At 42.3% G+C, this 542,389-nt stretch overlaps 2 protein-coding genes, 3 long non-coding RNA genes, 2 other non-coding genes and 1 pseudogene across 18 annotated transcripts; 6 read left to right on the top strand and 2 right to left on the bottom strand.

Annotated features, from left to right (window-relative positions):
• Positions 1-63,766: 63,766 nt before the first annotated feature.
• LOC129050187 (uncharacterized) lies at positions 63,767-68,152 on the top strand. The gene is made up of 3 exons (XR_008513741.2): positions 63,767-64,120; positions 66,751-66,860; positions 67,809-68,152. It is a non-coding gene; the product is annotated as an uncharacterized LOC129050187 (long non-coding RNA).
• Positions 68,153-101,313: 33,161 nt separating this feature from the next.
• KLHL25 (kelch like family member 25) lies at positions 101,314-139,426 on the top strand. Of its 2 annotated transcripts, XM_024232943.3 has the most exons (4): positions 101,314-101,405; positions 117,775-117,904; positions 128,914-130,718; positions 137,745-139,426. In XM_024232943.3, the coding sequence occupies exon 3, from the start codon at positions 128,925-128,927 to the stop codon at positions 130,692-130,694; it is 1,770 nt and encodes a 589-aa protein (XP_024088711.1). In that variant the 5' UTR covers positions 101,314-101,405; positions 117,775-117,904; positions 128,914-128,924; the 3' UTR covers positions 130,695-130,718; positions 137,745-139,426. The 2 variants fall into 2 exon arrangements, with proteins under 2 accessions (XP_024088711.1, XP_003778554.3); XM_003778506.5 differs by lacking the exon at positions 117,775-117,904 and having other exon boundaries at positions 101,316-101,405.
• A 9,941-nt stretch (positions 139,427-149,367) lies between these two features.
• On the bottom strand, positions 149,368-504,377 carry AKAP13 (A-kinase anchoring protein 13). Of its 11 annotated transcripts, XM_054531800.2 has the most exons (39): positions 504,165-504,377; positions 446,986-447,110; positions 404,973-405,016; positions 371,898-372,045; positions 359,608-359,904; positions 349,904-350,087; positions 318,816-319,014; positions 312,036-315,210; positions 308,321-308,442; positions 255,024-255,099; positions 248,557-248,693; positions 239,023-239,393; positions 236,218-236,271; positions 230,043-230,235; positions 224,964-225,072; positions 212,570-212,624; positions 209,872-210,004; positions 201,409-201,583; positions 190,203-190,270; positions 187,653-187,719; positions 182,520-182,655; positions 181,051-181,163; positions 180,293-180,445; positions 179,123-179,373; positions 176,302-176,427; positions 176,071-176,188; positions 175,119-175,367; positions 171,968-172,044; positions 171,209-171,390; positions 170,993-171,075; positions 167,817-168,011; positions 163,369-163,530; positions 162,890-162,960; positions 162,374-162,418; positions 158,536-158,586; positions 157,243-157,692; positions 154,927-155,260; positions 154,653-154,787; positions 153,981-154,126 (listed from the first exon to the last, which is right to left on the bottom strand). In XM_054531800.2, exons 2-38 carry the CDS (start codon positions 447,029-447,031, stop codon positions 154,654-154,656), a joined length of 8,583 nt encoding a protein of 2,860 aa, XP_054387775.1. In that variant the 5' UTR covers positions 447,032-447,110; positions 504,165-504,377; the 3' UTR covers positions 153,981-154,126; position 154,653. The 11 variants fall into 11 exon arrangements, with proteins under 11 accessions (XP_054387774.1, XP_054387778.1, XP_054387779.1 ...); XM_054531799.1 differs by lacking the exons at positions 154,653-154,787; positions 404,973-405,016 and adding an exon at positions 232,367-232,432 and having other exon boundaries at positions 149,368-154,126; positions 180,293-180,439; XM_054531798.2 differs by lacking the exon at positions 404,973-405,016.
• On the top strand, positions 243,175-243,282 carry LOC112129136 (U6 spliceosomal RNA). The gene has a single exon (XR_002911564.1). It is a non-coding gene; the product is annotated as a U6 spliceosomal RNA (small nuclear RNA).
• LOC129050186 (uncharacterized) lies at positions 266,584-279,361 on the top strand. The gene is made up of 3 exons (XR_008513739.2): positions 266,584-266,741; positions 269,312-269,402; positions 274,960-279,361. It is a non-coding gene; the product is annotated as an uncharacterized LOC129050186 (long non-coding RNA).
• Positions 449,112-495,373, bottom strand: LOC129050185 (fatty acid-binding protein 5-like; annotated as a pseudogene).
• On the top strand, positions 494,783-494,844 carry LOC112129154 (U7 small nuclear RNA). The gene has a single exon (XR_002911575.1). It is a non-coding gene; the product is annotated as a U7 small nuclear RNA (small nuclear RNA).
• Positions 504,378-504,456: 79 nt separating the features above from the next.
• LOC129050184 (uncharacterized) lies at positions 504,457-507,730 on the top strand. The gene is made up of 3 exons (XR_008513738.1): positions 504,457-504,603; positions 506,688-506,873; positions 506,974-507,730. It is a non-coding gene; the product is annotated as an uncharacterized LOC129050184 (long non-coding RNA).
• Positions 507,731-542,389: the final 34,659 nt, after the last annotated feature.

Here is a 542,389-nt window from a genome sequence, read left to right as displayed (position 1 = left end):
ACCACCAGGAGCAGAAGCCCCTGCTCCCTCACTGCCTCTGAATCAGTCCGTGGACACAGATCAGGACACTAAATTGGCGGTTTTCAACCTTTTTCTTTTCACAGCAATACCCCTGATGTTTGTTATTTGTATGCAGCGCACACTCTCAAATTTTGATGAGACTCAAAATTTTTTGGTAAAAAATAAAGTGCTTTACAATGTTTAATTGTCGCAGCTATTGATGGAAGTCTTTTGCTGTGGGAAATGGCATGTGCAAGATCATCCCTGTTGTTCCCCAAGAGCTCTCTGTAACCCTGACTCTTTCTCCTAGTTAAGAAAGCACATCAAAAGCAAGTGAATATTGGCCAAGCATGGTGGTTCACGCCTGTAATCCCAGCACTTTGAGAGGCCAAGCAGGTGCATCGCTTGAGGCCAGGAGTTCAAGACCAACCTGACCAACATGGCAAAACCCAGAATCTACTAAAAATACACAAATTAGCCAGGCATGGTGGCATGCACCTGTAGTCCAAGCTACTTGGGAGGCTGAGACAGGAGAATCACTTGAGCCCTGGAGGCAGAGATTGCAGTGAGCTGAGATTGCGCCACTGCATACCAGCCTAGGTGACAGAGCAAGTGAATATGTTTTCCTAGAGAAATCATCTTGATCTACCAGTGTATCAAAAAATCACAAGCACTGATTCTTTTATTGTTGTTATAATGAATTACTGGTGAGTTTCCCTCTACAACGTCAAGGCACTGTGTCCCAGGGAAGTCAACTAGACCTGTCCACTTGGAGATCCTTAATTCCCAAGCCATGCTCTCAATTCCTGACCACGAGGGTGCAGAAGCCTCACTGGACACTACTCTGACCTGTCATTTTCTGACTTCCCACCTGCCAACAGACAGATCCCTGATGCTGTCCTCCCAACACCACCCCCAGCATGCTGGATGTTACACGGACCTCCTTCCTGATCAGAATCACCGAGTTCTTCAGTCCATGCATTTGACCTCCCTGATGCTCAACTGCTCCACACATTCCACCTTGGACAGGGATTGTGCAGTGGAAAATTTCTATGATGTGCCATTGATTATTCAGTATCATTAATAAAATGACAAGAAGTAGTGAATGGTGAAAGAAAGACGCAGGGACAAAGAAGCTAAAGCTACAAAATGACTATCGGGAGTGAAGGGGAGAGAAGACAAGCACCAGAGCCTACAGAAGAATGTACACAGAGACTGCTGCTCTCCCCTCCTCCCACCCTCTCAGGGGTCATCCTCACACATTGCACTCATGTCCCGCCCATTACAACATCTCATGTGGACCCCAGTGTGCCATATTGTTCTCTTCCAAACATTTCTGCTCCCGCTCTACCTCCCTGACAAAAAATGACTACGTGAATGATGCATAGCTCAATTCCTTTTGTCCAAACACATCTTACCCCCTTTCACAAGGCTTTCCACTAACCGACAGCCTGAGAGCCGCCCACCCCCCCCCCCCCCGCCGCACCCGCCCATCAGTGCTGCTACTCCTGTCCAATAGCCCCAGGCTTTTTCAGAAGCAACACAGAGACATGGGATCCCAAGTAAGAAGATTCTGGCCCGGTACAGTGGCTCACGCCTGTAATCCCTGCACTTTGGGAAGCTGAGGCAGGTAGATCTTCTGAGGTCAGGGGTTCAAAACCAGCCTGGCCAACACGATGAAACCCTATCTCTGCTAAAAATACAAAAAATTAGGCGTGGTGGCAGGTGCCTATAATCCCAGCTACTCGGGAGGCTGAGGCAGGAGAATCAGTTGAACCCGGGGCAGAGGTTGCAGTGAGCTGAGATTGCACCACTGCACTCCAGCCTGGGTGACAAGAGCAAAACTGTCTCCAAAAAAAAAAAAAAAAAAAAATTGTTTCCCAGAAAAATTGTGACTTCGAAGCATAGAATTTGATGGCCTTCAAGTATAGACATCCCACAAAGAACTGGAAATACACAACCAGAAGGAATTTAAGAAGTCCCTGCTGTTATAAGTTTTATTCTTATAGGCAAGATCAACCTAGTAGAGACTTATCAAAAGCTTACAAAACCTTTTGATGCAATGACTATATTTTCCCAATTGAACTGACCAGCACGAATACACTTCTTGGAATAAGAGGACAGAATATTTAAATTCAGGAAGGGTCTTGGGGGGAAAGATATGTTGCTCCTTCACCTGTTGTCTGAGCACATTTTCCCCAACCACTGCACAAGGAGAAATTTCCTGGCATAAGCATTAATGTCACTTCCCTCAACTGTTGAATTAACACTTCAGATTTCCACCTTCCATAGCCTTTAAAGCAGGAAGCCAGATGTACCTGCCCCGAGAATTATATAATTTGTAGCTCGAAAGCAGTCTTGCTTTTCTGTTATTGATTTCTACATCTAAGCAGATTTTCCAGACACTCTTTAACTTGATTCTGATTCATGGGCCTAGGGCCATGAAGTCTGATGATGTGGGTGAAAAACAGACCCATGAAGTCTGACAATTTCTGTGGATGACAGGCCCAATCAAGTGATGAAAAAGGTCAGGGTCACACCCCAGATTAGAAAACTTTTTGGGTGTAATCTGCTGAATCAGCAATAGCCCGTGTCTACTTCAAGAGAAAATGAACATTTAGCTCACCTAAGAAACAAGCTAATACAAAAATCACAACATGTTTTAGTGAGGAAAGAGTTATCTCTGGCAAAGTAGCCCCCAAATCACCACAACTGAAGGTGCTTAATTGTGAAGCAAATGCAAATGAATTCAGAGGGAAATGGGTTTATGATCAGACCTTAGAGATAAAATCATGCCTGTCAGCCAGGCACAGTGAGTCACACCTGTAATCCCAGCAATTTGGGAGGCTGAGGAACCAATGCTAAGGCTGAGATGAGTGGATCACTTGAGGTCAGGAGTTCAAGACCAGCCTGGCCAACATGGTGAAACTGCATCTCTACTAAAAACACAAAAATTAGCCAGGCATGGTGGCAGGCACCTGTAATCTCAGCTACTCAGGAGGCTGAGGCAGGAGAATCACTTGAACCCGGGAGGCAGAGGTTGCAGTAAGCCAAGATCACGCCACTGCCCTCCAACGTGGGCGACAGAGCAAGAGTCCGTCTCAAAAAAAATAATAATAATAATGCCCGTCATTTCACAAGTGCATAAAGAGGGTCAGAGAGGGAAGGCCTGTCACTCACAGCAGGACATTTGCAAGTTAAGGATTATGCAACATCTGGCAAACAAGTTGTTTAGTGCCACCAAAGACATAACTTGTTCATCCTTCACTTGCTCAATATTTGTTAAGTACCTATTATGCACTAGGCCCTGATAGCCACATTGTGGTTGCTACTGAGAAAGTTCCTGAACTAAGCGGGGGTGAGAAACACAAACCACCTGCCCTGTGAAGACAATGAATTTGCACCTAGCAGACCGCAGGCAGCAAGGAACTCAGCTGAAGCTGCTGTAGAGACCTCTGAGGGCAATAAGGAGGACCCAACAACTGAGTGGATATTTACAAGAGACAAGAGATGGATGCCAGAAATATCTAGCAGGTAAAAATCAGCAGAATTGCTCATGGATTGGATGTATGGGGGTGATGCAAAGGAAAGTTCTGAATGCCTCCCAGTAACCAAATAAATAGGATGTAGTGAGGAAAATACGCAAGTTTTCCAAAATGCAAGTGAGAAAAGTAAGAGACAGCCACACACAAATGCTCTAAGAGGGAGAAGGAAGAGAGATTTTTTCCCCCCACTGGAGAAACAGGCATTGCTCATTCACGGAAGTGACATCTGAACTAAGCTCTGAATATTGAGTAGGGTTTGAAGGGGTGGGAATGGGAGGGCAAGGCATTCTGGGTGAGGGGCTGACGTCAGCAAAGCAAGAGGAGGAGTGTTTTGTTGCGGGTTGGGGGAGGAGGGTGCAGAGTCGCCCAATGTGGCTATAACAGAGGACTGGGAAGGAATGGACTGTGGGGGGCATGGCTGAGAAGGTGACCCACTTCCCATGCTGGGCCTTGAATGGCATGAGCAGGGCTGTGGGTTGCCACCCAGGGTAGAGGAAGAGAGTGAGGGCTTTTGAGCAGAAGGGTGGCAAGATCAAAACAGAGCTTTAGAAGACACTTCCCCAATTTTTCTCAGAGTTAGTGAAACTTATATCATTTCCTGAGCCTAATTCTACTGCTTTGGAGACTTGGAAATGAATAAAAATGAGATGAAACTAAATCCCCTCCACATTTCTCTGGTTGGCCTCTCTCCAAGGAAGGCAGATGGAAAGAGGTGGGCACGGATAATGTTTGCCCTTTTAGACTCCACAGCCATCAAGCTGCCCCACGGAGCTTCCAAGATGCATCTCGGATCAACTGATGGACACTAAGGAGTGCTTAATGACCAGAGAAAATGTCCACCCCCAGAGGAAAGGGAGAGCTTTCTGGAGAAGCTGGGTGAGAAGTCAGCCTTCTGGAGTGGTCTTGCAAAGGGGGCTTGAGGCAGGGAGAGAGGGAGAGGCAGCACAACTGAGGGCTGTGTTGCCTTGCTCCTGGCAGACCCGGCTCCCTCTCAGGATGGAGCTGGCCAGCAATCAGGCACCTGAAGCGACTGAGCAGACCTTCTTCCACTGTCCCCAGCAACCTCATGGCACTGAAATGGACCCAGCCAGTTGGCACTGGGTTTGTTGTGCAAGTGAGATGGAAGGTTACAAAGGAAAAAAAAATGAAGTCAAGGGAATAATAAAATGCCCAGGATTTCTGCCCGACCAAATGCAATAAATGCAACAGAAACAAACCCTGGAGCCAGCAGCCTGTGGTGTTGACACCAGCTGTACCTGCAAATCCAAAGTCTGGCATCCTTAAGGTCACAGGCCAAATGGAATTTGTCTACTTACATGTGGGTCTCTCTTCTTTGATTTAGTACTCCCCGAGGACAAAGGACCACCCAGACTTATCCCTGGGCTCTGTCTAGAGATGTCAGAACCTAACATAGGGACTATTATAGCCTGGAAGACAGACAGACTGGCTGGTTCAGACAGTGAGCAAAAAGGAACAAGGCAGGAGGGTGAAATCCTCAACCAAACTATGCCAATGGATTAATGTCTGCTAGTAATGGGTAACTTTAATGAATCGTGTCTATGTAAATTATAATCTAAATCTAATTATACATGTTCGTGTGTGATATGTGTGTATATACATTACACATAAACAATTACATATTATACACACATACACACCACACACACACATACACACACACACCAGTCCCTATTAAGGATTGTGAGTTACAAAAAAGAACTTTTGAGATTTGATAACTGATTAAATCATGCTATTTCTTACTCTCTTTTGGTCTAATCTTAACTGCTGTTTTGGAGCAGTTTGTTTCTTGGGCTTTATAGTTTTTCTAGGAAGATATCCCAAGAACCCTATAGCGAAGCTTTGGAGGGTTTACAGAACCCCCCACTGCACCCACTCCTTGTACTCTAGCAACTGTGACCCAATTTCTTTTTATGAAAATCCACCTGCCCTAATTTGCTTGGTAGAAATGTATACCAGAGTGACAGACCTTCCCCTAGCTGAAGGGTTAAGCACATCGTCAAGGCCAGACAAATTAAACTCACTCTCTTGCCCTCTCTTTCTTTTGGGACTTTGTGTCTTGAGCAGAGTGATACAAGAAAGGAGATAAATTATTAGAGATTTAAAATAATCATCTACTTTATTATTTTCACACAAAATAATAAAATAGTAATTCCGTGTCACTCCTGAATTGGAAGTGGAATTGTCAGGAGTATGATGAACTGCCGGAACATGGTGGGGGCCGCGCAGGGGCGCTCCAGTGACTATCGTAGCCAAATTCTTTACCACGGAGAGGTCTAAGGGCTGGGAAATATGGCCACACTTTCCCTTCTTCCACCTTCTCCCTGCCTTAACATGTTTGATATTAACCAACAAATGCTTAGTCTCTGATTATTACATGGGGATGGGGAAAGACAGAAGTAAAATAAAAGTTATAATCTTTGCCTTTTGTATTAATTCTCTACTACACATCAGGTGCTTTGTATATAGTATACAATTTAATACAGCAACCCGCTGTGTAGGTATTATGCTCATTTCAGGATATAACTGAGGAGATAAGGCACCAGGGATAGCAGTGTCATAATTCCCTAGTTGTGTTCTGAAATGTGTGTAGCAAACCATGGAAATAATTCTGGAGTGGATGGAGTTCTTTAGCCAAAGCAACCTCCTGGGATTATTATATAGAATATAGGTGCACACCATGCTAAGCATTTATTTATAAAACTTAAACATATCAGGCACAAAATGACTAAACAATAACATCAGGTATGATAGGAAGTTACCCAATTCCCAAAGATAATATCAAAGGCAATGTCATCCATTGGGCTGAATGTTGAACATGTAAATCACATGAGTGTCCTTGTAACTGTTCCACCTTGCAAGCGAAATAGCAGGATAAAGTAACAGCCAGGCATGGAAATAATATATGGGCTGGTCCTCCAACATGACACCATGCCTTTTGTGTGCTGATTATCAGCGCCACTGAGGGATGGGTCATCTTTGGGAGCTGGGCCTGAGTGAATGGCAGCAGACATCCAGGCCTGTTTCCTTAAGTGATAAGAAAGGTGTAGATCTTTTGGTTCAGCAGAACCAATTCATCCCTGCAGGAATGCTCAGTCAACTGAGTCCTGGAGTCCTGTTGCTTACTAACCATGACTCTTCAGCCTCCCGTTTACACCTATATGCTCCTGACATCCTTCCACTCAACTCTTCCTCTGTGTAAATTAGCTAGACTCCATTTCTGTTGCATGCAACCAAACACCCTGCTTCCTAGAGGCCACGAATGAGAACTAAGAGAACAAAGCATCAGGCTTTAAACAGACGTGCCAGTCACATCCAGGATGTACTATGGTCTTCAGGGGGTGGAATCATTAAGCCTCTAGAACATGCTTCCTTCAATCGAAGGCCATTTAATAACCACCCACTATGTTCTGCAACCCACGACAATTTTCAGAGCAAGAGAGAATGCAAAGCCATTTTGTCCTGTCCTATCTACCCTGTTCTCATACATTTCCTCTGATTTGCAGGGCCCACGGGAACCATTGGCCTGGTTATGTTTCAGTCAGTTTTCTCTGGAGTTAGCATTGAATAATTCCCTAAAACTTGCTAAGTATGGCAACATGCTGCTTTGATTGTTGTTACCCTCTTGTTCCAGGATTTTGGAACACATTTTCCTGGAGGCTGAGCTGAGCAAACCCAGACTTACCTGAGGGGCTGGTGAAGGCAGCACAGAATGGAATTGATTTCTACTATTTTTAAGCATAATACACTTTTGAGCATTTGTGTCCCACCCAACTAAATGGAGCATGGTGAAAAAGAACAGGTTTTTAACATTTTTAATGCTTGTCATAATATTAGCTTCTGCTTGTTGAGCGCTGTGTACCACTAGGTACCAGCAACTGTTTTAGGTTCTTTTATTAGTTTTTGCATTTAATCTTCCCTGGCAAGGAAGCAACTCAGAATGTAAGTGATGTGCCCAGTATACCGCCCAGCTATAGAGCAGGAGATGCTGGGATTTAACTTCAGGGTTTTTTTTTTTTTTTTTTGAGACTGAGTCCCACTCTATTGCCCAGGCCGGAGTGTGGTGGTACAATAACAGCTCCCTGTAGCCTCGAATTCCTGGGCTCAAGCAATCTCCCACCCCAGCCTCCCAAGTAGTCGGACATGTGCCACTGTGACCAACTAATTTTCTTATTGTAGAGATGGGGCCATGCTATGTCACCCGGGCTGGTCTCAAACTCCTGGACTCAAGAGATCCTCCTGCCTCAGCTTCCCAAAGTGCAGGGATTACAGGCACAAGCCACCACATCCAGCCTAAATTCAGGTCTTTTAATTCCAGAGCTTAAGGATTTCCCCAGCCTTCCTTGATAATCCCTCTAATAATAAGTGAGGTTTTTAAACATGCAGTACCTCAAAGGTGGTTTAATCCAAACCTTCTTATGCAAGAGAACACTGAGGCCTGTGGATTCTTGACTAATGTGAGAATATGATTAGAACTCGGGTCTCCTGAATCCCAACCCACTTCCCTTTCTACTATCTCATCCTACAAGAAACCTTCCCTAATGCCTTTGTGCTACATATTAGGTTTTTTTTTATATGAATTCTGCATAAATTCATATAAAGTATATTACACTTAAGGCATTAAATTAACACCTGTTCCTCTTTCCATCTCCCTATGGTTCCTAATTTTCAACTCCTCCTTATTTTGAACAGTCTCCAAGTTCCTCCTGCCCGTCTGCCAGAGCAGCTGCCAGCCCAGGTTATAGCAGGCTCATTTTTGCAGGATACAGTCATTTGGGAATGGTCTGGGACATCAGGGAAGCCAAGACAGAAGCCGGACAGGGCTGATTTCAAGGGCAAAAGAACAGCTGGCACTTGGGACAGCCACTGCCAGCATCGAGAGGGCAAAGTGGGCCCTGGGGAACACGAAGGAACGCCTGCCCAGCAGCCAGCGAGAGCCAGAGCCTGGCGAGGCTTAACTGTCCCAGTGGCACTGTGTTGGGATGAACAGGTGCTCCCACAGCCGATTGGGCAGCTCAGCTTCTAGCAGGGATGTGGCGTGGGGTAGACTGAGCAGGGAATTGCAGACACACACAGACCAAGAGACAACCATGCTCTTGCAAAGCAGTTGAGAATAGCAGCTGGGATGAAAGCACTTATTCTTCTTTTGAGACAGAGTCTCTCTGTTGCCCAGGCTGAAGTGCAGTGGCACAACCTTGGCTCACTGCAACCTTCGCCTCTCTAGTTCAAGCAGTTCTGCCGCCTTAGCCTCCCAAGTAGCTGGGATTACAGGCACCCACCACCATGCCCAGCTAATTTTTTTGTATTTTTAGTAGAGATGGGGTTTCACCACATTGGCCAGGCTGGCCTCGAACTCCTGACCTCAATCTGCCCGCCTCGGCCACCCAAAGTGCTGGGATTACAGGCGTGAGCCACTGTGTCCAGCCAGAAGTACTTATTCTTAGGGGAGTAGAAACATTGGACCTTCAGCCAGTCAGAGGCTAAAGGCAGCATGACTGGGGGCGGTGCTACTCAAAGGGTGGTCCTTGTACATCAGCTTTACCTGGGAGCTGGTCAAAATGCCAATTCTCAGGTCTCACCCCAAACCTACTGAATTAGAACCTGCATTTTAATAAAAGACCCAAGTAATTCCTGTGCACAGTAAAGTGGGAAATGCCAGTCTAGGACAGCGATTCTTAGTGGGGCTTCCAGACCAGCAGCATCAGCATCACCTGAGAACTTGTTAGAAATGCAAATTGTCAGGCCTCACTTCCAGACCTCTGGGGAAGGGGCTCAGCACGTGGTTCTAATGAGCCATCCAGGTGACGCTGGTATGCATTAAAGTTTGAAAAGCACTGATTTCAGAAACATCTTATGCATTTTGGAGAGAGGAAGTTCGGAGGAATCTCAGGAAAGGAATCCTAATTGCAGCTTGGAAGGAAGACCCAGAACACCGGCACCAGCCAGCAGCATCTCCTGCTGCTCCAACCTCCTGACACTCTTACCCACAGACAGCAGACCCTGAATCTAGGCTTCCCTTGCCAGCCCAGGAATTCCCAAGTTTCAGAGCTCAGCTGGTTGGAGGTCACTACACTGAGTAGTGGCCATTCCAAATTGGTACAGCATATACAATCAAGCCAAACCCCAGAAGAAAACAGAACAGCCCAGATCTGTAATCCAGCCACCAGCTAAGCTCTCTCCACACTAAAGGACCAGATACCACCAGCTAGAACTTCACTCCTTGACCTGCGGAAACCCAGGATCCTCCCCCATGACTTCTGGGTGTTCTTAAAAAGCTTATTTCAGGGTCCCTTCCAGATTCAAGTTCCTGCAGCTGAATCAAGTCAGCAGATGGACAACCTCACCCATCCTCGCAGGGAGTCCTTTGCCCCACAGCACCAACGTGGACATGCGACCTAGCACATCTGTGGTTACTGTTTCATAAAAAACATCTCCCACCAGGATTTTGAAGGTAGTACACTTTCCTGAAGCCACTAGGGAAAGGGGCTCCCATCAAAGAAATACAAATCATTTCCAACTGAGTAGCAGCATCTCCATTCTTAAAAGCCCCAGAACCCACCAGAATGCTCTGACACCTTCCCCTCCCTATTGTGCTGAACCCCTGTAAACGTCAATAGAGAAGGCATCAGGTTCAAGAGGCTGAAGAGACCCAGAGCAAGCACATGAGACATAGGGCTTTATTAGGGAGCTTACCTACAGAGAAAAGTGGCCAGTGGCTGTGGGTTTGACCCCCTTACCTGCAGAAATGGTCCAGTGAAAGCAGGCTGGACAAGGTATCCATCTTATCTACGGTCCAGTGGTAGTGGGCTGGGCAGGAAAACCACAGCCACCTGCAACTAACATGCAGTTTATATAGCATTTTAATTTAACACCCTCTGCCTAATGACCTCCACCTGGCAACCTTCATTTAACCCAAAACTCAGGGCTTCAATTCCCTATACAGACCGTGTTCCATGGGGTAAGCTGTAGGCTCAGATGTTCATCATGGATAAGGAATGAATCTCTGGGTTGGCCACTCCCAGATTCCCTAGCTCAGAACACACATTCAGGTGTGTCTGCCATGCAGGGTCATTCTAAGGGTATGCTTAAATGATTGCTATTGGGTGCATTTACCCCACATTCGCCTCTGATTTTCTCTCTGCTCCTCTCTTCTTTACCCCCACATCACCAAATTTCTACTTATTTATAATACAAAGAAATTTGCGTCTTGACTCTCTATAAACTATGCTCTCAACATCTTACCTTCTATACCAAGCAGGATCTTTTCTTAAATGTTTTCTTCTCTAAAAGGCATTCCCTTTATCAACTATATAAATAGAGGAATAGATCCAAGGGATCTATTCTTCCTCCGCCAAAACACACAGCCCCTCCTCCTTCCCAGGCACTCCTTTGCAGAGTCTTCATTATCCTGCCTTGTCCCACTTTCTTAATCTAACTCTGAGATGTTTTCTTTTATAATAACTCAAGTTATTTTCTCTCCTTCCTTTGTCTGAGACCAAACCTCCTTTCTGGGACTTCTATTTTACACAAGGCCAACCATTAACCCCCATCACAGCCTGGAATTACATGTCTCTTATCTTTGGATCATTTCCAAGGCAGCTGGCAGCTTGATACAAAAGCTGAAGTCTGGATATGTTTTTAATGTAAAGGCTGGGAATCCCAGAGGAAAGGAACTCTATCACAGAAACTCTTCTCTCCTTTCCATTCCCAACACCAGTCTCCTAGCTCAAGACTCACTCTCTTTTCCTCAACTATTACAATAGCTGTGTATGATTTCCCCAATTCAACCCCACCACACCTCATCACCACCAGCTCCTCCTTTTCCCCATTCATAGAGTCAGCCCCATCCTGATAAACCTTGAATGCTCCCAGTTGCTTATAAAACAGCACCAAACTTCCCAGCTCAGGTCTTGTACTAAAATAAGAAAGGAGTAGTGGGCTGGGTACGGTTGCTCACACCTGTAATCCCAGCACTTTGGGAGGCTGAGGTGGTCAGATCACCTGAGGTCAGGAGTTCGAGACCAGCCTGGCCAACATGGTGAATCCCTGTCTCTACTAAAAATACAAAAATTAGCCGGGCATGGTGACAGGCACCTGTAGTCCCAGCTACTCGGGTGGCTGAGGTGGGAAAATTGCTTGAACCCAGGAGGTGGAGGTTACAGTGAGCAAAGATTGTGCCACTGCACCCCAGCCTGGGCGACAGAGTGAGACTCTGTCTCCAAAAACAAAAACAAAGAAATGAGTAGTGGAAGGAAGAGGGGAAAAACAGAAGACCATGCAGAGGCCAAGGCAGATGTCTCAGCAGGGAGAGAGGAGGAGGCAGACTTGGTGTCCCCGTAACACAGTAGAACACGAGGTACCAGCCACAAAGGTAACTCAACAGGACAAAGGTCAGAAATATTAGAAGTCATCCTGTCACTCACTAAGAGTTGGCTCAGGAATTAAACCTCTGGACACCCTTATTATGGAAAAAGCTGGAATAAGAAAACAGGTAGGGGCAGATGTCAGACATGAAATATGTAGAAAAGTAAGCCAGGTCGAAGGCCAGTTTGCAAAGGCAATTAAATGTGTGCTTTCCAGTACTTCATTTTCTCTTCCTATATTCCGTTGTGAAAAAGGGCTGGATGAATGACAAGCTTTGTGATTTTATTTCCAGAATAAACTCCATACTGTTCGCTTCTTTGCCTGAACATAGTGTAAATATTTTATTTACCAAGTGTACTTGTGTGGTCTTTAATTTGGGCATCCATATACCTGTGGCCTGTGCTTTAGGGATCCAGGCTGCCCGGATGAGAAGCCCTCCGCAGTCAAGAGTTCTGCTCTGTTGGTTAAACTGCTGTGTGTGGCCCCATTACCGACAATGAGCTATTCAGTATCATTTTGATTTTGCTAATGAAAGGCTGGGAGCAGCAGAAAAAACAGTCTTGGGGGCTGGAAAGAAGCTAGTTAAAAGCATCCCTTGGCCACCTACAGAGGAGAATAGTGGTTTTTCCTGTACTCAAGGACCAAAACCTAACTCCAGGGGAAATGTGGGGAGTTGAATATTGAAAAGCGTAGATAGGATGGAGGAAAAGTCATGACCATTTGTCCAGAAGGAGGAGCAGCTATGCCAGGGTGGTTTCAATGACTGAAAGGAGAAAAGCCTGGTCTGGGGAGGCCGGTGAGGGGGAAAGGTCCTCCCTAGGAAGGAACAAACATTAGCCAGGCTTGGATTTAGAAAGACTCAGATTTGAACCACTCCTCTTGTGATTTACCAGATTACTGGCTAGCTGAATTTATGTAACCTCTCTAAGCCTCAGTCCTCTCATCTGTAAAATAAGCATCAGGGTACCCACCTCAAAGGTTTGCTGGAAGAATAAACAAAAACTGAGACAATAGACATGAGACAATAGACATGAAAGGGTTAATGCCAGTTCTGCAGTCAAAAAACTCCATTTCCTTTCTTCCTTCCCTCCTTCCTTCCTCATCTCCTTCACTTATTCCAAGAGATCAGCTCCTAAAATGCAATACACTGGAAATGAAATAAAACCATGTTTGTCCTCCCCCAGGAGAACCTCACCAATGAACCCCAACAAAGATTTGTGTCCTTGTGAAGAATCCTATAGGGATCACCCAAGGTGAAAAGACAGATCACTGAGAAACCAATTTCATCCTCAGCTTCGGAGGGATTATTTACAAGCGGCAGTGAGGAATAAGTGTATAACGATGACTGGCGTTTCAATAGCCCCATTCTTCCACCAACATTTTCAAAATTGCTCAGAAATTTTTCCAAAACCACATTTCATCCCTCACCCCAAAACAGGCATTTTACTCAACTCTGAATGATATGACCACCACGATCCCCCACGAGAAAGATGGCAGCCACGCAGCAGCCTCGGAAATACTGCAGGGAACTCAGTTCACAGGAATGCAGAGAGGCACAGAAGGTGGGGTGGGGCAGAGATTTGCCTGAGATCCAGTCAGGATGTCAGAGGTGACTATTCACATTTTGGCAATGGCTATAGTGGCACAGGCTGGAAGTCCCCAGACAAATAGGACCACCTAAAAGTTTCCTCCACCCCTCAACTTCCAGATGCTCCTATCCCACCAGTCTATACTGAGATTTGAGCTGCCTCCATTCACTTTTCTGTGGGTACCCACGCTGAGAGGAGACTTCTGGTGACCCCATGTAGGCAGAGGAACAACTGTGCTCATAGGAAAACACGATGCCTGCATCTAGCAATACGCAGACTCCCACAGGGCGCCCCATGGAAGTCCTTGCTGACTCAGAGGAGAGAATGTCACTTCCTGGATCACTGACACTGCACCAGCAGCTGGTTCTGCTGTCTCTGGGAAATCTCCTTCTCAAACTCTGACAAGCTCCTCAGTGGGCCCACAGCCCGAAGGCACCAGGAGCCTTTCCTACCTTCTCCTCTGGGGCTTCTCCATCTGCCTACCCACAACGTCCATCGGCGTGGACAGACACAAAGTCTGACCATTTATGTGACCATCCCAGGTCGGCAAAATAAGTGGGAACTTGGCAGCTAACCCAAAGGACACATTTATTTATGATGGCATAATTAATTTTGATTAAAAAAAATCCATCACAGCCACACCTGTGTGCTCTAGAAATCAGAGGGTCATTTTGGCAAAAGGAGTGGAGGAGGTGTCCCTCCTGCCTGGGGTCCCCGTGCTGTGTGGCTTCTTGTCTGATTGCCCCAGACACAGCAGGGGAGCAGGGTGTGACCAGGAATCTCACCCAGCCCAACTGGTTAAACTCTGAACAATGCCAGGATGTGGGAATGACAGAACCAGATTAACTGCACAAGGAAAACCTCAGACAAGCTGAAATGTACTTCGGTAAAAGAGATCCCTGATCCCTGACTGGATTTTTTTTTTTTTTTAACTTTCAGCTGGACTTGCAACTTTTTTTTTTTTTTTTTTTTTTTGAAATGGAATCTTGCTCTGTCACCCAGGCTGAAGTGCAGTGGCATGATATCAGCTCTCTGCAACCTCTGCCTCCCAGGTTCAAGCGATTCTTCTGCCTCAGCTGGGATTACAGGTGCATGCCACCATGCCCAGCTAATTTTTGTATTTTTAGTAGAGACGGGGTTTCACCATGTTGGCCAGGCTGGTCTCGAACTCCTGACCTCAGGTGATCCACCCGCCTCGGCCTCCGAAAGTGCTGGGATTACAGGTGTGAGCCACCGTGCCTGGTCAGGACTTGTGACTTTTTATTCACTAACATGTATACAACATGTATTTATTAAGCACCAGGAAACACCTCAGAGGGAGAGCATGGTGTGCTCGAAAAAGAACAGTCTTTGAAACTTGGGTCTCACCTACCTTAACCACAGTTTTCTCATCAGTGAAATGGGGAATAGTATCATCTTTAGCACATAGGGTTGTTGTTAATATTAAATATATTGCTCTAGACTGAACTGTTAGCTTTAATCTTTATTTCTCCCTTGTGCCTTGCCACGTGACTTTGAAGCCACACCTAACCACATATTTCCCCGCCCTCTGACTTTGGGTTTGGCCATGTAACTTGCTCTGACCAATTGAATGAGGTGAACATGACAATGTACCAGCTCCTGACACAGGCCAGAGACCTTGTGCGTTTCCACTTGTTCTCTTGTTCCTTCGCCACTGCCAAGAGAAGAGCATGCCTCAGCTAGACCGCTGGTCCCAAGGGGAGGATGAGAAATACATGGAGCAGAGCCACTCCAGCAGCTACAGCCTGAAACAGGGCTATCCTAGCTAACTCACAGACCCTCAATGAGAAGAATCACCCAAGCAAACCCAGCCCAGCTCAACTTAGATCACCCAATCCCCAGACAATGTAAATGATGATAAATGATTGTGGCTTTTTTAATCAACTGAAATTTGGGGTGGCTTGTTATGCAGCATTATTCTTGCAATAGCCCACCAACACCCTTACATCTGTAGACACACAAGCATGTGCAGATAAAGCATCTCCCCCAGGGCCAAGAATATAGTAGATGCTCAATAAACAGAAATTTCCTTTTCTCTCCTACTATATTGCACGTACTATGCTACATGCTGGGAATATCAAGATAAATAAACCTCACAACTTTATGAAACTTTCAGGTTGGTGAAATAAGAACTATAAGATATCTGTTCAAGTCCTAGGGCCCTCACAGAAAACTAGTGGAAGCCATGGAAAGCAAAAGCAACAGAGTGCCCTGCGGAGTCTTTTTCTCAACCTTTCCCTAAAATATGATAAAATAGTTACTTTATCAAAACAGGGGTCTCTTTTCTACTTCCTGAAACCACATCCTTCAGACACTTTCATGAGTCTATAAAGAAAAATGCCTTAAAGATGGGCAGAACTTTTCTGACCATGTCTGTTCTTTGCCTTATATGAGGTTTCTGTTAGAAATTCTTCAAGAACCAGCCTAGTTGGGTGGAGTCAGAGAGTGTGGCAAATCTAGCCAACTTGAGCTCGAAGCAGGACGCCCTTCAAGGGAGATAAAACAACATTTTTTATCAATGTTGAAAAAAGTAGTTCAAAAGTGGACCTATTTTTCTGAAGACAAAAGTGTACTCTCTGCAGCCGCCTACCCTCATGAAAGGAAACAGTTCTTGATGGGGACTGTGTCTGCAAGGGAAGAATCAAATCCACTAGGAGGTAAAGCATGGAGACATTAGGGATTTTATCATCGGCCGTGTAATGCCTGTCATTGAATGTTCATCCAGTCATGGTACAGCCCAATAATACCCCTCTGTGTTCTGAAATCTCTCCTGTCAGGGGAGCTTTAAGGATAGCTTCTATTCTTTGCCCCCTTTGAAAAGACCATTCAATGGTTTGCTGTAAGAGTAGCTTCAGCCTGACAGAGAATTATTGGCGTTTTACTTGTCGGCTCAGAGGAAACGTCTATGGGATGCCACTGGCAGCTGAGATGGCAGGCAGACAAAAGGGCACTGAGATGTGAAGCTTGAATCCAGAGGGAACGGTGTTGTCTGGAATACACTCATGCCTCAACTCCAGTAAGCCTGGCTGGTCACCTCCAGGAGAGAGACGCGGTTTAGGAGAGAGTCCTGGAAGGTGCTTTTGCGTAAGAAGGCTCTGTTCAGGGGAAATCTGTCACTGTGATGAACAGAGAATTCCCACCCACCCAGCTGAATGGCTCCACCAGCATGTCATCCTTCTCATACTACGGACTACAAAGCACGTCCACCTACTTTCATGCACTTAAGCCTTGCCACTTATATCACCTTCATGTGATTTGCACCTTCATGTGATTGCAGCTCTTGGACTGTTTTTGACCTACGAAAACTGCAACTTCCATGTGTAGGTCTAGGGATTTTAGCAAATGCACATAATCATGTACCCACCTCCCTGACCGAGATTCAGAACATTTCATAACCCCAAAAAGATCCCTCATGTCCCTCGGTAGGCAATGCACTCCCTGCACACACACAGCCCCTTGCAACCACTGATCTATTTTCCATCCCTATAAAGTTGCCTTTTCTAGAATTCCACATGAATGGAATCCCACAGTATGTAGCCTTTTGAATACGGCTTCTTTCACTTAGCATCATGCACTTGAGATTCACCCAGGCTGTTGTGCAGATCAGCAGTTTCTTCCTTTTTATGGATTAGCAGAATTTCAATGTATAAATTTGCCACCATTTTTTTTATCCATTCACCAGTAGACAGACATATGGGTTGTTTCCAGTTTGGGGTGATTATGAATAAAGCCACTATAAACATTTGCATACAGGTTTTTGCATGGGTGTATATTTTCCTTTCTCTTGGGTAAATACCAAACAGTAGGATTGCTGGGTTGTAAAGTAGGTGTGCTTAACTTCACAAGAAACTGCCTAACTATTTTCCAAAGTGATTGTGCCACTTTGCTTTCCCAGCAGCAGTGTATGAGAACTCCACTTTTGTGTCGTCGACAACACTCTGTCAGACTGGGCAAGGAAGACAGCCATTCCAACAGGAGTGGAGTGGTATCTAGTTATGGCTTTGTGATTTTACTTCGTGTTTCCCTAATAACCAATGATGCTGAGCATCTATTCAAGTGCTTATTTTCTCTCCATGTTTTTTATTAAGTGTCTGCTCACATCTTTTGCCCAGTTTTTAAAACTGGATTATTTGCTTTCTTAGTATTGAGTTGTAAGAGTTCTTTATCCTAGTTCTTTACTCACAGAGTTAACATCTGGATACTAGTCCTCTCTCTTAGGTACAAGTTTTGCAAATGTATTCTCCCAGACTGTCTTGTCTTTTCCTTTCTTTAACACTGTCTTTGGAAGAGCATAAGATTTTAATTTGGATGAAGTCCAATTTATCCTTTTTTTATTTTATGGTTCCTGCTTTCTGTGTCCTATTTAAGAAAGTTTTGCCTAACCCAAGGTCACAAAGATTTTCTCCTATGTTTTCTTCTAGAAGTTTTCTAGTTTTAGGTTTTACATTTATGTCTGTGATTCATTTTGAGTTAATTATTGTATAGGGGGCAAGCTATGGTTCAAGGTTTATTTTTTGCATATAGATATCCAATTGTTCCAGCAACATTGAAAAGACCATCCTTTCTCCATTGAACTGTCGTGACACCTTTGTCGAAACCAATTGACCATATATGTGTGGGTCTATTTCTGGACTCTATTCTATTCCATTGATCTATGTGTCTATCATTTTTCCAATACCATGCTCTCTCGATTACTTTAGCTTTATATTAAGTCTCAAAATCAGGTAGTAGGAATCTTGCAAGTTTGTTTTTGTTTTATTCCAAAATTGTTTGCGCTATTCCGTTTTCTTTCCTTTTCCATATACATTTTAGAATCAGCCTAAATCAATAAGCCTTGTGGACTTTTTTTTTTTTTTTTTTTTTTTTTGAGATGGAGTTTGGCTCTTGTCGCCCAGGCTGGAGTGCAATGGCACTATCTCAGCTCACTGCAACCTCCACCCCTCGGGCTCAAGTGATTCTCCTGCCTCAGCCTCCTGAGTAGCTAGGATTACAGGTGCATGCCACCACGCCCAGCTAATTTTTGTATTTTTAGTAGAGACGGGGCTTCACCATGTTGGCCAGGCTAGTCTTGAACTCCTGACCTCAAGTGATCCTCCCGCCTCGGCCTCCCAGAGTGCTGGGATTACAGGCGTGAGCCACTGTGCCTGGCCGGTCTATTTTTAAGATGAAAAGAATGACTTACCCAAGGTCACACAGTTAATACATGTCAGAGCCAGCTCAGTCTCCAATCATTTTTATGCATCCAAGTTCAAAAATCTGACCATGGGCTCCATATAGAAGACCGAGGGATAGCATCCTTATGGCAGATCTGAGGCAGGTCCTGCAGAGCTCACCGAAGTTCAATAATTCTGGCTCTCAATACACTAGGAAAAAAAACAACTCTGTCTTCAGTCACTCAGCCCCTGCCTTGCCTTATCAGGACAGAGGGGATAATGAGAGGTTGTCTGCAATAAATCATACAATTATAGGCCCAGTGTCTGGGGAGCCCAGGTTGAGCCCTGGTCTCTCATGGAGCCATGAGTCTCAGGTTTAATAAGCCCTGTCCCATTGACAAGTCTATTCAAGCAAGCTTCTCTCTCGGTTTCCTGGTTAGCATTCCCATTCCCCACTGGGGAGGAAGCCCAGCTCTGAACCGTCTTAGCTGGTGTTCTGACAACCTGCCTTGCCCATTCCAGTCCCCTCCATTGAAGGGCTGCTGCCTCTACTTTGTCACTGGCTGGGGCTCCCACACAATGAATCCTCACAGGGACAGGCACGACACCTGTGCCTCTGCCTAGGCACAGCTGGCCCCACCCACTGGGCTGTTCCTTTTATCTCTTCCTCCTTTCCAAAGCAAACCTAGCTTTGTACTTTCCCATTGGACAGCTTCTAGAAAGTATCCCTTCCAGGTCCTCCCCAACACCCCACAACCGGGAGGCAGATCAGGGTAGCTGTATTTTCAGGCAGGATAGCTTTCTAAGTATCTGTTTCCTCCTTTGTAAAAATGCCCCCCAGGGCTGCCAGGAGAATGAAAATGAAATAAGGTGTGGGAAACGCTCGGCCTGGTTCCTGGCACATACATGGTAATAACCAGGGATTGTGTGGCTCCTCCATGCCAGACCCACTCACCCAGGCCTGTTCTCTTGCCCCGCCAACCTACACTACCCAGAAGGGAATATGCCTCTCAACAGAGCGCCTGCCTGTTTTGTGTCTGCAGCTGCAATGGCTCTTCCAGCGTCTATGATGAAAACAACCTTGGAAAGACTCAGCTGCGATAATTCAGCAAATCCTCCATCACGAGAACAGAAAGACTCTCCCCCCAGGTCCCTTGTGTTAGCTTGATTGAAGAGAAATGGGCATTTAGTTTTCATGATCCAGAAAACACCCTTTTGCACTTAGAGAAAGGAACTCAAGCCTAATACCTGACTCGATTGATAGTCTTATTCACTTTTAATGGGGAATGACCACTGAGAGCACTTGTCTACATCACTGGAGGACCTTAATGAGTCCTTTAATTCTCTTATTGCTGGCTTACAACAGAGCCAAACCAGCAGCTATCCTTCATCCCAAACACAGTACTATTGGCTTGTGAACAAAAGAGCTGAAGATTGTTTTCTGATGGTGGTGATGGATGGCGCTGGTCCACCTCACTTTCTGCACTCCCTCCCAGGACCAGCAGTGGGCACTGATGAGGAGGGGGCCTGGGTTTAGGAGGGAAGCCAAGGCTAGGGATGCAGCATCACACAGCACACATCCAAGGATCACACCTGCCACCTTGGTGTGTTTGCATTGAGCTCTAGCCTTGGGATGACAAGTATGAGTCCTACCTGCTCAAGGGGTAAGTCTGGGGTCCTCCCTGGGCCTTCTAAGGGGAGAGGTTATTGGAAGACTTCAGACACTAGAACCCAGAGGTCACACCAGGAACAAACCAAAAGTCACCAAATGCATAAACAGGATGGATGAGAGCATAGACCCAGGCCCACAAGGTATACCAGCAGCACACAGGAGTGCCCAGAGAGATGGGATGTGTTTGCAGGCATGGATCTGGAATCATTCCCTTTCTGGGACTGTTTCTAGGTCCTCCATTCATTTCTTTCTGCCTTCTCGCCTACTCTATCCTCTAGCTTGGCGGGCTGACCAGTCTTATATTACCTGTCTTATATTCCTGATTCATTTTTCAAGCATTCATAGGTCTCCTCCCTCCTTAGAATAAACCTCATATGGCACATCCAATGGATCATCGTGCATCGGTACTGCCCTCATGGCAGCCCTGGCTGAAAATGTGATGACCCCACCTACCCCAAGCATCTATTCCCAGCACAGCCTAAAAACAGCTCATTCCAGCCCTGGAAGAGTACAGGCAGGATCCTAAAATCTGACCCACAGATGGCAAATACCTCATACATATGCCTTGATGCTCCCAAACTTTAACCACAACAAACGTGGCATTCTTCCCTGATGGGCCAAAGACAGTGGAGTTCAGCCTAAGTCCCAGATCAGAGACGAAGTGAGAACGTCCGGAAGTGACCAACCATCCCAGTTTGCCTGGGAGTGTCTCAGTTTTCAAACTGAAAACCTAACTCCCAAGAAACCCCTCCATCCCAGGCATTCCAGGACGATGGATCACCTTAGCAGAAGACATCAAACCAGAGGAGGCCTTGCAGAAAACCCCACTGTGGAGGGAACCAAAGCAAGGTGGGAGGAAGCTGGAGGCAGGGCCAGAAGCTCTGCAGATAGTTCTAGAGACTGGCTGGTTGTTCCTTACCTGAAGAAACTGTACTAGTCAGGACAGGCTAACTGGGGTAAGAAACGACCCCAAAATATCAGTGGCCTGAGGTAATAAAGGTTTATTTCTTGTTCACATCACAAATTTATGTGAACTGGCAGTGAGGCCCTCCCTGCATCAAACAGCAATTCAAGGATGTGGGTGCCTTCCATGGATCAGTGTGGCACCCCTTAGGGCAGAAGTCCCCCCTGGATCCTCTGTGTTCATTCAGCAGACACAGAAGGAAAGGCTGGGGAGAGAGCTGTGCAGGGGCTGTAGGGCCAGGCATGGAAATGGTTTTTCATCACTGCCTCCCATATTGCATTGGCTGAAACAGTCAGAGGGCTGATGCTAACTACAGGGGAGACAGGGAAATACAGCTAGCCGGCTGTGCACCACAGGTAAACAGGAAGGGGGTTGTGTGCTGGCTCTCCAGGTTGCCTCCGTGTTCACCACTTGCTAGTCATCAAAGCAGGACTCTCAGAGCTCAGAGGGTCCAAGGGCCTCCCTCATGCCACAAGCCTTTTCCATACCTGTCTTCAACATGAGAATGCTGTGGAATGCCAGCAATAAAAGGAATAGAAGCCGGACACGGTGGCTCACGCCTGTAATCACAGCACTTTGGGAGGCCGAGGTGGGCAGATCACCTGGAGTCAGGAGTTCGAGACCAGCCTGGCCAACATGGCAAAACCCCGTCTCTACTAAAACTACAAAAATTAGCCAGCCATGGTGGCATGTGCCTGTAATCCCAGCTTCTCAGGAGGCTGAGGCAGAAGAATCACTTGAACCTGGGAGGCAGAGGTTGCAGTAAGCTGAGATAGTGCCATTGCACTCCAGCCTGGGCAACAGAGTGAGACTCTGTCTCAAAAAAAAAAAAAAAAAAAAGAAAGAAAGAAATGAAAGAGAAAGAACCGGCAATTACCCTAGAGAAATGAAAGCATATGTTCACACAAAAACTTGTACACAAATGAACATAGCAGTGTAGTGCACAGTAGCCAAAGAGTGAAAACAACCCAAGCATCCACCAATGGATAAATGGGTAACCAAAATATGGTGTAGCCATATAATGGAATATTATTCAGCCTTGAAAAGTACTGATGAATGAAGTACTGATGCATCTACAACATGGATGAACCTCAAAAACATTATGCTAAGGGAAAGAAGTCAGTCATAAAAGGACAACAGTATATGATTCCACCTACAAGAAATGCCCAAAATTGGTAAATCCATGGAGAGGTGCATGGGAATAGCAGTGACTGCTAAAGGGTATTTGGAGTGACAAAAATGTTCTAGAATTAGTGATGGTTGCACAACCTTTCAATACTAGAAACCATGGAATTGTACATCTTAAAAGGGTACATTTTATGACATATGAATCATATCTCAATAAAAACAGAAAAAAATAAAAGGAGGGCAAAGTTGTCACTTGATTCCCCACCCAAGCCCTCTCACACCTATCCCCAGCCACCTGCTGTGCCCTTTGGCCTCCTTCCATGGGCTCCTGGCACCCCCTCATCCCGCAGCTGGTGGATAGCGTGGGAACATGTATACACACACACACACGCACACACACACACACACAAGCACATGCTATGGTTGTCATGGTGATGTGTGACATGTCCAACCCTTGGGTCTACTCCTCATCTCCAAAGCAGCAGGTGGGCAGCTGTGCCAGGGCAGGCAGCGGTTGCAGATGTGAAGAGCACCAAAAGCATTGATTGCAAAGGGCATTATTGATCTTTGTTTCTGCAGGGCACTGCCAGAGCACTGGGGCTTTCAACTAAACCACGGAGCTTCTGGAAACAGTAATCTAAAAGGTTTTTTTGCCGTCTGGTGTTTTAATGACCCTTCAGCTCTAAACACCAAGGCTTCCAGGGAAGCACTCTGGACTAAAATGCCAGTTTTTATTAGTCAGGCAGCTGCAGAAAGAAAGTTCTGACAATGCAGAAAAACTGAGATTTCTTTGTTTCAGGAAAACTGCCCCTGAATGAGAATAACCCCTTATATTTAGAGAATGTGTTGTATGGGTCACTGAGCTTGCTCACATTCACCAACACATCACTCCTCATGCCAATTGTATGAGAGAAATGGATTAGTCCCATTTTAAAGATGGAGCGAATGAGGCACAAAACAGTAAGAAGTTTGTCTAAGGTCATCTGCCCACAAAGAGTAGAACTTGGTCTCAGATAATATTGGAGTCAAGGCCGGGCTCAGTGGCTCACGCCTGTAATCCCAGCACTTTGGGAGGCCAAGGTGGTAGGATCATGAGGTCAGGAGATTAAGACCATCCTGGCTAACATGGTTAAACCCTGTTTTTACTAAAAACACAAAAATTAGCCAGACATGGTGGTGGCCACCTGTAATCCCCACTACTCAAGAGGCTGAGGCAGAAGAATCACTTGAACCTGGGAGGCGGAGGTTGCAGTGAGCCAAGATTGTGCCACTGCACTACAGCCTGGGTGACAAAGTTAGACTCTGTCTCAAAGAAAAACAAACAAAAAAAAGCCCCAATACTCCAATGAGCTGATTTCATTCATTCATTCATTCACAAACATTTACTGAGCACCTACTGTGTGCCAGGCTTTATTAGGGGTGATGATGCAGTGGTAAACAAAATAACCCAGGAGTCGGCCTTCGTGGACCTTGGGAACCTGTAGGATGGGGTAAGTCATTTCTTACTTACCAGTAAGTAAAGGAATAAATAAGTACTTAATTTCAGTTGATGATCAGTGCTTCATAGAAAAATAAGCTAGAGATGAAACTAACATCTTAACTGAAACCTGGGTAATAAGAGGGAGGCACTGTGCCAGAACATTAAGGGTGGAGAGAACTGAAAGCGCAGTTTGATGTCTCCAAAAACACCGAAAGATGGCCAGGTAGGTAAACACAGTGAGCAGGAGGGAGAACAGCTAAACAAGGTCAGAAGGTAGGCAGGTACTACTCAAGTAACCTACAGATTCAGCGCAATCCCTATCAAAATACTAGTGGCATTCTTCACAGAAATAGAAGAAAAAAATCTTAACATTTGTATGGAATCATTAAAGATCCTTAATAGCCAAAGCAATCCTGAGCAAAAAGAACAAAGCCGGAAGTATCACACAACCAGGCTTCAAAATATACTACCAAGAGGCTGGGTGTAGTGGCTCACACCTGTAATCCCAGCACTTTGGGAGGTCGAGGTGGGTTGACCACTGACCAGGAGTTTGAGACCAGCCTGGCCAACATGGTGAAACCCCGTCTCTACTAAAAATACAAAATTAGCCAGGCATGGTAGCAAACACCTGTAATTCCAGCTACTCCAGAGGCTGAGGCAGGAGAATTGCTTAGAACCCGGGAGGCAGAGGTTGCAGTGAGCTGAGATCTCACTGCTGTACTCCAGCCTGGGCAACAGAAGGAGATTCAGTCTCAAAAAAAAAGAAAGAAAAAAGAAAAAATACTACAAAGCTTTAATAACCAAAACAGCATGGTATTGGCATAAAAACAGACACACAGACAAATAGAACAAAATAGAGAACCCAGAAATTAATCCAGGTATCTACAGCCAACTGATTTTTGACAAAGAAATCAAGAACACTCACTGGGGAAAGGACAGTCTCTTCAATAAATGGTGCTAGGAAAACTGGATATGCATATGCAGAAGAATGAAACTAGACCCCATCTCTCACCATATGCAAAAATCAACTGAAGATGGATCAAAGACCTAAATGTAAGACCCCAAACTGTAAAACTACCAGAAGAAAACATAGGGGAAATGCTTCAGGACATTGATCTGGGAAAAGATTTTGTGAAGAAGACCTCGAAAGCACAGGCAACAAAAACAAAAATAAGCAAATGAGATTACATCAAACCCAAAAAGCTTCTGCACAGCAAAGGAAATGATCAACAGAGTGAGAAGACAATCTATGGAATTGGAGAAAATATTTGCAAATTATTCATTTGACAGGGGATTAATATCCAGAATATATGAGGAACTCTAATGTCTCAACAGTGAAAAAAAATCCAATTAAAAAAATGGGCAAAAAGGCCAGGCATCATGGCTCATGCCAGTAATTCCAGCACTTCAGGAGGCCGAGGCCAGAGGATCACATGAGCCCAGGAGTTTGAGACCAGCCTGGGCAACATGACAAAAACCCTATCTCTAACAAAAATACAAAAATTAGCTGGGTATGGTCAGTGACCAGGGTTGTGGGGATAGGAGGGCTTGAGGTGGGAGGATCACCTGAGCCTGGGAGGTCAAGGCTGTAGTGCTCCTTGATCGTGCTGCTGCACTCCAGCCTGGGTGACAAAGACAGACTGTCTCAAACAAAACAAACAAACAAACAAAAAAAGGTGGGGGTTGGGTTGGAGGAGAAGCAAATGATCTGAACAGATTTTTCTCAAAAGAAGAAATACAAATGGCCAACAAATATATGAAAAAATGTTCAATATCACTAATCATCAGGGAAATGCAAATCAAAACCACAATGAGGTATCATCTCACCCAGTTAGAGTGTAAAGTGGCTATCATCAGAAAGACGAAAAATAACGAATGCCGGTGAAGATATGGAGAAAAAGGAGCTCATCTACCATTGATGGGATTGTAAATTAGTACAGCCACTATGGAGAAAGTGTGGCGGCTTCTCAAGAAACTACAAATAGAACTACTGTAAGTTCTGCAATTCCACTATTGGGCACTTTTCCAAAGGAAAAGAAATCAGTATATTGAAGAGACTTTTGCACTCCCACGTTTATTGCAGCACTATTTACTATAGCCCAGATATGAAACCAATCTAGGTGTCCAACGAAGATGAATGAAGAAAATGTTGTGTATATGCACAATGGAATACTATCCAGTCATAAAAAAGAATAAAATCCTGTTTTCACAGCAACATGGATGGAACTGGAGGACATTATGTTAAATAAAATAAGCCAGGAACAGGAAGTTAAACACCACATGTTCTCATTCATATGGAAGCTAAAAACAGTTGCTCTCATAGAAGTAAAAAGTAAAACAGAAGATGCTAAAGGCTGGAAAGTATAGAGGGCAGGGAGGAATAGGGAGAGATTTGTTACAGGATACAAAATCACACCTAGATGAGAAGAATACGTTGCAGTGTTCTATAGCACTGCAGGATGACCATAGTTAACAATAAGATATTAGATATTAATAGTTTCAGATAACTAGAAAGAGGATGTTGTATGTTCCCAACACAAAGAAGTGATAAGTGTTTGAGATGATGAGTGTGCTAACTACCCGGATCACTATACATTATGTGTATTGCAGCTTCACTATGAACCTCATAAATATGTACAATTATTACACCAATTTAAAATTTTTTTATTTTAAATTTCCTTTAATTTTAATGTTGAAAAAGAAGTTAGACAGCAGCCAGACCATGCAGGGCTGTGAAGGCATGGCGAGGAGTTTGGAAGCTATTCTGGGCATGGTATGACACCATAGGAAGGTTTTGAGCAAAGGCATGGCCTCATCCGACTGACACTTTCAGAGCATCTCTCCGGCTGCTGCGGGGAGAGTACAGACCAGAGAGTCAAGAGAGGAGCTGGGGTGGCCGTTCAGGATTGCTGCAGATGCAGGACAAGAATGAGTTCTCTGCCCGAGGTCTGATGCCTTAGCTAGGTGTTCAAATTTAGCATCGTCAGTAATGAGACCACATGACATCATGTGCCTCCTGAAGTGATGTAACAGGAAGGATGCCAGATTGCCCTGGTAGAATTCTTGCCAAGATACTTAACCAGGGTTAATAATCCAGAACCAGTAAGACAAATCCAGAGTCCTGGGCATTCTACAAAACACATGAACCAGACTGTTGAGAAATGTCAATGTCATGAAAGATCAAAAGAGGAAGAGGAGAGCTCTACAAAAAAGGTGACACGACAACCACATGAGGGTGTGATTCTCAAATGGACTCTGTAGCAGCAGATTGAAAATTACTGTAGGCCGGGCGAGGTGGCTCACACCTGTAATCCCAGCACTTGGGAGGCTGCAGTGGTCGGATCATTGGAGGTCAGGAGTTCAAGAACAGCCTAGCCGACATGGTGAAACCCCATCTCTACTAAAAATAGAAAAAAATTAGCCAGGCGTGGTGGCACACCCTGTAATCCCTGCTACATGGGAGGTGGAGGCCACAGTGAGCTGAGATCACACCACTGCACTCCAGCCTGGGCGACAGGGTGAGACTCCATCTCAAAAAAAAAAAAGAAAGAAAGAAAATTATTGTAAAGAATATTGCTGGGACCATTGGGGCAATTTAAATATGATTATAAATTAAGTAATGTATCAATGTTAAACTTCCTGGATATGATGATGTTGTGGTTATATAAAGAAATGTCTTTATTCTTAGGAGACGTATTGAATTATTGAGAGGTAAAGTGTCAGGGCGTCTGCAACTATCAAAGCTTTCATCCAGAGGAAGAGAGAGAAAGATGAAATAAATGTGGCTAAATGTGATAATTTGATGAATCCCAGTGAAGACCAAGAAGGTGTTCATCTTTCAGCTTTTCTACAGGTTTGAAACTTTTCAGAGTGAAAAGTTGGCAGGATGGAAAAATAAGTAAATAAATAATCAATTGAGTCAACAATTGAGATTCCTTTTCCCTAAGACCTTTACAAGCAGTTTGCTCACATTGATTCTGATGTGGACAGTTCTGGATGTAAAGGGAGCAGGCCTAGAATGAATGAACTTTCCTGGCGTCTTCCAGATTGCAGATGTATGTTTGGTTTGGTTTTTAATTTGGGAATTACAAAAGCAGCAGGGACCCTGTGCGAAGCTTGAGCGGCTGCTGCCATCTTGTGGATCTCAGCACTTCTGCAAGGTTGGAAACATAATCCAGGTCACTGCAGGCTAAGCAGCCCCTCTCCACAGCCTAGGGAGGAATGCCCTGGAGGTTAAAGGTGTAAGTACTTTCGTTAACTTCCTTCCAGAGTGAGTGACGATGTAGCCTACATCCTTCAGTGGGTTCTCTGGATGCTCAGGGTCCTCTGCCTTTAAAATCAGCAGGACTAACAAAACTTGCATTGATTTCACTCTGCAAAATTAAGGCTAGGGAACCATTGAGTGTGATTTTACTGCCATTTGCACGCAATATTGACTTGTTGGCATTGTTTTCTTATTCATGAAGGCCCATAAAAATGATACTGGGCACTTCTGATACCAGCTTTTCAAACCTCTAATTGGTTCACAGACAAAGCTTTGAAAGCAGGTGTGAGAGGATCATGATCAGAGACAGAAAGAGGAGGGAGTGGACTACCTTAGAAGGACAGCGGGAGGAGGAGCCAGAAACAAAACTAGCTTCTAGATTTTCTTCGCAGGCAGGGTGGATGTGGTAAAAAGCTCTGAGGACTTTGAGGCTAGGTGGACTTGGGTTTGCATTTCAGCACTGAGGTGCCACTTTCTGCTTGGGGCAGCTTAGACATCTCCTGGGGATTGTTATCAGAATGGTGGTGATAACACACAGGGGATTATGTTAAGGACTGAGGATGTTTTAAGGCAGCAGTTTTAAACTTGAGCAAGCCCCAGAATAATCTAAAGGGTTAAAACATAGATTTCTACCCCCACCTCTCCCCCAGAGTCTCTGATTCAGCAGGTCCCAGGTGGTCCCAAGCATCTGCATTTCTTCTTTATTTTTTTTGAGACAGAGTCTGGCTGTATTGCCCAGGCTGGAGTACAGTGGCACGATCTCAGCTCACTGCAACCTCTGCCTCCCGAGTTCAAGCAATTCTCCTGCCTCAGCCTCCCAAGTAGCTAGGACTACCAGCACATGCCACCATGCCCGGCTGATTTTTGTATTCTTAGCAGACATGGGGTTTTGCCTTGTTGGCCAGGCTGGTCTTGAACTCCTGACCCCAAGTGGTCCTCCCACCTCTGCATTTCTAATAAGTTCCCAGGCAGCACTGATGCTGCAGGCCTGGTTATCATGCTTTGAGAACCATTGTTTTAAGGACTAAAATGGCATAAATATATGGTAAGCACGGGGTAGGTAGTCAACAATCAATCAAACCTCTGCCTGACACTTTTCAAGGCTCCTTCCAACACACCCCCTTTGAGTAGGCACAAGCATTTCTGAGACTGAGTATATCTCTACAAGACATGTCCTGGGTGTTTATCTTAGACATGAGATAAAGCAATGTTCTCACAGTAGTGCAGGGAAAAGACCCACGTGGGCTTAGGCTGGGATTTCAGGCACTGAGTGGTGCAGCTCAGGCTTGAATGGGCACAGTTGCTTGGCCCCACCCTATGCAGAGACGTTTGACTGAAGACAGAGGCCTTTTTTTTTTCAATTTTACTTTTAAGTTCTGGGATACGTGTGCAGAATGTGCAGGTTTGTTACATAGGTACACACGTGCCATGGTGGTTTGCTGTACCTATCACCCCATCATCTAGGTTTTAAGCCCCGCATGCATTAGGTATTTGTCCTAATGCTCTCCCTCCCTTTATTCCCCACTCCCCTACAGGCCCCGGTGTGTGTTGTTCCCCTCCCTGTGTCCATGTGTTCTCATTGTTCAACTCCCACTTATGAGTGAGAACATGCGGTGTTTGGTTTTCTGTTTCTGTTTTAGTTTGCTGAGAATGATGGCTTCCAGCTTCATCCATTTCCCTGCAAAGGACATGAACTCATCCTCCTTTATGGCTGCATGGTATTTCATGGTGTATATGTGCCACATTTGCTTTATCCAGTCTATCATGGATGGGCATTTGGGTTGGTTCCAAGTCCTTGCTATTGTAAATCGTGCTGCAATAAACACATGTCTGCATGTGAAGACACAGGTCTTATGACGGAATAAGACACTGGACACAGGTCTTATGATGGAATGACAATAACCTGAAGAAGCACCTGAGAAGGAGCCTGTCTTGCCCAAGTCTAATGGCAGGGCTGGTTTGGCCTACACAATATCCATTTCGCCATCTCTGGGAATAACACCTCCATCTCCCTTTGGGGAGCCACTCTCCACCATCCCTGTCCATGTGGTTCAAGTGGGGATCCCTCCTCACTCCTGCCACATGGGGTTGTGCCATTCACACACCCAACACAGAAGTGCGTGGTCAACGGAGTGAGCAGGTCTGAAATCCAGCCGTTCTCTGCCAGCAAAGCATGTGCTGCTTAGCCCAGTGGAAGGGGCGCCCGTTTGTTACTCACCTACCCTAAAGGGTCACCCCATCACCTCTCCAGGACCAAGGTCCATTCCATTCCTGACCACGGTAAGCAAAAGGATCACTAGCAAAAATTCCTGACACAGGAGACCACGTCAGTGGCAGCACATGGGAAAGAGACCTGAAGGTTTAGTTCTTTCACGAGCCCAGTGAGCCAACAGATTGATACAGCTATCAAAAAATCAGAGGGAGACAAAAGTCTAGAGCTGTCTTCAACCGTATTTATGGAAGTCTAGCATTCAGATCAAAGCAAGTCACAAATCCCATATGATTTACACCAATCAGGCCATAATGAACAATTTACATTCTTAATAACAAATTAGGTCTACGAAAAAACTAAAAGCAGACAATAATCAAAAGCAAACTCCAAATGTATTTCAGGCGTAAATTCTGTGTGTTCTTTCAAGGTGTAATATAAAGGTTCTCAACCCTAATTGCACATTAGATTCAACTGGGGAGCTTTTAAAAATATTTGTGCTGGAGCACCCCCCGCCCTCAAGACTCTGATTTAATTGGACTGCGGTGGGACCCAAGGTAACAGTATTTTTTATTAAAGCTCCCCCGGTGATCATAATACGTAGCCAGAATGAAAACCACTGGTTTAATATTAAACATACTCTTTGGAAAATGTGAGCATTAGCTAAATAGTGCAAGCATCATCCAGACCAGCAGTTCCCAGCCCAGAACGATTGTCAGAAACACCTGAGATGGGTTTTTAAAATTCAGGTCCCTGGCCTGACCCTTAATCTACTCAATCAGCATCTTCTCTGATGAGGCCCAGAACTCAGCATATTTTTCAAGAATGCCTGCTCAATTTCAATCATCAGCCAGTGACCTACCATAAGGTTTCTCCGCTGGGGGTGCATCTCAGCTCCACCCGGGCTCAACCCAGGCATACGAAATCAGTGTGGAGGCTGAGCATCAGTATTTTCGAATTTCTCCTGATTGTCCAGACGGGGGTGAGAACATGTTCCACTTAGCTGAGACACAGTCATGGGGTGGCCAACACAGAGAGAAGCCTGATGCTTGTGGTCCAGCTCAACTCTTCTGCCTCCAAAGAGCATTTTGAGCCCCAGCCTCCTCCTGTCCCCTGTCCTTGCCCAGCATAGCAGTCTTGAAAAAGTTGGATGAATGAACTATCTTTTCTCTTTTTTTTTTTTTTTTTTTTTTTTTGAGATGGAGTCTTGGTCTGTCGCCCAGGCTAGAGTGCAGTGGCACAATCTTGGCTCACTGCCACCTCCGCCTCCCTGGTTCAAGCCATTCTCCTGCCTCAGCCTCCCGAGTAGCTGGGATTACTGGTACCCACCACCATGCCTGGCTAATTTTCGTATTTTTAGTAGAGACGGGTTTTCACCATGTTGGTCAGGCTGGTCTTTAACTCTTGACCTCAGGTGATCCTCCCGCCTCAGCCTCCCAAAGTGCTGGAATTACAAGCGTGAGCCACCGTGCCCGGCCTTGAACAAATCTTTCACTTGCCATCCTTTGGTATGGATGTTGCCTTCAGCTGAATTGGTTAGGTTCAAGCTGACACCACTCCAGCTAAGATGATGCTTTCCATTCATGGGCTTCACGTGCTCACAGGAGGATGTGCTCCCAATGGTTGAGGATCTCCTGGCACATCTCGAGAACATTTTATAAACAGCCAGGCCTTTGGTGGTTGGGAGTTAAGTTTGAAGACGAAACTGCTCTTATATTTATGTTGTTAATAAAGTGAGCTTCTTTCTGTTCATATTGGGGAAAATGCTTAGACTTTCAGCAGTGTCTGGCATGGCCCAGCACTGTGCAAAAATTTTTCACCTAGAACACAGGGTCAGCAGAAGAACAAAAGGTTGAAGGTGGCCTGTGAGTGAGGGAGAGGCCGTAGACACAGGGCCCTCAGGGCTGTGGGCTCCATGGGGTTTCAGTGCCCACCTGACCCGAAGTCTGCCCCACGAGTCTTAAAGAGGTCCTTGTGAGAGTCATCAGGCAGCCAATCTGACCCCTGAACTCAGCGCACAGGGCTGCCCACCTGGGGTCCCTAAATATATCATCCAATCCTGGGACACGAGAGCCCCTCAGCCCCCTGACATGCACACCTTGATGATGGTTCACTCAACAAGGGCAGCTCTGACAACACAGGTCTTATGACAGAATGACAATACCCTGAAAAGATCTAACACTGTGAATGCAAAGAGCCACGGAGCCTGATGCAGACCTGGGGTGGGACCATGAATCTACATCTCTAACACTCCAGATGACACCACAGTTGCCATCCAGGGGCTACGCTTTGAGTAACTAAATCCAACTCAGAAGGCACGAAATGATGACGTAACCAGCCACTCCCGTGAGTGACAAGAATGCAGGAAAAAGGCAAGGCACTGCCAGCGTTCCCAAAGCACCCCACTCACTCTGCCTCCTTCCCTGCAGAGAGGCGACATTTCCAAGTAGGCAGTGAAACTTACAAGAAACAGCATATGGCTGGGCATGGTGGCTCACACCTGTAATCCCAGAACTTTGGGAGGCCAAGGCAGGAGGATTACTTTAGGCCAGGAGTTCAAGATCAGCCTGGCAAACATAGCAAGACCTTGTCTCTACAAAAAAAAAAAAAAAGAAAAAAAAAGTTTTAGAACATTAGCTGGATGTGGTGGCAAGTGCCTGTATTCCCAGCTACTCAGGAGGCTGAGGTGGGAGGATCGCTTATGCCCAAGAGTTTGAGGCTACAGTGAGCCACGATTGTACCACTGCACTTCAGCCTGGGCCACAGAGTGAGACCCTGTCTCAAAAAAAAAAAAAAAAAATTAAAGAAATGGCACAGAAGATGTCCAGAGACTCACAATCTAGTACTGATTCCTCCGTTAGTAAGCTCTATGACTCTAGGCAAATCCCTGTATCAGATGTACTGGCTGCCGCAACAGGCCCTGTAACACCTAATACAAACAGAGACCTTTGTTTGAAAAGGATCTTGTGATTTGAAAATCACAAATGGGTGCACAAATGTAAGGCCAAAGAACCATGATCAAAAGTTCAGAGGTGGAAGGGCAATGTGCTGCCCCCAGCATCCTCACTCCTGTCCTCATCAGCTACTGCCCCGCAGGTCCCTTAGGGTGACAGGCACCATTAGTGATGCAGGGAAGGTCCCAGCAGGCTTCTCCTAGAGCCACACTGTGTTCATAGCCAGTGAGCCCCATCAACCTGGTCATCCCTGAGGCAAGAGGCTTCAGAAAAGGACATCAGATCCCTCTTGGGCCTTAAATTCCTAGCTGCTGTGTTTGACTATTCTTTTCATCCTTCAGCCCCTAAGGAGGTTATGGGGAAAGTATGTACTTTTCAAATGTTGTGGGCAATGAGGTAAATATTAATGTTAGTACTGTCTCCATTTGGAGACATAAGGAAACAGCAGGATGAGGAATCGGGTTGGGGAGTGGATCAGAATGGCAGGGCCTTTGGGAATATAATCCTGCAGTGGGTTTAGCGATGGTATATGGCTGTACCCTGAAATTCCTAGGCACAGAGTGGCTCTGAGTCTCACTTACGGTTTCTACATCCCTTCCCCCTGCACCCATCACACTATCATCCGCCAACACACACTGAGACCCTTAGATCTAATTCTAAGTTAACTGCTATTTGGGGGTGCAGGGGTAGCTAGCAGAGATGATCATGAGTCAAAGAAAAATAAAAAATAAAAATACATTCCTTCTCTCCAGGAATTTAAAACTAAATATAGGCATTAATTATAGTATAAACAAAAACTGCAATAAAAGTCAGGATAAGCCAAATGTCAAGCAAGATTTTCAGATGTTAAGTGCTAAGAAGTTCTATAAGGAAAAAAATCCCTTGGCTAAGATGTCGACAGGCATTTCTGACATGTGGCTGCAACACAGGGCAAAGAAGGAAAATAGTTAGGAATCATAGCCATTGTGGCAGCTGCAATTTGTTGAAGGCTCACCATGCCCTACAGAATGGCACTAAGGGTTTGGGCCACACCCGAGGAGGCCGCAGGAGGAGTTGGGCAATGCTGCCCCCTAGAGGTCAGCTGAGAATGTCACTGAATATTGGGGACTTAAACCCCGGGCGCCGCCGAGTGATGTGCTCAGAGTCCGGATGCTCTGTGGAAAAAGACATGAGCCTGTCTCACCTTGAGGTGAGACCTGGGGATTCAGACCTGTTCAGATCTTCTGCTGGGTTCGGAGGAAAGGACTCGGCCACGAGGGACATGTGCACGCGCGCGCGGACACACACACACACACACACCACTGCTGGGAGCTCCCTGGGTAAGAGTTGTGGGTAAGTAATGCAAGCTCTTTCTCCACCTGCTGTGAGCACAGTCTGCAGGAAGGGGAAGCAGGACAGCAGCCCAGGGTGGGACACATAGGTTCAGCATACAGAGGGCAAGTGTATCAACTCACTCTCCTGAAACGAGAGGGCTACTGTTACTAACTTGTCTTTCAAATGAGAAAAACTGATCATCAGAAATACTGGTTCCCGACCAGGAGCGGTGGCTCACGCCTGTAATCCCAGCATTTTAGAAAAAAAAAGGAAGAGAAAAAAGAGAAGAGAAGAGAAGAGAAATACTGTTTCCCTGGGCCAGGTGTGGTGTCTCACTTTGGGAGGCCGAGGCAGGCGAATCCCCCAAGATCAGGAGTTTGAGACCAGCCTAGCCAACATGGAGAAACCCCGACTCTACTAAAAATACAAAAAAATAGCTGGGTGTGGTGGTGCACACCTGTAACCCCAGCTACTCAGGAGGCTGAGACCTGAGAATCACTTGAACCCAGGAGGCAGAGGTTGCAGTGAGCCAAGGTCATGCCACTGCACTCCAGCCTGGGTGACAGAGGGAGACTGTCTAAAAAAAAAAAAAAAAAGGTAAAAGAAAGAAATACTGTTTCCCATGGCCACTAGTTTATTTTCTTCATTTTTAAAACTTCATTAACAAATAATAACATATATGTATGGAGTACAGTGTGATGTTTTGAAATATGTATACATTGTGGAATGATCAAATCAGGCTAATTAACATATTCAGGATCACTAATTTAATTAGTGGCAAACCCAAGCAGTGGCTCTAGTTCTTCCCAGGGTAGAGTGGGAACTGTTAGAACTAACATTCAGGAGTGAATCTTAATGGGGAAAATAAATTCTAACTATCAGAATTCTAATGAGAAAACAAGTATGGCTTAAATATGCCGAGGTTTGAGTGTGTAGTAATCTAGAGTCAAATTACTTTGATGCAGATGAACTGAGGGCATCCTAAAAATTGCAGACCCAAGATGTACAGGGAAGTCCCAGTGCAAAACAGCTCCCAACCCTCTGCCTGTCTCTACATTTATTTCCTTTTTTTGTTTGTTTGTTTTTTTGAGGTGGAGTTTCACTTTTGTCACCCAGGCTGGAGTGCAGTGGCGCGATCTCAGCTCACTGCAAACTCCACCTCCCAGTTTCAAGCGATTCTCCTGCCTCAGCCTTCCAAGGAGCTGGGATTACAGGTGCCCACTGCCACACTCGGCTAATTTTTGTATTTTTAGTAGAGATGGGGTTTCACCATGTTGGCCAAGCTGGTCTCGAACTCCTGACCTCAGGCAATCCACCTGCCTCAGCCTCCCAAAGTTCTGGGATTACAGGCATCAGCCACCATGCCCAGACTTCTACATTTATTTCTATGTGCTGCCTCTGCTGTGTCAGAAGTTAAGTGGCCAAAGAAATAGTTAAATTCTTACCTTAGAACAAGGAAGGAGAGAAGCCTTCCCTGACAACCAAATAAATATAAAATGATCTCTCACTTTCCTAATGAGAATACATTAAATGTTTTTTTTAAGTTTGGAGGTTAATTTGAATATGCAAACTTTCTAGGGATGTGGAAGGAATAGTCAAAATGTCTCCTTGTTAATATTTCATTTATTCACTGATGTGTGAAATGTTCTACAGTAACATAATTTGAATTTTTTACATCATGTATTATTACAAGCGCCCATGTCCATCTGCCATTCATGACTTCTTTTATAGCCACTTATATGTGGGGTTGATGGTGTCTTTCTTGGTTCCCAACTTTCTAACTGAAGAAATGTAAGGTATAAGGGTAAAAAAAGGCAAGACCCAGGATAGATTTATGCAATTTGCCAAACAATTATTTGTTTCTATTTTTCTTAATTTTTCAGAATCAGGAATTTGAAAAAAAATTACACCATCAACATTGTATTAGTCCGTTCTCACAGTGGTATAAAGAAATACCTGAGAATGGGTAATTTATAAAGAAAAGAGGTTAAATTGGCTCACAGTTCTGCAGGCTGCACAGGAAGCATAGCAGCTTCTGCTTCTGGGGAAGCCTCAGAAAACTTTCAATCATGGCGGAAGGCAAAGGAGGAGAGAGTGTGAGTTGTCTCACATGGTAGGAGCAGAAGCAAGAAGGAAAGAGGGAGGTGCTACACACTTTTAAATGACCAGATCTCGTGAGAATTCACTCATTATCACGACAACAGCATCAAAAGAATGGTGCTAAACCATTCATGAAAAATCTGCCCCCATGATCCAATCACCTCCCATCAGGCCCCACCTCCAACATTGAGGATTACTATCCGACATGAGATTTGAGCAGGGACACAGATCTAAACCATATCAAGCATTATATATATTTTTAGAGATGCCAGGTTTCAACAATTGTTGGGAAAATTTTATATTTCAATAATCTTGTTTCTGGAGAAATGTTTTTATTTTTAATTATCTCATCATTTTCAAATAATAAAATCAGCCAGGCTCAGTGGCTCACACCTGTAATCCCAGCACTTTGGGAGACTAAGGCAGGTGGATCACCTGAAGTCAGGAGTTCGAGACCAGCCTGGCCAACATGGTGAAACTCCATCTCTACTAAAAATGCAAAAATTAGCTGGGCGTGGTGGCGCATGCCTGTAGTCCCAGCTACTGGGGAGGCTAAGGCAGGAGAATTGCTTGAACCTGGGAGGCAGAGGTTGCAGTGAGTCAAGATCATCCCATCACACTCCAGCCTGGGTGACAAGAGCGAAACTCTGTCTCAAAAATAAATAAATAAAATAAAATCTTGGCCAGGCGCGATGGCTCATGCTGTAATCCCAGCACTTTGGGAAGCCGACGTGGGCAGATTACCTGAGGTCAGGAGTTCGAGACCAGCCTGACCAACGTGGTGAAACCCCATCTCTACTAAATACAAAAAGTTAGTCAGATGTGGTGTTGCATGCCTGTAGTCCCAGTTAAGGCAGAAGAATCGCTCGAACTCGGGAGGCGGAGGTTGTGGTGAGCAGAGATCGCGCCATTGCACTCCAGCCTGGGCTAAAAGAGCGAAACTCCATCTCAAAAAAAAAAGAACTAGATGTCTGGGCGTTTGTAATATTTTCCATCATCGCATCCCTAGAACATCCATAGTTCAAGCAACCCCAGCTCCCTGCAGGCTAAGCACCTGCAGTAATATCCTGCACAAAAAAAAGCCAGCCTGCAGCCCAGCCCCAGGATCCCTGCTTGCCTCGGAGCCCTGCTTCCTAACCGCATGCATTAGAGAACATTAGAGTCCAAGCGGCAAGGTAGTTTGTTACTGCATTGGGAGGAGTGATTTCTCCTCTCTCATTCCTTATTGCCGTGCTCAGTATGATAATATTTCCTTGATTTTCTCTCTCTCTTTGACAGTTGCATATCAATGGTCCCTTCTGCACAGAGCAGACTTTTCTGAACACTTAGAAACTCCTTCACACACACACACACACACACACCCCCACCCACCCAGAGGACAAGGCCAATTCTCCCCATAAATTTATCAACTTGTTGCCATAGAGACAGACTCCGGGTACCCCAAATGTGGATCATCAGTGCCACCTAGTGGGACATTGATTATCTTGCATCCTCCAAATCCCAAGACTTCGGATGGGAGAGAATGGTTAGGTTTTTTGTTTGTTTTGCTTTTTTGTTTTGTTTTTGGTAGCTATCTGGAGCTCTCTTTCAATGTTCTAGGGATCTACCCACCAGAATCTACTGCAACCAACTTCCTCCAGGCTGGTTCCTTCCCACCCGCAAAAATAGATCACATCGGGCACTGGCAGCCCATCTCACGTTCGGGACGCTTGGCTTCGCTACCTCTACCTCATGCTTACTTCTTTTTTTTTTTTATTTTTGGCGAGGGACTCTGTCGCCCAGTCTGGAGTGCAGTGGCGCGATCTCGGCTCACTGCAAGCTCCGCCTCCCAGGTTCACACCATCCTCCTGCCTCAGCCTCCTGAGTAGCTGGGACTACAGGCGTCCGCCATCACGCCCAGCTAATTTTTTGTATTTTTAATAGAGACGGGGTTTCACCGTGTTAGCCAGGATGGTGTCTATCTCCTGACCTCGTGATCCGCCCGCTTCGGCCTCCCAAAGCGCTGGGATTGCAGGCGTGAGGCACCACGCCCAGCCACCTCATGCTTACTTCTAAAAAACACAGGAATGGCTGGGTCCCTTGATTGTCACATATAACAACAAAGACAAACCAACACCTGATCAATGGGAGAGTGAGATTCCTGAGGATTAAAAATAAAAGAAGTCCTCCTTTATCATTTTATTCATTTGTCTGGCCTGTGTGGCTTCTATGGCTTCTAGCTCACACATTTGAATGTGCAACAAATCAATTGTCTTTATTTCCTTTTTTTTTTTTCTTTTTTTTTTTTTTTTTTTTGACATGGAGTATCGCTCTTGTTGCCCAGGCTGGAGTGCAATGGTGCAGTCTTGGCTCACTGCAACCTCCGCCTCCCAGGTTCAAATAATTCTCCTGCCTCAGCCTTCCAAGTAGCTGGGATTACAGGTGCCCGCCACCATGCCCAACTAATTTTTTTATTTTTAGTAGAGACGGGGTTTCACTATGTTGGCCAGGCTGGTCTGGAACTCCTGACCTCAGGTGATCCACTCACCTCAGCCTTCCAAAGTGCTGGGATTACAGGCGTGAGCTACCGCGCCCGGCCCAATTTTCTTTATTTTCTGTACGGAGCTTACCCATTGCACTGGGTAGCAGAAGCTAATATCAATAAATGCAAGGTCTCCCACCCTCACTTTATCCAAGTTCCAGAGGACATATGGGGTGTTGAGTCTAGGCAGGGTGGGTGGGGAGCATCTTATCCTCAGAGTGTTTATCAATCCACACTCCCATCCACTAACAAGACCCCCTCCCTACTCATTTCAAGCCATGACCCCGGGGAAGAGCGCTGCTAGGTCCACCTGGTCGAGCCCTGGGGCGTCTGCAGGCCAAAGCCACCCTCTGCTGCTCTGCCCTGCCAACCTTCCTGAACAATGACTGCCAGGTGGTGCCAGTGAATGAGGGAGACCCTTGGTGAATATCTCCAATTATAATCTGTCAACCAAGATTTCTCACTCTTAGGGGCATGACCACACTTTGGGGCTTGTGGTACATAAAAATGAGAATGCAAACTCCTTTTCTTACAATCAGAGACTCCTTGGGAGACAGACTAGTCAACCAAATACAGAAATCTTCCCAGCAATTGTTACAAGGGAGGCACAGGCCCACAAGCCCTTCATCAAAACGCTCAGGCCAGATGAGTTTGGGGATTCTGAATTTGTCGGATTTTAGGAACTATCTAGGATGTCACCCATAATCGATCACATCCATATTTCTGCAGCAAATGTACCAGCAGTAAAGTGAAATAAAGACAGGCAACAGCCTCGTGCTGGCTCAGGCAGGATTTGCCACCAAATGAGTTTTAGCACCAAAAAGAAAAAACTTTCAGTTTTCACAACTTTTTGGAGTTCAGAATTACAGATAAGTGTTTGCAGACCTGTATATACAATGCAGAGAAGGCACCTGTCAGTTGGCCCAAAGATGTCAGGAGGCTTCAGAGAGGAGGTCGTGTTTGAGCTGAGATCTGACAGTGAGAGCTAGTGGAGAAACCAAGCACAGGAACCAGGTGAGAATCAGCAGAGTATGAGGGTGGGGGCAGCCTCCCCTAATTCAGTGTGCTTGGAACTATTAAGCCAGACTCTTCACTCTTGTCGACATTCCCAAGTTGGCCTCAAAACCACCCTGTTGCAGGAAGCCTGCTGGAAGCCTTCTCTGACTACCCACCCTCTCCTACGTATATTGCATTGACATTCCAAAAAAGTCCTGTGGGTTTTCTTTCAGACCACTACAGATATAAAATTCCTTCAGTACAGGCACAAAAACAGACTCATAATGCATAGACCAGTGGAACAGAATAGAGAACCCAGAAATAAAACTGTGCATCTACAACTATCTAATATTCAACAAATCTGACAAAAACAAGCAATGGGGAAAGGATTCCTGTTCAAAAAATGATGCTGGGATAACTGGCTAGCTATATGCAGACGATTAAAACTGGACCTCTTCCTTACACCATATATAAAAATTAACTCAAGACGGATTAAAGACGTAAACATAAAACCCAAAACTATGAAAGCCCTGGAAGACAACCTAGGCAATACCATTCAGGACATAGGCATTAGCAAAGCTTTCATGACAAGAACACCAAAAGCAATGGCAACAAAAGCAAAAATTGACAGATGGGATCAAATTAAACTAAAGAACTTTGGGAGGCTGAGATGGGTGGATCACCTGAGGTCAGGAATTCAAGACCAGCCTGATCAACATGGTGAAACCCTGTCTCTACAAAAAACACAAAAATTAGCCAGACATCATGGCGCGCACCTGTAATCCCAGCTACTCAGGAGGCTGAGGCATGAGAATTGCTTGAATGCGGGAGGTGGAGATTACAGTGAGCCGACAGAGGCAACAGAATGAGACTCCATCTCAAAAAAAAAAAAAATTAAACTAAAGGCCTTCTGCACAGCAAAAGAAACTATCAACAGAGTAAAAACACAACTTGCAGAATGGGAGAAAATTTTTGCAAACTATGCATCTGACAAAGGTCTAATATCTAGCATCTATAAGGAACTTAAATTTATAAGAAAAAAACATAGAAAAGTAGGCAAAAGACATGAACAGACACTTTTCAAAAGAAGACATACATGTGGCCAATAATCATATGAAAAAAAGCTCAACATCACTGATCATTAAAGAAATGCAAATCAAAACCACAATGAGATGCCATCTCACACCAGTCAGAATGGGTATTATTAAAAAGTCAAAAAATAACAGGTGCTGGTGAGATTGTGGAGAAAAAGGAACGCTTATGCATTGTTGGTGGGAGTGTAAATTTGTTCAGCCATTGTGGAAGACAGTGTGACGATTCCTCAAAGACCTAAAGACAGAAATACCATTGGACCCAGCAATCCCATTACTGGGTATATACCCAAAAGAATATAAATAATTCTATTATAAAAATAAATAAAATGTGGTACATATACACCATGAAATACGACGTAGCTGTAAAAAAAGAACAAGATCATGTCCTTTGCAGAGACCTGGATGGAGCTGGAGGCCATTATCCTTAGCAAACTAACCAAACACTGCATGTTCTCACTTATAAATGGGAGCTAAATGAAGAGAACACATGGACACACAGAGGGGAACAACACACACTGGGACCTTTCAGAGGGTGGAGGGTGGGAGGAGGGAGAGGATCAGGAAAACTAACGAATGGGTACTAGGTTTAATATCTGGGTGATGAAATAATCTGTACAACAAACCCCCATAAGTTTACCTATGCAACGAACCTGCACTTGTACCTCTGAACTTAAAATAAAAGTAAAAATAAATAAATAAATGCAGACTATGGCTGGGCTCGGTGGCTCACGCCTGTAATCCCATCACTTTGGGAGGCCAAGGCAGGTGGATCACGAGGTCAGGAGTTCGAGACCAGCCTGGCCAACATAGTGAAACCCCGTCTCTACTAAAAATACAGAAACAGCCGGGCGTGGTGATGGGTGCCTGTAATCCCAGCTACTCTGGAGGCTGAGGCAGAAGAATCACTTGAACCCGGGAGGCGGAGCTTACTGTGAGCCGAGATCATGCCATTACACTCCAGCCTGGGCGACAGTGCGAGACTCCATCTCAAATAAATAAATAAATAAATGCAGAATAAAAAAGCTAAATGAGAAAATATAAATAAATAAATAAAATAGAATTCCTTCAGTACAAACAGGATCTTCCCTCTGTTGTATCTTTCCTACTCTATACTTATCCCCATTCGAGGCTTCTCAATAGCAGCCATTCCCTTCCCCATACAACCATAACCACCTCAGCACCTGACAGTAACAACAGCAACACGTTCTTAGAGTTTCTTGACTTAGGGAAATGGGGGTGACATTAGTCCTGGGGGAGAAAAGGAAGGGGGAAATCTCTAGGGGTTGTGTGCACTCACTTGTGTTTTATCTCCTTACCCCCAACTCACAGAACAAAGAGACAGAATCTTTTTCTGTACGTTAATTCTTGAATCAGTGGAGTTTCCAATGCAGTGATGTAAATATTCAGGCAATAAACAAGGAGCAGATGGAGTGGGCTTCACAGTTATTTTCATGTCTCTGTCAAAATATTTACTTCATACATAAATCTCTTTTAAAATACATTAATTTGGCATTGCATGCAAACATTTCCATGAATATTAATCAATCACCCCCAAATTACTAAATGTAGCTTCCATTTCAGCATTTCATCAGCACTTACCAAGGATGGTTGGGCTGGGCAGGGAGCGGTGGCTCATGTCTGTAATGCAGATCACTTGAGGTCAGGAGTTCGAGACCAGCCTGGCCAACATGCAGAAACCCCGTCTCTACTAAAAATACAAAAGTTACCTGGTCGTGGTGGCCGATGCCTGTAACCCGAGCTACTCGGGGGGCTGAGGCAGGAGAATCGCTTGAATCTGGGAGGCAGAAGATGCAGTGAGCTGAGATTGTGCCACTGCCCCCCAGCCTGGGTGATGGAGTGAGAACTTGTCCCCAAAAATCCAGAATATAAGACCCAGAAAGGCCTTGCCTAAACAAAGAGATGGGCCTCCCCCGTACACCGGTTCAGGGAACAGGGACGGGGAAGAGGAGGGGCCTAAGAGGGCTCCACCCTCTGTCCGGGTGCAGGCCAACACCTGCTCTTGTCCACCCAGCCCTCAGGGAAATCAGCCTGCCACACCACCCACTGTGTTGTGAATAGATGCTAAAGCAATTCAGAGAGCTGGGAGGAGGCTAGCGGAGAGGGGATATTTCTGGAATGTGTCTATTCTCTAGGGCTACAGTAAATCAGCCTGAACTCCTTAGAACTCTATTTGCTGCACATCATGTGAATGTAAATCCGTATGATTGGTTCAGAGTTTGTTCAGCATGGATCTCCTCTCCATTTTTGAAGACATGCACGGCACAAAACCAAATATATAATTTGATACACTGAAAGCACGTGGTGGATTTTAATGGAAGTGATTAGCTCTTGGTAAAGAAACAGAAAGTATGGAGGAGGTCGGTCAGTCTGCAACACTGCCCTCACCACCACCCCAACAGGGGAAGGACTCTTTGGAGGCATCCACTCCACTCCACTCCATAGTCTGCCAGAGGGACTCAGCTGTGACCTACAGTGAGCACCAAGGACCGCCACCTGGTGCTAATAGCAAAGCTTTGGAGAAGGAAGTTCAAGCTCTGTGAATTCCCTTCAGTTCAGGAAGCCCTCTTAAGAACCTACTTCAGCCGGGCACGGTGGCTCACGCCTGTAATTCCAGCACTTTGGGAGGCCAAGGCGAGTGGATCACCTGAAGTCAGGAGTTCGAGACTAGCCTGGCCAACATGATGAAACCCCATCTCTACTAAAAATACAAAAATTAGCCAAGCATGGTGGCAAGTGCCCGAAATCCCAGCTGCTTGGGCGGATGAGGCAAGAGAATCGCTTGAACCTGGAGACAGAGGTTGCAGTGAGCCGAGATCATGCCATTGTACTCTAGCCTGGGTGATAGAGCAAGACTCTGTCTCAAAAAAAAAAAAAAAAAAAAGAACCTACTTCATGCTCAGCCTTGTGCTAAGCAGGGAGGATGAAAAATAAAGTTCTGGCTCGGCCACGATGGCAGAATAGTTTTGGTGGGCAGGATAACGACCCTCAAACATATCCACATCCTAACATCCCAAACCTGTGCATGTGTTATCTTATATGGCAAAAGATTTTTGTAGACGTGATTAAATTAAGGATCCTGGGATAAGGAATGTCATTCTGGTCATCCTAGTGGGCCCAGTGAATCAAAATAGTTGTCCAGGGTGGCAGGAGTTCATGGGCTGAGTAAGGTGTGCTGTATTTGTAACAAAGGGATTAACGAAACTGAGCACATCAACAATGATCGAACGTACAAATACCAGAAATTAAAGACACTACAAATTCCTGTCCTATCTTGGAACATTTTGTGGCTTGAATTGCCAGATGGGAGTTAATGACTCATAATTAATGAAAGGTAAAATCAACTGACTTGTGTAATCAACAAACTTACAAACTCTCATTTTACCACGTTGAGGCAGCTTGGTGTGGTAGAAAGAGCCAGGGGTCTGGATCACCTGGTAATTTACTATGTGCATTTTGACAAATCACTGAAATTCACTAGATCTCTGTTTGCTCGTGTGTAAAATGAGAATAATGCCACCTCATCAACCTGAGTAAAGTACCTGGCCCTGAGCCCAACAATAGGGACCTATTATTGAAGATCTGTGTTAATAGGGCAATAATGGTAGGGTCTATGCAATACTAAAGTGCCTGAGTGAAAAAAATGAATAATTAAGATAACCCTTATAATACATTAGCCACCACAATATCAATGGTGTCCCTATGTGGAAACATTCATAGATCTGGTGATATGATATGTATGACAGCTATTGCAAATGACTGTGAGTAAGACTTAGAAAGGGCATGGAAAAGACAGGTACCCCTCAGACACCAGTGCCCTGGGATGATAAAGGATCAAACACAAGGCATCCATGGGGTCACTTTACAGGTAATGCATCTTCAAGAGAAGAGATCCAGGTCTGAACAGCTGAGCTTACATTCTGGGGTTATCCTGCACCCACCACGGGAAAATTTCAAAGGTTTTTGCAAAAATAAATTATTAGACATCCAGACTCCCCTTTTGTTTCCCACCTTTTTGAACTCTTCATGTACTAGACAGCCTGATCCCAGGTGGGAGATTATCTTTGAACTTTCACTTTTCCGTGCTATCACTTTCCCACATTATCACAATAACTCAGGAGTCTGTATTCAGTGGGGGTGGAAGTGGATTCGATGGAGAAAGAGAGACTTGGAGAAGAAAGAAGACAGAACGTGAAGCTCAAGTGTTGGAATAAAATTCCTCTTTACAGTTACTCTAAGGAGCTGTTTCATGCATTTCCAGTAACCTTAATGATCAGTTTCCACAGCATCAATCATGTTGAGAAGCTTCATTATTAAAACAGCCAAAGCAGTATTCATAGTCACTCTGATGATAATATGATCATATTATGGGAATAATATTAAAGCACAGAAAAATAAGAAAAATGGGTAAGGATTGGGTTAGAAAGGTACTACTCTAGGAGATATAGAGCTAGTTATCACCTGGAGCACCCATCACAGGCTTTGTACGTTTAGAAAGAATCGCAAGATTTCAAGTCTGCTTGTAGAGAAATACTCAATGTCACATTTTACAACCCAGTGCGCTCCTTTAATAAAACACATTATTTAATATTGCATCTCAACGTGATTCATTCTATTATGAGTAGTTAATATTCTTCCCAGGTGCTGAAGAACCAGAAAGTCTGGAGCTGAAAATTCGAGGGTCAGGCCAGTTTAATCCCCTTTTGTTCTCAAATCAGTGATAAATAGATTACCAGAAATATTCTCAGGGACTGAGACAGACAGGCTGGACAACATAGAGGATTTATTTCAAATCCAGCTTCTGTGAATCCAGATGTCCATTCATCTCCTATGCAAAATGCTGCCGGAATCATCTGCTGACTTGTAAATGTCCATTTCCAGTCATTGAGCTCTCCCACATTAGCTTTGGGATCATCACCCAGGGAGCTGTTTAAATATCAGCCCAGCAACCTGCACTGCTAAGCTTTTTTTTTTTTTTCCTCATCTTTTGAATTTTATTAAGACTTATTTTATCACCCAGCATATGGTCTAACTTGGTAAATATTCCAGGTGCATTTGAAAAGAATGTATATTCTGTTCTTGGGTATAATCTCCTATAAATGGCAATTAGGTCCAGGCAATTAATGGTATTTACATATTCTATATTCTTACTGATGCCTTTGTCTAATTGTGCTATTAATTACTGAAAAAGGGATGTTAAAAATATTCAACTAGGATCATTGACTTGCCTAGTTGTCCCTTTAATTTTCTCACTTTGTGTTTCATACATTTGGAAGTTCTGTCACTGGTCACATATGCATATAGAAGGGGTGTATGTTCCTGCTGATTTGGTTCTTTTATTATTATAAAATAATCTATGTTGTATCTCATAACACTCCTTGCCTTGAGGTCTATTTTGTCTAATATTGCTATAACCACACCAGCTTTCTTATACTTACTATTTTCATGGTATGTACTTTTCCATTCTTTTACTTTTAAACTATCTGTGTCTTTATATTAGAAGGGTGTCCTTATAGGCATACTTTTATAGAGCATAAAGATGGGAATTGCTTTTTTATTCAGCCTGATAATCTCTGTCTTTTAATTGGTATGTTTTGTCCTTTTACATTTAATACAAATGTTGATATGTTGGTCTATCATTTTATTATTTGTCTTCTATTTGTCCTATCTCTTTTCGATCCTCTGTTCCTGCTTTTCTACTGTTCTTTGGGTTAATCAAACTTTTTTAGTAATCTATTTTAACTCCTCTATTGGCTTTTGAGTCACACCGATTTACAATTTTAGTGGTCTCACATAAAATGTGAGAAACTTGTGACATTATGGTTTCATTAACCTCACCTAGTCCTTTCTACCACTATTGTCATTATGGTACATCTACATACACTATAAACGCCACTGATTTGAGAAATTGTATTGAACAATTAATAAATAAATAATATTTAAAATAATATATGAGTCGTTTGAGTTCCTTATATTCTGATTATTAATTCATTGTCAGATGAACAATTTGCAAATATATTCTCCCATTTTTGTAGGTTGTCTCTTCACTTTGCTGATTGTTTTCTTTGCTGTGCAGAAGCTTTTATGTTTGATGTGATCCCATTTGTCCATTTTTGCTTTGGTTTTCTGTGTTTGTGAGGTCTTACTCAAGAAATCTTTACCCAGACCAATGTCGTGGAGCATTTCCCCAATGTTTTCGCCTAATAGTTTCATAGTTTCATACTTTCAGGTCTTACATTTAAGTCTTTAATCCATTCTGATTTGATTTTTGTAAATAGTGAGAGATCGAGATCTAGTTCCAGTATTCTGTATATGGATACCCGGTTTTCCCAGCACCATTTATTGAACAGACGTCCTTTCCCCAATGAGTGTTCTTGGCACCTTTGTCAAAAATTCTACCTTTCAATACCAGACAGAGAGAGAGGATAGTAGAAGAAGGAGAAAGAAAAAGAAAGGAAAGGAAGAGAAGAGACGCAAACTGATGAGTTCAATTGGCCGGTTCACACAGTGGCTTCTGTACCACCACTCTGAACACTGTCCCAGGATAGCCCAAAGCCCCCTTGCCTCCTTCCAGCCAAGACCCTTGCTGGCCCAGATCTGTACAATCAAGAGTAGTGTTCTACACTGGAACTTCAAGTTATTCTTCCTAGTTCATAGGCACAAACTCTGCCTAAAGCATAGGACATGCCTGGATCCACAATCACAGCCACATTCAGGGCTGGCTCCATGGCTTCTCACAAATCCACGGGTCACCGTCTCACCTTCCCTCACAGTGAGTTTGCACTCCAAGGCCCTTGGCGTCCTTTCCTTTCATAGGGCCTTGCTCAGGACCAAGTGTTCTATACTCCTACAGGTTTCCTGATCTTTTCATTCCAGACAGGGGTTGGAATACCAGTCCTTTTCCTTCCACAAGGCCTCTAGGCTTCTAATGCAAGTCGATGCATTCTCCAACTCCCGCCACCTCCCCCAGCCACATCCCCTTGCACTTGGAGGGGAGAAGCAGCCTTGAAGAGCCAGATAAAGCATCCTGTTAGCCTCTGTTCCCAGGAAAGGATTATCTACCGTTCCTCCCCTTGCATATTGATAGGAGTTACACAAGTGGCTCTTCAGGAAACAAAAGAGCTCATCTCATAGTGACTTTTAATATCTGGCCAGACATTGAAGATAGTGGGACAGCTTTTAAAATCCAGCTTCACAGAGTAGCCAAATATACAAATATCTGCTTGCACATTGAAGGCTGGCAGAATATGCCACCTCAACATATGCTGCTCTGGCATAAGGATTATTTTGAGCTATAGGCACTTTAAAAAATACATGCAAGAAGGGCATTCTGACCCTTCCCTTTTTCTTCCTGAAAGAAGGAGATAACACCTCCTTACAGAAGAGGTCCTCCCTGTGCCAGAAGGAATGTTTGTTCTTATTATCAAAGATGGGAAGTTGAGACCAAGAGAATCCTATAAAAGTAAGTCTTGTTAAAATTTTTATCTTTCTTGAGCCTCCTCACATACTTTTTTTTTTTTTTTTTTTTGAGTTGGAGTCTCTCTCTGTCACCCAGGCTGGAGTGCAGTGGCACAATCTCGGCTCACTGCAACCTCTGCCTCCCAGGTTCAAGCAATTCTCCTGCCTCAGCCTACTGAGTAGCTGGGATTACAGGTGCCCATCACCATGCCCAACTAATTTTTGGTATTTATAGTAGAGATGGAGTTTCACCATGTTGGCCAGGCTGGTCTTGAACTCCTGTCTTCAGGTGATCCACCCGCCTCGGCCTCCCAAAGTGCTGGGATTACAGGTGTGAGCCCTGCGCCCAGTCAGCCCCCTCACATACTTTAGTTACTTTTCCACAATTGCCTGTCTTTGTTCAACTTAATATAAGAGCATTTAGGTTTTGTCACTTATTTGGGTATTCATTTCCTCATGAGGGCTCCCATGTCACATGAAATTTATATTAAGTAAATTTGTTTGCTTTTCTCCTGTAAATCTGCCTGATGTCAGTTTAATCCTCAGGCCCAGCCACAACACCATAAGAGGGTATAGGTAAAAAATTTTGCCTCCCTTATGATGTCTTCTCTGTTCCTTGATGGTGAGGATATTGGGACTGACCTAGGGTTTGAACCCCCAGTGGCTGAAACAACACTGGCACAGAGGAAATGCTCCATAAATGTTTGAGAATGGATGGATAGATGAATGAACTAACTGCTGAGTTAAACCCAGGCTGGGTTGACAAGAGACAGTAGAAACAGTCTGCAGGGAGCAGAGAAAACACCTGTACATTTCCCTACACACTCCTCACTTAAGAGTGGAAATGGAGATCTTATTGAGTCCCATTCCATTCCAGGCCACTGGCAGAGTCGTGTTTGCTAGTGCACATGGTCACTGTATGTTCACTCTCTGTGTACATCCACGAGACCTCCTCTTCTGCCCCTTCCTTCCAAGATGCTAAATGCAGAAGTGGGCCAGTGTCTTCCCCAAGATCCGCCATCTTGTAAGTGAGCCAGTGCCTTCCCTAAGAGCTGCCATCTTGTAAGTGAGCCAGTGTCTTCCCCAAGAGCCACCATCTTGTGAGCCAGTGTCTTCCCCAAGAGCTGCCATCTTGTAAGTGAGCCAGTGTCTTCCCCAAGAGCCACCATCTTGTGAGCCAGCGTCTTCCCCAAGAGCTGCCATCTTGTGAGGCAGTGCCTTCCCCAAGAGCTGCTATCTTTGCCTCCACGCCATCCCTCATGGAGAGACAAAACACTGGAGCAGGAAACTCTGCCTCCCAGGTTTCCTGTCACAGCAGATGCTGCGGAAACATCCTAAAGTCTCCCTGTTGCATCTGATAACTAAGTCAGAGCTGGATGTGTCGTCCTGCCCTTCATCCATCATGAATCTGAAGTTGTTTTGATTACTCTGATGATGCAAGTGTGAATTTCCTTCATGAGACCCGAGCCTGCGGTCCCTGAGAGCTGGAGCTGAGCCTTCAAATGTGAAAAAGAAGAGCAATGGCTCCTGTTGATTCTGGGGGAGGGGGACAGGATAGCATGCCTCCCCCGTGCAACACCTGCTCCAGCCCCTGGCACGGGGAAGGTGCTCAGTAAGGGCGAGTTGCTGCCCTTACCATCTTAGACTCACAGAAAGAGCACATGCACCTATAAAATGGACCAAAAACTGAGACTCAGAAAAGTTAAGTATTACTCAAGATTACACAGCCAGAGAGCCTTTCTCCACAGGGCTAGTGAGGCTTGGAGCAGCCTACTCCAATTTGGCTTACTTGAATTTTGACCTACGTGAGATTGTATAATACCTTAAAAATCTGATTTTTTAAGAGGAGAGACAGTGCTCTGTGATCCATCTATCTCCAGATAGCTCCGATGGTGAACTAATTCAGCCAACCCCATATCTCCTTACTAATACCCACACTGAAACAACTCAGTAATAAAAACACAAATAGCTCCATTAGAAAATGGACAAAGCAGGCCGAGCACAGTGGCTCACACCTGTAATCCCAGCACTTTGGGAGGCCTAGGTGAGTAGATCACTTGAGGCCAGGAGTTCAAGACCAGCCTGGCCAACATGGTGAAACCCCATCTCTACTAAAAATACAAAAATTAGCTGAGTGAGGTGGCACATGTCTGTAATCCCAGCTACTTGGGAGGCTGAGGCAGGAGAGTCGCTTGAACCTGGGAAGCGGGGGTTGCAATGAGCTGAGATTGTGCCACTGCACTCCAGCCTGAGCAACAGAGTGAGACCCTGTCTCAAAAAAAAAAAAGAAGAAGAAAAAGAAAGAAAGAAAAGAAAATGGACAAAGCTGCTGGGCACGGTGGCTCACGCCTGTAATTCCAGCACTTTGGAGGCCAAGGTGGGTGAATCACTTGAGGCCACGAGTTTGAGACCAGCCTGGCCAACATAGTGAAACCCCATCTTTACTAAAAATAAAAAATTATTATAAAAATTAGCTGGGCGTGGTGGTTCGCGCCTGTGGTCCCAGCTACAAGGGAGGCTGAGGCAGGAGAATCGCTTGAACCCGGGAGGTAGAGGTTGCAGTGAGCCGAGATCCCACCACTGCACTCCAGCCTGGGGCGACAGAGCGAGACTCCTTCTCAAAAACAAAATTTTTTTTAATAAAAGAAAAAGAAAATAAAACCTACTTCAAAGGGTTTTAAGAACACAATGTGAAAAAAGAATTCTACTATAACAAAATAAATATTAGCAATCTCTTCGATTTGTTTCTTTAAAAGCTGAAGGCTGATATTTAGGGGGAAGTGTTCTAATGTCTCCAATTTACTTTTTGAAATCCATCTGAAAAATAAGATGGGGCCAGGCACGGTGGTTCACAACTGTAATCCCAGCACTGCGGGAGGCCGGAGGCGGGAGGAGCGCTTGAAGCCAGTTCAAGACCAGCCTGGTCAATATAGCAACACCCCGTCTCTATCAAAAATTAAAAAGAGGCCGGGCGCAGTGGCTCACACCTGTAACCCCAGCACTTTGGTAGGCCGAAGCGGGCGGATCACGAGGTTAGAAGATAGAGACCATCCTGGCTAACACGATGAAACCCCGTCTCTACTAAAATACAAAAAATTAGCCAGGCGTGGTGGTGGGCGCTTGTAGTCCCAGCTACTCGGGAGGCTGAGGCAGGAGAATGGCGTGAACCCAGGAGGCGGAGCTTGCAGTGAGCCCAGATCGCGCCATTGCACTCCAGCCTGGGCGACAGAGCGAGACTCCGTCTCAAAAAAAAAAAAAAAAAATTAAAAAGAGAACAAGAAAAAGAAAAAATAAGATAGTTTGAAGGATGGAAAGAGGGATGAATAGATGGACAGCTATGCAATGAAACCAATAGAGTAAAATATGAATAACAGAATCTAGCTGATAAATAATGTGTGTCCACAGTAAAAGCCTTTGAACTTTTAAGTACTTCAAAGTTTTTCAGAATAAAATTTTGAGGAAAATGAGGAGAGGTGCCACTTGCATTTTACAAAATACGAACATGCTTCTCTCCTCCCTCCCTAGTTAGACGCGCGCTCCTTTCTGGTCTGATTGCGTTAGCAAGTCACCTTGCAGCCCTGCCCAGCGATTCGGTCCGGTGGGTGCCCAGGATAACACTCGCCAGCCTTCGCCGCTTGCGAAATGTTCAGGGCTCTTGCCGCCAGAGGGCGCGCCCGCGGAGCGCTGAGCGCCAGGGCGCCAGGGGCTGGGTGGCCTGCGCCCGGAAGTGACAGACTCCGGAGCGGACTTTGCCCGGGGGTGGGTCCCAGGCCCGCTGCTACTGCAAGTACCTGCAGAAAACAGCTCTTTGAACCGGACAGGGTGAGAGTCAGCGCCTGCTGCCTGGCCGGGCAGAGATTCTGATGAAGAGGAGAGAGGAGACTGAGTGTGCTGAGGCAGTGTCAGACAATGCTAAATGCTTTCCTATCACTTATTTCACGTTTTAGTTATAAATCAGCCTGAAAATAGAACGGGAGTGGAAGTGCGAAGGACGTGCATTTCATTCCTGGCAGAGGCTGCCCAATCAGGACTCCTGGTCCTCTGAAGACAAAGCAGTTTTTTGGGGTAGGGAGCGGGGCGGAATAGCATGCTTCCCCCGCCCTTTCCCCCATGTGCAAAGGGGCTCAGAGTAGCTGTGTCCCCTGGGCTGAGGTGGCAGCTCCTGTGGGTGCCCTGGGACCTCACTCAGCATCTTCAAAGAGCCTGTGCACCCTACTCCCTCCAGCTTCTTCGTGGAGGGCTGGAGAGGTTGTGAACCTTTGTCAAAAGACAGAAGCACAAACTTAAAGATCTAATTGGCTTTTATTTGCAATTCTAGAAGTGAGCAACACCCCATCCTATAAAATGAGCTGAGCAGAGGAGGTTGGCTTTGCAGACAGAGAAGGGCTGCAGAAAGCAGAAACAGAACAAAACACGGATTGATCATGTCAAAGTTACTTTCCGTATAGGGTTAAAGCAGAGGAGATTTCCTTATTACTCAGGTTGATGCAGATTAAATGGAATGTTTTAGGGGAACTGGCCCATTTCAAAGTTCAGTTTGATGACACGACACTTAGCACAACTGACTCCATTCTGGTGTCTGGCCTGCAGGGGCCTAGTGCGGGAAACTAGTCCCATAACAACAGCCTCCCATAAATGATGTTTCACACCTCAAACCCTTCCTCGGCTCCAGTCACCCCAATGCTCCCGCTGACCCAAGTATTTTCTGAGACTATTTGGTTCCCCAGCCACCAGAGAATCAGGCGTAAAACATAAGTCACTCTGTATTTTAAGACCATAATCATGCTGGGTGCAGTGGCTCATACCTATAATTCCAGCACTTTGGGAGACCAAGGCAGGTGGATCACCTGAGGTCAGGAGTTCGAGACCAGCCTGGCCAACATGGTGAAACCCCGTCTCTACTAATAATACAAAAATTAACTGGGCATCGTGGCGGGCACCTATAATCCCAGCTACTCAGGAGGCTGAGGCAGGAGAATCGCTTGAACTGGGAGGCAGGGGTTGCAGTGAGCTGAGATCATGCCACTGCACTCCACCTGGGAGACACAGCAAGACTTTGTCTCAAAAAAAAAAAAAAAAAGAGAGAGAGCCAGATATCAACAGTACATATAAATCCTATAATTCAATTTAATTCAATTTATATAAAACTGTAGAAAAAATAATCATGACAGAAGAAGATGAATGCTTGCCTTGGGCCATTGGCTGGGGTGTCAGATGGAATGGGGCACAAGAGAACTCTGGGGGGCAATGGAAATGTTCTGTATTTTCATTGTGGTAGTTGTCATATGTATGTAAAAAATTGTTAACATTCAATGAAAAGTTTGCTTGAAAAAAAAAAACCTGCCTTCCATTACTCTAATCTTCAGGTCTGGGGTGTTCTTCCTATTGCGATAGCGTGAACAAAATCAATTGCTCTACTTGTTCAGTTTTTCCAGGTTTCTCTACTCTGTGTTCCAGAAGCTACCAACTGGGAGTGTGCAGACTGACACACAATCGTTTCCTGGCAACTCCCCAGTAGAAGCTGAGGTGTATCTGCTCCCTGCTAGGATCCTGCCCCGGGACCAGGGCCCACCTCTCTGCCTGCCTCCTTTAAGGGATGCCTCCTGCTCCACAAGTTTCTGTCCTCCCTCTAAGGGAGCCCTGGAATGTGCTCATCTACACTACTAGGGCCGCGTGGATTGTCCTAGGAGTTGGGAGGCCAGGGTGCAGCTGGGGAGGGAATGCTCACAGAGAATGGGGTTGGGGTGGCTTTGGCAAAGAATGTACTTGAGGTCTGTAAAAGAGGTCAGAGAAGAGCAGGGCCACCTTTGCTCATATCAGATGCTGTTTGGCCACCCACACCTGACCCTAGCTCTAAAAGCCAGTGTGGGGGGGGTCTGATTCTGGAAACTGGATAAAAGAGCAGGGAGGATTGAATGGAGAAGATACAGGAGGAGCACGGGCTACCTGGGCGGGGGGCATTTCACTTAGGTATTCTTTCAGCAAGCTTTAATTGAACGAACACAATGGAGTCTCAATGGTCTTTATGGAGTGAGTGCAGGAAAGAATGAATGAAGGAAGGCATGAATGAATGAAGATCAGATAGTATTCCTGCACTCTCAGAACTCACTTTCTAGATAAGAAGACAATTCAAATACAAAAATACCAATAACACAGAATGGTATATGAGAGGTACCATAAAATTTTATGGAAACGAACAGAAGAGAAAAATCACTTCTAGCAACACTGCAGGGTCATCCTACCCCTTATGAGTGTTGGTGCAAATTAGAAGGAGCTTTACCTGAACAGACCCAGCCTCCTGGGCCCAGCGGCCCGCAAACAAACAGCAAATGCTTTTATGCCACTCTCCTCCTCAGCCAGGTGCCCTGGTGCAGGACTCAGCCTGCTTCTCTGTGAGTGGCAGCCAGGGCTTCATGGAGGAGATAACATTGCAGTTTGCTGGAAGAACAGAGAGGACGGAGAGGACTTAGACCAGTGGGGAGGTAGGGAAGGTGGCAAGGGAGCAGATGAGAGGAGAGAAGAGGACATTCCAGGCAGAAGGATGGGTGGACCAGCATCCTGGAAGCAGGGGATAAAAAGATCTTACAGGAGTGTGAAGTTTCTGCTGGCGCTGTCCCCTGGAAGACCACAGGGGCACTTACCTTTGTGGTGGGTGTCCTCAGGTCACACACGCAGGCCAGCCAAGCAGGGCAGCCCAGTGACTAGACAGCATAGGCCTGGGAGCTCTTATGAGTTGAATTTTGTCCGTCCAAAATTTATACGTTGGAGCCCTAACCCCCAGTGTCTCTGAACATGACTGTACTTGGAGTTAGGGTCTTTAAGGAGGTAATAAGTTCGAATGAGGTCACAGAGCAGGGCCCTAATCCAACAGAACTGCTGTTTCTAAGAAAAGGAAGACACACCAGGATGTGTCAGCACAGAGAAAAGACCGTGTAAGGACCCCATGAGTAGGCAGCCATCTGCAAGCCAAGGAGAGAGGCCCCAGAAGAAACCAGACCTGCCAACACCTTGATCTTGGAACTCCAGCCTCCAGAACTGTGAGAAAATAAGCTTCCATTATTGAAGCCCCCAGTCGGTGCTGGCAGCCTGAGCAAACAAATACAGGAGTCAACACCAGGCTCCTACCTTCCTCACTGTGTGTCCTGAATGAGTCACGTAGCCTGGCTCAGTCTGTTTTCTGATCTGATATGGAAAGCAAAGGTAGAAACACCCAGGGTGGCAATGAAGCTTAAGTGAAATTGCACACGTAAAATAGGCAGCTGGCAAGTATGCAGATGTTGACAGAATAGTCTGGTTTCTAAAATGAGATGCAGGCCAGGCGCGGTGGCTCATGCCTGGAATCCTAGCACTTTGGGAGGCTGAGGTGGGCAGATCACCTGAAGTCAGGAGTTCAAGGCCAGCCTGGCCAACATGGTGAAACCCCATCTCTACTAAAAATACAAAAAAAATTAGCTGGGTGTGGTGGTGCCTGCCTGTAATCCCAGCTACTCTCAAAAATAATAGTAATAATAAAAAATAAATAATTGAGATGCAGGCACCCTGGTGGGGGTGAGGAGGGGAGAAAATTCACCGGAGTGGAGGAAGAAAAGATAAGAACTTATTTCTTCTTCTTTTTTTTTTTTTTTTTTTGAGACAGGGTCTCACTCTGTTGCCCAGGCTAGAGTACCGTGGCGCCATCTCTGCTCACTGCAACCTCTGCCTCCGAGGTTCAAGCAATTCTCCTGCCTCAGCCTCCCAAGTAGCTGGGACAACAGGCGCCTGCCATCACGCCCAGCTAATTTTTGTATTTCCAGAACAGACGGGGTTTCACCATATCGGCCATGCTGGTCCCAAACTCCTTACCTTGTAATCCACCTGCCTCAGCCTCCCAGTGGTAGGATTACAGGTGTGAGCCACCGCACCTGGCCAATAACTTATTTTTTATAGTTATTTCTTTTTTTCTTGAGACGGAGTTTCACTCTCGTTGCCCAGGCTGGAGTGCATTGTTGTGATCTCGGCTCACTGCAACCTCCACCTCCCAGGTTCAAGCAATTCTCCTGCCTCAGCCTCCTGAGTAGCTGGGATTACAGACACGTGCCACCACACCCGGCTAATTTTTTTAGTTTTTTAGTAGAAACAGGGTTTCACCATGTTAGCCAGGCTGGTCTCGAACTCCTGACCTCAGGTAATCTGCCCGCCTTGGCCTCCCAAAGTGCTGGAATTACAGGTGTGAGCCACAGCGCCCGGCCAATATAGTTATTTCTTTTCTTTCTTTCTTTTTTTTTTTTTTTTTTTTTGAGACAGAGTCTCATTCTGCTGCCCAGGCTGGAGTGCAGTGGCGTGATCTCGGCTGACTGCAACCTCTGCCTCCCGGGTTCAAGCAATTCTTCTGCCTCAGCCTCCCGAGTAGCTGGGACTACAGGTGTGTGCCACCACGCCCGGCTAATTTTTGTAATTTCAGTAGAGATAGAGTGTCACCATATTGGCCACATGGGGCTCAAACTCCTGACCTAGTGATCCGCCCACCTCGGCCTCCCAAAGTGCTGGGATTACAGACATAAGCCACTGCGTCCAGTCTAATATAGGTATTTCTTAAATTTATTTTTATAGTTATTCTTATGTCTTCATTTTACATTTCTCTTTTTATATATGGCTTTAATGAGCATAATACATAAATGTTTATGATTTATGAAAAAGTATCATCCGTGTAATTTCTACTTTGTGCATGGTTTTAATGTACACCCTATATAAATCCAGTGCTAACTGTATAAACCATATGACTAAACAGATTTGCATGTAGTAGGGATGCATGATTTTTTTTTTTTTTTTTTTTTTTTTTTTTTTTTTTGAGACAGAGTCTGGCTCTGTCGCCCAGGCTGGAATGCAATGACGTGATCTCGGCTCCCTGCAACCTCCGCCTCCGGGCTCAAGTGATTCTCCTACCTCAGCCTCCTAAGTAGCTGAGATTACAGCCATGTGCCACCACACCTGGCTAATTTTTGTATTTTTAGTAGAGATGGGGTTTCACCATGTTGACCAGGCTGGTCTCCAACCCCTGGCCTCAGGTGATCTACCTGCCTCTGCCTCCCAAAATGCTGAGATTACAGGCATGAGCCACCACACCCGGCCTGGACAAGTTTTAAGACCTTCCAGGTGGAAGCTTAAGCTGCCTTTATGAGAGTCTTTTGGAGATTCTAGCAGTGAGTGAGGGCCTTCAAACACTGGACAAGCTACATTGGCCCAGACGTAGGCAGCACATCATTCTTCAGGTGGCCCCTTTTGTGGGGAAAGGAAAACTGTGACTAGTGCACAGGTGGAAACCAGAACCAGAAAGGAAAAAGGGATGGGCATCGTCTGGGGTTGCACCGACAGAGTGGGTATGTGTGAGGCTCCCTCTGAGATCTCCCATGAATGAGTGAAAACCCTTGAAGGCTAATGTTCTTGTCTGGGGGGATGAGTGGCTCAGAACCTGCAATTTGGGCACAAGGGTAAGTGTGACCTCATTTTGAAATCACCAACAGATGGACAGATGAGATCCAGGGACTGGGGAAGGTTGGGGCTGAGAACTCACATGATGAGGCTGCTCAAGGCATATGCAAAGTAACCCTGAGGCTGTAAGTGGTGGGCTATTCCGCACTCCCTCTCTGGGAGGTTTTCATCCATGAAGGTAGGGCCTGAGAAAGAGGATACAAATGTGCAGAGCTAAGAGTTTGCAAAGCAAGATTGTGTTCAGAAAAAATATCCTGGCCGGGCGCAGTGGCTCATGCCTGTAATCCCAGCACTTTGGGAGGCCAAGGCAGGTGAATCTCTTGAGCTCAGGAGTTCAAGACCACCCTGGGCAACATGGTGAAACCCCGTCTCTACTAAAATACAAAAAAATGTAGCTGGGCATGGTGGTGTGTGCCTGTAGTCCCAGCTACTCAGGAGGCTGAGGCATGAGAATCATTTGAGCCCTGCAGGTGGAGGCTGCAGTGAGCCGAGATCATGCCACTGCACTCCAGCCTGGGCAACAGAGAGAGATTCCATCTCGAAAACAGAAAAGAAAGAAAGAAAAAAAAGAAAAAATATCCCAGACAGACTCAGTCCAAATTCCTAGCTGTGTGGCCTTGGAGAAGTCACTCTCTGAGCCTCAGATGTTTTATCTGTAAGACAGAAATATTCTCTCTTCCTCAGGACAAACAAGGAGAGAGGTCTATTTATCCAACAAAACCCTCCACCCTGCCACAACCCCCACCTCCCCCATAACCTTTCTCCGGGAAATGATATTCAAAAAACAAAGTCTTCCAGCTCCGACAGGGCCCCAGAGCAGAATCACCAGTTCACTGGACAATAACCTTAGTGATGTGATTTTTCCTCCCAGAACATATGGCAAGTGGGCCGGAGCTGGGGAAGTGGGAGCAGCCGCTGCAGAGGCCGGTCTTGAGAATGTTCTCATTTTGCAGCTGACCAACAGCTTCCCCTGGCATGTGCAGGCAGGAGCAGCCCCTCTCCTTTCTAGCTGGGAGGAGAATGCCCACAGGCTTAGAGCAGCTATGCCAAAGCCCATCTTGGCCATTAGCAACCCCCCACCCACCCACAGGAGTGCCAGAGGACTTCTCCCTGAGCACCAGGCCCGGGTGCCATGTGGCAGGCTCTGGGTAGACACCGGCTGTCCCAGCCTCTCCGCCCACCTGCTCCTACCCCATGAGATCACTGGCCACCCTCCTCCTTCCCCTTCCTGTTCTGTCTTCCACTCGCTCTGGCTTCATAGACACAGCCAGGGCTTATTCTCCTCCACCTCGGTCAGGCACTATGCCCTGAGGTTGGTACTAAATGGTGGAGGAGTCAGACTACCTCCAGAGCCCCTGCACGGTGGCCCAGAGTATGTGAACAAGGCGCTTTCCTGGAAGAACATCTCCCTTAAAAAGGTCACTCATACCAAAACTTGGGCATTCTTTTTACATTTTATAGAAAAGAAAAAGGATGACGGGCGTGGTGGCTCATGCCTATAATCCCAGCACATTGGGAAGCCAAGGCAGGCGGATCACTTGAGGTCAGGAGTTCGAGACCAGCCTGGCCAACATGGCAAAACCCGTCACTACTAAAAATATAAAAATTAGCCTGATATGGTAGTGCGTGCCTGTAATCCCAGCTACTCAGGAGGCTGAGGCAGGAGAATCACTTGAACATGGGAGGTGGAAGTTGCAGTGAACCAAAATCACGTCCCTGGAAATCAAAAAAAAACAAAAAAAGAAAAGGAAAAGGAGGCACCATTCAATTCGGCGTGGATTTATCAAGCATCTACTCCACGGCAGGAACTCTCTGGACACTAAGGATGCTGTAAGTGACATTCTCTGCCCTCATGGAACTCAAGGAGATTAAATGACCCCTATAACCTAAGGCAGTTTTTCAAATGTCTTAAAGCCTCCTGATGTGTACAAAATGTAAAAACCCTGGTATCTCTGGTGGAAGAAGCCAGAGCAATCACCACGTCTCACCCCAGGACTCCAGGAAGTTCTCAAATCACCACGCAGGGTCTCCTGCAAGATCTTGAAAAGTAATGACAGCTAGTGTGTATTAAACACTTATTAGGGGCCAGGCACTCTTCTAAAAACATTAGCACACGAACTCTCAGAACAAACCCATAATGTAGGAACTATGATCCCCATTTTACAGATGGAAAGAAGATCACAGAGAAGGAAGTCACTTCCCACAAGGGCTGACTCCAGGGCCCATGACTTGTGTTCTCACCTGGCTTAGCTGCTCCACAGAGCTCCTCACAAGCCGTGAAGAGCAGTGCCAGGAAACCCCACCGCATCACCTCCATTCTGATGATGGTGGTGATGGTGGTGGCAGTGGTGATGAGGTAACTCTTAGTTCCTTTACTTCCTGCAGAGAATGGCTGGTTCCTCTAAATGGCTTGGTGATTGTTTTGTTTGTTTTTTGGGTGTTTTCAAGACAGGATCTCACTCTGTCACCCAGGCTGTAGTGCAGTGATGAAATCTCAACTCACTGCAGCCTTGATCTCCCAGGCTCCAGCAATCCTCCCACCTAAGCCTCCCAAGCAGCTAGGACAACAAGCCTGTGCCACCACGCCGGGCTAATTTTTGTATTTTTTGTAGAGACACAGTTTCACTATGTTACCCAGGCTGGTGTCGAAATCCTGAGCTCATGTAATCTTCCCGCCTCCCAAAGTGCTGGGATTACAGGCGTGAGCCACCATGCCCAGCCTAATTATTTTAATGTACATTTTCATTTTAGCAGTGCTATTGTAAGTGCTTTTTGCTGTAACACATTTCTAATACATTTTAAGCAAATGTGGCAGTAATTTTGAAGGAATGATCGTTTCCTATGAAGACCTTTATTCAGCCATTCCCAGGAGGGAGGAGGGACAAAGAGAGACTGAGAGAGAGAGAGTGTAGGCGTTTGCAGGAGACAGAATAAGAGAACATTTGCTAAAGAAATAACCTAGGCACTCAGTAAATGTTAGAAGACACGCAAGGGGCTTTTCCAGCGGTCAGTCCTGGCTGTGAATCTCAGTCCCACCCTGTGCCAGATGACAAGTCGGACCAACTACATAAATCCTCCGAGCCTTGGTTACCTTGTCCGCAAAGCATGAGATCTCATTGGGGTTTTCGCCCACATTAAAGGAAACAACCACACTTTGCACAAAACCTGGAACAGAATAGGAATGCAGTCTGTGCCTTATTCAACCCCTTCTGGACCCTGAGTACAAGGCTGAAAATGTCAGCAGAGGGCGCTGGCTGGTCTGGGTCCCTCAATCTGGGAAGCGTGCAGTGTGGCTTCAGCGTGGATCCTCTGTCTTGTGGGTGGAGGGCTGAGGACTTTAAACCAAGGTCCGATTCCCCCGCCTGTGGGCACTGTGCTGGGGACGGAAAACAGGGCCCTCTGAAGGTGCAATTACGCGTCATTTGCATATCTTATAGAGAACAGATGCTCCTTTCCATCGGGAAACATTCCCATATGGTCTGGACTTGTCGCAGTTTCCAACAAGGGCTGGTCTTAAATTTTGCAATTAAAGGTGTCCCTTGGCCAGAGCCAGAAAAGAAACTGAGTTTTCACTGAGCCCTGGAGGTGCCTTTGTTTTGCCTCTGACAAGAAGGAAGCCAGCCCTCTGGGCCCCAGGGCCCTGCCAGCTCTCCCTGAGGTCCCCAGTTGAGGGAAGGGTTGGGGCCTTCCCTTTAGGGGTGGCTGGCAGTCCCAAAAAAAGGCTGTGCTAGGGGGATTGGGAAGGGAATGGGAGGGAGATGAGATCAGAGGACAGGGCTACGGCTGTCAGAATGAACTTCGGGAGACTTTTCCTCCAGCATCTCACATCCTCACTTTTCTCTACCCTAGCCCTCTAGACCCCCATCTTCCATCTTTCCTCCTCTCTACCCTCAGGACACACACAGCCCCCAGGTCATAAGCCCTCTTTAGATGAAGCACACAGGTGGCGTCATCCCTCTGCCAGCTGGCCAGGTCCTCCCTTGTCTGGCATCCTCAGGCCCCCCAGCAGCCCTGCGTGATAAGGGGCTCTAGGCAGCCTCCACCCTCGGGTCCAGCCTTCTCCACTTGCCTGGCCCAGCTCTTGCTCCTCCAAGGCCTTCAGCTTGCTGTTCCTTTCCCATTCCATCCTTGCCTCACTACTACTTGAATCTGATCCATGCTTTTATCTCCCTGATCCGGTCTGAATTCCTCTCCGCCAGGACTCCCCCTGGCCCTCCCAGTAATGCATCCACAAGTAACAGCAGCAACCCTTGGCCCCATTCCCCGCAGCCCCTGGTGTTTTCCTGCCTCCTAGAAACTGTTCCCACAAACTGCCATCCTAGCCAGCTCCACCTCCCTGGAGAGAGCCAAACCTTGGGCGTCCCATACATATGATTTTCCACCGGTGGCCATAGGAGGATGCACGTTCACCTACTGTCCTGCTGCTCTGTCGTCTCTGGACAACTTCTATGTCCCAAGCTATCTCTTGTTTTTCAAAGAGTCCCCTCCCAGGTAGCATTCCAGGTCGCCCCTGAACTTCTGTCCTCCATCATGTGTTTATCTCCAGTGTCCCAATCCATCAGGACCTCGTGTGGGCTCTGAATCCGTTAACTGGCTGTGTGACATGGAAACCAACTCATCCTCTCTGAACCGCAGTTTCCTTAAATGTAACTTGGGAGTGCTAATGCCCACATCCTTTTTTTTTTTTTTTTTTTGAGATAGAGTCTCACTGTCACCCAAGCTGGAGTGCAATGGCGCAGTCTCGGCTCACTGCAACTTCTGCCTCCCGGGTTTAAGTGATTCTAGTGTGTGAGCCTCCTGAGTAGCTGGGATTACAGACATGCACCACCACGCCCAGCTAATTTTTGTATTTTTAGTAGAGTCGGTGTTTCACCATGTTGGCCAGGCTGGTCTCAAACTCTTGACCTTAAGTGATCCTCCTGCCTCAGCCTCCCAAAGTGCTGGGATTACGGGCATCGGCCACCACTCCCAGCCATGCCCACATCATTGGCTGCTGTGATGATGTCATGAGATGACAAACAGAAACATCTCCTTCCTCCTTCCTCAGTGGTGGTAACTCTTCAGGGTGGGGTGAGAGGACTAGGACAGGCTCCCCACCATCCCCACAAGTGAATGCCTCTGCCTCAGGCCAGATGCCCCTGACTCAACCCTGCAAGTTGCAGGAAAGCTGAGCCTAGTCTCTCTCTCCAAGAACCTGGTCCCAAAGAGAAATAGTTCCTGCTGCCAGGTTTCCATGGCTTTCCACAGTTGACCTATAAGGTCAACTATCTTGAGTCGATAGTATGAGCTGCCATACTATATGGTGGTTCATTTAGAGCCTGTAGCAGCTGGATGGAGACTGCCCACAAAGAACAGGTCAATTTGGTCCATCTTTGCATTTAGTATTTGCTTAACAGATGATTTTTGTGGATTTAAACCAACCACTCTGATCGGAACCACACCTTTGTTCCCTTTTCCTAGCTGAAAAAAAATGGGATTCTTTGCTATGGCACCTTCATGGAGGCCACCTGAGGGGCTCTGGCCAGGAATCCAGCTGTTGAGTCCTTCAGAGTTGTTACCTGGGAGCCACAACCATGAAGCATGTCTGTCCTTTTACAGGTCTCTTAAAACCACCTTCCAAACAGCCACTTCCAAAGTCATACAGCCATTAGGAGAGCTGACTGCACTGATTTTTACCCTTTGTGCTACTGATGTCAGAGGGACAGTAAGCAGATTAGAAAAGGGGCGGGATGCTACCTTCTGGCACTTCCTGCCAAAATTTGCCTACAGCACATGGATGGCTGTTTAGAGGTAAGCTAAAAAATCTGGTGTAAAGTGCCTGGAGTCATTTGGGATTTTGAAAACATAAGTCGGCCATGTGTCACTGACACTGCTGGTTGCCTACTTAACATGCGTTTCTCACCCACCCTCCTTTCCTCTTTCGATTCAGAACAGCATCTGCCCTCCTGTGCTCAGCTTTGTGTTTCACGAGGGGTTGATCACAGCCCCAGCCCAAGGGCTGAATCCTCATCGGTCCAAACTAATCATGGGTTCCCAAATCCTTTGTTGGTAATTGGTTTAGATAAGGGTATGTGACATTGTGACATAGATTTCTTTTTTTTTTTTGAGACGGAGTCTTGCTCTGTCACCCAGGCTGGAGTACAGTGGCACAATCTTGGCTCACTGCAACCTCTGCCTCCCAGGTTCAAGCAATTCTCCTGCCTCAGCCTCCCGAGTAGCTGAGATTACAGGTGCCCATCATCACGCCTGCCTAATTTTTGTATTTTTAGCAGACATGGGGTTTCACCATATTGGTCAGGCTAGTCTTGAACTCCTGACCTCGTGATCTGCCCGCCTCAGCCTCCCAAAGTGCTGGCATTACAGGCATGAGCCACTACACCCGGCCTAAATTTCTGTCATTATAAGCCACCCAGTTTGTGGTAATTTGTTACAGCAGCCCTAGGAAACAAAAATACCCTCTGTCTCCAGCCTCTACCCTCTTTGTTGTGTTGGCTTCTCTTTTTCTTCTGGCTACGGACCAACCCTGTACTCCCTAAACCACAGAGCTGCCAACAACTTGCATATTTGACACCTGTCAATCAAGCTTCCAGAAAGAAAAACAGTACCCTCTGTTTTCCAAATCCAGTTCTCCATGAAATAATTTTGATTGGCCTAGCTTGACTTCAAGCTAAATTTGCTCCAATCAACTGTGCCCAGTGGCAGACTGGCATTGAACCAAGATGGCAACTCCTAAAGTAGCCATATGGATGGGAACAGAAGATACAGGGAAATTTCTAGAGTAACAAGTGTCTGCTCCAGTTATCTTTAAATAGTTACTCCGTAAATACTCGCTTCCCTGGACCACGTTAATCTTTTATATTTTCAGGTATATCTATCGATAAACAGTGGGGCAAAGATAAAGAAAAAAATCTGGATCTTAAAAAGCCAGATATCTCAGCTGATCAGTGAAAGTCTTTGAAAAGGATGTAATGGACACCAGTACTCTTAGAAATAATAATGGCATAATTTATAAAGTAAATAATTTGATTGTCCCTACTCCAGCTGTCTGCATGGAAAAGTGAGTTGAGGGAATCCAGCCCTGTGCAAAAGGGCTAACAGGAGCAGCCAAATAGGGCCAGGTGCGGCAGCTTATGCCTGTAATCCCAGCACTTTGGGAGGCTGAGGTGGGCAAATTACTAGAGGTCAGGAGTTCTAGACCAGCCTAGCCAACATGGTGAAACCCCATCTCTACTAAAAATACAAAAATTAGCTGGGCATGGTGGTGGGTAATCCCAGCTACTCGGGAGGCTGAGGCAGGAGAATCTCTCGAACCCAGGAGGCGGAGGGTGCAATGAGCCGAAATTGCACCATTGCACTCCAGCCTGGGTGACAGAGTGAGACTCTGTCTCAAAAAAAAAAACAAAACAAAAAACTCATGATAAAAACTGAATAGATACAAATCAATAACCCAAATATACTCGTTTGTCTTAGAGATAGTAAGCTAAATCTGATCAGAAATTACTGAAGCAAGTCGAGAGATGCTGACAGATTAGTACTTCTACACAGGCAGTTCCTGTGGTGTGCTGAGGGATGAGATACTTGCAGCAACTTTGTGGCCGTTCTCTTAGACCACTGAGTAATAAGCTGTGCTGATAACGACTCACAAAACCTTTAGACACAAATTTTGTAATTGCACCATTATTACAAATTTTATTGTCTGACATTCCAGGTTTCTTGTAAATAACTGATGTAAAGTCTCCATCATTAAAGGGGAGGTTTGAGATAGGATCAAAACTATCTTAGTTCTTTTTGAAAACGTCTCTTGCACTCAAATTATTCCCCAGGAATGTTTCTGTACTATCATTTAAAATGTTTAAAAAAAAATCTAGATCACTTCTTTTTTTGAGAAAGAGTCTTGCTCTGTCATCCAGGCTGGAATGCAGTAGCGCAAATGTGACTCACTGCAGCTTTGACCTCCCTGGGCTCAGGTGATCCCCCCACTGCAGCCTCCTGAGTAGCTGGGACTACAAGCACGCACCACCTCGCCCGGCTAATTTTTGTATTTTTTGTAGAGATGGGGTTTTGCCACGTTGCCCGCAGTCTGTCCTGAGCTCAAGGAATCAACCACCTCATCCTCCCAAAGTGCTGGGATTACAGGTGTGAGCCACTGCACCTGGCCATAAGTTCCCTCAGGGTTTTTTCTCAAGTTGCCTACGGTAATCATAAATACAGCCTTTTCAGTGGCAGACTAATTCTATGGTCCATGATGGCTTACTGCAAACATAGATTCCTTCCTGTCAATAACTTTTCATTATACTGTTAAATATAGCCAAGATAATATGGTAAAAATATGTTGACATGATAAATTTTTCCAATAAAATGCATTCTTTGCCTGCAAACAATTCATACTTATTAGTAAATAAATTTCATTCTTTGGGCAGTTTCTCTCTAGGTCACCCTTCAATACCAAGTTTAAGGCACAAGCTGATCTAGCATCACACAGGCAATAAAGAAAAAACTATATCGTATCTTCTCTTCAACAGAGAATGAGGTAAGGCTCCCAGGATCCGCATGTCCTGTAAAGCTGACAAGGAGTGTGTAGTGTGAGGGCACTTAGTGGACAGCATTCATTAGAGCTCTTCAAGGATTCCCCAAGAGAACACAGGAGTTGGGTTGGAAGGGAAGACTCCCACAATTCCTAAAACAGTGCTGTAGTTCAAGGATAGGTTTATTCTTAGAAGAGTCCCTGGAAAGTCAAATGATAGCTTGTTGGAAGGATTTAAGGAACGAATAATCCACATGAAGTGCTTAGCACAACGCCCAATGTGTGATAAGCATTCAATATATGTTAGCTAGTCTTGTGATTCGAAGTGGTGGTAGGATTTCTTAACATCCATGATAACTGTTGGGGCTTCCATCTTGGTATCTGTGCAGCTGCATTCTGTGAGTGACAGTGTTCTTGGGTAGAAGCAGCTGGTACCTAACAGCCATCTGGCATTCAGTGGCCAAGCACAACTCCAGCCCTATAAGGTGGAGCAATTACATCAATAAATAGTGGCTGCATTCACAAAATCCATGGGCCCCATCTGGGAAGCCAAAAACTTGCTTGACAGCCTGTGCTCTTGTTACAGTAGGTAGCTAGCCAGCCATGAGCAGGGCAGAAGAGGACCCCTCCCAACCACCAGGAATGTCGGGCAACCATCAGGTGACGGTAAAGCAGTTGTTACACTGTCTCCCTAAAATAATATTTAGGTCAGTGCAAAAGTAATTGTGGTTTTTGTTATTGGTTTTAATGACAAAGACCGCAATTACTTTTGCACCAACCTAGGAACTGGTCACAGCTGGTGTCTGGAAAAGGCAGTCTCCCAGTAGAGAGAAACACCTGAAACTAGCGACGAGCAGCTTCCCAGTGAGATCTCTAGAGCTGGGTGAGTGGGCTCAAGTATGTACACTAAGGGGCAAAATGACAGGGTTTAACCAGTATATGACCTTCCTCTAGGAACACTGGTAAGGGGAGAATGCCTCAAGTGAGCATGCACACAACTCCAGTTAAATACACTGCGCACGTGACCCCTCCCAAGCGCTGGCAGGCCACTGTGCACCCACACAGCCCATCCCAAGGAAGGATCAAAAGAGAAGAGATGCAGACCCCGGAAGCACACCATTGTATAAAACCCCAAGTCAAAGGTCAAGCAGTGTACTTGCCTCTCTCAAGTCTCTTCCAAGTGTATTTTACTTCCTTTCATTCCTGCTGTAAAGCTGTTTAATAAACTTTCACTCCTGCTCTAAAACTTGTCTCTGTCTCTCACTCTGCCTTATGCCCTTTGGTTGAATTCTTTCTTCTGAGGAGGCAAGAACTGAGCTTGTTGCAAACCCATAACGATTTGCCACTGCTATCACTCTGAGTCCAGGGCCAAGGAATATCCCTTTCCAGTAGGTGATAACACGGCTCAGTAATGGCTACCATTTACAAAAATGCAAAAGAGGCTGGGCACGGTGGCTCACTCCTGTAATCCTAGCGCTTTGGGAGGCCGGGACAGGTGGATCACCTGAGGTTGGGAGTTTGAGATCAGCCTGACCAACATGGAGAAATCCCGTCTCTATCAAAAATACAAAATTATCCTGGCATGGTGGCACATGCCTGTGATCCCAACTGCTCAGGAGGCTGAGGCAGGAGAATCGCTTGAACCCAGGAGGCAGAGGTTGTGGTGAGCCGAGATCACGCCATGGCACTCCAGCCTGGGCAAAAAGAGTGAAACTCTGTCTCAAAAAAAAAAAGCAAAAGAAAATGAGTAGTGCCGGCAAGGCTGTGGCACTTCCTTTATTTTTTAGGATTTTTTGGTAGATTGAACAGATACTATGCCTGCTTGATTTCAAGTGCTATGGATCCTTGAATGCTAGTCATGGTAGCACAAGTGAAAATAGGAAGTTCCACGATATATGTATTTTTTAATTTCTCACTTCTATGTCTGATTTATCTTCATAAAACAGGACATTCTGATTTTGTTCCGGATAGTCTTTGTCTGTTGACCTCATCATTGAAACACAGTGCTACCCCCTTGGACTCCTAGAAGAGAGGTTGTCATCAAAGCATTAGGAAGCTTTAGGAACCCCAGGAATTCTAGAAAGCATCTGAAGGTCAGCGATTGGACATCTGTTGATAAAACTTGGGTGGAGTCAACTATTGCAAATAATTGCCCCCTCCCAGAAAACATTAGAGGGTGCTCACTAGCCCCAGGCATCTGCCATGGGTGCTGCCTTCTCACACAGTGTCTGTACATTTCCCCGATTACGCTAACATCTTTAAGCTCAAAGAATCCCAGCTCCTCCAGGGACTGCAGTGGGAACCTTGAATAGATGACCAACCTCCATCAGCTTGTTTCTTCATCTGCAAAGTGGTAAAATAGCTTTATTCCACAGGGTTGTTTTAAGGTAGAAAAATACAATATTTAATAATTATATATAATATAGATTCTATTGTATAAAAATACAATATGCAATACAAATAATTATATACAATATTATATATGTAATAATATAATTGAGTATTTCTCACAGCACTAGCCAGATAATAAACGCACAATAAGTATATGGAAGAGATAGAGAAGACAACTACCAGTGCAATTCTTTTTTTTTTTTTTTTTTTGAGACAGAGTCTCGCTCTGTCACCCAGGCTAGAGTGCAGTGGCGCAATCTCGGCTCACTGCAACTTCTACCTCCCAGGTTCAAGTGATTCTCCTGCCTCAGCCTCCTGAGTTGCTGGGGTGACAGGCACACGCCATCACTCCCGGCTAATTTTTGTATTTTTAATAGAGACGGGGTTTTGCCATGTTGGCCAGGCTGGTCTCAAACTCCTGACCTCAAGTGATCCACCTGCCTCAACCTCCCAAAGTGCTGGGATTACAGGTGTGAGCCACCATGCCCGGCCTACCAATGCAATTCTTACAAACTGCTGAGTATGTTTTACTGACCTAAGGACACTTTGTTAGGATGGATCGAGGATTTATAATTTGAGGTTTATGGTGCCTTAGAGAAACTTACTTAAATGTTATGCAAAATGATATATTTATGGGCATTTCTCTAGGGAGAAGGCACAGAGTTTTCACCAGATTCTTAGATTCTCTGCTCTGGATAAGGTTAGGAACCACCGTGGTTTCTATTTCTTAAGCCCACACCTCACTCCCATTAGGATGGCTCCTATCCAAAAAACAAAAAAAAAAGGCCAAGTGCAGTGGCTCGTGTCTGTAATCCCAGTACTTTGGAAGGCCAAGGCAGGCAGATCACCTGAGGTCAGGAGTTCGAGACCAGCCTGGCCAACATGGCAAGACCCCCTTATCTATGAAAAATACAAAAATTAGCCAGGAGTGGTGGCTGGCACCTGTAATTCTAGCTACTCAGGAGGCTGAGGCAGGAGAATTGTTTCAATCTCGGAGGCGGAGGTTGCAGTGAGGCTGAGGCAGGAGAATTGTTTCAATCTCGGAGGCGGAGGTTGCAGTGAGCCGAGATTGCGCCGTTGCACTCCAGCCTGGACCACAAGAGTGAAACTCCCTTTCAAAAAAAAAAAAAAAAAAAAGAAACAGAAAATAACAGAGATTGGAACATTATTGTTTCAGGCTGTTCAGGCTTTCATAATAAAAAAAAAAACTATAGACTGCAGATCAGGCACGGTGGCTCATGCCTGTAATCCCAGAGCTTTGGGAGGCCAAGGCAGGCTGATTATCTGAGCCCAGGAGTTCTAGACCAGCCTGGGCACCATAGTAAAATCCTTTCTCTAAGAAAAATACAAAAAATTAGCTGGGCATAGTGGTGCGCGCCTATAGTCCCAGCTACTCGGGAGGCTGAAGTGGGAAGATAGTGGAGTCCGGGAGGCAGAGGTTGCAGTGACCTGAGATTGTACCACTGCACTCCAGCCTGAACAACTGAGTGAGAGCCCGTCAAAAACAAAACAAAACAAAACAAAAACTACAGACTGGGTGGCTTCAACAACACAAATATATTTTCTCACAGTTCTGGAGGCTAGATGTCCAAGATCAAGTTGCTGGCTGACTCGGCATCTGATCAGCGCTCTCCTCCTGGCTTGCAAATGGCTGCCTCTTGCTCTGTCCCTACAAAGCCTTAGTGCCTTCGCATGGAGAGAAAAGGGCTAGCTCTCCGGTGCTCTTCTTTTTATTTTTTATTATTATTTTTTTTTGAGACAGAGCCTCGCCGTCTCCCAGGCTGGAATGCAGTAGTGGTGTGATCTCGGCTCATATCAACCTCTGCCCCCCGAGTTCAAGAGATTCTCCTGCCTCAGCCTCTGGTGCTCTTCTTTTTTTTTTTCTTTTTTTTTGAGACAGAGTTTCACTTTTGTTGCCCAGGCTGGAGTGCAATGGCGGGATCTCAGCTCACTGCAACCTCTGCCTCCTGGGTTCAAGCGATTCTGCCCCCTCAGGTAGCCGGGATTACAGGCATGCGCCACCTTGCCCGGCTAATTTTGTATTTTTACTAGAGATGGGGTTTCTCCATGTTGGTCAGGATGGTCTCGAACTCCCAACCTCAGGTGATCCGCCCACCTCAGCCTCCCAAAGTGCTGGGATTATAGGCACGCCCAGCTGCTCTTCTTATAAGAACTTAAATTCTTATGTTTTTGAATATTATCTAATTTAACCCTGGTTACTTTCTTACTCCAAATGCAACCATATTGGGGGTTAGGGCTTCAATATATGAATTTGGGGGGCACGCAAACATTCAGTTCATAACACTTTTTCAGCTTTAAAAAGGAAGGAAATTCAGACACGTGCTACAACATTGATGAGTCTTGAGGACATGATGCTAAATAAAATATGCCAGATAAAAAAGGAAAAATGCTGTATGATTCCACTTAGATGAGGTACCTAGACTAATCAAACTCATAGAGACAGAAAGGAGAAGGGCAGTGACCATGGGCTGTGGGGATCAGGGAATGAGGAGTTATTGGTTAATAGGTGCAGAGTTTCAGTTTTGCAAGATGAAGAGTTCTGGAGATAGATGTTGGTGATGGTTGCACTACAATGCTAATCGACTTACTACCATTGAACTATATGCTTAAAAATGGTCAAGGTGGACCAGTGCGGTGGCTCCCGCCTGTAATCCCAGCACTTTGAGAGGCCGAGGTGGGTGGATCACCTGAGGTCAGGAGTTTGAGACCAGGCTGACCAACAAGGTGAAACCCCATATCTACTAAAAATACAAAAATTAGCCAGGTGTGGCGGTGGGCGCCTATAGTCCCAGCTACTCAGGAGGCTGAGGCAGAAGAATTGCTTGAACCTGGGAGGTGGAAGTTGCAGCGAGTTGAGATCGCACCACTGCACTCCAGGCCGCGCGATGGAGCAAGACTCCGTCTCAAAAAAAAAAAAAAAAAAAAAGGTCAAGATGGTGAATTTTATGTTATATGTATTTTGTCACAATTTAAAATGATAAATAAGGCCAGACGCAGTGGCTCACGCCTGTAAACCCCAGCACTTTGGGAGGCTAAGGCGGGTGGATCACTTGAGCCCCGATGTTTGAGACCAACCTTGACAACATGGCAGAACTCCATCTCTACAAAAACACAAAAATTAGCTGGGCATGGTGGCACACACCAGCAGTCCCAGCTACTTGGGAGGCTGAGGTGGGAGGATCACCTGAGCCCACGTGGTGGAGGCTGCAGTGACCTGTGACTGGCCACCGCACTCCAGCCTGGGTGACAAAGTGAGACCCTGTCTCAAACAAAAATAATACAGTAACATAATAAATAAGTAAAGCCACCCTAAAAGCATCGTCCAACTCCTGCACCACTGGAGTCCTGAGGAGTGATTAAAGGCATGCACTTTGAAATGAGATAGACCTGGCTTCTCATAGACCCACACATGAACTTGGAAAAGGTAGATGTTCAATCTTCAAAAATGTCTCTTAAACCAAAATACGCATTTTATCTTTCAAGTGACTAAATCTTACTGAGCACCAGGTTCCCTCTAGACTTCTTGGGACTCTATTAACAAATTGCCAGCAGTCAGGCTGTTTCGACAGTCCCTGAATAGATTCCCCAGCCTAAGCAGGGGCTGGTAACCTGAACTGGCCTGTGAATATTTCAGAGTGTTCACTGTCTTAGCTCTGTTCACCCTGTTGAAAAGACAGCTCTGTATGTATGTTTCAGACAGCATTTTACAAGGAGGCCACACCTCTGATTCCAGAAATAAAGAGCAAATAACTCCATTGTCCTTAAACTTGTCAAGTTTGTTCCCCGCGAAGGTACTTCATGGATCTAACACTGACACCTAGAAAGACCCCAGTTGGTTATTTTGATGCGTCTAGCCCACTCTGTAACAGAACCGGTGACAGCCTCGCCAGGCTGTTAGTTCCACCTCAAAGAATGGTGGGAATTCACCCCAAGGGATGTTTGACATGGAAGAGCCTAAACGATCATTTCATCTTTCCGCATGCTTTGTTTGTTTGTTTTCAGATGGGAGTCTCACTCTGTCGCCCAGGCTGGAGTGCAGTGGCACGATCTCGGCTCACTGTAAGCTCTGCCTCCCGGGTTCACAGCATTCTCCTGCCTCAGCCTCTCAAGTAGCTGGGACTACAGGCATGTGCCACCACGCTTGGCTAGTTTTTTTTAATTTTTAGTAGAGACAGGGTTTCGCCATGTTGACTAGGCTGGTCTCGAACTCCTGACCCCAAGTGATCCTCCCACCTCAGCCTCCCAAAGATCACAGGCATGAGCCATGCCTCCTGGACCCCATGCTTTTATAAACGAGGAAACTGAGTCGTAGAGAGGGTTAAGGAACTTCATGAATAGAAATAAAAAGTAGGAATGGGAATCAAACCTAGGCCTTTGGGATCCAGTGTGGTGGCATGCACGTGCCAGTAATCCCAACTACTGGGGAGGCTGAGGCATGTTTCCACGACAACAGGCTATCTCACAAAAATGTAAGTGTCTCATGAGTCTCTAAGTCATCTCGGTTTAGGGACCAAGCCAATTGTCTCTGTAATGCTTCGGTTTTAATATATGCACTGTCAAAGTGAGCATGTATAAAAATGTACATTGTCAGCTATGCTAATTAAATCCTTGACTCATCTGAACACTCTGCTATAACAGCAAGCATCACATCATTTTGTAACTGTCTCTTAGCTGGTCCACCTCCTCTACCTCCTCCACTAAACCGCACATTCCCTGACAACAGGATTGACTTGTTCTCGTCTTAACCCCTTGTCTGATATGAGGTATTATGACCCTGGATATACAGGAGTTAGATCATTGTGCAAGTGAGACTTGTACCATTTATAAAGACAAATACTCATTTTATATTTTAGTCTTACAAGGAAAAAGGCATCTGAGAAAATGTAGGGCATATGTAAGGGCCCCCACAAAGTGAGCATAACATAATTCTGCAGACGTCTTGCTTTGTTATTGTTGTTTGGGTTGTGTTTTTTGTTTTTATTTTTTGCTTGATAATAAGATTAAAGCCTCATACGTATGTCAGAAAGTAGGGTGACTGAATCTAATATCTTAGCATATCCCATATTTTAAGCATAGTAGCTGCTCTATTTTCCAAATTAACTTGTTGATTATTTAAGTATCAAGAGGCCATATGGTCCAGTCAGAGAAACATGCATCTCACAACTAAAAGTGACTTCAGGCCAGGGGCAGGGGCTCACGCCTATAATATCAGCACTTTGGGAGGCCAAGGCGGGCAGATCACTGGAGGCCAGAAGTTCGAGACCAGCCTGACCAATACAGGGAAACCCCAACTCTACCAAAAATACAAAGATTAGCTGGGAGTGGTGACGCACGCCTATAAGTCCCAGCTACTGGGGAGGCTGAGGCAGGAGATTCGCTTGAACCTGAGAGACAGAGGTTGCAGTGAGCCGAGATCGTGTCACTGCACTCCAGCCTGGGTGACAAAAAAAAGAAGAAAAAAGAAGAAGAAAAGCAAGGAAAGGAAAAGAAAAGAAAAGAAAAAGCAACTTCAAAATAATTCAGATCCTTCCCTTGTGTTTCTCAGAAGCCATGGAGTAGGGCCAAATAAATGTTCCAGAGCAGCCCTTATTGGGAAGCCCTTTCCTTTTCTAACCTCATACTCTAGCTGCTTCAGTGCCTCCTTCTATACATTTTTGGTGCTCATCTGGATCAAAATGTTGGAATAACGCCACAAATTTATCTTCTCCCTAATCTCAAACTCATAAAATGCTACTAAATTAATTTAAAAGGCATAAACCTTCAATGGGAGAAGGAATAGCAGGTGGATCACACACAACAGATTTCAGCAAAGCTCTGCAAGATGAGGAGTGCCTGGAGAAGAGTAGCTACTGGGTGAGCTGAAGAAGTCCCAGCCAAGAGTAAGGTGTTCAGCGTAACACCCGGGAAGGATGTCAGCAAGTCTTGCACAAACTTAGAGAGACTTGGGATTCAGAAATGCTTGGTGGGAGTGAAATGCGAGCTGAAATAGAAAACTATGGAAGACGTCCATATGGAACAAGTGGACTCATCACCAATGTTCAAATCCACCCACTTCACATGCACCTGTGGAAACACAAACACCTGGGAACAATATATACTCCCTCCAGACGAACGATCAGATAACCTCTTCTTCAAGAAACTGAATGTTCCAGGGGAAAGAATTCTGTGTTCTAGACTTTAGGGGCCCAGGATAATGGACAGCAGCCCTCCGGGTCACCTTGACGGAGAGACTTCCATGGGAGAAGCCCCACCTACAAAATGCGAAAGAGTGCAATCCCTAAGAAGGGGGATTTAGCAATATGAAGCAAAATTACATATGCATTTGTTCTCTGACCAGCAAGCCCACGTCCACAAATCTATGCAAAAGATACATTGGCAAACTATGAAAAAGACATATATACAACAGTATTCATTGCAACTGTATTTGCAATAGCAAAAGACTGGAACCAAATGTGCATAGGAATGGGTTGACTAAACATTCAACCCAAAACAATGGAGAGCTCTGTAACTATAAGAAGAAACAAGGAAGATGCCTGTGAACGTCTAGGAGTTGATCTTCATGAAGTATTATTCAGGGGCAGGGAAAGCCAAACACGTTCCCTTTTGTTTAAGAAGGGGGAAATATAAATATAAAAACATATATTTATCTTTTGAAATAAACAATGAAAGAGTAAAACACAATCGATTTTTAAATGCTTATATAAATATCTCAGTTAAAAGGTGGAAATTGGCAGACTCAATAAAAAAAGCAAGACCCAACTACTGTATATGTTCTTTATAAGAAATACATTTTATTTTATTATTTTATTTTATTTATTTTTAAGATGGAGTCTCGCTCTGTCACCCAGGCTGGAGTGCAGCGGCTCACTGCAACCTCTGCCTCCTGGGTTCAAGCAATTCTCCTGCCTCAGCCTCCCCAATAGTTGGGATTACTGGCACGTGCATGCCACCACACTGGCTAATTTTTATTTTTTTTTTTTGAGATGGAGTCTCACTCTATCGCCCAGGCTGGAGTGCAGTGGCACGATCTCAGCTCACTGCAACCTCTGCCTCCCAGGTTCAAGCGATTCTCCTGCCTCAGCCTCCCAGGTAGCTGGTACTACAGGCACCTGCCACCACACCCAGCTAATTTTTTGAATTTTTAGTAGAGACGGGGTTTCACCGTGTTAGCCAGGATGGTCTCGATCTCCTGACCTCGTGATCCGCCCACCTCGGCCTCCCAAAATGCGGGGATTACAGGTATGAGCCACCATGACCAGCAAGAAACACATTTTAATCATAAAGACAATTTGCAAGATCTACCATGCAGGGCAGATCATGAGGTCAAGAGACGGAGATCATCCTGGCCAACATGGTGAAACTCTGTCTCTACTAAAAATACAAAAATTAGCCAAGTGTGGTGGCAGGCACCTGTAGTCCCAACTACTTGGGAAGCTGAGGCAGGAGTATCACTTGAACCTGGGAGGTGGAGGTTGCAGTGAGTCGAGATCGTGCCACTGCACTCCAGCCTGTCAATAGAGTGAGACTCCGTCTCAAAAAAAAAAAAAGGAAAGATCAACCATACAAACTCTAAACATAAGAAAGCTAGCGTGACTATTAAAATAGCAGGCAAAGTAAACTTCAAGAGAAAGAGTATTCCTAAAGATCCAGAAAGACATTTCATTCCAAAAGAAAGGTTGATTCATCAAGAAAAAAAACAGAACAATCTTAACTGTGCACACACCTCATAACATACTTCCAGATACATGAAACAAAAATCGATGGTACTGATTTTCAGCACAGTTCTTGGCAACATTAGGAGGTAGGTTTCTCATTTGTCACTTTCAGAGTGCACCTGGAGTTGACAGCTGGCTGTCCTGAGCCTACCATCAACAATAACAAGTGTGCACCACAATCCTCATGCCTCTCATTGATGCATGGCATCCGAGGGCCACAGCCACTGCATAAGCAAATGCCTCACTTTCCACATGTACCTTATCCAAATTCACTGCAGGCCAAAAGCTTAATAATTTTGATGACACTGCATACCAGGTATTACCATATCCCCCTCCCAATCATTAATAATGAGGTCCTTGAGATGACCTTAAGGTGAGTAATCCTACTCCAAAATTCTTTTTTAAGGGTCTGCTTTCTAGGGTCATGCCTGTTATTAAATATCTTGGTCAGAGCTTCCCAGACAACCGAACCTGAGGTAATCCCAAGGAGCTTGGTGTGGGTGGTGGGGAAGGAGGGAGAGCGATGGAGGAGGCACTAACAGCTGGCCCCTGCCTGTTAATGCACAGTCAGTCAGATGGGACCATCAGCTTCTCAGCACAGTCTGTCTGGGAGGGGAGAAATGAGGAAGAATTGATCAACTGGCTCCCATCTTCACTAGTCAAAGCTTGGCCCTAAGGCTACACTGTTAGGGACACCCACTGCAGATCCACTGTGTCTCCCACCTCAGTGTGCGCAGGGAAACCCTCTGGGCGTGACGGAAGAATGACACAGTGTGGCATGAAGAGAGGTGCTGTCAAAGCGTGTCTGGGACGGTGATCAGAGCCCGTGAAAAGATGCTTCTAGCAGCAACAGCTAGACCAAGATGTGAGGCAGAGAATCCAGAATGGTGCATGGGAGGGGTCTGATAGAGAGAATCTACTAAATCTACACCTAACAGCACACTTAAATGTGAAACAGTGAGTGTTCTTCTCCTGGGGTTAGGAACAAGACAAGTTTTCCCGTGAGCACTGTTTTAATCAACAATGTACCAGATGTCAGACGCAGTGCAAGAAGGCAAGAGAAAGTATAAGAACCATAATGAGCCAGGCGCATTGGCTCACACCTGTAATCCCAGAACTTTGGGAGGCCAAGGTGGGTGGATCACCTGAGGTCAGGAGTTCCAGACCAGCCTGGCCCTGAGGTCAGGAGTTCCAGACGAGCGGGGCCAGCATGGTGAAACCCTGTCTCTATTAAAAATACAAACAATTAGCTGGGTGTGGTGGCGTGCACCTGTAATCCCAGCTGTTGAGAGGCTGAGGCAGGAGAATCGCTTGAACCCAGGATGCAGAGGTTGCAGTGAGCCGAGATTGCTCCACAGTGCTCCAGCCTGGGCAACAGAGTGAGACTCAGTCTCAAAAACAAACAAACAAACAAAAAACCATAATGATTGGAAATAAATAAATAAAACTGCTATGATTCACAGAAAATTTGAAAGAATCTATAGATTAACCATTAGTATTAATAAATGAATTTATTAGGGAATCTGGAGATAAAAGTCAGTTCAAAAATCAGTTGTATTTCTGTACGGGAGCAACAAATTAATAGAAAATGAAATTTCAAACTAAATACCATTTGCAACAGTATGAAAAAGCATCAAACATTTCCTGAATCTGGAACCCACAGGTGTACATCGAGTCACTCAAGGCTGATCATTTAAAAACAAAAACAAAAGCAAAAATACCTACGTTGCAGAGAGCAAGAGAAATGGGCTCTAGAGCTCATCTGTACTGTAAATTTCCCTCTACCCATGTCCAAATCCATCTAAATAAACCAGTGGTCCTCCCCGAAAGGTGTGCCTGAAAGTGTGATCAGACCTGTTATGTACACTGAAAGAAAAATAATGAATACAAATAGAAATAAATGGCCGGGTGCGGTGGCTCACGCCTGTAATCCCAGCACTCTGGGAGGCCGAGGTGGGCGGATCACGAGGTCAGGAGATCGAGACCATCCTGGCTAACACGGTGAAACCCCGTCTCTACTAAAAATTCAAAAAATTAGCTGGGTGTGGTGGTAGGCGCCTGTGGTACCAGCTACTCAGGAGGCTGAGGCAGGAGAATGGCGTGAACCCGGGAGGCAGAGCTTGCAGTGAGCCAAGATAGCACCACTGCACTCCAGCCTGGGCGACAGAGCGAGACTCCATCTGAAAAAAAAAAAAAAAGAAAGAAAGAAATAGAAATAAATGCCACAAGACTGCTTCTGAAGTCTCATGGGGAAAAGCCAAGAGTTTTATGAGTGGGATTAGACAGTCAAATTGCACATGACAACCAGAATGTGACAGAAGAGTTAAGAAGCATTCTCAACTTGGTAGTGGAGCCAGAGACGCATGGCATGGGAAACCTGTGCTCTCCCTTCCTTACACTTAGACCTGGTGGTCATAGAATCTGCTCTATAGTTTGTCGGTCAAAAGGGGCAAGACCCAGAAGAGTTTTTCTCAGCTACAGAGGAGAAAACTGTATGTCTTTGGCGGAATTAGAAAGAATTCTCCCTGAGTTAGGTGGGAGCTATTTGAGCACCATCACCCGCTCTCCTGCCTAAAGCCTTGGCAGCTTGCCTCCTGCCTGCCACTCATTTTGCCCACACTCCATTTTCTTTGTCTCATATAAGTCTTCTAAGTTTGGCATTCCAAACATTGGTCCCATGTTCCTTGTCACGCTCTGCGAGGATCTTTAGGACTTCAGAAGCCTGGATTGGGCCAGGCGCGGTGGCTCACACCTGTAATCCCAGCACTTTGGGAGGCCGAGGTGGGCGGATCACCAGAGGTCAGGAGTTTGAGACCAGACTGGCCAACATGGTGAAACCCCGTCTTTACAAAAGTACAAAAATTAGCCGGGCATGATGTTGGGCATCTGTAATCCCAGCTACTGGGGAAGCTGAGGTGGGAGAATCACTTGAACCCAGGAGGTGAAGTTTGCAGTGAGCTGAGATCGTGCCACTACACTCCAGCCTGGGTAATAGAGAGAGACTCCATCTCACCAAAAAAAAAAAAAAAAAAAAGAAGCCTGGATTGGCATGGTAGAGTTCTAGGGCATTGCATCCACAAGGTTGTTGGGTTCAAGTGTCTAAGATTGACAAGCTTTAAAAAATTAAAATTAAAAAAAACAACACCCTGTCACCCAAGCTGGAGTGCAGTGGTGCAATCATGGCTCACTGCAGCCTCAAACTCCTGGGCTCAAGCAATCCTCCCGCCTCAGCCTCCCAAACAGCTGAGACTACAAGCAAGCACAACACCACCCAATTAACTTTAAAAATATTTTTTGTAGAGATAGGCTCTTGCTATGTTGCCCAAGCTGCTTTCGAACGCCTGGGCTCAAGTGATCCTCCAGCATGGGCCTCCCAAAGTGCTGGGATTACATTCTTGAGCTACTACAGTATGACCTGGTTGGGAAGCTTTTAAACGGAATCTTAGAAATGTTAGATCCCAGGAAGAATGGATGGGCTCTGAAGTATAAAAGGCAACTCAGAAATTAATATGAATACATGTTTAAATGTACCACTAGGCAGCTAGTCAATTGCAGCTCAACTCAGCTCTCACCTGGTTCTGTATGAATTACATTCAGTATGGCAGGTGGTATATTTTCAAGTGCTTTGTGGGGAAGTGCAGCCTCTAAAATGAGGTGTGCCCATCACCTTTTGTGGCCTTACGTGCCTTGGCAGAGTTCCCAAGCTGGGCCTTCAGGTTCACAACCTTGTAGAAGCCTCACAGGGTGATGATTAAGTGAGATAATAGAAATTAAACGACTTTGAAAGAACATGATATACCTGCACAAAAACCAAAAAATGTTTTAGGTTCTTTGAGGACTTCTTGTCATTCTTTTGTATTCTCCTTTCTCTTCTGCTTTTAGACGGAGTCTCACTCTGTCGCCCAGACTGAAGTGCAGTGGCGCAATCTCAGCTCATTGCAACCTCTGTCTCCAGGGAATTCTCCTGCCTCAGCCTCCCAAGTAGCTGGGACTACAGGTGCACACAGCCATGCCCAGCTAACTTTTATATTTTTAGTAGAGGCAGGGTTTCGCCATGTTGGCCAGGCTGGTCCTGAACTCCTGACTTAAGTGATCTGCCCGCCTCGGCCTCCCAAAGTGCTGGGATTATAGGCATGAGCCACCATGCCCAGCCTGAGCCAATTTCAATTTCTCCTTCACCCTCATCCGTCAAGCCAATCTCAGGTACCTCTTGGGAGAACCACCTCAACCCCAGCAAGCACTGCTGTTCTGACTATTGTTATGCTTGCCTGGACCAGTGCGGTTGTCTACGATTGATTGGTCTGTCCACCTGGAGCCTTTGTCCCTCTAGTCTTCCACTCCTCTCCAGAAGATGAAGCTTCCTAAACCTCAGACCACATCATGCAGATACAGGAATGTTTCCTTGCCCCATAGTCTATCAGGTTAAAAATGTTTCCTTCTATTTTTAATAAATAGGATTTTTTTTTTTTTTTTTTAAATCAGGACAGGGCGTGGTGGCTCACGGCTATAATCCCAGCACTTTAGGAGGCCGAGGCAGGCAGATCACTTGAGGTCAGGAATTCGAGAGCAGCCTGGCCAACATGGGGAAACCCTGTCTCTACTAAAAACACAAAAATTAGCCGGGCATGGTGTCGGGCACCTATAATCCCAGCTACTTGGGAGGTTGAGGCAGGAGAATCGCTTGAACCTGGGAGGCAGAGGTTGCGGTGAACCAAGATCATGCCACTGCACTCCAGCCTGGATGAACAGTCTAGAAGAAAAAAAAAGAAAAAGAAAAATACCCAGGAATGGGTATTAATTTCATTAAATCTCTTTTTTTAGTATCTCTTAAACTTCTCATATCAGTAGGTTCTTATTGGACCTACTGATATGCCATATCACAGTAACATATTTTCCGTTTTTATGCCATTTTAACCCTCCTGAGATAAACTCTTCTTCATGGTGATAGTAGATAATTGTTTTAAATTGAATTCAATTTGCTAGCATTTTATTTGGGATTTTTTATGGCAATTATTCTCCACAATTAGGACTGTGCAATAGACGTAATTTTCAAAAAGCAAGCTGCACAGCCCTTAGTTTCCACAGAAACCCAAAATGTAGTTGTGGGTGGGAAGTAGGCAGGAAGGGGTTTGTGGTGGAAAGAGTGGGAAGAGGGGAAGGAAAGTAAGTGACTACAAGTTCCCCACTCTGTTTCCACCAGCAACACTTCATCTTTTACAGTCTTTTCACGGGGTTCCATGTGTGGTTTTTTGGTATTGACATTATCGAGTAAAATAAATGAAATGGTTTTCCATCTCTTCATATGTGCTGAACCACTTTAAATAACATGGAAAATTATCCGTTCCTTAAAAGATTTTAACTCAGATCCTTTTATGCAGGGAGGGACAATGAGAGGGTCAGTAAGTTTTTGATAATTTTTTTAATTGACATTTTTGTAGAGATCATTGCAGATACACATGCAGTTGTAAGAAACAATACAGAGAGGCTCTTTGTACACTTTGTCCAGTTTTCCCCAAGGGTAATAGTTTGCAAAACTATAGTATACTGCCGGGCACGGTGGTTCAAGCCTGTAATCCTAGCACTTTGAGAAGCCGAGGTGGGTGGATAACTTGATATCAGGAGCTCAAGACCAGCCTGGCCAACATGGTGAAATCTCGTCTCTGCTAAACATACAAAAATTAGCCGGGGCCAGGTGCAGTGGCTCAAACTGGGCGGGGTAGGCCCGGCATTTTGGGCGGCCAAGGTAGGTGAATCGCCTGAGGTCAGGAGTTCGAGACCAGCCTGGCTAACATGGTGAAACCCCATCTGTACAAAAATACAGGCCGAGCCCGCAGTGGCTCACGCCTGTAATCTCAGCCCTTTGGGAAGCCAAGGCGGGCAAAACACGTGAGGTCGGGAGTTCGAGACCAGCCTGACCAACATGGAGAAACCCTATCTCTACTAAAAATACAAAATTAGCTGGGCATGGTGGTGCATGCCTGTAATCCCAGCTACTTGGGAGGCTGAGGCAGGAGAATCACTTGAACCTGGGAGGGGGAGGTTGCGGTGAGCTGAGAGCGCACCATTGCACTCCAGTCTGGGCAACAAGAGCAAAATTCTGTGTGTATATCTATATATATGTACATATACACGTGTATATGTACATATACACGTGTATATGTACATATACACGTATATACACATATATACAGATATACACATATATACACATATATACACATATACATATATACATGTATACACATATATACATATATACATATATACACATATATACATATATACATATATACATATATACACATATACACATATATACATATATACATATATACACATATACACATATATACATATATACATATACACATATATACACATATATACATATATACATATATACATATATACACATATATACATATATACATATATACATATATACACATATATACATATATACATATATACACATATATACATATATACATATATACATATATATACATATATACATATATACATATATATACATATATACATATATACATATATATACATATATACATATATATATAAAAAATTAGCTGGGCATGATGTCAGGCTGCTTATAATCCCAGCTACTCTGGAAGCTGAGGCAGGAGAATCGCTTGAACCTGGGAGGCGGAGGTTGCAGTGAGCCAAGATCACGCCACTGCATTCCAGCCTGGGCAACAGAGTGAGACTCCGTCTCAATTAAAAAAAAAATGAAAAAAGAAGTTTTTATTTCTCCAGGATAAATGCCCAACAGTGCAACTGCTGGGTTGTGTGGTGAGTGCGTATATCGTTTTATAAGAAACTGCAAAATTGTTTTCCAGAGTTGTGATATCATTTTATATTTCTACTAGTAAATGCATGAGTAATTCAGTTTCTCTATTTCCTTGCCAGCATTTGGTGTTGTCATTTTCTACTGTAGCCATTCTAATAGATATACAGTCAGTCCTCCATATCCATGGGTTCCATGTTCATGCATTCAACCGAGGATCAAAAATATATTTTATTTCATAGACGGTGTTTGTGTCTGTACCGAATATGTAAAAAAAAAAAATTCTTGTCCTTATTTCCTAAACAATACAATATGACAACTATTTACCTAGCATTTACATTGTATTAGGGTTTTCTTAACTTTTTTTAAGAGACAGAGTCTTTACTCTGTTGCCCAAGCTGGAGTGCAATGCTGTGATTACAGCTCACTGCAGCCTTGAACCCTGGGCTCAAGCAATTCTCCCACTTCAGCCTCCCAAGCAGCTAGGACTACAGGCATGCACTACCATGCCCAACTAATTTAAAAAACAATTTTTTTTTTTTTTTTTTTGTAAAGACAGGGTTTCACTATTGCCCGGGCTGGTCTCAAACCCCTGGCCTCAAGCAATCCTCCCACCTTATCCTCCCAAAGCACTGGGATTATAAGCATAAGCCAACTGCACCCGGCCTGTATTAGGTATTAGAAGTAACCTAGAGATGATTCAAAGTATACAGGAGGACTACATAGGTTAGTAGTACATAGGTTAGGTACACCATTTTACATCAGGGACGTGAGCATCCGTGGAGTTTGGTGTCTGTTGGGGAAGACGGGCGCTGCAACCAATCCCTCATGGATATGGTCGGTTCCAGCACCCCTCATGGAAATGGAGGGATGACAGTACAGGGCATCTCATTGTGATTTTAACTTTCATTTCCCTCATGGCTAATAATGTCGAACGTCTTTCATATGCCTATTTTGTTATCCTGTATCTTTTTCAATAAAATTTCTGTTCATGTCTTTTGCGCTTTTTCTAACTGGATGGTTTGTTTGTTTTTGTTGCTGTTGTTACTATTGAGTTTTGAGAGTTTTTTAAATAGTATTCCACCTTTATCCTCGGGAGACACATTCCAAGACCCCCCCCCAGTGAATGCCTGAAACGCAGATAGTGCTGAACTCTGTACATACTATGTTTTTTCCTTCACATACACACCCAGGATAAAGTGTAATTTATAAATTAGGCACAGTAAGAGATTAACAACAATAACTAATAATTAAGATTTTTGGGTTTTTTTGTGAGACAGAGTCTCACTCAGTCACCCAGGCTGGAGTGCAGTGATGCGATCTCGGCTTACTGCGGCCTCTGCCTCCCAGGTTCAAGTGATTCTCCTGCCTCAGCCTCCCAAGCAGCTGGGATTACAGGCACCCGCCACCACGCCCAGCTAATTTTTGTATTTTTAGTAGAGACGGGATTTTGCCATTTTGGCCAGACTGCTCTGGAACTCCTGACCTCACGTGACCCACCCGCCTCAGCCTCCCAAAGTGCTGGGATTATAGGCATGAGCCACTGCGCCCGGCCAATAATTATTATTGGTAAAGTGTTATTAAATAAAATAAGGGTTACTTGAACACAGGCACTGTGATACTGGGACAATCAGTCTGGTAACTGAGATGGCCACTAAGTGACTTCCAGGTAGCTAGTGTGGACAGTGTGGACATCCCAGGCAAAGGAATGACTCACATCCCAGTGAGGGGGAGAGGACTGGCACGAGATTTCGTCATGTTACTCAGGACAGTGCACAATTTAAAATTTATGAATTGTTTATTTCTGGAATTTTCCATTTAATATTTTCAGATATTGACTGAGAGAAGATACCTGAAACCACAGAAAGTGAAACCAAGGATAAGTAACGGTCACTGTATATTCCAGATACTAGTCCTTTGCTGGATATGTGGTTGCAGATATTTTCTCCTAGTGTATAATTTGTCTTCATCCTCTTCACATGGACATAAACAGCAAAAAAAAAAATTTATTTATTTATTTATTTATTTAATTTTTTTTTTTTGAGACAGAGGCTCACTGTGTCACCCAGGCTGGAGTGCAGTGGTGTGATCTCAGCTCACTGCAACTTCTGCCTCCAGGGTTGAAGCAATTCAGTTCTCCTGCCTCAGCCTCCTGAGTAGCTGGGATTATAGGCGCCCGCTACTATGCCCAGCTAATTTTTTGTATTTTTTGTAAAGGCAGGGTTTCACCATGTTGGCCAGGCTGGTGCCTAACTCCTGACCTCATGATCCGCCTGCCTCGGCCTCCCAAAGTGCTGGGATTACAGGTGTGAGCCACCGCGCCTGGCCAAAAAAATTTAATTTTGATGAAGTCTGATTTATCAATTTTTTCTTTTATGAATCATGCTTTTGATATCAAATCTAAACACTTTGCCTAGCGCTAAATGCTGAAAATTTTTGCCTATTTTTTAAAAAATTACAGTTTTATGTCTACATCACATTGTACTCCATAAATGTATACAATTATGATTTGTTAATTAAAAATAATGTTAATAAAAAATCTAAATGGGTCATAGACTTAAATGTAGACACGGCAGAAGGTGAAAGGACGAGAGAAAGAAAACGGGCCAAACTTACCTTTTTATAATGAACACACTCCCGGGATAACAAACCCACTCCTGCTATAATGGCATTAATCCATTAATAGGGGCAGAGTCCACAAGGCCTAATTACTTCTTAAAGATCCCAATTCTATTAATGTTACAATAGCAATTACGTTTTTGTTTTGTTTTGTTTTTGAGATGGAGTTTTGCTCTTGCTGCCCAGGCTGGAGTGCAATGGCGTGATCTCGTCTCACCGCAACCTCCACCTCCTGGGTTCAAGCAATTCTCCTGCTTCAGTCTCCGGAGTAGCTGGGATTACAGGAGCCACCACGGCCAGCTAACTTATTTGTTTTTTGTTTTGTTTTGTTTTTGAGACGGAGTTTCGCTGTTGTTGCCCAGGCTGGAGTGCAGTTGCATGATCTCAGCTCACTGCAACCTCTGGCCTCCCAGGTTCAAGCGATTCTCTTGCCTCCCGAGTAGCTAGAATTACAGGCGCCTGCCACAAAGCCCAGCTAATTTTTTGCATTTTTAGTAGAGATGGAGTTTCTCCATGTTGGTCAGCTGGTCTCAAACTCCCAACCTCAGGTGATCCGCCAGCCTTGGCCTCCCAAAGTGCTGGGATTACAGGCATGAGCCACCACGCCCAGAGCAGTAATTACATTTTAACATAAATTTTGGAGAGGACGAACATTCAAACCATAGCAGGATAATACTAGCCTCACAAAATAACTTTAGAAATATTCCTATGCCTTCTATTTTCTGGAGGAAATTGTGTAAAATTTGCATTCGTTGTTCTTTAAATGTTGTTAGAATTTTCCAGTGAGACTATCTAGGCCTGGATATTTTTGCAGGGAGAGCTTTGAAATTGTTAATTCAATTCCTTCAGTGGTTATGGGACTAGTCAGATTTTCTGTTTCATCTTGGATGAGTCTTGATAGTTTGTGGTTTTTGAAGGATTGGTCCATTTCATAAAGTTGTCAAATTTATCACTGTAAAGTTGTGTATTAGTCCATTCTCACGCTGCTATAAGGACATACCTAAGACTGGGTAATTTATAAAGAAAAAGAGGTTTAGGCCGGGCATAGTGGCTCACACCTATAATCCTAGCACTTGGGGAGGCTGAGGCGGGTAGATCACTTGAGGTCAGGAGTTCAAGACCAGCCTGGCCAACATGTGAAATCCCATCTCTACTTAAAATACAAAAGTTAGCCAGGCATGGTGGTGTGTGCCTGTAATCACAGCTATTTGGGAGGCTGAGGCAGGAGAATTGCTTGAGATGGAGGTTGCAATGAGCTGAGGTCACAACATTGCCCTCCAGTCTGGGGGACAAGAATGAAACTCTATCTCAAAAAAAAAAAAAAAAAAAAAAAGAAAGAAAGTAAGAAAGAAAAGAAAAAGAGGTTTATTGGACTCACAGTTCCACATGACTGGGGAGGCCTCATAATCATTGCAGAAGGCAAAGGAAGAGCAAAGGCATGTCTTACATGGTGGCAGGCAAAAGAGCCTGTGCAAGGGAACTACCCTTTAAAAAACCATCAGATCTCATGAGAACAGCACAGGAAAACCCACCCCCATGATTCAATTACCTCCCACTGGGTCCCTCCCATGACATGTGGGGATCATGGTAGCTACAATTCAAGATGAGATTTGGGTGTGGACAGAGCCAAAGCATATCAAGTTGTTTATAGAATGCCTTTATTAACTTTGTTTTAAAAAAAAACTCTACAGGATCTGTAGCAATATCCCCTATTTAATTCTTGTTGTTGGTAATTTGTGTCTTCTCTTCTTTTGTTTTTGTCAATCTTACTAGAAGTTTATCAATTTTACTGATGTTTTTCTTAAGAATCAGATTTTTTTTTTTTTGAGCCCTCTCTCACCCAGGCTGGAGTGCAATGGCACACTCTCCACTCACTGCAGCCTCCACCTCCTGGGTTCAAGCGATTCTCCTGCCTCAGCCTCCTGAGTAGCTGGGACTATAGGCACATGCCACCATGTCCAGCTAATTTTTGTATTTTAAGTAGAAGCGGGGTTTCACCATGTTGGCCAGGGTAGTCTCGATCCCTTGACCTTGTGATCCGCCCACCACAGCCTCCCAAAGTGCTGGGATTACAGGCATGAGTCACTGCGCCCGGCCTCCTTTTTTCTAATGTAAGCATTTAGTGCTATCAATTTCCCACTAAACACTGCTTTCCCTACATCCTACGTATTATGATAGGCTGTATTTTTGTTTTCATTCTGTTCTATGCAATTTTTCATAGTCAGCAGTGTACATTATTTATTATTTATGATCCACTCTCATACAAATGATGTCATGAAGAACTTCCATTTACCAACAATTCTGAACCATGTCTTGTGTAAAAAACAAACAAACAAAACAGAAATGTTCTCAAACTCAGGCATACATCTGGAAACAACTCAAACTTGGAGGAAAGTTAGAAAGAAACTATATTGGAAGGAGAGTGTGTAGGGACGCTGTCAGCTCAGCCATGTGTAGGTTTCTTGAAGGTCCAATCTTCTCATGTGAGAGAGAAAGTATGGAACATTTGCCAGCTGGTGCACACCAAATCAATCCTCTTTTCAGTATTGAAACAAACAGCATCTTATTAAGAACTTGGCTTCTCTACTTTACAGGGAATTGGACTACTTCTGTGGCTTTCAATATTGTATTGTCAGGAAAGTTTTCTTGTTGGGATTGTGTGTGTATTTGCTAATTATTTCTACCTTTGAGACTTCTTTTCTAACCCATAGATTATTTAGAAATGTGTTTAATTCCTTCATGTTTAGAGGTTTTCTGTTTGTTTTTCTGTAATTGTTTTCTAGTTCGATTCCATTATGGTCAGAGAACACATTTTCTATAATTTCTTTTTCTTTTTTCATTTGTTGAAATTTGGTTTATGGCCCTAGATATGATCCATCTTGGTGAATGCTTCATGGGCACCTGGGGAAAAAATGTATATTCTGTTATTGGAAGGAGTGTTTGATAAATATCAATTAGAGCCTGTGGACTGATTGTGCTCTTCAGATCTATATCCTCTCTGGTTTTCTAATAGTACTATCAGTTGCTGAGTGGACGGTTTTAAAGTCCCCAACTATGATTGTGCATTTGTCTATTTCTCCTTTTAGCTTTATACTATTTACTTCATGTATTTTGAGGCTCTGTTTTTTGGTGCATTCACATTTAGAATCACCATGTCATCCTGATAGATTAATCCTTTTTTTATTGTCATTGAACTGTTTGTCCTCTCTCTCTCTCTCTCTCTTTCTTTCTTTCTTTCTGTTTGTCTGTCTTCTAGGCTCCCAGGCCCACTTCCACCTACAGATCTTGGCAGGGGATGAGGCCTAGGATTATGCTTTTTTTTTTTTTTTCAGACAGAGTCCTGCTCTGTTCGCTCTGTCGCCCAGGCTGGGGTGCAGTGACCCGATCTAGGCTCACTGCAACCTCTGCCTCCCGGGCTCATGCAATCCTCCCACCTCATCTTCCCAAGTAGCTGGGACTATACATGCCTGCCACCACAACTGGCTAATTTTTGTATTTTTTGTAGAGATGGGGTTTTGCCATGTTGCCCAGGCTGGTCTCAAACTCCTGGGCCTGAGCAATTATTTGTGTTTTCTACATCTTTGAGGCAGTTTCAATAACCTATATTTTCCCAGAAATCTTCAGCCTTATTGAGGTTGTCAAAATATTTTGTTAAACTGTTGCATATTGAGTGTATATGCATACACGGTGTTTTTATATTTATACAATATTTGCAATTATCTATAAATAGTGTATACTTTACAGCATTGTTTGTAAGATGTTATAATGTACATAAATATGATTGTACTTTATGTACCCATTTGCCAATTGCTTTTCTCACTCAACAGGAGTCTTCAAGATGTATCCGTGTTGGCACATAAAGACAGCTGATTACTTTTCACTGGCGTGTAGGCGATCCTTTGTATAAATAAACAGTAACAGTTAATTTACTCACATGCCTGGTTTTTCCTGTGGTGAGTTTTCAGTATATGATGGACCTGGGGAGGCTTGGTAGCAGGACAATTGGCAGGACTGCTAGCCAGAAGCCAGTTTATTTTTATTCTTCTCATCTTCCCTTCCCCATGCTCCCAGTTACTCCTCCCAGGGCCTCTTTTTCTTTTCTTGAATCTGTCCCTGCAATTTCCCATGTCAAGTCTTCATTTACACCTTGAGATGCTTTTCTACCCCTTTTGAATTTTACCCACTTAGCGAGACCCAGTGCAAATGTTACCTCCAAACCTCATCTTTTCTTCTCCAACTCTGCCATGGCATGTTATTTGACTCTATCGCATTCTTTGTTTTCTTTTTTCTTTTTTTGCAACATTAGGCATTATTTGTGCTATTTTTAACAACAAGGACTAGGATTTATTCACCTTTGTATCCCTTCTCTCTCTAGATCTACTCAACTCCCAGCATTGTGCCTAGAACATGTTGCATGCTTGATAGACATTTTGAAATCAACACATTAATGAACTAAGCCTGTGGTCTTTAAACAACCCCTAGATAACATCCCCAATTGGGTATGCATGGACTCATTTGAACATGGAACCAAATTCCACAGGACTCACTGTCTATTTTTCTGGAGGAGCTTTTCTGGAACCAAGCCCAGGAATCTTCCAGTCCTGTCCTGGCTACATCCCCACAGCTTTCATGGATGCCAGGGAGGGGCCCCAAGGGGTGGAGGCCACCCCCTCTGCCATCAACAACTAGCAAGTATTAGAATCCTAATGCTATAAGATTTTCAGGGGTGGCAAGTGAGAAGTTCTTACCCCTCTAGCTGGGGAGTTATCAGAGATGACATTGATAATAATAGTGACATTCACGGACAAAAATTACAATTAATAGAGCACTTAGGAAGAGTAACCAAGGGACTCTCCTTGGCAACTTACAAACGTCCAGCTGTACTCACAGCTAGGATGCTTCCTGGCTAGGGTTTATTCGCTCCCAGGCTCTGCCGTAAGTGCTCTACACAGAATTTTGTTTTGTTTTGAGACAGAGTTTCACTCTTGTTGCTCAGGCTGGAGTGCAATGGCTCACTGCAACCTCTGCCTCCTGGGTTCAAGTGATTCTCCCGCCTCAGCCTTCCAAGTAGCTGGGATTACAGGCGCATGCCACCACGCCCAGCTAATTTTTGTATTTTTAGTAGAGACAGGGTTTCACCATGTTGGCCAGGCTGGTCTAGAACACCCGACCTCAGGTGATCTGCCTGCCTCGGCCTCCTAAAGTGCTGGGATTACAGGCTTGAGCCACCGCGCTCAACCTTACACAGAATGATTTTTTAAAATCTAACCTTTTCCGAACGTTATGAAGTAGGAATTATTATTATTCCCCTTTAATGATGGAAAAATTGGGGCTGCGAGGGGTAAAATCAGCTGTCCATGGCACCCACAAGGTGGCAGAGCCAGGATGCAAACTCAGGTTTTTCTGGGTTTCTCCAAATGCCATTTCTTTCCTCTTTCCTGCTCTCCCACACTCTCTTCCTTTGTTCCTTCCTTCTGAACATTATTTTTTGATTATACAGAGAAACCCCGAATACATTTTTCTAAAACTCCAGATCATATGGATAGAGTACAAGCCTCCTTTATCCTTCTTCTTCCTCTTATTCATACATAGAAATATATCATTTTAACTGATTTTTTTCAGCCTCCAACTTGGTTTTTGAAGTATTATTATTATCATTATTATTATTATTATTTTTGAGATGGAGTCTTCTCTGTTGCCCAGGCTGGACTGCAGTGGCACGATCTCGGCTCACTGCAACCTCTGCCTCCTGGGTTCAAGTGATTCTCCTGCCTCAGCCTCCAGAGCAGCTGGGACTACAGGCGCCCACCACCACGCCCGGCTAATTTTTTATATTTTTAGAAGAGATGGGGTCTTACCGTGTTAGCGAGGATGGCCTCGATCTCCTGACCTCATGATCCGCCCGCCTCAGCCTCCCAAAGTGCGGGGATTACAGGTGTGAGCCACTATGCCTGGCCTTTGAATTATTTTTTGAATAAACAATAGATTCCCATGGCTCAGAAATGAAACTAACTAACAAGGTGTCCCGTGGAGTCCACCTCTGCCCAATATTGCCCCTCCCCACTTACAGGGAGCTGCTGGGTTATTTTCTGAATGTCCTCGAGGGAATCTTAATTCACACACATGCATTTCCATGAGTGTTTCTGAATTCTCCCACTTGGGGGCCAAAAGTTAGCACACTGTACAAACTGTTTTGCATCTTCAACCGTTGTTTGTTAACCATTGTTCCCTATTGTGTTTTTCCTCCTCATTTCTGAGAAGGAAAGGAGTAGGGCAGGCCGGGTCAGTGTTTCTAAATGGTGGCATTTGTTCTGACACCACTTATCTTCCTCCCTGTAGCTCCTTCCCCCACTTCTGGTTTTATTTATTATTTATTTATTTATTTATTTTGAGACAGAGTCTTGCTCTGTCACCCAGGCTGGAGTGCAGTGGCGTGTTCTCGGCTTACTGCAATCTCCGCCTCCCGGGTTCAAGCAATTCTCCTGCCTCAGCCTCCTGAGTAGCTGAGATTACAGATGTGTGCCACCATGCCCGGCTAATTTTTGTATTTTTAGTAGAGATGAGGTTTCACCATGTTGGTCAGGTTGGTCTCGAACTCCTGACCTCAGGTGATCTGCCTGCCTCAGCCTCCCAAAGTGCTGGCATTACAGGCGTGAGCCACGGTGCCTGGCCTTTCCCGCCCTTGTGGTAGCTCCCCCGCCACTGGCATCTCTGGCCAGGCTCTGGACACCTAAAGCTCCGCCTGGTGTTTCTGCACATGCCTGCTGCCCCACAGACCAGACTAGTCATACCCTTCATTCTTCCACGCCACTGTAGCACGCCAGTGCATGAGCATGAAACCACCTTTGCAAAAATCATAACTGAGAAAATTATGACGGCCAGGCGTGGTGGTTCATGACTGTAATCTCAGCACTTTGGGAGGCCAAGGCGGGTGGATCACCTGAGGTTGAGAGTTCGAGACCAGCCTGGCCAGAATGGAGAAACCCCGTCTCTACTAAAAACACAAAAATTAGCCGGGCATGGTGGCACATGTCTGTAATCTCAGCTACTTGGGAGGCTGAGGCACAAGAATTGCTTGAACCCAGGAGGCAGAGGTTGCAGTGAGCCAAGATCTTGCCATTGTACCCCAGCCTGGGTGACAGAGTGAGACTCTGTCTCAGAAAAAAGAAAGAAAGAAAGAAAGAAAGAAGGAAGGAAGGAAAGAAAGAAAGAAAGAAAGAAAGGAAGGAAGGAAGGAAGGAAGAAAGAAAGACAGGAAGGAAGGAAGGAAGGAAGAAAGAAAGAAAGAAAGAGAAAGAAAGAAAGAAAATTATAATAATGAAAAAGATCAGAACTAACTGACCCCATCTTGCTTCTAACCTGTAAACTGTCCTTGTTCATTCCTGGACATAGGCCAAACTAGCTTTCGGAAGGAATTTAGTGTATGGTTTAAGTAATGGCCCTTCCCAAAAGGCTAAACTCTTCTTGTAAAACAAATGAAAGGCCACCACCAAGTCAAGATGAGAGGGGCTGGAATTCTAAATATTACCAGCCATCATTCCAGAGGTCATAAGATTTGCAACTTCCTTAATTACTCTTGAAGGTGACATCACTCTTATGAACCTAAGATTGGCTTTTTGAGATGTCTTTTCAGGCTTTTGCATTTCTAACACCGGATGGCCCCACCTGTACCTGCCAATCAGTTCTGCGGCCCCCAATCAGGAACTGACTCAGCAGAAGAGAACAGCTTTGACTCCCTATGATTTTATCCCCGAGCCAACCAATTGGCACTCCCAATTCACTGGCCCCCTACCCACCAAATTATCCTTAAAAACTCTAATCCCTGAGTTTTCGAGGAAACTGATTTGAGTAATAATAAAACTCCGGTCTCCCACACAGCTGGCTCTGCATGAATTACTCTTTTTCCATTGCAATTCCCCTGTCTTGATAAATTGGCTCTGTCTAGGCACCAGGCAAGGTGAACACACTGGGCGGTTACAAGCATGCTTTCTATGTCAGACAAAGGTCTTCATGATGGCATTGCCAGAGGTGTGAGAGGAAAAAATTTAGAGAAAGGGGCTTCATGAAGACTGATGAGTAGCTACAGCTTCTTTAGACAGAAGGAGTAGGCCGGGTGCAGTGGCTCACGCCTGTAATCCCAGCACTTTGGGAGGCTAAGGCAGGCAGATCATTTGAGGCCAGAGGTTCGAGACCAGCCTGGCCAACATGGTAAAACCCTGTCTTTACTAAAAATACAAAAATTAGCAGGGTGTGGTGGCATGCGCCTGTAATCCTAGCTACTCGGGAGGCTGAAGCATGAGAATTGCTGGAATCCGGGAGATGGAGGTTGCAGTGAGCCAAGATAGCACTACTGCACTCTAGCTTGGGCAACAGAGTGAGACTCTGTATCAAAAAAAAAAAAAACAAACAAACCACGGAAGAAGCAGTGAGAGTGAGAGTCAGATTGTAGCAGGACGAGCCACAGACAAAACTCCTCAGACACCAGGTTAAAGAAGGAAGGAGCTTTATTCAGCCAGGAACTTTGGCAGACTTGCGTCTCAAAAGCCGAGCTCCCCAAATGAGCAATTCCTGTCCCTTTTAAGGGCTTACAGCTCTAAGGTGGTCCGCGTGAGAGGGTCATCATCGATTGAGCAAGCAGAGGGTACATGACTGGGGGCTGCATGCACTGGTAAACAGAACAGAACAGAACAGGACAGGGATTTTCACAATGCTTTTCCATACAATGTCTGGAATCTATAGATAACATAACCAGTCGGGTCCGGGGTCGATCTTTAACTACCTGGCCCAGGGCGTGGCACCGGGCTGTCTGCCTGTGGATTTCATTTCTGCCTTTTAGTTTTCACTTCTTCTTTCTTTGGAGGCAGAAATTGGGCATAAGACAATATGAGGGGTGGTCTCCTCCCTTAAGATGGCTTCTATCTCAGGCAGTCGTCACACTGCCACCAGGTGAAAACATGACACCTTCCCACCTCCTGCAGCTGCTGTCCCTGCCAGACCCAGCCCTCCTGCTCCTTTGTGTGCCCAGGGCCAGCAGTGACTCACCAGTGACCTTAATCCTGGCTGCTCCCCCAGGAAGGCAACCTCTGACACCTGGCTCCTCCCTTGGGAAATGAAGCTGACAAAGCCACTTTTTGCCACTGCCTTGCCCTGAGTGGGTTCCATCTTTGGGGTGCTAGATTAAAAATTGAAGACTTGATTGAATAGATCCAACACCAAGATCATAATCTCCTAATTTTGTGGTGGTGGACACTATCTCTGAAGCTGCATTGAGTTCATTCTGAATTCACTGCATAAATATTTATGGAGTGCTTCCAGGTTTGGAAATGAGGCCCTGCTCTCATGGGACTTATATTTTGGAAGAGGAGACCGCCAATCAAATCCCACTCCCCCCAAATAAAATTTATATCTGTGTATCTTATTGTCAATGCCCTCCATCAGAAGTACCTGTAGTTGAACAACTTGAGCTTATTGTTGCGAGGGAGACCACACATGATGGGGTAACCATGGGGCATCTCAGTACAAGTGTGTTAAGAAGAACCTGTAATAGGATTTGGGCTTTGGTTGGGTGGCTTTGGAGAGGACCCAAGGAAGTAGGGATTTGCTCTGCATCAGCTGCCCTCAGAAAGCAGGGATAAGTCTGGGATAGGGTATCTTATCCAAAAGGACAGCAGACTAGAGTGAGGCTAAAGCTGGAATTAACCAAGAGGCAACAGTCATTCATAGCAGCTGGGAGAGGAGGATGTTTGACACTTTGGGGCTTGGACAATGTTGGTGCTTTGTCTGTGTTCAGACATGATGATGGAGTGGGCTTGTTTGTCTGGACCACTCATGGTCACAGAGTGCTCTTTTCTTTTTTTTTTTTTAGATGGAGTCTTGCTCTTGCCACTCAGGCTGGAGTGCAATGGCACAGTCTAGGCTCACTGCAACTTCCGCCTCCCGGGTTCAAGTGATTCTCTTGCCTCAGCCTCCTGAGTAGCTGGGATTACAGGCACCCGCCACCACGCCTGGCTAATTTTTGTATTTTTAGTAGAGACAGGGTTTTGCCATGTTGGCCAGGCTGGTCTTGAACTCCTGACCTCATGATCCACCCGCCTTGGCCTCCCAAAGTGGGATTACAGGTGTGAGCCACCGCACCTGGTCAGAGTGCTCTTTTCTGATGCTGATGGTCTGGGACATTGTTTATGTTCAACATGAGAGCACCAAGGCCTAGCTGTGCATGCAGGCCAGCTCCTCCCTGCCAGGGGTTGCCTCTCTCTCTCTCTCTCTCTCTCTCTCTCTCTGTCTCTGTGTGTGTGTGTGTGTATGTGTATATACTTTCAGGTGGAAGTAAGTGCCTTGGACATATGGACTAGTGTGAGGGACTGCCAGGAGTGGGGAATGTGGCTGCTCAGGGTGGTCAGGAGGGCCTAGGTGGCAAGGTGACATGTGAGCAGAAACCAGAAGGAAGCGGGGGAGGGAAGCATGTGGCCCCCTGAGGCAGAGCAATCCCATAGAGCAACAAGGGCAAGGCCCTGAGTGGGAGTGGGCTTGGCCTGTTCGAGGCCTTGAAAAGGGATCAGTGGGTCTGGAGCAGAGCATGTCAGGGTCAGGAACAGGGAGGTGGGAGTTGATGTGTGAGAGTGGCCCAGGCCAGACCAGGGCAGGCTTGTGGGCCAATGGTAGGACTTTGGCCTTCACTCTGAGTGAGGTGGGAGCTACTGGTGGATTTCGAGGGGTAGACAGATATAATGAAATTGTCCTATAAAAAGATCCCTCTGGCTGCTGTGTTGAGAACAGATTCTATGGGAGCAGGGTGGAAGAGGGAGATGGTCTGGAGGCTGCCATAATATCACAGAGGAGAGACAATGACAGTGTCTCTAGACCAGCCTAGGGGTGGCAGTGGAAGTAGTAAGTACTCAGACTCAACAGGGATTTCCTGATGGATTGGACATGGGGTAGGAGAGAATGATGCCAAGTTTTATCTTACAAAAGGAAAGACTGAGTTGTCCTTTCCTGAGATGGGGAAGCCCACAGGGAGAGCAGCCATAGGAGCTCAGTGGAGACAGTTTGAGGGTAAGGTGCCCTAGACATGCACATGGAGATACCCAGTAAGCAGCTGCACCCATGGGCTTGGAGCTTATGGAGAAGGCGGGGTGGGAGCACAGAGTTGGCAGTTGCCAGTGCTTATATGAGCGTAAGGCATGGGCCTGGATGAAATCACTTAGAGTGTGTAGGTAGGGAAGGGAATAGGTCTTCTTATCTCCCTATGCTCCCTACGCTCGCTTCCTGGGCACTCCAATATTTGTAGGTCTGAGAAGTGAGGGGGAATCAGCAGAGGAGACTAAAAAGAACATCTGAGAAGGTAGAAAGAAAACCAAGAGGCCGGGCGAGGTGGCTCACGCCTGTAATCCCAGCACTTTGGAAGGCCAAGGTGGGTGGATCACCTGAAGTCGGGAGTTTGAGACCAGCCTGACCAACATGGAGAAACCCCATCTCTACTAAAAATACAGAATTAGCCAGGCATGGTGGTGCATGCCTGTGATCCCAGCTACTCGGGAGGCTGAGGCAGGAGAATCGCTTGAACTCGGGAGGCAGAGGTTGAGGTGAGCCGCGATCGCGCCATTGCACTCCAGCCTGGGCAACAAGAGTGAAACTCCATCTTAAAAAAAAAAAAGAACCAAGAATTTGATCATCTATTAACAAATATATATTGAATTCTATACATCATCCCAGAATTTCTGAGACTTCAGATTCTGGGCCACCAGGAATACTAGCTAGATGGCAATGCTGGGAGGACGGTATTGGTAAGGACTGTTGGTGGACAACAGGCATCTATTCTTCCCTCTTCCTTGTTAACAGAACCCTGACTTTGAGGAGGTGATGTACTAACATAAAAGTCTACGTTTCCCAGCTGCTCTTGCAGGTAGGAAAACTAAATTCTGTCCATAAACAAAAGTGTTGTGTGGGACTTCTGCAGTCTGCATAAATAGAGCTAACCAGGCTGGAAGACACACATCTCATGCTCTTCCGCCATTATTCCTTCCTACTGTCTGGGATATAGATGTTAAGAGTTGGAGCCCTAGCAGCCATCTTGGACTATGGGGCAACCTTGCAAATGGGAACCAAGCATTACAGATGAAGGAATAAAAATATAGTAGCCCGTGTTTCTGACAACTGTGGAGTTGCCAATAAGGGATAGCTTAACTTTAGATTTCTTTTGCATAAGCAAGAAACTTCTATCTTGTTTCAGTCACAGTTAATTTTGGGTTTTCTGTCATATGCAGTAAAAACTAATTCTAACGGATATGAGATTTATTCACAGTATTTCAAAACTGTGTAGACAACTTTCATGCAGCCCCAAAAGTTCTGAGATGAATTCATGGTCCCTGCCCTCCCAGAACTCCCTGCACAGCAGGTGGACTAGGTAAGCAGGCCATTACAACACTGGCTGGTAAGGGCTGTGTTGACTGTAATGCTCCAGGGTCCGCAATAGATGGCAAGGCAAACTTCCTCTCTTCCTCTAATCTTCTTTCAAATCATACCTAAATTCGATTAACTCCACACGTGTTCGTGGTCTGATTTTGTCCCATTGCTTATACTGTATTTGATTTTAATATAGTCTAGTACCTAATTTAAGCCTTGGAGTTGAAGAGAGGAAAAATTATAATGTGGACCAGATTTTACGTGGTTGGCACTTATAATTTTACAGCGAACCTGCATAGAATAATAAGCAACAGTTATAAACTTGCCAAGAATCAATTTTGCATGTGGAGCTTCATTCAACCAACAATTCTATAAACGCTCTAGCGCTAGAAAATCGGCAGGATAAAACTACAAATGTGATCTCTGTCATTTCCTTAATGAAGCAATTACTTTGATGCTAATGTGTTGGAGTTCGTTCCTTCCAGTGGGTTCGTGGTCTCGCTGACTTCAGGAATGACGCTGCGGACCTTTGCAGTGAGCGTTACAGCTCTTAGAGGTGGTGTGGACCCAAAGAGTGAGCAGCAGAAAGATTTACTGTGGAGAGCGAAAGAACAAAGCTCCCACAGCGTGGAAAGGGACCAAAGTGGATTGCTGCTCCTGGCTGGGGGTGGCCAGCTTTTATTCCCTTATTTGTCCCTGCCCATGTGCTGCTGATTGGTCCATTTTACAGAGTGCTGATTGGGCCATTTCACAGAGCACTGATTGGTCCATTTTACAAACCTCTAGCTAGTCACAGAGCGCTGATTGGTGCATTTCTACAGAGCACGGAATGGTACATTTTACAAACCTCTAGCTAGCTACAGAGCGCTGATTGGCGCGTTTTACAATCCTCTTGTAAGACAGAAAAGTTCTCCAAGTCCCCACTGGACCCAGAAAGTCCAGCTGGCTTCACCTCTCACTACCTTTTCTCTTGGGAAGGCACCTTAACAGTGCACTTGGCAAGCTTCTTACCTCTGGCCAATACTGTTCATAAATATCAGAACCCTGGTGCCTTAGATGTCTGCAGATCTGGGCCAAATGGAAGCACAAATCTATATTGAGCACTTACTACATGCCAGGCCTATTCCATATGTTATCTTAATCTTTCCCATACCCCCGCAAGAAAGGTTTTAGAATCCTCTTCACCAGTAAGAACCAGACACCAGAGAGTCTGAGCCATCTGCTTCAGTCCTACCCAGCTCTTGAGGGGCAGGGCGGGGCTTCAAACCCAGAACATCAAACTGTTTCCCAAAAACTGTTTCCCAAAAATACCTTCCCTGGTGGTATCTTCTCATCATCTCCCAGTCTTTTAACCCTGGCATACCTGTCCTGTCTAAGCAGCTTTCTACCCAGGGGCTCTATTTCCAAGGTTCCACTAGTTGCAATCCTATCCCCTCTCCCAAATCTTTGCACACTTTCTTAAACCTTCCTTGCACCTCCCACCTCCACCTCCGTCAGGGTGACCTCTGCTTCCTGGGAATTTCCCCGCCCCAGTCTTGGCTCTTTGGTTCTTATCACTTTCTATGCTTTACCTTTTGTATCCTTAAACAACCTACTTGAATTACCGATTTTCATTGGGAGGGAGAAAAGAGAGGACATTTATTGCGCACTCATTTGTCTGGGAGTTTGTCTCCTTTAATCCTCCAAATAATCCGATGAGGAGTTTTTATCTGCCGCTTTACGGATGAGATTGGACACACACAGCAAGCTGAAGTAGTAGTCAGGAGGGAAAACGACGAGGAATCACAAACCGTTCTCCCCCTCCAAGACGAGTGCATGGTGTGGGCGTCCAGGAAACGTTCCTGGAAGAAATTATTGGATGGATGGATGAATGAATGAATGAACATTTAAAGCCTGGCTTACAAAAGGAGTTTAGTGAGAAATGACACAGAGAAGAGAGCTGAAATACCTCGAAAAGTACAGATTTCAAGTACAGGTGGGGTTTGGGGGCTGCAGAAAGTCCCAAACATTCAAACAAGCCCAGAGTGAAAGAAAGGGTTTCATTAACACTCGGGCAACTACAAGTGTGGCTCTGCAGAATCTAAAGAGATCTACAACACTTGTGACCCGAACACAAAAGAGGCATATGCAATCTACAGTGCTCCCTCCGGAAAGCTCTAGAACACCTTCGCGTTTTGTTCCCAAACTTGGGCCGCGGGGGTGGGCAGGCGCCTGTCTCTTTAAGAATCTGGTCGAAGTCCTTTTCCTCGCCCCGCCCCGCCCCCGGCCCCCCTCCCCGCCCCCGGCCCCCCTCCCCTGCGTTGCCGGCGCGGCCTGGGGCCCACCCCCTTCTTCTCTGCGGCTGCAGTGAAGGGTTCGGCTGCCCATCCGTCACAAAGTGGATGCCTCTGATTGGTCGCTGCGCTTCGGGCCGGGAGGCGGGGCGGGAAGGCCGGAGAAACTAGTTTGTTGGCGGAGCCTAGGCTGTACCGCAGCCGGAGCGTTTTTGGCTGTGGGGAGTCGGCCGACTGGAGCCGCGGCGGAGCCTGTTGAGCTCGCGCGGGCGGCCGGGAGTGGTCTCTGAGGCGGCAGCGGCGGCGGCGGGGATCGCCTCCGGCAGTGAGTATCCAGGCCGGGCGGGGGCGCCGTGCTCTGGCCGCTGCACCCGCGCCCCCGCTCCCTGCGCTGGGGACTCACCACCCCGGGCCGGGCCGGGACCAAGCGCTCGGAGCCCCCGCGGGACTGCGTGTCCCGGGAGAAACCCGCGCGCCTGGGGCGGGGGCCCTGGGACAATGGTGGGGAGCGGCGGCCGGCCGGCACCCCGCGGCTCCGCGAGGGAATTCGCCGAGAGCTCTGCACGAGGGAATGAATTGTTTGGCAAATGGATGTTGCGCGCGGGAGCCGCTACTCTTTCCCCAGGGAGTGGTTGATTCATTGAGTCCGCAGACTGTCTTTTTAAAAAATTACTATTGATCCTGGAAAGAGAGACTGCTTGTCTTTGAGGACGCGAGCGGCGATGCTCCGCGCCTCGGACGCCCAGGCCGGATGGCTGCCTGCCCGGCGCAGAGCAAGGGCCCAGGGTTCACAAGGGGAGGGTCTGCGCGGGCCTGGCCTCGGAGCCCCGGGCAGTTCACGTTCCGCCTGCCAGGGTCCCTCGTTTCGGTTTGCAGAACTGTCCAGCGGCAGAGAAAGGTCGCACTCGAAGGCACACCCACCTGTCCACCTGTGTGGCTGCCAGCCTGGCAGGTCCAGAGCAAGCCCTCCAGCCTGACTCTAATTCCCACACTTGCCCTGGCTCCGAGACACCACCGCGCGATGTTACGCCCCCACTCCCCCTGTCTCTTTCGTAGTTGCTTTAGAAGCTTTTCTTTTGGGGGGTTGTGCCCGAGAGATACCAGATACTTTTTTTGTGTTGCTGCTGTAAGCCCCCAAAGTGCATTCCCATTGTCTTTGAACAAAGAAACATCTCTCTAGAGGCCTGACCCAACGAACTGTGCGTGAGGGGGCGGACCCAGGCCCCTGCAGATTTAATCTGGACGCTCTTGGGTCCTGCTGGATCCCGGTGGCTTTGACCTTGGGGAAGGCGGGCTGGGCTTTGACTCTCCTCGGTAGTCAGGGCAGAGAATGCCAGGTGTCTGGACCATTTGGTTCCACTCTTTCGGCCCAATAGAGGGAGGGAGGGAGGGAAGGAAGTTAGCAGTGGCACCAGGAGAGGAGGCAGGATCCCACGGTGTGTATCCTGGACCAGATTCCAGTGACCGTGATGGGGCCAAGCCCTTTGGGACCCTGGGCCCCAGTCTCCCCATTCATAGGAGGAACTGATGCTCAGTGTGCTGATCTGAGCTGTGAGGATTCCTGGCATGTTGGTGAAGGCTTGCGTGGGGGTCTGGGGAAGAGTAGGACACAAAGTCTACCCCACCTCAGGGTCCATTTGGTGTCGCAAGGCCGGAGGCCGTTGGGTCCACAAGCTGTGCCTGTGAAGGTTGACGGAATCAGTCTTTTTCTGGCCCGGCAGCTATTTCAGTTTTGAGTCATTTGTCAGCCAGTGACTCCAGGGAGGTTGATAAAAGGGAGGTGGAAATGGAAGACACCTTCATCTTGGGGTCTTGGGCTGCAGTTGGATTTATGTATGTGGTGCGGAGAGAAGAGCTGTGGGCAAGTTGTATGCTCCACATCGGAAGCAGGTTCTGCAGCCCTATGCCCCTTAATAGCGTTTTAAATCTGCGGGCACCCCGTGTGGGCAGAAGAGAGCAGGAAGAAAAGAGAACAATTACCCAGTGAAAGCAAGCTTGGTTCGTCCCGTCTATCATTTGGGCGGGGGCGGGGGGGAAGGGTAGGATGAGTGAGCGTGTTATTTAGTGGGTGGTTTGTGACTGATTGATTGATTCATTCATTGTTTGAACAGACTTGATTGGGCACCTGCTGTGTGCCAGGCCCTGGGTTAGGTGCTGGAGACTCTTCCTTTAGTGAGCACCTAGATGAGGGAGTGCTGGCACATGGATTAGGGGCCCTGACACATCGTAGTGATAGAGGCAGCAAGAGGAGAGGAGGAGACACAGGTGGGCAAGGCTTCCTGGGGAGAGGATGCCTTGACTAAGATGAGAAAGGCATGTCATAGCCCAGATTCCGGGTGTGGGGCAGCCATCTTTCTCCTGTCGCTCACCCACCCTTCTGCCAGAGGCCAATTCATTGCCAACCTCAAGATAGGCACAGGTTGAGGCCATGGAGAATGCAAGTGGGAGTTGGTAGAAGGTTTGCTCTCGTCCGTAGGGTCTGGCCGCACAGTCAGCAGTCCAGCGCATTTGCAGGAAGCTGGATGGCTTCTGGATGCAGCCTGTCTTCTCTGGGGGTCCTGGGAGAACCTGCCCCCCTGGTCCCAAAGACCAGCCCATTGTCTGAGCCCCTAGTCCCTCTGTACCAGCAAGCAGTGTAGGCATAGCCTGGCCAGTGTGGGCAGAGCTGGCACAAGAAAACGGAGTGGCCAGACACAAATGAATTGGTTGATTGAGATGCTGGTTTTCATCTAATGTGGTAAATTTCATAATTTAATTGCCTCAGCCAGCCAAGGCTGTTGAAGCATTTTTCTCACCAGGAAACACTTAGTTGGAACAAGCTGGGGGTAGAGGAGGGAGGTGCAGGGGAGGAGGGAGGAGGGAGAACTTAAGCATCCACAGCTTTCAGTCACAGCATCCCAACAGGACTTATCAATCAGCAGCTATCCCCAGCTGATGGAAGTCAGCCCAGCCCCTACAGTAGGTTCCAACCCCTTTCCTGGACCACCTCATTTCCATACCAACCTAAAGCTGTCAAAAGCTGATACCTGTCATCTTCAAGGCATCATCATCCCATACTGCCTCCAGGTCCTTCTGGGGCTGTTAGGAGCTGGGGAAGGGGTGCTGTGGGATTAGGTGGGGAAGCGAAGGGGTTTAGGGTTAGGAAGGGCTCCCTGTTAAGTCCTTAAACCCAGGAGTAGTGGAAAGAGCATGGGCTTTGGCACCAGACTGGGGTTCAAATGCTGTGGGTTTGTGATCAATTTCCTTAACCTCATTGAGCTTTGTTAGCTTTTTTCAGGGATATGGTGAAGGTTAACCACCATACTATGCAGAATCTCCTAGAATGGGGTCTGGCACCAAGTGGGTGTCAGTCATGCCGGGCTCCCCTTTCCCTTTTTTGTTTTTGTTCTCTGGGTGCAGAATTGAGGTTGGGTGCTTGTTGCTCTGCAGCTGACTTGCAGCCCTCCCCTGAGTCCCCAGTCACCTCTCCCCTGCCCCCGGCCCCCTACCTCTCTTGCCACTGCTAAACCTTTCCTCCTTTCCTTCCAAGCCCTGTCCCAGCACCCTGTTGGATGATAAACGATAGGTGTGTGTGGCTTATTGACCTTTTTTTCTTTTGAGAAGGAGTCTCGCTCTGTTGCCCAGGCTGGAGCGCAATGGCGCCATCTCAGCTCACTGTGACTTCAGCCTCCCGGATTCAAGCGATTCTCCCGCCTCAGCCTCCTGAGTAGCTGGGATTATAGGCACACACCACCATGCCTGGCTAATTTTTGTATTTTTGTAGAGACAGGGTTTCTCCATGTTGTCCAGGCTGATCTTGAACTCCTGACCTCAGGTGATCCACCCACCTCAGCCTCCCAAAGTGCTGGGATTACAGGCATGAGCTACGGTGCCCAGCCTTTTTTTTTTTTTTTTTTTTTTTTTGAGACGGAGTCTTACTCTATTGCCCAGGCTGGAGTGCAGTGGTGCGATCTCAGCTCACTGCAACCTCCACCTGTCAAGTTCAAGCAGTTCTCTGCCTCAGCTTCCCCAGTAGCTGGGATCACAGGCGCCAGCCACCACGCTCGGCTAATTTTTGTATTTTTAGTAGAGACGGGGTTTCACCATGTTGGCCAGGCTGGTCTTTAACTCCTGACCTTGTGATCCACCCGCCTCAGCCTCCCAAAGTGCTGGGATTACAGGTGTGAGCCACCGCACCTGGCCTTTTTTTTTTTTTTTTTTTAAATGGCAGCTCTGTGGTCTCAGAAGTCAATTTCATTGAGAAATTGCACCATATTTTCTGCAAATACATAAAAATCTTCCCAGCCATACTTTTCTCCCATAGTGGTCTCCTGTTCCCTGATTTGGGTGCAGCGTGTGTATGAGGCTCACCTGGGCCACTTCTTGTTTCATTGTGACTAAGGCCTGAGGCCAGCTCCATCTCTTCACCATCCCATAGCTAGAACCCTCAAACCTGGAACCTATTGGCAGAAAGAGCAGTTGAGTCAGAGTAGGGGAGTCCTGCTTGGTCCCTGCTTGCCTGTGTGACTCCATGCAGGTTCCCTTACCCCTGTGAGCCTCAATTTGCTCTCCTGTATAATACTTCTATTAAATGTTTTGCTATAAAATTTCAAAAGTTCTTGCAAGCTCTGGTGTTCAGCAGTTTTATAAGGCTTGAGTTACTTGCTTAGCCCTTCTGGTCAGGAAGAGCTTGAGCAGCCAGTAGAGTACAGAGGGGCCAATTTAGAAGTCAGGAATGGACCGGGCACGGTGGCTCACCCCTGTAATCCCAGCACTTTGGGAGGCCGAGGCAGGCGGATCACCTGAGGTCGGGAGATTGAGACCAGCCTGACCAATGTGGAGAAACCCCTTGTCTACTAAAAATACAAAATTAGCTGGGCTTGGTGGCTCATGCCTGTAATCCCAGCTACTTGGGAGGCTGAGGCAGGAGAATAGCTTGAACCTGGGAGGCAGAGGTTGCAGTGAGCCGAGATTGCACCATTGCACTCCAGCCTAGGTGACGAGTGAAACTCTGTCTCAACAACAAACAAAGAAGTCAGGAATGGGGTTCTAGTTCCAGCTCTGCCTTGGATGTGTGCTGTGGAAATTGGGCAAGTTACTTTCTCTGGGATCTAGTTTTTTCACCTGTAGAATGAGAGGGGTGACGTAGGCAAGCTCCTAGTTTCCTGGAGACTTGATTCAGATTTTCCCAGTAACTCCAAAGGGACCGGGCTGTTCTCCTTGAGCCTCCTGCAGTTCCCTGTCCCTGCCCACTACCTCAGAGTTTGGGGCCTCCTGCGAAGGGGCTGGTGGAGACAGAAGACTGTATCAGGGGAGCACCAGGCTGGGCTTAGGGGAGCAGGCGTGGGCTCAAAGGAAGGTGGTGTGTGGGTTACTCATTTCTCAAGGCCACCGCTCTGACTGGTCGTGGGCAGGGAGCTGGGCAGCAGTTCTTGGGAGCACCAGGATGACCCCCTCTGGAATGGCTAGGGTGAGACCTCCCTGGTGGGATGTCCCTTGGGCACAGAGCCAGGGCCACCTCCCAGCAGAGAGTTGGACAACGAGCTTTGAGGAGCAAGGGAGATCTTGAGCAAATTAGCTGGACATGGTGGCAGGCGCCTATAATTCCAGCTACTTGGGAGGCTGAGGCAGGAGAATCGCTTGAACCCCAGAGGCAGAAGTTGCAGTGAGCCGAGATCGCGCCATGGCACTGCAGCCTGGGCAACAGAGTAAGATTCTGTCTTAAAAAAAAAAAAAAAAAAAGGGATCTCGAGGGAGCCCAGCGGGGCAGGAGGAGGCGGCTGAGCACCAGCCTGCAAGACCAGTTGGATGGCTCCTCCCACGGGGAAGCAGGGCTGAGCAGGCCGTGGGAGCTCTGTGCCTGCTGCCACCAGCTCAAGGGCCACATTCACCTTAAGTGTCACTCCCCACCCACCTCTGCCAGGAGGAGCCTTCCACCATCAGCCGAGTGGTGAGGAGTAGGATGCAGGGAAAGGATGGAGACAAAAAAGCCTTGCTTACATTTTTTGCCTGTTGCCATTGGGCCCCCAAGGAGAGGCTGACCACAGATCCATCTAGGCCGAGCAGAATTAATTTCCTAATTAAGATAAGGAGAAGCTTTGCTCATTCAAACTCCAGGACAAGCTGCCAGCCAGGTTTGCTGTTGGCCAGTTTGTCTGAGAGGAGTGAGGGCTGAGAGATGGAGGAGCTCTTTTTCTAGAAAACCATGGCGATTCCATCCATTGTCCGGAGTTCATGTTCTGCACCCTAGCTGGGCTTGTGAGACCTTGGCAGCAAATCCCTTAACCTGTGAACGCCTTTGTTGTTCACAGGCTTGGAAATCTGAGGGAAAAAGGTACCCAGCTCTGTTCATGCAAGAAACATTGATTTAGTTTTCTGAATGGCTCGCCCTGGACCAGAAGCTGAGGAAAGAGAGTCAGATTCAAAGAGCTCCTGCTTGGGAGCTCAGTGTCTGATGTGGGAGGCAGACAGGCGGGTATGACACAGCGCTAGGGTCTCAATAGTGGGCATTTTGAGAGTCTGCCTCAGTTTCCTCATTGATGAGGTGAGGAAGTGGACTGTTGGTTTCCTCATTTCAAATGTGTCCAGGGAATTTGTTTTTTCCCCATCTGTTCTCTGCCAGGCTCTGGGATTCAGTGGAGAACAAGGCAAGGTCCTCCCTAACCCTGTCCTGATCCCACATTCAGCTGAGGGACGCAGACAACAGACTGACAAAAATACGCAGCCGCAGAGGAAGTGGACAGGGAGGTGTGGGAAGATGGCCACGTGAGGGTGCCCTCTGAAGGGGGGTCAAGGAAGGCCTCTCTGGGGTGGTGACATCTGAGCCAGCCGTGGGAGGATCAGAGAAAGGCCTGCCAGGTGGGGAGCACAGCTCGTGTAAAGGCTGGGCCTGCGTGGGCTGCGGACGGAGACATCATGAGGCATAGAGAGGCGCCACACCCTGACATTCTGCAGTCCTCTGGTGCAGGGGGAGACTGAGGATAACATTGTCCTCTTTCATTTTATTGTTTTTCTCTGATTTAAATAATATATCAATGGATTTCCTTTTTTTTTTTTTGAGATCTAGTTTCCCTCTCATTGCCCAGGCTGGAGTGCGGTGGCGCGATCTCAGCTCACTGCAACCTCCGCTTCCCAGTTCAAGCGATTCTCCTGCCTCAGCCTCCCAAGTAGCTGGGATTACAGGCGCAAGCCACCATGCCCAGCTAGGATTTCCTTTATAAATGAAAAATACAGGAAAAGATGGAGCACAGTGTGAGGGTCCATGCCCTCCTTTGTATCTGTCCACAGATGGGTGCATACGCTTCTAGTCCTCCATTGTATGTGCAGATTTTGCGTTTACATAATTTGAATCATATTTAATACTCTGCAACTTATACTGCGTAGTGTGTGGTGGAGCTCTTTTTCACAGTGTCATCATATTCCACACTGCAGCCAAACCATCATTTTCCTCTCATTGTGTCCTAAGGAGAGACTTTAGGTCATGCCTCATTTTCCCTGTATGTTCAATGAAATCTTGTGTGTCCTTCATCATGCATCTTTATGAGCAAGTGTGATTATTTTAAATTTTCATTGTCAAAGCCAAATGTCCTTTGCAAAGACTTACCCAGTTTACTCTCCCACTAATAATAGTGCCTGAGTGCCCATTTCTCTACAGACTCACCAAATTTTTTTTTTTTTTTTTTTGAGACTGAGTTTAACTCTTGTCACCCAGGCTGGAGTGCAATGGCGTGATCTCAGCTTATAGCAACCTCTGCCTCCCAGGTTCAAGCAATTCTCCTGCTTCAGCCTCCCAAGTAGCTGGGATTATAGGCAGGCGCCACCACGCCCAGCTAATTTTGTATTTTTAGTAGAGACTGCGTTTCTCCATGTTGGCCAGGCTGGTCTCAAACCCCTGACCTCAGGTGATCCACCTGCCTCGGCCTCCCAAAGTGCTGGGATGACAGGCGTGAACCACTGCGCCCAGCCCCCAAATTTTTGATGTTATCCACATTTTTAGTTTTAGCTAATGTGATGGGGGGGGGGGTGGCGGCAGGTGGAATCTCATTGTTCCATTAAAAAAAAAAAGTTTATTCAGGCTTTGTCCTTTGATTCTAGTCCACTTTTGTCTTTCCAGAAGATCAAAGTTTATTGAGTGCTGGTTCTGCCTCTTATTGGTCTCCTGACCTCAGCTGGGGACTCATCTGTGAAATGAAGCCCTTTAATCCCTGCCCGCCCCTGCCCCCCACTAGGCTGCTGTATTTTTTGCATGGCAAAACATTCCTGAAAGTTCATTTTATGCTGAAAAGCTCTGCAAACATGAAGAGGCATGGTTTTTACTAGCGAAATGGAAATATCTGGAACATTTGAGTGAATTCAGGTGTTTCTAAACAGCCAGCATATCCAGGGGAGGAGCTGGGGTGACTTTGCCCATGTGCAGTGGAGCTGGCCTTAGGTGGGAGGTGTCTGCCTATTGTCCCAGAGATTCATGGGGCCTTACCTGGCTGAGAGAGCCATCTGGCTGGGCTTGAGAGCTCTTCTCAGAGGGCTGGCTCAGTCAATGATCTGTCACCTGTCTGCAGCAATAAAGAAATGAGCCAGGAGGACAGAGAGAGTTCCCTGGCTGGTCCAGAGAAAGGCCCAGAAAGGGGCAGTGGCCACCACAGACTAAACCCTGTTTACTTGCCTGTGTGGTCCCAGGAGGCATCAGGCCCCATGATAGAGGAGCCAGGGAACTGCTGACCATGGCCTGGGCCCCAGAGGAATTCATTACTGCTGGGTACCTGGGGACGTTTTGGCCAGGCTCTCCCCACCCTTCAGGAAGCAACATCCAGGTTTGGCCATGACTCCCCTGCTGCCCTGGAGATGACTCAGAACCAAGCTGCAGAGGAGGCTCCTGTGATCCCAGCCAGCCTGACCTACTTGGAACAGTCTCAGGGACAGATGTAGGTAGGGGGAAGGGAGAGGGTAACCAAGAGGACAATGGGACCCTCAAAGGGCTTTGGTAGGGAGGCCTCCTGCCTTTATACCTCTGCAGCTAGTGAGCAGGAGAAGGGAAAGGGGAGGGGCCTTGCTGAAAGCAGTTTTTGCATTTATTAGACACCTCCTGATTCTGAGAGTTGGGTGTTTCATTAAGAGAGTAAGGGAAGCATCTCATTCTAGAGCTGATTTTGCATGGGTCCTCCTAGGGCAGGGGGGTGAGTCGGTTGCCCTTGCTGGGCTCCTGTCCCACTGCCATTGTGAGCGTAGCTTGAAGGCATTTCACTGAGTTGAAGTGAGGTCGAATCACCGGGTTTCTTTTCAGGCATCAACTGGTATATCTGTGTTGCAGGAAGTTGCAGTTGCTATTTTTACCACTCCAACCAGGACTTTTTACTGGGAGGTACAATTACAAGCAAAATGCCGGGGTTTGGCTGGTTAGCTAAGCCCCGGGAGGCTGCTGCGGGTTGAGGCAGGGGCCACTGCACATGGTCCTTTTCTGGGTGTTGTACAAAGCAAGACACGTTTGCGTGTGGACACACACCTATCCTGGTTGCTGGGTGGCTTTGTCTGAACCACTTCCTGTGCCTGGAGTTTCCTCTAGGTGGAAAAAAAAAAAGGACTTTGCTGAGTTTTGCTCAGATAATTGTACCTGGCTGCCAGGGCAGCTCCAAAGCTGTAAGCATTGTAGTTCTGACTGCCCAGAAGGCTGAAACTTTGTTAAATAAAATTGAGAACCTACTCTATACTATCCACTCTGCTAAGGACCAGGATATAAAAATACATCAGTCGGCCGGGCACGGTGGCTCACGCCTGTAATCCCAGCACTTTGGGAGGCTGAGGCAGGCAGATCAGGAGGTCAGGAGATCGAGACCATCGAGGTTTAGTAGAAACCTCGTTTCTACTAAAAATACAAAACATTAGCCAGGCGTCGTGGTGGGCGCCTGTAGTTCCAGCTACTCAGGAGGCTGAGGCAGGAGAATGGTGTGAACCTGGGAGGCGGAGCTGGCAGTGAGCCGAGATCATACCACTGCACTCCAACCTGGGTGACAGAGCGAGACACTGTCTCAGAAAAAAAAAAAAAAAAAAAAAAGAAATACATCAGTCTGTGCTCTCTAGCATCACATGTCCAGGAATTGAAAATGCAGAAAGCGTGAGTTGTCTCTGCACCTTTTGGATGATTACCTGGTGTGTTTTTAATATCTATACATTATGACTAGAGGCCAGGTGGGGCTTATATTGGTTTCTATTTCAGCATAACACATCATCACAGGCTTAGTGGCTTAATCAGTACCTATCGATTAGTGCACAGTTCTGTAGGCTGGAAGTCTGGGCTGGCCTGACTGGGTTCTCTACTTAGGGTCTCAGAAGTCCAAAATCAAGGTGCAGCTGGACTGGGCTCTTGAGGCTCTGGTGAAGAATCTGCTTCCAGGCTCAGGTTTTTGGCAGAATCGAGTTCCTTACGGTCGTAGGACTGAGGTCAGTCCCCATTTCCTTGCTGGCTGCAGCCGGGTTCCAGTCTCAATGCCCTCCATCTTCAAACCTGCAGTGATGTGTCAGATCCTTTCTTGCTTTGAATCTCTGACTCTTTTACTTTTGGGACCAGCTGGAGAAAACTCTGCTTTTTTTATTTTTTATTTTATTTTTTTTTTTGAGACGGAGTTTCACTGTTGTTGCCTGGGCTGAGTGCAATGGCACAACCTCAGCTCACTGCAACCTCTGCCTCCCAGGTTCAAGCAATTCTTCCGCCTCAGCCTCCTGAGTAGCTGGGATTACAGATGTGTGCCACCAAGCCTGGCTAATTTTTTATATTTTTAGTAGATACGGGGGTTTCATCATGTTGGCCAGGCTGGTCTCGAACTCCTGACCTCCAGTGATCCGCCTGCCTTGGCCTCCCAAAGTGCAGGGATTACAGGCATGAGCCACCGTGCCCAGCCAACTCTGCTTTTAAGGGGCTTATTGACTAGATCAGGCTCACCCGGATAATCTCCCTTCTTTAAGGTCGACCAATTGATCAGTAACACCATTAATTACCTATGTAGCACACATTAATTACCTATGTAGCACACATTAATTACCTGTGTAGCACACATTAATTACCTGTGTAGCACACATTAATTACCTATGTAGCACACATTAATTACCTATGTAGCACACATTAATTAGATTTGAAAATCTCCGTCATGATCACAGGAATCAGGTCCACATCCATGGACCTGCATCAATAACAATATTATTAATAACAGCAGCTGTCATGAATCAAGCAAAATTTGTGTCCCACCATGCTACACTCTTTACGTGTATTCTCTCTCAATTCTGAGGATGGTACCTCGAGGTCGGGACAGTTATTTTCACCCGTTTTTCAGATGAGAAAACTGAGTCTCAGAGAATTTCAGTATCTTGGACCAGTTTTACAGGTAGCAATGGCAGTGCTGGGATTTGAAACCAGGGACTCTTAGCATCTAACCTTCCTGGTAGGCTGCCCAAGGTCGGTATCTGCGATTCGCTTTGTATGATTTATGGAACACCATCCAGAAAAGAGTTAAGGTTTGCTCTTTCCCATCTAGCATTTAAAATTTTTTTTTGAGTTGGAGTCTTGCTCTGTCACCCAGGCTGGAGTGCAGTGGTGCGATCTCGGCTCACTGCAACCTGCGCCTCCCGGGTTCAAGCGATTCTCCTGTCTCAGCCTCCTGAATAGCTTGGATTACAGATGCCTGCCACCACGCCTGGCTAATATTTCTATTTTTAGTAGAGAGGGGCTTTCACCATGTTGACCAGGCTAGTCTTGAATTCCTGACCTCAGGTGATCCACCCACCTCAGCCTCCCAAAGTACTGTGATTATAGGCATGAACCATCACTCCTGGCCTAAGATGTTTAAATATGGCTGGGCACAGTGGCTCACGCCTGTAATCCCAGCACTTTGGGAGGCCAAGGCAGTTGGATCACCTGAGGTCAGGAGTTCGAGACCAGCCTGGCCAACATGGCAAAACCTCATCTCTACCAAAAAAAAAACATACAAAAATTAGCCGGCCGTGGTAATCCCAGCTACTTGGGAGGCTGAAGCAGCAGAATAGCTTGAACCCAGGAGGTGGAGGATTGCAGTGAGCCGAGGTCGCATCGCTGCACTCCAGCTTGGGCGATAGAGCGAGACTATGTCTCAAAATAAATAATAAATAAAATGTTTAAATATGGTGTATGTTGATTATATTGCAAATAATACGGCAGGTACCAGGCAGGCACCAGGGAACTCTCAGGTGGGTCTAACAGATCTCTGGATCATTTTGATTCTTTCTCCCATGGGTATTGTGGCTAATCCCCGTTTCATTCAGCAGTATTTATTGAGCAACTAATCGATTCTAGGTAGCAAAGATGACACAGAACACTGTCCTTGAGCTGCCAGTACAGAGAAGGGCACAATACGCAGTGACCTGAGGGGTGAACAGTGCTGTCCAGCAGTAGAAGAAAGACTGCCGTGCTGCAGCAAAGACACAGAGGGCAGAAGAACGTTCATTCTAGGAGACAAGACAAAATTATGTTATTTACTGCATGCCATATGCCCTGTGCGTTGCACGGGGCACCGCATTGTAGGTGCTCAGATTTCAGTGTATTTACTGCATTCATTTTCTGAGCATGTACTATGGACAAGGCCATCCACATGCCCGACAAATGTAAAATCCAGAGTGGGGTGCAGCTATGAAAGGAGAGATTATGGAGGGGAGGGTGTGGGGCTGAGCAGGGAGAATGAGGGGAAGGGATGGGGAGAGCTAAAGCCGAGAGAGGGAGGAAGAGGGGCTGGGGGTGGGACAAAGCTGGAAAGGGAACCGATTGAACAGGGCTTGGATGTGAAAGCCTCGTTGAAGTCTTTTGAGCAGGAGCGCTCACAATTTTGCACTGGGTTGGTAGGTGTGGGAAGAGAGGGTTCAGGGGCCTGGCCATAACCTGGCCTGCAGTGGTGACACAAGACTGGGAAGGAAAACCCCAGTGCAAGGTCCCGGGAAGGAGGATGCAGTGGAACTTGGTGGCTAAACAATATGCTAAAAATGTGTATATGAATGACTGGCTATTTATGGGCACCCATGTTTTTGCTATAAATATACGTACATATGTAATTTCAAGAGACCGAGAATTATCAACTGCAAAGCCCAAGTGTGGCAGTCTACTCACGGCCCCTGTACTTTGCTACTGGAGGGCCTGCCCTCTGCAAACCCGAGGTCTGTTTTTTTTGGAGAAGGATGAGGTGGTCCTGTGGGTGAGAGAAGGCTTTTGATAATGAAGGGAGGAGCAGGCAGGGCCAGGTCATTAGAGGGAGGCAGCCAACAGTGGGTGAGAGGGTACTGGGTCCAGCTGTCTCCGGTGACAGCAGGCTCTAGTGCCTGCATCATAGTACAAACGGGATGGAGACCCCCTGCATAGGCCCCCATGCTTCCTACAGAATTTTCTTTTTCTTAGTTCTTAAACAAAAACAGTGGTTAGTGTGGAGGATAAGAAAAATCTTCTGGCCAGGCACGGTGGCTCACACCTGTAATCCCAACACTTTGGGAGGCCGAGGCGGGTGGATTACTGGAGATTAGGAGATCAAGACCAGCCTGGCCAAGATGGTGAAACCCCGTCTCTACTAAAAATACAAAAAATTAGCCGGCATGGTGATATGTACCTATAATCCCAGCTACTTGGGAGGCTGAGGCAGGAGAATTGCTTGAACCCAGGAGGTGGAGGTTGCAGTGAGCCAACATCACGCTATTGCACTCCAGCCTGGGCAAAAAGAACAAAACTCTGTCTCAAAAAAAAAAAAAAAGAAAGAAAAAAGAAAAATCCGCTACCGCAATGTTCTCAAAGTGTGGTCTGGGTGTCCCTGAGATTCTCTTGGTGGAGAGTCCACAAGGTCAAAACTATTTTCGTGGTAATACTAAAACATTATTTGCCTTTTTCACTCATTCTCTCCAGAGTGCATAACTCAGTGAACCGATGTTTTCCAAATGGCCGATGCCTGATGATACAAAATCACGCATGGGTAAACAATCCATTCAAAGTGCAGGACAGGCTGTCAGATGGGAATGCCACTGAGTACAAAAGTTCATTGATACGGGCTCAGATTTCACATTGCAGCTAACCTTTAAGGCACTATACTTGTCAGGTCTCAATGTAGTATCAAAGAAGAGTATCCACAATTATCTGAAAATGAAATCTCCCTTTTCCAACTATCTGTGTAAGGTTGGATTTTCTTTATACTGGATAGTCAAAACAATGCATTTCAACAGATTGCGTGCAAAAGCAGATATGAGAATCCAGCCACTATCTTCAATTAAAAAACTGTTTTAATTGATTTTTTTGGTCAAAAAATAATTTTTAAAAATGACATGTAACAGTTGCACATATTTTGGGGACACCTGTGATATTTTCATACACAGCATATAGTGTGTAATGATCCAGTCAGGTAACTGGGATACCCATCACCTGAAACATTTATCTTTTCTTGGGAAATTGATTTATGAAAAACACCTGTTACTGCTGGGCACAGTGGCTCATGCCTGTAATCCCAGCACTTCGGGAGACCGAGGCAGGCGGATCATTTGAGGTCAGGAATTTGAAACCAGCTTGGCCAACATGGTGAAACCCCATCTCTACTAAAAATACAGAAAACTTAGCTGGGTGTGGTGGCACATGCCTGTAGTCCCAGCTACCTGGGAGGCTGAGGCAGGAGAATTGCTTGAACCTGGGAGGTGGAGGTTGCAGTGAGCTGAGATCGTGCCATTGTACTCCAGCCTGGGCAGCAGAAAAACATTTCTTATTTATGTTAACATGTGATGGATTTATTATTTTAAATTAACGTAATTTTTTGCTCAGTTTTAATTTCAACTCTGGTAAATACCAATAGGCAAAACCACATAAACAGAAGCCCTTTAGGGTCCTCAGTCATTTTTCAGTTGTAAAAAGATCCTGAGACCAAACAGTTTGAGAACAGCTGTACTACCTAAAGTCCCTGAAAACCGGGAGCTAGGTGTTGGACCCTGTGCCTGGCTCTGAACATCATCTTCCCTCTTCGGTCCCTCACCAGTCCTTTGGGGTTGGTCTAATTATTTTCATGTCTGTTTCACAAGTGAGGAAACTGAGGCACTGAGAATGAATACCGGGCACAGGTCTCACAGGGCAGAGGTGGGAGTGCCAGCACGTGGGGATGTCCCAGGTAGAGAGGAAGGCAGATGTCGGGGGGTGGGACAGGGGGAGCCTGCTCTGTATGCTCTAGTCCTCCACCTAGTACGCAGTGCTCAGCCTGGCAGGGAGGTGTATCTCCATGTGCTGTCTCCTTTCCTGAGGCCCGGGAAGACAGGCATAGGTTTGCTGTGGCAGCGGGAGGCTTGGGAAATCAAGAGTTTGTAATAGCATGCCCCTGTTCAGGCACACGCAGTGTTGGTGTGCTTCGTCTTCATAAATATCCCACATTTTGCTGTTTTGGAGTGAAAGCTTTGAATACTGGCTTCAGCCAAACTAAGGATGTGTGCGCATTGCCTATCTTCTCAGAGCCTCAGTTTGCTCACCTGTACAGCCAGGACAGTGAGACCTTGTGAAGATGTCGAAAGGATTGAATGAGAGAATGTAGATAGGGCTCCTGCACAAAGGCTCACATACAGCAAGGTGCTTGAAGATACTACTACTTTCGACAGAGTTCAGTAGGTCAAAAGGGTGTGCAGTGAAAACAGTCTCCCCTGCTCTCGTCTCCACCATAGCTAGCAGTAACCGATTTCTTACACAGCCTGCCAGAGATAGTTTGTGCACATGCCAGTAGGCGTGTCTATATTATATACGTGTGTGTGTATGAATAGTCTGGTTTTTAACACATATCAAAGGTAACATCTGAGCCGGGCATGGTGGCTCACACCTGTAATCCCAGCACTTTGGGAGACCAAGGCGGGCAGATCACCTGAGGTTGGGAGTTCGAGACTAGCCTGACCAACATGGAGAAACTCTGTCTCTACTAAAAATACAAAATTAGCTGGGCATGGTGGCACATGCTTGTAATCCCAGCTACTTGGGAGGCTGAGGCAGGAGAATCGCTAGAACTGGGGATACGGAGGTTGCAGTGAGCCGAGATTGCAACATTGCACTCCAGCCTAGGCAACAAGAGTGAAACTCCATCTCATTAAAAAAAAAAAAGTAACATCTGATACACAGCTCTTTCATTTTAGTGCAGAAAGCCAGTCCTTTAGTTTTTGTTTTTGTTTTTAAGACGAAGTCTTGCTCTTGTCGCCCAGGCTGGAGTGCAATGGTGCGATTTTGGCTCACTGCAACCTCCGCCTCCTGGGTTCAAGCGGTTCTCCTGCCTCAGCCTCCTGAGTAGCTGGGATTACAGGTGCCCGCCACCACCATGTTGGCCAGGCTTGTCTGGAACTTCTGACCTCATGTGATCCACCCACCTCGGCCTCCCAAAGTAGTACTAGGATTACAAGCATGAGCCACTGCGCCCGGCCCCTTTGGTTTTTTTAGATAGCTGTGTGGTACTCCACTCTGTGCATGTACCCAGGTTTATCTCACCAGGCCTCTTATTCGTGAACGTTGTAGTTGTTCGCAGCCCTTCCTTTTGTAACCATGCTGTGGTGTGTAACCATTTTGTACCCATGTGCAGGCACGATGGAAGGGAAATTTTTAGGAGTGGAAATGCGGGGGCAGAGGGCACATGCATTTGTCATTTTGTAAGATGTTGCCCAATTGTTGTCTGAAGAGATTGTGCCAACTATGCTCCCCCTGCTCTCATCTCTCTCAGCGGGTAAAGAAAGAGTTGTGTCTTGGGCTTTGGGAATTGAGAGGCATTCTCATTCTGATTCAGCATCAGCGTTGACAGCCTGGAGAAGAACAGAGCTTCTGGAGAACAGGGAGAAAGAAATTCACTAACAGTAAGTGGCCAGTGCTTGGCTTTTGTTCTTTTTTTGTTCTGTTCTGCATGTTTGTGTTCCTCCAAGACTGTCACTCCTGGTGGTTCATTGAAAGTGATATCTAGGCCAGAGTGCTTTTAATGGCTCCATCTGTGGGACCAGACAGGAGGAGAGACAGCCTCCCTCCAGGTCCTCAGACTGCATCTGTTTGCAAAGGGCCAGGCCAGTCCTGCTGTAGAGGGAGAATCCTCCTCAGGAGGCCACGTTTGCTTTGGAGGGAGTCAGTCTCGCTGCCCCTCTTTGTTTCTCTCTCTGGCTTGCTCTGGATAAGTGGAAGGAAACGAGTTACTTCACCAGATGGGTGAACCTGAGTGCTGAGTTCTTTGTCCCCTCTGTGGTGAGAGCAGTGGAGTCCATTTTATTGGCATTACTCCCATCTGGAGAGAAGCTGGGCTTGCAGATGACTCCCAGCTCTAGGGTCCAGAGAAAGTCTGGGCAGTGCCCCCAAGCTGAGGGGGTTGGGATGCGGCAGGTAGAAGCCAGGCGGCACCTTCCATCTGCCTTGACAGATTTAGAGGGGCTGCCACCCGTCCCTGAGCTGAAAGAAGCCTCTTCATTGCAGGGTGGTTTAAGTGTGGCCTGCGGGTGGCCTACCTGGTAAATAGAACTTTTAGGATGGTATGACATAAAACATTTTTTCTCAAAAGGATTTATCTCAAGAGAATACAGTGAACCAACAGAAGCAAAGGCATTAGTTTTTCCTTGGATACAAATTCAGAAAATTGTGGGTGAATGGATTCGTAAACCATAGTGATGTGTTTCCACAGACATTACAATTTACAGTTGATAACCACAAACACACTAGACTAAGGTTCCTGAGGGCTCCAGAAGGCTGGGTCCCCAGTGCCTGCACTTGGCAGGCCCTTAATCAGTCTTTGTTCAGTAGTGAGGGAAGAATAGGAAAATGGCAACTCTGAAAAGTTGAGGTAAAACCAGTGTAAAATAGTATTCTGTAACTGCAATAATTTAAAAGTGTTTGTTTTGGGATAAAAGCTGAAAATAATAAGCCAAAGTGAAAATAGTAGTTGTGTTTGCAGTGTTTCTCAATCTTGTTGGCACCTCCCTATCCCTAAGCCATTTTAGATGTTCTTTCCTAATTGCACCCACCCTCCTCGTTGCATTTTAATACCACATGTATATCTATGCCTTATACATATGATGAAGAAGAGTTTTTCATTCCCCAAAAACCAAGCTGTGTGTCCCCATCCACTGCCTCCTCCCTGCTCACCCTGGTCAGGCAGTGTGGTTCTAGGGCATTAGTGTCTTTTCTGTCTTGCTCCTCACTGTTACGTCAGTAAAAGACAACGTAGTGGAGCTCCTGGGTGTGGCTTTTGGCCTCTCTCACTTGGTCTGTGGAGCTCCCACTCAGAAAGACAGGACGCTGGGCAGAAAGGCGGGTGCTGCCCATCCATGGCTGCATCTATCTGCACCTGCCCCGGGCTGGATGTGTGGCCTGGACAGTTCCTCCCATGGGAGGGTTTGGCTGGCTTCTCTTCTTAGCAAGATGGCTTCTCTTTAAAAAAAAAAAAAATTGTGGGTGAGGAGCTGGCCAAATCCATACGTTGCCTTTGAGTAGCTGGGCAAGTCCTGGATAGGTCCTTTCTCTAAGGTGAACTTTCTCAATCATTCCCTGTCTGATCACAGAGGCTGCTCCCTGCTAGGACCAGTGACCCATAGGAGAGAAGTGGGTATCATGGGGCCTGGGAGCTTAATCCTCTTCGGGATCCCTCTGTCCTGGTTGCACAGAAGCTGATGGAGAAGGACTGCTTAAGGGGTAGACAGAGAGGACACTGTCCTGGTGCTGGGACCTGCTGGTGGACACAGGGCTGAGGCCCCACAGACCTCTCTTCTTTCCCCTTTGGTGCTCAGCAAAGAGAGGGATGGCCTGGGTTTGAACACTGCCCCTTCCCCAGTCTTGGGTCAGTGAGCTCACATAGTGTAGTTGTGGGAACAGACTCAATAAGACAGAGCCCTGGGCTCTGCCCCCACTCCTTGTACCCCACTCCTTTGGGCAAATTGCCTAACACCTCCCTGCCCAGTTTCCTAAGCTGTGAGATGCAGATGATTATATCTAAGGCTGAGTAGGGATGAGGTGAGTTAACACATGAAGTGCTGAGACGGTGCCCAGCATATCGTACTAAGCAACTGTGATTAGTACTGTTGTTGCCATTATCATTAACCTGCAAGCTTCTATTTTCTTATCGGTAAATTTTTTACAGAAATAGTATGACATATGGCAGGATTGGACTTTCTGGCGCTCTGGTGGGTGAGTGAAGGCGTATAGCTGGATTTGGCCAGTGAGATGTGAATAGAAGTGCTGTGTGTCTTTCCAGGCCAAGCATTTAATTGTCAGTGCTATGCTTTCCAGAGCTCTCTCTCCGCCCTTTGGCATAGTGACTGGTGACATGGTGGCAGCTCTGTCATCTGGGTTCCTAGGAGTGGGATTGATGAGAACACTCACCACCGCCTGAACCATGATGCATGTGTTAATAGTATGAGCAAGAAATAAAATCTTTCTCCTGTACAGCTGCTAAGATTTGGGGGTTGTTCCTTGCTGTGGCAGAACCTCATCCGTCCTGATTAAGACAGAAAGTCATAACCATGTTGAGCTTGGTTGTGAGGATTAAATTTTGTATGTAAAATGCCTAGCACAGTATCAGGTACATGATAGTCGTGCATTTGATTTGGCTCCCTTCCTGGCCAGAATCCCCTACTGACTTTTAGCAGCACGTGTTGCTTCATCTTTCAGCAGAATTTCACAGGCCTTGACCCCTTACCTCCTGTTCTGTGCCTTCTTTGTGAAGAAGAGCTTCACCAAACTGGGTAGGGCCCAGCATGGTGCACCGCCCGACCCGTTCCTCTGGAGTGGAGAAGGCGTCCCTCTCAACTTGTAATCACAGCTCCCACTCTCTGGTGACCAGAGGCTGCAGTCACCCTGGGACTCGGCGGTCAATCCTGGAAGTTAAAGTGGCTGCCCTTCAAGTGTGCTTAATGTTTGGGTGCATGTGGAGAAGGCACTGAAACATCGGCCGGCCCTCTGGGTCTGTCGGGACCTCCCTTCACTTTCCAGGCTTTGGCTGCAGGCTGACGGGTACGGCCATGTGTAGAGTAGTCCTCTGATTCATTGTCCACAAGGGACACTGTGTCTGTGTCTGGGTGGGGAAGGAGACACAAGTTTGAGAGCATTGGTTGGTGGCACTGTTGATCTTGATCTCAGGAAAGCAGGTGAAGCCAGGTGGTCTCACTGCGTGCACTGTCAGAGGCTGCGGAAGGGCTGTGGTTCTGTGCTATTGGGGTGGGCATTGGCTGGGAGCTATTTGATACAGGGACCTCATGGGATTGCCTGAAGGGGAAGCCCGTTTATTACCAAGCATTGTCTGAAGCAGACATCCTCAGCCTTTCCCTGATCCTTGCTCCATTCTAGAACTGCCCCATGGGCAGCCCATTCCTGTGCAGGAGGCGTGGGGGCCAAAGTGAGGCAAGGAAGCTGGGGTGAGGCTGAGGGCTGGGAGGTCTAAGTACTGCCCAGCAAACTGTCCACCTGAGACCAGAAGGTGCCATTTCACAATTCTTGTGACTTCACTGCGGGTTTCAGATCTTTTTTTTTTTTTTTTTTTTTTTTTTTGAGATGGAGTCTTGCTCTGTCGCCCAGGCTGGAGTGCAATGGTGGCATCTCGGCTCACTGCAACCTCCGCCTCCTGAGTTCAGGCCATTCTCCTGCCTCAGCCTCCCGAGTAGCTGGGACTGTAGGCACCCGCCACCACACCCGGCTAATATTTTGTATTTTTAGTAGAGGCAGGGTTTCACTGTGTTAGCCAGGATGGTCTTGATCTCCTGACCTCATGATCCGCCCGTCTTAGCCTCCCAAAGTGCTGGAATTACAGGCGTGAGCCACCGTGCCCGGCCTCAGATCTTCTCACAATAAAAAGATGAAACAAAACCAAACTAAATAAATATGCACATTGAAAAATATAATTCAGATCAGTTACAGTTTAAATAACAAGATCTATACAATATTGAATAAATATGCATAAAGGTTTTTTTTGCTATTGATTGATTGACTGAGATGGAGTCTCTCTGTCGCCCAGGCTGGAGTGCAGTGGCACGATCTTGGCTCACTGCAACCTCCGCCTCCTGGGTTCAAGCAATTCTTCTGCCTCAGCCTCTCAAGTAGCTGGGACTACAGGCACGTGCCACCATGCCCAGCTAATTTTTATACTTTTAGTAGAGATGGGGTTTCACCATGTTGGCCAGGCTGGTCTAGAACTCCTGACCTCAGGTGATAGGCCTGCCTCATCCTCCCAAAGCGCTGGGATTACAGGCATGAGCCACCGTGCCCTGCACTTTTTTTTTTTCCCTGAGATGGAGTCTTGCTTTGTCGCCTAGGCTAGAGTGGCACAATCTCAGCTCACTGCAACCTTCACCTCCCAGGTTTGAGCAATTCTCCTGCCTCAGCCTCCCAAGTAGCTGGGACTATAGGTGCGTGCCACCATCCTCAGCTAATTTTTATACTTTTAGTAGAGATGGGGTTTCACCATATTGGCCAGGCTGGTCTCTTAACTCCTGACCTCAGGTGATCTGCCCATTTTAGCCTCCCAAAGTGCTGGGATTACAGGCATGAGCCACTGTGCCCTGCTGGCATTTTTTTTTTTTTTGGAGATAGAGCCTCGCTCTGTCACCCAGCTGGAGTGCAGTGGCGTGATCTCGGCCCACTGCAACCTCCACCTGCCAGGTTCAAGCAATTCTCATGCTATAGCCTCCCGAGTAGCTGGGACTACAGGCACGCGCCAACATGCCGGGCTAATTTTCTGTATTTTTAGTCGAGACGGGGTTTCACCATGTTGGCCAGGCTGGTCTCGAGCTCCACATCTTGTGATCCGCCCACCTTGGCCTCCCAAAGTGCTGGGATTGCAGGCGTGAGCCACCACGCCTGGCCGCTTTTTTTTTTTTTTTTTTAAACGGGCCATTGAAAGGCAGCAACCTGGCTGGGCGCCCTCATGCATGGTTGCTACCCCCACAGCCTCTGAAACCTAGGCAGGGGACCTCAGGCCGGGCGGCTGGTGCATCCTAGCTAGCTTGCGCTGCCAGCCCTCAGGAGGGGACAGGAGAACAAGGAGTTCATCTTTCCATCTCCTTTCCTGCCACTGCTTACTGAACACCTCCGCCTTCCTGAGGAATTAGGAGCTCAGAGTCTGCAGTCAGGCCCAAGTTCCAAGAATGTAGCCTTGAGTCTGTTTCCTTGTCAATAAAATGTGAATGATGGAAGTCCTGGCAAAGGGACATGTTGAGGTCCTTGCAGCTCTGTGTTTTCATGAAGTCATTGTTGGTGGAATCCTGACTCCAATGCACCCAGTGCATACTTGGTGCCAGGAAGGGCCATGTCTTGGGTTTCTGTCAGCGTCGGCTCCTGCAGGGTGGCCATGAACCACTGTGCAGGTTGTTCACTGCATAAGGGCACCCAGCCTCATGCAACCTGAATTTCAGCTGCATTTTCCTCTCTAAGTCTTGTGCTTGGGCCCAGAGCCACATCTGTCAAAAAGCCCAAAAGCCAGGTTTGACTTTTCCGAGTTTCCAAAGGTGCTTTCCTGCTAACCCAGAGACTGGTACACTGCAGGTACACTGGCAAACCGAAAATAATCACCCTGGCCAGGCGCGGTGGCTCATGCCTGTAATCCCAGCACTTTGGGAGGCTAAGACAGGCGGATCACCTGAGGTCAGGAGTTCGAGACCAGCCTGGCCAACATGGTGAAACCTCGTCTCTAGTAAAAATACAAAAATTAGCCAGGTGTGGTGGCGGGCGCCTGTAATCCCAGCTACTCGGGAGGCTGAGGCAGGAGAATTGCTTGAACCTGGGAGTTGGAGGTTGCAGTGAGCTGAGATTGCACCATTGCACTCCAGCCTGGGAGACAGAGCAAGACGCCGTCTCAAAAAAGAAAAGAAAAAAGAATCGCACTGTGGGAGTGGGGAGGGGTTTTCAGTTTGTACCAGGGGCCATATGGATTGGCCGTGGCCCTAAGCTCCGGAGATAATTTGAGCTGTTCATGCCTGGGGACTATGCGGGCTGAGCCCTGTGCCTCTCTCGTTTCCCCATCCTCTAGTGAAGAATGATGGAGCTGACACCCTCGTTTTGAGGCTTGCTAACTCTTGGTTAGTGGAGGCGGGTGTGAAGGGGTTAGTGCTGCAGCCATACTAAGTCAGGTCTTCCTGAGACTGACATGGAAAAAGCAGCTTTGATGGCATCTGGGTTCTATTTCTCTCAGGATAGGCCTTTCGCTTTCGGTCACTGGAATCTTCTGTGAGTGTGGCAAGTTTTCTTCAGAAAGTCTCACCCCTTGGCTAGTTTGTTTCTTCGTGCATTTATCTTTCCAAAGATGTCCTGGAGAAGGATGCTGGGCACATTGTTACCTGGTACATTTTAGCTGAGTCTGTAGGTAAGGATTGCCTGGAGAGCAGCGCTGTCCAAGGTGGATCCACCCCTCGTAGCAGGGTGAAGAAAGAGTTGCTGGTTTGTGGCATTGTAGTTACACTATGTGCCTTAAATCCATCAAAGCTCAGGACGACGCTTAGGTCATCAGAACAATTCTGTGATATGTGCAGAGTGAGAGTGTCTGATTGATTATGGCCCCAAAGACGCGAGCCGTGGGCACAGGGAGGCTTCCCGGGGCCTGCTTTTGGGCCCTCTCACATGCTCCCCACCCCCCGCCACTGGGAGCCTCTGGCTTAGGCTGCTTTTGCATCCCCAGGCCCTGCTATGAGGCTGGGTACGTCACTGGTACTGAACACATATATCTTGAGCAACTGAAAATAATCACACACAACCATTCTTCTGGGTGCTGGATGGAAGGGGTGGAGGGACATACAGCTAAGACTCCTTACTGAGACAAGCAGCCCCTGATCACCAATTCAGGTCACTGATGACCCTGTGAGTCCTTAAGTGACAGGCCTCAGCAAAAGGGGGAGGACCAGAGGACCACAGGGCTCCACTTGGCCCTCTGCGCAGGCTTCCATCTTGGGTAGGTGGCAACACGGCTGTCACCCCTTCCCACTTCCAGCCCTGGTACAGTCCGGTCAGCAGTCCTAGGGAAAGGGCCTGCTTCGTTCCTCAAAGTTCCAGTGAACGTCTTAGTATAGAGTCCCACTGGTCTGTCCTGGGTGTAGGCCCCATCACAGCGGTTGGGAGGATGACACTAGCTGATCAGCCAGGCCTGGCACGCATCCACTCCCCACCTGATCCCCAGGGCCCAGTGATGTGCAGCACCCGGGGCCCAGTGCCCATCCCGGGATCCCATCCGCTGAGCTGCCTGGAGGCAGGTGGTTCCCAGAGAACAGTCAGGGTGTGAGTGTGAGGAGGAGGCGGCATTGTGCTGGTGCGAGTAAAATGACACGTGTCTACCACATGTCAGGTGTCGCAGCTGCCTGGGCAGCATTCACCACTGCCTCGGCCTTCCTCTCCTCTGGGTCTTGAAAGTGGCTGGGCTGGTAGTCATGGTGGAGTTGATGTGAATGAGTTTCGTATGCTGTGTCTCAGGGCTTCATCATGGGCATAGGAAGAGATGGACGGGTCCATGCCATCAAGTCAAGTGACCTCTGTGCTGGTATCTGTCCTGGGTGTTGAGGTCACATCAGTGAGCCCCATACATGGTCCCTGCCTTTCTGGGCCTCCTGTGCAGTTGGGGAGACAGTACACAAATAACATGCCCAGAAGCTGTGTAGGCCTCAGCATCCTTGCCTGTAAAGTGGGGCTCCAGTGCCTCACTTGGGATCAGGCTGAGTCGGTGAGTGAGTGGCTGCCATCAGTGGAAGATTGGCTCAGGGGCAGGCGCTGCCCAGAAGGAGATGGGACAAACCGGGGAAACAACTAGGCAGGTGCTTCTGCCCTTGGCACAGAGGTGCCCCAGGCTGGCGGCTGTCTACGGGGGTGGGAACCTGCCTGGGTATGTACGTGAGTTGCCAGCATCTGCGTCAGCAGGCAGGCATTCTTGGCGCCGACTTTGGCAGGATATCTGTCAGCTCTGGGACCCTGGGTTGCCGCTCACTGTTGGCTTGGAGAGGTCACTGCTCTGCCTCCTTCTCTGGACCATTGTGGCTGCTCTGTTTCAATTTGCCCTGCTTTTTGGCTTTCTTGGTCTTTTGAGTCTTGCTTTGTCCTGCCCATAACCCCCTCCAAAGGGAGTCTCTGTCTGGGTACCCTCACAGGCAGCCCAATTAACACAGTGCCCTAGAGTGGAGTTAGTTCTAGGTGTGTTGGTTCCAGGGCCGTAGTTACTAAGTGAGGAGCTGGGATTCCAGCTGGGGCTGTCTGTAAGAAGAATCCCACAGGGGCTCGCCCGACACTTGGAGTGTCCAAGCCCAAGCATTCAAGCTGCCGTTCAGCCCAAGCTCAGAACCAGCCTCCCCGCTGGCAGGGCCAGGGTGGGGCAGGGGGCAGGTGCGGTGAGGTGCCTAGGGATTCTAGAGCAGGGAGGTCCTTGGAAGCACAGGTGTGTTGATAGTGGAACTGAAGCCAAACCTCAGCATCAGGGCCCTTGAACGTGACCTCAGTGGAGAGGGCTTGGGCTTAGGAGTCCCAGGGTTTGAACTAGAATTCTTCCTGGTCCTTGGCTCTCCATGTTTCCCCGAGCACGGTCTGCAGACCAGAGGCAACAAATGACTCTTAAAATGTCCTGACACTGTGGGGTGGGGCAGGAGGGGACAGAGCCACGTTTGGGAAATTGTCTGATCACCAAGGGGGTGGTCTGGAGTGAGGAAACTGGAGTGAGAGTTTAGCAATCACAGCAAGATTTGGGGAAATGTCACAGGGTCTGGAATTCAGATTGGGCAATTCCGATCAGTCACAGGCCAAGCTGTTTGCAAAGCTTCCCTCAGACCAGGTCAGCGCAGCCTCTCAGGCTCCATGCCACTGCATCTGAGGGCCCAGCTTCGAGGATGCGCTCAGGAAATAGTTGCCAACAAATGAGTTGTGGAGGCCTGAGTAGGATGGGGATCTCACTTTTCGAGAAAATAATAGTAGGGTACAGGATGGAGGTGGAGCCAGGATACAGCCTGGACCTGCGTCCAGTGCTCTCGCCCCAACCCCTAGAAGGGCTAACCTCATATAGCCTCGGAGCCCTGTGGCCTGTGGGCTACAGGTTTGGACAGCAGTGTCTTAGGCAGGTCCTTGGTGTACAGTCTACCTGGAGCTTGGGGGTCTAAGCAGCAAGGCCGTTCCAGCTCCTGTGCCCTCTCTGCCTAAGCCCAAAAGCAGGGACCTTGCTAGCTCTAATCTCGTCAGTTTGTGGCTTCTCTGCCTGTTTGCCAGAGGAGGAGTGAGCAAGAGAGAGCCATGTAGTCGGACACTCATTTACAATCTCACTGAAGCATGAAATCGTTTCCTACCTTTACCAGATTATTACCGAAGTAGAAAATTGACTTGGAGTGGGAGGCGGCAGGAGAGTTACATACTTTTGAAAATTAAGAATGAGAAACTTTGTTGTTTAGGGTTTTTTGTTTTTCTTGGCCCCATTACCAGCAGGAAGACAGCAGCACAGGTTTTTAGGGGGTCAAGATACTGGAATGCAGTTTGCTTTTTGGCCATGTTTTCTTTTCTTTTCTTTTCTTTTTTCAGGCTTAATTCACTTTATTTTTCTTGTGTAACAAGCCTGTTGTAGCCATAGCTGGAGCCTGGGTCCTCTGCATGGAGACTCTGGTGAGGGTCTTGACAAGGTGGTCAGTGAATTCCTGATTGGGAAACTTGGTGAATACAGTCTCCTTCCACAGGTCAGGGGGGCAGGTAGCTGTGGTCTTCGAGATGGCCTCAAAGGTGTTGGCCGTGTTTTCTCTAGGTATATGAGTTTTGCTGCATATTGGCTGAGTCTTGAGTTCACAGTACTGAACTGGGGCCTTGGGTAATGCCATTCACTGGACATTAATGACAGTGCTTTGGAATTCCCCTAGATCGAGCAAGCACTGAACCTGTTTCTTGGCCATCACTCCATCACTCTGAGCGCCAGGTCCCCAGGCCTGGTGGAGAAGGGCAGACAAGGGAGGCAGGGGAGGTGTCGCATTGGCCCAGGATCCTGGAGTCAACTGGGGGACGTGGGAAGCTCTGGCTGCATGTTTCTCCGCTTTGGCTGAGGCAAATCTGGATCACTTCCGTTAGGGTTCAGCATGTCCTGCTGTCATCTTGGGCCTCTGCCTTGGTCTCGAGGGTGAGTCACTGGCAGCCCCACCTCCAGGCCATCACTTGCCGCAGCTAGGTGAAGAGCCCTGTGGAGACACCTGGATTCAGGGAACATGTCTCCACTGAGCACTGGGGCCTTGATGACAGCTCTTGTTCCAAGGCAAGGGGGATGTCTAGCCAGTACCGCTTGGAGCCCAGCCCAGGGCAGAGCCTGCTGGGAGCAGGGAAGTGGGTACGTGAGGCTCCGCTTGGGCGTCCACAGCAAACCCTGCAGGGATTAGTCACCTTGAGCAGAGATCAGGCTCCAGAGCCGGACAGCCCATGTGAGAATCCTGGCTGTGGCGGTTTGGGTAGTTTCTTTGCCTCTCTGAGCTGTGGCTTCCCTAGCTCTAAAATGGGACTTACAAGAGAAGCTTCTGCAGAGGACTGTCATGAGCGTGGAATGTGGTCAAAGGCACCAGTTACTTAGCACTGCCTGAGTCAGGAACCCTGTTTGCGTGTTCTCTTAACCATGGGAGGCAGCCTCAACTGGAGCTTGTGTAGGGGGTGGCTCATCTGCGGGCCAAAGATGTTTGTCCCAGAGCTGGCCCATACCCTGAGAACAAAACCAGTTTCTGCAGGGCAGGGTGAGACCCAGCCACTCTTGCCTGTGTTGTCCTTGGCGACGTGGTTGCGGGAGAGGGGCTTGGTTTAGCAGAGGTGAGCAGAGAGTGGGTGGGAGGGGGCAAGGGGGCCTGTGCTGAAGAGTGAGCCCTGAGAGGGCAGATGGACAGGAGGGGCTCCTCTGACCTGTGGGCTTGTTCCCCCACAGGCTGGCGCACCATGTCGGTCAGTGTCCATGAGACCCGCAAGTCGCGGAGCAGCACGGGGTCCATGAACGTCACCCTCTTCCACAAGGCCTCCCACCCGGACTGTGTGCTGGCCCACCTCAACACGCTTCGCAAGCACTGCATGTTCACCGACGTCACGCTCTGGGCTGGCGACCGTGCCTTCCCCTGTCACCGTGCCGTGCTGGCCGCCTCTAGCCGCTACTTTGAGGCCATGTTCAGCCATGGCCTGCGGGAGAGCCGGGACGACACTGTCAACTTCCAGGACAACCTGCACCCGGAGGTGCTGGAGCTGCTGCTGGACTTTGCCTACTCCTCACGCATCGCCATCAACGAGGAGAACGCTGAGTCACTGCTGGAGGCAGGCGACATGCTGCAGTTCCACGACGTGCGGGACGCCGCCGCCGAGTTCCTGGAGAAGAACCTTTTCCCCTCCAACTGCCTGGGCATGATGCTGCTTTCGGACGCCCACCAGTGCCGCCGGCTGTACGAGTTCTCCTGGCGCATGTGCCTGGTGCACTTTGAGACGGTGAGGCAGAGCGAGGACTTCAACAGCCTGTCCAAGGACACGCTGCTGGACCTCATCTCGAGTGATGAGCTGGAGACCGAGGATGAGCGGGTGGTCTTCGAGGCCATCCTCCAGTGGGTGAAGCACGACCTGGAGCCGCGGAAGGTCCACTTGCCCGAGCTCCTCCGCAGCGTGCGTCTGGCCTTGCTGCCGTCCGACTGCCTGCAGGAGGCCGTCTCCAGCGAGGCCCTGCTCATGGCAGACGAGCGCACCAAGCTTATCATAGATGAGGCCCTGCGCTGCAAGACCAGGATCCTGCAGAATGACGGCGTGGTCACCAGCCCCTGTGCCCGGCCACGCAAGGCGGGCCACACGCTACTCATCCTGGGGGGCCAGACCTTCATGTGTGACAAGATCTACCAGGTGGACCACAAAGCCAAGGAGATCATCCCCAAGGCCGACCTGCCCAGCCCCCGGAAGGAGTTCAGCGCCTCAGCGATCGGCTGCAAGGTCTATGTGACAGGGGGCAGGGGCTCCGAGAACGGGGTCTCCAAGGACGTCTGGGTGTACGACACCGTACATGAAGAATGGTCCAAGGCGGCGCCCATGCTGATTGCCCGCTTTGGCCATGGCTCAGCTGAGCTGGAGAACTGCCTCTATGTGGTGGGGGGACACACGTCCCTGGCAGGGGTCTTCCCAGCCTCACCTTCTGTCTCCCTGAAACAAGTGGAGAAATATGACCCTGGGGCCAACAAGTGGATGATGGTGGCCCCCTTGAGGGACGGCGTCAGCAATGCCGCGGTGGTGAGCGCCAAGCTGAAGCTCTTTGTTTTCGGAGGAACCAGCATCCACCGGGACATGGTGTCCAAGGTCCAGTGCTATGACCCCTCGGAGAACAGGTGGACGATCAAGGCCGAGTGCCCCCAGCCTTGGCGGTACACAGCTGCTGCCGTCCTGGGCAGCCAGATCTTCATCATGGGAGGTGACACGGAATTCACGGCCGCCTCAGCCTACCGCTTTGACTGTGAGACCAACCAGTGGACACGGATTGGGGACATGACTGCCAAGCGCATGTCCTGCCATGCCCTGGCTTCCGGCAACAAGCTCTATGTGGTCGGGGGCTACTTTGGGACCCAGAGGTGTAAGACTCTGGACTGCTATGACCCCACTTCAGATACATGGAACTGCATCACCACGGTGCCTTACTCACTTATCCCCACGGCCTTTGTCAGCACCTGGAAGCACCTGCCTGCGTGAGGAGCACCTGCCGAGCCCAGCCAGGTGAGTCCCTGGCAGCCCACGGCCACTCTGAGTCTGGAAAGGTCATGGGGGAATGCAGTCCCACCTCTTCCCACTCTGGGTGAAGGTCACCGTGTCTTCCAGGGAAGTCTGGGTGGGCAGCAGGTGGCTGGTGTGCTCTGGAGTCAACTCCTGGCTGTGCCTTCTATTTGCAGTTAACCTGGAGCAAATTATTGAACCAGTCTGCAAAATGGGGACAGTAACCGTAGTTAGACCAACATGGTGGTTCCCAAACATGGCTACACTTCAGAATCAACCAGGGACCTTTTGACAGTGCTGTGTGGAGCACAGGTCAACCTGCAGAGTCTGAGGGTGCAGTCTCCACACAGCCTGCTTTTACTTTTGACACCAGGTGCAACAAAGGGGGCCTCCCAAACCACCCTCGGTCAATTTTGCCAGAAAGACTTATAGAAGTCACCGAAGGCTGTTACGCTCACAGTTACAGTTTATTACAGGGGAAAGTTACAGATTAAGATAAGCCAAGGGAAGAGACATGTACTAAGGCAGATTCCAGAAGAATGGCCCCCTCCCCATGGAATCAGGACAGTGTTACTCTCCTGGCACTGATGAGTGATGATAGGTATGAAGATTGCCAACCAGGCCCGGGCATGGTGGCTCATGCCTATAATCCCAGCACTTTAGGAGGGTTGAGGTGGGCAGATGGCTTGAGCCCAGTTCAAGACCAGCCTGGGCAACGTGAAAATCAGTCCTGACCGGGTGCAGTGGCTCATGCCTGTAACCCCAGCACTTTGGGAGGCCGAGGCGGGCAGATCACGAGGTCAGGAGATCGAGACCATCCTGGCTAACAGGTGAAACACCATCCCTACTAAAAATACAAAAAATGAGCCAAGCATGGTGGTGCACACCTGTAATCCCAGCTACTTGGGAGGCTGAGGTAGGAGGATCAGTTGAACCTGGGAGGCGGAGGCTGCAGTGAGCCAAGATCATGCCACTGCACTCCAGCCTGGGCGACAGAGTGAGACTCCGTCTCAAAAAAAAAAAAAAAAAGATTGCCAACCAGGCATGACATCCATGTCTAAATGGTGGAGTACCCCAAAAAACTGTTAACTGTAAACACCAAAGCCTGCATGGTGGGAACAGACAGCCTTGGTTTGAGTCCTGTTTCTCCTGGAGGCAGCTGTGTGCTCACCAGCGTGCAAGGGTTGGGGAGAAGTCTTTCCTCAAAGCCGGCAGGTGTCTAGCTTAAGTGAGGTCATCCTTGAGGGCCTTGGAGCAGGGCTTCCTGCAGAGCGAGTGTCCGTGGGTTGCTGCCACACTGTCATTGTGTGGAATCGCTATGAAAACAGGTGACACGGAAGGCACTCTGTGGCAGGTGATGGTGGGACAGAGACACTGGGAGCAGTTTGAGCCAGGCCCTGCAGACCCTGCAGTGAAGGGAAGGAACGGGCGGGAGGAGCGTCTCATCTGGTGCTGGTTTAATCTCCTGAGAAGCTGAGCTGGGGGCAGGGTCTTCCCGCAGCAAATAGGGGCAGGATCGGCGTGAGGTCCTGCCACGAGAGAGGGTATCCCGGCCAGCCTGGCAGGGTACTGGGGTAGATGCCAGAGAAGGGCTTTGTGCCCAACACGCCCTCTGTGTTTAGGGCCTGGGAAAGGCCAGGGTGCGTGCCACTAGCCCTTGGCCATTCTCCCGGCTCATGCTCTCCTGGGCCCCTCACCCCTGGGATAGGGGCAGGAGATCCCTGGGTGCACTCTGCCTCCAGCACAGGACGAGACTGTGGAAGATGAGCTGTCCTGCCGGAGGGAGCCGAGCCACTTCCCATGATCCTGCAGCGCTGGGTGGTGGCACTGATCCCTGTGTGTGGGCTCAGCTTCAGATCATAGGAACCCTGTCAGGAGCTGGCTCGAGCTGAAAAATTAATTTCCTCAGTGAGCCAGCAGCTGCTGATACAAATGCTGAAAGCTCTACCCAGTGAAGGCAGTCATTCTTAGCTGGGATTGCTTCTCAATGGAAGCTGATGACTCAGCCTCTAACTCAGACCCAGCCAAGCCTTCGAGTCCCTTAAAGGGACATGGTGGCAGGCAAGGAGGGCCCAAGCATAAGCATCAAATTGGTGAACACAGGGTGTTTGGGCTCACAGAGGCCAGCCTGAATAGGAACACCGCTTTTCTTTTTTTTCTTTTTTTTTTTGAGACAGTCTCGCTCTGTCACCCAGGCTGGAGTGCAGGATATGATCTCGGCTTACTGCAACCTCTGCCTCCCAGGTTCAAGCAATTCTCGTTCCTCAGGCTCTTGAGTAGCTGGGATTACAGGTGTATGCCACCGCATCTGGCTCGCTTTTTTCTTTTACAGCTTTTCTGTTTTCTTCTTTTTTTTTTTTTTTTTTTTTTTGAGACAGAGTCTCGCTCTTCTCCCCCAGGCTGGAGTGTAATGGCGCGATCTCAGCTCACTGCAACCTCTGCCTCCTGGGTTCAAGTGATTCTCCTGCCTCAGCCTCCTGAGTAGCTGGGATTACAGGTGCCTGCCACCACGCCCAGCTAACTTTTATATTTGTATAAAGATGGGGTTTCACCGTGTTGGCCAGGCTGGTCTCAAACTCCTGACCTCAGGTGATCCACCCGCCTTGGCCTTCCAAAGTGCTGGGATTACAGGTGTGAGCCACTGCACCTGGTCGTCTTCTTTTTTTTTAATCTGCTCTCTTTGGAGAAAAATCAGACCTGCCAAATTTCTTGATTCACTGAGAAGTGAGATTCCAAGAGGATACTGGCATTTCCTCATTAATTCCCTGTTGCTATCCTCTAGGTCATTTAGAAACCTGGGGAATGTCACCTGTGGGAAATGGAGGCCCCTCCCACCCCAGGCCAGCTGGACTGGGCAGGGTGAGGGGGCCCATGCTGCTGGCCTCAGGCAGCTAAGACCATCTCTGGTCTGAGCCTCCAGACCAGAGGCTGCCCCCTGCCTACCCTCCAGATCGGAGGCTCTGTCTCACCTGTCCCTGCCCTGTCAGCTGGACCTGGTGAACCATGTACTCTCCCAGGAATTGCTCTGATCCCTGGGACCCTGGAAGGGGAGCATGCATGGTGTCTTGGCTGTGACTTTTTGGCTGCTTCACCCTGGACTGGCTACTTGATTCCCCTGAGGCTCAGCTTCCCCATCTGGACAACGGGAGTGGAAATCGTATTACTCATAGCACTTGAATAGATAGAGATCAAATGATTGCCAGTTTCAGAAGCAGCTTTAAAAGGGTAGCGATGGAGGACAGGCAGATGCTGATGATGATGGTTTTGGGGTGCTGTGGGCTGCAAGGGCCTCTAGATGTCCCTGCTTAGCCTCTCCCTCTGAAAGGCCTGTCCACCCATGACTGCTGTTCCTCGGCAGGCACTTGCCCTGTACCCACTGGAGTTCTCCTCAGTCTGTAATGGGATTGCTGTCATCAGCTCCATTTAGGGATGAGGAAGCGGACACACAAGACTGAGCCAGTCCCAGATCTGATGGGGAAGCTACTTCCAGACCCTGTCATCCCAAAGCCATGTCCCCAAGGCGTTCTGGGCTATGTGCTTCCTCGGCTGCTGCGCTGAGTCCGGGTTGCTCTTAAGCTTCTGCCATTGCCCTGCGTTCCAGCTGCTTCCTTCTCATGGGCCTGGCAGCCATCCAGAGACCCTCCGCGCAGCCCCTCCTCCGCCTGAGGCCGCCCCAGTCCTGTGGCTTCTGTCCCGTCACTATGACCCTGGGTTGTTCCCGTGCTCTGCAAAGCTCCTCCTGTCCAGCTTCTGCCTGGACAGCTCAGTGTCTAAGTTCTCTTCAAAGGCGGGGAGTGAGCCAGGCTCTCCATAGAAGGGCCTGCAGCCCAGAAGCCGATGCCCGGGCATGCCTGGCCTTCCCCGGGTCCCCAGGAAATGGAGCCACAGTGGTTGCAAGCGGAGCTCTCGCTGCTCAGGCGGCCACTGTGGAGCTGTCAGGGCTGAGCCAGAGGAGAGCCCCCAACTCAGGCAGCCACAGACCGGGGCCTGTGCTGTGGCTCTGAGTGGCAGGGGCCCAGCCCTGGAACCAGACAAGGCTCACGGGGAGCTGGGTGGGGTGCCCTTGACAAGGATGGGGCCAGGAAGGGTGGAAACAAAGCACTCCTGCCACCTCCTCCGCGGTGGGTGCCCCTGGTGACCATGGCACTTCCCACTGAACTTGGCTGCCCGCAGCCCCAACCAGTGCATCGGCCACCTAGAGTGTCCTCTGGCAGTGCCTGGGCCCGAGATGGCTTCCCACCCTGCTCTCCCAGGCAGCAGCGGGGATCAGGCCAGGGGTGCTGGTGAGAAGTCCAGTTCTCGCTAGTCCCCAAGAGCATGGCTGAGTCTCCTGCCTCCATGCTGGGCCCAACTGCCCCTGTCCCTGGAGGCCCCTTTCCATCCATCCTGCAAGAGCCACCAGGAGGTCCCCTCCACACTGTGGCCTCTGCACCCCAGATCATCACCCCTGTTTGTCCACAAGCATTTTTTCCCCCGTCCTGGCCACCTGTTGGAGCTCTTCATAGGTGTGAGCATCTGCATCGAGTCCCCTGTCATTCTCCAGAGCTGTTTGTCATAGGTCCTGCTGTTGGAGGGCGCCCACTAGGACTCTGAGAGGTGAGACAGTTGCATCACATGAACGGCGAGTCAGGGCTGGAGCAGGACTTGAGCCTTGAGTGTGCTGCCTGCCTGCAGGCGCCTCTGGGGAGCTGGCCATGGGCATCCTCACGTCTGTGCCCCTGGCACAGAGCACAGGCTTGGCCAGCAGCCGCCCAAAAGCAGCGGGGAATTGCTGAGCTGGAACCTGAGCGACCTCCAGGGCAGCCCCTTGCTCCAGTGTTGCGGTTGGATCCACAGCCTGGGGATAGCAGCCAGCGGCTGCAGGAGGCCCCCAGTTACCCACTAAGGGTGATCTTGCTGTGAACATTCTCTCCTTTTCTCTCTTTCTTTCCCCTGGGCACCCCCTACTCCAGGCCCTTTAAGGCGCAGACCCCCAACCCTTCTTTCCCACCCGCCTCCAGCATGGGGGGCTGCCTAATGCAAGGCAGGCATCCAGCTGCCGACAGCTTGTCTTCTCTTCACGGGCATTGCTGGGCCTAGCCACTGGGGTGCAGGGCAGGGCTCCAGTCCTGGCTCTGGGAAGGGCCGAGCTCATTAATCCACTGTGGGCTCCGTCATTGCTGCAGGAGGGACAGTGCAGCACATTCTCTCCTGTCTTAAAAGAAGTTGCTACAGATGGGAAATCCCAGAGCACACGCCTGAGGGTTTCTGCTAGCCTGGAGGGTTGGGCCTGGCTAAGCGAGTGCCCAGGATGGAGTCCATCCATCCAGGCATCAGCAGTCATTTGTTCCTGTGCCAGGCTGGGAGATAGAGCACCATCCCACCCTCAATGGGGCAGGCTGAGTCTAGCGGGGCAGGCCCTACACCAACAACCCACAGGATACACGTTGGCCAAGGCCTGCTGCACACAGGAAGTGCAGGGTGGCCGCTGACCCTTGTCCACTCTGCAAGCTGGAGGATTAGCCCATTTCACAGATGAGGGAGCCAGGCCCCAGGGAGCACCTGCCAAAAATTAAAGGGACCCAGCCTGAGAGGGAACACAGGAGCCTGGCCCCAAGGCTCCCCAACCCCTGTGCCTTTAGCTGTCATCTGTATTCCTCTCAGCAACTCAGGGTGCCTTGGGGGACACCCCCAGGTAGGTAGCGTGGCTGTTTAGTTCCAGGTAGCAGTGAGGCCTTGCCCTGAAGGGACCACATGTCAGCATGTGGCGTGCTGGGACGGGGCCTAGACCTGGCAACCAGGCCCCAGAGGTTCAGGTTTGCCGTCTTAGAGCATCTCAGGATGGTTAGGGCCCCTGTGACCCCAGCTTCTCACTTGTGAGGAGTTTGAAGGGATTTGGGGGCCTTCTCAGTCGCCCAACCCAGCCTCTGTATCTGGAAACAACTTGCCCACGTGGGGAGGGCAGAATTCCTGCAAAGCAGCCTTCAGAGAGCAGAGGGCCCAGCACTGTGCGGGATGGAGAGGTGACCCCACTTAAAGGGGACAGTCCCGTGGAGCCTCAGTGCTGGCTTCAGTGTTTAATTGAAATGTTACTAACGTTACTTAATACACACAAGCATACAACTAGAAAGCCCCTTATGTTCTTGTTCTCACACAATTAAAACTAACACGTACAGCTTAAATACAACCAAAGCCGAAAACCCCGGACAGCGCCACCATTAATCACTGCTTTGCTGAGGCTCCTTGCCTCGTGGAGTGGATGAACACGCAGGGCTGCTAGAGCGCTCCGCCTGCCTGTGCCCCGCTGTGCGAGAGGGCTCACCTTTTTCCTTTCAGGGCCTCGGAGTGGTATGTGAGAGGGAACTTATTCTGTTAGGGGAATTGGCTCACTTGGTGATAGAGGCTGAGAAGTCCCATGATAGGCTGCAAGCTGCAGAACCAGGAGAGCCGGGGACAGACCTCAGCCCAAGGACAAAGAACCAAGAGCCTGGGGTGGGGGTGGGGTGGTGGGCAGCAAGTCCCAGAGGCCAGAGAACCTGGAGCTCTGATGCCCGGTGGCAGGAAAAGAGCAACCTAGCTCCAGAAGAAAGAAACCTGAGTTCCCGTTTCCTTAGCTTTTTATTCCACCAGGGCCCCCGCCCGTCCGATGGTGCTCGCCCGCACTAAGGGCAGATCTTCCCTACCCGCGCCACAGCTCTCAGGCTGGTCGCCTCTGGAAGCACAGACTCACTGGGGCGGCCCGGCCATTCGAATCAAGTACCAAGCTGCCTGGGTTTCCCTTCCAGCACTGAGAATACGTAATGTGTCCCCGGGCATCTGGGTATCCCCGAATCCAATCAAGTTGACACCTGAGTCATCTGCCACACTCAGTGGGGAAAGCAGGTCTGGGGTGCCTGAATCACCAGACTGCGCTGCCGGCGAATGGTGGATCCGGCGTTCTCACGCCCGAGCCTCATGGGCAGCCGTGTCATTGTCATTTTGTTCCAGATCAGGTCAGAACAGAACAATGTGGCCACTGATTGATTTTTTCTTCCTCTCCTCCCTCCACAGACCGCGGCCTTCAGTGTCACAGCGTGGCCTTGGCTTGTCTGCCACAGCGGGAGCTAAGCCGGCCCTGGGCCAGCACTCCGAGAGGTGGAAGGGGCCCCGCCAGCTCTGGGGAGCAGCAGCCTTGGGCTGTTCTGAGCTTTAGGCAAGAGAAGAGAAGCATTTCTTGCATCTGTGCCCCCGGGGGCCTCTTCAGCTTTGCAGTGGTTTGTGGGAAGACACACCCAGAGGGGCATGGACTGCCACCAGGACTGACCCTGGCGTCGGGAAGAAGGACACTTGCAGAGCCTTGAGATCACCTGTTTGGCAGGTCCTGGACTGGGGCCGGGCAGGCAGGGGCAGGGAGGAGCCCCCGGTGGGCTTCGGGGCTGCAGCACTGCCACACATCCTTTCCCTCCTGGCCCGCCCTGCTGGGGCTCTACTGCCATCTATAGATGGTGTCCCAGGTCTGGGAAACCAGGTTCCCAGGGGTTGAGACCAGAAAGGTGACCAGGACAGATTTTATAAGGTGCAGAAACTGCAGGGGGGCCTCAGTGACATCCATGAGGCCTTATTAGCAAAGGACACCCAGACCTCCAAGGTTTGTGGGCCCCTTTCACAAATCTGTAAGTCCCAGCCCACCTACTCAGGGCCTTGCTCAGTGCTGTGGTCCAGTGGAGACACAGTTGCTAGTGGCCACTCAGTGGAGCTGGGCCTGCAGCAAACTCAAGGCTCCAAGTGCCCTGGGGGTCACCCCTCCCCTCCCCTCCTCAGAGCCCACCCTGAGAGGCAGCAGTGACCCCCATGTCACACACCTGCCAACAGCACTGGGGGCTTCTCCCCAGGAGACCGCACTGCCCTCCAAGACAAGGAGCAGCTGTGAGCTGGAGACAGTAGAGGGACCCCAGGGTGTCCCCTGCAGACCCCACCAGGGCCGCATCCATCTCAGTGTGGAGGACTGACGGGGTCCTCACCATCTTGCGTCTTGGCCCCCATTTGCTCCCTGAGCTCCAAGATAAGAATGGCCCCGAGAGAACTGCTGAACATTTGTTCATTGCTGTCACCTCCTGAGTCACTGGGGTCCCTCATCAGCACCTCCCTGACACCTGGGCTATGGAGAGGTTGGCACCTGTCAGTGACCATCGTAATGCCTCTTGCTCACTCCCAAGCCGCCATTTTAGAGGGAGGGGTGTTGGTGCCCTGACAGGGGCTGGGCAGGGTGTCCAAACTTGTGGCTTCCCAGGCACCTGCAGTGTGAACACTGTTTGGCTTGCTCAAGATTAGGGCCGCGGAGGGGGCTGTGCCACATACCAGTTACTTAAGCAGCCCCGAGTGTTCCCCATGCCTTGGTGCGGGTCCTGGAGGCCTCTTGGGGGTGGGACCTTTGGGCAGGGTTTACCCACTGATGCGTGCCCGCCATGGGGCACTGGCTGCATGGGGCTCCTTGGGCCCTATAGACCCAGCAGGCCCCGCCTGTGTCAGGCCGGCTGCCCGAAGGCACTTGGCTGTGGTCCCAGGGGATGGCTCTGCTGGCGCACTCAGGAGCCCAGCTGCGGGGACTGCAGGGAGGGCGCCTGGACCGGTGGGGTTGCTTCACTGAGATAAAGCACACTTACCACATAGCACAAAGGACGTGCCATGGTGCTTTCCCCGAAAGTTGTGTTGCTTTTATCAGTTTTCTAACTTAATAAAAAGAGTTGAGAAAATTCTTTGCCTGTCTTGTTGTGCTGGGATCAGTCTTGGAGACATTGCTGGTGGCTGACTTCGGTCCTGTCTCACCAGCCAAGGCTCAAGGCCTGCCTGCTGGCATCTGCCCCTCTCATGAGCTGGGAAGGGGGAACCCACCCAGATAAGAGGTCTCCCCATTCCTGTGCCTCCTGAAGTTGCTTTAGAAGCCATGAAGTTGATTCCATGGAGAGTCCTGATCCTGTCTGCCCCTCCTGAGAGCGATTCTCTCCTGGAAACTCTGGTAAATAGAAGCTGGGAATGTAATTCCATCCATTCGAAAAGGCAGAACCTCCAGCTGATGCTCCTTTGTCTGAAAATAACCCGAGCGCCATTCAGAGGGGCGAAATGGCTCCAGGAGGCAGCTTCGCGGCCGCAGCGCCAGCTCATGGCACCGTGGGCCCTGGGCTACCTACCCTCCTCGTGCGTTTTCATAGTCACCATGAACCTCATGAGCTCAAGAGTATGCTCGCAGGTAAACATCGTGTTCTGTGTTTTGTGAGCTCACCTTCAGGCACCCCTCAGACAGCGGGCAGCCTGAGAAGGTCATGCCGTGGCGCAGCCTGCGTGCGGGGTGGCTGTGCTGTGAACAGGAACCTGGAGGTGCCCCAGCATGGTGGCTCTCAGCAGTGGCTTCCGTGGTGCTCAGTGGTGTGCTGGCCCACAAAATCCAAATGGCGCCTTCACAGTGTAAGAAGTGCTGCCGATGCTGGCGTAGGGGCATGACGCCACATTCCTTACAAAATGGAATGATCTTGAGTGGGTGTGTCTCAGAGGTAAGTATGGTGCGTGTAGATGGGCCAAGAGCAGAGAGGGCCTCGTCCCTCCCCCTGCCCAGAGGCGCAGTCCTGGGAGGGGCATCCTGGGACTCTGCCTCGAACTGTCTGCTCCTGTAGCAGTGGTGGGGACCACAGGTGAACCACTTCCACACAGGCCTGAGCACTTCACTCTGGGCATCCAAAGCCAGGAGTTGGCTCCAGCTAGAGTCCTGTGAGTACAGCCCAGACAGCAGCGCAGAGGTGAAGTTCCCTGTCACGCAGTCACAGGGTGAGTGTGAGCCGGCTGCGGCCCACAGGGCTCCAACTCTCTCCCCCTCTCTCTCCAACTCCCACCCCCTCTCTCCCTGCCCTGCTGTCTTCCATGCAAGGCAGCGGTTTCCTGGTCCACCCTGGCCATCCCAGCCCCAGCCATCCCATCTGCATTCCAGCCAGTGGAAAGGGGAGGAGAGAAAGTGATGGGCAAGCCTGTTTTAAGGGCATGACCCAGAAGTTGCACCATAACTTCTGCATTTTCCCAACAGCTGGAACTCAGTCACATCCACGCCTGACTGCGGGCGGGACTGGAAGGTGCCCCGGGGAAACTCCAGGACTCCAACGCCAAGCAAAGGGAGCACAGATATTAGACAGGTAGCAGCCTCTTCCTCTACATGCTGGGTCAGGGGTTGGAAGGAACCTGGGCACACCGCCCTGCCTCCCGCTTCTCTGGGAGCATGCAGAGCCGTCATCTGCCAAGATCCTGGCTCTTGTCAAACCCTTCTTGTCAAGCAATTGTCAAGCCCCGACTGTGTGCTGCCCACTGGCCAGTGCTTCGCATAATTACCTCCTTTAACCCTCGCAATGACCCCCGGAGGTAGACATTCTTGTCCTCTTCTTGCTGATGAAGAAATGCGTCCAGAGGTCACAGTAACTTGCCCAAGGTCTCATGCTGGGAGGAGGAGGAGGAGGCAACACGGTTGCAACTGACAGAATGTGGACTTGGAGCTAGGCCCACCTGGGTTTGGGTTCAAGCTCTCTCATGTGTGGCTCTCAGGTATGTACAAGCTTGGTTAAACCACTTGATTCTCAGATACAGGCTTAATGATAGCAGGGTTAAGAGTTGAGGTCAAGTTCTATAAAGCACTAAACACCATGACTAATGCCCAGATAGCCCTTTACAGGGGGAGAATGGCCGCCACATTGCAGCAGTGGAACTGGGATTTGAAACCAAGTCATTGCCCAGCAGGCCTAGCTCCATGTTCCTTGGCCTCCCAGGGGTCAGACTGAGTGTGGGATGGGGCTTGGGGAAGGGAGAAGGCGCCTTCCCCATCAGTGATGGGGCAAGGTCTCCCTGGAAACCTCGGTCCCAAGATGGCCAGTGGAGCTTTCCTGGGTTGTGCCCGATGCAGGAGAGAAAACGGGCCATCTTGGAGGCTCTGGCATCCTGAGAGCCTGCCTGGGGGGACTGTCGGGTTGCCAAGGGCAAGGAGAGGGTAGCCAACTGCCTCCTCCACCTGGCTGCTCTGCCAGGTCTCCCTGCCTTCAAAGGACATATCTTTGGTCAGGAACTGACAAGAATGAGCCCAGAGTCATCCACCCCAAGGGTGTGTGGCAGCCATCCCTTGCTCAACACCGAAGGCTGTGAATTAGTGGGGATAGAAGCAACCTCTTCAGAAGCAGTTGTGTAATGAGCGCAGCTTGGAAAGAGCCTTGGTTCTTCTGGATCATCACTGGGGGGGATATTTCGCAGAGTAAGAAACTTGCATGCCCCATCCATCATGTCCCAGCCCCGGCCCCAGGCCCAGCACCGATGGATCTGCCCAGCCTGTCTCCTTCAGGAGGTGGGAATGGTCTCTTCCAACTTGAAGAGGCCATGAAGGTGATCGGCCCCCCAGCTGCTCTTCTTCCCTCAGGCCCAGCCCTACCTGACCTGCAGCTTGGCCCGCCCATGGCACCTGCAGAGGTTCAGGCCCTGCCCAGGGAGCCAGGGTGATTTGGGTGAATTTCCCAGGACGGGCACAGTATTGTCCTGCATTTTCCCTTGCCTTGTTGGGCTTTGGGATGTGGCTCTGCCTCATTAAGGGTCAAGGAAAAGCCTAGAATAGGCCGCAGGCTTCTTAACTTGGGATTTGGGATCAAATTCAGGGGGTCCATGCACTTGGGTGGGAGAAGAATGACACCTTTGTTTTCACTAACCTCTGACTGAGGTTAGTGATCAAGTGATCCGCCCACCTCGGCCTCCCAAAGTGCTGGGATTACAGGTGAGAGCCACCTTGCCTAGCCCCAGGTCACTGTTGAGGTCACCATTTTAAAGCTGAGGAAACACGCTCAGCATGGCAGCAGAAGCTCTCGTGGTTTCTGTGTGTCTGGCCCCAGCTGCCCAGGCCCCCTGAACCCAAGGGGCCTTGCTCTGGCCCTGGGGTTGGCCTGGGTTTGGCACCTGGCACTCGGGCCCCTGAGGGTTTGCAGTAGGGGAGCAGTGGCTTTTTTGAGTTGAATTGAGTAGGGCTGGACTCCTTTCCTGTCCTTTCTGCAGGTAAAGGAGACGAGCAGCATCGCTCTGGTACCCAGAGAAGCTTCCAGACACTCCTGGGTTGCACGATAGATTAATTCTATTGATGGGCACCAGCTCCATGCCAGGACCCAGGGCTCCAAAGCCATTTCCAGGTAGACTCATCACAGCTTCCCCATTCAGCCTGCAGGGATGACGGGGAACCAGGGAAGATGGAAGCGAGAGAGACACATCCCGCCAAGCCCACCCTGTGGTGGCTCCACCAGCGTCGGGACCGCAGAGGGAACAGGATGGCACCGTCTCATCCTGACACGTGCACTCAGCATAAATGCAGGCTCCGAGAGCGAGTGCCACGGATGACTCCTCCACGGCCGCACTTTCTTCACATTGGCTCCTGTGAGCTTCCTCAAAGCTTTCGAAGCTGGCCCCGCTTCTGTCCACTCTGCAGAGTGAACATTGAGGTACTCTGTTTCTCTCATCTGTACAACCCTAACTAGGGCTTCATCAAAGACTGTCGAGGAGCAGGTCCTGTCTCTCCCTCTCTCCATCTCCCCACTTCCCATGGAAAATAGTGAGACTTTTTAAATGGGAGTTGAAGCCACACCGAAAAGCCAGCACTGTTCAATGCAGCTGTGACATTTGCCTGAGAGAGGTGGCCGGGGGGGTGGCGGGGGATGGGTTTCAGCTCCCAGTCTGCCCTCCAAGCTGGTGTTGCCAGCTGTGGCTGCCTCTTTCCTGTAGGCCTGCAAGGTCCCTGCCATGCCTGTCTCCTCCTCCCAGCAGGAGTGTGAGCTGTGCTCTGGGATCAAGGCCAGACCTTTGCGGCCCATGTGCTTGGCTCCCTCAGCTGAGCCTCAGGACGTGGGTCCTCAGTTTGCACCGTGCAGCGTGAGGGGCCACACTGCAGTCAAGCCAGCTGGGTGCAAACAGCAGCTTTTCTTCTACTTGGTGGTCCTCCTTGGGAAGGTCCCTCTGCTCCTGTAACTCCATTTCCTCATTCATAACAAAGAAAAAAACAGATCATATTGCCCGTTTTAAGGATTGAACTAAATTGGGTAAAGAGGCTACTAGATTTCCGTCAATGATGTCCATTTCTTTTGCCCCATATACGTTTCCAGTTTGAGTAAAGTTGTGTGTGTGTGTGTGTGTGTGTGTGTGTGTGTGTGTGTGTGTGTGAGAAAATTAACTAGAAAGAAGAAAGCATTCCAGCTTTTCTGGGGAGTTGAAGGCAATTTCAATAAAAATACATGTTTCCGGCCGGGCACGGTGGCTCATACCTGTAATCCCAGCAGTTTGGGAGGCTAAGGCAAGTGGATCACTGGAGGTCAGGAGTTCGAGACCAGCCTGGCCAACATGGTGAAACCCCCGCGGTGGCAGGCGCTTGTATCCCCAGCTACTCAGGAGGCTGAGGCAGGAAAATCGCTTGAACCCAGGAGGCAGAGGTCGTAGTGAGCCGAGATTGCACCACTGCCCCTCCAGCCAGGGTGACAGAGTTTGACTCTGTCTCAAAACAATAAACAACAACAAAAAGTTTCCCTTTTAGCTGTGGCTGCCAGGAAGCCCAGAGCCCACCAGGAGGTTCCTCACAGAGGCGGGTTGTCCCTCCTGTTGGCACAAGTGCTTTGTCCTTCCATGGCCTGGAATTGTACGAGCCACCCCGGAGAAATGGTTACTGCAATCACAGGGTTCAAAGGGCCTCAACTTCTGCTTGGAAAGTGTGCAGAGTCTTAAAAACTTTCTGTGACTTCCTGATTTTCAGACTTTTCTCTTCGGGAGGCTGATCACCTCCAGGAGGACTGATCTCCTGTGTTGTTGGTGGGGACAGTCACCCCCAGGTCCAAGCCTCAGTGTGATGACTGAAAGAAGAGTGTTCTGGTCGGGTGCTTTGCTCAGCGCATGCTGAACCCGGAGGGTCAGGCCGTGGCTTGGCAGATCTTCCCCAGGCGACCTAGAATGTCACTAGGCATGAGCTGGGTTTGTCCAGGCTTGTCTGAGCTGGAGTCAGGGCTAGCGGGTGAGGAGGTGTTTCTCTCTCTTCCCAGGTAAAAGCCAGGGCTTCAAATGCTTGTGGTGCTGGAGAAAGAGCAGGAAGACAGCAGGGCCCACCTTCCTTGGGGGGAAGTGGTCTGGCACACAGGGCTTCCACCACAGAGAGGAGCTTTGTGATGGGCCCCAGGCTGGGCGAGTCCTGAGGAACTCCTCTGGGATCTGGGGATGCACTTTCCCAGAACCGTGCCTCTGCCCATGCCTGTTCCCCGCTTCCCACCTTTCTTCCTCAATCACCCTTCTTTCATTTCACAAAAGAAAGTTATCTCTCGCCCCTCCTGAAACTCATTATGGTGCATTGCTCAGGGTGTAAAAACATCTGGGGCACCAAATGGACGTGTTAAGGTTGGGCAGCACGAGGGAAAGGTGGATTGCAAAGCATATGGTTGTTAAACAGGGCAGTGCCTTTTGGAATTCAATTGACAAGCACATGACAAGATTCCATATCTTTGTGTGTCCATCTGCTCACCTGCCTGTCCATCCACCCATGCATCCACCCACCTACCCACCCATCCACTCACCCATCCACCTGCCCACGCAACCCACTCATCAACCTACCCACCATTCATTCATCCACCCATCCACTTGTCCATCCATCCATCCATCCACCCATCCATCCATCCATCCCATCTACTCATTCATCTTACCTCCCTCCCTCCCTATTATTAAGTCATAATTCAGAAGTGAGATAGTTGTCACTAAACATTTTTAGTTGTCAACTAAATAACATTTTGATTTAAATTTAAAAGCAATCAAACTTTTAATGGAAATTGAATTCTGAATTGGCCAATCAGTTTGCCAAGAAGTACTGGCTTTGCTAATGAGGTCACATGGTGGGCATTTTCTGTAAGTTGAACAACTTAAGCCTTTAGCCCTAAATATATCTGAAGCATGAAAATAATGCCCCAGATTATATACTTTGTAACAGTTACACTTGTGATACCATTTGAGAGCTAGACATAAAGCCATGTGAAAGGTACATGGTTGTTCGCATTTGTTGTGGGAGGACACATGAGCCAAAAGTGCCGATGAGTGGCTGTGTCTTCCCTTCAGAAGCCAGCACAGAGCTGGGTGTGGGACTTAGCTGGATTTCCTCTCTGCCTTTTGGGGCGAGATATGGCTGATGCCTTGATATGGAGGAGGAAGCAGCGGCATCGAGCCCATGCCCACAGTTGGCCTGAGGCCCACTCAGCACCTGGTGCCAACCCAGGGCAGTGAGAGGAGGTAGGAATTCCAGGAATGAGCCGGCTAGCCCTGGGCTGGTTCCAACAGGCTCCCTGCCCTGGCAGAGGCTCCAAATCTGAGGTTCCTTCCAGAGGAGGCCAGGCCAGGTGCAGCGATGGGGTTGGGAGTCTAAGGTAGGGACAGGAAGGGGTGACCCTGTAACCTGAAATACTCCTACGAAAGTGGCCATTTTCCGTTTGAAGGTTCCTCATCCCCAGGGAAAGCCCGTGGCCTAGGGGCGGCCACCTGTGAACTAGCAGGAGATGCTGTCTGCAGCCACAGCCCTGCCGGAAAAGAAGTGGGAGTTGCTGATGCTGCAAGACAGAGGTCTAAACCGTGTGGGGAGGACACTAGGAGGCCCCGAAAACCAAAAGGCCAGGGAGGAGCTCTCTTCAGACTCGGGACATGAATCCAGGGCCACTGCCGTCCGTGGCAGCTGTCCCGCGGCTCCATGCTTCCAGATGAGTGTGCTGGGCCCCAGACTAAGCACTCTGCTCATCTCTTCAGCATCATGACGAATGTGCGCGCCACCTCTGCAGACCCTTCTGAAAGAGGAAATGGAGACAGAGGTTTAATAGCTCGGCCACTCGGCTACGAGCGGCAGTCCTGGAGTCTGTGCCCATCCTGGGGCCTCCGCAGGGCCCCCTCAGCCCCTGTCCATAGCCCTCCCCGATAGAGGGGACCCCAGTGTGGCCCTCTTCCAGGCTCCTCAGGGCAGGCAGCCCTGGTTCACTTGCCCGGCAGCCCTCTCCTTTGGACCGCAGAGAAGAACCGAGGTTGTCCAGGCAACCGCCACCTCAAACTCCGAAGCTGGGGGTGGGGTGGGAAGTCCAGGGACAGCTCAAAGGGAAGCGGTGACCAGGGAGGAAGGGAGAGAAAAGCAGGCTGGCTTCCAGCTGGTCCATTCCAAGGAGCCCCGTTATGACCCCCTCCCCACAACTCTCCCACTGAGGCCCCCGGGGTCCTTATCCCCAGCAGGGTCCAGATTCTGTTTCCCAGGAAGAAGAAAGTTTCCCAAAGGCATGGGGAGAGAGGGGTAGCCCACACATCTGTGGGACTAGGGCTGTGTAGAGCAAGCCATTACCATATGAAAGGAGGATGCCTTAGCGGGGGTGGGAAGGGCCAGGGCTGTCACTTGGATACCAAAGGCAGCTGGGGATGGCGGAGGGGGCAGGGGCGGGGAGGCAGCGAGGGAGGGCCCCAAACTGGGGAGGAGCGGGTAGGCTGCTGGGGCCCTGGGACCCGCGTCCTCCCCATTTAGGGCAAACGCCACTTCCTCCCATTTGTGACTCCTCTCTGGCCTGGGGGGACACCCACAGGGGTGGCAGGATGGTGCTGGAACTGGACTGCTCCAGGACCCTCTGGGTGACCCTGCCACTGTGCCCCTGAAGAAATAGAGTCAAATTTTAAGGACAAAGGAGTCTCCGAAGACTCCAAAGAACAGGAACTGTGGCAGGGATGGGGAGGTGGGGGGCTTGGGGAGGCACTTCTTGCTGTGCAGAGGCTGGATGAGGGGGTTGTCACCCCCAGGCAGGGAGTTCAGGGAGTTCCAGGTCTGAGGTCTAACAATCTGCAGCTCAGCTTGCCTGCCTCTGCTTCCGTGGCTGCTTCCAAGGAAATGGCAAGGCTTGCACGCTGCATGCCTCCTCTCCTCCCAAGCTCCTCCCTGGCCTTTTGGTTTTCGGGGCCTCCTAGTGTTCTCCCCACACTTCGGTTTAGATCTCTGTCTTGCAGCATCAGCGACTCCCACTTCTTTTCCAGCAGGGCTGTGGCTGGAGAGAGCATCTCCTGCTAGTTCACAGGTGGCCGCCCCTAGGCCACGGGCTTTCCCTGGGGATGAGGGACCTTCAAACGGAAAATGGCCACTTTCATAGGAGCCACTTGGCGGTCAAGGCTGTGCTGTGGCAGAGGCTCTGGGCACAGCAGCATCTGTTAGGAGTGGGCAGAGACTTAAGCCCCTATTGAATGGCTGTCTAGTGTTCTTGGGGCCCTCTGCGCTTTGTGTCTCTGCTGTTCTGGAAGAGAAGAATGGAATCTTCTCGCTCTTCTTGCCTCCCAGACAGAGACTGTCCCTGGCTCAGAACCAACTGCGGTGGAGAGCGGAGGGAGGCCATGGGAGCCACTCCTCTTGCCCTGCTGAGGGTGTCTGGGTGGATGAGGGCCACCGCGGACCCAGGCCAGGATGGCTGCTGTGGGGGAGGAGACCGCCGGGGCAGCAGTGACAGCCAAGAGCAGCGAGTGAGAAAAAAAAGACCAGTGTTTTACTGGCTCACGGGGAGGCAGCTATCACCAGGGCTACAAGACTCTGCAAAGAAACCCGTGCACTTCCAAGTTCGTGGTGAAAGGAAAGACACTTGGCAGCTGGGCAGGACTTTTTTTTTTTTTTTTTTTTAAGACGGAGTCTCGCTCTGTTGCCAGGCTGGAGTGCAGTGGCACGATCTCGGCTCAGTGCAACCTCCGCCTCCCGGGTTCAAGCAATTCTCCTGCCTCAACCTCCCGAGTAGCTGGGATTACAGGTATGTGCCACCACACCTGGCTAATTTTTATATTTTTAGTGGATACAGGGTTTCACCACGCCTAGCTAATTCTTCTATTTTTACTAGAGGCGGGGCTTCACCCACCTCTCGAACCCCTGAGCTCAAGTGACCTGACCGCCTTGGCCTCCCAAAGTGCTGGGATTACAGGCGTGAGCCACCACGCCCGGCCAGGACTTTCTTTTTGGTGACTGTCAGGGAGGGGCAGGGAGCTGGGAAGTGGCAGAGCGGGGACTCCGGGCGGCTTTGCCCAGGTTCTCTGCATTACTGCGAGCGGCACAGTTCTCCAAGGCGCAGCTGGACTTGAGGGTCTTCCTGTAGGTCCAGAAAGCGCAGACCTGGAAGAGTAGGAAGCCAGTAATCTAAAAATGGAAGGCACAGGCTGTGCTGGTGGAGCCAGTGACAGCTGGAGCCCTGTGTGTCTCCAGGGGGGAGCCCCAACATTCCGGGATCAAACCCAATGAATCACCCGGGAGCTACAAGCAGAGAGGATCTTTTTTTCTTGAATTAGTTTCTGGCAGTTGCTTTAGTTTGGGGGTGGGATGGGGTGGAGAATGTTAGTGAAGGAAGAGAAACTAACAAACATTAAGGGAAGTCGCAGGCTCTATAGCAAAGTTCCTGTTCACTGTATTGATTTATCTGGAAATACGAAGTTTTGGCTCTTGGCATAAACTGTTTGACTTTAGGGCTGATCAGTCACTCTCTGGGTTTGGGTCCCATTCCAAGAGAGAGTGAACGGGTCCCCAGCTGCTGCTCGGTGCAGAAGGCCTCTCCTCAAGAGCTCTGGGGATGGATGAGGAGTATCCCTTCTACAGGAACCAGGAATAGGAATAAATCACAGCACCAACCAGGACTTCACAGGAAATTTATTATTATTTTTTTTTTTTGAAAGGGCTGAGGGAGACTTTACAAGGGTCTGAAGCTGGTAACTAGAAAGAAAGATAAATAAAATACGAAGCCAGTATGTTGTGGCAAAATTCGAGAAAACACACTGAAAAAAACCTTTACAGTTTAAAACTGCTTCACTTTATACATAATTACAAATTAATATACAGCATCTGGGTTTTAACCCGTCTTTTTTATTTAATAGGATTTAGCACAGAAATGTCCATAGAGCATTTGGAAACAAGCAATGAGAGCAGAGGTATCCGGTGTATCCCAACCACCCTCCTGCGGATCCCCGCACCTCCCCTGTGCATCCCACGCAGGCAGCAGCACACAGGAGACCACAGGCTAAGCTTGAACCACAGGCAAACTCACCAGGCACGCCCCGTGGCCTGTGCTCATGCCCTCAGGTGGTGACGAAAGGTAGGGGAAGCTCAGGCCGGGGAAGGTGTGGGGATGGGTGCTTCCTGCAGAAGCCCCTCCGGACTGCAGCACAGGTGGTCCCACCTGGTTGTAGGGCAGGTCACCCACTTCGGTGGCAGGGGACACAACCAGTGTGGGGGGGGGGGTTGCCCGCCTTTAACCCTTAGTGAGATGGAGAAGTAATTCATGGCCTATCAATCTTTTGACAATTAAATTAGATGAGTACTTGGAAAGATACCTTTATTTTCCCTTCCTCCCCCCGCCCCCCCTTTTATGGCAGCATTAAAACACTTTTCATTTTAAAGCCTGGCCAGCAGGCAGTAGATTCCAAGGCTCTGGTTAACTAGGAATGCTTTGCTACATTGAAAGGAAAGTTCAAAACCAAGCCCAAACTCCCTGCCCTCTTCTTTGTCTCTGAGGATGGACGAGAGCGACGGGGCTGGCTGGGACACATCCGTAGGTGGCTGCGCACCTAGACGGTCCTGCTGAAGGAAGGCAAGGCACACAGATCTCCAGCAGCCGCCGCCCCCAATTCCATCCACAGGGTTATTTCTAGGCTCCCACATTCCAAGGACATCCAAACAAAGGGGGTGCACATTGTTCTGCAGTGTCTGGGGTCACCTCACAGCCACCCTCTTTGTGACCACTGAAGCCCATTCACCAGGACTGTCTTTCTAAACCCCCCTCCCAGGGCCTGGCTGTCCTCTGGGCACAGTTGGGCCACCATCATTAGAGTAAACCTCAACTCCAATGCAAATACTAAAATCCTTGGGAAGACCTGGCTACAGAAAAAGAGCCCTAGAGACAAAAATGATGAAATAGAAAGCACTTCTGTGGACAGCAACTTCTGGATCAAGTTCTGGCCTCTAAGGTTATGGTCCCACCCTCTACTAAGGCAGGGTCTATCTAGTTCAACCCTTGCACACACTAACACCTCCCCTCCCACATCAAGAAACAACGCCAAGGGTCTCAAAACTTTGTGCTCACGACTAATACTGAGGCCTCAGGAAGGTAACAAATACGGGAGAAAATGAGCAAAGGGGCGACTCTGAATAGTATTACCCTGAGACACAGAAGGGGAAAAAAGGTAAGATTCGTACCTTTCCAAAAAAACCTTGGTAAGGATTCTTCCCCCAAGATAGCTCTCACGGGGGTAGAGGGAATACTGGCAAAGGTTGAAAGTGGCAGTTTGCATGTTTTTAAACCTATCCATTTTCTAAGAAGAAAACACAGTCAATACATTTGATTGTCTTGAAAATGAAGCCAACTGATGACAGCATTTAAAGTGCACATGTCACCTAACCGGAATGACAACGACTGAGATGACTGGAATTGAGAGAAGATACAGTGTCCTTCCAGGAAGCTCACTCGATTCTGGAAATCTGGGGGCTCTGGATAGGAACTCCATCTTTCCCCCAAAACTTAAGCACAATTTCAGGCACCTGATTTCTTTAGCTTGATGGAGAACATGGTGTCCTGGTGTGGAAACAGTATGGGGAATTCAGTCCGAGTCACCCCAGAAAACGACCCCTTCTCATGTGACAGAAACCAAGACAGGCCATTAGATCCAGCAACCAGAGCACCGTCAAGGCCACGAGCAAAAGCACAGGCAGCCACCATCCCAGGTGAATCCCTAGGACAGGAACAAATCCCCTTGAGGATAACTTCCAAGGGGGAAGAGAGATGACAAAGGTATGTAAGCACAGTTCTTGGTAAGTGGTTCTCTTTCTGCACTGCAGACTGTATTCCTGGATGAAGTCGGGTGGTTTGAGGGAATTCCGGGCACTACTTTGATTTTAAACTTGTCCAACCAGAACCTGACCAAATCGTTTTGAGTGGGGTCTGGGCAGATGTGAAATCTCCATTTTTAAAAAAGACCACCAAAACAACCAAAGCAGGTGAAACATCACAGCTGGGGGGGGTTAAGAGACACTCTAACATCGATGTCAAGCTCTGTGGCGACGTGCTCTAACTTCAGCATCCACGGTGTTTTTGTGAAGAGCATGCACGCAAGTAAATCCAATCAGCACCAACCTCTTACTGTCCCAAACCCGGAGAACAGGGGCACCCGGCCTACATTTACAAGGAGAAGAATGCAGGTTCAGTACTGCCCTCCTGCAAATCCCAGGAGGGGAACTCGGAGCCAGTGACCAGAACAGACAGCCAAGCCCCGGGGTAGATCTCAGGAAAGTCACGACAGATTCAGCTGTAACTTGGAGTTGTACGGATTGGTGAAAGAAAGCAACTTAACTTTTTGTTTAGGGTCTTTGCAAGGGGACATATTTTCAATAGAAAAATCAGCAGGTTTTGGCCTTTGGTCTGTTTCTGAAGGGTGGGTATTCTCCATGACAGAAAAAGGCAAAGGTAGCTCAGAGGTGGCGAGTTTCTTCGTTCTCAAACAAGGGAGAAGACATCCTTTGATTAAAGAATGAGGTGGGGTGGGGGAGGGAAGGACATGGACCCCTCCCTTTAAAATTTCATCTGGGCCTTCAAGGCACTTCAAAAGACACAGAGTGAGCGGTGCTGGCTGCCACTTCACTCAGTATTGACTGGATAGTTTAGACTGTTGGGCTAGACCTGGCTCACCCTTAAAAAAGAAAAACAAACACAAACACACAAATACAATAAATAAAACAAATCTAGGCTACAAATTTTAAACCAGACCTCTTTCAAATAAACTGAAAGATAAATATCTCCATCTGCAAGGCCAGCTTGCAATTCATCAATAAGCACCAAGTTACAGATTTTTCTTTTTTTAAGTGTGCTCAAAGCCCCATGCTTCTAAGGGGCAAGAAAGCAAGAATTGAAGGCCACGTTGGAAGCACAAAATTTTCCAGGGCCTCCCTTCTGGTGTACGGGGCCTCAGAGGGCAACATTACCATGAACTGTCCTGCACACACCAGCTGGGGAAAACCTCAAGTGAACAAAGATCAAAACACGGTGGGAAAAGCGAAAGCAAAGCCAAGCAGCAGGCAGCCATCTGTATCCACTTCCAGGGGCAGAGTACAGTTCAACAACAGACCTTTAGATATATTTTTGAAGAAATCCAATTTTGCCAAGGCCTCCTAACATAAGAAGGGCGCTTTCACAACCACGCCTTCCGGGCCAGCTCCTCTCCAGATCTGCACTGGCAGGAACTGCTACACATGGCTTCACCCTTCGCCTGAACTCACTTCTCAGCCAGCTGTCCTAGCTTCGGAGCACAGCTTCTGCCTGGCCTGGGTGGGAGGCTGACCCCTGGCGGTGGTGTGCCCACAGGGCGTGCCCTCACCCAGTAAGGGCCAGACAGCTGCTGTCTGGGAGAGGCACGACGGGGGCTCAGGAACACAGCCAGGAGGCCGTGGCCACTTCTGAGTGGTCAGTGACAATCAAAATGTGTCACGCTGCAGGGATAATGGTGAGTAGGCCGCTTCACTTTATCCGCGCCCAAAACATGTGGGTAAACATGCTGGAAAACCAGGATATTTCTTCTGGATTTGATGACAAAATGAGATACTATGGGTTGTTTTGTTGCTTTAGTGCCTGAAACACCGAGATCAAGGTGGTGCAGATCACGTCTTTTACACACATCAAGCCTTCTCTCACTGGTTTCACAAATGTTTGTCATCCCTAAAATGAAATGAGAAATACATGCAAAACGGGTGGTATGTGCACGGGATGGGTTTAGAGGGAAACCATTCTCTGAGGAGTACTGGGTGAACTGCTGATATGCAGGGGCTCCGGGTCCGTCCAGGCACTGCGCTTGTGCTGAGCTAAGTTGACCAGACGCCTGGTGCAGACTGGGCCTTCTTCTAGCATTCCCTGTGTGTATATGCAGACAAGTCCCCACGTTATGTACACTGATCAAGTCCAAAACATCTGCTATTTGGTTTTGTGTTCCCCCAAATAAAAGGCAGTCGGAGGTTCAGACCTTACTTGGATACACTTTCAGCCTTTAGGAATTCCTGACGTGTCCCAAACCATCACCTGTACTTACGAGGCCATTACTTTCAGTGTAATCCTGAGTAGGGCCAGCCCAACCTGAGAGTCCTGGGCAGTCACAAATCATGGCCGAAGCAGAGTCTGGGCCTCCTTCCCCACCCGACACTCAAGATCATCTGTTCCTTATTGTCCAGGACCTGGGGCCGCCCAGGAGGACTGGACGCTGAGGAGCAGGGGGCGTCCAGTGTAAGAGACTTGTGCACGCGGAGACAGCAGGAGATGGGGGCTGGCCAGGATCAGGAGGCAGCTGCCTCCGCAGAGAAGAAGAGGGTCAGCAGAAGATCTCCTCACCCTCTGCTGATACTTCTGACGCGGGACCATCTGGAAATGTGAAAACCAAGAATGAAAAAAATTCAGAAAAACTGCTCCTTTCATTGAACGTCCTCCCCAACCCAAAGTCTTCTGTAATGCAAATAGGTGACTGGGGCTTATGGGCAATTAACTCTCTGCACACTGGGGTTCTGAACAAATTTGGTTAATAAGGTTCTTGAGTGATATCCTTCACTGTCTAATGCTCCCTTTAACTTTTAAATAAGCACTAGAATTTATGAAGAGGCCAGGAAAATGTACTTTTTCTTTAACCTCCCACACGGAAAGGAGAGATCAATCCTAAAGAGAAGGATTCAGGGGAAAAAGTGGCACATGAACGGGGAGGCATTTAGTGGAATTCAGCCGCAGGCTCTGTGGCCGCTGGCACATTAGTTAGCCTCTGTGAGCTTCAGTTTCCTCACTTCTCTTGGGGTTAGCAGTGCCAACTTCATACAGTCATTTGAGGGTTAAATCACCAAACACTAACTGTTACCAATGACTACTCTACGCCCAGAAAGGCAAGGAGGACTTGAATTACTTCACTGAGAGGTGAGCTGCAGTTCCTCAATCGGATAATGCCTTGAAAATGAAACCCATGCTCTCTGCTTCTGCACACGTGCCACACAGAGTGGGTTCTTAATGTTCGCTGCATGAGCGCTCTTAGCAAGCGGAGCTGGTGAGAAGGATGGCAGTTTGACTTTGGAGCATCTGAACTGTCCCCTTTTCAACCCCGCCCCATGCCACTAAAATCTACCCTCTCTCAAAATGCACAGACACTACGGCCACAGGGAGAGCAGGTGTGCGTGACTCACCACCGGGCTGAGAGCGGCTGGTTTTGTTCTTCTTTTTTTTCTCCTTCTTTTCTTTTGGCTTCGTTAACCCAAACAGGCGGGTAGAGGCAGAGGTGGATGTAGGGGCCTGGCTCTGCCCTTCTGGTCCTTTGTTTGTCTGGCTGGTTGAACTCAGTATGTGAAAAGGCCCCTTATCTTTGTGTGTCCGAGAGATGCTGTTCCTTTTTGGGGATACTGAAAGTTCTGAGTCCAATGACCCTGATTTGGCTATGGAAGGTGCAGATGGTGAGGGGGGCTCCTCAGGACTGGGGAAGAATGATGGGATCCTCATCAGCTTGGTATGTGGATGGGAAACCTGTACATATTCAAGAGAAGGGTTTTCACTTGGAGGCTGTCAGCGTCCGTGATGCCCACTCAATAAATCCTGGCTGAATTCAACTGGGTGTGCTGGCTGGGCACTTACCCACCTGTGAACTCTACAGAGCTCACTTCTGTGGGCTGCATAGAGCTTGAAGGTTTCATTAGCTGCCCTCCCCCAACCAGTATCTATAAACATGTTAAAAATACCACCTTTAATACTGTTAATACTTTTACTACATACACAAATGCCGGCGTTGTAAAAAACCAATAGTACCTTTGATGGGGCGACTTAGAAAAGAATTCCCATTCCCTGAAGAAACAAGGAGAGCTGCTTAAGATTGCTCTACACAGGGATGCAGATAATTATTTTAAGGCAAAGAGATTACAGAAGTCTGTTCAGGTTAGAGGATAAGTGGAAAAGCTGAGCTTACACCAAGAATCCTAGTCAAAGGTTAAACTAGAGATAAAGAGGATCATCTACTCTGGGTTCTCTTAGCTGCCTGGGAACCCTCCTTTGTCAAAGCACCAATTTTATTGGGATGGGGGTGGAATCCCTCCTTATGTCATAAAAAGCAACACACGGCATTTGCTGCTCCCCCCCACCCCCATATATTTGGCAACATCTGCAAAAAGCTACAACTGCCCCCTACTCTGGAAGCTGTCAGTATAATTTTCTTTCATGGTCCAAGGTCAATCAATCAAACAAACGGCAACATGATATGCATTTCCAAACACACGCAGATCTGTGTACACCCAGGCTCTCCATCTGCCACAAGCATCCATGTTTCGGAATAACCAAGGAATATCACTGAAATAAGCTCAGGAGTGAGTGTGCTGAGTAACCAAAAGCCTTCCAATATAAGCAGCAGCTATAGAGAAAGAAAGGTTTTTCATCAGCAGTAGAGAGGCAAATCAGGAACTATGCAGAGTGCAGCTGTCTCAACATCCCCAAGCAAGAATATCATCCGTCCACAAGAGGAGTGGCCGCCTCCCCTAGTTGCTGCGATGGGCGTTTCCCTCTGTAACTGCCTCCCACCGATCCTGCCACATGGGTTCTTCCAGCAACTCTGGCCTGAGAGCCATTTCCTGCTGTCTCAGGACCACAGGCACCACATGTTCTGGAGGCTGTTTTATTCTTGGTGTGCTTCCCCATTAAGCTACAAGTTCCTTCAGGTTGGGGCCATGCCTTATTTCTGATGCGGCACAGAGCAGTGGCATTGCTCCTAAAATCCTGGATGGCTGACTGCCATTTTCTCACTGAGTCTCACTGAGACTCCTCCAACTGAAGGAAGTGCCAACTCCAAATACCCATCACTGCCCCGGCCAAAATGCCCTAGCCCTTCCATTCTCTTTTTCAGCCTCTTAGAGATGCAAAAAGCAGAAAAAGACTTTCTCCCTCTGCCTCTCTTTCAGGGTAAAACAAAGATTCTTTTTGTTTTCTTGTGTGTGTTTTTGAGACGGAGTTGCTCAGGCTGGAGTGCAGTGGTGAGATCTCGGCTCACTGCAATCCCCACCTCCCTGGTTCAAGCAATTCTCATGCCTCAGACTCCCAAGCAGCTGGGATTATAGGCGCCTGCCACCACACCCAGCTAATTTCTGTATTTTTAGTAGAGACGCAGTTTCGCCATGTTGACCAGGCTGGTCTCAAACACCTGGCCTCAAGAGATCCACCTGCCTCAGCCTCCCAAGGTGCTGAGATTACAGGCGTGAGCCACTGTGTCCAGCTACAAAGATTCTTAAAAACTGTTTTTTTGTTTTGTTTTGTTTTGTTTTTAAGGAGAGACAGAGTCTCCCTCTGTTGCCCAGGCTGGTCAAGCTACCCTCTCACCTCAGCCTCCTAAAGTGCTGGAATCACAGGCATGCGCATCTACCCAAAAACAGGCTCTATACCTCTGCTCACTTTCTTACCTTGCTTAGTACACAGGGGGTCTTAATTAATACCATCATTAGGTTGCTCTCGGCAGGGAGTCCCATTACCTGACACAGGTCCCGTTCTGTCTGCCTCTGGCTGAGCCGCTCTGCCTCCCGGCGCAGCTGTTCCTGTTCCCTCTCGAGCTGTTTCTGGGCAGCACGCAGTCGCTCCAGGTCATGCTGGTATGTGCCCTTCTTCTGCTGGAGCTCCTCCCGCTCCTTTTCCAGGTCCTGCTGCCCCTGCTGCACCTTCTCCTCGCGCTGGGCCAGGAGGGCCTCCCGCTCCCGCAGCTCCCTCTCACGAGCTTCCCACTCACGCTCGCGCCTGCGCTTCTCCTCAAGGTACTGGGCTTGCTGCTTCTGCAGGTTGGCCAGGTCCTGGCGCTGCTTCTCCAGGCTGCGCTGCTTCTCTTGCTCAATGAGGGAGCTCGGGCGAGACAAGCTGCGAGTGAGCGCCCTCTCGCTCAGCACCAGTTTCTGGTCCTCAATGTAGCTGTCCTGCTGCAGCACCACACCCTGAGGAGGCACACAGAGGAGAGCCCTGCAACTCTGGCCAGGACGACAGCGAACTTCTGGATCCCTCCTGACCCCACAGTAGGGGGCACCAGGCACTATGATGGACTAGAACTCTCCCCTCATTTTTCAAGCCCCTCTAATAAAAATGCTCCAGAATAATTGCAGACGTTTATCACACAAGAACCTCAAAGGTGCAGGAACTCACAGGTTTTTGTCAAATCTGGTCGCATGCTGTTTGCAGTCACTGGTATTACCTGGGGGGGGTGTGTATGTGTGTGTATGTGTGTTGGAAGTGGGAAAAACTAGGAATGAGATAGGTTCGATCTTCAAGAAAGGAAATGAACAGAATTTGAGGATGTTCCTGGGAAGTCCGTGTGCGTGTGTGTGTGTTGGAAGTGGGAGAAACTAGGAATGAGATAGGTTCGATCTTCAAGAAAGGAAATGAACAGAATTTGAGGATGTTCCTGGGAAGTCCGAAACAGAAGCTGTATTAGGAAGGCCACTCTATTCAAATACCACACAGAGATACAGAATACAGAAACTTGTAATCATACTTAAGGCTTTCTAAAGTGAAGTAATCTCCCAAATGCATGTTAGCACGCTATGTGATTTGTAGCATGGTTATCAAGCCATGCCTACAGCACACCAGCTCTTCACTAATTCTAGTCCTGGAAGGTTGATGCATTCTGTTAACTTTCTCACCACGAGAGCCAGTCTTCCCCAAATTGAGGGCCCCATTTACCCATGAACAGCCAGCAAACCTCAAAGATCCAAGTCAACAACAGCTCCAAGCTGCTGTTCTCTAGACAAATAAATGCAGGGATGGAAGATGAAGGTGCGCACCTGCAGAGTGCTGAGGAGCCCATGGAGATGAACGACGCTCTCGACAACCTGCTGCCAAAGGAACAAAATGGAAAACATTCGTTTCAGGGCTTTATGAATCTCAGAATCCGTCACACTAATGTTTACCTGATAGATGGCTTCTTTAAGATACAACTAAGTGCCTGTATCTTTATGAAATATTTTCAAATTGAAAGCACCAAAGAAACTAAGTGAGCACCAGCAGCCAAGAAAAACAAAAGACCAAAGTGACCTATGTGTAGGAGGAACATCAGCACAAGTTAAAATGTATTAGAAAGCTTCCATTACTTAAAATGACTAGAATAAAAACAGCATACATATCAACGCAACAGAACAGAAATTCCAGAAACTTCCCATAACAATTTAGCATGTAAGTAGCATTTCAAATCAATGGAAAGAAAAGAATATTCAATTAATTGTTCTGAGAAAATTGGCTAAATTTCTGAAAAAAATTGAGTTGAGATCTTAGCTCAGATACAAAAAAAGGATCAAATATCTGAAAATGTTAACGGTAAAAAATAAACCATATTTATGTCCAGCCAGGGCAAGACAGCGAGATCCTATTTCAAAAAGAAAAAAAAGCTGGAAGGAACTAGAACCGTTTTCTAATCTTGAAACAGGGAAGGCTTTGCAAACAGAGAAGTAATGGAAGAAACCACACGATTTTTTCAAAAATTTCTATGTAAAAATGTAAAATTAAAATTAAAAGGCAAAGAACAAACTAATAGAAATTCAAATGGAAAAATCTTTCATTTAAAAAAGGCTCTCATAGAACATTATGACAAAAAAAATACCCTAGTAGAAAAATAGGCCAGGAACACAAACCAGCAATTTACATTAGAAATATAAATGGCCAATAGCATAACATATTAAAAATGACTCAACCTTATTTGAAATCAAATAAATGCAAAATAAAATAAATGACCCAAACTTATCAAACGAACAAAAACTTAATAAGAATGATAATACTCGATGTTGGTAAAAGATGAAAATGAGCATTTGTATGTCTAATGGGTAGTACCAAGCACTGCAAAACCTCCTTTCAATAGCATTTTGGCATATTCGGGAAATAATCAGAGAGCTGTGAAAAAACAACGTATGTACAAAGATTTTCTTGGCCCACTGCTTTAAAAGCAAAACGTAGAAAAACAGTTAACTATCACAAAGATTAAGTAAATTATGGTACACAATAATATGAAGCTGTTCAACAGCATGCTTTGTAAAAATATGCCTTGGGGAAATGTTTTTAATGCATATTAAGAGGAAAAAAAGCAAGATATGAAGCTCTAGGAAGTATTGATACGAATTATGTAAAACTATTTTTATACCATTCACACATATACAACTCGGATGTTATGTAGAAGGCTGGAAATATAAACACCAAACATTTAACGATAGCTATTTTTCAGTGGTGGGATTATGTTTATTATCAAGTAACTTATGTTACTTATCTACCATGAACATGTATTCCTTTTATAATACTTAAATCATTTAAAAACAAAACACAAAAATCTTAATTACCAGGCTTAGCTCTTCTGAGAAAATTTTTTACCCCTTCTTCTTTTTTTTTTTTGAGACGGATATGGAGTTTCACTCTTGTCCAGGCTGGAGTGCAGTGGTGCGATCTCGGCCCACTGCAACCTCCGCCTCCTGGGTTCAAGCAATTCTCTTGCCTCAGCCTCCTGAGTAGCTGGGATTACAGGCATCCACCACCATGCCTGGCTAATTTTTTGTATTTTTAGTAGAGACAGGGTTTCACCATGTTAGCCAGGCTGGTTTTGAACTCCTGACCTCAAGTGATCCACCCGCCTTGGCCTCCCAAAGTGTTGGGATTACAGGCGTGAGCCACCAAGCCTGGCCCCTCTTATTTTATTCTTAATAAACAGAGAGAAGTAACAGAAGAAACTGCCGACTCTAGCTAAGCATTTGTAGTGTCTAATCCATACTGGAATGTCTGAAAAACAAACAGGTCTTGTATTATTTCTTACCCTGATTCTTCTAACTAAATATAGGGGAAAAAGTGGCCATAAAGAAAAATCAAGGCCAGGAGCAGTGACTCACGCCTGTAACCCCAGCACTTTGGGAGGCTGAGGTGGGCAGATCACCTGAGGTCAGGAGTTCGAGACCAGCCTAGGCAACATGGTGAAACCCAATCTCTACTAAAATACAAAAAAATTAGCCGGGTGTGGTAGTGTGGGCCTGTAGTCCCAGCTACTCTGGAGGCCAAGGCAGGAAAATTGCTTGAACCTGGGAGGCGGAGGCTGCAGTGAGCTAATTTTCAAGCAGCAGATCCAGAGAGCAAGTAGCTTCCATAAGCTCAGGTTTGTCATTAAAGATAAGCACACTGAAGGATTCCTTCAGGTCTCCACTGTATTTAGGCTTTTGTGGCCAGAAATATAAAACAATATCCTTCTGTATTTTAGGGGGAAAAAGGAGATTCCCCTTAAAATTTCAAAATAAAGTTCCTTGGAGACTTTTAACTTACATTAAAAGCAAGAACGAGAAAAAGATGAAACACAATCAACATCCTTGAGAAGTATACTCTAAAAAGCAACTATCATGTATCGGCTTCTATTCTGCTTACAAAGTCAAATACTCAGAATTAATTTTGGAGATGGCAGTAATCTGAAGATTATGTCACAACAAGGGGTCCAGGGGGTGGGATGGGGGATGGGCATCTTTCCAGAAGGACACCAAGGCTACTTCACAGATAAAACACATATTAAGTCTAAAGCAATACTCAAAGAAGAAGATATGTCTGGGCGCGGTGGCTCATGCCTGTAATCCTAGCACCTTGGGAGGCCCAGATGGGCAGATTGCCTGAGGTCAGGAGTTCAAGATCAGCCCGGACAACATGATGAAAACTCGTCTCTACTAAAAATACAAAAAATTAGGCGTAGTGGCGTATGCCTGTAATCCCAGCTACTCGGGAGGCAGAGGCAGGGTAATTGCTTGAATCCGGGAGATGGAGGTTGCAGTGAGCTGAGATCGCACCACTGTACTCCAGCCTGGACAATAGAGCAAGATCCATCTCAAAAAAAAGAAAAAAAAAAAAAGATGATGATATAACTTGAGTACTTGAAGGATAAGAAATTACTGTGTCAAATTACCTACAAGTTAAATGCCCATGTTCCAGACCTGTGGCTCTTAGTATCAGGCTTGTGATAGAGAAAAGGCTATGAATTCTACTCAGTGTGCTTAGACCAAAGGAAACCACCACAGGGATTTCACAGGCCCTATTTAGAGAAAGCTCATTAAAAGCAAGAAGCGCTGGATAAGGTGGCTTATGTCTGTCATCCCAGCACCTTGGGAGGCTGAGGCAGGTGGACTGTCTGTGTCCAGGAGTTTGAGACCAGCCTGGGCAACATGGCAAAGCCCTGTCTCTACCAAAAATACAGAAGTTAGCCGGGCATGGTGGCAGGCATGCCTGTAGTCCCAGCTACTCTGGAGGATTGCCTGAGCCTGGGAGGTAGAGGTTGCAGCGAGCTGGGCGATAGAGTGAGACCCCATCTCAGAAAAAAAAAAAAAAGGGCAGCAAGAGGCTTCCTTAAGGACAGAGAATCAAAGAACAAATCAAAGGCCATCTTAGCAGGCAATTATCTAACTGGCAAAATTCCAAGATGGTGCCCCTAGGACCAAAGAAAGGGGAAAGGTCAAGGAAACTGACAACTGTATTGTTTACACGTAGAGATGATAGCCAGCAGTTAGCCTCTTTGTAACAGCAAAAAGAAAAAAAAAAAAAAAAAAGGAAAAAACAATGTCCCTAACTTGACAATGACAACAAACACATATTTTCTTAAATAGTTCATAATGTCCTTACCTCACTGTTTCTTTTAAGCATAAATACCAGGTTAGCATTTCCACCCTATAAAACAAAAAACATACATATAAAAAAATGAAGATCTTGATGCAAAAATGACATTCAGTGTGTTTCTGTGTTAGGCTGTAGCTTTCCATTTTCTTCCTTTTCTACCACAGCCTCTCACTAAGGTAGTGAAGGTTTAAGAGGTTGAACTATTTATCACTGATACCTTGTAAGGAGGTCAGGTCGGTTTGGAGCACCTGAAACAAACCTCCTAATGAAACTGGTCCTGCCAGGACCATGGCAGAGTTATGAATGTAAACACACCACCCTAAGCCAGTGAGGCCAAACAGCCAATAATGTGGAACTCTTAACTGTACTATTTGTTTTAAAAATGTGATTTTCCCTGAAAATAATTTTATTAAAAGCAGCAATTCAGGCATCGAAAATAACATCAAAGTGAAATAATTTCAAAGGTTATGAATTCAGAGGAAAGTGCCAAGGAGGTTCATGGTGTATTTTAAAGAGAAATACCTTTTTTAGGCCACTGTCTGATTCCGTTCTCCTAAGATCTTGGCCATCATCTCCCTCTTCCTTCTCGCCTCCTAAACAAAAAATAGGTATTTGTTTTTTTTAAAGCTGTGAAACAGATTAGCCAAGGAAAGAATATAATATAGGTATCTTGGGGATGTAGTATGTCTGAAACCTACTGATGCCCCCAAAAAGGGGGAGCTGCTTAGTGGCAGCTAAGTGATTATTAATAATTTTACGGATGCAGAAGAAATGGAAGCAGGAACATGTATTATTACTCTTTTAGCTGAGACCTTAGGAAAATCTTTTTTGTTAAAATGAATATGAGTCTGACTGACAAGCTCTTGACTGTCTTAAGATCTCACTAAGAAATTTACCGACTGAATGGGAGCAGAGATGTAGCTACTAAAGTACAAGTCATTTTGAGTTGTGTGGGATAGTCAAGGATTGCCTACAAAAGCTCATGACTTCACATCATTTACCTTTTGAAGCATTCATCTGATGGCTGTCAAATCCTCCAAAGGTCTCCGCTCTCCGGGGCAGGGAAACAGGACTGACCACACCTTCTTGCTCAATGGGGCTGCTGACAGTCGGCCCAAGTGTGCCTCCCAGATTTCCACTCACCAAACCCTGAAGGATCTCCACTGGAATAAAGGAAACATGCAAAGCTGACATCTTACCTTTCAATGAGGAGAAAACAAGTTCATAGTACATATGATATGTACAAAGAGCATGATTGGAAAGTTCCAAAGAGTGACTAGGTGAGTTCCTTTGCTCAGAGAAGGGTCTCAGCTCAGGGTATGTGTTTTAGTTGGATTCTACTAGAAATTTAGAGATGAGACCTTCCACTTTATATACAAGAGGGCTAAGAAATTTGAAAGTGTACAGGGAAGGCAGAGTAATTTACTACAACTGACATGGCTTCTGGAATCATATCCAAAGCAGCCAGAAGATATACCCTGGAAAGTAAGATGGACTGATTTGAGAACAGCAAGTAAAACAGTCAGGATTTCTGGCTTCACCAATATGGAGTGAGTTCCAGGGGCTAGAGTAGTCTAAGAATTTGCATCTCAACTCTGGCCCACTAGGGTTCTTTTCTAGGGTATGGCTCACAGAAAGAAGAAAGTGGAGAAAATGGAATAAAAGTTAAACAGGAGAAAAATAAAGAGATAAAGAAAAAGAAGGGCCAGGTGGAATAAGGGAGGGAACCAATAGCAGAAAATCTGATAAGACAAGCCATATTAAAAAAGAAAAACTACACAAAAATGATAGACAAGTCCTATGGTGTGAGAAAAGCTATCTGAACCTGTAAACTTAAGACACTAATTTCACATAAAAATGAGCAATAGAAAATATTGAAGTCAAATCCCATATAAAGTTAAGAACAGGGAGTGATGGTGGGGAGAACACAGGGTCTAACTTCTCTACAGATAATAAAAGCACATCAGAAAGACATGTCCATAAAATCGGTGACCAAAACACATTAAGAAAATGACAAAAGACAGCCGAGTGCAGTGGCTCATGCCTGTAATCCCAGCACTTTGGGAGGCCGAGGTGGGTGGATCACCTGAGGTCAGGAGTTCAAGACCAACATGGAGAAACCCTGTCTCTACTAAAAATAAAAAAAATTAGCCGGGCATGGTGGTGCATGCCCGTAATCCCAGCTACTCAGGAGGCTGAGGCTGAGCCAAGATCGCACCATTGCACTCCAGCCTGGGCAACAGGAGCAAAACTCTGTTTAAAAAAAATAAATAAATAAAAGAAAGGAAAGAAAAGAAAATGACAAAAGACATGAAAGAACTAACTTAGGTCAGAATTAGAAAACACAGAAATGAAATAGCAAAGCTACAAACAAAAGAAAATCATTATAGAAATAAAAACTAAACTAGAATATAAGAGCAAATTAACCCAGCAGAAAATGGCTTAATAAAAAAGGTGAAAGGAAGACCATTTAAACATTAAACAGATGAAGAGATCAAAAGTATTAAAAGAAAGTGACAACAAACACTGAAGATAGACAAAGAAGGTCCAACATAAGGATAAATGGAGATCTTGAAGTCAAGACCAAAGCAAAGGGAACAGGGAAAATAGTACAAATTATAATTCAAAAATAACTTCCTGAAATCTGAAAAATTTGAAACCACATATGAAAACAGAACACTGTGAACCTGACAGCATCAACCTAGGGTAACAAATCTCAAGGAAAATTCTTGTAAAACTACTTGTACTTAGAAAAAAATCCTTTGGGCATCTAGGTAAAGAGCATGTTACCTACATGGGGAAAATCAAATTATTATCAGTCTCTGATGGCAACGCTTTATGCCAAAAAAAAAATAAAACAACATACTTGAGAGTAATTAATATGTTGGGGAAGAAAATATGAACAAGCCAATAATTTTATATTCAGCAAAATAGGCTTTCAAGTATAAAGGGCATAAATTATTACCAGCATGCAAGAGCTCAGGGACTATTACTCTCATGAACCTTTCCTGAGGCACATGCTGAAGAATCAGCTTCACATATCCACATGACTAGAGGGTGACTGACCTAAGAACTTCTGGTAAGCATGAATTATGTTCACTTACAGAACAAAGACTATGGTCAAGGCTTACAAGGAGAGCATACGGCATGTAACAGTTATAAACTGACAGTGTAGACACAGCGCAACTATTTTTTCAAAAACGGGAGGATGGGGACAGCAAGTAAAAGTCGTATGTAGTCGTAGCAGCATTACTATTAGAATATATTAGTATCAAAATAGTGTTAGTAATACTATTAGTATTACTAACAGTATTAGCAATAGTAATTAGTATAGTAAATTAGTATTAGTAAATATTAATAGTAATACTATTAGTATTACTAACAGTATTAGCAATAGTAATTAGTAATACTATTAGTATTACTAACAGTTATGAGTAATAGGTTGGATAAAGCCAGAAAGTAAATATATAATATTCTAATTCTATGATGTATCCTTAAGAACAAGGATTTACAATGTGAAAGAAAGGAAATAGAGATGTAATACTAAATAGGTTTAGTTAAAAGAACAAACACTGTAGTCCACAGTTTAAGAATATCAATGTGAATTCAAAAGTGTGTGTAAATATAAATTTTCATATATATACACATTATATGTTCAATAGGTATTTAAATTACATATATATAAAATGTAAAACATATATATAATGTTATATATATGTTTTTCCCTAAGCTGTGTCCACTGAAAAGACCCAACTTAGTAACAATCAACAACCTAGCAGCAACGACCACCCCCAGTACCCAGACTGTGGTCTGAAAATATAATTTCCCACTAAAAGAAACCAGAACTCTTGGAGAAACGGCTGATACCAGGACTGGGGCAGAAAACAATTAAGATGAGCCTGGAACAACTTAACTACACCAGTAGCTCTCAAAGACTACTATGGTCATGTCCACAGGACTAGAAGCCAAAGAAAGAGGTGTTCAAAAAAGGAACATTTTGAGCTTTTAATAACGTTAGGAATTGCAATGACTTGAAACCCATCAAACATGTTTTTTGTTTTTGTTTTTTTTGACATAGTCTCGCTCTGTTGCCCAGTCTGGAGGGCAGTGGTGCAATCTCAGCTCACTGCAACCTCTGCTTCCTGGGTTCAAGTGATTCTCCTGCCTCAGCCTCCTGAGGAGCTGGGACTACAGCCAAATGTCACCACACCCGGCTAATTTTTGTATTTTTAGTAGGGATGGAGTTTCACCATGTGGGCCACGCTGGTCTTGAACTCCTGACCTCAGGTGATCCACCTGCCTCAGCCTCCCAAAGTGCTGGGATTATAGAAATGAGCCACTGCGCCTGGCCCCATCAAACATGTTTCAATTCATGAGTCCATAACAAAAACTATGGGTCACTTTCAGAAGATGTTCATGGTCTTAAAAACTGGTAAATAAATGGAGGGGAAAAATAATCAAGCATTTATCCTTTTATCTTTTCTTATATGTCACAAAAAAAGAGACAACTAGACATTTATGCCCCCTCAATGAAAGAACACAACACTATAAGGGCACAATTTACCAAAGAGATCAAGTCTGAGTAATTAATTAAGCCTCCGAATCCAGCTGCAAATCTGAAGGAAACAGACGACAGGACTGTATGAATAAAATCCAAACTGTGGGAAACTCTCTAAATCAAAAAGCTCAGATTGTTCAAAGATAAATTATATGGAAAAAAAAAAGATGGTGGGGGGAACTGTAAATTAAGAATTTTAAGATGCATATCAAAAAACATAAGCAAATTAAACTATAATGTCTAGGAGTAGGCACTTAAGCCATAAAGACATATAAGTAAGTGATTAATGGCCGGGTGCGGTGGCTCACGCCTCTAATATCAGCATTTTGAGAGGCCAAGGTGGGTGGATAACTTGAGGTCAGGAGTTTGAGACCAGCTTGGCCCACATGGTAAAACCCTGTCTCTGTGAAAAATACAAAAATTAGCTGGGTGTGGTGGTGCACACCTGTAGTCCCAGCTACTTGGGAGGCTGAGGCAAAAGAATCACTTGAACCCAGGAGGGGGAGGTTGCAGTGAGCCGAGATCGCACCACTGCACTCCAGCCTGGGAAACAGAGCAGCAAGATCCTGCCAAAAAAAAAAAAAAAAAGCATAAGTGATTAATTTAAAAAAAGTCAGAATAACTGCTCCTTTTGGAGGGAGGGAGGTGTGATGGGGACAGGGCATGTGGAGGAAGGGGCTTCAGGGTGTCTGGCCACGTTTAATTTCTTGATGTGAGTAGTGGTTAAAAGGATATTCACCTGATAATTTACTATAGTGAAATATTTGTTTTGGGTAATTTTCTGCATTTGTGCTTTATTTTAAAGTAAAAAAGTAAAAACTGGCAGGCAATATTAGTGTGTAAACCACTCTGGGAGTAGGTGAAGAGGGGGCAATGCTGAATGTTAATTACCCTCATTTATTGCACTTTTCATTAAAGGTCCTCCTTTGAGAGCCTCCTCTGTGTTGGAGCGGAAGAGAACTCTAGGGCTATGTGTTGGGGAGCAATCCTCTGGGAGAGGGGTGCTGCACTCAGCCATGTCCCGGAAAATCATCTCCTTCTCTTCCAACAAGAGTAGGATTTGTTGGTCCTTCTGTTGAAGTTGTTCTGCAGGAAGGAGAAAATGATCTGTGATTTGATTGGTGTTTAGTAATTATGAGATGACTAAGACACGAGCACCACCTTGTGGTAATTTTTGGAAAGAGACAAGACAGGACACCCTCCCGACCCACACTGCCTTTTCTTTTTCATCAAGACAGCAATATTATTTCTGTTCTGTGATTTCTATCTGGAAAACCATTCTGCATCTTTTTGGCGAACCATGGAAATTGTGACATAGCAAGTGTGCACTTTGCTTCCACTCCTTTGTCCCCTGTTTACTTCTCAGCCCACTACTCTCTAGCTTCTGTCCACTCTGCAACTGCTTTCCCAGCTCAACTGAATCCAATGAGGTCTTTTAGGTTGTTTTTTCCAGCATTGATGATTACTTCTTCCTTTAAAACATGTTTCCTTCTTTAACTTTTAGGACACCGGTTCTCTTCCTACCATTCTTTCTCAGGACACTTTACAGATCTGCCATCTGCAGTGGAATCTCTTATTTGGGCTCCTGTCTCAGCTCCATCCTGAGCTGTCTTCTTTTTTTGTTTGTTTTTGTTTTTTGAGACGGAGTTTCGCTCTTGTTGCCTAGACTGGAGTACAATGGTGCACTCTTGGCTCACCGCAACCTCCACCTCCTGGGTTCAAGCGATTAAGCGATTTTCCTGCCTCAGCCTCCTGAGGAGCTGGGATTACAGGCATGTGCTACCACGCCTGGCTAATTCTGTATTTTTAGTAGAGACGGTGTTTCACCATGTTGGCCAGACTGGTCTCAAACTCCCGACCTCAGGTGATCTGCCCGCCTTGGCCTCCCACAGTGCTGGGATTACAGGTGTGAGCCACCGCGCCTGGCCTGAGCTGTCTTCTTTACCTTACCCACTTTCCTCTTGAGGATCTCATTCATCCTCGTGCTTCAATTACCTTCTGTATGCTGATAATTCATAAAAAACCATACAAAAATCTTCCCCTTTCTTAGCAGCAGACCATGGCGCCCAAGTGGCCACCTCTACTGAGATGCCTTGTTCTCAGCATGTGAGAAACCAATCTTTTCTCCAGCCCACTACCTCCTCCCTTTAGTGTGGAATCTCCTTCTCAGTCAACAACTCTTCATCTTCCAGGTCACCTGATTTGGAAACCTGTGAGAGATTCTGTCTCCTCACTCTGTCCCACCACCAACTGACCAGGATCTTTTTTTTGAGACAGAGTCTCGCTCAGCCACCCAGGCTGAAGTGCAGTGGCGCTACCTCAGCTCACTGAAACCTCCACCTCACTCTGCCTCCCAGGTTCAAGCGATTCTCCTGCCTCAGCCTCCCAAGTAGCTGGAATTACAGGCACGTGCCACCACGCCTGGCTAATTTTTGTATTTTTAGTAAAGATGGGGTTTCACCATGTTGGTCAGGCTGGTCTCGAACTCCTGACCTTGTGATCCACCCACCGTGGCCTCCCAAAGTGCTGGGATTACAGGCGTGAGCCACCGAGCCTGGCCAACTGACCAGATTTTAATGACCTTATTTCTTACTCACATCTGTTCCCTCTCCAGCTCATTCTCACGTAATCTATCCTAACAGTCTTCCAAATGGTCTTTCTACTTCCAGTGGCTTCCCATTCCCTCAAGCAACTCTCCTAACTGGCTTCAACATGTTAAAAAAAAAAAAAAATTTTTTTTCTTTTTTTAAATTACATGAGTCCCTTGTTGCCTTTTAATACCTGGTGCTTTTCCAGCTTAAGCTCCCATCCCTTAACCCTGACCCTCCAGACACACCGAACCTGTCATTCCTTGGCAGACATGTCAAGTCCTTTTTCACCTTTGCACATAACTACTCTTGTGTGCTGAGATAATTTTTTTCAGATGTAGCTCATGCACCAGCTCCTCTGTGAGACTTACTAGAGGCAGGATGAGTAGATCCCACACATGTTAATTGTACCTGTGGTCTAATAAATCACTGTGTGGCCCATCATTGATGTATGTCTCCCCTGCTAGGGTGTGAGCTTCTCAAGGGCAAGGGCTCTTTTTAAGGAATCTTTGCATCTGTTGTACCTAGCAGTATGCCTAGCCAGGTACTTGACAAAATTTAAAGAAGGAAGATTTTTATCCTTGTCATCCTAATCATGGGCCAATAAATTTGCTGTAACTCTGGCTCTGGTCTAAATCTGTCCGTATTTTTAATTTCCCTCTCAGTGAGACAGAATGCTATCATCTGTACGGCTTTAAGGCCTAACCAAACTCCTTAGGTGCTTACATTTATTTAACGCTAAGCCTTATTTCTATCCAGCATAGTCTTTACTTTGAAACATTCGATAAGCCACTGGCAAACAGAAAAGAGCACCAGGCTTTGCTAAGACAGGGAACAGAATTCTGGCTTAGCCACTAACTACACACGTAACCCCGGGTAGCTTGTCCTCTGTGGGCCTTGACTGTCTCATCGGCACAATGGGGATTAGAATGCCTGTGTTGTAGGGATACTGAAAACACTACACAAAACAGTCAGCACTCAATAAACAGGGGTCAAACATAGATCGATACATACCCTTCTCCCAACACTTCACCTCACAACTCATTTGTAAACATGCAGGTAAGTGATAACGCTAGGGACTGGGGGAGGATTAAATCAGATTAACTGGAGAATTCTTTTCCCCAAATTCCTTTCTCTCCTTGTTTTAATCTTAGATGTGACTACAAATTTTGGCAAATTCGCCTGTGACAAAGTGCAGAGAATGTCATGAGGTTTGAGAACACTGATCCTCAGTCAAGAGAATCAATATTCTCCTGATCCAGTATTGGACACATCCTTACAGCCATTCTTTACCAGGACCCATGTCAGCCTGGCCTTGGTTTCTCTTTTGTTAACACAGCTATTCATTTCACTGCTTTCAAGTGCCTGCTGGGGCAGCTTTAGAACTGAGGGCAAACCCGTACCTCTAAAATCCACCAGCAGTCTTCTGCAACTGCAGACATTCCAGACAAGGGGCTCAGACCACTCCCAATGCCTCACCTTTTAATTCTCGGGCTTTGGTGTCCAACATTTTCTTTTCTTCCTCATTCTCACTAGGAATTCCTTCATCTTCATCTCTGTTCCTAATACAACCCAAACAAGACAGAACAAAAAGTTCCTAAGATGTCGATTACTCTGGTCACAGTCCAGCCTGTTATGAAATCACACAGAGACATCAGGAGGGCTGGGAAGGGTGGGGCCTGGTGGTTAACTTACAGGGTGTTGATTGTGTCCTGAATGATCTGAATCCAGCTGTTTCGTTCCTCTTTGGAGCTGGCATGGACTTCTACCATTTCTGGATCTTTCATCCCCATGCTGATCAGGAATAAACCTTTCTCCTCATGTGCCACTTCTCTCACAATCAGCTTCTTTAAAGAGATCACTGTTGACTTCTGGTCCTGGAAAAAGGGAAGAGGGCAAATAAAAGATACATATACAATATTCTAACTCTTAAGGACAGCTTCAATCTAAGGTAAGACCAGATGCTGTTAAAAAAGCACGCAGTTTGAAAAACAATGACTGCTTTAGGATAAAGAGAAGTATCTCCTTATTTCATTCAGATTTTAACATAAAAAGATTTCAAAAGGGAAATAGTAATTTATGGCTCGGAAGGTTCCAGTCATGTTTTCCACACGATGAATCTTTCCAGGTTCCCCGAAGAATCCAGTCAGCAGTATTATACATGAGCACCATTTATGGGCTCAAATGTGAGAAATACTCCAGTGACAGGTTTCTTCATAGATCAAATAGTCAGATGTCCAAGACATTAAAAGAAGACTGTGATGAAACAGAATAATAATTTTTTGGGAAGGGGGATGCCAGAAAATTCTGAGGGCATGTGGGAAATTACTCAGAGGAATTTGTCCTGAGCCATTTAATTTTAAGAGGGTGGGGGAGAGCAATAATATAGTGCTTACATTCCGTAACTAAACTAGCTGCTTATAATACTATTAAAAAAATAACAATTCAGCTTACCAATGATGCAAAGATGTACTTCTGGTCTTTTTCTTGAAGGAAAACTAAAATGTCAGTGAGAAGAACTGCTTGAACCTCTGGAAAATGGAAATGGGAGAAGGGAAGATAGAACAATGACTACTTAATAGTTACCCACAGTCAGAAGGGTTTTTATTGAAGGGTGTTCCAGCAATACATACACCCCTATAAGGGCAAACTATGATCTGAGATCACACTCCTCCAAAGCAACAGTTTTACAGTTCTCCAGGATTCAGATCTGGTCACCAGATTTTTAGCAGCATTTTAAAATGGGATTTATCACCAAAGCCTTGTTTTGGAAAAGTTTAAGTACTCAGTCCTAGAAAGATATATCCCATAAGACAAGATTTTAAGAATAAAATACTTTTAAGAATAAAGCTGAAAAGCTGGACTTGTACAGATGTTAAACAGCAACATATAGCAGGATACTCCAAAAAATACTCAGGTTGCAATATTTTTCAACTTCTAATTACAGTAATGGGAAAGGTGTGGAGCAGGAGACAGGAATGCTGCCCAAAGATGAAGTATAGAAATATCTAAGTCTGATGAAAAGACGTCTTCCATGCCCTCAAAAGAACAAAGAGTGGCCACACAGGCAGACGCCTTCCAGTCTTACAGGTACATGTGAATATAGGGCTCTTTCCTCAGCTCCATATGCAATAGTCAGCTTAAACTCTTGCTCTGACTAATCCTCTAGGAGTAGGTAGTAACATTTTCCACTAGTCTCCTGAGGATGGTTTGATGTCTCTGGAGTTGAGTCTATCTCGAGCTAGCAGGCTGGCCCCTATGTAACATCTTCACTGTGGAAAGTGAAGTCCACAATTCCCTGGGAAAGGATGGAACTGATTTATGCAGTCCGTGCCCCACCTTTTCTTCTACCTCTGCCGCAACCGAAATCCCCTTTCTGTGGAATTCACTGCAAAGCTATGAAGAAAACAGAAGCAAGGACATCTGATTCCTAGGGAGGTCTAATTTTTTTAGGCTAAACTACTGCAATTTTCTGTGTACTGCCATCAGTTATGAAAAAGCCTTTTTTTTTTTTAAAGTTTACTTTTAAATAATTCAGGTGCCTGCACCCTCCCTATCCCCCCAAAAAAGCGAGACACAAATTTTAACTTCATTGAATCTTGAAGTTTATATGGTCAGTGTCGGTGGATCAGAGAAAAACAATCCCACCCCTTTCAAAGAGTACCCAACATAGTACTGGCTGTTCTTGGCATGAATTCACTTGGGGGTGAAAATGACTAAACACCAACTCCTATCTCTACAGGAGGCATTCTAGGCCAGAAAACCTATCGTTCTTGCCACTGGCTTGACCACAACTTTATTCCAACAGCTGGGATCTACTAGTTTTTATTTTGGAAATAAATAAATTGCTATGTAAAGGAAAGAATAAAGCGCTGGATCCAGGCAACAGCAGCTCTAGGAAATTCAGGCCTTTACAAGAAAGGGCAGGTATTTCTGAACTGCCAGCCTGCTTAAAAGTCTCAAAGAGAGCTAGGGCTCTCAGAACATCACGGAATATTAGGACTGGAGGGAAGGAGCCTTAGTTCAAGTTTATCACAGAACCATGAAATATACGGCCAGCTGGTGGTGGGAAAGGAGATTTCTTTCTCTGAATCTTTTCTGCCCTTCTTTTTCATGCCTTCTGCTTCAATGCAGGCCCAGATGAGCTCTTCCCCAAAGCACTGCACAGTCTCTTATCTGTCACCAGTCTCTCTTCACTCCAGCTGCACTCTAAACTGACCCTAGTCGTCATACTGAAAAACCACCTCATGTATCCCTTTCCTGCTTGCAGTTCTTGTTTTTGAACCCATTCTTTGCCCCCCTCCCTCATCAATAGTATCAACTGTTAACTCCTCAGTCTGGAGAATGCACCTCATTACAACCTGGCCCCTCCCGTTTCTTTGGGCTGGTTTCCCGTCACTCCTGTCATTCACTCTGCTCTTTGTGTGAGAGTCCCAGGTGTCCACTCTTCCCTGGACGTGCCACACCCTTTCAACTCTGTGCTTCCACTTTCTCTTCCTTAGTGTGGGGAACACTTTCTCCTTATGTGCTGTCATCCTTCAAGACTTGACTCTATTGCTATTCCTCTTGCTTTCTCCTCCATTCCAGCACTCGCCACACTGTAGAGCAGGTATCTCTTTCCAAGGCTCTTCATTTTGATTTCAACTTCTAAGCAGGGTGTCCTGCTTTTATTCATTGTTGAAACCAGCTGATTGCCTGGAACTTCTTTACTATTTGTTCTAAGCATGGGTATTTCCTATAGCAGTTATCTACATCATCACTTACACCTCAGAAACGAAAGCAGCACTCATTTCCTCCACCTTCTTTCTATGCCAGTGAGGCTGACAGCACTGGCCTACCCTGCTTCAATGTCCTCAGCTCACTGAGGCCAGGGCGAAGGGGTGGGTACAATTCAAGGCTATTGGTGTAACATATAGGCCCATGGAGTATAGGTTTATGAAAACAAACAAAAAAAATCAAATGTACACATAAATTAAAAAACAAGCCTCAAAGCTTCATTAACTTGATACGGCTGACTATTTGAAATGTAAAAATTAAAACCAAATGGAAAATGGGCATCCTTTATGATTTATTTTGCTTTAAAGATATATGAATATCATAAAATATAATAATAAATCTAATTGATGTGGGTTAAACTTAACTTTCTATTAGGTGTCTGGAGCTGCAAATTCCTCTAACATCTCTTGTGAACAAGTGATGTGTTTTGAACTCACAGATTCTGTGAAACTCGCTGACTGTGTCTCCCTCCTTGTGAGTTTTGCCATAGATCCCAACTCCAACCTGGCTGTCCATCTCTTGTAGGGGAATACACCTTCCTTGACAGCTTGCACATCTTATGCTTTACTTTGTTTTTTTAAAATCTTATTTTCCATTTTCCCTGACTGCATCATTTCTTTGTCATCTTACTCTATTTTGTATGATTTTGTAGGCCATCACAAACCATTTTTGACATAAGATTACGAAGAACTAAATGCTTGTTGCTCCTGGGTGGTGTTTGGAGATGGGCTCTCTGGGAAAAAAATCTGGTAGTGAATTTCCAACAAAAGCCCTTGGATTTTGCCTGTTTTACCTGGGCACACACTTAGACAAAAGAGCCAAGCCTTACCTTTTAACCTTCCTGCTGCATTCTTCAGAAACACACTCCCATCACGTACAAGCTTCTTCCGTTTCAAATCCTCCTTGGCAAACATCTGACCACTCTTCATCCTCATGATTGACTTGCTATCTGTCTTTGTATAAATCTCATTGAGACGCACTTTCTTTTCATAACTTGCCACTTTGCTGTCTACAACTCCAATCACATCCTTCACCAGGCTCAAGGACTGTGCTAGATCTTCCTGCTCCACTTCATTGTCTTGGAAGGAAAGAATAATTCTGTTTTTTATGGCTCTTTTTGGACAAGGGCAGAAGCAGGGGAATCCTGACTTCTCACTCCATATCATCTTTTTCCCTTTGTGACTATGCTATCAGAGGGAAGCCAACACGTCAGAGATCATGTGCCTATCCTTCTTGCTTTTATAAGTTCGATTCTAAAAAAAGTCAGAAGTTTTCAATGATATAAATAATATGCAATCATATGTTGTGCTCTAAAATAAAAGGAACTGAAGACTTCTAGGAGGGGCAGTAGTAGCAGGAAGAGCAACCAAGTTTTATTTTATTTATATCTTTGTTTTACTTAATCTTTAATGTACTGCCTTGTAATCTTTAAAATAACTACCTAGGAACAGAATTAGCCAAGAGAGAGAAACCAGTAATTACTGATTAAGTGAAAAACAGCAGCAATTCTAGCACTTCTGGGAATAACTGGTGGAAATTATCTCCCAGCCTAGTGATAAGAGAATAGTGTTCAGGTCATTGAACTCTGGATGGAATCAATGTGGTCCCTTTCCTTCTTGCTATCATTTACCCTAAGTCTGGTAACATAACAGTCCAAATTTTCATTCAAGAAAATTCAAGATAAAACACAAGGTCTCTTTTAGACATATGAGAGCATCTACTACTGGCCACAGAGGAAACAGTCCATGGCCATACAAGACTGAGTTATAAAAGAGACTTACCTTTGGTACACTGCAATATTCTTTGGAATAAAACTGGGTACTTGGTAATCCGCTGAGTTACAAGCAATATGCACTCTGGAATTCCAAGCCTTCTAACAACTGAACTGCTCATCTTCTTCTGCAAGGGAGTAAACAGACTGTGAGGAATCACATGAAAAAGGCTCTAGTGAAAGCCGACAGGGACACATGGCTCTCAACAATGACAGGGATTTTCATGTTTCTTATCAATACCTTTACAAAGGCTTGAAAACGCTTATCCTTGGCATAAAGGTCTTTGAAGTAGTTTACAGACTGGTTATGCTGCCCACAAAACTTGCCATATGTCTCCTTTAAACGTTCTGCATTCTCACCTGAAAACTGCAGAGAAAAGAGAACAGAAGTTATGCCATGCGGCGCCAAACTCATTTTGTAAAATGTTTCCAGTCTACTTATAAAAGTCAAGAGTGCTTCCTCATAAATTCTCCCAAAAGAATGAAATGGTGCAGCAGCTTTGGAAAGCAGTCTGGCAGTTACTCAAGAGGTTCAACTTTAAATGGGTAGACTATATGGCATATGGATTAAATCTCAATAAAGCTGTTATACAGATTTGAAAAACAACAAAAAATTAAAGAAACTTTATGTACTGTGCACACAGAAAATGCAAAATGTATTCTAACTTCTATTTGTCATAAACAGAGTAATAAAACAATGAGATTCACTAGGAGTTTTTCATGAGACAATCTTAAATATCTGACCTTGATAAGTTAGACAGACATCACAAACAGCCATCATTACCTAGGGATCTGTTTGTACTACTTACTTCAGGCCAGCCGTGCTAATAATTCTACGAGGCCCTTAAATCATTCCCAAATGTGTGCAATCTCAATGATTCATCTAAAGGTATGTTCACTTTGCAGTAAATCAATGAATTTCTGTATGCAGTTCATAAAATACATGCTAATCATTGATCTCCATGTACTACAAACCTCCAGAGGCAACACAAATTGATCCTTACCAAAAAACTGGAAAGAAGGATCAGGGTAGATTTTCACTTCACCATTTACCAATGGAGGAGCTGAGACAGAGGGACGGTAAGTTATCTGCTCATATGACAAAGCAAATGCCCCAAAGATTGATCCTACCACTGGCACACAGAATGAGCAAACGGATACTATGAGTTAAACTGTGAATTCTAGCACCAAAGATCTTACTGGGGGTTGTACACAAGTACAAGGAGGTACAAACGGTAATACAAGTCAAAGTTTGATGAAGTACTAAGTCAGATAAAGTAAAAGTTAGATGAAACCAGAGAGGAGGGGCAGAGAGGAGAAATGAAAATGCCCAAGGGGATGTTTCAGGAGGAAAAGTCATCATTTGTAGGTCTTAATTTTGAGCTCTATCTGTTACAGCTATCTGTGTTCATTTACTGCACTGCATTTGCATTTATTTCATAACATGCTTACTTTTACTCCTGGAATAGGAGTTCCCTGAGGCAGAGGCCTAAGCCATATCCCCCCTATGTAGTTCCACCTGGCATTTAATAGATGCTCAGTAAATACCTGAAAAATGAATGAATGAATGTGCTAATAAATTAATGAAGTGAGGGGTATGGGCTCAACAATACAAAGGAAAGACAAAATTTACAATTCTCAGACAAATGTTCTAGCAATTAAGCCTCTGCTTCTACACAGCAGCAGATATTTGCCCAAAATCTTTGGGGAATTTGCATCTTTGGGGAATCTGCATCTTTGGGGAAATATCTAGTCAGATGTACATGTTATACCCCTCTGCCTGTAAAGGTTATACTGGCAATGTGTTTTTCAAGAAGAATATTTTAAAAAGAAACATTAAAATCTGTCTATGACAATCACATCTACAAGTACCAAAGTAACCTTTAGCTGAATTTTTTGGAGTATGACTAAAACCATACCACACCTTGATGAAAGTATCAACAATACATATTTTATTAAGCATTTTACAGATAGTCACTTATTCAATTTTCTGTGCTTTAGCTGGTTTTTAGACACATGAGATCCTTCTGATTTGAGGCAGAGGGGAAAGGTGAAGATTTCCAACATATATATATATATATAAAATATATACACACACACACACACACACATATATATATATATAGTTTTTTTTTTTTTAATTTTGAGTTGGGGTCTCATTCTCTTGCCCAGGCTAGAGTACAGTGGCACGAGCATCACCATGGCTTGCTGCAACTTTGAACTCCTAGGCTCAAGTGATCCTCCCACCTCAGGCTCCTGAGTGGTTGGGACCACAAGTGTGCACTACCACACCTGGCTCATTTTCTCATTTTTTTTTGTAGAGACAGCCCTTGGTACGTTGCCCAGGCTGGTCTTGAACACCTGGCTTCAAGCAATCCATCCACCTCAGCCTCCCAAAGTGTTGGGATTACAGGTGTGAGCCACTGTGCCCAGCCCCAAATATTTAAATAATTTTCAATTTTTTTTTTTTTTTTTGAGACAGAGTCTCACTCTGTCTCCCGGGCTGGAGTGCAGTGGCACGATCTCGGCTCACTGCAACTTCTGCCTCCCAGGTTCAAGCGATTCTTATACTTCAGCCTCCCATACGCCACCACACCTGGCTAATTTTTGTATTTTTAGTAGAGACAGGGTTTCATCATGTTGGCCAGGCTGGTCTTGAACTCCTGACCTCAAGTGATCCACCCTCCTCATCTCCCAAAGTGCTGGGATTACAGCATGAGCCACTGTGCCTGGCCATATTAATTGATTTCTTAAACTCTACTGTTTCTGATGATGGCATAGACGCTGAGGAAGAAAAACTAAGTTTTACTGAGCATCTATCATATGCATTAGGTACTTTATATATACCCTCCCTTTAACTTTCCAAAATAACATTAGGAGAGAAACCCTACTGTCTGCATTTTACAGAAAAGGAAATCAAGGCTCCAGAGAAATTAAATAAGTTCCCTGAGCTTACACAGATAATAAATGGTAGAAAGAAGATGTGAATGCATGGCTATGGAACCCCATAACTTCCCTTTTTCCCAGTGTATATAAGAACCTGAGATCCTTCCCATTCTCACCTGATTTACAAGCACATCCCCTATCCTCTTGATGAGAAAGTTCTTTTCACTTTTATCCACCAGAGACTCCTTCTTCCGCTCCAGAATCCTCTGAAAGAATTGGCTATGGATACTGATCAGCTCATCCAAACAGGGGAACAGCTTTTCTACCATCTGCTGCTCAAAAAGCAGATCTATCATCATCCCCCGGCTGTACACATCACTCATGATTTTGAGAGTGCGGACATGATGTAACTCTGTCTGCATCAGCTCTAAAAGGAGGAAAAAGATCAAGTGTCAGGAACACTCTTTTATAAGGATTCTCCCTCAAAGATCATCTGCTGCAGTCCCAAAGCTAGTTTAGAGCCCATATGAACCTTAAAATTGGGTCAATAGCTATCTTTCCCCTAAAAGTGTTCTCGTTTTTTTTGTTTGTTTGTTTTGTTTTTTTTAAGACAGGGTCTGGCTCTGTCACCCAGGCTGAAGTGCAGGCTGAAGTCACGGCTCACTGCAGCCTCCACCTCCTGGGCTCAAGCGATCTTCCTGCTTTAGCCTCTCGAGCAGCTGGGGCTACAGGTACGTGCCATCACGCCTGGCTGATTTTTGTACTTTTTATAGAAATGCGGTTTCACTATGTTCCCAAGCTGATCTTGAACTCTGGGCTCAAGTGATCCACCCGCCTCAGCCTCCCAGAGTGCTGGGATTACAGGTATGAGCCGCTGAGCCTGGTCAAGTGTTTTCATCTTATTCCTCTATTTTTTACGTGTCCTATTTTCTGATAATAGGTACGTTGGATTCCATCAGTCTTAAATTATGATTTCCAAAGAGGTCTTCACTGGATTCAGCACCTGTCGTAACTGACCGTATACCCAGTTCTCAGAAATGACTTGTGTTTAGTCTAGTTTTTAGTGTAGGTAAGGAACAAAACTGAGATATCTCTTTCTAGGACTGCTGTATAAATAAGCACTCATATATAAGTACAACGTTCAGTAGAATCGAAAAAAGAAGAGTGGGGCAAAAAGGAGACAGGATACAAACAGGATCATGTCTCTGTACCTTAAAGTTTTTAAAGGAAATCTTTCAAGAAGTCACATACTAAAAAACTGATTTTTCACAGCCCAACAAATTACCGCTTAAAAATGCTGGACAATGGAAATGCAAATATAATCAGAGCAAAATGAAGAATCTCACCATATATTACTTCTTGCCGTTTGACCACATCTTTCTTTTGCTGTTTTAGAAACTTGCTGTCTATTATCCGACTCCAAGATTCTGCTTCCAGCTGTTTGGAATCAATCTCAAAGTCTCCCAGTAGTTGTCCTTCATTCATGTCTGTACCTACTCCTCAATATATCAAAAAATCAATATCAGAATCAGGTTTGTGACCTGTAGAATAAGCCTATGTTGGACTTTCCTCGAGATGATAGTTGATTTCATAAGACGCATGAATACAGGGGATATTCACAGAGATCATATTTTAGTACCAGAAAAAAATCAATATCCTGTTCAGGAGTGACAGACTCTACATTCGAGACTTTGGTTAAGAGTAATAAACATGACATAAATCAAACATGATTAAGACATGACTTCTATCTACACGAAATTAAGAATTGGAAGGGACCTGGTACCTTTTCATATTTAAGAGAGCAGGCTTACAATTGCTCTGTGAGCTAGAACTGTACATGTACAAAAGTCTAAGGGAAGAAAAAGATTTGTACTAAAGAGTATGCCCACATTGAAATAAATGACATCCTTCACTTGACAGCTGCTGGATGAGTTTGATTACCCAGTCATTACAAAGCACTGGACACTTTACTGACTAAATTAGAGAATTTTCACAGGATACATAAGAGGCAGGCACTATCACTCCATTAAGACTTATATTCTAGGTAATGACACACACACAGTCCCTACAGAGGCATAAAATATAGGCCATAACTTCCTCTTACCCTCATCAGTAAGTGATTCTGTTGATTCATTGACCTTGCTGATTTTATTTAGTGAGTCTGTTGAATGAGACAGGAATTTCCAGGTGTTTGACATGTTCTCATCATTGCCAACTCTGGGGACAAAAGAAAAATACATACTGTCAAATACATTCTGATAACCTATGGCTTGCATTCTTAAATGAGTACCTGAAGACTCTAGAATGACAACTGGCTGGAAGAACTCAGTGACCGAAGACAAATTGCTTATGTCGGGGCCACAGCAACATGCACATTGCCTGGTAACAAAGTCGGGAGCATTTAGTATCACTGTAGACTCAAACTGTGAGGACTTTTTGAGCCTTTTTAAAGAAAATGATAAAAAGCAAGGGAAACTTTCTTCCATCAAACCATGTACACATTATATAAGAAACTTTGTTTAAAACTTGTTGCCTAACCAGTACACTGTTTTTTCTGTTCTCTAAATAACTACAGATCTAGCACTTACAATCAACTATGTTCTCTTTGGACTTTCTCAATCCCAACTCATCAGGTAGCACAGCAGGCACCCAATTGATGTGTGAGTAGACACAAAAGCAAGAACACTTTAAAGACCAACTTTTGAAAGTTACAATGCATACAAATTTTAGTAACGTTACAACTTTTAAAAAGTACACTTTTGGAAATAATGAGAATACAAAGACAAAACAAAACAAAACAAAAATACCTGAAACTTTTTAGAGGAGGAGAAAACATAATCCAGCACAGAGGTTAGGAATTACAAACAAAAGGAGACTTTTGCATCCTTTAGTTAGGAATTTTGCTCCAAGATAGGTTAAAGAGATACTCTGAGTCCTACATTTGAAATGGCTTATTCACCTGATGGGAAGGCAGGCATCTTACCCAAAATAGTCAGCAACATCATTATCAGCCCCCTGCTAACCACTTGACAGCCAAGGCCTGGCCAGGAGACCAGAAAAGAAACTCAGTGCAAACGAGTGAGTGAGAACCTAATAGTAATAATTGGCTCAGCACTCACCTCCATGAAACTGACTTAAGTCTTAAAAGGCAAAGATGTAAAACAGAGGTAAGAAGAAACAAAACAACCAGGTTTATCCGAACAACAGAAAAGCATGACATCTGTAAGTGGTTGCAACCCAAAATTCTGAATTAAATCACCCTTTTTCCTATTCCTACTTATTTTGATCTAAAAAATCATCTTTTTAGAACTCAGATTCTTCAAAAGTAGGGCTGATGATATACAAAAGCCTATAGCAACCAGCCTGCTAAGGGTATTTAAAGGAGATCCTTGCGACAGAATGACCATCATGACATGCATCAGAAACATAATCCCCATCGTCCTTGTCTGCATCAACCCATGACTTTATAGATTTCTTAAAAAAAAAAAAAAAAAGCTTTTTGTCATATGATGTGATTATTATGCTTTTGTCACCTAGATGCCAACTGTGCTATCTTTAAATATCTCCACTTACCCAGTAATGTTCTGTATGGAGACACTTTTGGAGAGCGAGACACTCTGCTGGGATCGTCTATTGGCAAATATCGGGGTGGTAGTGGTTTCATCCACCAGGAGGACTGCGGACCGAGGACGCTCCTTGGGCTGTGAGGCTGCAAAAGGAGGACACTAACTGAAGCATAACCCATCCAGTCCCACCTGGTACTAACCCATCTGACAAATAACAGAAGTAAGGTGCTTTACAGTGGATTTGCCCTGGAACTGTAAGTTGGTATAAAAACTCCATGGAGGATAGTTTGGTGATAACTATTGAAATTGTAAATGCCTATATTCTTTGATCCAGCAATTTCACTTTTAGGCTATGTTTATTTTACAATATATACCTGCATATTCGTGAAATGATGTTATGTCCAAAGTTATTCAATGCAACACCATTGGTAAAAGCAAAAGACTGAAAATGACGTGAGTATCACAAGAAGACTGCTGAATAAGTTATAGTAACCACACAGCAGAATACAATGCCACTTACAAAAAATGAGGACACTTTCCAAGTACTGACACAGATAGATCTATCTCCAAAATCTATTAAGGGGAGGAAAATCAAAGTGCAGAACAAAGTATGTAACAGGCTATCTTTCATGCTTAAAAGAAAGAAAAATAATCCAAGTTGTATTTACTTTAACAAGCGAACTCCAGGAAAATAAAAAAAACTAAGAAGAGTGGTTACCTCTGGGGTGGGACAGGCAATGGGGATAAAGAATCCTGTGGGATTATTATGTATGTTAATATTTAAGCTGCAAATAAGATTGAAAGAATTTCTTTTTTTTTTTTTGAGATGGAGTCTTGTTCTGTCGCCCAGGCTGGAGTGCAGCGGCGTGATCTTGGCTTACTGCAAGCTCCGCCTCCTGGGTTCATGCCATTCTCCTGCCTCAGCCTCCCGAGTAGCTGGGATTACAGGCGCCCACCACCATGCCCAGCTAATTTTTTGTATTTTTAATAGAGACGGGGTTTCACTACATTGGCCAGACTGGTCTCAAACTCCTGACCTCATGATCCGCCCGCCTCGGCCTCCCAAAGTGCTGGGATTACAGGCATAAGCCACTGCACCTGGCCCCAAGATTGAAAGAATTTTAAGGGTAAAAGGAACCTTAGAGATAACTGGGAGCAGCGTTCTTTAGGACCGTTCACCATGAAAACATCTGGAGTGCCTGTTAGATATGGAATCTCAGCTCCCCTTGTCTTCTAGGGGTGGAACCCAAGAGTCTACATATCTTACAGGCTCAAGTGATTCTTCTGCTCACTGCCAGAAAGCACAGATTTTGATGATTTCCTTTAATTTACAGATGAGGAAAATTTAACACTTGTTTAACATCTGTAACTACAGATGACCCTTGAACAACATGGGTTTGAACTACATAGATCCCCTTATATGCGGAACTTCTTCTGCCTCTGCCACTCCTGAGACAGCAAGACCAACCCCTCTTTTCTTCCTCTTCCTTCTTGGTCTACTCAATGTGAAAACGACAAGGATGAAGCCCTTTATGATGATCTACTTCCACTTAACAAATAGTAAATATATTTTCTCTTCCTTATGATTTTTAAAATAACATTTTTTCCTTTGGCTTAATTTATTATAAGAATACAGTATATAATACACATAAGAAACAAAATGCATTAACTGACTGTTTATGTTACTGGTAAGGCTTCTGGTCAGCAATAGGCTATCAGTAGGTAAGTTCTGGGGGAGTCAAAAGGTTTTCTGTGGATTTCTGACTGCATGGGGGTGAGGCTGGCACGCCTATCATCCGAGTTATTCAAGGGTCAATTCTAATTTGTTCTCATAGTGCATATTTCTCATTAACATGACTAAAGAGGAAACTGGGGATCTAATTTGCTAAAGCGGTCACGCTGGCACTTGGGAACATTTTTCCTTGGTAATTGACTTGCTGTCCCATTCACAGGTTGCATTATCTGTCCATCCCCAGGAGTGTCAAGAGGTGAAGGAAATAAGGCTAGGGCGGTAGTTATGACTTCACAGTATTTCAGGATGTCTTTGACTCAATAAGCATTAATATAATCATTAATTTCCAATTCCAATTCTATTTACAAGATGATGACACAATAAAATAGCAGAAACCCGACATCCTACAACCTGACCAGACTCTAGCTGCAGAAGTACACAAGGACTATGGGATGTGGCCCTACCCCTCTGCCCCCACCCCCACCCCCACCCCCACCCAAGAGAAAAAGAGCAAGTGGGTAGAAAAGAGAATGAGCTTAAGAGTTAAAGGGCCTGGAGCATAACCTGAATGCTTCTGAAGGGAGGTCAGTGAGCAGATAAAATCTGATGGAGGAAGAAAGCACTAGTTCTTGAAGAATTGCAAGGATGTGGATGGGTCAGAAGAAAAAGAGAGGACAATTCTGATGAGAAGAACCATGGAAATGAAGGCAGAAGTAATTATGTAGTATTAATGTAAAAGGGAGACACAGAGTAGAAGAGGAAGCAGGTAGACGGAATCAGTGAAAGGGCTGGAAAAGCAGAATGATGTTAGGTAGAGCTCATAATAACTTGTATCTAAAAGCCAGCATGGGGGAAGAAAATAACAGCTTTCCTTATTTGTAACCAATCCATATTCTACCCAAGTAAGTGACTCAATATTGCTGTTTCCTTATTTGTGATGATTATAGCAGTGAAAGCTAACACTTAAGGAATGTTTACTACTAAGTACTTTATAGGTATGATCTGATTCAAACCTGACTACCACCCTATGATACTATTATCATCCCCTTTTACAGAGGAAGAAAATGAGGCACAGAGAGGTTTGGTAATGTCCAGCTACACAGCTCTTAAGCAGTGGTGTCAGACTTGAATCCATACAATCAGAATTCACAATCTGTACTCTAGACCACTATGTTGCCTCAGTGGAGTACAACAGGAATAAGAATATTTGTGGGGGGGCCAGGTACAGTGGCTCACGCCTATAATCCCAGCACTTTGGGAGGCCAAGGCAGACAGATCCCTTGAGGTCGAAAATTCGAGACCAGCCTAGCCAACATGGTGAAACCCTATCTCTAGTAAAAATACAAAAAGTAGCTGGGTGTGGTGGCTTGCACCTGTAATCCCAGCTACTTGGGAGGCTGAGGCAGGAGAATTGCTTGAACCCAGAAGGCGGACGTTGCAGTGAGCAGAGATTGCGCCACTGCACTCCAGCCTGGGTGACAGAGTAAGACTCTGTCTCAAGGGGAAAAAAAAAAAAACTTGTGGGGATCAAAGGTAATACTCATGAACCTTGCACATAATAGGCATTTGTTTTTAAGAAAGACATGAAAATAAAGAAAACAGACTTCTGAAACAACAGATAATGTCACAAGAAAAAAAACATTTTAGGAAGCTAGACATAAGTATGTGGAATGGGTGAGATCACAGACTAAAGTGGGTATCAACCTGGAGAAGCTCCTCTTCTAGTCATCTACATGTGAAAATGGATAATAACCAGATTAAATATATCTAAAGAGAATCATACTCTTCTGGGAGTGCAGACTAGTACAGCCATTCAGGAGCTATCTGGAAGTACTCAGAGAAATTGGGCATAAAGCAGTGGTTTTCAAGCTTGAGTGGGCATCAGAATCACCTGGAGGATCTATTAAAACACAGACCAGGCTGGGTGCGGTGGCTCATGCCTGTTATCTCAGCACTTTGGGAAGCCAAGGTGGGGAAGCATGAGGATTGCTTGAGGCCAGGAGTTTGAGACGAGCCTGGGCAACATAGTGAGACCCCGTCTCTACAAAAAAATTAAAAAATCAGCCAGGCATAGCAGCGCACACCTGGAGTGCCAGCAACTCAGGAGTCTGAGGTAAGAGGATTTCTTGAGCCCAGGAGTTTGAGATTACAGTGAGCTAAGATCACACCACTGCACTCCAGCCTGGGTGACAAAGCAAGACCCTGTCTCTATTAAACACACTCCCACGCACCACAAAAAAAACACAGAATGCTGGCCCCATCCCACGGTTTGTGATTCACAGATCAGGGTTGGGCCCAAGAATCTCTACTTCTAAAAAACTACATTTTCAAGAACATTGCCTGAGGAAAGTCTCACAGAGGCTCCCATGGAGCCAGTTAAGAAGATATTAATCATTGCATTATTTATGGTAGTAGCTGGAAGCAATGTAAATATTCTGTCTCTAGGGGAACTTAAAATGTGAAATATGCTTATGAAAGAATACCATGCCATAGTCTGAAACAATAGCGTACAATAACATGCATATCTCAAAACGATACTGACTGAAAAAAATAAGCAGAATATATAAGCATAAGTCATATTATCTAATTTAAATTCACACAAAATAATACACTTTTTTCAAAGTATACATATGTCTAAAAATATGGCAGGTTAGAAAGACATACATTAAATATACTACAGTGGGAATGAGACAGGGAATGGGGAGTGAAAAGGGAAAAGTATCAGTAAAACCAAAGTGGAGTATTGTATGCACTGCTGAAAACAGTTTGATGTGAATGGAAGAGTGTGATTTACTCAGTTCTGAGTAACACTTGAGGTCCTTAGAAATAATAAAAAAAAGAACTATTTTCTATAACTTCTCAGTGTAGAAAGAAGTTTAGGCCGGGCATGGTGGTGCATGCCTGTAATCCCAGCTACTGGGGAGGTTGAGGCAGGAGAATCGCTCGAACCAGGGAGGCGGAGGTTGCAGTGAGCCAAGATTGTGCTATTGCACTCCAGCCTGGGTGACAGAGCGAGACTCCGTCTCAAAAAAAAAAAGAAGTTTAACAAGCCAGATCTCATTTGATTTGTATGATTATAAGGCACTAAAAACAAATCTTTTAATTCTCAACTATTATTAAAGAGGAAATTGAGATGCGCAGGGGTCACTTGCTTAAACACACAGGGCAAAGGTGCTGCCTTTAAGCTAATACACAGACTGTTTTAGAAACCTTCCAAGAGGGTTTGATGGTATAATGTTAAGGCATGGGTCAAGGAATCTGCAGGATAAAACAGCAGCCTTCTCTCACTTACCACAAAATAGGTATTCATATCTTGACTATGAATAATAACTGAATATTACAACAGCATTTTTACATTCAGAACCAGAAAGTCAGAAAGGGAGTTGAGAGGTGGGCTGAGCTACTTACGCTTGTTTCTCATAATGACCGTGGGCAGTGATGATGTGTCATGTGCCTGAAGGCTCCCTTTGGGCTGCTAAAGAGAAAGAAAGTAAGTCCATTGACAATTCACCTCTGTCAAGCCCTGAGAAGCCGAGTAGGGAAGGAGCAAGCAGTTCAGCTTCCTTTCCCACTCTGCTTTTCGCACTGCCCTAAGCACCCTGTGTCCCAGCCACGGTCGCCCCCAATTGCCATCCTCTAAGCCTGCCACGTACTCCAATGCCGTAGATGCTGTCTGTCCTGCCTGGAATGCTTTTCTCACCTTCAGAAGCATGGCATTCTTCCCCTTCAAGACGATTTAAGTGTTGCCTCCTTGGTAAAGCCATCTATAGCTTCTCTCCTCTCCTCACCCAAGGCAGTGACTGGCACCTTTCTCATTTATAGTAACTGTCCATCTTCCCCAGTAGATTGCTGGTGCCTTAAGGGCAGCATCTTTTGACTTTTGCATTTCATTTCCAGTAACTAGCATTTATAAGGTGCTAAATTATTGGGTAAAATACTAATTTTAGTTAATACTTTCGTTGTAGCCATGTAGCAAAAATACTTTGAGAAATTATAGATTGAAGCAATTAATCTGAGATAAATCATTAGAAGAAATAGGTTACTTCCTATTTAAAATGAAATTCCAAGCAGGGTGCGGTGACTCACACCTGTAATCCCAGCACTTTGGGAGGCCGAGGCGGGTGGATCACCTGAGGTCAGGAGTTCGAGACCAGCCCAAACAACATGACGAAACCCTGTCTCAACTAAAAATATAAAAATTAGCTGGGCATGGTGACAGGCGCCTGTAATCTCAGCTACTTGGGAGGCTGAGGCAAGAGAATTGCTTGAACCCGGGAGGCGGAGGTTGCAGTGAGCCAAGACTGTGCCATTGCACTCCAGCCTGGGTGACACAGTGAGACTCTGTCTCTAAAATAAAATAAAATAAAATAAAATAAAATAAAATAAAATAAAATTCCCCCTTTTAGGTTATATTCTCTTATACGGGAGATGCTATATCTCTATCATGATCATTCTGTATAAACTAGTACATTCACAACAATTGAGTCTTACCAGAGATCACAAACTCAAATGACTATGGTGCCGGCAGGTAACAAATGACAGAAGCAAGCTGGGGTGGGGTGAGGTGTGGGAAGGCAGTGGTGGCCTGGAACTGGCATATCCTGTCTAAAGGAGGCAGCACCACTCAGCTCCAGCCATCCCTCCCTCCCTGTGAGGTGCTCAGGCTCCACTGATGGAGCCGACTCCTGCCCTCAGCCTGCTTAATGAGTTTGGAGCTTATATTCTAGTGGGGGGAAGATACAGACCATAAAAATTCTATATAATAATAAATAAAGATGGGTAAATACAGACTCTAAGAAGGTGATAAGTACTATGGAAAAAAGGAAAAACTGGGAGTGCTAGGTACAGGGAAATATCAGGGAGCCGAGGGTTATAAATCTTCCAGTTTTTTCAGGAGAACTTAAGAATCCAAACTGATATAAAACATGATTTTGAAAGAGTTGCACTAACTCACATTTTAAAAATACTACATGAGCCAAACAAAATATATGTCCATGGGCTAAAGAAGATCTGGGCTATCCTATTTTTTGCCATTTTGATGCTAGTTTTAGTGCTTCTCAAAGTGAGGTCCTCGGACTATCAGCATCATCTGGGAACTTACTAGAAATGCAAACTCCTGGACTCTCCCCTAGAATCTGAAACTCTGGGAGTGGGGCTCAGTAAGCTGTCTTTCAATAAGCCCTCGAGCTGATCCTGATGCACATTCCAGATTGAGGTCATAGCACTAGATAACTGTGTTTGGTGACTGACGAAGCACACAGCTCATTAATCATCTGTGTCGACATAGTTGGAAAGCACTCCTTTGACAAGGAATGAGGAGACACTTACATGTGACTAGAACATTGAAAACCTCACAAGCTACCTAAAAGGTATGGCCCCTAACCCACACTTTTTTTTTAAGGGCCACTGGAAAAGCATGATTACATAGCATACATGCTCAGGGCAGATACCACCATAAAACAGGCACTTTCTATTCTTATGTCATGTGATCAGAGCCACATGTATTACATACCTGAGGAGAAAAGTGCTACCAGACAGGCTGGGGCTAACCATAACACCCTCCCCACCCCCACCAGCAGGTCAATGGCCCTGACCTCCACCTGCTGCCCTGATGGTCCTGAAGGAGGAAGACAGGTGTATGAACAGCAGGGTAGGCCTGCAGACATAGTTAAGAAGAAAACCACTTTAAGAGCAACACAGAAATATTAAAATCACCAAGAACGTGAAGAAGTTCTGAAAGCATTTTCTTTTCTGAAAGTCTAATTCCCCAGAGTTACTCAAGAAGAGGATTGATCGCTTAAGAGAAAACATGTTTTTTAGTTATAATTTGTTCTCAAAGCTGGTACCAAATGATTAAAATAAACAAAATCCACTACAACCTCAACTCTCCCAACTCCCGAGGATTTTGCTGGTTTAAACCCTTTTATTTTAAGCCTTCTTTTAGCCAGAAAGTCTTACCTTCATTTTGACCTTTGCACAGGAGGCTAGACTTTCTCGGCAGCCTTTGTGGACAAAAGCACTACAATCTGAAAAGAAAGCAAACCGAAGGTCACATGGACAAAGCAAACAGATCCCAGATTCTGAGTTTCCACTGCTGCCACAAGTGGCCTCTGAATTTCAAAGTGAAGTCACTCACATGTGAGAATGTGACTAACTGAAATTACAGATTGCAGTCCTCTTCTAGGAAACAGGTCTGTGATGTTATTTGGAGGAGGAAAAACACGAGCAGATGTGATTTTTTTTTTTCGGTGTTCGTGTCTTTATTTAGAGACTGGGAGACAGATTACAGCTTAATGAGAGGAACAACAACTCAAGTGATCTGATGGGAAGCGTGAGTTTCCTGGCCCTTAGGAAGCGACAGATGTGATTTCTAATTAACAAAAACTAGTAAGTCTGGAACTTTTCAGACAGGAAGCTGAGAGGCTACCAAAACTAAAAGTGAAAGTGTCTGCCATCAATGTGTAAGTCTAAATTACAAATAAATACATTAATAAAGCCCCTAACAGGGGTTACAAAATTTGTATGACTGTAATAAAGCACAGAATATAAAATCTGAAAAGCTTAACTACGCTGGGCTTTTTGCAACCCATTCTCTGAGACAGGAACCACACATGAAAGGTCACTGGAACCCCCACATGCACCTCTGGGAACTGTGACTTAAGAGAAAATGGAGACTTCTTGAAAGATAAAGCAGAAACCACAATTTGGCAAGGACAGCATTTTATCTCAATTCCTTTACTTTTCACTCCCTTGGCCTACAAGGGCCACTGATGTAAAAACCCAGGCCTCTGTGTCTCAGAAGGCTTACCATCAGCTCTCAGCGCTGCTATAAAGTCACATAACAGAACTGTTCCAGGAAGCCAGAGGTAAAGCAGAAACAAATGAAAGATCTGTCTGTGGCGACACTCGAGGAGACACTCTCACGGGAAGGGCTCACTCAGGAAATCAACCACAGATACCATTCACTAGGCAATGCCTCACAGACTGATTCAGGAAGCATCACAGGTCCTGTCTACATCAACTCACCAAAGCCCAGACATATGGATTTGTGGGGGACTGGAGTGATGATGGGGAGGGGAGGAAACCAGAAAGGAGACTGCTAGAATCCCAGACCTCAAAGGCCTTTTCCATTCCTTTTGTAACACTTCCTTTAACACCCACTTGGTTCACAGGTCTCCTCCTTAATACCACCAGCACAGTGTATTGAGACTCCTTAGGTTTTTCTCTATCCCCTCTCTGGGGCAGGGACCATTCACCCACTGCTGAATCTTCAATGAAGCCTCTCTAGCATAGTGCCTAGCTCATGCATCCTATTCAGATGCCCCTCTGTCGGCCCTACTATGCCTATTTAAACTAAAATTAGATGAATGCCCTGACACAGCCTTGATTACAGTATGTCAAACATCAATTTAATAACACAAAAGGACAAACAGCTGTCAAACTAAATTTGACGTAGGTCCTGGCTCTGCACGTATGTATGTACTAGTATGACCCTAGTCCCTTCTCGACAGCCCCCCCGTTTCCTCATCTATAAAATTAAAAAGGAGGAATCACATTTTCCCCCAGGTTCCCTCTGCTGTGATTCTATCAGATGGGTAAGTGAGTTTCAGGCTGCTGGACCCACAGCAAGAAGCATAACAAAGTGGTCGAGGCAAACGGCTTTATTTATTTTCTAGTAAGCCAAAACGTGTTTCTGCCCATCCTCAGGAGCACTATTCTTACTCAGGGTGTATGGTGCGCCTCCCCTCCTCTGCCACAGAGATGCCTGGGACTTGCAGCTGGCATGCTCCTTTCTGGTTTCTTCCTCTCCCATTAGTTGATCCATCATCTCCTTCCCATGCACAGACTTGAAAGCTCACCCCACCCAAACCCTTTCTCTTCACAAATCCCCACTCAGCTAAAGTCTTTCAAATACATCATCTTTAAGAGCCCATTTCTCTTTCCCTTCTACAGAAAAAGTATAAAAAGACTATGAGCAGGCAAAGTCAATGATTAGTAGATCTATGTTTTTCAGCATGCTGAATCCTCAATATATAATGCTGAAGAGAATAAAGCAAATTACAAAAAGAGGTACTGTATGGTAGTATTTATGTAGGCTAAAAATAAAAACAAATTATATGTTGTTTACGTATGAAAATAAATTATAAAACACAGACTACAAATGCACTGAATTCATGACAGTCCTTGACCTTGGGGAGGAAGGAAGATGCATGGGGCAGGGAAACAAAGGGGAATCTGAACTTAACCATAATGGTTTCTTAAAAAGTGAAACAATCTGAAGCCGTCTGACAAAATGTTACTATGTGTTCATTTTGAATCATGGACACATATGTGTTAAATTACCTATGTATAACAACATTTTAAAAAATTTTAATTTTTAAAAAATCATCACGCTCTAATGTTCAAAGTTCCTTGGATTTGCTTATAAACATTTCCATATCCTGTTGCATAATCCATTTATCACATCTTGTGATAACTTAAAAATAAGATTTTATTGTCTTATAATCCAGTTACAAAAGTATATTTTTTTCTTTTGTTTTATTGAAAATCTATAATATTTTAGGCACCTAAGGGCAACACAGGAGGTGGCAGATTTGCTGGAGAACCAGCTACTAATTCTGATCTGCAAAAGTGACCAAGAACACTATGGGCAGAATTTGTTTCCAAGTTCTGTTCTTTCTGTTCCTTTCTTCCCAACCAGCTCCAACACCCTATATAGATTTAAGCAATGATGATTTTTAAGGGAGTGGCACTATCACTTAAAAAGGTTTCAGCAATATTCAAACTCTCAGGCCAGTGTTTGAGTGTCTGAGATGAACATAAAAGCAGAAAAAAATAATTTAAAATGTGCTTCTAGTAAAGAACTTTCCACATAAATTCACTTTTAATTAATTGAAACATGTCCCCAAACCCACAACCCAGCTGGAAGTTTAACATGCTCTATATTATGGTCATGAGCCTTGTCTTAGTGATAGTTTGCATGGACATCTCCTTAACATGCTGAAGTACCTACTTGAAAAACACTCAGCTTGTTTCCAAGTTGTCCTGGACTCAATTCACAGTGACAGTTTTAGTGCTGTGCGTGGGTGATTTAGAAACTTCAGCCCCACTGACATCAGCCAAAGTCATGAGATTAAAATCTTACCTCTCTGTTTGGGAAAACAGAAAATTACCAAGAACACAAGAATTGAAGACAAATCTAATACACTTTTAAGCTCTCTGCCACAAACCATACCATGTTGTTATGAAGATCAGAGAATAATTATCTGGTCTTTTATTTATTTATTTGATAGATTTCCTAACAGCAGTAGGCAATATGCTTTCATTTTTAAAAATTCTTCAAAAAGGTCTCAGCACAGTGGTTTATGGGAACAGAGCTGATCCCTAATCGGATTCCTCTGTACTTAAAACAAACAGCCCAGCCTTCCAACTTCTTTCTTTGCTACAAGGAGGCATCAAACCAAAGAAAATGAAGTTAAACCCACATGACTGGAAACTATCATCTATCTATTGCTGTATCTTTTTTTTAACCCATGCCACCAACCACCACAGATCTTTGGCGAATGGTTATATACTGTGTGTTTTTTATCTTTCGGAAGAAAAATAAACCATTAGCAAAGCTAACTTAAGAAAATTAACTTTATACAGCGATAAAAGGAGTGGCCATGCCAAACCGAAATGAAATGACACAATATCAAAGGACTACCTACACAGAAACGAGCCACCTTTGTGAGCTGAGTCATATGCAGCCAGGGCTCTGACAAAAGAAGTCTTCCAGTACTTCAGTCCACTGATCATCACTTGGGAATAGGCTGAAGACTTCTGACTGTTCTGCCTACAGATGTAAGCAGCAAAATCTAACTGGGAAAAATGACCTGATCCTTCTCCAGGTCACGAGTTGAGGAATTACTTTTAAGGATAGAAATGTACAGCTCTCTCCTATCATTTCAACTCTAACCAAGAAAATGAAAATAAAACAAAAAACAGTTAAATATGAGCAAATTTAGAAATGCATGCTACAAAATTCTTTCTGCAACTTTAAACTTCTTGTTTAAAATCTTTAACAGAGACCCTGTCTCTCAAAAAAAAATTATTAAATATGTGTGTGTATATATATATTTTTTTTTTTTTTGAGATGGAGTCTTGCTCTGTCACCCAAGCTGGAGTGCAGTGGTACGATCTTGGCTCACTGCAACCTCTGCCTCCTGGGTTCAAGCGATTCTGCTGTCTCAGCCTCCTGAGTAGCTGGGATTACCGGTCCATGCCACTACGCCTGACTAATTTTTTGTATTTTTAGTGGAGATGGTATTTCGCCATGTTGGCCAGGCTGGTCTCAAACTCCTAACCTCAGGTGATCCACCCGCCTCAGCCTTCCAAAGTGCTGGGATCACAGGCGTGAGCCACCGCGCCTGGCCAATAAATAAAATCTTTGGGGGATCTGAGACATCGCCCTATCTGGACTAAGAGTGCTTATATGCAAAAGGCATGTGAGATGTTCTTGGTAGCTGGTGTAATAACCACAGTGCTGATGTACAGAACAAGAGGAAAGCCGCAAAAAAGAGCCAAATCATCTCAGCTGAAGTAGCCCCAGCAGCAGTTTTCGTAACAACACTGGTAAACAAAAATGAACAAAATGAAAGTGTTCTGCTTAAAAAAGAATTGCCTTTATTGCTTAGGGTCTTTTTTTACCTTCCTTTTCCCTAAGTAATAAACTTCCTTCCTTTAATCAACTATACGTATTTTATTCTCTCATATAAGCAATGAACTATAAATGCCAGAAAACTGGCTGTCTAGAGGGCAACGTTTCCTGATGAAATCAGAAGCAAAATCTAACCATCACACACATTCTAAATTCTTATGTTTCCTACTTAGATTGCAGCTGGTTTACTTATTTTTTACGTAAAAGAAACAACCTACCACAAAAGTACTGAAATGCTGCTAGCACAACAGAAAATAAATCAGCAATAATCTCAGTATCATTTTACATCTGTTTAAAGCAAGCAAAACAGAACCACTGGCAAGACCCCAAAACCCGAACATAACAAATTCCTTATTCTGAAAGACCCCACTAAGTCACTAAGCTTTTCAAAGAACAAATTATTTGTGGCAGCTGGAAAGAACAGCTGACTATTCAAGGACAGCTTTACATAATAGAGAAATAAGAGTTGAAAAGACATTCCTCTATCAACCCTGTTAAAGTCACCTAATCCTAAAGCAAGAGCAGAGTTTTGGCTGAGATAAAAAGTCCCAGTTTCTTGTATAAACCATCATAATATATCATCATGATGGACTATATGGCTGATCTTTCTAACCACAAGTCAAAGGTGACTATGCAGTGCTGAGGGTATGAAGCTCTATCCAGGGATCAGCCAAACAGGGTTACACTTAACCACAATGGGAAGCCACTGTCTCCTAAGAGCACACAGGTTTCCTAGGAGGTAAATGACTAACTGCATGGGCGCTACATTTCCTACAACTCCTGGGAAGATCCTGGACAGGAGACGCGATGGAGGGAAGTGACGAAAGATTCTAGGTCCCCAAATTACTCATATTTTCTACTTCCTGCCAAGATAACACATGGGACTTCATACATACAAACATTCAGCTTCTTCAGGAAGCTGAAGATAATCAGCCCATTACTTCGGTTCCTTTGAGAAGATGACTACATACTATTTTGTTGCTTTCAATCCTTTTCACTCCTTTGTGTGTGTGTGTGTGTCAGAGTCTTGCTCTGTCGCCCAGGCTGAAGTGCAACAGTGCGATCTTTGGCTCACTGTAACCTCCGCCTCCCGGGTTCGAGCAGTTCTCCTGCCTCAGCCTCCCGGCTAATTTTTGTATTTTTAGTAGAGACGGGGTTTCACCATGTTGGCCAGGCTGGTCTTGAACTCCTGACCTCAAGTGATCTACCTGCCTAGGCCTCCCAAAGTGCTGGGATTACAGGCATGAGACACCGTGCCAGGCCTGTAAATAAATTTTTATTGGAACACAATCACATCCATTGTCTATGGTTGCTTTTGTGCTACCAAGGACAGAGTCCAGTAGTCATGACAAAGACCTGATGGGCTGCAAAGCCTAACATACCATTGGTTCCTTTGCAGAAAAAGTTTGGCAACCTCTGATTTGTCCTATATTCTCTCTCTCCCCCCTTTTTTTTTTTTTTTTTTTGAGACGGAGTCTTGCTCTGTCACCAGACTGGAGTGTAGTGGCTCAATCTTGGCTCACTGCAACCTCTGTCTCCCAAGTTCAAGCAATTCTCCTGCCTCAGCTTCCCGAGTAGCTGGGACTACAGGCATCGCCACCATGCCCGACTAGTTTTTGTATTTTTAGTAGAGATGGGGTTTCACCACGTTGAAACCATCTCTGCTGGTTTCCAGCTCCTGACCTCAAGTGATCCGCCAGCCTCAGCCTCCTAAAGTGCTGGGATTACAGGCATGAGGCACCGTGCCTGGCCCTTATATTTGCTCTTCAGTATCAGCCTATCCATCTATATACTATACAAAATATACTATATTTTATGGATGGATATTTAAATTGCTTTCAATTTTTCCAGAATATAAACAATGTTACAATAAATAAGTACCAAGGATCATTTTAGAATTCCTTTTTTTAAGCCACTGTGGGTGGCTGGCTCATATTGATATTCAATAAATATTTGTTGACAAACTCTTTTGAATGAACCACATATCAAACACAGTAGCTTGCAGAATTCAGTCAAATGAACTTTGTTGATTGACTTCATATAAGATCAAGGACTTAAGGGTATAATTATTGATGATTAAATGTAAAAAATAAATCCAGTGTGAAGTCATTAAGATTTTCTAGACTGAAGCTCTCCCCTTACTAATGCAGACAACAGAGTAGAAGCCATCTTCTTCCTCTATAAACAATTATAAATCAGGACAATATGCTGAAACATTTGAAAAAATCCATGAATACCTTTCAATGACTATTTCCATGCTTTAAATTTTACTCAGTTGTTTTTAAATCTACCCATTAGGTGTTACGTCTTTTTCTTCCATTATAGATTCTATTCGTTTCATCCTTTTAGTAATTTTCTTTCTTTTTTTGAAATGGAGTCTCGCTATGTCGCCCAGACTGGAGTGCAGTGGCGCGACCTCAGCTCACTGCAACCTCTGCCTCCTGGGTTCAAGAGATTCTCCTGCCTCAGCCTACTGAGTAGCTGGGATTACAGGGTGCACGCCACCACGCCTGGCTAATTTTTGTATTTTTAGTTGAGACGGGGTTTCACCATGTTGGTCAGGCTGGTCTTGAACTCCTGACCTCGTGATCCACACACCTCAGCCTCCCAAAGTGCTGGGATTACAGGCGTGAGCCACTGCGCCCGGCCCCTTTTAGTGATTTTCAACATCTCTTGCTTGTACATCCCCTAATTCTTCCTCATGGTGGTTTACTTCCTTATGTAGCATCTATGTATCTTTTATTGTGAGCTCGGCTTCATAGGATTTTTTTCCTCCTGCAGTAGCCTTGGGTATACTGATTTGTCAACCTAACCCAATGGAGCAGTTCTACATCTGCTACAGGCTGGGTACCTCAAGGATCTGTCATTCCTAAACTGGAATTTCATGAAACCTCTTGTGAAAGTTTCTTAGCCTGAAGTTCCAGCACATACAGACGGTGTAAACTTGGACTCCAGATTCATCAATTCTCACTCAGGGATCTGGGGAGACTGCAAGGTTCCTTTCTGCTTCTCAAGGCCAGTGGGTAGAATTTTTCAAGGCCCTTCATCATGGACGTTAGTCTTAAAACAGCATTTCTTATACAGGGGTCTCAGCCCCAGCTCCCACTACATACCCTGAGGCCTCACATCGTGACCCCAAATGAGGGGGCATGCTCTTTACTGCTCTGAGTTCCCTCAGGAATTTTCTATTTGGCAGGTTCAGCTATGTATTAATTTTTTAAAAAATAGATTTTATTTAGCATTTTATATTTTATAGCGGAAGGCAGGTATCTAGTCTGCTTTACTGACGAAGTTCCCTGAATATTAATTTCATACTGCCAATCAAGAAATATAGCCTCTTCCCGTTTTTCTGAGATCAGTGCTCTCCAAAGAAGAACTGGCACATTGCAAGGAGGGATGTAAAAAATGATCCCTTGGAACACAGGAGGAAGATTTAACAGCTCTTATTTAAAATGACTTCTTAACGTAGAAGAAAAACTGAGTTAACGTCTAATTGATACGCGGGTGCCTCGCTCAGTCTTTATGTTAGGCAGCCTCACTTTATATGTGACACTAGAGGTTTCTTAAGGGAGCGGGGTGTTCTTCACTCAGGAGATGGGCTGGGCATGCATAATCCACATTTGTTTACTTTCAACATGTTGTGATGAATGGAAATATATAGGTATCCAATAAAGTGGGCTTATGGATTATATTACCTGGTTTCAACTAAAATCAAATGAAAATGATGAGAGTTACACAAATTCCTTCAAAGAAGTAATGAATCAAAGACAATATTAATCATACTAATAACTAACCAGAAAACAAGAAAATGGTAATTCTGAGACTTCTCTTATTTTTAGAATGAGCTCTTTGAAAGTATGGCACAGTAGGACTCGTATGTAATTTTTATGTTATGTATGTATCCTATGTGAGTATGCTAAAAATGTTTTAATAATAGGTGAACATGCTATAAAATGCTTGGTGATTACTGCTCTAGGCAACCAGGTTATTCCAGTACTAAGAAGCTAACTGTGTCCAGTGGCTAAAAAACTAAACTATAGACCTTTGACTGGTGTCCCAGAAGAGTCCTATTAGAACCTGGGTTCCAAAATAAACATTGGAGGAATACTGAACAGTGACAGTCTCTTGTTTCCTAGAGGTTACATGAAATTATTACGTGGCAGTGGCTCTCAACGGTCTGGTAAGTCACAAATGAAGGATGACATTAATGCGTGTGATCTCTGCCCACAGGGATGCATGAGGATTCGGGTGAGAGCTCTCATGGTTTTTTGTTACTTTTGAAAAAATAGGACAGTAAAACAAATAGTGTTGCTGACTACTTTGGGGGTATAACATCCATAAAAATCATTTTACATGAATGTGTGTCATAAAGTCAGTCATATCAAAAAGTGACAGGAACTGCAGCACAGATTAGACAGGCTGTGTGCTAGCTGTAACTCCACTCCTTCTCTTCCATGCAAGAAAGTGAGTGGAAATCATCATAGAAGTAACTTCCAATCTGTCCAAATACACGTTTTGTTTTTGTTTTTGAGATGGAGTCTCACTCTGTTGCCTAGGCTGGAGTGCAATGGCACGATCTCGGCTCACTGCAACCTCCCCCTCCCAAGTTCAAGCGATTCTCCTGCCTCAGCCTCCCGAGTAGTTGAGGTTACAGGCAGGTGTCACCAAGCCCAGCTAATTTTGTATTTTTAGTAGAGATGGGGTTTCGCCATGTTGGCCAGGCTGGTTTCGAATTCCTGACTTCAGGTGATCCGCTCACCTCGGCCTCCCAAAGTGCTATGATTATATTCGTGAGCCACCACACCTGGCCCAAATACACTTTTAAACATTTCAAATCTCTACCAGGCACAGTGGTGCATGCCTAGTACCAGCTACTCAGGAGGCTGGCTGAGCCAGAAGATCACCTGATGTCAGGAGGTCAAGACTTAGCCTGGGGAACTAGCGAGACACTGTCTCAAAAAAAAAAAAAAAAAAAAATCAGATTTCAGTAAGTTAACTATTTTTAGTAAGAAATTACTTGGGATATCCAACATAAATGACTGAAAACAAGATTTCAGGACATCATGGTCTGAGAGTTGCTCCTTGACATCTGAATTCATCACTATTTTGTCTGAATTGGTTATAGATATAATATCATGTTAATTACCTCAGCCTTCTGGGTGACTGGGCTGGCTGGGACTCCAGACTGTCACCTCTGACCACAAGCAGCCTCCTTGATTTACCCTGGTATGCTCTACAAATACTACTTTTGATCTGTGCACTGACAAAATTTTGAGATGCATTGCCTTAGAGCAAAAACGTGCAAATTATGGTCTGTGGGCTAAATGTGGCTTGAAGCCTATTTTTGTATAGCCCATGAGCTAAGAATAATTTTTACATTTTAAATAGTTTTTAAAAATCAAAAAACTATTACATAACAAAAATTTTATGAAATTCAAATTTCACTATCCATAAGGGAAGTTTTATTGGAATCACACTCATTGGTTTATGTATTGTCTATGGCTGCTTTTGCATTGCAACTGCAGAGTTCAAGAATTGTGACAGAGACCATGTGGGTCACGACGCCTAAGATACTTTTTATCTGGTCTTGTACAGAAAAAGTTAAGCAACTCCTGCCTGAGAGTGTCTTATCAAAACCAGGAACAATGCTCAGTTAGCAGACTTGGCTTTCAGCAGGTCAGCATAGAATGTCTCTGAGCATGGAGGTGCTCTCCCTTGGCCGTCACTATGGCTTAATGTTGGTAATGGTTGAAGCATATACCAAAGTAATAGAATAAAAATGAGCACATACGATCTAACAGAAGACCACTGAGTAGCTTTAGGGTTTGGGGCTATGGATAATTTTGATGCTGACACAGACTTTTAAAATGTGGAGTGGTTTAGAGATCATAGAAAAGAATGCAGATGCTCCTCATCCTTTCAATGAGACTACATCCACATAAACCCACGGTAAGTTGAAAATACTGTAAGTTAAAAATGCATTTAAATACACCTAACATTCTGGACATCATAGCTTAGCCTGGCCTATCTTAAACATGCTCAAAACACTTATATTAGACTATAGTTGGCCAAAATTATCTAGCACAAAGCCAGTTGTATGATAAAGTGTTGACTATCTCACGTAATTTATTGAACACTGCACTAAATGTGAAAAACAAAATGAGTGTACAGGTACTCAAAGTACAGTTACTACTGAATATGTATTGCTTTTGAACCACTGTAAAGTTAAAAAACTAAGCTGAACCATCTTGACTGTATTTGAAATTGGGGCTGTCTGAAAAAAATATAGGCTGTATGTTATATATCTAGAATTTCTTTCTTTTATCATGTCTAAAGAGAGATATAAAAAGGGTTACTTCTCCACATAAATGAGGAACAGATAAGGAGTAGGGACAGGAAACTAGAAATGAGCTTTCTTGAGCCAACAGAGTTCCATCTTACAAGAGGAAGAAGCATGTCTCTTACTTGCACAAGTATAGGCATCTTTGTTGGTGAAGGGCTTCATACACTGGCTACAGCTGATGGGACCCACAACAGGAATGGAACTGAAAGTGTGTCCGTTGACAGTCTTCTTATCTTTCTCCTTGTCCTTAGAATCTTTTTCCTTCTCCTTAATCTTATCTTTTTCTTTTTCCTTTTCCTGCCGAAGAAAAGAAAAGAATTCACAGTTAATTGAACACTGGAGGGCCTTCTCCTTACCTTGGCACCCAGATGGCATGTGGTCAACAGCGGCTGGTGACTATTTTGGACAGGAGTGAGAAACAAAGTTCTGGGCAAAGTGTTTTGTTTTGTTTTTTTAAATTAAGGTGTTGGCATGCAAGCTACATTAGAAAATTCACACGAAAACTGGGCAGGCAGAAATAAGTTCTGGCAGTGGCTTATTCATTGGTTACTTCTATCGATAGACACAATACCTAAGGACCAGCACTGCAAGGAGGCTTCTGACACCTCAGCACAGCCCTTCCTCAGCAAGCTACAGCACAGTCCACACAGGAAGAGAGTCATGGGTTTAGGGCCAGCTTTAGGCAGAGGGCAGAAAAAAGGGTGGTAGCAATTCTGGGATCAGCCTGAGGGAGAAAAAGATGCCTGGGTGGCATGAAAAATTACCGAGGCTCCTCTCTTTTTCACATCAATCGCATATCCCTAAGTGACGGAGTACCTATGAAGTTTCCTCCTTTACTCTAGTTAGAAATATTAAATATGCCCCACATACACATTTTCAGTTTCTACTAATTACAATTTTAAGGTTTGTAAATATTAACTTTGCCCTAATTTTCAAACTGGCAAGAGGAGACTGATAAGAAGGGGAGACTGGAAAACCATACAGTGGTTAAGAATACGGACAATGGTACCAGACCTTGGTTCAGATTCAGGTACCACCACCACCACCACCACCACCACTACTTGGTAATAGCGTGACCCTAGGTAAATTATTTCTCTGAGCCTTAGTTTTCTCATTTGTCAAATGGGAATAATCACAAAAATACCCATCTCATATGTTTTTTAAAACATATGACAATTAGGTGAGATAATACATTTCTAAAGCATTTTGCACAGTACCTGGCACACAGTGAATACACAATAATGCTTAGCAATATTATTAATTACTCATAATTTACTGGAAATGAGTTTCATTAGCTCATTATTCTCCTAAGCCAACACAGAAAGGTATTGCTTGCAGTAAGGGAAAGGAAGTTTTGATGTGAGCAGGGAAGACACAAGAAATAGGGGAGTGGCTAAAGGACAACGGTGCAGGGCAGGGAGGATAGGAGAATGCACAGATGACAGGAAGGAGGCTTGTTAATAATTTTTCTCAAAAACCACCTTTGTTGTTCCTCAAGCTAGTTACCAACAGGGTCACTTCCTTTAAGAAAACAGGGTCCCAGGGAAAGGAAGTCCCAAAGCTTAGTAGCTCACTCCTCTACCCTGAGTACCTAGGGGCGCAGGAAGGCAGGAAGGCAGGCAGTGTCCCTAGGTTGGAAAGATAAGCTCCCTACGCCGTGCTCTCTGACCTCTTTTGTGAAGCTCCTTTCTTTCCTGCGGTTTTCCCTCACTTGTCAGACTGGCAACAGAAACTGATACACATCTTGTGCTTCCTGTGTGCCCAGCCACTGCCCAGGTGCTTCTACTTACTGAGCAGGCCATAACCAGGCCAGGTACAAAGCACAGGGGACACCAGCAAATGAGAGATCGGACTGGGTGAACAGTGGGGGCACTGGGCTGGGAGTCAGGAGCTCTAACTGCCAGATTACGTTGGCCATGTCACCTCAAGAATACTGCAGAAATGTCAGAAATGTTCTAGAGACAGACTGAAAGCAGAGGACTCATATGACATCAAGCCTCAACCTAAGAGAGGTTGTTATCAGAGCTTACACAGTCATGAAGAGGAATGGAAAGGAATTCAAACCTTGAAAACTTGAAGAACTACTGATGAGTGGTGGGTCCTTAATTAAATATCTAAAGCGTCAGGGACATTTCAGATGGACACCATCCTTAGGAGGCCAGGACCATGGGGATATAACCACGTTCTCCATAAAAGGTCCTTTAGAAGCACTGTTTGGCAGAGTACTTGGCTGGCTAATCAGTATCAATGAAATAATTTCCTTTCAAACCAACTGGACTACAAACAACTACCATTCACAAGGTAGGAGGTTTTACCTATTGCCAATACTATTGTTATGTCCTAAAAAAATTCCAGGAAAATGGGTGTCCCAAGTCAGTGATCATGACAACTACTAAATGCCTTACATTTTGAATACATGTCTTCTACATACATCATTTCATCTGACTCAATAACTCTGAAGTGGGCAGGGTGAGCATTTTATGACATAGAGAATAAAGATAATAAATAACAGCTAAAAATCTGAACAGTTACTACGTGCTAAGCACTGTAATAAGCAATTTACATGTATTTTCTCACAACAACCCAATGATAATACTAGGTATTATCTCCATTTTACATCTGAAGAGATTGAAGCTTAGAGATGTTTAATAATGCATTTGAGGCCACACGCCAATAACTGCTCAAGCTGAAATTAAGATTCAGATCTGGCTGACTGTAAAGCTCAGCTCTCATACACTGCACTACGCTGCCAGGGACTGGAGAGGTTGGTTAACTTGCAAAAGGTCACACAACAGACGATCAGCACAGTCAAAATGGGAACCCAGGTCTTCTGACTTTCTGTTCAGAACCCATCCACTGTAATGAAATGGTAAATAATTGCTAGATCTATGATTCATGTGAAGTCTTTTGTTAATCAAATACATATAATGAATATCTAAGAGCCAAATTACTACACTTTTGAACTATAAAAAATAAGGAGAGAGGAACGGAGAAAAACTCCTTCACTTTACAAAACAGGAAGCTGTTCCGAGTGAAAATTGGTAATCGCTAAAGTACATAAAACTTTAGTAATAATCAACAACTAAATTTGGGTTTTTTCAAATAATTTCTTTCTTTTAACTAAATTTTGCTAAAGGTTTTTCCATGCATAAAATGTTAAATGGAAAAGCATCTGATTTTTTTGCTCAGGAAAGTTAAATTATACTTCAATCGTTTAAAAAATCTTTTTATGGCAACCAGCTTATCCTCTCAAGCCTTGCAATGCTCTTCAAACCTGAATAAATAAGAAATAGCTTCCCTTTGCAACAATCCAAATTAGTTCTTCCCAGGATAGAAACAAAACAAAACAACCAACTCCACTGGCTCTTTCTGTGTTTACTAGAATTTAGTGCTTTAAAGAAGTCAGGCTCTTACCTCCCCATGCTTTGGTCCTATGAATCTCACTGTTATGTGGGGTACTTCATGAAACCGACCCCATTTTATCGACATGATTCGACCCCCATGCCAGGAAACGTGCTCTCACAGAAGCGGGGGCGCATGCCGTCAGGGCAGAGCTCAGCAGCTTTGAGCTGCCATTAGTGAAATCGTAAGAGGAAGCCAGAGACTGGTTGAGAAAGGGAAGGAGGGAGGGCTGAGGCTGCTTGTTTCCTTAAGACAGTCTTAACTGTTTGAATGCTGCTGGTAAAGCCAACAATCCTTGTTACAAAGGATACAGGAAATGAAACAAGACCTCACTCCCCGAAAAAACGGTGTGTGTGGACAGGGCTTAAGCAGCAATATAAGAACTCTAGCAAGGTTTGAGGCCAAGTTTTTACACGGGAAGTTAAGGAACACATCTTATCTATTTTAAAATAGACTCCTCATTTTATAAAATGCAGTGAGTTTCATAAGAAAACTTTTTAGTGAAGTCACCTGGTGTAAAGTGGTGACTAGTTATTTTCTGAAGTTTGACTTTTCCATGTTTAACAACTGGCAAAATGCTTTAGCTGTGTGCTGGGGAAACAGGCTAACGGTATTTAACAGGGATAGATGCAGGTAACAACTGCACTAGGACACTATCAAAGGTGATTCTTCACTTTTCCAAAAATACCCCTTTATACATGTAATTACAATAAAAAGAACACTCTGGACAACTGTGAAAACATGATATGATCAAACAACTGTCATGTTACAGATCTTTAATCAAAGAAGGAATGAGAATTATATTTAAAATTAAGTCTTTGTAAACACTACTCTAGGAGGCACTTCTGAAAGGCCTATGGGTACAGCTCTTTTTTATACAGACCACAGGACCTAGGAGTTGTAACTAAATGTCCTGTTACAAAGTCATGTAATATACTTGCAGCTGTGCAGGAATTTAACCTGTGCACTCAAAAATACCTACTTCAAATCAAATAGATTTGTCTAAAACATTTCTAGCCACCTCTTGTTTGTCTACAAAGAGGAAAGCTTAGTATTAGGTTGGTGCAAAAGTAATTGCGGTTTAGAAAAAAGAAAACCAGTGTGATAGGATGGTTTGAAGAGGGTCATTCCACACTCCCTTTGTGAACTCAAACACCATGGATATGAGTGTTTAAATGCTCTGTAACATGCAAAATTACTTAGCAGGAAACAGCACTATCTCTCAAAGATACTAAGACAAAAGCAGAAACTGCCAGTCTTCCTGCTATACTTCCTGTTTAGCACCACCCCCCCATCTTCCACAAGCACATTCAATATATTTATCTAATCTAATCACTTATGCCAGTAGGTGATAATTCTCAAAAGGACATAGGATCAAGGACTCAATTTCTTAAGTTTATATACAAAACCCAGTGCTCCAGACAAAATATGTTACCCTCCTAGGAATGTGAACAGTTTACTGCCTACTGGCTTTTGGCTTCTTTGGACACGTTTAAGAACTGTTTATCATCACAATTATACAACTGAATGGAATATATCTAGGTTAATCACTATAACCTATTTCCATAAAGATATATATATCATGCAAAAGGAAAGCAGACATTTTCAAATAATCCTTAGACACTTTTCTAAGAGTTACAGGTGGCATTTTAATATTATATTCAGTAGATGCTTAAGTTTTTCCTTTAAAAGATGTAGGTCTAGTTTTATTGTATGGTGGATTAATAAAACAATTGGATCAGACGGTCTCTCACAGCATCTATTTAAAAAATAATTTTTAAAAACTGAAAATTTATCATTTTCACAGAAAAATCAGTGTCAATATCCATAGTAGCACTTTCAATTTGTTAACATTATGGAGAAGTAACATTATTCAATAGTTAAGAACAAGATTAGAGTTAGCATCACTATGTTAAGAAAATTTAATGTTCATTAATTTTTATGTTACCATTTAGAAAACACAGTACTTCTGCATGGTAAAATGCTATGCAGACACATAGCATAGTGAGGGTATTTAACACAAAATATAGTGCTTTTACTATTTTCCCTATTTCTTTCCTTTCTCTCTCTCTTTTTTTTTTTTTTTTTTTTTTTAAAGAGACAGGGTCTTGCTCCATCGTCCAGGCTGGAGTGCACACAGCTTACTGCAGCCTTGAACTCCTGGGCTCAAGTGATCCTCTTGCCTCAGCCTCCTGAGTAGCTAGGACTACAGGTGTGCACCACTACGCCCAGCTAATTTTACAATTTTTTTGTAGAGATGAGGTCTCACTATACTGCCCAGGCTGACCTTGAACTCTTGGTCTCAAGTGATCTTCTCATCTCAGCCTCAAAGTACTGAGATTACAGGTGTGTACCACTGTGCCCCACCCCCACCTTTTAAAAAATCATCTTTTGCTATATTGACAAAAGCCAAGCTGTTCCAATTTTATTTAAAAGTGAGCTAATAACAACTCACTATAAAAGGTGACTTACAGTTGCCACTAGGGCACTCTAAACACTTGGTAATGGGAAATGGACTACAATCCAGGGTTACGAATTTGTAATTTTTTGAGTTTCCACTGCTAAAGACAGCATGACCCCAAGAGATCAAATCTTGAAGCCAAGTCTGAAAGAGGAACCAATCTCAACTGCAAAAGTGTGTTGTCATTTTGACAAAGGAGATGATCAGAGGCAAGAGGTCAACTGATACTAAAAGTTTCTACCAGTGATCACAGATTTCGGTCTAACACAAAATATGTTTTCTCCTGTCCTTTCTGCTCATCCCCTCCTAGCAAACTCCAGTCCTTTCAGATTAAAAAAGTTAAAAGAAAAAAATTACACTGTATAGTAACATTTTGTTTAAACACAAAATGATGAGTACTACTTCCTGGAAGTCAGGTAACAGGAGGTTGTGTGAGGTTGTGTGACGTGAAGCATACATCTCTGTGCCTCAGTGTGTACAATAAGGAGGCTAGGCTGAGGGCTGAGACTTTTTTAAAGGTCAGGGTCCAGTTTCTAAATCCCAACTTACATTGTTTTTTTTCCTATCATGTGTATGTTTTACCTTATCCATGAGATGAGTGGTATATTCACTGCTCTGTCCTAAAACTCCATGACATTGGAGAGATGGCTAGAAAGGGGGAATCTCCACTTATTTATTGGTCTTCCACGAAAAGCTTGTTTGAAGACAAGATTCGGTAGTTTAAAAGCAAAATAAAAAACAACGAAAACATTTTGAATGCATCCAAACTAGATCATAAAGTTTTTCAAGGTCAGGACTGTGAGCTTTAGTTCTCTTAGGTGCCTGTTAACACCTGGCGGAATGCTAAGACTATACAAGGCCTTTCATAACACTTGGCTAATTTATATTGATCTGTCCAAGGGGATTTTCTTTTGTTGGTACCAACTAGTATCCAAGCCAGCAGTGGTAAGTAAAATAGGTAAGGCTCTATTTTAAGCCTGGCTGCCAATATGTAAATATGTAGAATACTGGTAAAGCAGTATTCTTTGACCTTCATTTTTTTTTTTGGAATTATAAAACAAGGCTGAGTCTGAAGTTAAATGTGTGATTATGCTAGAAATAATCTGCTAGACTCTGCATCTCTCCCTGATTGCCTACTTTCTCTCCATTCTGTACTTGCACAGGAGAAATGAAGAGAAAACACAATTCTTGTGGCAGGTTTTGTGGAAAAATTTCTTTGAATGTATTTGCTAAACCAAGAGATCTTACAAAACATGGTAAAATACTTTGGCTATATTTCCATCAGCCCACTGAATTGAGGGCTTCAGAAGCTTAGTGCACCTTGTTTTGTGAGGGAGGAGGCAATGCCCTTTTATGACAATATTCTTGAATTCAATGTTTGTTTATTCCCTTACTTCTAAGTATGCATGTATGTACATGTGTGTATATATCTGTATGTACATGTATATACTACACACACATACACTCAGTGATTCCTTGCAAGAGTTCCTTAACTGATTTCAAATTTTTATTTACTTATGTCTTTATTTTTTTAGAGGGTATTGTGGGTAGATGAATAGGGTATGAGAGGCGAAAAGTTTTTCCCCACGGACTTGAAATGGAATCAGTTTAGGTTTAGCACTGGGAATCAGTATAAGAAAGTGAACTTCTTTTCTCCCTTTCTTTTGAAAATACATTTTTAAAAAAGATTAGAAATGTATAAACCAAAACATTAAGCGTAGTTATCTCTAAGTGGGGTTATTCCAGGAGATTTTCATTCTTTTACTTTTAGATTTTGAAGATTTCCATAATGAGCATGTGAAAAATAATTAGATAAAAAATGTTACTTTAGGCTGGGCACGGTGGATCACACCCAGGGCTTTGGAAGGCTGCAGCGGGAAGAGTGTTTGAGGTAAGGCATTAGACCGGCCTAGACAAAACAGCAAGACTTCATCTTTACAAACAAATTTAAACACAGCTCAGCACGATGGCACATGACTGTAGTCCTGGCTACTCGGAAGGCTACGGTGCAAGGCAGGAAATTGCTTGAGCCTCGCAGTTCAAGACTGCAGTGAGCTGTGGTCACGCCACTGTGCTCTAGCCTGGGCGATACAGTGGAGCCTTCTATACACACACACACACACACACACACACACGGTTTAAACATTTATTTAATCTCTTAATCACTAAGAGAATATATTCTAAATGCTCCTAATTAGAAATAGATCTAAGAAATCGTATTAGTCTTAAAAGTTCTTGTAATCTTCTGTGGGATAATCCTTCCCTCTAAACTCAAATATAAATATTTTCAATCCTTTGATCTTGGCATAAAATCCTTCTGTTGCATTTATACTGATATTACAGATTTAAGCACTGTGGTTTAAGAGTATGGATTTGAAACCAAAGAAATCTGGTTTGAACTACTACTTCACATTAGAGGAGCATCCTCAGTAAGGCACATCACTTTTAGAAAAGAGAGATAATACCTACCTGATAGGGTTGTTGAAAGGGTTAAATAATATATGGAAAGCACTTAGCATATAGTGAAAACTCAGTAACTGGTAGTTCCACTTCTTGCTATTTTTCTTCTTATTATTTTCCTTTAAATATTAGGTGATTTCGGAGAGTAATCCTGAATTTATTTCCATTTATGTCCCCATGATTTAACCAGTTTTGGTGTGAATGCAGGCTGTGACAGGATCCTACTGAGGTGATCACAAGCAATGCCCACAGTGATACTTACTTTGCTCTTCTTGCTGCTGGACATTTTATTCTTGATGTAGCTGAATGTACGACTGACTTTTGTTCCACTCTTCCATTCAGAATCTTTCTTGGAGGGGCTATGTGGCAGGAAATTATAGTTCTCTTCTGTGATACTAAATAAAAACAAGAAGATTGATTTTTTTAAAGGGCTACAGAAGTTAAATAAAAGTGAAGCAGAATAAAAGGTAGATGAAGGCTGCTGAATGGCTTTTTATACAACAGAGTATGCCGCAACACCCAGGTTCTGTTATCAAAACTTGGCTAAGTTTCCTTAGATCCATCACTAATGTTTTCTTGTTCACTTGTTTGTTTTGGAGACAGAGTCTTGCTCTGAGTGGTGTGATGATAGCTCACTGCAGCCTTGAACTCCTGAGCTCACGCAATCTTCCTGCCTCAGCCTCTAGAGTAAGCTGGGACTAAAGGCACATGCCACCACGCCTGGCTATTTTTCAAATTTTTTTGTAGAGATGGGGTCTTACTATGTTGCCCAGGCTGATTTTGAACTCCTGGCTTCACACAATCCTCCCACCTCAGCCTCCCAAAGTGCTGGGATTATAGGTGTGAGCTACCGCCTGGCCCATTTTTAATGTTTTAATTATGGATTTTCAGTGACCTCATGTTAAAAAGAGCCTGTCAATTATTCAGTAATTATTTTATATGGAATCCATTCATCTACAATAGCACTCAACCTACAAACTCCTTTGCAACAAATGGGTGCTTGAAAGGAAACCCATATATGTAGCAGAATGACATATAACTCCTTGTTAACAGGAGTTGCAAACCAAGGAATCTTATGACTGACCACATATCCAAGTTCCTTAACGGTAGAGATCACAACTTTTTTCTAGCCTTTGGCACATGGGACAATCAGGACCGTGGACTGGTCCATACAGCTAGGTTCAATTTTAGGAGGGAACGTACTGAGCAGCAGGCAGAATTGAGGCACAGTGTTGAAAGATCAATTTTAGGAGTTTTACGTAGATTCAGATTTACTGATCTACCTGTTCAAGAAGCCTACATAAAATCTAAGTCCATCCAAGATGGACATGTTCTAACTTAGGAAATTTGCAATGGTTGATTTTCTTAAATGCTGTGCATTTGGGGCAGGTGCGGTGCTCACACCTGTAATCCCAGCACTTTGGGAGGCCGAGGCAGGCAGATCACGAGGTCAGGAGCTCGAGACCAGCCTCGCCAACATGGTGAAACCCCGTCTCTACTAAAAAATACAAAAATTAGCCGGGTGTGGTGGCACACGCCTGTAGTCCCAGCTACCCGGGAAGCTGAGGCAGGAGAATTGCTTGAACCCGGGAGGCGGAGGTTGCAGTGAGCCGAGATTGTGCCACTGCACTCCAGCCTGGGCAACACAGTGAGACTCTGTCTCAAACAAACAAACAAACAAAAAAACAGCTGGGCATTCAAATAATCTGTTATATAGAAAAGGCATCCATTTATACTACTTTGCTTAGGTGTTCTAAAATAGTTATTTTAGACGTTTCCCACAGAACAGCAGTGATTGCCTCTAGGGCCTCTGTGAGAGGGCAGGTGGCAGGCAGAAGTAGCACCATAAGGGGTCCTGTCAACAGTCAGTTTATTTATATATGCATTGTTTACAAAATACAGCAGTCTGTTTTTAAGATAAGGGGGAAATGGTATGAAAACCACTGCTCTAGAAAGGAGAAAGAATAAATAAGCTATAAAAGCAGTGCAAAGAGAAGCATTCATTGCAAGGGTTCTGAATCAGAATCATAACTGATGTCTCTGTGAAAAAGAAGGCGACTCAGAAAAAATTGCAGGGCAGCCATAGGAACCCCACTTATACTTCAAGTAGAATATTCCGTCTCATAAGCATGAAAACCTAAATAAAAATAATGAGTCAGAACAGAAATCTTGCTTGCTGTCAAGTAAAGAATCAATTCGTGGCCAGGCGCGGTGGCTCACGCCTGTAATCCCAGCACTTTAGGAAGCCGAGGCAGATGGATCACCTGAGGTCGGGAGTTTGAGACCTGCCTGACCAACATGGAGAAACCCCATCCCTACTAAAAATACAAAATTAGCCGGGCATGGTGGCACATGCCTGTCATCCCAGCCACTCAGGAGGCTGAGGCAGGAGAATCGCTTGAACCTGGGAGGCAGAGGTTGCAGTGAGCCGAGATCGCGCCATTGCACTCCAGCCTGGGCAACAAGAGCGAAACTCTGTCTCAAAAAAAAAAAAAAAGAATCAATTCGTTTACTTCGACAGAGCTATGTATCATTTACATGTACACAGAAGAAAACCGCTTTAAAGCTTAAAATAGCTAAGACTATTATAAGTTGCACACACACACAGACACTAATATGAAACAAAATGTTGTTAAGACTATTAGATTTAGGAATTAAAAATCCCCATAAGCAAAGGGTGCACAAGTTCATAAAATCAAATAATAGTGTACCCTCACATCAATAAATACAACCAATTTTTATCATGAGGACAGTATAATTAATAAAAGAAAACTACTGAAGACATTAGCTTTAAGGTATAGCCTTCATGACAAAACCACTTTTAATCATTATTCCAAATTTATCACTCAAAGAAGAACCCAATAAGCTCAATTAACTTAGTTTACGTAATTAAATGGCCTAAGAGATTTTAAATTTTCTTCATTTTATTTCTGGAAAAAGGAGTAACAAATTTATAGTACCTCTCAGTCAGATTAGCACTGGTATTGTGGAAGGTACTGTGGAAGGGCCGTGAATCTAGAAAACAAGGCAGAAGAAAAGTTAGAACCAAAAAATTTAACACTGATGACGGGTAGAATATTTATAAATTCACAATGACACAGCTAAAGCAAAAGCATGTAAAAGTCAGCACATGGTACCTCCTCCTTCTAAAGGTTTGAAAGAAGGAAAAATTAAACCTGAAACCCTCAAATTAGAACCAGAAGTAGGTAGTGAATGTCTCATAAAGAAAATAAGTTTAATCCAGGATTCAAGTAACTAAAAAGACTCCAAATAACTTTTTCTAATGCTTAAACACATATGAAGCATGTTTAATTCCAGTTCTTATCAATCTTCAGTTTGCACAAACCATCCTTCTGAGATGACATCACAGGAAGAATACAGAATAGGAAATTAAATGTCATATTTTATCCCTGTTAATACTGCTTTTATATGTTTCTATAAGATCTAGCTCATCTCTAATATTTTCATGAGAATTGCTAGAAATAGATTAGCAAACAGGAAAGAGCATCAGAACTGGCTTATCAAGTCTTGGCCCTGTCACTAATTTGGGATGAGACCTTTGGATTTCATTTCCTCATCTGTGAAATGAGGGAGATAAAACAGAAGGCAAAGTCCTTTCCAGGCTAATCGAGATAAAAATGAATGAGGCAGATGCATACTTCTTCCTTCCACAACTACTGGACCATAAACTGCCGCAGGTCATTAAAATTCTAAGACTACGTCAGATAGGGCAATATGAAGAAAAAAACAGAAGGAATATTATTATTTTGATCTACCACATGTTAATAAAGATTGAGTTACTGAAGACTTAGATGAGAGCAAGGCCTCAGTCATAGTGATAAATGATTTTCAGTTTTCAGGAGATCAGTTATAGAACTATTTCCATGTTTATTCCAGGGAAACAAAGGTTACTCTGTAACACTATTTTAACAATTGAGACAAAACACCTTCCTTTTTCCTTGAGGTTGGTCTCAAGGATCTCTGAGATTACTGTAAGCAAAACTTTAATCTGATAGAGATTTGAAGATGTTCTACTACCAGATTACCAGCATTTGGGCCAGGCACGGTGGCTCATGCCTGTAATCCCAACATTTTGGGAGGCAGAGGCAGGTGGATCACTTGAGGTCAGGAGTTCAAGACCAGCCTGACCAACATGGCGAAACCCCTTCTCTACTAAAAATACAAAAATTGGCCAGGCGTGGTGGCACATGCCTGTAGTCCCAGCTACTCGGGAGGCTGAGGCAGGAGAACTGCTTGAACCCAGGAGGTCAAGGTTGCAGTGAGCCGAGATCGCGCCGCTGCACTCCAGCCTGGGTGACAGAATGAGATTCCATCTCAAAAACAAAAACAAACAAAAAAACCCCCATATTACCAGCATTTGAAAGTCAACTCTCAAACTGTTCTAGATTCTGAACAGAAATCCAAAACTGTAGTTATTATTTTTATTTATTATTATTACCAATTTTTTTTAGAAACAAGGACTCGCCATGTTGCCCAGGCTGGTCTTGAACCCCTGGGCTCAGGCAATCCTCCTGTCTCGGCTTCCCAAAGTGCTGGGATTACAGGTGTGAGCCACTGCACCTGGCTAAATTTAAATTGCCAACAGGTACGAATAATACATAAGAAACCTTAAAACAAATTCTAAGTCTTCAAAAGATTGCCTTCTGTATTTTTTTCCTTTTTCCCAATTTGGGGTTCTTCTTCTATGCATTTCACTTACAACACATGGTAACAACAGCCAGGTAAGAGGGAAAGATTAGCAGCATAAGAATATCTGGGATCCATCCCCAGGTTCTGCATAATCTAGGTATAAAATATCAGCATTTTAATCTCATGATGCCTTAGTGTACTTAAAAAAAAAAATCAAGAGGATAGTTTAAATCAGTGGTTTTAAAACTTTTTCTGCCCAAGGAAACTTCAGTGATATGAGCAGCATTAAATTTTCTAAGCTTGCCTGGATTCTATTATACATTTAAGCAATTACCTAGAGTAAGTTACCACCCTAGTAATATGAACTAAATAAAAATAAAATTCATAATGCAGAAAAATACCAACCAACACAAAGCAGGGCCAATCATAAGCTTCCAGCAGATATGTGTGAAATAAATTAAAGACTGAACACATATGCGACTGAGTACTAGGAGAATCTATGACTCCTATAATATTTTCAACTTTTCCACTGCTAAAAATTTTAGTTAAGTTATGATGACCTTTTAGATGTGGTTCTGAACACAGTACTTAATCCACCAATGCCTCTGAAATTCCTAAAGTGTCATCAAGTTTTCAGAGCACCTAAGGGCAGAAAACAACCAATGCTACTTCCATGACAAAATTATGGACAAAATAAATGAAACGAAACGAAACTTGTCATTCAAGTTAGCCTGCAAAGTATTATTGTGGGTAAATAATATATTTCAACTACATTATCTTTCAAGGCATGAAATAACCTGCAGATTTATACTACAGCCAGGAACTTCAGGGTGGAACTACTGGATGGACACAGTTGATATTTTTCAGAGTGTGTTCCACGGAACACCAGTTTCATGAAATGTTGTATACAGTGCTGCACATATTGTGGTTTTCTAGTTAATACATTTGGGAGAAACAGTATATTGAACACTGCCTTGAAAATCCACAATGTAACACAACGTTAGCATTTTAAACCTGCTTAACCCAGAGTTTCCTAAATTTACTAATACTTGGCCATGAACCAACCTCTCCCTTCTTTTGGTTCTCCCTGCCCACACATAATTCTTACTAGTAGTTTTGAATTTAAGGAACACATTTTGAGAAGATACTTGATTCAAAAGTTTCTGCAAGCTTCTGTATTTTTAGGGTTCCATTGTGTCGGATTAACTGAATGAGCAGTGCTGTTATAGGATCATAATTCTGTATTAGCAGGACCTTGGATTTTTTCTTTTTTTTTTTTTTTGAGATGGAGTCTCACACTGTCGCCTGGGGTGGAGTGCAATGGCATGATCTTGGCCACAGCAACTTCCGCCTCCTGGGTTCAAGCAATTCTCCTACCTCAGCCTCCTGAATAGCTGGGATTACAGGAGCCTGCAAGCACACCCGGATAATTTTTTGTATTTTTAGTAGAGACGGGGTTTCACTATGTTGGCCAGACTGGTCTTGAACTCCCGACCTCGTGATCCACCCACCTCAGCCTACCAAAGTGCTGGGATTAAAGGCGTGAGCCACTGTGCCTGACTGGGACCTTGGTTTATTTGCCATGCTGACCTGGCTACTTCCCGGTATATTACAAATACTTTGATTTTTTTTTTAAATTTTTTTTTTGAGATGAAGTCTCACTCTGTCACTCAGGCTAGAGTGTAGTGGCATGATCTCGGCTCACTGCAACCTCTGCCTCCCAGGTTCAAGCGATTCTCCTGCCTCAGCCTCCCACGTAACTGGGACTACAGGTGCCCATCACTATGCCCAGCTAATTTGTTTGTTTGTTTTTTTTAGTAGAGACAGGGTTTCCCCATGTTGGCCAGGCTGGTCTCAAACTCCTGACCTCAAGTGATCCGCCCGCCTCGGCCTCCCAAAGTGCTGGGATTAGAGGTGTGAACCACTGCACCCGGCCTAATACAAAAACTCTGAAATGAAACAGCTTTGAAAATTTCTGAATACCCAAAGTTAGAGCAGATTTTCACAACTTTCCTCCTATTACAACTGGGATCATCTTATTCTGTGTCTATTTTTCAAACATCTTTTATTAGTGAAAAATATACCAAATCCTTAATAAGGCCTCCATTTAAAACCAAATTAACTAAACTGTCTTACTGTGCATAAGGCACTTCCCTTTAAGAATAGTGTGAAAATGCCAGCTTGAGAAACACTTAATATTGCTGAAACTTAGAATCAGCAAGTGGTAGGGAATTAGGGTGCTTAATCATACGGGTATGGTAATTGTCTCAGACTCATAATACTAGTTATATAAAAACAATTTTATTTAACTTTTTATTATAAGTGGTTTCTCCATTAAAAGCAATCCTGGAATATTCTAGAAATCTTGCACAATTGAAGACTGTAATTTTCATGAAGAGGGAATTTCTTTCTTTTCCAAGTTTACTAAAATTGATACCTTGTAAAGTTTTTATACTAGGCATTATCAAGTAAGAATGTATTCATCTGAAGCCTACAGCTTATCCAAAGAACTAAAAATAAAAGTTCAAAAGGAGAGAGAAAGTAGGAGATAAATACGTATATAACTCCGGCTGGGTGCTGTGGCTCACGCCTGTAATCCCAGTACTTTGGGAGGCCGAGGCGGATGGATCACGAGGTCAAGAGATCGAGATCATCCTGGATAACATGGTGAAGCCCCGTCTCTACTAAAAATACAAAAAAAATTAGCTGGGCCTGGTGGCGGACGCCTGTAGTCCCAGCTACCCGGGAGGCTGAGGGAGAAGAATGGCATGAACCTGGGAGCCAAGATCGTGCCACTGCACTCCAGCCTGGGCGACAGAGTGAGACTCCATCTCAAAAAAAAAAAAAAAAAACCCACAAAACGTATATAACTCCCTCCCTCTAATTCACAGGGTCTAATCTTAAAGGAAAGGTATTTTTAAAGAAATGGTCTGAAAAGGAGAAGAAAAGAAGTGTAACAATAGCTTTTAAATACCACAGATGAACATCTAGATATCTGTCCCATGAGACAGAACAACAAAACAAGGAAAATAAAATTTACATTGTCAAATAAAAAGTTTTGTGAAATTAGCACACAGTATTATTACAAAGAGTACACAATGGGATGGGAACACATCCCCTACACCTTTGAGGGTATCTGTGTGCTGGAAAGATTATCTTGTGCCCTGGAATCAGGAGGCCAGTGGCTCAGCGTTAGTACTACACAGAAGACAAAAAATGTTCTATCCAAACCAAGTCTCAGAGGCAAGCATAAAGACAAATGACTTACAAAGGATGGCATGCAAGAGGCTAAAAGCCCCCAGACAATTGCTTAGTACCAAGCCTACAGTATTTTCTGAGCTGGTCAGACCTTCAAGAACAGTCACTGGACACCAAAGTTGCTTACTTACTATGCAACTCCTCCTCCTCATCACTTGAATAAGAAGAGCCAAGAGAAAAGAGAGTTTTAGACTTAAGGAGGAGCGGAGAGATGCTGATGGAGATCCGCCTTGCTGGCCGCATCTGCTGCTGAGCTGAGAAGGAGGTTCACAGAAGACATTAGAGCATGCACGGATTACGCCAGGGCCTTCAGCACACGGTGAAACAGTATAATGTCAATGGCCTATGCGGTTCCGGGAAATGCTGTCTAGGTGAATGATGTAATAATTTGTTTACATTCTCATCTCCATTTCTGAATATACAGAATTCTAATGCAGCTTCTAAAAAATCTGGCTAATAAATACATACCTGTTAGATTATGAAAATAAGAATGATCACAATTCATACCTGGGGTTCTCTTCCTTAAAAGTCTACTAAAAACATCCAGTAGTGGTGTTCCTCCGGATTTTGTATCTGGCTCTCTTCTCCCTCACCCCAAATCTCCTCATTCACTCTACCTGTTAACAACAATCTGCATAGAAGACACTGGTGACTCACATCTTTCTAATCTGGAAGCCAGATCTCTCTATTTAGCTCTAGGCTCATTCCTCTCCCTGCTCACCTGTGGGTGGATGTTCCACAGGCAGCTAAAGCTCCAAAAGCAGGTAAGTGAACTTACCTTTTCCTGCAGACCTGTTCCTCCTCCTGTGTTCCTTCATTTAGTGAGTGGTACCAACATCTAACTCATTAATCAAAATGGAAACCTTCGCACCATCCCTGAATCCTCATATCACACTTCACTCAGGCTTCTTCACTTTGTCTTCCAGCTCAACCTCTATTCCTCCCATATTGCCACTGCTCTCTGCCTTGGTTTAGGACACTGTCTACTACCGTAACTTGAATCCTGCAAAAGCCTTCTACTGGCTAGGCGCGGTGGCTCACGCCTGTAATTCCAGCACTTTGGGAGGCCGAGGCGGGCAAATCATAAGGTCAGGAGTTTGAGACTAGCCTGGCCAACATGGTGAAACCCCGTCTCTACTGAAAATACAAAAAATTAGCTGGGCATAGTGGTGGGCACCTGTAATCCCAGCTACTCAGGAGGCTGAGGCAGGAGAATCGCTTGAACCTGGGAGGCAAACGTTGCAGTGACCCGAGATAGCGCCACTACACTCCAGCCCGGGTGATGGAGTGAGACTCCGTCTCAAAAAAAAAAAGCCTTCTACTGATCCAATCTCTCCTCCCAATACATTCTCACTATGGTCAGCCTGAAGTGTTCTAATCAATTATTGGATCAATTTAATCAATGTAAATGATTCCAATTCCTTCAGGCAAGGGGCCCAAATTCCTCAGTCTTGCTTTCCACATACTAATTCACCCAGCTAATTCCCAGTTTCCTTCTGGTCCAAACTTTAATATTACTTTTCCTCAGTCAGCCTTCTCTGACCCCTTAGGTCTGTCAGTCCTATAACATCAAATGTTTAAGTTGCTGCATTTACCATTTTCTATTAGATTCACTTGTTCTCATCTGTAAATGTGGTGAGGAAAGGAACCCTACCTGTGAGTTCACCCCTCTCCTACCACTGTCTAGCCTGGTGTATGGAAAAGAGTAGGTACTCAAATATTTACTGGATAAACACATTAATAAATGAACTTCCCTTTATCCGACTTTCTGGAATCTCAATGTCCTAAATAAAATGAGAGAAAAAGCCCTGTACCTACCTATTATGAAAGCCACTCCATACCCCAGATAAATGCTAAGTGACATTACTGTTTGCTGTTGCAGCTACTCCAAGTAACAGATCAAAGAAATGTTGGTACAAATACACACTAGTTTCTCAGGCAGTTAGTCTTGTGCAAAAGTAAGATACTACTGCAATGTGTGTTCTGATGTGCCTCCAAATGTGAAACAGATTTAGAAAATGAAAATGAGCTGCCCCTATTACCCAGAATCTAAGAACATCTCCTTCATGTGTCACAAAATCACGGATCATAAGGAAAAATCTTATGTGATGAGTGTCTAGAGTATCCCTGACATACAGAAATTTCCAACATATATATTATATAAAGGAAATGTTCTGGTAACACAACAATTCAATTTTATAAGGTAATTGAATTAAAGTTTATATTTATATATGCATTTAATGAACATGCATGTTTTCTAGTCTTACAATTTAATAAAAATGTCAAAAAGTCTGGTTACATTTTTGTTCTGATGTGTTTGTCAATGTTATCTTTTCCAAACAGAACTGTGCTAAGAATATATATATATATATTCATGAATATATATATATATATTCATATATATATACACACACACACACACATACATATTTCAGTAAATTCCCATCACAGAGAGAGAAGAAATCCAGAAAACAGAGATAAAATATCCTCAATAGCACTGATGCCTAACTTTCCAGAGGCCCACCTTGATCTTTGGTCACACAGATCCTTTACCTTTTTAAAAATCTGGTACAGATATATAACTGCCACAGTTCAGCTCTCAAGATGGCCTTAGCTGTCATAGTCTAATGCATGCCATACAACTACAAGCTACTACTCCCATCACAACATGCTTAAGAAACTTGGCAAACTCACATGCCATAAGCGAAGGTGTAAAAATGACCCCATGGGAAAGTGCCCTTCTTTGTAATACACAGAGTATTCCTTCTGAAATGCTTGGGGTCAGAAGTATTTCAGATTTTGAATTTTGGAATATTTGCATATATATGATGAGACATCTTGGGGAAGGGAACCACATCTGAACATGAAATTCATTTGCTTCATATACAGTTTATATACATAGCTCGAAGGTAATTTTATATAATATTTTACATAATTTTGTTAAGGCCTTATATGTGGAATTTTCCACTTGTGGCATCATGTTCGTGCTCAAACATTTCAGATTTTGGAGAATTTCAGACTTTCAAATTAGGGATGCTCAACCTGTAATAAACCATGCAAAATGAAGGGGAAAATGAAATCTCATTAAGAAGCATATGAAGTTAAAACATCTAACGAGTCCAATTCCCCTTTCAACATTATCACCACTAATGTGTTTCCAGGGATGCAATCAAGCAGATTCTCTATTATTTGAAGCATCTTCTGGGTGGGAGCAATGAAAAGGTTAAAAATACAGCCATAGAAAGGGATCATCTGGGTCGGGCACAGTGGCTCACGCCTGTAATCCCAGCACTTTGGGAGGCCGAGCTGGGCGGATCACGAGGTCAGGAGATCGAGACCATTCTGGCTAACATGGTAAAACCCCGTCTCTACTAAAAAAATACAAAAAAAACTAGCCGAGTGTGGTGGCGGGCCCCTGTAGTCCCAGCTACTCGGGAGGCTGAGGCAGGAGAATGGCGTGAACCCGGGAGGCAGAGCTTGCAGTGAGCCAAGATCGTGCCACTGTACTCCAGCCTGGGTGACAACAGAGCAAGATTCTGTTCTGTCTCCAAAAAAAAAAAGAAAAGAAAAGAAAGGGATCATCCATAATAACTGAATTCTATACGTGTGAAAATAAAATTTATTTTTAAGTTCTATCAAGAAACCATCTATGTTTCCCAGCACAGTGGGAGAAAAAGGCCCCACACAATCTTTCTCTGATGCAAGGAGGAGAAAAAGGCCCCACATAATCTTTCTCTGATGCAAGGAGGAGAAATGCTGTGAACACATTCCGTGGAGAAGTTTCTCTCAGGGCAGTTCTCCCAGGCACCAAGCCTCATGACACAGCCAGCACCTGTGCTACTGCGACCCCCTAAAAAATGGCCGGCAAGTCACGCTCATCATATCCCACCCTTCGAATCAAGACAGTAAGTCCAAGACAGGAGACACTGCAGCTTTTCCCATCCTCTGAGGTTCCTAAAGAAGCTACTGCTTGCCTACTCTCCACCCCAGAAAGTGATACAGAAATATTTTAGACACCCTCTCTATTCAGTATTTTCCTTTACATCAAAAGATTTTTTAAAAAACAGATCCCAGCTTAGGAATAATGCTACAAGTTTGTCTGTTTTTCTAATCTAGCAAATGACCCAACAAAAGACATTCTGGACAACAGCTCAGTGGAAATACATTTTCAGAAATGCTCAAGTTTTACTGACACCTGTGATAAACTGTGGTCGAGGAAACTAATAATTTCTTTAGAAGGAAAAAGAGCACAGGTAAAAGCTGGAAAGCAGTGAGATTAGGATGAGTTTAGAAAACATTCTGTTCCTCAACAAGCATGCTCACAATAAACAGCCAAGTGCAAGACAACAAGGGACAATGTCCTAGCAATGGTGAGCAATGTTTAACCTTGCTTAAGCTCTGGGCAGAGAAAAATGGACGCTGGCACTGTTCTGGTTATTGTGAACAATCACACTCCACAATGACAGCATGTGCTCATTATATGACAGAAAATATGCTAGGGACTTCAAATGAAGTCAGATTTAAGCCACATCACATAATCATCCCCATGTAACAGTTGAATTGAGGCAGAGAGTTTCAGTAACAAGCTCAAAGTAATGCAGCTACTAAGTGTGCTTAAAATATCAGTTAAAATATTTTAAGTGTACCAAACATTTTAGGCTTTAAAAATCACTGAGGATTTTAATTATGACACTATTTCAGTTAGGGAGACTATGACCATAGATGAATCATGCTGAGTATTTAAGTGACTTGGAATTGAACACTTGAGTCTGGAGCAAATTATGAAGTATCAGTTATCCCGACGCTTAAGGCATACCACACACACTTTAACACAAGTTTTAGTCTTCTCTTTAGTCAGAATTTTAACATTTCCAAAATGATGTATTAAGTTTCTAGTGTAGAAAAACAAATACAGTTGGGAAACTATTTTAATTGCATATAGGAGGTACTAAGGAGAAATAGTGACATTAAGGTTGATGGGTCCTTCTGTTGCAGCATATGCTATTAGGAAGGTACATGGGGCTAGCTATCATTCCAGCCTGCACGAAACGTATGCTACAAATCAGAATGAGGGTATTACATTTGGATGAAAGGAATAAACTCTTGCTTGAAGCTCCACTTTTGACAGCAGTCTACTACTGAAATCAGGTTCCCTAGGTGAGTTGAGCAGAAAACTTCTCAGCAATGGGAAGAAAAGCTCTATGTGTCAGAACCTCTAGAATAGTGCTTTGGGGAGTTAGCTGTATTATTTATAGTGTTTGGATAGCAACTGAAAACACAGTCAAAAGCACCTTGTTTTGTGAAGGAAAAATAATGAAGTGTTTCATCCACAGGGAAAGAAAGCATGTCACAAAATATAGGAAAAAGGTCTCTCTATGGGACACATTCTGTTGGTACTAGGTATCTGTTGCTGTAGAAGTACAATATCCACTATGTCACGACACTTGCTGGTCACAGAAGGAGGGGACACTGAGCTGAAATGTCTCACTTAGAGTGCCTTCCTGGCCTTCTCTGGCTACTGAGTGCTAGCATTCTGGCTTATCAAATTCACTGCAAACTATTCAATTGTACTTTCCATTCTATACGAGCCAAACGTCTAACTCAAAGCCAAATTAAAAAAAAAAAAAAATCCAAGCAAGCAAAAACAGGAAAAGTTATTTCTGTCACAGTTCTGGGGGACATATCTTTGAAAATAAGTCTTCATTAGACACCTTTTGTCAAATAGGCTAGATTTGTATTTGAAATATTAATCACATGAAAACAAGAAAAAAGTTAACAGAATCACCCATTATGTCTTTCTCTCACTCTCTCTCTCTTTTTTTTTTTTTTTTTTTTTTTTTTGAGGCAGTGTCTCACTCTATCATCCAGGCTGGGGTGCAGTGGTGCCATCACAGCTCACTGCAGCCTTGACCTCCTGGGCTCATGATCCTCCTGCCTCAGCCTCTGAAGCAGCTGGACTACAGGCATGTGTCACCATGTCTGGCTATAGTCATCCATTATGTCTTAATTCCACTGTGAAAATTTTAAAAATTAGGATTCCAGTAAGTCATGAAGTGAGACGGAACATCCCATGAATACAGGGCATCTGCTTCTGTCACCAACTCTTAAACTGAATTATATCAGGGAACAATGAGGAAACCCCATAAACACCAGGAGAGTGTGTTTATTTCCTTTGCTTCAGCCTCCAAGACACATGGTCTTTCAGCAAAGAACATAATGTATCACTCACTCCCTCTTTGATGAGAATTTAATCTTTATATCCAGATCCCACACAGCAACTACTCATAAAAAAATCAACATTTAAAAAATAAAAAAATGAGGCTTCTCCAAGAACAAGTTGCCTTTTTTGTGACAAACAACACTGATCCAATCCAAGTATGTTTTTCAGCATCACAAGGCCCTGTGTTTATGGATGCCATGACATCTCTACATAACTTCCAAAGCCAGTTGATCTGAATCCACATACAGGTCCACTAATCCCTTTCAGATGTAATCCTACTGGCCCTCAATGAACTAAATCTCTGTCTCAGTCTTGCTTTGTCCTTCTTGAGCTTGACATTGTTGAAAAGCTCAGGTGAGTTACTGTGCCAGGTTTCTCCACTGACAAAGTCATGGAAGACAGAGATCAACTGAGGAACTTTTTAGATTAAAGGGGTCTAACGAGATATGACAACTTAATTCAATGTATATTCTTAGATTGAATCTTGGGCCCAGAAATAAGTGAGGAAATTTGAAATCTGAATAAGGTGTACATACTAGATAACATAATTTTATCGATATTAATTTCCTGATTTGGATAATTATACTATGGTAATAGAGTATACCATAGTATATAAGAGTATAAGGTACTCTTATATACTAATGCTAGCACTCAGTAGCCAGAGAAGGCCAGTATATGGTACCCATATACTACGGTAATATAAGACAATATCTTTGTTTTTGGGAAATATACACTAAATTAGAGGTAAAGGAGTGTTATGGCTATAACTTACTCTCTCAAGTGTTTCAGAAAAAATCTTTAAGGGGAGTGATAAAGAGAGGGAGAGAGGCTGGCGAAACAAGTATTCTAACATTTGAGGACTGAAGTGAAGAATACACGGGAATACTTTGTGCTATTTTTGCAATTTTTTTCCCAGTGAATATTATTTGTAACTATTTTTCAAGTTTAAAATTATTTCAAAATAAAAAAATTTTTAAAACTGTGTCAGATTCATGCCCACGAATACAATAAACTTAATGTATTAAGGATATTTTTAGGTAAAAGGAAGAAGGTCTCAAGATAAACTCTATGCCACCTTTTCTCTGTTTAAGTGCTGAGCCATTCACTCAAAGAAGCAGTAAGCAAATTTTGGCAGGTCATGTTATGGGGCCTTAAAGTGAGAAAAATAATAGGAAGAGTGGTTAAGATTTAACATATTTAATTTTTTAAAAAAGTAGTATACTCACTGTCCAATCCAGGATGGCTGATTGTCATTAACGAGATGGATTTTGTCAATGGAGAGGAAATGGCTGATGTACAGTAATTAAATCCCTGCTGCTTAGATCTGTGACATATCTGTGAAGTAAAAAAGTGAAGAACACGTTGTAAGCATATGCTCTCTTATTTCTAGATAAGCATAAAACCTTATAATTAGACCCACATAGTAAAATCAGGCAGTGAAGAAGCGGGTGAGAGGACAGGCCTTGTGGTCAGACAGACTTAGGTTAAAGTCTGCTCCTGCTACTTAACAGCTGCTCGATTTCAGAAAAGTTACTTAGCTTTTCTGAGGCTTACTTTTCTCACCTGTAAAATGGGGATCATTAGAGTATCCATTCTTTACAGTGGTTCTGTAACCCTCATAGCATCTAACAATGTTTCAAACTTAGTAAGTACTTAATAAATATCTGCTGAATGCATAATCACTTAAAAATAATTTCACTGGAAATATCAAACTACATACAATACTTATTCTTTGAAAATCTAAATATTTCTTCATACAGATACAGTAGAATATCAGTAATAGTATTCTGATTTTACTTTTATTTATTGTTATTATTTATTTAGACAGAGTCTCACTCTGTCACCCAGCTGATGTGCAGTGGCATAATCTTGGTTTACTGCAACCTCCGCCTCCGGGTTCAAACGATTCTCCTGCCTCAGACTCCTGAGTAGCTGGGATTACAGGTGTGTACCACCACGCGCAGCTAATTTTTGTATTTTTAGTAGAGACGGGGTTTCACCATGTTGGTCAGGCAGGTCTTGAACTCCTGACCTTGTGATCCGCCTGCCTTGGCCTCTCAAAATCTTGGGATTACAGGCGTGAGCCACCGCGCCCAGTCTATTTTTATTTTTGAGACAGAGTCTCACTCTGTCGCCCAGGCTGGAGTGCAGTGGCATGATCTCGGCTCATTGCAACCTCCGCCTCCCAGGTTCAAGCAATTCTCCCGCCTCAGCCTCCTGAGTAGCTGGGATTACAGGGATGCATCACCACGCCCAGCTAATTTTTTGTATTTTTGGTAGAGACAGGGTTTCACCATGTTGGCCAGGCCGGTCTTAAATCCCTGAGCTCAACTGATCCACCCACCTCAGCCTCCCAAAGTGCTGGAATTATAGGTGTGAACCACCAGGCCCGGACTCTGATTTTAAATAATTGGAAATTGAGATTCAAGTAAAGTGTCTTAAGATCACAAACAAAACAACAGTGTATCTGGAAGGAAGTCTAAATCTCTTTCCTATCCTCTTCTAAGATGATACTGATTCTACATGAACATAAAGGTAACTGAAATTTGATAATTTAACTCTCTCAGTAAATTCACAGCAGCTTTGAGACCATGTAATCCAACCACCTGCAGAAGTTCCTGGTACAATATCCCTGAAAGACAGTCATCTAGTGTCCACTAGCACACTTCTGGTGATAAGAGCCCATTCCAATTGTTAACTGACTTTATCATTAATCCTTTCCCTTCACAGAATGAAATCTGCCTCCTCATGACTCACATATATTGAAAGGGAAGCAGTGAAAAATCCGTTACTAGCATGAACTTGACTCAATGAGGCCAGATTTCTGATTATTTAGAGCTTGTTTCATGTGTAACCATGGCAGCTGAGGCAAACAGTTGCTATGTTTCAAATACAACTGTGAGGTCTAAAAAATGACCTCAGTGAAAGGCAGAGACTTTTAACAGGAAGTTGGCTGCAGGCAACTCGTCCATATCAGAGTGAAACAAGCAGCTCAAATACCTACTCCGAGGTTCCATACAAGATAAAAACTATGGGTAAGTAGAGATTCCAGGAAGGCTAAGCATAGCAAGGCACTAAAACAACAACTTTATCTAGAAAGACTGAATCAGAAAGTCCACTTCAGAAAGACAGTCCATTTTAGAAACACATCAGTGGTAGTAACGTCTTACTATAAAATGCAGGGTTATCTGTCAAATTCCTGGAAATATCCATCTTAGAAAAGGTATCACATAAATAATATTAAGAAAATTAAATCATTCTTATTTCTTCATTGAAAACTCACCTACTCCAAAAACCTGGAAAAAAGCAGAGAAATTAATAGCCAGGAACTCCTGAGTTTAATACTGTTCAGCTAATAGCCACTTACACGGCCTTAGGCAAGTCATTTAAATGAGCTTGAGCTGAATCTGAAGGGATGTATCAGTCTTAGTCTATGATTCTGTTTACAAATCCACAATTTTGGTATTTTACCTCATCTTGTAAATGATTTCCAAAGGATTCTATAAATTTGAAATGCAATTTATTTTAAAGATTTTTTCACCGGTTTATTTACCCTTAGCAAAGCTGTGCTCAGTAGCCACCCAAGAATTGTTCCAATTTTTTCTTCCTTTTTCTGTTACCATTAGGCTGAGTAAATCTAAATCACTTGCTTCAACAAGCATATTCTTCATATTCTTATTTTTTCTAACTCTTTCTGAAGTATCAGAACAAGTAGAAAAATTTTTAAAAGGGGCAAAATTCACTCTTCAACTGATTTTCATTATGCCTGAATCTCTTTATTCGGCTGGTCTCACACAAGCATAAGTGTTACAATAATTACTAAGATAATCCTTCAGTGTCAAGTTTATATTTGGTCATGTTAGTGCTTTGTAGTAGGATGCAATAAAAATTTAAACTCCTACACAAAGTCCTACTCAGCAAATCAAGGAAGAGGTTGTCAATGTTTTTGTTTAATTAGAAATGTATCATTAGATTCTTGCCTCAAACTCCAGTCATCTATTCAAAAACAGTTTTTTTTTAATTATAAGTGTTTCATTTGGAGGAAATAAGATGCATCCCAGAATGCTTTCATAAATTAATCAGTCCTCTGACCCAAGAGGAAGAGAAAGACTTGCAGTGAGGTATAATGCTATAAAAGCAAATAATTTGAATTCTCAACTCAAAACCTCCCCGAGGGACTGTCAAAAGTGGTAAGTGATAATGAGGATACCCAGAAGATGAGAACTAAGAAGTCACTTTGATTTGGCTGACATAGAAATCCATGACCTTCAAGACAGGAGTTTCAAGAGACTGGTAGCAGCAGAAATTAAGAGATGATTCGGTAGTGATAAAGAGAAGGCAAAGGCCAGGTGCAGTGGCTCACACCTGTAATGCCAGCACTTTGGGAGACTGAGGCAGAAGGATCACTTGAACTGGGGAAGCTGAAGCTGCAGTGACCTGTGATGGCACCACTGCACTCCAGTCTGGGCGACAGAGTGAGACCCTGTCTCTAAATAAGTAAATAAATAAATAGAATTTTAAAAAGAGAAGGCAGGGAGCATAGATGCTCTCTTAAGAATTCTGGTAGGCATCAGAGTGAACAGGCAACCTACAGAATGGCAGAAAATTTTTGCAATCTACCCCTCCAACAAAGGGCTAATATCCAGAATCTACAAAGAACTTAAACAAATTTACAAGAAAAAAAACTCCATCAAAAAGTGGGCAGAGGATATGAACAGACACGTCTCAAAAGAAGACATTTATGCAGCCAACAGACACATGAAAAAATGCTCATCATCACTGGCCATCAGAGAAATGCAAATCAAAACCACAATGAGATACCATCTCACACCAGTTAGAATGGTGATCATTAAAAAGCCAGGAAACAATAGATGCTGGAGAGGATGTGGAGAGATAGGAACGCTTTTACACTGTTGGCGGGACTGTAAACTAGTTCAACCATTGTGGAAGACAGTGTGTCGATTCCTCAAGGATCTAGAACTAGAAATACCATTTGACCCAGCCATCCCATTACTGGGTATATACCCAAAGGATTATAAATCACGCTACTATAAAGACACATGCACACGTATGTTTACTGCGGCACTGTTAACAATAGCAAAGACTTGGAATCAACCCAAATGTCCAACAATGATAGACTGGATTAAGAAAATGTGGCACATATACACCATGGAATACTATGTAGCCATAAGAAAGGATGAGTTCATGTCCTTTGCAGGGAGACGGATGAAGCCAGAAACCATCATTCTGAGTAAACTATCGCCAAGGACAGAAAACCAAACACCACGTGTTCTCACTCATAAGTGGGAACTGAACAATGAGAACGCTTGGACACAGGGCGGGGCACATCACACACCGGGGCCTGTTGTGTGGTAGGGGGTTGGGGGAGGGATAGCATTAGGAGAAATACCTAATGTAAATGACAAGTTAATGGGTGCAGCAAACCAACATGGCACATGTATACCTATGTAACAAACCTGCACGTTGTGCACATGCACCCTAGAACTTAAAGTGTAAAAATAATAATTAAAAAAAAAAAGAATTCTGGTAGGGATGGGAAGGAGAGAGAATCAACTGACATTTTCTGGAAGGTGTATTAAGAAAGTTTTGTTTTTTATTTTTTCCTACAAAGGAGAAACTTGGGATATGTTTTAGAGAATTGGGAAAAATAATAATGATATGTAGCATATTTCAAGATTCATTTTACTATTGAGAGGGTAAAAGATGGTCTCAGATAAGAAGGAAAAACTCAATTTAATATCCTGGATACTTTCCTAATTTTAAAAAGTGTGCCTTGATGGAATATTTAAATCTATGCAGATTAACGGTATTCTTTATTTTTTCTTTTTTATTTTTGGAGACAGAGTCTCGCTCTGTCACCCAGGCTGGAGTGCAGTGGTGCAATCACGGCTCAATGCAGGCTTAAACTCCTGGTCTCAAGTAATCCTCCTACCTCAGCCTCTCGAGTAGCTGGGACTACAGGCACAAGCCACCATGTCCAGCTCATTTTTAAATTTTTTGTAGAGATGGGGGGGTCTTGCTATGTTGCCCAGGCTGGTCTTGAACTCCTGGGCTCAATTGATCCTCCTGCCTCAACCTCCCAAAGCACTGGGATTATAGGCATGAGCCACCATGCCTGGCCCTTTTTAATTAAGTGCTAAAAACTTGGTTTAGTGCTAGATTAAGTATATCCTATAATGGGTAAGTAATCATAACTACTAGCCTTATACTACCAGAAGCCTTGCCTTCTATGTTCATATTTTGTGAAATACATTTTTTCCAAATTAGACATATTTAAGACTTACCTGCTGATCAAACATCCTATGTTCTCTCTGGCCTGACTCCAGATCCTCTTCTGAAAGTGACACCAAAGAGTCAACCCGTTCCTCACCACTGAAAGGGTGTCTGAGCTCTTTGGCATTTGCAGAGCTTACTTCTAGAGATGAGGATGGCTTGTTTCCGACACCAGCTCCTCCTGTCAAGCCTTCTAGACTGAAACTGAACACAGGGCACAAAAGTTAATTCATTCTATTTCTGGATCTCAAAAACAAAGGAGGACACAAAATCCCTTTGGGTATATCTCCCTTGTTTGTGTATTATTTCTAAGTCAGCTAGCAAAACTGTCTAAAAGGGCATGGCACAAAGAATACCACCTACCTTTCCCCCACAGATCTTGGAATAGTGAGAAAGAATAGTGCACTTAGATTTTCTTACCACATTAAATTTATCCAAATGTTGAACCACCTAAGATCACTTCTCAGATTTTTTTCTATACACTATATGGACAGACCATAGTTATCTGATATTTTATATATGTGTTTTTTCCTTCATCTAATTAATCTTTGTGAATCTAACTCTACTAATGCCAAGTAATTAAATGTCACAGAGAAAATATGAGCTTAAGTAAATTTCAGAAGGCAAACTGGGTAACTTGCCCTTATGTCCATTAAGTGGACCTTTACAATTTTACGTTCAAGTTGACCTTTATAATTTTACAGGTATGCTTTCACCCCAGAAAACCCAAGTGTTGCTCATGAGTGTTACCATCTATGCACACCTGGCCAAACAACTGCTGACAGGCTTCTCAAGAACTGTTAGTTGCGACAGGCACATATAACACCTTAATGAAGAAATGCTGAAAAGCAACCAGGTCTAAGAGTAGAAAGAGCTGTCATTTTTGGCCTGGATATTGGTAAAGGGAACAAAGGCAATCAGGATTTGGCATTTTAAAGAGGATTCCTCCAAGAAAGATTCTGTGGTTTGCAGAATGAAAAGCATTTTCAGTAAGCAGAAGGCTACAGAGACAGGTTAGTGATTTAACCTCCTTGGGTTGCTAACTAGAATAATTCACATCTGTTACAACTGCAGCGGAAACTTCTTTAAAATAACCAAGATCTCAAAACATAGCTGTAGCTGACCATGTTCTCAGCTAACAATGAGCTGGAATTCAATCTGAAGGTATACTGAAGCTACTTAGTTACCTCCACTCAAGAAAAACTGTACAGAAAATTGCTCCAATTAAGTTCATACCTACCAGTCCAGGACTTGTATTTGCTTTTTTAAATTTTTATTTATTTATTTATTTATTTATTTTGGTTTTGTAAATAACTTATGAACTGAAGCCATATATCTCTATTTTCTCTAGTAGGTAAATTAAACAATGGACATGTTTTTCTTCAATAGAAATCATGACTAACTACAAGTAAATGTCTCTGTAAACCTCATTTTCTTTCCTTTTTTTTTTTTGTTTTTATTTTTGTTTTTTTGAGACAGAGCCCAGAGCCTCCCTCTGTTGCCCAGGCTGGAGTGCAGTGGCGTGATCTTGGCTCACTGCTACCTCCATCTCCCGGGTTCAAGTGGTTCTCCTGCCTTAGCCTCCCAAGTAGCTGGGATTACAGGCACCTGCTACCGTGTCTGGCTAATTTTTGTATTTTTAGTAGAGAGAGGGTTTCACCATGTTGTTCAGGCTGGTCTCCAATGCCTGACCTCAGGTGATCCGCCCACCGCAGCCTCCCAAAGTACTGGGATTACAGGTGTGAGCCACCATGCCTGGCCTGTAAAACTCACTTTCAATACCAGGGATAAGAAGAGGGGCTAAGTGAAGAAGAAATTACTTGAAAAGCCTAAGAAAACGAGATCTATGCTTATGGCAAAACTTAATTCTGAAAATGTTTTAGTAATTAAATCTGGCTGTTCAGTTGAGAGAAGAATATGAAACAATGAGGAGTCTCTGAATTTGGAATCTACACAGAATGGTGGATTTAGAAGCATAGTAGAAATCAGTGCATCTTATTAGCTGCCTTGGTTCTTTGATTGTTTTCTTCGGGTTCCAAGAATTTTTAGGATCTGAAAATCAAGACAGACCAAAACAGAGAGAGATAAATCCGTGCAGAAAACATAAAATCTATGGCCATTTGAGACACACAGGATGCATTACCCGACTCTTAGGCTGCATCCCTTCAGTTGAGTTAGTGATACCCATAGCAAAGGCAATGAAACGCTGTGCTCACAGACAAAGCAGGCTGCCCATATGCATCCCAGCCACACAGAAGCCAGCTCCAAGCCAAAAGCCCTGATGGCATATTTTATGGTTCCCCATTTGGTGGCTGGACACATAACAATATCATACCTTCTGTAATTAAAGTCAGCACTCAGGCCAGCAGAGTACTGCACACCAGAGGGGCACCAGCTCATACTGGGGATGACATCAAAGACAGAAACAGAAATGCAGGGAGAAAAGAGGAAACAGGAATGGGGTTATTAGGTTTAAAAATGAAGGGCATAGTTAGAGACAGACGGATTTATTTGATCAACAAAAAATTTAGGAATGTAACACTGACAATTTTTAAAAAGGCTATAATAAAAAACCATAGAAACTTAAAAATGTTTTCTTCTTGTCTAGACAGCGTTGTGGAAAAGACTGTGGGTTCTTTACAGTATCACCAGTTCAACCTGAAACCCAAAAATTCCTTGTAGTGAACCGTGGCAACTACCTATGGCTTGCACTTCAGACATGAGAGGTATTTCAAACTCCACCATTGGGTACAATCTCTCAGTACATCCCATACTCCCACATCACCCTTACCACAGTATCTCTAATCCTAGACTTTTTAAAAGAGACAGTGACAAACTGTGCTCTGGTGGACTCATGGAGTCATCAGTTTTTTGTTTTTTGTTTTTTTCATGTGTTTCCATTACGGATCCAACCAAACCAGACAATTATTAGATTCTGCATGATAAGATACTTAGTCAACACTGGCATCCATCTTCAAACCCTACTCACTAGGCTGTTATGTTAAAGATAAAGCATATAACACTGATTATATATTTGCTTATATGTTAATGATAATGAAAATTCCCCCCCCCCCAAGACGGAGTTTCACTCTTGTTGCCCAGGCTAGAGTGTAATGGTGCGATCCTGGCTCACCACAACCTCTGTCTCCCAGGTTCAAGGGTTCAAGCGATTCTCCTGCCTCAGCCTCCCGAGTAGCTGGGATTACAGGTGTGCACCACCACACCCAGCTAATTTTGTATTTTTTTTAGTAGAGACTGGCTTTCACCATGTTGGTCAGGCTGGTCTCAAACTCCTGACCTCAAGTGATCCACCCACCTCAGCCTCCCAAAGTGCTGGGATTATAGGCTTGAGCCACCACACCTGACTGATAATAAAAATTAAAAAAAAGGAATTCTATGGCACTGAGTTAGAAATGTATCTTTTTAACTTCAAGTTTGTTTCCATTTTTCCCGCAAGATAAAAAAAATCCATCTGATCATCTACTTCCTTGAATATCCCAGTAGGGGTGTCTATTATCAAGTAGCAGGGACAGAAAATCTGGTGTTGGAAATGCTAAGTAAACACCACTAGCTAAAACAATAATCAATTCAAAATACTGTGTGTTCTATAAAGGAAACTGCATGGAAACATCGGGATTTTTATTAACAAAAGCTATCATTTAAAAAATACCCTGCTACTTGGGCCATAAAGTTCTAGGTGATGTGCTTTTGTTTTCTGAGAAGAGATAAAAGCAGAACTTGTGGACAATAAAACCACTCGGCTCCCTCCAGAATCTTGCAGATGGGAAGGCCTGGCACCAAAAACACCTATATTGGATACATCTAATAACTTTGTTTTGTTGTCAAGTGGGGTTTTTGGCTGGAGAAAAGAGACAAGGAAAATGGGAGGATGTAAGAGCTACCCCTATGGCTCTTTTAAAAAATCTTTACCGTATCATTTAAAACTAAATAGTATAAAACATTTTAAATCAGATTAAATTAGTGGTATAAAGCTTACAAGTGCAGAAGCAGAAAGTAAAAATACAGTGGAGACACTTTGCTGGTCTGGTAAGTGGGATGAGACTGACATAATTTACTTGTGTGAGGAGAAGATATATATTTTACAAACACACATAAGACTCAGAAGTCCATTCTTTGACATTATTAACTTAAATTTTAAATCACCAGTTAATAAATAGGCATATTTTTACCTAAATATCCAACTTCTTTTTTAGAAACAGAATGTGGCAAATCAGTAAATGAACATACACTGCCAAACCATCATTCTTAAAAATAATCTCCTTCTGCAGATTTAAATGTTCCTTTACTTTCAGGATATGACAATGATGTGGAAGACTGTGAGGAGATTTAACACGAAGACAGTGAAAAACAACAGGGAGACAGGAAGACAGACATAATACCTTTTTTTTTTTTTGAGACTTAGACTCACTCTGTCACCCAGGCCGGAGTGCAGTGGCACGATCTCGGCTCACTGCAACCTCTGCCTCCCGGGTTCAAGCAATTCTCCTGCCTCAGCCTCCTGAGCAGCTGGGATTACAGGCGCATGCCACCACACCTAGCTAATTTTTGTGTTTTTAGTAGAGATGAGGTTTCACCATGTTTCCCAGGCTGGTCTCAAATTCCTGGGCTCAAGCAATCCATCTGGCTCAGACTCCCAAAGTGCTGGGATTACAGGCGTGAGCCACCGTGCTCGGCCAAGATATAACAGCTTTTCTAAGGAACCAGGAAGGAAGTTGCAGATGGTCTACAATGTCTACCCTTTCTGGTAACAGAAAACTCCCTTCATAATTAAGAGTATTTTTGAAAGCATCGTCATTTCCTCAGTTCCTCAATTAGTAGGGATAATATTTAGTAGTTCTTTGGCTTTGAGATTTGGAAAGTTCTAGATTAAAAAACAACAAATGTCCCTCCTCCTGCCTTATAATACCTGTTGTAATGTTTCAATTTTACAAAATTTTAAATTATACATTACGTTCTTCCTACTTAAGTTTCCCTAGGGATGAAACTGGCTGGAGTTGTTGATGACAGGCACATCTATACACTAACTCGGACTGCATCCAGCAATCTGTCGTCTCGCACCTTGTCTCCAAGTGCATGTTTTTAACAAGCTCATATTGAAGAGCTTTAATAAAGACCCAGACAAACGTACCTCCAAAGAACCTTCTACTGAAAAACTGATTTAGTAGAGATGGGGTTAAAACTTATTTAACAACTTATTTTCTGGAAGAACAATTTCATAGAAATCATGATTATCTGAAATTCATGAGAATATCTGAATTTCAGCTCAATTTCTTGCCTAAAATCTGTAATTAAAGAAAGCATCCACTTGAAAAAGACAAAGTAGGAAAGATCACTATTTGCCTACTTGCCAACAAACAGGTTCAGCTAATAGTTAAAAATACTTCTTTACAAATGCCTCCTAATATGAGAAACTAACAGTAATATAACCCTAATTTTTGGATTCCTAAATATTTTTCTAAACAATGGAAGAAAAGGTCACTAATGACTTCTAAAGAAAACCCAATGGAAAATTTGAAGCAAATTAGCAATCTGACTAGAAATTACTTCTCAGCTTATAAATCGTTTATTTTTAGCTTCAAAATATTACCTGACAAATACTAATTAAGGAATTCAAAGGCCAAGGAATGAACTTATGCCTCTGACTTGCTTTAAGAAATGACTACATCCACAATGGAATGGAAAATGCCAGGTGGCCTAGTAATAAAGTCTTTCATTATTACATTATTAAACAATGTGTTGACAATACTTTAGGGCCTGTGCACAAGCACACACACATTCCTGGTTTTTCTTCTGTGGAGAAGAAAAAAAAAGTACTCCCCAGGATCCATTAAATAGGCACGACATAGACAATTCTTCGAACTCTCCTAGAGAAAGCTAGGTGAGACCCTATTATCAGAGTCATCTGAACAACAATAAGCACAAGATTTTAAAAAATTAAAAATAATTTCTAAAAAAGATAAAATAGCATAAAACTTCAAATTAAAGAAACCATTTCATATAAAATGGACACTGGCAATTAATAAGTACCTATATTTTATTTGCCTGAATTAGATGGGACATTACTTAAAAGTAGATGGTCCAATCATGGATTAAGCAGAATGAGATGCTTGTTAGTATATGCTCAGAAGTGACATGGTTAGTCCATCAAGTTAATGAACTCTGTACCTTCTCCTATGAATGGGAGGTCTCCTGACAACATCCCCAAGAACTCGCATTGAACTGAAAATGAATGGTGAAGAGGTCAGTGTTGCAGGTGAAACAAAATGGGATACAAATGCATGAAACATACAGACACCACACTAGGGAGAGAGACACTGCTCAAAGAGAAATGGCACAGGGAAGAGAATGAAGGAATGTGGAATGAGAAAAACATCAGGACCAAAAGGGCCTGACAATCTCTGTGGAGGGCTACTTTGCTCCTCCCCTTGCTCCAAGGAGTTAATCAGATGGCAAAAGTTATAAAGTTTATTAAATTATTAAAGAATCAGAAAAAAATTACTACTCAAAGCTTTAAAGGGGTTTTTCTTAACACTTTAAAGTTCAGGTTATACGACATGCAGGTAATACCATAACAATTAGTCAAACTAATTAAAACTTCACTCTCATTCCATTATCTTCAGAGGTATTAGGACAGTGGTCCTAGGTAAGCCCTAGCAGTAAATTCAAACAGGAGATCCCATGACATTATGCAGGATGAAAATAAGTAGAGTTCTAGTCTCAGTTCAGTCCAGAACTGAACTGAGATCACCATGTGATTTTGGGCAAATCATTTATTCTGAGCTTCAATTTCCTCATCTGAGCTACATGACAGACACAGTCACATGTAGCTCTAAAATCAAAGTTGTGACAAAGGAACCCATAGTGGATTATAAAGAAAAAGGGATTGTATAGAAAATAAACCCTCATTCCTTGATGCTGTTATCATGTAAGATAAGGCGGTCCTGCCATAAAAGTTACATTTGCTTCAAGAACAGAATTCTGGCTGTAGGGATCATTCACCATGCTCTTACATTTTCTGTTGCTCTGAATGCTTAAAAAAAAAAAAAAAAAAAGAGTACACCATGAGCAAAACTGGGAAATTACTTTTTATATAATCTAGGGTCTCAAACGTATATAAAAACAAGCTAGCAGAAAAAGCATGCTGCTTATTTTTAAGGTTAGCATCCTACATGCCACCATAGAATAATATGGAATTACAGAAACAGCATTTGACTAAGAGACCAGAGACCTTGGATAAATGATGCAAACTATCTGCACCAGTCTTCTCATCTGCAAACATGGGGATAATACCACTTGACTCATGGCGAAGACTGAAAAATTATATCAGAAATGTGTTATAAAGAGAGTCTGAAAAGATTAGCAAATTAGGAAAGTGTAAGAAGGCATTACTGTGAGCTCCATGAAGGCAGGGACTTTGTCTTGTTTACCTATCTCCAGAACCCAGAGCAGTGTCTGGCACATAGTGAGTGTTCAATATATGTTGGCTGAATAAATAAGTGAATGAATGTGATTAGACAGCCATAATATTATCAGGAGGTTGAGAAATCTGAGCAAATAACTGCTACAGCTGACCTGTTTACATCAATTATTATTATCATTATTATTATTATTATTTTGAGACAGGGTCTCACTGTTGCCCAGACTGGAGTGCAGTGGTATGATCATGGCTCACTGCAGCCTCGAACTTCTGGGCCGAAGCGATCCTCCCATCTCATCCTCTCGAGTAGCTGGGACCACAGGCATGTACTACCATGTGCAGCTGTTTTCTTTTTTGTAGAGATGGGGTCTCCTATGTTGCCTAGGCTGGTCTCAAACTCCTGGGCTCATGAGATTACATCAATTGTTTTAAAACAACTGTCAGCCTCATCCCTTATCTGTTTTACTTATTAGCAAAGTAGCTTTGGAATAAGCACACTCTTGTAAGTATAATAGGCACTACCATACTCATTCTTTAAAGCTAAAACCATCTGCTTACATTTGTCTAGCCAGCCAGCAGTCAGAAGTCAAATTCAGGCCAGGTGTGGTGGTTCATGCCTGTGATCCCAGCACTTTAGGAGGCCGAGGCGGGTGGATCACGAGGTCAGGAGATCGAGACCATCCTGGCTAACACGGTGAAACCCCGTCTCTACTAAAAATACAAAAAAAATTAGCCAGCCATGGTGGCGGGTGCCTGTAGTCCCAGCTACTCGGGAGGCTGAGGCAGAAGAATGGCGTGAACCCGGGAGACAGAGCTTGCAGGGAGCCGAGATTGCACCACTGCACTCCAGCCTGGGCAACAGAGCAAGACTCCGTCTCAGGAAAAAAAAAAAAAAAAAAAGAAGTCAAATTCGACATATCTTCATATAGCCTGCTTCCAAACTGAAGGACTGATACTGGGTGACACTTAATACAAGTTCCCACATGTGAAAATCCCAACAATTTAATGGTATGTAATGAATGTAATGAGTCTTATATCCTCTTGAGGGTTAAACAATGATAATTTAGACTTTATCAAAACTTTCTGTATTAGAAACAGATGGTTTTAATTCTCAGGAAATACTCTGAAAAACTTTGATGTGTTAAGACTGTAAGACTTCATGTTTGTTTCTTAATTCAAAGTTGACATGAAACTACTGCCTCCAATATTTTCTCATTCATAAGTTTCATTAATGTGTTAAGAATAAACGTTCCCATTTACTAAACACTCATTATATGACAATCACATTTCATTGTATTATTAAAAATAATAATGAAGGTATTTTACAGATGAGAAAATTAAAGCTTAGAGGGATCAGGTGACTTGCCCAAGGTCATCTACATAGTAAATTATGGAGCTGGGGTCTGAACACAGATTTTCCTGATTCCAAAGCCTATATTCTTTCTTGTATACTATGGGGTCTCCTAAATTCTTTTACCAACAATAATACAAATCAGAAGCTTTTCAAAAGCAAGCAGACACTGAGACACTAAACAAACCGCCTCCCATCTCACCTCCGGTGGTTCATTTCTGCATCGCTGGCTGCATTTTTCCCAGGCCCCCAGCTGTGCCTCCGGAAGGGGGAAAGAGAGCGCATGGAGCTCCTTAGGACAGAGCAGTTTGCAGGCACTTCAGTGATACTGTCCATCTCTTCCTCCTCCACATCGCCTGGGTCAGCAGGCTCACTCTCACTTTCTCGACCCTCAGCTCCCATCCCATGGCTGTAGAATCCATCAAGGCTTTGCCGATCTCTTGACCTGTTTGGCTTTAAAATCTGGGAGAGAGACACGTCACTGCCATGAGAAGAATGTCGGTCCAGTGAAGCCGTGTCATCGGTGGATGAACTGGATCCAGTGATATCACAGGCCAACTGCTCTTCCTCTGGCTGTAATGGAGAGAAAGCACATATGGTTGAAGCCAGCAGGGCCAATCAGATAGCCTCAGTTATTCTAGATCAAGCCAATGGCTTCTCAGTGGATTCCAGGCAGGCAAGATCATAACTGGCTTCAGAGACTTGTTTTTGGATGATCACAGTTGGATTCAAATCCCCCCTGGACTCTAGAAGAGAAACAGTCTAGATCCATCCTCGTTTTTGTTTGTTTTTGAGACAGTCTCACTCTGGAGAGTACAGGCTGGAGTACAGTGGCTCCATCTTAGCTAACCACAACCTCCGCCTCCTGGGTTCAAGAGATTATCCTGCCTCAGCCTCCCAAGTAGCTGAGATTACAGGCATGCACCACCACGCCTGGCTAATTTTTGTATTTTTAGTACAGACAGGGTTTCACCATGCTGGCCAGGCTGGTCTCTAACTCCTGACTTCAAGTGATCCACCCACCTGAGCCTCCCAAAATGCTGGGATTACAGGCGTGAGCCACTGCGCCTGGCCTAGGTCTATCCTCTTTTTATCCTCTTACTGGAGATACTAGACTAGAAGTACATCATTTTTTCTTTCTTTTTTTTCCAATTTGAGACAGGGTCTCACTCTGTCACCCAGGCTGGAGTGCAGTGGTGAAATCACGGCTCACTGCAGCCTTGACCTCCTGGGCTCAAGTGATCCTCCCACCTCAGCCTCCTGAGTAGCTGGAACTACAAGCATGTGCCAGCATGTTGAGCTAATTTTTTGTGTGTGTATTTCTTTTAGACACAGGGTTTCACCATGTTGCCCAGGATGGTCTTCAACTCCTGGGATCCAGCAATCCTCTTGCCTTGGCTTCCCAAAGTGCTGGGATTACAGGTTTGAGCCACTGTGACCAGCCCATTTTTTTCTTCAAGAGGAAAAATGTCAAATTTACGTTAGTTCTTTCAGTCAATATCACCAACTGCAATGAAGGGAATCCATTTGTCTCTGGGTTTTTTGTATATGAAAACTAAATTTATAATGTGTTAGGTTTAATTATTTTTTATAAGCTTTAACTGAAAACAAAACAGTCTGCTTGGCTACAATAATAATGTGCTGAAATTAATATTCCAAAAGGAAGTCTGTGGTTGTTTTTAGTTGCCTTCTGAAAAATGTGGAATATCTTATGACCCCACCTAAAGTTTGCCACAAATGCATAAGTACCTGTTACAAGTATATCTAAGTGGAAGAAAGCTATATATTTTTCTCATTTCACTGAGAACTGGCTGAGTATTATGAGGCCAAATCATACATTAAATAATCAGTCCTGGCAATGAGGTCTTTGATAAAGTGATGATGCTCTTTCCTGGCTAACCTCTAGCCCCTAACAGGTTCTGTGTAATTTTGTTCTAGGAGCCTGACATTTTCTACTTGTTGAAACATACCAGTGGCTGGGCGCAGTGGCTCACATCTGTAATCCCAGCTGCTAGGGAGGCTGAGGCAGGAAAATCTCTTGAACCCAAGAGGGAGCGAGGGAGGGAGATACCAGAACACAGAATTTGATGGGTGAGGGAAAGATGAGCTTCATGGTACCCAAAAGGCCAAAAGTGTCTAAGAGATGCTTGATCATACTCTTAAGATGTGGACACTGTCTTAATAGCTATTTTACACTCTTATGGGATGGGGGCAGGGAACAGGGAAGGGCATTTTGTAATTCTTTTTCCCTTTTTCACAATATTTTCCAAATTAGTCTACTCAATGTTTTAATTAAGGGTAAAAAAAAAATTATGGTTCTTCAAGAAAGAGAAAAAAATTATGAAAATCTTTCGGCTTTGGAATAGAAAACAAGCTCTATATCTCTATACTATAAGGAGACTCTTTTTAAAGGTTTGACGTAATAGTTCAAAAGCACACTACCTTCTAAAAGCACCCTTTCTACCTTTTGGGCTTGATCTCATAAGCTAATAAGAAGGCTTTCTTTTTCCAGTTTTGTGGAATCCAGTTTCCTAGATTATTTTTTAAGTAACGTATGGGAATGAGAGAAAAGATGCATGGGGATCACCGGACAGGTCAAACTGAGGCCCAGATTTTCCAACGGACTCAGGCATGAGCAGCAGAATCAAGATTTGAATCCAGGCCGATTTCAACTCAAATTGCCCATTCTGGTATCTCAATCATCTTTTTAAAACCATGTAAGAACGAGATATCAAAGTCAGTATCAGGAAAGTCCCTTCACTGGGTCACTCTGTAAAATAAAACTATGGTTCACCAAGTAAATTCTAAATTGTGGTGGGTATTATTTTAAAATGAAATAACTGACTATGCTTTTTGAGTGAGGGACTCGGGGGTTTCCTAAAGGGGTCCTATTCACAGAGCAACTCTCCATGGACTAGAACACTGTAAATGGTCTCGTGAATGTCTCGGCTTTCTCACTGTACTGGGTTGAATAGTGTCCTCCTCAGATACATGTCCTTCTCAGAATGTGACCTTATTTGGAAAGAGGGTCTTTGCAGATGTAATTGATGAGGTTATACTGGAGTAGGGTGGATCCAAAATGCCCCCAGATCCAACATGAATGGTGTCCTTGCAAGAGGAGAAGAGACACAAAAAGACACACAGGAGAGAATACCAAGTGAAGACAGAGGAGAGATTGGAGTGCAGTGTCTACAACCCAAGGGACACCAAGGACTGTGAACAAGCACCAGAGACTAGGAGAGAGGCCATTTTCTCTCGGAGCCTACAGAAGGAAAGCAGTCCCACTGACACGGTGATTAGGATCTCCAGCCTCCAGAACTGGGACCAAGTAAGTTCCTGTTGTTTTCAGCTGCCCAGCTTCCAGTAATTTGTTACAGCAGCCCTAGGAAGCTAATATACTCATGCTTAGCTGCCTAAATGTCTAATTCTCAAAATAATACCAAGGGAGAAACAGAATGAACATCAATAAAGCAAAATGCATAATAAGCCTGTTCTAAAACACACAAGAAAGGCTCCAAAGCAAACAAAAATTTTGAGTTAAAGTTTCCATTTATTAATTTACCATATAGCCTTCTTACAAGTTAGCTCTTCTCAGTTTGGAAATAACTCACAGACAGTTGTATAGGTGCTTCTTCACTCTGGCATCCAATCTTGGAAGGATTTTGCCTTGAAAAAAAGGCCTGCTATCTCTCTGGCACTTTACTAATCTTAAGTTTATAAAACAACCATCTACCCTTTTGAGAGTCATTAAAATAAGGTGGGAAAATCTTTGGTGGCCTGTTTATACACATTTTAAAAACAAAGAGATCTGTCTAGAATATATTCTCAACACAAAGCCTTTCTTCCTAATATGTGCTTTTAACTCTGATCTCACTGAAACTACATGATTTCTACAGTCTTGCGCATCTGGTAAGAATAAAGTTCACGCAGAATAATATTCTTATACTCAGTATTTTTACTGCAGTATGCAGCTCTTACTATGAATTGGTGGTTATTACTTGAAAAAGGAAAACAAAACATCACTGGTGAAAATGTAAAATGGTACAACCACTTGGGAAAAGATCCATTTCTTAGCAAACTAAACCTATACCTACCATATAATCTAACAATTCGAATCCCAGGTATTTCTCAAGAGAAATGGTATTATTTAGATTCCATTTATATGAAGTTCTGAAACAGAGAAAACTAATCTGTGGTGGGAAAACAGTTAAAACAGCTGTTGCCTTGAGAGGGTGTGAACGGAGACTGACTGAGAAGAGACATGAGGCAACTCCAAAGCGATGCTTATAGTCTGTACCCTGCTGCAGGCTGTGTACAAAGGTGAATGAAGGCTTCTATCAAAAGTCACTGATGGGTGCTCACTTCAGTAGCACATACACTAAATTGGAACAATGCACAGAAGATTAGCATGGCCTCTGTGCAAGGATGGTGCACACATTTGTGAAGCAGTCATTAAATTTTTTTTTAAAAAGTCACTGACTGGTACCCTCAAGATTGCACATTTCACTGTATGTAAATTTTACTGAAAAACCCAACCAGCCTATAAACAAATATTGAATTCTAAGTGCTCAGAGGTGAAGTATATTGATATTTGTAACTCACCTCAAAGAATTTAGGCAAACTGGGTGGACAGAAGGATGGACAGATATATAGTTACACAACAGAGCAAATACAATTAAAAGTTAATTGTAGGATCTAAGTAGTAGGTATATGGGTGTTCACTGTATACTTCTCCAAATTTTCTATATGCCTCAATATATTCTTAATAAAATGTTGGGAAAAATGCCTGATTGGCTTTCTTAGCCAGAGTTACATTATATAGGTACGGATACATAAGTGTATACAGAGGTATAAACATTATAAACATAAAATTACAAAACTGCTGCATACTTTATATCTTATTACTATACTTGAAGAAATCACGCTTAATACTGCCAAAATACTAGTCCTTTAATCTCCATTTATTCCCAAATATTTATTATTATTATTTGTAATAATACACAAGGCACTCTACTATGTGCCTTGGAAAATAATGGCTCACATTTTAAACACCTAACACATGCCAACCACTTAATCCATTTATGTTCAATATTTTAAGAAAAGTACCTGATTACAAGCATTACCACTGGTTCACAGTTTTAAATTTTTAATAATTTCAGCACTTGTGCATAGGCAATTATAGGTTTTTTTTTGTTTTTTTGTTTGTTTGTTTGTTTTTGAGATGAGTCTCACTCTGTTGCCCAGGCTGGAGTATGGTGGCATGATCTCAGCTCACTGCAACCTCCACCTCCCAGGTTCAAATGATTCTCCTGCCTCAGCCTCCTGAGTAGCTGGGATTAAAGGCGCCTGCCACCATGCCCAGCTAATTTTTGTATTTTTAGTAGAGATGGGGTTTCACCATGTTGGCCAGGCTGGTCTCGAACTCCTGACCTCCAGTGATCCGCCTGCCTCGACCTCTCAAAGGCATGAGCCACCACGCCCAGTCACAATTGTCGTTTTCTTAATTAGGATTCTGTAAATACATTTACTTTTATTTATTTTTAAGACAGCGTCTCCCTCTGTTGCCCAGGCTGGAGTGCAGTTGCACAATCACAGCTCATTGCAGCCTTGAACTTCAAGGCTCAAGTGATCCTCTCGCCTCTGCCTCCCAAGTAGCTGGGACTACAGACATGTGCCACCATGCCTGGCTAATTTTTAAATTTTTTAGTAGAGACAGGTTCTCACTATGTTGCCCAGGCTGGTGTCAATCTCCTGGACTCAAGCAGTCCTCCCACTTCAGCCTCCCAAAGTGTTGGGATTACAAGTGTGAACCAGTGTGCCTGGTTTACATTTACTTTTATCTCGAAAAGGTTTTTTTTTTTTTTTTAAGTAATTTTTTGGCTTGGGGATCAAGGACCTGAGAAAAACTACAACACATGAAAGAAGGATGTTCCCTTTAGGTTTTGTATCTTACATAAGTCATTTTGATTTTGTTTAAATCAATTGTAGATACATCTGCTAACCTGGGGGAAAAAAATACATGGAAGGACCTTGATTTACCTCTCTTTGGGAAGACAAGCAGCAACTATTAATATTTCCTGTAGACTTTAATTATCCTTTTGGATAGTAGAGTGGCCTAGATCATGTATATTTTATAATCCTACTTTCTCTCTTAGCTAGTGCCAAAAAGAATCCTAGGATTTCTTTTCACTTTAAAAAAAAATCTAAATTTTATGCTATTGATTAAAGACCTTAGGAACCCACACATATTCATGAGAATAAACGTGAAGCTCATAACACTCACTAAAGAGTCATTTACCAGAAGGCATACTGAATGGAAAGACAGGGTTAAGGTGAAAAGGTCACGACAAACATTACGGGCTGTTAAAGACCTCAGTGAGGCCAGAGACACAAATGGCTGCAGGAAGTGACCTTATGTACCACTCATGGTTCACAAAAAAAGATGTTGCAATGTCTTGCCTACAGATTATTTTTTAGAGATGGAGAAGAGGGTTAGAACCTGGGAACAAACTGCAAGACATTCGGATATTTTGCATAGCACACTCTGGGGGTGACCACTGAGGAAGACTTTTAAGGAAGCAGCTGATGGCCTATCTGCCAGTGCCACACTTTTATTTAATCACTGGCTATCAGAGCAGGTTTGGGGAGGTTGAGAGTAAAATAAAAAATGAACAGATTTTAGAGTCAGGCCTAGATGCAAACCTCAAGTTGGCTGCTCACCCACTAAGTAATTTTGGATACATTCCTTTACCTATCAGTGCCTCTGTTTCCTCGAGAGCATAAAACCACCTACTCGTCAGGGTTGCTGGGCAGACAAATTGAGATCAAATATTTTAAAAATTTAGTTCGGTACCTACTGTACAGTAAGTATCCTGTCAATATTAGTCTCTCTCCTTTTTGTAAGTCAGCCCTTGGTTTTATTAATGCTAGAGCAAATATTTATTGCAAAGCCTCTCCTGGTCACAGGCTACTTTGGTAGAGCAAAAACACTAAGAGAAAAATCCTCCCCATCTCTTCTCAGGCCATGTAGACATTCTCAAGCACGCATGAAGAGGTGAAAGTGAAGTTACCATTTCTGGTTTTTCCCTAAGTAGTCTAGTATAAAATGTAGGTGTTATTTATTATTTATTTTTGAGACAGGGTCTTGTTCTGTCGCCCTGGCTGGAGTACAGTGGCGCCATCACGGCTCACTGCAGCCTTAATCTCCTAGACTTAAGTGATCCTCCCACCTCAGCCTCCTGAATAGCTGGGACCACAGGTGTGCACCACCATGTCCGGCTAATTTTCGTATTTTTTGTAGAGACAAGGTCCCATTATATTGGCTCAGGCTGATCTCAAACTCCTTGACTCAAGTGATCCTCCTGCCTCAGCCTCCCAAAATGCTACGATCCACCATGCCTGGCCTCCTTCAACTTTTAAAAATTATATCTGTCTAGTATTCTTGAAAAAAAAAAATCTTCCAAATCTAGCACAGGTCATTTATATGAGCAATTTTGTAAATGGTTCTGGGAAAATAAGAAGGCGAAATATAGAAAATTCTAATTCTCCTTAGCTGGGAAAACCATTCAATTAAGTGACCAGAAGTAACTCTGAGTCTGCAGAGATGGTAACATCCAGGCACAAGCTGTCATGCACCTAGGAGGTTGCAAGCAAGTATTTCTTAATGAAGACACTTCAATTTTTAAAAAACTTTTTACGTTAAAATTTTCAAACATATATAAATGTTTAACAAATCTCTGTATATCCATGACCTAGTTTCAATGATTATCAATGATCCCATTTTAAAGCTGAAACTTGGGAGACACTATCTAACCTATTTATCTCAGTATGTTTTTAGTGACACCTGTCTTCAGAATGGTATTCCCCTTGCGGGGAACAGAATTCCTTACAATTAAAACCTCAAAGTCACAGTGGAAATTACCTAAATTCTGATATTATTAAAAAAAATAAAATAAAATAACATAAAACTATTGATTTTTCTTTTCCTAAGTAAAGAGAAAGGCAGATCTTCTAAATGTGGAGTTTTTACTTCATAGAATTTTTTGTCAAGTCACTATGAGTGACAACGACAGAAATCCTTAAGGTTGCATCGTATTAAATAAGTCTTTCCAAAGACCTTGGGAGGACAATGAGCTCAAGAAAAAAAGTCAGGGAAGGCCAAAAATGAAAGGAAGGCACACAGGGTACATTCACAGAGGCATAGATATACTCCTGATCCCAAATCTTTAGGTCTCTATTCTTGTAACTTCTCTTTTTTTAATTTTATTTTATTTTTACTTTTGAGATGGAGTTTCACTCCTGTTGCCCAGGCTAGAGTGCAGTGGTGTGATCTCAGCTCACTTCAGCCTCGACCTCCTGGGTTCGAGCAACTCTCCTGCCTCAGCCTCCCGAGTAGCTGGGATTACAGGCACACGCCACCATGTCCAGCTAATTTTTTTGTATTTTTGGTAGAGACGGGTTTTCACCATTTCCAGGCTGGTCTCGAACTCCTGACCACAAGTGATCCACCCGCCTTGGCCTCCCAAAGTGCTGGGATTACATGCATGAGCCACCACACCCGGCCTATTCTTGTAACTTCTACACAGCATCATTCACCATCTTGGACAACCTAATCACCCACTAACACAACTGCTCTCACCACTACTCCGAGCTCATTATAAAACTAGAAGGAACCGTCTTGGTAGATTCAACAGTGTTTCTGCCTCTTCACCTCCTTACCATTAAGAAAACCACTTGTGGCATATAATTGAGTAGCATTTGCCATCTCTGCTGTGGGAAAGCCCTCTATTCTTCTCAAGGGAACAAAACAGAACTTGCTGCAACTAGAAACAAACATAAGCAAAAGAAAGCAAACTGCCCCCATTCCCTACCTCCCTTAGACAGCCTCCAATTATATGCAAACATGAGCTGATTCATGTGGAAGGGCTCCGTCAAAGAGATCTACAAAGTTCCAATTAAGCAGGCTAGATGAGGATGAGTGATATGACCACACTCAGCAGGAAGCTTCAGGCCTAAACACATTAACCAGAAATGACTCTACAGCTGGTTTATAAATATGACATCATATAGTCTGAGCTGTGGTCCTTGCTGCCCACTGAGAAGTGTTCACTGTCATCTGACTTAATTAATTCTAAAGGAACTTCCATTTCTTTTGACTCCCAAGTGAGCTTCAAAATCTGCATTTAACTAGCCACAATTTCACATTAAACAACTTTGGCCAGTGCTTTTTCCTTTCCCTTTTTTTTTTTTTTTTTTTTTTTTTGGAGACAGAGTCTTGCTCTGCTGCCCAGGCTGGAGTTCAGTGGCGTGAACTTGACTCACTGCAACCTCCGCCTCCTGGGTTCAAGTGAGCACATCCAGCTAATTTTTATATTTTTAGTAGAGACAGGGTTTCACCATGTTGGCCAGGCTGGTCTCGAACTCCTGACCTCAAGGGGTCCACCCACCTCAGCCTCCCAAAGTGTTGGGATTACAGGTGTGAGCCACCACGCCCAGCCCAGTGCCTTTTTCTAAACCCTGGTAATCTGGCACTTCCTTCTCCAAGAGAACATTTACATGCCTCTCAGAGTGAGTGAGGCCCTACAGGGCTAGCTGGATCACAACTTACTAGCAGGAGTTACATATTTAGGGAAACGGGAGAGCACAAGACGGGAAAAAAGTTGGAAAAGAGTTTGGGAAGCCCAAATAGGAACAGGAAAGCCGTGGGACAAAAACGAAAGGAAGGTCCACACAGTACCTTTGGGAAGATGATGCTGTCCATGTCATCACTGGGTGAGTGAAAGAGGTCAGAATCACTTCCAGATTCTCTTTTAAGTACACCTTGTTTTGAGGTACACTCTCTGCCCAGTCCAACATCCAGGAAGTTCTCACATTCTGAAAAAGAGAATTTATTCACCAATATTGAAAAAAGAACCAAAAAACAAAAAACAAAAAGAACCACTTCCTTTTCACCCCAGCAACCAGTCTTTTAAATCTCCCTCTCACTCTTTTCTCTTCCTTCCCTCCTTGTTTATTTCTTTTTTTCAATATTAAGGAGCTATAAAAGGACACAGTCAAATTAATAGCTCTGCTACTCCAATTCCAGGTTGAAATAGCTCCTACAGGACAATCATGCGTCTGCCACGTTTATATTAGGTACAGAAAGATAAAAAGATGATTTAGAAGCATATTCTGCTTCTATTTAGATACCTGAATGGTAATGCTTTCCTCGTGGTAGTGAGGGAATTTTTTTTCTTTTGTCTTCAAAATCCAAAGTCTTTTACTAGCAACTATGTGATGGGGTTTGTTTTAAACTTATAGGTTCTACTGAGTAATAACAGAAATATAATTTAACTTTTCTTACCATAAACAGCTCTTAAATTAGGGGCATAATATGCCAAAGTGGAAAAATTTATCATTTAGAATGTTTTCAGTTCAATACCTAGAACAGGGACCCTGGCAAGCCAGAGGGAGGGGTCTGTGACAGAAATACTACCTTTGTACAATGAGGAAGCCTAAAAACTTAGCAACTTGAAATAAGCAAGGTATTCTCTCTTATTAACTTTGCTTTTCTGTTTTGTGTTGTTTATTTTGAGACAAGTTCTCGTTCTGTTGCTCAGGCTGTACTACAGTGGCATGATCTCAGCTCACTTCAACCTCCGCCTCCTGGGCTCAAGCAATCCTCACACCTTAGCCTCCCAAGTAGCTGAGACTGCAGGCACATGCCACCAAGTCCAGTTTATTTTTTGTAAAGATGGGGTTTTGGCATGTTGCCCAGGCTATTAACTTTGTAAACAAAAGTGACATGTGACTGGGTACCAATACAGTTAAAGAGATTTGTGGATGGTGAAACCAAGAACCCAAGTCCATTACTGAGTGGATATGAGCTTCCTTCAAGAAGTTTTTGCAACTTCCGCCTCCTGGGTTCAAGCGATTCTCCTGCTTCAGCCCCTTGAGTGGCTGGGACTAGAGGCACGTGCCACCATGCCTGGCCAAATTTTTATTTTTTTTATTTTTTTTGTATTTTTAGTAGAGATGAGGTTTCACCGTGTTAGCCAGGATGGTCTCCATCTCCTGACTGTGTGATCCGCCTGCCTCAGCCTCCCAAAGTGCTGGGATTACAGGTGTGAGCCACTGGGCCTGGCCCTAAGAAGTTTTAAGGATAAAAGTCATGGCCGGGCATGGTGGGTCAAGCCTGTAATCCCAGCGCTTTGGGAGGCTGAGGCAGGCGGATCACCTGAGGCCAGAGTTTGAGAACAGCCTGGCCAACATGGTGAAACCCCGTCTCTACCAAAAATACAAAAAATTAGCCAGGCATGGTGGCAGGTGCCTGTAATCCCAGCTACTTGGGAGGCTGAGGCAGAAGAATCACTTGAACCCGGGAGGCAGACACTGCAGTGAGCCAAGATCACGCCATTGCACGCCAGCCTAGGTGACAGAGAGCGACTTCATTTCCAAAAAAAAAAAAAAAAAAAGATAAAAGTCATGCATCTCTGTTTTTGTAAGCAAGTTAATGTGTCATGTGGACAACCAGGTAGGCATGCTTTATCAAATTTGTAGGTGACAACACTAAATGATGAGGGACAGGGCAGGAAACCTGGCTATCTAGGAGTTAAAGAGAACTCTACTTGGAGGTTTTGGGGGAAGCAAATTCAAGAAGAACTGACAGTACAAGGTGATGACAAAACCAAAGAAACACTAATAGTTTTAGTCTCTATTAGTAAATAGTACACTGGCATCCAAAACGGGGACAGTCCTGTCACTATGTGCCCCCATGTGCCATCCAGACCACACCCTCGGGATTGTACTTGTTCCTAAATAACATCTAAAGTAGAACACTGATAAACAAAAATGTGTACATAGTAATGGGGTCACGACAGTCAAACCATATGAGATACACACAGCTTGCCGAGGATCTTGAAGAAAATGTGCCTAAAGACTGTCACAGATTCCCTCTGTACTGTTCCAGGGGCAGAACAAAGACCAGTGAGTGTGAGCTACAGAGCTTCACTAAAACGGGGCTTCTTAGCAATAGGTTGGGTGGCCTATAAAGTAATGACTATCACTTTACCAGAAGGGTTTTGGAACAGAGAATGACTATGTCAAGATACTACAGAAAAGGTATCTGCACAGAGAGGGAAGTGAGGGTTGGACTACATAACTTCCAATGTCTCCTTTGATTATTAGATTCTATACTTGGATGGTAATTATGTTGTCTCTCTGTGTGTTGAAAGTGGGAAGAAAGAGTTCTTCTAATTAACAGTTAACTAATTAGTGATAATCACTAAATTATTTGCCCTGGTAGCTTAGAGCAAGGGTCAAGGATGCATTACATTGGTATAGGTCATAAATCACTTGTCAATAAAATTACTTTTTCTACTAGTTAAGCATCTGGCTAAATACTGGGGAGTATCCAAATAAAAAGAAATGTTTAGTATTGGGGGAAGCAGTTTACTGTCTTGTGGCAGAAATGAACATATTAGAAGACAATTTCAACAAAGAATTAAAAAAAAAATGCCACAGGAAGTGAGACAGGGCTCATGGATGAATCTGAAAATCTTTCAGTTAAAGAAAAAATCACCTTAGTCTGTTTCAGTCTTGGTTCAAACTATTTCGGAGTGTGTTAGTTCAATGGGAACAGCCCTGCCTTTAACAGACTGGAAACTATGGGTATTCTGGAGGTTTTTTTTTCACGTTTCCTAGAGTATGTAGTAACCTAGGAGGAGTTGGTGGGTGTGATCTATTCCTTCTTCTTTCCCCACTTGAAAAAATAAAAAAATGCCTTTCCGTGGTTGAGGGAAAAATAGAGGGGCTGGCCAAGAAAAGAAAGGGCTGTCACAGCAACTACACTGAGCTGCTCGCTGTCCAGCTGGCCCTCTAACAGACCACGTCCAAATTCCAGACTGGAAAACAAACTAGCTCACGATATTCAAATGGAAAATTCATGGGGAAGAGCCAGATTCAGCCCTGGTAGGAATACCTCACCCAGAAAATAAATTCAAGCCAGCACCACAAGGGATAACAAACCAAGTTTGGGATAAGAGTCTGCTCTGTGAGATAAGGCTGACTGTTGAGGAGGGAAAGAGGGAAAAGTACATACAGAAAGAAGGGCTAAGATGGAGAGAGAGGGACCGTAAACCATTATAACCCCCTAACGCCATGGGGCGGGGGGGAGGTGGGGGGAATCCCCAAAGGCAGCGCTAATCCACACCCTGTGTCACATGAATTGGTAAGTTTTCAAAATTAATAAAATCCTTTCTTTCTTCCTACAAGTCCCCTTCCTACTGAATAAAGGGGAGCGGCATATCTAAGGGTAGACAAGAGTAAAGAGCTCTGGTTTTCGAGTTAGACTGATCAGGCTTAAATCTAGGTCTGACTACTTAATAGAAGAAAAATTCCAGGCAAGAAGTAATTTCACCCCTCTCAGTTGCCATTTCCATAACAGTGACAAGAGATGATTAGTACTTCCTACATATAGTAACCAGAACTCTGGTTTCCAGCACATAGCAGGTGTGTGATATATGTGTCTAATGAAGTTAACCTTCAATATATGATTCAGTAAGTATCCAGATGACAGTACCTTAAAGGTGGACATAGGTAGGGCCAGTCCCATTTTATGACCCATATGTAAATCTGTCTATAATTTTTGTGTACTGAGCTATTAGCTTTTCAGAAGCTAACAGAATACCAACTTTTTAAAAGGTGTTATCTAGTCATTTGGGTTTAAAACGACATATATGCCAACAAACTGTTGTTGGGGAAGGGCAGGAAAACACACTGCTGACATCCAGTGGGCTCTGTATGTCACACTAATCATAATTCTATCCTGTAATTTATCCATTATTGAAGAGTATACAAAGTAATTTTAAAAGACAGTATCTTGGCCAGGCATGGTGGCTCATGCCTGTAATCCCAGCACTTTGGGAGGACGAGGCAGATGGATCACGAGGTGAGGAGATTGAGACCATCCTGGCTAATACGGTGAAACCCCGTCTCTACTAAAAATACAAAAAAAATTAGCCAGGTGTGGTGGTGGGCACCTGTAGTCCCAGCTACTCAAGAGGCTGAGGCAGGAGAATGGCGTGAACCTGGGAGGCGGAGCTTACAGTGAGCCGAGATTGTGCCACTGCATTCCAGCCTGGGCAACAGAGCGAGACTGACTTGACTTGACTTTTTACTTTACTTTACTTTTTACTTTACTTATTTATTTATTTATTTAATTTATTTGAGATGGAGTCTTGCTCTGTCGCCCAGGCTGGAGTGCAGTGCCATGATCTTGGCTCACTGCAACCTCCGCCTCCTGGGTTCAAGTGATTCTTCTGCCTCAGCCTCCCGAGTAGCTAGGACTACAGAGGCGTGCCACCACACCTGGCTAATTTTTGTATTTTTAGTAGAGATGGGGGTTTCACCATATTGGCCAGGCTGGTCTCGAACTCCTAATCTCATGATCTGCCCGCCTCGGCCTCCCCAAGTGTTAGGATTACAGGCTTGAGCCACCTCGCCTGGCCAAAAGATAATATCTTATTTGGTCTAATGCTATTGCTCCCTTGAGGAAGTGTTTATAAAGTAAAACACAGAAACCTGCAAAACAAAGTACCTGGGATTCACAAGAATACTATGCCTAAAATCAAAATCTCAGGTCTGAAGCTCAGTAGCATAATTCTGATCTGCAATTCTGTTAAATCGAGATTTTAAAATAATTACTCTAAAAAGACTAAATTGCTTATGCTTGGGGTTAGGGTGTACAGTAGGTCTACAGAATTCAAAATTGTGTCCTGGGGAAAATGTCCAGGGGTTCAAAAATTATTTCTCTAAATACAGAAATTAAACTATGATGTGTGGAGATCTTTCCTTCCTATAAATATTCAAACTGTGAGCAACCTCATTTAACCTTTACTTGGCAGGAAGTTTCACTCTTGGGTGGTTTTAATTACACTTTTAGAAAAAGCCCCAAACAGTTTAAGGAACCAAAACACAGTAGTAAGTGGTACACATTTAAGTAGAAGGTTCTAGGAGGCTACACGGGGGAAGTGTCAGCTAAATCTGTGAACAGGGCCAATCTTGTAAAACTTGGACCCTGAACACAACTATAGCATAATATCCTTAAGTAGTCTCAAAAAATGAGACAAAAATAGAGAAAAACACTTTTCGTATTTGTTTTCAATATTTCCTTTGTAGTAAAGTCAGAGAGTTGAGAATCAGTAGGAAACTTGCTCTGGAGTTAGAGGATTCAAAATCATTTGTTTTTAAATTTAATACTACTGGAGGGTATCTACATGTAAACGATTTCTAAAAAGACCTGCAAATGAAGACTAGGTAATTTTTAAAGCTGGGCAGTAAAAACTGGGAAGGCAAACAGAGGCTTGTTGGGTAAAACAGACTAAAAAAACTCAGAATGCAAATTACTAGTATTCACTTAGCAGTCGTAGGAACAGGCACAGGGATTACTCATCATGTCATCTGCACTACACCCTCAAAATGAGACAGGCTACTAACACTTTACAGATGGGAGGGAGACAACGGAGCACACAGACATTAGGGAACATACTTTACGTCACACAGAGTTAGAGGCTGGACCTGGTTTAAAAGCTGGGAATCCTAACTAATCACAAGCTATGTGCTGTGTCATTAACAAGCAAGGTCTTAAGAGCATCGTACCCTCAAGTGTTGTTAGGAATAACTCAAAGGTACTTAAGGAAAGACTTAATTCCTGACCATGCGTCCAAAGTGTAATGGTTCTCAACCTTGGGTACACAGTAGGGTACTCAAAGGAGCTTATAAAGATTTTGATATCTAGGCCACACCCCACCCAATTAAATCAGAATATCTGGAGGTAGGACCCAGGCATCAGTATATTTTTAAAGCTTGTTCAGCCAGATAATTCCAATGTGCATTCAAAATTGAGAACCTCAGGTTTGGTTAACAGTATATTTATACTTTTACCAGATTAAAAATCCTGTGTCATAGTATATGCACAGCACAGATGCCTTCACAAATGAATGAATCATAAAGTCACCTATGATGTCCGCTGCTACCAAAATAAAATTCAGGTAATGACATGTGTTCATCTTCAACTGTAAGACAAAATGCCTACAAACCCAGATCACCTATATCCCTTCCTCTGATTTATTGTATAACATGCTAAGGAAGGGCAGATCTCCAAATAAAACAATCTGCCAGAGTGGGGCTGCAGCTCCAGAAAATGAATGGATAATCTCAGCTTACCTGGGCTCTGCTTGGAAGCCAGAAGAGAGGTTGCATCAGGGCATGGCTCTATTGTACACCAGTTTTCTCGGTTTATCTGAAAGAAAAGGAAAACACTGAGTTTCAGACACTGAAGTAATGTGAGATAATTTTACAGGTGCCAAAATTATGTCAACTGACCAACATTCCTATCTTTTTCTTTAATACAGGGTGAGCAAACTTATGTCAAGGGAAAAAAATTTTTTTTCACAATATAACCACCGCAATCTATACTCAAGGACCTTAAGAGGCTGTCAATAAAAATTAGGCATACAAAAGCAATAGGAGATGAAGGCCATAGTGCAGGCCAAGGGTAAAATTTAAAAAGTCAACAAATGAAACCGACTAAATATTAAAATACATATTTGGTGTGGCTCATGCCAGTAATCCCAACACTGGGAGGCTGAGGTGGGAGGACTGCTTGAGGCCAGGAGTTCAAGACAAGTCTGGCCAACGTGGCGAAACCCCATCTCTACTAAAATACAAAATTTACCCAGGCATGGTCATGGTGCACGCCTGTAATCCCAGCTACTCAGGAGGCTGAGGCACAAGAATTGCTGAAACCCGGGAGGCAGATGTTGCAGTGAGCCGAGATCACGCCACTGCACTCCAGCCTGGGCGACAGAGCAAGACGTAATCTCAAAAAAAAACAGGCTCAGAGGGGTTCCTGAAGTAATAAAGAGCAGGACTGGTGCTGGAATGCCAAGTCTGTGTTATTCTAAAAAGCAAATACCTCCCCCCTCCCCACAAATTAAAAAAAATTTAAATACCGCCTTTACACCTCCCAACCCTCTTAATATTATAATTCTCTTTGATTAAATTTTAAATTTTCAAAATTACCATTGAAGATTTCAATGCTCCTCTCTTAGTTAATTGATAAATACAAACAAAATCAGCAAGATAGAGCTATCAGCAAGATAGCTCAACCAATTTGAGCTAACACAATATAGAACACTCCACCCAATAATAGCATAAGAAACATTCTTCTCAAGTGCACTTGGAATGTTCATATTCTATCACATAAAACAAACCTCAAATAAAACAAATGTTCATATTCTATCACATAAAACAAACCTCAAATAAAACAAACATACACTATAGCACAAAACAAGTCTTAAATGTAAGAGAATTAAAATAATAAAAAGTATGCTCCATGATCACAACAGTATTAAATCAGAAATCCAAAACAAAAGATACTTGGGAAAAACTCAAATATTTGAAAAAATTTTTAAAAACTTCTAAATATGCTGGGCGTGGCAGCTCACGCCTGTAATCCCAGCACTTTGGGAGGCTGAGGCGGGCGGATCACAAGGTCAGGAGATGAAGACCATCCTGGCTAACATGGTGAAATCCCGTCTCTACTAAAAAAAAAAAAAATACAAAAAAATTAGCCAGGCATGGTGGCAGGCGCCTGCAGTTGCAGCTACTCAGGAGGCTGAGGCAGGAGAATGGCATGAACCCAGGAGGCACAGCTTGCAGTGAGTGAAGATCGCGCCACTGCACTCCAGCCTGGGTGACAGAGATTTAAAAAAACAAAAAAAACTTCTAAATAACCCAATGAAAGTAGAAATATTAAGAAAAAGCAGAAAATATTCTGAATTGAATAAAAATTAAAACACCACATATAAAAATTTGTGGATATAACTAAAGCAGTGCTAACAGAAGTATTTATAACATTACATGCCTATATTAGAACATAAGGTTTCAAATCAGTGATCTAAACTTCTACCTTATGAAACTAGAAAAAGAGGAGGAAATTAACCCAAAGCAAGCAGGATAAAGAAAATAAAGAACAGAAATCAATAAAACAGAAAACAGAAGAACAATAAAATCAATGAAATCAAAAGCTGGTTCCTTAAAAGAGTCAATAATATCAATACAACTCTGGCGAGGCTAATCAAAAAAGAAAAGCTACAAATGACAGGAATCAGGAATTACAGAGTGACACCATTACCGATCCTATAGATATTGAAAAAATAAAGAAATATTATGAACATTACTGCAATAAATTCATCAAGTTGGATGAAATAGTAGCATTCCATGACACTATACAAACTACCAAAATTCACTCAAGAAAACATAGATAATCTAAATAGCCTTATTCTATTAAAGCAATTGAGTCCATAGTTTAAAACTTTATTACAAGGAAAACTTCAGGCCTAGATGACTTCAGTGGTGAATGCTATCAAACATTTAAGAAAGAAATGTCAACTCTACACAAGCTCTTACAGAAAACAGAAGAAAAGTATTTATAATGCAGCTCATTTTATGAGCCTAGCATTACTCTGAAATCAAAACCAGACAGATATAAGAAAACTATAGATCAATATTCCTCAGGAATATAGATGCAAAAAACCTTAACAAAATTTTAGGTTAATGGAATCCAGCAATATATATCATGAGCAAATGAGTTCATCCCAGGAATTTAAGGTTGGTTTAGCACTTGAAAAACCAGTTTATTAACAGACCAAAAAACTCACGAACTAATGATCATCATCAGATGAAAAGAATTTGGGGCCGGGAGTGGCGGCTCATGCCTGTAATCCCAGCACTTTGGGAAGCCAAGGCAGGCAGATCACTTCAGGTCAGGAGTTCAAGATCAGCCTGGCCAACATGGTGAAACCACATCTCTACTAAAAATACAAAAATTAGCCGGGTGTGGTGGTGGGTCTCTGCAATCCCAGCTACTAGGGAGCCTGAGGCATGAGAATCACTTGAACCCGGGAGGCAGAGGTTGCAGTGAGCTGTGATTGTGCCACTGAACACCAGCCTGGGCAACAAAGCAAGAATCTGTCTCAAAGGAAAAAAAAATCAGCAAAATTAAACATCTACTCATGATAAAAACTCTCAGAACACTAGGAACAGAAAGGAAATTACTCAACCTGACAAAGGCATCTATAAAAAACCTACGGTTAACATTATATTTACTGGTGAAAGACTAAATGCTTTCATTCTGAGATCAGTAACCAAAGATGTCCATTCTCATCACTTTTATTCAACAATATTCTGGAGGTCCCAGCCAGTGCAGTAAAGCAGAAAAAGAAAGAAAACGCATACCATTGGAAAGGAAGAAGTAAAACTTGGTTTATTCACAAATGGCATGACTGCCTATGTAGAAAATCCTAAGGAATCTATAAAAATACTGGAATAAATAATGTATTAATAAAAGCAAGGTTGCCAGACACAAAGTCAACATACTAGCAATGAGCAATTAGAAACTGAAATTAAAAGTAAAAGCAATACCATTTACAAAAGCCTCAATAAATATAAAATAATTAGGGATAATTTTAAGAAAATATGAGTAAGACTCGTACTCTGAAACCTTTATAAAGCACTGTTGAGAAAAATTAATGCAGACTTAAATAAATACAGAGATACCATGAGATCAGAAGACTCAATACAGTTGTTAATTGTCCTCAAATTGATCACTACATGATTTCAAGGCTTACTATAAAAGCTGCACTAACCAAACCAGGGTGATATTAAACGGCAGACATATAGATCAATGGCAGAGAAGAGAGAATCCACAAACAGACCTTCACAGATATGGCCCACTGATTTTTGACAAAGATGCCAAAATATTTTAATGAGGAACAAATAGTCTTATGAACAAATCATGCTATAATGACTAGATACTAATATGTAAACAAATAAAACTCCCCAAGATCTAAAATCTTACCCCAAACCTTACCACCTATAAAAATGAACTCAGAATACATTATATATCTAAATGTTCAACCTAAAACTATCAAACTCCTAAAGAAGACAGAGGGAAACACTTTTATGGGAACTTCGGTTACACAAAGATTTCCTAAATAGTACATTTTTTAAAACATGAAAAAAAAGATAAATCTATGTCAACCTTAAAAACTTTTACTCCTCAAAAGCCATTGTTAGGAAAACAAAAAGGCAAACTAAAAACTGAAGCAAAATATTTATAAAACAATTATCTGCTAAAAACTCCTACCCGGAATATTTAAAAATAAACTCTTACAATGCAGTAACAAAGCAACATGATTTTTTAAATGGGTAAAAGATTTGAATAAACATTTTATTTAAAAAGATATACGAAAGGCAGATAAGCAAAAAAAAGATACCCAGCATCATTAATCCACAGGAAAATGTAAATTAAAATCACAATGACATACCAACAGACTTCCATTACAACAGTCAAAATTTGAGACTGATAATACCAAATGTTGGCAAAGACGTGGAACAACTAGAACACAGAACTGTTGCTAAAAGAATGCAAAACAGTACAGCCATTTTAGGAAAGCAGTTTAGCAGTTTTTCATAATGTCAAACATACACTTACATACAACATAGCATCCCATTCATTTACCGAAGAAGAAACAAAACCTACTGTCACACAAAGACTTGCACTGGAGTTTTTAAAGTGCTTTAATTCATGAGAGCTCCAAACTAGAAACAGCCCAGATTGCCATCAAATGGTAAATGGATAAGCAAATTATAATATATCCATACAATGTTATAGATTCACAGTAAGAAGAAATGAACTGCTGATACAAACAACATGGATGAATCTCAAGAGTATTATGGTAAGTTTAAAAAAAAAAAAAAAAAAAGCCAGACTCAAGAGACTATGTATATTGTATGGTTCTATCTATGCAATATCTAGAAAAGGCAAACCTACAGTAGCAAGAAAACATGAGTGATCAGCAGAGACTGGAGGAGAAGACTGACTACAGGGAGACAGAACGGAACTTCTGAGCTGACAGAAGTGTTCCTATTATGATGCGGGAGTGATTACACAACTTAAATATTTGTCAAAGCTCACCCAACTATAAACTTATATTGGTTAATTTTGTTGTATGGAAATTTATACCAGAATAAAGCTGAAAACAAATACATTCTCAAAAACAGAAGTATAAAATATAAAATAAATTTTAGTCTTCACAATTCCCACACACCTTAACATTATAACCCTTTAATCATTAAAACTGACATACTCAGATGTAATTCTAAATAATATGAGCGGAAATATCTAAACTACTAAGTAGTTGTGAATATTTGTATGCTCAAAGACAGAAGCCTTGATTTTATTCAATAACCTCTAAAATATATTTCTGATCACTTTAGTGAGAAGATTAAACTCTTCTGCTGATAAAGATCAACAGTTTTACTGTATATGCTAAGTGTCGTAAGGCAGAAAGCTAGAGGACATTTTGTCAAATTATAACTGTTGGACAATAAAATGAATGAAAGGAATTAAACTGCTTGCAAATAACCAGGCAAACTAGAACCACATGAAACAAAACACTTTATCATTTGCTCTGTTCAGCTATTTTACTATTACAGAGAGCAAAAACAGCAGGAATCAGGGGCCATCAAGGTTTCAGTTCCTGGTGTGTTACAAAATAATGCCAAAAATTTAAAAGTAATCCTGAATAGAAGTGACTCTTCAGCAGGTGCCCTGGGATTACACATATTAAAAAATATCCTTTCTGAAAGGTACTTTAAGGTATACACAATAAGGAAGTAACCACAAATTTTGTAACTTTACCAACGCCCTATCCACACCTTTCAAATAATTGAAACAACACATTTTCTTTAAAAAAAAAAAAAAAAAAAGCCAGGTGCAGTGGCTCATGCCTGTAATCCCAGCACTTTGGGAGGCCGAGGTGGGCAGATCACGAGGTCAGGAGATCAAGACCATCCTGGCTAACACAGTGAAACCCCGTCTCTACTAAAAATACAAAAAAAATTAGCCAGGCGTGGTGGCGGGCGCCTGTAGCTACTCGGGAGGCTGAGGCAAGAGAATGGCGTGAACCTGGGAGGCGCAGCTTGCAGTAAGCCGAGATTGCGCCACTGCACTCTAGCCTGGGTGACAAAGCAAGACTCCGTCTCAAAAAAAAAAAAGAAAAAAGAAAAAAAAAGTCATTCAGAGAATTTTCTCTTAATTTCAAACGGCATTTCATTTGAAATGAGCCAAATTTCACTTATTGTGAAATAAGATTCTCTGCTAATAGAACCACTGTACTGCAATACAAAACTACACTTTTAAGCTGGAAGGAAAAAAATTACTCCCCCTTCCCCCGGCCCCTATTATTCCTGTAATAAGAACAGGCTGCATGAATACAGCAACAAGTTTAGAGAGTTTACAGAAATAAAAGAGCTCAGATGATTCTTTAGTGATAAGTAAAGAATCTGGAAATGAACTACTACGAATTACCATATTACTGTCTCCTACCTTGACCTTCAACAAGTTTTTTGGCCAACAGTTTAGAAAACCCTATTAAAATTCTATTTCTGCCGGGCGCGGTGGCACACGCCTGCAATCCCAGCACTTTGGGAGGCCGAGGCAGGCGGATCACAAGGTCAGGAGTTCGAGATCATCCTGGCCAACGTAGTGAAACCCTGTCTCTACTAAAAAAATACAAAAATTATCTGGGCGTGGTGGCACATGCCTGTAGTCCCAGCTACTTGGGAGGCTGAGACAGGAGAATCGCTTGAACCATGGAGTCAGAGGTTGCAGTGAGCCAAGATCACGCCACAGCACTCCAGCCTGGCGACAGAGCAAGATTCCGCCTCAAAAAAAAAAAAAATTCTATTTCTTAGAATACTTTTCATTACCTTCTCAATACCACATGTCATTCCACAGCCAACGAGTAAAGTGAACATTATTTGCCTTGAATATGCAAGCGACTAAGACTCTCTATACTTTTCCTGTCATTTTCGGTACATGTGTTACATAAAGTGAGTTCACATTTTACAAAATTATATACAATAAACACATACTACTAGAACAAATATCTTTAAGTAAATATGCTAATTTCTGAGTAACAGTGATGAGAACATAATCATGTTAGAAAACAATTCTCCATGTCCCTCCTGCATTTCTGCAGGTTTTATCAGCAAAAGCCCTGATGGCCCTTTTATTCTAGACTATCTTTTCAAGACTGTTTGTATACCAAACATCCTTAGAAGATAAAAATATTGTTTCCTTCCGAAGCAAAGGGCAGGTTTGTTTCTGTCCAGTATAATAAAGATAACGTCTCAGTCAAGGGCAAAGGTCACACAGGCTTACTGTCCATTGTATAAAAATTCAGATTTCTTCAGGTTTAGATTTCTCAGCTGTGACACAGCATCAACCTGGACCCCTTTGTGTTGCCTGCATAGGGCTTAGGAAGCAAGGAGAACCAACAAGAAGGTGATGCTGATGCTGCTGGCTATGCAATGAGTAATACATTTACCTGTCTCTGACCCTAGAATCCCATGACTTCAGCCAGCACCCATGAAACTGTGTCAGGATGTAAGTTAACTTGCCAGCTTGCAAGTACGGTACAATTTCAGATCCACCATCCACCATATTAACAATTAGTATATATTATATAGTATTAAAAATTTTACACACAGTGGCAGCCAGAAATCTCTTGACATGTTACACTTCTGTGGTGCAATCTCCTAATCTATTTTCAATTGGGTGGATATGTCTGAACGACCACAAAGAGACAACTTACATTCCTTTTAACTTCCCTGCAGTTTCCCAAATTTTCTTCAATGGTTACATATTTCTTTTAAAAAAATTTATCTTGATAAACTTATTTTGTAACAACTTCAGGCTAATACAAAAAATAGTATACATAAAAAGTAGAAATAACTTTAGTTTGCAAAGACAGCACATAAAGTTCCCGTTTATCCCCACTCCCTTCCTCACCGGTTTCTCCAACATTAACATCTTACATAACCATAACACAGTTGTTAATACTAAAAAACCAACACTGGTACATTACTATTAAGTAAACTCCAGACTTTATTTGGATTTCACTTGTTTTCCCACCAGTATTCTCTTTCTGTTCCAGGATCCCATCCAAATTACCACATTGCATTTAGTGTGTGTGTGTGTGTGTGAGAGAGACAGAGAGAGTGAGAAAAAGTGTGTGTGTGTATTATTTTGCATTTTAACATCCTTATTGAGATGTAATTCACATACTAGAAAACTGGTCCATTTAACATATATAATTCAATAGTACTAGTATGTTCATAGAGTTGTGTAACTATCACCACTACGTCATTTTAAACATTTTTATCTTGACAAAAAGAAACCCTATATCCATTAGTAGTCATGCCTCACCCCCATCCCATCCCCTAGTGCCTAGAGAGCCATGAATGTATTTCTATCTCTACAGATTTGCTTACTCAGGACACTTCATACAAATAGAGTCATACATCATTTAGTCTTTCATGCTGGGTTCCTTCACTTAGCAAAATGTTTTCGAGGTTCACCCACGTTGAAGCATGTAACAGTACTTTACTTCTTTTATTTCCAAATAACATTCTACTGTATGGATATATCCACATTTTACTTATCTATATGCATCAGTTGATGGAAATCTGGGTGCTTGGTTTTTTTTTTTTTTTTTCACTTTCTGACTGTGACGAATGATGCTGCTATGAACATTCAGAGTTTTTGTGTGGACATGTTTTCAATTCTCCTGGGCATATACCTAGGACTGGAACTGCTGGGTTACATACATGATAACTTTATGTTTAATACTTTAAGGAGATGTCAGACTGTTTTCCAAAGTGGCTGTACCATTTGACAATTTTTCTACATTCTTGTCAACACCTATTTTTGTTATCTTTTTTATTGTAGCTACCACAGTAGGTGTGACGTGGGTGCTCATCCTGAGTTTGTTTTTTTTAATGAAAATATTTTAAAATCTATTGTTACTTTCTAGAAAAGGAAGATTGTGTGAAGATGTAATGCTCACCATGCTGGGATGTTTCTATCCTTCTTCTATTTTTTAAAAACTGTGTTAAGTATCTTCTGTATAATAAACACTGTACCAAGCCTTAAAAGCAGAAGTAGTAAAATAGCTTGTCCTCAAAGAACTCACAGCTTACATGTGAGATGTGAAAATGTTAGGTCGGTCAATAAGCCTACCACAGCATCTTGCATAGTAGACAAGGAAATGTGTGTTCACTTGGACAATGCATGCTGTAATTAATAGAGATGGGAATAACAGTGAATGGAACACTATATTGCATACAGTATTTTCAGTGCTACATATATTTCTGGTTGGGTCACAAATGTTATATATACAGAGACACTGGGCCAGAATAACAATTTTCCATCTTAGTTCATTGTGCGTGTGTGTGCGTGTGTGTTAAAAAACAGAGAATAGAGAAGTCAGAGATGGCACACACCAGTGTCTAAGAGCCAGAGAACTTGGGAGATTAGAGCTTCACAGAAGCTGCTGCAGAGAAATCAAAGCAGATACAAAACAAAAAGAAGTTACTGAATTTGGCAGCTGTGAGCTCAGGAGTTCAAGACCAACCTGGGCAACATGGCAAAACCCTGTCTCCACAAAAATACAAAAATTAGCTGGACATGGTTGTGGGCACCTGTAATCCCAACTACTCAGGAGGCTGAGGTGGGAGGCTGGCTTGAGCCCGGGAGGTGGAGGTTTCAGTGAGCCAAGATAGCACTGCAGCACTCCAGCCTGGGTGACACAGCCAGACACTGTCTCAAAAAAAAAAAAAAAAAAAAAAAAGGCTGTAAAAGAACTCATTATATTTCTAGATTCATGATATTTTAAAGTACCCTCCCATAGATTTGACCTTTTTACAGACCTGTGAGAAGGCATGTTGCCATTTTAGAGAGGAAGAAAACACACTCAGTGAGGCTTGGTGATTTGTGGAGAGCATACATGTAGATGAACTATATTGTATTTATAGCTTTATCTGCTCAAAAGACCATAAGCTTCCTGAGAACAAAATCACATCTATTTAATGGATCTCCCCAATGAGTAGTAAGTGCATGGTTCATGGTGGATGCTTAATGAATAATCTTTGAATTCATTATCCTCAGTGATTCTGAAGAAAGAAGTGGAGAGACTCCTTGAGGATTACAGCCCTGCTTCCCTTTATTAGACCCATAAAAAACCTGAGGCCAAAGGAGGCAAAGTAATTTGATGAAAGTAATAAATATTTCAAAACAGAGGACCCAAGGTTTCCTCACTTCCAGTCCACCACAAATTTCCCCCTCAAGAGTCTCTTCTTGTTCTTTTCCCTTTTTCTTCTTTCTCCTTTCATTTTCCCTCCTTCCCTCACTTCCTTTTCAGAAAAAGAAGCTCTGTCACCCCAGGCTGGAGTACAGTGGTGCAATCATACCTCACTGCAGCCTCAAACTCCTGGGCTCAAGCAATCTTCCTGTCTCAGCCTCCTGGGTAGCTAGGACTACAGGCATGTGCCACCATGCCCAGCTGTTTTTTAAGATTTTTTTTGGAGACACTGGGGTCTCACAATGTTGCTTAGGCTGGTCTTGAATTCCAAGCCTCAAGCAATCCTCCCACCTCGGCTTCCCAAAGCATTAGGATTACAGCAGTGAGCCACTGTGCCATCTCTTCTTATTCTTTGCTTTGTCTTAGAATTCAATAATAATTGTTTAAAATTTTTTAGTATTAAATTGAATAAGTTTGGCAAAGTGTATTTCACATCTTCAAGAAAGATTTATTGGAAAATAGTCATTGTTGATTTAGACAAAAATATTTAGAAAATAAGGCACTACTGAAATGACACAAGTAAAATATGAAACTGGATACCAATTTTTTTAAATATCAAAATGCTGTAACTGAAAAAAAAACTGCTGTTTGTTTGTTGTTGGCTCTGTCAATTACTAGGATCCTGTGGTTTTAATCACCAACAGTTAATTAACAATGATTTCCTGAGGAGGCTTACTGTCTCTAAGAACACAAGAAACTTAAGCAAATCTGAGATGATGCACTTTCAGGCAAGTTCTCTCTTCTGAATTAGGCTTCATTCATAAACATTTAAAAGTAAAACCAACACTGAAGAACAATAACATTTCCGATAATTCAGGGTTTCTGCACCAGGATTGGGAAATCTAGCAGAAGGCGGCTTCTTAACGCTATCTTGCTGTCAGCTACACACTGACACTCATCCACACAACTAGCCAGCAGCACTTACGGAGTGCTCACTTTAGGCAAGAAACCAGGTTAAGGTACAGCAATAGACATGATTCTGATTACAATCGGCATAGTAGCTCCCACAGTTTATAAGCATAATTTTAATACAAAATGCCTTGGGTTATGAAGGCTTGACATCCCAAGATGATAGATACATACATACATCCTTATGAGTCTATGGATTATCAGATTCAGTGAGACAGCTCCACAAACCATGGCCTGTATGTTTGGAAACACTGATTAATTTGTGTAATACAATAGGTACACAAATAGCTAAAATCCACAAAAGAAAGTCCCCAGCATGAAAATAATTCCTGCTCAAGAATCTGGGAAAAGCTCAACAAAAGTGTTGGTATATGAGGCAGGCTTTAAAAGTGGACAATATGCTTGCGAGAGAAAGATGGTAAGGCAGGGAATTCTAGCTATACGAAAAAAGCATGAGCAAAGCAGTTAGGACACTCCAGAGCTGGACTTCATAGCCTTTCACGTCACAGACTCCTTCAAGAATCTGCAGGAAGCCATGGAACCCTCACCAGGAACATGCACGCTATGTCACAATCGGCGGTTCTTTGCACAGCCTCATAACCCAGGTTAAAGACCTTTGCTTTTGATGTTTTTCAGGAACACAAAAAGCCCAACAGTATCCAGAAATGTAAACTGAGCAAGGAAGAACAACAGGAGATACAGCTACAATGAATTTAGGCTTTGTTCTCTAACCAGGGTGGACCCTGCCAATCATATAAGCAAGGTAGTAAAAAGATCAGTACTATACTTGGCCAGTAACTCTAGATGTGTACAGATAAAATGGGAGAGTAGGGAGGAAGGAAACACACAGCATCTGAGACACAAAGGCCAGTTAGGATGAGCCTGAACTAGTCTAGTCTAGAGGTAGTGTATACCTGGACTGGGGAGCACATAAAAGGTATACATCAGAGAGCTAGTACAAAGGGCAAAATTCACAGAAGTAAGAGAGAAAAACGGGTCAAAGATCTACAATGAACACATACAGGAAATCTAGAGGGAAGAAGATGATGTACTCTATTTGCCCATGTTGAGTTTGAAATAACAATATGTCCTGCAAATGGTTACACAAGGTTTTGGAAGCTTGAGAGAAAGGCTGGCGCTAGCTTCATTTGTTCTTGAGATAATAGATGAAAAGAGCATGCAGGAGAGCCAAGGCAGAGCTTGCAAAAAGAAAAGACACACTAAAGGTGGCATTCATAGTAGATAATACCTATTCGCAGATGGTGTGGTTTGGAAAGCTCATACTTGCTGGCTTCTTACAAACACAAACAGGACAAAAGTAAGTGTGCATCAGGAAAATGCAAATCAAAGTCACAATGAAGTAACACTTCATATCCAACAGGACGGCTATCATTTAAACAAAAAAAGATAGAAAATTAGTGTTGGCGAGGATGTGTTGAAATTGGAATTCTTGTTTATTGCTGGTGGGAATGTAAAATGGTACAGCCACTGCGGAAAACAGTATAGTAGTTTCTCAAAAAAAAAAAAATTAAACATACAATTACCTTATGATCCAGCAATTCCACTTCTGGGTATACATGCAAAAAATTGCAAGCAGGAACTCAAACAGATATTTGTATACCAATGTTCATAATAGCATTATTTGCAATAGCCAAATGGGGGCAACAGCCCAATGTCAATTGATGGATGAATGGGTAAACAAAATATGGTATATACTTAAAATGGAATATTATTTTGCCTTAGAAAGGAAATTCTGACACATGCTATAATATGGATGAACCTTGAAGATATTTTGCTAAGTGAAATAAGACAGTCACAAAAGGCCAAATGTTGTATGACTCCACTTAGTACCTAGAGCAGTCAAATTCATAGAGACAGAAAATAGAATGGTAGTTGCCAAAATAGCAAGCAAAGAGAATGGGAAGTTAGTGTTTAACAGGTAAAGAATTCCAGTTTGGGAACATGAAAAAGTTCTGGAGAGATAGCTGGTGGGATGGTTATATAACAATGTGAATGTACTTACTGCCACTGAACTATATACCTAAAAATGGTTAAAATTTATTATCTGTACCTTTTATCACAATTAAGAAATGAATGTGCAGCAGTTAGAGATATGCAAGCTTGTTTAGAGAAAAGCAGTCAGGCAGCCCACACAGAGTCAGAGCCAGTAATCTGGGCCGGACGCTACCAATCATGGTCAATGTCATTAACCAGAGGACAAGCTCCATATGTACTGTGTGTGGAAAGAATGTCAAAACATGTATCAGCATTTTCAACCACATCCTGTGAAACAGCAATACCAAGCGTATCATATTCATGTGTGAAGAATATTGTGCTTACTATAAAAGTAAGCTGCTTAAGAGATGTAAAGTTGATTACAAAACATCTCCCCCTCCTTCTGCCCTATTTCAGAATCACTGATGTGGCAGATACATTTGTTCTAGTCTTGGTTCTATTCATCAACAACTCCACTATTTCTTTCTCACTCAAACAACCAAGGCAACTTAAAGGCCACACTATGTGGCTCCATTTGAAACACCGTCAGAGTGCTTCCTATAGGCCAGATACAATGCCAGGCCCTGAGTACACACATGGAAAGACATCTGAAACTTCGTTTTTTAAGCGATGGGGGTCTTGCTAGGATGCTCAGGCTGGTCTTGAACTCCTGGCCTCAAGTGATCCTCTTGTCTCAATCTCCTAAAGTGCTGGGGTTACAGGCGTGATGTGAGCCACTGTGCCCGCCACATCTGAAACATATACTGCAGGAAATCAAAAGCCACCAGACTTTTTTTTTATTAAAGGGATCCTGTTCTCATGTTAGTCTCTTTTCCAAACGTGATTCAAAGACTGAGGTTTTCAGGCTAACAGATAATAATAATAAATTGGTTCCTTATACTATCAACACTCTTCTCAGTCAGTTCTGAGACTAGGCTTGGCAAAAGATTCTGATCATCAGCAGAATTAGGAGACAGGATAGGAAAAATCATCAGTGTTGGCACTGCAAATAATTTGAGTTTAAAGAGAAAAATGAAGACGATTATGTATCTTTCTATTCAGATTTACCCTTCTGTAATCTTGAGCTGTGAACAAAGTATAGGACTGGCAATTGACTAAATGGGTAGGAAAGTGAATGGGTGATTTAGAGAAGCAAGTGGCTGGAAATGTGGAAAACAGAGATTTTACCATTAAACATCTACATCTTTTGGAGAGACAAGTCACCAAAACATACATTTTGGCTCTGATCACATTTATGACACTTTCGGTAAAAAACATAGTCATTGGTTTTCCTTTGTCCATACTATCTCCATGACAACCAGTTCATTGACATCACAGGTATTCAACATCCAAAGTTCTGGTGAATTATGGTGCACATGAAATATGGGATAATGGAAGTTACCTCAGAAGAAACGCCAGACCTATCCAGGTAACTTTGAAATTTCTGACATGAAGCCTATGGACCCCTTGTGATTATCCCCTAAACCACACCCACAATGTGTTCCTATCAGTCAGAAAATAGAGCTGTACATATTTTCAGTGGAGAGGGAATTGTCTTTGTTTCTGGCAGTGTTTCTGTTACTGTTCATATCTGAACATCCTAATAATACAGCTCATGGTTACACCCAGCCTTCCCAGCCACTGCCCATATTTACTTCCTCTGCAAATGTCTCAGGAGATCCTGCCTGAGCTACAAGGCTGAACAAAAGGAAGCAAAAACCCACCATCCGGACATAGAAGCCAACACTTGAGTCAAAGTCTTTTCAGGGAATTGGACTGTATCTGAGTGGCTATACATGTGGTTGTCTTCAATCCAGAGCCTCCTTATGTCTTTTGTTTTGTTGCAATGCGGACATCTCTTACAGTAAGCAAACTTTTAGGGAATGTGTGTTTCTCTGCAAAATGACACCATAATTAGAGACAGACTATTCCTCCTCAGCCTTAGCCAATGAGCTCGTGTGGCCTGCCCAAGTGTCGTTGAGTCGGGAGGGGATCGTCCTGCTCTGTAAATATTTTCATTCAATGTAAACAAAACACAGTTGCAAATCTTTTAACCATTCAGCTAATGTTCTGAATTACTGCCTACAAAATACTCTCTATAAATCATCAGTAACAAGAAGAATCACATTACTATTAACAGGCAGTAATTTTCCGGGTACCTAAAGTTACAAAATTAGTAAAACAGCAGTGGCCCAGGCTAAAAGCAGTGCAAATCAGCAGTTAATCCTTGATTCTGACCTGCTTTTCACCATGAGCTAAAGCTGGCTACTGAACTCAGTTAGGTGAAAGCTCCCATCACTTACCAACTTCCGAGGTCAACACTAGCTTTTTGAAGGATGCTGAGAAAAATGGGCACATTGGTACCAAAGGGCCCATGCCAACAATTACAATTCTTTCATATCCCATTTTTAGCATATGATTCATAGTTACCAACCACATACTGTAAGAGTCAGAAGTGCATGCATCAAGAAAAGGAGAACTGGGGGAATGTCATATACAGAGGAACAGGAATGGGTACGTGTATATTACGCTGGAGAACAGACAGGTGGGTGACCAAGAAATACTATCAACTTAGGTTTTATTACTTAGAAAAAGTTCAGAATAGAGGTAATATTTCGGAGGCGTTGGGGGTTGATGATGGGACAGAAGAGCTGATGTGAGGATGACACTAGCGTACCCAGCCTCAGGGAAATCTTACAGGAAGGTCTTGATACAGAAAAGCTATGGTGAAACTATGCAGAACTAACAAAGGAAGCAGGGCAGAATGCAGAAGAAGCCAAATAAAGTGTGGGTACATAACACAGAATGAGAATGCTGAAGCTAATCTACAGTGAATTATTAGGATGCCGGTGGGAGGGACTGGAGTTGTTAAATGTGGAATACCAAAGTGACAGGCTCACAATTTAAACTCTGTAATTATTGCCATATTTCACCTCATCTGTTAAACACAATTTATATAACATGATGTTTAGGAATCCATACTTACAAAGATAAATTCATTTAACCAACAAACATTGAGTGTTTAGATAATATTAATGAACAGATAAAAATGACAAACTCCCTAGTACAAAAAAGCAAATTTCCACAGATAAAAGTGGAGAACATGCACATGAAGGCTTGAGAATTTATGTGGCATAGGCACCCAACATAACTATAGTTTTTAAAACACTGATAGAAAATACTGAAATCAGAAATAATTTTGTAGAAATAATTGAAGAACACTACCAAATGGTTTTTTAGAATTGTGAGAAAACTTTGCTAAAAATCATGGGACAAAATGAACTTATATGCCCTGGTGTACCTGTCCTAAGTATTGTAGAAGGAATTCCTGCACTGAGAAAGAAGATAACAAAAGTCTAAGATAGAAAAAGAACACATATGCATGTATCAATAAAAGCCAATATGCCTATTCATGTAATAAGAGGAATTTATCAACTCAAAAAACAGGTCTAGAATAGCAGGAAAAACATGGACTTTGAAAACAGTCCAACCTGGGACTGCACTCTATTATCAATTACATATGAGATGTGAGACACTGGGAAAGTTATTAACTACACCAATCTCTTTTCCTGTACGTAAAATAAGACAAAGAGTACGAATGTAAACACTAAATGCTTGTGTCTGATATCCATTCACTTCTTCCCACTTCAGACCACAAAACCCTCTTATCCTGCCTGTGCTATCATAACGGCAGGCTAACCGATTACTCCCAGAATAAGCTTTTCAACATGTACACTGAGAGGTAAGGCAACCTCCCCACAGCTGTTAAGGCCCTGCTCTTCCAGGTCCCACCTCTGGCTCCGGCCTTCTCATACTGCTACCCCACTTTCCACTCAAGGTGCTCCCATCCACCACAATGGCCCTGTCCATTCCTTCCTTCCTCAGGACCCTGTATTCGCTGTTCATTCTTTCTAGAGAGCTCTTCCTTAGCATAGCTAGTGTCTTTCCATCCTCTGGAGATCAGCTTTTTAAATGTCTGCACCTCGAAAACATCCTCTGTCTAAAGACCATTCTATCTGAAACAGTTCTGCCCATTATTCCCTACACAGCACCCTACTCATTTCTTTCAAATCAATTATAACAGTTTGCACTTATTTATTTCTCTATTTATTGCCTACCTTTAAGCAATAATGGGATAAAGACTGTACCCCGTGGCTTGCATGGGATAGGTACTTAGGTTTCTTTAAGTTTATAGTTCTCAATGATGTTGTCTTCTCCATCTCCAAAGCAAAGAAACTAACACCAAATGTCCCCATCTCATTTCAAACTGGAAACAGGGTGTTTTCAGAACCCCTAGTGTTTATTTACTAATGACTATTTTCTGAGAAGTGACGTTTTCTCCACTGAAAATCTTTTATTATTTATTGGGCAGGATAGTACAAATACATAAAGACAAACACCTTTATTAGCTGTAGGTTTGTGGGGAAAACAAAAAACAAAAAACCACATTGTTGTCACTCAAATTCTTCATACCCCTTACCATGCTCAAGAAAACACTCGGGCTCTTCACATGAATATGGGGTAAAAAGTAACTGCCCGGCAAGTCTCAAATTAAGTAACGTATATGGAGGTGCTTCATTAAAACTATAAAACAGCAACTCTGAGGCCAATAAGCCTGTACTGATTTAGCTCCATTCACAAGGGCTTTCCATGCCCACCTAGAGTATAAAGTATCATATATTTTAGCATTATTTTAAATGTTCAATATTTCTTGTGATACTCAGATTTTTTATCCTTCTCCCCACCTGTAGGCAAAATCATAGGGTATCATGGTCATAAAGATCCTAAAAATGAGATTCTCCTAAACATATTATATGAGGACAAAAATTTTAAAACATCACTGTGATCTCACAGAGAGAATCACATTTCTGAGAAACCAAAATGAATAATATCTTGGAACAATTTCAAAACACCAAGTTACCAACTGCTGGCAGCCGAGGCCCAGCAAGTCAACCACCTGATAGTGATTATGGAGAGACAATGACAACACTCTACCACAAATCACAACTCCTCTACCTAGTGCCCTGCCCAACATGGCATTTCATTGGTTTTTGTGTCTAGCCTTCTGAGCCCATTCCTTAGCCTCACTCGACCAAAGAAAAAAATCAAAAAGACCCAAGTAATAAACTGAATTGATAAATCAATAAAATAGGTCCACTATTTCCTTGACCAAGGCAATATATTTCCACTTTGCTTAAAATGACCCTCACCTCCACATACACCCTCACAAGTTCAGATACTGAGGTTCTTTCTGTCATCTATGAAGTGCTTGGTTGACATCCAATTTCCCCTGCCTTTGCCAGAAAATTGCTAAATTTCCAAAAAGTGCTCTTTGAGCTGTCCAACATTCCCAGACTCTCATCTTACTGGCTGGAGGAGTTCTTACTAATTTTAGATTCAAGGATGCCTTCTGTGAGCAATTAGCTATTCAGAGTCTCCGCCCCCATCCTGCTTAGACACCAAACATCACTAATGCTGAGAACACAAATACAGCTATCAACAAAGTCAGAAGCTACCTCTGAAAAGCAGTCAAACCAAGCCAAAAGGTCAGCGCTGCCACCTTAATAGATAGCTTTATTGGAAATCCTTCCAAAAGAAATAAATGTTGCCTATCTTTCCCCCTAAAGAATTGAACGAGACAGTAGCAGAAAAACAGAAAAGACTCAGACAAAAGACAGAAATACTTAAAAGACAGAGGCAGAGAGAGAGACTGAGAGAGAAAGAGACCAGGCAGATGGGGGTGGAGTCTGGGGGCGGAGGAGTGACAGAGACAGAAGGACAAACAGAGCAACTTGGAAGGTGAATTTCTTTCTCTGTGATTTTCAACAGTATGAGGTTCTCCCAAGCATAAGAATCCATTTTAATGAAAGTAAAATTACATTTCAACAGTAAGTGGTCCAATGCTGATTCCCAAGCACCTACTGCTTCCTGTTCAGATATTCCTTTAAGAGGCTTACATTCACCCCTCATCCTCCATTGTGCACAGATTTCTCGGCCTTTCTCCCAATACAGGAGGGCCAGGGACATGGCTACTGGGTTCAAAGCGCTGAAACAGCCTGCAGAGCTTCAGAATGCATGAGGTGCGGCCCCCCTTACCTTCAGCAATACCACGTCCACAGTCCTGTCCACCTTGGAGATGTCACAGAGGCTGTAGCGCCTCTTGTGCCGTTCGTACATTTTGCCCAAATGCAGGAAAGAACAGAGAAAATGCAGGAAGTATATCCACTGTTAATTTGGGGACCAGTGCAAGTCCTTAGTTCCAAATTTCTCACGGTTAGGTGGTGGAGATCTCTGCCTTCCAGACTCCTCTCTATTAAAACTCTCAAAGGGGTCAAAAACAATGAATTAAAAAGAAATCAAGCAGAATCCAACTCCTTGAACTGACTGAGAACTTGCTGGTAACTTCAGAGTGCTGGAAAGATGAATGTAGAACTCATAATATAAACAATAAATACCACCTAATGCTATACTTTGTGCAGACCTTGACTGAAAGAGAAGCAAACACCGTTTCCATCACTGGCAGTGACTCCAGTAAAAAAATAAAGAATAAACTGGCTAAGCATAACGGCCGATACACGTAGGGAAAAAAACCCACGAAGGCAATAAAAATCCAGTATATACTTTGCCAGGAAGAGGGAGAGAAAGAAAGGAAGACGACGCTATTTCAAATCGATGGCATGAAAAAAGTCATTAGATTCTGTTCTTGCTTAAAACAAAAACAAAGACAAAGAAAATCTACTTTTCCTTAAATAAAAAAAAGTAGAAGCTGGGAGATGCTTTTCAAAGTAGTCTTTAGAATCTGTCTCTTGCTCACCAGGCAGTAGGGCTTGGTTTTGATTTAAGTTGAAAATCTCTAAGGACAGCAGAGTAAAAGAGAAAAAAATAAAAGACCACTCCTGCTGTACTCCCTCCGTCCCTCCCTCCCTAGCCAGCCTCCTCCTCCCTTTTCCCTTCTCTCTCAAGAACGTCACTGCTTGCCCTTTCAGCTCCGCACCCGCAGCCTTGGAGGTTTGAAAACCCGATTGCAGTTGTGGGAACATGATTCATCTAGAGACGAAGAGAAAAACAAGGCTTCCTTTTCCAACTCGCTGCTTCTTCCTCCTCCTACTCCTCCCATTCCTATGAAAAAGGCTCTGTCAGGCATTGCAAGATGCAGCTCAGTTCTTTGATGCTAATAAAGGAAGGGGGCTGTCACACTAAACACCACAAGCATGTACAACGGACTTGTCGCAAGGTACAGAAAATTGAAACTACCCAAAGCATACACTGTACCTCCTTGCCAAATGCAAAGCAATGATTTAACATGAGAAAAATGTCAGCCAAATATTGCAGTTATGTCTCTAGGATCGAGATGTGGCTACAAATGTGTCTGATAAGGTTTAAAAATTATCAAGAGTTAAGCTTTATTTTTGGGGAGGGAGAAGGGATGATGGAGTTGATTTAAAGAAAAGGAGTGGAACAAAGGAGTTCTGCGTATGTTAATATTTGTTGTGACTAAGCATAGCTGCCTGGCTGGGACTTCTCCTTCAATGTTTCTATGCACACTAACTGGGTCTTGCATGTGGGTCTGCTACTTCATTTGCCTGTTTTCTTACTATTCCAGACCCTTCTAGCCCCCACCCTATCTAACATTCTCAGGGACAGACTTACTTCAGAATGCATTCTCTCACCTGAGACATTCTCTTACTTGGATCATAAATGATTTGGGAGGGAAAAGGATGAGGAACTGACGGAAGCAAAAAGCAGAAAGGAGTGAAGAAACAAAAGAAAAAGGGATTTTAAAAAAAAAGGATTTCTTTTTCTAGGAGCTGCTGACATTTTCCTTGAGTTGGCCAGAGTAGTCCTTAGCTAGGCTGTGAAAGCAGGGGCTCAAACACCACAACAGAAGGGGAGAGGAGAGATTTAACACCTACATTTCTGTTGACATTGCAAACAAAGTTGGTGAAAAGGTTTTTCAGGAGCTAAAAAACGGATATAGAAAAAAGGTATAGATGAGTTGCCGTGTCCTCAGGCCAGATATTCAAGTTGCTGACCAGCTTAAAGGAGGGAAATATCGCAAACCCTGCTAAGAAGAGTGCAAACGTTTTCCTCAACTTTCTATTAATACACCACAGCTACAGGCTTTATTCTGAAATAAAAGCCATAAGGTTTTATCTCCCTATTCCTCACTGGTTCATCCGAGGAATGAAGGTGGACAACCCCTCCCCTTCTCATGCCCCAAGTGAGCCTTGGCTCTGTAGTGGTACCAACACGTGCAGTGAAACAGATGTTGCTTTTCATTACAAATGAGGCTACAAAACAGTAGAAACAAGATGATTTGACAGAGATTTAAAAGTTGTAAATAAAATTCTTGCTCAGGCTTATCAAAAGCATGGGAACTTGACCAGAGATTTACAAATACTTCCAAACTATGTGGTCTAGGGCACAGATAGAAAGAGCCTCTAGGCTTGAATGTATAGATAAACTGATACTTTATTATCTTTTCTGTAAAAGCTTTCACCAAGCTAGAATGGAGAACTTGCCCTTCTTCTTTTTTTGAACACAGAGCTGCCTCCCCTCTGTCCTCAATATGGTTTGTTCCTCACTGCCACTCCCTTCTGTTTTAATTAGAATCAAATGATTCCTGCTTCCAAGGTTCCCAGGCATCTGTCTCTCTAGGGATCAGAGATGGTTTAATCACCATTAAAACCCTCCTACTGGCTGGGCGCGGTGGCTCACGCCTGTAATCCCAACACTTTGGGAGGCCGAGGCAGGCAGATCATGAGGTCAAGAGATCCAGATCCTGGCCAACATGGCGAAACCCCCGTCTCTACTAAAAATAGACAAATTAGCCAGGCATGTTGGCACATGCCTGTAGTTCCAACTATTACAGAGGCTGAGGCAGGAGAATCGTTTGAACCTGGGAGGCGGAGGTTGCAGTGAGCCAAGATCGTGCCCCTGCACTCCAGCCTGGCAACAGAGCGAGACTCCACCTCAAAAAAAAAAAAAAAAGCTTTTCTACCCTAACCCTGTCCAGTGACTTAAATGCAGATAATCTATATCAATGGTAACAGATATTTTGTGACTCCTAGTGGAGGCAAGCAAAAGAAATAGGTAACAAGGTGTCTGTCTTCAGGAAGTTTTTAGGAGAGAGAAACTTGTTTCAAAATAATATAATTTTCTGAAAGAGCCTAGATTACTGTTTGAGACATATAGACTAACCTTTTTATTTCTAACTTCTGGCTTTGTGCCACAGGCTGGAAAGCTAGATTTCCTGCTCTTTCTGCATATTAAAGGACAATTCCTTACATATTCTGTTCCTTCTTGGAGGACAAATACCCTGGGTGGGAAACAAATGCTCTGGGTGGAGAAAAGAGTCTGTGTTGCTTTCCCCTCTGGATCTGCTCAGCACTCCCCAATAGAAGACAGAATCTGCAGTCTTGTGCTTTTGCAGTTGATGTGACAATTCCAAGTTTTTATCAAAAACATCTGGAATCACTGAACAGTAATTCTGCTAGGATTTTGAAATACAGCAACCAATCATTTCATATTTAAACCAGAGCTGATAGTTACAAATTTAAAAGAGGTTCTGAGTTTATTTCCCTTTTCTTTTAATTTGGGGAACCTGTAGTAAAATATTTTATTATTTACAGCCATACTACTTAACAGTAGTTACTTACAGTATTAATTGTCTCTCCTTTCTCTCTGCAGCCTCCATCCTGCCCTCTATCCACACAAAGGGTCTCAGATTCTTTAAAAACAACCAGTGCTTTTAGTCTGCCTCATGCCATAGGGCCAACATGCAATTCTTAAAGATTCCAGAAAATGAAATATAAAAATATTTTATACATCTTAATTTAGCTATAGCATTTGTGTTCATGAATTAAATTTTCATTTGATTTACTTAACTACAAGATCTAGCACCTTACCAAATTGTTTAAGCATTCTTATGGGTCAACACTGTGGCTGCTTTAGTTCCAGTTAGGGCAGAAGCCCGTCTGGAGTCTCACAGCAAAGTTTCTAAATTAGGACACCACCTAGTGGGGGATGCTGAAGACCCAAACAGAACACCAAAGGCCAGTGAATATTTTTGTGGGGGTGTGGGGATAGGGGTAGGGCTCATCTTCTGCTACTACGTATTTTTTCCTGAAACCCCAAAGTGAACATAAAGTAGCAGCATGTGAATGGACACTGGTTAATGACTCACCAATGATCAATTTTACTCTCTGCAGAGAACACAAGGTACTAAGTGAAAATCAAGGGTTCTTTGTCTTCCTAGGTGTGCCATTATCTCACTGAGCAACTTGGGAGATACAACTTTGACCCTCTAGACCAAGATTTCTAGAATGGAAAAATGAGAGAGATTCAACGCTAGGTCATATCTGAAGATCCTTCTTGCTCTAATATTATATACTGCCAGTCTGAGATTAGGAAGTTATCACATGCCATACAGTTCATAGGATACAGTAGTTTCAGAGGAGAAAGAAAAGGGAATTGAGACATTCTCTTAAAACTTGCAGAAAACATTATTCCTGCACAATGACACTTTCTACCTTTGTTCTTCACATGAAATGGGAAGGAAGGAAAAGTTTACCACAGTCAACAATTTTCATTAATCTAAACTTAAATATAGTGATCCATCCAGAGTTACACATATGTTGGTGGTAAAATGTATTCGAATACAGATAAAACATTTAGCCTCCACTTGAGCAACTCCTGTCTGCTTAGATAATAGACTGCTTCAAATAAGACGAATGAATATTTGAGAGGTGAAAGAAGAAAATACTTTACAACAGCTGCAAAGGCATTGTCTCCAATTAGGCTTTCCTTGTACTATGGCTCCAGGAGAAGCAGGTCTACTGTTCCCTCCTAGCATTCACTGACATCCAGATTTGAAGGTTACAAGACAGTAAAAAGGATAAAGGAGAAGGAGAGACCTAGAAGGCCATAACCACCATTTCTTTTCAAATTAGTAGCAAGCAGTAGCCAACAGCTCCTTTTCTTAATCCTTTACTGTCTTTGCAAGAAGAAAACTTAAGACAATTTAACTGGCAGCAGCAAACTGACAATAATAGCAACAATTAAAATAACAACAAACTAATATGGAACAATATAAGAAAAAAGTATCTTCGTAAACTTGTGCTCTTTACAGGAACAAGGTCTCATGGATCATACACACAAATGTTAAATTCTACTAAAATTACCAACAGCTTTGTGAAATAAAAGGAGGGAGGAAGGAAGAAAGGGAGATGGCAGAATCAAAATTTCAGTTGGGAAAACAGTGACAGGATAGTCTAATCTTGAGGACAAGTCTTCTGGAGCAAGATTTATTAACCACAGCATTTATTGAATACCTCCTGTTTGCCAGGTGCTTCCACAGGTACAATTTCATTGATTCCTCATAAAAAGCTACAAGGTGAAATTTTACTGTCTATTTTACAGATGAGGCAAAGTAGCACTCAGAGTTTAAATCAGTTATACAACCTCACACAGCTAATGAAACAGATTTGCTTTAAACTCAGTTGTGTAAATCAGTTCTTTCCACTACATCTTATTTTGCCATTTGATAAATCCCCCAAGAAATGAAACTATAACAGAGAAAAGTTAGTATTTGAGGAAAGAAAACTTGGGATTCATTACTCATAATCAATATTCCTACATTTGATTTTACATAAATGCTAAAGGACAGAAAAACATGTTATTTTTTTTTAAATAAAAATGCCAAGTGATTCTTAATTTTACATTAAACAGACTCAACTTCTCTGCCAACATTTCAATATTTGATATTCCACTTTTAAAAAGTTTCTCACTATAGTAATATCTTAAAAAAATCAGAATGAACAAACCAAACATACAGACTAAAAGATCTCTGGATATTGACAATTGCTACCCAAGTCTTCCTGAAAATGAACAGATACACTGATCTGGCTTTTCTCTTTGGAGCAAACATTCGTTATTTCTTTTGGCAGCATTTCAGATATTTAAAGATGGCCGTCGTGCCTCACCACCCTCTTCAGGCTTCTCTTTCGAATCATGATTCCCACAACGGTTCCTCAGACAACAGAGTACCTGAGTGCTCTCTAGTTAGTGTACTTCTTGTGATGTGGATGCCCCAAACAAAATCCTCTGACACGGTGCACACTGGGATGACTAAGATCAAACTGGTTTTCTTAACACACATACCACACCACTAGAAGGATAAGCTTATTGTGAAATAAACTTACTTTCCATACATTTTCTTTCAGTGTGACTTAGAGTATCAGGTCTCCTTTAAACTATAATCTTGTGATTTTATTTTAAAACCTACTTTATAGCTTTCTGTATAGATATATTCTCCCACATAAATTCTCATTTGTTTTAAAGTTACCATTTTAGCCTGAATAGAGTATAGTGAATCTAAATTCCATCACTGAAATAACAGCTGTTTCTCCAAACTCTGTATCATTTATAAATCTGAAGAGCAAGGCTAATGATGGAACCCAGAATTATATCACTAAAAGCATCCCCTGGTAGGACATCTGTCCATCAATCAGCACTCCTAATATATATATATTTTTAGACGGAGTCTCGCTCTGTCGCCCAGGCTGGAATGCAGTGGTGAGATCTTGGCTCACTGCAAGCTCCACCTCCCGGGTTCATGCCATTCTCCTGCCTCAGCCTCCTGAGCAGCTGGGACTACAGGCGCCCGCCACCACGCCCGGCTAATTTTCTACGTTTTTAGTAGAGACGGGGTTTCACCGTGTTAGCCAGGATGGTCTCGATCTCCTGACCTCGTGATCCGCCTGCCTCGGCCTCCCAAACTGCTGGGATTATACGCGTGAGCCACCGCACCCGGCCCCAGCACTCCTAAGATTAAGTAAAATGCTGGTCTATCAGCTACAAAGCCAACTGAATTCTAAGTCCCATTCCTCCATCTTCTATACAATACACAATAATTAGTAAAACTTCTTCGTGAAATTAATACATACTAAATGTATGGCATTCTCCTATGCAACCTATCAAATAATGCTATCCAAAAGGGAAATGAGACACTACTCATGCAGTGTACTGTTTGATAACCATTTATGTTGTCTATTTAAAACCAGATCCTAATGACTGTTGTATTTGATAAAACTGTAAGCCATATTTACTCATAGTTTTGAATCTTCTAACAACATTTCTTTTTAGCATGACCACAAGAACATAAGACAGTCCAGCACTGACAAATAAAAACAAAAACAAAAGCTACTTCATAATAGTACAATGACACAAGAACTTCTTCTCACATGTAGAAATATTACCAATTTAATGAAGCCCATAAGTGCAAATTTTTGAGTAAAATTACTATAAATAATAGCATCCCTTTTAAGGCATTAAGGTAAGAAGAATATGTTCTCTCCACATTTACTTTTTTTTTCTCTTTTTTTTTTTTTTGTGAGACAGGGTCTCACTCTGTTGCCCAGACTGGAGTGCAGTGGTACAATCTTGGCTCACCACAACCTTCGCCTCCCAGGCTCAAGTGATTCTCCTGCCTCAGCCTCCTGAGTAGCTGGGGATTACAGGCACGTGTCACTACTACCCAGCTAATTTTTGTATTTTTAGTAGAGACGGGGTTTCACCATGTTGACCTGGCTGGTCTTGAACTCCTGACCTCAAATGATCCACCCGCCTCGGCCTCCCAAACTGCTGGGATTTACAGGCGTGAGCCACCACGCTTGATCTACTTAAACATGCTAACTATACCACCAAATAGTCAATTCAAATGAATTCACAACCTTATGCTATTTTTCCCACCCAAATAGTTGGTATATATACAAGTGCGTGCAAAATGCGTACGTGATTCAGACAAAACCACCAGTAAAAAAAAAATCTATTTCAGATGGTAATCTAGATCTTGAAAAGTATTTATTATGAGTTAATTTTTAAACAGGTTTACTGAAGTATAATTTACATATAATAAACTGCACCTATTCAAAGCACAATAAATGTTTCATGTATTGTCAAATTTTCCTAAACATGTTTTTAAGATACATTAGAATTTTTAAAACCTGAGGGCCAAGAACACTAAACATGGCAAACTGAGTAACTAACAATTTCAACAACAACCAGGAAATTTCACATGGAAAATTTGTGACATTATTGGGACTGTATAGTACAACTCCATGTCACTGCCCTAAATCTTCAATAAGCTTTTCAGTAAAGTTTAATCATTAGGCAAATATTTATTAAACATGTACGCTTGGCATTGAGGACATGGCAGTGAACAAAATGGACATTAAATAATTACAATCATGTTTGAAACTGGCCCTTACAGTATATTACTAATCTGAGACTTGATGGAAGGCTTAATAGGAATTAACCAGGCAAAGGGTGTATATGTGTGGATGGTGCTGTAGGGAGGCAGGCAAGGAAAGCCAGAGAGACTGACTGGTGTCTAAGTTCAGGCAGAAGACTGCATAAGGCCCAGAGGGAAGAAAGAGCACAGAGACAAAAGATGAGGCCAGCCCCAGCTGAACATGTTACTTGTGTTCACAAGTGTATTGTCGCTACAATAGGAAAAGCAATCGAAGAATTGTTAGCAAGGGAAAGGCAGGATCGCATCTGTATTTCAAAAATATTTTTTTCTGGAATACGCTCAAAAGACAGGAGGGAGCAAGCCTAGAAACAGATGAGTTAGAAAGCTGTTAGAGAAGTCAGATGAGAAATGATGGTAGCGTGAACTCAGGTGCTGAAAGCAGAGCTCAAGAAAAGAAACCGAGAGTCCAAAAATATTTAACATTAACAGGATATTGGGCATTGGGGTGGGAGCAGAAGTAAAAGAAGTGCGATGACGGACTAGGTTTCTGTCCTGAACAACTAGGTGAAGGGCGGAATGCGCAGAAGTAGGTGGCAGGGAGAGATTAGATGATGAATTCACTTTTAGACACAGTGAATCTGAGACATGGTACCTCAGAGATATCTGAGCAGAGCCATGGCAGCCAGTTGAAAGTGTGTGACTGGAACTCAGGGGAATGGCTGGGGTTGGGCATTCAGATTTGGGAATTAACACACAGAGGTGGCATCAAGGAAATTAAATGGAGAAAGTATTTCAAAGAAAGGATAGTAAACAGTGCGAAACGCTGTAAAAAGGTCACGCAAATACAAGATCTGGATTTTGCTAGGCAAATATTTCGCAGATCTTGGTGGGGGTCGTTCTGGTGTAGCTGTAGACTGATGAAAACTGGATTAAATATTCTACCACTTCACAGGGGAAAACTGAGGGGTTTTGCGGGGAGGAGAGTGGGGGGTGGAGTTTCGCTCTTGTTACCAGGCTGGAGTGCAGTGGCACGATGTTGACTCACTGCAACCTCTGCCTCCTGGGTTCTAGTGATTCTCCTGCCTCAGCCTCCCAAGTAGCTGGGATTACAAGCGCTTGCCACCACACCCGGCTAATTTTTTTATTTTTAGTAGAGACAGGGGAGTTTCACCATGTTAGCCAGGCTGGTCTTGAACTCCTGACCTCAGGTGATCCACCCACCTTGGCCTCCCAAAGTGCTGGGATTACAGGCCTGAGCCACCACGCCCGGCCCTTAAGCTCTATCTGTATACTAATTCTTCGGAGTTTTCTCTTAAGACATTTTTTTCCTTTAGAGAAAGTGCCTTAAGTGAATCCTTATATAATGGTTGCTATAAGATTTCTAACCTGACAATAAATACTTTAGATTGTTAAGAACTTTAAGAAGTAAACAAAACACTGACAGAGAAAAAGGGATCGTTAACAAGAAGTGAGTTCCATGCATCACGACTATCCTTTTGTATACTTTTGATTGTGTCAAAGAGATCCTGCCATAGAAACCAAAATAAAACACTTGAATACACATACTGCTGTCTTGGTCAGGAATACAAACAAAGGTTTCATATAGCTGAAGGAGAGAGGCAGGGTGGACACGTGTTTTGGCAAGGAAATGGAAAAAGAAGGGAAGAGGCAACAAGTGAGAAACTCCTTTTCCATATGATCATCTACGGAAATAAGAACAAACTTCATTCCATAAAAAACAAAGGCAATGAGGTAAAAGGAAACAATGCTGACATTTACTGACCATAATTCTGTAATGGGATCTCATTGTCATCAGCATGCCACGGTCAATTAGTAGCAAACTAATGAATATTAGCCAAATTTCTTTACCCATTCAGCAAATACTTAAGTGTCTGTTGTAGGTGAGTTGCCCTGTAAGGTGTTATGAGAGATATACAAATACATAAAACATTTTTGAGTCCTCAAAGAAAATACAGCAGGAGCAACTGTATGAAACACAAACACAAGACAGCTTGGGTAGGTAGTACAGATGAAAAGCAGAATTTCAGCAAAAGGAAGAGGATCTCTGGCTGAAGTGATAAGAAAGAAAAGATGCTGTTTTAAAATGGAAGGAAACAGAGAAAATGGAAGAGAGGAGGTGGGTGTTGTATATGAAGAGTGTGAGTGAAGGTAAAGATGTTAATGAACACCAGGTATGACAGAGGAATACCACGATGTCTGGTTACATGCATCAGATTCGTGCAAGGGACTGCTATGACATCAGGTAGGAAAAGCATTAACAGCATAGGTTATACAAACAGATGATGCAAAAAGAAAAGTACCATGTGATCTAGGAATCCCACTACTGGATATATATCCAAAGAACATGAAATCAGTATTCACTCTCATGTTTAGTATACTGTTCACAATAGCCAAGATACGGAACCAAGCTAAGTGTCCATCGACAGATGAATGGATAAAGAAAATGCGGTACATATACACAATAGAATATTATTCAGCTATAAAAAATAATGAAATCCTGTTATTTATGGCAAGATGGATGAGCCTGGAGGACACTATGTTAAATGAAATAAATCAGGCACAGAAAGACAACCACCGTAAGATCTCACTGATAATGTGGAATCTAAATAAGTTGATTTCACAGAAATAAAGAGTACAATAGTGGTTATTAGAGGCTGGGACAAGGATGGGGAGAAGAGAATGGGGAGAGGTTGCTCAATGGGTAAAGAGTCATAAGAGGAACAAATGTAGTGTTCCACCACACCGAAGGGTGACTATATTTAGCAATAATATATTGTATATTTCAAACTAGCTGGAAGAGAGGATTTTGAATGTTTTCACCATTAAGAAATAATTAATGTTTGAGGTGACAGATATGCTAATTATCCTAACTTGATCATTACACATTGTATACATGTACCAAAATATCACACTGTACTCCATAAATACATACAACTATGTGTCAATTAAAAATGAAAAAAGCATATGATGTTATGCTAAAGAGTTTAAGACTCTATTCAGGGGCAATAGGGAGCCAGTGAAGATGTCTGAACAAAGAAGTGATATGACTTAGGCTGTCATTCAGAAAGGCAGTACAAAAGTCTTTAGCTTCATCCAGTCTAATCTCTCTTATCTGGATTTCAGACTACTCCATGACCCTTAACCAATCTCATTTTCTATTGTTCTTCAAGATAAAGCCTAATTGTGTCTCAAGGTTCCACAATCAGAATATGGTTCTTCCTACTTCGATGCCCCCGGCTCTTAGAACAATCATGGTTTCTGGAATTCCCTCTCTTGCCTATCCACCTTAGTCAAAGTCCATCCTTTAATTCTACTTTCCCAATTCAGCTCTCTCTACCTAACCCTCCTTACAATGCTCTCCTTTGAACCACCATGGGGCTTAGACTCTGCCTTGCTGACTCTATGGTGTCCTGCCCTGTACTGTTCATTGCTACTACATGTTGGTCTGATTCGAAGCAAATAATAATTGCCTTAAAGGCAACAGCCATTTCTTAAATTTCTCCAGAGTGCCAAAAATGGTATGAGACATCCAAAGTGAGATGAATAACTAATAATGTCTTTGTTTACCACCATAATCACAACCCTAAGACTTCCAAATGGCTGACCAAATTTAGTTATTAAACAAGGAGAGAAAGTAATTTTGTCTGAAGTAGTTTCTTTATTAGAAGAACACTCCTAGCCAGACACAAAAACTCCTGCTCAAAATAACCACAACCCAAGGAAAATATGAATCCCAAATAAAATAAAAATGTATTACTGTAGGAAATTACTTGACTTCTTATTTTTCTCTTCACTGCAAAAGGAATAGCTCTAGCATAGTCACACAGTCAGACAAGCCAAAAGATGATTCAGCTTCCCATGGAAGACTTCCCTCATCCCTCCAGGCAAATATACACCATTGTACAGTCATGCTCTCCAAAAAATGCAGAGGTACAACTTGCTCTTTTTATCAATCTTCCAAAAAAACAAAGCAAAGGGGAAAAGAGAGAAGTCCTTCATGAAAAAGCCTATTTGTCAACACTGCTGCCAGGTTAATTCTGGCATTCACTCATATTCAAAGCAATAAACTTGCTTCTGTTCATTCAGAGACTATTATTTGGAGCTTGTATTTTGAGAATTTTACTTAACTAGAACACATATTTTAATCTTCTGGAAATTTTTAAGAAAGTACAATATAACTCTGTTTACTTTAGATTACACTGTAAACATTTGCTTTGGAAGGGTTATCACAAAAATACATTTAAAGAGTGGAGAATGCTCCTTTACTTAAATACATACTAGCAGAGATGTCTCATACAGGAAACACCAAAGGAAATGAAGGGACAAATGAGTGGCTTAGTGACTCTATTAAGCTAGCATCATGGTTAAAAGCATGAACTCTGGAGCTAGACGGCCTTAAGCAAGTTATAAAACCTTTCTGTTCCTAAGTTTCTCACCTATAAAACGGGGATAAAAATAAAGGCAAATGGTTAAAAAAAAAAGTTGTGAGCAATAAATGAATTAATGTATGTTACATTTTTGTCTTATTTTTTAAAAGGAGGTATTTAAGTCAGCCTACAAGGGTGCACATAAAATAAAACCAAGTAACTATGGTAAATTCTGACTCAAGTCAGAATGGAAAGAACAAAACACTTTTGCTTTCAATCAGACTGCCATATCCCCTCTGGATCTATTTTGTACCATGATGCAGGAAAGCAGAGGGAAAAGTGAAGTTTTCTGATTCTCTGATAACTAGAGAAGGTAGGGAGCTACCTCAAAAACTAAGAATAAAGGAACTACTAAGTATCTGAAGCTGTTTTACAAAGAAGTACTTCTTTAAAAGCCAAGACAGAACTAGAACACAGATCGAAGAGTTAAGTTTCAAAAAAAAGAAAAAAGCCTCCTCATCTGAGGCAAAGGGAAAGAAGAAAAGACAGATATTTATAGATTTTTCCTGGCCAATTCCCAAGTGCCTAATTTGGATTGAACTTAAAATGTCCCCAAAACAATCCCCACCCAGAAGGCTGAAATACTAGTGTGACCCATTGGGGTAAAGAGCATCTAGCTCTGAGAGGTGATCCTGGGAAAGAAGTCTTGCACCATGACCACTTCTCTGGCCTCTTCTCTCACCTTTCCTTGCAAGATTCTTCTACTTCAGTCACACTCGTCAACTTACTGTTCTCAGACTGTTTTACACCTGGCTGCCTCCATGTCCTTGACCTTGCCATGATGTTCTTCCCAGTCTAGGCAAAACTGGAAAAGTCTTTAAGATCTCTTCAACTGCAGACACCCCCATGATGCCTCCACCAAACACCTCAGTCAAAAAACTGGCCTATCTTGCCTCTGACTCCATTAGAACTGTGTTAGCACTCATCCATCAATTATCACAGTTACGTAGGGGCCTGTTGTACAAGTCTCGTGGAACAAGACATCTCCTGTTTCTTTGGATTTCTTAGCATTCAACAAATGGCTTCTGTGTAAATAAAAATATATCTCTGAAAAGGATCTTTCAGGTAAAGAAACCCATGCTCAAGGGTAGATCAAACCTGGGCTGGGCACTGTGGCTCATGCCTGTAATTCCAGCACTTTGGGAGGCTGAGGCGGGCGGATCACCTGAGGTCAAGTGTTCAAGACTAGCCTGGCCAACATGGTGAAACCCCTTCTCTACTAAAAATACAAAAATCAGCTGGGCATGGTGGTGGGTACTTGTAATCCCAGCAACTCAGGAGGCTGAGACAGGAGAATTGTTTGAACCCCAGAGGCAGAAGTTGCAGTGAGCCAAGATCATGCCACTGCACTCCAGCCTGGGTGACAGAGCAAGACTCCATTTCAAAAAAAAAAAGTAGATCAAACCAGTGCAGAAAATCTAGATTCAGAAGCTCCTTTATTTAAAAATGTAAAATAAACCATAAATTTCTGACACACAGATATGCACTAAAGAAAAAGGGCATTACTCTGCCCACTACAAACAAACGGTACTAGTAGTTAGACCTTATAAATACATGAGATCTATCAGAAATTTATCATTAAATGGAAGATATTCTGTCTACCCTTAATGCTGTTTTAAAAATTTTAATCCACTTTACTGAGGCATGATAGAAATACAAAAAGTTATGTATATTTAAAGTACACAACTTGATAAGCTTGAAGACTGAATGCTTTTTTAAAATATAAATGAAGTTTGGGTGGGTTCCATAAAATTATCCATCCTTGAGATACATCTAAATACATATTGATTTTTATATTATTTTATTTGTTCACAATTATTTATAAGCTTATATCCTAGTACCTTTTCAAAACAATTTTATTTTAAGTTAAAGGCTACATGTGCATGACTTGGGAGGTTCGTTACATAGGTAAATACATGCCATGTTTGTTTGCTGCACCTATCAATCCATCAACCCAGGTATTAAGCCCAGCATGCATCAGCTATTTATCCTGATGCTTTCCCACCTCCCACCTCACCCACTAACAGGCCCCAGTGTGTGTTGTTTCCCTCCCTGCATCCACATGTTCTCATTGTTCAGCTCCTACTTGTAAGTGAGAACATGCAGTGTTTGGTTTTCTGTTCCTGTGTTAGTTTGCTGAGGATAATTGCTTCCAGCTCCATCCATGTCCCTGCAAAAGACCCTAAGTGTGCAAATATCTCCTTCTGGAATTTACATGAATGTTCTACAACTGTTCCCAGTGAAACTTTTAAATATCTCTCCACAAAATGGTAAATTATTCGAGACGAAGTTTCATGAAAGCATTTTGATAATTTCTCAAATAATAAAGGGATGTATGTGTGTGTTTAATGGCTCAGAAGCTTGCAAAGCGCTGACTGTCGGGAATAGTTTATCTAGGAAATTAGGTAATCCATGGGGATTAAGAGCATTAATTATTATCAGGGCCACCCATGAGCTCTTAGTGCAGCACTGAGCAGGAAACATGTAAGTTGTCCCTCCAACTAGCCATCTATAGATTATTAACATCTCTCTTCTGACTGCCCTATGAAGATGTTACAGTAAACATCAGGGGTATTCAAGAGCTTAGCATATGGTTTATTGTTAAGAAGAACTTCCTAAATCTTCCTAATCTTTCTTTCATATAAGTAGGTTTTTCCTGGGTCTGAATTCTAATGGCTCTATGCATCTAACTCTCATTCTGATGAACCTAAGAAGCTTTTGAAGGCCAGGTGCAGCGGTTCATGCCTGTAATCCCAGCATTTTGGGAGGCCAAGGTGGGTGGATCACCTGAGGTCAGGAGTTCGAGACCAGCCTGACCAACATGGTGAAACCTCATCTCTACTAAAAATACAAAAATTAGCTGGGAGTGGTGGCGGTGCCTGTAATCCTAGCTACTCAGGAGGCTGAGGCAGGAGAATTGCTTGAACCTGGGAGGCAGAGGTTGCAATGAGCTGAGATTGCAGCATTGCACTCCAGCCTGAGTGACGGAGCAAGGCTCCAACTTAAAAAAAAAAAAAAAGCAGCAGCAGCAGCAGCAGCTTTTGATTGGTTCCATTTCATTACTGAGTCAATTATCCAAATTCTACACAGACAGAAAGATGAATCACCTCTCTTGGTTCAGTCCTAAATACTCATTTTAATGGGTTATCAATGAGGACCTTCCTATTCTTCACCTAATTTTTAGCTGCAACTCCTGCCACAGTGATTAAATCAGCTTTTCAACCTCAACTTACAAAACTTAAATCTTCAAATATATTTGTTATGTAAATAGGAAATAGTTATTTTTTTAAAAGTGACCTATTTAAGGTTGTCAGTGCCCTGAAGGAGAGAAAATAATAAATGAAGTAAATACTGTATCCCCTTATGCAGAGTTCACTGAAGCAATACTTACAGAAAACTGTCAACTAACTAGAGATCAGCCTTGCCGAAGTTCTTCCTGTGTCCCTTTTTCTTTCGAGACACTCAACATACATCAGACATTATAAATGCCTGCCATGTGTGAGACATGTGACAAGTCACTGTGCATGAAAATATGGCTGAAGCAGAGTCACTGGCAGGAGGCAGCAGAGCTCCCAGTGCAGTACTTAGTGAGGCACATGAGATACACTGCAATTCCACTGGGTCTGTTCCAGCGTGGGGAAGGAGAAGAGTACAACAGGAGGCCTGAGAGAGCGAAGAGGACACCACAGGTAACACTGCACATCAGGGAAGTGCTTTAAAGAAGGAAAGAGTACCCATGTCGACTCCAGAGATGCATTTCAGGCACAGAATACATTGAGTGAATACAACAATAAATTTCAAATAATAAGGGGGTTCTGGTGAGGCTGGCAGCTGGACTGTGGGGTGAAACAGTATAGCTGATGGGACTGTACAAGTAATCTTCAGACAGATTGTAAAGTCCATGTATGCCACATCACAAAGTTTAAAAACCAAGGAGCTATTTAATTTACTTTGAGCAAGAATCTGCAACATGGGCTAGAGCAAGTGGTTCTCAAAGCGCGGTCTGCAAAACCTTGAGGAGACCTTTTCACGGTGTCTGTGTGATCAAAACTATTTTCATAGTAATACTAAGATGTTACTTGCCTTTTTACTGTGTTGACATCTGCACTGATGGTGCCTTAGCACAAACCAAGGCATTGGTGCCAAAATGAATCAGGAGTCATTATAGTCTTCACTGCCATACTCTGAGTACACACCTTTTTAAAATTCTGTGTGACAAAATGGGAAGCAAACACAAAATACTTCTGTGTATGTGATGTGATGCCTGTCTTGAGAAAAATCACTTGTACAGTTATTTTAAGTTGTGAGCTAAACTGCTTTTCTCAGGAAACAACGCTTTACTTAAAAGAATGACTGACAAATAATGGTTATTCAGAACTTGGAGTATTTTCTTAGAACCTGCTTCTCAAGGGAAACAACTGACAGTATTTATAGTTGATGATAAAATTCAGACTTCAAATGAAAATGAAAATTCTGGAAAGCCTGTAGTTGTCACTATGAGTTTGCCAATTAACCAATACTTAAAGACATTTCTGATGAGACTAGTAGCAATATTAATAAATTTGAGTTTCTGATATTGTAGAATGAAACATTCAACATTTGGAAGAGTTGTATTACTCAGTGAATCAATATTTTATAAATGACCAATGTAGGATTTTACAAAATTATGCATGAGTAAAAGATTCATTGAAAGTATGATAGGCTGAGCACAGTGGCTCACGCCTGTAATCCCAGCACTTTGGGAAGCTGAGGCGGGCGGATCACTAGGTCAGGAGTTCAAGACCAGGCTGGCCAATATGGTAAAATCCCATCTCTACTAAAAATACAAAAATTAGCCAGGTGTGGTGGTACACATCTGTAATCCCAGCTACTGGAGAGGCTGAGGCAGGAGAATCGCTTGAATCCAGAAGGTGGGGGTGGCAGTGAGCCAAGATTGCACCACTGCACTCCAGCCTGGGTGACAGAGCAAGACTCTGTTTGAAAAAAATAAAAAATAATAAAATATGAGATAGACCAGACCCGGCACAGTGGCTCACATCAGTAATCACAGCACTTTGGGAGGCTGAGGCGGGAGGATTACCTGAGATCAGGAGTTCAAGACCAGCCTGGCCAACATGGAAAAACCCCATCTCTATTAAAAATACAAAAATTAGCTGGGTATGGTGACCCACGCCTGTTATCTCAGTTGCTTGGGAGGCTGAGGCATAAGAATGCCTTGAACCTGGGCGGTAGAGGTTGCAGTGGGCCGAGATTGTGCCACCGCACTCCAGCCTGGACGACAGAGTGAGACAGAGTACAAAAAATTCAATGATATGATTTCAGATTGCACACTGAAAGTAGCTTTAAAGAACCTACTATTTGTCAATTCTGATCTAGTATCAAAGAATATCACAATTATTTGAGAAAACTATTAAGGCAGTTCTCCCTTTTCTAAGCATATACCTGTATTTGCTGAATTTTCTTTATATACTTCAACTAAAACAATATATTGCAATAGGCTTAATGCATAAAAGATGTAAGAATCCAAATATTTTATATTGTCAGAAATTAAAACAATACCACTCCTCTAAATTTGTTTGGAGAAAAGTAATTTTTTGTAGAAAAAATATTCTTTATAAAAATATAATTTTAATAATTAGTTTATTGTAGTAAATGAATTAATAAATATTTTTTAAATTTCTCAGTTTTAATTTCTAATACAGTAAACATTTCTAGATATAACCTATATAAACAAAAGCTCTTTGGGGCTCTTAATTTTTAAAAATGTAAAGAGATGTTAAGACCAAAGAGTTTGAGAACTGATGGGTTATAAGGAATACAAGAATAGCTGGAAGAAAAAACGCACACACACACACACACACACACACAAACAAAGAATTCAGGTGAGAGAAGATGAGAGTATGAGTTCCCTAAATTCGCAGTTTAATGTGATAAATCTACTGTCTCAGAGAAAAAAAGCTTTTCTTGTTTTGGGGGAAAAGGATAGAATCTTGGATGAGAGCTTTCTAACTTAACAGACTGTATGAAAGCTAATGCCTTTAGTTATATGTGAGATTAGGTCTAAACAATTTCATAACATTATGAATGACGCTGGTGAATTAAGAGTAATTACAGCAAGAACAATAAACAGAGATGGTTTTCTGAAGGGCAAATAAAATTATTTAGGAAAAGACTTTTGATGACCTATGTGCTAATGAAGTTAACTGAAAGGTACTTCCTAAGGGACTATATGGCTGAGTAAGTCTCATTCCATTTTTGAAAGACCAAGGCAAATGGTAAGCTGACATGAGTAACTCTTTCTAATGCAAGTTCCTGAATTATTACTTGGATTAGTGCCCATTAATGTACATTTTAATACATAATAGTAAATGATACCCTCATAACAATAATTCTGAGCCATTAAGGATAAATTCTGCTCAGCATTTAAGAAGTCAGCCAAGTACATGGATATTAGAAATATAGTATAGCAAAGGTGTCAAAGTAGAAGATCTGGCACGTAAGGCTTTACCTCCAGCTATCTGACAGCCATTCCAAAAAGATTAACTTGTCACAGGTTCTACAGTGGAAACGTTCCAATTTAATTATAAGAGGGTCTTCCCACTCCTGGGGAAAGTGATATTAGGAAGAGCCACAGACACAATGCTAAGGAACGGAAGGTAAAAATGTGTTAGAAGAATTTTATCTCCCTGACCAAGACAAGTTGTTTCTTCAGCTCAGTTATTCATTGTGGTCATCAGGACATAAATGCTTTTGGGGGCTGGGTAGGGGAATATATTCCTTTAAAAGGCCATCTTGTTAAATTTAAAATTAATGTCATGCATTTGTTAAATATTTTAATTACTATTTGTTTATTAAAAAGAACTTCCTAAAGGAACATTTGTGTTGTGAGAATGGATGTCAATATTTAAAGTCCTGTCTACTACATTAAAGATGGCCCAGCAGTGCCTCTACTTAGCAGCAGCTGTTGAAATTTCCTCCAAGTAATTGTGTATATCTAAAAGTAAAAGCCTGCTTTTAAAAATATTTAACAATTCGTACTTTTTATTTATTTAGATTTGTGCAATGATTATCTTCCTCCATTAGACTAAACTAGTTGGTTATGTGATAAAATGCTTTTCAGAGGAAGAATAGTAAGCTAGCCTTTTTTTTTTTTTTTAATCTAAGCTATTCCCATCTTCCCCATTCTATGCTGGGGTGATATACCACAAGAAGTTACAGGAACAACTGCTAAAAGTATTAAACATCTTGGGCCTTTACACAGCTGTTGCCATATCATGGCTTTGGTGCATGGTTGGTCACAGATGCTGTCAAGAGGCATATGTTTAGTTATCCTTTTGCTTCCCCAACCCCCACATTAAAGGTCTCCTTCACCTTCTCTGTCCTTTTTGCTACCTCCCTTCTTCCTGCTCCAAGCTCCCACAAACCAGCCTTAATAAAAGAGGAAGGATCAAGGCAACATTCCACATCAGTCATATTTCAGGGCACCTTGATGTTTGTTTGCTAATAGATGGTTGGTATTATCTAACCAATAGGGTGACTCCAAGTTTTAAAAAACAGCAAGACTAATTCAGAGATAATATTGTTTCTTAATTTTGTTTTAAATAGAGATGGGGTCTCACTTTGTTGCCTAGGCTGGTTTTGAATGCCTGGGCTCAAGCAATCCTCCCACGTTGGCCTCCCAAAGTGCTGGGATTACAGGCATGAGCCACCTCACCCAGCCCAGAGATAATATTCATAAAAGGTATGCATTATTTTGTTTTTATTTAACCCCTCTTCCTTCCCAAAGAGTTATGCCAAGAAACAGACAAATGGCAGTATAAATTCCCATTAGGAATAAAACAAAGAAAACTTGGCATTGTTAGGCACTGATGAGCTTGCCACCTCCCACCTTCTGGGGCAGCTAGAAGCACAGTAGCTCCCCAAGATGAGACCAAAACCAGTGAGTAGGTAGAGATACACGGTAACTCTGACACCCAGCAGCATATGTCAGTCACCTGAATTCACTACTGCCAGAATCACTTAAGACCCTTCAGTGGCTAACAAAGAAGCCTGTGAGGCTATGACGGGTGGGGTGTGCCAATGACAAATTCTATTCTTTTTCAAATCCTACAGAACACAGTCTTTCGACTAAAAAGCAAACCTAAGAGCACTTGTCCACATTATATTATATGCCAGTCTTCAAACAATATTTCTTCTCGCAGCTTGCAGGTACTCCTTTTAATGCATTCAGCTGCAACAGCCACTGCAGGAAAGTTCCATGTCAGGAAAGCCAGGATTTAAATCCTTTTCCTCACTCAAGGAGGAGAGAGCAGGCTCAGACAAGGGAAAAACAATCCACTGAGCTTGATGTGAAGCAGATACAGCACCAGGTTTCAACACTAATGAAGGAAGAGGGCCAGAGCTCTATTTCCCTCCTTTCCATCATCCCATTAGGGAAACCTAATCACTCCTGGGAAGGAACATAGTCTATTGTGTTGACTACAAGGGTAATAGGGACAGGAACTGTTTCATAGCAAAACAATCATGATACACGCATCACTTTCTGGAACTGGAATGAAAAGTCTGACCCCCTATTTTAAGGCAAGCAATGCTGTCAACAGGGAAAATCCTTTGAGTGAAACATTTCAGCAGAATTCCACGTAATGTCTGATGTTACAACGCTACTAGAAGTGAACAGCAGAAGGGACAGTGGTGTAGATAGGCCTAAACAATGGAAAATTCCTTCTCTGAGTTCCCATGACCCAGGTGTCAACTCCTGGTTCATTTCTTTGTTTCTCCCAATAGAGCTTCTTGAGGGATGAGATCTGTCTTATTTTACCCACCATGGCATCCCTGGTTTCTATTACAACATTCAGCATACAAAATAGTACATATTTGCAGATTAAAGGCTCAATTTTGCTTTGGAAATGCACAAGAGTAACATCTCCTGGAAGAAGGGACTATGTTCCAACAGCATAATTTACTGTTGGAATCTTTGCTACAAATGTTTAAAGTAAGGGATTCGTGCATGGACATATGTTTTTTCCATGCCTCTCCCGCTGACAAGTCAGTCTGTGGCTTCCCACAGTTTCTGGCTTTCACGGGATGGAATGAGAGAAAAAATTCCTGAGCCTCTTAGAGTAAATGTCCTATTGCCCACAAAGTAGAGACTGCACACTACACGGGCTCTGATGCTTCTCATCATGCATCCTCTCCAGAATGGACCAGGCCTAGGCCCAATTTCAAGAGGCCTGTGGGTGGCTGAGGTGGTACCCCCTGGTTCTCCTTTAGCCCAGCACGGCAGGGGAAGTCCAAACCAACCCATTGTCTTCAGGCCCCTCCATCTAAAAAGAGCTTGGCTTATAGTTGATTCAAGGGAAAAAATAAACACAACAAAATTTTTGGTAGCAAAACAAGGAGGAAGGATGACAAAGAAAGAAATTAATGATGTCAAAAATAAAACTGACCATGCCACATTTTCCTTGAGTTATTATTTTCATAGAAACCAAAAGATAAAGAATATTGGAAAGGGGATCCTAAAATTCTGCTTTTCCCAGGGCGACCAGGATCTTACCCTAAGGAAGAACATGACAAGCAGAAGGCTCTTCCATTTTTCACATCATTCATCTGCTGTCAGAAAACGCTGGCATTACACAAACCTGGATTTCACAGTGACTCATGCAGGCTTACTGCCTTGGTAGGTAACAATTTTCACTAAATTTCAAGGAAGGTAACACACAACAAGCACATCCAAAAATAAAGATGCCATGCTCAGGAAAGGAGAAGGCAACAGGGAGTGGGAATCTTAAATCTACCCAGATCACCCTACACTGTGATCTGCACATGGCCCAGCCACAAGCCTCCAAGTATCTGTATCAGAAGGCAATTTGCTAAAAGGAAGTACTGCAGAGTCACCAGTGCAGCAGATGCACACAGCTCATCAACCACAACAAAGGGATCAAGTGTACACATTCAGCTGTATCCTTCCCATAATTTTTCTTAATGTATGGGGAGTGGGGATTAAAGGATTTCATAAAGTAGAGGAAAGTCACTGACCAGTAAAGATGGTCCTATTTAAGAATTTCCTATTTAAGAATCTCCAGCAGAAATACTGGAGAGGTTTCCAGTGTGCCTCTGGCTTACCATGTGACACTGAGGAGCTTACTTCAGTGACAGGTGATGTCTAAGACAGAGGTGGCTCCTGGGCATCACAAATGATGGCAGGCCCTTTGAGCTTGCTAGCTCTTTGGGGACTCCAGTTCCTTTCTTGCAAATTAAAGCGCACAAGCCTCATGCTCACTAAAATTCCTCCCTAAACTAATATTCTATAATGAGAACAATTATTTTTGGAAGATTTTGGATTCCCATAGTTATAGAATCTGGAGTATAAATAGAAAAGACCTCTAAATGGTTCCATTACAAATTTTTTGATCACATGCTGTTTTTACATAAATCAAAAGGGAATAGGACATCTCCAGTTCAAGTATGTTTTTCTACTAATCTATCTTTCTTCAAGGGGATTCCAAGCAATAAAATAACTCACAATTTTTAACTACTTAGCCTCTCCACCATGTTTTTTTTTCTGCCTCAGAGAAGAGGTTCAGCAAAAACTTCCCAGATGTGCCACTCCCAAGGTACTTCATACTCTACACAGTAAAAGAAACATACACATACACACGTACCTCACATAAATGAAAGCGCCAAGCCAAATTTATCCTTTCAAATATGTATTTAACCATAAAGGCCAACTGTGAAGCTATACAATTTACCCCAATTATTCCTATTATAATTAGTTCAAACTGTTTCAGAAATCTTTTGCAACCATCTTCAGTATAAACACTGAAATCACATGTGAAAAATCTCACTCATTTTTATATCTCCATAACCCCAAATTCCAACCCCAGAGTGACTAGGTTTTTTATTTTATTTTGAGACAGGGTCTCATTCTGTTGCCCAGACTAGGGTGCAGTGGCATAATCATGGGTCACTGCAGCCTCCACCTCCCCAGGCTCAGATGATCCTCCCACCTCAGCCTCCCAAGGAGCATGCCACCACGCCTGGCTAATTTTTGTATTTTTGGTAGAGACAGGGTTTTGCCCAGGCTGGTTGCGAACTCCTGGGCTCAAGCAATCCACCTGCCTCGATCTCCCAAAGTGCCAGGATTACAGTTGTGAGTCACCACACCCAGCAACTATGCTTTCAAAACTCTTAAATATATATCAATACTGATGACTTAGTCAGGAGCAAATGCCAACTACAGAAAAAGAAGATCAATACAGTAAACATTTTGGCTTACTCTGACTTCTTCTGAGTTAGGTTTAAACTTAGATATTTTAAATGTGCTCATAAGAGTATTCTCTGCCCTGAACTTTATGAAAGGCATTTTCGCCATCAACTAATTTTCTTTGAAGACTTCATATGTGCACTTAAGACAGTGTCCCAATTGCTCAGGTCCACAGCAGTGATAGGGTTTTGGGTATCCTCAGAATGGAAGCAAAATGTCTACATCACTGTATGAAATCGAAGAGGCAGGAAGGGAGAACACAAACTTTCAATGGCTGAATGGAAATATTTAAACAGAAATACTACTTGTTTCAATTTCCACATGGTTCATATGCTACTGAATACTTCCATTTTTCATATTCTGTGGTAAATTTTATGTTTTTCAGGTTCCTAATGAATTTTTTTTTTAACCTGGATTACTGCCAGATCAGTTATCGTGCAAACTGATGTGTCTCTGGCAATCCTTAGGCAATTCTATGATCTTCAAAGGGCTGAGTATATTGTGAAAGTAAAAAAATAACTACAAGGCTGGAAAGCGTATCAATGGCTCCCTGAAGCTATCCCTGTTCTTGCCAATAGACTATTGATACCACCTGTGCTACAACATGGGTCTCACCAAGGAAACACCATTACGTTTCAGACAGGCACTTTTCAAGAAGTATTCCTCTCTGTGATCTCCTATAGCACATTAATGGTATCTGATAACATGTCTCATATACTGCATTCATGTATTGTGATTATATCTGTATATGTTTGCTTTTTTAAATTTAACTAGATTCTAGGTATGCTGAGGGCAAAAAGGATACCTAACTTTCAAAAGTTATCTGGTATTTGGCAGGGTGCAGTGGCTCATGCCTGTATTCCCAGCACTTTGGGAGGCTGAGGTGGGAGGGTCGCTGAGTCCAGGAGTTTGAGACCAGCCTGGGCAACATTGTGGAGACCCTGTCTCTACAAAAATTTAAAAATTAGCTAGGTGTGGTAGCTCGCACCTGTGGTCTCAGCTATTCTGGAGGCTGAGGTGGGAGTATCACTTGAGCCCAGGAAGTTGAGGCTGCAGTGAGCTATGATCACGCCACTGCACTCCAACCTGGGCAACAAAGTGAGACCCTATCTCCACAAAACAAAAACAAAAACAAAAAAACCCTCCAAATTTGATGCAATAATTTGTCCAGGGAAAAATAATCATTTAATGTTTACTAAATGAATAAATGAATGAAATTAAAGCCACAGGCTAATATCACAAAACTGAGCAGCCTAGGAGACTAGAAACATCTGAAATTGGTGCTCCTGAAACCTTTTCTGGATAAAATAGACAACTCCATATATAGTAGACAACTCCGTAAATAGTGTACACATTTACTCTTCTGGTGGCCAACTAGCGACACATCACTAGCCTCTTGTTAAAATCCACAATCAAAACCTAATATGGAATATCTAAAACTGCCTAAATTGTAGGTACCCAGGTAGATCCCTGAGGTGGACCTAGGCCTTTCTCAAAGATCAATTGACATCTCTCTTTTAATTTTCTACTATGGAAACTTTCTCTTTTACAGGCAAAAACAAGCAGCTCTAAGTCATATTTATGTCAGTAAGCAACACAGAACTTAGAACCACAAGCAATACATAGTTTTTTCTAAGAGATCACCTATTGGTAGCCCTTCCAAATGTACTGGTAGAAATAACGGCTACACCCAAGCCTATATTTCTGATACATAATGCATATATCTTCATTCCCACAGTGTAAAAATAATATAACATTCTTTAAAAACTTCCTTAGAAAGGAGAATTTAGCATCCACTTCACTGAAAGTTACCTTTTCACAAGCACCTGTATGTTTACCTGTATTTTAACACTCAAGAATATGTCTTATTTACTGGCTTAATAATTGCCTTTCCTACTGGAATACGAGCCTTTGAATGCAGAGACTCATCTATTTTCATTTCAGCATATCTGAGGCCTAGCACAGAGTTCAATGAACATTTGTTGAACTGAGTAGTGAATAAATTAGTACACCCTTGCAGTAAACATAAAGTGACATGGAAAGTTAAATGAGTACCACTGTGGCCTGATATAATTGATAGCTTCTTCCAAGACCATTTAAAAATCATTATCTAAAATCACTCATTCATACTGTCTTAAGATGGGCCTGATAATTCTGAGTTAGTTTAAAATGAGATTAGAATTATATCTATTGCCTTTAAAATGCCTATTATAGGCTAGAATTTCCTAACTCTAGTTAATACAAACAACTTTTGTAATAGGCATCAATATCCCAAATTTACAAATGAGGAAACAGCCTCTAAATAAATGAATCAAAATTATTCAGCTGGTAGTTGGCAAAACTAGGGTTAAAATCTTAATTCACTGGGCTCCATAATCTTTCCCTTATACTTAGCTATTATCATTGGCTGTCAATATAACAAGAATAAACAAAAGAGAAACGAGTGTAAGTAGTAGACAGAAAGAGTGCTAAGACTCAGAAACAGTTATTTTCACTTAAGAGGGCATGGCATGAGACACACATCCCCTCTAAAATGCACATATGACCTATGATTCAGCAGTTCTATGAAAGAAAAAAGCAGATTCTAGTATGATTGATTTTAATATCCCAGAACAAAACACCTTGGAAAACATTTAAGACAAAAGTGATTAGTTAAGGATTTGGTTAAAGAATGTGTGATTAAAAAAAAAAAAAATCCCACATGGTGACTCACACCTGTAATCCTGCACCTTGGGAGGCCAAGGCAGGAGGATCACTTGTGCCCAGGAGTTCAAGATCTGCAACATAGCAAGACTCTGTCTCAAATTTAAAAAAGAAAAAAAAAATCCCTCATGATTGTCCTTTTGGTCCAAATGTAAGATATCCTCAGTTTTTTGTTTTGTTTTGTTTTGTTTTTTGAGACTATAAAACATTCTGTCTCCCAGGCTGGAGGGCAGTGGTGCAATCTTGGCTAACTGCAACCTCCACCTCCCAGGTTCAAGCAATTCTCATGCCTCAGCCTCCCAAGTAGCTGGGATTACAGGTGCGCACCACCACACCCTGATAATTTTTTTGTATTTTTAGTAGAGACGGGGTTTTGCCATGTTGGCCAGGCTGGTCTCGAACTCCTGGCCTCATATGATCCACCTGCCTCAGCCTCCCGAAGTGCTGGGATGACAACATTTTTTCAATTATTCTAATCATGTCATAATCACACACTGGTCAAAAATTAAGAGCTGGAAGAAACTAGAGATGAACCATTATACAAAGGAAAACACAGATCAGAGAAATTAAATAACTTGCTTAAGGTCACTTAAAAACGTACAACTAGATCATTAAATTATACCTTTACATACATTATCTATGGGTAGTTTTACACTAAGTTTATAGTTTTGCCACTTGTGACTTTATGGTCTGGGGTTCTTTGAGGTACTTCTTTTCCGCAAATGTATTAAAAATTTGTATTAGGAGCCACTGATAATTTCCTGGAAACTCTCCATTTCAGAGGAGATATAGAGAGTCTCCAAAAAATTTACATGAAAAAAACTGAGTTGATGCTAGCTCTAGCTTTGGACCTATATGGGATAATTTGGGGAGAGCCTGCCTCTTAAATGCCAAAAATGGATGCAGATAAGACTTTCTGGCAACTCAGAAAGTGGCCAATTTGCCTTTCCCTAGGTGACACACACACCACAAAACTATCTATGTGAATATGATGGCAGAAACATTTTTAAATGACCTTTTTAAAAACTGACAACTATTAAATAACAGGGTGGGATGTATAAGCCATTTTGAGTATCAGCATTATAAGTTGTTGGGTTAGTCACCAAATAGCCTAGAGGCTGTCATATTTTCCCACGGCAGCTGAGCATGAAGGCTGTGAACAGCCACACAAAACAAAAGCTTTTAACCGAATTCCTAGACAAGGGATGGAAATACAAGTTCGCCCCCTTTAGACAACAGAAAGAAAACAGAGTGTTCCATTAAATATAATAAAAGGACATAGTTCAGGAAGATATTAACAGGCAATATTCTAAGACCAACAATGCCCTTACTACAATCCTGAAGAAACAAACATGAATACTGTTGTAAAAATAACTAAGAATGGAAATTCAGTTAATTTGATGTTTGGCTATATAATTGCCAAAAAAAAAAAAAAAAAAAAAAAAAAGATCATGGTTCTGATTTTAAACGCTTTCTTGATTGAGGAAGGTATGTTAAATAAAGAGTAGATTTTCCCAGTAACCTAATACTCAACACATGGGATTTTACAGTTGTCCTTGAACATAGTTGTTCTTGAGTGTTTGACTGTTAGGACCATAGGAACCCTGACAATATATACTGGTTTGTGGAATTAACTGTTCCATATGGCTAATAAGCTTATGCAAAGAGCATTCAGAAAAGGAGCTATTATTGAGATACCTCAATGAACAGATGCCCCAGGGAGGGAAGGTCCTTTCTAATGAACTTGGCCATATCTTGAAGAGAAAAGATCCCTACAACATATGATATTGGTTTGCAGTACTGGGGCATACTATGAAGGCGAATGGTGTCAGAAGGCCTTCTTTTCTGAACTTAAGTATTCAATGTCATCTCCTGCTTGCCTCCAGCATCTGGCTCAATATCATATCATTCTTTAGGAAATAAAAGGCAGGTCTAAAAAATCTTCCTAATTTCTGCACCAAAAGCAAGCACTTTGGAGAAACATCATCTTAGTGGTATTTAGTTGCAGCTAAACAGGTTATAGTAAGAACATGAGACTTAAAGTGTATCAGCTTACATCTTAATATGGCTAAAGGAATTTCTCCAACTATTACCAAAAGCATGAAAGTATAAATGCAATGGTTTTAGAATTTTAGCATGCATAAGTATCATTCAGGGATGCTTGCTTAAAACGCAAAAACCCATCCTAAACCAAGTGGATGGGACTTCCCAAGTGTACCCTCAGATGATTCTTCAGGAAATAGTATAGTGGAAAAATTATTAGCATAGAAATTGGGTTCTAGTCCAGCTAACAGTTAACCAGCTGTGAAACAAGGTAAGTCATTTATCCTGAATCCATTTCTTCTCTTATAAAGCAAAGGTGCTGGACTTCAGAAAATCTTTAAGGTTCCTTCAAACTGTAAGGGTCTCAGAAGTAAAACAAGTTCCATGTCTTTCAATTTCAAATTAATGTATGAAACTATTCCTGAAGCTTTTATAATGTGTTCAAGAAGCAGTAACTGAGTCTGAACCACCATATTCCACTAGTTACTAAAATAAGTGAACAGCATAGTGTAATCTGAAGTTACTAAACTAATAATAATGCTAAGCTGTACTTATTCTGTGCCAGGCTCTGATCTAAGTACTTGATATATATTAACTCACTAAGGAAAAAAAGATGACAACGAAAGGTAATCTGAATACCTTGAAACCAGGAAAGCATATAGGGGGAGGTAATGTTGAATATTAAATTGCAATGGGCATTAAAACTTTGGCAATACTCAGTAACAAACCACAATTATAATAAAATGATAAAATGATTAATGGGAATAAACCACATTATGTGTAAAGTAATAACTTTGCCTCAAAAATTGTGAACATTTTCAACCCAATAAAGAAATATCAGTAAAGACTATCAAGAAATCTGCAACATTTAACACATACCTGTGTTTTCTCTGAGAATATAAGTAAACGAATGCAGATACCGTCTAATTCCTTCACGAACTATGATTTTCAGCACTGGACCTTTAAAGTAAGGATTTATTTACAGTACATGTGTCAAACAGGTTAAGGAATGAAAAATTACTCCTCAGTTTGTATGACAGATAGCAGACTAAAGGACTAAAGAAAACAAGAACTCAACAGTAGCTTTTTTCTTTAAATCCTTGGTAGTGCCACTCAACAGAGGTTCTTATGCTCTGACCATTACACGTTTAGAGAATGTTACAAAACTTCCATAAGAATTTAAATGGATTATTTACATTTATTAGAAAACTGCCATAAATTTACCATAGTACTGGTTTTCAAGCCGGTAGCAAAGCATAAGATATAGGAATTTGTTCTATTTTACATTTGGAGAGGATGAGCCAATGATTCAACGAAGCAATGACTGGCCTATTCCCAAGGCACACACATAGATGGGGTATGTGGCAGAAAGATCAGGTTAAATATTACACAAATGCCACTCCTCCCTCAAATATAATCACAGACTCTAACCCTTTTCAGCATGAAAACAGACTCTAGAAGGTTAAAGCTAGAGAATGATTAGAGACAAGGAAACTGAGCTCTAGAGAGGCTGTCAAAAAGCTATTCGGGAAAGACAGAACTTGATCCCACTCCCAACCTGTAGTTTAAAAACCAGAGGTTTCACCACAAAACAATTTAAGAAAAGAAATCTGCTTGCTTCTTTTTTCTTTTCTTCCACTGGCGCACAAGTATTTATTAGGCAGGGGCTCACATGCTATTGCCAGTGGGATATTAACTCTTTTTTACAGCCCATGAAAAACACTTAAGAGTAGGCTTTTTTTTTTTTCAAGACACAGTGTTACTCCGTCGCCCAGGCTGGAGTGCAGTGGTGCGATCTCGGCTCACTGCAACCTCCCGGGTCAAGCAATTTCTGGCTAACTTTTTTATTTTTATTTTTTTAGTGGAGACAAGGTTTCCCCATGTTAGCCAGGCTGGTCACGAACTCCCGACCTCAAGTGATCCGCCTGCCTCAGCCTCCCAAAGTGGCAGAATTACAGGCATGAGCCACTGTGCCTGGCTGAGATTTTACATTTTTTTAATGGCTGGAAACCTAATTCAAAACAATAATATTTCACGACACGTGACCATCACATGAAATTCAAATTTCAGTGTCCATAATAAAGTTGTATTGAAGCACAGTGACACTTCTTTGTTTACATACTATCTACAGCCACTTTCACACTCACAGCAAAGCTTACTAGTTGTGACAGAGACCATATGTCCCACAAAGCATTTACAAAAGTCTGTCCTTTACAAAATGTTTGCAGACCTCTGCTCTCTTTCCCCATCCAGTGAAAACCTATATGAATATAGTATGTGAAGAGTTAAATGGGAAAAATTAAAGTGTGTGTCTGTTTTATCCTTTCAACTCACAGCAAATAAGGCAAGTTTGTGAGAGCACCACGGAGAAGAGTTAAGTAGTCAGATTTCACATCATTATAAGAATGCTGTGAACACAAAAACTTCCTGAATTTAGGCCTGCAAATCCTCAAGAACTGAAAATCCCACTGACATATGCTTTCCCCAACTCTACACGGTGGAAGCAAACACAAAGCATAAGGCATTGATATCTCCCAGCTAGAGATAAATTACATGGTTCTCAGGCTTCTTATAGCAACTTTACCAATCAGAGCCCAGGTTTCTTGAGTCAAGGAGGAATTGCCCTGTTGTGTAAGCCCTAGATTAGAAATCAAACCTCAAACTCTTCCAGCTGCCTTTGGCCTCAAGCTAGCCATGTGACTCTCCAAGGGTCTATTCTTTTATCTGTAAAATGAGGTATGCTGACCAACCACAGGAATATTCACTCTCTCAACTCTTAAAACTAGAGAAAAAAGGAGAAGAGGAAAGGGACTGAGAGAGGAGACCTTTTCTTTTCTTTAAGTCATATTTTGTTTTCTTCTTTATAGTAGACAAGATACCATTAGAATAGAGATATCCCTCATCAGAAAGCAAAGCGTCTAGAGCCAAGTACCAGCCTGGATTCAATGACTCTAATCACTACAATATTAAAATAGAGTACTAAGAAACAAAAGTATTTGAATTCAAGGATGTGAGTTTTTTCCTTCCCTTTCTAAGGGGCTTCTGGAAACAAAGACACATGTACCCATGCAGGGTGTGTTCTCTTTTCTTCTCACAGGGGTAAAAGCAACATTTGTCTGAATAATGCCTGCTTTACAAGTAGCCACCCAGGCATTAGTCATGAATATTATGTGTAATAAGGGCGGGTTAGAACAGTCAGCACCTTCATACCACAGTACTCCAATACAACAAGGCTTGTTCATCACTGTTCATACTCTTGAAACAATCTGGGATAGTCTGTTCCATTTACCTACCGTGAAATTTCAAGAAAAAATACCACTTAGTCCTCTGAAGAGTAAAAACAGTGCAATGTCAAGTGTAGCCCAAGGAACGTGGACTTTCAAAGGGACAGCATGAGTAAGTTCACTAACTTGATTTTCAGCTTTCTAATTTTTTTTTTTTTTTTTTTGACGACCATGGAATCTAAAGCATAGGGCACTGTTTCTCTCAACAAGTTTGTTTTAAAAGTTAATAGCTGGCTGGGTGCACAGGCTCACGCCTGTACTTCCGGCACTTTGGGAGGCCAAGGCGGGTGGATCACTTGAAATAAGAAGTTTGAGACCAGCCTGGCTAACATGGCAAAACCCCATCTCTACTAAAAATACAAAAAAGTAGCCGGGCGTGGTGACGAGTCCCTGTAATCCCAGCTACTCGGGAGGCTGAGACAAGAGAATCGCTTCAACCCAGGAGGTAAAGGTTGCAATGAGCCAAGATCCTGCCATTGTACTCCAGCCTGGGTGACAGTAAGACTTCATCTCAAAAAAACAAAAAATAAAATAAAATAAAAGTTAATAGCTTTAAACAAAGAAAAATAATCTCAAGACCTTGAAGAAAAATATTTTTAAAGCCAAATAAATGGAAATTACCACATGACCCAGCAACTCCACTAGGTATATAAAAACATGTCCACATAATTTGGTACACAAATGTACGTAACAGCATTATTCACAGTAGCCAAAAAGTGGAAACAATCCAAATCCACAAAAAAATGTGGTATATCTATAAACCGGAACAGTATTTGACAATAAAAAGAAATGAAATACTGATCAATGCCACAACACGGATGAAACTTGAAAATATTATGTTAAGTGAAAGAAGCCAGTCACAAAAGATCACATATTGTGTTACACCATTTACATGAAGTTCTGGAATGGGCAATTTATGTACTATCTACAGCCACTTTCACAGTCTCACAGCAAATCTCTCTATGGATTTACAGAAAGCAAAAGCAGATTAATGAGCTGGGGGAGGGAAGAGTGAAGGAAAGGCACACTGCTAATGGGTCTGGGGTTTCTTCTTGGAGTGATAATGTTCTGAAATTAGAGCCTTAGTGGTGATGGTTGCAGAACTCTGTAAATCTATTTAAAACCAATGACCTATGCACTTTATTTGATTGGGTGGATTTTATGGTATGTGAATCATATCCCAAAAAAACTATTCTTAAAACAAACAAACAAAAAAACATATTGATAGAACCTTTTTTTCTCTTTTTTTTTTTTTTTTTTTTTTTGAGACGGAGTCTTGCTCTGTCGCCCAGGCTAGAGTGCTATGGCACGATCTTGGCTCACTGCAACCTCCGCCTCGCAGGTTCAAATGATTCTCATGCCTCAGCCTTCCAAGTAGCTGGGATTACAGGCGCCTGCCACCATGCCCGGCTAATTTTTTTGTATTTTTAGTAGAAACAGGGTTTCACCATGTTGGTCAGGCTGATCTTGAACTTCTGACTTCAGGTAATCCACCCACCCCGGCCTCCCAAAGTGCTGGGATTACATGTGTGAGCCACCACATCTGGCCTATTGAACCTGTTTTTTCATTGCTGAAAACGATATACATCATAATTTAGACAGTTACTATTGAGCTATAAAGTAAAAATCTCATTTTGGCTATCAGTTTTTATATAAAGAAAGAACAGTCAGGTTTAAGAAGGGTTTATAGGCCGGGTGCCGTGACTCACATCTGTAATCCCAGCACTCTGGGAGGCTGAGGCAGGTGGATCACTTGAGGCCAGTTCGAAAACAGCCTGGCCAACATGGCAAAACCCCATCTCCACAAAAAGTACAAAAATTAGTCGGTCACGGTGGCACATGCCTGTTAATTTCAGCTACTCAGGAGGCGAAGGCAGGAGAATCGCTTTCACCCAGGAAGCAGAGGTTGCAGTGAGCTGAAATCGCACCACTGCACTCCAGCCTGGGTGACAAGAGCAAAACTCCATCTCAAAAAAAAAAAAAAAAAAAAGAAAAAGAAGGAAAGAAAGAAAGAAAAGGTTTATAGATCCCCTTTTGCGATAGCTCAGATTTTGTAACAATTTAAGCTTACTGACAAATCTTAAAGCCTTGTGCTCAAGGCGAAAATGTTTTTCAGCATCATCTGCAAGAAAACATGTAACAGCCCATTCCAAAACTTTGCTGTGTGGTATATACCATTTATGAAAGCTTAACTGCAGCAACATATACACATTTACATAACAGCACAAGAGAGAAGGCGGAAAATACTATTTTGCCCACTTACCCTCAAATAAAAGACAAAGCCATAAATAAGACACAGCAGAACAGGATAAACACATTTTGTGCTCGTACAGACTTACTGCTGCCACTTACCGCCTGGGTCATCGGGCCTTGCTTCATCTTCAGTGCAGGAGCTATGCTCCCTACAGCCACTTCTTCACAAACTGAACTTGCTCTAAAATCCACTTCATCTTCAGCTTTCACGTCTGGCATTTCTGAAAGAGCAGGGGGGTTACAGAGTACATTTTTAAAAACTGATTCCTGTGCCTTACTATTCATACAACATGCTCCAGGTTTCATGTGTTTTGTTTTTCTTTTGCGTTATAACGGAAAAGTATTCTTTTGTTGTCAGCGGCTAGTGTCATTTCTGACCCTATGCTGAGCTATTCCTTTATCACCTGGTTATTGGTTTTTCCCTAGCCTTTGTAGGGGCTTAGAACTAAGCGAGGATCCAATTCAATGTCTTTTGAACATCCATTTCACTATTGACTTTTTATGACAAATCTGAGTGTAGCGCCAACTTGCATATGGAAAACTAAATTCATAAGCTTCAGGGGAACAGATTAATAGCTGAAGCTAGGTAGTCCATCTTGGGCATCATCAAAAAAGCAAGGATTTGTACAAAACAAAAAGGAAAAAGCCACTGAGAATGAGACAAAGCCTCTGGGACAAGTATGACTTTCACTAACATACAACACACTCGGATCCACCCATCACTGTAACCAGTAAGAATGAACTACTCAGCAGTTACTTCTTATTTTTAACCCTTATTTCTTCCAAAACTGAAACCTAATCACAGACTAGCTATCCCTTTCTTAAGAGAAACATTTCTGTGCATGTTTTATCGAGAATTACATAGTTGTCCTCTTGCTGGCCATGTTGACAGACCAAAAACAGTGGTGGTTTTTGTTACTTGACCACCACATGGTCAAGCAAATACAGGAAGGAAATGATAAAAGATGTCTGAGGCAAATTTAGGCTTCTGACACTTCTTTAAAGGGGACTGATGATTGAACAGTCAAAATTCACCTTAATAATCCAAATGCAAATGGAACTATCATCTCTATTTCATGTGGAAATGCATCTGTGGTTATTCACCTAGTGATGCCACTACTCTGCTGAGAAAAATGCTCCCCACACTAAAGAGCACAGAAGTTTCTTTCACCAAAGAATAAATTATATTAAGATTTTATTCTAGGAGCACACGACATGTACGAAAGTCTACCTTAAATTTGTAAGAGTTACATTTCTATAGATGAACCTCTTTTCTTCCTTCTTTGCCCTTATAATTACATAATCTTACCAGCAGTTTAAAAATGGGTAAACAAGTTTCCTTGCCCAAAGAACCAAAATCTGTGTTAAATTTCATAAAATGTTATTAAAGTTAAAATCTGACTAAGCAATCCCCTTAGAACTATCCCTTGATCAAAACATCTCTAAGTGAGTCAGAGTAATTTCTGGGGGGAAAGAGGGTTGCTTTCCTCTGGGGATGTGATTTTTGGTACCTCCTTCCTTTCCTATACCTATCAACTTTGAAAAGATGCATCTTGGCACAGCAACCAGTCACACTAGAAAACAGTGATTACTGACACTTGACGGGTGTCGGCAGCCTCTGCAGGACTGGTGTGGCTCAGTCATGCACCACTGATTTCCTAAGCACTGTGGTCAATGCTTTTGGTGGGTCAAGGGCCACATCCCCTTCTTTCAAACTGGCTCCTTCCAAATGAGCAGTTAAACCTATGTCTTCTCACTCACAAAACAGTATGATTAAATCTATGAGTAGAATGTAAACTTGATAGAAAATACCCTTTGGCTCTGAGATCACACTCAGGTGCTTTTTCTCTAAAGCAACGTGACCAGGGATTTTCCCAATCCTGGCCATTTTCTGAAGAAAGCACCAATTTCTTCATGACTGGCTACTTTCTCTGTAGTCTGAGACCATGAATGCTGAGTTCCTCTGCAGTTTGAGACCATGAGTATGACTCCTTTTGGTAACAGGACAAGTAACTCACCTACACAAAATTTACCAACCCCAAGCCCATATATACTGCTGTAAGTCCATACATTTTTCTTCCTTCTCAAAACCTCAAAATCCTAAACATCCATCATTTCTCACCATCTTTACTATATGTGCTAATAAAAATCAAAGTCTGAAATTCTCCCTGGTTTTTACTTTTTCTCATAGGATACTACAGACACAATCCCCACAGAGTTCACACTTGCTTGAGTTAAATTCTGACCACTGAGCCAGAAAGAGAAATAATTCCAGCCCATGTGGCGAAGGACGCAGCACCGAAATGAAAAGAACATCACCAGGCATCAGCTTACAGCCACTCCCATTCTTCTGAAATGCCAACCTGCCAGGGCCCCCAAAATAGACTTCTTGTTGTGGCTTTTTAAAAAAATTTTAGACCTCATTTAAATCCTGAGACAACAGCCGACAAGTATCTATCACTAAAAATCCAAAACATTAATAAAACTAAAAAGCTAAAGTCATCAAAAATTCTACCTCGGATTCCTTAAATCCCTCAACTGGGGAGGAAAAAGATTATAAATGGCTAAAAGCCCTTTCTTTACCAGGGAAAATAACCACTGTATTTAAATTGCGCTTCTTCCAAAGCAACTTCTTTTGCTCCATTGATTCATTTCTCTCCATAACCCTCCCCCACATTCTTAATACATACGTGTAAAGGGATTTTCAAAAATTGAAAAGAACAGCAAAAATAAACAATAAAGACAAAACAGGCTACTTCTTACCTACAAAAGCCTAGGGGCAAGCATGGAGATAGGTCTTCTGTCTACAGCTGGTAACAGGTGGTGGTATAAAAGTGTGCACCAAACTGACCTTTAAAGACTTCAGGAGTCAAGATCGTGTCCGACTCCCGTTTCAGCTTCAGGCTTAACCCCCGTTAAGAAGTTTTATTCAGATAGTTTATTTCCACGGAGCAATAGCGGTTTCTCTTTGCTGCCTTGGAACATGGTTACCCACAGATGGAACAGGCTGCTGTGTGAGCAATCTGCTCAGTGCAGCTGCTTCACCAAGATAAAGCAGACACAAGGTCTGCCCTGTGACAGCAGCTCAGCAGATTGGGCTTGGGCGGAAATCCTGCATCCTATCCCCTGCACTGTGCAGGGTCTTGAATTCCCAGACTGCTGCCCAAAAGCAACAGGCAATGGAACTAGAGGTCCACTCCCCAAGCAGGAAAAGGAAGGAGTTCCCCGTCAACAACACCCCAGCCCCAAAAAAAAAAACAAAAACAAACAAAAAACACCAATGACCTAATACCACCATTTTGGACGCTGGGAAGTCAGCTCAGAACAATACTTAACAGCTGTTCATGAAACCACTCTGACTCTAAATTTGATCAGAATACAGACTAGGATGATAGGGGAGGAAGGGAGTTTCAGGCTTGTAGATAAAACACAGCTTTTTGGCACTGTTTTCTATGGTACTAGAGAAAAGGATTAAGCCATGTGAATAAAAACATCTGCTAATTTTTTTCATTTTAGAGTACCTGTGATCTAGGCATTGTTTTCTAGGTTTGCAAAGTTGCAACCACTCCAGAATGAGACAGGAGTGTTTATAAGCTTAGCAACCAAGCAGTAAGTCTACAATACAGGAAGCAAAATCTGTCCAACCCTGAGATGACGCGCCTCTCCTGATGGTGGTGACTATTAACTTGGCTACCTACCCAATGAGTGCAAGACCTCAAAACAACAAACATGCCTATATTTTTACCAGGACACCACAGTGACTCTTAAGGGAATCTGCTTCTCAGACTGTTAATTTTTATTATGTTTTGCTTACCTGTTGCTGGCTCAGGCCCCTGGACAGGTAAAATAATCTTCTCTGGCTCCTCCCTTCCAGCAAAACATCCTGCAAGGCTCCCCGTGGCTTCCTCAGGAGTACTGCCCATTGGTAGGCTCTCTCCAGGTGGGAAAGTATTCACTTTTCCTGTAAAAGCATTCTCTAGTCCTTCAGTGAGAGGACCCAACTCAGGGCTGGACAGTGACACGTGACAGGCCTCCCCCTCAATAAGCAATGCTCCAGTGGCCTTGACTTGTTCGATGACAGCATCCACTATACGGCTGGCAGCCTCCTCTATCAAGTCTGCTCCCTTAGGCAGAGGTGCGGCCAGGGCAGAGACCGTGCAAAGTAGAGATGGAGTACTCCTTTCCCTGCCTGAGGGCGGGGCTCGCATGACTTCCCTCACGCCAGCTGGGGCCCCATCATCATGGGCTGAGAGCCCCATGTCTGTGGGGAGTTCCTTGGCAGCAGGCTGCAGTAGGACAGGATGTGCTTCTTTGTCTATTTGGGCTTCCTCAGCGTCGCCCATGGTACAGCTGTGGTCTGCTCCCTCCAGCTTCCCTTTCTCCCAATCAAGAGGTATCATCTCTGGGGTTCCAACTCCCTGTGGGTCAGTCACAGCTTTGTCCTGTAAAGCCCCTGGCAAACCTAGGATGGCATTCTTCTCTTGGCTCAACAAGACGTCTGGAATCAGGATGTCTTGGGTGTTGTGTGATATATTCTCTCTTCTGGGCTCAGCCGTACTTTGTAGAGCATCAACCCCTGTAACATCCACCGTCACATTTCCACTCACCGCACAGGCACTAGTTTTTCCCCGGGATTGAGTGTTCTTCACTCCAACATCCAGAGGAGAAGGCTGACTGCAATTAAGAGCATCAGACCCATCAGACCCATCTGGCAACAGACATGGCAACAGAGCGGAGCTGTTGTGCTCTGCCCCCAAGGCTTCCTGCCTTGACTCTGTGGCCAGACTTGCTCCTGGTGGCACCAGGCTCTGGGCAGCCCCATCTTGAGTCAGCAGTGAGACTTGTGGGGCCACTTCCTTGTTATGTTCAGCTTCTGCCGCAAGAAAGGCAGAGGGTGCACCCGGTGAATTACTTAGCTGAAGTGCTTTGTCTGTGGCACAGTCAGCTGAGATCGATCTTTCATGAAATTGTAGAGTATCTTGTCCAGGAGGTGGTGTTCTCTGCTTTTCCTGCAATGTTCCTGAAGAGAAAGCATTTTCCTTCATAGAGGAACAGGTCACTGCTTTATCCTTACCTTGTTCCTGAGCTGCAGAGCTTTCTGAAACCACCAGAAGTTTTCTTTCTTCAGTCAAAACTGAATCTAAAGCCAAAGTGGCCTTACCCACACTTTGCAGGGAAGAGTCAGTGTTCCCCTTGATATTCAGAGCTTCTGGGGTTGCTGGAGGGGCGGGACCCTCATGCTCTCCACTAAGTCCTGTGAGACTGGTATTCCCCATCCCGCGCTGAAGCTCTGCAGCAGTAGAAGATGTGGACAGGCCTGCTGCCCTGTCTTCTAGTGGCGGCATATCAGGCTCATTCGAATCTCCATCTGGGCCATCTCTACAATCTGTAGCCGTATGTAGTTCAGGAGTTACTGTTCCCTTTTCTTTCTGGGAGGGGACAAAAGAAAGTGCGTCATCCTTGGTTACTGATTCACTGCCTGGACTGTTTGCCAGAGAGAAAGTACTGTCTGATATTACTGCCTGGTCTGGCACCAGTTCTCTCTCCATTTTAGGGACAACTGGATGTGGATGTGAAACCACCTCAAACATATTTGTTACAGGTTTATCTACTTTCACATCTTTTCGTTGGCCTTTGTTATCCACCACTTTGAAAGGACAAAAATCCACACGTTCCTGGGTATCCCTTACAGGGTCAGAGGTGACTGTATGAGCCTGTGGGTCTTCACAGTGGGAGGCATTGGGTGGATCTTGTGAGCTGGGTTGTCTTGCTGTGGTGCTTTCGGGCTCGCTAACTATGTTATCACACAGTTTTGCAACCAAATCGCCACTAGAAGTCACTGTGTTCTGTTGACATGCAGAGTCTGCACAAAGTTTATCGTCTCCAGTTGTAGAACGAATGGGTGAGGATTTGCCCTTTTGGCTTTGAGCATGAGATGAATTTGTTTCTGAGTTCTGGTGTGGCATTACATCTTCTTCCAGCCCAAGAAGGGCTAAATCTGAGGGTGACATTGCCTCACCTATGCCTGCTGCTAAGAGAGTATGAGGTTCTAATCCATCTGAAATCTTGTCTTTTGCAGCAGCTGGAATCACCACAGAATTCTGATCTACTGGAGCATCAGCACTCTCCTCATGACTTCGTGAAGTTTCCATTTCTGCTGTTTTTTCAGTGGCGGTTTCTTCATTACTAAATGCAAGTGAAGACTCAGCAGGTTTGTTACCATCCAGGGAACTGGCGGCAGGGGCACAGTTTGGAACACTGATTTTATCCACAGGCTTATTTGTGACATGCACGTCAGAGGCTCCAGCTGTGCCAATATTAGAGTTCTCAAATCTTTCCTTTGTACTTTCCCCTCCTTGAAGCACATTCTTCCTAACAGTGGCATCTGGGTTCATGAGCCCATGTTCCATTTCCCCTGCAGTCTCTGGGGTACTGACATTTGTTGTTGAAATGCCTCCCAGTTCACCTCCAGAGGAATACTGGGCTGTGCCTGTCTCCATGACCAAGTCTCTCGGAAGCACAGCATCTCCACTGCTCAGGGACTCCTGGTCTGTGGGCATTCCAGAAGATTTTGTTCTAGTTTCTTCATTTCTGTTTCCACAGGACGAAAGGCCTTCCGTGCCCTTTACTCCACAATCAGGCAAGCTCTGAAGGCAGCTGTCTTGATCAGATACAGTTCCAGAGTCCACAATAGGTGCTGGCTCCACCTCTTCCCCTTTTCTTTCCACGCCTTTATTTTTCTTCCTACAGGAATGGTCTGTATTCTCCTCAACTATGCTTGACAAATCACAGGGACTTTCAGTCTGTGCAACAGGGCTCCCTAGGCAGCACTGAGTGCTCTCGGTCTTTTCAGAAGAAGAAAGTCGCTGAGGGTCCGTGGGCTCCGGTGCACAGGGAAGAAACTGGCCATCTGTCTCTGGGGCACTGGAAGGATCCTGTGCCGTCATCATTAAGGGCATAAGATTGTCCATCTGCTTGAGGTTTGTTTTCTAGGAGGAAATGAAATACGCTTTTTAAAAACTGCCTGTAGGAGAAGATGTCACTGACACCTCTGAGCAAAAATCCTGTTGGACAGAACTCACTTCCATTCTAGCCCTTCTAAGGTCACATGATAAGCGAATCTAAAAGAATACAAATAAATTTCCTCTTATTTCTGATATTACTTTCCTTTCATATCTGCCTATATACTGGGATGTTCAAAATAGATTAGGATATATGAAATATCTATTTTCTAAATTTTGAACTTATTTTAGGAAGTAGATTAAAATTGAGTCTCGCCAGGCACGGTGGCTCGTGCCTGTAATCCCAGCACTTTGGGAGGCTGAGGCAGGCAGATCACCTGAGGTCAGGAATTCGAGACCAGTCTCAACATGGAGAAACCCTGTCTCTACTAAAAATACAAAATTAGCCGGGTGTGGTGGTGCATGCCTATAATCTCAGCTACTTGGGAGGCTTAGGCAGGAGAATTGCTTGAACCTGGGAGGCGGAGGTTGAGGTGAGCCGAGATAGCGCCATTGCACCCCAGCCTGGGCAACAAGAGCGAAACTCTGTCTCAAAAAAAAAAAAAAGAGTCTCAAAAACCTGATTTTTAAAAAGCTCAGTGAATATCTTCAAATGAGCTGCTAACAGTAAGGTGCGATCTCTCATTCTGAGGCCAGGCTGGAGTGCAGTGGTGTGATCATAGCTCACTGCAGCCTTGAACTCCTGGGCTCAAGCGACGCTGCCGCCTCAGCCTCTTGAGTAGCTAGGACTACAGGTGTGCACCATTGCACCTGACTAATTGTTTTATTTTTTGTAGAGACGGGGTCTCACTATGTTGCCCAGGCTGTTCTCCAACTCCTGAGCCTACGGGATCCTCCTACCTTGGCCTCCCAAAGTGCTGAGATTATAGGGCATGAGCCACTGTGTCCCACCTATATTTTTCATTGTCTTCAGAGGGGCAGAGCCTACTTCCGCCCTGCCTCATATATACAAGTAAAAACAAATCCTAGCTCTTTTCCATTACAAGGTGCAGCCAATGCTCCTGTGCCCTAAATACTTACTGAGGAGTTCAGTGTCCTTTAATCCCCAAAATATGTTCCAACCAATCTAACTTAACCATCGAGTTATGGGGTCATAATTTCAGGAACAGTGGCATGGCAGATATTCTTTCACCTTTTGATAAAATCAGAACATATTAAATATAAAATAAATGAGAACATATACCTATATACTGTCAGAGTATATTATGGATACTATATGTAATCTCAAAAATGGATTTTGCAACTTTAAAGTATTTTAAAAATATAAACAGATACAACCAACAGCATGGGAATGATGAAGAAAATCAAGGTTCATAAAACGGATGGAAGAAATACTAGCCATTATTAACTGTGAGGACCATATTGCAATCAGAAAAAAATTATTAATCTAAGTTTATAAATATGCAAAAATCCCATGTGCATGCAGCAAGGTTTACAATGGAGAAAAACAAACACAGGTGATCTTTAGTGATTTTACCTTTATATCAAAATTTCAAAAATTCTTACAAAAATATTTTCTCAACACCTAAAATCTATTTTTCCAAACATCTGGTTTGCTCGCCACTCATTACCTGACCTACTGCAATAATATGCATACCTACTGCCAGCCATCCTCTCATTCACCTACTCACTCAGTGAATATATTGGGCACTTATAGGGTTCCATCATCAGACCATTCCTATCTACCTACTGAGCCTACTGTAAAAGTTTATACGTACAAGTGTAAAATGTGTCATGCTTGTTAAAGTCTTTCTATTAGAGTGTACAAGCAAAATGGACTTTCACTAAAAGCTTTTGTGTTAGGCTCCTTAAGAGTATTCAAAATTAGCTTATTTCCAGTCCCGCTGAGAGTATGACAGTCTCCTAAAAATCAGGAAATTAAGTCACTAAATTTAATAAATGGTAAACATTACAAAACAGAAATCTGGAGAAGCAAGTAGTGTTGCCTAAAGAAAGTAGCACATGTATGTTCCCACAGTTTTAATTTCTTATATTTGCCTGCCAACCATTCCCATATCTTGGCAGGTAGCTTTGGCACCTGCAAAACTATATTTTCAAGTGGACTACCATTCACGTAGTAAAAAGAGTTCTAAGGAAAAACCTGATTGCCTAGAAGTCCACTCAGAGGAAAATGAAATGTCACTTGCTCTGGAACAAACACAAAAGTGGGAGCATCACATAACCCTATGGAATTTCTTGGCTTGCTGGTCTCAAATAATGCATGCTCCCAAAGAAGCCTCTGGCATTGAGCTGACCTTAAATGAAATTACCGTCAAGTGGTTTCCAAATCAAATCAGCTCTGAAATAAACTGGGTGGAAAAATTACCTAAACACAGCCTTTCAGATGTTATGGCCAAGAGAGACGTACACATATGACGTTTATGTTATTTGTAATAAATGCTAACAGGGAGTCTGTAATGTTTTTATGTCTGGCAACAACTTTATCTTGAAGACTTGAGTGGATTATAAAATCTTTTCTGTTTTTTTTTTAGTTATCTTTGTACCATACAACTATTGATTTAAATATAGTAACACTATATTTAAACGGTACATATCATCGCTCACTAAAATAGTTGTAAAAATACTCCTGATTAAATTTGGTTCTTGTTCTTTGGCAACAATCTCAGAAACTGTTGGTTCTTTCATTTTGTAAAGTTAAGCCAAACATAGACAAACATCCTTTTATGACAGGAAAATTTAGTTCTAGTTGTTGCATATTTCTGTACCTGAAACGTGTGTCTTTCATTATTCCCAAAACCAATGAAAAAAACCTCTCAGTCCCCCTACTGCTACAACCTTAATGCTAGCTCTGATCTGTAAGTGGTAACATTTAATACTGCTAATACTGCTTTACAGGTCTCAGAATCTTTGGTGAAAGTCTTTCTTTTTCTGTTTTTGAGACAAGGTCTTGCTCTGTCACCCAGGCAGGAGTGCAGTGGTGTCATCTCGGCTCACTGCAACCTCTGCCTCCCAGGCTCACGTGATCTGCCTGCCTCAGACTCCCAAGTAGCTGGGACCATAGGCGTATGCCACCATGCCCAGCTAACTTCTGTAGAGCCAGAGTTTCTCCATGTTGCCCAGCCTGGTCTCAAACTCCTGAGCTCAAGTGATCCACCTGTGTTGGCCTTCCAAAGCGCTGGGATTACAGGCATGAGCCACTGTGCCTGGCCAGGAAAGTGGTTTTTTTTGTGTTTTTTTTTTTTTTTTTTTTTTGAGACGGAGTCTTCCTCTGTTGCCCAGGCTGGAGTGCAATGGCATGATCTCAGCTCACTGCAAGCTCCGCCTCCTGGGTTCACGCCATTCTCCTGCCTCAGCCTTCCGAGTAGCTGGGACTACAGGCGCCCGCCACCAGTCTGGCTAATTTTTTGTATTTTTAGTAGAGACAGGGTTTCACCGTGTTAGCCAGGATGGTCTCGATCTCTGACCTCGTGATCCGCCCGTCTCAGCCTCCCACCAGGAAAGTATTTTTATGTTCTAATTATACCAAGGTTCATTGGAGGAGGGCAGGGACACACATACAAAACACACACATGCACATGCACATACTTAAAAATAAAAGCTTTCTGACTTACCATTAGTTGCTGTTGGATGTTCATAAGTTTAAAAATGTGTCCAGTGCAACTGTCTCCAGGAAATGGGTGTTCATGATGTGAATCAGCCTCAAAGGTTAATGTATAGATGTCCAACTCTCGATGATGCCTCACAGAACAGTCTCCATACGGTATTTCATAGGATAAACTGCTCCAGGAGTCTGGTTCTCCAGCATTCTCCCTACACACAAGCATCTCTGGTTAATATATATATATTCTGCCTCCCAGGCATAAGCTTAACCTTCTAAGTCTTACTTCATATTTCTAACCTGATTGTTCTTTGAGGTTCAACAGCAAAAATTAGTATATACACCTCCCAAATGATTCAGGTATATAACCAATAGCTCCATCCTCCTCACAAGAGATCACAAATGGGTTAAATGAAAACTGCAGGACTCCTAGCCCTAACAATGTTCTTTAGATCAAGATAAAGAGATGTCTGGGATCTAATAATAGTTAATATTATGCTAACAACCAAGTAATGAGGAAGTGCAAGGAAGATGATTTTAGCCTGATTTTCAACAAAATCAAGGCTTATTAAGAGGTACTCTTAAAATAAATTAGACCATATGCTAACTACAGTCAATTATAATGGCAAGAGAAGAACCACTCACTCCAACCCTTATAAGGGCACTCCAACTCTTCTAACAATAGGTGCAGAAAACACCCTCAAGATTATTGAAGTCAATTACACAAAGAAAAACTGTTACGATGACATATTGTTCAACACTTGCCAATATAATTATCATATCCTACTTGGAATAAAGCACTTGGTTCCAAGAACTTAAAGTTAAAATTTGTAAAATTTAAAAAACAAGCAAGTTTGCTCAACTCATATCATTATAAACATATATAACAACTTTCCACCATTATACGCCAACTGATTTGAACAAGGCAAGTGGGTTTCTCCTCTAAAGGCTACAGGACCTCCAATTCCACCCATGCTTCCAGAAGGCATATCCATTGCCCGTAATGCCTGCTGTGATACCACACATAATCTGCGCTGTGCTTTTTTGCAACAGATGAAAGAATCTTGGGGCATACAAAAAACAGGGATGAGGCACACAATCATACCCCACACAATCTCATATTACTAACTATTGTACTTGAGCACACATTTCAAGTGTTAAGCACCCTCTTCCACATTCAGAACAAATGTAAATGTCTGAAGCCCTAACCGTTGGTGTCACTATTCTTTCTCATTAGTTTGATACACAGTATGGTATACAGATTTCTGAGTACAAAATTTTATTTCCGAGCTATGTGATGCTAGACAAATTTCTTAACTTTTCTGAGCCTTAATTTCATAATATGCAAACACGGATATTATAATCTAAGCACTGTTTTGAGAATTAGAGAAAATGTGCATAAAAAACTACATCTATGGTATCTGACACAGAGAAATCACATACAGATACTGCCTATTCTTCCTCCTTCTACTCTTTCATTCGTTTAAAAATAATTTCTAGTAAGCCTTCCCTTCTTAAGAGTAGAAAAACATTTCTACTTTTTTCTATTTTTCTACTTGTATCAGAAAATCCTACTTTCTCTGAAAGCTTTAAACATAATGAAAACACTCCTCAAACAGCATTCTGATAAGGTGACTAGCAGCTCAAAGATCAGGCACAATAATAGATTATGCTTTCCATCAACCCTTTCCTCCTTATCTGAAATGTTATTTTTCCTTTCCTTACAACATTAACACCTTTGAATATCCCATATCATATCATATTTTATTTATTTATTTATTTATTTATTTATTTATTTTTGAGACAGAGTCCCGCTCTGTTGCCCAGGCTGGAGTGCAGTGGTGCGATCTTGGCTCACTGCAACCTCTAACTCCCAGGTTCATGCGATGCTCCTGCCTCAGCTTCCTGAGTAGCTGCGATTACAGGCACGTCCCACCACGCCCAGCTAATTCTTCTGTATTTTTAGTAGAGACGGGGGTTTTGCCACATTGGCCATGCTGGTATCGAACTCCTGACCTCAGGTGATTCACCTGCCTTGGCCTCCCAACCTGTATCACAGTTATTATAATCCCACCAAAGCAAACAATAGATTGGTAAAGTATCCCTGAGATTCTGGGAGGAAGGTTGTATTTGAGATCATTATCATGTTTTGAAATCGAAGAAAATAAAGAATTAAGAAATTACAGACATGCTATCTAGCCACTGAAAAATATGAGAAACATTACTTCAACTGTCTCTCCAGAGTTTTTTCCACTAAGTCACACCTGTCTGTCATTAACAATTCACCTGAGACTAATTGGAATTTTAAAGCTAAAAATATGCTACAGTGGCAGCCATAAAAAAGGATGAGCTCATGTCATTTGCAGGGAAATGGATGAAGCTGGAAACCATCATTCTCAGCAAACTAACACAGGAACCAAAAACCAAACACCGCATGTTCTCACTCATAAGTGGGAGTTGAACAATGAGAACACATGGACACAGGAAGGGGAACATCACACACCAGGGTCTGTCAGGGGGTTGGGGGCTAGGGGAGGGAGAGCATTAGGAGAAATACCTAATGTAGATGACGGGTTGATAGGTGCAGCAAACCACCACGGCACGTGTATACCTATGTAATAAACCTGCACGTTCTACACATGAATCCCAGAACTTAAAGCATAATAATTTTAAAAAATTTAAAAAAATGCTACAGTTGAAAACCTATAAGGCAATGGAAAATCATGTACTGGCTGAGGGTAATAATAATTAAGTGTACTCCAAAAAACTACTATTACAACTTCCATACCCAAAAGTGGCTCCCCAAAAGCAGCTTCAAATAAGAATGGCATATGCTATACTAGATGTTTTACATATTTTAGTAAGCTGCTATACTCTGAGTGAAATGACCTCAAACAGAAAAGTACTTTTAAATACTCTCGACAGTTCAAAGAAATGACTCAAGAAGTCAAATAGCGGGGAGACAACTTCTCTATCAATTTAGCTTTCAAGCCTACATTGACATAGTCACTAACATGCCTTATTGTGTGGCAGACATTAGTGGCATATCTGCTTAATCAGATTATCACATACAGCCATATTCCAACAAAAAAGATCTCTGAAAACAAAACCTGCTTTATATACCACCACTGAGCATGACCCAAATATAACAAGATTAGAGGGCACTGTTTGCCAAGGCAGGAGCAATTAAAAAGTGATACAGTCCATTCTCCGCGAAATGGAGTATTCTACCAACCTTCTCAAAATTAAATTTGAGAATTTAATTCTCATATTGTTCCATTTCTAATATCTAAACCTTGGGAAATCCCTTTCTCTAACCACAGCCTACTTACCTTCTACCTCTCCCACTCTCACCTTCCAGAGGAATGTGCTTTTGTTGTCACCATTACCTCCAGGTACTAACCCTTCAATCTCCCAATTCATGTCCCTGGGGACTTTTGTTGCTTCCTCGTCCCTCTAGATACTAAAGATCAGTCATTACAAGTATTTTTCCACAGGCTTCCATGAATATCTGTTGCTACTGACACTCTTCCAAACTCATTTAGCCTACAGGTCTGGGTAAGTCCCATCATCCATTCATTCAGCAAGTATGTATGTGCCAGGCACTATTCAAGGTACTGGTGAAGCAAACCAAAATCCCTGTTCTCTTGAACAAGGGGGACAACGGCAATCAAGATGAATAAGTAAAACACCTAGAAGACAGCAAGTGCTACAGAGATTAAAGCAGGAATGAAGGTTGCAATTTTAAATGTAGCAGATCAAGGGTGGCCTCATTAATATGACATTTCAGAAAATACATTTCCTGCTCTGTGTTACCACTGTATAAAACCTTTACTGGGTCCACTAGTAAAATCTGGCAAAACACTATGCATAAGAATGTTTACTGCAACTTCTGGCACAACTTCATTAAAAACTGGAAGCAATCTAACCAGTTAGTAACTGGAGCGCTAATTGGCAAACTAAAGAACAGATCTATAGACTATTATGTAGCCATTAAAAATAACTGAAATAAAAGTTCAATAACATTGAAATCTATATAGTCCTCTGAAATAAGCAAAATAAAAAGTAAAAAAAAAAGTACATAAGTCTAGTCTGTAAAACGCACAAATATAAAAAGTATCAGGGTGGTTGAGATATACATTTTAGCAATCTGTTTAACAATTGCTTCAAAAGTCCCATTCAGCCAGGCCTCACTGCTACTCAGTAATCCTTTTATTCACCTGTATACTAATCTTCCCCCACTGGGATTAACGTTTATATAATTTCCTCTAAGGCCAAACATTAACCTTGCCTACTTCACTCTCAAAAGACCTTTTCTCTTTTCTCAGTGATAAGCTTGAGGCCATCTAATGTAAGCCAAAACAACTGTCATTACAAAAACAAACAAACAAAACAAAACAACAATGCATTTCCCCACCCTCTCCAACTTCAGGATACCTCTTCTAGACAGAGGTTTTGCTCTGTTTCCTCCTGCCCTCCTTGGGTCCCTGCTTCAGTAAATCATCCCCTGGCTGCCTGTGGTTTTCCACCCACTTCTGGACTAGGTCCTTCCCCACTCCAGCGGTAGCAATCCTCATTCAACCCTGTCAATCAGTTCTCACCCAAGGAATACGGCCACCAGGGGACATTTGACAATATCTGGAGACATCTTTGGTTGTCACAACTCAGGAGTAGGAGAGGATCCTACAATGCACAGGACTGCTCCCTAAACAAAGAATTATCAGGCCCAAACTCGGTAGTGCTGGCATCGAGAAATCCTGCTGAATGCACTGAAACATGTTCTGTCTTTCTCTTCCTCTTTCCTTCAGGGAGTCTCACCATCTCTACCTCCTTTCCAGCCATTTCAACATTTTAAGGCTTTGTGATCTGGCTCCTACTCACTTTGGATTTTGTTTTTTGAGACGGAGTCTCGTTCTGTCACCCAGGCTGGAGTGCAGTGGCACAATCTCAGCTAACTGCAACCTCTGCCTCCCAGGTTCAAGAGATTCTCCTGCCTCAGCCTCCCAAGTAGCTGGGATTACAGGGTGTGTACCACCACACTTGGCTAATTTTTCTATTTTCAGTAGAAACGGGGTTTCACCATGTTGGCCAGGCTGGTCTTGAACTCCTGAACTCAGGTGATCCATCCTTCTCTACCTCCCAAAGTGCTGGGATTACAGGTGTCAGCCACCACACCCGGCCTCCTACTCACTCTGAATGCTACCAAAGCTTTGTCACAGGTTTCCAGTGATAAGTAAATATCAAAATCCAGTGGCCTTTTATTTTTTTTTGAGACGGAGTCTGGCTCTGTGGTCCAGCTGGAGTGCAGTGGCGCAATCTCGGCTCACTGCAAGCTCTGCCTCCCGGGTTCACGCCATTCTCCTGCCTCAGCCTCCCAAGTAGCTGGGACTACAGGCGCTCGCCACCACGCCCGGCAAATTTTTTGTATTTTTAGTAGAGACGGGGTTTCACCGTGTTAGCCAGGATGGTCTCGATCTCCTGACCTTGTGATCCACCCACCTTGGCCTCCCAAAGTGCTGGGATTACAGGCACGAGCCACCACACCCGGCCCAGTGGCCTTTCTTTATCCCTGTCAACCCTGAGTTTTGCAGAATTTAAAAATGTTGATCTGGCTGGGCATAGTGGCTCACAGTTGTAATCCCAGCACTTTGGAAGGCCGAGGCAGGCGGATCACCTGAGGTCAGGAGTTCAAGGCCAGCCTGGGCAACATGGCGAAACCCCCTCTCTACCAAAAATACAAAAATTAGCCAAGTGTGGTGGCGTGCACCTGTAATCCCAGCTACTCGGGAGGCTGAGGCAGGAGAATCGCCTGAACCCAGGAGGCAGAGGTTGCAGTGAGCCGAGATCGCAGCATTGCACTGCAGCCTGGGCAACAAAAGTGAAACTCTGTCTCAAAAAAAAGAAAAAGAAAAAAGAAAGAAAAGAAAAAAATACGTTGATCTGATTCTTCTTTTAAAATGTATTCTCATTTGCCATCCACAAAAATCCATCCTATCCAACTACTGTTTTCCCTGGCTCCTCTTCCTCATCTCCTAGAGGTGAACACATCAGTTCTCTGAATTCAGTCCTCTTCTTTCATCCATCCTTTCCCACAGCCCCAATTCACCCCCACAATCACTTTCTCTTGACTCAAAGTCTCTTTTAGTTCTGCACCAACACTTCCAACTACTTTATGAATGTCTTTACCAGGGTGTCTAATGGGCACCTTCAAATTTCAAACCTCAATTTTATGTTACTCCATAATCAAAAGCAGCAGCAATGCCAAACCTATTTCCATTTATGAAACCACTGTTATCCCTAGTAATACTACTTCCCTTGTTCACAACATTCTGAGCATGTTGACTTTGTGTTTGCAATGCTTCCCCCATTCAGCTCCTTATTTCGAATCCTATAGGCACTGGTCTAGTTCAGACTTTGACTAAATTACCTGGACTCTTACAGCCACTTTTGTTATGGGGCAATTACCCTAGGGCCTTCACTACCCCCAATCTATCAGAAATAACTGTTACAAAGCAATAGTGACATCATTCTTTTGCTCAAAAGCTCTGTTCTACAAAACAAAACAACGTTTTTGTTGTTCTTTTTGTATTGAGAGTGAAATACATGTGTGCCTGTATCACCTAGGCTTTCTCTCTTCATCATAACCTTAATTCTACAAAGCATCCTATCTCTACTGTATAGATATATAAAGCAAAGAGCCACAGAACTTCATCACCAAGGTCACCCAGCTAATAAGCGGAGCCAGAACACCATCTCTTTCCACTCTACCACAGTGCCTTGATAGGCCATGCCACACCAGCAACTCTTCTGCTGGGCCATCACCATTCTCCATATTCACCGATGTTCTTTCTTTTCCAGCCACAATTAATCTTATTATACCCCCATTCTGCAGCCAAACTATAAATGTGCATTCCTCAAAGACACCTCATCACCCAGGGATTCCAGCCTATCCAAAACCCACCCATCTTTCGGTCTGGCTTACTGATCGCTTTTCCATTCTTTTCTCTATGGACACAGGATCTTTTCCCCCCTCCTTATTATATTACTCTCTTGTGACTTTTTTTTCCTTTTTCTTTTTTTTTTTTTGATAGAGGGTTGCTCATGCTGGAGTGCACTGGTGCAATCTCAGCTCACTGCAGCCTCAACCTCCGGAGCTCAAGTGATCCTCCCACTTCAGCCCCCTGAGTAGCTCAGACTACAGGCACGCACCACTACACGTGCTAATTTTTGGATTTTTCCTAGAGACACGGTTTCGTCATGTTGCCCAGGCTGGTCTTGAACTCCTGGGCTTAAGCAATCTGCCTGCCTCCAGCAATCCGCCTGCCTCAGTCTCCCAAAGTGCTGGGATTACAGGCGTGAGCCACTGCGCCTGGTCTCTAGTGGCTTTATATACACACACACACACACCTCTTTGGGCTATTTAATAGGTATTTATATACTTTTCTCAGCTCTCTCACTAGAACAGAAGCTCCGTATTAGGTGTGGGACAGTGTCTGCTGGAGTTGCATTTTACTGAGGGTATAAGATCCAAAGCTGGTACATAATACAAAAATACGAGTAAACAAAGAATTTCTCTTTATCACTTTTTTTTTTTTTTTTTTTTTGGCCAGTTAACAAATGAAATCTTGGCCTAACATTTTTGGGCCATGTTACATAAAAACTACACATCTCCAAACAACAGAATCACAAAGCAGAACCAGACATGCACACAGAAGAGCAATGTGGGAATGGAGACCAGTTTGGTTACAAACTGACTTCTCAACATAGAAAATGAGTATTTAGCTTAGTGTCTGCCCCTCTTCCCCAAAAACACATGCATACAGCTTGTCCTTTTCTCTTCATAATAGTTATAATTTTGTTAATGTGTACAAGGTACATTATTTAGGTGACGGTTATACTAAAAGCCTACAGTCACCACTACTACAAAATATGTCCATGTAACAAAACCGTACTTGTGGCTGGGCGTGGTGGCTCACGCCTGCAATCTCAGCACTTTGGGAGGCTGAGGTGGGTGGATCACAAGGTCAAGAGATCCAGACCATCCTGGTCAACATGACGAAACCCCGTCTCTACTAAAAATTCAAAAATTAGCTGGCTGTGGTGGTATGTGCCTGTAGTCTCAGCTACTCAGGAGGCTGAGGCAGGAGAATCGTTTGAACCCGGGAGGTGGAGGTTGCAGTGAGCCGAGATCACACCACTACACTCTAGCCTGGTGACAGAGCAAGACTCCATCTCAAAAAAACAAAAAACAAAAAACAAAAACAAAAACAAAAAACTGTACTTGTATCTCTTAAATATACACAAATATTTTAAAAGTTACAATTTTGGTAGGATCAGTATTCAGTATCTACATTACTATGCATCTAGAAATGTTGTATACAGATGATCTAAGTAATATACTATGATTACTTTCCTTACTTGTACGAATTATTTTTCTCTTGAATAAAGTAAATCATTTTTGGCCGGGCACAGTGGCTCATGTCTGTAATCCCAGCACTTTGGGAGGCCGATGCAGGCAGATCACGAGGTCAGGAGATTGAGACCATCCTGACTAACACCGGGAAACCCCGTCTCCACCAAAAAAATAGAAAAAATCAGCCGGGTGTGGTGGCACGCACCTGTAATCCCAGCTACTCAGGAGTCTGAGGCAGAAGAATCACTTGAACCCAAGAGGTGGAGGTTGCAGTGAGTCGAGACTGCACCACTGCACTCCAGCCTGGGCAACAGAGCGAGACTCCATTTAAAAAACAAAAAAAAAAAGTAAGTCATTTTCTTTTTTCTAATTACTCCCAACTAAAACTTTGTTTTAATGGTCTACCCTCATAAACTAATATTAAAAGACCATTCAATGAAACATTTACTGAACAACTATTAAGTGGTAGGCACTATGCTAAAGGCTACAGCTACAAAGATATATGACATCTGTCTCAACATTAATTACTGTTAGCCACAGTTTGGCTTACTGAAGTTATTGCCACCTTCACAGATGCAAAAAAGCAGGAAAGAGTGTATTAGGAGTTTTACCCTTATATGTGTGGCATCTTATGCACTAAATATAGCATATTTCATCAAAATTAAGATGCTATTACTTGTAAAGGCACCATCATCTTATGTACCACTAAAGCAAAAAACTGTCGCAAATTAAATTATGATAAAATGGTATAACAGCATTGATCAAAATGTACCTGATTTAAGATGCACATTTGAAGACACTGTAACAGAGTATAAATAAAGTGAATTTGTCTCTCTGAAGCACTGGTAGTGATAGTACAAATAGTTCACATGAACCATTAGTTCCAACATCATCTGCTTCACAGTATGCTCTGTTTAACTTAATGTTACCATGCACCAATGTTACCATGCACCTATGTTCCCAAAGTATGCAACCAATGGACGGCAAACACCTGTGAAGAAAGCAGCTCAGAGGCTTTATACAGAGCAGCAAGGAACCTGAGAGATCATGGCTTGGTACAATTTCACAAATACAACTAAGACACTAGTTTTCAAACTTTTAAGTAGCTGCATGTTTTCAGATGAAATCATATGCAGAAATAGAGTGGCTATGTGTGACAGGGCCAGTAGAGGGAAGGAAAGGCAAGGCCCTGCTCTCTCTCTGTCCACTCTCCTTCTTAGGTGAACTATGAGGCCCATACCCAGAATCCTAGGTGTATCTGAACGCTCTACAATTCTAGCACAGAATTTCTTTATGTACAACTACCACATTTCCATTTTAAATCCATCTTCCGCATTCAGTCTCCTTTAGACTTGTAAAATAACTACTCAGCATTCTCTTGATTGGAAGCCCTTCCTATATCTACAGTTGGTAATTAAGTTGTCCGTCAGCGTTGTGTTTCTGCCATAAAGAGGACTATGGCTGGGTATCTAAAATTTACCTTGAAAAACGTGAACAAAGATTATATTGTAACCAAATCAGGTCTTGCAGGACAGGAAAGCAGAACTACAAATGCACCAGAGATTCTGGTTGTTTCAGTTGGTGAATTAAGAGGCACCACAGCCTCAGCTGACACTTTAAAAAACAAAGAAAAAACAAATGAAAGAAAGATCTGTAGATGAAGGAATGTAAACACTGCAGGAAGGTCTATAGAGATTCCTACTGCCTTCTGATTTTTTTTTTTAATTCCAATGAGGAAACTATCACCCTGAATAAAGGAAATGGTACTTTACCACCAATTGTGGCAATTATGCACTACAGGCATTGTTTCATTACTACTACATCAGACAGTGTTAAAGTCTCTTAGATTTTCACATTCCACCAGATTTCAAAACAGACTTTTAAGATATGAAACGCTGACAATATGATTACCTTGAAATTTTCAATCTTCCTGTCATGAGGTAATTAATATTGTTTTTAAACATCCTTTGAGAGCCCTGAATTATATCTAGCTTCCAGCACACTTCCAGGAGCAGACTCCATCTTGTGAGCTCAGCAAGACTTGCTCAACTGCACTATAACAATCTTACTTATCTGGAAGCCCCATTGAGAACCAGGATCGTGTATCTCCTGACCTGCTGATTTCCACTACTCAGCACAATCTCTTTACATACACAGGTACCCAAGTATTTGTTGGGATTTCACTCCATGGCAGAAGCGTACAAATATTCTTCTGTTTTACTCACAATGTTTAAGATGGTTTGAGATCATCACTCTCTAAAGAGACAGATAATCTACGGAAGTAATTCTAGTACAACCCAACGTAGTGGCAGTAATGGCTCAAAAGGCACAGGTGGCAAAGGAGCCCAAACATAACAACTAAAGCCAGTGTGTGATCCAGATCAGGAGGAAAAACACTTAAAAGAACACTATAAAGCAGATGGTGAAAAGCAGAATATAAACTACTATATATTAGATTATTATATTAATGATAAATTACTAATTTTGATAAATGCACTGTTAATGTATTTGGTGACTGTCCTTGTTCTTAGGAAATATATGCTGAAATATTTAGGAACAGAAGGTCATGATTCTGCAACTTACTCTCAAAGACTTCAGTAAAATTCTATATACGTATATGTATACACACACAGATAAAGCAAATGTAACCAAATGTTAAGAATCGGAGAATTTGGATGAAGGGTATATAGGAGTTCATTGCACTTTTCTGGCATCTTTTCTGAGTTCAAATTTTTTCAAAATACAAAGTTAAATGTAAAACATTATTTTAATAAAGGCAGAGGTGAAAATTGCTTCATTCTTCTGTTATTATTATTTACTAAAGGTAGGGAAGAAACTAGTATTATTTGAGTATCTACTTAAACAGATACTGACAGAAAATTTTAAGTACACTAATTTAATCCTCTTAACAGTCCTTCAAAGTAGTAGTATTCCGGTTTCAGAGATGAGGAAATTGCGAACAGAAATATTAACATATTTGTTCAAGGTATACCACATACATTAGCAGTTTGATAAACCTCAGTTCAAAATCAAACTTTACCACTTACAAGAAGTGAGAACTTGAGCTAGATACGTAACCTCTTTGAGCATGCATCTTGACCTATAAAAAATGTAACAGTCCTTTTAAAAGGCTGCTGTGAAAAAGCAAAGAAAGTTGTTGTGGAAATTAATGAGGATAGTAAATAAATTATTTAATAAGCCTGGCACACAGTAGGCAGTCAATAAATATTAGCACCCTCTTACTTAGCACATTGCTAACAAGTAATAGATTTGAATCCAGGTTGGGCTGCTCCCAAAGCCTGTGCTCTCCCCCTTATATAATGCTGCACTACTTTAAGTGGAAAGGGCTGGTTTTTGTAGGAACAGTTCATGCGGTGCCCACAGCAGGAAGTATTCAGGGTAATCTGAAGGCAACAAGGAGCAAAGAGGTCTTTAAGAGAAAAATTTTTTTATGAGTCAAAGGAATGTTCCTTCCAAGTAGAACATTTTTCAACACACATTCTCTGATAAAAAGTTCCAAAGTCCACCATCTGCTACATTGATCAACAGAATCGTGAGCGTTGAAGAGACTGACAAAATGTTGGACAAACTGCCTAGCCCAAATTCTCATTTTCTGTCTGGAAAAAAAAAAAAAAAAAAAAAACAAGCACATTCTACTCAAATGAGGGACAATATTGATTCCGACAGGTTGGAAAATGGCATGCCTACATTGCTCACCATATTGTTCACAAAATTGACACCAACCTACCTTTTCCTACAAGGAAAAAAATACCAATTCACTACAAATTCATCTAATTATGTTCAACTGAGACTTTCCTAGAGGCTAAATCACAGTGTGGTATGGGAAAAGTATAGGTGCTGAAGTCTGAGTAGAATCCCATTTATACCATGGTCTGATCTAAGACAAATTATTTCGCTTCTATGAGCCAGAGTTTTTTATCTGTTTAAAGAAAAGTGGGGGCCAGGCGCGGTGGCTCACACGTGTAATCCCAGCACCTTGGGAGACCGAAGCAGGTGGATCACCTGAGGTCAGGAGTTTGAGGCCAGCCTGGCCGATATGGTGAAACCCTATCTCTATTAAAAATACCAAAAAAAAAAAAAAAAAAAAAAACCTGCTGGGCGTGGTGGCGCACGCCTGTAATCCCAACTACTCAGGAGGCTGAGGCAGGCGAATCACTTGAATCCAGGAGGCAGAGGTTGCAGTGAGCCGAGATCGCGCCATTGCACTCCAGCCTGGGCAACAAGAGCAAAACTCGGTCTCAAAAAAAAAAAAAAAAGAAAAGAAAGAAAAGGAAAGTGGGATAATGGCAGTTTTCTTACAGAGGCTCAAGGATTAAGATATAAGGACAGAGATATATATTCTTTTCTTTTTTTTTTTTTTTTTTTTTTTTTTTTTTTTTTTTTTTTTTTTTTTTTTTTTTTTTTTTTTTTTTTTGAGGCAGAGTCTCGCTCTGTCACCCAGGATGGAGTGCAGTGGCACGATCTCAGCTCACCACAACCACCACCTTCCAGGTACAAGCGATTCTCCCACCTCAGCCTCCCAAGTAGCTGGGATTACAGGTGCCTGCCACCACGCCCGGCTAATTTTTGTATTTTTAGTAGAGATGGGGTTTTGCCATGTTGGCCAGACTGGTCTCAAACTCCTGACCTCAGGTGATCCACCCGCCTCGGCCTCCCAAACTGCTGGGATTACAGGCGTGAGCCACCGCGCCCAGCCGAGATATATATTCTTAATATGCATACTACTAGTAAGAACTCATTAAATACTGGTTTCTATTTCCACAACATAACCACTTCCTTTTATTGTTAATATTTATCAACTGCTTAACAATGTATCAGATATCGAACTGTGCATTTGGTACACATCATCTCATTTACTCTCGCAATCATTCTGTGAAGGAGAATATTATTACCATAATTTGCAGGTCAGGAAACTGAAGTTGTGAGAAATGTAGTAACTTGCCTAACAGCTACTAAGTAATGGAGCCAGCCAGCATTTGGATCAACAGTCTAAACCACCACACAAACCTACCTCTGCTGCCTATTTTGTAGCAGAGAATGCAGACAGACGAAACTAAAAATATATATAAATTTTTAAAATACACATTTTGAGAGACTAGTGTGCAAGTTCTAGATCACTGCATACTATGGATATGGGTACAGCAGTTAGTAGTCCATGGCGTCTATGGTCATTTTTCTCTTGCTTTTTATCCTGAGGGGCTACTTCGCTCTCTTTCTCAATGAGTCCATAACTTCTGGAATACCACATTACTCCAATAGCCAAAGTTGTATTTTTTTAGTCCTACCTTACTGTACTGCTTTCAAGATCTCGAAAAAAGTGATTTTCAGCATACTGCCACTATATTAGTTATACATGCATCGATATCTAATATACCAACATTCACAAGATTAGTAAAAAATAAATCAATTTTATACTAGACAGACATGTATAAATTTATTGATGTGATCAAGGTATTTAGTTGGTTCCTCTTACTGCATCAGATTTAAGCCACCAATCTGATTCAACAAATAACTCGAATCAATTTTCAGATGCAATGTTAAGTTCAATCTCACTAAAGTAACCTTTTAACCTTAGCTGCACTTTGAAATTGCCTGGAGAGCTTTTAAAAATCCTTATCTCCAGAGGCTGGGCATGGTGGCTCATGCCTGTAATCCCAGCACTTTGGGAGGCCAAGGCAGGTGGATCACCTGAGGTCAGGAGTTCGAGACCAGCCTGGCCAATGCGGTGAAACCCCATCTCTACTAAAAATACAAAAATTAGCCAGGTGTGGTGGCGGGCGCCTGTAATCCCAGCCACTTGGGAGGCTGAGGCAGGAGAATCACTTGAACCTGGGAGGCGGAGGTTGCAGTGACCCGAGATCGCACCACTGCACTCCAGCCTGGGTGGCGAGTGAAACTCCGTCTTAAAAAAAAAAAAAAAACCCTTATGTCCAGATGGCATATCACATCTATCAAATCAAAATCTCTAGAGGTGGTCCTCAGGCATAAGTGTTTTTTAAAGCTCCTGCAGAGACTTTAATGTGCAGCCAAGGTTGTAAAACACTGCATTAAAGTAACCTACAGGTGGCAGTTATTTAAAAAAGAAAAGCAGAGTTAATACTGGCCACATTGCAATGAATATGGGAGTTGCAAACATCATTTCCTTTGACCTAATTATACAATTCCTTGAAATTTAGCCTAAGGAAATAATTTAACAGAAGCAAAAAATCAGTAGGTAAAAGATAAGGCTCACTCTAGCACTCACTAGTTTTAATTTTTTTAAAAATCAGAAATTAATATTCAATATTAGTTGAATAAATACTCATAATAAAAGAGGCCCTCAAAAATATTTATAAAGACCATAGAAATAGATAAAAATATGACAAAGTGAAACTATCAGACTACAAAACGGAGTATCAGCTACAACTGTTATTAAAAATTCCATATAATGTGGGAGGTAATATCTGATAATAAAATAAACCTGTCTTATGCAGGTGCATCATGAATATTATTATGTACAACTTAATTATTAAAAATAAATAGGCTGAGTGCAGTGACTCACACCTGTGTTCCCAGCACTTTGGGAGGCTGAGGTGAGAAGATTGCTTGAGGCCAAGAGTTCAAGACCAGGCTGGGCAAAACAGGGAGACCACCCCCACTCTCTCTGAAAAAAATTAGCCCAGCCTGGTGGTGCACATCTGTAGTCCTAGCTACTTGGGAGGCTGAGGTGAGTGGTCAAGGCTGCAGTGAGCTATGGTCTCACCACAGCACTCTAGACTGGGTGACAGACCAGCAAGAGGAATAATTAATTGATTATTTTATTTTTACTGTTCTGTTTTTTTTAAGTGGAGACAGCAGGTATCACAGGAGCTCCTTGAAACGAACACAGGAGTAATAAACCATAACGCAGACGTCTAAGCTTAGGCTCCAATGCAGTTATATTTAGTTCACACTAGACCAACACCAATATCAAACAGATCCTCATCTAAGAAACAATCCCAGATAATCTTTACTCACTCAGTAATGTACTTTTTCTTTTCCAACCTTCTCACTCCCCAGATGACTTAGAGCATCTAAGTGATTATAAGTTGTAAGTGGTTAATTAAAGCAGGGGTCCCCAACCCCCCAGGCCACAAACCAGTACCAGTCTATGGCCTGTTCGGCCACACAATAGGAGGTAAGTGCAGGCTAGAGAGTGAAGCTTCATCTGTATTTACGGCTGCTCCCCACTGCTCGCATTACCACCTGAACTCCGCCTCCTGTCGGATCAACGGGGGCATTAGATTCTCACAGGAGCGTGAACCCTATCGTGAACCGCGTATGCGAGGGATCTAGGCTCCCTATGTGAATCTAATGTTTGATGATCTGTCACTGTCTCCCATCACCCCCTGATGGGACTGTTTAGCTGCAGGAAATCTAGCTCAAGGCTCCCACTAATTCTACATTATGTTGAGTTGTATAATTATTTCATTATATATTACAGTGCAGTAATAACAGAAATAAAGTGCATGATAAATGTAATGCGCTTGAATCATCCCTTCAACCATCACATCCCCTCCTCCCACAGGTCCATGAAAAAACTGTCTTCCACAAAACCAGTCTCTGGTGCCAAAAAAAAATTGGGGACCACTGAAATAGAGATTTCTATTTAAATATTACTTGAATTTGTATTTATACACAAACTAGGTTGATCTATGTCAGAACTTGTGTGTCTCTGCCTATTCCGTGACAGTTATTGGCTTACTAGCACTTAACTGTCTTCTGTTTAACCAGTGCTTCACGCCACTTAGTAAAGCTGAAACACAGGCCCCTGAAAATTATTTTGAAAGCGAGAACATTACCACTGTTGACCAAGATCAACAACAGTGGTAATGAGAATAGGAAAAAAGAGAACTGCTTACAAAATAAGCTGAAACTTGGAAAGAATGATATAACTGAATAAAGTAATTTCAAACCGATGACAGAAAAAAAAGTCAAATTTCCAAGAAATGAGGGAGAGGGGACGGCAAAGGGAGGGAGGAGGAGGAAGGGGAAAGGGAAGGGAGGAGTACACACTCATCTTTAAAATGTCAAAAAGTTTCTTTAGCTTTCTCGTGGGGCAAAAACACAAAACAAAATCAAACAGAAACCCTGTAGGATTACCAATTTAAATAACAGAATCAGGAGAGAAAGGAATGCACATCCATTTCTTCCAGTTTTATTCCTGAAGATCATGAGAAACTTAAATATGATAGAAAGATTAAGAACTAAAGATGAACCCAAAACTCCGATGTAATGGTGAACTTTAAAATCAGCTGATTAACAAGCTTCCAACTTAATGGAGAAGCGATGTGTTCCATACTTACAAAAACTGGTAACTTTAATCACAATGAAGTCATCACTCTGTAAACTAGCTTTTCCAGTTCAGAAAAAAAGACACATTTTTGCTCATTTGTCTAGGCAGGACCCCCATCTTCAGGCATGAAGTTCACTTAACTATGTGTGAGGTTATCATCAATAAAATTCAAGAAAAGAACCCATACTCAACAAGTCCAATAAGCTTCTAATGACCTTGCGTATTTTTATATAGCCCACTGACCTGATTCGGCACTTTTCATAAGTTATAATTAAAGTTGATTAATCCTATTTAAAAACAGTTACATTAATAAAATAGGTCCTCATAAAGAGATAATGTCTGTTGGACAAACTAGATGTGACTTTTCTCATGTTTCTCCTGTAATTTGCTGCTTTTGCAGAAACATATAACATTGATTTACTCTCCCTCATAATAGCACTGCACAATAAATAGGTAAGGTGGGTCAGAGAACTTCTCAAATTACTTACAAGCAATCAGATTTTTTTTAACTTTTCAATTCATCACTGAAGCAAAGATTCTAAAAATGAACTACTGGAAAAATGAAATTTAATGTGCACAGATTCTGGGGAGAAAAGCTACTGGCAGAAGAGACAAGAAGCATAGCACAGATAGGAATACGGCATGTGGTATAAGCTACAGACCCATTGGACAAGGTTTCATTTTCTCCCAAAGGTAAACTTCATATAGGCCTGAGCAAAGCTGAAAACCAATTGAACAACAGCGAGAGTATTTTAAAAGTTCAGTCCCACCCAGTCTTTATTATTGTTGTTATTGCTATTAAAATCAAAAGTATCCAAATATCAGCTCTAACAGTCATGTTCTAAAGAGGTTCTGTCGTGTGGGCATGGGGGCTCATGCCTGTAATCCAGCATTTTAGGAGGCTGAGGCAGGCAAATCACTTGAGTCCAGGAGTTTGAGATCAGCCTGGGCAACATACAAGACCTCATCTCTACACAAAATTTTCAAAAGTTAGCCAGGTGCGTTAGTTAGCGGTGGTGCGTGCCTGTAGTCTCAGCTACTGGGGAAGCTGAGGTAGGATGTCGAGGCTACAGTGAGCCATGACTGGGCCACTGCACTCCAGCCTGGGCAACAGAATGAGACCTTATCTCAAAACAAACAAACAAACAAACAAAACACAAAAAAAAAAACCACACCCAACAAAAACAACAACAAAAAAAGCTCTATAATTTGTTGAAATGATTTCCCTGAATCAAATGTGAAGTATCAGGAAGAAATCACAGTACATAATAAATATAATACGATTGTAAAAAGCTGTATTTAGTCAGAGCATTTTCATCATAAATATCTTATTTAATCTTCCAAGTAACAAGGCCAAGGTTCTGCAGATAGATAGTGTTTAGGCAAATCAACCAAGGCTTCACAGAGCTAAGGGCTGAAATGAGGGCTAAAAAATAAATTTTTAAATTCATTCCAAGCAATCTGTGTATTCTAAAGCAATTTAGTGTAGTAATTTATGTGGATTAACGAGCAGAAAGAAAAGATAAAAGCAAAATGTTTCTTTAGATCACTTTTTAAAATGGCACTAAGAGGTATTCTACTGAACACTCATACCTTAAACAACAAAACCATTTCAAATGCACATATTCTCTAAAAGGAAGTGTATATACAAAAATCCCAGAAGACGTTTACAGCAAAATTGTGTAGAGAATTTTTATTTACTCTGTATGTAGTCTAAAATGCAAATCCAAATCTTCATTTAAGGAAAATAAAACAGGTGCTTATGGTAGAAAATGTCTTCGACTGGAAATGGCGGCTTCTTCTGAAGAGCTTTCTGAGGAGGTGACCTAACAACTGACCTGAGTGGTATGAAAGAGCCAGCATGCAGAGTTAGGGAACAAGAACATTAGGCAATGTGTACAGCAAGTGCAAGACCCTGAGGTGGCAATGAGCTGGCCAGGGAGGTTAGAGCCAGTGTAGCTGTGCAGACAGAGCAATGGGAATGAGAAAAACGTTATGAAATGAGGTCTCAAGAGTTGTACTAGGTTCAGATTTCACAGAGCTTTGTGAGTCCTGGTAGGAACTAGGATTTTATTCTTGGAGGGGTGAGAAAACATTAGGGGGAGGAAAGCAAAAATGAAAAAACAAAAGAAGGATGCTAACAATATTTACTACAGTCATGTGCCACTTAGCCATGTTTCAGTCTATGATAGACCATATATGGAACGATGGTCCAGTAAGATTATAATGCAGCTGGAAAACTCCTATCACCCAATGATGTTACGGCTGTCATAATGTTGTAATGCACTGCATATCTGCAGTGATACTGGTGAAAGCAAACCTACTGTGCTGCCAGTCATATAAAAGTATAGCACATAAAATTATGTACAGTACATATTTGATAGTGATAATAAAGTGACTATGTTGTTGGTTTATTATTTACTTTTAATCCTCACAAAAACTCTGAGGCAGGTATCAGTGTATTTCCATTTTGCATGTGTGGAAACCGAGACTTAATGAATAATTTCCCCAAGAATTCACAGCTGTAAGTGAAACGGCCACAATTTGTACTCAGATCTAATTCTAAAACTTATGTGCCTCCTTCCACTATCCACAACGAAACCTACCTCTAAAAAAGTTTCAAACCATATTCAAATTATACTAACTGGATGTCTGATGTAATATTTATCAGAAACTAATAAAGTATATTAGGGTTTTTGTTATAAATTTTATAAAATCCATAGCAAGTTTTTCAAATGCAAAGTAACACAAATTAGAGGACATTTCTCAGAGATAAGGTTACAGCATCCAAACCAAGTGTCCACAGTTTATGTATATGATACAACAAAATTCAATAAGCCCAGGATGAGTTTCAACTAATTTTCTAGCATTCTACCTGCCATTCAACAACCAATCAACCTCTGCCTTCTTACCTTGCCTAGCATGCTCAAGAAAACATTGGGGTTTTATGCTAACATACATACAAAACCCAGTCAAATTAGCTTAACTGCAGAGAAAAACACTTTTCTGATCCTAACAACGTAAGTCCTTCAGGGGAGTTCAATGATGCTTCAGGTTGAGTTACAGCAAAAAGCCAGAGAAAATGTCAGAGAATAAACAATGAAGATTAACAAAGCATTGGTCTGGAAGCTGATACTCACACATGGCTGCCCAAGCACCCCGAATATCGCAAGCCCATCCTCTTTTAGTTTTGGCTTCATACTACAGCTTTAAAAGTAGAGGAAAGCAGCCTGGTTACCCCTCCTGAAGGCGTGTTTCACTCCAAGTTTACTTCTGACAAGGAACTGCAGCATCTAGTTCCTTTTTTGAGGGCTATTGCAATATCTTCTCAAAACCACATCACCATAATAGTGTCAAACCTTAATGAGTTCTACAAACCCAACCACAACTCTACTCAAATGGAGGTGGAGAAGCTAAATGCCAGAAAGGGGTAGGGGGTGGGGGATAGCTAACCCACCTCAAAATGATGTATCTTAGCTATCTGTAGGGAACTCGCTGCTAGGCTAGTTATGGTCAGATATGCATTCCTGCATACCCAGGGCCACGAGATATTTTAGCACTGAAACTTAGTTTTCCTCTTTTCCTTCCTTTTTTTGGGGGGGAGGGAACATAGAACTGCCACTCTCGCCTTAATAATTAGCATAAGGAGAGTGCAAAGAAAAAGAAGGCACATCCTTTAAGCAACTACTGTCTGTGAGTACTTTGCTCTAAATTTTGTGCTTTTAAACAAAAAAAGTTTTATAAGGTAATTGTTAGAGCATAAGCTGGAAAGTCAGACAGAGTTGGTTTGATTCCTTACTCTGACCTTACCGTCTTTGTGATCTTGGACAACTTAAATTTCTCTGCGCTTCAATTTCCTCATCTGTAAAGTGAAAACACTAAATTTGTCATGAGGATTAAATGAACGTGAATGCATAATGTCAGCTGTCTGCCCACCCGAAATGATCGACATATTGTGGCTGTGTGGTATACTAGAGGCTGGTATAATCCTAATGAACCAAAAAAGAAGGCAACTTCTGAGTATTACACTTAAAAAAAAAAAGAAAAAAAATTAAGGGAAGCTTGCTTGTGGGGTAAGTGTCAAGCAACTACCCCTACATCACCTATCACTATTTACCCTCCAAAATTCTGTGAGGAAAATGGGGCTTGGTTTCCCCACTAGGTCAAGAGATAGTTACAATTGTGGGGTGAGGCTGACTAGGAAACAGTAAGTCAGAAACTTGAATGGTGGTTAAAAGAGATATCATATTCATACGAACCTGAAATATTTCCAATGAATTGTCCTTCCTAGCTCTCCAAATAAAGAATATCTAAGCTCCTAAGAACTTTATAAACATGTTCTTGTTTAATCCTAACAGATCTATGAGGTACATATTATTTTTCCCTATTTTGTAGATGAAGAAACTGAGGCCTATAGAGATGTTAAACAATAGGGACACACCCAAGTTCAGCTTTGCCATTTTTAAGGCCAAAGAGATGGATGCCTGCTGAACAAGGATTAAGTGATTACAGGGTTACCATCATTATCAATGAGGCAGCACCACCAATACAAGAAATACTATTAAAATAAAGAGTACTATGTAAGCATTCTCTACATAACCTAAACCAGTGGTCCCCAGCATTTTTGGCACCAAGGACCAGTTTCATGGAAGGCAATTTTTTCACAGATCAGGGGGCGGGGTATGGAATGGTTTTGGGATGAAACTGTTCCACCTCAGATCATCAGGCATTAGATTCTCATAAGAAGCATGCAACCTAGATCCCTCACATACGCAGTTCACGATACAGTTTCCGCTCCTATGAGAATCTAATGCCACCACTGACTGGACAGGAGGCGAACTCAGGTGGTAATGCTCGCTCACCCACCTGACACTCACCTCTTGCTGTGCAACCTGGGTCCTAACAGTCCATGGACCAGTACCAGTCTGCAGCCTAGGCATTGGGGACCCCTGATTTAAAGTACAAATCTCCTTACGTGCTTTTTATGCAGAAATTCTATGGGCCAGTTAAAGCATAAAATATGTACTATAATAATAAAATGGTACAACAATCAGTGACTGTAAAAACTGTTAATGTCATATGCAAAAACAACTAAAGGGTTTTCAAATGGATAAATAGTTTGACAGTTAAAATGAATATCAAGAGATAGTGCACCGGCTAGATAACCTTAGGAAGAACATTTTATCTTTATTAAGCCAACAAATATTTATCAAAACTTAAATGGTATAAGAATTACAGATTTTAGGCCAGGCACAGTGGCTCACGCCTGTAATCCCAGCGCTTTGGGAGGCCGAGGCAGGCGGATCACCTGAGGTCAGGAGTTCAAGACCAGCCTGGCTAATATGGTGAAACCCTGTTTCTACTAAAACTACAAAAAATTGGCTGGGCATGGTGGCAAGTGCCCATAATCCCAGCTACTCGGGAGGCCGAGGCAGGAGAATTGCTTGAATCTGGGAGGTGGAGGTTGCAGTGAGCTGAGATCGTGCCATTGCACTCCAAACTGGGCAAAAAGAGTGAAACTCCATCTCCAAAAAAAAAAAAAGAATTACAGATGTTATATAAAAACTCTAGCTTTAACTTTTTATTAACTAGTGTTCAGAACATTAAACATTAAATAAAACAACTTTTTAAATTGTAGATATTCCATTTAGGCCATGTGTCTTTCTAGGGTAAGTTCAATTTTAAAATCATTCACATAAGAATAAAATTAAGAGCAGAAAGTCAACATTGCCATCTCCAAATTCTATAAGAAAAAATCGCTAAAATCATGTATAAAAACTATGATAAATCCATCCTGGCTAACACGGTGAAAAAACATACAAAAAAATTAGCCGGGCATGGTGGCACACGCCTGTAGTTCCAGCCACTCGGGAGGCTGAGGCAGAAGAATCACTTGAACCCGGGAGGCGGAGGTTGCAGTGAGCCGAGATCGCACTACTGCACTTCAGCCTGGGTGACAGAACGAGACTCCGTCTCAAAAAAAAACAAAAACAAAAACAAAAAAAAAGGCCAAAAAAACTATGATAAATTATCCTCAATCCTGATATAAATGTATGTTTTAAAAATGTTAGGAAAAATATTAGATACCTCAAATACTTTTTGTTTTCATTAATGAAACAAAATAGGCTTTAATAAGAATACTTAAGAATACTGCTCCTTATTTATGTCTATGGACACTAAAGATTTAAACAAAGCCTTGTGAAAATGATTATTATACAATGATAACCAATTTCAGCAGCTAAAAGATTTTTGTGATTCATTAAATCCAGAATCCTAACACAAAATTCCTTCTAGAACATGTTACTGAAAAACTTCCCTGAATTATAACTGTCTGTAGTTCAACTAGATAGAGCTCTTACTGATGTGCCAGGACAAGTTGTATATGCTGTTTAATGAATCAAGAACAATCTAGAAGTTGGTAATGCTGAGAAACTGTTCTCCTACTATAAGGTTAAACTTTCAAAACACAACAGGTAGATATTAATAAATGTATAGGATTGGTTGTATTTTTTACTACCTCATATTTATTCTTGTATCGCATAACTTCATTCTATGCTGGTGATATCCTGCTTCAGCCAAATATTGATTTTAGTGAAAATGTTTATTCAACACACCTAGTTTTTTTCTTGTTTCTCTAATCACTTCCCTTGTTTCCCCAATCACTTCTATTTCTGCCAATAATAAATGCAGGTAAAATGTTCAAGTCATTCTTTCTATTGGTATGCCTTTAAGAAAACTTTAGAATTGACCAAGTAAAAATCATATGTAGTTTCTAAAGAGCAGAAGGTGCCATCAACTGATCCTTCATTTTCTCACACATGACTATCAAGCCCTATACTCCAGGTCTGTATTTTCTTCCACTTAAGCCTGAAGTGAAGTCAGAAACAAATCACATGCTGTTGCCATAGATAATTTATTACCACAGATTAAGTAGTGTAATTTCACAACTCTGACCACTCTGAAGTCTAAATATTATACAGTAACCAAGAACAAACACATACCTTGCTCAGTATATATGTGTCATTTTGCAGGGAGAGAAAAGTTTATAGAAACACAAGATGCTTGGAATGGCTTGGCTTTGTGATTTCAACCAACTTTCAATTCCTACCCATCTTCTTAGAAAGCCCAAGGGAGTGTAAAAGTTCACGGGACTTGGAGTTACAACCTGGTTCAAATTATTCTTCCATCACTTACCAGCTGTGGCTATTATATTTCCTTGTGCAATGGAGATAAAATGCCCACCTTCAAAGGGCTGGGGAGAGGATAAATATATGAGAATTTATACAAAATACCTAGCAACAAATACAATAAATTGCTCTGTAAGTACAATATTATCTTCAGAAAGTACATTCTGCAATTTTCTAGCATGTTGCCAGATAGGCAATCCTGAGATTACTAGTTAAATGGTTTAAAAAATACAAAACGTCAAATGCTTAAAGTCGTCCAGCTGAAAACTTAGGGGGAAAAAAGGCACTGAGAACCAGAGTTATTGACCATCATAAATTAATTAGGTTAAAAGCCTGAGAATGCTACCAAACATGCCTCCTCACAAAATTCTATGAATAAATCTGAATACAACCTAAAGACAGGTTGTGAAAATAGCGACTAACTATACGGCCTTGGACAAGCTGCTTTAGCCTCCCTGAGGTTTGCTGAGGGGTTTTAAATGAAAACGCAAGTAAAGCACCAAGGTAGTACTGTGCGTAACACAAAGCAGGTATTCAATATTCAATAAATGTTAGTCTCCTCCCCCATTCTCTAGTTTCCACTCAGTTATCTACAACTTTATCTTTACCAAGACACAAAGACCTAGATCACACAATGACAAAGGAAGTCAGATACGAAGGGATGGACAGACTGATGAATGGGACTTTGGCCAGATGTCAAGTTATCCCAAATCCTGCCTCTCTGGTTATTATTTTTAAGGTAAGTCTGTACATTTGTTTCATCTTTTGCTTTACTATGCAAAAGCAAAGTCTCCAAACTTGTTTTGCACCAGATGGGCTACTGAGGACCCACTTGTCAAGTACTTGAAGAGGAATCTAAAAGGGCAAAATTACTATGTTGGCAGAACATCTTGCTCAATAGCACTTGGTTCCATTGTGAAATATGTATTCTTGAGTAGTTACTCCACCACCTAACCCTACACCTAGGTTTCAAGCGCAAGTGTCTTGTAAGAAGGACTTGAGAGCTTACAGGCACAAACCCTTTGAGAGGGGCCAATAGTGCCTACTACAATAAATCATGACTGAGTACCTAGAGCTTGTCAGGCTGGGTCTGTGTTCAACATTCACATGTGTCCCCTCAATCTGGACAGATCGGTGGACTTTAGGTTCTGTTACTTTGCAACCTTGTGAACCGAGACCTTGGGCAAGTCACTTTACCTCTCTGGCCTCAGTTTCTTCAATTATAAAACAGAGATGGCCAGGTGCAGTGGCTCACGTCTGTAATCCCAGCACTTTGGGAGGCCGAGGCGGGCGGATCACGAGGTCACGAAATCGAGACCAGCCTGACCAACATGGTGAAACCCCATCTCTACTAAAAATTCAAAAATAAGCCGGGTGTGGTGGCATACGCCTGTAATCCCAGCTACTCAGGAGGTTAAGGCAGGAGAATCACTTGAACCTGGGAGGCAGAGGCTGCAGGGAGCCAGGATCATGCCACTGCACTCCAGCCTGGGTGACAGCAATAGTCTGTCTCAATCAATCAATCAATCAGAGATGACAATACTTACCATATGTAAAATGGTAGCTTGAATGTAATCAACCATACTTTAAAAGTCATATAATGGGTAATATAAATGTATAGTTATTATAGTAAGAACCTTGTTTTCCTCAAAAAAATATAGACTAGAAACCATATAACCCTTTACATCTAAGAGTCATTTAATATTGTACCCTAGTAGCCTCGTCCTGAGTCTCTTCTTTCTCTCTGTCGAATTTTTGTAGAGGGAAGAATATGGGCCTCGGCATTCCACAGCTGTCTGTGTAACAGTAGCTCTACCATTTTCTATATAGCCTTGGACTAGTTACTTTAATTCTCTGAGCCTCCATATTTCTCCCACAAAACACAGATAATGCCTATTTCACAAGGTTGATATACGGTTGAAATGAAATAATATCTGGAATGTACCAACCATGGTTTCTAGTGCAGTATAGGCATTCAATAAATGAAGATTTGTTCAGCTGATACTAAAAATAAGATGACATTTATGAAGACAAATATGTTTAAACTGGCTCTTAGGGCAATTGAAATATTTCAGCACTTGTATGCCACCACTCCAGAGTTGAAATTCTTAAAATAAATACTCCTCTTATAAGGGTGGAAGGATTGTAAATGATTTTTTATCCATCTAGAATTCCTTGTTCCATTAATCTACAGGCATCAACATCACAGCATGTATCAGAGGGCCAAACTAATTTTATTTAAAGTAGTATCTATTACACTAGGGAATAATTTCCAACCTACATCAAGTAAGGACATTCAAATGATGCTTAAAATACTTAAAGAATCTGGTAAAATTTCCCTAAAGTATGAAAAACTGACATAGGCATTAGAAGGAAAAGAAACTTAAAGAAAGGGAAATGGGGGTAACATTTATGTCAATCACTGAGTTATGCTCTCTACATGAATTGCTTATTTCTCAAAGCAACCCACTGAAGACAGTCCTCTTCTTCTTGTTGTGAGACAAAAAAAAAAAAAAAAAGGCACCGAGGTTTGGAGAGGTTAAGTGAATCACCCAAGATAGATAATACAGTTTCACAGAAGTAGACCCTGGATTGAAAACCAGCCAGTCTAACTACAATTCTCCAATCTCTCTACTAACTTTAATTCACAGAGAACTACAAGAAATATTACATAACAAGATATCTGGTAGACCAATCACCTGGAATTTGAGTTTCATTGATCAGTTAACTCTAATTTTACTGATATCATTATTATTATTAATATATAGGAAATGTTCAAATAGAGTATCTTAGAGTTTAACAAAGTATTTGCACAAATCTTTTTTTAGTTAAAATAACCTTGTGATGCAGGCAGAACAGGTATTATCATTAAGAGAGGGGAAACATGAGACTCAGTGGATAGGTGACATTTTCCAAGTCACACTAACTACTAAGTAGGCAGGCTTAGATTTTAATTAAGCTTTTAATCCGTAAGCAATTCTACCATACTATACTACCATATTTCTCCAAGATGAAATATTTATAGCACCTTTATTTGCTCCACAAAAATAACCAGAATCTGTATGACAAATAAGCCCTAATTTTTCATATTGCATATACTAGAGACTGGGTTATCATCCAGGAAGTAGATAGCAATATCCTTTCTTTATGAGATGAAGAAATCAAGGCTTAGCAAGGAAAGTTTGCAAATGGCAGAGCCAAAATGCAAACCTAGGTTTGACTTCCAAGTTTGCACACCTAGTGACTACCTGGAGCCTCCTCTTACTCTCAGGCTCCCTCGTACCCCCAACATGGGTGATCCAAGTCCCAAGATTTCTACTTTGTGATGTGTGAGTAAGAGATCAGCCAGATCCAATAACATCTGGCTCTAATATTTTCTTCTTAGATAACTACAATGCCACGCTCATCTGTTATTGTCACTTCCTAGCATTCATGACACCAAGAGCCTGCAAACTGGGGTCTTTACCTATTCTCTCCATCACTAACTAGTTAGGTGACCATGGGTGGGGTCTTCAAATCAGAGGAGATGATTGTCCAACTAAAGGAGAAGTAGGCCTACATGTTTTGGGTACTCTTCTGGGGCTAAGATTTCTCAGGCAAGACAGAAAATTAAAGAAAGGGAAATAAGAGATAACATATATGTCAATCACTGAGTTATGCTCTCTACATAAATTCTTTCATTTACTTAAAGTGAAACTTAAATACAATGCATTTAAGAGGCATTTTCAGATCACAAATGCATTCATATTCATAATGAAAGATCTAAATATAAGCTAAAGTGAAACAGCAAGTCAACGAAAGCTCTGCCTTCCCTAACACTGAACAAAGTGAAAGTTAACAATCATGGGTTACAAAAAAGGGAAACTGTAAAAAAATGTCCTGAGTAGTTATTACTATCTGGTAGGATTTAAAATAAAGTTCAAGCGGTTTCTAAAGGGATAGGTCTTAGAGAATCCTTGTATGTCCAAGAATGGCTAATCATAATTTTCCCAGAAGTAAGACTTGGTTTATCAAAATAGACTGGCAATCAAAATAAGCCTTGAACAAAGAAACACAAAAAGAACTTGGGCCCTAACCAGCACAAGGCTCCCCACACCCCACTTAAAAATTAAAAAGCAAAAAACAAGGTAAAGCACCAAGGAATTAAAACAACAAATGTACTTTGGAAGGGCTATAAATGGGGTTAAATAAGCTTGACTTTTCAGTAAAGTGTAGAATGCAACTAGTTATTCAATAAATGTAAAATGTACATAGTCATACTTCAATTTCATACTAACTGAAAAGAGGCAATAAAAGAGGCTGGCTTATATGTGGACAATTTCATTTTTAAAAAGCAGGGTGGGGAAGAAGATACCCAAAGTCTAAAACTATTAGAAAGACAGCATCATACATTGTGGCGATTCTTAACTTTCTACAAACCTCTTCGTGAATCTCACCAACAAATGCTTTATTCAGAAAAACATACGCATAAACGTTTATAATTTCAAGAGATACAGACCCCATGAAGTCTATTCTTGGGCCACTTTTTAAGAATCCCAGGAGTGGAAGGAAAGAGCTCTGGACAGCCTTTTGGCTTCTATTTCTGGCCCTACCACCTTGTTATCCTAATCCAACCACTTTGTCTCTCTGGATCTCAGTTTCATCTGTTAAAGATGATCTTTTCTTTTTAAGGCTGTAGTATTTCATTGTAATGAATATAACACATTGTCCATTTATCAGTGATAGACATCTAGGTTGTTTACACTTATGGCTCTGCGTGTGTGTGTGTGTGTGTGTGCGTGTGTGTGTGTGTGTGTGTTTGGTAATAGACAATAATTATATAAATTTATTTATTTATGGGGTACAATGTGATGTTTTAATCTATGTATATACTATAGAAAGATAAAATCAAGCTAAGTAACATGCCCATCATCTCAGCTACTTATTTTTTTGTGGTGAGAAATATATTCTTTTAGCAATTTTGAAATACATATTATTCTGACACATGTTACAACATGGGTGAACCTTGAGGACATTAGCTATGTGAAAGACAAACACAGAAAGACAAATGTTGCATGATTTCACTTATATGAGGTACCTAGAATGGGCAAATTCTTAGAGACAGAAAGGAGAACAGAGGTTGTCAGGAGCTGGGGGAAAGGAAGTTCAGTTTGGGTGATGACAAAGTTCTGAAAATAACAGTGGTGATGGTTACATAACTTTGTGAGTGTTGTGAGTGTACTGAATGCCATTGAATGCTGTACCTAAAATTTACTATTTTAACCATTTTTATGTTATGTATATAGGAAAAGAAAGGGGAAGGGAAGGAGAAAAGAAAACCAATAACAAAATGATCATTCTTGATCCTTTAACAACTGAAATTCTATCAAATTCTACTAGAATCACTCTCAGCCTGAGTGATTTGGGACAATCGCCCCCTTTCCATTTTTTAATTGCTAATTATGACTCAGAACTTTTTCTAAGCTTCAGAACAGTAACATCCCAGAATTCAAGTTAAGAGCTAGATCTGCAGCAAGGTGCTCATCCTCTCCCATCAGGGTCCTCTACTTGGAGATTTCTCAGGTTGGTTTTCCCTTACCAATCTCCCTTCAAAAGGAGGTAAGTGGCTTTCCCACATGTAACAGAAGTAGTACTTTAAAGCAAGCAAAAAAAAGTCCAAGAACAAACACACTCTAGTTTCCTTAAAGCTGTGCTGCAATAACAGTCTTGTGACATCCCTTCCAAGGATATAATGAAGCTGTTGTAATCACTTTATTTCCCCATTTGGATGGCAGTCCTTAACCAACTCTGCTTCCCAGCAAAAATCAAATTTAGAGGAAATGCATTTGAACTTCACAATAGTTATGCGGAGTTAACTGTTTCAACTTCTGAAACAAGGCCTCTCTTCCTGAGGCCATGAGGCTAACCGTAGAATGAATCCAATCATTGGCCAGATGGGAAGTGTGAAGGAGTAGAACGTATCACTCCCTGGAATACTGTCTTAGGAGAGCTCAGGTATCCAAAGCTCATTTGAGATAAGTGCCCCTCCTACCACCACTGTATCTGTAGCACCCATCAGAAAGCTTTCTGCAAAGAACCGTCTGTCTAGCTTGATGGGGAAAGGTATAAGCTTGGCAAGTGAAGCAAGAAAAAGCTGTTTACATAACCATAAGTAGCATTACATTCTGAGATCTCTTCTTGGTCCTTCCAGACTATATACACAGTTAAAAATGGTAAAACATAAAGCACAACTAAATTAAATCTGGCATGAGCAAAATATCTGAGAATTTGCTAATACTGACTCAATTTGCACAGGTCCCTCAATTGCTAAAGAACATAGATCCAATGGGGTTTATACTTGTTCAGATAATCTGGTGGAAAAGATAATGATGTTAACCACGAAACTAATAAAAATATATTAAACAACAGAAACTATTCTTGAAACTTCTTTATATAAACATTCCAATAAAAACTTTTGGCTGCTCTAGTGCATTTATTTCTTTATTTATACAAGAATAAAAGAGAGCTCTTCAAATGTTTTGACTAACAACCTTCCCCAGAGAACTCTTTAAAGAGTCAGGACATACAATAATTGAGCCCAAAGACAGACAGGATTTCCTACTGCACATTTCCAGGACAATTCAGTTGCTTTTTATTGCTGTTCATATGAAGAAACCACTGCTCTCAAATCTTATTCACAGAAATTACATTCAATCTAAAACTTAATTGTTTACCATATTTTCTGTATGCAATTATAATATGGAAGTACTGGTTTCTAATTAACTCTTTCAAGTCTTAAAGACATACTAGAAAAAAAATATGATATAGGAAATCTGTTTCCTCTTGTACTAAACCAGGATAAACTGTATACATTGGTAATGTTATGCTACCTCCACAGACAAGGCTCATTCTGACTTTTGAGTAAAACAGTAAAATATAAGAGATAAGAAATGAAGAAGGCAGGCAGGCAGAGGAGAGAGAAAATGGTAATATGACTTACGTTTCTCTCTCAGACAATGAAGTGGTTAGCAGGAGCAAGCTTACAAACCCCTTTGTAAGGCAAGGTACAGAGTTGAGGTTTTAATTTGTGGCAAACACACATTAAGATGCCAAGTGGGTGGTACTCCTATGAATCGGGGGTGGGGCTGGGGATGAGAGGAGAGAAATAAAGGAGAAGGAGCACTTACTCGGTTAGAAGCTGGTGCAGCTTGTGATAGCCTCGCTCCAAGGCCAAGCTCACAGGCGTCGCCCCTTCCTGGTTGTGGATACTGAGAGCTCCGCGGCCACCTGGCTTCTGCAACAGGAACCACGTCAACCTCAGCAGTCCCAGCCGCACAGCAAAATGCATCAATGTCTCTCGCGGGCCAGCATCTGTAAATGGGGGAGAAAATGAACATAAGTGAGGAAATAAAAAAACAAAAAACAAACAAACATAAATACAAGTTATGTAAACACTACTGCCTCCAAGTGCCTAAGACTGTAAAGTTAAGCTACAACATACAGTGTGAACAGCTTTATTGTGACCAGGTAGAATCAGCCCTCAAGTAAAGGCAAAACAAACCTACAAAAGCATAGAAAGTATAGGAAGCAAAATCTTCAATAGAACACAGCCCTGCAAAACAGAATCAGGACATTTCTATATCCTGACTTAATACACAGTGTTTGTTCAAACAATTTCACAGGCAGGCATATAAAGGTGACCCCCACACACATTCCTTTACTCAAATAATAATAACAGAAGCAAATGCAGCCCCACAACATGAGGTCCAAGAGGGAATAGCTGTTGGGACTTAAAAATGGTATAATTACTTTTTAAAAGAACACCCAGACACGAGTTGGCTAGTTAAACACTAAAAACAGGTTCTGCTTGTTCAGTACACATGGGTCTTTTTATTCCTCCACAATAAGGGCAAACCAAATTTCTGGCACTGCCAGCTTTATTTATTTGTTTAATGAGAGGAAGAAATGCATCTTCTGGCACAATAAGGAAGACTAACTCTAAGACAATCCACTAATAACTGCAGAAAGGAAAACGTTTATTTAACTTGAAATAAAAGCTCCCTCTTAGTAAAGTGAGTCGCTCTGAAAGTGACGGAATGAGGAAGGGCTTGTAGTTAGACAAATCTGGGTTTGAATCTGGCATTTACCATCTGTGTGACCAAGCGCAATTCATGTAACATCTCTGAACTTCACTTTCTTCATCCCTAAAGTGAGATACCAACACCTCACTCATAGAGGTGTAACAAATGAGAAGAGGTAGATGAAATGCTAGTATTATGACTGGCTGTAGTAGACATTCATTAAATCTCAGTTCCTCTCTGTTTCCCTGCTCTCTTCACTGTCCTCTTGGACATCAAATTACATTCAAGGTTCACCAGCAATACTCTCTTCCTCAGCAGTCCTCTGTGCCCAACCTAGGATGACAGGAGCTGAGGTCTTTGCAGGCATGCCACATATGGCCCCAGAAGGCTGTATTACACTTAACTCCAGGGAGCTGGGAATGGCACCCTGAAGTTGTGCCTGCCTCAGCTTAGCTATCATCTCTTATTCTTCATGGCTTCCCACGGGTCTAAACTTCTTCACTGAGCACTCAGACTTTTTGGACCCCAGTGGTTTTCTCCTTACTGTGAAGTCCTCAAATGCTTCTATACGTGAATATCACAAAGGAATGAACAGATTTTTGAAGCTGTGATTTTACACTGAATTACACTGTTTCCAAATGTCATCTGTGTATTAGTCTGGTATCCCTATTTCCAAGGTAAATTTCCTTGGAAGCACAATTTTTCATATTGTATATTTTCCCTACAGAACTGTATACACATGGACCAATTCAGGATTTAAAGGGTGTTTAACCAGAGGCACATGGCTGGAAAGATTATGCCCCAGAAGCAACAACTACACGTGCAGGTACAAATTTTAATAATCAACACCTCTGTGCAGGTGGCAAGGCCAGACAAAAGGACAAATAGAATCGTCACAAAAGATCAAATAGCACCATCTAACTTGTGCCTTACAGTTGTTCTGACATCCTTATCAAAAACAAAAGAGCTAATGAGGCACTAACTAGGAAATATGTAATTCTTTAGAGGCTAGTTATTTCCAACCTTGAAGCAGCTGTCTCTTTACCACCCTCCCACAACCACTCTTTTGATTTGTTATTTGTTCTGAGTCAGCTCAGCATTTGAGTAGAAATCCCAATACTACGGCCACGCGCCTGCTTAGGAGCTGATGCCCTGACTTCTGCACGCATCCTCTCTCAATTTCTTGAAGTCTTAGCAACTGGTACCACATCTGCTTTTGTGTAGACCCTTTCTGAGGATAACAGATTAGGAGAAAACAATGTAGTGAGGACCTGCTATGCACCATGCACTGGGCTAGGCAGTTTATGTCAACTTTTTCCACTCTATCTTCACAGTAACCCTATGAGGTCTGGTTATCTTCATTGTGCAAATGAAGGCAGATTCATAGAATTAATAGCTTGCCCACAGTCAGAATAAGGATTTAAAATCGAAAGTTCTTCTGTCTTGCATTTAAAAAAAATTTAAAAATTAAAAAAAACCTTTTCCATTACTCTACCCTGTTTCTTTTTGTTAGGAAATAAAACCACAAATACAAAAACAAGCAATCTTACAAGCAAGCTAAACTAATGTGGTTTAAAAAGCACCTTTTTATGTTTTCTTCCAACATTTTATTAGCTTTTCCAACGTACACATAGTTCAAAGAATTACACAGCAAATAGCCAGACACTCACTCAACAACCTAGATCCTACAATTAATGTTTTTCTATATTTGCTTTATCACATATATATATCCAACCATTCTTCCTTCTATTTCCCCATCCATCCACCTTATTTTTATGCATTTCAAAATAAGTTGAAGATATCAGTCCACTTCACCCAAAAATACTTCAGCATGCATATAATTAACTAGCATTCAATATGTAGTTACAATTTTAGGTGATTTATATACAACGAAATACATATGGTATAGTATACCCATTTGATAAATTTTGACAAATGCATATACACGTGAACCCAAATCTGTACCAACATATAGAAAATTACCAATATCCAAAAAGTTCTTTTGTCTCACTTTCCAGTTAATCCTCTCCTCCTCATTCAGAGCTAACCACTGTTCTGAATTTTTCACCTACATTAGTTTTGCCTGTTCTACAACTCCATATAGATGAAATTATAGAATATATACTCTTGTGTAAGGCTTCTTCGATGAACATGTTTGAGATTCATCTACATTGCTGCATGTAGCAGTAGTACATTCCCTTTTATTGCTGAGTAGTCCACCGCACGCATATACCCCCAGTTTTAGATATTCTCCCATTAATTTCTCACACATTTTTATTTGATTCAGGGGTCACGTGAATTAGGTTTGTAGAAGAGGCCAAGGTGCAAAGGGATAAATGAATATATGAATTTAGTTTCCTTTAGTCTGTGTTGTTTTAAGAGCCTGAAAGCTTCCATCACTGCTTTCTTCCTTTTGTGTTTAAACTGCAGAGCTCAATAATTTAGGATCAATCTCTGTTCCCTTTTCTCTGCATCAGTACTCCTCTGTAATCTGAGTTACTCAACTTCATTTTTTTTAGATCACTAATGGCCTTTCCTACAGTGTCAACTGAGTCCTTTGTCCCCCGTGTGAATTAATTGTGCTTTAGGATTGTGGATGGCTGCATCATTTTTGCCAACTCACTCACCTTCCATCCTTGTCGTCATAATAATAGCTTTGCTGCAGATGTAATTAAAGCCCCTAACCAGTTGATCTAATAAGGGAGGTTATCCTGGATTGTCTGGGTAGGCCTGACTGCATTAACTGGAAGGCTCTTAGGTTTCCCCTGTAGAGAAGGGATTCCATTCCACCTGTGGAGGACAGCGCTAGCCTGTGCCTGTGGAGCTCCATCCTGCTCACGATCTTCCCTTCCTCACGTGATATTTTGGCCCATGTTGGTGGACTGACTTTTGCCCATGATCTTCCCTCCCCCTCGTGCCTTACAAATTTTGGACTTATTAGCCCTCACAATCAAAGGCACCATTCCTTGTAATAAATCTTAACATATTATTTCTCTTAGTGGTTCTGCTTCTCTACTTGAACACTGACTCATAAAACCTACTTTTCTCCTTGCTGTCTCCTTCTCTAATTTCATAATAAACCTGATTTTATTGAGCTCTTTAAAGGACAAATGGGAAATATCATCTAAATTTTTTTCTTACAGAAAGCATACTCAGAAAATCTTCCATCTGAATACTTATACTTTTCCCTTTCTTTATGCTGTAATGTTATTCCACAGACCCCATGTTGGCTGGTTATCCTGTTTAACCATACTTAATTGGAAAGATCTCTGCAGGCTTAGCTTCTACCCACAGAGAAGGAAAGTAGAAAATGTCTCATGTCGTGCTTTCTATTTACTTATATGCTGGACACACCTGTCACACACCTTCCCTCAGATCTGCAAAAAAGTTGATGTGCCTAGTAGGCATTCAAGCATGATGAGCCTGCTAGAGGGTTGTATCTTTTATAAATGGTCAGATTCTCTAAGTAAAATGTTCTGAGTTCTGAGATCAGTATAATCAAGGACTACTTTCCTACCCCATCAATCCACCCAGCAAGCCCTGCTCACAGTACTCTTTGAATCTATACCTATGACTCCAAAATCACCATTCTTTGTACTATTCTGGACTACCTCTTAAAAAACCTAAAGTCCCACATGATACAGGAATTCTCAGCTGCATGTGAAAGGAAGGAAAACAGGCCACTGTGAGAAAATGCGGTTGTGGAAAAATGAAACTTGTAACCTTGTAACAAAAACAAGGTTTCAGAGGCAACAAAACCTTTTGGAGCTTAAGTCCTACCACTACTAGTCTCGGGATCAATAAATATTAATCTTCTGCCAAAGAAAAAAAAAACCACTAGCAGTTTTAAAATATGTTGTTATTTTCTTTTCAGCAGTGATGACAGCTGAAAAAATACACAAACACAGGATGGGTGCGGTGGCTCATGCCTGTAATCCCAGCACTTTGGGAGGCCGAGGCAGGCGGATCACGAGGTCAGGAGATCAAGACTATCCTGGCCAATACGGTGAAACCCCGTCTCTACTAAAAATATAAAAAATTAGCCAGGCGTGGTGGCCGGCGCCTGTAGTCCCTGCTACTTGGGAGGCTGAGGCAAGAGAATGGTGTGAACCCAGGAGGCGGAGGTTGCAGTGAGCCGAGATCGCACCACTGCACTCCAGCCTGGGTAACAGAGGAAGGCTCCATCTCAAAAAAAAAAAAAAAAAAAAAAAGAAAGAAAGAAAAGTTACCAAACACTCTGAAAGGAGGTGGGAACTGAATCATCAAATGATTATGGTGGGCGACCTATTAACCAATATCAGATATATAGAACTGGGAATACACAGGCTGTTCTTACTGTAGTTTTTCCTAAACCTGTCTTCCACCTCTCCACCCAAATTTCTCTCTGAGGGGAGAATTCTTGCCCCCAAAGATGATCAGATCTCTTTTTCACTTGGTTATACAATATCATGAGTAAATAAGAATGAAGATTTCCCCCAGGACGTTTCTCCCTGCTTCCTCTAGAGCAAGTCTGCAGTGGGCCCGCCGTACATTACCTGGGAGTTATGCTGACTGCTACTGCACAAAGGTCTCTCAGGGAAAACACCCTCCTAATTTACCATTTTCACTAACCACTAAGCTGAGAAACTAAGTGAGACTTGGAAAATGCAGAGAAAAAAATGTCCTTGCCCCACCATTCACGCCACACCCAGATGAATCCTTATCACCTGCATTTAAGGCAGAACTGTGGCCAACAGTACAACGTGTAGAAGCTTGTTTATATAACTAGGGATGACAGAACATTTGGAAGATTTAAAAGGACAAACTCCCTCCTGTTCATATTTAAAGTGAAGATTAATTTTTGTAACAAGTAAAACATCAATGTTTTGTGTCTCTAAATGGTACATTCAAAATGAATAGCTTATAAACTAGCACACATTATGAGAATACACCTTCCTCCATTTCACAGATGAGGAAATTAAGTAACAGAGAGATTAAGTATTTTGCACAAACCCTTGCAACGAAGCCAGGATGCAAACAAATTGACTCCAATGCCCCTGCTTTTCCCACTTTGCAAGAGCAAAGTTAAACCCAGAATTCTTAACTTTATGATCATGCCTGAAGTTCAGGGAGACTTAAGAAATTTATCATATGTAAATGTGTGCAGGTAGGCACCTATAAATATTTTTTTCCGAGGAGAAATCTGAGCAATTTCCTAAGGAGTCACTGACCTGAAGAAAGCTAAAAAGCACTGCAACTAAACAATTAAAACAGCAGATTAGCCATAAATCTTACATAAACTACTTTGTGTAAGTAGGAGGCTACAATACCTCTAAACATCCTAGCTTTCAACAGCAAGAAGTCCTGTTATGTAACAAGGTGCCTTATTTACCTGTATTACCTCAGGCATCATGGTTACTTTGTACCTTTCTCCTTTAAATACCTATTTAAAAGTATTTGATGTGCAACTCATTGATGTGAACAGACTATTCCATTCGTCCCTCAACAGCAGGCATGATGAACTCTTAACTGATGCTACTCTCCCCTTACTGTACCCAGTGTTCCCAGATTCTAATCAACAATTAATAGAACAATTTAAACTGCAGAATGTAAATTGGGCACAGAAAATCAGATTCCTGATCCCAGTTGTTGACTTAAAGACAGTTCTCTCAAGTCACCTGCATGCATTTCACCTTGCAAAGTATACAACTAACTTACACAATTTCTTTTGTTATTTTGATTATTATTTTAAATATATGTACAATAAAATTCACCTTTAGGGGGTGTACACTCCTATGAGTTTTAACACATGCATAGATTCTTATAGCCACCACCACGAAGAAGATACAAAACTCCAACAACCCAAAGAATTCCCTCATGATACCTCTTTGCAGTCAGACTTTCCCCACTCTCAGCCCCTAGCAACTACTCATCTGTTCTCTTTTTCTATAATTTTGCATTTTCCAGAATATCATATAAATACAATCATATAGTATGGAACCTTTGGAAACTGACTTCATTTTCCTGCATAATGCATTTAAAACGCATCCAAGTTGTTGCACGTCAACAGTTTGCTTCTTTTTATTGCTGAGTAGTATTCCACTGTATGGATATATTATAGTTTGCTTCTATATTCACTCAGTGAGGAAAATCTGGGTTATTTCCAGTTTTTGAAGATTATGAATAACATTACTATGAGCACATCTGTGCACAGACTTTTTGGTGACTACAGATTTTCATTTCTCTAGGATAAACACCCAAAAGTGGGATTACTGGGTCATATGCTAAGTGTATGTTTAACTTTACAAGAAACTGCCAAATATTTCTAGAGTGGTTATACATTTTGCATTCCTACAAGCAACATATGAGATGTTCTTCATCTTTGCCAGCACTTGGTATTCTTCATCTTAGCCATTATGATAAATGTGTAATGATATCTCATTGTGGTTTTAATATGTATTTCCTTCCTTCAGTGTTCAAATTTGGTTTGGCCTTTGTTAGCACTGCTTGAGCAATTTTGTGCAACAGAAAATTTACCAGTACACTGACAGTACAAAAAAAAATTAAAGCTGGCCAATTCCCTCCTACTAAAGACAAGGAAGTTAAGTCCCAAAGAGAGGAAGTGGCCGGGCACAGTGGCCCACGCCTGTAATCCTAGCACTTTGGGAGGCTGCAGCAGGTGGATTGCCTGAGCTCAAGAGTTCGAGACCAGCCTGGGCAACATGGTGAAACCCCATCTCTACTAAAATACAAAAAAAAGTAGCAGGGCGTGGCAGCATGTGCCTGTATTCCCAGCTACTTGGGAGGCTAAGGCAGGAGAATCTCTTCAACCCAGGAGATGGAGGTTGCAGTGAGCCGAGATTGCACCATTGCACTCCAGCCTGGGCGACAGAGCAAGACTCCATCTCAAAAAAAAAAGAGAGAGAGAGAGGAAGTGGTATGTCCAAAGTTTCAGATGTTTGCTTTTTCTAATAGTTGTTTTTAATCATGGTAACATAAAACTATCCAACTCCTGGGCCCCTCTTTAAACAATACAAAACAAAACCATAAAACACCATAAGCCCCACAAATAACTAATGCAGTACTATCTTGACACTGATTTGTGAAAGGCAGCCAGAATAAACATTCCTGTATCAATACAGAAATAGGAGGAGCTAGAGGTATTAAGGCCCATCACCAGGTTTCTGAAAAGGCACTCATGCCTTATATAATGTCAAATATTCTGATCTCTAAATATTAGCAAGACAGAAGTTTCTTGGACACTATACCTAAAAAAAGAAGAAGAAAAGAATAAATCCTTTCTTCCTTGATTTGATACTTCCTTTCAGGTTTTACCTGGGCAGGATTATCCAGGTAGAATCTGACAGTATGGGACACCGTTCTGACGGCTAACCACAGGTTTAACTGTTAAATTTAGTGTAGATTTAAGAGAATCAAAGCTGGCAAAGACCTCTTTACCATTCTTCCATGGAAGAAGACAAAATTCATCTGAGTGTAGAAACTAACCATGCCATGGCTCAGGCCCCTCTGGGTATTTCTCCTCAGGAACTGCTCACCTGTGGGGAGGGTGACTTGTGGTCTGCTCACCCAACATAATTCAATACTCAAGGCTGGGTGGACTCTACAGGGCAGTGGTGTGACTGACCAGCTCTTTCACTGAAGACATAGAAAGTACAAACAGACCCTTCTGGCAGGAGCTCTAACATCAGGCTTCCAATCTAGATTTCATCACTAATAAAGTAAACATTTTCGTTTCTATTTCAGGACTCCTAAATCGTTCAATTGGACTTGAACTCAGAGGGGAAACTGGATGTTACTTATTGAACTCCAGGTACACATTATGTTTCATTAAAAAATATCTATACAGTTATGACATCAAGTAGATGTCATTCGCTACTAGAATTATGTGGGAAAATCCTTGTTTAAATAAGAGGACTTACTATGTAAACGTTTTTGAAAAAGTGGAGTTCTGGCCGGGCGCAGTGGTTCATGCCTATAATCCCAGCACTTTGGGAGGACGAGGCGGGTAGATTACCTGAGGTCAGGAGTTCGAGACCAGCCTGACTAACATGGTGAAACCCTGTCTCTACAAAAAAAAAAAAAAAAAAAAAAATTAGCCAGGCATGGTGGCACATGCCTGTAATCCCAGCTATTTGGGAGGCTGAGGCAGGAGAGGTGGAGGCTGCAGTGAGCCGAGATCATGCCATTGCACTCCAGCCTGGGCAACAAGAGTGAAAAACCGTCTCAAAAAAAAAAAAAAACAAAAAACAAACAAACAAAAAAAGTCCTTTCTTCAGTGAATTCTCATAGGGAGGGCTAACAGATAAAGTCAGTAAGAGTGACACTAACCTGGTTAAGGAAGTGTGTGGTTTCTCACAGCACACCCTGTTCTCATGCTCCTCCCACTCACTGCCCAATCTTTCCTCTCCTTCACTTCCAGGCTATCTTTAGAGAACTTCAGAATACAATATGGAAAACCATGTCTTTGATCATTAAACACCAAAAAGTAACTCTGCTACTCTCCTCATGAAGAGCGTGTCACTTTCTACACTTGAGAGATCCAGTCTGAAATCCAGACCCACAGGAAGGTGATGTGCCACTCTCCTTGGGTAATCCCTAGGGTCATTTCACTGCAACAACACGCTTAACAGCTCAATTGAAGAACCCAGAAGAGATGCCATTGAGGCCACTTTCCTACAGTAATTCTAAGATTTACTCAGCCTCAGTGGAAGACCTGAATATGATGACCATAGAGAAGCAGCCCCATTAAAAAAAAAAAAACAGAAATATCACAAACTTAAAGTTTATTTGTAGACCATATAAATTCTCACCATGCAAACTCTGATCTGTCCCCAACACATTCCACTCCGCGGGCAGCTTCAGGCGCCTGAATGCCAGCACCAACCTCTTATCAAGCGAATTCACATCCCCAGATGGGGGTCCTGACTGGTCAAGAAAACGGGTAAAGTTCAAAGCCTGCTGATTTCCAGCACTGGTTGCTAGGAATTGAGCTGCATCATACGCTTCATCCTGGACGAAATGAAAGTCTTCTTCAGCCACCACAAACACGGGAAGGCCCTCTTTGGAAGCACAGAGCTGCACCTTCACTGTTTCACAGCAATCATGACCTAAAGAAAACACAGGCAGCAAATAAAACAGTATTAGAGCCTCACTGCTGAAAGGACGCTAGTGGGTCCTCTTAGCTCTTATTTCATGACATACAAATTTCTCCCCCTAAAAAACACCCCCTCCTTCCTCTTGAGCTCTGACAGCATTTTTCCAAACTTCTTAAAACTCCATTTTCAGCTTTTAACATTATTTGCAAATATGAATTCCCTTAACAAAGAACAAAAAACTTTGTATCCCAGCTTTCACCATGCCTATAACACGGTATCTGGAACTGAACAGGCTTTGACTGTCAACAAGGGCTATTCAATTTGAACAGATTTAAGAACGAAAGCTGAAGGACCTGCAAGGCCTAGCATATGATGGAAAGTCCAATAGCTACTGAACTAAATTAGATCTGAAAACATAACAGGAAAAAATATCACTCATACAAGTTATATAGCAAGAATTTTACAGATTCACTAGCACTTGCTTTATTATTACAATACAAAGGCTCACATGATGAAGCACTTGGAAAAGTACATAATTACTTGATTTTATTTTACTGCTATGAGCAATCCAAGGCCTAAAAAATAAATAATGATTTTTGTTCTCAGATACACTTATTTCCCATCTCAACCACTAATGTAATGAGGACTTCAATGAAATTACCTGGTTTGCATGAGGATAATGCAATGCTGTGGCTGGGAGCCCAGTTCAGGAAACGCAAACATGCCAAGGACTCCATGGTGCCCAGTGTACAGACTGGCAGGCACCTCAGGAGTGGTGATTGGAGGCAGAAAACTGCATGCCACTCCAAAGAGTTTGGCTGGAGCCAGGTCAGCAAGGTTTAACACCACGTGTCTATGGGTAAGGCCTTCTTGGAGAATCGGGCTTTCTTTTGAAATTTTAGCCTCACAGAATTAAATATTTCCAATATTCAGAATATACTCATCACAATGCACACTGTATTTCCCCTGTTTTCACACACTGATCTCAAATAGCCAGAACTATGCTCCTATCATCATCCTTCTCCCATTATCTTTCTGATGACAGAATAGAAAGTAGAGTTAATGTTTTTGTTTGGGTAATGCCACTTCGTGCTCTGCCTGATTATCACAGGCACCCAAGCACATGCCACTTCCCTGAATCTCTAACACATTCAGACTGCTCTTCTACAGCTCAGGGCATGGAGGGAAACCCTCTACATGGTCCCTGAGACTGAATTTCCATACCACGGGCACAGGCCAACAGAGGTTTCAGACTTGGAACGAACTAAGCTTTCTGCTGTCTTTGAGAGAGACAATGTTTCTTCCATGTAATCAGAATAATAAGTAAGTTGATTTTCCACAAGCTTTTTTCCCAAGGGCCTCCTTAAGCCCTCATCCTGTGGCAAAAGAAATCTCTCACTGCTGTGTAATTCTAGGGTGGTAGGAAGTATTTACCAAGCACACGCCAGGCATCTGACAGTCATCTCTCCCCAACAATTTTATGAGGCATGTATTGTCCTCAATTTATAGATGAGAAACTGAGACTTAAAGAAGTAACTTGCCCCATGTTACACAGATATTAAGGTGCAGAATTCATTATTCAGAGTCAAGGCTGATGCCAAAGGACATGGTCTGTTATATCAGGATGCAAGGGTTTTGTATCACATTGCCTATAAACAGGGCAATGTGTTTGAAGAGGAAGAAGGCTAAGAGCTAAGTCCCTGCCTAAGAGGAGCCTAACACTTGGAATGATGGGCTAGTATAACTTTTAAGCAAGAATAATTGGTTCATGAACCATGAAGGTAAGTCTTCACATGAACACTGAATCCACACGATACTCCCACTGCCTTCCAAGTCGAATTCTTTCTAAGAAGGCTGTAGGAAGCTGAAGCATCCTCTGCCTGGTGTGTGTGTGCAAGCACGAGCATGTGCACATGCATGCACACTTTATAATAATGTATATGTGGTATTTATGCATTTAATATATGAAAGAGAATTAGAGGAAAAAAGCAGTATTTCTTTGAAGGGCAGCCAGCCTAACTACACGGACATCTACGTTAGCAGAAACAAGCCAAATTATTCAGTTAGTAAGATTTGTCTATTTTTCTAGCAGAAAATGTTTCTTTTAAAATATTCTCTAACATCTGACTCAGTTTTGTTCAAGAGCTAAAAGCTAGACATCCATCAAGTCCAGACACTATGATCAGAAGGTGAAGATGAGTAAAGTAAGGAGTCTCAACTCCCCAGAGATTTACGGTCCATAACAGAGAATCAAACCAGTTGCAGATAACTGCAATGAAGTCAAAATGAGAGGTGTTCTACAAGAACTTTCCTATCTAAAATACCTAAATATCTAAATACAGTGCAATTTGGGGAGAGGAGTGGTGTATTCCATATGTGGGCAAAAGTAGGAATATTTCACAAAGGAGATGGCAATTAAGAACTTAGGCCAGGCGCGATGACTCACGCTGTAATCCCAGCACTTTGGGAGGCTGAGGCAGGCAGATCACTTGAGGCCAGGAGTTCGAGACCAGCCTGGCCAACATGGCGAGACTCTGTCTGTACTAAAAATAAAAATTAGCCGGGCATCTGTAGTCCCAGCTACTAGGGAGGCTGAGGCAGGAGAATCACTTGAACCTGGGAGGCAGAGGTTGCCATGAGCCAAGATCGTGCCACTGGACTCTAGCCTGGGAGACAGAGACCCTGTCTCTAAATAAATAAATAAAATCTAGAAGGGGCCTCCTAAATTCTTTAATATTATCACCCAAAACACCATACATAGCCTCACTTAATTTCCAAATAAATTGATGGTGGATGGATGATGAACGATGGATGGATGGAGTGATACGTATGTTAGTGAGGAGAACTGCTTTAAAGAAGAAATGCTGTGGTTCGTCAATAGAATCAATATATAGCATTGTCCCATTTATCCGAAATTAAGCTAATCTGTAAACTTCTGAAAGTCCTTTGAGGTAGATATGAATAAATGTCAATAAAGACCAAAATTTCACAATTCAATGATGATGATGTAAGTAATCTGAGATCCAAATTGAATTACGCCTTCAAACCTTAAATTTACAGTGCCTTAGAAGAGAGATTACACTATGTAAAACAGAATATCCACAGCCCTATCCATTTAACCAGTCCTTTTCCTTTCTTATTGATCTCCTTCCTCAAGCCTATGCAAAGATGAGAAACCTGAACCCTTGAATCAGAAAGGGAGTCACAATACCAATAAAAGTAAACATCATTCACACAGCAAAAAGCCATGGTGAAGCAATGCTACCTTACCCAAAACTGTGACGTGCCAAAGTAAAGTATCCGCACAGAAATTTGTCTGGAATTGCTAAAATGACTATTTACTCAGGCAGAATGGGATGAGGGCGAACGACAGGAAGAGAAACACAACAAGGTGGGATGGGTGTGTATGGGGGGGTTGTGCTTGGCAACAACAGTATACTTATCTCTTTCTGCTGCATTAGCAGAGTTTGTTAGCAGGTGACTAGATGGATGTGTGAGCTACTATCAGCTCTGCGTATAACTAAAATCAAACTGTATAACCGAGAAGGCAGAATGTCAGAAATAGCCATGAAAGAGATACCTGAGAAACCGTCCAATTGTTAATCCAATATTTTCCCTTCAGACATGAATTCAAAATCTGAAGAAGAAACTATGAATCATCATAAGTAAAATATGCCATAAATCTGGAATTTGTTTGGTACGATTAGAGGCTTCTTCTTCAAAAGAAAACCTGAGGGTTAAAAGATGAGTGGGGAACTCAGGGTTTCCTGGATTAGTCTTTATTAAACTTAAGAGTACACTGGAAGCATTACTACTGATCAAGAATAAAGTACCTCACCCTACTGTCTGGAAATCAACCACATCAGTTTGGCAGGCCTACTCTCTCACATTAATGTTTTCCATTAGGCTCAAGTGGCTCTCAAGATTATTTTTTAATTCCTATAACCTTTCTGATAAAGCACCTGGGGAGGAAATGAGCATTTTTTAAAAAGTTACATAATACAGACTCAATAATAAAACTAAAATCACTACATATGCCTACACCAAACCTCTTACTATCATAAATTAGCTCTAGAGACATGACTATTTGCAACAGGGTCATTAGTCATATGACTACCTTTGTACCTAAAGACTGCAGGGTTATTTTATTCATTTATTTATTTTGAGACGGAGTCTCGCTCTGTCTCCCAGGCTGGAGTGCAGTGGCACGATCTCGGCTCACTGCAAACTCCGCATCCCGGGTTCACACCATTCTTCTGCCTCAGCCTCCTGAGTAGCTGGGACTACAGGTGCCCGCCACCATGTCCCACTAATTTTTTTGTATTTTTGTAGAGATGGGGTTTCACTGTGTTAGCCAGGATGGTCTCGATCCCCTGACCTCGTAATCTACCCACCTCGGCCTCCCAAAATGCTTGGATTACGCCTTACACCATGCCTGGCCAACTGCAGGGTTATTAACAATGTCTACAATTACATTGCAAAGACATGGGGATGGGAAACTGTATCCAATTTGATATAATAACCACAATCTAACTTTCTGCATAAAAACAGAAGCTGCAGTAGGAAGAACAATAGCAGGATTTTCAGTTAGTTCCATGGTATTTTTCCTTTGATTCAATTTCCTGGTAACAAGAAAGGAAAATAAAAATCCCAATCTTTTTTTAAAAAGGAAAGTTCTGAAAATTTTACTGAACTTATGAAGGCAGCTAGCTACTCTAGAGGATTTAGAGAGGGGAAGGAGAGAGAGAAATTATTGGAAGAAACACGGCCCAAACTTTAATTCCATATTTTAAATTAGGAATTAATTTCTGAACATCTCACACTATCAAGTCCACTTACAAGAGAAATATAAATTATGGGGTGGGAGAAGTCTGCTCCCAGCTGAGTAAACTGTAGGGATCCTCATCAAGTATGCTGGCAATTAGCTGTCAGGTAGAAAATATTTGGTTTGAACCCCAGCTCCACTGCAACAGATTTGGTTATCCTGAGAAAGTCATTCAACCTTGAAGCCCGTTTTCCTTGTACACAAAATGAGAACACCATCAACCTTATGGATTGTTAGAAACATTAGAGCTGTGCACAAAGTATCTGGCATAAAATGGGCAACTAAAACTGGTAGTTTTTATTATTAGCTATTAAAATGCTTCTGTTTAGGAAACTCAAGGAAAACAGATCCCTAATACTCTACAAAGAGCTTCTCCAGCATGGCCCAACAAAGCTTGCCATTGGCACTGTAGAACTAAAAAAATAAAGTGAGGAGGGAAAGAATAAACAAAAACACAAGGAGCACCTAGGTGAGAAACAAAAACTTAACTATTGATGGTCCTCTGAAAATCACCTAATCTGCACCTTTTTTATGCTGGCAGGTCAGGGGGTGTGTGTGTGCGAGGTTGGGAGAGCTGTCCTGCAGGCTCCTTCTCACTATATGGAGCACCACACCCATGGAAACCAAATATTGCTACTGATAAACAAAACTGCTGAAGCACAGCCCAAGAATTACTTCATTTCCTATTAAGCTAAAAGTGGAATGCATCCCATCTGGGCCCTCTCTTTTGAGGATGAAACAATAGGAACTTTGTTTCATCAGCTATCCAAAAAGAAACCCTAAAAGTGTTTGCTGGGCCAGCCAAGCCCAGTCCCACACAGATGTCACCTTCTAAGAGAAAAAATGATGGAAAATATAAAAATAATATCTTTATTACTTCAGTTTGGCATCAAAGTCTCTAAAAATTTGGTGTCTTTTTCTTCCTTCTGAAGTGTCTATGATAGGGTTAAAGGAAACAAACTTTCAGTCTTCAGATTCAGACTCTAATAGGAAATAGGATTATGTGCAGAAGTATACACCCACTGCTGGGTTTTGGGGACCTAATGGTAGTGTGCAAATTTGGTATACATGTAAAATGTCTCTATGTGTACAGGAGTATTTAATCAGAAGAGAACAAAGAGTAGGCACAGGAATTTCACCATGCGCATTTTAGAGGAGGAAGGAGAGATTTTAATGCTAAAAATGTGCTCTGCTATATTCCAGCCCACACCTCTGAGGCAGTGTTTCTCAGCCTTTTCTTCCATTATCATATCCCATAGAGCCTTTTCAGACATTGTTCTCTATTCACTCCTCACTTCATGAAATTTTAATACCACAGATATACCACAAATTTGTGTAACTGTGTTTTACATATACACAGTAAGTTTTTTTTGGTCTCCAAAAGGCAATTTTCACCCCCTTGGGAGGGTATCACTCCCTTAATATTGTATGCCCTAGGATTCCAGTGCTGTGTTCACGGTTCCAAAGTTATGAAATATATAATTTCCTCATAACATTACAACACGGCCTGGTGCGGTGGCTCACGCTTGTAATTCCAGCACTGTGGGAGGCTGAGGCGGGCGGATCACGAGGTCAGGAGATCAAGACCATCCCGGCTAACACGGTGAAACCCTGTCTCTACTAAAAATACAAAAAATTAGCCGGGCGGGGTGGCGTGCGCCTGTAGTCCCAGCTACTCAGGAACTCGGGAGGCTGAGGCAGGAGAATGGCGTGAACCCGGGAGGCGGAGCTTTCATGAGCAGAGATCGCGCCACTGCACTCCAGCCTGGGCAACAGAGCGAGACACCCTCTCAAAAAAAAAAAAAATTACAACTAAGGAGAGTAGATAACAGATTTTTTTCCTCTTCAACTAGTTCTCACTCTGTTTTTCCAGTATAACCACTGTATGTACTAATTAGCATTAGGACAGTAATTTAAGTTTTGTAGCATATAAAATCTCATCTGTCTAGAAATAGCTTGAGAGTATTTCAGAATAGGGAGACTGTTAGAAAAAGTCCAATAAGAATAACTGATTACCTTGACAGGCGTTGCCAGGGGCAGGGCCAGGCTAGGGGATGGGGGGTGTCAGAATTCTCTAATAAAGCCCATTAAATTAAAAGTCTACAACTTCTTTTCAAATATGCTATTCAATTTGGTAATACTGGACATCTGCTGCTAGAAAGTAATTCTTGGCTGACGAGAAATGAAAGAGGCCAGGCATGGTGGCTCATGCCTGTAATCCGAACACTTTGCTAGGTGGAGGCAGAAGGATCACTTAGACCAGGAGTTTGAGACCAGCTTGGGCAACACAGGAAGACACCATCTATACACACACACGCACTCACGCACGCACGCACGCACACACACACACACGCGCCACTTATGATGGTGAGTGCTACTTGGGAGGCTGAGTTATAAGAATAACTTCAGCCTGGGAAGTCAAGCCTGCAGTGAGCTGTGATTGTGCCACTGCACTTCAGCCTGGACAAAAGAGTGAGACTCTGTCTCAAAACAAAACAAAAAAAAAGAGAAAGAAGAAGAAAGACATAACATATTATAACTCAGACCATTTGTTGCAATCTGGGCTGCAATTTTTTTCTTTAAACCCAAAAGAACTTCTGACCAGGTAAATGTATTTTTCTTTTTTAATGACAAATTTACTTTATGAAGTACCTTCCCTTATCAGTGAAAAAGAAAAGGAAAATATAAAAGAGCTGAGTCAAATTTGGAGTCAATAAAGGTTTGTAGTTCTTCAAACAAGAACCCTTGCTGTGAATTCTAAAAATAAATAACAGACATGCTGAAAAAGATTTCATTTTATGAAAGATTCTGCACCAAAGCCTTTTACAAAAATAGTATACAAAACCCACTAAACATCCTGTTCCATCTTCCACTCTGAAATCACCGCTTGGTCTAAATTCACAGTTTCTTTAATAAAAATGAACACAATAAAACAGTACTCTATGCCCCCATCCCACCCCAACAATTATCTTCAAAGGATGTCCAGATTTTGTACACTATTTGCCAATCCTACATAGGTCTTAAAAAAACAAATCTCAGCTTTAGAGGAACATCACTGGTTAATTAAAACGTCATTTAGGGTTGTATTTGTTTACTATGAAGGGACAATAATGGAATATTTTACTTTCATTTATTACTAAGGCAAGACCTTTCATTATTAGAAGTATATTTCCATCTCAAGCTATGTTTCAAGGCAAATTATATTCTTGAACTAGCCACTTTCATAGGTGTTTTAAATGTAATATTTTATTATAAAGCTTTGGTTAACCTCCAGTGTTAATCAGCACAAAGATGGATTTATTTTCAAAAAACAGGACATTCTTTTCAGCCTTCAGAATGTTTTCATCAAAAATTACCATGTATCATAAAAATAACATGCTGACTGTAAACATTTAAACAATTAAGGCTGGGCGCGGTGGCTCACAACTGTAATCCCAGCACTTTGGGAGGCCAAGGCGGGCAGATCACGAGGTCAGGAGATCGAGACCATCCTGGCTAACACGGTGAAACCCTGTCTCTACTAAAAATACAAAAAAATTAGCCGGGTGTGGTGGCGGGCGCCAGTAGTCCCAGCTACTCGGAGGCCGAGGCAGGAGAATGGCGTGAACCCAGGAGGCGGAGCTTGCAGTGAGCTGAGATCGTGCCACTGCACTCCAGCCTGGACAACAGAGCGAGACTCCATCTCAAAAAAAAAAAAAAAAAAAAATTTAAAGATAGATAAAGTAGAAAGTCAAAGTCTCCACCTACCTGCCCTCTAAGATGTTACTACTTACGCTTAAAATACTTTATTTTTAAAAAGGAGGGGAAATCACATCATAACTACTTTAAAAGGCCTTTACAACTTCTTTGTAATTACACACAGACACACAAACACACACACACACACACACACACACAGAGAGGGGAATGGGGAAAGGGGGCAGGAGGGAGGGACAGACAGACACACACACACTTCATTGTAGGACTTATCACAAAACACGCAAAAAAAAGAGAGAAAACTGAGATGGGTGGGAGATGAGCCTGCAATTTCAATATCCGAAGTCAAAACAATTTATTAGGAGATAATTTAGAATGTCTACGTGTCAACTCTATTTAGGGAAATATTGATTTGATAAAAGGTTACAGACTAACATCAAAAAGTGCTGCCTTTTGAAGGTTAATCAATCCTTTGGTTTTAGGAAAAACTAAAATGTTACAAAACACACACAGTGAAACATACAGAGAACTCAAAGAAAAAGCAGAGCCAGCAATCTGGATGAAACATGAAAAATAAAAAAAAAATAATAAAAGCAAGAAGAGGCTGGGCACGGTGGCTCACGTCTGTAATCCCAGCACTTTGGGAGGCCAAGGTGGGCAGATGACGAGGTCAGGAGTTCAAGACCAGCCTGGCCAACATGGTGAAACCCCCATCTCTACTAAAAATACAAAATTTAGCCAGGTGTGGTGGTATGCCTGTAATCCCAGCTGCTCAGGAGGCTGAGGCAGGAGAATTGCTTGAACCCAGGAGACGGAGGTTGCAGTGAGCCAAGATCGTGCCATTGCATTCCAGCCTGGGCAACAGAGCAAGACTCCTTCTTGGGGTGGGGGGTGGGGGGCAAGAACAAGGCACAAAGCTCTTTTTCTTCTCTTAGGGAAAATGACTAGAAATTGAAGAGCTAGTCCCACACATAAGCACAAAGAGTGCAGAGATATCCCTGTAGGCAGTAGCTGCTGCAACAAACAGACCATGCACATTTATCCAGGAACTGGGATACACAGTGCACTGCGTGGACTTTCCATGAAGATCGGACTTTCCATGCAGATTCTTGACTAATCTAGCACTGCCCTCAGCAAACAGGAAATCTGAGGCTATCAATGCAGCTAACTGATATACAAAAATCATCGGACTCCTTCTCCAAGCTAAAAATGCAACTCAAGAAGCCAGAGACTCCTTTTGAATTTATTAAAAAACAAAAAAAGGGGGGTGGGGAGGGGGTTACCTGTGTGAGTGTAGGTGTATTCACATACATACACATCTTTCTAGAAGAGCAGCTTCTGGGAAGCCAGATGTGTGAAACGTTGTTCTATCAAGTGACAGTTTCCTAGAACAGCCTTCTTAGCATATACCAGTGAAGAAACCAAATAAAGATCCTTGTCCTCATAAAGCTGACACTTTAGTTGGGGCAGATAGAAAATAAATAAGATAAATAAGTAAAATATATGTGAGACATTGAAAAGTGCAACGAAGAAACATAAAGCAGGAAAGGGGGGAATGTGGAGAGGAGGCAGCTGTGTATTTTTATGAGCTGGACCGAAAGGCCTCACGGAGGAGGTGATACTGAGTAAGGGCCTGAAGAAGGGAAGGCACAAGTCTAAGTCCACAAAGGCAGATTTAAAGAAGTTTAGGTCCAGGCTAAAGAATTTACCCCATGATATAAACAAGAAATGCAAAACAAGTTAACCCCCAAAATGCCTCTATCTCTACCCCTCCACAATAAATTACCAAACTAAGCCAGTAGTGAAAAAGACAAGTAACCAGAAAAATCTCACATGTGATAAGTAGAGCAATAGGGTCCGGTCAGGAATCTCCTTTGCTTAGTTAATAGAGTTTCTACTACACCAACTAAGGATCTCACTGGTACCCTTGCACACATATCAAAGGTTCACATGTTGAAGTGTTGCCTTACTCTACATTTGGCCTTCCAGAGATTTAAAAAAAAAAAAAAAAAAAAAAAAAAAAAAAAAAAAAGGTCTTTCAAGGACTCTAATCTTTCTGTTACCTCTGCTGATGAGGCACCTCCTATCAGCTGCCTGACTAAATTCAGGTGGGAAGCAGAATGTTCAGGCCAATGGGGGGGGGGGGGGGAAGGGGGGAGTTATCTGACCTCATAAGCCTGATAGAAAATACTGGAATGTGGCTAAGAGGAGAGATGATTAGTAGAAAACAAAAGAAAAGCCAGGTACTAGGTAGGACTCTAGGGCCAAAGCAAAGGGGTCAGGAATGATTTCTGAGGATTCGGACCAAATTAGAGGAAAGGAGCAGAGTCTAATATCCATTCTGCTTGGCTTAGGTAGGCAGGACAAGGGTACTTACATAGACATATATAAAGTGGTACTAGAATCAAAGTCAAGGGAAGAAATATGAACTAGAGCTCAGAAAGGGAGGCTGAGGACAATGTACAAAGATCTGGTACAAACTTAGAGCTCCAGGCTGTCATACAAGTTCAGTGACTCTGGGAAAGTAATTGCCTGCTGCCCATCCTAATTTAAGGACCTTACCAGTAAAGGCGTAAGGGCTTCCAGGTACATCCCTCTCCACCAATAGAACAGACTTTGTTGGGATTTGTGACTGAGGATCACAGTTGGGATACAGGCCATGCTTGTTATATTTGCCTTTTCCCTTATATCTGCTTGCAGTCTCCTTGTACCTACTTATATGCCCTTTCTAGATATATATGCACACACAGGTATATAAACACAGAGCCCTTGAACTTTAACCCTAAAGCGTTCCTATTATAGGAAGTATTATGTTTATAAAAATTACCTCAGTTCCTTTCCTAATGAGAACTGAGTCACGGACTGATCAATTATACCTAGGTTAAGAAGCTGTTTCTCCCCATTACCAACACATAATAAATGTTCAGCAATGGTGATACTGGATGGTACCTGCTAGAGAGCAGACCTCAAGTTCCAGAGAAGCCTTTCTGACATGATACACATCACAGGAAACAAGACGACTGGAGCTGTGGGTTACAAGGAAGGATATCTAATACTCTTCAGGAAAGAAATCAGTATCTATGCTGACTGCCTTCTTTTATTTCCTGTCCATAAAAATTTGGAAATAATATACCTAGAGACTCTCTAGAATCTTTAAATCCTTGAATTTTCAACATCATTTTTGCCAAGTAGGAGGACAAATACAGCTTTCAACTGTCATAATCCCAGTTCTTAAATAAGTTGTAATTTACAGAATTTGGTAGGTGGCTGACGTAACAGTAATATACATACAATGGCACAGCAATAAAAAACTGGCAATCTGCTCCAATAACAGCAGGACCAGATATTCAAAATGCTTTATAAACTAATAAATTTTTTTACACTGTCTACACTTCACTCTTCCTGTCACTCTATACTAACAAACATAGAATAAAAGGGTTTAAGAACTAGGAAAAGCTAGTAAGGATCCCATTCAAATACTTACCAGGAGCAATGGTCTCCAATGTATCAGAACTGACCTTCCGAGTACTTGTACAGTGATGGAGGGTGGAACCCAAAAATACCAAGTAAAACACTACATCATCTTCAACTTTGTCCTCTTCAGCAAGCAGCACTGTAACAACACAATCACCCTAGGAAAGGAAACAATATAGCAAGTTTACATTAGTAAGGTTCCTCTTTGCAGCCTATCTTTATCAAACATCATATTTAAGGGAAAAATCAAATGTATCATCTAAACCATGCCCCCATTCTGGTAGGCTGAAACAAGTATAAAGATTGAGCACTTATGCACCAGGCAATCATCTAGGCATTCACAATACAGAATGAACCTGAAAATAAGATTGCTCTCTCTTCTTTAAACTTACATTTTAGTGGAGGTGATTAGACAAATAAGTTAACCAACAAGATGAAGGAAAACTTTACTTGATGAATGGGTTAAAAAAGGGAGGGGCAGGGGGAGACATAGAAGAAAATCCAAAAATAAGGCAGAGAGGATGGAGGGGGTATAATAAATGATCACATCCTTATACTCAGAATGCTCCTTAACTCCTGTGTTCCAGTTGACAATAATTCTCTAAATTCTATATCCCATAAATCATTACCAAGTCCATACATTCTCCAGCAATAGGCTTGTCTGGAAAGGGTAGAGTGCAAAGATGAGCTTGGGCTCCAGCCTAAGTGCATAGCAGTCTACAACATCCAGGTTTGTGTTAAGTATACGCTATGATGTTTGCACAACGAACAAAATCACCTAATACCCCATTTCTCAGAACGTATCCCCATAGTTTAAACAACACATGACTGTTATAGGAAAGCTCCTGGAACATGTTCAACCCTTGGTCTATAATATTTTTAACCTATTTCAATAGGAGGCTGCTTTTCTAATAATTTGTATTTCCTGACCATCTGGCATTCCTACTCTTCTTTATCCACCCCTACACTAATCCCATAAAATCAGACAAAAATCTTGAGCCAATAACTTTGTCTATGACTTTGCAACTATTAGAAGGTAAGACATCTTTGTCTTTCAGTTGTTTTTTTTTTTGAGATGGAGTTTCCCTCTTGTTGCCCAGGCTGGAGTGTAGTGGCGTGATCTCGGCTCACTGCAACCTCCAACTCCTAGGTTCAAGCGATCCTCGTATCTCAGCCTCCTGAGTAGCTGGGATTACAGCCACCCACCACCACGCCCAGCTAAATATTTTTGTATTTTTAGCAGAGACAAGGTTTCACCATGTTGACCAGGTTGGTCTCGAATTCTGACCTCAGAGGATCCGCCCGTCTCAGCCTCCCAAAGTGCTAGGATTACAGGAGTGAGCCACCGACCTGGCCGCAAATACTCTTTAGTAGTTTTTATATATTGATTTTTTTTTTTAAATCAAGGCCAGTGGCTAAATATATTCTATGAAATACGGTCCTAATCATTAGCATTTTCCCAATTACGAACTATATAATTCCTGTTGTAACCATAACAAAAGATTACAAAGCATCAAGGTTTAAAGCACTGAGATTTAATACTATATGAATCTTAATAATGCACTATAGAAAAATCAATCTAGAGAAGGCTGGACCATTTTAGCATCATAATTAGGGGAGTACATTCTCATTACGTACAGAATATTTTTCCTTTCGATTTTAGCAACAATTAAAGCCAACAACAGAAACATACCACCCCCTGTGGTCACAATTTACTAAGCCCAGCAGCATAACTGAGCAGAAGGTAGTTTTTTACTAAACACTAAAAAGCAAAAATCATCAAGTCAAACCTAGGAACCAGGTCTATTAACAAAAAATGCTCCAGTGGGTCCATGACTACTACTATGACTACCACAGTAGAGCATTCAACAGTATCCTAATCCAAGGAATATCACAACTGGTAAAACAGAATTATCACTGACTTCAGTTACTACTCAGAATTAGACTTTTGTCTTGTTTATAAGACTTTTGTCTTGTTTATAAGACTCTCTCTTGGAAACATTTTTGAAAAGCTTAGCCTGGTAAAATGTGTAATCTTCTTTGGCATGATGCAATCAGTTAAAAAGATGTTTGCAGCATGTATGAGAAGAGTCAATTTCTCAAGGTACTGAAATATCCTCACAGCCTGAAAAAGTACAAATGAAAAGTTCCATCTTTTGCAGCATAGGTTGACAAACTATGACTAGATTGACAAACTATGACCTGCAAGTATCAGCCATAGATTTTCAAAGGTGGGCCCAGTCAGCGGCAAAGAAATCACAGTGGTATACTGGAACTGGCTTGTGTAGGCTCATGAGGGCTCATTGTTAAATTTTCAGGAATTCTGCAAGACAGCTGTTAAACACAGCCATTATTAAAAATTACATGATATAGGCTTATAACTAAGTAAACTGCATTAAAAACAAGTGTCATAAATACTCAAAAGTTATCACTTTTTAATTATTTACCACAACATACTATTCTCTGTGCTCTAGAGGTTTGTATCTATTGTATCCAGACAGCAGAAATTCCACATAATGATGTCCTGCTGCATATCTTCGACCCACATCTCTTGTCAAATCTGTATTCGTAATGTGGTGTGGACACCTGAAATCAACCATTATGGGAGTATTTACACCACCGAAATTGGCAAATGATATAAATCAGGGCTTTCTTTTTTTCTTTTTAACCAGCACACCACTGAGAACAGGTCAGCAGAAGGGAAGGAGATGGGAAAAGGGGAGAATTTCCACAGGGAGGACAAAGGAAGGCCGTGGCAGGCCCATTTAAGAGACATCACCACTTATGGAAAGAATGGAGGTCTTGCTATAAGACAAAACCCTAGTCAAGTACAAACCATCACAGGTTATAGGTAACAGTGTCGTCATAGTTCTCACAGCAGTTCAGTATTATCACCACCTTAAGTTAACTTGTTAGTTTATAACTAGTGTATCACCGTGATTAAGAAGATGATCTCTGACACCAACCTGCCTGTGTCTTTATCACAGTATAGTATATCACTTTATATCTGTTTAACTTGGGGCATGTTGTTTAACTTCCTTATGCCATAATGGAGGACAAGAATCATCAACCTTATCTCATAATGTCGTTTTGAAGAATTAAGTGACTGATGAAAGGAAAGTACCTATATCAAGTGTCTGGCACATAATATTCAATAAATGACTACTATTATAATGTGCCAGGATGTACACCCCATTAGAGCATGTTTTATTCACTGAGAAACCTGCTTTGTCTAGACGAATAAGCTGCATTTGAAAAGACAGAAAGGGAGACACCAAAACTTTAATGGCAGTTATTCCTAGATGGAATTTTAATACACCATGTGCTTTTCTGAGTTTTCCGATTTTTAACATCTTTGTTGTTAAAAATTGGACAACAGAAAAGATGTTTAAAATGTTAAGGAAGTTGTTAAAAACACAACAAAGATGTTAGAGAAATGCTCACTTATCGCTCATAAATAACAAAGGGGAAAGCAGAACTTTGGCAGATAACACCTGAATCAAGTGATTTTAAAAAAAAGTAAAAATAACCATAGAGAAATAAGCTAACATGACATTTCACATAGCACACACTAAGGACACAGCATCACTTATAGTGTTCTAACAAAATGCATAACTTCAATCTAGTCATGAGAAAACATCAGACAAACTTAAATTGAAGTGGCATCTATGTAAAACAATGGCCTGTAACTCCTCAGAAAATGTCACTAACAAAAGACAAAGATTGAGGTCCTGTTCCAGACTAAAGAAGACTAAAAAGATTTGCCAACTAAACACAACACATGATTTTGGAGTGAATCCTTAATAAAAACAAGCTGCTGTTAAGGATATTATCGGGACAACTAGCAAAATCTGAATGAGGTTTACAGATTAACATGGAACCAATGTTAAAATTCCCAGTTTGGGTATTGTGCTGTGGTTATGAAAGAACACCTCTGTTCTCAGAAACTACACAACAAAGCGTTTGGGGTAAAGGGACGTGATACCTACAATTTACTCTCCAATGGTTTAGGAAAGAAATGATAAGAGACAGAATGATTAAGCAAATATGGCAAAATGTTAACAGTTGGAAAATAGGGGCTTAAGGTTTATAAGATGTAATATCTGTTCTATTCTTACAGCTTTTCTATAAACTTGAAATTATTTCAGAATAAAGTTTCCAAGAAATATCTGCTCAAATAATTTATAATCAAATATTTGAAGTTAAAAGGTATAAAATTTAGATTTCTGAGTTTATTGTTTATATCTTGCAGTCACATATTTTATGTAAAGACATTCTTGTAGGCTCCGAGAATTGTGAAATTGTAACAAAAACTACCTTTCAATCCAGAATCTTAAAAGTTTCACAGGCCTTCCCAAATTTATTTCCCAGTCTGACAAAATGACAGGATTTATACCCACTGCAAATTTGGGAAAAGTGAAACAAAGGAGTTAAGTAAACTAAATAAAACTGAGTGTTATTACAGGGTATTACCTTTCCATGAGGTAGCAATTATTACAGTACCAAAAAAAAAAAAAAACCCTCAAAATCTCATTAACCAACACTGCTTGTATTCACATAACTATCTTCATTCTCTCCTTTAAACACGCAACTGATAGGCAATTGATAACACTTTGCCCAGTTACTCTGCTAAAACAACCAAACACTGACAGGTAGCTACAACTTTTCCATAGGCTTAAAAGGCACAGTCATGGCATTTTAACTTGGCAACTCATGGCAGCCAGTGTTCAATTTCATTAAAGGCTTACACAACAGAGGAACACTCAGTAGCAATGAACATTATCTACTGTACAGGTATTGGTCGCTAATACCGTTCTCCAATAAAAAGAACTGAGTCCCTTCAGAGACTTGGCTGATTCCAGGCCTGGGTCAGAGTATCTATAAGATGAGACTGTAACATCTTGTTTTGACAGAAAACAATGAAGTGCTCCAAAAAAAGGATGGGGCCATGTCTTAAGGACACAGAAGCCAGACTCAAGTGGCTTCCTCTGTACAAACCTGGGACAATTTAAAGACTAAACAATCAAGAACAGCAATAAATTATAAACAATTTTTTTAACAAATAGGAAGTCATGGGTCCATATTAATAACAGTAGATAAATTATACAGCAGAGAAGGGAGTTCCTATGAGTATCGCAGAATGACGGGCTGACTGCTAAAAGAGGGGAGATTGCTGGAATAGTAAAATTATCACTGCGCTAACATATGGTAAAGATTCACTCTGGGAAAAAGTTATCAATGAATGCTCAATCCAGAGGGAGATTGTGATGAGGAACAGCATACATATTACACAGTCTTTAAGTGTCTCCCCACAGACTGCTTATTAGTTATGAGAGAAAAAAAAAAAGGAGTATTCATTCAGCGAAATCTGCCAATACACTGAACAGGTTAATCAAAATAAAGATCTCAATAAAGACAGATGACAGATGTGTCTCCAGAGTCACACGCTGAGAAAGACACAAGGTTACCTATGCAGTGCTCTGACCAAGCATGCAAGCCCTCAACCTAATCACAAGGAAACGTCGGACAGTGAGAAACAGTCTATTAAGAAAGAGGAGAGGGCACTGTATTCTTCAAAACCAGAAAAGACAGAAGATAAAGAAAGGGTGTGGACGTGTTCCACATTAAAGAAGGCTAAGAGACATGACAACTAAAGAGCAGTATCTATCCTGCTGTGATTACAAAGGAGAATATCCCTATTTTAGGAAATACATACTGAAGCATTTTAGAAATAAACAGCCAGGATACATGTAACTTACTGACAGGTAATTAAGGAAAAAAATTGTTGGCCTACAGGTAAATCGCTAGAGTGAAAATGATAAAGCAAATGGCGTAAGATGTTAACAACAGGTGTTGTCCTGAGTAAAGAATATATAAGTATTCCCTGTACTACTTTTGGAAAACTTTTTATAAAATTATTTTTTAATATTTTTAATATTTTGGAATTATTTCCACATTAAAAGTTTTAAAAACATAAAAATAAAAAATTGTAAAACCTCCAAGGCTTCCCACAAAAAACTGTAAAAAGGCTTTAAAATAAATTAAGGGCTGGGGTTGTGGGAAGCCCTATCAATACAAATGTGGAGAAAGCTCTACCATTAACAGCAAATGTAAAAGTTCCTTCAGCCTCACACTGAGAGCATGGAGCCTGTCCATGCTCACACAAGCGCCTCTTACCCGAGGACCTAGGACAAATAAATAATACAACACCACAGACATTTTTATGACTAAACTAAAATTACAAAAATAGTCAACACTGGGCCGGGAACGGTGGCTCACGCCTGTAATCCCAGCACTTTGGGAGGCCGAGGCGGGAGGATCTACTAAAAATACAAAAAAATTAGCCAGGCATGGTGGCAGGTGCCTGTAGTCCCAGCTACTCGGGAGGCTGAGGCAGGAGAATGGCGTGAACCCAGGAGGCAGAGCTTGCAGTGAGCCGAGATCACACCACTGCACTCCAGCCTGGGCTACAGAGCAAGACTCCATCTCAAAAACATACATACATACATACATACATACGTACATAAAAATAGTCAACACTGTAGGAGCATGGTAAAGATGAGAAAGGAAGATGAGTCAGCACATACTACTGCATTTTCTGAATGTCTACTGCAGGTGAGGGGCTGACCGAGGTGCTTTGCAAATACTGCAAGGTATCTTTATCTCCATTTTAGAGATGAGAAAGCTGTAGCCGAGAGTATTTTTTAAATCTTGCCTTTAAAAAGCCAGAAGGAGTCAAGCGGGGATTCAAATCCAAGTAGGATTCCTAAGTCTGTATTCTTTCCTCTATATCCTGACCTTGAAGTTAAGAGGAGGAGACAGAGTCAGGTGTGGGCAAAAAGAGATACGTGTAAAGAGATCATTGTTGATAGAAGGAGCATGTTACACAGCAAACAAGTCGCAGGCATCGAAAGACTACAGGGTATAGGAGAAAGAGGGTGCTGAGAACAAGAAAGATGGAAGAGTCTGGAGGTGGGGAAGGGAAGAGAAGCAGGAGGTCTGCTTACACTCACAGTAAACCCAAACCCAGACACAATGGCTGCTTGGGCCCAAACATGTGTGACAAAGTCAAAGAGATGTGCAATTGTGTGCACTGCGCTGTACATGTTTCTCTTCACCACCTGAGGCTTATGGAAAGCAAGAACTGTCTTTTGAAACTTCACACAAGGCCTATCTAGCATCAGGAAGTTGTTCCATAACTGAGTAAATAAAGATGGCAGAGATGAGCTTATGCTGCATATTAATGGGAAGCCAAAAGATTCATACCTGAACCTGTGTAGGCGAGGAAGAAAAAAAAAAAAGACACATTCTTATGTGGTATATACTGAAAGAAAAATGGGGGGTGAGGGGGTGTTAAAGGCAGCAAATATTCCAGAAAGATTTCTCTCACAGTCACGTCCTAAGAAGGAAAAAGAATAGAGACAAAGAAACTGTTTGGAGAAAATAATACAAAAACACAATGTAAGAAAGTTAAAAGTGCTTAACTGCCATGGTAGCAAGATCTACCAATCTAAAAAAATAATAAATGTGAGAAAAACATTCTGTTAAAAATAATATGGGCCAGGCGCAGTGGCTCCTGCCTGTACTCCCAGCCCCTGGGGAGGCCAAGGTGGGAGGATCTCTTGAGCCAGGAGATGCAGACTGAGTGAGCTATGATCACACCACTGCACTCCAGCCTGGGACAGGGCAAGACCTTGTCTCTCAAATTAACAGTAATAATAATTTGATGAAATATGACAACTGACTGGATGGGACTGGAAGATAGTAAGCCTGAAGCAGAATTTAGAGAAAAAGGGGTATCTCCAAGGAAAACTAGTGGCTTATGGGAATAATTTGTGATAAGATGATGAGGCTTTGAATCTTAAGTTTCATGTATCAGCAGGGTAGACAGGATAGATATTTGTACTTATTCTATATCCAACAGGTAGGTAACAGGGCAAGCTGTCAAAAAAAGGGCTAGCATGGCCAGTCAGATCTGAGAGTCAACCTGCACTAAGTTAAGAACTAAAACCTTGACTGTAGATGAGTTTGTGGTAATAGAGAGCCAATGACTAGAGGTTGGTGTTCCAGCAAGGGAGGGCAGTAAGAAGAAATGGATCCAGAGAAACAGGCCAAACAAGGAAGGGCCAGTGGGAGAAGAGGAGAAATCAGAGAATAGAGGATCAACAAAGCCAAAAGAGGCAAGGATATAAAAGACTTGCAGCATTAAAAGGCATGACTTTTTAAAAAGAAATCCTCAGAACAAACAATGGAAGACAGATGTCTGAAGAAGAGCAACAAACTCAGAAATTTTTTTTTTCTCTAGCCTTAAATGGGTTTTTTTCATAACATATCTTTCATCTATCTATTCCTGTGCCTTGAACCCAGAAATGGCCCTATGGACCCAAGAGGAACCCAAACTCAAGTGCCACCTAAAAACATGGGACTTGCCATATCTCTCTCTTTAATGGCAGTCACAAGTGAGCACTCTGCAGCCAAAACTTAAAATACTTGTTTCCCATTTCAAATGTTTCAGAAAGCTCATTTGCTAAACCAAAATAATGATCCCTCCCCAGATTCATGATATACTCAATTCCACATCATTTAAAATATTTCAGAGTTCTCTTTATTTTAACCACCTATTGTTAATAACACCCTTGGTAACTATGAAAGCCTTTCAGGATGATACAATCTTGACAAGATATAACTGTTCATCTGTGATAATCAGGTGGAAAGCTAGCCTGCGTTAATTAAAGGATTTTCAAATGACTTACTGCTAGCAAATATAGATATAGAACTGCCATCCATTACTGGGATCATTTTTTAAAATACAAACATTATATGAAATAATGTTGATAGGTAAATGAGTCTTAAAATATCGGAAAATATTTTGATCCTTTAAACATTTCCTTTTATTATTACTTCAATAATTGTATACTAGCAATAAAATGTATTACTAATATAATTATACATTTATTACTAATATAATAAATGCTATATTAGTACATATACTGACTTCTCTAGGTACAGGGAGATGAATGCCCAAACTCTACCTTGAAGAATATGACCAAAAAGACTTCTGTGGAGAAATGTCTAAGCCCAGTGCTGCTCAAAGCTCAAGACACATCACCTTGAGCAGGCGCATATTCTCTGAAAGCTTATGCCATTACAGTGAAGCTGGGCCAGAGACTGCATCTCATTCATCTTTGTACACAGCCTCTTCAGGGAAAAAGACACATAAGGCAACAATTGCAGCTGTATAAAAAGCATAGTAGGAGAAGCAAGGACCAGTGACTGCAGGGATTAGAGGAGGCCCTTGACTGCCTGAGCAAAAAGCAGGGCAGGGAGGCCTCCCACAGTCTTCTCAAACACAGGTCACCTGGAAGGAGCCTGAGGAATACCGATTCTCTCTCACCTGATTTCAAATTCTGTTTGAAAGAAATGATATTTGCAACCAGTGGACAGGGGTGACGTGGGGGGAGGTGACAGAGGCCACAAACTAAATCCAAAACCATACAGCTGTCAGACCTGAGAGTTTCTAAATACTGGATGTAATGACGCTTATAAAATGTCATATAACACTAGCAAACCCCAAAGAAACACAAACCTTGTATTTCTAACTTTGTGAATACCCTGAAGTGCTCTCCCTTGGTCTTCCTTACATCGGAATTCATTCAAAAGGAGAATATCACAAAATTTAATTATAGGATAAATGAGTTATATTTGTGCTGCCTAACTTAGTGGAGTGCTCCAGAAAATGAAAGACAAATTCATAAGGCACGGTCACAGCAAAGCAGTACCCCAAGGCTCCTTAGGATGAGAACGTAAATATATGATGTTATTGCCAACAAGCTAGAAAACAGAAATCCTACCAGAAGAAAAAAATCTAAAATCCTAAATCACTGAACAGAGCTATCCTGTTCTGTTGGTCCTTTAGTATTACCTCAAAGTAGCATGAATGGTTCTGAGTAGCTTCGTTTCTCTGGGAAATCAATACCATTACAAAGTAAGCATATGCACAAAGATCTTTAATATTATTTAGCACTCTCTATTTCTTAAATGCAACATGCTACTCGGTAGCCACCACACATGGTAGTGAAGTATAAAAATGGAGGCTGGGAAACAGAATCAGAATCAGTCACTTAATAGCTACAGACCCCTGATAAGAACCATTTGAAACTCATTTTGTCAGCAAAATGAATTCATTCATTAAAAAATTTACTGTAATACGTGTCAGACACTGTTAAGAACTAGGCCTCAAACATAAAAGACAAGGCCCTTTGCCCTCAAGGAGCTTATATTTTAGCAGGAAAGACAAATTATAGAAAGTAACATTAGAGGACAAGTTCTATTAGAAAGAGTAAGACAGCATAAAGGGGTCAAAGTTTGTCTGAAATAGGGATGAGGGGATACTTTTCCTGACAGGGTGGGCTGGAAAAGCTCCTCCAAGGAAGCCAAATTTGAGCTGAAACCTGAATGAAGCAAGTTAAGGGAAGATAAAGAAAGCAGTCAAGGCAAAGGGAATATATCGAGTGCAAGGGAAGTACAAACTCAGCATGTTCAAAAAATAGCAAAGGTCAGTCTGGAGGAGCAAATGAATAAACACTGGGTGGAAGGCGAGGTTGGAATATGGATTTTTTTTTCTTTTTCTTTTTTAGTGTGATGCTAAACCATTGGAGGGTTTTGAAAAGAAGAGTGACATGATTCATGTTTCAAAGGATTACTGTGGTTCCTCTGTGGAGAACAGGACAGAGCAAGGAAACTACAGAAAGACCACTTAGGAAGCTATCAAGAGTAGTCCAGATGAAACATGATAGAGGACTCAACTAAAGAGCCAGCAGTAGCACCACCCCTGTCAGAGGGCTGGAATTCCCCACTTCAACCTCTTACCTTTAAAAAAATCTACACACGGCCAGGCACGATGGCGCACGTCTGTAATCCCAGCACTTTGGGAGGCCGAGGCAGGTGGACTGCTTGAACCCAGGAGTTCAAGACCCGCCTGGGCAACACAGCAAAACCCCATATCTACAAAAAATACAAAAATTAGCCAGACACGGTAATGCATGCCTGTATCCCAGCTACTCAGGAGGCTGGGGTAGAAGGACTGCTGGAGCCCAGGAAGTCGAGGCTGCAATGAGCCAAGACTGAGCCACTGCTCTCCAGCCTGGGTGACAGAGTGAGACCCTATCTCAAAAAAAAAAAAAAAAAAAATTACACAAAGTGCCTGAGGAAAAGAGAGGCTCCATCAATATTACTCAGGGCTCATTCCTGCTTGAAATGCTTTGAGAATATCTTGCTGAAACCCATCTGTAAAGATATGACATCAAATGGACAAAGCAAAATGACACAGAGAAAAGGAGGAGGGACCTACACCCTCAAGGAGAGTTTAGGAATATATCCTTGCCAGGATCCATGGCCCCCATTCCTGCCACGCCCTCATGAGCAAGTCTCAGAAGAAGCACACTGAAAACTTTTCCGACAGCAGGTGCCCACCTGTGCCCAGGGAGCACCACCAGTCTGATGTGTGGGAGTGGAGGAGGGTGATCAGGTGCTACTGCCATCATATCCTACTCCCACTTGCCGCTGCTTTGGGGATGTCAGTTCTAAAGGAAGCAAGCTGATTACACCAGTCCCCAGAAGCTCACATTCTTGGCCACACGACCACCACCTGTCATCAGGTGTTGGTGATATCCAAATTGGTTGACTAAAAGAATGTCATGCCCTCTGTCTTGGGGCAAAGAGAAACTTAGAAGTTAGGTGACTTGTTCTGTCTTTGCTGTGGTTTCTAGACACAAGGAAAAGGCAGTCAGCTTCGTGCCATACAACACCAAATGTTTCCTTCTTAATCCCCATTTCATCTAATATCAGGATTGGCAAACTTTATCTGTAAAGACTCAGATGGTAAATATTTTCGGCTTTGTGGGAAATATGGTTACTACTGCAACTACTCATTTCTTTTTTATGTTTTTTTTTTTTTTTTTTTTTTTTGGTAGCACAAAAGGAGCCATAGACAATACATAAAGAAATGGGAGTGACTATGTTGCAACAAAACTTTATTTACAAAAACAGGCAGAAGGCCAGATTCGGTTCACAGGCTGTAGCTTGCCAACCACTAGTCTAATACAGCCTTTTAATACAGTTTTCCAGAAGTTCACACACCCCCTAAGACATCAACATAAAACAGATAAAGACCCCCTGATTTAGTAGAAGAAACTCATGCCAACATACAGTTACAGTGATATAACAGGTGCTATAAATAGAAACATTTCAAAAGTGCTATGGCCTAACAGAAGATAAAGAAAGAGAAGGAAGAAAATTTGCCAGAGGAGACTACAAAGGCTACCCAGAGAAAGTAAAATTTATGAATTTCAAAAGCCGTGTAGGAGCTGACTAGGAAGACGACATAAAGTCACTCCAAGGAGGGGAGAGGACGTACGAAGGCACAGAACTGAACAAACACGGTATATTCAAGGACTAACGGACCATGGCTTCAGCATAGGGAACATGGGCATAAAGGAGTGCCAAGGATCAGCCTTTATACTCTAGACCAAGGGGGCCCATGAAAGGATTAATAACATCATCTGTCCCATGTGCTTTCTGTACATGGTTGGTGAAGGTCAGGTAAGACGATCATAAACAACTGTTTTATATAACACTAATAACCATTGGTCTTCATATGTCCCCTTAGCAGTGAGGTCATCCCTGACTATCCTAAATGAAGTATGAGCTCTCCTACTCTAACTCTCCTTATCTATCTTGCCCTGCTTTATTTTTTCCATAGCATCATTTACTGACACATATTTATTCATGCATGTCTATTTAATACAATACAGTATATATTATACCTATATGTATATATAAAATTCTAAGAGCATGTATTTATATATTTATCTGAGTTCCCCTTTCCCCCCAACTGTTACGTAAGCTTCCTGAGAGGTGGGACCATATTTGTTTTATTTAATGCTATATCACTGCCTAAAGGTATGCCTCGTTGTTTTAGGTGCTCAATAAATGGCCAAATGAATGCACGAATTCCTTTCTGGACTCTCTTTCTGTAAACAATCTTTCTTTTTTTGTTGTTTTTGAGATGGAGTCCCACTCTGTTGCCCAGGCTAGAGTGCAGTGGCGCAATCTCAGCTCACTGCAACCTCCACCTCATGGGTTCAAGCGATTCTCCTGCCTCAGTCCTCCCAGTGGCTGGGATTACAGGTGCCCGGCTAATTTTTCTGTATTATTAGAGACAGAGTTTCACCATGTTGGCCAAGCTGGTCTTGAACTCCTGACCTCAAGTGATCCGCCCACCTCCTCGGTCTCCCAAAGTGATGGGATTATAGGCGTGAGCCACCACGCCCAGCCTGACAATCTTTCTACAATTCATCTTAAATACTTAAGATGACTGGATGAGAAATTAATTAAAAGATCTAGAGTCTAATGGTCTGGGTATGCCAAATTTTTAGCTCAGTTGCCCTTAAGAAGTCACTTAAAATATAACTAAAATTCAAAAAGACTAATGACAAGAAGAGCACCTAATAGCTTCACCCCTATTTATTTAACCTAGAGGCTTTTCCTATATCTGTCTCAGCAGGAAAATACTAAGATAGTATCCACATCCCACAAAATAAAACACATTCTTGAAACTAGCCAACAAAGCCATTTTTATAAATCTTTCTTTAAAAGATACCTCAAAGTATCTCATGCAACATGAATAGAAATCCACCAAGAAACTTATCGACTTTTACATAAAGTCATTCCAGATAAAGACTTAGGTTGACTTCACTGTTAGAAAATATTAAAGGATTTTATCTGGCATTTAAGGTTACTTTTTATTTAAACTAGGCTAACCTTTTGCCAAATAAAGATACTGGCCAATGAAATCCCTATAACCTGTCTTCCTTTTTAATCAGGTTGTGTGTATACTCCTGCCAAAAGCATACCCCTTTCTCAATGCCAATACAAAACTATTATTTTAAATGCTACTACCAGTCATAGCCCAAATTCATACTGTCTTCCAGCTTCGTAATTTTGCAACACTAAGATACAGGATAATTCTTAAAGATGTCCAGGCACCACCTATTTGGTCCATTAAAACAAAGCCAGCAGATGGCGCTCAATAAATCTACTTAAGTTCTGTGTCTGTGGAGTAGTTTTAGAGATTGTTCTAACAGGGATTTCAGACAGAAAAGAAATTAAACTACTCAAGTTTGGATATAATTTAATGTATGGTCCCTTTAATGAGAAATAGTCCTTAAAAGGAAGAGAGTGTTGAAAAATTGTAAGAGTGTAAGTTCTTCTTGTTTCAATGTACAATTCTCCCTCTCAAGTCTATTTTTCTCAAGCAAAGCTAAATTGTTCAGATGGTGCTGGCTTTCCTACTGGCTTTAAAACACATGTGCGCACGCACACACAGAGAGTGAGAGCAAAAGAGAGAGAGAGAGAGAGAGATGGGGGAGAGGGGGAGAGAGCGCGAGGGAGAGCGACAGAGCAAGAGAGAGAGAGAGAGAGTGAGAGTGATAGAGAGCGAGAGAGAGCGAGAGAGAGCGAGAGAGAGCGAGAGAGAGCGAGAGAGAGCGAGAGAGAGCGAGAGAGAGCGAGAGAGAGCGAGAGAGAGCGAGAGAGAGCGAGAGAGAGTGAGCGAGAGCGTCTCTACCTCTGAAAAATGTTTCACAACTCTCTGGAATTGGCAGAATTATTAATTAGGTCAATACTTAAAGAGACATTCTCTCTGTTGCTAACAAGACCAGGTATTTGGCTAAAATGCAGACACATAAGGATTTTTATTGATTTTTTTTTTTTGAGATAGGGTGTTGCACCCTGTCACCCAGGCTGGAGTAAAGTGGTGCGACCATGGCTCACTGCAGCTTCTATCTTCCAGGCTCAAGCAACCCTCCTGTCTCAGCCTCCCAAATAGCTGGGACTACAAATGCACGCCACCATGCCTGGCTAATGTTTTCTTTTTTTTTTTTTTTTTTTTTCTTCTGTAGAGACGGGTTCTCACCATATTGCGTAGGCTGGTCCCGAACTCCTGGGCTCAAGCTATCCTCCCACTTCAGCCTCCCAAAGTGCTGCGATTACAAGCATGAGCCACTGCGCCCAGCCTTTATTAATTCTCCATAAAAATTTAATGAAAGAGTTGGAAGTGACTAGATAAAATCAATCTCTCTGGCTCCCCATTCCTCACTCCTTCCCCTCTCCTCTCTCCTCTCCCAGAGAGCAGATGGTTGAAGATTATACTTGGCTACTTTGTTGCTGATTGAAAAGGTGACATTCTGTCATTAAAATCTGAAGATTTGACTTCTGTTCTCACCTATATCTTACAGTTATTCGCCTAGCTTTCTTGGTTATTTATTATCCTCAGTTCTCTTGTTTTTTCTCCAAAGTCATCAAATTAAGTTGGGACTCCAGGCTTCTAAGCTGGCCTCCACACACTAGGAAGCACAGAGTCACCAAAATACAATCTGATCAAGCTACTCTCCTGATAAAGCCCTATGCCTGAGCATGTCCCTTCAACACACAGCACACAAAGCCCCCGACAACCTAGCCTTCGCTGACCCCTCTAGCATCATCTCCCTCCTCAAACACTTTGCTACAAGCATACCAAGCCACTGAGAATTCATGAACACACGTTCGAGGCTCACTCTTCCTACCTGTCTCACTATCTGGCCATGCTGCTCCCTTTATCTGTCACACTGATGATTAGAGCGAGAGAGTAAAGCATGAAAGACAATGCCTTTCTTTTCTAAGTAGAAACCTGGGCCCCTTCCTCAGATGAAAGGCCTCCTTACCTGATCTAATACATACTATGCCTCACCCCACTGCAGGCAGATCAAGGTTCTCTCTGATTCCATGAGTCCATCAGGTTCGCACAATGGGCATCTCTGCACCAGCAATGCCTAAGTCAGGGAGTCCAGCAGGTCAAGTTGAATCACCTCTGGTCACACATCATTCCTAATCCAGGGTACAACATGCTGAGACCATGGAAAAGAGACATCCAAAGTTGGGAAGTGGGACACTGTCAACTACAAGATTAAGAAGGGAAGGTACCAATACAGAATGGACAGCATTGCTTTGGGGGCTGTAGTACCAGAGGAAGACCACAGGCTTTGAAATCACATGACTAAGAATACCAGCTTCCCTTGTTACCAGGTGTGTGTTTAAAACTGCTGATTCTTTTAGGAGCTACCTCAAATTCCCTGTAAGAACTCCTAGATTGTAAACTCTAGGAGGATGGAAATTATTATAATCCCATATCCGAAATGCATGAAATAATGGCTCTTGTATCAAATGCTTACTATGTGCCAGGACTGTCTTAAACGTCTTACACAAATTAAGGTTGCCATTTAATCCTCTTACCACGATATAAAGTAAGTACTAAAGTATTTTAACAAGGTATACCAAGTACGTAGCATACACTAGGTACAAAGAAAATGTTCCCATCCATTCCCAAGTAAATAGAAACATCCCACATTTCATAATCTCCATGTCTCTACCTCTCTTAATCTCTTCTAGTAAAACACACTATTTCTCAAACAGAGCCAAATAAAGTATGGTAATAAAATTGATTACTTTTTGGTTTTACTTAATAATAGGTGAAGAATTTTAACTAAATGGCAAATAAGTCTTACGAAAGAAACTGTCTGAAAAGGTGTCATATGGAAATTTAGGAGAAGAAAATCCATCCAATTAATTTTAACGGTAAACCAGCTTTTTCATAAAGCTGGTTAAGCTTTCTAATTTCTAACAGATAATTACATGAGTATCAAACAACCCACAGTACTTAACCACTAAAGTAATCAGAAGAAAATCCTATCATTTCAGATATTATCACTTTTCTTATCTAGTGTTACCAGTAAAACCATTTCACAAAAACACATATTTTAAGTTTTCCTTTTTAAGTGTCGACATTTTTTAAAGAAATAAGCCAACTTCATGAAAATCTTTCTAAGGGATACTACACATTTCCAGGCCTAAGAAGGCCTACTGATAAAGGTGGGCAGGAATATTAACTGAGCAACTGATATGTATTAAGATTTTTACATGTAGGAATGACATACTTAACTGCTGAAGATTAAATTACATATGTCAAATGCTTCTCAAAGTAACTGATGTTTAGTAAGTATTCAATAATTGCCAAATATTGCTGTCACTTTCTAAATCACATGTAGTGCTCAAAAAAAATCCTGTAATATACATACTACCCTATATTACAGAACTTTTAAGATGTAAGGCTCCCACAGTAGTGCAGGAATTTAAAGCTGTGTCTACTTGACTCCTAACCCCATACACTTTCTCTACATGGGTTCTCAAAATGTTGGATCACCTGGGAACTTATCAGAAATGCAATTTTTCACCCCATCCCAAACCTAGTAAATCAGAAATTCTGGGGTGTGGCCCAGCAATCTGGGTTTTAATAAGCCCTCCTGGTGACCCAAATGCGTGCTCAAGTTTGAGAACCAGTGACCCCACAGCACCATGCTCCACTGTACCAGTTACCACAAAGGTCTAGTGTCTGTCCCTAAATGGTTCCCCTTCTTCCCAACAAATTCCACTTTTCAGTGTTTCCTTCTGACTTTAATAATCTCAAAAACATCCTTATTTCACAAATCCTAGGCAATAGCCCACTTCTTCCCTGCACCATGCAGGGTTAAAAGCTGACACCGAGGAGCAATATACTGACATCATTAAAAGCCTAGGTTTCTGAAGAAAGGTCTGGTTTGAATTCTAACTCTGTCCTTACTAGCTGCATGACCTCAGCAAGTGACAAAAGTTCTCTGACACTTTTGTCTGCTTTAAAATGTAGAAAAAAATAGTTATCTCATGAAATCATTAAGATGATTAAATGAGAAAAATGAATGTAGGACATATAGCATAGTGGATAAGTACTAGCAAGTATGGAATAAACGGAGGCTTAAGATCAGCGTTTGAACACAATACACATTTCCGCCAACCTCTACTGCATACAAATGCACACATATACAGTATGGCAAATGAAAAATCAACATCCCATACTCACCAGAAAAACTGAAATCTCGGTATACCATTTTTAAAAACACCTATCTCTGTCTCACAGTCAAGGAGAAGAATTACTTTGTATTCTGAGACTTAGCAAGATGTGGGCAACACATAATCATGAGTATATGGTGGCAAGAATATAATAAATTTCACAGGGATCTGGAAAATGAGGATTTGTGGAGGAACAATACTGGCTGTAAGAAATACCCACAGTTGCAGCTTCTTAATATTATGCTGCCTGGGATCCCTAAACCATACAAGACAGGACAAACTACACAATAATACACTTCACTCAAAGTAGAATTTAGGAACACAAGAGGTGACTGAGAAGAAAATGGTGTTCATGAGTGATGGTAGGTGAAGATCACCCCTGGCCTTCTTTAACTAATTCCGGAAGATGACAGGAATGGTAGGAAATGCTCCCACAATCAGATTGGTGGGTCCCATGAACCAAAAAAGGAATGTACCATCGCCTGAGCAGTAAGATAAAACTCACATTTCCTTCTGTGGACAAAACAAAGAGAGACAGCTGAGAATTCCACCCCAGCCGCCAGATGCTCTGTATATCACATGGGGTCAACAGTTAATCCAGACACAAAGCTTTGTGAAGGGCTCCAAAGACACAAGAGCCAATAGCTCTTTCCTGGTTTAAAAAGGGTAACAAACAAACACATTTCTGGGAGTACAGGTGACATTCTCTATACTTAAATACCCTAAGTTACAGCCCCCACATAAAAGGATCCAAAAGGAAATAAGCAGAATCTCGGGGGGGGAAATGTGTCTGAATGAGGGAAAAAGTACTAAAGATGTGCATCAGCAACCCATCAAACAATCAATAAATTCGTGTATCTTCCAGAAAAATGTAATTTCTACCTCCGTGCTGATGATATAAATAAATGTTCCCAATGTTCTACTTGAAGGGAGCTATTTATAGATTTCTGAATTATAGATTCAGTGGGCTGACTTCACGAATCTAGCTGATAGTCTCATCTCAGGTGACACAATTTCCAAAGAGAGCAATGAAAATCTTATAAGCAACATACTAGAACTTTAAAATGTAAATCTTCCTGTCTCAAACCTAATTCATAGGTTTGTCGGACCAATAAAATCATATTCGTAGAGTAAGAAGCAAACACAGAGAGTTCCAAGTAAATACCCACACACCACACGGAAGTACCAGGCTACCGTGGTTGAAATCCAGTTTTTCACCTAGTATCAGTTCCAGGTTTTCACTAGGAGAGTACCTCTTAGAGGCTCTACCCAAAGATCAAACCAAAGTGACACATTGTCCCAGATCACAAAATCCCCGTGTGGTTTCATTTATTGGCTGATGAACTACAGTAACCTTCCCTTTGGGGTCATAAATCCTAACCAAAAAGAAAACTCTCATCTTTGGCAAATCAGACATTTATAATCATCCACGTATGAGGCAACACCCTTTCCCAAAGAACAGCTTTAATTCTACTTGGAAACAATAAAACACACTAGCATTATGATGCACAAAGTACTGTGATAGAAGCTAAAGTGAAAATGAGAGCAATGAAATAATAATTCAAATACAAAGCCCCTGCCCTCAAGGAACATAATAAATGGAAAAGGCATGCATACAAATGTGCATCTGAAGTGCTCAAGCTCTTATTAGAAAGTCTGCACAGAGTAGCTGGGGCATAGGGGTAGGAGTGATGGATCCACACGAGGATGAAAGCTCAGGAGGGGCTCCACAGAGACAAGAGGCAGGAAACGAATCCCGAAAGATAAGCGCTTTTCGTTACGCATGTGTTGGGGATTGGCGGGGCTCGGGGGTGCAGTTCAGAGAGAGGAAGAGATGCTGTAACAGTTTCACATGGCTGAAGGCTAGCTTACATAGAGTTGGAATTGGTTTACCTGAAGTACCAATGACTCAGCGCGGGATCCATGGCTAGGGATTTTTAAACTGCAAATGCTGACATCAAAATACTGCTTTCATTTATGCTGTCCAAACATCAGTCTCGGCAGCCCGTCTACAAACTCATTTCAAAACCTACTGCTCTTACCAATTCCATCTGCATCACAATCTGCGCTGCTGCTACTACTGCAAAGCATATGGGGCTTTAATTATCTACAATCATACAAGGAACAATTCGTGAAAAATTCTAAGTGACATAAAAATATCATGAAAAAAATGTGAAGTGTTAATTCCCCTAATTATCCACTGAAAATCACTGCTACCTCTTACAAAGAGATACCCAACCCTGTATTCGACAGCACACACCTTGATATTATTGAGTCAATAATGTAGTGATAATTTACTCAGGAAGCTAGCCTTTAAAAAAGAAAAGCCATAGATCTGTCCTTTTGAAATAACATCTTACTTAATATATACACTTCCCCATGCATCTTCACAGGCAACCGCTGCTGATGGGTTACACAGTCAGCCGTGTTGAAAAATATAAATGCACCCATACAGTTCCAATATAATTCATAGGAGGCTTTTTAAAACTATCCTCTTTGTTCATTGGGTTTATATGCTTAAACTTTGGAGTGTATCAGAATCACGTGAAGGGCTTATTTTAAAGTGACTTTTTGGGCCCCACCCTCCGGCATTTAGGTCTGGGATGGGGCGTAAACATCTGCATTTCTACCAAGTTCCTAGTGGTGCTCATGCCCGTGGCTGCTGGCTGTGGACCTCACACCGAGAGCCAGCGCCCTAGAGAAGTCCAGATGGCAGTCATTCCAGGTCACCCCACATACCAATTACCACTGAGAGTAAGCAAGTTTTATAGGATGTATGTCTTACATTTGAAAAAGAGATGGTAAATGGAGTTCAGTGCTAAAGACAACCTCTAAATGTAGATGTGATGTAAGCATCAAGCTTCAAATGACCAGATCAAGGATAGTACCAACCTGAGGAGCTGACAGTGAAACCATCCTCACGTGCAGAGATGAAATGGGAAGAGCAAGTTTTTAGTTCGAATTACTGCTTCACCTCTTCCTAGCTATATTCCTTCATCTATAAAATGGATCTCACATGGGTGAGGAGATAAAGAAAGTAAGTTACCTTACAAGGAAGGTGTTCAGTAAAAGGTAGTTGCTACCTAAGCTAACAAGGGAAAGAGCTCTCAGCACAAGTATTTATGCAGAAGATGCAAGACGAAGCCACACAATGCAACTTTTACATGCACTATGTCAAAATAAAGGCGGTAGGCCTCTTTTTAAAACTACCTATATCTAAAGTTTTATCTATCATCTGGCTCATTGTGATATATATATCTCTCACCTCATTTAATCCTTACTACCACACTCTAAGGTTGTTGTAAAAACATGACTGTTCTCCCTCAGGCTTCCAAGGCAGCTCCTCCTCCAAACTGTTTGCTCATTGATGCTACACCATTCTCCCTCTGTCCCTCACACTGAAACCCTCAGTGGCCATTCTGTGGCTCCTTGAGGCTTTCAGTCATTCTACCAGACAAAATCCGTACGTTCTTCCTGCAGAACAGCTTCATCATCCCCAGATCTCATTCTGTGTGCTGTAACGGTGAAGTGATAGGCCTACTTACTTGATAGCCCCTCACTGCTCTCCTTCTACTCTCTATTTTGGGTATGACTTTCATCATGCTACTATTTGCCTGCTCAAAAGATCTCCAGTTGCTCTTCACACTATTATCCTGTGTAAAACCCCATATTTCCTTTATTGGTGCTAATCAACAGAATTTTCTGCAATGATGGAAATATTGTCTATCTGCACTTAGTATGGTAGCCACTAGCTATGTGCAGCAACTGAGCACTATTTGATGAAGTGAATTTTTAATTTTATTTCACTTTAATTAAACAGCCACAGGTGGCTAATGACTACACTACTAAACAGAGCAGCTATATATAACCTCATCTCCAGGTATCCTTCAATGTGAACTGCCCACCCTGGTCAAGCAAAGTCTCTCCCCACAACTGATAACACTCTTCCATGCCTTACTCCAAAGACTGGGCTTCCTCCTCTCACTCTGCTCTTCCCAGTCTCCACAGCCTATCTATCCAGGCTGGTAGAGCCCCCACCTTTTCTGAAGGCTTCCCAATTACATCTGCCAATATTTCATTCCTCTCCCTGCCATGAACAATCACTGTCTGCACAGCTCATCTAGCAGCACTCCAATAGGTATTCCTTGCACTGTAATTTATCTACTCATGCATCTGAGCCCCTTCCTCCCCAGTGAAAGAATCTATTCCTCTAAGATCAAATCTCCCATTCACCTAACAGGTGCTTCACAAATACTTGTTTTAAATAAATTAAAGGTACAGAGTGATATATTTTAATCTTTGTTGGACAGCAAGACTTCTCTTCACCAGTACCAAATGGAAATTTTAATCCCCTCACTGTTATTTGATAGCTTGGCAAACACCCAGTTATTGAAAAAGCATCCTGTAAAAAGGCTCTGAAAAGTCTTTGACCCATGTACCTTTGTTTGTTCTAAAAATGCCAAGGAAAAATGAGAAAATACTACTTCAAATGAAAAACCCATTAACTTCAAAGCAAGTTTCTGGAAACTGATTAAAAAGCCCAACAGAAGGAAACTGAAATTCCTGCTCTGTGAAACCATCAAAAGCTAAACGGAGGAACCCTTGATTTCCTTATTCTTCTGGCAGGTCTCAGATCTGGCTGGACAAGGCCGCCAGCCCACAGATGCTGGAGCAGACCTATCAGAAATGTATTGTTAAGGCAAAGGCAGGTAATCCATTTAAGAGATCAGGAGGCTGATAAGGCTCTTTGTATAAGCAAAATGTATCCTAACAGCCAAGTGAGAAGCACAGCCAGGTTATTTCAGAGCCTGCTGTGGAAACACATTTCCTAGGAAGAACGATAAAACTGTGCCATTACCAAATTAGCCTTCCCTATAAGGAGGCAACTGAGAACATTAAGCTGAGGTAACCTAATTTCTGTGGCCCTTCAAAAATTTGATTATTTATGCAAACTACACTTGTTCAGGAATAAATTTTTTTTAACTGATAAAAATTTTAAAACCTCCTCCTCCTAATCACAGTATCTCCGCTTGCATGCTCGTCTTCTGAGGTCTGTTCTAATTAGCATAAACAGAGCAGCACGTTAATCTATGTGCAAAGTCCAAGTCTTCACGGAGGCTGAAAATTTAAGTCTGGAGTAAACAGGAACCCAATGTGGCGGTAGAAAATCACTCTGATAAGCTTTTCTCGAGATCTAAATACAAGTCCAGTGGATATGCTCTTCTGATTTCCCTTCTTTAAATGGGCTTTTGAGGGAAAAAAGGAGGTGGGGGTGCTTTGTAGCCACTCACAGGATGGGAACCCTACATCCACCCTGGCTGTAAAGTGGATACAATAACCAAACCCTATATGTCTATTGTCATGATTAAATCAGGCAATGTGTATTAAGTGCTGGCCATGGTTCCTTGCCAAGAGTAGGTTCTCAACCAATACTAGCACCCTAACTTTTCCTTGGGAAAACAGAACATCATAAGAAACGGTCTCTATTCTAATAGAAACAGTTTAAAATCACTGGAGATTTTGTTTTGCACATTTTAAATAAAGAAAGGCATCCAGTGCCAGATATCCTTTCTTATGGTGCTCTTCTATTATCAGGATGTTTTGCCTCCTCCCAGAAGCAGTTACATGCAAAAACATTTGGTATTGACAGAAAACAAGAGAGGAAAGACAACATAATCAACCAGATCTGTTGGGGTTCTGGAAATTTGTTTTATAATTGGAATGGCTCTTCCCCTTGAAAATCTAATAACTGTGGGTTTTATCTCAAACATATGGCAGGTAATGATTATTATCCCATATATTACCTTCGAGCATGCCTTGGAAAAAATTGAAATCTCACATCTGAGTATCTCACTGGCTTTAAAAAGTATTTAATTTGCAGGGGCAAAAATATGCCATTTGGCTTTCCTAAGGGAGACACAGAGATGTGTTCAATAGACCATAAATCTTAAGAGACACAAAAAAGCAAGTTTATAACTGAAGAATCTGAGATATGCACCCCAAATTTCTCCTCTTGAAATGTGTTCTTATAGTCGTTTTAGTTAGTGAATCATCAGCATCGAATACAAGCCATCTGAGTCAGTGTTCTGTAGAGCCATCCACTCTGGAGTTACAGCTGCACAGATCATTAACCACAAGGGTCCAATGCCCACCGAAACATGTTGGAAACCAGTAAAGAACATTATTCTAACACAGAAAAAGCATCAAAGAACCGTGGGAACTGAGCTTTACAAGAGAAATGCCTTACTGTTCCAGGGCCTTGGTCTTACTCTCACTGATCCAGAGCTAATGTGTCACCATCCTCTTGAGGAATCTCTAAGTATAAAGATGAAATAGCTGAGCAAATACTTTATTGAGATGGCTATTACTGACTTTCCTATATCAAAAGTCACAAAACACATTTTATCTTAACTACTTCCTTCACTATACAGGGATTTCAAATAATAACTGTAAACTATTTTCCAATGTACCTATAATCCATAAAGACAGTCTAATCCTCACCTGTTCACTCCACCAAGAAAGGAGCACAATGCTATCTTTTTGAATATTCCTCTCTTCTTCATCTTCCAATTGCTACATTTTTTTCTCATACTTAGCCCATTTGTTCTGAATCTTATACTATAACTTCTCTGTGCATGTATTTTGAGTATTAAATTCAAACCAATTAGGGACCTGCCTCCTGTACACCAGCTATGCTAATTATTTGCAGATTCTGCTACCTGTTCAGACCTCTCGTAACCTGCTGTGAAACTGTAGGCAACTTCCCTCAATCTCTCTCTGTAGTTCAGTATCCTCACTCTTCCGGAAGACTGGGCTCAACCACTCCTAATGTACAATGATTCCTATGACTCATCAAATTTGTCACCAGTCCTGACCTCTCCCATAAAGTCCATTCCTACATGTAGAGCTGACTGTGGGACATTCACTTGGGTGTAGTAAAGTGATGAGAGGACAGAGGAAGTGACTTTCTCTGGCATATCAAGTATGGGATTCATCCACATCACCTAATTCTTGACAGCTATTATTTCCTTGCACCTTGCAGAGCTTCAGGCCTGGCCTAAACAGATCTCTTCCAGACTAAGCCTGGGGCCTGACATAAGGGGCATCCAAAGACCCTTTCCTCTTCCTTCATCAGAAGTCTAAAACTCTTGTTTCCTTTTCAGCTGTTAGTCTGAGGGAGGATTTATTTACTGTTTCTATAGTCTAGTTGCTAGGTTGCTAGATCCGGTAGGGCTTAGAGTGTGGGAGTGGTGATAGATCCCATTCTGTTTGTTTTATAAATACCAACCTTTCCTTCATGTGCTTGGCTTTTTCTTTCATCATCTGACAGCATCCCTCGTCCCTTACCCCGTCTAGGACAAGACTATGCTTTGTATCTTGACAGTGAGGAGCACTCTAGAGACAAAGGGTGCATGTACTATGTTCATAAAAAATAGAAGCAATCACATGGCTTGCTATAAACAAACGGCTCAGATTATAATCCCAAAAGAACTAAGATAATTCAGGACTGGAGAGACATAGGCACTATTTCTAGTATGCTTCTTCAACTAGGTAAGATATTATCTCACAGAATGCATCTCTATAATAAAACTCTATCAAACACACTCAGCTGTACTTCACAGGGATGCTGTAAGGATTTCCTTACAGTTTCAAAGGTTCCACATGCACCATAAAGACAAGGTTATCACCTTCATTTCCCTGTTGGCCACACCTTCAATAACAAAGATGACATCACTAGCTACTCAGGGCCCATGCTAGGCAGATTAATGAATGAAACCTGGGAAACAAATGAGGAATTTTAAGAAAAGTAGCTCTGTCAAAATGAAGTGAATTTCATTAAAATTTTAGTAGTCTTATCTAAACTGTAGTTCATTCACTCACTCAATGAATGTTTACTAAGTGCCTACTATGTTCCATATTAAAAATGGTCATTATAGCTCAGCTGAGAATTACATTTCTTAAATAACCATGTGTATCCACAAAGGCAGAGACAATGCCCCCTTAAACCTCAGGCAATTTATCACTCAAAATGAGCTCTCTGTTGACATTAGCCCTTTCATCTATATTCAAGGGTACACCTTGCACAGAACAAGGGTACCCCACTTTAGGAAAATCCAATATGCAAAAGATATCTCCAAACCCGAAACAACTTTAGAGGGGGAAAGTGAACAACTACTCATACCATCTCTTATATACCCAATTCCTCTGGAACAGATAAATTATGTACATTCAATACCATCTTAACTAGGGTATCAAAGTTAACACTTCCAATAATCGGAAAAGAATACATCATGTGTCCTCCTAATGTGATACTCCAAGAACATCACTCGTGGTACCACTGCCAAAATCGTGACAAAACATGCTACAAAATAAAATTAAGAGACTAAAGAGATATAATGTGTTTAAATCCTGGATTGAAAAAGGAAAAGGGTGCTATAATGGACATTATTGGGAAAATTAGAGAAATGTGAATATAGACTTACATCATACAAGAGTATTACATCAATGTTACAATTACTGTTTTTTGTTAATTATACTGTGGTTATGAAGCAGAATGTCCTAGTTCTTAGGAAATATATGCTGAAATATTTAAGGGGAATAGAATATAATGTTTGCAATTTTCAAATGACTAAAACAAATAAAAATATATAATACAGAGAATAAGCAAATGTAACTAAATTTAACAAGAGCTGATAGAGGTGAAGTTATTGTATTCTTCTTGTAACTTCTCTGTACATTTAAAGTTCTGTTTGTTTTTTGAGATAGGGTCTCGCTCTGCAGCTCAGGCTGCAGTTCATAGCTCACTGCAGCCTTGAACTCCTGGGCTCAAGCGATCCTCCTGCCTTGGCCTCCCAAGGTACTAGGATTACAGATATGAGCCACTGTGCTTGGCCTTGGAGTTATTTCAAATAAAACCCATTAAATCTTTTAAAACATGAAATGGAAGAGTAAACTTGGGTTATCTATTCTTTAAAAGGATTTTATTTCTGCAAGTCTCTATAATATTAAGTGCTATGACATGTTTGCATCTTATGGAACAGTTGTGGACTTGGTATTTGTGATAAGACAGCTTGGTATATAGAAGAATGAAAATGAATTCCAGAGTAACCATTTCTGGGTAAAGCCCCACTTCTGCCATTCACTAGATGAACCGTCTTAACCTTATGTTTCCTTATGTATGACGAGGGTAACGATGCAGCTTCCTCTGCTCTCGGGCTGGTAACATTGCTGTGAGCACTGCATGCATTAACATAAGGCATGCAAATGTGCTTTCTTAACTATGAGGTACTATGCAAACATGAGCTCTTGTTTTTAAGGAGCTGTCATCCAGAAAGGTTACAGGTGATGCAAATGAATTACACAACTGCAGGTAAAGTACCCACAGAAAACGAGAGAATAAAAGGACTACTATTAAATCATATTACACACCACTTATTCAGGTTCACAAACGGAGTAACAGAAGCAAGTTTTGAAAATATATAGTTTTTTTCCTCCCAAAAAGCAATCCAGCCATGAAACAATATAAAAACAAAGAAGTATTCTTTATTACACTGTCCTCTCATAAGAGCCAAATCTGCTAAAAAATATATATTATATTATATATATTATATTATATATATTATATATGTTATATTATATATATTATATATTATATTATATATATTATATATATTATATTATATATATTATATATATATTTTATATATATTATATAATATATATATATATTCCTCAGTTCAAGAACATCCATTTATATCTAAATGTGGATCTTAGTGATAACTAGAAAGGACTAAAACTATTTTTTCCTCAAAAGGGTAGTCCAAAATATCTATGTTTAAACTACCTAAGAATCCCATCTGCCCAGGGTCAGCAGATCCACGTTAGGATAAATCCCAGTATCCCTAAGAGGTCTGACTTGACCTCAAGCCCAAAGGAGCTCTAATGTTTTCTGAGTACACACAGGGATAGGAGCTGTAGTAGGGTTCAGATGTGAGGGAAGGTAGGCCCAGGGAGATTATCCAATGGTCTGTTAAATCCTACAAGATCCAGCTTTTTCCTCATCTCCTCCCTAAATCTCCAACCTCATGCAGAAGAGATTGGACCCCTCCCCCTTGCACTCACTAAGCCCCAGCTACTGTTCTGTTCCTCAAACATATTAAGTTACTACTTCTCATTTTAGAGTTTCTGCATTTGTTCCCTTGGGCTAGAACACTTCTAGGAGCTTCGCATGCTGGCTCCTTCAGGTCTCAGCCTAAATGACATGCCCCTCAAAGGCCTTCCCTAACCACCCAATATAAAATAGCCCCTGGTCAGGCACCATCACATCGCCATTTCATTTATTTTCATAGAACTTTTCTTCCTGATATGTTATCTTGCTGTCTTCCTTCTTCTCACTACAATGCAAGTAGCAGGAGAGCAGGGACCTTCTGTTTTGTTCATGGCTAAATCTCCAGCATCCACAACAGGTCTTGGCACAAAGAAGGCACCTGAATAAAAGAATAAATTGCCCAGCTCCAGCCCAAAGTTTACTTCCAATCCTGATGTACAAGTGAAATTAAGTAACACCAGGAACAAAATGTTTAAGGCTCAAATGCAACCCAGGTTTCTGGAACTCCTTTCTTGACTCAACTTTGTCTTCTACAACACGGTCCACTATACTAATTCCATCCACCCTTTTACCTTCTCAAAGAGCTCATCTATTCTTACAGTCACATGGTGTCAGAAGAATCAATTTCTTAGAGATGACTCAAACGACTTCACTTCAAAACCAACTTCCTTGCTCTGTAGTTTCAAGCACACACCTCCACCTATGAACAGGACACCCATGTGACTTAACATGTGTAAAGAACAAGCTCATCATCTCCTTCTTCTCTATACCTGATGATGGCATCAGCTGTCACTCACACTCAAGTTCTCAATCAACTGTCATTCATGGTTCACTTTCACTCCCTATGTCTAATAAAGCATTTGGCCCTGCTGTTTCTTTTGAAATATTTCTTGCATCTGCCACTGCCTCTACATCTCTTCTCTCTAAACGATCCAGGCCCTCATACCAAGAAGGATACTACTAAGCTACTCAGAGTTTTTAGCACTACCACTAAATGGAACTGAAAATGCAATTCTTATAAATTCATCTGGCAATAATCATTACTTTTGTGGCGGCTGTGAGAAAAACCCGACTTAGTGATGTAACTAGCTTGCCTAACATAAAGGTTGTACTCATGCAATCGGAGCTAACAGGAAAACCAAGGCATAGCCATATTGAGCTACTGGTCTCCAAAGTCTCAGGCCAGGGTCCTGCACATTTTACAGTGAACATTTCACTGAAAATAATTCATTAAAAGAGCTTAATTTAAACATCCAACAGTACTGCCACCTGTACACTTTGGAACCTTCCTTACATTTTTAACTACTGAAACGTATTCTGGACACATCTTTATTCAAAGGCTGATTAAAATATTTATTTGGAGTCCAGCCTATTTGTCTTAACTGACAGAAAAAGTTCTTCTCTGGATAAAGTGTTTTTCCTTATTTAGCAGCAATATTCTCTCTTCTAATGATGATACTCACCCCTGGCAGATCCCAAATATGATCTAAATGAAAATCTTCACAATCTTTGTTCTCTTACTTATTTCTTTCTCTAGGTGCAGAGAACTGCCCCCACCACCCTGCTCAATGGGCTATCATAAAACAGCTACTTTTCCTCACCAAAACAGCATAAATCCCTGCAACTTGACTCAGTTCACTGAGAATCCAATACACTGTTACTCTCCTTTTAAAAAGGAGATAACATATTGCCCCATTAAGTATTACTGTTGATGGACATACTTGAATCCTGAAGTTTAAAGTATTCTTCAGTAGAGCCTGCTCAAGTCAATTAAATACAAACATATACAAAGCACTTAGTGTATTAACCATGTTACTCAGAACTGAGCTGTGCTTTCCTAACAGAATGAAACTTTTTAAAGCTTAACAAGGTTTACAGTGGTTTCTATGACTTAAGTCCAGAAAACAAAGGTTCAATTCACAATTTACCACCAATTAGCTGTGCCATCTTATCACGACATCTTCAGACCTCGTTTCCTCATGTCTAAAAGGGAGAGGTTGAAGCATATATTAGCTGAAGTATTTACTAACTCTAAAGTTCTCAGGCTCCATGATGGCAAGGATCAGAGAGTTTCTAACTGACCTAACTGCATTTATCCTCTCCTTCCCAATTATCCTTTATCACTAATTTTCTCAAACTACTACTCTATTATTTCCTGTTGCTGTTACAAAAAATTATCACAAACTCAGTGGCTTAAGACAACACAAATTTATTATCATATTATCATTTCTGGAAGTCAGAAGTCCAAAATGACTTTCACTTGTTTAAAAATCAACGTGCCAGCAGGGCTGTGTTCCTTCTAGAGTCTGTACGTGGAGAAAGTGTTCTTTTGCTATTTCCAGCTTCTAGAGCTACATTCCGAGGCTCATGGGCTCCTTCCTCCATGTTCTAAGCCAGCAGTGTAGCATCTTCAAATCTCTGACCACTGACTCTCCTGATACTCCCTCTCACTCATGAGAACCCCTGTAATTACAATGGGACGCTCAGATATTTCAGAATAACGTCCCATCTTAAGATCCTTAACTTAATCAAGTATGAAAAGTTCCTTTGGCCATGTAAGGTAAATATTCACAGGTTCTAGGGATTAAGAAGTGAATAAATTTGGGGGAGCCATCCTTCTGCATAACACAACTACTTATTTACAACTGTTTCCTAACCAAGAACCTTTAATACTCAAAACCAGACAAAGACATCACAAGAAAACTATAGAACATCTCTCTATGTATAGACACAAAAGTCCTCAAAATACTTTCAAACCAAATCCAACAACATATAAAAAAGATTGTGCAGCATTATCAAATGATACTTATCTCAGAAATGCCAGGTTGGCTTAACATTAAAAATTCAACCAAGGGAGCCAGGCAACAGAGCAAGACCTTATCTCTAAAAATAAAAACAGGCCGGGCAGGATGGCTCACACTGTAATCCCAGCACTTTGGGAGGCTGAGGTGGAAGGATCACTTGAGCCCAGCCTGGCCAGCATAGTCAGATCTCGTCTCTACAAAAAATAAAAAAAAAACAGCTGGACATGGGTGCACATGCCTGTGGTTCCAGCTACTCAGGAGGCTGAGGTGGGAAGATCATTTGAGCCTGGGAGATCGCAGCTACAGTGAGTCATGGTCGCGCCACTGCACTCCAGCCTGGGTGACAGAGCAAGGCCCCATCTCTATAAATAAATAAAAACTATTTAATTGAGTCAATGTAATATATCACATTAATGAAAGGAAAAAAACCCACATGGCCATCTCAACACGGAAAAATCACCTGACAAAATCCAACATGTTTTCATCATAAAATAGTCAAACTAGGAATAGAAGGGAACGTCCTCATCTAACAAAAGATTCCTGTGAAAAACCCACACCTAACAACATCATACTTAATGGTGAAAGCTTGGATGCTTTCTCTTTAAGATCAGGAAAAGACAAAGATGTTTGCGCTCACCACTTCAATATTGTACCAGAGATGCTTCTCAGGGCAATTAGGCAAGAAAAAGAAATAAAAGGCATCCAGATTGGAAAGGAAGAAAATGATCTCCGATCACCTGATCCTGTACAGAGAAAATCCTAAGGCATCCACTTAAAAACTGTGGCCAAACAAGTTAGATAATAGTTTGTAACTCATCTCTGACACAAGGCTATAGGTTCAGGGATCAGTACGCAAAAATCAACAGTATTTCTATTATATAAGCAATGAACAATCAAAAACTGAACAATTGGCCAGGCGCCGTGGCTCACGCCTGTAATCCCAGCACTTTGGGAGCTGGGCGGATCACGAGGTGAAGAGTTCGAGACCACCCTGGCAAACACAGTAAAACCCCGTCTCTACTAAAAATACAAAAAATTAGCCAGGAGTGGTGGCAGGCACCTATGGTCCCAGCTACTTAGGAGGCTGAGGCAGGAGAATGGCGTGAACCTGGGAGGCGGAGCTCGCAGTGAACTGAGATAGCGCCACTGCACTCCAGCCTGGGCGACAGAGCTAGACTCCATCCAAAAAAAAAAAAAAAACCACAACGAACTGAACAATTAAGATAACAAAATTAACAATACCATCAAAATGAATAAAATCATAAGCAACAAATTTCAAGGAAGTACCAAGTTTATACAGTGAAAATTACCAAACACTGTTGAAATAAATCAAAAACAACCTAAATGAAAGGAATCGAATTCAGAGTCCAGAAAAAATTCCTCATACTTATGATCAATTTCAACAAGGATGCCCAAGACAATTCAATGGGAGAAAGAATAGTCTTTTCAACAAATGGTGCTGGAACAACTAGAGATCCACATGCAAAAGAAAAAAGTTGGACTCCTCCCTTACAAAATACACAAAAATGAACTCTCACATTACATACCTAAATGTAAGAGCTAAACCTATAAAATTCCTAGATGAAAACATAGGAATAAATCTCTGTGACTTTAGGTTGGGCAAAGAACTCTTCTTAGATATGATGCCAAAAAAAAAAGCAATAACAGAACATTATCAAAACTGAAAATTTTTGTGCTTGAAAGGATAGCATCAAGAAAGTGAAATGACAACCCTAATGAATGAGGGAAGTCCCTCACTTTAGGGAGATGAGTCCTAAAGAAAACAGTACTCTTGCCAATGACATAGTGCCACCTAGTTGCAACATAAGGTAAATCACAATGGCAGTAGGAGGATCTCCACACTACTTTTACAGAAATGAACTGCAGGTAAAAAATAAGAAGCTACAGTACTGTTTTGCAGGACAATTTGTTTCATACGTGCACACTATCGCCCTGACTAAATTAACTCTCAAGTCTTACAGGTATTATTTGTTTTCAGTTCCATGCACAGATTAGCCATTTAGCATTTACTAAATCAAACTCAATTTCTGAAGTGTCTTACACCAATATATTCATGCATATATATATGGTTAAAATTTTCCTTGAGAATCTATCATGTGAGAGTGTGGCTTATTATAACAAGTAAACAGAACAGATAAATACAAAATAATAAGAAATCTCATGATCTACTCACATATAAGGGAGCTTGCTGTGGATTAAGTTTCATGACCCAGGACACTGAAACAGAAATGGAATAAATGAGAATAAAATTAAAAGTTGTCATCGAAAATATATAAGCCACCTAAAGTCCTAGGTGTCAAGCATAGCTCTATGAGTACAATCCTGTGCCTGAGATTACCATATGCCCAGCTGTATGCTATACACTAAGAGATTTAGGAAGGAAGCGGGGTCAGGGATTGACCCCAGACTCAATCTTTTCAAGTGGGGAAGATCTTCCGATTGAAAAATAAAGACAAAAGGCTTCACTGTCACAGAACTTTCAACAACCAACAGGATATTTAAAACAGTTATCAAAGCAAAACCACTGTATGTTCACTTATGTTTTTACCTAGTCCCTTAAGCTCACAAAATGCTGTTTACTCAGGGACTTCTTACGGTCTTACTAGGGAGCCTGGAAAGTGAGGGGAGGATTGCAAGGGACCACTAGAACTCTCTTCCTCAACTCTCCTTCTCTGAGAAGGGAGGCTACAGCTTGCCTCTCTAACCACTAAAAGGCATGACCCTTCTCAAAGTTAATAGCTGGATTCCCTGATTGTTATGTTCACTAAATGAATTCTCATAAAAATCTCATTAAGATTTAGAGAAGGCTTCCAGGGCTGAATTCCTGAACGTTAAGAGCATGTTCTTAAAAGTTTAACTTGGTGATTGGACCAGGACTTCATCTAAGCTATAAACGCTCAGAATGGTAGGTCCTTTACCAAACACCCTGAGTTTGAGTATAAAGTGATCTCATCCTCTTAAGAGTCAGAGAAACAGAACCAAGTGACTTTACTATAATTTGATCTGAGGAAGTTTCTTACTCACAATAGGTAAATGAAGGCACATACTAACCAGCAAAATAAACAACAGTATAAAGTGTCATTCATACATGCAAAAAAACAGACAAAATAACAAACTTTGTGTTCTAACAAATCACAAAAGCCTCACTAAAATTGAAATGACCAACTGTTTGGACTGAAAAGCAATGCCTTGGTAGCCTAGCCATGCCTAACTCAAATAACAGAACCATCTCCATATTACAATCCTCACAGATCTGCCACAGATCAAGCTGTGTATGTCTCGCATCACGACTTCGACAAAAAGCAGTTAGCACACACTTAAAAGGGAAAAAGTCTACATCAGCCTCCTAAATGCAATCATCTCCACACCAGTTGCAGGTCCCAAGCTTCAATGTGTTCTGCTGGACAACGCAGTAGAAAGCTGAGAAGCAGGTGGCTTTCCCACACTGACTGAACCACCTCCATGCCGATGCCCATTCATTCTCTGGTCCACCCCATGCACTAAACAGACCTCCTGCCTCAGGGCACTCTTTCCTTCCGGACTGTCTTCACTTAATGACTTTGGACTTTTAGGTGCAAAAATTATCTACAGAAATCCACACTGAAAACCAAACTTGGGAAAGACAGCAATAATCAACCAACGTTTTTAGAAGAACAAAGTCAATTTCAAGCCCATCAGATTCAAACAGCAAGCATGGATGAAAATGAAAGATTGAAAAGTTTGAGTGCCTTCTCAACGTATTAAATATCCATTTAATTTAAAATTAACCTCACTGTGCTCACTGGCCTTTTAATCAGCTTTCCAGGTCCTGCTCAGACTTGCCTAGGATATGGGAATGAAAGAACCTATAAATTCATGGACCAATCTACCTTAACTAACTTGTCAAGTGTTCCTGCATCAAGCAGAAGAAATATCAGTGAAATTTATACAGGAATTAACACCTTGTTAATCCACAAAAATTAAAAAAGTGTCGTCCAATCTTGTGGCTTCCCTGGGCCACACTGGAAGAAGAAGAATTGTGTTGCACCACACATAAAATACACTAACACTAATAATAGCTGATAAGCTTTAAAAAAAATTGTAAAAAAAGAAAATCTCATAATTTTTTTGTTTGTTTTTGAGATGGAGTCTCGCTCTGTCACCCAGGCTAGAGAGCAGTGGCACGATCTTGGCTCACTGCAACCTCTGCCTCCTGGGTTCAAGCAATTCTCCTGCCTCAGCCTCTCGAGTAGCTGAGATTACAGGCACCCGCCACAACACTCAGCTAATTTTTTGTATTTTTAGTAGAGACAGGGTTTCACTATGATGGCCAAGCTGGTCTTGAACTCCTGACCTCAGGTGATCCACCCGCCTTGGCCTCCCAAAGTGCTGGGATTACAGGCGTAAGCCACCATGCCCAGCCAATGTTTTAAGAAAGTTAACGAATTTGTATTGGGCCACATTCAAAGCCTTCACAGGCTGCATGCAGCCTGCAGGCCACGGTTTGGACAACCCTGGATTAGAGAAATCTACAGAGACAAACTAGTGACTTAGCAGCCCTCTGATCTCTCGTGATTTGCAAGAAACTTAGGATGACTATGTGTAAAGACCACAAACATCAATTTAACTGAATGGTTCCCGCCACACTGGAATGAGGAAGCTGAGCAAACTCAGAGGACTCTAAGAAAGGGCTGATGTCATCTGAACTGTTTGCAATTATAAACTCCTCTAAACATGTTTCAAAGCCAGAACTTGTAAGAGTTGTTCTGACACACGGATTAAAAGAGGGATGACAAAGTGTCTGTCCCTCACACTGGCCAAAGGGACAGGTCATTGTTATGCTGGCAACGCAGGCTGCTGAAAAGAATGTATCTGTCAAAAGTAATCAAAGTAATGACCCCAGAAAGCTCCAGAAACAGACTGGTAAATTCAGGTTGCTTTCAGACTTCCACAATGCTGGCACACAAGGGGAAAGACAAAACTAACATTTACAGAGCATTACATTTGATATTACATTTAATCCCCATTAAAAAGATACTATTTCCCCTATTTCACTAGTGAAAAAATTGATCTTTCAAATGGTAAATCATTTAACACCAAGGTCAAAGGGTAAGTTGGAGAGACCAGATTCAAACCCAGTCTGATGTTAAAACATGTGTTTTCCCCCAACATCGTCTCCTGCTAATGACCTCAAATCTAAAAACTGACTTGCCCTACACCTCGAGCCCCATCCTACAAACTCCTCCTGACGTTGTTAATTCAGCTGTCACTGTGCACCTACAACGTGCCAGACAGCATACTCCTCAAGACTCTGTAGGCACAGAAGGAACAGACAAAAATCCCTACCTCCATAGATATTATTCTAGGGGTAACACAGGTAAATAAAACATTAAAATAAATAGTTTTCACATAGTAACAAGTCCTATAGAGAAAAATAAAACAGAAGAAGGAACAGCAAATGAGGGAGATGCCCTTTTAAACATGGTGCTGAGGGAAGGCCTCCCTGAGAAGGTATCATTTACCCCAAAAATTAAAAAGCAAGTAATAGAAATAACAGGTAAAAGGTGTTCTAGACACTTAAATCTGCCACAATATTAAGAACTCAGGGTTCTGATGCAAAACCTCGCTGCATATAATGTATTAACTTATTTTATCCATTTAAACAAACAAACTCTACTTAAGAACTGTGTTCTAAAGGGAGGAGCATATTACAGGAAGGCAGTTTTTGGTCAGAGTAAACACACTGAAAAACTAAACCTATTGAAAGACCAAGACCAACTGAAAGTCTTTGCTTTGTCAGTAGATTTTTTGACCAAAAGGAAAATTAAAGAAACACACCATGCCCATTCAATGATTTCACCAAAGAATTTTAAGAGAAAATCCTACTTCTTCCTCACCCAGTAGCCAGTGAAATGACTGAGCAAATCCACAAGTTCACTGGGGCTGCTTTCATGTAACACAGGGACAATACATGACAGAAACAGTGGAACCCTACAGGTTGCCTAGTATTTGAAAGACTGTGAAGAGGAGGAAATGTCAAAATTCAAAGTCTTAAATGATGTGGTTTTAAGTATGTTCAGCAATTTCACCACTCAGTAGTAAAGCCAGCTACAGTTGTAAGGAATCAGAAATATGAGGGGTGGGAAATAAGCAGAAGCACAGAAGTTAAGGATTTGTATTCTTCCCACATTTTCCACTTTATTTTATACTGATGAGAAAAAACAAATTTTAACAGTTTTCTGCTGTATAAAAGAGACACATTCACTTTATGTCAAAATAAGAGTCACTCAATTTTAATACAACTATCTCAATTTATAAATTAACATTCTCCCCCACTGACCACACATAGTAAGTCTCTTATGGTGTTGTTGATTAGAGAAGCAAAAGTTGCCGCTACAATTCTCTTCTTGCATTTTAATATAAACAATCATCATTCTTTTCTTCATAGAGTGCAGTGTGGACACCATCATCAGAATGTACCAGCGCTGGGTGTGCAAAGTTTACAAAGATTAGCAATAGCAAAAGTTTGGAGATTTTTGAAATTCATGCTGCTGCAAAGAACTATGTAAAAACTCAATCACTATAAAGGACCACAGAGAAACTCCGGCATGAAGTTATACGGCTGTGTGATTGGTTAGGAGAAGGAAGAGAAAGCATTTCCACCAACCCATATGTCTGAACAAATGACTGCATAACCTCAGAAGCTACGAAAATGTTTATATACTAACCAAATACCTCTTAATAAGCCAGAGAAACAGTGTGTCCCCTTACGCCAGATGTGGTGGCACACGCCTGTAATCCCAGAATTTTGGGAGGCCAAGGCAGGCCGATCACTTCGGGTAAGGAGTTTGAGACCATCCTGGCCAACATGGTGAAACCCTACATGTCTCTACAAAAAATACAAAAATTAGCCGGATGTGGTGGCGGGCACCTGTAATCCCAGTTTCTGGGGAGGCTGAGGCATGAGAATCGTTTGAACCTGGGAGGTGGAGGTTGCAGTGAGCCCAGATCGCGCCACTGCACTCCAGCCTAGGCAACAAGAGAGAAATTCTGTCTCAAAAAATAAATAAGAAGAAAGAAATGGTGTGTCTCCATCCAACAGCTTTATACATCTCTCAGATATTTTCAGCTTAACCCCCCCACCCCCACCACCTACATCTCAATACAGGAAAGTAACAGGGTGCCATACAATATTCTCTAGACAATAAATCAAATTAAATCCCAAGTCCTCTACAATTAACTGTATTACCTTGAGCAAGTCACTTAACTTGTCTGAATCTTCATCTCCTTATGTGCAGAAAGAGCATAATAATGCTTGCCTATACTGTGGGGTTAGTGGAAGAGATGATCCAGGTAAAGTATTAAAGCACACTGACAGGCACATAGCAGAAGCCACTGCTTCTCTCTCTTGCAGAGTTCCTGAGTCTCAATGGAGACTAACCCCACGTAAGATACTTTGAAATCCATAAATGGCTAAATGAAAGGCTTCAGATACTCAGAGACGCCTTTCTGGTAACTTCTTAAAATACGTTGGTGGGTAAACTACAATTCTGAAATATCATACAATAATCATAGAAAAGAATCTAGAGGAACGAACACCAAAATGTTAAGTGTACATATCTCTGAAGATTACAGGAAATTTTTATCCCTAAATAATCTGTTTCTTAATTGTAACTATTCAAATAACGAACAGATATTACTTTTTAATCAGGAAGAAAACATTATACACAGCACGTCTGTTTTAAAGTCCCTTGTCATTCAATACGTCACAACTGTACTGGAAATAAGTAAAAAGACACTGTTTCCTAAATGTGTAAAACTGAAGACATCTACAATCTTTACCAAAAGTCCCTAGAACCAATAAAAAAAATTAAAATGAGAATGTATCCAGATGTACATTAACATCAACCAAATTCACTATTCTTTAGCCACACCTACACATGCTACAAGAGAAGCCTTTAACAAGCGCTCCACCGTTCATGACATGTCCCTAAAAAGGGGGTGGGGAGTCACAGGCCCAACATCATATAACAAACTGGCAGCCCTTCTGTACCTGTTAACTTGGTGATCTCAGCATATTTCCTAAGGACCAGCTGTCCAGGTCTGACATACCTACCACATCAATTGACAGGGTTTTTCTCACTCTCAACAGGGAAGCTTCCAAATCCACAAAAAAATAGGATGGGGCAAATCACCCCCACATCTGCTCCCAGTCCCAACAGGCGGACAGCAGCTGTCTGGGACTCAGCCAAGTATAAATAGAGCATTTTTACCTGCAGGGTACCTCCATGGCACGATGTGCTTCAAATGAATTTCCATGGCCCGGGATCCTGCTAAGACTGGGCTACAGTCAATCCTTCAAAACCCACAAAAATTTCGGGTGAGGGTTAACATGGAAATGACAATGCATACTTTGGATTCTTGTAAAAGAGTCAATGTTCAGCTCTTCCTCCAGGAAAATAACAGGATCCACTCTTTCCTTCAACCCACGGAGCCTGGGCTGGTGGCTATAAAAATGTTATGCCCTGGTTGGGGAGGCTGGGAGTATGACCTAGAAATTCTGAACAACGGAAGAAGACCAAATACAAAAAGTAAATACGCTTTTCCTGTTGAAGATGCCAAGTTCTATCAAAAAACTAAAATACCACATGGGCCAAATATATTTCCTGAATAAGGGACTGAGGAAGTCTTACAAGACCCTCATGAATGCTTTACTTTTGTTTGCAGCTACATTAATAATTGAGCAGTTAGTTTTAAGCAGCAATTCTTGAACCTTAGTACACATGAACATCAGTTTAAGGCCTTGTTAAATAAGGCTGATTCTCATTCCCAGGACCAGAAAGAGTAGAAATCGGGAGACCAAATCTGGTGATGCTTTTGCTCTGGAATCATGACCCACGCTTCGGGAAACGATGTTAAGACTCATAATATGTGTCTGATTCTCATACGGAACAGTTAGCCCTGTTCTGCCCCACTATCATATGATGGTACTTACTAGCCACCAAGACAAAACACAAAGCACTGAGCCCAAATGGGTAGGGCGGGGTGTTGGGAGTGGGACAAAGCAGGTAGGTAGGACATGAAGGAAATGAAGAGTCTAACACAGGATAACATTCAACAGTAAAACAAAAGAACATAGCAAATTAAAACAACAGCAACGACAAAACAGTAACACCCACGTTCACTCATTTAACTTATTCTTTATCCATGCTGGATTACACGAAAGGTATAAATGATCCTGAGTTTGGGCCAAACACAAGCACAAACACAAAATCAATGTAATTATCATGGAATAAAAAATCAGAACTCTTACAATAATGAAATACAAATAATTTAAAATAGTAAGTTAAATGTAGTTTTAAAAAATCAGAACTCTGACATCCTTATAATCATTTTAGAGTTTACTTTGAAAGCTGTGTAGGAGAGTACACTATAATCTTTTCCGTGTTTAGGGTATCTTTTTCCTGACATATATTTATAATATGTGCCTGGCACATAAAAACTCAATAAAGGGAGATAATCTCACATTTCTGAGCCCCTAAAATATTACATTGTACTAAGTTATTGAGCTTTAGCGATAAATAATATGTGGTTCCTACCACTTTAGTAAAGGGTCGTATGTATGTAAACAGATATTACAGTATGATGAGTACAATAATAAAAATGTTACAAGGATCAGGAAGGAGCAATAAATAAACTCTCCAGAAGATGGGGGGCCCACAGATTACTGGAAGAAGCAAACCACCGGGAAGTTCCACCAAGTGGACACAGGAGGAGAAGCATAGGACAGAAGGAACAGCACGTGCCAGATATGACAGCACAGTGAGTAGCTGAGAACTACAAAGATGAATAGGAAGTGCACGCAGGGGATCGTGGGGAAGGAGTCACAAGAGGCATCCAGGTCAATCCACATACCTCAAAGTTGCCCGGCCTTAGAAACAGAGGCAGGGAGAGAGAAGAAAATACATAAACCACTGTGACACAGCTCTATACTAAAGAAATCTCAGCCATTATACAAGGGAAAAATAAATGTGTTGCAGCTAAATGGGGAAAAAAGAAATCATGGCCCTATAATGGCAGTGGTATCAACAAAGCTCTGCCTTTTTTTTTTTTTTTTTTTCTTTTTTTAAGCTCAGTTCAAATTTCTGTTCATTCACAACTGCAGGTCCAAAGATTCACAAAAAGCAGCACTGGAAAAAGTTTTTAATTGTGTAGCCTAAACTCAAACCCAGACACAGCAAGGATCTGTTGGGGGCCCCAGCCAACAGGGCCAGGCCAGACTCCCACCATGGCTTCCCTGAGGTGCAGCAAACAGCTGGTGCCCCATCAATTTACACCAGCCCCTGGAGTTTCTTAATCCCAATCCCAAGTTACAAGAACTTACAGGTAGAAGGGGTCTTGGAAGTAGCCCAGATCATTCTTCTTCCCCAAGGAGGACTCACTGCCAATGTGCCTGTCTCTGCCTGTAGACTTGAGCACCAGGGCCTTATCACCCTGAGAAAATCTCTCTATGCCCCACTCGCACCTCTGACTCAACCTTCCTAAAATGCTATTTTCATTCTGTAGCACCCTCTCCGCCTTCACAGAAGTAAGTAATCTTTCAGAACAGTTCTTTTGGGATACCAATGCCTTTACTTTAGGGAGTTCTAGGGCATGGCACTCAAATAGTAACCTACCATGACTCAAGAAAGGGAGAGAAAAGCATAAACATAAAATGTGATCACAGTTTTGGGAACACATTTAACCCACCTTAGTTTTTCTAGAGCTTCCAACCTCCAGAGCTTAAAGATGGAGCCCTGTACTCTGGGACCCATATTCCTAAATGCTGTATCCACAGACACACATGGCCAGCACATGATTAAGCCCACTACATTTCTTCTGTAAAAAATTAAACATACTTATTTTACAACAACGACAGACAAGCCACTTGGATGAATAGATATTAAAGGAAGGGACGATTGCAGAGTCCTCATTAAGATTAGAGACAACCTTCTAGTATTTAAGAATCATTTGATGACCCCAACAGACTAATGTAAGGATAAAAATTAGAATACTAATGTAATTCAGAGACAGAGACAAAAAGACCTAGAATTGAGTTGTAAATGTGGCACTTACTGGCTGTGCTACCTTGGACAAGTTACTTAACTACCAAGCTTTATTTTCCTCATCTGTAAAGATGTGTAGTTAAAGGTTTAACACAGTGGTAGGCAACAAGAAAATACTTAATAAAGTAAGTTCCTGTTCTTCTTGCTTGGTATGAATTACATGATAGCCTTTCAGCACTAACCTTCTATCACATTCAGCTACCACATCTCTCAGGACATCCTAATCACTGTGTCAATCCCTAATTCTAAATAAAAGGTGATGGTGAGGGAAATACACATTCCAACAGATAAGGTACTCTATTAAACATACCATTTATCATTGGTGAGCTCTCAGAAGCCATCCACCATGCCCCCACTACCCCTCTGGTGCCTCCAAATAGTGTTCAGGGTCCCTCATTATCTATACAGCCTTACTGAGCACTCTTTTCTTCCATACCACACCTTCCATCCAGTCCCTGCATACCCCATGCGCATGTACCGTGCTCAGTCCAGTCCTCACGTCTTTGCTCATGTTCATGCCCTCCACCCTTGCTGATTTTAATAGGATTATCACTGATAATCTAACCCACACTATCAGCAGTCAGTCAAATACTATCTTCTATTTTTCTTTTATTTTTGTGCTTGCCTTCTCTCCCTAACTTGTTTTTAATCTAGTCTACTGCATTGCAGATGTCTCCTGTAGCACCCTCCACACCACTACTGCTCATGCCACAGCATCTGGCACAGTACTGAGCCCCCAACGAATGCTAGAGAAATAACTGTTTGACATGAACATCAGAGACAGAGAAATTCATCAGCTGCTTTGCTGCACCATAGTTTGATGGCGAGGGATCCACAGTTATAGCTATAAGTACAAAAATCAACCCATCAAAACAAAAATGTCTAAAATCACTCTAGCCCCAGAAGGTTAAACTGGTAGCTCATTAAAGGCAGCATGAATTCTGCTAAGTGTTAAGCAATCCAGCCTGAAGCAATTTGCTTAATCTGCCAGAGAGGTAATTGGGACCAGAGCTGGGGAATTCGACATCATATAACTAGACAACCTCAAAGTGAAGGGGAGGACAAAGAGCTACTTAACACTATACTTAGGATCCCACATGATGGTTGGTACCTCTGGAAAGAGGAACTCATGGACGTGTTATTTCAATTCTCTTTTGGTGTTTAACACAGGCTTGTGGTTTCCTGCAAAAATGGTTTCTGCTGCTTTGCAAAGATCTATATGGAGAAGAAAACTCCCAATGGCCATTCCACAGGTGAGAATTTTGCCACCAGCTGTATCCTGTTATCCAAAGGAAACGGGAACCATAAGCTGCCAGGAGGTCCAGACACAGGAGAGCAAGGCCATAATTCAGTAACCCTACGGTAATAAGAATAAACTTTAAATTTAGAAAAATTCTTACACAGCTGGGTTTTATGTAAATTAACTTCAGGAGGGGTTAAAATAGATATCCGGCAAAGAGACTGCCAAATTCAAGCCTTTACACTTCCTTCATCCTCCCCAGCCTCTATCAACCAAAAAGCAGGCCGCCCAATGGGCTAAACCAATTATAAACCACCTGGAAAGACTAAATATAGGCAAGCAGGCTCTCACACAAATGAGGACATTACTGAGCTGGATGACCTTACCTGGACAAATGCAAGACCTGTTAGGAATGATTTCCGAGGCACACACAGCCCACCTTCTCAGACACGTTATGTGACTATCGAACGAGTCACGCAAGTGTCAGAGGGGATCAGAGACGTTAAAAATGTCAGTTACCTTGTTAATTATTAAATTGGTTCTTGTCTTGAGAATAAATATTGTCTTCAATGTTATAATTTCACAATACTAAGTCTTTAACATCTTGAGAACAATGACACTGGAAACACAAGGTGGCAGGTTTTTGTTAAACCACCTATCAAAATTGGAAGGAAAAGTTTTAAACAATGAAGACTTCAAATTAAAAACTTGTATATGTCATAATTAAGTGAAAATCCTACAGATATGAGGAAAACTTCAATATTCTACGCAGTCCCCTATTAAAGATTTTGTTAATGTTAATTGCTTCAATGAAAAATTTTATTTCTAATGGGGAATTTCTACTTATAAAACATTCCTGACATGAGTAATCCCTTAGACAGTCATTCTTGCTCTTATACACTGAGCAGGGATATTTCTGAAAATACTAATGCATTTATTTTATGTGGCAAAGAACTAGGTTAGTCAACTAAAAGCACATGAAAATTAATTATCAACACTCTGATGCCAAGTCGATACAGAACAAGTGATAACATGAATGGCATTTTTAGCAGAGAATCTGACTATTTAAAGACAGCATTTGGGGAGTAGAGCAGAGGGAAAGAAGGGAATCAGGAATATATCTTTTAAACTACGAAAATAATGGACCTATGAGCTTTTACCTCTTGGAGGAAGAGCTGAGAACATGTTAGCTTGTGTTTTTTAACCACTGCTACTTCTGCTGATGGAGAGTCAGCCACATGTTTGATACAGAAACCCATGTTTACAGTTGGGAACACTTTTTTCATCCTATGTAAGTCACCTAGAGAAAGAGCTGATATCACTGAGATTTTAACTTTAAACTTTCAAACTAGTAGGTGAGTGGGCTGTATTTCTTAAGGATTCTGCTGTTCAAATAAGAAGTGAGGATTTTATTTCCTCATTGCTTCCCATTATCATTTTTTTCTTGTTGCTTATCCCAAGTCAGGTATGCCTGTTTACTGGGTTAGTGTCAGTGAAAGATGAAGTTTACAGAACATCTCCTGTGCACTAAATTGCTGCACAGATGGCATCTCATTTGACCTACCACAGGCCTCTGAGGCGAGTGGTTATTCACTCTGTTTTCTACAGAGGAGGGAGGCCCCCGGCTAGCAAGAGGTTGGGCTTCAGCTCCCTCCCCTCTCATGAGCCTCTTACTATGACCAAAGCAGTCCATCATTCTTCAGTTGACACGGGATGTTTAGTTGATTCTGAGCTTTGGCTGTCTCTGGGTTTTTGGAGCAACCTGAGTTTTTTGGTTTTTCCGATCAGTCTGAATTCTGGCCATCTTCTAACGATGACTAATCTAGCACTGAACCAACTGTGTGTTGCAGTGGGGGCCTGCTGTGGGGCCTATTTAACTTCTGTGGAGAATCGGAAAGCCAAGGTCTCAGCATTCTCTGGAGAGTTTATTTGGACTTTTTATAGTTCATTCTATCTATAATCTCTGTCTAGAGTATGCACTCAAATATTTAATGAATTGAATTATTTCCCTTTCAAATACTTTTTGTTTGCGTGGTTTACATCTTCTCTTACTTGTGCCTTCCACATCAAATTGCTCTCCTGATGACATCCCTACTCTCCACTCCCACCCCCATGCGCGCACCCAGTTAACAAAACCTGCAAAACAGGAGCTTGACTTTTACGACCCCATACCTTGAAATCTTCAGTCTTTTTTCCCTAAATTAATTTACTTTTTGACTGTAACAGTTTTCAGGGAAAGTAGCCAGTTGTGCTCCTTATGTGCTTATTATGACCAAATTATTAGCCCGTGGGTCATTCTGTTACAACAGTGATTTTATGAAACACCTATGTGTATTTTTTGAATTTTTGAAGTGTAGTAATTTTAAAGGAAAGGGTACTATTTAGTAAATGTCTAGCTGTTTCTCTAGCTATATTCTTGTGTATATGCACATACATTAAATATTTAAAGTGTCACATACATAGTAATATGGCCTGTTTCCACATTTACTAGAAACAACAATTTATCATTATACATTTCTGTTATATAAGTGCTATTTATCTTTTCATACACAGCTACAAATGCTAAAATGTTTTAAAGCACCAGGTCTGTATTTTTCATGACAACCTTATTTTTTATTATCTTAGTTCAAGTGTGGAAATTAATTTTATTACTCCCCTATATGAGAAGTTCTTAATATGCAAACCCTCTAAGAGTTTCCTACTAAGAGGAGTTCAAAGCTGGGTGTGGTGGTGCACACCTATAGTCTCAACTACCTGGGAGGCTAAGGGGAGAGGATTGCTTGAGCATCTCCTCCCTTGAGAAGTTTGGGGCCAGCCTGGGCAATGTAGCAAGATCCTTTGTCTACATTTTTAAAAATGTCAAAAAGAGGAGTTCAGAAAAGTTGAAATTCAGGGAATGAACACTGAAGCTTCTCTTAAATGTGTTATTTCTAAATCCAGAACGAATGTTATATTACCCCAATTTAGACTGGCAGTAACTTTTTAATAATTTGATAAAAAGCCATGCATTTAATCTTTCTTCTAAAACATTTTCATTGAACTGCTGAAGTTATGAAAATTTGTTGAGTTGTTGTTTTTGTTTTTTTAAGAGATGGGTCTTACTATATTGCCCAGGCTAGACTCCAACTCCTGGGCTCAAGTGATCCTCCTGCTTCAGCCTCCCGAGTACTTGGGACTACAGGTGGGCAGCACTACACCAGCTTCCTGCTTTGGTTTTTTTTTTTTTGTTTTTTTAACCTAGTATATGACTTTAAACTCTGATCTAATCTAACCAATTCTTCACCATAGCATTGTTAAACAATTACAAGTTGAAATTTCAAATAATTGTAACAGCATAAAAAACCATGAAATACTTAAGGACAAATTTAATGAAATGTGTAAGGCCTGTATACTGAAGACTGAAAAACTTGCTTAAAAAATACAAAACTAAAGATCTTTTAAAATAGAGAGATATATGGTAAATATATTAGCTTAATATCATTAAATGTCAACTTTCCCCCAAACTGATCTACAAATTTAATGCATTTCTAATAAAAATGCCAGTAGTCTTTCATAAGGCAAGCTGATTCAAAAACACATGGAAATGCAAATGACTTAAAATATTCAAATCAATTTGAAAAAATAAACAGAGGTAGTATAAGTTCAAAGACTTATATTACCTATTATGTGATCCCATTCTTATGCAATTCTAGAAAAGGCAAAAGTAGTGACACAATGTAAACCAGTGCTTGCCTGGACCCAGGGATAGTGGGAGACGATTACAAAAGGACAAGAAGAAACCTGGGAGTGATAGGAATGTTCTATTTCCTGATTGTGGTGGTGGTTACATATGCAGTTATCAGAACCAACTGACCTAAGCACTTAAAATGGGTGAATTTTATTGTGTTTAAAGTATACCCTAAATAAAGCAGTTTTTCTTTTTTTTTTCTTTTTTTTTCTTTTATTATTATTATTATTATTATTATTATTATTATACTTTAGGTTTTACGGTACATGTGCGCAATGTGCAGGTAAGTTACATATGTATACATGTGCCATGCTGGTGCGCTGCACCCACCAACTCGCCATCTAGTATTAGGTATATCTCCCAATGCTATCCCTCCCCCCTCCCCCCACCCCACAACAGTCCCCGAAGTGTGATGTTCCCCTTCCTGTGTCCATGTGTTCTCATTGTTCAATTCCCACCTATGAGTGAGAATATGCGGTGTTTGGTTTTTTGTTCTTGCGATAGTTTACTGAGAATGATGATTTCCAATTTCATCCATGTCCCTACAAAGGACATGAACTCATCATTTTTTATGGTTGCATAGTATTCCATGGTGTATATGTGCCACATTTTCTTAATCCAGTCTATCATTGTTGGACATTTGGGTTGGTTCCAAGTCTTTGCTATTGTGAATAATGCCGCAATAAACATACGTGTGCATGTGTCTTTATAGCAGCATGATTTATAGTCCTTTGGGTATATACCCAGTAATGGGATGGCTGGGTCGAATGGAATTTCTAGTTCTAGATCCCTGAGGAATCGCCACACTGACTTCCACAAGGGTTGAACTAGTTTACAGTCCCACCAACAGTGTAAAAGTGTTCCTATTTCTCCACATCCTCTCCAGCACCTGTTTCCTGACTTTTGAATGATTGCCATTCTAACTGGTGTGAGATGGTATCTCATTGTGGTTTTGATTTGCATTTCTCTGATGGCCAGTGATGGTGAGCATTCTTTCATGTGTTTTTTGGCTGCATAAATGTCTTCTTTTGAGAAGTGTCTGTTCATGTCCTTCGCCCACTTTTTGATGGGGTTGTTTGTTTTTTTCTTGTAAATTTGTTTGAGTTCATTGTAGATTCTGGATATTAGCCCTTTGTCAGATGAGTAGTACTGGTACCAAAACAGAGATATAGATCAATGGAACAGAACAGAGCCGTCAGAAATAACGCCACATATCTACAAGTATCTGATCTTTGACAAACCTGACAAAAACAAGAAATGGGGAAAGGATTCCCTATTTAATAAATGGTGCTGGGAAAACTGGCTAGCCATATGTAGAAAGCTGAAACTGGATCCCTTCCTTACCACCTTATACAAAAATCAATTCAAGATGGATTAAAGACTTAAATGTTAGACCTAAAACCATAAAAACCCTAAAAGAAAACCTAGGCAATACCATTCAGGACATATGCATGGGCAAGGACTTCATGTCTAAAACACCAAAAGCAATGGCAACAAAAGCCAAAATTGACAAATGGGATCTAATTAAACTCAAGAGCTTCTGCACAGCAAAAGAAACTACCATCAGAGTGAACAGGCAACCTACAAAATGGGAGAAAATTTTCGCAACCTACTCATCTGACAAAGGGCTTTTTTTTTTTTTTTTTTTTGAGACGGAGTCTTACTGTCACCCAGGCTGGAGTGCTGTGGCACGATCTCGGCTCATTGCAAGCTCCGCCTCCCGGGTTCATGCCATTCTCCTGCCTCAGCCTCCCAAGTAGCTGGGACTACAGGCGCCTGCCACCACACCCGGCTAATTTTTTGTATTTTTAGTAGAGACAGGATTTCACCATGTCAGCCAGGATGGTCTCGATCTCCTGACCTTGTGACCTGCCTGCCTCAGCCTCCCAAAGTACTGGGATTACACACGTGAGCCACCGTGCCCAGCCAATACAGCAGATTTTTAAACTTTTAAAAAATATCTTCAAACAATTCAACAGTTCTTTATAATGCTGTAATGCTTTGTGTCATTGTGTTGAACACCAATTGTCACTATTCCATGGCTGGGCCTGGTAGAAAATCTCAGCTTCCTCCACAATGAGGGCAGTAACAGGCTGGCAACAAGAGGCCAGCATGAAGTCACAAGGGACGTGGAAAGTACATAAAACTAGGTAACTAAGATAGTGCCAGATGTTTGTTTAAAAGCACTACAAAGTTAATAGATAATAAGGATAAGAATGAGTAAAATTACACTGAAACTTAACCAACTGCAGTCATGATGTTATAGCTCAGAGAAAGCATAAAATTGAATGTTCCTGAGATGCTGCATCTCTGTTTCTCCCCACATCTCCAAAGTAACATAAAATCACTGAACTCTCTTCCCTGTCAATGCTTAAAGCACTGAGCCTTTGTCTAACTGCATGTCTGTCAGATGCATGCTGGCTACTTCAAACAAAAGAAAGTGATTAGGGCATACTGACTTTATTAAAGTTACAAAATGAAAGGCAAGGAGGGATGAGGAAAGCTATTTTGGAAAGGGAAAAGCTACTTTAAAAAGACCGATCGTGAGCCTCTAAACTAGTTAAGAATTTGAAAGAACTTTGTATAAACCACGTAATCTCTCTAGGTGTCAGATTATTCCTCTATAAAACAAACTATAATGTTTTAATGCTACTGTTTTAAACACTTATGTTTTATAAAGCAGTATGTCTGAGTTGAAAGTGAATTACCTGTATTAGTATCCAAACAGAATCAGGCACAACTCTTATAAACTGCCGTTTTAAAAAGGCATTGGCAGTTCTTCCTCCTCTACTATGGACTCTGAGGAATGCAGATTCTGTTTTGTTTTGGTTTGGTTTGGTTTGGTTTTTTGAGACAGAGTTTCGCTCTTGTCGCCCAGGCTGGAGTGCAATGGCAAAGTCTTGGCTCACTACAACCTCCGCCTCCTGGGTTCAAGTGATTCTTGTGCCTCAGCCTCCCCAGTAGCTGGGATTACAGGTGCCCACCAGAATGCCCGGCTAGTTTTTTGTATTTTTTGTAGAGACAGGGTTTCACCGTGTTGGCCAGGCTGGTCTCGAACTCCTGACCTCAGGTGATCCACCCACTTTGGCCTCCCAAAGTGCTGGGATTACCGGCGTGAGCCACCACGCCTGGCTGATTCAGTTTTCTTTAGTACTGCCCTATATGTTACTTGGAAGAGAGATTATTGAAGGTTGCCTTTCCCATGTAGCAAAAGGTTGAGAAACAGTACCATTATTTCAGAACACTCATGAACTTTTGTCTTTAAATAGTACAATTCTCTGCTAAAAATGCCATTCACATTATCGCAAGTTCTGTATCAACATGGCATGTAGATTGTAAAACTGGAGTTGATAGTTTTCATGTGCTTTTAGTTGACTAATCTAGTTCTTTGCCACCTAAAATAAATGCATTAGTATTTTAAGATTCTCTGTTCAGGGGTCTAATGTGTTCTGGCCAAAGTCTATGTGCACACTTATTAACAGATGAGTTAGTTATTTAATGCATGCTGCTTAACAATCACAGTATCCTTGGGCTGGAGGAAAACAGGTCAAATAATAAATCTGTATCTTGCAGGTGGTGGGTCCACCAGAAACGGCCTGCAAGTGACGACTCCAAATGAGCAGCTATTCCAGAAGTAAACTTAGGGATCAATGCTAAACCTTATACCTAAAACAGTACCTGTCTTTACCGGATTAATCCATTTGTCACAATCTGGAACTACCTGGAAAGAGGTAATCCTACTGACAAGAACACCCAATAGTAATATCCACTGTACACAGCAACTACAGCCCTAACCTCAGGTCTATCTATTCTAGAAGGCACTATTATATGCAATTCCTTATTAATAGAGGCACTTTCTGGTTGCAATAGGACATATATCCGCATATGACATCTCTCATTTATCCTCTTAAACATTTACACACCTGGCCGGGTGCGGTGGCTCACGCCTGTAATCCCAGCACTTTGGGAGGCCAAGGCGGGTGGATCACCTGAGGCCAGGAGTTCAAGACTAGCCTGGCTGACATGGTGAAACTCCATCTCTACTAATAATACAAAAATTAGTTGGGCGTGGTGGTGCACGCCTGTAGTCCAAGCTACTGGGGAGGCCGAGGCAGGAGAACTGCTTGAACCCAGGAGGCAGACGCTGCAGTGAGCCAAGATCGCGCCACTGCACTCCAGCCTGGGTGACAAGAGCAAAACTCTGATTTAAAAAAAAAAAAAAAAATTTACACACCTAATAAGGGCCAGATCAACTGGTAGTCACAGCCCTCAAGGAGCTCTCAATCTATTAGGAGAGACCTGTATGTAAACTCCTAATTGCAAGGCAGTGAAAATATTCTACAAGTACTTATGAAGCATAAAGGGTGAAATGGGGGCAGCTTCACAGAAGTTATGCTCTCTCACCTAAAAAAATTAGTAAAGACTAAACTCATTCCCCAAATATTAATTTAATTATATTTTAAGTCAGACTTCATACAAAATTCTACAAATCCAGTTCAGATTAGAAACTACTTGTTCTGCTTTGTTTGGATAAAGAACAAAATATCTGAAAGTGATACAACAGAACTCATCTGAGAGAACCAAGACATCTCTTTAGTAGCCTGGTGTTCTTTAAAGCATCAAAGCTATATTGTTAAAATGCTAATATGCCTATTCTTCCAAGCTACAAATCACAGCTGATTTTACCAAAACTTAACTTATCTCAGTCTGTTTCCAAAGATTTATTACCTCTCATCTGCTACTAGAGATTTTAAATAGTCCAAACTTGGAGGACAACTACTAAAACCACGAAAAGTCGTAACACAGTGTGGTTTTCCAATCTCAATATACCTCTAGAAGGGCTAAGACTCTGACCGTCTAAAAGGGGCATAAACCGTAAGAGAGTATATTCAGGCTATTTCAAACATGTAATGCAAACTGAGGGCCAGACTAGAAAAACAGACAGGCTTCCCAATTTTGGTTTCTTGCAGCCTTAATAAGTCTTCATGGAATACCTCAAAAGTTCCTTTACCCTGAGAAATATAAGAATGCTTTTCCAACATAGTCTTATAATATTCATTCACCCAAGAAAGAGTTTAAGAACCACCTACTCACACAACATTTTGAAGTTTTGTTGTTCTTTCACATTATTGAGACAAAAATACAAAGAAATTAAAATGTGCAAATTTGAGTACTTGAACATATTAGAAATCAGGCATCAAAAATGTCCTCCTCAACTCTGCCTCTGTCAACACTTGAGTCTGTAAGCTGGATGAGAACAGAGAGCACACGCTGACCAAACTTGCTGGATCTAATGGGCAACAGGTTGGATAACAGAGCTGAAAAGATTGCAGGCCAAAATATCAACCCCTGAAATGTCCCATTATTATTTTAGTTATTCACTCATTCGCCAAAATTCAGTAAGCAGTTATTACTAGGCATACTGTGTTAGGTACTGCAGATAGAACAGTAAAAATACAGTCTTTTCCCTCAAAGTAGGTATGTTCCAAGAGAAACAGATATGAAAACAAAGAAGACACAAAGGAGTGGCCAATTCTACCCAGGAAAGAAAGGATGGTCAGGAAGGCTGCAGAGAGGTAATCTGATCTGAATCTCAGAAATTGAAAGAATGAAAAAAGCCTGACAATACATTAGGGATGACAGAGAAGTCATTCTAGATGGATAAAACTGTGTGTATGTTCACAGAGACACAAATAACTCATGGCTCTTTAAAGGAACAATTAATGGTGGCCCAGTAGGAACAGATCACAAGGTAATATGAGGATGCTGTGAAGGGGAAAGGTGGGAAGGAGGGCTCGCAAAGTAGGCAAGTTCAAAATCACAATCACTCAAACATTTATTGAGTACCTACCATGTACCAAGTACTGAATATACATATATGCAAGGTCTATATTTAGAATCCACTACATCAAATAAAGGTAGAAAAGCACAGAAGCCCTTGTAAAATATACTATAGTGTTCACAAATGAATAATCAACAGTATAAAATGGGTGCCAAAATTGTTGGTGTGCACTAATACATGGATGATTGAGTTACATATATGTGTGTGTGTGTGTAGTTAATACAATAATAGATGTAGTATCCAATGCAGAGAAGGTAATGAGTGATTCCAAATTACATTTACTCAACAAACCTAGAATATAATGGTCCATGCTGGGAACCCACCAAGACAGACACAGATAAAATTTTTTAAAGGTTGGGAACAAAGTGAAGGGATGGTAAACAAAATAAAAATCATGTTGTAAAAATAGCAGTGGACAAAAATTAAAGAGGATTAACCAGGAAAAAAGATCAAAGGGTCTTTCAGTTTCTCTTAATTCCAAGATTCCAAAGCTTAACAACTGAGCAAAAATTTAAAAGCTTATTCTGGTGTTTCAAAGGTTTTATTCAAGTCACTGTTACCAATAAAAAGTACTGTGTGCCCATTATGATGAATAAGATGCAGTGCTAGACAGTACAAATGGGAAGAGGGATACGAAACTGAATCTGCCAAAGGATTCAAAAATGACTAAGATCCTTCCCTATTTAATAAATGGTGCTGGGAAAACTGGCTAGCCATAGGTAGAAAGCTGAAACTGGATCCCTTCCTTACACCTTATACACAAATTAATTCAAGATGGATTAAAGACTTAAACATTAGACCTAAAACCATAAAAACCCTAGAAGAAAACCTAGGCATTACCATTCAGGACATAGGCACGGGCAAGGACTTCATGTCTAAAACACCAAAAGCAATGGCAACAAAAGACAAAATTGACAAATGGGATCTAATTAAAGAGCTTCTGCACAGCAAAGGAAACTACCATCAGAGTGAACAGGCAACCTACAAAATGGGAGAAAATTTTTGCAACCTATCATCTGACAAAGAGCTAATATCCAGAATCTACAATGAACTCCAACAAATTTACAAGAAAAAACAAACAACCCCACCAAAAAGTGGGCGAAGGACATGAACAGACACTTCTCAAAAGAAGACATTTATGCAGCCAAAAAACACATGAAAGAATGCTCACCATCACTGGCCATCAGAGAAATGCAAATCAAAACCACAATGAGATACCATCTCACACCAGTTAGAATGGCAATCATTCAAAAGTCAGGAAACAACAGGTGCTGGAGAGGATGTGGAGAAATAGGAACACTTTTACACTGTTGGTGGGACTGTAAACTAGTTCAACCCTTGTGGAAGTCAGTGTGGTGGTTCCTCAGGGATCTAGAACTAGAAATACCATCTGACCCAGCCATCCCATTACTGGGTATATACCCAAAGGACTATAAATCATGCTGCTGTAAAGACACATGCACACGTATGTTTATTGCGGCACTATTCACAATAGCAAAGACTTGGAACCAACCCAAATGTCCAACAATGATAGACTGGATTAAGAAAATGTGGCACATATACACCATGGAATACTATGCAGCCATAAAAAATGATGAGTTCATGTCCTTTGTAGGGACAGGGATGAAATTGGAAATCATCATTCTCAGTAAACTATCGCAAGGACAAAAAACCAAACACCGCATGTTCTGACTCATAGGTGGGAACTGAACAATGAGAACACATGGACACAGGAAGGGGAACATCACACGCTGGGGACTGTTGTGGGGTGGGGGGAGGGGGGAGGGATAGCATTAGGAGATATACCTAATGCTAAATGACAAGTTAATGGGTGCGGCACACCAGCATGGCACATGTATACATATGTAACTAACCTGCACATTGTGCACATGTACCCTAAAACTTAAAGTATAATAATAATAAAATAAAATAAAATAAAAATGACCAAGATCCAAATATTTGCCTTTAAAAGATCTCTAGCCTACTAAAGAACAGAAGTCAGATCCATAAACAGATATATACAGCAAGGTTAAAAAGTAATTAATGCCTGGCCGGGCGTGGTGGCTCACGCCTGTAATCCCAGCACTTTGGGAGGCTGAGGCAGGCAGATCACAAGGTCAGGAGAGCCACCTAGCTAACACATGAAACCCCGTCTCTACTAAAAAAGAACACACAAAAAAAAATTAGCCAGGCGTGGTGGCGGGTGCCTGTAGTCCCAGCCTCTCAGGAAGCTGAGGCAGGAGAATGGCATGAACCCAGGAGGCAGAGCTTGCAGTGAGCCGAGATCGTGCCACTGCACTCCAGCCTGGGCGACAGAGCGAGACTCCGTCTCAGAAAAAAAAAAAAAAAAAAAAAAGTAATTTAATGCCTAAAGATCAATAAAGGTAATTACAAGCAGGTTTAGGGGAAAACTACAGTTTAGTCTCTGGTTTCATCATTAACCTATGCTTAGAAATTAAAGAACTAGTAAAAAAAAAGAAAAAGGGAAGGGGTAAGCAACTGAAAATCCTAAACCGACATAACCTTATTGTTAGAGAGATGTTGATACAAATTTGTTAATAGCCCTGACTCTGGTATCAGACTGCCTGAGGTTAAATTCTAGCTACGTTGCTTCCAAGTTATATAAGCTTGAGCAGCTCAATTTAACTCTGAGCCTCAGACTTCTGTTTGGTAAAGACAGATGAATAAGAACCTACCAGTTCTAACCTCCCTCTTTGAAATTAATTCTTTAAAACAGAATAATTATACAAAAACTAGAGAGTTAGAAATGACCTAGGATAACTGGCTATGATAAAACCAAAATGAAATCAAAGGAACAAATATGAATGTGGAAGGCTTATCATACAGATTAAGTTTCAAAACTCAGGAACAGATATTATCCATATTCTACAAGAAAATGGGACAATAGGGCTCAAAGAACTTGTTTAAGGACACTGCTCAAAAGTTGTAATCTCTGGAGTCAACCTACATCCGAAGCTCTTCTTTTTAAACTCTAGACTGTATTACCTTCCAAAATCTGTAACTGGATTTCTAACAATTATTTTTAACACATACTGGAGCACAAACATGGATGGGCACAGGCACAACAGGGACGGGGAAGGGAGATATTTCAGTATTTATGAAGAGGAAAGTCACCAGTCAGATAAAACAGAAAAGAGGAAGGCACGCCAGACTTTAACCCTTTGGTTGTTGGATCACAGACGCCGTGTGGGAAAGGGAAGAGTGATCATCGGGGAGGTTCAAGAGCAACTAGGACAAAAAGAAGTAGGAACAGGGCCTGGGGAGCAGTATTTCAAAACTGTAACAATCATTGTGGCTTCCCCAGTACATACTACCTGGCTGTTGAGCACACAAGCATGCATTTCTAAAAAGGTTATGGTTAAAATCACAGGAATCTGACTTCCAAATTTCAATCAAGGCACATTGGCAAGGACTCACTACCAACTGACTCCTAGCACTGCCACCAGCAACATCACCCAGGAAAAAAAAAAAAAAAAAAGTAAAGACCCAACAAAAGCCTCCCCAGTAGTCGCTTTATGTTGAAGCTGACTCAGATATCAATAGAACTCACTGCCTTTGATGTAGCCAGTCTAGCTCAAATGCTTCAGTCTCCTTTTTGCCCTTTCTCAGAAACAAGAAGAGGGTGGCAAGAAAGGAAAGCAAAGAAAAAGGGCAGAGGGAAAAGCAGCACACACAAAAAGATCCAGTGTTCACTACAGCTCTCCAAAAGAAACCAGCCCTGGCATGTTTCAAAAAACCACCATCCATGTTCTACCATTTTGTGTGATTTAGTCTTGGCTGCAATTTAATCTAATGATCTCATAACAGTGTGGATCTGTAAGACCCAGAAAGAAACACTACAGCAACTGAAATCAGTCAGGCTTGATAAAATCAGATCGTTGGGGAGAAGAAAGTCAAGCCTAAATTATTCTCAGGCTCAATGTGAAAGGAGCATCCTTTTAATTTGTCAAACGGCAATGATCTCTACATAATTCCTACATTAAATTTATAAAATGTTCATCCCTTGTTTGTTCAAATATTGTTTCTTTCCCATGCTCCCTTCTTTTTAGAACTCCAATTACATGCATATTATAGACCTTTTAAAGACTGTCCCACATTTTCCAGGTTCTGTTCATTTTGTTTCAATCTCCTTTTCTCTCTGTTCTTCAAATTCAGTAATTCTTACTGAACTACAGTGCAATGATTTTTTTCTGTCATCTCTGTTTTGCTATTAAACTTATCCTGTAAAATTTTTATTTCAAATAAATTTTTTTACAGTTTCTATTTCTCTGCTAGATTTCATAGCTTTGATTCTAAGTAGATTTTCCTGTGTGTAAATGAGTATAGTAATAACAGCTGCTTTAAAATCCTTATCAGCTAAGTTTAACATGTGGGTCATCTTGGGATCCAATCTCCATTAATTAGTTGGTCTCTTGAGAATGGGTCACACTTTCCGGTTTCTTCAAATTTTGAGTAACTTTAGATGTATCCTGAGCATTGTGGCAACTCTGGATTTTTCTATTCCTCCAAAGAATCCTGGCTTTTTGTTTTGTTTTACCAGGTAGTTAGTTAAACTCAAATGGCAAACTTCTGTCTCTTGATGGCAGCGCCGATCTCTATTCAGTTTTAAGCATTAGTGTGGATGCCCCATTCTGATGGTATGGGGTATGGTTCAGTGATTTGCATAGAATTTCTACGCAGAATTAGGGATGTCCCCTGTCAGGGCGCTCTCTCTCTTTCTTCATGTTCCAATGACTGTGATTGATGAGACAAGTCATAACCACTGCAGGTTTCCTATGGACTTCCAGCTGTCACATGAGGCCTGCTATCAGGTGAGAAGCCATGAAAAACAAGAAACTCATCCAGCGACTGCTGGTCTTCCACATACCAACTGCCCTCCAGAAACCACTGTTGTTGGTTACTCTCTAGTGTCTTCATGTAGTTGTTTTTTTGTACTTTATCCAGGTTTATAGTTGGCAAATTAAGGCAGGATAAATGAATCTGGTATTCATATAAGATTTACACTGGAATGCAAGTTTAACAAACAGAGGAAATCAGTCATTTTATTTCATTTAATAAAATTACCAAAGTTAAAATTCTTGTTCAGATTTCTCTATGAGAAAGGAAAGTACATGTCTGTAAAGACACACTGAGAAAACATAAACTTCCAACATCTTAGCTTTACTACAAAAACTTCTATCCAAAAGCGACTCAGATACAATGTCACTCTACTTTAAACTGTCATGTGCAAATGACATATTTAAAGCAACAAACTATCAACAGGAAAAGAACCACCACGGCTAAAGAAAATAGGAGCAGAAAGAAAAAAAGTTAACAAGAAGGAAAGAGACTTCCCTGCACCCCTCCCCCGACAAAAAAAAACAACACACTATTTAAAAAGTGAAAACAGTAACCCAAAAAATAAATAGGGGGATTTAGTATGTAGCAAAGATTGCTGAACACATTATCAGGATACAAATATCACTACATTGGTTAATTCACACACTCAAACTTTTCAGGGTTAACACTCTGTTAGCACTGTGCAAAGTTCTGAGGATAGAGATGAAATTATAACTAGCCGGGCGCAGTGGCTCACACCTGTAATCCCAGCACTCTGGGAGGCCAAGGCGGGCAGATGACCTGAGGTCAGGAGTTTGAGACCAGCATGGCCAACATGGCAAAACCCCGTCTTTACTAAAAATACCAAAATTAGCCAGTCATGGTAGCAGGCACCTGTAATCCCAGCTACTTGGGAGGCTGAGGCAGGAGAATTGCTTGAACCCTGGAGGCAGAGGTTGCAGTGAGCCAAGATCGTGCCACTGCCCTCCAGCCTGGGCGACAGAGAGAGACTCTGTCTCAAAAAAAAATAAATAAATAAAATAAAATTATACAGTCCTTGTCCTTAAAGAGCTTAATATCTAGTGAAAAATAAGAAATTAGCTATATAACTTTATAAGACAGAGAAGATGCAATGAAAGTATATTCATTTTCTATTGATGTCATAAACTACCACAAACTTAGTAACTTAAAATAACAAAAAAAAACTCTGTTCCCCCATTCTGTAGGTTAGAAATCTGAGATCGATCTCACAGGGCTAAAAATCAAGGTGTCATCTGAGCTACATTCCTTTCCAGAGGCTCCACAGGAACATCTTTCTCCCTGACCTTTATTGCAGCTTCTAGTGGACACTTGCATCTCCTGGCTGCGGTCCCTTTCTCCATCTTCAGAGCCAGCAAAGTCACATTTATCTGACCTTTCTTCAACTGTCATCTCTCTCTCTGCCCACAGGCAAGAAAGGTTCTCTGCTTTTAAAGATTCCTATGATTAGACTGGCCCATCTGGGTAATCCAAGATAATCTCCACATCTCAAGGCCTTTCATCTTAATTATATCTTCAGAGGACCTTGTGCCATATAAGGTAAAATGTTCATAGGTTCCAAGGATAAGGACATGGACAACTTTGTGGGGGCCATTATCCTGTCTACCACAGAAAGTATCATAAATGGCTCAATAAACATGGAGCAAGGAAGGTATTTCTGTCCAAGCTGGGGGTGACAGGGTTCATGAATAATGTCACACCAGTGAACTTCCGCCGTATCTTCTAAGAACACATTACAATGATGGGTAAAATGCAGGGTGAGCTGTATCGGGGGCTGTGTACTTTCCAGGGAGAATAAACAGCCTGTACAAATGCATATGCACATAAAATTTCACACAATAGTCAGAAAACTGCTAGAAGTTTGATAGCAAAAGCTTGGTGAGTGTGTGTTTAATAGGAGCAGGAGAAAACGCCAGAAAGATAAAAAGAAACAATTATAGACTAATATGGAGTTAAACTTGACTCCAGGTGCAATGGGAAGCCATAAAAAGTCTGTAAGCATTAAAACAGCATAACATGTATGCCCAAGAAAGCAATTTTTGCCCTTGATATGAAAACACATTTGAAAAGGTAAGTCTGTGAAAAGGAACTTGGGAGGCTATTGCAGCTGTCCTGATAAAAACTAGTGAACCTAAATATGGGCAATGGTAATAGGGATGAAGAGGAGAAAACAAATTTGAGAAATATTTGAAAGGTAGCATGGCTAGAACTTAGTGATCCAATATACTTGAGAGTGAAGACTAAGTAGGAGTCTAGAAAGATTTTCACCTTAACTAGATAGATGATGGTACTGTTAAGGAAAAGCAGGCTAGGCCAGGCGCAGTGGCTCACGCCTGTAATCCCAGCACTTTGGGAGGCTGAGGCGGGTGGATCACAAGGTCAGGAGATTGAGACTATCCTCACTAACACGGTGAAACCCCGTCTCTACTAAAAATACAAAAAATTAGCTGGGCGTTGTGGCGGTCGCCTGTAATCCCAGCTACTCAGGAGGCTGAGGCAGGAGAATGGCATGAACCTGGGAGGCGGAGCTTGCAGTGAGCTGAGATTGCGCCACTGCACTCCAGCCTGGGTGACAGAGCAAGACTCCATCTCAAAAAAAAAAGAAAGAAAAAGCAGGCTGGGCGTGGTGGCTCAGGCTTGTAATCCTAGCACTTTGGGAGGCCAAGGCGGGTGGATCACTTGAGGTGAGGCATTCAAAACCAGCCTGGCCAACATGATGAAACCCCGTCTCTACTAAAAATACAAAAAAAAAAAAAATTAGCCGGGCGTGGTGGCGGGCACCTGTAATTCCAGCTATGTAGAGGCTGAGGCAGGATAATCTTTTGAACCCGGAAGGCAGAGGTTGCAGTAAGCCAAGATCACACCACTGCACTCCAGCCTGGGTGACAGAGTGAGACGAAGAAAAGAAAAAGTAGATGAGCAAGTAGTAATTTCAGGGGAATACAAGTTAAACTCTAGATGTGTTACTTTTGAGGTGTCTTTGATACAGTCAAAGGATAACAGTTTGGGATGATGAACACCAGAAAGATGGATATAGGGATCTAAAGTTCATGAAAAGTCTTGGTTAGAGCTGTAGATTTGGGAATCATTCGCACAAAAGTGATAGTTTATGACATTAAGGTAGCTGAAATTGTCTAGACAAGGATATGCAGAAAAGTATGACTCAATGCAACACACTAGGGAAAACAAATACTTATAAAGAAGCCAGACAGGAACAAGAAAGGCTGGAGTGATAGAAGCCATTGAGGAGGAGACTATTCCAGCAACACGGTAAGATTGATGCTTGTAATTTAATGATGGCACCAAGTTGTCATGGAAAACTTAAGCTGTTAAGTAATTTATTAAAGTATATAATGTTTTTTAAGAAATATTTATCCAAGATGCTTAAAATAAAGTTTTCAGGAGGGAAAATCTTCAGTTGTAAAAATTGCCATTCAAAATGATTACCCTAAGTTTCAATGCAGTAGAAATCTGTCTAATACATATTAGGTATTACAAATCAAACATTTACAAATAACTGTGTCTACAAGGATTTTACTTTACACTATTAAAATCTGGAAATAATCTATATAACATTAGGAGAATGACTATTTTAATATATAAATTAGAGCTATAAGAGGAACTTAATAGCATATACAAATGCTTAATCAATGTAAAGTGATAACTAAAATACAGATGTGTTGCACTCCATACATATATAGTAAAAAAAAAAAAAAAAAAAAAAAAAGAGAAAAAAAGAAAAGGGAAGACTCAAATGTTCATAGTGATTATTCCTAGAAATTACAATTATGGGTAATTTTCACTTTTCCTACTTTATGTTCTAAAGTTTCCATAAGTTAAGGTCTACATATTTCAGAATTTCCGTAACAAACGTGTATTACTAAAAATCAGAAAAACTGGAATATCTATTTTTAAGGGATACTTAAAAGTTAGTATTTTCAACTTTTTTCTTTTTTTGAGACGGAGTCTTGCTCTGTCATCAGGCTGGAGTGCAGTGGCACAATCTCGGCTCACTGCAACCTCCGCTTCCCGGGTTCAAGCAATTCTCCTGCCTCAGCCTCCCGAGTAGCTGGGATTACAGGCAGGCGCCACCACACCCAGCTAATTTTTGTATTTTTAGTAGAGATGGGGTTTCACCATGTTGGTCAGGCTGGTCTCGATTTCATGACCTCGTGATCCGCCTGCCTTGGCCTCCCAAAGTGCTGGGATTACAGGCGTAAGCCACCGCACCCGGCCTCTTTATAACTTTTTAAGGCAGTGCCTCACCCCTGGAAGAGACCTACTTCTATGTAGCAAACATTCAAATCACTCTTCATGAAGCTCTGGCTTAGAAAGGTCAGATAGTCAACTTAAAATCCTTCTCCACCAAAGGCTTCAGTTGTGTAAAAGACGACAGACATGGTAAGCAAAAGAGCCTAAAGGCAAATTATTTGGTTTGTTACCATGCAACCTGAGGAAACAGCTGTGTCCAAATACAGAGTGACATACAGATCACTCCAAGGAGTCAGGGCTACAACTAGACGCCAAGGGTGCCGAGACAGGCGCTCTCCAATTCTGTACACTGCTGAACAGAATCAGTACAGTGCTTACCAAAAGAAAGGTAGGAAGTGTCTCTCTTCTTAAGAAGTCTCCACGGCTTCCTTCACCCTTTAAAAAAGAAAAGCGTTTAAAAGCCGAGATGGTGTTTTCCTTAAAAGAGAACGTGTCCTCTTTATTTCTGGTGGCTAATTTCTTAACTTCCAAAGAAGCTGCCACAATGATATATTACAGTAGGCCCTCAATCACCAAAAAAAAGAAGCACTCACTGTAGTGTCAAACAGACCTAAATTAGAATTTTAGACATGCCTCTTACTATTTTAGATTTGTTACTTTTTAAAAACTGATTTAAAAATACAAATGCAGAATATATTATTTCTATGAGGTCTGGGGCAATTCATTCAACCTTCACTTTACTTAGAGGTTCAGGTTACTGGTCAGAAAAAAGGGGATCATGACCTCTTTATAACACTGTGGGGAAGTATACAAGAAAACATAACTAGAATGTCTCGCTACAGTTGGTGCCTGACTCACAGTAGATAATAAACTATAGTCATTACTGTTATTGTATTGAATGGAGTGAGGAATACTTCTCCAAATCCATAACCTCATGAAATTTTTAGAGAAGGTTCATGATCTCAACAAGAATGTATAGTAATAATTTTACATGAGATGAGTAGACCCATTTTGGAGAGAAAAGCTGCCAACATGAGCTATAAGGAAACAGAAAGTGGATCAAGACCATCCTGGCTAACACGATGAAACGCTGTCTCTACTAAAAATATAAAAAATTAGCCGAGCATGGTGGCGGGCGCCTGTAGTCCCAGCTACTCGGGAGGCTGACGCAGGAGAATGGCATGAACCTGGGAGGCGGAGTTTGCAGTGAGCCAAGACTGCGCCACTGCACTTTAGCCCGGGCGACAGAGCAAGACTCTGTCTCAAAAACAACAAAGAAAATAGAAAGTGGGCTACTCTGGGAACACTGCCTTTGGGGTAGCCCTGCTCTGCAAGGAACAGTAAAAAAATAAAATTAAATTAAAAAATAAAATTTTTTAAAAAGAAGAAAACAGAAAGTGAGAGCAGTGGGTGTCCCCATAGAGACTGCAGCAGTGCAGTCCTTATTATTTGGATTCTGATTAAGAAGAAGAAGTCAGGATTGATTTGCATTTCTAACACCTTATTAATAGTCATCCTCAATTCAAAGCAGAAAGGTCTGTTTAACTAAAAATGTTCAGTGTATATATCCAAGTGACTAAACAATTAAACATCTCTGATTTTGCTTACAAGAAGAAGAATGAATTTGCAGAAGTTTAGAGTGGAAAGCCAGAAAGGGTATGATTCTTTACTCCAAAACTGAACCGTACCTTGGAAAAATGCCATGGACTACAAAAAAGAGCTTTTCTGATATTCTAATTATGTTTGCAGCAAGACAAAATAAGGAAGATCTAAGACTTAAGGCTCAGAGTGGTGATGTGTGAAAGTATATAAAAGAGTTCTTTTTCTATTTTATGCCTTCCTTTTCTATCAATGAGAATGAACTTCAGGGTACATAACACAGAATAAATAAGTCACACTATCTGACTTAAAGGAGTTTGTCCCAGGCTAGAAAGAGATACATCCTAAGTCCCAGAAGAAGATTATTTAAGAATAAAACAGATGGAAGATTACGAAGGGATTACAGTAGTTTGCAGTAAGAAGCTAGATTCAACAATCTGTAATCTATTGAGTTTTATCTCAGTGTCAGACACAAATTGTTAAAGGGATGGACTGTGAGCCTTTGAAAGGGAAGCAATAATCTAAAAGCTCAGCATATACCTTCAAGAAGACACACCACAGTTCTTTTTTTAAAATAAATTTTATCATCCAAGGGATTGGTAACAGAGACTAAGGAAAACTAAAAACACTGTGTCTGAATTTGAGTAAAACCTATGCCCAAATCCCCTGTTATTGCTGTGAACTGAAGAAATCTGAGTTGAGACGTCATGGTGGCTATAGGTATAAAGAGTGTGACTAAAATTCCCCTCCCGCAGCTCATGCTTTTGTCTGTGCTTCTGGGTGAAATCTAGGAATTTAGAGAAGCACTGTGGAAGGGGGAGAATATGCCTTGTGTCCCACTGTTGCCATCCTTAACCCTATAATGGTTCTGACAACAAAGCAAAATGAGTAATTCATAAATATCTACAAGAAACGAGATTTTGTATAGGCGATGCCAACTCTTCCCCACTCCCACTCTGCCTAATTCTAATTAACACATTTGCCAATGACTTAAAAAAAATCTAATGATCAAATGATCAAATATACAGACTATATTAGGTTCACTAAGAACATTAATACATTAAAAGGCAGACTGAAGATCCAGAAGTTCTAAAAGGCTAAAAGGAAGTACCAAGGATAGACATGAGAGGCCCAATACACCAAGATGAAATTTAATATGGATACACATAAACCATGTGCTTCCGTCAAAACACCCAGGTCCTTCATTGAAACTCCCAAATGAACTCACAGAAGACAAGAAATCTATCTTAAAGTAGCATACACAGAAAGGAATTGTGATTTTGGTGCCTAAAAATCTCTCTGTCAGTAAGACAAGAGATCGAGAAAGGAGATAATCTGGATCAATTTCTTGCTGCCTGTTAAAAGACCAAATGCGCTTCAGTGAGTAACTGAAAACAGTTATGAAATTTGGGTCAAGATAACAACTAAGGTGTGCAAGGTCTCGTTCTGGGGTGATGAAAAGATTCTAAAATTGATCACAGTGACAGCTGAACAACTCTGGCTAAAATAACTGTACACTTTAAATTGGTAACTTATATAGCATGTGAATTACATCACGATAAGATTTTTTTTTTAAACAGTTTAAACGGCTAGGGAGTGGCGAGCAGAGCCGACTAGAGGCAGCTAGTGTGTGTGACTCTCACAGAGAGGAACAGAAGGGGTGAGTAAATACAACACCTTCAACTGAAACATCCAGGTACTCTCATTCGGATTAATCAAGGAAACAACTTGACCCACAGAGAACAGAGAAAAGCAAGGCAGGAAAACAGCACACCTGGGAGCAACACGGAGCCAGGAGTTCCTCCCCGACTCAGGGAAGTGGTGAGTGAATGAGCAACCCCAGGAAACCATGCTTCTCCCACAGACCTTTGCAAACTTCAGGTTAGGAGATCGCCTTGTGAACCCACTCCACCAGGGCCTTCAGTCCTCAATCTGACCAACAGAGCCATGTGGAGTCTTGGCATGGGTGAAGACCCTGGAGCCTTCGATACTTGGGCTTTCTGGCAAAAGTAGCTGTACCTCTGGCAGGGTGGGAGGTTAGACTCCTGTACATACCCCTAGGAAAGAGGCTGAATCCAGGGGACTGAGCAGCAAGAGCCCACAGGACCCACTTCCATGGCAGCCCACAAGACCCACTGGCTTGGAATTCTAGCCAGCTGCCAGTAGTGGCACTGCACCTCCCTAAGAAGGAGCTCCTAGGGGAAGAGGTGGGCCACCATGTTTGCCATTCCAGCCTTTGTGCTTTCGAGAATCTTGTGCTGACCCGGAACAGAAGGGATGCCCCAGCACAGCACAGCACAGCTGCTCTACCCAAATGTGGCCAGGCTACTGCTTTAAGCAGGTACCCAATCCCATTCCTCCTCACTGGGTAGGACCTCCCAACCTGGGTCTCCAGCCACCCCCACCCAAGCTCTCCAGCCAACAGAGATCTGAAGTCCCCCTGGAACAAAGCTTCCAGAGGGAGGGGTGGCCACCATCTTTGCTGTTTGGGTGACTCAGCTGTTCCAGCCTCAGAGCTTCAGAGTGTCTGAGGCAACCGAGGGCTGAAGTGGACCCCCAGCACAGCACACATGCTCTACCAAAACGTGGCCAGACTGCTTTTTTAAGCAGTCCTGATCCTGTTCCTCCTCACTGGGGGACCTCCCAACCGGAGTCTCCAGCCACTTCCTATAGGTGCCTTTGGACCAGCAACAGGTCCATTCCTCCCTGGGACAAAGTTCCCAAAGGGAAGGACGGGCTGCCATCTTCGCTGTTTCACAGTCTTCACTGGTAACACCTCCAGATTCTGGAAAATCTGAGGTGACCAGGAACTGCTGCAGGCCTCAAGTATACCACAGCAGCCCTAGGGAAAAGTGGCCCCACTGTTACGCGGGTGGCCGTTCCCATATCTCCTCGCAGGGCAGGTCCTCCAAGCCTGGGGCTCCAGCCACCCCCAACCAGAGCTACTGAGCTAGCACCAACTCAGCAACTCCCTGGACAGAGCCTCTAGTGGCAACTAAAACCCTCTCGGCCACTGACTCTACTGTGGAACTGCCCTTGCCACCCTCGGTCTGATGAAGGAGCAAAGACATTAAGTGCCTTATCCACACTCCAACAAGCTGCAGTCAACTCAAGGAGAGGAGGCCAGTCCATCTCCCACAGGTCCCACACACCTCCGACGGCTCATCACCAGACAGGAAACCAACCCCTGGCTTGGGCCCACAGCACAGACCCTCCACCCTGGGCTGACTGCACTAAGCAACTGCTCACCTGCATCTCTCTGAGGTGGAGCCCCCAGGAATCAAGCAAACAATCCTTGGTCAAATCCACTAATAAGATCTCTCCCTCTGCAGCCTGTAAGCTGGGGGAGGAACATAAACACTGAGATCTCCTCAGAGCTGTACTGGATGTCATGAACTACAGCCAGCACTCAAGGGGGAGAGAAACCCATACTTTCAGGACACTGAAAGGGAACATGGCTACAACTGTGAGGAAACATAGGGGAGCCACACAACTGAACAACTGTTTAGTCTACCAGCTGTCCAATAAGCCTAAGAGCCACCTGCTGGATCATACCCCAAAGCTTCAACACCAGAGATACCTGACATACCCTCCCCTCTGAAACCAGAAACAAGAAGTCAGCTTCAAATAAAGACCCTACACAAAACCTCGACTCAGTGAAAACATCCAGTAAAGAAGTCTATTGACCATACTCAATCTACACTGCAGTTAAAGTAATACCTACACACACTGACGAGAAATAACCAACACAAGAACTCTAGTAACTCAAATGGCCAGAGTGTCATATGTCCTTCAAATGACTGTACCAGTTCTCCAACAACAGTTCTTAACCAGGCCAAATGGGCTGGAATGACACAAATATAATTCCGAATATGGATAGGAACAAAGATCATTGAGATTCGGGATGATGGCAAAACCCAACCCAAGGAAAATAAGAATCATAATAAAGTGATACAGGAGCTGAAGGATGAAATAACTGGCATTAAAAAAAAAAAAAAAAACCTTAAGAGATCTGACAGAGCTGAATATCACACTACAAGAATTTCACAATGCAATCACAAGAATTAACAGCAGAATAAACCAAAGCTAAGGAAAGAATTTCAGAACTTGAAGACTGGTTTTCTGAAATAAGACAGAAATAAAGACAAAAGAATAAAAAGGAATGAACAAAACCTCTGAGAAATTATGTAAAGAGGCGAAAACTACAAATCACTGGCATCCCTCGAAGGGAAGGGGAGAACGCCAACAACTTAGAAAGTATGTTTCAGGATATCATCCACAAAAACTTTCCCAACTTTGCTAGAGAGGCCAACAGTCAAATCCAGGAAATACAAAGAACTCCTGCAATATTCTACACACGAAGATTATCCTCAAGACACATAATTGTCAGATTTTCCAAGATGAAAATTAAAGAATAAATGTTAAAGGCAGTTAGGGAAAAAAAGCAGGTCACCTGCAAAGGGATCCCCATTAGGCTAACAGTGATCTCTCAGCTGAAACCCTACAAGCCAGAAGAGACTGGGGGCCTATATTCAACATTCTTTAAAAAAATCTTCAAGAATTTCATATCCAGCCAAACTAAGCTTCCGAAGCAAAAGAGAAATAAGATCCTTTTCAGGAAAGCAAATGTCAAGAGACTTCATTACCACCAGACCTGCCCTTAAAAGAGATCTTGAAAGGAGCACTAAATATAGAAAAGAAAGACTGCTACCAGTTAATACAAAAACACACTTAAACACAGAGACCAGTATCACTGTAAATCAAGCACACAAACAAGCCAACATAATAACCAGCTAACAGCACAATGACAGGATCAAATCCAGACATATCATTACTAATCTTGAATGTAAACAGGCTAAATGCCCCCACTTAAAAGGCACAAAGTGGCAAAGATAAAAAAGCAAGACCCAATGGTATGCTGTCTTCAAGAGACCCATCTCACACATAGTGACACTCATAGGCTCAAAATAAAGGGATGCAGAAAAATCTACCAAGCAAACGGAAAACACAAAAAAGCAGGGGTTGCAATCCTAATTTCAGACAAAACAGACTCCAAACCAACAAGGATCAAAAAAGACAAGGAAGGGCATGGGATAATGGTAAAGGGTTCAATTCAACAGGAAGACCTAACTATCTTAAATATATACGCACCCAACAGAGGAGCACCCAGAGTCCTAAAGCAAGTTCTTAGAGACCTACAAAGAGACATGGACTCTCACACAATAATAGTGGGAGACTTCAACACTCCACTGACTGTATTAGACAGACTGAGGCAGAAAATTAACAAAGATATTCAGGACCTAAACTTAGCATTGAACCAAATGGATCTGACAGACCTTTTACAGAAGTCTCCAACCAAAAGCAACAGAATATACATTCTTCTCATCACGACATGGCACATACTCTAAAATCAACCATATAATTGGACATAAAACAAACTTCACAAAAGTAAAAGAAACCAAATCATACCAAACACACACTCAGACCACAGCGCAATGAAAATAGGAGTCAACACAATGAAAATCACTCAAAACCATCCAATTAAATGGAAAATAAGAACATGCTCCTGAATGACTTTTAGGTAAATAATGAAATTAAGGCAGAAATCCAGAAGTTATTTGAAAATAATGAGAACAAAGATACAACATAACAGAATCTCTGGGACACAGCTAAGGTGGTGTTAAGAGGAAAATTTATAGCACCAAATGCCTGCACGAAAAAGAAAGATCTCAAATTAACAACCTAATCTCACAACTGAAAGAATTAGAGAAGAACAAATCAACCCCAAAGCTAGCAGAAGAAGAGAAATAACAAAAATTAGAGCTGAACTGAAGGAAATCAACACATGAAAAATCATTCAAAAGATCGCTAAACTAATTAAGAAGAAAAGAGAGAAGATCCAAATAAATACAATTAGAAGTGACATAGGGAATGTTACTACTGACTCCATAGAAATAAAAATAACCATGAGAAACTACTACAAACACCTCTACCCACACAAACGAGAAAAACTAGAAGAGATGGATAAATTCCTGGACACATACACCCCCACTCAGACTGAGCAAGGAAGAAATTTATTCCCTAAACAGACCAATAATGAGCTCCAAAATTGAATCAGTAATAAAAGCATACCAACCAAAAAAGGCCCAGGACCTGATGGATTCACAGCCTAATTGTACTAGATGTACAAAGAAGAGCTGGTACCATTCCTACAGAACTATTCCAAAAAATTGAGGAGGAAGGACTTCTCCCAACTCATTCTATGAGGCCAGCATCATCTTGATACCAAAACCTGGCAGAAATACTACAAAAAAAGAAAACTTCAGGACAATATCCTTGATGAACATCAGTGTAAAAATCCTCAATAAAATACTTGCAAAACAAATCCAACAGCGCATCAAAAAGCTAATCCACCATGATCAAGTAAGCTTCATCCCCAGATGCAAGTTGGTTCAACATACAAAAATCAATCAATGTGATTCATCACATAAACAGACTAATAAAAACCACATGATTATCTCAATAGATGCAGAAAAGGCTTTTGATAAAACTCAACATCCCTTTATGTTAAAAACTCTCAATAAACTAGGTAATGAAGGAACATACCTCAAAATAGTAAGAGCCACCTATGACAAATCCACAGCCAACATCATACTGAATGGGCAAAAGCATTCCCCCTTGAAAACCGGCACAAGACAAAGACGCCCTCTCTCACCACTTCTATTCAACATAGTATTGGAAATCCTAGCCAGAGCAATCAGGCAAGAGAAAGAAGTAAAGGGCACCCAAGTAGGAAGACAGAGGTCAAACTATCTCTATTTGCAGATGACATGATTCTGTACCTACAAAACCCCATAGTCTTGGCCCAAAAGCTCCTTCGGCTGATAACTTCAGCAAAGTTGCAGGATACAAAAATCAATGTACAAAAATCACTAGCATTCCTATACACCAACAGCAACCAAATTGAGAGCCAAATCAGAAAGGCAATCCCATTCACAACTGCCATAAATAAAATAAAACAACATAAAATAACATAAAATAAAATAAAATACCTAGGAATACAGCTAACCAGGGAGGTGAAAGATCTATGCAAGGAGAATTATAAAATATTGCTCAAAGAAATCAGAGAAGACACAAACAAATGGAAAAACATCCATGCTCATGGATAGGAAGAAATCAATATCATTAAAATGGGTATACTGCCCAAAGCAATTTACAGATCCAATGTTATTTCTATTAAACTACCAACGACATTCTTCACAGAACTAGAAAAAATTATTTTAAAAATTATATGGAACCTGAGGAAAAAAGTTTTCTTTTTTCCTTTCGAAAAAAAAAGAAAAAGCCTGAATAGCCAAGGCAATCCTCAGCAAAAAGAACAAAGCTGGAAGAATCACGTTACTCAATTTCAAACTATACTACAAGGCTACAGTGACCAAAACAGCATGGTACTGGTACAAAACAGGCACACAAACCAATGGAACAAAATAGAGAGCGCAGAAATGAGGTCACACATCTATGACCATCTGATCTTTGACAAAGCTGACAAAAACAAGCAATAGGGAAAAGACTCCCTATTCAATAAATGGTGCTGGGATAACAGGCTAACCATATGTACAAGTTTGAAGCTGGACCCCTTCCTTACATTCTGTACAAAAATTAACTCAAGATGGATTAAAGACTTAAATGTAAAACCCAAATCTATAAAAACCCTGGAAGACAACCTAGGTGATATCATCCTGGACATAGGAACGGGCAAAGATTTCATGACAAAGACACCAAAAGCAATCACGAAAAAAAGGAAAAATTGATAAATGGGATCTAATTAAGCATAAGAGCTTCTGCACAGCAAAACAAACTGTCAACAGAGTAGACAATCTACAGAATGGGAGAAAATATTTGCAAACTATGCATGTGACAAAGGTCTAATATCCAGCATCTACAAGGAACTTAAATTACAAAAGAAAAACAAACAACCCTATTAAAAAGTGAGCAAATTACATGAACATATGTTTCTCAAAAGAAGACATACATGTAGCCAACAAGCAAATGAAAAAAAGCTTAATATCACTGATCATTAGAGAAATGCAAATCAAAACCACAATAAGACATCAACTCACACAACTCAGAATGGTTATTATTAAAAAGTCAAAAAATAGCAGATGCTGGCAAGGTTGCAGGGAAAAGGAACCCTTATACACTGCTGGTTAGTTGGTAAATTAGTTCAACCACTGTGGAAAGCAGTATAGCGATTCCTCAAAGAGCTAAAAGCAGAACTACCATTCAACCCAGCAATTCCATTATTGAGTATATACCCAGAGGATTATAAATCATTCTACCATAAAGACACATGCACACAAATGTTCACTGCAGCACTGTTCACAACAGGAAAGACAAGGAATGAACATAAATGCCCATCAATGACAGACTGGATAAAGAAAATGTGGTACATATACACCTTGAAATATTACGTAGCCATTAAAAAGAATGAGATCATGTCTTTTGTGGGAACATGGATGAAGCTGGAGGCTATTATCCTTAGCAAATTAACACAAGAACAGAAAACCAAATACTGCATGCTCTCACTTGTAAGTGGAAGCTAAACGATAAGAACTTACTAACACAAAGAAGGAAACAACAGACACTGGGGTCTCTTTGGGGGTGGGGGAGGAGGGAGAGGAGCAGAAGAGATAACTATTATGTACTGAACTTAATACCTGGGTGATGTAATAATATGTACAACAAACACCCGTGACATGTGTTTATCTGTGTAGCAAACCTTCACATGTATCCCCAAACCTAAAATAAAAATTTTTTTAAAAAAGGAGTTAAAAATCAAATCCAGGTCCAGATCCTATCCATTTTCCTGAAGAACTCTTATTTTAAAATAATAATAATAACAGATTTATTTATTTATTTATTTTGAGATGGAATCTCACTCTGTCACCAGGCTGGAATGCACTGGTGCAATCTCAGCTCACTACAACCTCCACCTCCCCAGTTCAAGAGATTCTCCTGCCTCAGCCTCCCAAGTAGCTGGGATTACAGGCATGCACCACCACACCCAGCTAATTTTTGTATTTTTGGTAGAGATGGGGTTTCGTCATGTTGGCCAGGATGGTCTCAATCTCTTGACCTCGTGATCTCCTGGCCTCGGCCTCCCAAAGTGCCGGGATTACAGGTGTGAGCCACCACACCCGGCCTAAATTTATTATTTTAAAAAGCAAATCAGAAGCTTTGTCATTTTCTGACTACACATTCACTTTTTTAAGTTTAACCCATTTTCCCATTCCTTCCTTGGTGAAACCCAGATATTTATGCTGCCTTTAAGAGCACACCATTTATTTATATAATGTTTAACAATGTATGATGAATTTTAAATTCAATCCTCTTCATCAGAGCCTGGACTAGAGCTTTAAGAAGGGCTGGGCAGCCTGGGAAACAGAGCGAGACTCCGTCTCAAAAAAAAAAAAAAAAAAAAAAGACCAAGAAAGGCTGGGCAAAGTGGGGAAGACGAAAAAGCATGTTTACTTGGCCAGACCAGCTAATTCCAGATTGTCCTCGCATCCAACAAATATCTTTCCATCCCATTCTCTCAGTTTCAACTATTGCTTATATGCAAACCACTCTCAACTTTGAGTCTCTAGCCCTAAAGTCTTTTCTAAGCTCCACAACACAATTGCCAAGTGCCTGCTAGACATCCTAGTCCCCTTGGATGTTCTGCACTGAATCCATCTTCTACATGTTCATTCGTTGTCCTTTATCCTCATTAACGGTCTCACCTCAAGCTCTCATAAAACTATTTCCTTCTCCTTCACTACCTACACTGCCTCTCAACAAATCCTATTTCATTTACCTCCACACTGTCTCCTTATCCATCCCTACTGCCCAAGTCCTTGTCCTCACTCCTGGACCTATTCCCTACTGTTCTCTTTGCCTCTAAGCATAACTATCTTCCACATTATCACAAGGTTCAACTGCCCCACAACTTGAATATAGTATGTGTCAATTCTCTGGTCAAATCTTTCCAAGGACTTCTTGCTTTCTTCACATTAAAGCCAAACTCCCTAGTCCCAAATCACTATCTATATCTTTATTTCCTGCTGCCATCACAACTCTAGCAATACCAAGTTGCTCACCAACCATGGCACTTCTACAACTAAATCAAAATAAACAGAAAAAAGTGTATATTTTAAAACAAAGGGGGGATTTAGAATGTTCCCAACACAAATGTTAAATGCTTGAGGTGATGGATATCCCAATTACCCTGATTTGATCAGTACACATTGTAGATTGTATTAAATATCACATGTACCCCATAAAAATGTACAATTATGTATCCATAGAAATTAAAAATAAAATTACCTTAAGAATTAAAAATAAATAAATAGAAGCATCAAGTACAGTGCTATTACAAGGAGACAAATATGAATAATTTTTAGCTCTCTCTGTTTGTGCCTTAATTTTTAGCTCTCTCTGTTTGTGCCTTAATTAAATACAGACTGATTTTTTTCACAGATAGTTGGCATCTTTCTCTCCAAGTCTGTAAGTAAGTACTATAATAAAGGTAAGTCACAGTGCTATGAAAGTCCAAAGGAAGACGTAATTAAATGACTGCTCATAAGGGCACGCCGTCATATAAACTACTTCCATAATATGACAAGTGGGTAGAAAAATACAATTAAATAACATTTCAGGAAACAAAATATCCTAAATAACTAAATTTCCTGCCTAAATTATTTATGCGTCAATGATTACTAAAAATCCTAAGATGTATGGGTTTTCTTTCCTGTCTCAAGAATTAGAACATATCAATCAGTTTTCTCTGGGCTACCAGTGATACCATCAGAGCCTATAACTGCCACTGTGAGCTCTCGAAATGTAAATTCAGAGATGAAGCCCCTTTCAGTGGTAAGGTGCCAAGTTGTTGACCATTTTCTTTGGTATTGTAGGGGCCTCAAAACAATGCCCACAAACTGTACTAACTGAATGTTCATAAGAGTTATCCAGCAACTTTTAAACATAGATAAGGACATTCATTCCAAAGAACTGTTTTGATCATAGTTTTTTTTTGATCAGATAGTTTCTCAGTACTTATCAGAGATCAGAGGATAAGGGCTTTTTGACTGAATAAGCATATGGAAGGTGAGGGAAAAGAAGGGAACAGTTCATTTAAAGTATTATATACTTTAAGAGAATACATTAAATGGAAAAGCAACATGCATGACCCCTTTGTAACTTCTTTCTGCCTTAATTCCCTCAGCTAAAAAACAGATTTCAAAACAGCTATGATGATTGTACCATATGAAGAGTTAACTCCTTTTGTGGTAATAGAATACCCAAAGGCAAAGGGGCTAGGGGAGAAAGCCTCCAGGAAGTAAGAGGTCCAAAAAGGAAAGCTGAAGGACACAAAGAACAAAACTAATTCACCAGGAAGGGTTGCTAGAGTCCTGGTGTTGACTTCACTAAATTTTAACTATATTATAATCCCCTTCCCACAAAAGCCTCTGTGGCCATGTCTTCTGAAAAAGATTAAGACTGATTCTGTAGTCCATCTTAGACATTCTAAAAAGATTACATTGAGTTTTTTGGCATTTCACTTACAGATTTTCTTCCCAATTTTTCTAACACGTGAAAAGGGAAAAGACATCTGTGCAAAGATTTTACTCTAAACAACTGCTTGCTCCCATGTAGATTCGTTCTGCAACCAAGTGAAAGGTTCATTGGCACTAGAAAAAGAGACATGAAAACATTTTACTTTTTATTGCCTTTAGGATTTCATTTCCACACCTCAACTACCTTTTATTGCTCATCCTAGTTCACTAGTCCAAATGTACTAAGGTGAAATCTGGAAGCGGCCACCTTTCATTGTTTTCTATTTTGTCTGTCTGAATAAGCCTGAGGTAGCAGCAACGTGCTCCACTCTAGCCTGAGTTCTAAATGTTGAACCCAAGCATAACACCTGTCACGAATAAATATAATTCATATAACAAGTAGCTGGCTCGAGTGGAAAGCCCTAAATCACTAAATAAAATAATTTAGCAATTAATAGAGTGGATTAATATAAAGAAGTCTGCTTCAAGCTGTTCAAATATCCCACCTCCCTTTGTACTCATTATAGCCCCAAGCCTTAGCCCGAATCACTAGGATAAAAATTCCTGCCAGCAGATGTCAATCAGGGGAAAGGCCCTGAATTCCTGTACAAACATATCAACCACCTTTCTGTTTTCAAAAAGGTAACTATGGCAACAAAATAAACAACAGATTAGAATAAGCTATGCCATTTGATAAAGTGAGCACATCAATGGCAAGTTCTGGCAGTCAAGTAGCCTTGACAGTCATAAATACCTCCTAAATGAAGAAGGAAAAAATCAGGCTCCAGAATCACAAACACCCTACATACACACACACACACACACACACTTTTTTTTTTTTTTTTACATGAAACCAGTGCTTTTTACCCATTGACACAAATGCAAATACAGTCATGTACCGCAAAATGACTTTCCAGTCAACCACGAACCGCATATAAGACAGCAGTCGGTCATATAAGATTATAATGCTGCATTTATACTGTACCTTTTCTATGTTTAGATATAGATACTTACCATTGTGTTACAACTGCAAATACTCTGTGACCATATCGCCAGAAATTTATTTCATGGTTCTACTACAAAAAATAAATAAATAAGGAATGCTGACATACCACAGAAGGATCCTTGCTGAGTGGGTAGTTCATTTTACAGATGAAGAAAGTGAGTGGACTTGCCTGGGAATCCACAGCTAGTAATTAGTTAATACTTAAGAAAGTAAAATTGACGATGAAATCAATCCAATTCAAGAAATGTTCCCTATTAAAACTCTAAGCTAGCTCTTACTTTATCTTTTTATTCAGCTAATAAACACCAAAGCTAAAACAGGGTCTCAGAGTTGAAAGCACAATACAGAAAGGAGAAGAGAAACAAGTCTTAATTTGAGTAGGACATAAGGGGATCTTGGGACTTCTAAATCTGATAGAAAGTAAAAGGAAGACCACAGAAGCCAGAAAACTGTGTGGGGGGGGTGGGGGGAGAACTTCCTTTCTTAAACCATGAAATAAGACACAGATTAACAATTTTAACTAAATGATACTTAAGTTTTCCCCAACTTTTCAAATCTACCACATACTAGCTGAGTGACATCGGGCAAATTATTTAACCCAAGCCTTAAAAAAGCAGGGAGTTAGAGAGGATGAAGAGAGGAAACAAATTTTTCATGCTATTTTAATGTAATTTTAATGCTTCACAGAGCTTTCTGGGATACAAGGCCTAGCTCACAATAGATGCTCATCAAATGTGAGTTCCCATCCTTTTCCCTTCTCAAGAGAAATATTTTTTAAAAGGCCTGAATCCTTCAGTAGATCCAAAAATTATTCCAAGAAACTAAGTGGTCCAGGGTCCCTATTTCAATCGCACAAAATTAAAAGTGTTGCTGAGCCAAAATCAGGATGGCAATGACAGGGGAAGAAAGTTTTTTCTTCATACTTGTGGTAATTTCCAAACGTTTCTGTAATAAACATGTTTTACTTTTATAGTTAGAAACAACTATTTGGAAAAAGAAAATAAAATGTTTTAAGAAGAGTTTCATCATTCTCATGCTAGAAATATATATATATATATATATTTTTTTTTTTTTTTTTTTTTTGAGACAGAATCTTGCTCTATCACCCAGGCTGGAGTGCAGTGGCACGATCTCGGCTCACTGCAACCTCCGCCTCCTGGGTTCAAGCAATTCTCCTGCCTCAGCCTCCTGAGTAGCTGGGATTACAGGCACCTGCCACCGTGCCCAGCTAATTTTTGTATTTTTAGTAGAGATGGGGTTTCACCATGTTGGCCAGGCTGGTCTCGAACTCCTGACCTCGTGATCCGCCCACCTCAGCCTCCCAAAGTGCTGGGATTACAGGCGTGAGCCACCGCGCCCAGCCTAAAAATATTTTTAACAAATGTTCTGTCCGATAGCTTGTACTATCCTAGGCTTACCCAGCCCTAACTGTGTAAAATAAGATTTCATAATCATCCCTAGGGAGAGGATAACAGAGTCATCTTCTTAACTAAAGCCAAACTGACCAGAACTCTATTCGTTGTTCACAAAGACTGTGAATATCTTCTTAAAGGGCAGAATCAAGCAAAGTGAACTATGATACAAAAGCTCCCTACAATAAGGCCAAGACCCAAGACAAACTCCTTTCCTCCCTCTTCTCCCAATTCAGTCAGAAAATGAAGGCCTGTGTTCACAGCATATGTAAGACTGAGAGGCAGTAATACAGTTTAACAGAAAAAAAAAACTTTTAAGAGACTTATCAATAAATGGCACCAGAACAAGCAAATATCCACATGCAAAAAATGAACTTACACCCTAGCTTACACCATACACAAAAATAAACCCAAATAGGGATCACAGATACAAACATACAAAATAAACTATAAAACATCTAGAAGAAAACATAAGAGAAAATCTTTGTGATCTTGGCTAAGGCAAAGATCCCTTAGACATATGACAACAAATGTATGATCTATAAAAGAAAACATGATACACTAGATTTCATCAAAATTAAAAACTTTTCCTCTTCAAAAGACACCATCAAGAAAATTAAAAGATAAGACACGTCACAGACTAGGAAAAAATATTTGCAAATTATATAAACTAATAAAGGGCCTATATGCAGGATATATAAAGAACTCTTATAACTCAATACAAAAACAGTAAATTTTTTTAACAGGCAAAAGGTTTGAACAGACACTTGACCAAAGAAAATAAACAAATGGCAAATATGAACAGTAAAAAAAAAAGCTTAACATTATTGGTCATTATCAATACACACCCACCAGAACGGCCATTAAAAAAAAGATTAAAAATACCAAGTATTGGCAAAATGTGTGGAAAACTGAAGCCCTCATATATTGCTGGAGGAACTATAAAATGTATAGCCACTTTGGAAAAGTGTTACCCAGCAATTCCACTCCTAGGTTTCTACACATGTGAAAACATAATCACACAAAAGACCTCAAGTGAACAGAAATGTGTAAAGCTTAGAATGACAGCAATGACACCAGTTTGTTTTGTTTTGTTTTTCTGGAGTTTCTCTTGCTTTCAAACTGTGGGCTCTTATAACTGCTATATCAGTCCCTACAGTGAAATCTACTTGCATTATTTAAGCCACTGCAGATTTTTTTTTTTAAATTTCCACCACACTAAGCCATTCCCAAAATTAATCCTTGGCTTCTAAATGGTCATCATTACCTTGGTAGAGGCGAGAAAAAAGAGGCAAAAGTAAACTTCTTCAAACTGCATATATGACAAGAGTAACTAGTAACTGGATGGCTCTGAGAAAGCAGCTTTGATAGCAAAAAGGAAAGTGTGTAAGAGAACTTGATGCAATGCCCTGTTGACAGCTTTGTCACTGTTTAGATACTCCCCTCCCTTTTAGGTACCTGAATGACCTCAGGTGAAAACTGATTTTGAAAAGAGTCACCTAGGCAAATCCTAGACAGAACATTTTTTACTGATTAATATAGAAAGAAGAAAGCTCCTTTATCTATTTGACAAGCTCTTTTTTATCTGCCTGTTTAAGATTTTGCATCAGCTTTTCAGTATCAAAGTCAAGATCCTCCCAGATAAAATCCATGAATTTACAACACAGTAAGTTACAATAACAGCAGCATTTCAGAACACATGAATAAATTCCAGGAAAAGGGAAATTTAAATTAAGAAAAAGTTTTCATCTATAAAACAGAAATATGCCTGATAGAAACAGAGCTATAAAGTTGTGTCAACAAGTCTATAACAAGTAAGCTAGCTGAGGACCTGCTAGTCATGGTCAAAAGAAAAGGCAAAGGGAGGAGATGACCATTGTGTGTGCTTAGAGGAAGGGAAGGGCAGAGACATTCTGACTGGTTCTTCTAGATGAACAAACTGGTTCAGCTAAAGTAATTGCTAAATATATAAAGGGTGGGCACAGAACACTGCCAACACTGAAAGCTTTGTTAGGTGTTCTTTTTCCTTTACAGTAATTTCCAAATGCTTCCTTAACTTTTCAGTGACAACCTGGTTTATTTTTTATTATTTTTTATTTTTTTTTATTTTTTTTTGAGACGGAGTCTCGCTCTGTCACCCAGGCTGGAGTGCAGTGGCACAATTTCGGGTCACCGTGACCTCCACCTCCCGGGTTCAAGTGATTCTCCTGCCTCAGCCTCCCGAGTAGCTGGAATTACAGGCACGCACCACCATGCCCAACTAATTTTTATATTTTTAGTAGAGAGGGTTTTCACCATGTTGGTCAGGCTGATCTCGGTGATCCACCCGCTTCAACCTCCCAAAGTGCTGTGATTACAGGCGTGAGCCACCACATCTGGCTGACAACCTGGTTTTAATGAAACCATACTAATCTTACACAAACATCCATGTGTTTAGGAAGCTTAGCTAATACCAAGAAGGGATGATCAGGAAGTCCCCAGAACTGGGTTTAAACCAAAAACAAAGGCTAAGGAGTTTGTGGACTGACTAGGCATTCACAGCATTTCTAAGTATCATTGAATGTGGGGTGGTATCATCTTCCACCTAGAAATCGAAGAAAAAGTGTAGGAAAGCGAAAATGCCCACTACCGACAAAGACATGGAGAAACAAGTGCTCCCATTCTTAGATGATGGGAATGAAATAAGAAGTGGTCACAAGCATTTTGGATAAAATTTAACACATTTCTATATGAAGATACTTGAAAACGTTCAAACTTTAATCCAGTAATTTTACTTTATCATAAGGAAATAATGTTGGAATTGAGAGGAAAAGTTGTTTTGGAGGGGGGACGTTGCTGTCTAACAACAGAGAACCGGTTAAATGGGATAGCTCCAAAGAACAAAATTATGCTATCCCTTAAAATAGAACTCCAAAAAAAAAAAAAAAAAACTGTACAGAAGGGGAACACAGTGTTAAACGGGGAAAAAAAGGAGAAAATAATGGTATATGATTTAATATTTTAAAAACTATTTTTAAAACCATGTAAGAAAGAGAAAAAAGCAAGAAGAAAACTAAAATGTTAAGTATCTCAAGATAATGGGGTATATATTTTTTTCTCTTTCTATATTTTCCAAATTGTAACCATCACCTATATACTTGGGAGGTGGCAGAGAAAGGAGATAGCAGACAATCCCACCACCACCACCTTTCAAAAATATGACAGCAAACTCCCTATCAACCAAAGTAAACAAAGTAGTTAGAAATCTGCTAAGAGCCTCCCCCAGTGTTTTCTGCCCTTTTGTAGTAATATGACTCACAAAGTGATGGAAATTAGACCATAGCAACACCGCCAGGATCATGGATCATTTTTTTCACCTTGTATTATATTAGCTTCATAAAAGTCAATTCTGCGAACTGAATGAAAATTGAGTGGTATAATGAGGCCTTATATCCACTTAGGTCTTTTTCAGATAATAAAGTAAAGTTTTCCCTGGTTTATATACTGAATTCTAACATTCTCCGTGTAAACTTTAAAACTTTCCCAGAATAGTAAAGACATCAATAGTAATCTTTATCACCAGTAAGCTACTACTGAATGATGCCCTAAGAGGGAATTCAGTAGAATTCTCCCGTATTTTACAAACCACTTTCTGCATAAAAAATGTTTCAGCTATCCTCAAACTGAATCAACTTTTCTTTTTTAAGACTTGCAGAGGCATGAACAGAGCTCAAGGTTAGGAAAATAATGGGGTAAAAAGATAATCCAAAATAAATATGTTAGCTTTCATTTTTCCCCACATTGAAGGAAAAATACATTTTTATAGAAGATAAAGTGGGCAGGATTTTGCAGCCAAAATAAACTATAGAGTTAGGCTAAGTTAGGAATGAGGTTAGAATTGAGTTGAAATGGCTAAAACAGAAAGCTATTTTCCATTGTTCTTAGACTAAAATACGTATTCTTCTAAAAAAAAAAAAAAAGAAATGAGAACTAATCTGGTATGTAACATTCAACACTCAAAAAAGTAGAATCCCAGTGTTGGAAAGTGCCTCTCATCTAAACAGCCTCTCAATGAAATTTAGGCATCTTTTTCATACACCAAATCCCAGATCTGCACAACTATAGCAATTCTTCATTTGGATCCGTAACTGTACCACTGTTGACATTTCTTTTGCCTGAACCTCTCCAAATAAATAAAAACACGTAAGCACACAACTCTTTCAGATTATAACATAGAGTTGATCTGCTAAAGAATCTGGTAATCATTTTTTTACCATCTAATTGAGTTTCATATTGCCTACAAGCAAGAATATTGTAAAATGTAAACCACTTTAAAATGTTTTAAAATATTTCAGAATTTAGGATTTTTACATACATCTTGAAGTTACTACCTAAAAGCTGGAAAGAGTTGACTTTAGGACCACCAACACAAGTCAGCTAAACACTAAGGGGCAAGGTAACCAGCACCTCATCACCTGACCACTCCCTCCACCTCAAAGCTTTTATATCCACTCTCGATTTAATACCTCTTTGATTATCCTATTAACTCAAGATAGTAAAGCAATATTTGAAGCTTGGTATATATAAGACACTCTGCTAAGTTCTTCACATTGTCTTAATTCATCCTTATAAAATCTCTTTAAAGAATGTACTAGCACTATCCTTGTTTTACACATGAGAAAACTGAGGTGTGGGGAGCATAAGTAATTTGCCTAGAGTTACAGAGCTGGAAGAGCTAAGGTATAAGAGTTCAGCTCCCAGCCTCAAGTTCATAATCACTGTATTGGGATAAACAAAGGGATATTTTAGATTTTCCTGATACACCTTGTTCCTCAATTTATAGCAAATCAGGCTTCTAAACAATGTTATAATGTTGCTTGCCCTAGAGTGAGCATGAGCCTCTACACCATCACTGTGAATGTCTGAGAAGTAATACATTTATGGTTATTCCGTTCTCTGGAATCACAATGCAGCAGCAATTATTTTTAAAATGCTAACTGATTATTCACTAACTATGACCTTTATCTCTCAGTATCACCAGAAGAACCAATAGCTGCTTACCAACTTGATAAGGAAAAGAGAAAAGTGATGATGATGATCTGGCCTGGTCCTGGGGCAACAGATAAAAGCTAAAAACACAGGTTCTAAAAGCATGTGTGGATCTGAATGTGGGATCTTTTCATTTGTTAGCTCTTTGACCTAGTGCAAGTATTTAAACCCTCAAAGCCTTGCTTTTTCACCTGCAAAATGTGGATAACAACAGCACTACTCACACAGGTATTATAAATATTAGGCCAATGTACATAAGGCCAGCAAGCATGACGCCCCGTATATGGTAGGTATTCAAATGCTAGTTGTTATACATAATGATTAGGATAACAATGAAGAAGGCCAAAGAGTAACTGTCTGACATGTTAAAACAGAACAAAAGGCAGAAACGTTACCAAGACCCACAGTATCACTCCAACCACAAGAGGAGAAATGACTAGAACTTCAAGACAGCTTAGCTGTACAGGTGGTTCAGTGAAGTACAACATATAGCCTTTAAGAAACAAACCCACTGTCAGCCACTAGCATTCCAATCACTCACATCCCCCTGATGGGAAAGATTAAGTCACATAATCTCTCTCTACAATTGAAGAGAAAGTGTCAGCTTATTTCTATTCAGCTAACAGCATTTACAACTTCAACTAATTTCTAACTGCTTAGGAGAGACAAATTAACTAACTAAATTTTTACTACTATAAGGCGCATAATAACTTGAAAGTAGGAGCCAGTAAAACACTGCCAAGAAGAGGTTGTATTCAACCTGCTACAACGATTAAGACATGTAATTAGCCCATTACAGTAAACAACAGTGTCCTTATTAAGGATAAACTTTACCCCAGTGTGCCTCCAAAATGCAGATTTAAATTGCAGGTCCATATTAATGAGACTTTACAGAATATGACGAGGCATTCTATTAAATACAAAAGTTTAGTCCAAAAGATATGCAAATAAATGAAGCCTACTTTACTAGATTCTACAATTAATTCCAAGACAGACTGAATTTACTTCCACATTGGACATTCTGCCTAAATCCATTACAGATCTCGTTCACAGATCTACTAACTCAACATGGTGAATGAGCCAACAGGCACCCAAGTTCCATTATTCCCACTTCAGAGTAAAGTGCAGGGGAAAATGCAAGGGAATATTCAAAAGATAAAAACAAACATGCTTTGGAGAACTAAAGAAATAAAAGATTATCCTTGATAGCATAAATCCCAGTGCATATCAGCATCACAGATTCCTGTGCCACCCTAGACCTACTGAATTAAAATCTCTCCAGGATATTCTCATCCAGAGCCAGGACTGAGAATAGCCTCCCTGTTATAACTATGCAGATTTGTGCTCTCTTCCCTACTCTGAACAGCCAATGGTTTGGTTTTTGGTTGGCTGGTTGGTTGGCTGGTTGATCGATCTATGGCCTTGTGGCACTTATCATACTCACCAATTATGTGCACACTTTAACTCCCAAACCGAATCCTAAATTTCCTGAAGGCCAGAGGGAGGTTACTATTTTCTTAGGCACCTAGGACCAAATCATTTCAACAAAGAGTACTATAGTAGATATTCAACTAATACAGAAAATTAGTCCAATCAAGACAGAATTTTAAGAAATAGTTTAGGGAATTACTTCCCTTGCTGCACAGAGGTAGTCAGGCCTCTGACTCTTCCCTACCCTGAAAAACACCTCCCAGATGGCCCATTAGTCTTGCACGAGAGAAATGAAAGGAGATTATCTGGGAAAACTGCCAGAAGTAATACATGATTCCAAATTAGGAACTCAAGATAATTAAGAACTCAAGAAAATATGCTAGGGAAAACAGATAGGGGGCCCAAGAGGTGTAAAAGTAAATAATTAGGTAGAAAAATGGTAGGACTTAGGCCATTCTAAGTAAGAGAGTAATATCATTTGTCTTTTGTGGTCATAAAAGTCAAACAAGATCTTTTCAGTCAAGATTCTGAATTCAAATTCCAGCTTCACTAGCTATGTAACATTACTTTATGCATGTACCACAGTTTCTTCATCTGTAAGTGGGGTAAGAACACCACTATAAGGTAAGGAAAAACAAAATCTACATTGTAAAGCACTTGTTCATTGTCTGGCACATCCTAAGTGTTCAATAAAGATTAGTTCCCTTCCTCTCCAGGTGGAAACTCAGAAGGTATGATAATGAAAATAATGATTATCTGGTAGAAAAGTATTGGACGGTCATTCTAATACCATTTTTAACTGTGTGCTTTCTCAGGGGTGTTTTTGTTTTTCCGGTAGACAACCCATAGTACTACCGACAGCTACCATCTCTGATATGCAAGATCACCAGAAAGCCAAAAGTGAGTGCAAGGCCAAGAAATTTTGTATGTCCTTGTTAGAAACAAGACATCAGTAGCATGGGTACAAACCCACAAATGTTCATTTAAACCCCCCAGCCACTTTGAAAAACAAGGAGAAAACGCATTCTGAGGCTTGGGGCCAAACTTTACAAGAAGTCTGGGAAACAGCTTCCAGCCTTCACAGCTTTAAGTAAGGGTAAAGTCAGGCGAGGTGGCTCACGCCTGTAATCCCAGCACTTTGGGAGGCCGAGGCAGGCAGATCACCTAAGGTGGACGGTTTGAGACCAGCCTGACCAACATGGAGAAACCCCGTCTCTATTAAAAATACAAAATTAGCCAGGTGTGGTGGCGCATGCCTGTAATCCCAGCTGCTCAGGAGGCTGAGGCAGGAGAATCACTTGAACCCAGGAGGCGGAGGTTGCGGTGAGCCAAGATCACACCATTGCACTCCAGCCTGGGCAACAAGAGCAAAACTCTGTCTCAATCAATCAATCAATAAAGGTACCATGGCCTGATCATGCCTAGGAAAGTAAAGGTGTCACTGTGATCTTTATACAGAAGGAAAAGCAAGAGAATTACATTAAGAAAAACAGGCAAAAAACCAGACTTGTTCATGTGGCCAGGAAGAACACTTGAAGTCAGATATAGTGAGCACCTGGAGAACCTGGTGGGGGATTCTGGTTTTAAATAGTTCTCAGGAGTGTAAGTTGGATAGTAAGCTCCAGTTCGTCAATGTTCCTCTGAAAACTGGCGATCCAGGACTAAACACATTTGATACTTCAAATATTCTGCTGTTGTTGCCTTCTCTAACAGGTCACCTCTTTCTCCTTGTTTTGACATACTTTTATTATTGTAATTCAAGATCAACTTAGCAACTCTGACAGCCATGTCACTTATGACTAACATAAGCTTATTATGGTCAACTAAATGCTCCACTTAAACCAAGACTTCCTTCATCTATATTTCCATAACTGGTTTTCTAGACCCAAATGCAGGTCCTTAGAATTAATTCTATAATTGGCCTTATCAGAGTTGCCTCTTTGGCCCTCAAATTCCTCATCAATAAAATGAACAAATTTGACAAGATAATTTCAATGGTTTCTTCCAGTTTTAAAACTACAGTCTAGCATTTACCAAACATACATGGTTAACATTTTACTTTTAAAGCGTGTGTGTGCGCACACACACACACAACTACAAACTTGCCTAGAGGAGTCGATAGACTTGCATACCACTCATACTCCCATCATAAAAGTGCTCCATCAAGCATTTAGGATAACACAGGCCTCTCAAAACATCGTGTACTAGGAGAAGGAAGGAGAAAAAAAAATCTCAAAATTTCTAGTAACTAGTGTTGTTTATTCCCATGAAAGCAGAATACAGACAGAAGACCTGGACAAATTAAGAACAAGGTTTCAATTCTTATAAACCAGAAAACAATACTAAGGAGGTTGTGCGGAAACCGTACTTCAGACACGTACAACTTAAAATCTCTAGTCAACACAACTATATACCAATGATGGCTACAAGAATTACACAGAAATAATTCTTTAGAGATGTTTATGAAAGAAAGGATATCATCAGAAAATACATTGCACTGCACTGTCTTTTAAAAAACACTGCAGACAGAGATAGGGTAGTGGCTAGAATCTCTCTCTACTTAGGATCTTAAATGACAAAGTAACTGAGTAGAAACTGTGCTAGACAAATAAACCTCAACAACTATCACATACCATCTTCCAACAAGTTTTTCCTGAATGACACTGAGAACTAAGAATATTTTCTCTCATTTACATTTTTATGATCATTTGCTTTTCTTTATAAGACTACATGTGAAAATACACTTTAAATATGCGCAATTGTGTCAGTTATAACCAAAAAAAACACAAAAAACAAAAATTTATCCACAGCCTGTGTTACCTCAATATTCAGGTGAATTTGCATACACACAAACTCATTCTCTTAGATTTCTACCTATTTTTGTTTTAGATTATCCTAGACAGTAATCACAGAGCCCACTAAACAGTAAAGGCTCACTGGCACACAATGGGAGATGACTGAGTTCTTGCCCCAGTGGCTGAACACTGCTTGTCAACTTTCCTAATTAGCACTTGGCTTATTAATTCAAGGTCTTGTAATACAGTGACACCTTACATTTAGGCTAAGTGAGGGACCCATTAGTATTAATGACTAAACCAATATAAAATATTTTAAAGAAGATTTCCATAACATGAATCCTGATTAAGAGCCAAAACTGGATATTATAGAATGAACCGAGGATTATCCTATGCAAAGTTCGTCTGGATGAATTAGTCCTTCACCAATACTGCCATTGCTCAAGTATTTTTGGAGCTTCTTTTTCACAAGAATCTTCAAAAATAGCATTAGAAAGGTATTACTTTATAGATGTCTCTTATTTTCTCTCTTCACATAAAACAAATACTTCGCAATCTGATAATGAGTCTTTTTTTTTAAACCAATCTTGTTTCTGAGTATCTTTTGGGCTATTTTTAAAAACCAAAAACCTCATCTGCTCAAGAAAACTTATCTACCCCACCAATTAATAACAGTACTTTCAAAAGTCTTACCCTAATTCCCACCGTAATGGAAAGAGGATAATTAAGTCCTATCTGAGGTAAGCTTTTTTTTTTTTTTTTTTTGAGACAGAGTCTCACTCTGTCGCCCAGGCTGGAGTGCAGTGGCACAATCTCAACTCACTGCAACCTCCACCTTCTGGGTTCAAGTGATTCTCCTGCCTCAGCCTCCCAAGTAGATGGGATTACAGGCGTGTGCCACCACACCAGCTGATTTTTTATATTTTTGGTAGAGAAGCGGTTTCACCATGTTGGCCAGGCTAGTCTTGAACTCCTGATCTCAAGTGATCTGCCCACTTCGGCCTCCCAAAGTGCTGGGATTACAGGTGTTGAGCCACCAGGACTGGCCTCTAGTGTAAGTTCTTAGAGGAATCCTAAAATGAAAAATTAGTTTGACATTCCCAAAACTGTTTTCCAAGAACCAAAAGGTTTTATCTTATATAAACACACCTAGAAAACTGTAATTTATAACCAGGCTTTTTATACATAACAAAAAGGTAATCTCAATAAAAATAATAAACCTGAATATAGGCAAATCTCATTTTAATGCATTTCACTTTATTACACTTCGAAGATATAGATTTTTAACAAATTGAAGGTTTGTGGCAACCCTACATCAAGCAAGTCTATCAGCACCATTTTTCCAAAACACATGTGGCTCACTTCATGCCTCTGTGTCACATTTTGGTAATGCTCACAATATTTCAAACATCTTCATTATTATATCTGTTATGGTAATCTGTGATCATTGATCTTTTATGTTTTTTATGTTACTATTGTAATTGTTTTAGGGCACCACCAACTGTGCCCACAGAAGACAGCAAACTAAATAAATGTTGTGTATGCTCTAACTGCTCCACCAACTTGCTGCTTCCCCATCTCTCTCCCTCTTCTTGAGTCTCCCTATTCCCTAAGACATAGTAATATTGAAATGAGACCAGTGAATAACCCCACGATGGCTTCTAAGTGTTCAAGTGAAAGGAAGAATCACACATCTCTCACTTTAACTCAAAAGCTAGAAATAATTAAGCTTAGCAAGGAAGGCATGTCAAAAGCTGAGACAGGCAGAAAGCTAGGCCTCTTGCAACAAACAGCCAAGTTGTGAATGCAAAGGAAAAGTTCTTGCAGGAAATTAAAAGTGTTATTCCAGTGAGCACATAAATAATAAGAAAGCACAATAGCCTTATTACTATTAACAAATTAACAATATGAAAGCTTGAGTGATCTGGATAGAAGATCAAGCCAGCCACAACATTCCCTTAAACCAAAGGCCAATCCGGAGCAAGGCCCTAAATAATCTCTTCAGTTCTATGAAGGCGAACAGGTGAAGAAGCTGCAGAAGAAAAGCTAGCAAGCTAGCAGAGCCTGGTTCATGAGGTTTAAGGACAAGAAGCTATCTCCAAAACATAAAAGTGCACTACCAAACAGCAAGTGCTGACATAGAAGCTGCAGCAAGTTATCCAGATAATCTAGACAAATGATGAAAGTAGCTACACTAAACAAAAGATTTTCAATGTAGACAAAACAGCCTTATACTGGAAGAAGACACCATCTAGGATTTCCACAGCTAGAGAGGGAAAGTCAATGCCTGGCTTCAAAACCTCAAAGGACAAGCTGACTCTCTTGTTAGAGCTAATGCAGCTGATGACTTTAAGTTGAAGCCAATGCTCATTTACCATTCAAAAAATTCTAGAGCCCATAAGAATTATGCTAAGTCTACTCTGTGTTTCCATAACTAGAACAAAGCCTGGACAGAATATCTGTTTATAGCATGGTTTAATAAATATTTTGAGGTCACTGTTGTGACCTACTGCCCAGAAAAAAAGGAATCCTGCTCACTGACAATGCACCTGGATCACCCAAGAGCTATGACAGAGATGAACAAGGAAGTTAATGTTGTTTTCATGCCTGCTAACACACTTGCTTTCTTCAGCCCACTGATCCAGAAGTAAGTTTGGCTTTCAAGTCTTATGATTTAAGAAACTAATTTCATAATCCTAGACCTGCCATTCATCCTCTGATGAATCCGGGCAAAGCCAATTGAAAACCTTCTGCAAAGGATTCACCATTCTAGATGCCATTAAGAACATTCACAATTCATGGGAGAACATCAAAATATCAACATTAACAGGAGTTTTGGAAGACGTTGATTCCAGCCCTGAAGGATGACTTGGAGGGGTTCCAGACTTCAATGGAGGAAGTCACTGGACATGTGGTGGAAACAGCAAAAGAATTAGAATTGGAAATGGAGCCTGAACATATGACTGAATTCCTGCAATCTCATGATAAAACGTGAACAGATGGCAGGTTGCTTCTTATGGAATGAACAAAGAAAGTGGTTTCTAGACATGGAATCTACTCTTGATGCAGATGCTGTGAACTGCTGAAATGACAACAAAGGATTTAGAGTATTACATAAACTTAGTTGATCAACTAGCAGCAGGGTTGGAGAGGAGTGACTCCAACTTTGAAATGAGTTTCTACCGTGGGCAAAATGCTATCCAACAGCATCACATGTTACAGAGAAATCTTTTGTCAAGGAAGAGTCAATCAATGCAGCAAACTTCACTGTTGTCTTATTTTAAGAAATTGCCTAAGCTGTTCCAATCTTCAGCAACCACCACCTGATCAGTCAGCAGCCATCCACATCAAGGCAAGACCAGCCAGCAAAAAAGATTATGACTTGTTGAAGGTTCGCATGATTGTTAGCATTTTTTAGCAATATTTTTCAATTAAGGGATGTACATTTTTAGATGCAATGCTATCACACACTAGACTACAGCATAGTATAAACAAAACTTATATGCACTGGGAAACAAAAAACATTGTGTGACTTGCTTCATTGCAATGTTCACTTTATTCCAGTAGTCTGAAACCGAACCCACAATATCTCTGAAGCATGCCTGCAGATTAATATTGTACTATATTCAAATAGGTCACTTCTATACTAGCCATGCAACTGTTCTTCACAACCAGAAAATATCATATTAATAAGTCACCTATTTTACCGCAGAACATCTGCACTGCTGAGATGGGTTTGCTGCCAAAATAAGAAATTGTACACTAACAGCAACTCCTATTCACAAGAGAGTTGGGTCGGTTTTTCTTTCCTAATTTAGAATCATATGCAGGTATGCACAGAGAAGGATGCAACACCTCATTTGGTTTGGTTTGATTAGGGTAGGGTAAACAAGGTAAGTTCTTTCTTAAACTGCTCCATTATTAAAACAAAACAAAAAACCTCTGTTCAAATTATGAGATGAGTTAAGTCCAAACTAACTAATTACATTACTTCCTTAAAGATTAGTCAAAATGGTGCATAACTTGAAAACTGAAGAGAGTACTTCCCCAATCATAAGGACAAAGTTTGCTCAGGGCTCCAAGCCTTTCCTACCTTAATTCCAAGCCTTTCCTCCCCTTTCCCCTGCTAACTCTTCCTCATCTTACAGAACATGATCATGTAACCATCATCTCCTTCATGAAACAATCCCCTAATTCTCTCAACTCACTCTAAACTGGGTCAGGTAGCCTTCCTCTCTGCTCTCTAATGCACACCTCAAATCTCTTAACAGCACCTCCATACTGTAATTGTTGGTTTCCTAGTGTGTCCTCTCCTACCAACATATAAGCTCTCTAAAGGTCCTAAATATGTACGTACCCAGGACCAGACATACTAGTTGGTACATGGTAATTATTCAAATGACTCTGGATAAATCCCTGCGAAGAGAGATCATGATAGAACCCACCATCCTCTGTACTATTCACATCAATGCTCTATTTACAGTAACAAAGACCTTTGGAATGCTGACATATACTGGAGCACCACTTAAGTGCCAGGCAGTGAGTTTTAGGTACTGGATATACGAGAGATAGAGCAGAGACCTCCCTTATGGAGCACGAATGGTGACATTATAAACCAAACTGCAAATGTTCCTTATGCAACATGGTGGAAATGCAGTTAACAATGCATACACACCGATAAACAGCACATGGGAAAATAAACTTTTAGTAGAAAATGAAAAACAATAATAAGCCTACAAAGTAGAAAGTCCCTTCTGTCGCTTTTCTTGGACCTGTGAAAGGTTGTAACTCATTAACAGAGGAGGAAGGGCCTTTGCTTCTTCCAATTATATTACGAAAATCTAGACAAGAGTGAATATTAGAGAGAAGGGCAAAGAAAAAAAAAGATACAAAGTTGAGAGTATACACAGGCGTGCGTGTACATACACACACACACACACACACACACACACACACACACACCCATCAAAACATTTGCTACTGTCCTGCAACCTCACACACACACACACACACACACACACACACCCATCAAAACATTTGCTACTGTCCTGCAACCTCACACACACACACACACACACACACACACACACACACACACACCCATCAAAACATTTGCTACTGTCCTGCAACCTCTCAAATCAAATATTGGGCTTTCATTCTGACAGTGCCAGAAATGATCAAATGTTTCCTGCCATTTATTCCACTTCCTGTGCTCTAATTCAAGCCCCTTTAATATCTTTCTCAAAAACGCCATGAGAGCCAGTGAAGACTTTCTCAACACAGCAAACAACCAGAGAGGGAGAATTATTCAGTTAGGAGGGGTAAGCGAGTAAGAGACCCACTCCAGCTGTTCCACAAGTTCAAATGTGCAGATAAGCTTCCATCTATTTTTAGTTTCTGCCTTGCTCACCCTTTAAGAATGACTAGTACACCACAACAACTCTAAAGCAACATTCTCCCTTAATTTATTCTAATTATATGTGCCTTGGACTGTTTTGACACCTGGAGATTTCACAAAATAGTTGCTTGTTTTCTCTGAGACTGTCACCATTTTCTAAAACTTGAGAAACTAGGCATGAAACAAAATCACAGCCTGCATTTCTAAGTCATCATCCACCTGTACCTTTGTTTAATAAAGTCTATATATTGGAAATAGTTCTCAGACCTCCACATAATTCAACTGTCCTAATCTATAACTAGGAATGAACCACACTCCTTAAAATGCAGAATTCCAATTTTTTTTTTTAGAGAGACACGGTCTTGCCATGTTGCCCAGTCTGGCCTCAAACTCCTGGACTTAAGCAATCCTCCTACTTCAGCCTGTTAAGTATTCTCATTTTTAATGTAGTCCTTTTAAATTTTTTCCAATAAAAAAGTAATAGCCCACATTTAAGAAAATGTTGGGGGAAATTCTCTTTCAATATTTCAGCTTCCTTTCCCTATAACTCCACCCCATTCAGGTAATTTCCCTTACATAAAATAGCTAGCTCTTGACCTCCTTCGAAAATGGTCCCCACACTTTTACCCTTAGCAAAAATTTCTGGCATTATTCTCTGGTGAAATAAAGTACTCCTCCTCCTAATCCCAATTAGGGTAAGAGTTTTAAGTACCAACTTTCAATGAGTATTTGTCTTTTCTATCTCATGGTATGGTCAACTGATTGCTTCATATTGAATAAAAAGATAATCAGAATAATACCATACCCTGCATCCATTCTTTTCTAGCAGGAAAGGTAAGAAATCAACTCCAAAGATGAATGAACAGACTGGACTAGGGAAGCCATCAATCCTATCCAAAGTCATGGGCCAGATATCCCAAGAAGCTGTTTTGCAGCTCAGCAGACAAACGAAGTGACAACAGTCTACGACTTGAAGCCATCGCTGCTCTATCAGAACACTGTTTCAAGAGTCAGATTAAAAAAAAACGAGTCAGATTCAGACACTTAAGCCTTCTAGAAATGACAGATGAATACGAAAGGTGTGCCTTCTTTCTCTCATCCTCTTCACTCTTTACAGCCTTATAGAGAATATGAGGTACACAATTTCCCTTCTCTGTGCCCTACTTATCCTTAGATATTCACACTTATCAACAGAATAGATGACATATATATGTTGATTACTACTGACAAAAGGCATATACTATCTTTCAAGCTTTTTAAAAAAAAGCTGTCATTATTTTGAAATGAGACACAAATGCTGGTTAACCATCTCTCTACATTCCCTCTCCACCCCCCAACAAAAAAAACTCACTAAACTTGGAAAATTTTTTACTCTCCCTCCTCAACCCAAAAACTAGAATACCAAGACTCTTTTACTCTTAAATGATTAGGCAACTATATTTTCATCTATCTTGCAACTAAGCAATCCTATCCATAATAATATCCAGGTCAATAGTGACATACAATTGTTTTCCAGAATGATACACAAATGTATCAGGGGCCATGTTACTTGTATGACTAAGCTCAGTCCAAAATGCAGATCAAGTTCATCAGCATGATCAGTGAGTCTTTACCAGGAATAGAAATGGGGCAACATAATGGCAACTCACAGAGTATCAAAAGGACAGCATTTTATAAAGTGGCCCTGAGGCTGCCATAATTAAATCTCTCAGAACCACGCATTCTTTTAATGCATACAAAGAAGTGTGCAAAGTACTTGCAAAGAAATTTGAAAATTTTACAAATCCTATGATGATATGAGACAAAGATTATACTTAAAGCAAACAGTGTCCACTGTGGAATGTCCAAAAATATACAAAGACTCTTCCTATCACCACCAAATTTTTCTGGAAATAGTGGTTCTAATTAATGGTTCTGGAAATAATGGTTCTAATTAAACCCTTAAGGGTGGCATCCTTGAGCACAGAATCCATTTCTTTTTTTAATACCTGAACATCTAAACAATGCCCAGCACACAGCAGGTACTATAAGCAGACTGCTGAATTTAATTATCTATACTTAAACCCATGTACAATATTTCAACTGTCTCCTTTTTGTGGTTAAAGTGGTCTTAGCCACTTGTGGTCTTTATTATTAATGACAACTATGTGATTGCATTCCTTATCTCTAGACTAAATGCAATTATTTGCCTTTTAAATACTACTTAAATATTTTATTTTAACCTACATCATCTCCTGTTCAGAGAAGTAAAATTTTTAAATATGGGAAAGACAACCAAATATTTGCATTATGACAAGGCTACTTTATCACTTTTTGTCATGACTGATTTTATTGAACTAGTGGCTATAATTATATGCTACAAGTTAAATAATTCAACAACATGCAAAACCGAAGTCTTGGTTTCTTTACTGCTTATAGTACTGGCCACTGCACAGGCATCAGGGCTACACTATATAGAGCCACTAGCCACATCTCAATTTGGGTTAGCCACATTTCAACTTGAAGAAATGTGGCCAACCTGAACTGAGATGTGCTATACATCTAAGATACACACACTGACTTTGAAAATGGTACAAAAGGCCAGGCATGGTGGCTCACACCTATAATCCCAGCACTTTGGGAGGCCAAGATGGGAAGATCGTCTGGAGCCCAGGAGTTAGAGACCTGCCTGGGCAACAAAGTGAGATCCTGTCTCTACAAAACAAAATATAAAATAATTAGACAGGTATGGTGGTGCACGCCTCTAGTCCCAGCTACTCAGGAGGCTGACGCAGGAGGGTCCCTTGAGCCCAGGAGATTGAGACTGCAGTGACCTATGATCCTGCCACTGCACTCCAGCCTGGGCAACAGGGACAGACTCTATCTCAGAATAATAATAATAATAATAATAATAAATAATGAAGATGGTACAAAAAGAGAATGTAAAAATGTAAAATATCTCAATTTTATAATTACATGTTAAAATGAACTTTTATATATTGAATTAAAATGTTAAAATAAACTTCTCCTTTAATGTAGCAACTAGGAAATTTTAAATTACCTAGTGGCTGATATTATACTTCTACTGGACAGTACTGGACTGGAGCCAGACAAATCTAGGTTCAATTACCAGTACTAATAACTTCCTTGGTTTTGTGCTGCCTGATCAGCTGCTTAATACATGAGCTTCATTTCTCCATCTGTAAAACTAGAATAATGTCACCTTCTTCACTGGCTCCTGGTGAGGATAAATGAGCACTTAGAACATAATGGTTGGAATACAGCAGAAAATGGCAAAATGACAGTCATGTTTAATCGGCAAAAGAAAGATTACAAACTTTGCTCTCAAATAAGTATCTCACAAAGTTTATCAATGGGCTAACAACAGATTGTTCTTTTAACAATTCATGACTTGTTATTATATTGCAACATTTCCATTCCTAATACCCATTAATCATACTGATTAACTTGACTCTACAACCTTGACCAATACTACATTCCAGTAATTTCTGGTTAATTTTTACATAAACGAATATTTTCTAACTGAAATGCCCATTGCTCATAGGCTATTTCGATTCTACCAAAAAGGACCAATGAATATCAGAAAGATTCCTTTGGTCATACATACCAATTTTAAATTAAGACAAAGAAAAAGCAGTGAAGTCACCCATCCCTGAAAATGTGGTTTCTAAAATCTCAAAGTCTAAAAACTACTGGAAGCTCATCTGGCACATATTAAAGGAAGCTGGCTCCTGCCTAGGATAAACTATTAATATTTCTAATATCAATCCAAAACTTAATATCAAACAATCAGAAAACAATAAAAGGCAAAGAAAAAAGTTACCTTTTGTTCCTATGCTAGCAAGCTTTTAAGGGAAACTTAATGCAAAGAATCAGCTGTTCAAGTTAAGCATTAATTTTCTTTTGGAAAGGAATGAAACAAAGACAAACTAGTGAATAAAAATCCCGTATTTCATTTTGAAGCATAACACATTTATATTACTCTAATATATCAAACTCCACCAAGTAACAAATGTCAATCCTATAAATAATCATTTGTGGACAGCCGAGCTTACACATTACAGAATAATTTTAAGAACCCCAAATGTGTAAGAACCCCCAAAATTTGCTACCTTTTAATGGGCAGGGAAAAGGAGAAATGAACCATGATAGGGAAACTATGGCCTTGCTGAAGAGGGGAATGGAGTGAACATACTGGTTTTCAAATGGGCCAGTTTTCAGCAGAATGACCTTAACACTATCTCTGACATTCAAACACACACCAAAATTCCATAATCATAATAGATGTGATTCAATATTTAACATACCCTGCAAGTTAAAGCAAATTATGCAGCTTCTCTCGAATTTCCTTTTGCCCACTAAAAACTAGTTAGCCATGGAAGAAATTAAGTACCTGAGACATACTCATTGACCACTGGAGTCCCAAAAATTATTGTAGCTACCAGTCATGTCCACGGGAATTAGTGCATAGAGGTATAAAATATGACTTTACATTAATGAAATTGATCATTTCTAAAGTGGCTTACCAGCAGGGAGGAAAAAAACCAGAATTAACAAAAGCACCAGTCCATCACAGTACCCGGCTACCCACAACTGAGTCTTGGAACAAAATGTTACTCAAGCTGTTCACATAGTAGCCCCACTCCCAAGAAAGTACTGAAATAGGACATCTTTTATTTATTTTTTAACTCCTTCCCCAAGAACCTCGCACAGTGCTAAACATAAACTGCACAATGAATAGAGGTATTTAACTAAATATTATGTGTCCATTTATGCAAATACATAGTACAATAAACTCTACAATTATAAAAGAGTAACCTATTCTTTAATGCTCTCAAAATTTTAGAATGTCCTTCCCTCCTCGACTCCTCAAAGCAAATATAGTTGCTCCATCCTTCTGTGCTCCCATCTCACTTCGTTCGAATGTTCCCATTGACATTTACCATACTGACTCATTATTCTTCTATTTACAAATCTGCCTTGATCCATGAAAATTGAGCTCAAAAGGTTATGCATACTGAACCACCAGGCTTTAAGTGCACCAGCTCTCTCATAAACCTTCCATTATTTTTTAGAAGATAATCATCAATATACACATCTCATTTTTTTTTATTAGCACAAACACATTTATTTATTAACCAAAGGGATGATCCTAATTAATCCAAGACACTTTGAAATAGCTGCATGTAAAATGTTTGGGATAAAGATAATTGAACACAGTAATGAAAAAAAAAAAGAAAGAAAAAAATGGTATGGAGATTTGCTCATTGAACTGAGCTTGGTCATTCTCTTAGTTAACTCCTGTCCAAAGTGATGATGGAATTTTTATTCTACTTTTTCATAGATCCGAGTACAGGCGACATTGTTCATGACACAGTCCACCATTAATTTCCCATCTTTCAATTTTCTTCTTATTGTGCTTTCCATCCCATCCCACTCCTGATGCTGAACCAATGCACCATCTGTAAAGTTGCAGACGGTCTGAGTTTTTCTGCCATCAGCTGTGGTTTCTTCAAACTTCTCTCCCAGGGTACAAGAAAACTGTGTTGTTTTCAAAGTGCTCTCAGTTTCTATGGTGAGGTTTTTGCCATCACAAGTGATGATACAATCTGGCTTGGCCATTGTGCCCATTTTCGCAAAGCTATTCCCACTCCTACTCCTTCATGTATTCATCAAAGCCTTTGCCGTCCACCAGGCGCCATCTTCCTCCCAGCTGAACTGTGGCCATGGTGGGTGCGGGCGGGCTGGCATGCAGAGCAGGGTCTGTGTCGGCGTGGCAGCGTGCTGTTACATCTCATTTTTTTTTTAAAGGCATTTCCCTCTGAAACTCCTGGGATGCTGTTACTAATTACAGAAAAATTATGAATTTTCAGAGTAACTTCACTACCACCCTAAACCTGAGAGCAAAATTTAAGAAACAAACCACTCCAACACCAGAAAACCCAACCAAAACAGTTGACAGGTCACACTTCCTCACATTCTGAAGTTACACTTAGGTGATTTTCTCCCATCCTAAAGCACATAACAATCCCAGAATCCATTTTAGAAAACAGAATACTAACCCTCCTCCCAGACCATTTTAGTCACATCCAGTCATATACTTCTCTAATACAATGCAAAGGCTAAGACAACGGAAGGCATCAGGCAAATGTCAATGGTCTCTCCTTAAAGTTAGGACATCTCAATTTGTCATTTGCTCAAAGAGGCTTTGAAAAAGAAACAAGAACAAATTAACCATTCAGCTTAGAAATGCATCCACACCAGGAGAAGGCACTCTGACATAAGAATTAACAAAACAGGTAGTCCACCAACTTGCTTATCTTATTTTGGAGCTCCCTCACCCTTTTCAAATTATATACATAAAGGAACACTCTGTACCTATACCATATGTATTAATACCAAGAAGATTTTTTTCCCCATCTTCATTCTCTATATCATCATCTATATCTCACTACCCCTCATTTTTGTGTATGTATACAAACCTCGTTAATTATCATTGGAATACAAAGCTATTGACTAGCTCAGAAGGGAAAAAAGAAAGCACGGTGGTCTTATTCCTCTTCTATAATTTTTTTACTATTCATAAGTTCTCATTTTGTTTGTCCTTCATTTTCAAAAACCCTTCACACAATTAGCAATTCAATTCTACCACAAAACATGTATTAGAAATCAATAGGCAATCTTTACAACAGTTTAAATTTGCCCCATCAAAGCCTGTTTACAGAATACAAATCTGAAAGACAAGTACCAATTATACACAGGCCACAATAGTGCTGAACAAAAGGAAGACTGGTTTCAAGAGACAGTATGAACATCAGAGAAAAATCTGGGAATAACACGTAAGTTAAACATGACGAAAAACCTTAAAAAGAATTACACCTTTTTTCTCTGCTTTTCAGGCTATAACAGGTACTCTCATTTCCATTTCCACTGAGGTGGTAAAAAATGTTGGAGAAAACAATGAAAGTTGAATGAGTATAATAAAGTATAATTAAAATATACGTATATTCCTTAATAGAGGAGTATAATGGATAATGTGAATAAAGCTGTTCATATAAATTTCAAAATACATGTACCAAGACGATTTTAAAGTAGCTGTCTACGTAATAAAAAGTTGAGTTAGTTAGGCACGTGGGATACTGTGAATATAAATGTTTCTGAGGCGCTCTCAATCAACAAACCCACCAAGCAGAAACATCTGTTGTGCTAAGAATCCTAACAAGGGCCTGAGAACACACTGTGATCTCACCATCCGGAGCTGAAACCGTGATGACACATGTTCCTGTGCAGGGTGCCTGGGTCGAGTCACTTCCCCTCTCTGAATCTGTACTTTCACGTTTGCTTTTTCAGTCACCTGATGCTTGCAGCACAATAACCCAAAACCCAGAGGTCAGAGCAATGGTGCTATTCTCCTCACCTTCACCTGACTTCAACTCCATCCCCATTTCCTTGTCTCCCAATGGGAAAACTCCTGAAAATAACATTTTCAGACAATCTAAAGTTTCTATACTCCTGAATGAAATGTAAGAACTGGCATAAGCAATGACAACTGAACTACAGCCATCCTGAAAATCTCTCTAACCTTGAGCTAGATTCACATACTAACTGCCAGTAACCATAAGAAACTAAGCCCACAGTCTTCCAGTTACGGTCTGAAGTTCTGAAAGAACCACCTTCTAAAGATACGGTTCCACAAAACAGTACAAGACTACGTGACCTGGGATAAAAAGAAAACATGCGCAGGATCTTCAGCCACTGCTCAACCTTGCATCAACAATCTTCAGACAATGGCATTCTGCACCTTTTCCTAAGGATCAATTAGCAGTGCAGACACAGTGCTGACTTACAAACTTTTCTGTGAGGCAGCAGAAAATCATGATGAAAAGCTCAGGCTTTCAATTTCAACTTAAACTAAGTCTAAAACTTGGCTCTACTACTTACCTCTTAAATAAGCTTGGGCCAATGACTTGACCCGCCAGTGCCTTAGCCCCCTGATTTGCAAAACTAAGGTAATATATACGTTGCAGGATAAGACAAAGGTTAGAGGAGATAATATAGGTAGGTGTTCAGTGCAGTGTCAGGCACATATTAAGTGCCCAATAAATATAACTCAGCATTATGAAAGTAGAGACTAATTAATTATTTTCCTCTGTGTTGTTTCTATAAAGATTTTCAAATAAGAAACTAAAGTATTTCATGAGGATCAGCTTATTTCAATCCATTGTAAGCTATAATCAGTGGTTTGAAAGTTCTTGGTTGCCTGAGATTCCTCCCTTTTACTCTTAAAAATTGAGAATCCCAAAGAGCTTTTGTTATGTGGGTTATATTTATTGGTACTTTATTGTATCAGAAATTAAAACTGAAAAATTTATAAAATATTAATTCATTTTAAAATTCCATGAACTCATTACACATGAAATAAACATAATTTTATGAAAAATAACTGTTTTCCAAAACAAAACAGAAATAAGAACATGGCATTGTTCTACATTTTGGCAAATCTCTTTAATGTCTGGCTTAATAGAAGACAGCTGGATTCTCCTATCTGCTTCTGCATTCAAACTGTTACACTGTTTGGGGAAGTTCATTTTTAAAATTTTGCCTCACACAGATACCCAGTTTGAAAAAGGAGTAGTATTTTAACAGACTTTTGGGATAGTTGTTAATATTCTTTTTCCATGTTACACCAAAACTTGACAAGTGGTAGTTTCTTAAACGGTTAGTCACAATGTGAAATCTGAAACCCTATCAATGACCCTATCAATGTGAAATCTGAAACCCTATCAACGATCAATGTTATCAATGACAACAGAGTTTTGTACTCTGTTACATTAAAAGTGACTGGTCTTTCACTTTGAATGAATCGTTTAACCAAGCATGATTTTGCTGTAACATCATACATTGATCATTTGTGAAAATACTGGTTCCTTGAGTTATGCAGATCTTCCAAATGTAGATACATTTCATTACACAATATCAAAAATCACATTTGTTAATATCATTACTATACTCATAAAGCTTTTAAATACTGAAAAGCTGTCAAGCTCATGGTGGCGAATATATGTTTTCCAAAATTCTGATTTTCGTTTGCAAACTCAAATTTTATCACTGGCAACAAAGACTCTCCACTACCTCCTCGAAGTAAAAGGCTCGCTTTATTTTCAAGAAGATATCTGCCAAATACCCAATTTCTGGATAACGACAGCTTATCACAGTCCTCCCTTCAAATAAAAATGGAGTTTCATTTAAAAAAGCAGTTAGTTGGCTGGGCGCAGTGGCTCACGCCTGTAATCACAGCACTTTGGGAGGCCGAGGCGGGCAGATCACGAGGTCAAGAGATCGAGGCCATCCCAGCTAACACGGTGAAACCCCGTCTCTACGAAAGATACAAAAAATTAGCCGGGTGTGGTGGTGGGCGCCTATAGTCCCAGCTACTCGGGAGGCTGAAGCAGGAGAATGGTGTGAACCCGGGAGGCAGAGCTTGCAGTGAGCCGAGATCGTGCCACTACACTCCAGCCTGGGGGACAGAGCAAGACTCCGTCTCAAAAAAAAAAAAAAAAAAAAAAGCAGTTAGTTCACCTTAATGTCCATCACACAAGAGCTTTTCCTCAAGACAACCACAACATTTCCATGTGCAGAACTCCTTTGCGCATATTTCCCTTTTCTTCCCACATTTTTAAATGTGTGCTCAAAGGTTGAGATTTAATAAAAGTAATAATGTTCACTACTTCATCACGGACATAAGTGGAACTGGCATTATTTCTCACTCACAGTACATGACTGTAATGAATACCATGATTACTGAGCTCAGTTTAGTTCACTGTCATGATTGATTCTAAGGCATCGGCAGCTTCACCCATTGTTGCTTTTGCACTATGCACTATCAGGACAAATGTCTGCACACTATAAAAAGATAAATAATGTTTTCATGTGTTGACCTCACAGACTCACTGAAAGGGTCTCAGGAATGTTCAATGGTCTACTGACTACACTTGGAGAACCAATGTTATAGGATCAATGAAGATCCATCAATTACCTACCTGTGTAGAACCTGTATAGAGTACAAGTCATGATTAGTACTACAAGGAACTAAAGGGGACAGAACATTTTCTTAAAAACACACAAAAAGCTAACACAATACACAGCCATTTACAATCAATTGCCTAATGAAACAGCACAGAAAATAAATGCCATAATCATTCTGAGAACGGAAAATGAACTCTGTGGGCTGGACCAGCTAGAGAAGGATTCAAGGAGGAAAGGGTTTTGAGTTAGGCCCTGAAAAACCAGGCAAGCTGAAGAGGTGACAGCATTCCAAGCAAAGGTCACAGCACAAGCACGTCCAGGTGACAGACGGTAAATCTGAAGAGTCACAGAAGAGAAATGGCCCACCTGTCAAGCACCTTACCCCTGTCCAAGGAAGATAAAATGCCTTGACTAACACTGCCAATATACTAATGACCAGGGAAGAAAAAAACTGCAAAGAGGGGTTAAGGTCAAGGTAGAAGGAGTTGGACTGCCAGGCTTAGTAGTCTGAACTTGATTCTGAAAGCATCACAAAGCCCCTGAAAAGTGTTTTGGAAAGGCCAGTCGAAACAGTGTACAGGAAAAATAAGAGAAATCTGAAGCTGAAGACCTATTTTGAAGCCACTCTCATGACCCAGGTGAAAGTCGACAAGAAGGGCATGAGTAGGGAGACAGCCCCAAGACAACTACAACTGTAAGACATGGTACACAAAAGCAGGTATGACCAGACTTGCTTCTAACTGGACAGCTGCTGATGAGCGACCAGCCCGGGGAAGTCATGGTCATGATGCTTATTCTAATAACCACACCTGAGGGCCATGGAAAAGAAAGGAAGGAGACATTACTCAAAAGATACTAGGTCACAAATCATACCTAGAAAGGAAAATTCCAGAAAAAGTGAATACCAACCCTTTTTCAAATTATAAAATTGTATCATACTCCTCTAAAGGAAAATGGAGGAAACTAATTCCTTCATTTGAGCTCAATAAACTTACTATAAAAGCAACAACCTCCCTTATAATTTAAGGTTCATTAAAAAACTACTAGCTGCATCAGGCCAGGCACGGTGGCTCACGCCTGTAATCCCAGCACTTTGGGAGGCTGAGGCGGGTGGATCACGAGGTCAGGATATAGAAACCATCCTGGCTAACACAGTGAAACCCCGTCTGCACTAAAAATACAAGAAAATTAGCAGGGTGTGGTGGCGGGCGCCTGCAGTGCCAGCTACTCAGGAGGCTGACGCAGGAGAATGGCGTGAACCCAGGAGACGGAGCTTGCAGTGAGCCAAGATCGCACCACTGCACTCCAGCCTGGGCGACAGACAAAGCGAGACTCTGTCTCAAAAAAAAAAAAAAAAAAAACTACTACTAGCTGCATCAAAGAATATAATCAACAGAGTGAAAAGGCAACCCACAGAATGGGAGAAAATGCTAGCAACTCTTATTTGATTAGAGTTTAATATTTAGAATACATAAATAATTCCTACAACCAATTTAAAAAAAGGGTAATGGGCCAGACATGGTGGCTCATACCTGTAATCCCAGCACTTTGGGAGGCCGAGACAGGCAGATCACCTGAGGTCAGGAGTTCGAGACCAGCCTAGACAACATGATGAAACCCTGTCTCCACTAAAAATACAAAAAATCAGCTGGGCATGGCGGTGCACGTCTGTCATCCCAGCTACTCAGGAGGCTGAGGCAGGAGAATCGCTTGAACCTGGGAGGCGGAGGTTCCAGTGAGCAGAGATTGTGCCACTGCACTCCAGCCTAGGCGACGGGTGAAACTCCATCTCAAAAAAATAATTAAATTAAAATAAAATAAAAATAAAAAACAGGCAAAGGATTTGAACAAATATTTCTCCAAAGAAGATATACAAATAGCCAATAACCACATAAAAAGATGCTCACATCACTAATTACTAGAAAAATGCAAATCAAAACCACAATGAGATATCACTTCACACGCGATAAGATGACTACTGTCACAAAAACAGAAAATAACAAGTGTTGGTGAGGGTACAGAAAAACTGGAACACTTGTGTACTGCTGTTAGAAATGTAAAATGGTACAGCCACTGTGGAAAACAGTATGGCAGCTCCTCAAAAAATTAAAAATAGAACTACCATAGGATCCAGCAATTCCACCTCTGGGTACATACGCCAAAGAACTGAAAGCAGGGACTTCAAAAGATGTATGTACACCCACGGTCAAAGCAACATTACTCACAATAACCCATATGTGGAAACAACTCTAGTGTCCATTGGTGGATGAAGGGATAAACAAAATGTGGTATATACATACAATGGAATATTATTCTGCCTTAAAAAGGAAATACATTCTGACACATGCTACAACATGGATGAACTCTAATGACACTGTGCTAAGTGAAGTAAGCCAGTCACAAGAACACAGACTGTGTGGTACCATTTACATAAAGTACCCACAATAGTCAAATTCATAGAAACAGGAAGTAGAACAATATTTGCCAGGGACACGGAGGAGAGAGAAATAGAGAGTTATTATTTCATGGGTACAAAATTTCCGTTCTGCAACATGAAAAGAGTCATGGAAATGGACAGTGGTGATAACTGCACGACAATGTGAAAGTGCTAAATGCCACTGCCTCTGCATTTAAAAATGATTAAGATGGTAAATGGTTAAGATGGTAAATTTTATGGTATGTGTATTTTACCACAATTAACATTTTTTAATATTCTTAAAATATCAATTACTGGCATGCAGTAAGCACTTGGTACTTTCTAGATGAATAAATGGACTCTAAAATAGATTGTGGGCAAAATCAGGAACCACTTTGAATGAGGTAATCTAAGCCAAACTCAAACATTACCACTTCCAGGAAGCCAACTCCTCTCCCATGCCAGAATGAATCATGCCCCTCAGTGCACTCTCATTCACCCAGCAGCCTGTGCTAGAAATTTCCAGTTATTCTGGACAACTACCACCTCCTAATTCCCACCATCTACTCACCAAGTTTCATCCATTCAACTTTCAAAACGTCCATTAGATCTGCCGGCTCCCTTCCAACCTCACTGCATTCAGGCCCTCACAATCTGTCCTAAACTATGGCAATGGCCTCCTCTAACTTGTCTGAGAGGCAATGCTCCCTTCTCCCTCTGCCAAGCCACTATCCTCTACTGCTGTCAGAATGAGGTGTCCAAAACAAAACCAGACTATCCTCCCTTTTGCTTCAAGAGGACAAACTAAAGCTTCCACCCATCCCATTTTGACTTTCTAACCTAATTCGGTGACCACACCCTATCCACACGAAATAATTCTACACCTCACTGCTCACTGAGCTCAAACACACCAAGCTCTTTGACGTCTGTTTCTTTGCACACAGTTTATCACAGCAGAACCATCATTCCATTCTTTCTCTCAACCCAGGCCTGGCAAATTCCTACTCATGCTTTAAGACCCAGCACAGGCCAGGCACGATGGCTCATGCCTATAATCCCAGCACTTTGGGAGGCCAAGGCAGGCAGATCACCTGAGGTCAGGAGTTGGAGACCAGCCTGGCCAACATGGTGAAACCCTGTCTCTACTAAAAATAAAAATTAGCCAGGCATGGCGGCGCATGCCTGTAGTCTCAGCCACTCGAGAGGCTAAAACAGGAGAATCTCTTGCACCCAGGAGGCGGAGGTTGCAGTGAGCCCAGATCGCGCCACTGCATTCCAGCCTGGGCGACAGAGCAAGACTCCGTCCCAAAAAAAAAAAAAAAGACCCAGCACACCCGTCCCATCCCTCATCCCTCGTCTGTATTCCTTAGAAGCCTGTATACCACAAAGTTGGTACTGTAACACTGTTACACAATAAATTTCCGTATCTCTCACTATACCCCAATTATCTTTGCACTCCTAGTGGCTGGTGCATATTCCTTCTGCGGAAACATTTCTTCGCTGAGCTTATACTACTTGTAACTAGCATAAAATGTATTATTTCTGTTTTGTGAGCAGGACAAAAAATCCAGAGATCTCATCCTCCAGAGACACACTCTTTGTGGCCTAGGACTGTGCTTTACTCTTCCTTGGTTCTTTCAGGGCCTAGCCCATAATATGCTGTTTCATATTGTCTGCTGAAAGGAATTTCAAAATAAAACTGCCCCTAGAAACCATCAAATTAGCTTTTATTATGCATTTTTCTCTCAAAGTGTCTATATTCTCCTAACACAAAATGTTATGAAATCTAATTACATTTACAAAAATTAGCAAAGAAACAACACTGCAAACAACTTATTAGCCAATTCATGTCTCCTAAAACAGTAACACAGATAGCATAACTAGTTTATTTCTAAATTCTTATTTCTAAATAGGAATTCAGACTGGAAAGGTCAGTAACTGCTGTATATAGTACCTCTTCTTCTACCTTCCAATGTCCTATACCATAATTGATCTACACTTAAAGAAAAAAAAATTCTCCTCAATTATAGGTACAACCACAGACAGAAAATAAGTGCTTGCTGGACACATATGTGTCCAGCGACAAGCAACATGGTATATAAAATAGGTACTGTTTTTCCCATCTTACACACAAGGGAACTGCAGCTCCAGGAAAAAAAAAAAAAAAAAAAAGCTATTTCTAGTCAAGGTCACAAAAATTAGTTGAGAGAGAGCAAGACTTGAAACCACAATCATAAAACCACACAATGCCATGGGAATTTTAATCATGGTCCCTTCACTTAGGATGGTAAAGCACACTTACAGGCACAATGGGAATAACTGCACTACCGTGGGGTGTGCAGTCTTAATTGAAGATCCAGAGAAATAGTTTATTTATCCACTCTAGTTTTTGTATCTTAAGAGCATTCTGGTCTGGCTCAGTGGCTCACACCTGTAATCCCTTGGCCTTGGGAGGCCAAGGCAGGAGGATCACTTGAGGCCAGGAGTTTGAAACCAGCCTGGGCAACACAGTGAGACCCTGTCTCTACAAAATAAAAATTACAAAATTAGTCGGGTGTGGTGGCACATGCCTATAGATCTAGCTACTCAAGAAGCCGAAGTGGCAGGTCTGCCTGAGCCCAGGAGTTCGAGGCTGCGGTGAGCTGTGATCACCAGTGTACTCTAACAGCCTTGGCGATGGGGCAAGACTGTCTCAAAAAAAAGAGCGGGAGTGAGGGCAGGTATTCTACCAGTAGTATCACATGCAACAGCGAGTACTTTCTTCAAGAGACATATACAACACCTTTCATTTGTCATAAAGGCTACTCCATTAGAAAAGTCTGGAACTGCTTGCAAACTGCAACAAAAAGAACACTGGCTTTGGAATGAAATTGACTTTGGCCGAAGTTCTGGATCCTGCCCTTACTAGCTCAATAAGTATCCTAGCTTCTTTGTATCTCATATTTCTGTAACTAAAACACAGAGATAAAATCTTCACAGGTTAGTGAATAAGGCAAAAAAACAACATCTAGCACATAGTAAGCACTCAATAAATAAATAAAGTTTCCTTCATCCTATGCCAACTCTACCAGAATTTTGTGTCCAATTTTTGTATCCACACTAGATTAGAATTCAAATAACTTACCCGGTCCATAGTAAAATCAGTATGTGAATCATGGATTTTTGTCAAACTCATTTGTTTCGTGGATACAAACTTCACAACCAAAGTTAACAAAGTGAGCTAGAAGCCAAACTAAACTAGAATCTGGGTCTTTTAAACTACCCAGTTCAAAGCTCTTTTTTAGTAAAAGGGGAAAGACTTACACCATACGAAGATAAACCAGAGTATCAGTTCAGAACTCTGATTCAAAGGCACAAGTCTTTCAGGAAAACATCAGTAGAAACAACAAGACACCAAGACAAAACTAAGTCTGAATCGATTAAAACACATGACTCATCTATTCTATAAGCTCTAGACTTAGAAGTCACATTAAGAAAGTTCACAATGGATCTTTAAAACACAAAACAGACCTTAAACAATGGTAAGGAAAGCTCATCAGAATGTGCTAGGATACAGCATTCCAGATAGCTTATGAAAAAAAGAAAAAACACAACCACTGCCACATAAGGCCCTACTGAGTACTAAGAATGAACACACACAATGATAATAGCTAGAAGGTGGTAAGTGCAAGCAAGGAAGGCAAAAGAATTTTAAAGATAGTAACAATTTGTCAAATAAAGGCAAATTAATCATTGGCTTTTCAACACAGTCACAATCTAACAGCCATTCATTCAGTAAAGATTACTGAGCCCCTACCATAAGCTGGGAGCTAGGTACTAAAGATACAAAGGTGTGACACTAGCCCAGTAAAAGGAATGAGATACACACATATAACTTTACAACCAGGATAGGAAACAGTGTGCCAGAAATGCTTGAGAGGTCAGAAAGACAGCTTATAACCTAACTGTCAGAATGAAGCAGGGTTTATGTAGGAAATATCCTTCAAGACTTAGCTTGAAAAGCTAAGGCAGAATTGGACATGAACAGATGGGAAGGAACATTCTGTGTGTCCCGAGGGTCTAGCCTCCGCACTGGCACACAAAGTAATCAATATATGTTTCTCAAATGCATGAATGGGCAAAGGCACATGATGATAAATACTTCACCATGGTGAGAGAACAGTTTTTAAAGCATGTTGTTGCAGAACCAAACTGTGGCAGGCCTTACTCAGATTTTATTCTGTGGGCAATGAGGAACTACTGTTTTTAAATGGGGCAGTGATATGACCAAAGCTGAGCTAAAAGAAGAATAAACTGACAGAACATAAAACAGGTGACAGCTAAAAGAGAAAACCTGCCCTTAACTATGCTATTGACCTTATCTGCATCCGAGGTAATTATGCTTCAATCTTGGTCAGTCCCTCTCCTTAAAAATCTTTTACACTAATGATTTCTGATGATGTGTGTAGTAAAGTCAGGATAAGCTGGATTATACTATGGTAACAACCAGAAGGTATCAGAAGTTAACACAACGAAGTTTACTCCTCACTCACTCAAAGATCACTATGGCTCCAGGCAACTCTCTGGGGCAGCTATCCTTCAAGCCTCGGGGCAGTATTCCAACCTGATTTCGTCATGTGGTACTGTCATAGCTACTTTTGCTTCCAGGTCCCAAAAGCAAGGAAAGAGAGAGAGGATTTCACGTCAGAATTTTTTTTTTTTTTTTTTTCTTGAGAGAGAGTTTTGCTCTTGTTGCCCAGGATGGCATGCAATGGTGTGGTCTTGGCTCACCGAGAATCGCTTGAACCACCTCCCGGGTTCAAGTAATTCTCCTGTCTCAGCCTTCCAAGTAGCTGGGATTACAGACATGCGCCACCACGCCCGACTAATTTTTGTTATTTTTAGTAAAGACAAGGTTTCACTATGTTGATCAGGCTGATCTCGAACTCCTGACCTCTGGTGATCCACCCACCTCAGCTTCCCAAAGTGCCAGGATTACAGGCATGAGCCACTGCTCCCGACCTCACATCAGCTTTTAAATGCTTCTAGCCAAAAGTGACACGTTTCCATGCGACACAGCAAGTCACAAGACCATGCCATCTTGAAATAGGCTGGGAAATGTGATATTCCACATGCAAAAAGAAGAACTAGAAATTGTAGTGAGTGGCACTAATGCCCACCACGTTTTGATATTTTTACAGTGTCCAGCAATAAATTATGTTGTGAAGAAAAAAAATGCCCAATTTCTTTGCATTAGGTACCACCACAGTAAATCCATTCTTAGGGCATCAAAGTTAGCACCACACTGATCATAAAACAATCTAATCTCTGTACGTTCACTTACTCTAAAGAATTTAGCATCACCTATTTTAGATTTTTTTCATATCTATTATTCTTTCAGGAATAATTTCCAACCATTAAAGAAAACATAGCTTATTTCATTCTGCTCTAATCTCATAAATTTCTCATTTTTTCCTTATTTATGAGAACATAACAGATAAGGAATGGTATATACAATACGATCAAATCATTTCTGCCCTATTATTAAGAGTCCTTGGCATAACAAGCAATTAAGAACAATGAAAGTTGCTAATCACTTATATCACCAGATTTCATTAATGAAAAACATCAGTAATAGCAGTGCTATTAAAAACACCTCACAGCTACAAAACTCCTGTAACTTTAAGAAAGGCAGGTGAACATAATAAAGAACGTACATATTTTAGAAACACAATCCTAGTTTCAAACCCCAGCTCTTGCACTTCCTGGCTGTGGGAGTTTAGCCAAGCTACACAATCTCAGTAAGCCTCAACTACCATTTACGGCAGAGCTAACTCCAGCTACTTCACAAGACCACCCCAGGGTTAAGTGAGACAATACAGATAAAATGCTACAGAGTAAGTGCTCGGAAAAAAAAAATCGCAGCTAGTATAAATAGGTTTTGATAAGCAAGGAATATGATTCTTTGCATCTTTTTATCAGGATTTCCCAAGCTCCCGGAGAGCTAAAAAGTACTTTAATTTCTAATTGCTTACTTGAGAAATATCTCACGGGCAGTTAACATCAGAGCACAGCCTAGTAGTCAGATACCACAATCATCCATTGTATTATACAATTCCTTCATGATTCAGCCAGTAAAATTTCCCTAACCCTGAAAGACTTATACCAAGAACAAAGACATCCAGCCAATAGATGGAGATTCATAAACACCAAATCCTAGGCCCCAGAAGGCACTTTCAACATATTTCAGTCGAGATGTTTCCAAACTGATTTTTTGGCCATGGAAGTGTCTTCGAAGGAAACATTACAGGAAACTCACAAAAATAAACTAGAGGAAAGTGGAACTACTCTGTGTAGCACCACTTGCTCTCTTTTTCATGCTCTCCCCAATCCCATTTGGGCCCTTGACGTAATTCCAAGGATCTCCAGGACTTGAGGATACCTTTTGGGGAAAACACAACAAAGAACCAAACAAAAACCTGATACAGTTTAATCATTTCATTTTTGATGGGAGAATTGAGGTGGCGTGGGCTAAGCAACTTGCCCAAGGTTGTTGGCAGCAAACTAAGCCAAATTTATTGAATCCTAATCCAGTGTCTGTTCACTAACAAGTTTTTCTCAGCTACAGAATGCTTTACATCAGAATGTATCCTTTACATTTCTACCAGTCAGTGAGTTTCCACCTTCCTATTTTTAATCTGGCATTCTTATTACTACTGTCTTGTTACTCATTCTCTTATTATTTTGTTCCCCATTATTACTGTCCTATGTCCCAGAAAAACTGCATAGAAACATTTAATTCCTACCACTGATTTACCAAGCTAATTGTTTATCCCAGATCCCTAAGATAGGAAAGAAAGTAGTGAGACCTAAGGAAGAATCCTCTGAAATGTGAGATACCAAGGCCCTATTTGTTGGCTGACCTGCTAATTGTTATTACTCTCTTTTTTTGCAACCTCAAAGGGACAGTTTAAGAGAATACCGAGACAAAAATGACTAGCTTCTTTGGTAAACAGTTTATTATAGCTCAAGTTACCAGGGGGAGGAAACAGTAAAAAAGCAGAATGGCACACTTCTGAGATTTAAGTCCAAACAATGCTGTTGTAACAGAGAAAACAAATCAGAGCTGGCCTTGCCCCAAAAGATTTCCTAAACAGAGGTCCTTTGGGAGGCCTACAAAAATTCTGATCAATTCAGGTTGGCAGAGAAGACGTCCTCAAAATTCCACATAGGGTTCCTTACCAAAACAAAGTAACATCTAGACTTTATAACGAAACTAAACAGTTCAACAATCAGGTATACTACATAAAAAACTGGGTGGTTTCAAGACCACAGAAGCCCTCCCACATCTGAATTAACTATCTACATGTTCCAAGACTTTATTATAGAACCATCATAAATCAAATTTCTACTTCTAGTGATATAATATGCCGGGCACGGTAGCTCGTGTCTATAATCCCAGCACTTTGAGAGGCCAAAGCAGGTGGATCACCTGAGGTCAGGAGTTTGAGATCAGCTTGACCAACATGGTAAAACCCAATCTCCAATGAAAATATGAAAATTAGCCAGGCATAGTGACACACACATGTGGTCCCAGCTACTTGGGAGGTTGAGGCAGGAGAATCGCTTGAATCCGGGAGGCGGAGGTTGCAGTGAGCCAAGATTGTGCCACTGCACCCCAGCCTGAGCAACAGAGACTCTGTTTAAAAATATATATATATATACACACATATATATATATATGGCTACTAAATTATAATTAATTAGCTATTTCTCTGTAACCAGAAATAAGCTGAATATCAACAAGATACTCCTAAGAATGTTCAACAAAACAGAGACAAACTGGTGTATCAACAGTGCCAAGAGATCACCTTACACACCTACCTGACTTACAACTTCCTATACAACTAGTTCTTCCTACTTATAATACAGAAAACCTTCACAAATATTATGATTGAAAATTATTGTTATAGCTGAGACCAATTAACTAATCTTTGGCTCAAAGAAAAAGGTTTGCCTATATTAAAGTCAAGAACACAGTTCCAATGTTTAATTTGCTTGTTTTCTTGATTATCTAAACCATGATGTCAATATGTAACTGTGATTTGAGGAACATATGTGGATTATACATATTTGTACTTTCAGAACTAAATTTTCTTTTTTAATTTTTTTTTTTAGAGACAGGATCTTGCTTTGTCACCCAGGCTGGAGTAAAGGCAGTGTGATCGTAGCTCATTGTAATCTCTAACTCATGGACTCAAGTGATCCTTCCACCTCAGCCTCTCAGGTAGCTACAACTACAGGCATGCATCACCACCCAGCTAATTTTTTAATTTTTATTTTGTAGAGACAGGCTCTCACTATGTTGCCCAGGCTGGTCCTGAACTCCTGGCCTCCTGACTTCAAGCTATCCTCCTACCTCAACCTCTCAAAGTGCTGAGATTATAAGTGTGAGCCACTGAGTCTGGCCCAGAACTAAAAGCTTTAACAGTCAGGCTCAGTGGCTCATGCCTGTAATCCCAGCACTTTGGGAGGCCCAGGTGGGAGGATCACTTGAGGCCAAGAGTTTGAGACCAGCCTGGTCAACACAGCGAAGACTCCATCTCTAGAAAAAATAATAAATAAATAAATAAATGAATAAGCTATAACATTAATTCTAGCATGCATTTAGATATGCAACAGAATGGCCACAGATCATCTTTCACAAGGCTCTTTGTGTAGAAGAGGACCTTATTCCTTAGCATCTCTAAATCTTATCTCAAATACTTCCCTGTTTTATTGCTGGAGTTAATTTGAACTGACAACCATGAACAAGCCGAAGGAACATGATATCAGTGACTTTATTTGAAAGTTTCCTCCATGTGTCTTTTAATATTGAGAACTCAGATTAACTTTTAGCACTTAAGAGGACAGTAACTATGTTTCATGAGCTTCTTCATATCCTTTTAGAAATACAGAGTTCTTTCATTTTCTCTTTGGTTGCCAGTAATCCAGTAATTCTATTAGTTAATTATCTTATGGCATCTAAAACTTCAAAAACGTGTTTTCTAAAGGTTATGGGGAAATAGTAAATAGGAACTGTCATATTCTGCCAGAAGTATAAATGACATAAGCTTTCTGTAGACAACTTGACAATATCTATGAACAGCTGCTGAAATGTACACCATTTGCCCTAACAATTCCATTTCTCTAACAAAGTAAACAAGGACACACAGATGTATGTATAAGGCTGTTCTTCAAAGCAATGTTTATAATAGCATAGAGGAAAGGGGCAGGAGGAAGGGTGATGGGGAAAAAAGATACACAACCTATTCAAATAATAGGAAATGAACTGAAGACAAACTTAAGTCCATACAAAGAAATACTATATAGCCATTAAAATAACTATGTCAGTTACTTGAAATCATATAAAGGTGGCTGGCGGAAACACGTGGATCACTTGAAGTCAGGAGTTCAAGACCAGCCTGGCCAACATGGTGAAACCCCATCTCTACTAAAAATCCAAAAATTAGCCGGGCGTGGTGGTGCTCGCCTGTAATCCCAGCTACTCGGGAGACTGAGGCAGGAGAGCTGCTTGAACCTGGGGAGGCAGAGGTCGCACTGAGGAGAGATCGCGCCACTGCACTCTGGCCTGGGCGACAGAGTGAGACTCTGTGTCAACAACAACAAAAAAGAAATCATATAAAGGTATATTGATGAAATGTTTTATAACCTGTTTATGCTCAAGAGTACATAAAATATGCCACATATGGCTATTCTACATATGGGTTGTATATATGTACATACACACACTCTCTACAAGTTTTCAAGTTTGGAAAGAAAAATTATACCAAACAATTTTCTCTAGGTACTGTCATTTATGTGTACTTTTTTGGGACTACAGTTCCTAAACTTCTAGAGGAACTGTACATTACTGTTGTAATAAAAATAAGACTTATTAAAAATGTCTTTCATAAATCATGAAAGATCTGATGACTCCTAGAATAAGAGATTAACCATAAAAATAAATCTACTGGCAAAGTCAAAGTTACATAAAGTTCTGCCAAAATAATAGCTCACAATGATGTCCCTTTCACATAATCACTCGTTTCAACTCTTGCCAGAATGAGGAATCCTGAGCAGAGTATGACTTCTAGAGTAAGACCCATGTTCAAGTATGAACTCAGCCACATACTAACTGTGTGACCCTGAGCAAGTCGAGCCTCTCTGGGCCTCTGTCTCCTCATCCATAAAATATGTATACTTACACATTTTGTGAGGATTAGAGTTACGAGGATTAAAATGAGATAAGGGTTTGTAGAGTACTCACTACTACACTTGGCAAATGGAAAGTAGTAATAAATGATGGCAATTATCACTATTATTGTTACTGCCTATCAATCAAGAAACAAAATCATGAGTGCTTTAAGGGCAGTGACTACATCTTATTTTGTTTATTCCTCAATCCCTGGCGCCCAGTAGTGTGCCTGACATACAACAGGCCTTAAATAAAATGCTGAATGAAGTATATATAAAATTAGCTATTAATTTCTCTGAGCTTCAATTTCCTTTTCTGGTAAAATCATAAAAATACCTTCCTTGCAGAGATAAGACCTGATCTACATAAGACACTTAGATCAATAATAGCTACCAATAGATCAATAATGGTTCCCAATAAATAACAGCTATTATATTAGTGAACTTGTCCCTGCAGATTTCAACATGCATCAAGGCTGAGGGGAGAGAATAAATATAATTTTTCTTCTGCATTAGTATTTGAGCCCCGAGATATCTCACAGATGAACCATTACCTTTATTTGAGCTCGGGAAAGAAAACTCTCCATTTATGGGCACATATCCCAGTGAGCTAACTAATAAAGTGATCATCTTTAGACTGCCACAAGCACTTTTGGCAAAGCAGCCAAAATAATTCTTTACCACAGAGGGGGTGAAAGAGGAGTATTTCAAAGAATCTATGCACTTAGGACATAATATTTACAAAAAGTGCTATGAAAAACAATGTATCAATTGTTTTTGGGCCTTCAAATGAAAGCTTTTAAGATATCAACACTATTTTTAAATACATTGCCAAATAAATTATTAAGGAAATACAAGATTTACAGAGGTATTCAATTACCTTAAAAAGTATTTTCTTTCACAAAAATCCAAATACTTGGGAATGCATTATTTAAAAAATAATCCTCCGGTGGGGGGGGAGAATCACCAAATTCAATGGGGGAAACAAAAGACTATTGACGTGAAAACAAAAATAATTATGTATATATCATAGCATTCCTATGCTGGTACTTAAGAGAAACAGTTATCTTAAAAAAAAAAAAAAAGTCTAACATACGAGAGGACTCAAAAAAACTGCACAGATCAGTAATTTGTGCAGCTTTAATTTTCCATGTCTAATTTGACAGAAACCTCAAATTTCATATAAAAGTGCTTAATAAAAGGTTTGCAGTCCTATTTCTGCAATTACTCTGCTGAAAGGAAAATAGGCTACTCAGCACTCATTTGCTTTGAGTTAAAGTTGTCTGTTTCATATCCTGGAAACCTATCGTGCCTTGTTTTACAGAGGCATTTCATGGTTTACAGTATTATACATTGGAGTAAAAATACCATTTAAAAATCACTAAAAAGAATAGTTGGTAGTGACTTTCAGGACAACTAGGACAAACACAGTAAAGCATGGGTGAATTTTATGGTATATGAATTACGTCAAAACAAAGCTTTTTTTTAAAATAATGCAGGTAGAGAATAGCAAAATCTTGCTAGAATCTGGGTAATGAGTATGAGTCAATTCTACTGTTCTATTGTGAACATGTTTTACAGTCATAATTTTGTTTTTTAATTAAGCCAGACATCATGCGCCCACATTCTTAGGTCAACCATCCATACGCCAATGAAGCTGCTGAAGAGGTTAAAATGTAAAGTGACAGAGCCCTCCATGGACCAAGCACAACAACCAGGCAAGAGCTGTATAGATTTTACCACCAAACTTGGTCAACACCAAACTTCCATTTAACACGGTGTCTTCTCTTTCCCCAAAAGGAATGCTTTAAACGGACCAAAATCAAACTAAAACTAATGCTAGAAAAGAAAAAATAAACATCTGTTCATTTATTCGCAACAGGATGGATTTTATTAAGTTTAACATATACATGTATGTTACGTGTGTATATGTATGCATGTGTGTGTGTGTATGTATAGTCAAAAATTCATTCATCCTTCCATCAACCCATATATTTCTTGAGAAGCAACTATTATGTGCCATTGTTGCTGGGGATACAGCAATAAACAAAGCAGATAAAATTTGTCCTCAAGAAGTTTATAATCTGGGAGGAAAGATAGACATGTGATATTACATTACCCCATCTATTCAGTGGGCAATCTGACAATACATCCTACTAAATTAACCAGAGAAAGGAAATGAACGCTGGGCAAAGACAATATGGAAAAATCAAAGAGGTAACCAAAAACAGTACAACTCAAATCCCTAATCTAAATAGGAAAAACAATCATTTATTGGATTGTTTGGAAACCAGCTAGGTTTCCAAAAGAAAACTTCTATCTTGTCTTATACATACAATCTGTCCTATCAAAAAAGTCTCCCTTTTCAAAAAGATACATAAACATTACCTTCAGATATCCTTTGAAATAAAAGAGTAACTTTAACTGTTTAACTAAGCCAATCTCAATTATTCATAATTCATATATAGTACTACTCAATGTCCAGCTGTACAATATTCCTTCCAAGTTACCATAAATCTTGGCAGAACAGAAAGATAAGTTTAAACCTGGGTGTATCTCATGTTACAAAGAGGTTCAACAGCCACAGCCAACTCATCCCACCTTTAAATTTTCAGATTTCAAGAAGAGAAGGAAAGGGATGGAGAAAAAAAGAAAGACTTGAAAAACAATACTATTGGATAGAGGCAAAAGTTCAGGGCCATTCTTACACAGCCCCATTAAAAGAACAGATTCTCATTCATGATAAAAATTTAATTAAATATACATGCCAAGCTATCAGAATTCTTCTCCTTTCTGCCATCACATACTAAGGTTTCTCTGGCAAGGTTATCTACACAAAGATTCCTCTGAACAATGAACGGTTCCTCTGAACAATGGGCTATAAGCAATGATGAAAAGGAACTTGCATGTCCTGTCTTAGGAAATTACCCAGACACACTATTTATCAAATAATTCTATTTACTGTACTGTATTAGAAAAAGTGTTTATAGTAATAAGGTTGGCAAGAATAGTAAGAAAATTAATTATTACTCCAAACAAAGTAGAAAGGAGTCGTTGCAACTCTGAAGAAGCCTCACTAATGTGAAAATAACATCTGTCCCATTTCATGTCCAAGAGCCTAAGTTTTATATCTTTCTCTGGCCATCCTTCTAGGACTCAGTGAAAGGTGAGTCAGCAAATACCATTTCACAGAACAAAAGAACTCAAGGGCAAAAGAGTAGTAACCTGCTTAAGGTCACACAGTCAATTATGTGACAGAACCCAGCTAAACTGGGACTACTGCCTCCTTCCAACTACAAACCTTGCCAAGTTAAAGCCATTTTATCAGGGGGTGGGAGGAGAGGAGATGGAATCAGGTGACAAACAGTAGTGAGGAAACTAGCGAAGTATCTAGTTACAGAGCTATTATTTCCTAAATCAAGAGTGAAAAATAAAAGATTTTTTCCCTAGAAATTAACAGGCATGCTCCATTCATTTGCCAGAGTCTCTGCTCCAACAACATCTCAAAATGCTCAAAGGGATGAATCAAGGACAATTCACATTTAAGGGACTACGGAAGAGAAAGTTGCATTACATGACCCAGGTCTTTCCCCAACCATTCCACCCTGTGTCTTCTGTTGGGTCCACATAATCCACTCCCCTGCATTACGCAGAAGATACGCACCCAAAAAACATGTTTGATATGAGCCAAACTGGGCTGAAAGCTAGGGGGGTAAGAAAAGATGTTTAGAACTTCATGGTGCATACCTGTATTTTTCTTACTGAGGACTTGCTTACTCTTTCTCCCCCTAACACTTCAGTACTACTAAAATGAACCTTAAAAACTGGTTTTTCAACTTCCTATATAGTTTACACATGAACTAATTAAATGTTTGTAAAACACTTTGAAGATGTGAACAAATGTGTAAATGTTAATTATTAATGTCCATCCACAAAGCTTCTGTATGTGAAGGAAAATACAATTCTACAATTCTATTGGCAAGTTTCTGCTACTTTCAAGGCACAAACATGGACGCCTAGCATGTTTTTAAGAATTCTAGGAAAACTTTAAGAGCAGACCACAATGATTTTCTATTTGCACCAAAGAACAAAATGGAATTTTAAACTGGCTACTTTGGATATAATTACATCAAAGTGAAAAAAATGTGACTTATGGCATATATAATAAAACTAGAGTTATGTTTATAGTAACAATGTCCCAGGTCAAAGTTGCAGTTCACTGACTTGAGAGAAGCAAACTTAAATCTCTAAACCCTAGTTTTCTCATCGAAAAAGGGAGAAAGAATAATATCTATCTTATAGGATTACTGTAAGAAATTAAGAGAATGTAGATGAACATAACATGTAGGTAAACACACACAAGTTTCTTCTTCCCTTTAGTAACTTTACTTTTTCGAAAACACCTTTTAGAAAATGACCTCAAAAAACAGCTCTCTAGACTGGACGTACACACTATTCTATGCTCTAAAGATACACACAGCACTATTTTGGCAGGAATGCCCAAGCAAAAGCTTTGGCTATTACTGCCCACTGACCCATGCACGCCTTTAATCCCTGAAGAGAGGAAGCACCTCAGCCAGCCCCCAAGGCTTCATGTGATCAAATCAACACTTAGAACTCTACTTCCCAACTCTTGTTACCGTTATTTTTTTCCCCAAATAACTCCCAAACTGCAAAGTCTCATTTATAGTTCCTTTGTATTCTGAGCCCAGCCACTCTGTGTACAAAGCATCCAAGAGGATGTACACTCTGTGTACAAAGCATCCAAAAACCATTTTCTTCCAGCTTGTTAAACGTAAAAGAAATTATTTCCATGCAATGTCACAACGGATCTCCCTTCTCCCACTCCAGAAACACACCCACTTAGACAAGGCAGAACTCAAATGCCAAGACAAGGATGATAGATTAATTTACAGATACCACCCAAATCACTGAGTATGTTTTTAGAAGTGATTCATGAATTACTGAAAATGTCAAATTTGTCAAAAGCCCCTGTCATATCCACCACCTTTAGGACAGCTATCACCTGGGAAAAAGGATACTTCTAAAAATCTAAGTTAATGTTGATGGTGTAATTCAGATTTTAAAACAAAACAACTTCATGCTCAGTTCAATTATTCTGAAGAGATCTGCCCACCACGATGCAACATACAGTACCCTTTCAACAAAATGGTGCCACAATTAGCCTGGTAGGAAGAGTATGTGCTAACAATTTTTCCAGTAACTGTTATGGACTCATTTCAAAACCACCCAGAGCCAGGTGCAGTGGCGTGTGCCTGTAGTCACAGCAACTATGAAGGCTGGAGTGCGAGGATCACTTAAACCCAAGAGTTCAAGTCCAGCCTAGGCAACACAGCAAAACCTCATTTCTTAACAAAAAAAAAAGAAAAAGAAAAAAATACTCTTAACTGATTCTCATCTATGATTAAGATTATTCTGTAATCCCAGCACTTTGGGAGGCCAAGGCAGGTGGATCACGAGGTCAGGAGATCAAGACCATCCTGGCCAACGTGGTGAAACCCTGTCTCTACTAAAAATACAAAAATCAGCCGGGCGTGGTGGTGCACACCTGTAGTCCCAGCTACTCAGGAGGCTGAGGCAGGAGAATCGCTTGAACCTGGGAGGCGGAGGTTGCAGTGAGCCGAGAGAGCGCCACTGCACTCCAGCCTTGGTGACAGAGCGAGACTCCATCTCAAAAAAAAAAAAAAATTAAGGGCTCACATTTTTAAGACAATAGACTATACATAGTAAAAAAATGGAATAAGTAATATCAGCAACCACAAACAAATGAAACCCATTACCCTAGAAACTCACCAACTGAGCCCAACCTCAAATAATATTATTAACTCCTTTTATTAAGAGTAAGAATAGGGCCAGGCACGGTGACTCATGCCTGTAATCCCAGCACTTTGGGAAGCGGAGGTGGGTGGATCACGAGGTCAGGAGTTCAAGAACAGCCTGGCCAACATGGTGAAACCTCATCTCTACTAAAAATAAAAAAATTAGCCAGGCGTGGTGGCACATGTCTACACTCCCAGCTACTCGGGAGGCTGAGGCAGGAGAATTGCTTGAACCTGGGAAGCGGAGGCTGCAGTGAGCTGAGATCGCGCCACTGCACTCCAGCCTGGGTGACAGAGCAAGACTCTGTCTCAGAAAAAAAAAAAAAAAAAAGAATAAGGAGGCCAGGTGCAATGGCTCACACCTATGATCCCAGCACTTTGGGAGGCCAAGGTGGGTGGATCGCTCCAGTCTAAGAGTTCAAGAACAGCCTGGACAACTTGGCAAAACACCATCTCTACAAAAAGTACAAAAATTAGCTGTACGTGGTGGTGCACACCGGTGGTCCCAGCTGCTTGGGAGGCTAAGGTGGGAGAATCACTTGAGCCCAGAAGGGAGAGGTTGCAGTGAGCCGAGATCGCACCACTGCACTCCAGCCTGGTCAAAGGAGTGAGACCCTGTCTTAAAAAAAAAAAAAAGAATAAAGACAAATATATACTCTGCAGAAAATCAGAAGATCAAAAGTTACCCTCGTCTACTTTGCAGTAGCCTCCTTCCAGACTATCTTCATATATGTGTATGTGAAGTACATGCAAATAATACACTAGCATCACATAAAAATGTCATTATCTTTCCACTATCACCAATATCCTTAGAGACTACAAATGGAAAATAGAGTTCACTAATATTTTTATCATGCTCAGAGAAGAAAAGTTTTCAGCACGTTTGGAATCCTAACTAATTCTGATGTAATACGCAAGATAATTGTTTTAGGTCACTAGCATCTTCCCTCATTCATATCTAGCCTTCCTTTAGTTACTATACATAGTGGTGGTTGCTTTATGACTGTCATGATTACTAACTACTATGCCATGAGCCCCTATTATGGAGCTTTATATATCCCTAATTCCCACTAAAACCTCCTACTCTCCCTTCTCTATCTACAATTCTCTAATTCATACACCCAGTCCAGACCATCACTGAACTCCAAAACTGTATATCCAAATGCTTACTGATACCTTCACTTAAAAATTTCACAGATCTCAAACTTAGCATGTCAACAGGGAAATCACAATTTCAACCTCTCAGCAAACTGATTCCACGTCTTCCCCATTTACCCAGTTGTTCAGGTAAAACACCTAGGAATCCTCCTTAATTTCTTTCTTTCCTTTAGAACCTTTTTCCAATCTGTAAGTCATCCTATCGTTCTATTTTCAGTGTATATGGATTCAAACCACTTCTCACCACTTTCGCTGCTACCACCCTAATCCAAGCCACCATCTTCTCTAGCCTGAACTATTGCAAATCTCTTAACTAGTCTCTCCGTTTCCACTACTGCTCCCTATGCCAAGAGTAAAGTTTTTAAAGCCTAAATCAACTCTTGTCATGCCTTGCTCAAATCCTTCAGCTGTTTCCCACCATACTTAAGAGCCTATTTGATCTGGTCTCTGGCTACACATACAAACCTTATCTCCTCACGCTCTTTCTCACCCATTCCAGCCACACCAGGCTCCCTGTTCATTCTCCCATCTCAGGCCCTTTGCACTTGATGTTCCTTCCATACTGAACATACTTCCTCTGAATCTTCATGTGACTTGCTCCCTTGACTTTCTTCAGGTCTGTTCAAATCTCACCTCCTCAGTAAGGCCTTGTCTGACCTCCCCAATCTCTGCTAATACTCTTCATATCCTTCCTAGAATCATCACCACCAGACATGACTGCACTTGTTTGTTCACTCGTTTATTTTCTGCTTTCCTCAATAGGATATAGATTAACGGCAGCAACTACAGATGTCACTGAATCCCCATTACCTAGAACCGTGCCTGACAAACAAAAGATACTTGAAAAAATTAACAAACAACCCTACAAGGTATGGCATATAACCATTTGCCAAAAGAGAAAAGAGAAGATTAGATTTCAGAGACAAATAACTTACCTAAACCTGCATGGTAAATAAATAGCAAATGCGCCTGAAAGAGCCAGCACTCTACCCATTGACTCACTACAACTTGTGACATAAAGCATATATGCTAAGAAACAAAAACGCAAAAGCAAGCATTTCTACATGAAAACACCAGATCACAAGTGTTACAGATCTTTTAGAATTTGTCTAGCAGGTTTTCTGGTTTTCACTGGAAGACTCCCCCACGGGGGGGGGGGGGCAGAAAATAATAGATTATAGTGATCCTTCTCTTTCTGTTCCGTCACCATAGCAATTCATTTCTTTGATTAATCTTAGGTATGTACCATGTGCCTCTCCAACTAAAAGATATCTACATTTTTTTGTATTTCCCACAAAGCAATGGCTGAGCTAGTGTCAGAAGATAGTCAACAAATACTTCTTTGTTATTTATAACCCCAAAGATTTTGAGAATCCTGTAATGAAACTTTAAGAACCACCAATAAAGCATACTCACCCAAAGGACTTCAGCTGCTAACCATAATGGAGTAACTAGATCCAGATTTATCCTGGCATCCTCCCTAACTACTAGAAAAGTGGACAAAATGTATGAGGCAGCATCCTTTAGAGCCTGAACAACAGGCAGCATAGAACTGCAGTCCCAAAGAGAAGGAAACAAATGAGATAAGCCCTAAAATCGCCCCAGCTTTCTGGCTAGAGGTACCTTCTAGACCATGGTGCAATGAGGAGGATCAAGCACAACATGGCAGCCTTGTCAAGTTTAGAAGACAAACATAGCTTGGGAAGGCTAAGGAATCTGAAAATTGCAGAGTACAAGAGAAGAGGAGGGAGTTGCATGAAAAAGCAGCTCCAGAAACCAGCATAGAGGCCCCATGAGTCTCACACCGAGTAGTAAGCCAAGCATGCATATTGTAAAAATACATGAGGGCAAGCAAAGAATCACCCAGGAACTGTAAGCTAAATGATCCCCAAAGTTTACACAGGGCTGGGAGACATTTGTGTTCTCGACTGCCAGAATAGAGTCCTCACAGGGAGCCCAATTCTTCAATGAAAACTCCCTCCTCTTCTCTCGTACTCTGCAATTTTCAGATTCCTTAGCCTTCCCAAGCTATGTTTGTCTTCTAAACTTGACAAGGCTGCCATGTTGTGCTTGATCCTCCTCATTGCACCCTGGTCTAGAAGGTACCTCTAGCCAGAAAGCTGGGGCGATTTTAGGGCTTATCTCATTTGTTTCCTTCTCTTTGGGACTGCAGTTCTATGCTGCCTGTTGTTCAGGCTCTAAAGGATGCTGCCTCATACATTTTGTCCACTTTTCTAGTAGTTAGGGAGGATGCCAGGATTACTAAGGTTTCATGCCTTAGTAATGGGGTGTAACAAGCAACTTATACCCATAAGTTCGGCAACTTAACTTGCCAAAACAAAGTATGATACTCTTTAAAGCAATGGTTCTTGTGTTTGAAATAACTTTATCCCCAAGGAGACATTTGACATTTAACAGATAAGGACTCAACAACTATCAGGAATATTATACATGTGATCAAGAATCTATTTTAAAAATGAACATAACTGGAAACAAATGGAAGAAATAAAAGATTCAGTAGCAAATGGAACCCAAAGACATGTAAAAAATAATACATCACGACTAAATGAGTATTATCACAAGAATGCAAAGCTATTTCAACATATTACACCAGACTAAAGAAAAAACATATGATTATGTCAATAAATACAGAAAAACGTTTGACAACATTCAATATCTATTCATGATAAAAACTCTCAGCAAACTAAACATAGAAGACAACTTCCTCAACTTGATAAAAGACATCTACAAAAACAAACACCTATGGCTACCATCATATTAATGGTCAAACACTCAGTGTTTTCCCCTCTAACATCAGGAAAAAGGAAAGGATGCCCACTTGTAAAACTCCTACTACACATTACACTGAGGGTCCTAGACAGTTCAGCAAAGTAACAAAAAGAAATCACGCCCGGCACGGTAGCTCACACCTGTAATCCTAGCCCTTTGGGAGGCTGAGGCTGGTGGATCACTTGAGGTCAGGAGTTTGAGACCAGCCTGGCCAACATGGTGAAACCCGGTCTCTACTTAAAAAAAAAAAAAAAAAAAAAAATTAGCCAGGCGTGACTACATGCACCTGTAATTCCAGCTACTTAGGAGGCTGAGGCACGAGAATCACTTGAACCTGGGGGGCCACAGGTTGCACTGAGCCGAGATCGCACCACTGCACCCCAGCCTGGGCGACAGAGTGAGACTCTATCTCAAAAAAAAAAAAAAAAAAAAGGAAATGAAAGTATACGAAGTGAAAACAAAGAAATCAAACTGCCCTTATTTGCCAATGACATTAATGTCTACGCAGAAAATTCCAAAAATCTACAAAAAAAGCTTCTATTACTAAAAACGAGTTTAGCAAGGGTGTAGGATCCAAGGTCAGCAAATAATATAAAATGATCTTTCTATATACCAGCAATGAATAACTGGAAATTGAGAAATATCATTCACAACAGCACCAGAACACATGAAATACATGTATAAGATTACAAAACACATGCAAGATCCAATTGCTAAAAACTACAAAACACTAATCAAAAATCTAAGGTCTAAATAAATAGATATACCATGTTCATGGCTCATTATTAAAATGTCAGTTGCGTCCTAGCTGATTTCCAGCTTCAACACAATGCCAATCAAAAACCACAGCAGGCTGGGCATGGTGGCTCACGCCTGTAAGCCCTACACTTTGGGAGGCCACAGTGGAAGGATCGCTTCATCCCGGGAGTTTGAGACCAGCCTGGGCAACATAGACTCTGTCTCTACAAAAATAAAAAAATTAGCCAGGTAGTGCATGACTGTGATCCCAGCTACTTGGGAGGCTGACGTGGGAGAATCGCTTGGGCCCAGGAGATCAAGGCTGCAGTGAGTGGTGATCCTACCACTGCATTCCACACTGGACAACTGAGTGAGACCCTATCCTTTTTTTTGAGACGGACTCTCGCTCTGTCTCCCAGGCTGGAGTGAAGTGGCGCAATGTCGGCTCACTGTAACCTCCATCTCCCGGGTTCAAGCAATTCTCCTGTTTCAGCCTCCCAGGTAGCTGGGATTACAGGCGCCCACCACCACGCCCAGCTATTTTTTGTATTTTTAGTAGAGACGGGGTTTTGCCATGTCAGCCAGGCTGGTCTCGAACTCCTGATCTCAGGTGATCCACCCGCCTCAGCCTCCAAAGTGCTAGGATTACAGGCATGAGCCACCACACCCGGTTGAGACTTCATCTTAAAAAAGAAAAAAAAGAAAAAGAAAAACCCAGCAGGACTTGTGGATAACAGCAAGATGAATCACAAATACGCACAAAAAGGCAATGCAACTAAAATCCCCAAAAAAAATTCTGAAAAATAATAAGATAACTCACACTACCTGATTTTAAAACTTACTCTAAGGTGACAGTAATCAACAGTGAGGTGATAGAGAAATGAAAGACACAGATCAATGGAATAAGAGAGAGAATCCAGAAACAGATCCACACATTTATGGTCAACTTGCAAAAAAAAAAAAAGGCACAAAGGTAATCAACAGAGAAAGGACAGTCTTTTCAAAAACTGTTGCTGGAAAAATTGTAAATCCATCCACAAAAAAATAAACTCAATGCATACCTTGCACCATTTAGGAAAATTAAATAAAAGCGGATAATAAATGTAAATATAAAATTTTAAACGATAAAACTTCCAGGAGAGCCGGGCACAATAGCTCACGCCTGTAATGCCAGCACTTTGGGAGGCTGCGGTGGGCGGCTCACTTGAGGTCAGGAGTTCGAGACCACCCTGGCCAACATGGTGAAACCCCATCACTACTAAAAATACAAAAATTAGTCAGGTGTGGTGGTGGGTGCCTGCAATCCTAGCTACTCGGGAGGCTGAGGCAGGAGAATCACTTGAACCTGGGAGGCGGAGGTTCCAGTGAGCAAGATCTCGCTCACTCCAGCCCGGATGACAGAGCGAGACTCCATCTCTAAAAAAAAAAAAATAACTTCTAGGAGAAAATATAGGGGAAAGCCTTTGAGCTCTTAAGTTAGGCAAAGATTTCTAAACTATTATACCAAAAGCATGATCCACTCAGGAAAAAAAAAAAAAAAAACACTGGATATCATAAAAATTAAGAACTTCTGCTCTTCAAAAGACATTATTAAGACAAGTAGGCCGGACAAAGTGGCTCGCGCCTGTAATTCCAGCACTTTGGGAGGCCAAGGCAGGCGTATCACTTGAGGTTAGAAGTTCAAGATCAGCCTGGCCAACATGGAGAAGCCCCATCTCTACTAAAATACAAAAATTAGCTGGGTGTGGTGGTGTGTGCCTGTAATCCCAGCTACTCGGGAGGTTAAGGCAGGAGAATCACTTGAACCCAGGAGGCAGAGGTTGCAGTGAGCCAAGATCGCACCACTGTACTCCAGCCTGGGTGACAGAGCCAAACTCCATCTCGAAACAAACAAACAAAAAAAGACATTATTAAGACAAAAACAGACTAGGAGAAAATATTTGCAAATCATATATTTGATTCCACAGTATATACAAAAACTCATTTTTTAAGCAAAAGATTTTGAATTGACATCAAAGAATGACAAATAATCAGATGAAAAGATACTTAATATCATTAGTCATTGGGCAAATGAATAAAAAGGCTACATTCCGTGTGATTCCATTTTTACAACATCTTGAAAAGGCAAAAAACCATGGAGACAGAAAACAGATCAGCAATTTCCAGAGTCTGGGGATAGAGAACCGGTTGAGTACAAAAGGGCTCAGAAGAATTCTGGAGGATGAAGGAACTGTCCTATTTGAAGCAGTGGATATATGAACGTATACACCTGTCAAAACTCAGAGAATGTTACACTAAAATGGCGGAATTTTAGTGAATGTAAACTATACATATGAATAATTAAAGAATGAAAAAATAGAGACTAAAGAGACATAATGATGTGCTGAGTGAACTTCAATTTTACCCTGTCCAAAATTTTTCTTAATCAACTATAAAAGATACTTGGGGGACAAACAGAGAAAATTGAATAGGTATTGAATAATATTATAGAATTAATGTCAGTCTTTCTTGTTGTGAATAACTGCAGTTGGTTATGTAGAAAAAGGGTCAGCAAACTTCTGTAAAAGGCCAGATAGTAAATATTTTCTGCTTTGTGGATCACACGGTCTCTGTTGTAACTACTCAACTCTGCCACTATAGCACCAAAGTAGCCAGAGAAGAGGTTACAGAGTGACATAAATGGTAAAAAACCTCACACCTTTTCCTTCTCTCCCATACTAGCATCCATATCATACAAACACACTGATATCCACCTTCCCCAGGCACTGAACACAGCAATGCCCCACACAAATGTTCATACAATCACGGTATTTCAGTACCAGGTCCATCCTTCCAGCAAGGTCTGACAAAAACACATTATCCATTCATCTTCTATTTATAACGTCACAATCAACTTGTAGGTGGATGAGAAAACTATAAATATGAGGACAAACGCATGAAACAAACTTTCTTCCACTGACCAGTGAGGACAGATGCATGAAACAAACTTTTTTTTTTTTTTTTCTGAGACGGAGTCTCACTCTGTCGCCCAGACTGGAGCGCAGTGGTACGATCTCGACTCACTGCAACCTCCACCTCCCGGGTTCAAGCGATTCTCCTGCCTCAGCCTCCCAAGTAGCTGGGATTACAGACACCTGCCACCCTGCCGGGCTACTTTTTGTATTTTTAGTAGAGATGGGGTTTCACCATGTTGGCAAGGCTGGTCTTGAACTCCTGACCTCAAGTGATCCGCCCGCCTCAGCCTCCCAAAGTCCTGGGATTACAGGCGTGAGCCACCGCGCCAGGCTACGAAACGAACTTTCTTCCACCCACGGCTTTCTCCTCTCTCCCCATTTACAGCAGTAAGACACCCTAACCTGGGAAACAGAGAGGGAAGCTACTTCCAAATGGACGCCTGTCCCCATCAGTAATAACCAAGTCTATTCAAGTGCTAGATGTTAACTTTAAAAGAAGGGAATATCAAAAGTCCAAGTTTCTTCGCCCAGCTTTGTCAGGAATGTTTTTGTTCTCAATCTGTAAGTGTGACCAAATATAATTTTTAAAGGTTTATCCTCAATCTGTAAGTTTGATCAAATATAATTTTTAAAGGTTTACTATAATCTCTTCATCAGAAAACTAATGGAAAGATGGAATAAAATCTAAAGAAATGTTCTTAACAGGTAAATATTTCTAGAATGTTTCTACTCCATCTGGTACTGTAAGTATTCTAAACTATGCTAGTATAACTGATTTAAATCCCTGCCTTCTTCTGTAAATGGTGTCACCTTTAAAGTGTTATCTTGAAGAGGAAGTGATTTGCTCATGTCTCTGTACTGAACTAACACTGTTAACACCCAGTCCAGTTCTACCTTAAACAAGTCTGAGAAATACAGACATAATCCATACTTGTTATTTGTCAAGACTAAGGTAAAATAAGGAAAGTTGGAACTAACTCATATCCTCTTATGACTGATGTACTGAAAACAATCCATCTCTCACCATTTCCTAAATAGCATAGTCACAAAGAGCTCTACCCTACCAAGCCACTCTGCAAGTCCAGCTCTCAAAGGAAGACTCACAGGTGACTGAGAAGATAAATTTGCTATTGTTTCCATTATCCTTCAGTTCATCTGACACCTTTGAAGAAATGCATTTGGGTAAGACTCACAAGTCTCAGGGCCCCTTCTTTATGAAAGAAATAGCTAAGCCTCCATACTCAGAAGCATCAGACTTTTAAGAATGCTTAAGTCATGTAAAAATGTATCAAAATTATTATCATTACAGCTACCAGGAAATAGCTACCTACTCCATGTTAGATACTGTAGTTAAGTACCTCATAGTTTTACTGATTCCTAAGAACACTGCAAAGCATGTTACTAACGCTTATGGAGTAGGAAACTGAAGCTCTGAGAGGCTATGCAACTAGTCAATGGAAATGTGGAGATCTGAACTCTACCTAGTACAAAAGAGTGTACTTTTTTCTAAAATTTCTAATTTTTTTCCACTTTCACAATAGAGGGAGAGTTGTGACTAGATTTGTCCAACAATTTTAATAATTTCACCGGCTGGGTGGAGTGGCTAACGCCTGTAATTCCAACACTGTGGGAGGCTGAGGTGGGAGGATGGCTTGGGTCCAGCAGTTAGAGACAACTGGGCAACAGTGAAGATTCCTAATCTAAAAAAATAATAATAATTTCACAAAAAGGGGGGGGCCGATTTCTAAATTGGAACCTCTTGTTGAAATCCTTAGAGCACTAGTTAAGCCCCACTTCTTTTCAAAAAATAATAGACAGATTAAAAAAACGTTAGAAATCCTTTTAAAGTAAATGTCATCACAGATCTGCAAGTGAACTGTCATTTTGGACAGGTCCCCAGAGTTAGTGGCACTCTCCTGTGTACACTAGCTACCACTAGGCAGTAAAAATAATTTACCCAATTCAAACACAAACCGTGCCTTCACTATGTTAAGACTACCGGCAAAGAGGATGAAAAGCTAAATAAGGTCTATCACAGCCCTCAAGGAGTTAAGGACTAGAGGAGGAGTCCATTTATAGTATAGTATAGTATGTGTGCAGTTACCATTTAGTCAAGGCTAAACGAAGTGTGAGAAATCCTAAAACAATAGTACCTACAGTATAACATGCCATCACCGCCCAGAGAAGGAAAGCAACTGGTGCACTCGTCACGTCGTGTTGTAAGTAGTACTTGCTTACATTATGTCCCTCCCTGACAATCCCTTCCAACTTTTGCCAACCTCCTTCCCCACAATCACACACACAAAACCACACAACCAGGAAGGGAAGCCATCGAGCGAGTACTGTGAATCCTAAAAGCGGCTCTGAAATTTAAAAGTGCAATGGCTGTACCTGAAGAAAATTTGTCTTTAGCTTCATCAGGTGAAGAAAATTGGTTTTATAACACAAGGCCCACCAAACCAGAAAAGCCCAGGAACGCTTCTCCACATGACTCACTTAGCATGAGAAATCACTCTGAGCAAAATGACACACACAGTATTTCTCGAATTTTTCTTTTTCATTTAGCAGATGGTAAAGGAATATAACTGAAGTTAACAATAAATGACACTCTGGCCATTTTGCTCCACTATGAATGACAGACATTTAAGCTAGTTCCATGTGGGGAACTGAAACAGAATCATGTTCATATCATAAGCCACACAAACCAAATTAAGTGTAATATGTGCACCCAAACTTGACAAAACCTGTACTTAATGCAGCCTGCAAATCCCCAAGAGTCCACGACGGAGTACAAGAACAGTAACAATGATTTATCTCAACTGATCTTAGCTTCTTCACAAACTTGCCAATAATGACCTTTCAAGAACTGCACCGTTTGTCCTCATCTGGGCAATCCAATGGCTTAGAAAAACTGAAGAAACTGCTTCTTCGAAAAATAAAACACTTGTTGGGGGGGACTACTAACAACAACAACAAAAAAGGCACATTGGTTTTTACTGTACTGAAGCAATAAATTCTCCAAATAACTTCATTAGGGAGTGCCATTAGCAAAAAATGAACACCAAAATACCGCTCAATCCAACTTTCATTGTGAATTCCGGGATCTAGAAAATTAAATATGACGGTATCACTCTGCTATAAGAACTATTTCCAAAACAAAACAAACCTATCAACCCCCTTTCTTGATTTTTTTTTAAAAAGTTTTAGGGTTTTTCCTTTTTTCAACTTCACATACTTCTGGGCTTTGCAAAAAAAAAAAAAAAAAAAAGACAGTGAGCCGTATTTACCAAAAAAAAAAAAAAAAAAGTTTTGTTTGGTCTCGAAGTATAGCTGCAAGCTGAGCCGGCTTGGCTGCACCGGTCCCAGAGCGCGTGGGGACCGCACGGGTCTCCTGGGCCGCTCGCCTGCGACCGGCGCGGATCAGCCGGGCCGCGCCCCCGAGAAGCCGCGGAGAGGCACCGACAGGCGGGCGCGGCCCGACGTGTTTACCGTCCGCGTCGACCCCGGGGAGCCGCTCCCTGGCGCCCGCAGCACTTGTTCACGGCGCGCACTCCACACCGCGGCCCGCCCGCCCCAGGGGAGGAGTGAGCCCGCCCCGGCGGCGCCGACCCGGAGACCCGGGGCAGGGATTCGGGGCCTCGCTGGGGGCGGAGCGCTTAAGGGAGCATCCGCGGCCGGGCGCGCCCCCCACCCGGAAAGCGGCGACGGCCCCCAAGTTGGGCTGCGGAGTGGGAGGCGCGCCGAGCCCCAAGCAGACAATGCGGGAGAAGAGTGATGCGCAGGGAGGAGGGGTCCGCAGAGCTGAGGTCCCGGCGCCGCCCGGCGACCCGTCTGTCCAGCGCGCCCCCGAAAGCCCGGCAGCCCCCGCCCCTCCTCCGGCGCCCGCCCCACCGAGTAACAGCACGGGACTGGCCGCGCTCCGCACCCCGACCCACAAATCACAAAACTTCCCCCAACTCCGCCAACTAAGTTGCGCTCTCACCGTGCGGCTCCCGGGGCTCCCCCGCGGGCCGAGCTGGGACAGCTCCTCACCTTCGCCGCGGAGAAAGACAATAGGCGGCCGCTCTCCCGGCGGCGGCTAAAGCGGCGGCGACTGAGGCGAGCAATGGGCACAGCACTCTCGGCCGAGCACAGGCGCTTCACCGCGGCTGCTCGGGCTCCGCGCTGGCCCTACACACAGCCCCAGCCCGCGCATGCGCCGAAAGCCGCTCGGGAGGGTGGGCGGGGCACGCGGGAAGGCGGTAACGCTTGCGAGTCCTCCCGTGAGTACACGCGGAGCAAGAACTGCGAGCTGGGATTGCATGGCAGAGCTGCCCATCTCGCTGCATGAGACCAATAGTAAGGCTCCTGGGCGGGGCACTCAGGTTGCTAAGGGAGGCTGAGGTTGACCGCCGCTGCTGCTCGGCCGCAAAGTGATCAAAGTAGGTTGGCTGGGAGAGGCTGCTCTGGGAAATGCCCACCCACGGTCTCCTCTCCGCCCTGTCTCCAGAAACCGCCCTTCCTCTGTATGCCGGTGGTTACCTGAGCTGCAGCACTTAACCACACGTCGTGAAATGATTTACTCCTCTATTTCCCCCACTTCAACTCAGGAAGTGGGGTTTAGTCTTCTGTGTCCACAGCCTAGGACAGTCTAAGGTATTAGGTATTAAATATAGGTATTAAACAAGTGTTGGATGGATGCACGGCGCTATGGCGGAATCACAGTTGTGACAGTGCATTCCGTGAACTTCTGGCTACTCGATCACCACAAAGTCATTCCGTGTTCGAGCTGCACAGGACCTCAAAAATTATCTGGTTGCTTTGGGAAACAAAATGTGGTCCGTGTACCAATGGTGCCGGTAACCACCGGCCCACAGAGGAAGGGCGGTTTCTGGAGACAGGGCGGAGAATATAATAGTTGGTACACGAAGAAACTTCTTTTTTCGAATAGTTAAGTGTTTTTAGTGCGCATTAGGAGGGAAATTCCTATCACGTCAAACCACTGTTTCATTAATGTTATTTCTTAGGTCAAATAAAAAGTGGCAAAAAACGAACGCACTTCAAGAAAAGTGTTAAGTAAAAAACTGAGACACTTTATATGCAGTTGAAGAACGTGTAAAACTAGTTGATAGTGATTGAAGTAAGAACAGTGGTTAGGTAGGAGAAGATTATTGGCTGGGAAGGAGGAGGAGGGAATCCTCTGGGGTGCTGGTTCTGTATTTTGACCTGGGTGATAGATAACAAAAGTATATACATGAATAAAAAATACATTCAGTGCACTTTAGTGCACTTTGCACATTTTAAACATGTATTTTTAATGTCAGTTTTCAAAAATCTGGTACAGGATATACTCCCCCACCAAAAAAAAAAGCAAAGATGCAAATGACTGCCATTTGGGAAACACTGATCCAGGCAGGCTCACTGATCCAGGCAGCAGTGACCAAATACCTGAGAAAGGGTATTGTGAATACCTGATGTGTGTGCCAGGAACTTCCATTGTTTAATAGCTCCAAATCTCAGAAATGCTCCTAATGTTGAGCTCTGGTGCTCACATATATTTTCTCTTTTTTTCTTTTTTTGAGGCAGAGTTTCACTCTTGTTGACCAGGCTGGAATGCAATGGTGCAATCTCAGCTCACTGTAACCTCCACCTCCAGGGTTCAAGCGATTCTCCTGCCTCAGCCTCCCGAGTAGCTGGGATTACAGGTACCCACCACTACACCCAGCTAATTGTTTTATTTTTAGTAGAGACAGTGTTTCACCATGTTGGCCAGGCTGGTCTCAAACTCCTGACCTCAGGAGCTCCACCCACCTCAGCCTCCCAAATTGCTGGGATTACAGGCATGAGCCACTGCACCTGGCCATATTTTAAGTAACCCTCACCGAATGGCTTTTAAAAAAAAAAAAAAAAAAAAAAAAAAAAAGGCCAAACATGCCCCGTTCTTCATGTGAAATTATTTCTGTTTCACTTCATCATGCTGCTCACCTTCTTCCACTGTTCTCTAATCTGTCCTTGTTGATTTTTAAAACCTGGCACAAGGCCTGGCGCGGTGGCTCACACCTGTAATCCCAGCACTTTGGGAGGCTGAGGAGGGCAGATCACTCAAGCCCAGGAGTTCAAGACCAGCCTGGGCATCAGTTGAAACCCCATCTGTACTAACAAATACAAAAATTAGCCAAGCATGGTAGCCCAAATCTTAGCTACTTGGGAGGCTGAGGTGGAAGGATTGCTTGAGCCCGGGAAGCAGAGGTTGCAGTGAGCCAAATCATGCCACTGTACTCCAGCCTGGGTGACAGAGCCAGACCCTATCTCAAAAAAAGAAAAAAAAAAAGGCTGGCACAGAGAGAGAAGACACCTATATCCTAGACCTGACTGACGGCCTCAAAGCAGCCTATCATGAGCGGGTCACTTCTCAAAGAACCTGAGTCTTCTGTGAAGCAAGAGTGCTAACCAAGAAAATCACTTGGACCCTAACATTTGATAACCCAGTGACCTTCCCCCTTAGAACCTGGCTTGTTTGTTTCAGAGGCAGCAGTAAATGTTACCATGTCATCTTTCTACGGACACTGACAACACCGTTCCCTGCTCCCCACCTCAGCAGGATTTACACCTTTCCAGTGGGCTGCAGGAAAAGTTAAGAGTCTAGCACTTCTCGAATTTACTGTGCTTACAAATCACCTGGGAGTGTTTGTTAAATGTGGATTCTGATTCAGTAAGTCTGGGGTGGCATCTGGGATTCTGCATTTCTAAAAAGCTCCCAGGTGCTACTGATGTAGCTATTCTGAAACCCGACTTTTTTTTTTTTTTTAAAGACAGAGTCTCGCTCTATTGTCCAGGCTGGAATGCAGTGGCACGATCTCGGCTCACTGAAACCTCCGCCTCCCCGGTTCAAGCAATTATCCTGCCTCAGCCCCCCAAGTAGCTAGGATTACAGGTTTGCACCACCACACCCAGCTAGTTTTTGTATTTTTAGTAGAGACAGAGTGTCACCATATTGGCCAGGCTGGTCTTGAACTCCTGACTTTAGGCGATCTGCCCACCTCAGCCTCCCAAAGTGCTGGGATTACAGGCATGAACCACCATGCCCAGCCTGAAACCCAACTTTGAAGGCAAGAGTCTACCCTAAATTCCCCAAACAGTTGAGCCCTCTGTCCTCTTTGGGAATTCCTAAATTGTTATCTGCGTGGTTGATGTCGTCTCATCATTCAGGCCTCAGCTCAAATGATCCTCCTCAGAGAAACCTTCCTTGGCCACTCTCCCTAAATTGACTCACTCTAATCTAGTCCCTCGCTTGCGTATTACTCAGTTTTTTCCATAGCATTTATCTCAATCTGAAAGTACCTTATTTATCTTGTGTGTTTATTGGCTCCTCCCACTATAATGTAAGCTCCTTGAAGTATGCTGTGTTTACCCTCTCTCCTGCCGTTCTAATAGTATCTGGTTCATTGTATGGATGCAATAAATGTTTCGCATTAGTGAATTTGTACAGAAGAAGCTATTATAAGGAGCCTTCAAACTGAGTGTCCCTGATACTAAAGACTTGTTCTTCCAAGGTGTACCAAATATTTCTACACAGTATGCCACATTTCACAGAAAGAGGTTGCAGGTTTAATCATTTTCTCATGTACTCTGAGTAAGTCTGCAAGCCAGGAAAGATGCCTTACTAAACAGTGGTAGGGTTTTGTATCTCTGAACTATCTCTCCATTGACTTATATATCTTCCCAACTGATTTACACAGGTTCTATATAATACCTAAAAATATAACAAGAATAAATCCCATTTTACAGAAAGTTCCTGCAAATGCCAAAGCAAAGAAAAAACAAAATTAACACAGTTAAAAGAGCATAAATTTGTCTTGAAGCTCACACTGTCTAACCTATCCACTTTGATAACAGAAGCACTGGAACAAGTATGTCCCAGTGTTTCTTCACAGCAGTGGACATTGTATTGCTTTTGTGATAGAAATAGTGCCCTGATCATGCTTTGAGAGCTTCCACTCTCAGCTCCTTGCTTGGTGGGAAGCCAACTCTACCACAGCCCCAATTCCATGGCCTCAGCGTGGAATCCAGACCTGACTCTCCTGATGTAGCCTATCCATGGGCAACAGTAACTACTTCCAGACTACTCTGCTGGAACTAGGGTCTTGTTTGACTGGAATATTTGTCTCCCTTAAATGGAATCTGGAAGGATATGTCTGTCAGCCATCTTGTCACCACAAAGAAAGAACCTTTAGAATGGAACTGGAACAACGGGAAGTAAACAGAGATGAAGAAAAACAGTGTCTTAGTGACACTAGTTGAACTGCTGAATCCAGCAATGTAGACTTTTCAATCCTGTAGGCCAATAAAGCCTGGCACAGTGGAGGTTTCTGTCACTTGCATCCAGAAGAGTTCTAATTGCCACACCACCCATGAGCTGATGATCCCTGGCCAATTCTCTGACAAATGTCTATTGAGAGTTTACTGTGTTCCAGGCATTAGTCATGGTCCTGGGGTTATAGGTGAAGAAGATGTTACTGTCTTTAAGAAACTCACAGTCAATTGAAGGCAGGCAAACCAGGAAGAAATCAAATGTGTAGGTGCCTTTAAAGAGGCCAATGCAGGGTGTTACGGGGAACAGAGAGGAGTATTTCTCCTAGTTAAAGGATGAAAGTTTAGGAAAGACATCCAAGAGGATGAGACAGATAAGCTGGGTCTTGGAAGACAATCGGGCAGATAAAGAACAGTGGGGTAGTGCAGGAGACTAGGGTGTGTGTGCACAGATAATAGAATGACCTTTCTAGAAAAGGGAAGAGCAAATTCAAAGACACGGAGGTATCAGAAACACAACACACATAAGAAACTGGGTGGGAGATGAAGCTGAGGGAGGGGAGTGGCAGCCAGGTCACGAATGGCCTGGTACGTGGCCCTGGTAAGGGGTGTGGCCCTTATTCTGAAAGGCAAAGAGGAAACCTCAAAATGTGTGAAGAAATAGAACAACAATGAGAGCAGATTTTCATCTTGTAATAGAAAGATCACCTTACCACCATATGTCGAGGCTGGATTTAAGTTGGGGATGAGAATGGAAGAGAACAGGGGAATTTCTAAGAGAAAGCTTTCTCCAGGCAGAGGGTTTTGCAGTCTAGAGCTGAATTTTTATTTCTTGGGGCAGAGGGAATCTTGCCTCCTTGATATCAAGCCCAATGTTATCCAATATATATGAGCCATATGTATGCTTTAGAATTTTCCAGTAGTCACATTTAAAAAGCAAAAAAGAAGCAGGGGAAATTTATTAATGGGGTATTTTTACATTCTATCTATTGTGCTAAGTCTTCAAAATAATCCAGTGTGTATTTACACTTACAGCACATTTCAATTCAGTCGAGTCACATTTCAAGTGCTCAAAAGCCATATGTGGCTGATGGCTGGTGTACTGGACAGCAAAGGTGAGGTTGATTGCTTCTGATACAGAGCCTCCATCTAGGAATTCCTTCCAAACCTCAATATGTTCCTAAAGCCAAAATTCCTGCACCATACCTCTTCACTTGCATTATCTCATTTATTCATCATAACAACCCTAGGCTGGCACTATTATCCTCCTTTTACAAGTAACAAGTAATCTCTTTTACAGAGATTAAGTAATTTGCTCCAAGTCACATAGCTACTGATTGGCACCACTTATCGTTCAAGAGACGAAAACTAAGGGAAAGTTGCCAAATCCAAGTTAGAATAGTACTTGAATACAATTTCCCTCATTAGGGCTCTCTCACCTCCTCCTCCTCCTCCCCTCTGTACTTGGAACTATGAACCTACCTAGTCAGCCTAGCTGCAGAGTAGGTGCTCAGTACAGAGTTGATTAAGCAACCAATTCCTTGTTGAGAATACATTTCAGTAATTCTACAGGCACAAACTAAGCAGAGAAATGGCTTAAGGTTATATGCTGGATTGTGGGTAAATGCACAGTAAATGGCATTTATCATTATGATTATTACCAGGTCAGATACTATTAACATTTTAGGGACCTTGCTGCATATTCATTGCAAGCAGTTCTTCCAAAACAGTTGTGCTGATTTATAATTTACATCCCTGTCATCAGGGCATCAGAGTGCCTAACCTCTCTAATTTAAGTTCTTCTTGTATGAAACAGAAGGAGTTTAGAAGTGGTCAGAACTGGCCGGGTGCAGTGGCTCACACCTGTAATCCCAGCACTTTGGGAGGCCCAGGCGAGCAGATCACAAGGTCCAGAGATCAAGACCATCCTGGCTAACATGGTGAAACCCCATCGCTACTAAAAATACAAACAATTCGCTGGGCATGCTGGCACACGCCTATAGTCGCAGCTACTCGGGAGGCTGAGGCAGGAGAACTGCTTGAACCCAGGAGGCGGAGGTTGCAGTGAGCTGAGATCACACCACTCCAGCCTAGGCTACAGAGCGAGACTCTGTCTCGAAAAAAAAAAAAGAAAAAAGAAGAGTTCAGAGCTAAGTTTGGATCATGGATGCTCAAATTCTTTGTCTGTAAAGGGATCACTCCCATCCAATAGCCACATTATAACAAATATAACCCTGAACACATTGTCTGGCACAATGCAAGTTGCTCTGTTCACTTTACATCCCTCCTCCACTTCCCCCTTGAGAGACAATAAGATAAAAGGAAGTCTAGGAGTAGATCTGATTATGCAGAAAAATTGATAATTGACAAATGCAGAGAAACATGCACCTTGCCAAAATTGTAATAGAGAATTTTCAACAAAAAGTGCATATTGTCATGTACTGACTTCCTCAATAGATGCAAAAGCCACCCAGTCTCCTGCCCCCAGAGGCTCCCCAGTCTTTAATTAATAAATGCCAGATGTACTGCTTATTGATAGAACAATTTATTTCATTTCTGAAACCCTTGCTTTTCTCCATAATGACCTTCCCAGCAAAAGGTTTGCTTGAAGGCTGCTCATGGGACAAAATTGAGCTTCTAAAGTCATTATGTTTCCAGTGGTAGAAGGGTGAGGGACGGTGGGTTGATAGGGGGGAAGGAATCACAAATGCCTCAGGATTAAGGGACCACCCTGGCCCCAAACAAAGTTATTGCCATATTTTTTAGCCTGGAGTCAGGGGATTTAATTTTAGGCGCATGAAAGGGTCCAGAGATTCTCTCTCAATAACTGCAAAATAAAACTAGAGCCACTTTTCAGGGTAGCGTTATTTTGATTTGGTTAGGTTTCATTTGATATTGACTTTACATGCGCATTCCAGTTTGGAGAAGATGGGGGCTGTTTTTCTGCCTCCAGAAAGATTTATGGGCGAGCTCAAGTACTGCACATTTCCTCCTATGGCTTTTCTCTTTATGCCCAACCTTTTCCAGTTTATTCAGCTGCTCTCATAATTATCCCCAATTATTTATAATGGTAGGTTTCTGAAGCTGGAGTTAGAGAAACACCATGTTTTTGAGCCCCAAACGCTATTTAATGGAAATGGACTCCAAAAACTCATGTGAGGCCTAAGGTCAGGCTTTCTTGGGAAGAACTTCTTAAAAAATTTTCTTCATTACTAATAGAATTTTTTTCCAAAACTATATTGCATTTTCTATATTAAAGGAAAGAAGTCCTTATTTGTGTACAACTATTACAAATAATGGCCGTCTTGGCACAACCTAAATCAGTTTTTCTTAAAGTGCTTCTCTTGGAGCATTAATTCCTTAGAAAAACCATTGTCTGTTTAAATGAATATAAGAAATGCTTTATTTTATATTTCTCTCCTCATGAAGATTAACTGTGCATAGTAGCATTACATATTAAGGCCTTGAGAAGTCCTGCATTTAAAAAACCCCAACTGTTTGGCTTTGCTTAATCCTATATTACTCAAACTTATTTGACCATGACACCAACTGCCCTTGGAAAACACATTAATATATCATATTCCATTAAGGGCACATTTTTGAGAAACACTGCCTGAACCCATTCAACCCATCTTCCAGAAAGAACAGGGTAGGTATTACTGACTCTGAAGCACCATTTACCATTTACCCACTGTTAATGGAATAAATGTGTGTGTCCTTTCCAAAACTCATATGTTGAAGCCCTAATCCCCAATGTGGTGATAAGAGGAGGTAGGAATTTTGGGAAATAATTAAGTTTAGACGAAGTCATCAAGGTGGAGCCCCCATGATGGGATTGGTGCCCTTATAAAAAGAGGAAGAAACACCAGGCTGGGCATGGTGGTTCACGCCTATAATCCCAGCAATTTGGGAGGCCGAGGCAAGTGGATCACTTAAGGTCAGGAGTCAAGACCAGCCTAGCCAACAGGTGAAACCCTGTCTCTACTAAAAACACAAAAATTAGCTGGGTGTAGTGGTGCACGCCTGTAATCCCAGCTACTGGGGAGGCTGAGGTAGGAATCTCTTGAACCCGGGAGATGGAGGTTGCAATGAGCCAAGATTGCACCACTGCACTCCAGCCTGGGCAACAGAGCGAGACTGTCTCAAAAAACAAAAAAGGAAAACACCAGAGGCTCCTCTCCCCGCTAAGTAAGAAAACAGAGAAAGGGTGGCCATCGGCAAGTAAGGAAGCAGGCCCTCACCAAGGAGTGAATCTGCCAGCACCTTGATCTTAGACTTTTCAGCCTCCAGAATGAGAAATAAATGTCTGTTGTTTAACCCACCCGGTCTATGGTATTTTGTAATAGCAGCTTGAGCTAAGACACCCACACTATCATTTGTTTCAAAAGGGACCCTTAGTCCAAACCAAGAGGTGATTCCTTAGTTCAGAAAGGAAAATAGGCCGCGCGCGGTGGCTCACGTCTGAAATCCCAGCACTTTGGGAGGCCGAGGCAGGCGGATCACGAGCTCGGGAGATCAAGACCATCCTGGCTAACACGGTGAAACCCCATCTCTACTAAAAATACAAAAAAATTAGCCGCGCATGGTGGTGTGAGCCTGTAGTCTCAGCTACTCGGGAGGCTGAGGCAGGAGAATGGCGTGAACTCGGTAGGCGGAGCTTGCGGTGAGCCGAGAACGCGCCACTGCACTCCAGACTGGTCGACAGAGCAAGGCTCCATCTCAAAAAGAAAAAAAAAAAAGAAAGAAAGGAAAATAAAGCCGAGCACGTTGGTGCACGCCTGTAATCCCAGCACTTTGGGACACTGATGGGGGTGGATACCTGAGGTCAGCAGTTCACGACCAGCCTGACTAACATGGTGAAACTCCATCTCTACTAAATACAAAAATATTAGCGGAGTGTGGTGGCGCGTGCCTGTAATCCGAGCTACTTCGGAGGCTGAGACAGGAGAATGGCTTGTAACTGGGAGGCGGAGGTTGCAGTTAGCTGAGATCACGCCCATTGCACTCCAGCCTGGGCAACAAGAGCGAAACTCCCTCTCAAAAAAAAAAAAAAAAAAAAGAAGAAGAAAAAGAAAAAAGAAAAACGAAAGAAAATAGATGCTTCCTAAATCTCATCTGCAGCTTGATCAGATCACTCCTACTAGGTTTCACACTCTATTCCCTCTCAATACAAGCACCTCTTCACCTGAATTGCCAGCTGCACCACAAACTTGGCTCCAAAAGTGAGAAATCCTTCTCTCCCTCATCTGCTCTATTTTCTGCTTTCCTTCTCCCTCAATCCCATCCGTCATTTCCAGCATGCTGCCTTTTCATTCTGCCGCAATCTCTTTTACAAATCAAGGTAAAGTTTTCCATTCCTACTTCTCCTGGGCTCATTCACCAACTTTTGACCGTAGGATTGCAATATTCTTCTAACTGGTTTTCCTGCGTCTAATAACTCCCAACTAGTCCATAGTCCTCTGTGTAACAGAATGATTTTCCTAAAAGTACAGCCCTGACTTTTCACTTTCCTGCTCGAAAGACTTAAATGGCTTCCTTTTCCTTACAGAATAATACTAAACACTTTAGCAGAGAATTCAAAAGTAATTGACTTTCAGTGTCAACTCACATAAAAACTACATTAAACTTCTTCTCTATCTAAACCTCCCCACTCAAAGCCTTGAACTTTTTGCATGTCAACAGACCTACATTACTGAGGACGCTAGAACTGAGTGCCTAAAATCTCTTTAACCTATCTTCCCCGGGAAGTAGTTCATGATCTAACTAAACTCCCTGCTAAACATCATTTATTTCAGTCCCTGCCAGAATTTTACCTTATAATTTAAGCTTTCTGGTTTATATCTCTAGTCCTTATAGTCTGCCTTCAAACTTATTCAAATCTCTCTTATCTTAAAAAATGCGTAAAATCCTTGACCCAAGCACATTCTTAAGACACTGTCCCATCTCTCTTCTTGCCTTTGCCATCATACTTTTTAGCCTACTGATTCCACCTCCTCATCACTTGCCCTCTTTTCTTAAAATCAATCTTATTAAGGTAAAATATACATTCAACAAATATTCCAATTTTAAGTGTACAATTCAATGAGTGTGACAAATGTGTAAGCATCCCAATAACTAAGAAATAGAACATTTCTGAGGTCTCCACGAGTTTTTATATGCCTCTGCCTACAATTCCCACCTCTACCTCCATGACCCTAGGCTATGCTAATTTTCTTTTTCTTTCTTTCCTTCTTTCTTTCTCTCTCTCTCTCTATGTAGAGATATCTATCTATCTATCTATCTATCTATTTCTGTCTTTTTGTGTGTGGGGGGGGGTGGGGACGGAGTCTCGCTCTGTTGCCCAGGCTGGAGTGCAGTGGCACGATCTCGGTTCACTGCAGCCTTCACCTCCTAGGTTCAAATGATTCTCCTGTCTCAGCCTCCCGACTAGCTGGGATTACAGACATGCACCACCATGCTCGGTTAATTTTTTATTTTTAGGAGAGACGAGGTTTCGCCATGTTGGCCAGGCCGGTCTCCAACTCCTGACCTCAGGTGATCCGCCAGCCTCAGCCCCACAAAGTGCTGGGATTACAGGCATGAGCCACCATGCCTGGCCTTATTTCTGTCTTTTTTGGGACAGGATCTCATTCTGTTGCCCAGACTGGGTGCAGTGGCATGATCATAGCTCACTGCAGCCTTGACCTCCCACGCTCAAGTGATCTCTACCTCAGCCTCTTGAGTAGCTGGGATGACAGGCGTGCGCCACCATGGCCAGCTAGTCTTTTTCTTTTTAAAATTTTTTATAGAGACAGGGTCTCCCTGTGTTGCCCAGGCTGTTCTTGAACTCCTGGGCTCAAGTGATCCTCCCGCCTCGGCCTCCAAAGTGCTGTGATTACAGGCATGAGCCATCATGCCCAGTCTGATTTGCTTTCTATCATTATAGATAAAATTTGTCTCAGAGTTTGTTTAAATGGAATTGTAGAGTATGTGCCTTTGGCAAGTATATTATTTATAGCTGTATAAGACATTACCCTCCTAATTTAGTTTAAAACTGCAAACATTTATTATTTTGCAAAGTTTCTGAGAGTTAGGACTCTGTAAGCTACTTAGATGTGTGGTTCTGGCTCAAGGTCTCTCCATGAAATTGCAGTGAAGCTGTCAGTAAAGCTGCATTCTCTGGATTGAAACTGGAGGATTCACTTCCAAGCTTACTCACCTGGCTGTTGTCAGGAAGTTTCCATTTCTTGCTATTTGGGCCTTTCCTTAGGACTGCTCACAACGTGGCTGCTCACAGACTGAGTGATGAGAGAGAGAGAGAGACACCGAGAGAGCAGAAGCAACACTATGTTTATGACATAGTCTTTAAGTTGTATACCAACACTTCTGCCTTATTCTTTTCATTAGAAGCAAGTCACTAAGCTCAGCCCACATTTAAGAGGGGATTACACAAAGGACTGAATTCTAAGAGGTGGGGCGCATCAGGGTCCATCTCGGAGGCTAACTATAACCATCTAGTCTCTGGCCCTTCATTCATTCATGTTCTTCCTACATGCAAAAAGTACTCACCACCTCCCAAGACGCTCAAAAATCTCAGCCCATTATAATATCAGCCCAAAGTCCAGAATCTCATAACCAAAATGAGGTCCAGCTATGGATATAGCCCTTACATATAGTTCTTCTTAATCATTAAGCTTATGAAGTCTGTGAAATAGGCAAGTATTGTGCCCCCTACACACACACACACACACACACACACAGACACATACACACACACACACTCAATGTACAATGGGGAAACAGGCAAAAGATAATCACTATAGACATTCCTGTTCAAAATGGGAGGAAATGGGGAATATAAAGGCATCATTGCTGTGGACCAGCCATGGTGGTCCATAGCAATTCTGAATCTATCCTGAGAAATGCTGTGAGTTCCTTGATTAGGACTCAGTCCTAGTTCTTCCCAGGAGTGATTCTCATAGCTCTTGGTTCCCTCTTCTGAGTTATCTTTCCTTTTTAATGACAGGTAGTGTGTGTTTGCAATAGAGTAGTTTTCTCAGCCAGCTTCTTTCTTGTTGAATTTGAGAATCCAAAGGCCTCTTTTCATTTTGTACTGTCTCTGCCTCTTTCAATCTAAGATTATGATGTTTCTGCTCATGTAATTATTTTAAATATGTAGTGGATCTCAATGGGGTCCATGTTGTTAAAGTCATACTTGCAAGTCTCTTTGATATAAACACTTCTCTATTTTGGGTTTCTGCCGATAGGCAACAATTTATTTTTTCTTTTGGGACTGGATCTCACTCTGTCACTCAGGCTGGAGTACAGTGGCACAATCACGGTTCACTGCAGGTTCAACCTCCTGAGTCCAAGCCATCCTCTCACCTCAGCTTCCTGAGTTGCTAGGACTACAAATAAGCACTGCTACACCCAGCTAATTTTTAAAATTTTTGTAGACAGGGTCTTGCTATGTTGCCCAGGCTGGTCCCAAACTCCTGGCCTCAAGTGATCCTCCCGCCTTGGCCTCCCAAAGTGCTGGGATTAAAGGTGTGAGCCAGCACGGCCCAGCTGAGGCAACACTCTTAAGCTTTTTAGAAGCCCTATTCATTGATCAAGAGGATCTGTTCACCACACCCTTACAATCTTAAGAGGCTTTTTGTTGGACTAAAGAGTACTGTAAGTCTCCACTTTTAAGCTTTCTGAAGTTTTAACCATGGATTTATAGATATACCCTTGGCTTTGTCTTTGGACCATGTTTCCCTAGCAGCATCCTGGATTTGATCTTTCCTCAGAAGCCATTAAATTTTTTTTTTTCTTTTTGAAACATGTTTTGTTGCCCAGGCTGGAGTGCAGTGGCACAATCTTGGCTCACTGCAACCTCCACCTCGCAGGTTCAGGTAATCCTCCCACCTCAGCCTCCCGAGTAGCTGGGAGTACAGGTGCATGCCGCCACACCCAACTTTTTTTTTTTTTTTTTTTTTGGTAGAGACAGGATTTCACCATGTTGACCAGGCTGGTCTGGAACTCCTGAGTTCAAGCAATCTGCCCATTTCAGCCTTCCAAAGTGCTGGGATTAGAGGCGTGAGCCACAGTGCCTGCCCCAAAAATTTTAATATCATTTGCCATCTAGAGAGTCTAGGAATCTTTTTCTTTCTTTTGAGACTCAGTCTCACTCTGTCGCCCAGGCTGAAGTGCCGTGGTGCAATCTCGGCTCACTGCAACCTCCACCTCCTGGGTTCAAATGATTCACGTGCCTCAGCCTCCCGATTAGCTGGGATTACAGGGACCTGCCACCACGCCTGGCTACCTTTTGTATTTTTAGTAGATACAGGGTTTCACCATGTTGGCCTGTCTGGTCTCAAACTCCTGACCTTAAGTGATCCACCCGCCTCAGCCTCCGAAAGTGCTGGGATTACAGGCATGAGCCACCGTGCCCGGCTGAGTCTAGGAATCTTCAAAGCCATCTCCTTTTTGTTTAACAATCCTTCCATTAGTTAATTCCTTTCTCTTGTGTTTTTCTATAAGAAGCAAAAAGAGACCAGGTGGCATCTGGAGTGATGAACATATGATCGAAGCTGAGCTAATAAAAGACAGCCCTGAGACTTTTGATAAAAGTATTGGAAAACACAAACTCTCATTCCACTGGGTGCAGAGAGCTGGTAGAATGGGGGCCTGAAGTTCTGATGGTCATCTTGTCACTATGAGGGAAGAGCTTTCTGAGAAAGAAACCAAGACAGAGGGAAGCAGAGCTAAGACAGGGTGATGGGGAAAGACTAGAAATCTCCTTAACTTGATCTCTCAGTTCCTTAGGGCCATTTTCTGCCACCCACATTACTGTAGGCAACAACAATGCTGAGCTTTCTGCTACTGCATTAAAAATCCCCTTTTATCTAATGTCCAATAAGATTGTCGTCATTTTTCCCTTCAGGGAAAAATGGCTGTCCTCACTGACAGCCTCCTTGAAGTCCACAATTCTAATAGTGTGTTCAAGACACTTTAAGCTTTCACTATCACTCTCTTCAAAATCCTCACAGATTTCCAGCTTCTACTTACTTACTGGTTCCAAAGCAATTCCAACATTTAGATTTTTTTCTGCATCAGCACCCACCCTTGGTACAAAAATCTGCATTACTTATGTACTGCTGTGTAATACATTTCCAGCAAATGTACCAGCTTAGACTCAAACAAACATTTGTTATTTCACACAGTTGCTGAGGACCAGAAATCAGGAATGGCTTAGTGGTATGGTTCTGGCTCAGGGTCCCTCATGAGGAAGCAGTGAAACTGTCAGTAAAGTTCTAGTCCCCATGAAAACTGGAATTGGAAGATCCACTTCCAAGCTTATTCCCTTAACTAAAGGAACCTTCGGTTTCTCACCTCATGAGCCATTTCATAGCGCTGATTATAACATGGCTTCTGCCAGAGTGAGTGATCCGAGAGAAAGAAGCCAGAGAAACAGAGAAATAAGAGTAGAAGCCACACTGTATTTATGATCTAGTTTCCAAGTCACATACCATCACTTCTGCCTTATTCTATTCATTAGAAGGAAGTCACGGCCGGGCGCAGTGGCTCACACCTGTAATCCTAGCACTTTGGGAGGCCGAGGCAGGCGGATCACGAGGTCAGGAGATTGAGACCATCCTGGCTAACATGGTGAAACTCCGTCTCTACTAAAAATACAAAAAATTAGCTGGGCATGGTGGCGGGCACCTATAGTCCCAGCTGATTGGGAGGCTGAGGCAGGAGTATGGCATGAACCTGGGAGGCGGAGCTTGCAATGAGCCGAGATCATGCCACTGCACTCCAGCCTGGGTGACAGAACGAGACTCTGTCTCAAAAAAAAAAAAAAAAAAAAAAAAAGAAGGAAGTCACTAAGTCCAGTCCACACTCAAGGGGAGAGGATGAAATAAAGACATGACTACCAGGAAGCAGATCTCACTGGGACCATCTTGGAGTCTGGCCACCACAGCAAATTACTAAGCCTCTCCTGTGTGTCTGTTAGTGTCCTTACCTATAAAATAGAAATAATAAAACTATTTAACTCACATGGCTGCTGTGAGGTGGAATGAGAGAATACATATAAAGCTCTTTAGAACAATATCTGGCACAAAGCAAAAAATATAATAAATATTGGCCCTTATTATTGTTTTAACCATGTGACTGACTCTCAAATATTTCTCTCAGTGCTCAGGGCACTTGATATAGTGTTCAAAGCACTAATTCTGCTTTTTTGACTGCCTCGATGACGTCCAGTAACTTGAATATCTATGTCCCAAACCAACATCTTTGTATTCATTAAGACTCTTTTGGTCCATTGGCTCAAGAAAAAAACCAAAGGGGAAATTTAAGTCCAGAGAAAGATTTCAAGCAAGTCTGGTTCCAGATGACCCAATGATGCCATTAGGAATCTGTCTCTCCCCAACACCTTCTTCATCTCTCCCCATTGCCTTCTCCTGGTTCTGCTCTCCTCTATCTTGGTTTCTTTCTCAGAAATCTCCTCTCTCATAGTGATAAGATGATCATCAGAAGCTTCGATTCCCCATTTTATCAGCTTCCTACCCCAGAATGAAATGAGAGTTTCTGTATCTTTTATCAAAAGTCTACTACTGGCTGGGCATGGTGGGTCATGCCTGTAATCTCAGCACTTTGGGAGGCCGAAGCGAGTAGATCACTTGAGGCGGGGAGTTTGAGACCAGCCTGGCCAACATGGCAAAACCCCGTCTCTATAAAAAGTACAAAAATTAGCCGGGTGCGGTGGTGTTTGCCTGTAATCCCAGCTACTTAGGAGGCTGAGGCAGGAGAATTGCTTGAACCCAGGAGGCAGAGGTTGCGGTGAGCTGAGATGGCGCCACTGTACTCCAGCCTGGGCAACAGAGCGAGACTCCATCTCTAAACAAAACGAGGTCTATTACCGATATTACTGTAGGCAGCAATTGTACTAAACTTTCTACTACTGCATCAAAAGTCTCAGGGCTGTCTTTCATTGGCCCAGCTTTGATCGTATATCCATCCGTACGTTGTTATAGCACTGTAGGGAGGTCATTGAAGAAGTGTTGGTTCCTTGTCCGGGTGCAGTGGCTCATGCCTGTAATCCCAGCACTTTGGGAGGCTGAGGCAGGCGAACTGCTTGAGGTCAGGAGTTTCAGACTGGCCTGGCTAACATGGTGAAACACCGTCTCTACTAAAAATAAAAATATTAGCCGGGCATGGTGGTACATGCCTGTAATCTCAGCTATTTGGGAGGCTGAGGCAGGAGAATCGCTTCAACCTGGGAGGTGGAGCTTGCGGTAAGCCAAGATTGAGCCACTGCACTTCAGCCTGGGCAACAGAGTGAGAGTCTGTCTCAAAATAAAAAGATAAAAATAAAAAAAAAAGGTTTCCTCATAATCTTTATCATTCCCTTATCCTTCAATTATTTCCTAATTTTACATAAATTAATATGCAGACTTAGCTTAAATTTCTATCCTCCCACTGTTATACTTGAATTAATAAGCAATTCCACATAAAAATTATAGAGCCATGCCCGAGGGCCTAAGATATAAAATATTCTGATGGGTTAGGTCCAGATCATGTGTTCGACCACTGAGAGTGTCAGTTACATCTGAACCACGTGAACTGAGAATGTGGCGAAGGCCCTTTGCTTAGAAGAAAATTGACATACTGTGGCCAGAAGCAAGTAGGATTGATGCCAGGCAAGCAAAACCAACAGATGCCCTTCTTAATCACCTTCCCTCCCAAATCCATTCCTTTTCCTATGTTCCATCCTTCAGTAAAGGGTCACCTCTTGGGCTGACAACCTCTGACACCTAAATCTGCCCTGCCCCAAGTATCCAGACTGATGCCATGTTCTTCTGACTCTATAGCTCTATGTGCCCAGAACGTGTTCTCTGGTTTCCTTCTGTTCTGCCCCTATTCATATGGTTCCCTCCACCTAGAAGATCCATCCACAGCATCTCTGCCTGGCAAATTCCACGAACCTTAAAGGCTGGCTCAAGAACACCACCTCCATGAAGCCCATTATTGATTTATTGAGAAGATTCCAATCAGTCACCAACTTATAGGAATATAGTGCTGAGTCCCACTTTTATTTGGGAGCTGCTCTCATAGTTAAGTAGAGCTCTAAATCAAGACGCCTGGAAAGAGACACAGGATAGAAGCTGGTCCTTCACCTCTCTCCTCTACCTCTTTATCCTCACATTCACTTCCTTTCACACAAAGCTAGCACTTTGCAAATGCCAAAACTGCCTAAATGCAGAAACCCATTCAGTCCGAGAAAAGCATTGGGAGAATGTTTTTAACATCTCACATCTGTGTCTCAATTTGTGAAACCTTATTGAAGTTTATGAAAGAGCTACTTAATTTTGTTTTCTTTCCCTTTTTGGCTTTGATTCAGATTTGATGGGTCTCCATCACATCAGCTCGAAGATGCCTTCTGCTAATGCACTTAAGCCTTGAACTACAGACCCCGGTGGGTGGATAATTCCCAGCTGAGCTATGATGGAGCTCCACGTGGGGAGGACTTGGCTTCAGCATACCTTAGGGACAAAGCTTGTGACACAAGACACTCTTTAGCTGGGGTAATTTTAGCTGGTCTCCTGAAGTGCATATCAGGTCTACTTGGAAATCTGCTTCACTTCTCTTTGTTTTTTCTTCTAAGGATCTCCATCTTTCCCCTTTCTTTCTTCCTTCTCTCTTTCTTTCTTCCTTCTCTTTCTTTTTCTTTCTCTTTCTTTTTTCTTTCTTTCTTTCTTTCCTTTTTTGGCGGAGTCTCGCTGCAACACCGAGGCTGGAGTACAGTGGTACAATCTCAGCTCACTGCAACCTCCAGTTCCCGGGTTCAAGCGATTCTCCTGCATCAGCCTCCTGAGTAGCTGGGACTACAGGTGCATACCACCACACCCAGCTAGATTTTGTATTTTTACTAGAAACAGGGTTTCGTCATGTTGGCTAGGCTGGTCTCGAACTCCTGACATCGAGTGATCCACCTGCCTCGGCCTCCCAAGGTACTGGGCTTAGAAGTGTGTGCCACCGCGCCTCGCCCCTCTTTTCATTTTTAAGTATACCACTACCTTCTGGTTTTCTTCTGTAGGTATTCAGCAATAGGAAGACGGCAGTCATAATACACACACACACACACACACACACACACACACACACACACAGACTGATTTAAAAAGCGAGCCCAAACCTAACTTCAAGCAGGGTTGCCAAGTCAGAGAGGAAAAATAGCTTTTATTTTGGGCCCTTGGCCTGTCTGTGCTGACAGTTACATACATTCCAGCTTGTCACTTGCCTCTGACTTACTTTCCCAAATACTTCCATTGAGTTATGCCACTTACCACCTGCTTAGTATATGACACTTCATCAGCCAAGACAAATGTCACATTAGGAAAGTTGTCGAGCGAATGAGGGCAATAAAGGACTGCAACACAAAAAGTTTGTGCTTTTTCTTTTAATCCACTTTCTAGTTCTGCTTTCCAGATCTTGCCTGTGGTTGGGGCTGGTTGGATTTTTTACTATGAGTGAGAGTGTTGTATTTAGGTTACAGAGACAGATCTTCCAATAAATGAAGAAACTGGTTAAGACAAACTGCCCTTGAAACTCAAAAACCCTGACAGTAAATTTGACCAAAAGTAGTGACAGTGATGAAAAACAAATGTTCACAAATATTACAAGCTACCAAAAATGAGGTCACTGGATTTTCAGGGGACTTCTGCAGACTTCTCACAATCATATATATATATATATTTCATGAAGTGAACTAAGTTCTTTTGAAAGTGAGAAGCTGACAGTTTTGGTTAGAGCCAGAAATAGAAGGCAAGCACTGGTGTGCCTTAATGGCGAGACTTCGCGGTCATTACCTGCTTCTGCTAATAAATTTCAAGGTTAAGTTACAGCCTTTCTCACTTCTGAGGGGCTTCTCAGAACCTGTTTTTCAAAGTGAAGATCACTGTCTCCAGATTTGGTAAAAATACCATAGCTCCTGTTCATAGCATGAATACCATTGATTTGCCTCTGCAGGTAAAAGAAGAGCAAATCAGTAAGTCTCAGTATCAATATTCCAATTCGAGTCCAACCTTCCCCACTCCCTACAGCAAATAAAACCCAAATTCCACCTAACACGAGGTACTTGGACAATTTTAATTTTTGAAGATGTTACTTTTTCTTTACATGGAAGGAAAGGAAGTTGAGTATTATCATGAGTTCATAAAAGTAAGTCAAATCTGTGGACATAAATTTTCATGGCAATTTTAAAAAGCAAATCTGGGCCAGGCATGGTGGCTCATGCCTGAGTGTCATCACTTTGGGAGGCCAAGGTGGGAGGATCACTTGAGCCCCAGAGTTTGAGACCAGCCTAGGCAACATTGTGAGACCCCCATCACTACAAAACATTTAAAAAATTAGCGGGGTATGGTGGCACATGCCTGTACTCCTAGCTACTCAGGAGTCTGAGGTGGGAGAATTGCTTGAACCCAAGAGTTCAAGGCTGCAGTGAGCTATGATCATGCCACTGCACTCTACCTGGGCAACAGAGCAAGACCCTGTCTCTAAGCAAATAAATAAATAAAATTAAAAAAGCAAATCTGGGCCGGGCACGGCGGCTCATGCCTGTAATCCTTGCACTTTGGGAGGCCGAGGTGGGTGGATGGCCTGAGCTAGGAGTTCAAGACCAGCCTGGGCAACATGGTGAAATCCCATCTCTACTAAAATACAAAAAATTAGCCGGGCATGGTGGCGGGCGCCTGTAGTCTCAGCTACTCGGGAGTCTGAGGTGGGAGAAATGCTTGAACCTGGGAGGCAGAGGTTGCAGTGAGCCGAGTTTGCACCACTGCACTCCAACCTGGGCGACAGAGCGAGACTCCGTCCTAAAAAAAAAAAAAAAAAAAAAAAAGCAAATCTGATCATGTTACCCTGCTGCTTGGAATCCTTCAAAGATTCTCCATATATGTCATGTTTAAACCCAAATCACATAGCTTAGCCACCCAGACCCTTTGTGATCTGACCCCTGTCCAACTCTCCAACCTCTGTTTCAGCCCCGTCTTCCGCAGCGCAATCCCTATGGCCTGCCTGTCAGAACCAAAGGTGATTTCCCATCATGTGCCTGCGCATATGCTGTTGTCTCTGCTGGCAGAGTGATCCTCACCCTCCTTCTTTACCGGGTCTACTCCTGCTTGCCCTTTCTGGCTCCCATCTGCCCCACTTCCCACCAGGCCTTACTTCCAAACAGCAACACACACACCCCTCACACAGTTCCTGAGAATCCTGTCTGGACGCTCTTCCTGAGATGTGTTCAGCACCCTATTTTTGCCTTCATATATCTCACAACAGTCTTATTTGTCTGTGTTCCACTGTAAATAAGACCCACACCTCATTTATCTATCTCTAGCTCCTGGTTCAGTCCCTAACACAGAATAAGTACTTAATCATTTTTATTGAATAAAAGAATAATTGAATTGCCCATTTCCGTTTCTGGAATACACAGTGTCTCAGGACGCCCTTCCGTGAATTTCTGATCAATGAATCTTATGTTAGAAAGAATAGATGACTCTAGACCTCTCAAAAGGACTTTCAAATACAGAAAGAAGTTCAGGTCAGCCCAGGAGATTGGGCGACCAAGATACAATTAACCATGAGTCAAACACTGGCCTGTGCACTTTAGTATGTATTTTCTCATCTAATCTTCCTAACAACAGTTACGTGTATGTCTTGTTTTCTCCATCTTATAGATGAATACGCTGTCCAAAGCCCAAGCAGCAGGGAAGTCTTAGAGTTGGAGACTCATTTCCAGATTTTTTTTTTCAAGACAGTCTCACTCTGCCCTCAGGCTGGAATGCAGTAGTGCAATCATGGCTCACTGCAGCCTTGATCTCCTGGTCTCAAGCAATCCTCCCACCTCAGTTTCCCGAATAGTTGGGGCCACAGGAATGCAATCACGCCTGCCTAATTTAATTTTATTTATTTATTTATTTATTTATTTTTGTAGAGTTGGGGTCTTGACTATACTTTCCAGGCTAGTCTTGAACTCCTGGCTTCAAGTGATCCTCCTGCCTTGGCTTCCCGAAGTGCTGGGATTACAGGTATGAGCCATCATGCTCAGTTCATTTCCAGGTCTTTATTTTATTTTTATTTTTTTGAGATGAAGTCTTGCTCTGTCTCCCAGGCTGGAGTGCAGTGGCATGATCTCAGCTAACTGCAACTTTCACCTCCCGGGTTCAAGCAATTTTCCTGCCTCAGTCTCTCAGGTAGCTGGGATTACAGGCACCCACCACTAGGCCCAGCTAATTTTTTTGTATTTTTAGTAGAGACAGGGTTTCACCATGTTGGCCTAGCTAGTCTCGAACTTCTGACCTCAAGTGATCCACCTGCCTCGACCTCCCAAAGTGCTGGAATTACAGGTGTGAGCCACCACGCTCGGCCTTTTTCCAGGTCTTTATGATTCTAAATTCCTGTTCTCTTTTCATATAGCATGAATGCACAACTTCTTTTTCTTTCTCTAGGAGGATCTGGGTGAGGGGAACATTTCTGGCTTGTCTTTTGAAAGAAATAAATGCAGATTATCGAGACCTACAGGAGCCTGGGTCTGTCTGGGTTTGGAGCACATGGTGATCCTGACCCTCCCTGACTACTGCATTTACTCATGAAGTTCAGATTCAGAGAAAGAGGTTGACCTAGAGAAGATGGGGCAAACCTGGACCAAGGAGACACTTTTGACAAGACTTTTCTATTTGGTTTAAGCCTCTACAAACCGATATCATTGTTTTTAGTAAAGCATGCACTAATTGTTTTGATATTTTATTTTTGGCTAGTTCATGTTGCAGATATTATTTAACAATATAAATAAATATGTCCCTTCATTTTGGATGCATTATACCCATCTTTCCTGAGCTCTTGAATACAGTGATGAGCAGAATTGAACAGGTGCATTTCCATCTATGTGGCCTTAGGATTGTTTCTGCTAGAGTAGAATGAAGTTTGTTAGTTTGGTCAATGACCATAATGCCACTCACCTATACAGTCTGTCTCTCTCTGGCACATTAGCAGTGCCCTTTTCCCCCAGGGCAGTCCACTTTAGTCCACTGGAATTTGTGAAACCAGCTACACCTTGGCAAGCCCTGGCCTGGGATTAATTTGGCAGGGAGGTTATTCTGAGAAGTCTCTGACTCATAACTTTGGGGCTAACTCTGAGCACCAAGCCCCAGCCCTGCCCTCTTTTGATTTTTCTCTGTGCTGATTCATTATGGGTTGGGACTTTATTGTCAGCAGTCATAATTGTATATGGGTGGAACTTGGATTTTAAATATGGCAAGGAGCCAAGTCTACGGCTTCTGCTAGCTTTGTTATTAGTTGTGTCATTTTTTATTAATTGAAAAAAGGAAGAAAAGAAGGGATGATAGGAAGTAAAGAAAAAGGAAGTAAAAAAAAAAAAGAAATATCCCACTGACCCAAGCTGAAACCTATGCTCTTCCACCCTCTATATTTTCTCCAAGCCTTTGGAAAGACTTGTCCTGAATCTTGTTCATATGAGAAGAAGCCAGGTGCAGTAGAAAAAGCACAGCCAGGCACAGTGGCTAATGCTTGTAATCCTAGCACTTTGGGAGGCCGAGGTGGGCGGATCACCTGAGGTCAGGAGTTCCAGGCCAGCCTGGCCAACATGGTGAAACCCCATCTCTACTAAAAATACAAAAATTAGCCAGGCGTGGTGGTGCCTGCCTGTAATCCCAGCTACTCAGGAGGCAGAGGCAGGAGAATCACTTGAACCCAGGAGGTGGAAGTTGCAGTGAGCAGAGATCACGCTCTCCAGCCTGGGTGACAGAGCAAGACTCTGTCTCAGAAAAAAAAAAAAGAGAGAGGATAGATTTTGGGGTTAGCATATCTGAATAATTGTATGATCATAGGCAAGTTATTTAAACCTCTTTGAAACTCTGTTTCCCAATGTGTAAAACAGCAATAATATTTACTTTTAGGGTTGTCATGATGGTTAGAAATACTCTGTATAAAGTGTCTGGTACATTAAAAAGCATTAATAACTTGCAAATATCATTGTTATAGCTATTTTTATTTTTATTTTTATTTATTTATTTATTTATTTTTGAGACGGAGTCTCCCTCTGTCACCCAGGAGTGCAGTGGTGCAATCTCGGCTCACTGCAAGCTCCGCCTCCCGGGTTCAAGCCATTCTCCTGCCTCAACCTCCCGAGTAGCTGGGACTACAGGCTCCCGCCACCACGCCCAGCTAATTTTTTGTATTTTTTTTTAGCAGAGACGGGGTTTCACCGTGTTAGCCAGGATGGTCTCGATCTCCTGACCTCATGATCCACCCGCCTTGGCCTCCCAATATGCTGGGATTACAGGCATGAGCCACCGTGCCCGGCCAATATCTGAATAATTGTATGATCATGGGCAAGTTATTTAAACCTCTTTGAACCTCTGTTTCCCAATCTGTAAAACAGCAATAATATTTACCTTTAGGGTGTCACGATGGTTAGAAATATTCTATATAAGGTGTCTGGCACATTAAAAAGCATTAATAACTTGCAAATGTTATTGTTATAGCGATTTTTGTTAAGGGATCCTTTGAAACAGTGAGAATGTAGCCTCACAGAATAGACTGAAAGTTTAAATTTCGTTCCTCTGAAATTGTGGCAGAATGTTCTATGCTCCCTTTGAGTGGAGACTTGGGTATGTCTAAGTACAATGGTGGTTGGGTCTCAGGGACTGACTCTGGCTGTGAGAATACCCAAAACAGTCAGTATAGGAAAGGATCAAGCAATAAAGAGAAGTCGAGTATTTGGGGAAGCAGTAGGAACTGGCGATAAAGAGCTCCCTTAGTGGCTGGCAACTCCCCATTTACTAACGGAATAATCTTGTACAGGTTGCATAAATCACTGTGACTTGGTTCTCTTATCTGTGTCTATCTTTTGGGTTGCCATGAGGAAGAGAGGAGCTCACACATGGAAAGTGTCTAGCACAAATTAAAGTGCTTAGTAAAGAATTATCTCACATGTGGAGAGACAAACTGAAATATACGAAGTTCAAGTGTAGTTTGCCATAGACTTTGGAGTAATACTACCTTGTTCAGATCTGAGCTCCACTACTGTCTGTCTCACTTTCTCATCTGTGAAATGGATATAATCGCTTTCTTGTCTGTACTTATCACATACATGTGTTAGGAGGAATAATTTTTTTTTTTTTTTTTTTGAGACAGAGTCTCACTCTATCACCCAGGCTGGAGTGCAGTGGCACAATCTCGGCTCACTGCAAGCTCCGCCTCCTGGGTTCACACCATTCTTCTGCCTCAGCCTCCCGAGCAGCTGGGACTACAGGCACCCACCACCACGCCTGCCTAAGTTTTTGTATTTTTAGTAGAGACGGGGTTTCTCCGTGTTAGCCAGGATGGTCTCGATCTCCTGACCTCATGATCCGCCCGCCTCGGCCTCCCAAAGTGCTAGGATTATAGGCGTGAGCCACCGCGCCTGGTCTAGCAGTAATAATTTTGAGTCAATATATGTAAAGCATTTGTAATATGGTCAAGTACTATATCAATAAATATTAAATAAATACATAGAGAAGTCAGTGCTATGACAAGAACAGAAGGCAAAACTAGAAGGATAAAAAACAAAATTGAGCTGGACACAGTGAAATGTGCCTGTAATCCCAGTTACTTGGGAAGCTGAGGCAGGAGGATTAGTTGAGCCCAGAAGTTTGACACCAGCCTGGGCAACATAATGAAATCTCATCTCTAAATAAATAAATAAATAAAGTTGTTGACTCTTGACTAGAGTGGGCCATGAAGAACAAAAGCAGTAGTGGCCAGGCACAGTGGCCCACACCTGTAATCTTGGGAGGCTGAGGTGGGTGGATCTCTTGAGCTCCGGAGTTCGAGACCAGCCTGGGCAACATGATGAAACCCTGTCTTTACCAAAAATACAAAAATTAGCTGGGCACTGTGGCACACACTTGTAGTCCCAGCTACTTGGGAGGCTGAGGTGGGGGGTCACTTGAGCCCGTGAAGTTGAGGCTGCAGTGAGCTGAGATCATGCCAGTGCCCTCCAGCCTAGGTGACAAAGCCAGACCCTGTCTCAAAAGAAAGAAAAAGGAAGGAAGGAAGGAAAGAAAGGAAGGAAGGAAGGAAGGACGGGGGGACGGAGGGAGGGAAAGGAAGGAAGGAATGAAGGAAGGAAGGAAGGAAGGAGCAAAGTAGTAGTGAAGCAAGTGCTTCCTCCTCTTTTTTTCTTTCTTTTTAAAAATTGGCTACAGGCAGTAAGGGGTGAGGGTGTGTCAGCCTGAGTTAAAGACCAGGATGTGAGTGGACACAGTCCTTCCAAGCTGCCATGGACCCCAGGAAAACGCCACGGGATCACTGTAACAGCAAGTCCTGCTTCCTTAGCTTCCCAGACCTGGTGCCTGAGAGCGGGCTCTAAGCCTTTTCTGCGGGGGTGGGCTTGGTTAGGAAAAACTCACTCCATGGGAATGGCCACTGCTTTCAAGAGGTCCACGGCCATTTCCAAAGCCAACTGACTGAGTAGATGGGAAACCGCGGTGACTTCTGCTTCTTCTGTTGTCTGCCTTTGGTGCACAAGCAGGATGTAAAGTATTCAAATTCCAGGGATAGAGCCAACTGTGCAAATTCCTGACAGGCAAATTGAGACCCATTATCTGTAATTACAGTCGCCCGAATTCCATGCCAGCGAGACCCTGTTTTCCAGCAGTCAGCAATAGCAGCTGCTGCCCTTGTGCCAAAAGCATCCAGAGAAAGTCCCAGGAATGGAGATGAGCAGCCCTTACACGGTGTTCCTGACAGCCTCTGTCAAGAATACCAAATCTTCTCACTTAAAACCTGGAGATGGCTCCAGGTTTAGTAGCTCTCAGGATTAACTCTTTGGCTCGGCTTGTCATAGTTTGGAACATCACCATCTTGAACTTCTTTTCCCCAACAACCTTCACTTAAGCCCTACTGAATTGCTTGTTCATAATGAATGACCTGATCCCTGATTCCAACCTATTGCCCCTCATTAAGGCGCTTCCTTATATGTGATTTAGTCCTTGGGCTAGGAATGACGTCATCACTAACTCCTACTCATCCTTAAAAACTCAGCTCGTGTAGTCCCAGCTACTCGGGAGGCTGAGGCAGGAGAATCGCTTGAACCCGGGAGGCGGAGGTTGCAGTGAGCCAAGATCGTGCCATTGCACTCCAGCCTGGCGACAGAGCGAGATTCTGTCTCAAAAAATAAAATAAAATAAAATAAAATAAAAACCCTTAACTCCTGCCTTCTTCTCTTCTCTGAGAAGCCTTCCTTGACATCCTCAGGCTGGGTTTGATTTTTTTTCTGTTGGGCTCCCATTGTGCCTGTGCTCACACAACACAACACTGTCATTCTTTGTTTGATTTGTCTCCTCTGCTACAGTGCAAGCGCCCTGAGGGCAGGGACCATATCTTATTAGATTTTCTCAGAACCCAGCACAATATCCAGCATCACTGGGCATCTACCCAATGACAGTTAGCTCATCAATAAATGACATCTTCCCTGCTGTAGTGCTAATGAAATGGTTCTTTCACTTGGTTAGATCACAAGATCCTCCTCAGAGATTACTGCTCAAACTTACTCTTAAAAGCAACCAGTGAAAACCCACAAAGAAAATTTCATTGGTATACTGAGTGTAAACTCAATTCACCACATGCCCTTCTATTTTTAATGCTGTTTAATCTTTACAAGGTTGGGTTCCCTAGGTATATAATAAGGCACAAAGACTTAATTAACCTTGTTGCTTCTATTTTGTCATGGTGCTCTATTGAGGCCTTATTTAAATAGGATTTCATGCTAGTCTCATCATAGTTATTAACCAAGTCCAAAGGTTTTTATTCAATTTCTAGCCATAGCATTATTTGAAGTATAACTATTAAGAAATGTCTTTTTTTTTTTTGAGACAGAATCTCACTAACTGTTGTCTAGGCTGGAGTGCAGTGGCACGATCTCAGCTAACTGCAACCTCCGCCTCCCGGGTTCAAGTGATCTCCTGCCTCAGCCTCCCGAGTAGCTGGGATTACAGGCATCCGCCACCATGCCCAGCTAATTTTTGTATTTTTAGTAGAGACGGGGTTTTACCATGTTGGTCAGGTTGGTCTCGAACCCCCGACCTCAGGTGATCCACCTGCCTCGGCCTCCCAAAGTGCTGGGATTATAGGCGTGAGCCACTGCACCTGGCCAGAAATGTCTATTTTAAGTGAAAGTACAAAAACATATTTATCTAAATGACTGTTCCCCTCACTATAGACCCCTTGCAAATCTAGCCACCTGTCTTTTTTTTTTTTTTTTTTTTGCCTTGAGACGGAGTCTCACTCTGTCGCCCAGGTGGGAGTGCAGTGGCACAATCTCGGCTCACTGCAAACTCTGCCTCCTGAGTTCAAGTGATTCTTCTGCCTCAGCCTCCTGAGTAGCTGGGATTACGGGTGTCTGCCACCACACCTGGCTAATTTTTGTTTTTTTAGTAGATACAGGGTTTCACCATGTTGGACAGGCTGGTCTCGAACTCCTGACCTCAGGTGATCCGGCCACCTTAGCCTCCCAAAAGGCTGGGATTACAGGCGTGAGCCACTGTGCCCAGCCTAGCCATCTCTCCTGAGATAACACTGTGGCTATTTGAAACAGTTTTGGGTCTCTACTTTTTATTTTTGCCATCACAGAGAGTTGGTGATCCTTGCTTGAAGAGCGGTTTTGTTACTTTAAAACCCAAAACTATAGCAACAAATACTATTGTCCAATAAAATATCTACCTTATTTAACTTCTGGAAACAGTGTTGAACATGCACACCATTAGTTGGAAATCAGATATGTTAGGTAGTACACATTTTTTAATTTAAAAAGTAATAGTTACATAATTACTTTAAATGCATTAACTGTATATATATGACAAGCATGTTGAACCCATAATTTAATGGATATTGCTTATGGAAAAGCTATATTGCTTAAGGAAAAACTTATTTAAGTAAAAATACAGTGAGTTAAATTGCTGAAAGATACTAAGCAGTAACCCAGGTTATGAGGATGAGATGAAGATTGTGAAGGGGGCACATAAATGACTAAGGTGTGAGAAACACTTGTGGAATGAAAAGAGCAGAGGCTGTGGGGCTCCAGTTATTTTACTTATTATCTGGGAGCCTGTGGGCAAGTGACTTACCTTCTCTGAGCCCTGCTTGCTGATCCATACCATGAGAGTGAGTTGCGGTGGTGATCAGAGATAAGGTTCATGGGTACTCAGCACCGTACCTAAAGGGCTTCATAGTGATAATTTTTAAAAAATTAGAACCACTCTTATAGGACAAAGATATTGAGTCTACATTTAAAAAGTTGCTACAGTTTGGCTGGGTGCGGTGGCTTACGCCTGTAATCCCAGCACTTTGGGAGGCCGAGGCGGGCAGATCACGAGGTCAGGAGTTCGAGACCATCCTAGCCAACACAGTGAAACCCTGTCTCCAGTAAAAATACAAAAAAAAAAAAAGTTAGCCAGGCGTGGTGACGTGCACCTGTAATCCCAGCTACTCAGCAGACTGAGGAAGGAGAATTGCTTTAACCCGGGAGGCGGAGGTTGCAGTGAGCAGAGATCGGGCCACTGCACTCCAGCCCGGGTGACAGTACAAGACTCCATCTCAAAAAAAAAAAAAGGAAAGAAAAAAGTTGCCACAATTTGAAAGGGAAAACCAGGGACATTTAATTAAGCATGATGAGCATAAGGTGGCAGCTGGATATTACATTCAAGGTATTCCTTTGAATGTATTCACTTGGGCATGTTTGTTAAGGGACCAATCACAGAATGAAGGAGTCAGATAGTTATACCTTATATGATGCTAAATAACTGGCGCTACCCTTGAACTCTAAGAGTTTATCAACTCATAGACATTAAGCCATGAGATTCTGTCCCTTACTGACCCTTATAATCTCTCTCTCTCTCTTTTCCTTGGTCAACTCAAAGCTTAAAACTAAATTCACAGCTCACTTCTAGAAATCTGTATCACCTTATCAACCACTTGCTCTTCCCCTTCACCTATACTCCAATGCTAAAGTGCACTTTCCTTGGTCCTGGTATTTTTTATTCTCATTTTGCCATTGTATTATACAGATTCCCATTAAAATTTTTTTTTTTTAATATAGAGACCTGTCTCGCTATGTTGCCCAGGCTAGTCCTGAACTCATGGGCTCAAGCAATCCTCTCCCCTTGGCCTCCCAAAGTGCTGGGATTATAGGTGTGAGCCACCATGCCTGGCCCAGATTCCCATTTTGTATAAGTCCAATGCAAAAGGGAGAGTACCTAAATGTCTTAGTCAGCTCAGGCTGACATAACCAAACTGCTTAACAGTGCACATTAATTTTCTCACAGTTCTGGAGGCTGGAAGCCCAAGATCAGTGTGTCCATATGGTCAGATTCTGGTGAGGGCTCTTTTCTCGGCTTGCAGACGGCTGCCTTCTTGCTTTGTCCTCACGTGGCTCGGCAGTTGGAGGATGTCAAGTGTAAGCCCCCTAGTGTCTCTTATAAAGGCACTAATCCTATCATGATCAGCCCACTGTCATGATCTCATCTCATCCTAATCACCTCCCAAAGGCCCCGTCTCCAAATACCATCACACTGGGGGTTGGAGGTTCAACATATGAATTTTGGAAGGCTACAACATTCAGGCCATGACACTAAGTAAATAATCAGATAATAAGAGTCATGTCATCTTTTGCCAAGAGCCAGCAATTTATCATCTGGGTTCCACCAGAATTTCCAGACCATCCAAAGAAACATCTTCTTTCTTGGATCAGTCATCGTAAAACTAGGCAAGTGTGCTAACAACAGGCCACAAATATTGGTTCTCATATGGAGCCAAATGTATATCCTTTTATATCCCTAGTTGTTCATCAGCCATCACTGATTCACAAAAGATAAGCAAGATCTCCTGATGTATCAATTTAGTGGGTTATCTTCCTCACTCTAGTTGGTCACCCCAAGTGTATAAAATGAGCCTACAACGTGGCAGGCAAGTGTAGCATGTTATGACTTCATCTAATCTCACAATTCTGACAGAAATTATTGCCCTGTGTTTTGGGTGAGAAATTAAGTCTCAATAAGATTAAGTAATGTGCACAGCATTAAGCAACCTATAATTGAGGAGCTCAGATCTGAACCTGAGTCAGTCTGAATATAAATGCTCCGAGAGGACTTAGATGTATTACTCGCCAAATGTTCATTCACTCATTGAACTTCCTGACATGTGCCAGGCTCTGTGTAGGCAATAGCAATGAATAAAATAGAACAACAACAACAACAACAACAACAAAATTCCAGGCCAGGCACAGTGGCTCATGCCTGAAATCCCAGCACTTTGGGAGGCCGAGGCAGGTGGATCACCTGAGGTCAGGGGTTCGAGACCACCCTGGCCAATATGGTGAAAGCCCGTCTCTACCAAAAATACAAAAATTAGCCGGGCGTGGTGGCAGGAGCCTCTAATCCCAGCTACTCAGGAGGCTGAGGCATGAAAATTGCTTGAAGCTGGGAGGTAGAGGTTGCAGTGAGCCAAGATCATGCCACTGCACTCCAGCCTGGTAGACAAAATGAGTCTCTGTCTAAAAAAAAAAAAATTCCTGCCCTATGACTTACTTACAGGAGACAGATAATAAACAAAACAAGTAGGTAAAATAAGTAGCATATCATACAGTGATAAGTAAAAGAAAAAGCAGGGCAGTGGGGTGGGGTGCAATAGTTTGTGCCTGTAATCCCAGCAATTTAGGAGGCTGAGGCAGGAGAATTGTTTGAACCCAGGAGTTTGAAACAAGCCAGGGCAACATAGTGAGACGCCATCTCTACAAAAACATTTAAAAATTACCTGTGCATGGTGGTGCATGCCTGTAGTCCCAGCTACTTGGAAAGTTGAAGCAGGAAGACCACTTGAGCCCAGGAGTTCAAGGTTACGGTGAGCTATGATTGCACCACTGCATGCCAGCTGGGTGACAGAGTGAGACCTAGGCTCAACACACACACACACACCCACACACACACACACACCCAACAACAACAACAACAAAAAAAAAAAAAAAAAAAAAGGGAGGGGGACTAGGCTGACTGGGCTGGAAGGAATCACAATTTAAAATACAGTCATCAGGAAAGACCTTACTGAGAAAGAGATAGTTAAGCAAAGACATGGAAACAGTAAGTTGTATCAGAATGTCATTAACCCTGATGCTCCAAAGGTTCATTGGAGAGTGACGATTTTTGAAAAGCCATTGTGTCAGGACTCTTTTTGTTGTAAATGATAGGAAAATAGGCTCACTGTGACTTCAGCAAGAAGGGGGAATGTATTAGCTCAAGGAATTGAAAAGTCCAGGTCAGGCTGGAGTCAGGGGTCAAACGACGTCATTGGGACACAACCTAGTTCATTTTGCATTTCTGCTTTTTCCGTGGTGGTTTATTTTCTAGTTCCATATGGAGGTAGAATGGCTATCAGCAACCCCAGGCCAACATCCTGCAGAGTTCAAACCTAGAATGGAAGAAAGAGTGCCTGTTTACCAGCAGGCCAAGCAAAAGACTCAGTGCATCTTATTGGGTCACAGGCTCATCTGGGCTCATCTGAACACTTGACTATGATCGGGAACATATGGCTCTGATCGGCTGGGCTCAGTCACCTGCCTAACCCTGGTGTCACAGGGAGAGTTAACATACTGACAGTAGTGGAAGGTGGGGCCCCGAGGAAATATGGGATGTTGACTGCAGAGTAGAGAAAGCAGCAAGTATCCATGATATCGCTGATCTAAAAATAATTTCTTTTATGATATTGCATAAATTGCTGATGCAGTTTGCTCCGTGCCCAAAGGGTGGTTAATAACAGATTACAGATTTCTCCCTAAGAGACAATCTACAGACAGCGTAAGCTCCTTCAGTGGGACTCCTGGATTTCTGGGGTCTCCTGTCACTACACAGGACATGCGAGCAGCGCATTCACAAGCTCTCAGAGCTTCAAGGGTGGCTGGATGCTTGGTTTTATACTGTGACCTCTTGTTCTTCCTCCGTGGGCTTTAGTGAGCCACATCACAAGTGCCTGACACCCCCAGTGGCAGAAGCTCAAGGCTTTTAGAGTCTTGTTCCACTCAGACTGACCTGTTACCTATGGGGCCTGACAACATTCTAGAGACATAGTCCTAAATTCTGAAAACCTAGTCCACTACTTGAGTAGAATCTTGGTGTTTTTCTAGGAAACTCCGTTTTTACGCTTTGATGTTAGACAGCCCTGGAGCTAGATTTTGACCATCACTTACCTGCTGGGGGACCCTGAACAAGTCATGTGACTGACTTCTTGAGTCTCAGGTTTCATATTTGCATAATGAGGTCATTAAAATGAGTAAATAAATGACCAAGTATAAAGAATCTAGTAACAGCCTGGCATACAGCGGGAGCTCAGAAAATTTGTTTCATTTTTTTCCACTTCCCTGCTCCTTTTTTCCATGAGGCCATTACCAGGCTTCCCTGGAGTCCATGTTATGCAACTTGCAGATAAACCTGTCAAATAAAAAGGAAAGGAATAAAAGGGATGGGTAAATGAACCCTGGGGCAGAGCTGGGGGATGTGTAGTTGAGTGGAAAATCATAGACTTTGGAATAAAACTGAATTTTAAAAACAGGCCCCATCCCCTGTTAGATAGAAAGCCTTGGGAAAATTACTTAATATTCCAGAGTCCCAATACCCACAATGAGAAAACAATTACTGCTGTTTACAGAGGCTGTGAGGCTTAGTTGAAATAATGTAACCTGGCACACAGTAGGCCTTCAATGAGTCCTAGTTCTCTTTGTTTGCAAAAGTAATTTAATACTTGGGTGAAAGTGATTGACAATCAGACACTTACACACAAAAATGCCCAGAGAAAATTATTTTCCTGAAGGATCAAACATCCAGACTTTTGCTTGTTCTCCACCCTTTTTGCTTCTGCAATTTTTCCCCTTGTGTTGGAGGCTGGGAAATAAAAGTCAGTCAACAAAGCCGTACTGACAAGCTGTCATGCCCGAAGAGAATACTACGTGTTATGGATGGGAAACTGAATCAGACATAATCCTTGTCCTTGAGAAGGTTTGACTTAATTGGGGGAAATAAAACATGCAAAAGAGGTTATTTAAAACGCTTATGAATAGCCTGCTGACCAAATGCCAAGGTAGACCATGAAGGAGTGACCAGGTTTGGATGTGAAAAGTCAGGAGGGTTTCTAAGGACAGAGATTGGCAGGGAGAAGAACCCCCAGCAGAAGCCTAGAGGTGGAATGAAAAACCTCCTGCCTGTGGGATGGTGACCTCATTGACTTATCTGCACACCAGGAAGGCATTGTGTAGAGGTCATGAGATAACAAGTCAAGAGGCTCTTGAGCAATCAAATGAGGTCAATCACAAGTCTATGTTATTACCTGTTACTAGTGCTGGTAACACAAACAAATCCAGTCTCCCAAACTGACTGGTTGGAAAAAGAGCTGAAACTTTCATCCACCATAAGGTGGGGACCATTCCTCTTATGACTTTTTTATGTAAATCTGAACTTTCTGGCAATTCTTACATAGAAGTAAAACTACACGTCTCTATGTAGGGTTGCACTGAACAAGACCTGGAACTCCATCAGGTGCCACATGTCAGCATAGTAATGGTGCCACCTCTTACTGGAACTTAAATCACTGGATCTTCCCACCTCCACAATTAAGGACAGAGGATGTTGGTCTACGCTCCCAAGCCCACCTTAGTGTCTGAATAAAACCCTCCTCCATGCTCCTCTCTACAGCTGGGTGTCATCGTGGCGTGATGGCTATGAGCTGGCTCTGTTTCTCACTGGCTGTGTGAAACTTAGCCAGCTAAATAGGAGGATGATACTACTAATGGTAATTCTTTCCTGTAATTGTAATTAATTGGGAGGTAATTAATTTAAAAGGCTTAGCATAGTGTCTGGCACACAGTAATCACTTACTAAACAGTACTTATTATCTTAAAGTAGCTTGAAGTTTGGACACTATTTTTCTCTAGAGCAGAAAGGGCAGATTTATGTGACTCAGAATGGAGGGGAGCTCCATTCATTAGGAATGGATTTAAACCCAGAAGTGATTCTAGCATGGTAGAGTGGAGAATCTTCTACCTTTATTCTTTCAGCATATTTGAATGTTTGAAGCACTCTTTGGTGGGAAGATTAATGGAAAGACTCAGTGGAGTGTGTGTATGCTTTTTTTTTTTTTGAGTATTCAAAGTACAGTAACTTTTTCAGGGCATTGCTTAGAAATGGACATGTGTGTGTAAGTTATGCATAAATGAAAATATAAATAAATATATATATAGTTTTATACATATAAGTAAGTTTATTAATTTTCAATATGATGGATCTGATGCCACTGAAGACAGAAAGACTCAGCACGGCTTTACCACAGACTAAATGTGTGATCTGCAGAAAGTTATTTAACCCCCAGCTCAGTTTCCTCAATTGTAAATTGTTATTATCATCGAACTCAGAGGCTTATCGTGAGGATTAAACAAGATACCAAATGAAGTATGCCTGGCCCACAGATGTTAAATGAGAGTTTAATGGAGACATGGAGCATTGTCATCAAAGTCTTGGTTTCTTACCCAGCTCATTTACTCTCTGGGATAGTTTGGAAGAAATTATACATAAGAGACAGCCTACTTGGGGAAGACGTGATGAGGAGGAGAACTGGTTGGGCGGACATATTTTATCCTTGATGCAACTCCAATATGTGTAATGGCAACCTAAACCTCCTTTAGACAGATGATGGTAGTCATGCAGCTTGTCATGGTAGGAGGTTTCAAAATAAATTTCCTCTGCAGCAGTGCTAGGTTGTTTGCTTAGGAGATTGTACTTCTGACCTAGATCCACCCTCTCTCTCTGGACCACAGCTGATAAAGAGAAACATCTGGATTCTCCAGGTTCACTGGTCTGGGAGGAGAGGGTGGAGATCTGGGCTGAGAGTGAAGACACCTGGATTCTGGTCCCACTCACCGCTTGCCCATGGGCACAACACAGAACCCAAGTCTCCGTGGGTTCAAAGTGATGTTCTCTAAATTCTTTCCAAGTTCTAGTATCTCATAATTCTACGAATGTGTAACTTACTTTCTAGCTGAAGAACATGATCATACTAGACAAAGGCAATGCCAAAATGAAATCGCCTCATTCCGTTATGCAATTTCTTTGGCTTTCTAAAAGGAGTAGGGCGGGATTCAGTCAGATGAATAATGATGAGCAAACATGTCTCTAAATCCAGGATGCAGAGTCTGGTCTTTAATAACTTGGAGGCAATGCCCTCTGCTCTCTCTAACGCCCCCACCCCAGCGGTCCAACACAGGGCTCCTGGTTGAGAGGAATTGCTCTTACTCTTTGGTGAGGTTATTCTATTGGATTTCAGAGCTGGTTTTCAAGTGTCTGTCATTCCAGAGAGACTCCCCTTGGTTCTCAGGCACCCAGCAGAGGCAGCTTACACCCTCTCTTCACATGTTACTGTGGATGAATGTGTCAGAGCAAGTTGAGTCATGGGAAAGGCATGAGCTCTCCTACCTGCTCCCCAGGCAGGTCCCTCCAGGGCTATTTTCTCTGGAACCAAGCTTAGTCACTTGCCAAGCTCTCAAAACAGAGATGTCTCTAAAATTCCAGGAGGACTGTTTGTTCCCAGGCAAAGTACCTTATTTTGTGGTAAACATAAAATGGACAGAAGGTCTCTTCTGAGAAAAGCCAGCCATTGAGTGATAAGAACTGGCCACCCAGAATATAACTGGGCACTTACTAGCACAAGCAAGTATAATTACCATTGCTACATTTTTAAAGCCCTTAGCCATTGATGAAGCCCTTTTGCGTGCTTTTCACCAACTTATTGGCCTCACCACAACTCTATGTAATAGGTAGTATTGTTTTTAAATTAATTAATTAATTATTATTATTTTTGAGATGGAGTCTTGCTCTGTCGCCCAGGCTGGAGTGCAGTGGCATGATCTCAGCTCACTGCAACCTCCACCTCCTAGGTTCAAGCTATTCTCCTGCCTCAGCCTCCCAAGTAGCTGGGATTACAAGCACCAGCCACCACGCCTAGCTCATTTTTGTAATTTTTAGTAGAGATGGGGTTTCGCCGTGTTGCTCAGGCTGGTCTTGAACTCCTCACCTCAGGTGATCTGCCTGCCTTGGCCTCCCAAAATGCTGGGATTACAGACGTGAGCTACTGCACCCAGCCTATTTTTTTTTTTTTTTTTGGAGAGACAAGGTCTCACTCTGTCACCCAGGCTGGAGTGCAGCAGGGCAATCATGGCTCATTGTAATGATAGGTATTATTAAACCTATTTTACCGATGAGGCAAGTGAAGTTTAGGAAGACTAATTTTTGCCCAAAGTCACATAACAGATAAAGAGTGAGTCTGGGACATTAACTCAAGTCTTCTGACCCTGAATTCAGTGTTTTTACCATCAATACAACAGAACCAGGAAGTCCATTCAAATCTACATTCTCATATAAGCAGGAAGAACTCTGTGAATACTTCTTGGTCAATGATCTCGTGATTCATCAGCCCAATTTTCTTGACAATATCATTTTTACAGCCGTTTAGTCATTTTCCTGACACAGTATGGCTCATGCTCAACAAAATTAATCAGATAAGATATTGGAGCTGCTCTTGAGAAGTTTACATTCCAGAGAAACAATTCAAATGGGAGAACAGTGTTTTATGATTTTGGTTTAAAGTCAGTGCAGAATAAGGGTTAAGAGACCAAAAAAAAAAACTTCTTATGGAAAAATTAGTTCACTAAGGCAAGTTAAAATCATCAATACTTTCTTTCCTTTTTTTTTTTTTTTTTTTTTTGAGACAGAGTCGTGCTTTGTCGCCCAGGCTGGAGTGCAGTGGCACAATCTCGGCTCACTGCAAGCTCCGCCTCCTGGGTTCACACCATTCTCCTGCCTCAGCCTCCCGAGTAACTGGGACTACAGGCGCCTGCCACCACGCCCGGCTAATTTTTTGTATTTTTAGTAGAGATGGGGTTTCACCATGTTAGCCAGGACAGTCTCAATCTCCTGACCTCGTGATCCACCCACCTCTGCCTCCCAAAGTGCTGGGATTACAGGCGTGAGCCACTGCACCTGGCCAATACATTCTTTAATTCACCAAGTATTTGCTAAGCATCTGTTATGTGTCAAGCTCTGCACTAGCAACTAAGAACCAATGATAAATAAGACTTAGTCCCCACTAGGTAACTTAACGGTTCTCAGGGGTAGGTAGAGATGTCAATATGTCATTGCAATGGAGTGTAATAAGGGCCCCAGGAAAGACACAAAGTTTTGTGGCACATAGAGGCAGAGAAGGCTTAACAGAAGAGGTAATTTTTTTTTGAGACAGGGTCTCACTGTGTTGCCCAGGCTGGAGTGCAGTGGTGCAATTATGGCTCACTGCAACTTCCACCTCACGAGTTCAAGCGGTTCTCCCACCTCAGCGTCCTGAGTAGCTGGGACTACAGGTGCATGCCACCACACTTAGCTAATTTCTGTACTTTTAGTAAAGACGAGTTTTCACCATGTTGGCCAGGCTGGTCTCTAACTCCTGACCTCAAGTTATCCTCCCACCTCAGCCTCCCAAAGTGCTGGGATTACAAGCGTGAGCCACCACACCCAGCCTGAAGCAGTCATATTTTACCTGAAGTGTAAACAATTAATAAAAATTGCCAAATTAATAAAGGGTACGTGATCATTTGAGAAAATCATCATCATCCCCACCATCATCATCAGTACCACCACCGTCACTCTATAATTACCTCCTATGTGCCAGACATTCTACTAAGCTTTCTGTATACATTAACTCATTTGATCCTCTCAGCAAACCACAAGGAGGTATTGTAATTGTCCCCAATTTTTCAGATGAGGAAAATGATGAGAGAGATTAAGCGGCTTACCTAAAGTCACCCAG

Source organism: Pongo abelii, chromosome 16 (assembly GCF_028885655.2).
Source record: "Pongo abelii isolate AG06213 chromosome 16, NHGRI_mPonAbe1-v2.0_pri, whole genome shotgun sequence".
Lineage (NCBI taxonomy): Eukaryota > Metazoa > Chordata > Mammalia > Primates > Hominidae > Pongo > Pongo abelii.
Note: the sequence above shows the minus strand (reverse complement) of the source record. Positions and strands in the feature narration are given on the sequence as shown.

Excerpts from the sequence above, each read along its gene's own strand:
- AKAP13 (XM_054531798.2), bottom strand. The coding sequence starts at position 447,105 with ATGAACCTTTCACTTGGTTGCAGAACGAATCTACATGGGAGCAAGCAG. Across the intron at positions 181,164-182,519 it reads TCCATACAGAACATTACTGG|AGTTGGCAATGATGAGAACA; the intron begins GTAAGTGGAGAT and ends TTTTGTCCCCAG. Across the intron at positions 176,428-179,122 it reads GGGATGTGCTTGTAAATCAG|TTTTCAGGTGAGAATGCAGA; the intron begins GTGAGAATGGGA and ends TTTTCTCTGCAG.
- KLHL25 (XM_024232943.3), top strand. The coding sequence starts at position 128,925 with ATGTCGGTCAGTGTCCATGAGACCCGCAAGTCGCGGAGCAGCACGGGG.